The sequence below is a fragment of the Natrix helvetica genome, assembly GCF_964273705.1.
Source record: "Natrix helvetica genome assembly, chromosome: 5".
NCBI lineage: Eukaryota > Metazoa > Chordata > Lepidosauria > Squamata > Natricidae > Natrix > Natrix helvetica.
The window spans coordinates 88,294,093-88,787,732 of NC_138551.1; the positions used below are offsets into that span (position 1 = coordinate 88,294,093).

At 42.7% G+C, this 493,640-nt stretch overlaps 1 protein-coding gene across 2 annotated transcripts; it reads left to right on the plus strand.

Moving 5' to 3' along the window:
• The first annotated feature begins 210,997 nt into the window (after positions 1–210,997).
• On the plus strand, positions 210,998–487,299 carry UNC5B (unc-5 netrin receptor B). 2 transcript variants are annotated; one of them, XM_081954501.1, is made up of 17 exons: positions 210,998–211,594; positions 391,289–391,510; positions 414,538–414,681; positions 419,866–419,969; positions 427,248–427,428; positions 431,001–431,168; positions 434,234–434,398; positions 440,673–440,705; positions 448,309–448,503; positions 450,021–450,410; positions 452,083–452,170; positions 454,217–454,385; positions 455,746–455,979; positions 466,285–466,434; positions 467,819–467,983; positions 471,781–471,959; positions 473,407–487,299. In XM_081954501.1, exons 1-17 carry the CDS (start codon positions 211,504–211,506, stop codon positions 473,570–473,572), a joined length of 2,844 nt encoding a protein of 947 aa, XP_081810627.1. In that variant the 5' UTR covers positions 210,998–211,503; the 3' UTR covers positions 473,573–487,299. The 2 variants fall into 2 exon arrangements, with proteins under 2 accessions (XP_081810627.1, XP_081810628.1); XM_081954502.1 differs by lacking the exon at positions 414,538–414,681.
• Positions 487,300–493,640: the final 6,341 nt, after the last annotated feature.

The window sequence follows — 493,640 nt, forward strand, 5'->3', positions numbered from 1 at the left end:
AAAGATGGTCTATTGATGGACAGGACCACATGGGTTTGAAGTCCTGGGCAGCTGAGCACATGGCGTAAAGAAAGATAGGGTTATTTATACCCTTTCTTGGGCATAGCCCTTGAGCTACCCTTTCCTGTGCAAGAAATGTATTCTATTGGCTGCTGTCAGGCTCCCATGGGGCTATTTAGGGGTCATAGCTAACTTTGTAAGTTGTCTTGAGTCCCAGGCTTGGTTGAAGATTGCCGATGCAATGAAGGGGTTTGTTGTGCTGTTGGAAGAAATGTCCATCTGTGTTGAGTTCCAAGTGGGGAAAAAAGACACCAGAAACATTGAGACTGCTTGGAAAGATGGTTTAATGGTGGACAGAACCATATGGTTTGAGGTCCTGGGGAAAAAAGATGATCACATGCTTCAGGATGTTGGGTGAAGAAGAAATAGTGCAGAGATGTTGAATGTCCCTGGTTTTATGTCCTCTCTGGGCTTTTGAATTTGAGCTTGTATTCTGATTGGTTGTCAGACTCCCATGGGGCATGCAGGGGCAACTCTGTAGGCCGTCCTGAGTCCCAGGCTTGGTTGAGCCTTTCTGGATGATGTACTCTTTCCTGGTGCCTCATGGCGAGATGGGTAAAGGGCTAACACTATCATGCCTTAATCCCATCACCCTGGAGCTGAAGGGGGTAGGTCTTTGTTATGTAGAATAGACTGGCTCAGGCCTTTAATGGCTCATTGACAAAGGTGAGGGAGGAACTGAGTGTCTGTCTCCCATTTAGAGGAAATATTCTGCCCTTTAATATTTCCTAAAATATTTCATTTCTCTAGGAGAGAGGTGGGTGCTAACTTCCTACAGTGCAATAGCTATTGTGGCTGAATGGCTTTGCCCTGAAGGATAATCCCATCATCCTGGAGCTGAAGGTCTTTTGTCTTGTAGATAGGCTGGCCCAGTCTTTTGTCTTGTAGATAGGCTGGCACCAAAATATCTGCTGGGGGCAGGGAGCTGGGGCTGAGTTTCTGTCTCGCTTAAGATTTCTATTTCCCTTTTAGGGGACATATTCTGCCTTTTTAATATTTCCTAAAATATTTCATTCTTCTAGGAGAAGGGTGGAGGCTAACTTTCTACAGCTTAGTGCATAGCCTAAATTTAAGCTACACATTCTTATACACATAAGGACTATCACATTGCTTCTCATTTCTGTTTTTTTTTGGGGGGGGAGGGAGGTAAGGAGAAGTGTTATTTCGCTCAAGGCAGAAGTCACATGTGAGTTAACCTAGAGCTAGCTTTCTGTATTTTTAAGAACTAAGGAGTTAACTATTGCTTCTCTTCCCTGTGCAAATTTAGTCCTTGAGTTCCTGAAACATTTTACGGCAATATTCATCTTCAGTCAAAAGGAATTCCCAATCGTTTTCTATTTATTAATGCTTCAAAAACAGCTTGAGTTCCTTGTTCTTAAAATAAAAAGAATTGTCTTTTACTTCCACTAACCTCAAAATGCTAGGAAAGAAGGCAAGAGAACTTCATTCAGTCAGGCAATGAGCAAGATTGCCTCTGTACTTCCAGCAGTGGTGGGTTCCTACCGGTTTGGACCAGTTCAGCTGAACCGGTAGTCAGTTCAGCTGAACCGGCGGCCTGGTTCACTGGAACTGTTCACTCAAACCACTTCTCCCAATGGCGCCTATGGTGCCGCCATCTTGTTTTTTGCTTCTGCACATGCACAGAGCAAATTTTATTGCTTTGTGCATATATGGGTGTATGGTGGGTTGCAGGCACCCAGTGGTGGGTTGCAGGCAGTACACCCTGGTACTGGCTGCCTGGAGCACCGGGTACCATTCTGGTATGGTGCTCCGGAGAGCCCGCCCGCCCACCTGCCCATCGTCCTTACCTGTATTTGAATTCTTCGGTGCTTCTGTGCATGCGCGTGGTGCATACGGCACCTGCGCGATGCTCCACCAAGCAGCTGGAGTGTCGCAGAGGCTTGCGGAGGCAGCACTGGAGGATGCATGCATGTGCTGCATGTGTGTGCGAGCGCACCGTGCACATTCAGGTGGTGGATGGATGCTGGCCCCCATTGCACCCTACTGTTTGCAACAGGATCCGGAACCCACCACTGGCGCATAGCATGCATCAAGTGCACACGTGCCACGCACCCATTAGCAAACCAGCAGTAGTGACTGCCAGAACCCACCCCTGACTCTCAGCCCAAAGGAGGAGGAAGAAGAGGGGGAATTTTAACTAGTGATCTCTTCTGCACATTCTTTCTTTGTTTGTTTAAATTTGTTTCTACGTTTATGCCATCCATTTTCCAGCAACTCAAGTTTGTAAATAATGTGTTGTGTAATTTTGAGTCGTGAAAGCCAGGAATCAGAAAGTAGAATGAGATGTGAATTCCACAAATTTGAAAGGAACGTAAGCTTCACAAAGCAGAATCTTGGCAGACACAACAAAAATTCCACTTAGGCTTCCCCACCAGCACGAAGCCGAGTCCTCATCCCGATAAACCCCTTTTATTTAATTTACAGTGAATTTCTCTCAAGCAAAGTCCTGGCCCACAGTATTTCAATTTCACAATTACCGACCTTTATTAGGCTTGGAGAGCGGCTAGGCCAGTATCTTTCAGATGCCGCAATACTTGGCAAGAATGGAGGACTGAACTAATTGTCTCCTGCAAACACCCCTCCCCTTTCTCTCCTCTTTTATTCCCTATGGGAGGGGCCATTCACCATCCACCTGTGGCCTTACTCCCAAGTCAACCTTTGTTCCTTAGCTGTTCCCTTCATCTGGCAGCTCTACTCATGCACTGCGCTTCTAGACCGCCCCCTCTCCCAAAAGGGACTCGGGGCTCCCACACACTGGGAACAGGCTCCAGCTGTTCGTCTGCCTCACTCATGTCTGACTCTGAAGGCAGCTGATAACTTGTCAGATGGCTCTGGCCCAGGGGTGAAATTCAGCAGGTTCTGAAAGGTTCTGGAGAACCAGTAGCGGAAATTTTGAGTAGTGCAGAGAACCGGCAAATACCACCTCTGGCTGGCCTCGCCCCCATCTATTCTCTTATTATTATTAGCGTTTTATTATTATTATTAGCTGATCAGGAGGAAATGGGGATTTTGCAGTATCCTTCCCCTGGAGTGGGGAGGGAATTGATTTTACAGTATCCTTCCCCTGCCACGCCCACCAAGCCACGCCCATAGAACTGTTAGTAAAAGAATTGAATTTCACCACTGCCCTGGCCCCATTTCTGCCTCCAACACAGAATACTCATCAGAGCCTTCCCCAGACTCCAGGACTGGCCCCTGTTCCTCCCCTACCTCTTCATTGTCTGAATCTGCTGCCAGCTCCTCTGGCCCCTGGCGGGCCACAACACCACTTTTCCATCATGTTCAGTTTAATCACAGTACAATTGTATGGGAAAGCAGGGCATCTGTCCCTCAAACTGAGTCAATAACATGGAATCACACAGGTCTAAAATTGTTTCTGACTGACTCCACTGAAAGTATCCTGACACTGAAGTGCAAATCTCATGCCTACACACCCATCTTGCTTTTTCTTTAATGCCGGTCTCAGTAAGGGGCCAAACTCTGAAATTGTTCTGTCCCAAACTTGTCACTTTTTCTCCCAGCCCAATCCAACTATTCAAAACCCCTACTTATGCCTTTGCTTGACAGCTGTCAGATGAGGGACCTACATGTCAACCTGATGAATTGTTCTACTCTAGTAATGTATTTATTAGTAAGCCAGTGACTGCTGATAAATATTAAAACATAAAATATAACATAGATTTCCCCCCCCCCTTTTCTTTGTATCTTTGGGGTTGTTTCTTTTCTATTACTTTTTTATAATTAAAATTAAAAATTATTATTAATTTATAAAAAAAATTAAATAAAATACTATTTTTTAAAATTAAAAATTATTTGGGTTTTCTGGGTTTTTTTCTCTTTGAGTTTAAGTATGGTTTTTTTATAAAGTTTTTTTTTAATTTTCAAAACAAACACAACACATAAAATCTTCCTTTTTTACATACTGTAGAAAGTGTATCAGTTAGTTACAAAAGGCTTTCGTGCATCTCTTCCACAGTCATCAAGTATAATTCATATTAACTCAAGTATTTTAACTCAGATATATTTGTACATGTTACCGTCATCATACCTCCATTTTCATTTGACTATAATTGTTTAAACGTCCTTCATCATAAAATATACCAAGATTTAATACATAACCACATACTGGCATTTCATTTACTATTTTTAAAATCCTTCAATAACAGTTTAAGTATGGTTTTGTTCACTGTATATGTTAAGAATGTTAAATTTAAAAAGTATTTGTAGAAACCTACTTTTGTAGAATCTAGCAAATCACCAATTTTGCTATGAACATTGAAATGGGAAGAGAGTTTCAAGGGGGTATCGTTGCTACCTAGATCTTTGTAGCTGGAGATTCAGACTGATCAGAATAATACACTATGTGACATACTACACAGAGCTCTTGGTTATCCAAAGAGTATATATTCCCTGCTTAATAATATGCGTTATTAGCAAGAGGAGTTTTTTCTTTTTCCATGCAGACAGGGGTTGAATATATTTTGAGCACCCAGATTTTTCTCCTGCCCAGTGTTTTTTTTTTTTAAATAAATATTAAACAATCTCTTTCTCAGGGCAAAGACTGACCTAAAAATCATGTAGTATTCCAAGCTGAATACAAGCCAGATTTTTTTTATATAACTAAAAAGAAAACGTATAAACGTTTGAGTAAATATAACTGGGTTAATTCCAGATTATACCAGAGTTATTTAATTTTGCTGGAACATTAATTCCTTGGAGCAAAATTAGAAAAAGAATGCAAAAACATATTTAGGAATAGGTGAGAATGCATTGACATCCTTTTCTTTCATCCATCAGGATTGAAAAGAAATTGTATTCTGTTCAAGGTTTTGTCTTCTTTTCCCTTGGGCACATGAGTGAAGGAATGAAACCTTAAACATATTCGGACATGTTAAATGATTTACAAACTAATTGGGGTGGCTGACTTTTTCAGACCAAAAGGAAATCTTGATCATGTCTATTCCTCCAGAAAAAAAATATGTCGAATTTAGGGCACCGCAATACCTTCTCATGATCTTTCTCCTCTTATAGTATAGTCTTTAGTGTAATGGTACAAAATCAATACAATGAAATTGGTTGTATTCAAATCACCTTCTTCCCATTGGACAGGGGAGGGGGGAGAGAAGTGACGCTGTAAACCTTTCTAAATTATTATTCCGGAGAAAATGAATATGAAATTATCCTGAGTTTCAGTGGACAAATTTTGCCATACCACAAAGGGACTTTACTATTCCAGTCTGGAATACTTCCTTCTGCTCATACAAAACTCATCATATAGGCAATCTAGGATGCCTTGGGGTCAAGCCAGGGGGTGATTCAATCACAGATAGCTTAGCTTTAATTGGCCCAGAAAATATGCTGCAGAAATGCCACCTCCCAATCTGGTTGTGGGATCTTCCAGTGCATCCACACTGGCGAGCTGGTCTTCAGGTTTCCGGCATATGCAAAGACCAGCTGGCTGGCATGCACGCATGCACCGGAAATCAAAAGAGCAGCTGCAGACAGTGTGTCCGCCAGAGGTTCACCATCACGGGTATAGCACAGGTGGTATTCACCCAGTTCTTACCGGTTCTGGCGAACTGGTAGCAGATATTTTGAGTAGTTCTGAGAACTGGCAAATACCACCTCTGGTTGGCTCAGCCCCCATCTATTCACTGCCTCCCGAGTCCTAGATGATCAGCTGATCTTCTTTTGTAGCCCTGAACAGGAGAATGGAGCTGGAAAATAGGTTAATGGGGTGGGGGGAATGGGGATTTTACAGTATCCTTCCCCTGTCACCAGGGGTGGGTTGCTGCTGGCATTACTGCCAGTTTGGCGTGCAAAAAATTTTGCGTGGGCATTTGCACCTAAAATGGTCTGTGCATGAACACAACATTAGAAAAGGTGGGAGGGGAAGTAAAAATTTGCAATGAAGATTGTTCTACACATGCGCAGAACAGTAAATCAAGATGGTGCCACCACCAAAAGAACCATTTCAGGGTGTGGCAGGCCGAATTACTGCATACTCGGCCGAACTGGTCTGAACCAGTAGGAACTCACCTCTGCCTGCCACACCCACCAAGCCATGCCCACTATGCCTACAGAACCGGTAGTAAAAAAAAATTGAATCCCACCACTGGGATATAGGGTTTCCTGCCTGAGCAGGGAGTTGGGCTTGGAGACCTACCTCCAAGGTCCCCTCCAACTCTGTTATTCTGTTATTCTCTAGTTTAGACTTCTCTGCTTTCTAATTCAAATCAGCTCTTCCAATCATATTTTTTTCTCGGAGGGTGGGAGAGAGATTGTTGCATCTCTCAGTTCTCAGATTTAGTTTTGCAGTGATCTCATAGGCGCATTGCATTTGGTGAAGGCAGAGATGGTTTTCAGCTTTGTTGCTATGGCGCTGTAAGGGTAATTGTTTGGATAGTGCCATTTCTATTGGTACCCTTCCCCCCGGCTCAAAGAAGGTATGAATCATCTTCTGTGAAATAATGCTCTTAAGGATGAAATTTCCCCTTTGAAAGAATTCTTGCTTCACTCCTCCTTGTGGCTCCTGAGCTTCAGGTTCTCCTGAGATACGTTACCTGGATGAGACTGTACATCAGGGGTGTCAAACTCAAGGTCCACAAGTCAGTTCTCACCCGCGGGGTGCTTAGATCTGGCCTGCAGGGCCTCCCTAGAAACAGTGAAGGACCAGCCCGCGGTGCCTCTGCCAGTGAAAATGGAGCTTGGGAGGGTTGCACGCAGCTCCCGAGCTTCCTTTTCACTGGCAGAGGATTGCAAGCAGTGCTGGGTTTCAAAAATTTTGGGAAATTGTTCTGTAGGTGTGGCCTGCTTTGTGGGAGTGGCTTGCTGCCCATGTGACCAGGTGGGAGTGGTTTGCCACCCATGTGACTGGGTGGGAGTGGCTTGCCGCCCATGTGACTGAGTGGGAGTGGCTTGCCACCCATGTGACCGGGTGGAGTGGCCAAAACGATGTCACCGAATTCTTTGTCCCAATGAATAATCTACAATAAAATTAAAATAAGTACACAAAACAATAAAAGAGCTACTTACAGAAGGAAGATGACTATCCTTTCAAGTCTTCAGTATCACTGACTCCAATCAATGGTCTGCACAAAGAAGAATCACAGAAATGAACTCTTCCATTGCATGCACTGCATTAGGATGAAACAAGCACACAAAACAATAAAGACAGCTACTTACAGAGGGAAGATTACTGCCTTGCCAGTCTTCTGCACACCACCACCTCACCACCTTGCTCCAATAACCTGCACAAAGAAGAGACACAGAAAGGAAGACTTTAATCACATGCACTGCATTAGGATGAAACAAGCACACACAAAAATAGAAAAGGAAGATTACTGTCCTTTTGTGTGTTGAAGTCACCCACTGACCACCTTGCTCCAATGAATGGCTTGCACAAAGTAATACAGAAAGGAAGACTTTAATTGCTTGCACTACTATATTAAGGATGAAACAAGCACACAAAGCAATAAAACAGCTACTTACATAGGAAAGATGACTGTCCTAGTGGTCGTACTCTGTTTCCTCTTCATCCTGTTAAATAATACTAACTGTAGAAGAAATAAAACAATATTGGACTCAATTGTGGTTGTAAGCTGAGGACTACACTACAGGTAACAGAAGGGACCTCTGTTTTCACCCAACAATGTACAGTTCTTTCAGGAAGGATGTCCCCCAACAAACAGGAAAGATATAGTCTTTCATCCAAGAAGTTAGATCAAGAATGAATGTCATAGGTAGATTCACAGAGCAATACAGATTTCTTTTTCTGAAATTTAGTTCTCAGTTAAAAAAAACAGGAATATATGAATTAAGTTCAGTACTTAGGTTGGTCCAAGTAGCTATTCAAGAATTAGTGGTTAGAAGCAATGGTAAAGCAAGATATGAATTTAAAACCAGAAATATTTTGTTGGCTATTTGAAAGGGAATACAGCACATATTTAATTTTGCATATGTTAGCAGCTGCTGGAATTGTGTTTGGACAACAATGGAAAAACAGAGATATGAAAATGAATAAATATTAGAATGTGCAGGAATAAATAAATTGACAATTAAAATCAAGAACGCTTTGAATACTTTTTCATGTGGGATTTGTTTTAGCAATTGTTAACTAACAGAAACAGAAAATAGAAATCTGAAAGTATGAATGAAAACACCAATTATGTAAGGAAAAGGTCACTAAAATGTATAAGGAAATAGTACTTGATCATTATTAATGTGTAGATAACCTCGGGACATTACACACCCACAAACTATGACAGTACCAGGAAAACACCCCAAAATAACAATTTGACCCCAAAAGACTGCAGATTAAACCAGTTTTTTTCCCTAACCCTAAGGACAGGAAACACAAAGCCACTGGAATAAAAACCATCAAGGCATTGTGGGAAATTATAAAGGACAGTGTCAGGAAGCTCACAGAACCAGCAACCACCTCACAATTACCTAAGCAAGCAGGTATCACACAGAAACACACAAAATCTGGCAAAGCTGCCTTGCACCAACCTGGCCTGCCCATAGAAAAGCAGCCATTTTGAGACACATAAACCACACAGTAACCTGCACACTTAAAAGCAACATATTGCATCACAAATAAACCATTTGCAAAAAGGAATAACATTTCTTGTAATAAACATATTATATAAACAATAAATAAATAAAAATTCCCTAAAAATATTTTTAATATATTCTATAAATAATATAAAAGTCCTTAAAAACCATTAAAATATTCTATACACAATACTTTTAAATGTAATGTATTAGTTTATTTTAATTTATTGTGGATAGAATATTTTTTTAAAAATAGTTTAACACAATTTTAAAAAAGATTCCACACATAATAATTTAAAATGAAACCATTAAAAATATTCCATACACAATAAATTACAATAAAACCATTTTAAAATATTCTATACATAATACATTTAAAAGTATTGAGTATGGAATTTTTTAAAATTGTTTATTTTAATTTATTTTTGATAGAATCTTTTTTTAAATAGTCTAAGACAATTTTAAAAAAAAATCTACACACAATAAATTGAAATAAACCATTTTTAAAAATTCTATACTCACTACTTTTAAATAAAACGATTTTAAAAAATTCTATACACAATAAATAAAATATTCTTTAAAAAAAACATTAAAAACATAAAATAAAAAAAACCCGGGCCACTTACAAGCAGGCAGAATCAGCAGCTCTCCGATGCGATGGATGCAGCAGGGAGCAGGCAGGCAACGAGGCAGCAGGTAAGCTGAATGGACAAGGGACAATCGGGTCAGCTAGGCCCGCAGCTAGGCCTTTTGCGAGCTGGTGTAAGCTAGCCTGCCGCCACCACCGCTGGTGCACGCCAGCTCGGCTCACCACTGCTGCTGCCGCCCACCTCCTTTCAGCCACATGGCTTATGCCAGCTTGCGGCTTAACCGAGCCTATCGCCACCGCTACCGATGGTGCACGCCTGCTTGCCCCCGCCGCCGCCACTGCCATCCACCTCCTTTCGGCCACACAGTGTACGCCAGCTCACGGCTTTGGTGAGCTGGCGTAAGCTAGCCTGCTGCCACTGCTGGTGCAGGCCAGTTCGGCTCCCCGCTGCCACTGCTGCCGCCCACCTCCTTTCAGCCACACGGCGTACGCCAGCTCACGAAAGCCGCGAGCTGGCGTTAGTGAGCCTATCGCCACCGCCGCCACCGCCGGTGCACACCAGCTTGCCCCCGCCGCCGCACGCCAGCTCACCCCCTGCTGCCGCTGTCCCCCCCTTTGGGCGACGCGCTGGCGTAAGCTAGCCTCCTCTCCTCCCCCCCCCACTGCTACCACCCACATCCTTTTGGGCACGCGGCATACGCCAGCTCACGGCTTTCGCAAGGCAAGGACTAAAGGTTGCTTACCTGAGGGAAGAAGCAAGCTGCTGGAAGGCGAAGCGAAACAAAACAAAATGAAGGGAGGACCTGCCGTGCTTTTAAACGGGTGTTAGAGGCGGGTGGGTCGACTCCAGCCCACTAACTGATTGGCTAGACTCCAGCCAATCAGTGAGCGGCAGGCTGGGCTAGTTTAGTGCAGACGGGCAGGGGAGCGAGGAGCTGCGATAGAACGGACAGGGTGAGCGAGCAACAGGGCCGGGGCAGGCGTTCCAGAACTTACTTCCAGGTCCACCAGTGGAACCTCTTCTAACCGGTTTGGTAGATTTGACGAACCGGTTCTACTGAACTGTTGCGAACTGATAAGAACCCACCTCTGGTTGCAGGAGGCCATCGAAACTGAAAAAGGATCTGAGGAGCCCATTTTCATTGGCAGTGCGCTCTAGCCACCACATGCACCCCTGACACGAGTGATGTCAAGCTGGCCACATCCAACCCAGACCCCGAAAGTTGAACACAACCCTGATGCGGCCCTCAATGAAATTGAGTTTGACACCCCTGCTGCTGTACATTAATCATTTCTCCTGTTCAATAGAGAATCTGTGGATTATGGAAAGTGCCACTCTATTGATCTATATACTGCAGCATGATAGTTGAACCCATCAATTATGGTTTCCATCAACAAAATCTGATGGAGAAGCCAAGGCTGGATATGCGAGCCAACTTAGGACAAACTCCAGCCCAAACTTCACTAGAGACAACAGAGACACAGGATACAAGCCAAGTAAAACACACGATATTCTGTGACTATAAATACAGAGAGAGAAAATTACTTTTCCACTTAGTGCATATCTGCAGTTAATATGTGCTAATACATCCTCCTTACCTCTTTATTACCTGACAGCAGGATTCTAAATGTATAATGCAGTAGACTGTTATCTGTCTCCATTAATAATTTAAAATAAATTCTCATCTAATTTTATGTGGCTCAGAATCCAGGCTCTTACCCACCCCGTTCCCTTTCTCCATTCTGAGCAAATTCTACAGAGGAAGTCAAGCTTTTATTTGCTTTTAAAAAGGCACAATTTGCCCCCACTGGCATTATGAAGTAAATCTGCCTAGTGTGTTCCTAAATACAGGCAGGAGATTGGAACGAAAGATTCAAATTATTCATCCTTTGATTCAGAAAGAAATTATTTGCTTGGAAATCTTAACTGAACACATCAACAGATGTAGCATGTAATGCAATGTGAAACTTGCTATTGTGCTTTTAGAGCGATTGGAGGAGGCATTTTTATTTTTATTCTTTTGCAGCCTTCAAAAGAGAAACACACATGGGGAGTTATAGGCCTGGCAGCACTTAATGCCCCACTAAATGCATTCCCACCTTCGATCTAAATGGCCATTAGTGCTGAACTCATCGTTCTACACCTACAGAAACACCAACTGCTAAGTGGAAATATTTGTCTATTTTTCACTTTTATTTCAATTGTGGTTTAGCTTTTTAATCAACATCAAAGTTAGTATAAATGTTTACATCAAATTGTCTCTTGAAAATGAAGCAGCAGCAACTTGCTGTTGGTATAAGGTTTCCTGTCTGAGCAGGGGGTTGGGCTAGAAGACCTCCAAGGTCCCTTCTGTTAGTTAGATTAGATTAGATTAGCTTTATTGCTTAGCCTATAGACCAGTGATGGCAAACCTTTTTGTTGTCGTGTGCTGAAAGGCCCCCCCCTAATGTGAACAATGCATGTGCATGCACCCTCACCCATAATGCAATGTGCAAGTGACAATCCCTGCCGCATCCCTGTGCACGCAACCCTCGTACTCCCCCCATGCGTGACACCCTCCCTCGTGCCCCATTTTGGGCTTAGTAGCCTCTCTGCAGCATCCTGGGAGCAAAAACGGCATAGCCCCCCTTGCACCCCACCCTCCCGCGCATGCACACATGACTCTCCCCCTATGCATGTGTGCCTGACTTTTGCCCCCCCCGCATGCGCATGTATCTCCCCTCCTGCGCATGCATGGCAGATACCTGAAAATCAGCTGGCTGGCGGGAGGCACGCACTTGTTTGGTGGAGTTGAGCTGGGGTGATGTCTCATGTGCCCGCAGAAAGGGCTGTGGCACATGTATTATCAATAAAATCCTACACAAACAATTTAAAACAAGAGTTGGGTAAAATACAATAGTTATAGGATAAAATACAATATAATTTAATAGACAAATATGTGCAATAGAATAAAATGACATAAAATTATATTTCTGCAATCTACCTCAATCAGGCCCACATATGCCAATATCAGTGGGACCATTTTAGTCAGAAACTGTACTGTATTAAAGGCTGTTTTCAAATTCTGGCCACGCATGAGGTATGTTGTTTTAATATGGGTCTCTCATTGGGCCATACATTGAATGTATGGATCAAGGTACTTATCTCTCACCCCCTTAGTTATTCTGTTATTGAGGGCTAAATTCCCAGGTTTCTTACAGTAAGTCAGAATGAAAAAAATAAAGAAGTGAAACCAATGCCCCCAAAATTACATGGCCATGGCAATATAAGTGGACCAGGGGTGCAATCCTATTGGTTTAGCAACCAGTTCGCTGAACGTGCGCTCATGGGTTGGATTTATGGTTGATCATTGGTGCAAATCTGAAAGGAGGGCTCAGTTTATAAACCATCATTAAATTAACTATGGGTAAACATGGTGTAGGGATGCATTGAGCTTGTTGATCTGGTTGGCAGTCAGCTGTTCGAATCCCTAGCGCCGCATAATGGAGTGAGCTTCCATTACTTGTGCCAGCTTCTGCCAACCTAGCAGTTTGAAAGCACATAAAAAATGCAAGTAGAAAAATTGGGACCATTTTGGTGGGAAGTTAACAGCATTCATGAGCCTTTGGTGCTTAGTCATGCTGGCCACACGACCCCGGAGACGTCTTCAGACAACGCTGGCTCTTCGGCTTAGAAACAGAGATGAGCACCGCCTCCTAGAGCCAGAAACGACTTGCACACATGTGCAGGGGAAATTTTACCTTTACCTTAAATATGGTGTGCAAAGACAGATCTTGATCAGTAGGGATTTCATCCTAAAGTGAATGTGAGCTGTATCAGTTGCAAAGTATTACAGTATTTTTCAGAGTATAAGACGCACCTTTTTTCCTCAAAAAAGAGGAAAATCTGGGTGCATCTTATACATCGAATACAGCATTTTCTGCCTCCTGAAGCTCCACCCCTTCACCAAAATGGCCATGCATAGCCTTATGGAGGCTTTCAGAGAGCTCCTGGGGCCTGGGGAGGGCAGAAATGGACAAAAAATGGACCGTTTTTGCCCCCCCCCCCAGCCGCCAGCAGCACTCTATAAGCCTCCATAAGGCTATGCATGCAATTTTTTTGACAAAAAATGGGCCCGTTTTTGTGAAAAATGAGCTGTTTTTTGCTTGTTTTTGCCCCCCTCCCCCGGAACACTTTGCAAGCCCCCCCTCCCCAAGGCTATTAATGCCTTTTAGTTGAAAAAAAATGGGCCCATTTTTGGGAGGTTTGCAGAGTGCAAAAAAAAAAATCCCCCCCTTACAGAAAGCTCTTTAGTTAGAGTGATTGATGAGAATTACATTGATCAAGTGCTGTGCCAGCAGAAACAAGTCTTAGGTGTTGCAGGTTGTCAGCGATTTCCTTCTCCAGCACATGGATAAATACACCTGGAAACATCTACCTACCTACCTACTCTCTCTCTCTCCTTACCTAACTACTGTATTTATCTCTCTCTCTCTATCTACCTACCTACCTACTCTCTCTCTCTCCCTACCTACCTACTGTATTTCTCTCTATATATCCATCTATCTACCTACCTATCTACTGTATTTCTCCCTCTCTCTCCCTCTGTCTACCTACCTACCTTTTTTAAAATTTGCCTCTTCAAAACCTTGGTGCGTCTTATACTCCGAAAAATATGGTACTTCAATGCTGGTGCTCCTGTTACTGATTTAAAAACAGATGGGAAACAATATGTTCATTGGTGAACAGACCTAGAGAATATCATTTAATTTTGCTTGGAGAAGCTGACATTAAAAATACCATTGCATTCCTAAAAAACGACTGTGTGGTGTTTTGCTGTTGTTTGGCCTACAGAAAAGGAACAAAAAAAGGAGTCTAGTGAAACATGAATCTTTGTATTGAATTATTTCACTGACTTTCTGTCAAATGAGAGAAGCTCCCTTTTACAATCTGAGCACCTTGGGTGACCATTGAAGGATGTTGCGTAGAGTTATCTGGGATTGTATCGACCATGGTTGACAACAGCCTTTTCTCTGTTCATTTTCTTGTACTACTTAAACACATTTTGTTTTTGGAGTTCTTATCTCCCCCTCCCCCACTTTGCATTCCAAATAATCACCCTTGTCAAGAAGTGACTCAACAGTTGATCAATACTCTGTTGCAATTGTCAGTTCTGTACACTAACTGATAGGAACACAGGTGGGAATTGGTCAAGCAAAAGCTATAAGAAGAAAATTAGTCATGGTGCCATGCTGCTTGCATTTATTTATTTATTTTACAAAAATAGTCACTGTGGCTGATAAAACAAAGAAACCATTTCTAATCCTAAAGCAAATGTGTTGATTCCCACACTGTGCGCAGCTGAATTGGTTTACAATTTGCACGAAGTGACAAACTTTTTTCTGTTAATGAAGCTCTCTCGGCTATCCCAAAAGAAAGAAACAGGAACAACATCCTGCTGATTTTGTTTTTAATATATTTTGTGCTAAAGATTCAACATGGCGGGTGGTTTTTTTTTCCAAAGGGAACAATGAAGCTTAGGCATCATGTAGAAATGCACAGGAAGCTGAAATTCTCCTAGACCAAAAGCAGGATTCTTGGGCCAAAACAAGTCTGCTAATCAGGAATAAAGAAGTCACCCACAACCAGTGGTGAAATTCAAATAATTTAACAACCAGTTCTCAGCCCTAATGACCAGTTGGTTAGGCGTGGCTCGGTGGTCATGTGATTGGGTGGGCATGGCCAACTCAATGTCACTCACGTCAATGGGTGCTTCGCCTTAGCTGTTACAATGTAATAAAGGTTAACTAGAGAGGCAGTTTCTGTAAGCAGGGCTATAAAGATTAGGCTAGAAACACCAGAATGTTTCCTTCCTGCCTTCCTTACAGGATTAGCCCTGTAAAGTGGAAAAAAACCAAAATGAGATTTCTTCCAACAACCAGTTCTCCGAACTGCTTAGAAAGTTATCAACCGATTCTCCCAAATACGTGTGAACTGGCTGAATCCCACCACTGCCCACAACTACATATACATTGTTGAAAAGGATAATTAGAACTGCAGAAAACACAATTACTACCAACCTGCCTCCCATTGAGGACTTGTACACTGCACGAATCAAAAAGAGGCCCGTGAAAATATTTACAGACCCATCTCATGCTGGACCTAAATTGTTTCAACTCCTACCCTCAAAACAACACTATAGAGCGCTGCACACCATGACAACTAGACACAAGAACAGTTTCCCCCCCGAATGCCATCACTCTGCTAAACAAATAATTCCCTCAACACTGTCAAACTATTCACTAAGGCGGCATTACTATTAATCTTCTCAAATTCCTTGTGTGTCTAATCATACTTGGCCAATAAAGAATTCAATTCAATTCCATTCTATTCCTATTCTACTCTATTCTAACCAGGTTGCAGTTGGCTTTGGTCCATGCCTCTCCAATATCTGGTAGAACGTCCTTGGCTCCCAGAGGAAAGAATGCTGTTTTGATCACACATCCCCAGCTATCTCTAACTTCCCCCCTTAAGTTCTCACAGCTCCAACCGGCCTGGCTGTGGCAGCCCTGAAAATGCTCCCAAAATGGCTCCAGCTTAATAAAATGGCTTCAGGGCTGACAGCAAGATTCTGTTGCAGTTGCTTGATGTATACCATCTTTCACACTGCTACAAAAGATACTAGAGACTTGACTTTCCAACTGAGCATCCTACCTCTAAAGAAGACTTGGTAACGCTTAGCCTTAATGAGATTTGCATAGTGTAATGTGGAAACCCACCCACTGTGCCTTAGCATTAGACATGCTTTTACTGTGATTTGTTCAACTGCTGAAAAAAATAATGCTGTCTTAGAATGATGGGTGAATGTGGCCTTAGCTAAAGGAAAGAAGTATAGAAAGGGGAAACCACAGTTGATCAAAGGTCATCTTCTTGTTACAAGAAGAACTTCTGCCACCACCTGTTCTGACCAAGGCTTCCCAAGAGCATGAAGCAAACTCCTTGTCCCGACAAAAACCCCTTTTATTAATTTACTGTGAATTTTGCTCATTCACATCCAGAGAAGTCTTTCAAGGGAGGATTTACAGTCACAGGCCTTCTCTGGCTTGGAGAGCTGACAGGCCGATATCTGCAAAACTTGGCAAGGAGTCTCCGAGAGTCACGAACCAACTAAGAGAACTATTTGTCTCCTGCAAACTCCACTCCCCTTTCGCTCCTCTTTTATTTCCTCTGGGAGGGGCCATTCAGGGGTGAAATCCAGCAGGTTCTGACAGGTTCTGGAGAACCGATAGTGGAAATTTTGAGTAGTTTGGAAAGCTGGCAAATGCCACCGCTGGCTGGCTCCAGAGTGGGGTGGAAATGGAGATTTTGCAGTATCCTCCACACTCACCAAGCCATGCCCACCAAGCCACGCCACACCCACCAAACCATACCCACAGAACTGGTAGTAAAAAAAATTGAATTTCACCACTGGAGCCATTCACCATCCACCTGTGGCCTTATTCTCAAGTTGACCTTTGTTCCTTAGCTATTCCCTTTGTCTGGCCACTCTGTGCATGCACACACTGGGAACAGTCTCCAGCTGTTCATCTGCCTCACTGATGTCTGACTCTGAAGGCAGCTGATAACTGCCCTGGCCCAATCTCTGCCTCCGACACAGAGCCCTCATCAGAGCCTTCCCCAGACTCCAGGACTGGCCCATGTTCCTCCCCAACCTTCTCATTGTCCGAATCTCCTGCCAGCTCTGCTGGCTGCTGGTAGGCCACAACACAACTTTCTTAATTTGGTAATAGGAGATAAAGGATGGGAATGATAGAAACAGATAAAGAGACATCGTTGAGATAACAGATTTGGGATAAATCAAGGAAGCACTTCCTTGCATGATGGTTACCATCTCAGGAGGCTTTCAAATTAAGTTACACCAATTCAAGAAGTGACCATTTAACAACAACTATTGCTGTGATAATTTAAAGAAACCTTTCACTTAAATACCTGTGAATACCTGTGGCTGCAAGCCAAAATCTATGGGGAAACTATTTTGGTTACTTCTTGTACCAGGAAGTTTGATTGGTTGGCTTCTGGATGTGTGCCTTCCTACCTATGTTCTTGTGGCTGTAATCTACAAATGAGCTTTCTAGGAAGCTATGATGATTCTAAGAAGGGAGAGAACTAAGAGCTGTTGCCACTTACAAGAGACAAACATAAAGTGCTCTTTTCTCTTTGCCCACTCCTGATGCCTATCAGCAACACTTGCTTTTCCAGCCACTGTTTTGTCTTCCTTTAATGTGACAAATTGGATTAAAAGCTGCACTTTGAGGCATTGCTTTAGATTGCCATCCCAATTTTCCCTGTGCCTCTCTGCCAATTGTATGGGGAGGTTTAAGATGCCAATTTTCCTAAGCACTCAGGAAGCAGAGTCAGCTTCCAGTTGATGAAGATGTCATCTAGTTGTGTCTGACTTTTAGCAATTCTATAGGCCTTGTCTCTCTCCATGTCTTCCAATCTTGCACTATGTTTTTGAGTTGTTCTATGCTTTGCTGATGTCAGCTATGATGGCATCCAGCCACCATGTTCTTTGGTGGCCTGGGTTTCCTTTTACCACTAACTCTTCCCGTTACCTCATGAGAAATTCTGGGTGCTGAATTTAGGTTCTTCCATTTCTGGCCATTTTGGATTGTAAAATGATATGATCCCTGTGTCAGGATCCAAGTAACAGACCCAATGCAATCAAACCTCTGAGGCCTAGGTGTTCCTCAAAGTACAGATTTATTAGGCATGTCATATAGGTACATCAATAGGGATGTGGTGGCTCAGTGGCTAAGACGCTGAGCTTGTCAATCAGAAAGGTTGGCAGTTCAGCAGTTTGAATCCCTAGTGCCACGTAATGGGGTGAGCTCCCATTACTTGTCCCAGCTTCTGCCAACCTAGCAGTTCGAAAGCATGTAAAAAATGCAAGTAGAAAAATAGGAACCACCTTTGGTGGGAAGGTAACAGCGTTCCATGCACCTTTAGTGTTGAGTGATGCTGGCCACATGACCACGGAAATGACTTCAGACAGCACTGGCTCTTTGGCTTTGAAATGGAGATGAGCACCACACCTAGAGCCAAAAATGACTAGCACACATGTGCCGGGGAACCTTTACCTTTACCTTATGCTCTGCTGGTGTCAGTTATTATGGTGTCCAGCCACTGTGTTCTTTGGTGGCCTTTTACCGCTAACTCTTCCTGTTATCTCTTGAGAAATTCTGGGTGCAAAATTGAGGTTCTTCTCTCTGGCCATTTTGATGACCTCTGTGTCAGGTTCTCAAGTAAAGACCCAACACTATTAAACCTCTGAACCTAGGTGTTCCTCAAAGTACAGATTTATTAGGCATGTCATATTGGCACATCTGGTGAAAACCCGACTCTGAAGGTCGTTCGGTTTCTCCCACCCAAATTAAAAATCAAAGTTCTTTCCCCCCAGTCCACATGTACATCACATGGTCCAATCCAGTCACAACCCCAACCCCAGTTGGTTGCAGTCCAACATATGGTGAGAATGTCCTTGGTTCCCAGAAGTAAGAATTTTATTTTGACTATAAGTCCCCAGCTATCTCTATTTCCCCCACCCTTTCCCACAGCTCCAACCAGTGTAGCAGTGGCAGCCTTGAAGATGATCCAAAATGGCTTCAGGGTTGACACCCTGCTTGAGAAGAATGTTGTCTATCCCTCTAGAAATTGAAAGCTTTTGATATCTAATGGATTATTTTTGGTCCCTTAAAACACAACAGTCACACTCCAAGGAAATCCTGAGCTTCTCCAAGAACAGATCTACACTTTTAATCCCATAGGATTGGCTGTGTTGGAGAGCTGAGTTTTCCACTTTGATTATAGCCACAATAATGCTAATCATTTTTTTAAAGTGTTTGAAATGCTGAAGATGTGGATGTCCAATTTCCCCATTGGCAGGAATTCTTGCCCCTTGGCTCCTGAACTCAATGCAATCGAGGGTTGGTCCTGTCTTAGACCTACTGTACATATAAGTTATTCTTCAGAAAATGTTAAGTTCTGTGACATAGCACACAGATACATTGTAACTGCTTTGATTTATGGTTTAATATGAAATATGGGTTGTGGCCCTCCAGGGGCCTGCGGAGCTGGCAGCAGATTTGGACAGTGAGGAGGTTGGGAAGGAACATGAGCCAGTCCTGGAGTCTGGGGAAGGCTCAGACAAGGGCTCTGTGTTGAAGGCAGAGAGGGGACCAGGGTCGTCTGACAGTTATCAGCTGCCTTTGGAGTTAGACATCAGTGAGGCAGATGAACAGGTGGAGCCTGTTCCCAGTGTGCACATGCACAGAGTTGCCAGAAAAAGGGAACAGCTAAGGAACAAGCGTCGACTTGGGAGTAAGGCCACAGGTGGATGGTGAATGGCCCCTCTCATAGGGAATAAAAGAGGAGCAAAAGGGGAGGGGTGTTTGCAGGACACGGTTAGTTCATTGCTGCATTCTTGCCAAATATTGCAGCATCTGAAAAATATCAGCCTGGCCACTCTCCAAGCCTGATAAAGGTCTGATAAATTGTGGACAATCTTGAAAGACTCTGGGAGAGGAAAGACTTTGCTGGAGAGGAATTCACTGTAAATTAAATAAAAGGAGTTTATCAGGACGAGGACTCGTCTTCGTGCTGCTGGGGAAGCCTAGGTCAGAATGCTTTGCAAACTAGCATATTATTGCACTTACAAAGGAATGTGGAATTCATGGAATATATGGAGGTGGTGCTTCAAAATTCGAGTGCTTTCTGTAAGTTTTTTTTTTGTTGTTGTTGTGCTGAATTCTGAAAGCTGAACATCTAGGAGACCCCCTAAAGTTCACGAGAGGCAAATTTGAGTCATCAAAAGAGACTACTTACTAGCTTATGTTGGTAGTTAGGCAGAGCTGGTTATGTTTCTAGAATGGCTGTTAAAGTGTAGAGTCTCCAAACCAGGGGTGTCCAACGTTGACAGCTTCAACACTTTTGGATTTCAACTCAGTGGGTTCCTACCGGTTAGGACCGGTTCAGCCAAACTGGTAGTGGTTTGGCGGCCTGGGTCGCTAGAACCGGCAGTAATACCGGCCGCAACCCACCCCTGTTTCAACTCCTACGATTTCTCTGCCAGCATGGCTGGTTGAGGACTTCTGGCAATTGAAATCCACAGATCTTAAAGTTTTCAGAGTTGGACAGTTCTGCTCTAGAACAGTGTTTCTCAATCTCTTTAAGATGTGTGGACTTCAGTGCACAGCATGCTGACTGAGGAATTCTGGGAATTGAAGTCCATACCTCTTGAACCTGTTGAGATTGCAGAACGCTCTTGTAGACCTTTCATTTTTTTTCCCCTTCCTATCAGCACAGAATAAGGAGAAGGTTGTAGTTGGTTCCTTATGTTCTGCTGAATACTCAGGAACTCTGGCAATGTTTTTTTTAAATGACGTGAAACAGTTTAATGAAACCATAACTTGTCTGAATTAATACACTGCACTGAGCTCTAATGTAGATTGCTAGTTTATCACAGCATTTTATATGAATCAAGACACCCATAAACCCATATTTATATCTTAACTGTGTTCTAATAATCCAGTCAAATATTATGTATTCCTTAAACCACAGATGAACACATCATGGCTTAGGGTAATTTGAAAATTTGAATATGTGAGAATCCATCTTGAATAAAAAGTCAAATCCGCAGCTTAAGAATGAAAGTAACTTTTAAACATACATAAATCATCAGCTTAATGGCCCAAACATTTAAATCAAAGCTAAGAATCATGTGGTCCTTCAGATTTTGCTGGACACCCCAGTTTTCACAAATCCCAACAACAAGATTAATTGTACAACTTGTTGACCCACATCTAGAGCCCATGGTTTTTCATACTTCGGCAACAGAAAATAGTATTTTAGAGCCAATTGTAAAGTGAAGGTTTTTAACTGCTCAATCTTCATCTCGCTTTTAGAGTATGTTTCAGTGGTAGGGTTCAAAATTGTTTACTATCAGTTCTGTGGGCGTGGCTTGGTGGATGTGGCATGGCTTGGTGGGCGTGGCAGGGGAAGGATACCTCAAAATCTCCATTTACTCCACTCTCCTGGGGGAAGGATACTGCAAAATCTCCATTCCTAGTGACCTAGTTACTTGCCGGATCGCATCCTGCCCCATACATCCCTACGACCAATCCGCTCACACAGAGAGGGACTTCTCCGGGTGCCGTCCTCTAGAGACTGTCAGAGGGCGACGCCCAGGAGCAGGGCCTTCTCTGTGATGGGCCCAGCCCTGTGGAATGACCTCCCCCTTGACATCAGGATTACTTCCGATCTCCGCTCCTTCCGTGTAAAGCTCAAGACCCACCTTTTTCAATTATCTGGCCTGGCTCAACCGTAGTTTATCCTCTCCTCCTGACAGTCCTTTTAAATTTGTAATTTTATTTGGGGTATTTTTAATGGTTAATTTTATTATTATTATTGTGATATATGTAATTGTTACCTCCTCCGTGTATGTATGTGTATGTGTATGTGTGTATGTGTATGTTTATATGTATTTATGTATGTTTTTATTGTACGCCGCCCCGAGTCCCTTGTGGAGAGGGAGCGGCTAACAAATTAAATTATTATTATTATTATTATTATTATTCCATCCCCACTCCTGCGGAAAGGTTACTGCAAAATCCCCATTCCCTCCCCAACCAACTAATCTGCTTTCCAGCTCCATTCTTCTAGGCAGGGCAACAAAAGAAGACCCAGCCAACCAGCTGGGACTCAGGAGGTAGCGAATAGATGGGGGGCAGGGCCAGCCAGAGGTGGTATTTGCCAGTTCTCTGAACTACTCAATTTCCACTACCGGTTCTCCAGAACTGGTCAGAACTGGCTGAATACCACCTCTGGTATGTTTGCAAGGTACATTCAGCAACAAACTATCCAACCATGTTTCTGTATACGATATCTTGCCCACGTGTTTACTTCATGGATTACTGTTGAACCACAAAATTGGGTTAAACCATGGCTTATATCATCAGAATAAGTCAGGTTGAAAAAAAATAGCCTTCCATATAAAAATTAAATGTATGGTGGAGCCCCATTTTTCATCACTGAATTGGACAGCCATATTCCTCAACCCACCAGGCAGCTAATACTGTCCCCTGTGGTAACTTTCCGAGTCTTGTCACCTTTTGGCTACTGTGTTAGAGGAAGCATAAATGCAGCTGTCACCTTAGGGCTAAAGCAGAACAGGAGAAACTTGACAGCCTAGGTGAAACGGCTTACTTGTGACATCCCAATTCCTTTTGATGAGAGAAAATAAATGTCAGAAAAATTCAGGGCCACTGCCTTCCCGCTTCAGCTCTACAGAGAACCAAATATATCAGGCACTAGGATGGCAAAACTCTTTTCAAACTTTGCTGTTAGATTCTATGCTTTTCTTTTTCCAGTTTGAAAATCTGAAGTGTTCGATATAATTGAAAAAACTTCATCATCCACATAGCCATTAATGATTGCTCCATTGAATCAGGATGCAAGTCTCAGAACCTGGCTGGCAGTTATCGTAAACAGCTGTGGTGGGATTCAAATAATTTAACAACCGGTTCTCTGCTCTAATGACCAGCTGGGTAAGTGTGGCCATGGTGAGCATGGCCAGGGGGTTTGACAGGTAGCACTCGACCTCCTGCACTCCCCTGGAAAAAGAGTTTAAGTAGAGTTTCAAACATCCAGGTAGCCTCTAGATATCAGTAGCAGGAAAAGGATACAGAAAATTGTAACTCTTTATTACCAACTAGTGATCACCTGTATTTTGTAACCACGGCAGGGTAGCTTTAAGTTGAGCCTACCCTGACTCGGTGGGGGGAAATGAATTTCTCCAAAATTTGATTTTAATTCCCCCGCCACATACACAAGCCTGTGAAAAAGGGAAAAAACAGACAGAAACACCAAATGTCCTAGGGCAGAGTGACTCATTTACTAACTGTTCCAAACTTGTATTTTTTTGTTTTGAAGCTTCAAGCAAAGAAAGCATCCGCTCCAAGTCCCAATAGCAAAACAACCCACAAGGATGAAGCAGGATTGAGAGGCACAATTAACTCATGGTCTTATTTTGGATATCATAGTAGGCTTAATTGCCTTTGGGCTTAGTGAAAACTGCTCAGAGATAAAGCAGATACTATTAATAATTCCAGAAAAGAAAACTGGAAGGTGGGAATGGTTAAATCTATTCCATCCATGTACCCTCATTCAAAATCATCTCGGTAAACTAGGACACATATTGGACTAAACCATGATCTTAATTGTGATGTTTATATTCAGTCTGTGATGAGATCAAAGCCAATCAAATGTAACTTGATTGATGCAGCTTGTCTGCCTGGAACCCATATTGTATATCGGACATTAACACGATTGAGCGGGTCCAGAGGTATTTCACGAGAAGAGTCCTCCACTCCTCTGCTCACAATAGAATCCCTTATGCCACCAGGATTGAAATTTTGGGCTTGGACAATCTGGAACTGCGCCACCTGCAGTATGATCTAAGCACAGTACACAAAATTGTCTGCATAACATCTTACCTGTCAATGACCTCTTCAGCTTCAACCACAATAATATACGGGCAAACAATCGATATAAACTCAAGGTAAACCGCTTCAAACTCAATTGAAAAAAATATGACTTCAGCAACAGAGCGGTCAATGCCTGGAATGCACTACCTGACTCCGTTGTTACAACCTCAAACCCTCACAGCTTCAATCTCACATTGCCTACCGTGGACCTCACCCCATTCTTAGGAGGTCCGTAAAAAGAGTGTGCATAAGCGCACCAGAGTGTTTACCATCCCTGTCTTACTGTCCCTATTTATTTGTATTTATTTCTTTCATTCATATCCATGTTTATATTTATACCTGGTATGTTGTACATGTTCGACAAACAAATAAATAAATGATAAAGAAATAAACGTCTTCAACAAAACTGGCTTAGTACGATGTGTGAACATGGAAAGCAGAATTAACACATAATAACGGCTTCCCCACTGAAGAATTTCAGACTGAACTACTTGAATATGCAAACCTTTACAAAGTTTTTACTCTTCCCTCCAGCACTGATTCTATCTCCACCTCTGTAGGAAGTTAATAAACACTGAACTGAAGAGAAGAGAACTACTGAACTGTTGGCTCAAATTCTGGTCCTGTGTATTTTTGAAACCAGGATTGGTCCTGTCTTAGACTTACATATAAGTTGTTCTTCAGAAAATGGTAAATTCTGTGACATAGCACTGGGATACATTGTAATTGCTTTGATTTGTGGTTTAATGTGATATATGTGTTGTGACTTGCCAGCAGAGCTGGCAGCAGATTTGGAAAGTGAGGAGGTTGAGGAGGAACATGGGCCAGTCCTGGAAACTCTGACAAGTGCTCTGCGTTGGAGGCAGAGGTGGGGCCAGGCCCATCTGACAGTTATCAGCTGCCTTTGGAGTCAGACATCAGTGGGGCAGAAGAACAGCTGGAGCCTGTTCCCAGTGTGCACATGTGCAGAGTTGCCAGACGAAGGGAACAGCTAAGGAACAAAGGTCGACTTGGGTCACAGGTGGATGGTGAATGGACCCTCCCATAGGAAATAAAAGAGGAGCGAAAGGGGAGACGTGCTTGCAGGACACAATTAGTTCATTCCTGCATTCTTGCCAAGTATTGCAGCATCTGAAAGATATCAGTCTGGCCACTCTCCAAGCCTGATAAAGGTCTAATGAACTGTGAACTATCTTGAAAGACTGTGCGAGAGAAAAGACTTTGCTGGAGAGGAATTCACTGTAAATTAAATTAAAAGGGTTTATCGGGATGAGGACTCGGCTTCGTGCTGCTGGGGAAGCCTAGGTCAGAACAATATGAACCCATCCAATTGTGCCTTAATCCACAAACCCAATTTTAAAAATTGGTCAACTTTATTTTTATAGATCCGCAAAATATTCTACGGAGCCTAAGCTTCCTTGTTAAAAGAAATGTATTTCTGAATGCAACCTGTTCAGGATTCTGCCAAAACAGCTCAGAGCCATTATCTATACTATGTTTTCAACTGTTGTGAAATGTAGATTAGACCAAAGAACACCCTTCTCTTTGTCTTCCTGTAAAATGTCAGACAGTTAACCTTCGTGGTGGGAAACAAATTATAGCGCAACTAGTTAATTCATTTTAAACTGTAGAGGCCAAGACAATATTTACCCTTGTTTATTCCCATCCAGCTCTCTGCTTTTTGAAAGCACAGAAGAAAAGCGAGGGCCTGGGATGGGAATCTGCAAAGAGAGGTGTGTTTGAATACCAGCCAAATTCTAATTGAAGAGTTCCCCAGTGTAGCGTCAATTGGATATGCTTGTCTTCTCAAAAGCTGCTGGGTTTCCTTGCCATGCGTTGTTAAGCAATTACCCAGCTTCAGCATCAATGAAGGAGAAGTGGTTTCTTCTTGCAGTTTTCATTATATGTTACCCGTGGGATCATTTTTAGCCAAGCATGGGGCAAGTGTGTTAATTGTGAAATTTGTGAGCTGAAAAACGTGGTTTTTCAGGCGATGGTGTTTGTGATTTCTGTTCTTAGAGCCAGCTCGTGAGCATTGGGCATTTATTTTCCTGCAGGTTTGAAAAAGAAAAACAGGTGGCCGAGTTTTAATTTGTTGTAGTTTTGCTGCCAAAATATGCAAGAAATGGAATTCAGGTCATGAGGATAAGATTCTCTCTGATTGGAATCTGAAACTAAAAGTTTTGATCTACCATGCTACTGAATAGGAAATGTTATCATTTGTTGCAGGGGTGGATTCCGGCAGGCAGTGCAATTAAAATTGTTCTGCGCGTGCACAGCATTGAAAAACAAGATGGCGGCCCCTCCGGCCCCACCCGGGAAATCGGTTTGGGGGTGTGACAGGCCTGGGTCGCTGCAGGTTCCAGGGACCCAGGCTGCCAAACCATAATAATAATAATAATAATAATAAATTTGGATTTATTAGCCGCTCCCTTTCCAAGTAGGACTCGGGGCGGCGTACAATGGAGCATAAAACATAAAAAATATATAACAACACCAAATGTACATACATATACAACACACATACATACACACATACATACACGGAGGAGGAAACAAATTACATCAATAGACAGTTAAAAATCAGCTTTAAAATACCCCAATTGTAGAAACCCAAAAAATTAATATTTACAGACAGTTTAAAAACAGTTTGGAGGAATGGGAAGATTACGATTGCGATTGAGCCAGGCCGGATAATTGAAAGAGGTGGGTCTTCAGCTGTACACGGAAGGAGCGGAGGTCGGAAATAATCCTGATATCACGGGGGAGGTCATTCCACAGGGCTGGGCCCATCACAGAGAAGGCTCTGCTCCTGGGTGTCGCCCCCCGACACTGTTTGGCGGACGGCACCCGGAGAAGTCCCTCTCTGTGTGCGCGAATTGGTCGTAGGGATGTGTGGGGCAGGATGCGATCCTGCATATAACTAGGCCCTGTGCCACTACCAGTTCGGCCAAACCAGTCCAAACCAGTAGGAACCCACCACTGACTTGTTGCATAAATAAGGTAACAATATTAGCTTTTCATATTTATACCAATATCAATTTTTAGTTTAAATCATATATCGAGAGATATTGTATCTGTACACACATAAACATACCAGAATGAAAAGGGGTGTTTTTAACTTTCTGACCTCAAAACTTGCACCATAGCATACTTTCTTTCTTTTTTTTAAAGAAACTTTTTAAATCCCACCTTATTATTTTTTTATAAATAACTCAAGGTGGTGAATATATCTAATGCTCCTTCCTCCCCTTTGGGTTGAGAGAGAGAGAGTCACTCAGCTGGCTTTTTATGCCTAAGGTGGAACTAGAATTCACAGTCTCCTGGTTTCTAGCCTAATGCCTTAACCGCCAGACTAAACTGGTTCTCTTGTGGTGAAGTAACAAAACCCAATAACTCTGTGCCTTTGATAATTATGCTCCATCTTGACTGGTCTCTGGAGATAATCTGTTCCTTTTCAAAGGGCACATCAGTGTTATTCTCCAATGCAAGTGTTCACCTTATCTATTGTCTTCTGTTTCCTCTATACCAACACCTCTTACAATACTAGACCACCCAGTATCAACAGTAGAGACCTTCAAGTTCCTAGGTTCTATCATATCTCAAGACTTAAAATGGACACCTAACATCAAAAACATCATCAAAAAAGCACAACAAAGAATATTCTTTTTGCACCAACTCAGGAAGCTCAAACTGCCCAAAGAGCTGCTGATTCAGTTCTACAGAGGAAATATTGAGTCTGTCATCTGCACCTCCATAACTGTCTGGTTTGGCTCTGCAACCCAACAAGACAAACATAAACTTCAACGGATAATTAGAACTGCAGAAAAAACAATTGCTACTAACCTGCCTTCCATCGAAGACCTGTATACTGCATGAGTCAAAAAGAGGACTGTGAAAATATCTACAGACCCCTCACATCCTGGACATAAATTGTTTCAACTTCTACCCTCAAAACGACGCTACAGGGCACTGCACACCAGAACAACTAGACACAAGGACAGTTTTTTTCCCAAATGCCATCACTCTGCTTAACAACTAATCCCCACAACACTGTCATATTACCTACTGTATTACTATTCTTCTTCTCTTCCTTCCTAGTACCTATCTCTTCCACTTATGACTATAACCATGTTGCTTGTATCTTTAAAATTTATATTATTTTATTTATTTCCTAGTATAATTTGGTTGCTTATTAGTAACCTATGACTATCACTGTGTTGTATCTTATGATTCTTGATGAATGTATTCTATTTTATTTTTCTTTATGTACACTGAGAGCATATGCACCAAAGACAAATTCCTTGTGTGTCCAATCACACTTGGCCAATAAAGAATTCTATTCTATTCTATAAAGAATTCTATCACACCAACTTTGCCAATAACAGTCTTTTTTCCCCTAATCCATCATCTGATTATATCTTATGCTCCAAATTATATTCTAAATTCAAAATATTATATTCCTATTGAAAAACCATCTCAACCAGTCTTGTCAGTCCTGTTCATTTTTCTATTCTTTCAATATTATGAATATTGCCACCGCCATCTATCCATCGGTCTGTCCATCCATCCTACTATCTGTCTAACTGTCTCCCCCCTCCCCCTCCCTCTCTCTCTCTTCCTCTCTATCTTCAGACATTTTGTTATATCCACTTTACTTGGGAATGCAATTGAGTGTTTGTTTCTTAATCTCATATTCTGTGTCTCTGCCTCAGAAGTAGATGCTATCTTTTTGTTAATTGGTGTTTCATTGTATACTGTATCTATCTTTGTAACACATTGATAAAGGCAATAAGATTGTCAAAACACTGCATTCTTATTTTATCAAATTACTACACTGATTTTGTCTCAAAGGTCCATTAATTAATATTGTATTTTAACACAGAATTACTAAGCATTAACATTCTTCATGAATAGCTCTGAGCTACTACATTATAATAGAATATTATCTGAGTGATGGGCACAAACTGAATAATCTATGTCATTCTAACTATTAATATGTATAATATGAACAGAAGGGAAACAGTGGCTAGGCTCACTCTTGTTAAGCCATGAACCATGTTTTACACATTTCAGTTTGGTTATATAATGTACTGAGCCAAAATTAAACCATATAATTGCTGTATCAATCCAGTGACTGAATATCCCCAAACAACTTCTATGAGGAGAGTATTTGGGAATGAAATATTTGTTATCAGAAGCTGATGAAATATGTTGAATGCTTGGGAGAAGTTATGTAGTATATGGCTAAAGATATTTATTTATTGATGGTTACTCTAAAAACTAGACTTGGAAAGAATGTGCGGTAATATGTGTGAATGTTCATGGGAGATAGGGAGAAGAGCTGAAGCCAGTGCAACAGCTGGATAAGAGACAGCTTAGTTTGAAGCAGGAATGTGGGTGTGACCCCCCCTCCCCTAGTTTCTTGGGATGTAAAGGCAATGCAGGAGAAATGTATCTTCAGACATTCAAGATTATGTTACCTTGCAAGAAAGTAGAGTTAATTCTTCTCTATGTATTTTCCAAAGCACCTGAAGGCCAGACAAGGAATGATGGATGGAAATTGATCCAGGAGAGATTCAACCTAGAAATAAGGAGAAATTTTGTGACAGTGAGAACAATCAACCAATGGAACAGAAGTTGTCTTCAGAAGTTGTGGGAGCTTCATCAATGGAGGCAATCAAGAAGAGACTGGACTGCCATTTGTCAGAAATGGTGTAGGATCTCCTGCTTTGGGGCGGTTTGGACTAGATGACCTACAAGGTCCCTTCCAACTCTGTTAATCTGTGTACTTCTTATCTAGACTAACTCACAAGGTTAAGAAATTCTAATCTAAAATTAACTAAATTAAATTATTGCATGGAATGGCGGAAGCAAGCTGCCAACAATCTTTCCTGTAAGTCTGTGATTTTGGTCACAGAAAACAGGTAACTTGAATAACTAGATCGGCTATATGCTCTTCTTCATAGAGGACTGTCTATGCCTTTCAAGGTTTTCAGTACATCTGTTGGAAGGTTTGTTCATTCAAACTCACTTCAGAAATAAAGTGTTATACTGAGGTCTCATCCACACAAACAGCCTGTCATGGAATGAGATGCCCCACTAATCTCACAGGGTGTTATTCAATCTCCACTTAAAATAATTTGTGTTTTCTGTGTGGTATACATAGATTTTATTCACTTTATGAAGTGCTTACCAAAGTCCATAGCTTCTAATATCATTAAACAAAAAAGACCAACTGAGATTATCAAAAGCTTTCTCTGCACCCTAAGAAAAGCAATGTTTCATTGTTGTTCCAATTGTTCTATAATATCCCAAACTACTCTCACATTACCTTTTAAGGGTCTTTTAGGTAAGAATCCACCTTGCTCTGGGTGAATATATTCTTGTAGGATTATTTTCAACCTATTAGCCAATATCATTATCTTATAACCATTATTCAATAACAATATAGGTCTATAATTTTTATTGAGTTAAACTCGTGTCCCATTTTGAGTATTAATGCAACAGTAGCCTTTTTATATGATTCTGGCCTCCCATTTTTTGCTAAAATATAGCTCATTATGTTCTGAAGAGGTTGTAAAATTTCATCTTCAATAGTAGGTTATTTGGAGTCCATGCATACCTGATGCCTTTCCTGATTTAATTTATTTATAGCTTCTGAAATTTCTGAAATTGAAATGTCTAATATTGCTATAGGTCCTTCATAATTGTCTTGTATTTCTGTAAGTTATGACAATTTTTTGCTTTTTAAGGTAACATTCTAATTTTCTGAAGGAAATATTTAGCCCTTATAAGCCTATTACTATATGAATCAGAGGTGGTATTCAGTCTGTTCTCTCCAGTTTGGGTGAACCAGTAAAGTGACTGTGGGAGGCTCCGCCCACCCACCCTGACGTAATGCGTGAGTACTGCGCCTGTGCAGAAGGCATGCACAGTTCTCACATTTGTGAACCAGTAGGGAAGGTAAGTGAATCCCACTGCTGATATGAATGAAGTGAGAAGAATGAAGGAGAAGCTTGAAATTACCATCAGTAATTAGCATCTGGTCAACCAGCTCATTTGGCCAGAGTTTATTTTCCATTACTTAAATAATATTGTTTAAATAATAATAATGACTTACAAATGTTTACACAGATACTATTTGTCTCTACAGATTTGAGTCGTGGGTGTGACCTGCTTTCTTTTTAGAGAAAATATGGAAATGAGTCTATCCACATCTTAAATATTTGTTCTGCAAACACTTAACTACATATCTGCTGAATATTCATGAGATATTCAAGATTGGTAGTTGATAATAAGGGTTTTATTTGATTCCATGTTTTGATGAGTGAAGGTAAATGCTTAAACCATATTAAACCATGATGTCATAATTAGGTAACATTTTAAAATCTTGCACAATACAGTTTGTAATGTCTGTACTTCTTTAAATGCTATCTTCCAAATCAGCACTCTCTTTTCTCTTCTCTTCTCATATCTTCTCTTCTCTCCTCTCCTCTTTCTTCCTTCCTTATTTCCTTCCTTCCTTTCATTTTTCCTTTCCTTTCTTTTCGTTCTTTTCTTTATGTTGTTTCATTTTATTTTGTTTATGGTTTCAGTTGCTGTAACTTTTCCATGATTTTCCCGAAATTCTGGAGTCTCGATCCTTAATAATAGTAGCTAAAAAAATAAGACAACTTGGCTATGTTGAACAAATTAAGGTTGGTGAAAACAGTATTGCTTTCTCATTCACTGCAGTTTTCCTTTCCTCATCAGCTTGGACATAAGGGTAATTGATGGAAACAATTTGCCACAGCACCCTGCTTGGATCACCCAGAATGATAAGCCTAAAAGTGAAGAAACAGCTACAAGTTGTTGATTTGATTTGACAATTCTTCTGCGCATATGTTCGGCAGAAAGGAAAATAGTGTTTATAATTCCCACTATTCTCTCCCCCCTCCCCTTCAATGTAACCCAAATGAAAGTCAGGATGGGAGGGGAAGAAATCAGTAATATAAGAAATAGTCTACCAGGCTGAAAGGTATATGCATTTATTCATTACGATTTTGCAACACTTATCAAGATTCTTATGTGGTTGAAAGAGATGCCTCTCTACCTATTCTCTGGAAGTACTTGATATTACTTTAACATATGAATGTAGGAACTTGTGGCCTTGGAAATTTTGTAATTCCTAATTACTAACTAAGATGACTTACTGGTGGGTGATGGAGTATAACAATATCAGGAAGGTACAGAGCCAAGCATAGACCATAGAATCATGGGATTGGAAGGGACTTCAGAGGTCTTCTGTTAAACCCACTGCTCAAGGTAGGAGATTTATACCCTCCCAGCAGTTGTGGGTTTCAAATTTTTTTAGAACCTCTTCTGTAGGTGTCGCCTGCTTCGTGGGAGTGGCTTGCCAGCCATGTGACCGGGTGGGAATGGCTTGCCAGCCATGTGACTGGGTGAGCTTGGCCTACTTGTAAAATGTGGTGAAACTCACTTAACAATGTTCTTGCTTAGCAACCAAAATGTTGGCTCAGAAACTCTGGCATTTATAGCATGCAAGTCTTAAAGCTATCAAGTTACAAGACCCCTGCACCCCTAACCCTTTAAAAAAAACCCAGGGGTGTTCAACTTGACAGCTTTAAGACTTGTGGACTTCAACTCCCAGTATTCTTCCTCTAGTCATGTTGGCTCAGGAACTCTGGCATTGAAGCGTGCAAGTCTTAAAGCTGTCAAGTTACAAGACCCTTGCACCCCTAACCCTTTAGAAAAAAAACCAGGGGTGTTCAAACTTGACAGCTTTAAGACTTGTGGACTTCAACTCCCAGAATTCCTCCTCTCGCTCTTCATCTTGATGATGTGTAGATGGGCAGGGGGAGGGAGCTGGAACTGTTTCTAAACGGCACTGTAGATTTGTGGAACCTCTTCTATAGAAGAGGTTAGAACTGGCAGGAACCCACCCCTGCCTCCCAGTCAAGTGGTTATCCAATCTTTTCTTCAAAACTTTCAGTGATGAAGCACCCACAACTCTGGGAGGCAAGTAATTCCATTGATTAATAATTCTTACTGTCAGAAAATTTCTCCTTATTTCTAGGTTAGATCTCTCTTTACTTCTTGTGCCCTCTTGTGCCCTAGATAATAAGTCAATTGCCTCTTCTTTGTGACAGCATTTCAAATACTGGAAGAAATTATCATGTCCCTTCTCTTCAATAGACAAGGCCAGGGGTCCGCAACCTTAAACACTCAAAGAGCCACAAAGCCTAACTGGAAGCCCCCTGTTCAATTCTGGAGCTGACCGGAAGTCCGGTTTCCCCACCATAGAGTCTTCTCCTAGCATGGCGGCCTTTTTCCTCTACCTGTCCTAACCGAAAGCCCTATCAATCGTGGAGCTGACTGGAAAACCCACCTCTTAACATAGAGTCTCCTCCTGGCGCGCCCTGCTTCTACCCCCCAACTGGAAGCTCCTCTCAAAATTGTGGTGCCGACTGGCAACAGGGAGCCACAGCAGAGGGGTGAAAGAGCTCTCCATTTTTTATCATATGATTTAGCCTCCAGATCCTTGGTCATCTTTGTTCCTCTTCTCTTCACACTTTCTAGGGCAGGGGTGGCGACCATGCGGCTCGTGAGCCGCATGCGGCTCGCGGCCAAAATAAATGAGGCTCTTTGCCTCTTACCATTATTTAGTATACTGTGGCTCGGATCGCGCGCTAAACCCGGAAGTACGGTCAACGCGACGACGCTTGCCTCCGCTCCACCAGCTCAGAGCTGGTGGAGGGCAGGCAAGCATCGTCGCGTCGACCGTACTTCCGGGTTTAGCTCAACAGCGCCCTCTGCTGCGCCCAAAAAAATAATGCTTCAAAGTCTAGCACAGTTGCTGCAGGATTCCGGTGAGGTTCTAATGATTGCTCAAATTAATAATAATGGTTGCATATTGAAGCTCTGGGTTCAGGAGCAGCAGAGTTTTAAATAGGAGAAAACATTTAATTGAATTTCCATGGTTAGTATATTTCCCAAAATTCTACGAGTGTTTTTCTCACAGCCTGTAATTGTAATAGATATCAAAGATAATCCAAACTCATATATATATTATAATACATATATTAGGTTAAAGGAAGATAATATTAGGACCAGGCTTTACCCATGTATAGGTTGTACTCGATTTACAATCACAATCTCGTCACTGAGCAAAGCAGTCATTAAGCGAGATATGTGACTGCTTTGTTTAATGACTGCAAGTGTGGCATTCCTGGTTGTGGTCATCAAGTAATCTTGTAGGTTGTTAGGTGGACAGAGATTCCACTTATTTATGGATTTAAAAGTTATACAGCAGCTCTAATGGGTTTATAAAAATTTATAACAAAAAACACCTGACTGAGCATGTTATATTATGTGTTTAATATATTATTGTTAAAATTATATGCTTTTGTGTGAGTGTTTGTCTGTTTTGGCAGGTCACTGCGTGGTGTGGCTCTCTGACTCTCACAGTTTAAAATTTTGGCTCTTTTTGTCGAACTTGTTCGCCACCCCTGATCTAGGGTCTCAGCATCTTTTTTTTTTTACGTGGATAAATGATATATATTGACATATTATTATATAAACTATATTAGTTCAAACATAAGCTTCCTTATATTATCAACCCTCCCCCCCCCCATTTATTTCTGTTCTGTCTGCACTGGTTGGTGGTATGGGCAATGCTCCAAGGTTCTAGATGGAGACCTTCTCCAAGAACTGACTTGAAAGACTTAACCTTGGATCTAGTCCTTTATGCACAAAAAGGATCTGCTCCAGGGGTGAAATCCAGCAGGTTCTGACAGGTTCTGGAGAACTGGTAGTGGAAACTTTGAGTAGTTCGGAGAACAGCAAATGCCACCTCTGGATGGCCCCAGAGTGGGGTGGGAATGGAGATTTTGCAGTATCCTTCCCCTGCCACGCCCACCAAGCATTGCCCACCAAGCCACACCCACAGAACCGGTAGTAAAAAAAATGAATTTCACCACTGATTTACTCTGATATATTGTACTCCCATCCTTCCTTGAATTAATGAGAAAGCACTAAATATAAAGGAACCACAACTATCACTACAAACACATATGTGGGTTGAGTTCACTGTGATTTCATCCAACTTTTCCCTGCTGTTGGTCTTCATTTAAAAAATAACTGGCAAAACCATCAATCCACAATTGCAGTATGGAATGTGGAAGTAAGCCACAAGACTTTTCCAGTGAAATAAATCATGATAATGGTCATACTTCATTTCTCCATCCCTGCTCTTATCTTTTTATTGGCTTAACTTCTAATACCAATCAACTATAAGAATATGTGTCCTCCTAGAGTTTATTTATTTTTTAGATCTTAAACTGTAACTTCCCTTTAATGTGGGGGTGTTCTTTTATTTCGCTTTTAGTAAAATGAGGAGCCAGATTGTTGGGGCCAATATGCTAACTCTTGTAAACTGTTTTGAGAGGGCTGTAAAGCACTATGAAGTGGTATATAAGTCCAAGTGCTATGGCTAGTGCTATTGGTGTAGAGGTTAAGGCAGCAGGCTAGGCTAGGCTAGGCTAGGCTAGGCTAGGCTAGGCTAGGCTAGGCTAGGCTAGAATAGAATAGAATAGAATAGAATAGAATAGAATAGAATAGAATTCTTTATTGGCCAAGTGTGATTGGAAACACAAGGAATTTTTCTTTGGTGCATAAGCTCTCAGTGTACATAAGGAGAATAAAAATACATTCATCAAGAATCATAAGGTACAGCACTTAATGATAGTCATAGGGTACAAATAAGCAATCAGGAAACAATCAATATCAATATAAAGCGTGAGGATACAAGCAACAAAGTGCAGTCATAAATGGGAGGAGATGGGTGATAGAAACGATGAGAAGACTAATAGTAATAGTAATGCAGCCTTGGTGAATAGTGAATAGAAATGGGGAGATCATAAGTTCTAGTCCTGCTTTAAGTACAAAGTCTGCTGTATGCCATTCATACTGTCTCAGCTGTAAGGAAATAAGCAATAGCAAACCAAATCTGAAATCGTGCCAAAAAGACACTCTGCAGTCACCTGGAGCCACTATGGCTTGAAGGCATCTCAAACAGGCACTCCAAGGTGGACGCTAGAAGGGAATGGGCCTTTTCTCCAGAGTAAAGGACAGATCTACTTCAGAGGTGGGTTCCTACCTGTTCGGTCCAGTCCGGCCAAATAGGTAGTAACTCCGGCAGACACGTGATCGTATCAGTTCTATGATCGGTGGCGCCATTTTGATTTTCTGCTCTGCACATGCGCAGAACAATCTTCATTAAATAAATGTAATTTTTATTCGGTTTTTAACGTTGTGCACATGCACAGATCATTTTAAATGAAAATGTGCACACACACGGAGCATGCGTTTGGTGTACGTGCTGGCAAAGTGAGAGCACGCAATTTTTTTTTACTACCAAACTGTTAGTAATGGCGACCAGAAACCACCCCTGATCTGCTTGTACTAAACAGAGAATTAACTGGGAAGTAGTTTATAATAAAGAAAAAAGTCTACAGATACAAGAAGAATTCAAAGAACTAGCTTGCATTACAAGTTGGTTGTGGTTGTCTTAATTCGTAAAATGAAAGAAGAGCAACTTGGCTGTGCATTCCCACAACTAAATCTGCTCTCTTCAATCTCCATGAGGACTTTTATATCACAGTGGCCTCCCTGAACCATGATGGGCTTTGTAGAAAAGGTAATGCAAAATGCAATGTATTTGAATAAGCTATAAAAGAATCAAAACCAATTAATTTGTCACCAGTTTCCTCTCAGACTAACTGCATCTCTGACTTCATACAGATGCTTTTGTTACATCACCCATGATATTAGGGTATATTTCTCTGCTGAGATTCCTGATGTTGTGGCCTGCCAGCAGCCAGCAGAGCTGACAGCAGATTCGGACAGTGAGGAGGTTGGGGAAAAACATGGGCCAGTCCTGGAGTCTGGGGAAGGCTCTGATGAGGGCTCTGTGTCGGAGGCAGAGATGGGGCTAGGGCCGTATGCCAATTATCAGCTACCTTCAGCCAGAGAGCAGTGAGGCAGAAGAACAGCTGGAGCCTGTTCCCAGTGTGGGCATGTGCAGAGTTGCCAGACGAAGGGAACAGCTAAGGAACAAGGGTCAACTTGGGAGTAAAGCCACAGGTGAACTGTGAATGGCCCCTCCCATAGAGAATAAAAGAGGCGAGAAAGGGGAGTGGAGTTTGCAGGAGACAATTAATTCATTCTTGCATTCTTGCCAAGTATTGCGGCATCTGAAAAATATTGGCCTGGCCATCTTCAAGCCTGATAAAGCTCTGATAAATTGTGAACTATCTTGAAAGACTGTGGGAGAGGAAAGCCTTCGCTGGAGAGGAATTCACTGTAAATTAAATAAAAGGGGTTTATCGGGACGAGGACTTGGCTTCATGCTGCTGGGGGAGCCTAGGTCCAAACATCTCAAACCTCTTCCACTGTATTGTAGGAAGTTAACCCTCATCTCAGACCTCTTCCATTGTATTGTAGGAAGTTAACACCACCCCCCTAGAAAAATGAAATATCCTGGGAAATATTAAAAGGGCAGAATATTATATTTCCCTGGATCAGAAATGGTGAAACATGTTTTTAGGCAGGAAGCAGACTCACTCTTAATAGCCTCCACCTTTGTCAATGAGCCATTAAAATGCCTGATCCAGTCTATTCTACATAACAACGATCTCCCCATTCAGCTCCAAATTGATGGGATTAAGGCATGATAGTATTAGCCCTTTACCCATCTCACCACAGGGCACCTGGGAAGAAGCAATGCTCAACCAAACTTGAACTCAAAGCACAGCCTACAGAGTTGCCCCTGCATGGCCCTATGAGAGTCTGACAACCAATCAGTTTGCAAGATCAAGATCAAAATCAAAGCCCAGAGTGGGCATAAAGCCAGGGACTTTCAGCATCTCAGCCTCTTTTTCTTCTTCACCCAACATCTGGAAGCCTGTGATCCCCCTTTTCTGTTCAGGAGCTCAAGCCATGTGGTCCTGTCCACCATTAAACCATCTTTCCAAGCAGCCTCCATGTTTCCAGTGTCTCTTTCCCCACTTGGAATTGAACCCAGAAGGACATTTCTTCCAACAGTATTATACAGAATATTTTAACTTTCTATATCTGACCAGCCAAGACAGCTTTCTTCTCCATTCCCACAACTTATTAATCTTCAGCCACCCATTTCCCAGGAGGTGTTTTCTTCTCCTCTTCTATTCTCAGTCATCCACCCGATGAGATTGTTCTCAGGTGTTTTCTCCATATTCATTGCTTTCTCCCTCTGCGCTGAACCTATTTCTCCTTTGCTTCCTTTTTATTAGGTCCTATTGATTTATTGTCTTCTTTTTCATCTTAAGAGCTCTTTTGTTCCCAGGCCACAGCATCTTTCTTAGTTTTTTTTTTTCCCGGGCGATGACTGCTTGTTGGAGAATTTGCTGTGAATCTATTTTAAGCAACAATTCCCCAGAACAGTGAACTGAATCACAACATAGTAATCAGCTTGAGGCCGAAAGTGTTGTTTTTGTGTATTTTTAACTTATTTAGACGGCTTTTGTTTCTTTGGCAGAACTTGTCCGCTGATTCAGAAAATAAGCGTGGCCTGCTCCTCCAAGTGATGAAGTTTGTTTGTTTATTTATTTAGTTTGTCAAACATGTACAAGATAACAGATATAAATATAAGCATGGATATGAATGAAAGAAATGAATACAAATAAATGGGTACAGTAGGACAGGGACGGTAGGCACGCTGGTGCGCTTATGCACACCCACTTTATGGACCTCTTAGGAATGGGGTGAGGTCCACTGTAGACAATTTAAGATTGAAGCTGTGAGGATTTGAGGATGTAACAACGGAGTCAGGTAGAGCATTCCAGGCATTGACCACTCTGTTGCTGAAGTCGTATTTTCTGCAATCAACTTTGGGGCATTTTAGTATGTATCTATTGTGTGCTCGTGTATTATTGTGGTTGAAGCTGAAGAAGTCATTGACAGGTAACACATTGTAGCAGATAATTTTGTGTACTATGCTTACGTCAGACCGTAAGTGGCATAGTTCCAGGTTGTCCAAGCCCAAAATTTTGAGCCTGGTGGCTTAAGGGATTCTATTGTGAGCAGAGGAGTGGAGGACTCTTCTCGTGAAATACCTCTGGACTCACTCAATTATATGACTGTCCGATATACAGTGTGGATTCCTGACAGACGGGCTGTATTCAAGAATTGGTCTGGCAAAAGGCATCGGGAATACTCCAGGCTTTGTTTATTACCAGAAAAAGAAGATTGCAAATTCCTTGTTTTGGCACTGAGCGTGGAATAAATAGCTCCTACTTTTACAGGGAAAGATACTGCTTCGATGTTTATATAAAACACACATTAATAATTTCGCCCTTTCTCTTTACATTTGCAAAATTGATTTTTTGAACTGCCAGCAGTCATATTGCAATAAATATAGTTGGAAAGCCATTTCATGAGAGAGTTTATAAATGGCAAGTCATCAGTCAACCAATATCTGGGAAATTTCTTTCTCCTGCTCTCTACTCCCTTCCTGCCTCTTCCAACAATGGCCACCACTATTCCTCCAGCTCTTAAGTGTACAGAATTCTTTAGTCAAGTAATACATCAAGAGAAACAGATGCTTTATTAACTAAATTTCCCTTGTCGGCTTTGAAATTTCAGGTTGTGTTTGAAGCTCTTGCAAACATCACAATCCAAAACTCCCAGTGCATTATTTCTGCATGAAAAAGAACCTGCTTCAGGTGAAACCTTTCAAAATCCATTTTCATAGGAAATGCAGTTTCATCATTAGTATGACCATAATACCTGATTAGGGATATAAGGTAAACATGTGTGTTAGTCATTTCTGACTCTAGGGGGCAGTGTTCATCTCTGTTTCATAGCCGAAGAGCCAGCTCTGTTCAAAGACGTCTCCATGGTCATGTGGCCAGCATAACTAAACGGCAAAAGCACATGGAGCGCTGTTACCTTCCCACCAAAGGTGTTTCTTATTTTTTTACTTGCATTTTTATATGCTTTCGAACTGCTAGGTTGGCAGAAGCTGTGACAAGTAATGGGAGCTCACTCTGTTACTCGGTGCTAGGGACTCGAACCGCCAAACTGACAACCTTTCTGATCTACAAGCTCAGTATCTTAGCCACTGAGCCACCGTGTCCCTGATTAGGGGTGTACTAACCTCAACAAAAAATATTGTTTACATTATTAGGGCAGCATTAAGTCATAGAAGTTGAGTTCAATTTGGAGAAAATCAAACCAACTCCTCATGGGTTTAGTTTCTTCCCCCCCCCTTTTTTTTTAAAAAAAAAGTTCGTAGAAAATTTCGTAACCCTTCACTTTCTCAGCGTCTTGTAATATGTGAAAACTTTCTATGCATCTTTGTCTAATTTACATAACTTTTAATGTAAATTGCCCAAGAACCTTTTTAAAATGCAAATTCCCCTTATTTGCATTAAACATAAATTTCCCTAATGCGGGCTTTTAAAATGCAAATTTTCCCGGTATAGATTTTTTTTTTAAAAAGAAATATATAATTACTGCACTGTGCAAACAACTTCAGTCCAGTTTTTTTCATGCACTTTTTAAATAGATTTTTAATTGGGGAAAGATGAACATTACTGTAATGGGCTTTGATGGAAGGGTAAATACCACTGAAATGTCGGCTGGGAATGGAATGTCCCATTTTCCCCCCATGGGGAAACGCTAAACCAGATACCACTGCTTTTCTGCTTACTCAGACATTTCTGATTATGAGATGCATGGACTGTCTATCTGCAACCCACTTCCTTCAAGATGGTGGGATCGTGAATCAACCTAGACCAGACCTATGACACATGTGCCGGAAGTGGCATGCAGAGCCATCTCTTTGAGCATGTCAGCTGTCACATGTTGCTCTTCCAGGTTCTAGTGTGCATCTACATGCTAGTCAGGTGGTCTTCACGCTCGCGGGTGCACTGGAAACTGGAAGAGCAGGTGACTGGCGCGCATGCACACAGCGGAACCTGAAGCTCAGTTGAGGAGCTATTCTTCTGGTTTCCAGTGCTCTCACATGTGCGCAGCAGGAAGTTGCTCTCCGGTTTCCGGCGCTCCCCTGGCTACGCGTTTCCAGTTTCTGCACTTGGTGCCGAAAAGATTCACCAACAGTGACCTAGTGTCAGCCTTGGAGGCCATCTTATGCTTTTGGATCTTCAGGGCTGCCCCCACTTAGTGCTGTGGGAAAGTGGGAAGGGGGGGTTGCATGGAGTTGTTATTTAGCCATAACAACATTCTTTTCTCTGAGACTCAAGGACGTTCCGCCTGCAACTGGAGTGGCATGACTGGGAGGCATCCCCAGTTGGGACGGTGGATTGATTGGACCATGTGATGGTTATGTGGGTGCAGGGGAAGGGACTCTGACTTTCTTTTGGGTGGGGGAAACCTGGGAGCTTTCAGATTTGGGTTTTCCCAGATGTGCCAAGATGACATCTCTAATAAAATGGATCTTGGAGGAATGGCTTGCCTCAGAGTCTTACTTGGTTGAGGTGTTACTCGGAACCCTGGCACCTAGACTTTAGTTGACTGACTTTAAGAAAAGTCAAATGGGCTGCGTTTCTCTTAGAATACAACCTATTGAATCTTATGTCTAAGGAGACTAACACAGGAATCCCTTTAAAACAGCTATCAGCGCTGGAAATCTCCTCCACTGTGAACTAACAACCTGTGTTATCTTTGTGGCGTGAAGAATGTCATCCAGGCAAATCAAAGCTGCCTCATGGAGGTCAAGGATATAGCTTAGCTGAAGAAAAAAAATACAGAGAGATCTGTAAATGTAGATGCTTGAGGAACCTTGCCAAGGGTTTTCCCGCTCTTTTCTTACTGTATCATAGTACCTCTATGATAGCTCTTCAGTGTACCCGCTGAGGAGAAGTGTATGAGCTTGGGCAAGGAGATTTATCTATTAGCCTTTCAATGACACTGAAAGAAAAACAATATCTGATCACCAGGAGTGAGATAAAGTCATGCCTTATGACCAAGTCACTCACGGATGAGAAGTAAAATATTGTCATGCCAATCATATTGATGTTTGTCACAGGAGCCAGGTGGCGGCTTGTGCTAAGAATGGCACACAATGGTAGCCAGAAATGTAGAACAAAGACCAGGAACTGGATAGAAATGAGACAAAAGCCTTAATATTAAGTCAATATCCCGAAGGACAAAAACTAAGAATTGCGAAGGAGACTACGTTAAACTAACTAACAACCCTAAAATGGCAGGAATAGCCAACACCTCAGAAGATAAGCTCAAGATGAAATTCAATGGTGAAAAAAACAAGGTTCTACATTTAGGCAAAAAAAAATGCACAGATACAGTATATGTGATACCTTGCTCCATAGTAGTAACTGTGAGAGGGATCTTGGAGTTCTAGTGAACAACCATTTAAATATGAGCCAGCAGTGTGCCAAAAAAGCCAACACAGTTCTAAGCTGCATAAACAGAGGGATAGAATCAAGATGACATGAAGTATTAATACCACTTTATAATGCCTTGGTAAGGCCACACTTGGAAATACTGCATTCAGTTTATACCATAAACTTTACCATAATGTAAAAATGTTCAGTGCAAATGCAAAGAGCAACACAGATGATTAGGGGACTGGAGGCTAAAACATATGAAGAACGGTTGCAGGAACTGGGTATGTCTAGTTTAATGAAAAGAAGGACCAAGGGAGACATGATGGCAGTCTTCCGATATCTCAGGGGTTGCCACAAAGAAGAGGGAGTCAAACTATTTTCCAAGGCACCTGGGGGTAGAACAAGAAGCAATGGGTGGAAACAAATCAAGGAGAGAAGCAACTTAGAACTGAGGAGAAATCCCCTGACCATTAGAACAATGAATCAGTGGAACAACTTGCCTCCAGAAGTTGTGAATGCTCCAACACTGGAAGCTTTTAAGACGATGTTGGATAACCATTTGTCTGAAGTGATATAGGGTTTCCTGCCTGAGCAGGGGGTTGAACAAGAAGATCTCCAAGGTCCCTTCTTACTCTATTATTCAATTCTAAGATCCAAAACAATCTTGACAGACTTGAACACTAGGCCCTATCTAACAAAATGAAATTCAATGTATCTTCTGTTCAACCTCTTAAAATGATATAACTAAGACCCAAGTGCAAGAACTAAAATTTAAGATACAAAATCTGCATATCTTAAATTTTAAACATCCTTCTGCATTTTATAGCAGCTATGTTATTACAGACTCGGTTAAATCCTCTGTATCTTTCGGATTCCACAATTATGAAAGTTGAGGCCTAGCATATCTAGAGCACAGCAGGTTGGGGGGAAATTGATTTAAGCTGTAATCCCATGCTGATCTGCTGCAGAAGTAATGCTTATTAGAGATAACAGAATTTATGCTGAAGTAAACATAGGATTAAGCAGTTTTGTCTTTCCGGTCCTCTACAAATATCTATCTGTCACTCTTGTTTCAAATATATTTTCAACAAATAAATAAAGTATTTGATGTGGCAGTGAAGAGTAAAAGGTAAAGGTTCCCCTCGCACATATGTGCTAGTCATTCTTGATTCTAGGGGGTGGTGCTCATCTCCGTTTCAAAGCTGAAGAGCCAGTGTTGTCCGAAGATGTCTCCTTGGTCATGTGGCTGGCATGACTAAATGCTGAAGATGCACAGAACACTGTCGTCTTCCCTCCAAAGGTGGTTGCTATTTTTCTACTTGCATTTTTACGTGCTTTCGAACTGCTAGGTTGGCAGAAGCTGGGACAAGTAATGGGAGAGCTCACTCCGTTATGTCGTGCTAGGGATTCGAACTGCCGAACTGCCGACATTTCTGATCGACAAGCTCAGTGTCTTAGCCACCGAGCCACTGCGTCCCTTAGTGAAGAGTAGTTAAGTATAAAATTAGTTAAACTCCCAACAACAGCCACGCCAAAAAGATTGACAATTACCTATGCATTGAAAGTAGACAGGAAAACGCCTGAGAAATGAAAGCTCCGACTGGAACACAAGGGTCTCAAACTTTCAGAATGTCAGTGTTTATCTCACTGGGGGAAATGCCTTTCAAAATATCATCTTCCCCTTTGACCATAAAATGCAGGGTTTGAAAAAAATCTACCTGAGGTGAATTCCCAGACTCCTCTGAATACGTAAGACAACAAAGAAATAAGCTAAATGGAAGGTCTTACATACCATTGGTTCACCACCTCTTAAAAGTGAACTTCAGGTTGTCCTTTGAGAATAACAGCCATGCTGTATGTTGTTTTTCTTTATTGCGGAGAAAAAGGAATTCTAAAGGCCATTCCTCTTTCTTCCAAATCCAAAGGAAAGTGCTGAAACTTTCTAAGAACAATTGATTCACCCTAGAACAGTGATGGCTAACCTTTTCTGGACCCAGTGCCCAAAGCACACGCCCAAACCCCCAAAATGCAATGTGTGTGTATCTCCCATGCATGCACCCCTCCCCTCTGTGCATGCACATGCGACCCCCCACATGCACCCCATGTTCCTTGCGCATGCAAGGAACACGGGGAAGGTAACAGCACTCCGTGCGCTTTCGGCATTTACTCTTGCTGGCCACATGATCACAGAATCATCATCAGACAGACCGGCCATATGACCACGGACACTTCTTCGGACAGCGCTGGCTCTTTGGCTTAGAAACAGAGATGAGCACCGACCCCTAGAGTCGGGAACGATTAGCACGTATGTGCGAGGGGAACCTTTACCCTACTGTTAGTATGGGAGAAAATCAGATTACAGTCTGATTTTGAGGATACCAGCCTGGCTTTCGACAATGGAAGCATTGGTTCATCCAAATGTTGTTAACATAGAAAATATTTTTAGATACAAAGACATACTGAATGAGAAGGGGCAACTCAAAAATAAACAAGAATTGAGTGATGAAGGGATTGATTAGACACAGTACTCACCACTGCAGATACATTCTAGATACAAGAAAGATCCAAAACTATATGGTTTCTATAAAGAACCAACAGAATTAGACACAATATTAACTGTCAGGGTTGATCTCCTCTAGGACTGACCGGTTTGATCTTCCCCCTTCAGCTCCAGGGTGATGGGATTAAGGCATGATAGTATTAAGACACACAACCCACAAAGCTAGCTAAATCTGGGAGTCTGACAACCAATCAGAATGCATTTCTTACACAGGAACAGAAAACAGAGAGGTGGGTCTGAACAGGGAGTATAAAAAACTCAGGAAGTCTCAGCAAGCCCCTTTGCTTCTTTTTCTTCACTCAACATCTTGAAACATGTGATCACTTTTTTTCCCCAGGAGCTCAAGCCATGTGATCCTGTCCACCATTAAAACCATCTTTCCAAGCAGCCTCCATGTCTCCAGTGTCTTTTCCCCCACTTGGAACTGAACCCAGAAGGACATTTTTTTCCAACAGAACCATTACAGTTTTTAAGTGAATCATGCAGTCCTTAGGTAAATCCAGCTTTTCCCCGTTGACATTTTTCATTGGAAGCAGCTGGGAAAGTCACAATTAGCGATCGCCCGACCCCAGCTTGTCAGGACATGCTGGTTGCCAAGTGCCTGAATTTTAATCATGTGACCATGGGAATGTTGCAATGGTCCGCAGTGCGAGGACTGGTTGTAAGTCACTATTTGAGTGCCATTGTAATTTCAAATGTTCACTAAACAAATGGCTGTAACTTGAGAAACACCTGCATTTTAACCACTGCGCCGCAAGGTTAGAATGCAGTACTACAGGCTACTTCTGCTGACTGCCGGCTGCCTGCAATTTGGCAGATCGAATGTCACCAGGCTCAAGGTTGACTCAGCCTTCCATCCTTCCGCGGTGGGTAAAATGAGGACCCCGATTGTTGGGGAAAATGGAGAGGGCTGTAAAAGCGCTGTAAAGCTGTATATAAGTCTAGGTGCTATTGCTGCTATCTTGAAAAAAGTGACAATAAAGATGATCTTGTCTTGTCTTGTCTTATCTTATCTTATCTTATATCCTTATCTTATTTTATCAACTTATCATCTCATCTTATCCATCTTATATCTTATCATCCTATCCTATCCTATCCTATCCTTTCCTTTCCCATCCCTTCCCTTCCCTTCCCTATCCTATCCTATCCTATTTTATCTTAATCTGGATGAAACGTGAGAAGTATCGGTCAATTGGTATCCTCAGAATATTGACACCAGTATTCAATTTGATTTGCATAAAACACACACTATAGCAGCAAAAAAATCAGGCTGTGCTTTACAATGCTGTCATGTCATTATGCTGCCACATTCAGAACGTGTTCTGCCAAAGATGACCTTTAATGTTCTAATGTCCCATTCTCATAAACTAATAAAGGTTTGAATCAAACAATGTGAAAATAGTTTTCTATTATTTTAAATTTTGGCCTTTTATGCAGTAGATGCCTTCGAGAATGTTTAGTAAAGGTCAGTCAAAATTATCCTGCTGCTGGCTGTGGAGTTCAGAAGCTGGAGCACAATCCCATATAGTTTGCTTTCTTTTATTATTGTTACATTTGGGGCTGACCTCGATGGGATTGTTAATATCACTGTAGATCAGTTGCTGTATATTAAAGATGCAACTGTTTTTCTCAGATATATCTCCAGCACGTGGAATCGGTTTCCTTAGTAAGGTTTTTTTAGAAGTGTTTTGCCATTGTCTCCTTCCCAGGGCTGAGAGAGAAGGACTGGCCCAAGCCATAGGTGGCACAAAAAAACTGAAAGGAAGGAAGGAGAGTTTTTGTTCACCTGTTCTGAAAGCCAAAAGTCCAGCTTTCTCCCATCCAAAGTACACTTTGCCAGGAGTAGACATTAGCATTAATCCTTTATTTCCAGGTAGAGTTGCTTCTAGGGATAGCATTCACTTACTTTCCCTACTGATTTGCAAATATGAGCGCGGTCAGTCTTCCACGCATGCGCGTTGGCTTGAACATGTGCCTAAATCGAATGGCATAAAGCCAGGGTTGAGTGGGTGGGCCCACCAGCAATTTCCACGACCAGTTCAGGCGAACAGGCCCGAACTGGCCGAATACCACCTCTGGTTGATTCTCTCCAAGCCACTGTTTTAGCATTGTAGCTCTGAAGCCATTGGAGGGGGAGAGGTAATCCGTTCCAATTACACACGGTCTTTACTTAGACTTGTATGACAATCCGCACACTTTTACTAGATATTAAATTTGCTTAAAACCTTTTTTTCCCTACCTTGACTTATGGAAGTTGTCACCTTCCCTCAAATTCTCTCCGCTGGTAGTTTTACAACCATCATTTACACCTCTCTGGGTCTAGTTTATAATCCCTCTGCTCTGCTGGTGATGAAGGGAGAAGTCAAAACATTTATCTAAATCATCTTAAGCTTATCATTGTATTGTTTCTTGGCTATAATTCCTGGATGATTGACTACCTCCTGCTAAGGATTCCGCTATCAGCTATGCAATGCTGTATTTCTTTCTTCAGATAATTTATTGTGTGCTTATGTGCATGTGTGTGTGTGTGTACCGTATATATACAGTATGTATACACACACACACACACACACACACACACACCATTCTAATTAGGGCCATTTTATACGGTAGCATGGGCTGTAAGTATGCCTGCAGCTTGGAAGGGTTACAAGACGTTTTCGATGCCGAAGTCAATTGATACCATCAATTTCAGGCAAAATAATCAATGGTCCGGCTACTTCTCTCCTGCTTGTAAGAAAGAGCCAAGATGTAATTAAAAGTGTCATCAACAAATGAAAGATCTCCTAATTACAAATATGCCTTTTTTCCTAGGATTAGTTGGGCAAACTGAACTGGCTGCCTAGAAACAGAACAAGGAAGCATCTTGCATAAATATTGTGCGAGAAGAAATATTGTTAAGAATTCCCAGCTCATGACGAAACCCTGAGTGAGAAATTCTTCCAGCGAGAAAGACAAATTCTTACGGATTGATCCGAGTTTAATCTCTGCCAGGAAAAACTGGCAGTCAGGCAAGGGAAGAAGTGGATGAATGGATTCAGTTTATGGCTATCTCCAGAAGGAACTAAGAATTGTCTTTATTAATAGGCAATGAATTGTTGTAAGAAAACATGTAAATTAGCAATGTAATAAATTATCTCCAAGCTTCGTATGGGAGAAATTGAAACAACCCAACTGCAGATAATAAATACAAAAAAAAAACCCAGTGCATCTAAGAGTTCTCTATTTTAACTTTGCTGCAGATGGAATGTTCTAATAAATTCTGAAAATTAAATCGCAAGAGGAAGGTCACAGATATTTGTTTTACACCAGGCCTTGCCTGGTGTCCATATCAGAGCCAATGGTATTTTAAATGCGGCTTGGATTTTACTACGATGTTTCCCCAAAAATAAGACAGGGTCTTATTTTCTTTTGACACCACCTCCCCAAATTAGCACTTGACCTTATTTTTGGGAAGGATTATTATTATTGAGGTGCAGGAGGCGACGAGCGTGGTCACCTCATGGCTGCTGCTCTGCTGCAATATTTTCAGGGAGGGCTTATTTTCGGGGAAGGGCTTATTTTAGCGCATGTGCTCAAAAGCCCGAATGGGATTATTATCCAGGGAGGTCTTATTTTCAGGGAAACAGGGTACATGCTATATGGATGTTGAGGCCCATACATTACTTCAATTCGGTAGATAGGAAAATGGAACATTTCTGTGTTCAGCCTTTCTCTTGTTTGTTTTGTTTGTTTTTTATTGGATTTATATGCCGCCCTTCTCCCAAAGGACTCAGGGCGGTGTACAACATTAAAACACACACATCCCAAAAGTTAAAAAGAAATTAAATACATATTCAAAAAAACCCAAACCGAATTTATAAGACAATACATTTAAAAATGAGTTAAAATTAACAGGCCAGGCCAACTTGCTGGAAAAGACAACATTTTAGGGCGCGTCGGAAGGAACGGAGGTCAGGGATTATGCGAAGCTCAGGGGGCAGCTCATTCCAGAGGGAAGGCGCTCCCACAGAGAAGGCTCTCCCCCTGGGGGTCACCAGCCGACACTGCCTGGCCGACGGCACCCTGAGGAGGCCAACTCTGTGGGATCGTACTGGACGGTGGGAGGCTACTGGTGGCAGTAGGTGGTCTTGCAGGTACCCTGGGCCTAAGCCATGGAGCGCTTTAAAGGTCATAATTAATACCTTGAATCGCACCCGGAAAACAACCAGCAACCAGTGCAGGCGGCCTAAAAGGGGTGTAACATGGGAGCACCTAGGTACCCCCATGACAACCTTCTTAATTAATGTGCCCTTGTTCTTAGCTTAAAAATGACACTTTCTCCCTTCCTTTGGGATTCCTCCCTCCCTTCATTCTCTCCCCTCCCTTCCTCTTTCTATGTGGGCTGATAGACAGTAAAGGCCCACTTTGGTCAGAATGGGACAACTTACCACAGCCAATTCGCTGTGGTCAACTCACAATAGACAACTCAGTGCTGGATAACTTGCCAAAGCCAATTAGCCATGAGACAACTCTATTCACATTTCATCCCACCCCTCCTTTTCCATCCTTAACTTAATTATTCCATTTCTTTGATATTAGTGCAAAGAGTGAGTTGTCCTGTGGAAAGTTGGCCATGGCAAGTTGGCCACAGTGAATTGCCATAGACCCACGTGGCAGTGGCAATTAAATTACTCCTTCAGATATCTCACCCAAACATCTGTAGCAATGGTCTCAGATTTCAAAATGGTAGATGTGACCAGGACATGAAAATTCCTTTTCAACATGTTTCTCATCAAGGGTGGGTTGCTAACTGGTTTACTACCAGTTCACTCGTGCGCAGAAGCGTCCAGGCGGGTGGGCGGAGCTACTGGTTGGGCTTAACCGGACTGAACCGGCAGCAACCCACCACTGTTTCTCATGCATTGAATCAGTGGTGGGACTCAAAAAAATTTATTACCAGTGCTGTGGGCGTGGCTTGGTGGGCATAGCAGGGGAAGGATACTGTAAAATCTCCATTTCCTCCCAATCAGCTGGACCTCGGGAAGCAGAGAATAGATGGGGGCGGGGCCAGTCAGAAATGGTATTTACTGGTTCACCGAACTACTCAAAATTCTCCAGAACTGGTCAGAACCTGCTGAATACCACCTCTGGATTGAATACACCCAAAGCGCATTGAGTCTTTCCTTTCCCAGTTGCTGTGGATGCCTCTGGCCTCTTTTAGTAAAAATAAATTGTCCTTCAGTCTAAGCTTGATTCCTGGCAACTGCACATACTTCACATGGATGTTGTTTTCTTAGCAACAGTGTGAAATTGCTTGGCTCTTGTCTTCTTCTGGAACTTATTCATTTTGCTTCTCAGACTGGCTTACATCTTGGGTAATTTCTAGTAGTCTCCCATAGAAACTCTGCTTGACTCTGCTTAGCATTTCAAAATCAGCCAAGGCTGGCTAGGTGCTGCAGCAAGGTTTTGTGATCTTTAAAGAAGGACTCGGGATGACATGTTGTGACTGTTCCGATATTTAAGGGACTGCCAGAAAGAAGAGGAAGTCAACCTGTTCTCCAAAGCATCTGAAGGCAGGACAAGAAGCAATGGATGGAAACTAATCAAGGAGAGGAGCAAACTAGAACTGTCAAATTTCTTGACAGTGAGAACAGTTAATCAGTGGAACAGCTTGCCTTCAGAGGTTGTGAGTTCTCCATCACTGGAAGTTTTTGAGAAGCAATTGGACAGCCATTTGTCTGAAATGGTATAAGACAGTGATGGCGAACCTTTTCAGCACTGAGTGCCCAAATTGGAACATGCATGCATGTGTGCGCACCAGAGCATCAGAGCCCCAGAAACCCAAAGACCAGCTGGCCAGTGCGCATGCATGCTGGTCTTCGGGTTTCCAGCACGCACATTTGAGCTGGCCAGATGATCTTCATATGCGCCGGAGCACTGGAAACCTCAAGACCAGCTGGCCAGTGCACGGATGCCTGTTTATTGGCTGTTTTTGACCATTTTTCGGGTAGTTTTCAGGCCGTTTTTGGAAATGGCCTGGAAAATGGCCCCCAAACCAAATGTTTTTGGCTGTTTTTAGGCTGTGCTCCGGTGCTCTGGCGCTCCGGCGTTCCAGCACCCGCAAAGACCAAGTGGCTGGGAAACTAGAAGAGCAGCTGGCAATGTCATACATGCCCACAGAGAGGCTCTGCGTGCCACCTCTGGCACGCGTGCCATAGGTTCACCATCACGGGTATGGGATCTTCTGCTTCAACAGGGAATTGGAATAGAAGACCTCCAAGGTCTCTTCCAACTCTGTGTGCTGTCCCGCTCAATTTTTAGCAAGGGGTTCTTTCCCGGTTGCTGAGTGGGTGTGGCCATGGTTGACATGGCCTAATCAGCCTCCTGTACCACAGAAGGGGGGGGTGTTTTTGGCCTCCCGGGGTCCTGCAGCCTTTCATTGAGCCTCCGGGAGGGCGAAAACAGCCTCCCCTAGCTACGGAGGCCCTCTGAAGGCCAGAAACGGGACCATTTCCAGCCTTCCCAAACTTCTAGTAGGCCTGTTTTTCACCCTCCCCAAGCCTCCACACACACCCTGCACTTACCTGCATCCAAAACAGGCAGCGTGGAGACTCCTGGGAGTGGTGGGGTGGACGGGGCCAGCCAGGAGAGGGGATTTGGGGGTTCTCCGAACTGCACAGAATCTTAGCTAGAGGTTCTCCCAAATCCCTGCCAACCCCCAGCAGCCCACTTCTGGAACTTGTAGCTTTAATTAGTTGCTAAATGAATGCTTGTTAAGTTGAAGAGCGCCTGTATTGTATTTTACCTCATTTAGCCTCTTCAAATTCAGTTCAAAATATCAACATGTAATCACCTGATTTATTAAATGTACCCAATAGAAAACCCAACATTATTCATTCTATCTGTTAAGTCCTCGAGGCAACAACGCCATTGACTATCATTGCTGGCCCCTGATTGGTTGAGACGCGAGAAGCCAGCTGGCGGGAGAATGCAGCCATTCTATTGGTTCAGCGTCTCACAGCTCTAGTATAAACGGGTTGTCAGCTGTCAAATGTTGCTGTTTGCCGGTTCGAGGTTCGCCTTACATTTTGCCGTGTTATACTGTTAATAAAGGTTGTGTAAGCTTCAACCTGCCTTGCCTCAGTTCCTGCCTGCCTCGTTCTCCCTACAGAACACTATCTTCATTTTTTTTCTTTTAACAGAACGAGAAAAAAAAGTGTTCAATCTGCTCACTTCAAATCTGCTTAATTGGACAATTTGTTAGAAGGAGGTGTGTGGCTACAAGCTAGTTCTTTTCAGCCTTCTCCCAAAACAATTGTGAATATTAACTACAAATTCCTGATTAATCATATTAATGACTTCGTGATAAGCTGTTATGAAAAAAGTTCAATTTCAGAAGCTGCTTACAATAATTTGTATGATTAAGAAATGAATTTTGGGGAAAGAGCAGAAGGACTTAGTGAGTGCTTTGAATATGTGGGATGTGTGTTGAAGGGACACAGCAGATCTGGAAAAGACCATACAATTTGTTGTATAATTTGTACAATTTGTTGTATAATGTTCACATTACAACAAAAACCAATGATTAGACAGAATGTAAGCTAGTCTTATGTTCTTTGAATGTAACACAGAGCTATTTTAAGCAAACAGCATTCACCCTAATCTTCTGATTCAAGACAAACTATCAATAGAATAGAATAGAATAGAATAGAATAGAATAGAATAGAATAGAATAGAATAGAATAGAATAGATTCTTTATTGGCCAAGTCTGGTTGGACACACAAGGAATTTGTCTTTGGTGCATAAACTCTCAGTGTACATAAAAGTAAAGATACATTCATCAAGAATCATAAGGTACAACACTTAATGATAGTCATCGGGTACAAATAAGCAATCAAATCATACTAGGAAACAAATAAAACAATATAAATTTTAAAGATACAAGCAACAAGGTTATAGTCATATGTGGGAAGAGATAGGTACTAGGAAGGATGAGAAGAATAATAGCAATACAGTCTTAGTAAATAATCAAGATATCGTTACAAGTAGTCCTTCACTTACGACCATAATTAAAGCCTAAAATTTCTGTTATTAAGTGAGACATTTGTTTAGTGAGTTTTGCCCCGTTTTGTCATCTTTCTCGCCTTACTTGTTGTGTAGTGTTAAACAAATACCCTTGGATTTTTAGAGCTCAATATATTTTTTTAATTCAGAAAATAAAGTAATGTCTGTGTGTGTGTCTGTGTTTGTGATATTATACATATATATATATATATATATATATATATATATATATATATATATATATATATATATATATATATATATATATATATATATATGTATCTGTGTGTGTGTGTCTGTGTGTTGTATTTGTACTGATAAATAAATAAAGGGAGACTAGGATAGATCTATTTCGAGCTAATTAGCTCTCATCAGCTAGCCATACCCTTACTGGGATTAGAACCCAGGCTGTATATATCTTAGGCAGGAGTCTTAACCACTAAGCCACGGGTTCTCTTCCTTATCAGTTGAGCCAGGGAAATAAGTATATATTTGTGTTACAACCCCTGGTATGCCAAAATATGGGAGGAAGGTCACACTTCCTCTTTCTGTCCTTCGGCTTCATCACAGAAGACCATGCAAGCAGAAAACCATATTTTTATTTTTAATGTTGCCTTTTATATTTGTGTTGTATTTGTACTGATAAATAAATAAAGGGAGACTAGGATAGATCTATTTCGAGCTAATTAGCTCTCATCAGCTAGATACAACTACAAATACAACACAAATATAAAAGGCAACATTAAAAATAAAAATATGGTTTTCTGCCTGCATGGTCTTCTGTGATGAAGCCGAAGGACAGAAAGAGGAAGTGTGACCTTCCTCCCATATTTAGGCATACCAGGGGTTGTAACACAAATATATACTTATTTCCCTGGCTCAACTGATAAGGAAGAGAACCCGTGGCTTAGTGGTTAAGACTCCTGCCTAAGATATATACAGCCTGGGTTCTAATCCCAGTAAGGGTATGGCTAGCTGATGAGAGCTAATTAGCTCGAAATAGATCTATCCTAGTCTCCCTTTATTTATTTATCAGTACAAATACAACACAAATATAAAAGGCAACATTAAAAATAAAAATATGGTTTTCTGCCTGCATGGTCTTCTGTGATGAAGCCGAAGGACAGAAAGAGGAAGTGTGACCTTCCTCCCATATTTAGGCATACCAGGGGTTTTAACACAAATATATATATATATGTATGTATGTATGTATGTATGTATGTATGTATGTATGTATATATATATATATATATATATATATATATATATATATATATATATATATATATATATATATATATATATATATATATATATATATATATATATATATATATATATATATATATATATATATATATATATGACGCTCTGTGTGTGTGTTCCAGCATAACTCTGAGATGCCTTGAGCAATTTCAACCAAACGTGGTACACAGATTACTTACCCTCTGGAAAAAAATACTGTGCAGGTAAGACACCCCTAACCCCCCATGGGGTATATGTTCTGTTAAGATACAGCCTGTTGTGCCTTAAAATGGCTTCTACTGTACATCGCAGTGGAGTTGCCATGGTAACGGCTTCACAGTACTCCACAAGGGGGCTTCTTCTGGTAAGGGAGAAAATCCAACATTAGAAATTACCTTTTCCCCAGGCAATGTCAGGTTATCAGCTAGTTAAATAAAAAAAATATAGTGCTCATTGGTCTGAGTTAGGTGATTGTGATTTAGCCTCAGCTCCTACTCATGTCATTCACTTTCCTGCACCATGTTTTAGCAGCATTTCTAAATGTCATTTCCTTTATTTCCCAAAATGAGCTATGGAGGCTTTGTTTGCAAGCCAACCAGCAGCAAAGAAATACTAGCCAATCTCCTCACCACTAGAAACAAATCTTAACAATTTAATACTGCAACAAACATCTACTGTATTTGGTATTTGGATAGTGTGAATGGGAACGCGGAAGAATCCTCCTAACTTCCAGGCCAAATAATCTGTTGTTGGAAACATGCCTGCTGGTTTAATTATAAAGCAAATGAAATCAGGCTTACATGGGATTTAATTGGTTGCTTTCTTATCCTTCCTATCTCTTTTGCTCTCCCCAGTTCTCCCGGGCAAGCATGATGGAAAGAAATAAAATGAAACAGAATCTCATCTATTTTGGCAGCACTCATTCCTGCCCCAGCCACTTCCCCCGAGGCCCCGTAGCCTATAATCCCTTTAAACCATGCCAAGTAACATAAACAATCAGGGTCAATCCAACTCCTCCCTTCGTATACTCCCTCTGGCCCTTCTGCTTCTTACTCTCTGCAGCCGGTCCATTTTGACAAAGGGTGAAAATGGCTAATCTCACTGTGGGATGTTGATTACCAAGGTGGGCAGCCGGGGTAGGAAGGCAGAATCCTGGGTATATTTGGGAATGAAGGAAGGAAGGGTGCAGCAATTGGTGAGACATTGGCTATCACCAAGCTACCCAGGGGTGAAAATTCACCCAAAAAAGGAAACCAAGAAAAAAGCAGTGGCAGATAATAGGGTTCCTCTGTCTATATGCAAAGAAGAGACAATAGAAAATGTGTTTATAAAACAATATAGCAGTTGTAACCCAGTCTTCTCTTTGCTTTCTAATATGCTGATGTGCTGGATTTTCTAGCAGTGAATTGCAGTCCCAATAGCTTGGAATACATCTAACAATGCGGGGGGGGGCACATGCGTGGGATCATGCGTACATGTATGAGGGGGCAGGGGGAGTGCATGGAGTCATGTGCACATGCATGGAGGGTGGGGTACATGCAGGGGAGCAATGTGTGTGCGACTCCCCCACATGCACATGCACAGAGAGCAGGCATGTGGGGGGGTCGCGCACACCTTGCATTATGGGTGCACTTTTGGCATGCAGTGATGAAAGGGTTACCCATCACTGATCTAGGACCTCCGGTGTTTGGTGAATATTGGAAATTATTTGCATGAGATTATTAGCTTCTTGCAGAGAAGTCAAATTCTTAGGGAAAATAAATGGCAAAAGCGATACATTCAATTCAACTTTTCAATTCAATCTTTATTTTAAAATATTAAAATATTTTATATTATAGTTATTATTATAACAAATAACTATAATTTTACAATGTTATATTACTATATTATATTATAGTATAGTAGTGTAGTGTTGTATTCTATTCTAGTACACTACACTATGCTACGCTACATAGTATAGTATAGTAGTGTAGTGTAGTGTAGTGTTGTGTTGTGTTTTGTTATGTTATTCTTATAAAATATAATATTTTAATATGAAAACCTATTAAAATAAAATATTAAAAATCTCAACAGTTCTCAGAGAGAGTGCTAACAACCAGATGTCTACAAACAAATACAATCCTTCCATTTCTCCTCCCACCATCCTATCAGAATCTATCCTTCCATCCCCCCATCCAGTCTCTACAGTTTTCAACTTCAAAGTGAACTTGGCAGCAACTCTTTTTCTGTTCCTCCGTTGCCACACAGAGTGGGGAAGGTGGGGAAGGAGGTTGGAATGCCTTATTAGACACAACAGAGGGCTTTCTCGTGAGAACCAAGGTCATCTCTATTGGCAATGGATAAGGTTGGGGAAGGAGTGCCTGGAGAGCCCGCCAATTGGCATAATTGGCCAACATGACTGTGACATTTTGAGATGGCGTTATTGCCTATTTTAATTATACTGAAACCAAGGGAATTATTTAGAGTTGGTTTTCCTATGAAGCAGTGCTGATATGATGTACTCAATAAAGAAGTTCTTTGAGGAGGATTCTTATTTGCTTGGGTTCAAAACCTTGACATTAATACTATCAGTACCTGTCCTTCTATCTCCACCCCCACCCCCCACCCCCCAATCATCACAACTCATTAAGCTTCTTGGATGAGAAGTGAAATGTTTTCTTCTTCTTCAAGGAAAAAAAAAAACCAATCCGGTTGCCTTTGGAAGAAAAAAAATCACCTTTGAGACAATCTTTATTATATTCACAGGCCAGCTCTGTAATGCAGTGGTGGGATGCTGCCGGTTTTACAACCAGTTTGGTGAATGGGGGCTTTGTGTGGCACGTGCTTAAATAGAGCATTTAGAAGCTGAGCTGCCTACCTTCCAAATCAGCAATGGTAAATAGAATGGTGGGGGGGGGGGAATCAGCTGTGCCGCACGATTGAGATGAGTTAGAAAGCAGGAAAGAAAGGATAGGATATAGCAGGGGTGGGTGGACGTAGCCAACTGATTGTCGTTACTACCGTTTTGCCTGAACCAGTCCGAACCGTTTGAATACCACCTCTGCTGTAATGCAAATATTGCAATTTGGAAATATTCCTTGAAGCCTTAAAAAAAATACAGTGTGATTGCAGCCTCTGAGTCATTGCATCAACCCGCACTTTGGCTTCCACATACAGTAGGTAAAATAAATTGGCTAACTGCTGTAATCATAGCAGTCTGATGATCCTTCCCTTCCACATGGTCAGGCTCCAGTTCATGTCTTTTACACATATTTTCATGCCGCTACCAATAATCATTGCTTTGACATTTAGAATGTGCCTTCCAAAATGCTTTCGTAACAACAACTCCAAGATGAGAGGGGAGATTTTATTTATTTCCCTTTTCTGCTTCTCTAATGGGACCACAACATTTATTTATGTGCATTTAACATTTAAATGTATTGGCCACAAGCCATTCAAACCATCAGGCAAAGCAATCCAGCAAGGCTTCCCCCCCCCTTTTTTTTTTGCAAAATCAGAAAACAGCATTCAATGTTTTTGCCAACCTTCTTATTCTTCGTAAACTTAATAAATTCTCAGTGAATAGACAGAGTTAGGTGTGATACTGTATGAAGGGTTAACAATCAAAATGTGTATGTGATGGTGCCTTGTAGCTGTGAACAAACTATGAATGGCAAAAAAAGGTGTATATATATATACGGGTGTATGTACGTCTTTGGTTGTTCGGGTTTTCTCCCGCGTAGAATTGGAAGTATATTCACGATGTTTCGATGAAGTCTCATTCATCATCTTCAGGCTGGTGCTTCTGGCTTGGTGCTTCCGGCTTGGTGCTTCCAGGAGCAATGTGAGATCTCAGCCGGTTCCTCTTTTTAACTGCCAGTGGGGGTTTGTGCTGATTGGGTGGGAGCTTGGCTGCATTCTGATTGGGTGGAGGTGTATTCTGATTGGTAGGGGGCTTGGCTGTGCTCTGATTGGATGGGAGTTTGGCTGTGCTCTGATTGGATGGGGGCGTGTTCTGTTTGGGTGGGGGCCTGGTTGTGCTTGTGTTAGTCTGAGTTGCAGAGGGATTTGAGCTGGTGAGCTGCGTTACTGTTGTTTGGCTTCGCGTTTGTGGTTGTGCCACATCTCCGTGGTGGGCATCAGTTTGCTTCATGTATGGATTGGAGGGGTTTAAAGTGGCTAATAATGCAGCTGTGGTCTGGCTTCTGGTTTGTGGTCGGGCTTCTGGTTTGTGGTCATTATCGGTGTGGGTTTGGGCTTGCTTTTTGCGTGGATGTGTGATAGTGACATCCTGTGTGATTTTCGTGAGTGTGGGTCTGGTATCATTCTTAGTGTTAGGGACTCGTTTGTCAGTGAGGGTGGGTTTCCAAATGGCTGGTAGGCGGGAGGTATCATCTCGTTTATTCATGCTGTGTGGTCGTTTTTCTATCTCAATAGCTTCTCTGATTATTCTGTTGTTAAAGTGTTCAATTTTGGCAATAGTTCTGGTCTTTTTAAAGTCTATATCATGTCCTGTGGCTTTGAGGTGTTGGACCAGGGAAGAAGTTGGTTCCTCCTTTCTGACTGAGTTTTTGTGTTCTTCAATGTGTGCCTTTATTCTTCTGTTGGTTTGTCCGATGTATGTGGTGGGGCAGGTGGTGCATGGGATTTCATATACTCCTTGATTTTCTAACTCTATTTTGTCTTTGGGGTTTCTCAGGATGGTGGATATTTTTCGGTTTGTGTAGAATGCTGTCTTGATGTTGTGTTTGTGGAGGATCTTGCTGATTCTGTCTGTGGTGCCGTTTTCTTGTTCACTGTCTTGGATTTTAGTGGGGTTTTCTTTTTGGATTAGGTTAGTGATATTGTTTCTTTGGAATCCGTTGGATGTTAGTACGTTGGTGAGAGTGTGTAGTTCGGTTTTGAGGTGTTGTTCGTCAGCTAAGCGTTTTGTTCTGGAGATGAGTGTCTTGGCTACAGAGTTGATCTGTGCTGGGTGGTGGTGTGAGAGTGCGTGCAAATAGCGGTTTGTGTGTGTTTTCTTCTGGTAGATGGTATGTCCTAGGGATCCATCGGATTTCTTATAGACTAAGACATCCAGGAAGGGGAGTTGGTTATTGGCTTCTGTTTCCATGGTGAACTGTATTTTGGGGTGTAGGCTGTTGAGGTGTGTGAGGAAGTTGTCCAGTTTATCTTTCCCATGTGGCCAGATTATGAAGGTGTCGTCTACGTATCTGAGCCAGAGTTTGGGTTTGTGATCGGATTTTTCTAGAGTTTGAGTTTCAAAGTGTTCCATGTAGAGATTAGCAATGACAGGTGAGAGGGGTGATTCCATGGGTGCTCCTTCTATTTGTTTGTATTTTTGTCCATTATAGATGAAGTATGTGTTGGAGAGGCAGTGGTTGGTCAGATCTAGGATATGTTTGGGGGGGTTGTATTTGTTTTGGATAGCTGTCAAGGCTTCTTTGATTGGTACTTGGGTGAAGAGTGTATATATACACGGGTGTATATATATATATATATATATATATATATATATATATATATATATATATATATATATATATATATATATATATATATATATATATATATATATATATATATATATATATATATATATATATGCTGGTTTTGTTGTATTCGGGTCTTTTCCCGTGTAAGGTTACCTTACACGGGAAAAGACCCGAATACAACAAAACCAGCATACCTACACCCGTGAAAATCTACGAAAACAAATTATATATATAATTTGTATATATATATATATATGATAAATAAAAATATATTTATTTATCAGCACAAATACAACATTATATATATATATCAGTGACGTGCAGTCAGGTGAGGCAAGTGAGGCACAGCCTCACCACTCTCATCATGAAAAAAAAAAGTAAAAGGAAAAAGCTGAGCTAGTTGCTGCCTCACTGTGGATGACTCTGCTTAACCTCACTGGTGCTCTCCCTCCCCAAGTGTAGTGACTTCCTCCCCAGGCCCCCATTCATTTCTCTCTCACACACACACACAGCTGGATAAAACTATATAAAAATCTAGCCCAGCTTCACTGATTACAAGTTTGAAAAGGCAACGTGGCTCCACCTGCAATCAAACTACACTTGGGGAGGGAGAGCACAAGTGAGCACTGAGGAGACCACAGGAGGAGGCAGGAAGCCAGGCAAAGAGCCATGCTGTAGTACACACACTTCCCCCCAGCCTCTTTCTTTTGGAAGGCTCGGCTCGGCTTCCCTCTGGCTTCTCTGCCTCTCCTCTCACCCCAGCCTGCCAGCAGGAGGTGGTGGGTGGGCTTTATTGTGTTCCAGGCATTTCCCACCCAGACAGCAGGCTGCATTTGCAATGGTGGAGGTGTTTGGGAAAGGCAGCAGGGGAATGGTGGGGGGATGGCAGAGGAGCTGCTTTCAAGCCACTGGAAAAGATATCCAATCCAACTTTTGTGTGTGGGGGGGTTTGTTTGAGAGTGAGTGAGAGAGGGAAGGGGTAGGAGAGATAGTCCAATCCAACTTCTGTGTGTGTGTGTGTGTGTGTGTGTGTGTGTGTGTGTGTTTGAGAGAGGGGAAGGAAGGGAGAGAGGGAGGAAGGAGGGGAAGGAGAAGAAAAAGAAAAAGAAAGAAGGAGCAAAGGAGAAAAACAAATGCTGTCGCTTTAAATTGGAACTGAGCATGCCTGGCTGTGGAATTCTGGGAGTTGAAGTCCACAAGTCTAAAAATATTTGAAACCCAGCACTGTGTCAGTGCCTCACCAGTCATAAACCTCACCGCACGTCACTGATATATATATATGTATGTATGTATGTATGTATGTATGTATGTATGTATGTGTGTGTGTTACAACCCCTGGTATGCCCAAATATGGGAGGGAGCTCACTACTCCCCCTTTCTGTCCTTCGGCTCATTACAGAGGACCATCCAGGCAGAAAACCATATTTTTATTTTTAATGTTGCCTTTTTATATTTGTGTTGTATTTGTGCTGATAAATAAATAAAGGGAGACTAGTATAGATCTATTTCAACCTATTTAGGTCTCTTCAGCTAGCCATACCCTTACTGGAAAGCTATGGCTAGCTGATGAGACCTAAATAGGTTGAAATAGATCTATACTAGTCTCCCTTTATTTATTTATCAGCACAAATACAACATATGTGTGTGTGTGTGTGTTGTATTTGTGCTGATAAATAAATAAAGGGAGACTAGTATAGATTTATTTCAAGCTATTTAGCTCTCATCAGCTAGCCATGCCCTTACTGGGATTTGATGAGACCTAAATAGCTTGAAATAGATCTATACTAGTCTCCCTTTATTTATTTATCAGCACAAATACAACACAAATATAACAAAGGCAACATTAAAAATTTGGTTTTCTGCCTGGATGGTCTCCTGGAGTGACCTGAAAGACAGACAAAGGGAAACAGTGTGTTCCCTCCCATATTTTTGTGACACAATACATGTATGTATGTATGTATGTATGTATGTATGTATGTATGTATGTATGTATGTATGTATATATATGCTATTTGGGCACTACATCACTGAAATCATCAGGACAAAGGAAAAAATAAATACAGATAAAAGGCAAATGATTCAGTGGTGGTATTCAGCCAGTTCGGACTGGTTCAGGCAAATCGGTAGTGGCGACCTGCCCACACGCCCCGGCTCTATGCTTTCCTATTTCACCAGGTTTCCTAAGCCGTGCACATGCTTGCAAGCTGCATGTGTGACAAAGTGCATGCGCAGAAGGCCGCGCACTCACAAAGCTAGCCTGCGCACACGCACTCACAGTTTCAGTGTGCAGTGAACCAGTAGTAAAACTATGTAAAATCCACCTCTGATTATACTACTAAATTTTCAACCACAATGAAAGGAGCTTTTTCTGTTTGGTTCCTGTGCTCTGGTGAAAATGTCTATTTGCACTTCAGATGACGAACGACACATGAAACCACATCTCTTACAAAGAATACGCATTTTAACTTAGCAAAGCTGCAAATTAGGAATCTTTCAATAGATTTATAGTGCCTCTCGCCACAACGTTGAAGACTATAATTTGTTGACCCCTCGTTACCTATTCACTCTGTTCTACCTCTTAATGATTATTTTCCCTCAAATTGGACAATTTTTATCAACAGGATGCAGCCAAAGAGAGAAGCATGCAATGCGTAACTACTATCCAATCAGGCCCATTCAGGACATAAATGCCATTGTGTTGTGGTTTTCTCTATTTCAAATGAACTAGTTCTCCCTCTCCCTGCAAAAAAAATTATAGGTTATCCTTGATCTCCAATTGTTCATTTAGTGACTGCTCAAAATTTACACCTGCACTGAAAAAAGTGACATGTAATCGTTTTGCGCACTTATGACCATTGCATTGATCCATGGTCATGTGATTAAAATTCAGATGCTTGGAAATGACTTACATTTATGATGGTGGCAGGATCCCAGGGTTATGTGATCCTCTTTTGCAGAGTGGTGCGGCGGCCTAGAGGTGGAGCTCTTGCCTCACAATCAGGAGGCTGTGAGTTTGATCCTAGGTAGAGGCAGATATTTCTCTCTCTGGGCACAAAGAGAATGCATCTGCTGAATGTAACTCTGTATTGGCGACAGGAATGGCATCCCGCCAATAAACACCAGCCCCATTTAGTTGCCCAGACTCCACCCTACAAGAGCTTATGGGGTCATTAAAAATGATAATGATGATGATATCACCTTTTGTAGCCTTCTGACGAGCAAAGTCGATGGGGAAGTCAGATTCACTTAACAACCGTGTTACTAACTTACTGTAACAACTACAGTGAATCACTTCATAACTGAAGCAAGAAAGGTCATAAATGGGGCAAAGCTCACTTAGCAATTGTCTCACTTAGCAACAGAAATGTTGGGCTCAATTGTGGTTGCAAGTTGAGATTTATTTGTATAATAGCTGCTCATCACTAGCTGAAACAACTTTGGTCGAAAAGTCCCATTCTTCAGCTATGATCAGATGAATTTCTTCACTTCCAGTTTAGTATTGACTGGTTTTCAAGCTTGCATCACATTCTATTCAAATATTCTTGACAGCAGAGGGCAACGTTTATGTATTACAGGAAAGAAACATATGACACCCCATATGCTGAACGAACTGAGCAACGTAAACAAACTGTTCACACATTTGACATCCATCACGAAAGGCTGTATGTGGGACTCAATGTATATGAAGACTTCCCAATCATGTTGAGGAGCCCTATATACTTACAGACATGCACTTATGGGACCATTGGCCAAGGGACGTCATATGCATCATGGTATCATTGCACATGTCACGGTTCTGACCAATGCCCTAATTAAATCATGAGCCTCAAGCCAAGCTTCAAAAGAAATCCAGTTATTTATTAGGAGCTTCATGTCAGCACATACCAAGTGAAGCCAACTCTGACCTCACTTAATTTGTGCCTTGGCGCTGACCCTCCCCCAAAAGTGTGTCATCAGTCACATTCCCTATTGACGCAATTTCACGGGTTGTAGAAATCACTCTCTCTGGCCACTGTGGGTCTCCGTGGAGATGACCTTGACACTGGCAGTTGGAATGTGCTTTGTTTTGACTGAAATGCAAGTTCCTTGATGCAGCTGCGAGGCTTGATTCCCCATCCCCCTGCCTATGACAACTCGAGAGCAGGTCAGGAATGCTTCGCGAGTTGACAGCACAAATAACACAAATTACAAAGTGCATCATTCTATGAATTCTACTAGAGACTTACCCTGGACACCTATTCCAAACCCATTGATATTGCATAAATGGGTCCAGGCTACTTGAGGAACATCTCATACGACTGGGATTGGTGCTCCCTACCTGTGCCGGCAGAAGAGGCATGCTGCAGGCCGCATTAGCCACAGTATTTTGTCTGATGGGTCCAGGAGAAGGAACTTCTCTGCCATTGCACCTACCCTTTGGAATATCTTACCATGACCACCAAAGTGAGTTCGGCTCTTGACCTTCCACAAAAACTTAAAGACCTGGTTCTTCCAGTTGGCTTGAAGCACCAATGGAGGGCTTTCACAATGGGGGCATTGGTGATTGATAGATTAATAATAGATCCCACCTCCCACACTTCTCATCCCACACCGTCCCTCCCCATCTTTTTATTGGAGATTCATCTCTGGATCTCTGCAGTATTTTATTTATATCTTTTAGGTTTTGTATAGCTTTATCTTTTAACATTGTAAGCCACCCAAAGGTATCCTGTAGTAAGATGGGTGGCCAATAAATTTTGGAAATAAATAAATAAATAATGAATAAGCTGTGGAAGCTGCTCTGGGAAGTCTAGTGTCAAGTTCCAGGAAAATCAGGAGATCAAGGCATTTGAAATGGATATAAAGATGTATTGTAAGCTTGAGTTCTCTACAAGAATCTGAACTATTAACAGTCAAGGGAAATTAGAGGGTGTCAAGAATAGAAAGGAATTCAAGTTGGGTTGGACTTAGATCTCTTGTAGGCATGAAGGGAGCCATAATTGATGAGTCGTTTGACTCCTTCCTCGGGCTCTACCTGGACATCCTACATCTAGCCCATATGGCTGAAACCCAGTTTACCTTTTCACAATGCGAGTCGGGCTCTTGTGTATTTTCCCCTCTTCTTTTGTGAAACAGCAATATCTTCTTTTCCAAGGAGGAAAGAGTAATAGAAATGGATTTCAAAGTGCAGGTCTTCCTCCTGCTTGTTCTTCTTCCAGTTTTCAAGGGATCATTCAGATTAAAAGTATTTTCCATTTTCCCCTCAACTTTTCATAATCCTAAACAAGGTCTTGCAATACGCAGTTTAAGGTAAAGATAAAGGTTCCCTCGCAAATATGTGCTAGTCATTCCCAACTCTAGATGGCAGTGCTCATTTCCGTTTCAAAGCTGAAGAGCCAGCGCTGACTGAAGACGTCTCCATGGTCATGTGGCCAGCATGACTAAATGCCGAAGGCGCACAGAACACTCTTACCTTCCCACCAAAGGTGGTCCCTATTTTTCTACTTGCATTTTTACGTGCTTTCAAACTGCTAGGTTGGCAGAAGCTGGGACAAGTAATGGGAGCTCACTCTGTTACGCAGCACTAGGGATTCGAACCACCAAACTGCTGACCTTTCCAATCAACAAGCTCAGCGTCTTAGCCACTGAGCCACTGCGTCTCTATATGCAGTTTAGGAAGAACTAAATCTCAGTATTTTGGATAGAAGATGTGATATTTCAAGGATTATTCATATGTGTGTGCATGTGTATGTGTGTGTGTGTGTGTGTTTGTGTGTGTGTAGATTTTCACGGGTGTAGATATGCTGGTTTTGTTGTATTCGGGTCTTTTCCCGTGTAAGATCCCGTGTAAGATCCAGTAAAGAATCTTACACGGGAAAAGACCTGAATACAACAAAACCAGCGTATGTATGTATGTATGTATGTATGTATGTATGTATGTATGTATGTATGTATGTATGTGTGTATTTGTGTGTGTGTGTTACAACCCCTGGTATGCCCAAATATGGGAGGGAGCTCACTACTCCCTCTTTCTGTCATTCGGCTCATCACAGAAAACCATCCAGGCAGAAACCCATATTTTTATTTTTAATGTTGCCTTTGTTATATTTTTGTTGTATTTGTGCTGATAAATAATTCCCAGTAAGGGTATGATGAGAGCTAAATAGCTTGAAATGGATCCATACTAGTCTCCCTTTATTTATTTATCAGCACAAATACAACAAATATATGTATGTATGTATGTATGTATGTATGTATGTATATATGTATGTATGTATTGTGTCACAACCCCTGGTATGCCCAAATATGGGAGGGAACACACTGTTTCCCTGTGTCTGTCTTTCGGCTCACTCCAGGAGACCATACAGGCAGAAAACCATATTTTTAATGTTGCCTTTGTTATTTAATGTTGCCTTTATTTATTTATCAACACAAATACAACACACGCACGCACGCACACGCGCACACAAGCACAAGCACGCACACACACACACATGTTTGTGTGTGTGTGTGTATTTGTGTTACAACCCCTGGTATGCCTATATATATATATATATATATATATATATATATATATATATATATATATATATATATATATATATATATATATATATATGTCGCTTCGCACATTCAGTATCTCCACATTTAATTATCTCAAAATGGTCTTAATTCACTATATTCTACTGAAACAAATTGCCTTTGAAAGTGACTTCGACATGAGAACATTCTATCAAAGGCATATGGTGTTCACCTCTTAATTCTACACCCAACGGTAGAGAAAAGTAATAGCATTTTTCACCATGTTGTTTGGAAAATAAATCAATTAAAAAACCCTGCATAGCATAGCAGAAAAAAGCATCAGTTAAAGACTGCAATTACTGATTATCAAACTGTTTCTCTGATTATCTTGAAGCACAAACAATCAGAGGGGTTTCCAAACCATCAACGGGCAAAGGAGATTTAAAACAAGAATATATAGCCCTTTGACAACACAAAACCATTATGACCAAGGGTGCGTTGCTGCCAGCATTACTGCTGGTTCAGCGTGCAAAATTTTTTGCACGTGTGCAGCTTTGCACCTAAAAAGGTCTGTGCATGTGCAAAACATTAAAAGGGGGGGGATTACATTTCTGCAATGAAAATTGTTCTGAGCATGCGCAGAACCAAAAATCAAAAGGGTGGCACTGTAAGAGAATCGGTTCGGGGGCATGGCAGGCATGGGTCCCTGTCAGTTCCAGCGACCCAGGCCGCCAAATTACTACCGGTCCAGCCGAAGCAGTCCGAACCGGTAGAAACCCCCCCCCTCTGATTATGACTTATGATCACAATTGAACCAAATTTCTATTGCTAAGCAAGACAGTTGTTAAATAAAGTTTGCCCCATTTTACAACCTTTCTTGCTACAGTTGTTAAGTGGATCTTTGCAGCTGTTAAGTTAGTGACATGGTTGATAAGTGAATCTGGATTGCCCATTGACTTTGCTTGTTGGAAGGTCGCAAAAGGTGATGACTTGACCCCAGGACATTGCAACTGTCATAAATAGCCAGTTGGCAAGCATCCAAATTTTGATCACATGACCATGGGGATGCTGCAATGGTCATAACTGTGAAAAATGGTTATAAGCCCCTTTTTCAGTGCTGCTGTAACTTCAAACAGACTTTAAATGGATGGTTGTAAATCAAGGAATGCCTGTATCATTATGAAATAAACCAATAGGACTTTGGATCGTATGTTTCAAAATGTATAGCCTGCCCATTGTGAATTGCTACAGCAATTTACAACCATCCATCCATCTCCCCTCTCTTTCTTTTCACAAGAATCATATAAAACTCATCTCTAAAATTCTAGATAAAAATATAACTTCCTCCTAGGTAAAGGTTCCCCTCGCACATATGTGCTAGCCATTCCCAACTCTAGGGGGCGGTGCTCATCTCTGTTTCAAAGCTGAAGAGCCAGTGCTGTCCAAAGACGTCTCCGTGGTCATATGGCTGGCCTGACTAAACGCTGAAGGCACATGGAACACTGTTACCTTCCCACCAAAGGTGGTTCCTATTTTTCCACTTGCATTTTTACATGCTTTCGAACTGCTAGGTTGGCAGAAGCTGGAACAAGTAACAGGAGCTCACTCCGTTACACGGCGCTAGGGATTCGAACTGCCAAACTGCCAACCTTTCTGACCGACAAGTTCAGTGTCTTAGCCACTGAGTCACTGTGTCCTAACTTCCTCCTAAATTGCAGCAAATAGTGTGCCTGCATCAACCCACTGTGGGAAAAACAGAACTTGGAAGCATCCATGGTAGGACCTACAAAAGGGATTCCACTGAAGACCTAGGAACATGGATGAATTAAATGGGAGTGCGCACAGGTAACCCGCATCTAAACCTTGTAAACATTTCGAGACAAGAAATATGCGCAAAGGAAAACAGATTTGACAATCCTGGGGTTTATTTACATGCATAATAAAAATGGGAGCTGGATAGGAAACACCAATTCTTCTCTTCTACTTTGTTCTTCACAACAGCTACCAGATTTGAATTGCAGAAATCTGGATGATTGTACATAGTACGTAGGTAGGTACCGTATTTTTTGGAGTACAAGACGTACCCTTTTCCCTCAAAAAAGAGGTTGTAAATCTGGATGCACCTTATACACTGAATACAGCATTTTTTGCCTCGCGAAATCCCGCCCCCTTCACCAAAATGGTTGTGCATAGCCTTTAGGAGGCTTCCAGAGTCCTCTGGGGGGCTGAGGAGGGCAGAAACGAGTGGGAAACTGGCCTCTTTTTTTTGCTCAATCCACCCCCCAGCCCCCAAGAGCACTCTATAAGTCTCCTAAAGGCTATGCATGCCCCCCTTTTTTGACATAAACCTTTTTTTGCTCGTTTTTGGCCTCACCCCCACTCTATAAGCCTCCTAATGGCTATTCATGCCCTTTTTTGGAAAAAAATGGGGGGGGGCTTTTTCATGGGCACATTTTCACAGAAAAGATCTGCAGAGTGCAAAATCTTTTTTTTTATTTGCCTCTTCAAAATCTTGGTGTGTCTTATACTCCAGTGTGTCTTATACTCCAAAACATATCGTAGGTAGGTAGGTAGGTAGGTAGGTAGGTAGGTAGGTAGGTAGGTAGGTAGGTGGAGAGAGAGAGAGAGAGAGAGAGAGAGAGAGAGAAACATAGAGATAGAGATAATATGGGAAAAAGTGTGTTTCTATATAACTTTACTGCTATGTGAAGGTCATTCAGATCTTTGCAGCCTTAATCTTGTTCCTTCTCCCTTCACTTTTCTACAGACTGACAAATGTAGACATATATTGACCAGGGTGACACCTATTTCTGTCCCCTCTAGAAAAGGCAAGAAAATCACAGTCACTGTCATCAGCTTTCCAATAACATTTTATCTACTTCATCTGTTTTTTTTCTCCCTACTACTTCATTACAAAAGGCTCATTTTGTCTTGGTTTATACTTGTTTTTTGCAGAAAATCCTCCTTCTGAATGTTCATTGTTGTTAGCACCAGTGTTAGAGTGAATAATATTGGAAATAACACTGAATGTTTAGGTGTTAATATCCTCCAAACAGCAGCTGCAAGGACCAATCTGACACATTATTTTTCATTTTTTTTCCTGACACATCATTTGACAATTATTGCAGAAGCAAATGTGGTTGTCTTTGTCTAAAAAATGTATTTAAAGAGCCCCATTGCTGTTTCAAGAGTCACTGAAATGTTTTATTAGAAGAGTTAAAAGCAGTTTTATAGATTCTTGTGCTATTATATTGTAGAATTGGGACAGAAGGCTGCTTCTTCTGCTTGGCGGCTTTATATTCTTGATTGTACATAATCCTCGTAGCATCAATTGCAAGCAATAATTGGCACACTCTTACCAGAAAAGCAAATGGAAAATGAATGAACTCTGTGACACAATCAAGGAAGTGTGACTTCCAAAGACTCTATAGAGGCAATTGAAGGATATACATCATATTATGAAATACATACAAGGGACATGGTGGCTCAGACATTGAGCTTGTCAATCAGAAAATTTGGCAGTTCGCCAGTTCGAATCCCAAGCGCCACGTAACGGAATGAGCTCCCATTACTTGTCCCAGCTTCTGCCAACTTAGCAGTTCAAAAGGACATGAAAAATGTAAGTAGAAAAATAGAGACCACCTTTGGTGGGAAGGTAACAGCGTTCTGTGCCCCTTCAGCATTTAGTCATGCTGGCCACATGACTACGGAGACATCTTCGGAAAGCGCTGGCTCTTCAGCTTTGAAATGGAGATGAGCACTACCCCTAGAATCGGGAACAACTAGCACATATGTGCGAGGGGAACCTTTACCTTTACCTTATGAAATATTATAGACCTCTAGATATTATGACGCCAAGCGAAATGCAGAATTTACTTTCATGCAATATTTTTTTAAACCCATTTACTGCCTGAAAGTTGTGAATTAGTAATGGAAAGCTGAATGCGGGATTTGAAAGTCACAGTTTTGCTTGCAACTATGTGCTATTTTTATCCCAATAAGTTACCTTAACCCAGTAAACAAAAGCTGTGTGATATACACACCATCGACGAACAAGCTCTGGGTTTTTTCTGTGCTAGCATGGTTTATGAGCAATTTCTAGACCCCAAAGGATGTGTAGTAGCTAATTAATGCCCCCCCTCCCCCAAAAAGAGGCATATTGGCAGGCTGGCTTTATTTGTTCAGGGATTTTTTTTTTATTTAGAACGCTGAAAGGAGGCTGATCTATCAAGCAAATTCAGGAAGACTACACAGATACACTTTTGGGACTCTTAATGCTTCATGTCCTTCAAATACACGTGAGGGGAGCAAAAGCAAACTATATAAAAAAATCCAACCCCCAACTTTCACCACTTTTAATCTCATCTACTATTTTGGAAAAATAGAAGGGGTTTCTCTCAACAAATATTAATAAACATACACAGTGGTGGGATCCTGCCAGTTTAACAACCGGTTAGGTGATTGTGTGTTTCTGCACGTACGAAGTTTTAACAAACTTACCTTCCACGTTACTTCTTGGGGAGTAACACAGCTGAGAGGCGGGAATCTGCTCTGCTGGGCTAATCAACTGAGAGGATATAGGTAAGTAAAGCGCAAGGGCGGACGGGCCAACCTGATCGTCGGAGCAAACCAGTTCGCTCTCAGCTGAACTACCGGTTCACCAAATCAGCCTGAAACGGCTGAATCCCACCCTGAACGTACATGAAACCTCTCCAAGTCTTATTAATGTATTTATTACTGCCCTGCCTCTTCTATCAAGAACTTACCCAAGGAAGCTAACAATAAAAATAGAACATCAACAAATTTGTAAGATAAAAGAGTTAAAACTTGGACTACCAGCCGGTGTTTCACAAACACAGCCAAAAATGCACAACGTAACCCTAACCTGGATAAATCAGGACCTAACCATCTTTTTCCCTTGATGCTCCCTTTATTTTATCTCCAGCCTATATCTGAATCAGCCGAAAGTTGTCCTTTGCCATAGTGATGTTAAAAATAATGGTTTCTTCTTATTATTGAAACACATTGCTTTGTCATCGATAGGATTTAATATGCTTCATAAGCCATTCTCTTGGCAGGGGTGGAAAATCACGGCCCTTTTATGCAGGCTGAAAATGGACCCATTTCCAGACTTCCGGTACTTCCGTTAGGCCCATTTTTTGCCCTCCCGGAGCCTCCACGGGGGCCCTGTGTTTACCTGGCATGATGAACGGGCTGTGTGGAGACTCCTGGGAGGGCTGGGGCGGGGTTGGCAGGGTCAGATGATCCTTGTAACTACCGGTTTGGTGAACCAGATTAAAATTAACATCCGGTTCACCCAAACCAGCTGAATCCCACCCAGGGCCGGATTTTCCTATAGGCTAACTAGGCTTCAGCCTAGGGCAGGGGTGTCCAAACTTGGGAACTTTAAGACTTGTGGACTTCAACTCCGGGGAATTCTGGGAGTTGAAGTCCACAAGTCTTAAAGTTCCCAAGTTTGGACACCCCTGGCCTAGGGCCTCAATATCAAGAGGGGCCTTTTATTTTTATTTATTATCCGTGCCACATTTTTTATAAAGGTTAGTACCAATTACAACATGTTTCATTTAATATATTGATATATATCACAGTAATGATGTATTTTATTATCTCTCATGTAATTTACAGACTTAAAAATGGGAGGTGAAAGGGCCCCATAAGTGGAATAGCCTAGGGCCTCTTTTCATCTAAATCCGGCCCTGATCCCACCCCTGCTTTTATGAGTTGTGGACATGGCAAGCTCAGGAATTCTGGGAGTTGAAGTCTAAAGGGCCATGGTTCCCCCCCACCCCTGGTTTATAGTGTGGCTTTCTTGTTTAGCAGTTGACAGATATAATGCAAATCCTTCTAGCAATTTTTCAACTCCTCTAGACAAGGATAAAATCCTACTTTCGAAAAGAACAAGATTGGGCCCTTCAGGTTTTGGCACATTAGCCATTTAGCCATGCTTTGTTTGCTAAACTGAGGTAAGACAAACACCGTGCTGCGGTTAAACTCTTTATTAACGATGGAACACTAGGAACAACAAGCAACAACAGGGGCCGCCTGACAGCTATTTATATGACAGCTGTCAGGTGGGCAGCCAATCCGAGGGCTGCAATTTCCGTGCCTGCCGACAGGCGCGCTTCAACCAATCAGGGAAGTCCCAGTTGGTTCTGCCCAACTCCGGTCGTAAGTCCGAGGACTTGACAAGCCATTTCAGGGTTTGGGAAATAATGAGCAATTTGAACTGTAAACTGCAAAAACCCATAGCACTCAAAATTGCCATCACTGCCCTGGATATTACAGTGCCTGTATTGAGAGAGGGAGGAGGAAGGATGGATGGGCGGATGGATGGACACATTTCAATGCCTGTATTGAGAGAGGGGGAGGATGGATGCGTGTACACACACACACACACACACACACACAAACACACACACACACCTGTTCTTTCATAAAGGCATTTCTTTATTGCCTTAGTTTTCATTTGGCTTGAGGATTTGCTGGTAGCTGTTCCTGGAAAAGAATTTGGGGAAAGATTAAAAGAAGAGCACATCTCTGTCCAATTTAATCATTCTATATGGCTCCAATTAGTCAAGTATGCCAGAATTCACCAAGGAATAAACCATACTCGCATTGACATCAACAGAGAAAGCTATACAAACAGAGATAAAATCCCACTCCTTTCTAGCACTGATAGTGTTACCCAATTGGGTAATGAAACATTTGCAAGGAAATAACCAAGAGAACACCAAGGACTCTACAATGCCAGAATTTCTGTCTATGGAGCCTTCACAGCAAGTTGGTAGCACCAGCCTGACATTGGGAAATACTGAAAGGCTAAACATAATTTGACTCTATTAATATTTGGATTGGAAACTACTGGGTAAATTCTAGAACTGCAGTCCAGACTGGAAAGTCAAGAAAAGCATTCTTGAAAAAAAGGCATAGTCATGAAGCCACCAGGAGCCAAGTCTGGAAGGATACTTTGTCAATTCATCCTTATGTCCAGTCCAAGGCCAATTTGCTGTGCAACAAAGAAACCCAGTTAGTTATTGATACAACAGAGGATAATGAAGGTTGCTATTTCTTTCTGAAGGCTATGCATTTACACCCATGGAGTTATACATTATGCTAAACCATATTGTGGTTTGCTTGAATTTCATGTAGAAGGTTGTGCAAAGCCAGATATTCTAATTAAGAAGCCATGATGTTTTGTTTAGCCTGTGTGAACCAGCAACTGGGGCATACTCAACAAACCATGATCAACAAAAATGTGTCCACATGCTTGTGAATCATTGTTTAAACCATACTAGGGGCAGCCTTTGTCAAATCTGGAGCAAGGATGAACTACAATGATCATCAATGCCAACTCTAGTCCAATATAAAGAAGTCCATACGTTTTTGAAGGAATAGGGAGAAGATGAGGAGCTTTTTCCTGTCCTACAGAGACTCACCTTTTCACAATCCAGAGTTTGACTTTTTGCAGGATTTCCTTAACAGGAAAAACTCAATCTGATTGGTAGTAAGAAATGCTATAGTTGTAAAAAGTAAAGCAGTCCCTTGGGATTTTACTCCGCTGGTCATTGCTGATTATAGGGGCAGTGCTCATCTCTATTTCAAGATAATTGAGCTGGTGTTGTCCGATGATATTTCCGAGGTCATGTGATCAGCATGATATCAGAGAACACCGTTACCTTCCCAGCAAAGTGGTACCTATTTATCTACTCACATTTGCACATTTTCAAATTATTAGGTTGGCAGGAGCTGGGGAGAGGACAGAAGCTCACACCATTGCATGGCAGTTGGGTCTCGAACCTGGCTTTCCAGCCAGCAACCACTGAGCCACCATGTTATCCAGGAAAGCCTATTACTGTGAGTAAAATCAAGTTTTACAAAACAGAAATAAAACAGCACCGTAGTTCAGTTCCTTGCCCATCTCTTTCCCTTCTACTCCATCCCTGTCATATTAACACACATTTTAGTCAATTTCAATGTCAAGGTTGAACCACTTTTGAAATGTTTAGGTCTTATCGCTATTCAACTTGCCAAAGAACTGGGGGGGAGGGAAAGGGAGAAAGAATGCAGACGCGCCAGAGATGGACCATGAGAGCCAAGAACCCACCAAGGCCAAGTGTCTGACAGAAAAGTGAACAGTTCTCAAAGCAAAAGGATGATTTATAATTGGACAATGTGACCAATCAAGGGAGGGGAGAAATTGAAGCTATTGTTTAATTATACATGTATTATGCAGGGAAAAAACAAAGTTGGTTTTGATTCTTCAGTGCCGAAATGGTATCTCCAATCAGTGCCGATGGTATCTCCAATAAAGTTTTGCTTTTGGGATTTCAAAGTTCCTGAGAATGTATACTTTTCTTGGGTTCACTAGTCGGATGGTTGACATTCAGAAGTATTGAACAACATTCAGCAACACTTTGAACTGTGTTTCCCAAACGTGGCAATTTTATGTTTTTTGACTTCCACTCTTTACAATTCCCCAGCTAGCATGCCAATGTTGAGAAACACTGTTTTGGACTGTGTGCCTCCTCGGTGTGCAGATAAAAAGGGAGATGCCATAGAGATGACTCATGACGCCTGATGATCGAAAGGGACCTCGCAATAGTTTTCACTTATCAAACAAGTGAACTCCCCAAGAGGACCTAAATACCCAGAAGAAACAGCATGAGGCACACATCATTGCTCTCTCCTTCCTTCCTTTTATTTGGAGGATTAGAGACTTGCCATTTTGAAGCTACTTCAGAATTCCTACAGTAAACCCCATCAGGCAGGATCTGATAAATAAGGTGTGAAGGTTGACATCTTCATTTTAGTAACTTGTCAGGTTTTGTCATCTTTGTTTCCTGGATTCTTTTTTTGTCTCCGGCGCAAGTGTCACACTTGGTTACATTGCTCAGCAGCAACAATGAGCTTTTTTGGAGCTTCTAGCAGTGCTGCTCAACTGTCTGATGGCTTTAATATTTCCAAACATAGAGAAATGAAGATAGGAACACAAGCCTGGTTTTTCAAGCAAAATTTACCCAGGGAATTTTGCAATCATTTCACTGCAAAGTGTGAGAGGTAGAAGCATTCTACGCAGGCATAGGAGTATTCCCGAGAGCCAAGAATATGATGGGGGTAATAATGACTGAAACAAGCTTTAAGGTAACGGTAAAGGTTCCCCTCACACATTTGCTCACAACTGAGTCTGATTATGTGGATGGGTGAGCGAATACTTTCAGCAATATAGTGTATGTGCTAGTCATTCCTGACTCTAGGGGGCAGTGCTCATCTCCGTTTCAAAGCCAAAGAGCCAGCGCTGTCCAATGACATCTCCATTGTCATGTGGCTGGCATGACTAAACGCCGAAGGTGTACGGAACGCTGTTACATTCCCACCAAAGGTGGTTCCTATTTTGTTGGCAGAAGCTGGGACAAGTAACGGGAGCTGACTCCATTGCGCGGCGCTAGGGATTCAAACCCCCAAACTGCCAACCATGCCCACAGAACTGGTAGCAAAAAAATTTGAATCCCACTGCTAATCAGCAACTCACTGCCCACAACCCATTGGTCAGTAAATCGTGAGCTGCTGAAGTCACATTTACAAGACAGAAAAGGAAGAGAAAAAAAAGTATTGGAATTCCAAGTTCAAGATTATAAATTGCATTGGGATTGGGACTGGAACAGAGACTTTCCACCACCCAAATCTTAGAGAAATGCACACCAAGAGAGTACAAGTCACAATCAGATCGAAGGTGGACATCAGGATGACTTTAACACTACTAGGTGATGAATCATCCCATTCTGTTCATATTATTACCCAAATTATATTTTGCTTCCTTTTCACTTTTGGGTTCATCTTGTACATTTTTGGCTGCTTGAAAATAACCTGTAATTTAATCTGCCGTGAACTATTTCATAGACATCTTCTGTCTATTTTTTACACAATGACAATGTACACTCTTCAGTAACCGTTGGCTCTGCTGCACACATGAAAGAAACATTCACAAAACATGGAACTATTGCTGATGTACACATCCAGTATTCTGAATAGAATAGAATAGAATAGAATAGAATAGAATAGAATAGAATAGAATAGAATAGAATAACAGAGTTGGAAGAGACTTTGGAGGGCCAACCCCCTGCTTAGGCAGGAAACCCTACAACACTTCAGATAAATGGTGAGCCTACATCTTCTTAAAAAGGTCCAGTGTTGGAGAATACACAACTTCTGGAGGCAAGCTGTTCCACTGATTAATTGTTCTAATTGTCAGGAAATTTCTCCTTAGTTCTAGGTTGCTTCTCTCCTTGATTAGTTTCCAATCCATTGCTTCTTGTCATGCTTTGGAGAATAGCTTGACTCCCTCTTCTTTGTGGCAACCCCCGAGATATTGGAACACTGCTATCATGTCTCCCCATGTCCTTCTTTTCATTAAACTAGACATACCCAGTTCCTGCAACCGTTCTTCATATGTTTTATCCTTGAGTTACCTAATCATCTTTGTTGCTCTTCTCTGCACCCTTTCTAGAGTCTCCACATCTTTGCAGAATTCCAAGTGTGGCCTTACCAAGGCATTATAAAATGATATTAACACTAGACTTCTGGTTCTGGCGGCTACGGTGACTGGCAAGTCCTTTGCCTGCTCCCGCTCTCTCGGTGGGCTTCCCCCGCTTCTGGGGGGGCACAGGACGCCCCGGAGAGGCGTCCTGCCGAGGGAACGGCTCGCGGAGGGCCCTGGCATCGGCGGCGGCTGGTGGGGGCTTCTCTGCTTCGTTCTAGGCACCGGGGAGCAGTCTCGGAGGGCGCGCCTGCGTCTCGCTCCATGCCGAACGGACAACGCAATACTGAAGGAAGCAGCGGCGGTATGGTGAGGTGCTTCCTTTCTTCATTCCTTTACTTTTGAACTGATGGACTTTTCAGCGATTTTAAAAACTAAACTTTTGGATTTTCGCTGGAGGTGCGGCTAGAGGGAGGGGGATTTCCCCCCCCCCTTGGACAAGCGGCTTGAGAAGATTTTGCTTTCACCCCCAGGGGAAGGAGGAGGGGGGAGAGCCAACTAATGATGCCTCACCCCTGTAAAAGTAACTTTCATTGGACTTAATTCCAGAACTTATGGGTGAACTGAGAACTTTTTGAACTTTTAAAAGTTTGTTATGCCTCTGAGCCCAAAGCTGGCAGGGCAAGATGGCACACTTCCGTTGTCTTCATGAACTGTGAAACCTGACTCCACCTTTAAAATTCAGGCTTCCGGTCTTTGTCTCCGTGTCACCCAGAAGAACCTCTTGTGGATTGCTACTTCCTGAACCCTCTGGAGAGAAAATTTTTCTCTATTGCTAGACTGATTAAAGAAACTCCCATCTGTTTGGATCCTCTGCCTCCTGGACTCATCTGCCTGCTCTACCTCTCCAGCTGTCCAGTCTCTACACTGACTGATCTCTCTGTTTTATAAACCATGTCTCCTAAAAGACCACCACCTGGAAAACCTGGCTTTGCTACCTCTGCACCGACATCTGCAACATCCAGTCCTGCTACACAGTCAAAGATTACAGAACTGATGCAACCTAAGAGTACAGAGATGGATTTGCAGCAAATGCTTCAGCAACTCATACAGGGCCAGGAAGAAATTAAGAAACAATTAAAGGAAATGAAGGAAGAAATTAAAGAGAATCAAGCCCAAATTTATAAGAACTCACAGAGACTGGACCTTGTGGAGGGTGGGGTGGCGGAGGCGAGGGGGGGGGTAGAGGCTCTTCAGAAGGGTAACAAAGAATTTGATACCCAACAAATGAAAACAGAGTTTGAGAGAATGTCCTTTTATCTTAGATTTCAAAATGTTATAGAAGTAGATGGGGAAAATATAAGAGACATTATGACTAACATCTTAGCTGAATATATACACAAAGATAAACAACAGATGGAATGGGAGATAGACCTGGTCTATAGAGTGAATTCAGCATATGCCAGAACACACAATGTACCCAGGGAAGTTCATATCAAATTTCTTAGGAAAAGCACAAGAGACATAATTCTGGGTGTACAAAGGGGGCAAGCATTGACATATCATGATAGGGAGATAACCATCTTGAAGCAGATCCCAAAAAAAATTAGGGAGAAAAGGAAAAATTATTCGCAATTGGCGAATAAATTATACCAGAAAGGGGTGTGGTTTAGATGGTTGATGCCTGAAGGGATGCTGATATTCTGGGAGGAGACAAGAATCAGAATCAATACACCCATAGAGGCCCAGGCCTTTATGGAAAAAAATAAAGCGAACCTAGAAAAAGCAGAAGACTCTTCAACGGTCACACAAGACACGGGAGGGGCCGGAGCTCTGCCAGCGGGGGGAGAAGGGGCAATACCAAGAAAGCTCAGATCACAAAAATGAATAAGAAAACCACATTGTTATAAACAGACCGAAAGTAATAATGAAATTATATCTAGACTATATATCATAATATATAAGCTGATTGAAACTTCTTTTTTTAGATTTAATATGCTGATTTTATATGATTTTGTATTAATGTTTTATACATAGATGTATCTTATGAGTTTGGAGGGAGGGGGCGTCTGCCATACTTGCAACTGCCAAAATTTGTATACCATTCCACCTACCCTTTTCCTTATAAATGTTTTAAAAAACCAATAAATCTTTTTGGAAAAAAAAATGATATTAACACTTCACGTGATCTTGATTCTATCCCTCTGTTTATGAAGCCTAGATATCCAGTGCACATTCTGGTGCATTGGAAAATAGGTTGACCCCCTCTTTCTTTGTGGCAAAGCATCAAGCTACACTCAGTCTGGTTGACAAACTTCTTACAGCATACAAGACCCTGAAGTGCAACATGTTACTGAAGAGCCATTTGCTACATTTACACTTGGATTTCTTTCCCAAAAAATCTAGGTGTGGAGAGTGACAAGCGTTGTGAAAGGTTTCACAATAGAAAAACAGTAACAGGGAAACTGGAATCCATTAGAGCTGGCTAACTATTGTTGGACAGTGCAGTGAGATGCATCAAACACCAAATACAAATGGAAACCAACAGCAAAACGCTTTTAGCCCCATGGAACTCATGCAGGGTAGCAGAAACATTATGGGATTAAATACACTATATTCACTAAAATTTAATTTCATATTTCTCAAGATTCCTATGTGATACAGCCATTCTGAAATTATATTTGCGTTCATTTTGAAGGGGTCGACCCTAATCACCCAATGTGTTTCAGGAATCCAAACCTTTGAGAACTGCTAGTTTGGCAGAAACTGGACAGGTAACAGGAGCTCACTCTGTTACGCGGCACTAGGGATTCGAACCGCTGAACCGTCAATCTTTCTGATCGACAAGCTCAGCGTGTTAGCCACTGAGCCACTGCGTCCCTTACTAGATCAATAGGATCAGATAAAAATCACATTGTTAAAAGAAAAGGGAAGGGAACGTTGCCAGATTATGATGGATGTCAGTTGTCACTTTGCTTTAACTGCTGCAATAATAAATTTGGCTACCCTATAGTAAGTGGCTTCACAGTTTGATTCGTTGGACATAAAATGGCTTATTCTCTTAGTATAACACTTAGTACAAGAGGGGTTATGATGTCCTTTTGAAGATCCTTATAAAAGTTACAATAAAAAACAGGCCATGTTGGATTGACTTGATTTCCCCAGAGTCACAAGAGCAAGTGCACTGAGCTGGGGGAATCTTGTCATACTGCCCAATAACACGGAAGGACGGATTTTATGCCTGGCCCTGAAAAATTCTTGTCTCAGGGCAGTAGAAGTAAGGGAAGAATTGTGTCTAGTATCCTTCTGGGACCTTGAGAGAAGTGAGCTAAATTCGGACTGATATTCATTGTCATCCAATCTTTCTAACAACAGCTTTTAGGCCTGTACAAAGTTCAAAAGTAAAAAGGAATTTACAGGCATTCCTTGTGTCTCAATTTGTACTCTACCTCTTTGGTCCAATAAAAGATAAAAGTAAAGGTTCCCCTTGCACATATGTACTACTTGTTCCCGATTCTAGGAGGCGGTTCTCATCATTTCAAAGCTGAAGAGCCAGCACTGTCCAAAGACGTCTCTGTGGTCATGTGGCCGGCATGACTAAATGCCAAAGATGCACGGAGCGCTGTTATCTTCCCACCAAAGGTGGTTCCTATGTTTCTAGTTGCATTTTTACATGCTTTTGAACTGCTAGGTTGGCGGAATCTGGGACAGGTAACGGGAGCTCACTCCATTACATAGCAGTAGGGATTCAAACTGCCGAACTGCTGACCTTTCTGACTGACAAGCTCAACGTCTTAGCTACTGAGCCATCACGGCCCCTTTTTTGGTCCAGAGTGACAGATAATTGTCAGCTAAGAAGACTTGTATAATTTATAGCTGCCGCCTCCCCACCCAAACCTGTGGTAATGATTCATAGTGTGCTGCATTCTGCACAGCATCTAAAGCCCATGTATGTTACAAAGGTTGTGTTTACACAAGATGCTAAGCCTTGCTTTGCTACACTTAAGAGTCAGGCATGTTCATTGAGCTAAAAACAAAGCGTCAAGGGGGCGTCATAGAAGCCCTGCCCCTTTTTATACATGTGGCATATGGATTTAGAGGCCTGTTATCAGAGGTGGTATTCAACCAGTTCTGACCGGTTCTGGGTGAACCGGTAGTGGAAATTTTGAGTAGTTCAGAGAACCAGCAAATACCATCTGTGATTGGCTGTACCCCCCATCTATTCTCTGCCTCCCAAGTCCCAGCTCATCGTCTGGAAGAATGAATGGAACTGGAAAGCAGAAGAATGGATCTGGAAAGCAGGTTGGGGTAGGAAGGGAGTAAGATTTTGCAGTATCCTTCCCCTGCCATGCCCACCAAGCCACACCCACAGAACCAGTAGTAAAAAAAAATGAATCCCACCACTGAAACATACCCTAAAAGAGAGGTGAAGATCGGGCAGATTTTACAGTATCCTTGCCCTGGGGTGGGGTGAAAATGGAGATTTCGCCATATCCTTGCCCTGGAGTGGGGTGGAAATAGAGATTTTGCAGTATCCTTCTCCTCCCACACCCACCAAGCCACATCCCCCAAGCCAGTGGGTTTGGAGAAAACACTGGGCAGAAGACTCAGGAAGAGATTCTTCCTCTAATGCAGAAGCAGGCATGTTTTGGATGAAGGCGAGCAATACTGAACAAACTCCAATCATCCTTTCTCTTCCCTCCCCTTCTCTTCCTTTCCTTTCCTTCCTTTCCTGAACTGCAGTGGTGCAGTGGTTAAATGCAGTACTGTAGGCTACTTCTGCTGACTGTCGGCTGCCTGCAATTTGGCCATTCAAATCTCACCAGGCTCAAGCCTTCCATCCTTCCGAGGTGGGTCAAATGAGGACCCAGATAGTTGGGGTCAATAGGCTGACTCTGTAAACCACTTAGAGAGGTCAGTAAAGCACTGTGAAGCGGTATATAAGTGCTATTGCTATTGCTTTCCTTTCCTCTCCCCTTTCCCTTCCTCTTAGCAAGCCTAAAAGGTAAGGAGGCAAAAGGAAAGAAAAGGTGGAAGGAGCAGAAGAAATAGAGAAGGAAAAGTCACTGGTAGGGAGACATGTGAAGTTGCTCTGTTAGTCACACTTCTCTAAACACCATCTGTGTAAAATAAAACAATAACAACATAAAACCCCCTCCACCATCATGTACTTCTGTACCAATTTAGCTTTGAAATAAACCGAAGAGCTCAAATACAGGTAAGGAGCTCACGCGGGCGGGTGCAACCCACCAATGACCCAAACCCTATTAGACTTCCAGAAGTCTCTTAAACAGGTTTTGCCCAGAAGTCTTGGGAATCCCACGGAAATAGGGAACCAGCCGGATGGTTATGTTGTATATAGCAGGGGTCTCCAACCTTGGCAATTTTAAGCCTGGCGGACTTCAACTCCTAGAATTCCCCTGCCAGCAAGGGACTCATATAGGACTCATAAAATAACGATAAAGGATTTTTTCTCAAAATATACAAGGTTCTGAGTAATTGTGGTCACTTAATTAAGACGTTCTAAGATTGGAAAGGACTTTCAAGTCAATTTCTAAGTGGGCCTGAGACCCTGATCCCCTAGGACAGTGTTTCTTAATCTGGCAACTTTAAGAAGTGTGGACTTCAACTCCCAGAATTCCCAAGCCATCATCGCTGGTTGGGGAGTTCTGGGACAGGCTGGGGAATTCTGGGAGTTGAGGTCCGCTAAGGCTAAAGTTGCCAAGGTTGGAGATCACTGGTATATAGGATATTGGTCCGTTCTTTCACAATTTTATTTATATTTAAATTTGCAGGTGATCCTTGACTTATGACCATCATTGAGCTCAAAATTCCTGTTGCTAAGTGAGGCAGTTGTTAAGGTGGAGTTGCACCTCGTTTTAACCATGCGGTCATTAAGCAGGTCTGGCTTCCCCCGTTGACTTTGCTCGTCAGAAGCCAGCTATGAAAATTACAAATGTTGATCACGTGACACACACACACACACACACAGGATCGTGCAACTGTCATAAATACATGCCAGTTGCCAAGTGCTCAGATTTTGATCACATGACCATGGGAATGCTGCAACGGCCATCAATGTGAAAGACAGCCATAAGTCACTTTTTTCAGTGCTGTTGTAACTTTAAACGGTCACTATACAGATGGTTGTAAGTCAAGGACTACCTGTAATTGCTTTTAATAGTGGTGTAGGTTTTTTTAATAAAATTGTTTGTGTTATTGTATGCTTCTGCCCAGAGTCATGTTTATTAGATGGGTGGTTATAACAAATTGATAAATCAAATATTGAATAACAGAGTTGGAAGGGACCTTGGAGATCTTCTAATCCAACCACAGGCAGGAAACTCTATACCACTTCAGACAAACGGTTATCCAGCATCTTCTTAAAAACTTCTAGTGTTGGAGCATTCACAACTTCTGGAGGCAAGCTGTTCCACTGAGTAATTGTTCTAACTGTCAGGAATTTTCTCCTTAGTTCTAGCTTGATTCTCCCTTGATTAGTTTCCACCCATTGCTTCTTGTCCTACCCTCAGGTGCTTTGGAGAATAGCTTGACTCCCTCTTCTTTGTGGCAGCCCCTGAGATAAATGACTAAATAAATTGCTAAAATAAAATGCCAGAGGACTGAGAAACATACAGCAGCAGCTGATCTGATTTTTGGGAAGGTTAGCTTTTGGTAACTAGAAGCTAATACAAGGAGACTTGAAAGCTTTCAGTGTCCAAAGATTTCTCTTGCCAAATCTCACCACCCCACATAAATGTTTCTCTTTTTCTTCTTCCAAACATTTTCCACTTGGCATGATGTTATTAAAATGTTTATTTTTATTATTTTTTTTACTCTTGTTCAACCCCCCCTCCCCACCCAAGTGGTTTATTTTTGATTTAAAAGAAAGATTTTTCTGTTGCTATACCAACCACTTATCCACAATTTGGAGGGAGGGGATTAAAAAAAAACCCAAGACATTTTCTTTAACAGACATTAAGGGGGGATGACATCATCATTTTTATTGTTTATTATTATTATTATTATTATTATTATTATTATTATTATTATTATTATTATTATTATTATTATTATTATTATTATTATTATTATACGATTGTATCACAGCGGCCAGTTGATTCGCCGGATTTGGCATTGATTACTAGTCGGGCCCCACCCAGGGGCCTAGGACGTCGTAACGTATTTTCGTAATATACGTGCAGATCCAAGCAGTGCAGCTTTTTGCATTTGACTGATGGTGATTTTGTCAAGTTTTAACTGTTTTAAATGTAATTCCAGTGCTTTTGGAATAGCACCCAGTGTGCCGATTACCACTGGAATTACCACTGCTGGTTTGTGCCACAATCGTTGGATTTCAATTTTTAAGTCCTGGTATTTCGCGACTTTTTCATGTTCCTTCTCCTCAACCCTGCTATCACCTGGTATTGCGATGTCTATGATTGTAACCTTCTTTTTCTCAACCAGTGTGATGTCTGGTGTGTTATGCGCTAGTATTTTGTCTGTTTGTATACGAAAATCCCACAGGATCTTGACCATCTGATTTTCGGTGACTTTTTCAGGCTTATGTTCCCACCAGTTTGTTGTTGTTTTAATATTATAATTTTTGCACAAATTCCAGTGGATCATTTGTGCTACTGAATTGTGCCGCAATCTATAATCAGTCTGCGCGATTTTTTTACAGCAGCTGAGTATGTGGTCAACAGTTTCATCAACTTCTTTGCAGAGTCTGCATTTGGCATCATCAGAGGATTTTTCGATTTTGGCCTTAATGGCATTTGTTCGGATAGCTTGTTCTTGCGCAGCCAGGATTAGTGACTCTGTTTCTTTCTTTAATGTACCTCTTGTTAACCATAACCAAGTTTTTTCACTGTCCACTTTATCTTTTATTTTTTCCAGAAAATGACCATGTAAGGCTTTGTTCTGCCAACTCTCCATTCTTGATTTTATCACATCTTTTCTGTATTCTTGTTTCGTCTGTTGGGCCTTCAGTAGATTTTTGTTCTTTACTTCGATTAATAGATGTTCTTGACTTTCTATTATTATTATTATTATTATTATTATTATTATTATTATTATTATTATTATTATTATTATTATTATTATTATTATTATTATTATTACATCAACAGAATTGTATCACAGCGGCCAGTTGTTTCGCCAGATTTGGCATTAATTACTAGTTGGGCCCCACCCAGGGGCCTAGGACGTCGCAACGTATTTTCGTAATATACGTGCGGATCCAAGCAGTGCGGCCTTTTGCATTTGACTGATGGTGATTTTGTCAATTTTTAACTGTTTTAAATGTAATTCCAGTGCTTTTGGAATAGCACCCAGTGTGCCGTTTACCACTGGAATTACCACTGCTGGTTTGTGCCATAATAGTTGAATTTCGATTTTTAAGTCCTGGTATTTCGCGATTTTTTCATATTCCTTCTCGGCGACCCTGCTATCACCTGGTGGTATTATTATTATTATTGTTGTTGTTGTTGTTGTTGTTGTTGTTGTTGTTATTATTATTATTATTATTATTATTATTATTATTATTATTATTATTATTATTTTATAACTCCACAAAAGTCAAAATGTATAATAGCTGGAGGGAGAAGAAGCCCACATTTTTTGGCACTCGTGTGCCCAGGATGGAGCAGCAAGAAAGCTGCCATTAACAATTTTGTGGGATTTCAGCAAAATCTGGGCATTTGTTATAAAAACTCTTGGTGAGCAAAGTCCCACCTAGGAACTAGCCTGGCCCCTTAATGCTTGCAAAGCTGTACAAATGCAGCAGAAATAAATGGGAAAGCAAAATTTGAGTATCCTGACCAAAGCTGCATTCCAACCATTCGGTATGGGCACCTGATATAAAATGGCCACTTCTGCCACGTGTTTGTTTCGTTGAATATATCTTAGAATTATAGATAGTCCTCAGCTTACAACCATAGTATCCGTTCCAAGTTACAATGTAACTGAAAAATAATTAGAACTGAGGAGAAATTTCCTGACAGTTAGAACAATTAATCAGGGGAACCACTTGCCTCCAGAAGTTGTGGGGACTCCAACACTGGACGTTTTTAAGAAGAGATAGGACAATCATTTGTCTGAAATGGTATAGGGCAGGGGTGGCGAACACGCGGCTCACGAGCCGCATGCGGCTCCCGGCCAAAATAAATGAGGCTCTTTGCCTCTTGTCATTATTTAGTATACTGTGGCTCGGATCGCGCGCTCCCTTTCGGAAGCTGGGGAGGTCCTTTGCAGGCAGCTAGAACGGGCCGCCTGCAAAGGACTTCCCCAGACTTGCTTTGAGGAGCACGGGGCGACTGAGGCTAGTTGTGAAGCCCCAAAGCCCCCACCGCCACCGGAAGAACTGCTGCCACCTCCTCCTCATCCTCCTCTAACAGGCAGCACTGCCGGATTTGCCGCCCGGCGCTGCGGCTGAGATGAAGCCGCCAAAGCTCCAGCCGGCATCTCCGCGCGTGGCAGCGGCACCTCCCCTCCGCTCGGAGCAGCTGAGCTCAGTCAGCGCTGGGTTACCCCTGCCCCCTCCTCCTCCTCTGCCGTGCTTTTGAGGAGCCAGTAGGAAGGTGGGGGGGGAGCAGGGGAAAAAAAGCCTCATGGCTCGTCAAAAGCACGGATCCACGCAGATGACGTCGCTGCAACATGACTGGAGGAGGAATTCTGGGAGTTGAAGTCCACAAGTGTTAAAGCTGTCAGGTTTGAAGACCCCTGGGGTTTTTTTTCCCTAAAGGGTTAGGGGTGCAAGGTCTTGTAACTTGACAGCTTTAAGAGTTGCGTGCTTCAAATGCCAGAGTTTCTGAGCCAACATTTTGGTTGCTAAGCAGGAGCGTTGTTAAGTGATACTGATATTATATAACAGTTTGAATTAAGCGGGTACCTTGAAGAAACATAACTTTGACTTTCAAATAATACTGATTTCGTTGTTGTCTTAGGTGACATCTGTGAAAAAAATTCGGGTGCTCAGGCATGAAAATGTGCCGCTCAAACACTATACTTTTCTGCTCACATCGAAAAAAAATTAGAGGGAACATTGCTTCCAGGTCTGTTTTGGCAGGTCACTGCGTGGTGTGGCTCTCTGACTCTCACAGTTTAAAATTTTGGCTCTTTTTGTCGAACTTGTTCGCCACCCCTGGTATAGGGTTTCCTGCCTGAGCAAGAGGTTCAGGCAAGAAACAATTATGGCGAACCTTTTTCACCTCAGGTGCCAAAAGCATGCATATGTGCACTATAATGCGTGCTCCTGTGCCCACCCCCATAATTTAATGCCCCTTGTGCCATGTACCCTGCACATGTGCACATGATATCCCCCGCTGCCCCGCACATGAATGTACGGCCTGGGGAGGGTGAAAATGCCCCCTGTCTCTGGAGACTCTCCGGAGGCTGGAAACGCCCATTTTCTGACTTCCGGTGGGCCTGGTACGTCTGTTTTTCACCCTCCCCAGGCTCCAGAGGTTTTCTTGGAGCATGGGGAGGGCAAAAAATGGTCCAACACACAAACCAGAAGTTCTGGAACGGATTTCCGGGTTGTCCGTTGGGCCGTTTTTCTCCTTCTGGAGGCTTCAGGAAGCTTCCCTGAAGCCTCTGGAGGGAGAAAAATGGCTGAAAATCAATATTTTATTGATAGTTATTCTATTCTATTCTATTCTATTCCTATTGACATGACCGTTTTTCACACTTACAACCATTGTCGCATCCCCATGGTCACACGATCAAAATTCAGAGGCTTGACAACTGGCATGCATTTGTGACAGTTGCAGTGTCTCATAGTCATGTGATCACTTTTTATGACCTTCTGACAAGCAAAGTCAATGGGGAAGCCATATACAATACAATACAATACAATAGTAGAGTTGGAAGGGACCTTGGAAGTCTTCTAGTCCAACCCCCTTCCTAGGCAGGAAACCCTATACCGTTTTAGACAAATGGCTATCCAACATCTTCTTAAAAACTTCCAGTGTTGGGGCATTCAAGGCAACAAGGCAAGTTGTTCCACTGATTAATTGTTCTAACTGTCACTAAATTTCTCCTTAGTTCTAAGTTGCGTCTCTCCTTGATTAGTTTCCACCCATTGCTTCTTCTTCTACCCTCAGGTGCCTTAGAAAATAGTTTGACTCCTTCTTCTTTGTGGCAGCCCCTGAGATATTGGAACACTGCTATCATGTCTCCCCTAGTCCTTCTTTTCATTAAACTAGACATACCCAGTTCTTGCAACCGTTCTTCATATGTTTTCGTCTCCAGTCCCCTAATCATCTTTGTTGCTCTTCTCTGCACTCTTTCTAGAGTCTCCACATCTTTTCTACATCATGGTGACCAAAACTGAATGCAGTATTCCAAGTGTGGCCTTACCAAGGCATTATAAAGTGGTATTAACACTTCATGTGATCTTGATTCTCTCCCTCTGTTGATGCAGCCTACAACTGTGTTGGCTTTTTTGGCAGCTGCTGTACACTGCTGGCTCATGTTTAAATGGTTAAATACACTTAATAACTGTGTCACTAATTTAACAATTGCAGTGGTTCATTGAACGATGGAAGCAAGTAAGATCGTAAAATGGAGCCAAACTCACTTAACAACTTTCTTGCCCGGCAAAAGAAATTGTGGGCTCAATTGGGGTCATAAGGTGAAGACTACCTGTGAAGCACGAAGTTATTGGAAGGAGATGCTGCTTGGTTCTTGATGTTTTTCCAGAGAATACAGGTAAGACCAATTATTTTCTACTTCCAAGCAACCAACTTCATCCACAATGCCAATATGTGGATTAGAAGGTAATTATTTTTCGGTTTAGGCCATTCTTTCAATTGTGCAGTTTAGTCATGGCCTCAGAAACGATCGGCTTTTTAAAAAATGTATTTTAGAACAAAACATACTTTGACGTTTAGAGTGTGACTAATTAGGCTCAAAATATGTGCATGTTTAAGTACACATTTCTGTGCCTGTTTTAAAACTGAAGCTCAACACAAACTGTCTGAAAAAAAGATTTATGAATGAATACTAACAAAACTAACAAGGAAGATCATAACTTAGATGTCAGCTAGATGGACCCACATCATGGGCTGTTAGATGCCAACTTCCTACGGCTGGTATGAAAAAGTCATCACCTCAGTTAGCGATGAATGGATTTTACCCAAGTTTTGGAGTGGGTTATATGTTTTAGATCATGGGTGTCAAACTCAATGTCACTGAGGACTGCATCAGGATTGTGGCTTTCCCATGCGGGGCAGGGCAGGGGTGGTCCCAGTGAAAGGAAAGCTGCATGGGCTGCAAGGCCAGTGAGCAGGCCATGGAGGTGGTGATGGTGGGCACGGCACTGATCTATAACTGGATGGTGGCCATTTGGCTGGAACACAGTGAGTCTTAGAACCATGGAGCCAGTTAGAGGCTGCCTCTGCCGCAGTGGTGAAATTCAAAATTTTACAACTGGTTCTGTGGGTGTGGCTTGGTGGGCTTGGCTTGGTGGGTGTGGCAGGGGAAGGATACTGCAAAATCTCCATTCCCACCATACTCTGGGGCCAGCCAGAGGTGACATTTCCCGGTTCTCTGAACTACTCAAAATTTATGCTACCGGTTCTCCGAACTACTCAAAATTTCTGCTACCGATTCTCCAGAATCTGTCAGAACCTGCTGGATTCACCCCTACTCTGCTGCCTCGGCCCCGCCTCCTTCTTTATTATCATTATTTGATGAGTCCTATTCAGAACAGATTATGAGGCTACCCCAGTAGAGTTGAGACACATACTCATTCAATTCCCCATGTGTTTTGTGATGAGCTGTGCCCAAATTTTCCTCTAAGAGAGGATTCACACACGCACACATCATGTCAACACGTTCCCCTCTTTTTGACTCGTGCAGTATACAGGTCCTCAGTGGAAGGCAGATTGGTAGCAATTGTTTTTTTCTACGATTCTAATTTTCTGGGTGTGCGCACAGGAGGAGGCAAGCGCCTAGGGGGGTGGGGCTAAGACAGTGGGGCAGTACCTCGCCAACTGTAAGGTGTCCCCGTGGATCTAAGAATGACCACGTTCCGCCCCGGATGGTGGCCATCAAGTTATAGATCAGTGCCGGGCCTGCCTGGGTTGAGGCTGAGGTGCCAGGGGCCGGTCCTTTGCTATCTTTAGGGCAGCCCCACAGACCAGATCTAGCCACATCGTGGGCCGGATCTGGTCCCCGGGCCTTGAATTTGACACCCCTGTTGTAGATAAATAGCAATTGTTTTTTCTGCAGTTCTAATTATCCGTTGAAGTCTGTGTTTGTCTTGTTTGGTTGCAGAGCCAAACCAGACAGTTATAGAGGTACAGATGACAGACTCAATAATTCCTCTGAAGAACTGAATCAGCAGATCCTTGGGCAGTTTGAGCTTCCTGAGTTGGTGCAGAAAGAATATTCTTTGTTGTGCTTTTTTGATGATGTTTTTGATGTTAGGTGTCCATTTTAAGTCTTCAGATATACCTAAACACTTGAAGGTCTCTACTGTTGATTCTGTGTTTTCTAGTAGTGTAAGAGGTGATAGTATAGGAGATTTTCTTCTAAAATCCACCACCATTTCTATGGTTTTGAGCATATTTAGTTCAAGATTGTTCTGGCTGCACCACAAGGCTAATAGTTCAACCTCCCGTCTGTATGCAGATTCATCGCCTTGAATGAGACCAATCACTATTGTATCATCTGCAAACTTCAATATTTTAACAAAGGGATCTTTTGAGATGCAGTCATTGGTGTATAGAGAGGAGAGAGCACACAGCCCTGGGGGGCTCCTGTGCTAATTGTACAGGTATCTGATGTGATTTTGCCTAGCTTCACCTGCTGCTTCCTGTCTGTTAGGAAACTTAGAAGGCTGTGAAAATATCTACAGACCCCTCACATCCTGGACATAAATTGTTTCAACTTCTACCCTCAAAACAACGCTACAGGGCACTGCACACCAGAACAACTAGACACAAGGACAGTTTTCCCCGAATTCCATCACTCTGCTTAATAACTAATTCCCAAAATACTGTTAATAATTTACTAAGGCAATATTACTATTATTCTTCTCTTCCTTCCTAGTATCTATCTCTCCACACTTATGATTATAACAATGCTGCTTGTACCTTTCAAATTATATTGTTTTTATTTGTTTCCAAGTACAATTTGATAGCTTATTAGTAACCTTGACTATCACTAAGTGTTGCATCTTTTTATTCTTGATGAATATATTCTATTCTCCTTATGTACACTGAGAACATATGCACCAAAGACAAATTCCTTGTGTGTCCAATCACACTTGGACAATAAAGAATTCTATTCTATTCTATTCTATTCTATTCTATTCTATGCTGCTATGAAGCCATTACCATGATAACTCCACTACGCTGCACAGTAGAAGCCATTTTAAGGCACAACAGGCTGTATCTTAACAGAACACACATTCCGAACTAATTGTGAGGGTGTCTTACCCTCACAATATTTGTTTCCAGAAAGTAAGTTATCTGTGTACCAAGTTTGGTTGAAAGTGCTCAAGGTGTTCCATAGTTATACTGGAACACACACACACACACACACACACAGAGAGAGAGAGAGAGAGAGAGAGAGAGAGAGAGAGAGAGAGAGAGAGAGAGAGAGAGAGAGAGAGAGAGAGAGAGAGAGAGAGAGAGAGAGAGAGAGAGAGAGAGAGAGAGAAATATTTATATAAATAGATAGATTAAATTTAGCCTCCCAGGATTAAACTTCTACAGCAGTGTTTCTCAATCCTGGCACCTTTAAGACATGTGGACTTTAACTCCTAGAATTCCCCAGCCTGCCCCAGAACTCCCCAGCTAGCAATGATGGATTGGGAATGCTGGGAGTTGAAGTCCACACTTCTTGAAATTGCCAGATTAAGAAACACTGTTGTACAGAATCAGGGACTCAGGCCCACTTAGAAATTGACTTGAAAGTCCTTTCCAATCTTAGGATTTCCTAGTTACCGCAATTGCTCAGAACCTTGTATATTTTCAGTAAAAAACCCTTTATTGTTATTTTATGAGTCCCATTCAGAATAGATTCTGAGGCTATAAAAGAAGAGTCTAAATCAGGGCTGAAAAACTCCTGGCTGGCGGGCCAGATGCATTACATACTGGCCATACCCACGTCTGGTTTAGCGAAGGGGGGAAAAGTCTTGATATGTCACGTGATGCTGCCATGACAATGTGCGTTTGACACCCCTGGTGTCAGGTTTCCAAATAGCATCCAAAATTAAATCAGAGTCCAAGGCAAAGTATTGTTCAAAGTTCCAATTTATTAAGAGAGCCATGTCAGCTTATCTGGGAAAATCCAAATTGGAAAGCTTCCTGGTTTTCCCCATCCAGTTGAAGATCTTGCCCCCACACCCACATTGTCCATCACGTGGCCAATTTTCCACTGCCATGCTGGCAGTTCCACCCATCCAGTTCCGGTCAGGTGCAGAGGTGCAAAGACAAAGGATGACCTTGGCTTTCTAGAAAGAATGTTGTTATGGCTACATATCATCTAACTCTGTACAATCCCCCCTCCCATTTTCCCACAATAGAAAGTGCATGGTAGAATAATAGAAAGTGTGGCAGGCCAAAGATCCAAAAGAAAAGATGGCTGCAGGCTTGACACCTGGTCTAAGTCATGCCCTCATTCAATTCCTCTTCTACTTGAATTTTCAGAGGCAGGCTTCCTCAATCTAAGTAGCAGAGGACTTAAATCTTCTATGACTTATGTTCAGAGTTTCTTTCAAGCAGGTAAGATCCGAACATTATGTGAACACACAATTAGCCAGGGTGACCTTAATTCAAAAACCAACACTATTTTATTTTTGGCCCAATGCAAGCTATCGAAATTTGCGTGCTGATATTCAGCAGACAAAATGAGGTTGAGATAGCAGAAGAGGGATAACAGAGGAAAGTGGTTTTTGTTATTAATATATTTAGTTAGAAGGAATTTACCAGAAGGCGGTGAAGTAAACTACGAGACGCATGACAGGTCATAGCTAACCCCAAACTTGACTCCAGATTGTTGAGATGATTAAACAAGTATATAATTGCTGGTTGTCCAGTGCTAGAAATTTAAATCCAGCTCTTGAGAAAACTTTCCATTTTAGTAAGATTCCCGTGGCAGGTGGAACGCATCTGTTAAGTAAAGGTAGCCTTTATGCTGTTAACAAAGCCGGAGATAATTTAAAAATATGAATTAGCTAAAGAATAATCCATGGAAAATAAATCAGGTAGGATTAACTTATGGTAGGAGAATTTGAAGCCCTCAGAGAATATACCCCCAGCATCTGTGCCATAAAATAAAGATATGGATGAATAAGGAGCATGATGGAGGGCCCCCTCCTTCCCCACAGGTTGTGACTGCCACAGAAAAAGAATGAATAGATTTTTGAGGGTGTCAGATGGCCTTTGGGGAAACAAATTAACACTTGGGCTTATGAGGTTAATGCAATTTCATTTGGCGCCTTCAATTTCAAGTGAGCGGTAGCCAAAGGGGGAGCTCAGTGGTACCTTCCGAGAATGGATGCAGGAGAAAAGCAAGCCACACACTGAAGGAAGGAATCCCCTGTGTAGTACTTAATTTTACTCTCTCAGGCAAAGTGGCTTCCTGAATGAAGAGAGATTTATCTTAATAGCAAAATAAGAAAGAGAGGGAGCAGACAGGAAAGGGGTGGATTGGGGAGGGGGGAAATGAGAATGCAGGAAGATAAAGGCGCTAGCACTCACCTTCTAAAATACAGAGTATTGTACTCAGGTAAATACTATGGAGAGTCCAGACAAAGAGATATTTTTTTTCAGCAATGGAGATGCTCTCCATAAAGGATCTCATTGGTGATTTAATTCAGTTCAACCTTCAGGTCGAACAAATCCACTCAGAGGCAGGGAAAAGAAAAAGGAAAATTAGCTATTAATCCCTTGCTTCAGAGAATAATAATTGTAAAAAATAATACATTTATAAAGCTTAGATGAAGTATTCCAAGGGTTTCACATAAGTCTGTCTTTCTTTCTTTCTTTTTCTTTCTTTCTTTCTCTTTCTTTTTGTTTCTTTCTTTCTCTCTCTCTTTCTTTCTTTCTATCCTTCCTTCTTTTTTTCTTTCCTCCTTTCCTTCCACCTGACTGGCTTTTTGCTTAAGGCAGAAGAATTCAGTTCTAGTGCTTCAACCACCACACCAAAATGTCATGTATGTTATGTCATGAATAACATGGCCTGGTATTATTTGTCTTAACAGAGGGAAACAATTAAGATCACGTGAGGTACTAATACCACTCTATAAAGCCTAAAAAAGACCACGCTTAGAATACTACATCCAGTTTTGGTCAAAAGTTGTTGAAATTCTAGAAAAAGTACAGAGAAGAGCAACCAAGATGATTAGGGGACTGGAGACTAAAACATATGATCAATGGTTGCAGGAACTGGGCATGGCTAGTCTAGTGAAGAGAAGGACCAGGGGAGATATAATAGCAGTGTTCCAATATTTGAGGGGCTGCCACAGAGAGGAAGGGGTCAAGCTATTTTCCAAAGCACCTGAAGGCCAGACAAGGGATAATGGGTGGAAATGGATCAGGGAGAGATTCAACCTAGAAATAAGGAGAACTTTTCTGACAGTGAGAACAATCAACCCATGGAACAGAAGTTGCCTTCAGAAGTTGTGGGAGCTTCATCACTGGAGGCTTTCAAGAAGAGAGTGGGCTGCCACTTGTCAAAAATGGTGTAGGGTCTCCTGCTTGGGCAGGGGGTTGGTCTAGATGGCCTACAAAGTCCCTTCCAACTCTGTTGATCTGTCTAATCTGTCTTCTTATTTCATGCTGAAAACCATTATTTCTCTTTCAAAGGGTTTTTTTTCCCCATTAAAAGACCATCAACATTCTTACTGAAAAACATCTTTCTTGCTCTGAACAAAGTGTCCCTCAGGAATGACTAAAGATTACATTTACTTTCAAGTTGACTTGAGATGAACTCCTGGTGACTCACATGGAGGGTCTATTCATTTGGGGAACATAAGTGGGAAATGGCTTTTTGTCTTCTTCTGTTTGTTTGTTTAGTAAGTCTAGGTGGCATCCCTGGTCTTCCCATTGGGACCACTACCCAAATATTAATTAGGGTGCCCATTCAATGGGCAAGGGGATGCGGTGGCTCAAGTGGCTAAGATGCTGAGCTTGTCGATCAGAAAGATCAGCAGTTTGGTGGTTCAAATCCCTAGCACCATGTAATGGAGTGAGCTCCCATTACTTGTCCCAGCTTCTGCCGACCTAGTAGTTTGAAAGCATGTAAAAATGCAAGTAGAAAAATAGGAACCACCTTTGGTGGGAAGATAACAGAGTTCCATGTGCGTTCGGCATTTAGTCATGCTGGCTACATGACCATGGAGATGTCTTTGGACAGCACTGGCTCTTCGGGTTTGAAACGGAGATGAGCATCACTTCCTAGAGTCGGGAACAACTATCACATATGTGCGAGGGGAACCTTTATCTTTATTCAATTGGCTATGAAGTGCTATGTGTAGAAGAATCTAGGACAAGTAGAGGCCCCTTTAGCATGAGTTAATAGCTAGAAAAAATTGAGTTTTATAATAAAATTCTCAAAGTTTGGAATATTCTATCAGTTTTTTCAGCCACTAACTTTCATAGTTTTAATTCCGACTTAAACTCTGTGGACCTCACCCCATATTTAAGGGGGTGTGAGCAAGTGCACTAACTTGCCTATCGACCCAATCACATTTTAATTTTTTTCCCATTTTGCTTGTTTAAATTCGCATTTTAAACAAAAAATGCATCCCCAAATACCAGATAGAGGAAAACTCATGAAGTGCACTCTTTGAAAAGTTCTTGGCTAAAATTAGTTTTTCATTACAGCAATAATCAAATCTGGATATTTAAGCAAAAGGAAAATTTGTCAATTATTATGATTGGTTGCTCAGTCAACCAGATGTTTTAGATTGGATTTGACATTTTTATCCATCTATTGATTTTTTTCCTAGGAGATGGAATAAGTAGGTGTTTTTGGTATTAACAATATCATCACAGGATGTATTCTGTTCATAATAAAGCTGCCTTTTGCAATTCACAGGTGGTGATTTTATCGATGCTGATGGTGTTCAAATGGTGGTCCAGATGTTTTGGGATGGTAACCAGGTGACTATTACTATTGGTGCTACCTTTGATTTCTTTTGCAGTACTCGTTTTGTTTCTATTTGCAAGTCTTTGTATTTTGTGATTTTCACCAGTTCTTTCTCTTCTCTTCTGCTGTCTCCAACTACTTCCATGTCCATTATCCAGATTTATTTTATTTTTGCCTTTCTTATCAACAATCGTTAAGTCTAGGGTGTTATGTGGCAGGCGCTTGTCTGTTTGGATTCTAAAGTTTCAGAGCATATTATTTATATTTTCATCTTCATATATTGAATAATTGTTCTGCAAACAAAACATAACACAACCTGACATATTACAAATTCATGCAATTTATATCTGTTAGCCTTCATAATTATATCACAGTGAACGTCCTTGACTTTAGAGAAATATACTCTGTTAACTAAATGCCTGCTCCAGTATGCCTTTAAAAGATGTTATTGTATCAGGAAAGGAAGTTGTCTCTAAATGGATCAATAGTATTTAACATTTTTTAACATCTGAAATCTGTATTTTTGTTAATAACATAACATTATGTGTAATAAAATAAATCCCAGCTGGGGCTCAAGGCTATATTTTTGGTTTCCTGGGTTTCTAGTAACTACATATTTTCTTTGCCTTCATTTTCTCTTGTTTTACTTGAAGCCCACAATAAAAATACAGCAGAGGAGGAAAAACCACATTCTTTGAAATGGGAAAAATATACATTTGAGAGAAGCCCGGTAAATTGGGGACAATCTTGGGGACATGGTGTAAACAAATTCCCCTTCTAGTTTATTACTCAGTGGAAAAGATACAAATGAAATGACCTTCTCTGTGTTCATAGCAAGGCAAACAAGATCAGATTCCAGCATGGGATGGGGGATGTTTGATGGGTTGTAAAGTAGAAATAGAAAGAAAATGGGGTTGGAAAACTAGACTGAGAAAGGAAGGAATCCTATCAAGCAAGGGCTTCCTGCAAAATAAAATTCTACACCCCAATTGTTGGAAGAAATGTCCTTCTGGGTTCTGTTCCAAGTGGGGGTAGGGGGGGAGACACTGGAACCATGAAGGCTGTTTGGAAAGATGGTTTAATGGTGGACAGGATCACATGGCTTCAGCTCCTGAACAGAAAAGGGGGATCACATGCTTTAAGATGTTGGGTGAAGAAGAAGGAAAAAGGCAGAGATGCTGAAAGTTCATGGTTTTATGCCCTTTTTGGCCATTGATCTTGAGCTTGTATTCTGATTGGTTGTCGGACTCCCATGGGGCCATGTAGGGGCAACTCTCTAGGCTGTTTTGAGTCCACGTTTGGTTGAACATTGCTCCTTCCCAGGTGCCCCGGGGTGAGATGGGTAAAGGGCTAATACTATAATGCCTTAATCCCATCAGCCTGGAGCTGAAGGGGGAGATCATTGTTATACAGAATAGACTGTCTCAGGCCTTTTAATGGCCCATTGACACAGGTGGGGGCTATTAAAAGTGAGCCCGTTTCCTGCCTAAAACATGTTTCTCCATTTCTTATCTGGGGAAATGTAATATTCTGCCTTTTCAATATTTCCTAGGAAATTTCATTTTTCTAGGAGAGGGGTAGGTTTTAACTTCCTAATGCACTTTTACAGTACTGTGTTTCCCTGAAAATAAGACAGGGTCTTATTTTCTTTTGACCCCCGAAATAAGCACTTGGCCTTATTTTCAGGGAGGTCTTATTATTATTATTGAGATGCAGGAGGCAGCAAGCGTGGTCACCTTATGGCTGCTGCTGTGTTGCAATATTTTCGGGGAGAGCTTATTTTCAGGGGAGGGCTTATTTTAGCACATGTGCTCAAAATCCCGATTGGGCTCATTATCTGGGGAGGTCTTATTTTCAAGGAAACAGGGTATGAATCACCCAGCTCATCCAGAATTCAGAATAACAGAACTGGAAGGGACCTTGGAGATCTTCTAGTCCAACCCCTGCCCAAGCAAGGGACCCTATACCATTCTGGACAAGTGGCTGCCCAACAACAACAAATGGTTGTTTTCTTCTTGAAAACCTCCAGTAATGGAGTGCCCACAACTTCTGAAGGCAAGCTGTTCCATTCATTAATTGGTCTCGCTGTCAGGAAATTTCTCCTTATTTCTAGGTTGGTTCTCTCCTTCGTTAGTTTCCATCCTTTGCTTCTTATTCTGCCTTCAGGAGTTTTGGAGAACAGGTTAACCCCCTTCTTTGTGATAAGCTCTCAAATATTGGAAGACTGCTATCACCTCACCTCCAGGTCCTTTTCTTCATCGATATACCCAATTTCTGCAACTATTTTATTTCATTGTATTTCATTGTATTTATAGACCGCCCCCTCTCCCCGAAGGGACTCGGGGCGGTGTACAGACAGCAGCTAAAAAACCATATACACAGTAAAAATATTAAATACCCCTTAAAAACAGATTAAATATAAAGCCTGTACAGTAATAATAAAAATTAAAAAACAGCTTAAAAGTCTACCCCCCAAAATTTAAAATACCGGCAAGAGGAATTGAAGATTAAGACTACGGTTGGGCCAGGCCAGCTAATTGGAACAGTTTTGTTATCCATGTATAGAAGGGAGTTGCTTATGCATTAAAATGAGATAGAAACACGCCTACCTAGGTATCTGCAAGGTAGTAAAAAATGTCAGGAGGGCAGCTATGAATGTATGACCAAAGCCTCACCTGTATTTTCTAAGTGTCCCAAGCCCTTGAGCCTATGAATGTCTAATCAGAAATAAACCCTATTCTGTATGGAGAACTAGGCAGGCAGGAACTGAGGCAAGGCAGTTTGAAAGTTAACAGACAACCTTTATTCTAACAATTAACAAGACAAGTATACAAGGCAACTACGAACAGGCAAACAGAAACATTTGCCATCTGACAGCTCTTTATATAGGAGCTGTCATGTGGCTGAACCAATAGAATGGCCGCATTCTCCCGCCAGCTGGCTACTCGCATCTTAGCCAATCAGGAGCATCTGGCAGATGGCAATGTCTTTCAATTGCGTCGTAGCCCCGAGGACTTAACAAACCCTAATAACTTCAAGGGGGTTCCGATCACCTAGACAGTGGTGGGATTCAGCTGGTTTGGGACGGTTTGGGTGAACTGGTTGTTAAATTGCTGGCTGGCCTTCCTGCCCCGCCCCTTCCAGGAGTCCCCACATGCCCTGTTTTGGCTCCCAGATAAGTGCAGGGAATTCTACTAGGCCCAAAATGGGACATGAGGGAGACAGAGACAGAGAGAGAGAGAGAGAGACAGGCAGAGAGAGAGAGAGACAGACAGAGACAGAGAGACACACAGAGACAGAAAGAAAGACAGAGATACAGAGGCACAGAGAGTGACAGAGAGAGAGACGGAGAGAGACAGAGACAGAGAGAGAAAGAGAGAAACAGAGAGACAGACAGAAACAGACAGAGAAAGAGACACAGAGAGACAGAAAGAGACAGAGATAGAAAGAAAGACAGAGACACAGAGACAGAGACACACACAGAGAGAGAGAGAGAGACAGAAAGAGAGAAAGAGACACAGAGAGAAAGAGACACAGAGAGAAAGAGACACAGAGAGACACAGAGACAGAAGGAAAGACAGAGACACAGAGACAGAGACAGAATAAAAGACAGAGAGAGTGACAGAGAGAGAGCGACAGAAAGAAACAGAGAGAGAAAGAGACAGACAGACAGAGAGACCCCAACTCCCATCTCAAGTTAAAAGGCATTCATCTAATTACTAAGACAGAGTGAAGAACTTCCAGTAGCAGATTTAGAATTGAGGATATGGCTAGAAGCCACAAGGAAATCTGGTAACTGAAAGCAGAATTTCTCACTGTACAAGCTGTACAAAATTGGAAGATGGATGTGAGAATTGTGAGCCAAGGAAAAACTGAAACTGCCAAAATATAAATGAAGTACATCCAATTGGATATCTTGGATATAAGCAGACTTAGGTGGACCACAATGAGCCAAATGATTACATAATCTACTTGGAAGAGTTGGTTCTCAGACAGAGAAAGATTAAAGTAACCATGATGTAACCAACTATTATCAGCAAAGAAAGCTTCTGCTTCTTCGGAGTACTATGACATTTGATGTGGAATTCTTGTACCACTAACTCTTTCATCTTAATATAACACTATATACCCTGTTTCCCTGAAAATAAGACCTCCTTGGATAATAAGCCCAATTGGGCTTTTGAGCACATGCGCTAAAATAAGCCCTCCCCACCAAAATAAGCCCTCCCTGAAAATATTGCAACACAGCAGCAGCCATGAGGTGACCACGCTTGCCGCCTCCTGCACCTGAAAAATAATAAGACCTCCCCGAAAATATGGCCAAGTGCTTATTTCGGGGGTCAAAAGAAAATAAGACCCTGTCTTATTTTTCAGGGAAACACAGTATTAATATGGTATCTTGCTAAACTCTGGGAGACTCATACTTGGGAAAGAATCACTTTTAATTCAGGAAAAGACTGTCAAAGATCTGGTGATGCTATTGGGTCCGTGGTGTGAGACTTTATTCTTGCATTAATTGGGATTATTGTGATCAAAGCAGCAAATGCAGACTTGCCCTGCCTTGACAAGAGAGACTAGCTTCTAACCCTCTCCACAGAGCCAGTAGGATAAAACCGACAGAAGTTTTGCAATTCTAATTGCCTAGAAATAGATGTTTTATTTGAAAGCTGGGATTCCGGCGGAAATGTTTGAGTTAACCTTAGCTTTCCTTCGAATAAATTACTAAACTGGACTGTTGGATTCTCATCACTTAGATTAACTGGTGATAGTCCAGACTGCATGGAAATTTGACACAAAAGAAAAGATTTTGCCATGGAAAGTGTGTTGAGGATACTCAAACAGGCTTTCCAAAAGTTATGCTTGGCTTGGTTTGATAAATGGCACATTCAGAATTCGTGGACGTTCCAAAAACAACATTACTGAAATTTATCCACCTAATAAGCCCTAGTGCCGCAGTGGTCAGAGTGCAGTACTGCAGGCTACTTCTGATGACTGCAAGGTGACTGCAATTTGACAGTTCAAATCTCACCAGGCTCAAGGTTGACTCAGCCTTCCATCCTTCTGAGATGGGTAAAATGAGGACCCAAATTCTTGGGGGAAATATGTTGACTCTGTAAAATCGCTTAGATAGGGCTGTAAAGCACTATGAAGTGTTATAAGAGTTATATAAAGCTTCATGGTGCTTTACAACCTTTTCTAAGCGATTTTGCTATTACTAAGTGCTATTGCTGTTGCTAACACAGATTCAAAGAAGGAAGATATTGAAGAATTCTATTCTAAAATACAGATTTTTCAAAAATAGATGTAGAAATTCTGATGTAGCCAGGCTAAATCCACAAGGACATCTGGGATTGTCAGCATTGAATGAGTGTCAGGCCTGCAGCCATCTTTTCTATTGGGTCTTTGGCCTGCCATACTTTCTATTATTCTGCTATGCATTTTCTATTGTGGGAAAATGGAAGAGGGGATTGTAAGGAGTCACATACTATGTAGTTGCAACAAAATTATTTCTAGAAAGCCAAGGTGATCCTTTGCCTCTGCACCTCTGCACCTGGCTGGAATTGGATGGGTGAAACTGCCAGCAGGGCAGTGGGGGATTGGACCATGTGATGGACTTGTGGGTATGGGGGCAAGATCTTGAGCTTTCAACTGGATGGGGAAAACCAGGAAGCTTTCAGATTCGGGTTTTTCCAGATGTGCCAATATGGCTCTCTTAATAAATTGGAACTTTGAGCAATACTTTGCCTTGGACTCTGGTTTAATTTTGGATGCTATTTGGAACCCTGACAACAAGGATGTTTATTTTGTTTTTGTAAAATAAGATATGCTTAATTTACAGAAAACACCTTCAGTTGAAAGATGGGATTTGAAAATACGAACCAAGGAAAATTTGAAATTAGTGTTATGAAAATTAAACATTACAAATTTGATGGGTTTTTTTAGGAATAAATGAATTAAAATGGATCAAAATGGGCTGTTATATATTATGTGATCTATTAGATGATTATAGGATATGCAACTCAGGGCATGAGTCCATATAAAGATATAGAAAGGGAATGATATTTAAAGAAGACCGATAAATACTGTAAAAGATGAAATGTGTTACATTTGAAAAGAACGTAATAGTTCTAATGAGTGTTTAAAATGCTAGAGCTGGAGAAAATAGAGGAAATTGAAATGACAAGAAGAGACAAATTGGATAAATGTAACGATGAAGGAAATAGGTTAAAAGAATTTTGCAAAAATAAATGTTGCAAAACAAAAATATCTATTGTGAAACACCTGCTTCAAGCACCATCAGTGAAATATGTAATTGGATGGGAATATTTGAATCAAATTGACTATGTGACAGCAAACAGAATTCAACGACCCAAGAAGTTTGAGGACATCCCGAAGATGCTTTTTTCAAGCAACAACTAGACTTTCTGGTTTTTCTTTGAAGACGTTTCTCTTCTCATCCAAGAAGCTTCTTCAGCTCTGACTGAATGGTGAGGAATGGAAGGATTTATACTCCTTGCAGTCAGCTGGTCATTTGCATCCTTTTAGAGTCGTTGAGGCCATTTAGAAGTTTATCGCTGTCCTAAGGGTCACCTGAGTAGTGCAAATGAGTGTGGAGTCTTATTGGAACTGCTGAAAGGGTTTATAAATCCTTCTATTCCCCACCATCCAATCATAGCTGAAGAAGCTTCTTGGATGAGAAGCAAAACGTCTTCAAAGACAAACCAGAAAGTCCAGTTGCCTCTTGAAAAAAGCACCTTTGGGATAATATGCCCTCGATGACTGAGAATTTCCATAGACAGGTTTGAGGATGAGTAGTAACATTGTAAAAAAGCAAAGTAAAACAAAGTCCCAAAATTTCAATGAAGAAAATATCCAAACGATTTTCAGAAGAAGCTATCATAAACCCATGAAAAGCTGGAAGATGAAAGACTTGAGCAATAAGAAAGTCATCTGATAACTGAACATAAACATTCAACACCAAGAAATAAAAGACTAAAGAAAAATATCTCACTCAAAAAGGTCAATAATACAAGAAAGTAACAATAAGGGGGGGGGGGGGTGTTTTTTTTAAAAAAGTCAGAAAAATCTGGCTCAGTGGCTAAGACCCAGAAAGGTCGGCAGTTCGGCGGTTTGAGTCCCTAGTGCCGCATGAGCTCCCGTTACATGTTCCAGCTTCTGCTAACCTAGCAGTTTGAAAGCACGTAAAAAATGCAAGTAGAAAAATAGGAACCACCTTTGGTGGGAAAGCAACAGTGTTCCATGCCTTTGGTGTTTAGTCATGCTGGCCACATAACCACAGAGACATCTTCAGATAGCGTTGGCTCTTCAGCTTTGAAACAGAGATGAGCACCGCCCCCTAGAGTCGGGAATGGCTAGCACATACGTACCTTACTTTACACAGAAATACTTGACAATAATAATGGAAGGAATCTAATATATGCAAATACAATAAATGAAAGAAGTACTAATATCCTTTACAAACAGGATTGTGGCAGAAACGTATGCAGAGAAACACTACATTGGAGAACTAACTCTACTTGAAGTGAAGTATGAGAGACAATAAATTGGATGTCAAACAGAAAAGCCCCAGATGTCAATGAAAAGCTCATTGAGCTATTTAGAATTGCAGGAACCAACTTAGTAAAAATGCTAACCGATCCATGTCAGCAAATAGGGAGCAATGCTGTGTGGCCAGGAGATTGGGAATTATTGGTTTATGTTCTTACATGAGGGATATAAATTTGTTTAATAAAGAAATAGCAATAAATAAATTATACAAGCATGTCTCTTGGTCGTCCACTGCAGTCCCCTACAAGCAAGGTTTAGCTTGAGGTTTTAAAAAGAAGAATGGAGCCATATTTGGAGCATGGAAGTAAGAAAATATATTAGCCATAATGATTTCATTTTGAGCAAATCAGCGTAGAAATGAATTCCACTTGACCTAGGGTGCTTTGCAAAAGACGTAACCACAAGAGTGTCTAGAATTGATTTCAAATTGGTTTTGAGTAAGTCTGTTTATTATATTATGTGTGAAGGACTTTTTAAAGGGGTATGTCATTACGAATGTGCAGATATCCTTGATGTTGCGTTTCTGAGCTACGTGCAGTCACATATATTAATATGCTAATGAACGGATATATCCAGTATCTATATAAATGGAAACTGTTGATATATGAGCTTGGAGCTTTGGGAAATTCTGCAATTTTCCCTTGGTACCATGTAAAAGAATTTCCTGCATATTCTCTCTCTCTCTCACACACACACACACATACACACACACACACACACCATTATTGAGAGGTGAATATAATTAACAAAAGAGGAGAAATGCCAAATCAACAGGCAGATTTATGAAAAAGAGGAACATGGCACTAGAAAACAAATGTGGCATTTCATATTTTAAGGCCAAAAAATGTTCCTTTCTTTTTTGAGAAAGTCTCTGGAGAAAATAGCTCTTGGCTGACAATGAAATCCTGCCTAGAAAAATACTGGTTGTAGACCTTTGTGAGAGAAGTCATGTAAAGGAATATTTCCCCTGGAAAAAGCAATACCAAACTAATTCCAATTTATTTGCAAGAAAACTGTGGCTGTGAAGACTCCAGGAATCTGGTCTGACTGTATTTAAATAGGGAGAGTTTCTATTCTATAGATTAAAGAATCCAACAACAACCAGAAATGCTAGTTTGCAGTTCAAAACAAAACAAAAAGTTGCTAAAATATTCAATTTACCAATTTAAACTCATCAGGAACATTAATGTTGGAAGATACATGAAGGATTGCTTTTTGAGTCTTACCGGTAATAGTGAACTCTGTGCTTTCTTCTCTGGTTGCCATTACTTGGACTGCAAAATATGGACCATCAGTAGATGGCAGTGAGGAGCTAAAGAAAACCCTAACACTTGGAAGCCCTCCGGTGATAATTCATATTTTTGCAGCAGATATGAGAATCCTGTTCTGTCCACATGTTCAAAATGAAGCATTATTCTCTTGACAGGTATTATCAAGGAGCCACATTCAAATTAAATATGACCAATCAGTCCCTTGGATGATGTGATCAGGTATTGTCCAGTACATATTCAGCATGGGGAATTTGGTGAGATGAAGCTCACATATGTGAAAGTTGCTGAGTTTGAAAAACCCTCGATAGCTTAGCGTTATTGGGTCACAAATTGAGAGGAGAACCCATATCATCCACATCTTCCAATCTAGCTCTTTTTGTGAATAAATGTGCATCTGAAGGAGAAGGGGGGGGTGTCAGCAGTGGCACTGCAGCTTCCCAAGGAGGAGACAGCACACTCCAGAGAGAGGCTCCAGACATGGGGCTGCACAGTCCTGAAATAGATAGTGGGAAAAGAAACAGTTTAGGGTAACTGCTGGACCCTAGAATCTACCATATCTATTAGGTTACAAAGTTATAGCTTTAGTCTGGCAAGATTCTGTCTGTTAAGTGCAAGCAAATAAAGAACAGGACTCGATTACAGTAGATTTCACTGTGAAATCTGTGGGACTTAGGCATGACACTCTTGGAGTTAAATAAATGATTTAACCATTGTGTTTGCTTTGTTGCTTAGTCACGAATTGGAATATTTGATAAGTTCCTGGGAATAATTATTGTAGAGCTTTCTTTCATTGGCCAGTCTTAAAGGTGGGGAAGGAAAGCAAGAAAAATAGCTCCTCTTTTTTTTCCTCCAACATGGTCTAGAGTGGGGTGCAAATCCCTCTAAAACCATCACACATACCCTCTCTTACTTTTAAGAGTTCCTCCAGAACTTTTTCTTTCTTTCTTTTTGTTTGTTTTTTACATTTCTGAATCACCCAACTCACTCAAAGAGGGACCTATTGAGTCGGTCATCTACACCTCTATAATTGTCTGGTTTGGTTCTGCAACCCAACAAGACAGACACAGACTTCAGAGGACAGTTAGAACTGCAGAAAAAACAATTACTGCCAACCTGCCTTCCATTGAGAACCTGTATACTGTACGAGTCAAAAAGAGGGCTGTGAAAATAACTACAGACCCCTCACATCCTGGACATAAATTGTTTCAACTTCTACCTTCAAAACTATATGGCACTGCACACAAGAACAACTAGACACAAGGACATTTTTTCCCGAATGCCATCACTCTGCTAAACAAATAATTCCCTCACCACTGTTAAACTATTCACTAAGGCTGCATTACTATTAGTCTTCTCATCGTTCCTATCACCTATCTCCTCTCTCTTATGATTGCAGGACTGTAATTTTGTTGCGTGTATCCTTATTATTTATATTGATATTGTTTCCTGATTGCTTATTTGTACCCTATGACTATCATTAAGTGCTGTATCTTATGATTATTGACAACTGTATTTTGTCTTTTTATGTACCCTGAGGGCATGTGCACCAAAGACAAATTCCTTGTCTGTCCAATCACACTTGGCCAAGAAAGAATTCTATTCTATTTCTATTTCTATTCTATTTCTATTCTATTTCTATTCTATTTCTATTCTATTTCTATTCTATTTCTATTCTATTTCTATTCTATTTCTATTCTATTTCTATTCTATTTCTATTCTATTTCTATTCTATTTCTATTCTATTTCTATTCTATTTCTATTCTATTTCTATTGGTGGTATAGAGTAAGATGTTAACTTATAAAACAGAATATATAAAAATTTAAGAAGAGTCAAAAGATTAAAAGTGTTAAAAAGAGAAGGGAGGGCATTTAGAGGACTAACCAGTCCCATCACTGTATGATCCCCTGGGATTCCCACATAAGGCTGCTGAGCCATATTTTAATTCTTTTTTGGAAGTGGGGGCCCTCCTGACTAAATTGGAGTATTAGTAAAACCAGTGCCAGAGTGCCTTTAATTCTCCTATCATGATTAAAAAGCATTTTAGGGGCAAAACCAATAGCAATTGCATTTAGACTTAAATACCACTCCATAGTTCTTTATAGCACTTTCTGAGCAGTTTACAAATATCTGCATATTTCTCCCCAACAAACTGGGTCCTCATTTTACTGACTTTGGAAGCATGGAAGACTTTGAGCCGGTCAGGATTGAACTCCGGGCTGTGGGCAGAGTTAGCCTGCAATCCTACATTCTAATCACTGTGCCACCAGGGCTCCTAAATGGGGGCAACTCAACACCACTGCCCCTGAATGGTGGCAACAGCAGAAAAGGCTCTCTTCCTAGACTCTGCCAATAGGAATTCTTTAACTAACAGGGTTTCCAACATATCTTCCCTGCCCATGTGGGAGAAGCTGATTTAACGGGATGACGGCAGTTCAATAGAGAGCCTGATCCCATGTCATATAGGCAGGGGTGGGATTCAAACATTTTAGCAACCCGTTCTCTTTCTGGTTTCTGGGTGGGCATGGCCATGGTGGGCGGGGTCTGCTCAGCCTTCTGCACCCTGGTGGTGGGACATTTTTGCCCTCCCAAGGCTCCGGCGGTTTTTTTTCAAGCCTCCGGGAGGGTGAAAACGGCCTCCCCCAGGCTCCGGAGGTCCTCCGGAGACTGGAAATGGGCCTGGTTCCAGACTTTCGTAACTTCCGGGAGACCCATTTTTGCCCTCCCAGAGCCTCTGAATGGGCCTTGCACTTACCTGGCATACAAAATGGGCTGCATGGAGACTCCTGGGAGGGGAGGGGCAGGGTGGGCATGGCAGCCTGTCCTTGCAACTACCGGTTTGGCGAACCAGATGTAAAATTAGCATCCGGTCCAAACCGGCTGAATCCCACCCTTGCATGTAGGGCTTGATACTCCACAACTAACAGTTTGAACTGGACCTGGAAGCAAATTGGCACCCAGTGCAGCTCACAGAGCAAAGGTGTTACATGTGCCCTTCTTTCTTTTTCTTTTCAACTTGACTATGAGGCTAATGCTAACAAACCATGCAGCCTGGTTAGTTCCATCTCATCTTCTTTCCTCCCTATGTTCTTCAAAATTTTGAGGAAGAAGGAGGGCGATGGAGCTCTCCAAGCCAGATAAGGTCTGTGACTGTAAATCCTCCTTTGAAAGATTTTACTGAATGTGAAAGAGTAGAATTCATAGTAAATTAATAAAAGGGTTTTTGTCGGGACAAGGAGCTGCTTCATGCTCTTGGGAAGCCTAGGTCAGAACATCAACATTCAGCACAGGCCATATATATAGTACGTGCTTCACGGCCTCAGCTGCAAGGAGTTTGTAGCTCTTGTAAGCTAGTGTATTTTCTTGCTTTCTTTTTTCCCCCATTAGCCCCCCGATAGTACCCAACGGAGAGCATCATATGGGGATGTGCATTGCGCTTTATGATTACCTAATTTGATATTCATTTGAAGAGAGTTAGTTTATATTGGTTTTGCTAATAGAGTTCCCAGTGTACAGGAGACGCAGGAGTGAGGTTGCATGGAGTGGGGGGGCAGGTTAATTGGATAATTCTCACTGAAGCATCCTGAGTTTAACGAGCCAGAACCCCTTCTGCATTTTTACATTAGTTTGCATTCTAACAAGACCTTGCTTCCCATGGAGCAGCAGATGAAGATTAGAGCATTAGCAAAACCAGTGCCAGGGTGCCCTTAATTCTCCTATCATGATTAAGAAGCGTTTTAGGGATAACACCAATGTGTGCCTGCCTATGTTTTTACCTACACCAATTAACACTTCATGAAGGGATCTGGTTATATATCGAGGTTATACATGAGGTGGAACATGAGAACATCTGTCTCAGACATCTGGGCTGCACACGTCCCGTGAGTTCAATTAACTGAGCTTGTGCTCTTGGTACCATCTCACAAAAGTGACTCCCTTGGAGTCTTCACTGTGTCTAAAACTATACTTGCTACCTATACATCGTAAAAGAATGACTGAGAGTTATTTCCACCACCAAGTCTGAAAGGGCCAACATGTATAGATTTTTCTAGTATGCAGTCTTGTCTTGTTATTCCGATTTTTCACAAATAAAAAAAAAATAGAGGCAGGGGTGGGTTGCTGCCGGCATTACTGCCGGTTTGGCACACAATTTTTTTTTGCACGTGCACGCCAAACATGTGCTCCGTGCATGTGTGCATTTGCACCTAAAAAGGTGTGCACCTGCACACAATGTTAGAAAGCGGGGGATTACATTTCTGCAATGAAGATTGTTCTCCTCATGTGAAGAACCAAAAATCAAGATGGTGCCGCCGCTGATGGAATAGGTTCTGGGGCGTGGCAGGCCGAGTTACTGCCTACTCAGCTGAACTGGTCCGAACCGGTAGAAACCCACTTCTGAATAGAGGCCAGTATTAAAGGCTGTCCCACTTAAAAACTTGCATTAGGCATGATATAAATTGTACAACTTTATAGATTTATGGCCCCTGGTTCTCTTCCAAGAGTCGCTGTTAATTTTTCATTAGGAAGGGAAATGTTATTAAATATATAATAGGGAGCACTCCTATTAAATTACATCTGATTTGGGGTAGTGGGATCTGCTTTTTCCTATTGATGCTTCATTCTAAGCAGAACATTAAATCTAGAAATTCAACCAGCCTTCAGGGACTAGGACCAGATGTGTCAAGAACAATACTTAGATGGATAAGAAGGTTTACTGCGAGTAATTTAAAGCTTGTTGGCAAGCATGTTATTGGTCTGTAGTTTTCAGGTATTGTTCCTTTAGTTGCATCTTTCTGAATCAAGTATGTTTTTCCAGTTGTCAACCATTCATCAATTTGACCATTTTGTAAAATTTCATTCAGTTGCCTGGCCAACATTGCATGTAAACTGGTCAGATATTTGAGCCAGAAACCATGTAATTGGTCATTTCCAGGTGATGTCCAATTCTTTACTTTTTTTACTCGATTTTTGACCATCTCAGTTGTTATTTCTAATACTTGCATTTGTTTATTACCAATGCTTTCCTCAAAGTCATGTATCCACTTTGCTTCCTTATTGTAGTCCTTTGCATTTTCCCACAATTCTTTCCAGAATTCAGCTGTGGCCTGCTTTTCTGGTTTTTCACTTTTGGTGTCACCATTCACATTAAGACTTTGGTAAAAACGCCGTTGGTCTGATCAAAATTGTTGATTTTGTTTATATTGAATGATTCGTGCCTCATATCTCTCAATTTTTCTAGCTGTTGCTGTTATCTGCTGTTTTACAATCTCTGCAGCTTCATTGATGTTTCTTGTATCCAATCTATATCTTCTGATTAGCTAATCTATGATTTTTCTGTTTTTAAGCCGTTGCTCATGCATGTTCTTCAAGTTGCTAGCATCTGCCCTTAATTTTTTGACTTTTTGTTCTACTTTTCCACTTTGGCTTTGATGCTTTTTCCATTGTGTGATTAGGTGCTTTGATTTTAATGCCTAGTTCATTAGTGACTATTACAGCTGCACTGTACATTAACTGATTCGTTTCCAAGATGGATCCCGATTCAATTGTTGAAAGCACTGCATTAACCATTTTCATGATAGGACCCAAAATTTTCTTAGGGACAGTTTTTAATGATGGTAAACGTTGCCTTTCCTCCCTAGCCAGAAAATGCTCCATGATCTTGTCCTTCAGTTCATTTTGTTTTTGAGTTGGTTCATCAGTTGGTTCAATAGTAACTAGTTCTGGTGGTAGTGTTGTTATTTCCTCTCCAGCAGCTTCCTCTGGGAGTTCTCCTATGATTTCTTTAGTTGTGTCATGAGTATCAGTTATTTCCTCTTGTGATGTTGTTGGTTTTTTTGCAATTTGCCTGAATTTCCTCAAGTTCAACTTTGCTAAACACTTTATTCTGTATAATAAATTGCCTTTGATCTGCTAGTCGTTGTTCACTAACATTTGAATCTGGATATTGTTGTTTCCATAAATCATACATTCGCTTTAAATAGCCTCTTTTTTTTGGCTCTGAGTTGTAATAACAGGCCATTATGGCAAGATTTTCATCTGCACTATATTTCTGTCGTTTTGTTGGCTTGTCCACTTGTAGCCCACTTGTCGACGGATGCCCAGGGACCTCAACATCCACCGCGGCCCTTGTTAACCCGCACGACGACCGATGCGCTTTAGAATTTTTATTCGTTTCTTTCACCATGTTGTATGGGTTGGCGAGTTTTTTTATGGGGCCAGGTTGCCAACCTGACCCCAACCCTCCTCCTTTCTCATCCGGGCTTGGGACCGGCAACGGCGGAGTATTATTATTATTATTATTATTATTATTATTATTATTATTATTATTATTATTATTATTATTATTATTATTATTATTATTATTATTATTATTATTAATTATTTATTATTTATTATTTATTATTTATTATTTATTATTTATTATTATTTATTATTATTATCATCATCATCATCATCATCATCATCATCATCATCATCATCTACTTTATTCATTAAACATAAAACTCAGCCAACTGAACATTCAAAAATGCATTACAAATACCAGTGACTGGTGCTAATGGTCCAAATATTTCATTATTTTTTCTAGTTCTTTTTCTTCGACTCTGACATCTCCAGGAACAGCGATATCAATAAACTGTACATTTCAGCCCTCTACGACCCTGATATCTGGCAAGTTGTGCTTCAAATGACGATCTGTTTGTATTTGAAAGTCCCACAAGATCTTCACTTAATAATAATCTTATTATTATTATTATATACTTTATTCATTAAACATGAAACTCAGCCAACTGAACATTCAAAAATGCATCACAAATGCCAGAGACTGGTGCTAATGGTTGATACGGTTTGCTGCCAGCATCCTAGGTATCAACCAAGTATCTTCTTAAAATATAAGATGTTCCCAGTAGCAAAGTTTTTTTGCAGTTCCGCTGGTGTTATTGCAGGAAGCTGCAATTTGTTGATGTATCTTGTAAAATTCATGGGAATGGTGCCAAGTGCCCCGATGACAATGGGTATCACCTTTACATGCTTCATCCATAGCCATGAAGTTTTGATGGCCAGGTCGCGATATTTCATTATTTCTTCTAGTTCTTTTTCTTTGACTCTGGCATCTCCAGGAACAGCAATATCAATAAACTGTACACTTTGGCCCTCTACAACCATGATTTCTGGCGTGTTATGCTCCAAAGGATGATCCGTTTGTATTCGAAAGTCCCACAAGATCTTCACCTTCTCGCTTTCGATAACTTATAATAATAATAATAATAAATATTTATTTCTTAGCCGCACCCTCTCCTGAAGGACTCGGGGCGGCGTACAATGAAACATATGAAATAAATATGGACAAAACAAACATATAACAGAGACATATACCGAGACATACACAAGGAGGAGGTCGGCTGATAAATAAAACAATTAAAATACAATATTTAAAAACCCCTAGATAATTAAATATAATTAAAATACCCAGTAAAAGCCCGTCAGGAGCGATATGGTTAGATCAAAGTTGAGCCAGGCCAGCTGCTTGGAATAGGTGGGTCTTAAGCTTAATATGAAAGGAGCGGAGGTCAGAGGTATTCCTAATATCCGGAGGGAGGTCATTCCACAGGGCTGGGCCCGCCACAGAGAAGGCTCTACTCCTAGGCGCCGCCCCCCGACACTGTCTTGTATGCAATAGCCTCAAGGTTCAACTCTCACATCTCTTTCCTTTGCCTTTATTTAGTAATTTGACATGCTGAAGGGCAGAGTTAGTATTCAGCCAGTTCAGACTGGCTCACCGGAACTGGTAGCGGAAATCATGGGTGGGCCTGCCCACCCAGCCCGACTCTATGCCATCCTATTTAGGCACATTTTTGAAGCCAGGCACGTGCGCAGAAGGCACATGTGCGAGCAAAACACATGCTCGGAAGGCCAGGCACATGCGTGGAAGGGGCGCGTGTGAAGCGAGCAGACGCACAGAGAACCGATGGTAACAAAATGTGAAACCCACCGCTGGTGAAAGATACCGTGTTTGTTTCTCATCCTTATTTCTTACTCTACCCATTTCTTCATCCAGAAATGGCCCATTTTGGATGTGTGGCTCTGGGCATGCCACATGAAGCATAAAGATTAAAAAGAGTATACAATTCTGATAAACGTCCTAATAATACTGATGGGAAATGATTTGCAATTGTTACTTCATTATTTTCTCAACAGCTGTATTCCCTCTTTCTCAGTCTCAGGGAAATTCTTCCAGGACTAATGACTGAAAAGAAATTTGTCTACACGTGTTAAATGTAATGTTCTTCCTAACTGGTGCTAGAACCTTTCTAGAAATACCTCTAATTATCAAATAGGACAGATTTTATTAGGAGGTGTAATATAATTTGAATAGACTGTAGCCATAGCAGTATAAATATCACACTGCTAACGTATTGGCTGTGATAATGAAAAAATCTTGTATAAAAGGATAAAGATGAAATGCAGAAAAGATTTTGCTGCGTGCTTACATTTTTCATATTGAAATCAATAAAAAAATGTTTAACTTTGATTAGATTTTCCCCAGTGCTACTCATCATATCCTTTACAGATTCAGCAAGACAAGTCAACTGTATCATTTTTTTTTGTCTTGAGAAGTGGCAGATTTAACACTCTTTATGTTAATCCACTTCCTCTTTTCATTCACTTTTTTCAACCTTCTCCTGCAAATGCTTCTATCTAATAGGGCATTCACAAGGGAAGACAAAATATCAGTTAGTTAGGTGAGCCTAAATCTTCACATTTATGACCACATATATGATCTCCATGACCATATATGACGTGGTCATGAAGCAGGTTAACTTTTCCACATCTGGATGTGTGGTACCCAACTCTTACTATTCCATCATGGTCATTATAGTTCTTTGTGTATAAATTGAGCTATAAATGAAGACAGTTGTCCTTTCGTAACATTCGCGACCATTATTATTTGTTAATTTTTTGCCCCGCCCTCCAGAAGCTCAAAATGTGCTTACATGGAGATTTCCATATTAACTGTATATGAGATAGATTGATCTGAGCAAGACCAACTCATCCAAGACGTTCAGTGCCTGAAGAGAGATACTTCAGCCTGTTGTATCTCCTGAGTCCTGCTTCAGTAGCTAAACCATTGTTCCAGACCAGTAGAGCAATTGTAAGCTTTATGCCTCTCTTTTCTCCCCAAACCCTGCATATCTTTCCCCTTCCCCTCTATATTTGGAAGAGTATTTATGCAGGTGTCGTTGTAACAATCTCTCTCTGCCCAGATCCAGATGGAGATGGGAAAGAGAGGAAATTTAGGTCAGAGTCAGAAGAAGCTGTGGTGTGACTACTAATATCTTTGTGTTGATGAACTGTAGAGTTAATCACAGGGCTGCTTTTTTTGCCCTTTAGGTTGTATATATTTTTATTCCTGTGTTGGGTTTTATTTATTTTTTCTTGTTTACTTCCAGGATAGATTAGTAGTAATATTGCCTTTATTTTAGCTATTGAGCAACATTAAACAATGTTCAGTGCAGAGGTGGGTTCCTACTGGTTAGGCCCGGTTCAGCCGAATAGATAGCAACTCGGGCAGACATGTGACCGAACCAGTTCTATCCTCGGCAGCGCCATCTTGATTTTCTGTTCTGCACATGCGCAGAACAATCTTCGTTGAAAAAAGGTATATTTTTTTTCCTTTTTAAATGTGCGTATGCGCAGACCATTTTAGGTGCAAATGTGCATGCGGGCGCCAAACTGGTAGCAATGCCAGCAGGAACCCACCACTGGTTCTGTGATGAAACTGCAGCCATCCTATGGGTAGTCCTTGACTTACAACCATTTGTTCAATGACCATTCAAAGTTACCGCAACCTTGAAAAAAGTGACTTATGTCCGTTTTTCACATTTATGGCCATTGCATCATTCCCATTGTCACGTGATCAAAATTCAGACCCTTGGCAACTGGCATGTATTTATGACGTCTGGCGTCGTGTGGCCCACCTTTTGTAACTTTTTGACAAGCAGTCAATGGGGAAGCTAGATTGACTTAACAACTGTGTTACTTATTTAACAACTGCGCTCATTCGCTTAACAACGGAACAAAAGGGTAGTAAAATAGTGCAGAACTCAATAACTGTCTTGCTTAGCAGCAGAACCTTTGGGCCTAATTGCGGTCATAAGTTGAGAACTACCTCTATAGTAATAAGTCTCATCTATGTAGTACGGAAAAACAAGTTACCAGCACAAATTATGAATGTGTTATATAATACCATTGATATTGTAAGACTGTAATTATGAGTGCAGTGAAGAGCAACCAAGATGATTAGGGGACTGGAGGCTAAAACATACAGTACAGTGAACAGTTGCAGGAACTGGGCATGGCTAGTCTAGTGAAGAGAAGGACCAGGGGAGACATGACAGCAGTCTTCCAATATTTTGACGGGTTGTCACAGAGAGGAAGAGGTCAAACTATTTTCCAAAGCAGACAAGAAATAATGGATGGAAACTGAACAAGGAGAGATTCAACCTGGAAATAAGAAGGAATTTTCTGACAGTGAGAACAATCAACCAATGGAACAGCTTGCTCTTGTGGGAGCTTCTTCACTGAAAGCTTTCAAGAAGAGATTGGACTGCCATCTCTCAGAAATGGTGTAGGGTCTCCTGCTTGGGCGGGGGGGGGGGGGTTGGACCAGAAGACTTACAACGTCCCTTCCAACTCTGTTAATCTGTTATGAAGACAAGCATGAGTATGACACAGTATAGACATACTTAATGTTAACTATAGAATAAAAACTAAATGTTATCTATAGAATAAGAATTAAATGTCATCCATAGAATAAGAACTAAAATAATCAAGGTAGCTAACAGAAAGCATAAAATCATTATCTTACTAAATTCTATAAGTGAAACTGTGTACAGTATGATATTGACATTGCAAGAGGTGTGATAGTAGAGTCTAAAACACAAATGGGTGGTTATAATGCTAAATGGCTAAAGAACTAAAAATATCCAATAAAATATGAATTTATGGGGACAATCTGTCAATCTGATGTTTCGGATAGTCAGTGTAATCATTGGCCATGCATAATAAAACATGCACCTAAACTACATCATTAACTATTACTTACCATCTGTTTAGAGTTTACAAATAATGAAACAAAATTTTGCTATATTAAGAGAAGTAAATTTATCCTGATCATTTAGTAAAGAGTGGAACTAATACTTCTTGTACCTCCCTGAAAATTTTTATTTATTTAATTTGGTCCACGGTAGACAGTTTAAGATTAAACTTTTGGGGGTTTGAGGATGTAACAACGGAGTCAGGTAGTGCATTCCAGGCATTAACCACTCTGTTGCTGAAGTCGTATTTTCTGCAATCAAGTTTGGAGCGGTTCACCTTGAGTTTGTATCTATTGTTCGCCCATGTGTTATTGTGGTTGAAGCTGAAGTAGTAGTTGACAGGTAGGACATTGCAGCAGGCAATTTTGTGTACTAAGCTTAGGTCAGACCATAGGCGGCGTAGTTCTAGTGGCATAAGGTATTCTATTGTGAGTAGAGGAGTGGAGTACATAAGAGAGGATTAATCAGCTGAAGACAAAAGTCCCTGAAAAATTGGCAATGATATGGACATAAGCTGTAGTTTTTAAGTCACTCTTGACATGGGACAACCCTGGGTTTCAAAAGGGATTTGTATGTATTTCACCTCCAAAACTGCTGCAGGGGGGGAACTTTTAAGTCCTATGATTGAAGCTTGAATTTGGTTTAAAATTGACATTTGGTTAGTTTATTAATAGAGACTGTGAAAGAAAAGCAAATTTCAATTCTTTTCTGGGTATAATATCCTATGTTTTCATGGTGCAAGAGAGCGGTGCAGTAGCCTAGAGGCAGGGACGTGCAGTCAGGGGAGGCAGGGAAGGCAGAGCCTCACCTCTCATCATGAAATAATATATAATATATAATAATAAATTATAATATATATTTCCTCCCATCCCTTTTACACGGTTCCCACTAAGCTCCGGTAAGGAGAAGAGCTTTTGGGGAGTGAAGAGGAAGAGGAGGAGGAGGTGTGCGCGCGGGGCAGTGCCAGCTGGGCAACCAGCGGAGGCAGGAGGGTTCTCGGAAGCGCCAATAAACTTCCTGCCTCCGCTGTACTTTGTGCACTCCTCGCGACTACAATAGATGTCCAGAAGTGGCAGGGGCTGATGGGCTGGAAGCCCAAACCCCATTAGCCACAAAAGCCACTTCTCAACGTATATTGCAGTCGTGAGGAGCACGCAAAGTCCAGCAGAGGCAGGAAGGTTCTCGTCATTCCCCAGTCGCTTTCGTGGCTTCGTCATCAAGACGAAGTCCGGGACCACCGACAACATTTCTGCCTCCACTGGACTTCGTCTTGATGATGTCGCTGCAGCTCCCGGGACGGACGGAGGTAGCCAGAGTGGTGCCGAGGCAGTCCGGCGGGCGAGCGAACAAGGATCAGGCTGCCTGATCCTCTATTGCTCGGTCGCTCGCTCTTTCGTCCGCCTGGACCGCCTCGGCGCCGCTCTGGAGGTCTGGCCGCGCCCAGCCACTGCGGCGACATCATCAAGACGAAGTGGCTTGGAGGCGAAGTGCTTTTCAGTGCTTTTCTGTGCGTCTGGTGTTTAGGTAGATAGCCGGATGTCCTAAACGCCAGACGCTCAGAAAAGCACTGAAAAGCAGCTGCTGATGGGGACTGTGGAGCGCGAGCTGGCGGAGCACGCTCAGGAAGGCGAGGAATGGGATCACGTGTGCTGGAGGCTGAAGCAGCCTCAGCCTCCAGCACACATGGTCCCATTCCCTGCCTTCCTGATGACGTCACCAGCCTCACCAGCCATAAACCTCACCGCACGTCACTGCCTAGAGGTAGAGCTCTCACCTCACAATCAGGAGGCTGTGAGTTCGATCCTAGGTAGCAGCAGGTATTTCTCTCTCTGGGCACAATGAGTAAATATCTTCTGTGAACTCTGCATTGGCAACAGGAAGGGCATCTGGCCAGTAAACACTCAGCTCCATTCAGTTGCCCCAACTCCACCCCAATGTAAAAGATTACGGGGTCATTAAAAGAAAAAAAAATAGCTTGGTGCAAGAGGTAAATGGAATCATGGGGAAAAAAATCAATTGTCTTAGGAGGCTTTGAAATTCTTCGTCAGAATTAGATGGATTGATTGAATGGGAGAGTGGTTTTAGTGTATAAAAATAGTTATCTAGGGACTGGACTTAACTGCTTCCCACTAGAGAAATTGAACCAGTTGGCAATAGCACCTAGCTAGTGTTGACTTAATTCTTAAGGTAATCACTGCTGGTTCTTTTAATAGTAAGAGATCACTTGAGAATTCCAGGACTGTTGGCTGCACTAGAAAATGATATGCCATTTCTATAAAGCTGTCAAGAAATCAGCGTAGATGCCATCCGGTCTAGGCCACCTTGCCATGGCCAACTCAATGGGGGACAACTCACTGCGGGACAAGAGTTAACACTAATATTGAAGAAATGGCAGAATAGAATAATTAAAGAAAGGTTGCAAAAGGAGGAACAAAATGAAATATGAATATTTTAAATTTTATTAAATTTAAAATAATATAATAAATAATAATATAATAAATAATAAAATTATTTATTATTTTAAATAATTAAATTGAATTGTTGACTTGTCCTACGGCAAGTTGGACATGGCAAGTTGACCCATTCTGGATTCCATCACCACAAGTCAATTTCAAGTCTGGCCATTTTCCCCTTTTTACAGGTTAAGCAACCACAACTGGAAACAGCAAGTAGGTTGTTAAGCAAAGCAATTGCTAAGTGAAATCACTTGACCACCATTTTGCTTACAATTTTAGTCCAGTTTTCTTTTGTTTCTTGCTACTTCCATTAGCTGAACTGTTGGGTTTTTTCCCCCCCTTCTCTTGGCATGAGGTAAATAAGCAAATGAAAATAAGACAGAGTAATACTCCAAAGGCTATAGTTTTTCCAGTTGCAACATATGGCTGTGAAGGTTGAACCATAAGAAAGGCTGAGCACCAAAGAATGTAGGTCTTTAAACTATGGTGCTGGAGAAACTCCTGCGAGTCCCTTGGACTGCCTGGTGATCAAACCGGTCAGATCAACCCTGGCTGCTCTTTAGAAGACCAGATCCTGAAGAGGAAACTCAAATACTTTGGCCACCTAATGAGAAGAAAGGACTCACTGGAGAAGAACCTCATGCTGGGAACGATTGAGGGCAAAAGAAGAAGGGGACAATAGAGAATGAGGTGGCTGGATGGAGTCACCGAAACAGTCGGTGTAAGCTTAAATGGCCTCCAGAGGATGGTAGAGGACAGGAAGGTCTGGAGGAATGTTGTCCATGTGGTCACAATGGGTCAGTCACGACTGGTTGCTAAGTTGTTGTTGTTTTAGCATCACCGTTGCTTTGAATGGTCACTAAATGAGGACTACCTATATTGCTATATTTAATCTTGGACAAGTGCTTTTAACAAAGAGATGGTAAATCCTGTTGACATGTTGACTGGACTATTTTTAAAATTCCCTTCAGTTTTACTTCTCTCACTGTTACTGCTCTTAATTTGGTGAGTTGCGAACCACTTTGGATACAGTTATACAGAACAGCTGCCTGCAAATGAGGAGATAATGATGAAGACTATAGTGAAGCTCAAGTCTGATTTAATTTTCAAAGGCTGCCATCTCAAGCAGCAGATTTTCCCAAGAAGGTGTTGGCTGTCAAGGCAATCTAACAGGAGAGGACATAGTGTATTTGACAGTCAACAATTCTGGATAGGAATGCATGTAAATAAGTGACGTGGAGGGTGCAAGCATTAGTTTCAATCCACATTAACTCAGTAGTCAAGGGGAGAGCAATTACAAAATCCATCAGCAAAAAGCCAGATAATAATAATCTTTGTACTTAATCAAAGGACATCCCGATAGCCATTTCAGCCTCTGTTGATGTACAATAATAATCCTGAAAATCTTTTACCAATAAGAATAGTGACTGCTTTAAAATCCGGTCACATGCATTCAAGCAGAGTTGAGGAGGGGGTCTTGACAGCCTGCAAAGAACTTAAATAAGGCAGGACGTTCACAGAATAATGAGACCTGGAACCATTTTATGGATTTATTTATTTTTTATTCTTTTTAGGGGGAAAAAGTAGCCAAATGATTGGCCTTGCAGAGCAGTTATTTTCACAGAGGATTGTTTTCTAAAAAGCAACAATAAAAGTTCACAAGAGGGTGGGTATGAAATTGTTTGAGGCATTCAAACAAAACACGTTTGGGGCTTGAAGTAGAATTATTCTGCGTTTGAACTTATTTGCAGTGTAGAATTTAGGATAAGAGTACAGAGGTGGTATTCTACCGGTTCGAACTAGATTGCCCGAACTGGTAGCGGAAATCGCAGGTGGCCCCGCCCACCCGCGCCCAGTTCTACGGCATCCCATTTAGGCCATTTTTTTCACCAAAAGTGCATGCGCGGAAAGATCTGCGCATGTGTGGAGATGGTGAATGTGCCCGTGCTCACATTTGCAAACTGGTAGGGAAGGTAAATGTATACCACAGAGTATCTTCAGAAGTGTGAAAAATAGCTTTCCCTCATTGCAAAACATGTGTGTGAGAGAGAGAGAGAGAAAGGGAGAGAGGGGGGGAGAAACAGAGAGAGAAAGAGACAGAGAGAGAGAGAGACGGGTGGGAGAGAGACAGAGAGAGAGAGAGAGAGAGACAAAGAGACTGCTAATAATTCTTTTTATAAATATAATAACTCATATCCAACTAGAATGAATCCACATAAATCATTGGGATAAATTAGTTCTTTCTTTCATCTCGATGGCGATAAGAACCTTATGCAATGTCCTCACTTTCCCAAATGAAAAGAATAGGGGATGAGTTGCAGAGGATGTGTGGAAACAAAAACATATTTGGGTGAAGAGTGATGCGTCCACCTCTTCATGGGCCCTGGAATTGCTGGAGGATAGTTGCTTCATCTGCTTCCTCTGTTTTGGCCTGTTGCAAAGGTCAGGTAGATGATCACAGGAAGCTGTCCTTACCTTGTGGGGCCACAGGAGAGGATGTTTTCCTGAACTGGGCAATGACTCCCATTGTTGCCAGAATAATCCGATTTCAGGCGGAGGAGTGGAATGACGCTCCCTGATCAGCTATTCCTCCCCCTCGCTCGTAACTCTGTCAGCCTTTTCAGCTGAAATTGTCAAAATATGTTTGTCACACTCCAAGCTGTATCTGTCTCCCTCTTCCCCACCTCCGAGAGCTAAACTTATCCATTTGGAATCCAGCTCTCATTTCTACTCTGGGTGGCTTATCTAGATGTTCCACAAGCTAAAGAGCTGTGATTGTGGTTGCCTTTTCAAAAAAACAACCCCCAAAGCATATGCTCTTCATTTCCTCCCTGCTTCCAGAGGTGGGTTTATTTATTTATTTATTTATTTATTTATTTATTCTTCGCATTTCTAGACCGCCCCCTCTCCCAAAAAAGGACTCGGGGCGGTGTACAGTCCACACAACAAATAACAAATAATAAATACAGATATAAATATAGATATAAATATACATATGGAGGAGGTTAAAAAAATTAAAAGAACTGTACAGAAGAATATAAATATGGTTCTGAAAGCCCTAAAATCAATTAAATTTAAAACCATACCCATTAAAATACCAGTTGAGAATATATTTCCAGGAGGTAACAGTTGTAACAATTATAATTATGCCAGGCCAGCTAATCGAAACAGGTGAGTCTTCAATTTTTGTCGGAAGGAGCAGAAGTCTGTGGTGGTTCTAATATCGGGGGGAGGTCATTCCAGAGGGTTGGGCCCATCACAGAGAAGGCCCTATTCCTTGGCGCCGCCCGCTGGCATTGCCTAGTGGACGGCACCTGGAGAAGCCCCTCTGTGAGAGCGGATTGGCCGCAGGGATGTATGTGGGAGGATGCGATCCCGCAAGTAACTAGGGTTCCTACTGGTTCGGCACAGTTCCACCGAACCTGTAGTGATATGTCAGTCTGGGTCTCAGAACCAGCAGTGACCCAGACTTGCCATGCCTCCAAATGGTTCCCCGGTAGCTGTGGTTGCTGCCGCCATCTTGTTTTGGAGTTCCGCGCATGCGCAGAACAATTCCCATTAAACTGCATGCGGGCGCAGCACACACACAAGCGAACCAGCAGTAATGCCGGCTAGAACCCACCCCTGCCCGCTTCCCACCAATCCTTTTTCACATGACATTTGGGGGGGGGGGTGTTGTTGTAAATAAGCTGCAGACAGACACCTCTGGATTTTATAAAGGGAATGCAGGCAAAGAGATTTCAATAGGCAAGATTCAAAATTAGATCCAGAGACCCGGTCTTAGATGTATTCAAGTTTAGATTGCAAAACCACAAGTCTTCTTTTGATATATGGTTAGCCCAAGGAAATGATTTTACTTGACTCCCACAGCTATTTCACAATCAATATTTGTGTTTGTGCGTGCCTTTTCTCTGTGTGTCCCTGCCTCTAACACTAACACTAACTGTGGAGTTTGAACTGAAGAAGCTTCTGGGATGAGAAACAAAATGTTTTCATTTTGAAGCTACCCTTCTCCTAGAACAGGGGTGTCCAAACTTGGGAACTTTTAAGACTTGTGGGCTTCAACTCCCAGAATTCCCCAGGCTGGGGAATTCTGGGAGTTGAAGTCCACAAGTCTTAAAGTTCTCCCAGAATTTCCCAGGCTGGGGAATTCTGGGAGTTGAAGTCCACAAGTCTTAAAGTTCCCAAGTTTGGACACCCCTGTCCTAGAAGAATGAAACATTTTTGAGGAAATATTAAAAGGGCAGAATATTTTATTTCCCTGGATGAGTATTTGAGAAACATGCTCTCGGAGACAGAAAGCAGCCCCCCCACCTTTTTTGATAACCTTCAGAAGATGTCAGCACTTATGAGATAAAGGGATAGATAGCTCTATTCATAAACAAATACCCCCCACCCAAGAACCAACAAAGGTAGGATTAGCCCTCAGCCACAATAGGAATTGCCCAACAAGCCCCTTCAGCCCAAACTTCAACCAAAAGTAGCTCAGACAAATTCCTAAAATTTGTACATGGCCTCATGGGAGTCTGACAACAGCCAATTGAATTCATGTTCTTGCACAGGAACAGGAAGTTCAAGTGCAAAGCCTAAGAGAAGGTTTAAATACCCCCCCCCCCATTCTCAATGTGCCCAGAATCACACATGCTTGGTGGTTCTGTTTCATCAATAAATGGACCCTGTTTCCAATCAGTCCCCAACCTCCATTTTGTTTCCAGTGCCAAACTTACTCCCAGTTTGGATCTAGACCTGGATATTTCTTCCAACAAAAGCAGAAGAAAAAGAAGAAACCACCCCAAGAAAATCCAGTTGCCTTCTGGAAAAAACCCTTTGGGACAATAAACTGATAGCTGATGTTTATTGAAAGTACTTCAACAAATGCATTGAACATTCACGGCAATTGAAATAATGGACTGTATACATCCACCGCTGAAGTCTAACAAAATTCAAGCAGGAATTGTCCCCTTATATAAAACATATTACACAGAAAGGCAAGCGATGACACTTACAATGTTTTTTTGAGTGGGAAACATATGGAGAAAGAAAAAGAGAGAAACTGTTTTAAAAAGGATTAAAATGATCCAGAAAAGAATGAGGCATAAACACAGATGTCCAGAGCATAATATAAAAATATTTAAGTAGCAATTAGCGGTTGGGGAAAAGGCAGAGGGAGGGAGGGAGGGAAGGAAGGAGGGGCTACTACTATGTTTCTTTTTCTTATACATTTTATTTTTACTAGCTTTGCCCATTTTAAAAAATTATTATCATATTTTTACTTCAGGCTTACTGTAGGTTTTGTTTTATTTACCGGAGTTTTCGGGGTATAAGAGACACTTTTCCCCCCAAAAAAGAGGGTGAAAATTTGGCTGCATCTTATACATCGAATGTAGCCCCACCCACTCCCACCAGAGGCCAAAAATGCAAGGCAAGGAGGCAGTGATGGTCTGTGGCAATCCCTGCAGCCTGGAACAGCTGATTGGGGGTATTCCGACAGTCCGATCCACCCGCCAATCAGCTGTGCTGAATCAGGCTGCAATAAGTGCTGAAGCTGACCTGGCTGATGAGATTTTGCAGCAGCAATCACATTCAGAAAGCACACACGTAAGCAGGATTCAAAATAATAATAATAATAATAATAATAATAATAATAATAATAATAATAATAATAATAATAATAATAATAATAATAATAATAATAATAATAATAATAATCCTTAAAATCCTTTGATGATGCCAAATGCAGACACTGCAAAGAAGTTGATGAAACTGTTGACCACATACTCAGCTGCTGTAAAAAAATCGCGCAGACTGATTATAAATTGCGGCACAATTCAGTAGCACAAATGATCCACTGGAATTTGTGCAAAAATTATAATATTAAAACAACAACAAACTGGTGGGAACATAAGCCTGAAAAAGTCACCGAAAATCAGATGGTCAAGATCCTGTGGGATTTTCGTATACAAACAGACAAAGTACTAGCGCATAACACACCAGACATCACACTGGTTGAGAAAAAGAAGGTTACAATCATAGACATCGCAATACCAGGTGATAGCAGGGTTGAGGAGAAGGAACATGAAAAAGTCGCGAAATACCAGGACTTAAAAATTGAAATCCAACGATTATGGCACAAACCAGCAGTGGTAATTCCAGTGGTAATCGGCACACTGGGTGCTATTCCAAAAGCACTGGAATTACATTTAAAACAGTTAAAACTTGACAAAATCACCATCAGTCAAATGCAAAAAGCTGCACTGCTTGGATCTGCACGTATATTACGAAAATACGTTACGACGTCCTAGGCCCCTGGGTGGGGCCCGACTAGTAATCAATGCCAAATCCGGCGAATCAACTGGCCGCTGTGATACAATCGTATAATAATAATAATAATAATAATAATAATAATAATAATAATAATAATAATAATAATAACTCCGCCATTGCCGGTCCCAAGCCCGGATGAGAAAGGAGGAGGGTTGGGGTCAGGTTGGCAACCTGGCCCCATAAAAAAAACTCACCAACCCATACAACATGGTGAAAGAAACGAATAAAAATTATATACCGCATCGGTCGTCGCGCGGGTTAACAAGGGCCGCGGCGGATGTTGAGGTCCCTGGGCATCCGTCGACAAGTGGGCTACAAGTGGACCAGCCAACAAAACGACAGAAATATAGTGCAGATGAAAATCGTGCCATAATGGCCTGTTATTACAACTCAGAGCCAAAAAAAAGAGGCTATTTAAAGCGAATGTATGATTTATGGAAACAACAATATCCAGATTCAAATGTTAATGGACAACGTCTAGCAGATCAAAGGCGATTTATTATACGAAATAAAGTGTTTAGCGAAGTTGAACTTGAGGAAATTCAGGCAAATTGCAAAAAAACAACAACATCACAAGAGGAAATAAGTGATACTCATGACACAACTAAAGAAATCATAGAAGAACTCTCAGAGGAAGCTGCCGGAGAGGAAATAAAAACACTACCACCAGAACTAGTTACCATTGAACCAACTGATGAACCAACTCAAAAACAAAATGAACTGAAGAACAAGATCATGGAGCATTTTCTGGCTAGGGAGGAAAGGCAACGTTTACCATCATTAAAAACTGTCCCTAAGAAAGTTTTGGGTCCTATCATGAAAATAGTTAATGCAGTGCTTTCAACAATTGAATCGGGATCCATCTTGGAAACAAATCAGTTAATGTACAGTGCAGCTGTAATAGTCACTAATGAACTAGGCATTAAAATCAAAGTACCTAATCACACAATGGAAAAAGCATCAAAGCCAAAGTGGAAAATCCGATTAGAACAAAAAGTCAAAAAATTAAGGGCAGATGCTAGCAACTTGAAGAACATGCGTGAGCAACAGCTTAAAAACAACAAAATTATAGATCAGCTAATCAGAAGGTATAGATTGGATACAAGAAACATCAATGAAGCTGTAGAGATTGTAAAACAGCAGATAACAGCAACAGCTAGGAAAATTGAAAGATATGAGGCACGAATCATCCAGTATAAACAAAATCAGCAATTTCGATCAGACCAACGGCGTTTTTATCAAAGTCTTAATGTGAATGGTGGCACCAAAAGTCAAAAACCAGAAAAGCAGGCCACAGTTGAATTCTGGAAAGAATTGTGGGAAAATGCAAAGGACTACAATAAGGAAGCAAAGTGGATACATGACTTTGAAGAAAGCATTGGTAATAAACAAATGCAAGTATTAGAAATAACAACTGAGATGGTCAAGAATCGAGTAAAAAAAGTAAAGAATTGGACATCACCTGGAAATGACCAATTACATGGTTTCTGGCTCAAATATCTAACCAGTTTACATGCAATGTTGGCCAGGCAACTGAATGAAATTTTACAAAATGGTCAAATTGATGAATGGTTGACAACTGGAAAAACATACTTGATTCAGAAAGATGCAACTAAAGGAGCAATACCTGAAAACTACAGACCAATAACATGCTTGCCAACAACCTTTAAATTACTCACAGGCATTATTGCAGATAACATTATGGATTATTTGGAAACAAACAACATCTTGCCAGTAGAGCAAAAAGGCAACAAAAGAAGGAGTAGGGGCACAAAAGATCAGCTCCTAATTGATAAAATGATATTAGAAAATTGTAAGAAAAGAAAAACGAACTTGAATATGGTCTGGATTGATTATAAAAAAGCATTCGACTCATTGCCACATAGTTGGATCATAAAATGCTTAGAAACAACTGGCATTAGTAAAAATATTACATCCTTCACTGAAAAAGCGATGAAACAATGGAGAACTGAGTTGGCAGTAGGGAATGAGAACTACGGAATGGTCAATATCAAGCGAGGAATTTTCCAGGGTGATTCACTTTCACCTCTTCTCTTCATCATCGCAATGATCCCACTATCAGTAATCTTAAAAAAAATGAAATTAGGCTACCAAACAACCAAAGAAGCTGAAAAAATTTCACATTTATTATATATGGATGATTTGAAACTCTATGGAAAGTCAGAAATAGAAATCCAATCACTGACAAACACAGTCCGAGTATTCAGCACCGATATTTCAATGCAGTTTGGCATGGAAAAATGCGCCACTGTATCCATAAAAAGGGGCAAAATCACTACATGTGAGGGAATTGAAATGCCCAATGGCCAACTAATTAAATGCAATGAAAATGAAGCCTACAAATACTTAGGCATTTTGCAGTTGGATAACATCAAACATGGAGAAGTAAAAACTATTGTCAGGAGAGAGTACACCAACAGAGTTAGGAAAATTTTGAAATCTAAATTAAATGGTGGAAATACAATCAAGGCCATAAATACCTGGGCAATACCAGTTATAAGATACACAGCTGGTATAGTTAACTGGACACAAACTGATTTGGACATTTTGGACCGAAAAACCAGGAAACTAATGACAATGCACTACAGTTTACATCCACGTGGTGACACTGATAGACTATACCTGCCCCGAAAATCAGGTGGCAGAGGATTATTACAAGTGAAGCAAATAGTTGAAGAAGAAAAACATGCACTGGCTGATTATTTAAAAGAAAGTCAAGAACATCTATTAATCGAAGTAAAGAACAAAAATTTATTGAAGGCCCAACAGACGAAACAAGAATACAGAAAAGATGTGATAAAATCAAGAATGGAGAGTTGGCAGAACAAAACATTACATGGTCAATTTCTGGAAAAAATAAAAGATAAAGTGGACAGTAAAAAAACTTGGTTATGGTTAACAACAGGTACATTAAAGAAAGAAACAGAGTCACTAATCCTGGCTGCGCAAGAACAAGCTATCCGAACAAATGCCATTAAGGCCAAAATCGAAAAATCCTCTGATGATGCCAAATGCAGACTCTGCAAAGAAGTTGATGAAACTGTTGACCACATACTCAGCTGCTGTAAAAAAATCGCGCAGACTGACTATAAAATGCGACACAATTCAGTGGCACAAATGATCCACTGGAATTTGTGCAAAAATTATAATATTAAAACAGCAACAAACTGGTGGGAACATAAGCCTGAAAAAGTCATCGAGAGTCAGATGGTCAAGATCTTGTGGGATTTTCGCATACAAACGGATAAAATACTGGCGCATAATACACCAGACATCACACTGGTTGAGAAAAATAAGGTTACAATCATAGACATCGCAATACCAGGTGATAGCAGGGTCGCCGAGAAGGAATATGAAAAAATCGCGAAATACCAGGACTTAAAAATCGAAATCCAGCGATTATGGCACAAACCAGCAGTGGTAATTCCAGTGGTAATCGGCACACTGGGTGCTATTCCAAAAGCACTGGAATTACATTTAAAACAGTTAAAAATTGACAAAATCACCATCAGTCAAATGCAAAAGGCTGCACTGCTTGGATCTGCACACATATTACGAAAATACGTTACGACGTCCTAGGCCCCTGGGTGGGGTCCGACTAGTAATTAATGCCAAATCCGGTGAAACAACTGGCCGCTGTGATACACTTCTGTTGATGCAATAATAATAATAATAATAATAATAATAATAATAATAATAATAATAATAATAATAATAATATGCAATACAATACCAAAAGCAGGTTTTCCAAGGTAGCAGTAAATACAAGGAAAACATAAGCAGTTTCACTTTCGGTTCTCACCTAAGGGCAGGCTCCTTCCTGTCTCCTTGTTGCTCACATGGTAAATACTGTTTCAGAGTCCAAATAGCCCTCATTGGCTGACTTAGTTGCTATATCTATTCATTGGCTGACTTTGTTAACATGTGTTCCAAGTCAGGAAGCTAGCCAGCTGAATACCATGGATGCTGGTAGGCAGAGGCAGAATTTTTTCTTATTACTTTCCTCCCCAAAAACTAAGGTGCATCTTATACTCCAAAGCGTCTTGTGGTACAAAAAATACTGTATGTATATGCAATGTATTATCTTTAGTTTTCTTTCTCTTTGCTTTTTTGTTGTTTCTTTTATTTGAATAATTATTTGTTCTTGCGGCCCTCCCAAGCTCCATTTTTGCTGGCAGAAGCACCACGGGCCGGTTCTTCACAGCTTCCAGGGTGGCTCCACGGGCAGATCTAAGTACCCCATCAACTGGATGCAGCTCACAAGCCCTGAGTTTGACACCCCTGGTCTAGATAATCTATTTCTTCCAGGGTTCCCTCAGCTTAAAATATATTTGTTCAGGGCTTTGGTTCATCTGGTCTCATTTGATACTGTCTTATACTGCGGGTTGGGAAATTCTCGGACTTGATGTTTAAATAGCTTAAAGTTGTCAAATGTGAAAACACTGTTTTAGAATTATGATGTAAAATTTCAACCTATTTTGGAGAGTTTTTACTGAATTATTGTTTCAACTGTTCTTCATTTACAGCCAGAGGTGGTATTCAGCAGGTTCTGACCAGTTCTGAAGAACCAGTAGTGGAAATTTTGGGTAGTTCAGAGAGCCGGTAAATGCCACCTCTGACTGGTCCTGCCCCCATCTATTCTCTACCTCCCGAGTCCCAGCTGATCAGGAGGGAATGGGGATTTTGCAGTAAGCTTCTCCTGGAGTGGGGAGGGAATGGGAATTTTGCATATGCTTCCCCTGGAGTGGGGAGGGAATGGAGATTTTACAGTATCCTTCCCCTGGAGTGGAGGGGGAATTGGAATTTTATAGTATCCTTTCTCTGGAGTGGGGAGGGAATGGAGATTTTACAGTATCCTTCCCCTGGAGTGGAGAGGGAATTGGAATTTTACAGTATCCTTTCTCTGGAGTGGGGAGGAAATGGGGATTTTACAGTATCCTTCCCCTGGAGTGCGGAGGGAATTGGAATGTTACAGTATCCTTCCCCTGGAGTGGGGAGGGAATTGGAATGTTACAGTATCCTTCCCCTGGAGTGGGGAGGGAATGGAGATTTTATAGTATCCTTCCCCTGGAGTTGGAAGGGGATGGGGATTTTATATTATTCTTCCCCTGCCACGCCCACCAAACCATGCCCACAGAACTGGTAATAAAACTTTTTGAGTCCCTCTTTACAGAACACTATAATTTGCGTTCCTTTGTTCCTTTCTGAGTCTTTGTAGCTCCCCTTTGCAATTGTCACTTAATGATGACAAAGCAAGATTCAAAAGTATAACGGGATAAGTAAAATTTTCAGAATAAGAATCAACTCTCATCTGTCATGGTAAGCCAGCGGTGGCACCGCTCTTGAGGTATTTTCTATGGTCCACCTCACTTTCATTTCCGCTGTAAGTGGAAAAGGAATTTAGCTTTCTTTACAAGAACAGAAAGTGTTGGGGCAAGGTAGGAAAAGAGAAATCCATTTTTCCCTTGCAGCTAAAATTGCAGACAGATCTCAACTTGCATCCCAGGCAGAGGTACCTTGAGTGGCAGAAAATTCATCACTTTGGTCAAGGACAAAAGAAAGGGGCATGTGTTGAAACAAGAAAACCAATCACAGCTGCAAATGAAAAAGGGATGAGGTGTGAAAAGGCTTGGAGGGTGTTGGGTTTCTCCTGGCTATTATTGGCCTATGTTGTGCTCTTAAGTTGTTATTCTTCTGCCACCAAACCTTTTCTTTCTTGATCAAGAGGTATGATTATTATTCCATGAAAACTAAGTAATCAGAGGGGCTAATGATTTATTAGACGTGGTTCAGTATATTTTCATCCCATGTCTGGTCCCACCTGTCTTAGCAGATTAAAATGGTGTCTGTAAACAAGAATATTGTGAGTACCGTATTTTTCAGAGTATAAGATGCTCCGAAGTATAAGATCTGCCTCCCAGCAATTTGCCTCTTTGTAGCAAACAGTGAACAGTACAGATGATATACACTGTTTGTGGTGTTACATTTCAGAGTATGCTTGTACAAATGCTGTTAAAATTGATGTGCTTTCTGGAAGTATAATTATTCTCTGCTATTTAAAAAAAGATACAATAGCACTGGGCCTCTTCAGATCAAGCATTTATTTTTTTTAAAAAAAAACTTCTCCATTTGGTTACGTTGTCTAAAACAATAATAAAGCTTTTCTTTAAAAATAAGTCTAATAATTTGAATATTCTATAGGCATTTATAGTTACTGACTAACCTCCTTGCAGCAAACAGCCTGTTTCAATTTAGCCTGATTAGGAAAAAAAAAATCTGCTTCTGCCTCCCAGCAATTTGCCCCTTGCAGCAAACAGCAAGTTTCACTTTCAATTTCAGTTTCAGCACAGGCCTCAGGTTGATCAGCTGTTTCAGGCTGCAGGGACTGCCATAGCCTATTGCTGCCCCAGCAAGCCCCATTTTCCTGTTTACTGCAAGGAGGTAAATAGCTGGGAGGTAGAGGCCAAAGGATGGGGGCGGGGCTACATTTGGTGTATAAGACGCACCCAAATTTTCACCCTCTTTTAAGGGGGGGGGAGGTGTGTCTTATACTCCAAAAAATACAGTATATTGTGCAACTGTTTTCCCTTTGCCAAATGTGGGGCTTTAGGGTTGTTATTCCCCCCCCCCAAATTAGCTCCCACCAAATGTGTCAATGGAGATTCTCACTCATCCAGATCATGGGTTGTCCCAAAGGTGCTTTTTCAAGAGGCAACTGGACTTTCTTTGTTTTTCTTTGAAGATGTTTCTCTTCTCATCCCAAAAGCTTCTTCAGCTCTGACAGGATAGTGGAGAATGGAAAGACTTATAAACCCTTTCAGCAGTTCCAAGAAAGGTCCCCACCCATTTGCACTACTCAGGTGACCCCGAGGACACAGATAAACCTCCAGGAGGTCTCAATGACTCTCTAAAAGAATGCAAATGACCAGCTTTTTTTCAAGGAATATACATCCTTTCATTCCCCATCATCCAGTCAGAGCTTGGGTGAGAAGCAAAACGTCCTCAAAGAAAAACAAGAAAGTCTAGTGGCCTCTTGAAAAAGGGCCTTTGGGACTCCTACTGAATTCCAAATCTGTTCTGCTTTCAGGAACCCCGATATAAATGGGGTTTCATGGCAGGCACCAAATTTGGGACTTTCCAAACTGGCATGGTAGACTTTTGCATCATTTTCACATTGGCTTTGTACTAAAAAAAAAAATAGTTCACAATAGGTCAGAATTCATAGTCATCAGCAAGGGGTCAATGTTGGACAAATGGCATTACATGCCTCGTGATCAGTGGTGGGATTCCAAACTTTTTCCTACCGGTTCTATGAGAGCGTGCTTCGCGTGCATGCACAGCGCTCGAAGACTGCCCTTGTTGTCAGCGCTGGTGAGCTGAGCTGTTTTTTAGCTCAGCTGAGGCGCGGCAATCCACTCTGCCGTGCGAATCAGCTGAGCTAAAAAACAAGGGAATATAGGACAGGGGCAGGAGGGCGGGGCCAACCAGAGGTGGTATTTGTGGTATATATACAGGGATGGATTCCGACAGTCACTACTGCTGGTTCGCTCATGGGCGCACTACCCATGCATGCTTGATGCGTGTTGCACATGCATGCACAGTGCAATAAAAATTGCTCTGCACATGCGCAGAAGCAAAAAACAAGATGGTGTCGCCCGGAGAACCAATTCGAGGGTATGGCAGTCCTGGGTGGCTGCTAGTTCATATATCTTACTGGTTACATTTTATTTTTGTTTTTAAATATAGTAACAGCACACTTATGATTACATCTTTTGAAGAATATTATCAGGTGGTTCCACTGAAACACCACTGAAGTCATTGTTTGTCCTGGTGAAAATAATTGACAGAGCATGTGTGTGATTTTTGTGTCTATCACAATAAATTTTGTTCACATGTAATTCTATCCTGATACCTCTCAAAAGCTGTGATTTCCTGGGATCTCGGCATATTGTCTGTAATTGCTAACATGTTCAACACCACTTTTCTTGTTCGTTTCCTCTGCCTTCTGTTCACTTGTTTATGTTCTAGAATCCAGAGGTGTTTGTACAAAAGTGGAATAGAATAGAGCAGAGAAGAGCAGAATAGAATAGAATAGAATAGAATAGAATAGAATAGAATAGAATAGAATAGCTGAGCATTACACAACAGGAGGGAAGGCCTAAACCATTTGATGCTGCATCTAATTCGGTCCAAAATACTCGTCTCCAAATAAGTCAAAGCTACAAGAATCCCAGATTTGGAGAGTTAGATTCATTTATAAAAGAAAAATGATAATAATTACCAAATCCATGACAAGAAGTCAGCTCTCTCAACCAGGAGAAAGCTCCACTCCAAAATATGCAATTTCAGATAGTGGAGAATAAGATTCACATTTATAGGTCTCAATTAACAATAAGCATTTGCATTTCTCTCCTTCCTTCCTTTCCTCCCTCTGTCACATAAATAGAATAGAATAGAATTCTTTATTGGCCAAGCGTGATTGGACACATGAGGAATTTGTCTTTGGTGCATAGTGGTAGTCATAGGTTACTAATAAGCAATCAAATCCTACTAAGAAACAAATAAAACAATATACATTTTAAAGATACAAGCAACATGGTTATAGTCATAAGTGGGAAGAGATAGGTACTAGTAAGGATGAGAAGAATAATAGTAATACAGTAAACAGTTCAACAGTGTTGTGGGGATTAGTTGTTTAGCAGAGTGAGGGCATACAGGGAAAAACTGAATGTTCTGGTGTGCAGAGCAGAGGTGGCTTGCAGAGCAGTTCAGACCGGTTTGGCCAAGTAGGTAATAACTTAGCCTGCCACGCCCCCAAACTGATTTTCTGAGTGGCGCCATAGGCTCCGCCATCTTGTTTTTTGCTTCTGTGCATGCGCAGAAGTATTTTTTAAGTACTGTGCATGCATGCGTAGTGCATATCAAGCACACACACACATCCCTTAGTGAACCGCCAGTAGCAGCAGCTGGAACCCACCCCTGGTGCAGAGCCCTATGCGTCGTTTTGAGGGTAGAAGTTGAAACAATTTATGTTTCAATAAATGGCAGCAGATTGGTATTGGTTTGGAAGAGTGTTGTTTAAGAAAAAGAAGACAAAGCTAAGTTGATGTAATGAGACCGTCCTGAAAAGCTGGGGCCAAGATGTGGACTTCAACTATACTCTTTCTTGAAAATGGCTGAGTGTCTTGCAAGCCACTATTTTGTGACGGTGCCCATGATGTGTTCTCAAAATTCATAATGTGGATTGTGGTTCAGAAAGTTTAGAGATCATCTTGTATTTAGAGAGAGAATAAGAGAGAAATGAAGTGCAATCAAAAAATTTTTAACATAGTAGATTAGTCACTGGCCTTTCAAAGCAAATAAATAGTAAGCAATCAGTTGCTTTGTACTCAGAAGCAACAGTGACAGCAGGAAGAGGGAATGCTGTGTTCCTATTGAATTAAAAAGAAATAACAATAACAGGCTAGTTAAATGTTTTGCTGGCTAAATACCCAGTGAGTTGGTGGAGAAGAGACAGAGTGCTCTGTTTCCTCCTCCAGTCAGCTTTTTTTGTCCATCAATAGTAGGGGGATGGATGGATGGGATGGGGTGGGGTGGGGTGGGGAGGGAAGGAAGGAAGAGAGCTCACATCCTCCACAAACCTGTTGTAATGTCTCATTTTCTGGGAGATGTTCTTGGGAAGATGAGCAAAGAAGGTGTCAACTCTAAAAGAAACCTGGCTGAAGCCATCTTGTGCTGCCTCATAGTTGCCATGGACCGTGGACCTCACCCCACTCCTAAGAGGTCCGTAAAGGGGGCGTGCATAAGCGCACCAGCGTGCCTACCGTCCCTGTCCTACTGTCCCCATTTATTTGTACTCATTTCCTTTGTTCATGTCCATGTTTATACTTATACCTGTTATCTTGTACATGTTTGACAAAATGAATGAATGAGTTAGTGAGTGATTAAACTTTTGATTTCAGAATGTTATAAATGAAATAACAGATGTATTTGAAAAGAGATTTTGCAATTAATTTATAAGAATCCTTCCCATGGGAAAATGCTTTTGTTTTGAATACTTTTTACCAAATTATATGTCAGACTTTGAAGCTTTTTTTTCTGGAAAAGTTTTTTGTTTTTTGTTCTCTATATACAATTATAGGTATACATTCGCATAATTATTATTCTTTTTTACATTCATCATTCTTATAAATTTATCATCCATTTACAAGGTTATAATATACAATTTGGGTTGCTTTGTTTACCATCCCTCACCTGTTTTGACACCACCTTCTTTTCCCTTTCTTTTCTCCCTCCCTCCCTCCTCTAATTTCTTCCTTCCTCTCTCCTTTCCCTTCCTTCTTCCCTCTCCCCTCCTCCTCTCTTCCTTTCTCTTTTCTATTGTTGTAGGTGTCTCTTCCAGTTCTTAATTCTCATTTTCTTGGGGTGATATTTCCACAGACCCAAAAATAGTTGAATATCATTTCTTAATCCCTTTCATTCTCAAATCTATCCTGATTGTGTGTTTTTCCCCCCTTTGTATCTTACCTTTGAATATATACTTATATTTTCTTCCCTATTTCCCCCCCTCTTGCCCCACTTTTCTACTTGATGGCGTATCGTCTGGGTTCCATATCTTCCCCTTACTTTCTTTTCTGTATGGGGTCAGACTTTGAAGCTTGAACGCTAGAGACAATCAGAAGGAACCAGAAGATTACAATTCAAGATGGAGAACTTTCAAATTTGATTTATTAAAGCAGAATGGAGTAAAAGATTTTACACAGAACGGAGCAAAAGATTTTAACAGTGGACATATTGAAGGATATTTTTCAATACTGTTCCCAGAAGTTTCTTTTAAGAGTGTCTGCCTTTTATGGACTGTATTTAAAATATGAGGACCAAGAATTAGCAGACAAGACTGAGACTGATATTGTAGTTTTTAATAGACTTTTGCTGATCAGGACTGAACAATGAGGTTTTAAGGATCTGTTTGTAGATATCAGATGGAATACGGAAGAAGAGATCATTTACTGTATTTTAAGAGAAGGTGATAATTTACTAAAATTATTTAGTTATTGCTATCCAGGGGGAAGACATTTCTTTTTCTATTTTTCTTTCATTCCTAGGTGACATCATAACATTGGAGTAATTGAGAATTCAGCCTGAGTTTTGGGGGAGTTTGTGTTTTGAGTACCACTTTATAAAACCTTAACATCTGGAGTACTGCATTCATTTTTGGTCACCAAATTATAAAAAAAAGATGTTAAGACTCTGAAAAGAGTGCAGAGAAGAGCAACAAAGATGTTTGGGGGCCTGAAGGGGGCCTGAAGGCTAAAACATGTGAAGAACGGTTGCAGAAATTGGGTCTGGCTAGTCTAGTGAAAAGAAGGACTAGGGATGGCATGATAACTGTGCTCCAATATTTGAGGGGCTGCCACAAAAAAAGAGGGGGCCAACCTATTGTCCAAACCACCAGAAGACAAGGCAAGAAACAATGGATGGAAATCAAGCAAGGAGAGAAGCAGCCTAGAACTAAGGATAAATTTCCTAACAGGGAGAACAATTAACCAGTGGAACGGCTGCTTCAGTTGTGGATCCTCCATCACTGGAGGTTTTTAAGAAGAAACTGGACAACCACTTGTCTGAAATGGTATATGGCCGTGACGGCGAATCTGAGGGCACTTGAGCCATTGGTCTATGTCAGCTCCAGCAAGCATGCGCGCACTGGCCAGCTGATTTTCAGCCTTCTGGAGCACATGGGAGGCCGTTTTCACCCTCCCCAGGCTTCAGGAAAGCCTCCGGAGCCTGGGGAGGGTGAAAACTCCCTCCTGTGTGTGTGGGGGAGGTTCATACACGCATGTGCAGGCCGGGTGTTGTGCACATATGCATAGGTGGGTGGGGTGCATTGAATTGTGGGTGTGGGCATGCCTTTGCAAAAAGGTTCGCCATCACTGGTATAGAGTCTCCTGCTTGAGCAGGTGGGGTTGGATTAAAAGACCCCCAAGATTCCTTCCAACTCTGTTATTCTGAATATTAAGGGTGAACTATGTGCACTTTGTCTCTTGGTCAGGATATGTCCAAGAAAAACTGAACATTGTTTTCAATCTGGAAATGCTATCCAGGCCAACGGTCAAGCCAAAACAAAGCAGAGCAGTCTCGTTTTTCATAGCTGAGATTTCAAATGGATGGATTCTTTGAAAGCCTTACCACAGTTTCCCATGGAAAGCACTCTCCACACAGACCTCCCATCTTGGAAAATGACCCATTTTTCCTTCCCACATTTAAACAGGGCTATGGTCTCCGCGAGAGGCGAGCAGACGATGTTACAGTCCAAACCAAGCTTCTTCCCCCCCCCCCAGTTTTATTTGTTTTATTTATATAACACCCAATTTTCATCGAACAGTATGTGTTCTGGGTACAATTGTGCTTAAGTAATCATATTATACGTTTTTGTTGTTATAATTCCTTGCCATCATATTAATAATATAATAACATAATAATATCATAACATTGATGTTTAAGTTTCACATCATCTTCTTTAGCAACTCTCCTCTTTATCATCTCCTCCAATTGTATCTCTTCCTTTCCAACTTCTATTATTTAGCCATTGATAAAATATCTCCCATACGGGAGTGGGATGCTGTCGGTTTTACTACTGGTTCGCAACTCCCACGCGCTGTGCGCACGTGCGCTGTTCAATGTAAATTGGTCTCCACACATGCGCAGAACAATTTACAGTAAACTATGCATGCGCAGTCACTAAAAACCAAAATGGCAGCAGCCCAGCGGTGGCTAGGGAACCGGTTCGGGGGCATAGCAGGCCTGGGTCGCTGCAGGTTCTGCGATCCAGGCCTGAATTCCACTACCGGTTCAGCCGAACCGGGCCGAAGTGGGAGCAACCCACCTCTGGTCCCGTATCAAAAACTATTCCGTTTCTTCTTTGTCCTTAATAGCAAATATCAATCTGTCGATTTGTGTGCAGTCTAAAATTTTCTTGATCACATTCCCCTCAGACCAAGTTTCTTTAGTTTTTATGTAGCCCATCATCTTGTGGGATACTTCCACACATATGACAGCTGCTTTGATTTTCTCCTGTTGTTTCGGTAATACTTGCCTCCAGGGCACCCTAAGATGTTCCCGCTATCCCCTCCTCTTTTGCCCACATTTGCAGATGGCGCAAAGAACGGACGTACGATTACAAGCGGTGAGGTGATTGCTTTGTACTCCAGGGTGGGGGGGGGGGAGGGAGGTGTAGTGAAGGTTTGACAGTTTGTACACAGCAGTACCCGGGTGAATTGGGGAGGCGCTGCCGATGAATAGAACTGTTTTATTTTGCCTCCAGCTGAGGCATGCAAAGCTCAAGAGGACTTTTTCCCCACATTGTTCCATTAACACACAAACAGGCAGCAATGCTGGCTGCTGACACCAGGGTTAATTAAATCTATCTCTCCATCAATTCTTATTCAACTATTATCGATGGCCATTAGATCACTGACAAAGTAACAAGAAAAGAGCGTAGGCTCATCTTAACCCTTCTTGTTCCAGACGAATTAAGGGAGAAGTAGAGCTGGCTTTTTCTCCTAAACACTTAAAATGTTACTTTCTATTGCTACTTATATTATGAATTGATACAGGTTACTCCTCGACTTACAATGGTTTGTTTAGTGACAGTTCAAAGTTATAATGGCACTGAAAAAAGTGACATGACCATTTTTCACAGTTACAACCATAGAGTCATCCCTAAGATCACGTGATCAAAATTCAGACTCTTGGCAACTGACTCATTTTTATGACGGTTGCAGTGTCCCTGGGTCATTGATCCCCTTTTGTGACTTTCTGACATGCAAAGTCAGTAGGGAAATCAGATTTGCTTAATAACCGTGTTGCAACCTTAACAACTGCAGGGATTCGCTTAACAAACATGGCAAGGAAGGTCATAAAATGGAGCAAAATTTGCTTAACAAATGTCTCACTTAGCAACATAAATTTTGGGCTCAATTATGGTCATAAGATGAGGACTACTGTACCTTTTGGATTCCAAACAGTGCAAACAATCTTAGACACAGAGAGAAAGAAGAGGGCGTTATTGAACTGAGGACGGATGCTCTTATTCAGAAATGATGTATAAATCTGAACACCTAACTAATAAAATCTGTAATAGTGATTACTAGAAAGTCCATGGTATAAAATGACTTGAGAGAATTCCCTGAATAATGTTTTATCTCTCAAGGGTTTTAGAAATTGCATCATTACAGATGGCAGTAATTTGTATGTTAGCTGCCCGTTAGCCATTTTTGCAATGTGTTTTATTTATAGATCACTTTGCTAAATAGTTATGTAACTGCCTATGAAATGGAAGGAAAACAATACAGGAAGATATGCAATTTTTGGCTTTTGTTGCATTCAATTCCTGAAGAATATGAAAAAGGGCATGAAAAAAGAACATGATAGTACTCATATATTTTTATGTTTACTTTTAAAATTATCTGCTGTGGGGAATATGTCATTTGAGTTAGATCAGGGTGGTCTAACCTTGGCAAGTTTAAGAGGCGTGGACTTCAACTCCCAGAATTCCCTAGCATGGCTGGGGAATTCTGGGAGTTGAAGTCCACACCTCTTAAACTTGCCAAGGTTGGATAGCCATGAATTGCGGGTTTTGATTTAGTTATTTGGAATCTCACTTTCAGCTTCCTGGCAATTGTAGGAAAATATTCATGGTCCCAGTTTATCAATACAGCAGATTCATTCTGGAATAGATTTTAGCATTACTGCATTTACATCAAGTTGTATTGTCTATTTTTTTTCTTAATGATAGCAAATAGGCATGCAATAGGCTTGTGCCAAGTGATGTGCAATTTTCCTATACTTGACTGATTGTTAGTGGTCAGTGATCATGATTGTTGCTTACAAAGTTCGTGTCAGCGTTCTAAATACCATGCATGAAATCAATCAAGAGACCAAGGCAGAATCATCCTTAAAATTCCAATTTAATCATACAGGCATGTTAGCACGTCTGTGGAATTCCAACTCTGATTTTCTTCCTGGAATTCCACTCAGTTGAAAGTTCATGATCTATCCCCAATATCCAATCCTTTTCTTCCACGCTGGCATCTACACCCCTCTGCTTCCGGTCAGGTGTCGAGGTGTGGAGACAAAAGATGACCTTGAGCTTCTAGAAAGAATGACGACAAAACATTCCACAATTCTACTCCTTTCCATTCCCCCCTCCCAACTACTACACTAATGAAACAGCATAGGAAATTAATAGAAAGTGTGGCAGGCGAAAGATCCTAAAAGGAACATAACTACAGGCCTGACAGTTTGTTTGCAATGTTAGTTCAATGGCTTTCAACATATTTTTTGAATTAGCATGATTGGCTTGCGCAGACTGGATATAAGATCCATTGCAAATGTTCATGAATTAAGGGAAGAAATGCCTGGGATAGTAGTATAACTGGTAGAGGAGAAAAAAGTCTAGGTTTAAGAACTATCTAGCATTAAACATATGTGCAATGCAACCATTTTCCTTATCCTTTGCTTTGATGAAATCCACTTTTCTTTAGATGGTGCAGTGGGGCTCTGCTTCCTCATACTTAATATGTCCAGTGTCCAATGCTCATTTTCCAAAACTTGTTAGCAACTACTCCAAGAATATTGCACGATTCGACGAAACAAAGTTATGGGCCTTCTTGCACTCTATGGGAAGGGACATTTAGGACTTTTTGGAGAGAGGGAATTTGGCCATCCTGTTTCTCCAGTACCTTCGAAAAATGAGATGGCTGCTTGATTTGAGTTGAAAAACTTCAGCTGACCACTAGATGGAAGTAAAAATGTACCATATTTTTGGAGTATAAGACGCTCCGGAGTATAAGACGCACCTTAGTTTTTGGGGAGGAAAATAAGAAGAAAAATTCTGCCTCTGCCTACCAGCATCCATCGGCATTCACATGGCTTGCTTTCTGACTTTAAACACATGTTAACAAGGCCAGCCAATGAATAGACATAGCAGCTAAGTCAGCCAATGAGGGCTATTTGGACTCTGAAACAGTACTTGCCATGTGAGCAACAAGGAGACAGGAAGGAGCCTGCCTTAACTGAGAACTTAAAGTGAAACTGCTTGTATTTTGCTTGTATTTACTGCTACCTTGGAAAATCTGCTTTTGGTATTGTATTGCATATTATTATTATTAGCTTACTTGTGTGTGCTTTCTGAATGTGATTGCTGCTGCAAACTCTGATCAGCTAGGTCAGCTTCAGCACTTATTGCAGCCTGATTCAGCACAGCTGATTGGTGGGTGGACTGGATGCCGGAATACTCCCAATCAGCTGTTCCAGGCAGCAGGGATTGCCACAGACCATCGCTACCTCCATGCCTCATGTTTTTGGCCTATGGTGGTGATGGTGGGGGCTACATTCAGGGTATAAGATGCACCCAAATTCTCACTGCCATGTTTCCCTGAAAATAAGACCTGGTCTTATTTATTTATTTATTGCTTCCAAAAGTGGCATTAGGTCTTATTTTCGGGGGTTGTCTTCCCCTGTCGCACCTTGCAGTTGTGGCACCAGCAGGAGCCTGTGTGGCTTCAGGAAAGGCCTCTGCAGCCAAGAAACGAGCTCCGGATTGACACGTGCAGCCCCCCGCCCCCCAGCCTCCATTTTGCCATCAGAGGTCTTTGACAAGCAGAGGCAAGTGGTCGCAGAAGTAGTAGGCCAGCAAAGCGAGGCAGGTGTCAGGGTGTGGGAGGCCTGGCTGCAACTGTCCTAAGGTAAGTGGGTGCAGGGTAAGTGGAGCAGCTCCACCCCACATCCCCACCCTAGCTTGATTTTTATCCATGCACCTTGTCTCACCTCCTGCACCCAGGTGCAATTGAGTGGGCTGGGTCTTAACTAGGACTTATTTTGGGGGTAGGGCTTATATTGGATGCATATGTAAAAAATCAAGCTAGGGCTTATTTTCAAGATAGGTCTTATTTTCAGGGAAACACAGTACATCCTATTGTCTGCATTCCCTGCAATAACTCTGTGGTTCAGGAGAACCTTCCACTCTTCAACAAAGCATTCCCACTAGCTAGGACTGATGCTTGCTGAATATCTAATTTTTAACATTTCCAAAAGTCTGTCTCCTACTTTAAGAACCAAGCTGGTCAGCATGAGAAGACAAGCTTCCAAAGCTTTTCCGCTTTTCCCAGAAAGTGGATGGTTTTTTCCATAATCATTTCCCACCCACGTGGCACCCTGCCTAGGAAGCTTAACTGGTAGCGAAATGAACATATTTTTTCACTTAAAAGATGTATCTCTGCCTACAGTTATTAGCATCTATCTGTCTTTTCTCAATTCAGGATCGTATCTGAGTTGGACTTATCACTCTCAAAATTCCAGGAAGTATGTTTTAATGGGGGGGGCGAGTCCCCAAAAGAGAGGGAAAAAATGAAAGCCTCACGGTTGAGGTTAAGTTCTTGAGCTTATCTTGGTTATGCTGGAAGAAATATCCTTCTGGGTCCAGTTCCAAGTGAGGGGAAAAGACACTGGATTCATGGAAGTTGCTTAGAAAAAAAGTTTATCGATGAACAGGATCACATGCCTTGAAGATTTGGGGCAAAGGGAAAAAAGGACAGAAATGCTGAGAGTGCCTCGGATTTATGCCCTCCCTGGGCTTTTGAATTTGAGCTTGTATTCTGATTGGTTGTCAGACTCCCATGGGGCCATGCAGGGGCAACTCTGTAGGCTGTCCTGAGTCCCAAGCTTGGTTGACTCTTACTGGGTGATGATGTAATGAAAGGACTTTGGGATTGCTATTATGGCTCTGCTTGAAGGAGGTAGATCTTTGTTATGCAGAATAGACTGGCTCAGGCCTTAACGGCCTATTGACAAGGGTGGGGGCTGAGTTTCTGCCTACCTTTTAGGGGAAATATTCTGCCCTTTTAATATTTCCTAAAATATTTCATTTTCCTAGGAGAGGGGTGGGTGCTAAACTTCCTACAGTTAGAAAGAAGTCAACGGATGCTTGTGTGTATGTTTGTTTGGGTGAAAGAGTGGAAGGAAGGGAATCCCATCTATCATTGAAGAACTTCTTCCAAAGATCTTCAGCCTTCCCGACTTTTATGCTTCAGAAAAAAATTCAAAGGAAAACATTACAGTGTCAGGCCTGCAGCCCATCTTTTCTTTTGGATCTTTGGCCTGCCACACATTCTATTATTCTACTATGCATTTTCTATTGTGGGGAAATGGGAGGGGGGATTGTACAGAGTGAGATGCAATGTAGCAATAACAACATTCTTTCTAGAAAGCCAAGGTCATCTTTTGTCTTTGCACCTCTGAACCTGACCGGAACTGGATGGCTGGAACTGCCAACATGGCAGTGGGAGATTGGACCATGTGATGGACTTTTGGGTGTGGGGGTAAGATCTTAAACTTTCAACTAGGTGGGGAAAACTGGGAAGCTTTCAGATTCGGGTTTTCCCAGATATGCCAACATGGCTCTCTTAATAAATTGGAACTTTGAGCAATGCCTTGCTTTGGATCCTGATTTACTTTTGGATGCTATTTGGAACCCTGACATATAGGGCTTCAGAGAGGATGGGCAGACAGGTAAAATTGGAAAGCGGAGTTCAGCATTTTTTTCTGTAAAGTTTTTATTTTTCCTTTCAAATATATTCACAAATATACATTTTCATAGACACTATTAACATTTATCTATTAACTATTAACATTTATCACTATCTTCTTACAAATATAAAAAACACATCTTCTCAACCTCCCTTCTCTACCTTCTTCTTTCCTCCTCTCCTTCCCCTTTTCTTCTTCCCCTCTCTTTCCCCCACTCCTCCTCTCTTCTTCTCCTTCTTACCCTCTCTCCTATTCTTACTTCCTCTCCCTTACTTCCTCTGCTTTACCCTTTCTTCCTTTCCCTCCTCATCCTCCCTCCTTTCCATTGTTGCCCTTGCTTATTTTCTTTCTCTGATGGATTCTCGATGTGGCATTTCAGCAAACCCAACTTTATATTTACATAAAAATAATTTTCTCTATAACATTTTACTTCCCAATAATAAATCCACTTGTTCAGCATTTTTAACTGGTTCTCTTGTCCTTCAGTTTTTAAGAAAGCCCCTGTGATAGCAAATTGCCTGATTCCTTCTCTACAGAACTTTGCTGATCAAGTTAAAGTGAGAGATTAATTAGTGATGTGTTACCATATTCAGTATTATTCCCTTACAAAAAAAGGGGGAAATGGCTGCATGCAAATGAGCTAATAACTTCAGTATTCCACTTACTCTCCGTCCCCCCAAACAAAGGCACCCATTGTAGCACGAAAAATTACAATTCACAGATACAATGTACATTTTTTTAAATCTTTCAGGCATGAGATCCAATGAATGATTTTCATAAAAGGATCATAAAAACCAGAAATGCCAGATCTTAAGACCATTTGGACAGATTTATGTATTGCTACAAGGGTTAAAGTATCTACATCGCTTCTCCCGAGAACAAACTTCCAATTTTACATAGTTGCAAATGAAAATGGATTTAGCATCGTCACCTAACTCCCAGAAGAGGCAGGTGAGGTTCCCCGTGTAAAATCACAACTAAATAAGTAGGGTTGGATTGCTTTCTGCCCAGGAGATCTGCTAAATGGGAATAGCATGGATATAACCTAGCAGGATTGGAGTGAATTGGCTAGTTTCTGTTGAGGCCCCAGGCAAGAATGGCAGAGGACAGCGAAGCCAAATATAATTTTCACCATGTTTTCACAATAACATTTTCATTTTATTGGAGTGCATTATCAGAAGCTTTATCTATGGTAGAAATTGAGAAATTATCTCCCCCCCCCCCCACCGCCCGGCCCGGCTTGAGGTAGAAGAGCAAGTCAGTTGATAGAAATCCTAGCTTATATTTTCTCTAATTATTTATTGCAGAGTCAATAACAATGGCAAGCATAACGGACTACCTAGTTAGTGCTGCAAGAGGATTGCACAGACTGACTACAAACAAAGGCATGACAAAGTAGCAACAATGGCGCATTGGAAGATCTGCAAGAAATACCAATCGCCTCTAAGCAGGAACTGGTGGAACTTTAAAATAGACAAAGTAATAGAAAATGAAGATGTGTAAGTACTCTGGGAATCTGGAATTAAAAGTCAGTCATTTGCCACATAACACGCCAGAGTTAACAATTGTCGACAAGGCAGTCAAAAACGTTTGGATAGTGGACATGGCAGTACCAGGAGACAGCAGAATAGGAGAGAAAGAACTGGAGACAATAACTAAATACAAAAACGGGCCAATAGAACAACTGTGGCAAAAGAAAGATAGTACCAATAGTAAAAGGTGCCTTGGGTGTAATCCAGCGGTGGGTTCTGGCAGAGACTACTGCCGGTTCGCTCAGGGGCAGGTGCTTGATGCGTGCTGCACCCACGTGCGCAGTACAACTAAAATTGCTTTGTGCATGCGCAGAAGCTAAAAAACAAGATGGTGATGCCTGCGGCGTTGCAGGAGAACCGGTTTGGGGGCATGGAAGACCTGGGTCGCTGCCTGTTCCAGCGACCCAGGTCACCAAGCTACTACCAGTTTGGCCAAACCGGTTCGAACTGGTAGGAACCCACCACTGGTGTAATCCTAGCACACCTGAAGCACCATGTGAGCGCTATTACCCTTGACAAAATCACTATCGGTCAATTGCAAAAGGCAGCTTTACTTGGAATAGCTTACATCTTGTGACAATACCTTTAACACTATTGAACAATAACATCTGCCTGAACCAAATCTTTGGGAAATACTCACTAGAGGGATGAAAATGTGAAATATAATCTAAACATCTGGCTAACTGTGTGACCAATCGTAATAATAACAGTAATACTTTACAAAGGCAGTGGAACGTCAGTACGTCCTAGACCAGCAGTAATGGCAAAATTTTAAATCATCAAACTACACTAGCAAAACAATGTAATTAAAACCAACTAATTTACAGTCCCCACCATAACACAGCCCATGAAACCTAACAGAATGGCCAATAAAACAATTTGATCCAGTTTTAAGAATCATGAAAAAAGAAATGTAACATTTAACAATCCACATGCTACAGTATCTGCTTGGTGTAAGATCAAGATTTGCAGCATCGCTCAAGTTAATTATGTTAACTATGATTTGCAGTATCACCCGTTAACTACAATCCCCAGCAGGAATCCCCCTGGGGAATGTACAGTCCATAGGACAAGCCAGGCTAAGGAAAGTTTCTGTACGTGTTCAAGATGAATTGGAAGGGAGATATGCGCTTTGTTTTTCCTATCCCTGCCTGGAGGCAAATAAGATTGATACTGTATAGAAAAATACGACTGAGAAATAAGAAGATTTAAGCGCAGGGAGGTTAAAAGTGTTTGTCCTCCATGAAGTTGCATGTCTGCTGTTCAGTATGCATCACAGATTCATCAGTTAAAACAGTGGTGGGATCCTGCCGGTTTAACAACCTGTTCAGTGATCGCGCGCTTCAAGTGATGCGCGCTCCGCACCTGTGTACAGTTTTAAGAATGCTTACCTTCCGCGTGACTGCTGGGGAGTAACACAGCTGAGGCGCAGCAATCCGCTCTGCCGTACGAATCAGCTGAGAGGATATAGGTCAGTATAGCGCAGGAGTGGGCGGGCTCACCTCATCGTCAGAGCTACCGGTTCGCCCAGAACGGTAGAATACCACCCCTGAGTTAAAACAAGCAATACCTTCCACATACCCACACACACAAAACCCACATGAGAAACACATAGAATTCCAAGATGGAGAATACAGATTCAGAAGGGGCAGAATGTGAAAATTATAGTTAAATAAATGGCTCCTCTAACCCTATCCATCCTTCTTCAAGCTTTATTGGTTTCCCCTTGCAAAAACTCTTCATCTTTCACCCCAAAGTCCTAGGGAAACATTCATATCCCATCCCTTCCCATCTGTCCTGGTTGTAATGGCCCATTTTCATTCCATTTTCTAAGAACGGCTCCATTGCATTTCATTGCATATGGAGCCATGACTTTGTATTCAGCCAAAATTAAGCAGAAGGATGAAATTCTAAGGTCCATGATTTATACCTGTGAAGAGGGTGAAAGAGATATAAGATCCATATTCTTGCTGAGCATTACACAAGAGGAGGGAAGGACTAAACCCATGACACGAGGTGTCAGAGGTGGTACACAGAGCCCTCTCTGTGGGCATGCATGCCATTGCCAGCTGGTCTTCGCAGGTACTGGAGTGCTGGAAAACGGCCTGGAAACGCCCCAGAAAACGGCATGAAAAATGGCCAAAAAACAGAACATTTTTCAGGGTGTTCTTAGGTTGTTTTGGGGGCCAAAATGATCTGGAAAACAGTCTGAAAATGGCCCGAAAAGAACAGGCAGGCATGTGCCATCTAGCTGGTCTTTGGTTTTCCGGTGCTCTGGTGCACGCACATCCATGCGCATGCACAAGCGTTCCAGTTTGGGCACTTGGTGCTGAAAAGGTTCACCATCAGTGGCCTAAACCATTTAATGCTGGATCTAATTTGACCCAAAATACTTTTCTCCAAACAAGTCAAAGCTACAAGAATCCCAGATTTGGAGAGTTAGATTCATTTATAAGAGGAGAAGATAATAATTACCAAATTCATGACAAGAAGTCAGCTCTCTCAATCAGGAGAAAGCTTCATTCCAAAATATGTAATTTCAGATAGTGAGGAATAAGATTCACATTTATAGGTCTCAATTAACAATAAACATTTGCATTTTCCTCCTTCCCTCCCTCTGTCACATACATTATTTCAAAGCTGTAAGCTGAGAAGAATTCAGAATCCCCTAGTTGGTCCATCTCTTAAAAAGGAGCTCCAGTTGGTCAAAAGTCTTGCTTAAACTTTAAGTTCAGACATAGTTCACTGCTGAAGACCTCTTCTTGCTGTCTCTGTAAATAGAGCTGAACCTAAAGGCTTACTGGAAAAATGTAGAAACTTCTACAGATGATAATATAATCAAAAAAAATTCTGGAATGTACAGAAATGGATAGGTTAACTCTAAAAATCAAAGAAAAAGAAGATTCGGAATATTTGTGACATGGGAACTTTTCTACAAATGGTTAGCTGACAGATACAGAAGTTAGATGAGTGGATTTATGTGAAATATGGACTACATGAGAAAGAAAAAAATGATTAATAAATATGTTGATGGTTATATAATTAATATCATAATGGAAGATAGTATACCTTTCAATAACAGTTGATATCGCATATATGTTTACATATACATGATTATATTGATTATGATTATTTATATTTATAAATATAAGTTTATATTTTAAAACTTTGGACATATAGAAAACACACTATTCAATGTAGAAATGGATTGTTATTTAATTGATTACATTTTATTTTATTTATTCAAATTTAATATTATTTAATTGATATCACAATGGAAGATAGTATATTTTTCAATAACGATTGATATTAGAATAAAGTAGAGTAGAGTAGAGTAGAGTAGAGTAGTAGAGCAGAGCAGAGCAGAGCAGAGCAGAGCAGAGCAGAGCAGAGCAGAGAAGAGAAGAGAAGAGAAGAGAAGAGAGCAGAATAGAATTCTTTATTGGCCAAGTGTGATTGGACACACAAGGAATTTGTCTTTGGTGCAGATGCTCTCATTGTACATAAAGAAAAATAAAATAGAATACATTCATCAACAGTCATAAGATACAATACTTAGTGATAGCCATTGGTTACTAATAAGCAGTCAAATTATACTAGGAAACAAATGAAACAATATAAATTTTAAAGACACCAGCAACTTGGCTATAGTCATAGGGGAAGAGATAGGTACTAAGAAAGCGATAGGTACTAGAAAGAAGAGAATAATAATAATACAATCTTAGTAAATAGTTTGACAGTGTTGTGGGAATTAGTTCTTTAGCAGAGTGATGGCATTTGGGAAAAAACTGTCCTTGTGTCTAGTTGTTCTAGTATGCAGTGCCCTATAGCGTCATTTTGAAAGTAGAAATTGAAACAATTTATGTCCGGGATGTGAGGGGTCTGTAGATATTTTCACAGCCCTCTTTTTGACTTGTGCAGTGTACAGGTCCTCATCAGAAGGCAGGTTGGTAGCAATTGCTTTTTCTGCAGTTCTAATTATCCGTTGAAGTCTATGTTTGTCTTGTTTGGTTGCAGAGCCAAACCAGACATATAATTGCATATATGCTTATGATGTTTATATTGTCATACTTTGGACACCCAAAAAACACACTGTTCAATATAGAAACAGAAATGGAATTTATGATATAAAACAATAAAAATAAAAAAAAGCTGAACCTAAAGGCTATTCCAGATCTCTTTCTTTCTGATTACAAAGGCAGAACAGTTCCATACTATGCTCCATTTGTAGGTTCCAGATTTCTTTTCTCAAGAGTATGGTGTCTAACGTGTTTCTCTGCTATCCTGAGCTCGTTTAATTTGATGATATTTGACTTTCATACCCTAAACGACATTTATCATGGTGTCTTTCCAACATGGGATTGCTGGCACATTCAGAATCTTCCAGGTACATTTTGTTTGCCCAGGATAATTGATATTAATTACCATTGAGTGGAAGATGGAAATTGTTGGAACGATGTCTGGGTAAACATATCTATTTTTCATAAACTGCTTTAAAATTATTGAAGTTTGTAAAGGTTGATATCTGATAGCAAAGTGATAAAACATTGATGGTGATGTATTAATATTTCAGGAGAGACCATACATGTTTTGTGGCTTCCTCATTAAATCTTTAAGTGTTGTTGGATAACCTTGAAAAGGTGTGTTTGCACATTGCCATCTATTTGTTGGCAGGACAGACAGTGACTATTGTAAGAAACAACATTAGAAGCAGTTTTCTCCTACATACTATTTAACTTCATACCAGTAAAAAAAAAATCTTACTGGTGAAGTTGGAACTGTATTATTACACATGTGAAATTCCATACCTTGTTTTGCAGCGATTTATGCTGATCACATTACTTTCATAAAAGAGGTATAAAAAGTAAGGTATAGGGTATCCTTTGAGACAATCTCAACTCCCTCACTGGGACTTCATGAACATGGCTGCATTGCTTCTTGCAAATAATGAAAGTGATGAAGGGAGGGGTTAAGCATCTTCCTATAAAGGTAAAGGTAAAGTTTCCCCTCGCACAAAGGGACTAGTTGTGCCAGACTCTAGGGGGGGGTGCTCATCTCCGTTTCAAAGCAGAAGAGCCAGCACTGTCTGAAGACGTCTCCATGGTCATGTGGCTAGCATGACTAAACGCTGATGGCGCACGGAACATTGTTACCTTCCCATCAAAAGTGGTTCCTATTTTTCTACTTGCAGTTTTACATGCTTTTGAACTGCTGGATTGGTAGAAGCTGGGACAAGTAATGGAGGCTCACTCCATTACGCAACACTAGGGAACTGATGGACAAGCTCAGCATTAGACCTTTCTGATGGACAAGCTCAGCATTTTAGCCACTGAGCCACCGCGTCCCTCCAAAGCACCTTCTTATAGGATGAGGGTTTTTTAGTCTACAGACTTGTGATTTCCTAGGCTTGCCTTTTTGAAGTGAGTGTCCCATACCAAAATATATAATCTCAGACTAGTCTCATATAGAGATACAACCTCCCCACATTATTAATTTTATACTTCAAAGATACAGATAGATGATTAGGTTAGGTTAGGTTAGGTTAGGTTAGGTTAGGTTAGGTTAGGTTAGGTTAGATTAGATTAGATTAGATTAGATTAGATTAGATATGGGGTGGAGCAGATTATTACATTAGATACATGCCTTCAAGACAGTCTTGATTTTTGAGAAACTATACAGACAACTACCTCCAATTTTCTTGACAGGATTTTTGGAAAAGGTTTGATATCATCTTTCTGGGATTAAGGAGAGATAGTGGTGCAAAGTCATTTAGTTGGCTTCATGCAATAGAATAGAATAGAATAGAAGAATAGAATAGAATAGAATAGAATAGAATAGAATAGAATAGAATAGAATAGAACAGAACAGAACAGAACAGAACAGAACAGAACAGAACAGAATAGAACAGAATAGAATTCTTTATTGGCCAAATGTGATTGGACACACAAGGAATTTGCCTTTGGTACATATGCTCTCAGTGTACATAAAAAGACAAGATACATTCATCATGAATCAAAAGGTACAACACTTAATGTTGTAAGGTACAAATAAGCAATCAAATCATACTAGAAAACAATCAATATAAATCGTAAGGATACAAGCAACAAAGTTACAATCCTGCAGTCATAAGTGGGAGGAGATGGGTGATAGGAATGATGAGAAGACTAGTAGTAATAGTAAGGCAGCCTTAGTGAATAGTCTGACAGTGGTAAGGTAATAATCTGTTTAGCAGAGAAAAACTGGGAAAAACTGGTCTTGTGTCTAGTTGCCTTGGTGTGCAGTGCTCTATAGTGTCATTTTGAAGGTAGGAGTTGAAACAATGTATGCCCAGGATGTGAGGGGTCCGTAAATACTTTCACAGCACTCTTTTTGATCATGCAGTATACAGATCCTGTACAGGTAGAACTAGAAGTCACAGTCTCCTGTTTCTAGCCCAGTGCCTTTAACCACTACACCAAATTAGATTTCATGATGCATTGTTCCTGTATGGATAACGTGACCATCGTTACAAAGATTCCAGTTGGGGGAAAGAAAGAGACAGTTTTTTTCTGTGGTGTCCTGTCTTTGCGTACTTTGGAATTTATGCAGAACCATTCTCTACCAACATCTCAAGTCATAAAACTTATGTAGTTTTGATGGGGCTTTCACTTATTTCAAGTTTTCAGATTTATTAAACCTTTTGTAGCGAAAGTTCACCAGAGGAGACATTTTTTTTAAAAAAAAGTTTGACTTTATTTTCCTGCAGAGTAATATGACAATAGTATAACTACATTCATTTATTCATTCCTTTAGTTACATTTCATCTGGTAGTTATAATTTTTCTAATGCTTATGATTATTTCTCACCGGATTTCCAAGGAATTCATATTTGGATTTGGATTCTCTTTTCTGCTGAATGTCAGAAAATGGCCAACTAGAGATGCTTTGGATTACATAAAAGTATACTGTACATACTTATATTTCCTCTGGAATCATGGAACATTTTGCACTAAAGAATTTATAGCATCCTAACCTTTGTTGTGGGAAAGTAGAGGCTGCCTGCATTAAATGGCTAACACTCTTAAACACTACTCTAGAAATTCTTATGACAGAATTCTCTCTTTGGGCTAAACTAAAAGGTTGTATTTATATATTGTGACTGTCACAGGCAGGGGTGTTTGCATACATAAAAAACAGACAGATTGTCAGGGTTCCAAGTAACACCCCCGAACAAAAATAAGACTCCGAGGCTCGAAATCCCTCAAAGTTCCATTTTATTAGAGATGTCATATTGGCACACCTGTAAGGTGACCAGATTTTAACATTGGTAAAGCGGGACACCATTGACCGGGGGGGGGGGGCTCTTGATTAAAAATTTGGTCTATATCCTTGCACCTCTAACCCTTTAGAAAAAAAACCCAGGGGTCTTCAAACCTGACAGCTTTAAGACTTATGGACTTCAACTCCCAGAATTCCTCCTCCAGTCATGTTCGCTCAGGAACTCTGGCACTGAAGAGTACAAGTCTTAAAGCTGTCAAGTTACAAGATCCTTGCACCCCTAACCCTTTAGGGAAAAAAATCTCAGGGGTCTTCAAACCTCATAGCTTTAAGACTTGTGGACTTCAACTCCCAGAATTCCTCCTCCAGTCATGTTGGCTCAGGAACTCTGGCACTGAAGAGTACAAGTCTTAAAGCTGTCAAGTTACAAGATCCTTGCACCCCTAACCCTTTAGGGAAAAAAACCCCAGGGGTCTTCAAACCTGACAGCTTTAAGACTTGTGGACTTCAACTCCCAGAATTCCTCCACCAGTCATGTTGCGGCGACATCATCTGCGTGGATCTGCTCCATCTTTGGTTTTTTCCACTGGGGGCAGGGCTGCCACTGAAGATGCCAACGAGCCCCCACCGCCACCAGAATAACTGCTGCCGCCGCCTCCTCCTCCAACAGCACCACCACATTTGCTGCCTGGCGCTGCGGCTGAGGTGAAGCTGCCAAAGCTCCGGCTTGCACCTCTGCCCGTGGCAGTGGTGCCTCCCCCTCCGCTCGGAGCACCTGAGCTGGGCCCCACGTTACCCCTGCCACCTCCTCCTCCTCCGCCGTGCTTTTGAGAAGTCGTGAGGCATTTTTCCTGCTCCTGCCCCCTCCACCGCCTTCCTACTGGCTCCCGCAGCCTCATGGCTCCTCAAAAGCATGGCGGAGGAGGAGGGGGCAGTGGTAACGCGGGGCCCAGCTCAGGCGCTCCAAGCGGAGGGGGAGGCACCACTGCCACGGGCAGGGGCGCCAGCTGGAGCTTTGGCGGCTTCACCTCAGCCGCAGAGCCGGGCAGCAAATGTGGTGGTGCTGTTGGAGGAGGAGGCGGCGGCAGCAGCAGTTATTCTAGTTGTGGCGGGGGCTTTTGGGGTTCACTTCAGCTGCAGCGCCAGGCGCAAGCGGCTAGGACTGGCTGCCCACAAAGGACTTCCCCAGGCTTGCTTTGCTGAACACGGGGCGACTGACAATAGTTTGAGCTGGCGCGGCAGGCGCAAACTACCATCAGTCGCCTCACGCTCATCAAAGCAAGTCCGGGAAGGTCCTTTGCTGGCGGCCAGTTCTAGCCACCTGCAAAGGACCTCCCCAGCTTCCGGAGCCTGTGAGAGTAGAAATCACTACGTGGCAGTTGCAAACTGCTGCGCGGTGTTTTCTTGCCACATGTGCAGCCGCGCACCTTACCAAAAATCGGGACTTTTTAAAAATGCCGCGGGACGCGGGACAAATTATTAAAAATTGGGACTTTCCCGCCAAAAGCGGGACATCTGGTCACCTTAGACATCTGGGAAAACTTGAATCTGAAAGCTTCCAGGTTTTCCCCACCCAAATGAAAGTCCAAGTCCCTACCCCGCTCCCACATATCCTTCACATGGCCCAATCAGGCACCACCTCAACTGGAGATGCCTCCCAGTCACACCACTCCAGGTGCAGGGCAAGACATCCTTGACTCTCTGAAAAAGAAATGTTATTATGACTATATATCTCCCATATTCCATACAATCCCTCCCTCCCATTTTCCCACAGCATTAAACGTGGCAAGCCCAAAGCAAAAGATGGCTTCCAAGCCTGACACAGAGATTTGATCAGCACATCACATTCACAATCTTGACTTTTCAGATCTTGTGGACATCCCTGGTGATAGCTCCATTCCAGTGGTGGATTTGTACCAATTTTACTAACGGTTCGCCCACGTGTGATGCTTCTACGCATGCACAGAAGCAGTAGTGGGTTTCAAATTTTTTTAGAACCTCTTCTGTAGGTGCGGCCTGCTTTGTGGGAGTGGCTTGCCGGCCATGTGACCGGATGGGAGTGGCTTGCAGCCATGTGACAGGGTAGGCGTGACCAACTTGTAAAATGTGGTGAAACTCACTTAACAACACTCTTGCTTAGCAACCAAAATGTTGGCTCAGAAACTTTGGCATTTGGAGCACGCAAGTCTTAAAGCTGTCAAGTTAAAAGACCCTTGCACTCTTAACCCTTTAGAAAAAAACCCCAGGGGTGTTCAAACTTGACAGCTTTAAGACTTGTGGACTTCAACTCCCAGAATTCCTCCTCTCACTCTTCATCTTGATGATGTCCGGACGGGCAGTGGGAGGGAGCTGGAACCGGTTCTAAATGGCACTGTAGATTTGTGGAACCTCTTCTATAGAAGAGGTTAGAACTGGCAGGAACCCACCCCTGCACAGAAGCATCCAGGCAGGTGGTGCCTCCCACCGCTGCCACTACCGGTTTGGCCGAACCAGGAGCAATCCACCTCTGCTCCATTCTCTGAACATTCTATTTATGTTGCTAATGCAAGCATTAAATGCAGCATTAAACTTGACCACATAGGACAATATTGATCAATCTTTCTCTTCTGTCGATAAGGAAGCCATTCATAAGTAGAGAGCAAAGTCATATAATCATTTCAAGATTGTGAATCTGGGGTAGGTCTATCCACTGTAAAAGACTCATTTGTTTTGATGGGACCTATGCTTGGGGAACGATATGGATTTACCAATCAGGTTTCATAGTGGAAAAGTAATCAATTCAACTGTTTCACCTAATTCAGAAATTTATCCATATACAATTTGTAACCGTATTACCATCCCAAAAACCCAATATAAAAACATGAATATTAAACCAATATGAAATCCTGGTGGGAAAAGTCCTTATCACAGGTGTAAGTCGTCTCCATCTCCCCCCCCTCTCTCTCTCACACACAGACATGCACACATTTCTTTACATTTCTAGAAAAAAGAATAGCTATTTTTTTAAAATGTTAACTGAGGAGAGAACAAAAGTCATAATCTTTTTTTAAAGTATTTAATGTGATTTATTAAAATTGGCTGCTTCAGTTTTTTATTCTAGTTTTCTCATTCATGACTAATATAGTACCTTAACAATACCAGTTAATGGCTTATTATTGCACCTATGGAATCAGCAATATTATCAGAATAAAGACATACAGACTTAGGAAAGCTTGACCTAACAAGGTAATAAGTAAATGTGGGATGCAATATAAAGTTGTAATTTGCCATAACCTTTTGCAATGACCTTTTTGTCATTGCGTGCCAAAACCACTTGTGCATGCCCACACCCAAAATGCAATGCGCAATGCACACCTGGGGGGGCATCCATCGTGCATGCATGCACGACCCACATACATGTGTGATCCTGCACAGTTGTGCATGACCCCCCATGCTCCCTCGCCCACCCCGTGCATGCGCCCCCCCTCACCCATTTTGACTTCCAGGTCGGTGCAGAAGGCTTTCCAGGTCCAAAACGGGGTACAGGGAGCCTCGCGTGTCACACACACACACACACACACACACACACACACACACACACACACATTTTGGCCCTGAAAGGCCTCCTGCACCAACCCGGAAGCTAGAACAGGGTGCAGGGGTGCTGCGCAAGGCCCCAAAAGGCAAGGCAAGCTCCCCCCTACGCATGCACCCTACCCCCAAGCATGAGCGCTTGTGTCCTCCGCATGAGCCCCGCCCCCTTGCATGTGCAGCAGAGACCCAAAGACCAGCTAGCTGGCGGGTGTCGCACTCGCATGCACAGTGGAGCTGTGCTGGGGCGATGGCTGGCATGCCTGCAGAGAGGGCTCTGAATCACTGTTCCCTCTAAGGTGCACGGCTGCACGGTCGCGCACGTGGCAAGAAAACACCGTGCAGCAGTTTCCAACTGCCGCGCAGTGATTTCTACTGTCACAGGTGCTAGAGGCTGGGGAGGTCCTTTGCAGGCAGCTAGAACTGGCCGCCCGCAAAGGACCTCCCCAGACTTGTTTTGATGAGCGCGGGACGACTGAGTTCAGGAAAGCAAGCCCGGGGAGGTCCTTTGTGGGTTGCCAATCCTAGCTGCTTGCGCCCGGCGCTGCGGCTAATGTAAACCCCCAAAGCCCCTGCCACTACCGGAATATCTGCTGCTACCTCCTCCTCCTCTAACAGCACCACCACATTTGCTGCCCAACGCTGCGGCCGAGGTGAAGCCGGCAAAGCTCCCGCCGGCGCCCCCGCCCATGGCAGCGGCGCCTCCCCCTCTGTTCGGAGCACCTGAGCTGGGCCTCGTGTTACCCCTGCCCCCTCCTCCTCTGCTGTGCTTTTGAGGAGCCATGAGGCCGCGGGAGCCAGTAGGAAGGGGGCGGGAGCAGGGGGAAAAGGCCTCATGGCTTCTCAAAAGCACGGCGGAGGAGGAGGGGGCAGCAGGGGTAACGCGGTGCCCAGCTCAGGTGCTCCGAGTAGAGGGGGACGCGCCGCCGCTGCTGCCACGGGGGGGGGCGCCAGCGGGAACTTTGGCTTCACCTCAGCTGCAGCGCCAGGCAGCAAATGTGGTGGTGCTGTTGGAGGAGGAAGAGGAGGCAGCTGCTATTCTGGTGGCAGCAGGGCCGCAGGGGCTCGTCGGCATCTTCAGCGGCAGCCCTGCCCCCTGTGAAAAAAACCGAAGATGGAGCAGATCCACGCAGATGATGTCGCCGAAACATGACTGGAGGAGGAATTCTGGGAGTTGAAGTCCACAAGTCTTCAAGCTGTCAGGTTTGAAGACCCCTGGGTTTTGTTTTTTTTCTAAAGGGTTAGTGGTGCCAGGATCTTGCAACTTGACAGCTTTAAGACTTACATGCTTCAATGCCAGAGTTCCTGAGCCAACATCACTGGAGGAGGAATTCTTGGAGTTGAAGTCCACAAGTCTTCAAGCTGTCAGGTTTGAAGACCCCTGGGTTTTTTTTTCTAAAGGGTTAGTGGTGCCAGGATCTTGCAACTTGACAGCTTTAAGACTTACATGCTTCAATGCCAGAGTTTCTGACCCAACATTTTGGTTGCTAAGCAGGAGCGTTGTTAAGTGATACTATATAACACTTTTAATTAAGCGGGTACCTTGAATAAACATAACTTTGAGTTTCAAATAATACAGATTTCATTGTTGTCTTAGATGACACCTGTGAAAAAAAATTCAGGTGCTGCTCAGGCATGAAAATGTGCCACTCAAACACTATACTTTTCTGCTCACACTGAAAAAAAATTAGAGGGAACATTGCTCTGAATGCCACCTGAGGCACGCATGCCATAGGTTCGCCATCAGGGGCATATAGCTTATATGTTATATTCTTTGTTCACTTGCCTAGAGTTAGTATTTTAAAGTACAGCTACACTATTACAGCCATATTTGCCTGGTGTGTGAACCCTGGACATACCCAGCTTCTGGCTTGAGATATGTACCAGGTACCAGATCGCACAGAAGAACAAAATAAGAGAATACCAACAATATGGGAACTGAAGGCCTAGAAAACAGGCCTAACTAATTTTAAAGGTAGAAGATTATAGGTGGTCGGAAAGCATGTGACTTAACCAGGCCTATCAACTGGGCCTGGCTAGGAAGGACAAGCGGCCAGTGATAGGAATGTATAAAATATGCTGATATCTGTAGCTGGGTGTGGACTTCTATTGCTATGTTAAGCTGAAGTTCCACCAGTTTTTGCAAAAACTCTTAATAAATCTTACTTCTGGTTGATCCAAGTATTGTGTGAATTTGTTACGCACAATAGAAATTCAGGCATTTTAGATGCTACTACTCGCTTGCTGCAGGGGTGAAATTCAGTAGGTTCTGACAGGTTCTAGAGAACCAGTAGTGGAAATGTTGAGTAGTTTGGAGAACCAGCAAATATCACTTCTGGCTCATTCCAGAGTGGAGTGGGAATGAGGATTTTGCAATATTCTTCCCCTGCCACGCCCACCAAGCCAGGCCCACAGAATCAGTAGTAAAAAAAATTGAATTTCATCACTGGCTTGCTGGACTATTTACTCCAAACCGATTTTACCCATGCAAGGAGATACCCTGCCTAAAAGACTAGTGGTATTCAGCTTCCATGAGTGGAAGGGGCTGAAGTCCAAAAGCATAAATTATGTAACAGCTTTCCTCTACAGCAATGTTTCTCAACCTCTACAACATGCTGGCTGGGGAATTTTGAGAGGTGAAGTCTACACATCTTAAAATTGCTACAGTTGGGAAACAATGCTCTAGTCTAGAAATTAAGACTGGACCCTTTTATGGCGGTCTTCTGGAGACCAAACATTTGAGAACGTCTTTTGAGAAGGACTATTTGCTATCTTGATGTGGATGTTGTTTGTATATTACTAATTATTACATTGGTGATTGTTATTGTTGTGTGTTGTGTTGTGTTACTTTTATTTATTGAAGAACATTTGGTTGTATTTTTTTATATTGGCTTTTCAAGATTTGGCAGTATAACACATTTGATGAAAAAAATAAAGGAATGACACAACTACCATATTTCCCTGAAAATAAGACAGGGTCTTATTTTCTTTTGACCCCCAAAATAAGTGCTTGGACTTATTTTGAGGGAGGTCTTATTATTTTTGAGGTGCAGGAGGTGGTGGGTGTGGTCACCTCATGGCTGCTGCTCTGTGCAATATTTTTGGGGTAGGCTTATTTTAGCGCATGCACTCAAAAGCCCAATTGGGCTTATTATCCGGGGAGGTGTTATTTTCGCGAAAATGGGGTAGACTCAATGATGAACTTATTCAATGGTTACAACTGTATATATGGACAATCTGCAGTTTTAAACAGTTTAAATTTTACTTGTAATAACTCAAATGATTTTAAAAATTGATTAGCAATATATTAACCTAAAGTATTAATAATCCTATTAGCAAACTATTTTCCCCCAAATTAAAAAAAAGACTGGAGTTCAAACTGGAATAATTGAGAGTTTTAAATTTGCCCTGTGAATCAGGTCCAAATTATATTTCCCAATATGTCTTATAGACTTATATTATAGTAGAATTATAATTTAAGGAAGAACAAAATGCATGCCATGATATTGGAGTCACACAATAACTTTTGAAGTATGTCCATATCCCAGTGAACCTGATAAAGAAACAGAAGTCCAGGAACAAAGGTGAAAGTCAAGAAAGTTAAAACCCCATCATTGTATAACAGCCACAATTAAGAAAAACAAAGGTGTTCCTACTGCCCATTAAAACTTTAATAATATATCAACGTTGTCCTGTGATTGACCTGAATTTTCAATTAACATCTGGAAGAGAAGCAGCATACACATAGAAGCTCTTCCTGTTTACTCTTTCAAGTTATGAGATAATAAACATCCTACTCTAATCCTACTTAGATAATTATTTGCCTTTTTTTTTTACTTAGGTAGGGACCCAGTGCCTAGGTTTTAGGAATGCAGCTAATCCTCTTTGTAACCTTCCCTTGCTGATGCCTAAATTAAGCAACATCATGGTGAGGAGACAGGTTGAAGGGCTATAACAGCCGTGGTGGCGCAGTGGTTAGAATGCAGTACTGCAGGCTGCTTCTGCTAACTGCCGGCTGACTACAATTCGGCAGTTCGAATCTCTCCAGGCTCAAGGTTGACTCAGCCTTCCATCCTTCTGAGTTCGGTAAAATGAGGACCCAGGTTGTTGGGGACAAGAGGCTGACTCTGTAAACCGCTTAGAAAGAGCTGTAAAGTACTGTGAAGTGGTATATAAGTCTAAGTGCTATTGCTATAAAACATGCCCAATGAAAGCAACCCATTTTGTGAATCATTTCCATGAAACTTCCTTCCTATTGCTTTGGCTCACTGGGGGAGCTGGGGGAGGAATCACTGATGTTATAAGTACTGGATTTTCCTTAATGAACTTTTATTATTAATTGCAATTATCCTTGCATCGTGTCTGGCATACAACCTCTTTGATATCCAACCAGCAAATTCTAAATTAACCAGCCACCAAGGAACTTGAAATACCTTAAGTACATATATCAATCTTGAAGTAAAAGATTATAATGTTTATTTATTTTTATTTATCCCTTTTAAACTGTGATAAAGTCCATCTCCCTCATATTTATCATTTCCTAAAACCTTACTGGGATATAGCCATTTCTTTATATTAACATCAAACTGAAATAAACAGTTTATGTATTTGTATCTACACTCTCCAATCCTGCCCCCCCCCTTTCTTTAAGGTAATTATTATTAGATACGTAAAAGACTTTAATCACAAGTAAAACCCAATACATTTTCCATACATACATACTGTATGTTCGACATGGAACATCTTGATAGATGGCCAACCTATTGCCTAGACAAAATAATAATAATCTTATTTTGTGGAGAGGAATTTCTTATTAAAAAAAATCCCAAAGCCTGCAAAATTTAAATTGCTAAATTAATATCAGTTTCTCTTGAAAGTATGTTTAAGGCCTTTTAAAAAGGTAAAGGTTCCCCTCACACATATGTGCTAGTCGTTCCCGACTCTAGGGGTCAGTGCTCATCTCTGTTTCAAAGCCGAAGAGCCAGCACTGTCCGTAGACATCTCCATGGTCATGTGGCTGGCAAGACTAAACACTGAAGGTGCATGGAACTCTGTTACCTTCCCACCAAAGGTGGTTCCTATTTTTCTACTTGCATTTTATGTGCTTTCGAACTGCTAGGTTGGCAGAAGCTGGGACAAGTCACGGGAGCTCACTCCATTATATGGCATTAGGGATTTGAACCGTGGAACTGTCAACCTTTCTGATTGACAAGCTCAGTATCTTAGCCACTGAGCTTTTACATTTTACCAAATAATAAACGATGCTGTAAATATTTTTACACAGCTAAACATTGTGGAGTTTATACTGTTTGGTTGTGACCACCATAACAGAGATTAGCTAGAAGAAGAAAAGATCATAAATAAGAATTGCCGGGGGGGGACGACCTTTTGTTTGGCTATCAAATAATCTTTACTGAATAACTTCTACCTTGTGCCAGTTGTGGAGGCAAATTTGGAAAAATAACTACATTGTCTTGTTGAAATGCCATTCCACAGTTCCTGCCTGCTGAGGCAAATGCAAAAGTCGCTGCCAAAATGTAGAGCCAAAAAGTCTCATGAGAGAATTTGAATTTTGTAAGAAAGGGGAGCAGAGGATAAGCAGGTCCAATTTCAAACGTGCATTCCAGTTTACAATAAATTAATTCCACATATAAATTTCTCCATAGATGCTATAGTTCTTGCTCAACATTACAAGCCACAAGTAGACATAGTAAGTACAACATGCACATAATTATGTTATCCTACAAATGATGTCACTCAGTACTTCAACATCTGACAGAAAAAAGTAAATAAGTTTTTAAAAGACATAATTTGTCTGGTATTTTCATGCCACTCATTCCCCCACAATGTTTAAGAAACCTAAGTTATTTCTGTTTCTAAAAAAAGTAGATTGTCATCTCATTCTGGATGGTTTGGTTCACTTTCAACATGCTTTCAACATCGTTCTGAAAACATTTTGGAAGTTGGAGCAAGCGTTTTGGTAGAGGATTAAATTGTCTGATTGAGTTTGAAAAGTTTTGGAGAAACTGACAAGTGAAAAAAATATGGAAGTGATCTGCCTTTAATGTCCCCATAAACAGGAAGGGAAACAGTCTACCACCCCATTACACTCATCCTTTGTTGCTGTTGGTCTCTGAACCTCAACTGAATTCCTTCCAGCCTTGGATGAGAAGTGAAACATCTTCAAGAGAAAACAAAACAAAACAGAAAGCCCAGTTGCCTTTTGAAAAGCACCTTTGGGACAACCATGACCTGGATGATTGAGAATCTCTACAGGCAATTATTAGTCTTATCCCCTTGGACTGCAATGGGATCAACCTGGTCAGTCCTAGAGGAAATCAACCCTGCCTGCTCTTTAGAAGGCCAGATCCTGAAGAGGAAGCTCAAATACTTTGGCCACCTAATGAGAAGGAAGGACTCACTGGAGAAGAGCCTGATGCTGGGAACAGTTGAGGGCAAAAGAAGAAGGGGACGACAGAGAATGAGGTGGATGAATGGAGTCACCGAAGCAGTTGCCATGAGCTTAAATGGCCTCCAGAGGATGGTAGAAGACAGGAAGGCCTGGAGGAATGTTGTCCATGGAGCCGCGATGTGTCTCGCATCTAACAACAACAACAACAACAACAACAACAACAACAACAACAACAATGATCTGGATGATTGAGAATCTCCACAGGCAGTGGTGGGTCTTAGGTCTCTTGGATTTAGTTCTCTCTCTATTCAGTTGCACAGAATTCAATACTCAGGGTATGATTCACCTGCTTATTCATGCTTCATAACAAGGCATTCCTTCCCCATTTCACAAACTGCCCTCTTCTTCAAATATCTTGGGGTGGGGGGAGAGAGAAGTGTTGAAATGCTGCCCAGGACATCATCCCTCAATCATCGTTGAAAAACTTTTGATCTCCCCCCCCCCCCCCAAAGAGGCTTGGGAGGGTATGTGGCCACAGGTGTGACATCACTGGCAAACATTCCAAAGGTTTCAGGACAGCAAGGCCCATCTGCTAACAGCGATGGTTCATATGTCAGCACAGGATGTCTGGAGATATGAAATACATCGCGCAGAAGGGTATAAATCAGCACAGATAATGTGCCGATGAGATAGGCCTTATATACACAGTGCAAGGCAAGCATTCTTCGTCAGGAAGACGTATTAGGTAACCCTCGAAGGGCAAATTTTAGAAGATCAGAGGATGCGTGATGGATGGTTCAGGAGGGAGATGACAAATGCTGGGAAATACATGAAAGCTGACAAAAATAGACTTTGTTGCATTAAAGACTCATTCAGGTGGCATTCACACCGCCCTCTTATAAAAGGTCACTGCTTAATTTCCAGGGGAATCGTTCTATTTCAAAAGATCTAGAGGCCTGCTATTTTTTTTAAATGGGGATTTCATATCCCCTTCAAAGTCTCTCCCTAAAAGGACCACTGAGGTGTGGTGTTGTTTCATTTTTTTTCTTCTTTAGCCAATTTATGATAAATGACACGTTCCCCTAAGCTTTTAGCAGTTCTCTCTTCTTCTCACCCCATCTATTTTATTTTAAGGCAAATATGTTTTAATGCCTTTTCTGGAAGCTGTAGTAGTCCATCTCAAGCACTTAACCGAAGAGTGGTGGCTGATCAATTTACTAGCAAAGTCAAGAATTGAAATCCAGGGTGGACTGCCTTGATATTTCTCCTAGAATAAATCCAGTTCAGTATTGTATTTATTCAGTGCTTCTTCTACCTTCCTTATTTTCCAAGGCACCTGAAGCAGAGGTTCTGCCAATTCGCACCGGTTCGGGTGAACTGGTAGTGGTGGTGGCTCGAGGCTCCACCCACCCACCCAGATGTCATAATGGACCTTCTGCACATGCGCGTTCCCGCTACCTAACTGGTAGTGAAGAAAAGAGGATACCATTACTGACCTGAAGGCCAGACAAGAAATAATGTATAGAAACTGATCAAGGAGAGATTCAATCTAGAAATAAGGAAAATGTTCTGACAGTGAGAACCATCAACCAATGGAACAACTTGCCTTTGGAAGTTGTGGGAGCTTCATCACTGGAAGCTTTCAAGAAGAGCCTGGACTGCCTTCTGTTAGAAATGATCTAGGGTCTGCTTGGACGGGGGATTGGACTAGATGACCTACAAGATCCCTTCCAACTCTGTTAATCTATCTTCTTATCACTAAGTTCATTTCCATTTTCAGACTTTTATCCAGCTGTTTTCATGTATTTCTTATAAAACCTGTGAGCAGAGCAGAATTACTGTGCCCAATTTAAGTGAATTAGAGAATAGTTATTTGCCTAAAGATACTTAGCAAATCCATGATGGAAAGTTGGATCAGAGATTTCCTTGTTTTTCATAGTCTTAGTCATCTGACAAGTACCCACTATCATTGTCTCAGAGAATTACAGAATAAGAGAAAGAAACTAGGAAGCTAGGAGGTGCTACTTCTCAATTGTTGCTCCAAACTTATGAAATACCTTCACCTTCAGAAGCCACTAAAATTGTGACTTTCCTGAAGAACATGCAGTCAAATATAGGTAGACAACCCAAAGTTGATCCCAAAATTTTCACTGCTAAGCAAGACAGTTGTTAAGTGAATTTTGCCACATTTTATGACTTAGCTTGCCACAGTTGTTAAGCAAATCACTGCAGTTGTTAAGTTAATAACATGGTTGTTAAGTGAATCTGGCTTCCCCATTGACTTTGCTTGTTGGTTGAAGAAGGTTGCCAAAGATGATGACATGACCCCGGGATATTGCAACCAACATGTCATTCATGTTGATTTAAATAGTAATATATTATTGGCTTTTCCTATGATGTCTTGCTTTGCTTTAGTTATCACTCTCATTATATTTTATCTTTTTACTGTCGTCACTTTGAATACCGTATTTTTCAGAGTATAAGACACACCGGAGTATAAGACGCACCAAGATTTTGAAGAGGCAATTTTTTAAAAAAAGTTTTTGCACTATGCAGACCTCCCCAAAACAGCCCATTTTTTGTGAAAATGGACCTGCTTTTTGTCCAAAAAAGAGGCATGAATAAACTTTAGGAGGCTTGTAGGGTGCTCCTGGGGGCTGGGGGGAACCAAAAACAAGCAAAAAACAGCCTGTTTTTTTGAAGATGGGCATATTTTTTGTCCAAAAAGGGTATGAATAGCCTTTAGGAGATTATGGAGTGCTCCTGGGGGCTGGGGGGGGAGCAAAAATGAGCAAAAAATGGCCCGTTTTCTGCTCATTTTTGCCCTTCCCACACCCCCAGGAGTATTCTGGAAGCCTCCTAAAGGCTATGCACAGCCATTTTTGCAAAGGGGGCGGACTTTCAGGAGGCCAAAAATGCTGTATTCAGTGTATAAGACTCACCCAGATTTTCACCCTCTTTTTTGAGGGAAAAAGGTGCGTCTTATCTCTGAAAAAAATACGGTAATTATTGACTGGTGGTTTTTCTAATTAATATTTTCCATGGATTGTTTAACAGTTAAGAATGCTTTTACTGGTGTTTCTGTAAACCGCCGTGGGTCTGTATTATTCCAGCAATATACAACTAGGACCAATCAATCAATTATCGAGAGGCCACGGTGACACAAAGCGCCATTCACTCTGTATCTATTTTGGTTTCCTTATTTTATTTTATTTTTCCCCTGAAAGCCAAATTTTATAGGGTTGCGGAAATGGAATTTGCAGATGCTGTAACATCATTTCCCTACCATCTTCCAAATTGCCCTTTTCTGGGACGGAGGGAGGAAGGGAGAACGCAAAAGAGGAAGGGAAGCTTGCATCAGTGACAGGATGATAATTGGCAACAATTCCAGACTGAAGAGATATTTCCTTTTGTGTTCACTGGAGACACTATGTGCCCCCAGTTCACAGGTTGTTCTTTTCTCTTGTCTCTTTCTCTCCTGTCTCTTTAGAGCTCATCCCATTTTCCTATTGACATAAACCTATTAATTAGATTTGAGAGGCTAAAAAAGAAGGAATTTGCGTTATGGAGCTCTAATGCCACACTGGCATTCTTGTGTCATCATAAATCATGACTACAAAGATGTCACCAGCCACACTTGATGGAGCTGCGTGAAATTCCCCAGGCAGATAAAGAAAAAACTGTTTTTCATGAACATTATTAAACAAGACACCCCACCCCCTGCATTCCAGAAGGAATAAGCTGGAGAAAAACTATCAAAAGTTGTGTTCAAAATTAAGTTAAGGCAATGCAGATTTTTCATATAAAGCAGAGGTGGTATTCTACAAGTTTGCCCCCGTTCGGGCGAATCGGTGGTAGAGGCAGCAGGAGGCTCCGCCCCCCACCCCCCGCCCAAACATCATCACGGATGCTCTGTGCATGCACAGAAGATTCTGCGTGTGCGTGCACTCTCCCAATTCCGAACCAGTAGCAAACCAGTAGCGAAGGTAAGTGGATTTCATGCCTGATATAAACATGTAAATAGCTAGAGCAGATGAACTACGGGGCAATGTGAGACAGACAGAAAGACAAACAGGCTTGTATGCATGTGTGTGTGTGTGTGTGACTGAAGAGTATTCACCCTAATTCTTCCATAGATACCTAGAGAGGGCCTCTATACTACAGATTGTCCTCAACTTAACAACAGGTCATTTAATGACTGTTCAAAGCAGTGGTGGGTTCCAGAATTAGAAGCCATTTTTCTGGAGAAGGCTGGACTCAATCTTGGGTCATCTAGAACCCTAGGAAACCTTGCCAGATTATATTGCTGTGCTGTGTGTGCGATGCTCTGCTGTAAGGTGATTATAGCGAGATAATTATTTGCTAGAATAGAAAAAAAAGCCATTGTGATTGCTTGCCAAGTCCATGTTCAGACTAATATGCAATTAGAAAGGGGAAATGTTTTGTCATACGTGTCAGTAGTCTTAATCAGCCTTCCGAATATTCTGGACTTTATAAATTAAGGAAGAGTTTGAAGCTGTTCCATTGGATGCCAGTTTAGCAAAATATAGAAATGAGAGTATATGTCAAAACCAATAAAGTAATTACCTTTCACTTCTATATGTTGTACAATTTGTTATTTTAATTTATCATTTTCCTTCCTCCTTGCTAATCAAATATTGGAACAAAGAAAAATCATCTTTCAAACAAACTGAAGGTGCTCTTAAAGTCCCTCTAATTAAAGTGTGTGTCTAAAACAAACATGGGTTAGGATTGATTAATCCTCTATTCAGTAACCGGTTGAAACTCTAGAATAACACGGATTCAATATAGCAGAGTTCCCCAACCTTTTGTATTTGCAGACTGGCAATGGGGGTGGGGGTGGGGGTGTTTGCAGGGGATGGTTCCTGCACATGCAGCCCAGCAAGCACATGCAAGTGCAGAGCTCCATTTCAGTGAGTGCCATGCACACATGCCCACCACTCACACAAATGGAGTGTGCATGCATGAACTTGTCCGCTACTCATGCAAATGGGAATACACACTTACCCTCCGTTTCCATGGCCTGGTTACAAGCAACTCACAGCCCATTAGTGAGCCACGGCCCAGAGGATAGGGGACCCCTGCAATATAGTTAAATATCCTTGAATCTGGCCCTATATCACCCCTGATGATAACCTGTAAACCTGTAAAACTGATTTTAATCATCGTTTGCGGAATGGCCTAATCCAGTGAGTCAATGAACTACTTTTTGTATGCTGTAATGAGTTGTGGGTACAAGTGCAAATTAGACATACAGAGTATCAGCCTACTTTACTGGGATATAAAGGGAGTTGATTCTGGTAGGTGTGATTATGGAGTACCGTCAAAAAAAGGCCAGATGGCAACCAAGAAGATGTGATGCAAGATGTATCACTTCTTCATGTGTGGCCCAAAAAATGAGCAGAGCTTTAATTGCACCATCATAGTTGCTTCCTTGACTTTTTTTTAAACCATAACTGGTGGGTATTCCTGGGCAGCTCAGGGTTTAGCAGAAACTAGTATGACCATTTTCTCTTTTGATCAGAGCTTTATGTCTGATCAAAACTACCATATAGATGTGTTCATTAACTTACTATGTTGAGCTTGACTTGAAAGAGACTTTACCTTATCACATTAGAGCATCATTGGTGGGATTCAAATAATTTAACAACCAGTTCACCTAGGGTCAGGCTGGCTGTCATAGAAGGCATGGCCCATCCCCATCCTCTACTGCACATGCGAGACAAGCCTCCTGCAATGGCCAATCTGACCCTGGGCAAATTGGTTGTGAAATTACCCCCTCCCCCCCCAACAAAGTGGATCCTTGGCGCTGCACTGCGCTGCAATCGAGAAACGGGCAACAGAGCGGCTGGCACAAGGGAAGGAGAAGGAGCAGGGAAAAGAAACAGGGAAAGCGGACTTCTCCTTCCCTTGCTTTGGCCACTCTGTTGTCTGTTTCTCCATTGCAGTGCAGCACCCAGGATCCACTTTGATAGCAGGGGGTGGTGGGTAATTTAACAACCGGTTCATCTGAACCGGTGCAAACCAGCTGAATCCCACCACTGGAACAGCTATTTCTTAATAGACTTTCCCCCTTTTCAATGCAGCCATTGAAAGCAGCCCACCAACCCACCACGTGCAAAAAAATGGAATCCAGGAGGTGTACAACCCATTCATTCCCTTTCAATGGCACCCAGAGTATCTTCTATCTTGGATGGTGAGACAAATCACAAGGGCTGTTTTCTGCTTGTTTCATACTTTGGTAGCAATGGTAAAAAAATAAAAGGACCTTCTCAAGGCCTGATCTTGTCTTTGCTTTCTTGGCATGCAATAAAGAGTAACTTGTGGATTCTTGAATTATTTTTGGTTTTCCATTTTCAGAATTTCTATTACCTTTTATACTTTGGTAGAATCGCCTCTGGTTTGATTGAAACAGCTGATTTTGCTTAAATTTGATGATTTGTGCCTCATAGCATTCTATTCTCCCAGCTATTGATGTTATTTGTTACTTTATGATTTCCAAAGTTTCTCAATTGTGCTAAGCCAATATTTTTTTTTATTAGGCTCCTTACATTCTTCCATTTTTGCTCTTTCATATTCTTTAAATTACTCACACCAAGGAGTGAAATCCACTTACCTTCACTACCACCGCAAATGTGAGTGCACGCGCCACCTCTGCTCATGCGCAGGAACATCCACGCATGCGCAGAGCTTCAAAAATGGGACATGATGATGCCCAGGTGGGTGGGCATAGCCTCCCGCTGCCACCGCTACCGGTTTGCCTGAACCGGATAGAACCGGCTGAATTGCACCACTGCTCACACCTGATCTTAATTCCTTTATCTTGACCTTCAATCTGACCTTCCATTTTGGGATTGAATATGATATTGTTTTTTGTTTTGTAATTTTAATAACCAGTTCTTCTATAATCACCACTGCTGTCCAATAGGCAAGCTGATTGGTAGATATAAGCTGTTCCATACATGTTGCTTTAATCCTTGTAATTGCCTCATTTATATCTTTCATTATAAATGCTAGGTCTTTTGGGGGGGATTACATTTTCAGTGCAATACAGTGTGCATTCAAAGAGTGGTTTATATACAATACTTATATATACATACATATGTTAGGCAAATATTAGGCAATCAATCTTCAACTCTACACTGGGAGCCACAATGGAGATAGAACAGGAGGAGAGAGATAAACTAGGGGAGAGAGAGAGAGAGAGAGACAGAGAGAGAGAGAGAGAGAGAGAGAGAGACAGACAGACAGACAGACAGACAGATAGACATGCCTCCCTTATATGGACAGTTTCTTAAAGTGGTAGTAACCCTGCTGACTCATTTTCATTACATCATCTCACTTTACAGCGTTACAGCAGCTGGTCAGCTATTAAAATCATCATTACCCTGACAGAGGTGTTCCATTTTCACAATTTTTCTGAATCTCTTTCAGTTCTGCATCACTAAAAAATTGATTTCTAATAATGAATGTCCTTTGAATTGCTAATTGTTGTTCAGTGAAATTTGAGACTGGATAAATTGTTTTCCAATGTTCAAACATTCGCTTTAAGTAGCCCTGCTATGTGGACTCCACTTTACAATAGCAGACGTTAGTATAGGCAAGTGGTTGTTTTTCTTCCAGTAATCCTACAAGGCTATGACCTGGTTGCCCAGCTATATCACCTCAGTCCAATTGCCTACTTGTTGTGACCCACCTGTGGCCAGTAGAGTTGGCAGCAGATTCGGACAGTGAGGAGGTTGGGGAGGAACATGAGCCAGTCCTGGAGTCTGGGGAAGGCTCTGATGAGGGCTCTGTGTCAGAGGCAGAGATGGGGCCAGGGCCATCTGACAGTTATCAGCTGCCTTCAGAGTCAGACATCAGTGAGGGAGACAAACAGCTGGAGCCTGTTCCCAGTGTGTGCATGCACCAAGTTGCCAGATGAAGGGAACAACTAAAGAGCTGGGGTCGACTTGGGAGTAAGGCTACAAGTGGATAATGAATGGCCCCTCCCAGAGGAAATAAAAGGGGAGTGGACTTGCAGGAGACAGTGTGTTTGCTTAATTGGTTCATGACTCTCTGAGACTCCTTGCCAAGTTTTGCAGATATCGGCCTGTCAGCTCTCCAAGACAGATAAGGTCTGTGACTGTAAATCCTCCCTTGAAAGACTTTGCTGGATGTGAATGAGCAGAATTCACAGTCAATTAATAAAAGAGTTCGCTTCATGCTCTTGGGAAGCCTCAGTCAGAACACTACTTGTCAGCAGATATGCCAGGAATTCATAAGAAACATCTGATGTGGTCCTTGTTGATCTGGGCAGCAAGTGTTATGTTTCTTTTTCTCTTTTTCTCACCCTCGTAAATGGGTTGGTGGATACACTGGCTCTTCTTATGAGACCCATCTAACATGGATGATCCTTCTAGTAACACATCACCACCAGTACAGCTCTCAAGTTCACCAGATCATTGCATGCTCCTCCCTCAAGACAGGTAGCATCCCATTTGTTTTAGTAACAATCATGGGAACCTTTCTCAATAATAAGGCAGGTAGAACCCTCCCAGTGGTGGGATCCTGCCAGTTTAACAACCAGTTCGATGATCATGTGCTGCATGTGTGCCCGCACCTGATGCACGCTCCACATTTGTGCACAGTTTTAACAAAACTTACCTTCCATATTACTTCTGGGGAATAACAAAGCTGAGGCATGGCAATCCACTCTGCCGCACAAATCAGCTGAGTAGATATAGGTAAGTAAAACGCAGGGGCTGGCTGGCAGGGAGGCCCACCCAATTGTCATAGTGAATCAGTTCACTCCGCAGCTGATTGTCAGATCTACCAGTTCACCCGAACCAGTCCGAACCATCTGAATCCCACCCCTAAATCCTCCCCAACATCATTCAATATATTAAAATGGCAAATCATTTACCCATGCGGTTGACGTGACTTGGTCCCTCTGCATTGTAATGAAGTTGCAAGCCAGACTTCGTGCTTCTAAGGTCTATCTGTGCCTCCTCTGTCTGTTTCTGAATCAGGTTGTTAAGATCTGACACTCCAGAAAGACTGCCTCACGTTCAAAATAGCAAACTTGTCAGTTTGAGGTTGTAGAGCATTATTGCCAATGAATTATTGATAGTTATTGTACCCTCTGGACAATAAATTATTGAGGCAACATACCGACTAGAGACTATGGTTTATATTCTGTTTAGTTTACTGATCTGGGTGGATTTCTCCTTCCTTCTTTCCTTGCCCTCGCCCCCCACATCACCTTTTTCAGCAAGTGAGATTCCACTTCAAGGTCAGGGACCCTTATTCATTCACTTATTTGTCTGTTTGTTTGTTTGTCAAACATGTACAAGGTAACAGGTATAAGTATGAACATAAACATGAACAAAGGAAGTAGATACAGATAAATGGGGACAGTAAAACAGGGACAGTAGGCAGGGATGGTGCGTTTTACGGATCTCTTAAGAATGGGGTGAAGTCCGCGGTAGAGAGTTTGAGATTGAAGCTGTGAGGGTGTTCATTCTAAATTGTATAGCTCAAAATCTGTAGAGATTCTCACTCATCCAGGTCATAGTTGTCCCAAAGATACTTTTTTCAAGAGGCAAGTGGACTTTCTTGTTTTTCTTTGAAGGTATTTCACAGTCCTTTCAGCAGTTCCAAGAAGGCTACACAACCATTTGCACAACTCAGGTGACCCTGAGGACACAGATAAACCTCCAAGTGGCCTCTAAAAAGAGGCAAATGACCAGCTGTCTGCAAGGAGTATACATCCTTCCATTCCCCACTATCCTGTCAGAGCTGAAGAAGCTTCTTGGATGAGAAATGAAATGTCTTCAAAAGAAAAAAAAAACAAGAAAGTCCAGTTGCCTCCTGAAAAATCTCCTAAGTTGAGGACCACCTGTTGTGGCCCTCCAGAAGCCAGTGGAGCTGGCAGTAGAGTTGGACAGTGAGGAAGTTGGGGAGGAGCAGGGGCCAGTCCTGGAGGCTGGGGAAGGCTTGGACAAGGGCTCTGCGTCAGAGGCAGAGATGGGACTGAGGCCATCTGGCAGTGATCAGGTGCCTATGGAGGCGGTGAGGCAGAGGAGCAGCTAGAGCCTGTTCCCAGTATGCGCATGCGCAGAACTGCCAGAAGAAAAGAACAACTCAGAAATCTGGGTAGACTTGGGAGTAAAGTGACAGGTGGAAGGAGATTGGCTCCTCCTATAGGAAATAAAAGAGGAGCAAAAGGGGAATGGGCTTTTGCAGGAAACAATTCATTTGTTCGGTCGTTAGATTCATTCAGGAGTGTGAGGATCTGTCCGTGAATCTCAGAGACTCTGTGCCCAGCCTTTCCTTGCACAGCACCTCATTTGGAAAATATTTACATGGCAGCTTTCCACGATAGATAAGGTCTGTCATCATAAATATTCCTTTGAAAGACTGTTTGCCAGGCCTTTGCTGAATGTGGATGAGAGGGATTCACATTCATTTAATAAAAGGGGTTTTGTCGGGACCTGAACTCTGCCTCGTGCTTTTTGGGGAAGCCTAGGTCAGAACACTACCTATATCTTGGATTTTTGATGTAGCAAGTATATAAAAATGGCATGTGTACATATATAAGCATACCTAAGCTGCCCCACATTCACAATACCGCCCCAGCCTTTGATGCTAAGGGATCTTTACATGTACCAGCCACATTGTGCGCATGAGTACTGCTCATCTCACACCATGTAAAAAAAGGACAGGGCTTTAATCTTGTAATCACAGCTTCTGTTTTAACCTTTTTTTAACCCTGCCCTAAATACATAGGCCCCCGCCTGAGGTCCAGAGCCACCTTAGCAGGGATTGAGATGAGCGATGGAGCCATGCAAGGCAGAGATTTTGGATCATTCCCAGACATTCATTGCCCTCCGCGGAATCTGCTCTTCTGCACGCCTGCATTATTCAGCTGCAGCTTCCAGCCAAATTATCACAGTCGTTTAGTCAAATATTAATTCCCCACTGTTATGTAGAAATAAAGGAGGAAAAAGGGAAGCAGAAAATTACAATAAAAGCCGAATAAATGAGGGAACAGGTGATTTCTATGCAACTGGGGCTGCACGAAATACTTTGGTGGCACTCTCTGCCTTGTGATGTTTGATATAAATTGTAGATATCAGAGGTATCCATCATGTTTAATTACTTCAAAGGTTTGGGGCTCAGCCTGTTCTTGCTGTCATCCTGTTTAATCCACAGATATGTGGGTGGCTGGTGAACAATATTTTGTGCTTGAAGCACATTTTCCTTGATTACAGCTTAATATATTCCAACGCAATGCTCTGATATTTTAGAAAGGTTACGGGGCCAAGTCCCATTGAAACATAACTTCACACGAAGTCCTTTTGTTAAAAAAATGTCTCTGTGTTTAGCAAGGCAACATCTGGAGGACTTCATTGCTCTGTCTGATGTTTCAGATCTTTCATGGTTGGTTATCTATTCCAGTGTCCCAATAGTAGAGTAAGGTGGCCAATCCTTCTTTGTTAAGAACTAGAAGATGGAGGAAGGAATGCTTGTTCCATGGAGTTGGATAAATTGAGCAGCTGCGATGAGAGCCTTCATTTTTGGTGAGCTTGAGGGAAGATCAGATAAGTGGGTCTAGGACAGGGCTGTCAAACTCAAGGCCCAGGAGCCAGATTCAGCCCACAGGGTGCTTACATCTGGCCTGTGGGGGCCACTCTGGAAAAAGCAAAGGGCTGGCCTGTGGTGCCTCTGCCAGCAAAAACCGAGGGCAAAAAACTTCCAGTTTGCTTGTAGGGCCAGTTTTAGCCCTCCAGAGCATTCAGGATCCCTCAGGAGGCTTCACTGAAGGCTCCAGGAGGCAAAAAACAACACTATGAGCAAACCGGAAGTCACTTTCATGCTCCAGAGGCTTCAGGGAAGCTCCTGAAGCCTCCAGAGGGCCTCCAGGGGGGGAAGCTGTTTTCACCCTCCCCAGGCTCCTATAAAGCCTCTGGAGCCTGGGGAGGGCGGAAAAAGCACACCAAAAATGAGGGGGAGCGCTGGTCATGCACACATGTGCACTGGGGTCATGCACAAAGCATTATGGGTGTGGCAGGCCTGCGCACGACCCCCCCCCCCTGTGCTCCCCCCACTTTTGGCAAGCGAGCCAAAAAAAGTTCCCCATCACTGTGCTAGACCAACAGGGCGAATGGGTGTTGGGTGTTTTTGTCAAGCCATCAACTCTGCTTTATTAATTCAACAAGAGTGGAATGCAATGGTGGGATCCTGCCAGTTTAACAACCAGTTCAGTGATCATGTGCTTCGTGGCCATGCAGTTTTAACAAAACGTATCTTACATGTTACTTCTGGGGAGTAACACAGCTGAGGCATGGCAATCCACTCTGCCGTGTGAATCAGCTGAGAGGATATAGGTAAGTAAAGCATAGGGTCAGGTGGGTGGGCCCACGTGATCATCGGAGTGAACCAATTCACTCCCCAGCTGATCGTCACAGCTATTGGTTCATCCAAACCGTTCCAAACCACCTGAATCCCACCCCTGGTGGAATGCTATATTCACCTTGAATAGGAGTACAAGCCTGAATTCAGAGAATTACCCTGGTTTTTTTTCTTTATATGACCCTATAATCCCTTTTATTGGGGTGGAGTTAGAGCGACTGAATGGAGCTGAGCAGTGACTGGCCGGACGCCCTTCATGATGCCTCTGTGGAGTTCACAGCAGATATTTTCTCTTTGTGCCCCGATAGAGAAACAACTGTTGCTGTCTAGGATTGAACTCTCGACCTTCCGAGTGGGAGGCACGTGTCTTCCCCTCTTGGCCACCCCACTGCTCTTAGAGAATTACACCATGAAGGAAGGAAAAGCCAAGTCAAGTCAAGAAGGCGGCACGCAGAGCCATTTCTGAGGGCACGCGAGGCATTGCCCTGTCAGCTCCAGTGCGCATGCGCCCACTGGCCAGCTGATTTTTCGATAGTTTTTTTTAAAATCTCCGGAGGATTCCCTGAAGCCTCCAAAGGGCGAAAAACAGCCCAATGCAAACCAGAAATGAGGAGAGAGCTGCCGGAACGGGGGTAAGACAAGAGGCAAGAGGCTTCTTTCACTCGTGCTGGCTGCTCTGTTCCCCCCTCCCTCCCCTGCTACTAAAAAGGATCCTGCCCGATCGCTTGAATCCGCAGGGAAATGAGAGTTGCCAGCAGGGGGGAGGGGGAGAAGACAAGCGGCAAGGAAAGAGGCTTCTTTCACTCAACGTGGCTGCTCTGTTCCCCCCTCCTCCCCTGCTACTAAAAAGGATCCTGCCCAATCGCTTGAATCCGCAGGGAAATCAGGAGAGTTGCCAGCAGGGGGGAGGGGGAGAAGACAAGCGGCAAGAAAAGAGGCTTCTTTCACTCAACCTGGCTGCTCTGTTGCCCTTTTCTCCATTTCAGTGATATGGCATTGAGGTTGCCCCACCCACCATCGCCCAGGTCCTCGCTTCTCCCAAACATTTCTTTGCCTACCTGATTTCCAGCTCCATCGCATTTCTTGCCAGCATGTGCAGAGAAACAAGGTTTGTGGGACTAAAACAAAACTTCAATCAATTACAACTTGGGGCGGGGGGGGGAGAGATCTCGCAAAGTTGGAATTGATTGATTGAAAGGAGTTTTTTTTAGTCCCACAAACTTTGTTTTCCTGTCCAAAACGGCAAGAAACACGATGGAAAAATGCTACGGAGGGGAAATTAAATAGGCAAAGAAATGCTTGGGAGAAGCGAGGACCTGGGCGATGGGGGGTGGGGCAGGCTCCATGGAGTGGTGCTGAAATGGAGAAAAGGGCAACAGAGCAGCCACCTTGAGGGAAAAAAGCTGCTTTTTCTTCTTTCCTTGTTGCTTGTCTTTCCCTCATGCAGATTGCTCTCTTCCTCCTTTCTCTTTGGATTGCAGCAACCAGGCAGGATCCTCTGTGCTAGCACAGGGGAGGGGGGGAAACAGAGCAGCCACCTTGAGGGGGAAAAGCTGCTTTTTCTTCTTTTCTTGATGCTTTTCTTTCCCCTGTGCCAGCAGCTCCATTCCTCATTTGTCTATTGACTGTAGTGCCCAGGATCCTCTTTAATAGAAGGGGAGAATTTAGCAACTGGACTCACACCTGCCATTGTAAAAAGGGCCCAATCTTTACACAGGAGAATGATAAGGGAAGGTTTTTTGACACAGGAGCACACTTGAGCATCCCCCCACCCCCACCCCAATCTCTGCCCGTTAGTGGCAGAGCAACTTCTCCCCTCACTGGGTGTTATCCAAGGGGAAGCAGCCAGAGCAGGGAGTGGGAGGAAGCCTTGTGCAAAAATGCGCGGTCCACACAGGTGAGGGGGGGCATTAAGTTATGTGGGTCGGCACTCGAGTTCGTGTGATAGCACGCACATATGTGCTTTTGGCACCCGAGGCGAAAAAGGTTCGCCATCACTGGCCTAGAGACTATGGCTATGGAAAAAGTCAGAGAAACAAGTGGAAGAAAAAGACAGAGAAACAAGAAAATAAGATAGGGAAACAACAGAAAACCATCTCTTTCCTACCACATCATGATTCTCACCAGAGAGATAAGAATCATATTCCTTTATATAAGAAAAAGCTTGCTACCTTGAGAAAGGAACGTTCTACTTCCTCTCTGAAGGATGTTGAGGAAAGATAACACTTCCCACCTCCATATTTCCCCACTAAATTTGTCATAAACCTAGTTGTCATCAGCCACAACATATTGAATAAAAAGAAAAGGCCAACTGACAATCACATCTGGGAAAACTTTGTCTATTTACAAATTCCACCGTTGTGGCCATGTTTTATTTCCTTAAATGACATCCAATCTAAACTTGATAACCTTATTCAAGCTTTACCAATGTCTTGTTCTAGTAGTTGCCAGGTTACAATATTTAAAGTTACAAATCCTCTATTAAAAATTCAATCTGAGGCTGCAGTAGGAGTGCTTCCCCACCCCCCAAAAAAGGAGGTGGGCTTTTGCTGTCTATCCCTTTAAATAGCCTGTTTACTAGGAATTTCACACATCTGAAAGCAGTATGTAACTCTGTTAAGCAAACTCTTCCACTGTCATCCCAAACTTATAGATCTAGATACATATCAGTAGCTGAAGAAATGGGACAGTAGCATGCATCTGAATTTGTCAAAGCTGTCAAAAGATAACTGATTGCTTTGGAAAGTAGAAAGAAGAAAGTATCATAGGAATGAAAGAGGAGATGAAAGAAGTTACCTAAAAATGAAGAATTTATAGGGCCATAGAACCTATGGCACGCATACCAGAAGTGGCATGCAGAGCCCTCTCTGTGGGCATGCACGCCACGGCCAGCTGACCTCCATGGGCACCGGAACACCAGAAAACAGCTCTGGTGTGCGCCAAGACCTGCTGGCTGGTATGCATCAGTGGTGGGTACCGAATCCCATTACAACCGGTATGGTGCAATGGGGCAGGGTGTCCACCACATACGCAGCATGTACGCAGCGTGCGCATGCGTACTTACCACCCATGATGCTCTGCAACGGTTCCTTGATGCTCCAGCTGCTCGGCGGAGCATTGCACAGGCACCATACGTTCCGTGCGTGGAAGCCCTGATCGGCTCAAATACAGGTAAAGACAGCGGGCGGGTGGGTGGGCCCTCCAGAGCACTGTATCGGAACAGTACCTGGTGCTTCCATCAGGCACCGGTACTCCCATACCGGGGCGTACTGGTCGTATCCCACCACTGCCGTGCATGCGCATGCCAGAAAACCCAAGACCAGCTGGCCGGCGTTTGCATGCACACTGGCCAGCTGGTCTTTGGGTTTTTGGCACTCCGGCACGCGCATATACACGCGCATCCACGTGCATTACGGTTTGGGTACAGTGCCGAAAAGGTTCACCACCACTGCTATAGGACATCTTATGGGAGGAGTTAGAGAAATGAAATGGAAATTTTAGAAAGCCAATTAGAAATAATACACAGAGAGACAGAAAATGGCTTAGACAATTTGGTGTTATTGAAATTGAGAGCGAGAAAGAATTCTGCCTGAGATTTAGGGCAGGTCCAGAGGATCCAGAAGTTACTAGAGAAAAGATTACTCAATTTCTTTTTTTTAATTTTTAATTTTAGAATGGGATGAAGGTGAATAGAGACAGAATTATGATGTCTCGACAGCATAAAAGTAGAGTGGGATTAAAAAGAGAGAGAGAGAGCCATAAAAAAGAAAGATGAAGAGATTCAGCATTTCTGTCTCCAAAACATTTTTTCAATAAATTAAATTTTAGCTAATTACATCAAAGCGGATTAGAATGTAGAAAAAGAGGAACGAACTACAGTGAATATCAAAGCTATACATCTAGCCATTTCAAGAAAGAATGTTAACATCCCTATATGTTGAATCTAAGCATTCTCAATCTTGATGATTTTCACCAAATAAGCTTTTTTTTAAATACACTAAGTATCTGATAGTTTTGAAAGTATTTGGAAGATACTCAGTATTTCAACTAAGGAAGAATTATGATAATTGTTAAGTCTTGTTCCATGTACATAAAATCTGTTAGAAAGGAATGTTTTGATAGCACCCCATAGGACTACTGAGAGTAGGGCATCAACATGGATAAGGCCCCACAACACTTCAGAATTATGTCTGAGGAGAGATAATATCAGGCTTCAGTTTATTTAAATCACCTACATCATTTATATTACCTACTTATTCAATTTAAATAATTATTTAAAAAGGATTTCCATTTGTAAAATGTTATTTTTTAAAAAAATGTTTAAATTCAGGATTTAGAAGGCATTCCATTTTGTATTGATTATATTAAAATTTACAATTAGAAAGATTAAAAAATAATACAATCTGTAAAAATAAAATAAAAGAATTTTTAAAACTGGGGGAGAAAACCCCCAGCTGGCATTCAGAGTAGGCCTGTTCCACTGGATCAAGAGGGATGGGACATTCCTATTGGGGTAAGATGGCTCCTCAGATATTTTGATACTTCCAACCATAAATCTGCTTAATAAATAAATATACTACTAAGGGAGTAAGTATACTACTAAGGGAGTAAGTATCTTAAGTGAAGAGTTCACAATCTCGGGTAGCTGACCGAAGTACATAAGAAGAGGTACATAAAATGAAGCTTCTATTCATTCAGCTTGAAAAATCACTTTTGTGGTGGTTGTTATTTGACCTCAGATGAATCACAGTAAAAGTGCCCCCCCCCCCCGCCCTAAAGTCATTTGTGAAGAGATAGCTTTGGAGTTAAAATATCATTGAACCTTAAAAGATATAAAGGACTGTTTTGTGTCCGATAGTAATTTTGTACAGATGTTCAACGTTTTTTTCTTTTTCATGTAAAATTTGTAAGAACAAAGAATTAAAATTGTCATGTTTTCGAGTTGTTCCAGTACATCTTTCTTTGAAAGCAAATAACATTAGGGCTTACTTTGAAGTAACTGTAACTTTAGAAGCCAGACAGAAATCCAAAGATAGCTTTTAGGTCCATGGGGGGGAGGAATTATCCGAATTCCACAATTGGATAACCAAAGGACAACAGTACATGCAAACTTTTCATGTCTTCAGACTAATTAAAGTAGGTATCTAGACAGCATACTAAAAAACAGAGACATCACACTGACAACAAAACTGTGTATAGTCAAGGCTATGGTTTTCCCAGTTGCAATGTATGGCTGTGAAATTTGGACCATAAGGAAGGCTGAGCACCAAAGAATGGAGGCCTTTGAACTATGGTGCTGGAGAAGATTCCTGCAAGTCCTTTGGACTGCAAGGCGATCAAACCAGTCAATCTTAGAGAAGATCAACCCTGACTGCTCTTTAGAAGGCATATCCTGAAGATGAGACTCAAATACTTTGGCCACCTGATGAGAAGGAAGGACTCACTGGAGAAGAGCCTAATGCTGGGAAAGATTGAGGGCAAAAGAAGAAAGGGACGACAGAGAATGAGGTGGCTGAATGGAGTCACCGAAACAGTTGGCGTGAATTTAAATGGACTCCAGAGGATGGTAGAGGACAGGAAGACTTGGAGGAACGATGTCCATGGAGTCGCGATGGGTCGGACATGACTTTGCAGCTAACAACAACAATGTAAGAGGCCAATATGGGTGGGGATAAATAGATTTCTGTTAAATGGACACAGGAAAAAATTAAAATATACAGTTCCCACTTGAATTTTTCTCAGAAGATATTAAGATGGGACCCAAGGAACTCTGGGCACAACACAAGGTAGACTTGCCTTGATAATGGTCCCAAGTTTCAAAAGTTGTAGCTTTGGGAAATACACAATTCTCCTTCATTTCTTGTTATAAGTCATGGGGTCGAATTCTTATCTTAGTGCCAAATTGTCTAAGGTAGTAATAATCTATTGCTGCTGCTTAAGTATAAGGTATCAGTATTAGCACTAATAATTGCTACCTTGAAGTACATATTCCCACTTTATAGATCATAGGCTACTTTATCATCCTTGAGCAGGAGAAGGAAATATAAGTAGATTTCTATATTTTTTTAACTAAAAATGTTGTACCGGAGTGGTATAGAATTTAAGCTCTTCCTTTTCTTTCATACTTTGGCTGGCCTCAAAAAGCTAACTAGGACCAAACATGTTAGTATTTAGATGTGAAATTTCCAAGGATACCTGTAAAGTTCTAGAAGAATGCAATAGCATTTCTGTTCTGTTGTCAAGACAACTGCACAGAGGCCTCCTCAGATGTGTCCACCAGGAGTCTAGCTCAATTCAAAGAGGACATTATTTATCCCAGCAGATGGCACCCTCTAGTAAGAGTGTACAGACTTTTATTGCTCCTAGAATGGAGGTTTTTCCTCCTGTGTCTCTAAATTTTTTGCTTTGATGCAAGCTGCTCCAAAATTCACCCTGATACTTGTATAAAGTTTTTTTGCAATTGACTCATGGAGTGTGTTGCTTCTTTTCCTCCTAGGAAATAGGGATTTCCATTTATTGGTTCTAAACCAGTTTGGTTTATCATTTTTTGCAGGGTGACTACATGGTAAGCAGTAAGCACCATCACCCTGAAGCATGGTGAATGCCCCCGCATATGGAAAGTGAGGACTTAGCCTTCAGTCTTATCCCCAAAATTATTAACTTAAGAGTTATGTGAAACTGGAGGGTACATTTGATTAGTTTTTAAAACAGTATTTATAAGGTAGGGCTCTATTTCAACAATAAAGCAGCTTAGTGCAAAAAGGACGGGGAGGGGTAAAATATATGAAGAACGGTTGCAGGAACTGGGCATGGCTAGTCTAGAGAAGAGAAGGACCAGGGGAGACATGATAGCAATGTTTCCATATTTGTGGGGCTGCTACACAGAGCTATTTTCCAAAGCACCTGAAGACCAGGCAAGGAATAATGGGTGGAAACTGAACAAGGAGAGATTCAACCTAGAAATAAGGAGAAATTTTCTGCCAGTGAGAACAATCAACCAATGGAACAGAAGTTGCCTTCAAACATTGTGGGAGCTTCATCATTGGAAGCTTTCAAGAAGAGACTGGACTGCCATCTGTCAGAAAAGGTGTAGGGTCTCCTGCTTGGGGTGGTGGTGGATTGGTTGATGACCTACAAGGTCCGTTCCAACTCTGTTATTCTGTTAAGATAAAGCTCTTCTGTCTTGTGCGCACATTTAGAACAGAACATCATCAGAGTTGGAAAAGATCTTGGAGGTCTTCTAGTCCAACTCCCCACCACCCTGGTCAAGCAGGAGACCCTATACCATACCAGACAAGTGATTGTCCAGTCTCTTATTAAAAGCTGCCAGAGGTTGTGGGTGATGGAGCACCCATAACCTCTGAGAGCAAGCTAATCACTGGTTGATTGTCCTCACTGTCAGGAAGTTTCTCCTTAGTTCTAGGTTGCTTCTCTCCTTAATTAGTTTCCATCCATTGATTCATGTCTTGCCTTCCGGTGCTTTTGAAAATAGGTTTACCCCTTTTTCTCTGTGGCAGCCCCTTAAATGTTGGAACACTGCCATCTTTCTTTCCACTACTCTAGACCTACCTAATTCCGGCAACTATTCTTCCTATGTTTTGGTCTCCAGCCGCCTAATCATCCATGTAAATCTTCTCTGCACTTTTTCCAGAGTCTCAACATCTTTTTTATATCATGGTGACTAAAATTGGATGCAAATGTGGTTTTTCAAGATCTGAAGATTTCAATGGGAAATGGTTGCCTGACAATCGTTGAATGATTGTTGTCCCCCCTCTCAAGCACCGATCCTCAAACTACGCACCCAATGCAAAGTATCTGGCCCACAGAGTGGTGGGATTTAGCCCCGTCCTTCACCCCACCCCTCACCATTAGCCTTATCTTCCAGCGAGCATCCACTCCAGCTGCACTTCTGTTTAGTTATTTCACGGGTTGAGCTGCACTTCTGATTGCACCTCTGCTGCCGAACGTAAGGTCGAACGGTGCTGGGAAGGACCAGCTGACTGAGGGGTGATCTCACTAGTGCAGCCACGTGATCCAGGGTCGGTGGGTGAGTAGGGGAGGGGCTTCTGCTGGCTTGAAAAGCAGCTCTGCTGCCAGCTTGTAAAGTAGTGCTTTAAAAGTCTTTAAAAACGCTTTAAAAATAGCCTTTCAGGCTGTTTTTTCATAGCCATATGATCCAGGGCCGGTGAGTGAGTTCGGGAGGGGCAGGTACAGCAAGGACAATGGCAAAATGGACTGCTAAATTGGCCACGCCCACCCAGTCACATGATCATCTAGCCATGCCCACCCAGTCACATGACCACTTAGCCATGCCCACCCTGTCACATGACCACCTAGTCATGCCCTCCCAGCCAGTCTGCCCCCCCCAGCAGTCTGAGGGACCATGAATCGGCCCCCTGTCTAAAAAGTTTGAGGACCCCTGGTCTAGAGTCACTTGTATGAAATGGGAAGCCATATAAATGTAATAAATACTTCTACAAAGCATTCAGAGGCACAAGATCTCCCCCCACCCCGCTTCTCCTTTTCTGATACTAATAGATATATGAACAAATGCTGGCGTTTTATGAGCTGAGTCCTACATCATTATTTATTTCTGATCCTCAAGGAGCTCCTATAACTCTTGAGAGCTAGTGACATGTCCTAAAACTCACTGAGCCAATTGTTGTAGTTTTAAGATGCTAAGGCACTATGCCACTCCTGCAAAAAGTTCCTTGAGGAATTAGTTCCATTGTCCCGTCTACCCTTAGATAGTGAGGAAAGGCATTTTACGTTAATTGTTTCATGAAGCAAGAGAACGATCACCATCTTGACGGAGCCGTTCCTTTTTTGTTCTCTTGGTACATGTTTCTTCTTTTCCTTCACTTGTCAAATCTTAATTGGGTTAGAGTGACTGTCAGACATGATAGGGTAGCTATGTGTAATTTATGCAAATTATCTTGAAGACCAAAGAAGCCCTGAAATAGAACAGATAAGGGTTTATAGCTCACCCAGCATGTTCCTCCTGAAGGCTCCTTCCCACACCAACAAAGGCTGAGCATAATAAGACTGAAGCGTTTAATCTCCCTGAGTCCTATCATCTCCATCTTGAGGTAATAAACATGATTAAAACAAAGGCTTCCGGAGAAAACAGTGGCATATTTAAGTATATGATTCTCAAAACGTTTTTTTACTCAAGCCAGTTTTAACTTTCTCACAGGCTCTATCCTTGGGTTTGTTTTTTGCTCATTACTTAATGTTCTACCTCATTTAAATTTCTCTACACCTTTACCACAATCCTGGGATTGGTGTTGCGTCAGCCATGCTCATTGGGGTACCCATATTGTGTAAGAACCTTGGAAATTCAATGGGGGCTGATGCAACTTGAATTTGCCTTTAATTGCAATACATCAGTGGTGGGATTCATATTTTCTTACTACTGGTTCTGTGGGCATGGCTTGTTGGGCGTCGCTTGGTGGGCGTGGCAGGGGAAGGATACTGTAAAATCTCCATTCCCTCCCCACTCCAGGGGAAGGATACTGCAAAATCCTCATTTCCTCCCAAACAGCTGGGACTCGGGAGGCAGAGAATAGATGGGGGCAGAGCCAGCCAGAAGTGGTATTTCCCAGTTTTCCGGACTACTCAAAATTTCTGCTACCGGTTCTCCAGAACTGGTCAGAACCTGCTGAATACCACCTCTGGAACATTTCTATCATGTCACAGTTCTATATTTCCAGGTTCTGAGCGTTCAAAATTTTTGTGATTGTGCTTTTTTATTTTCTGAACTGCCCCTTATCTTTCATGTTCAGAAGTGAGCTATAAATCATGCAGATAAAGGCATTTCTTCGAGGTTTATATTAATTCGCACAAAGCTAACAGTTCAGGGCGATCTTTTCTTTAGCTAATATTTTAATGTTTAGCTAGTAATCTTAGCTATCTTTGCAATAATCTAGAGGTAAGGAGAAATGTAAACAATAAGGGACCACCCCCACCCTGCCATCCCTGTGTCTCTTCAAATCAGCTTGGGATTCTGCAGCAGAACTGTGGTCTAGAAAACTCATAAAGGCTTTGTGTTAACAGCAGCCATCTATGTGTGGAAGTACTTATGAGTTTACTCAGTTATTTCATTTTGAAAATAGTGAAGACCTAAAGTCAATGAATGCTGTGGCTCAGTGGCTAAGACACTCAGCTTGTTGATCAGAAAGATTGGCAGTTCGGTGGTTCGAATCCCTTAATGCCACATAATGGAGTGAGCTCCTGTTACTTGTCCCAGCTTCTGCCAACCTAGCAGTTTGAAAGCACGTAAAAATGCAAGTAGAAAAACAGGGACCATTTTGGTGGGAAGGTAACAGCGTTCCATGCGCCTTTGGCACTTAGTCATGCCGGCCACATGACCACGGGGATGTCTTCGGACAGCGCTGGCTCTTCGGCTTTGAAACAGAGATAAGCACCACCCTCTAGAGTTGAGAACGACTAGCACATATGTGCAAGGGGAGCCTTTACCTTTACTAAAGTCAATGAATGGAGAGGCTGCCTTGAAGTAATACTTTTCAGCTACATATTGTAGCAAGAAGGTATGTCCAGAACAGAGGGTCCACCTATGTTCATCTGTCAAAATATGTTATAGAACTCTGTTTCTCAACTTCAGCAACTTTATGATGCGTGGCATCGATGTGGTTGGGGAATTCTGGAGCTGAAGCCCCTACATCCATGATGGCCAACCTATGGCAGGCTTGCCAGAAGTGGCACGCACAGCCATCTCTCTGGGCATGCCAGCCATCACCCATTGCTCTTCTGGGTTCCAGTGCAGATATGGACACTAGCCAGCTGGTCTTTATGCATGGGGGAGCACTGGAAACCAGAAGCTCAGCTTCCCAGTGCACGCCAGGGAGCTGCTCTTCCAGTTTCCAGTGCTCCCCCACATGCGAGCGCACGCTCCTATTTTGGCACTCGGTACCGAAAAGGTTTGACAACGCTGCCCTACTTCTTAACGTTATTGAGGTTGAGAAACACTGATCTCCAAACCTTGGTCCGTGGACTGTGCATGGCATGCCAGAAACTCGGCCGTGCAAACAAGTGGGTTGCAGGCAGCTCATGAAACCACGCCACCTCCAGTCTGTGAAAAAAACCTCTTTCCATCGGTCCCTGGTGCCCAAAACGTTGGGTGCCACTGATCTAGAGATCCAATTTGCCAATTTATCGTGTAGATTTTTAGCATAAAGTTTCCTTATTATGCTCCAAAGGCTGAAGTGCTGATATCAGGTATTTTTCAACTACTCTTTTCATAGATACATATGATCGGTGGTTGTTCTTCTTCTTCTTCTTTATTATCATCATCCTCTTTCTCTTCTTCCTCTTCCTCTTCTTCTTCTTCTGCCATATCCGTCATCGGATGTTGGCGATCCTATTTTTATCAACAGCTGCACGCACAAGTTCTCCAAATCAGTCCCTTAGATTTTGAAGCCATGATATTCTTCTTCTGCCTGGACCTTGTTTGCCTTCAATCTTCCCTTCGAGGATTAAATGAAGTATGCTCTATCACATCACATGTCCGAAAGATTCTAACTATGATCAGTTCCAGAGAGCAAATTGTATATCGTTATAAGCCTATGGATTCTGTCTGTCTGTCTGTCTGTCTGTCTGTCTGTCTGTCTGTCTGAAGCAAGCAAGCAAGCAAATATACTTTGTCCTCCTTCCTCCTCCTATTTTCCCCACAACGACAATCCTGTAAGGTGAATGGGGCTGAGAGAGAGTGACTGGCTCAAAGTCACCCTTCTATTTTTCATGATTTAAGAGAGGCCTAGAACTCACACTCTCCTGGTTTCTAAGCCAGCACCTTAAACATTGTGCTGTTATTTTTTCCTAGCAATATCAAGTCTTGGGTGTTGTGGCTCACCAGTGGCCAGCAGAGCTGGCAGCAGATTCGGACAGTGAGGTGGTTGGGGAGAAACATGGGCCAGTCCTAGAGTCTGGGGAAGGCACTGATGAGGGCTCTGTGTTCGGAGGCAGAGAGAGGGCCAGGGCCATCTGACAGTTATCAGCTGCCTTCAGAGTCATACATCATTGAGGCAGACGAACAGCAGGAGCCTGTTCCCAGTGTGCGCCTGTGCAGAGGTGCCAGACGAAGGGAACAGCTGAAGAACAGGGGTCAATTTTGGAATAAGCCCACAGGTGGGCAATGGATGGCCCCTCCCAGAGGAAATAAAAGAGGAGCAAAAGGGGAGTGGAGTTTGCAGGAGACAATTAGTTTGCTTAATTGGTTTGTGAGTCTCCGAGACTCCGAGAGTTTTGCAGATATCGGCCTGGCAGCTCTCCAAGCCAGATAAGGTCTGGCTTGGAGAGCCAATAACAGTCAATTAATAAAAGGGGTTTTTGTCAGGACCAGCAGTTGGCTTTATGCTCTTGGGAAGCCTCAGTCAGAACACTGGGTAGAAAATATAGATGCTTCCTCCTTATGTCATCAAAAACTAATCAATTCATGATCACCTTGAAGGCACTCGCTACCAATCAGAGTTGGTAGGAACAAGCCTCTTTCTCTCCTTTTTTTTCCTCTCTCTCTTCCCTGATATTTGAACAGACAGTAGCGGATAGATTAACTCAATAAGTTTGGTATAGTTCTAGTATGATATAATTTCCAAGTAAATGTGCAATGCTATCTCAGCAACTCAAGTATTGTCTCTTCCTATTGTTGAGTTTATTTAGCATGAACAAACCCTGGCCCTGGCTCCAATTTCATTTTGGCAGTAGGGACCAATTCCAGGAACAGATTATCAAGCGGTATTATGCTTAGAAGATGTTCGCTGTCAGGCTCACTGTTTAGCTAAAAATTTTGTATGAAGGGAGGCAGGTTTCTTAAGATTACAGTGTAATCAATCAGAGAAGGCCATGGCTTGGCCCAGGGAGACAATTCACCAAGAAAATTGCTATGGATGCATCCATTCAATAGATACAAATATAGTCTGTTAGTCATTTGTAATAAACACAGCCCCCTTATAATCCCTTGTTAGATTGCTGAATGAATAAGGGAGCAGGAACAGATAGTATCTACTTCTAGGGAATATTGATGGAATTGAGCAAATAGGGTCTTATCATCTACCCTCATCTTTGCATTGAAATCACCAGAAACTATTATGCAAGGATAAATAAACATAGGATTGCTTTGCTAAGATTAAATAGCCTCCTACTTTGGCCCATAAGCTATTGATCTGGGACCTATTTTGCTGAAGTGGTGTGTGTGTGTGTGTGTGTGTGTGTGTGTGTGTGTATTGACCAATAGCAATAAGGCATTATTAAATTTTAACAGTACAGACATTGTGTAGCACTCCAATGGGTCTAGCTGTATAATTTTGAATGCAGCTTTCTTGAAATGGGTAAACTCAGACTCCCATGCTATCTGCCTCGGACTTCCCCCAGGGAGACCTGCCAATGAGTAGGACTTGTATCCCCTGAAAAATAGATTGTTAAAGTCCTATGCATCTGCCATCACTATTAAGATTATTGGTATTATACACACAATTGTGTAAAACACAGCTGCCCGTTCTTTAGCTGGTGTTGGCTTTCATACATATTGAGGTCTGCCCAAGCACCTAGAATGTCATAATATATTGGTGTAGTATATATGCAGATCAAAACAATATAGCCAGAGGTGAAATGCTCTGAAGTCTGTTACTGGTTCACTTTGCATGCCACCCACCCAAACTGGTATTTTAAAAATGCTACCGGTTCAGGCAAATTGATAGTTCCGACTATCAGCTGTGCCGCATGATTTCTAATCACACAGCACAGCTAATTGGGGCACAGCTGATTGTCGGAGCTACCAGTTCATCTGATTTATCATGCTGCACAGCTGATTGTTACACAGCTGATCATTGGAACTACCGGTTCAGCCAAACCAGTAGCATTTTTTCACTAGCGGTTCAGGCAAACCAGTCCAAACCAGTAGCATGTCATCCCTGAATATGGCCTTTTGTAATTGACAGATGGAAATTTTGTCAATGTGCGAGTTTTCTAAGCGCTGAACAAAAAATTTTGGGACCACCACGGTGTCAGATCTGCCATCACACCGCTTCAGTTTCACTTCACACTGATGGTAAAAAGGGGGAGGGAGAATGGGGAGGAAACACTGAGAAGGGGGTGACAGGAACCAGAGGCGCCAATCCGAAACAACAGATGAGAAATCCAAGGACATAACTGTGAGAATGGAATGCAAGCACCCACCCAAGAGTCAAGTCAAGTCAAGTCAAATTTTATTGTCATTTCAACAATATACAGTACAGTACACAGTGAAATGAAACAGTGTTTCCCCAGGACCAAGGTGCTACGTCAGACAAAACAGGACACAGAGCTACATATAGCTCTAAATCTAAAAACTTAAAGAGAGAAAAAATACACAAGTTGAAAAAAATACACAAGCTAAATACACAAAAAATACACAAGCTAAATATACAAGTATTTATGGTTCCAGTTTCTTTGCGTTGAGGAGTCTGATGCATTGTGGAAAGAAACTGTTACACTGTCTGTTTGTGCAGGCCCGAATGTTTCTGTACCTTTTTCCAGATGGCAGGAGAGTAAAAAGCGTGTATGAGGAGCGTGTGTGATCAGCCACAATGTTTCTGGCTTTATGAATGCAGCATGTGGTGTATATGTCCAATGCAGAGGGAAGAACAACTCCGATGGTCTTCTCTGCCATCCTCACTATTCACTGTAGAGTCTTGCAATCCGAAACAGTGCAATTCCCAAACCAGATGGTGATGCATCTGCTCAGGGTGCTCTTGATGGTCCCTCTGTAGAAGGTTGTGAGAATGTATGGTGGAAGCTGTGCCTTCCTCAGTTTCCTAAGAAAGTAAAGACGCTGCTGGGCCTTCCTTGTTATGGAACCGGTGTTGAGGGACCAGGTGAGATTCTCCGCCAGGTGAACACCAAGGAATTTGGTGCTCTCTATGATCTCCACGGAGGACTCATTGATGTTCAGCGGAGAGCAGTCGTGTTGTGTCCTCCTGTAGTCAACAACCATCTCTTTTGTTTTGTCTACATTCAGAGACAGGTTGTTGGTTTTACACCAGTTTGTTAAGTTCTCCACCTCCTCTCTGTATGCTGTCTCATCGTTCTTGCTGATAAGACCCACCACGGTCGTGTCATCAGAGAACTTTATGATGTGATTTGAACTGTGCATTGCTACACAGTCGTGTGTCAGCAGGGTGGACAGCAGAGGACTGAGCATACAGCCCTGAGGGGCTCCAGTGCTCAGTATGATGGTATTAGAAGTACTGTTCGCGATGCGGACAGTCTGAGGTCTTCCAGTCAAAAAGTCCAGGATCCAGTTACAGAGGGAGGTGCTGAGGCCCAACAGGGTCAGCTTCCTCATCAGGTGTTGAGGAATGATAATGTTGAATGCTGAACTAAAGTCTATGAACAGCATTCGTACATATGAGTCTTTGTTTTCTAGGTGAGTGAGGGCTAGATGGAGTGTAGTGGAGATGGCATTATCGGTGGAGCAATTCGAGCGGTATGCAAACTGCAGTGGATCCAATGTTACAGGCAACAGGGTCTTTATGTGCCTCATGACAAGCCTCTCAAAGCACTTCATGATGATGGGAGTAAGTGCAATGGGACGGTAGTCATTGAGGCAGGACACTGATGGTTTCTTCGGCGCAGGGACAATGGTCGTTGTCTTGAAGCACTTTGGGACAACAGTGGTGCTCAGAGAGATGTTGAAGATGTCGAGGAAAACATTGCCAGTTGGTCTGCACATACTCTGAGCACTCTGCCAGAAATATTGTCTGCTCCCGCAGCTTTCCGTGGATGGTGATGTTCTGTAGTCAGTGATGGCTTGGATGCCCTGCCACATACGCCGTGTGTCGCCACTATTCGGGAAGTGTTGGTGAATGCTCTGGGCATGTGCACACTTTGCTTCTCTGATGGCCCGGAACAGATTGGCTCTCGCTGTTCTTAGGGCTGCTTTATCACCTGCCCTGAATGTAGAATCTTGGGTTTTTAGTAAAGCACGCACCTCTCCAGTTATCCACCACTTCTGGTTGGGGTGTGAGATAATATTTTTGGAGACTGTGACATCATCAATGCACTTACTGATATAGCCAGTCACTGATGATGTGTACTCCTCCAAGTCACCGGAGTCACCGTTGGTTGCAGAGTCCCTGAACATGTCCCAGTCAGTGCATTCAAAGCAGTCCTGAATAGCAGAGATGGCTCCTGCTGGCCAGGTCCTCACCTGCTTCCGAACTGGTCTTGAATGCCTGGTGAGTGGTCTGTATGCTGGAATTAGCATAACAGAGATGTGGTCTGAATAGCCAAGGTGGCGGCAGGACTTCGCCTGGTATGCACCTGGGATGTTTGTATAAGCAACATCCAGCGTGTTTTCCCCTCTGGTTGCAAAGTCTACATTCTGATGAAATTTAGGGAGCACAGTCCTGAGATTTGCATGATTGAAATCTCCAGCAACAATAAACAATCCATCAGGGTGTGTATTCTGCAGTCCGTTGATGGTCCGGTGAAGTATACAGAGCGCTTCCTCAACATTAGCGCTAAGTGGGATATACATGCCGAGTATAATAGCAGAAGAGGCACCAACTGTTGGGACTGTTACAAATACATCTAATTTGAATGCTATTGGACACTGACCAGATGACCAAGGGGGAAGGACCAGGGAAGATCTGGCAGGGAGGAAAATCATGGAGTTTACATGGGAATATTCAGATGTGGCTTTGCTTACACTGCAGCCACATAAGATAGATAAGATAAGATAACCTTTATTGTCCATATCCATACATAACACACATATACACATGCTTTATACTGTACATATACACACACATACACACACACAAATCACTGCCCATCTTGAATCCATAGCAGAAAAAGGAAGGTTGAGCATTCATAGGTTTGATGCTATATGGAACAAAGCTGTGACTGAATCTGTATGTTCTGCTTCCGTTGTTGTTTCGTATTGTAACGGCCTGGGTGGGGCTCGTTTGTTGACTAGGGCTGGTTTTGAGCCCCACCCACCATCCAGGCTGTTACAACACGAAACAACAACGGACACACAGCCAGCACCAATCAGCACCAATCTACCAATCATGATACAACCACACAACCAATCATTCCACTTACTGAAACAAAGGCAGCACTCCACACACACACACCAAGATTTATAGAAAGACGGCAGCTCCGATCACGCTTTAGGCCCAAAACCCAGCCTGAAGATGGCGAGTGAAACCTCGCCGATACGTTGCCAAGACAATCTCATTCTTACATGGGAAAAGACCTGAATATAACAAGACCAGCATACCTACACCCGTGAAAATCTACGAAAACATATATATTAGATAGATTGATTGGTTGATAGATGATAGATAGATAGATGATAGATAGATAGATAGATGATAGATAGATAGATAGATAGATAGATAGATAGATAGATAGATAGATAGATAGATAGAAGCACTAGCTTCCTACCACTATAACTACTACTGTCCTACAATTTCTGAGAGACCTTATTTGATAAACGCTGCCACCAACTACTTATCCTAGTGGAACAGCTTAAATAATTTTCCATAAATTAAAGCTGGGGGGGGGGGGGGAACCCTAATCAGTGCCTAGTTCACCATTTCTACGTTTGGCACAGTGTATGTTTCTTGGATCTCCAACTTAGCCTCCAAATTAAGGCATCACTTACCTGGCTTTGAGCCAACCTGGGGGGTGGGGGAGATATCCTTTTTCCTCTCTTACAAGAAAACACAAAGAAAGAGGCCATGTGCAACTATACTCCTTCATTTAAGAGCCCCATTTAACATGGGTATTGGTCTACTCCTGATTGGTTCTTCAGCATTTGATTGTCTCTGACTTCTACCTGGATCAAAAGAAATAGGTCTGATTGGCAAGTCAGATTTTGGGTTGAATCTCTTGTTTGGAATTCCTCGCCATTCACATCATTTTCCTAAATAAATCCTTATGTGGATTCTTCTCTCCCATCCAGCCCTCCTTAAGAACAGAGAGTGACAGAAAGTGCCAGGCCAGATTTCCTGAACAAAAGGCAGCGAAGAAACATTAAATAACTCCTTAAGATTTGGACAATGGTTTGGGAAATAAATTGGAAGTTAGTACTGCCAGCTCACCGAGGTTTGTAAATGCTATAAAAGACATGAGTACAATAGACAGTTTTGGCTAGATAGTCCAAACCCAGCCTGCCACTGATGAATGTTCATAATATGAGCTAAAACAGACAGCAAGCTGGATTTTTAAGATGAATCACCAATTGAACCAGCGTTCTTCAAGCGGATTTTAAGAAGGCTATATTATGGTCAATGAAAAGCCATGAAGCAGAAACATGGGGAAAAAATTGAGAGAGAGAGAGAGAGGCATCAACCAGGGGTTCGCAGCTGGGGATTCGCAGGGGTTTGGGAGAACCTCTAGTTAAGATTCTGTACAGTTCAGAGAATCTCCAAATCCCACTCCTAGCTGGCCCCACCCCACCTGCCCCGCCACTCCCAGGAGTCACCAAGCGGCCCATTGAGGATGCAGGTAAGTCGGGGCGCACCAGGAGGCTCGGGGAGGGCGAAAAACAGGCCTAACGGACGTTTGGTAAGGCCAAAGCCGGCCCGATAGTGGCCTGCAGAGGGTCTCAGGAGCCTGCGGGGGGCTGTTTTCGCCCTCCCGGAGGCTCGACAAAAGCCTCCAGAGCTGTGGTGCAGGAGGCCAACTAGGCCATGCCCACCATGGCCACCAAAATTTTTGAAGCCCACCCCTGGTATCGGGTAAGAAACAAACAGATCTTTTTACAGGCATAATAGTTGCAACTGTCAAAGAATCACTATTACAGCATACCGCATTTAGTCTAAGTCAGTGTTTCTCAACCTTGGCAGCTGGAAGATGTGTGGACTTCAATTCCCAGAATTCCCCAGTAAAGGTGACTGAGGAATTCTGGGACTTGAAGTCCACACATCTTCAAGTTGCCAAGGTTGAAAAACACTGGTCTAAGTTATTCTACCCAATGTTATAACAATTGTATTTCAAGTCTCTACCTAGGTAGGTGCCTAGTCAAACTCAAACCCCGTGGACCAGAGGTGGGCCAGGAGGTCTGTGGGGCCGCCCTGGAAATTGCAAAGGACCGGCCCACAGTGCATCTGGCAGCCAAAATGGGGCAGGGGGGGTATGTGCAGCCCTCCCCCCACAACTCATTTTCAACCTGGACGGACTCCTGCAGCAGCCTGCCAGTCAAAACAAGCCACAGGGGGCTGTGTGCAGGAGGCGAGGGTGTCTGTCCCATCTCCACCCCACCCCGGCCGGCCCACAGAGGAGAACTGCAATGCTGATCTGGCCCCCAAAGTAATTCAGTTTGACACCCCTGACCTACGCTGATCTTGAAAAACTAAGCTTGATAGCCAATCTAAGGTTTATATTCTAGGCTGGGAAATTGAGAAATGAAAACCCAGAAGGTACTAATAATTGTTTCCACGTTGCTGCCAATAAAACAGTGTGGAAATGTTTACAAGATGGCAAAAACTGAATTCAGCTCAAAAGAGAAAAAGGCTTTTTACAGGTTTTTCTTGACTTACCACCATTCCTTTAAGGAACATTCAAAGTTACCGTAGCATTGAAAAAAGTGGCTTATGACCAATCCTCACACTTACAATTGTTGCAACCTGCCTGCAGTCACGTGATCAAAATTCAGGTGCTTGGCCTTTGGCTGGTATTTATGATGGTTGCAGCATGTTGGGGTCACAAGCAAAGTCATTGGGGAAAGGGGAGTTCACATGACAAACTCATGATTTGCTTAACAGTCACACCATTTGCTGAACAAACATGGCAAAACGTTCGTAAAATTGGGCATGGCTCACTTAACAACCACACTGCTTAATGATGGACGTTCCGGTCTCAATTGTGGTCATATGTTGAGGACTATCTGTACATTTCAAATGGGCGTTTCTCAACCTTGCCAGTTTTAAAATGTGTGGACTTTCAACTCACTAGATTTTCTAGCCAGCCAAGTTAAAAGTGGGCAAGGCTGGGAAAGACTGCCTTAAAAAATCAACTTAATGCTGAGACATTTACAAATACTATATAGTGGAAATTATAATATGATCTACCTATTGCAGGGGTGTCAAACTTGATTTTCATTGAGGACCGCATGAGGGTTGTGCTTGAATGGGGGGGACCGGGGTAAGCGTGGCCAGGGTGGGTGTGGCCAGCTTGACGTCACTCATTTCAGGGGCATCTGTGGTGGTCCGAGCACTCTGCCAATGATAATGGGCTCCCAATCTTCGTTTTCGGCTGCGACAGTCTCCTGCAACCCTCTGTCAGGAAAAACAGAGTTCGCAAGGGCTGCCCACGGCCCTCCCGAGCTCCATTTTCACTGGAAGAGGGCTGCAGGAGGCCATCGCAGCCTAAAATGGAGCTCAGGAAGGCTGTGCAGAGGCACTATGGGCCGGTCCTTCATTGTTTCCAGAGCAGCCCGGCGAGCCAGATCTAACCACTCGGCAGACCGGATCCAGCCCCCGGGCCTTGAGTTTGACACCTCTGATCTATTGCATAATCACTAGGCTGGCATAAAGTTCCATTTCAAACACCATAATGGATACCTTGCAACCTTGAATATAATCATAAATAAAAATATATACATATTGTGTACCATGATTGTAATAATGTTTAGGAGCAGGCTAAGCTGAAATTGTGATTTGCCTAGGACAAATAGGATTCAGAGACACGATGCTTATGAAGACAAAGGTTTGAATTAGCCATGCATTCGGGACTGCCTCAGACATGCATTTTGTCACCTAATTGGCATTACAGCATGTGGAAATGAAGCATCGCCGGTCAATAATCGCCGGTCAATAATCTAGAACATTGTACTTTTAATCCATACCGTGCATGCATTTTGCTGCCGGTGATATAATTCAAATGCACACGAAAACAAGCAGGTGTAGCTTTCACTTCAGGATTCAATCTCTTCGGATGATCTAAAGCTGCTATGTCTAATCCCACCAAAGCCAATCTAGTTGAAACCAATTCTTTTTTAGAAAAAAAATATTTTTATTGAACAGTTTTTTAACGCAATTATCATCTTTGCAGCAATTCCACATCAGTATACCTCCATTATGTCATTTTTGTCTGTGTGTATATATGTATGTGTGTGTGTATACATACATACATACATACATACATACATACATACATACATACATATATGTTGCATTTGTGCTGATAAATAAATAAAGGGAGACTATATATAAAATACATGATAGTCTATTAATATATTAATTTAGCTACAATACCTCTTATGCCATACATATGTATTTATACTTCCTTTATATATATATAACCATATTTTTCGGCGTATAAGATGCACCGTCTCCCCCCCCCCCGCTCCCCAAAAGTGTGGAAATGTTGGTGCGTCTTATACACCGAATACAGCTATTTTTGGCCTCCCGAAGCCCCGCCCCTGCATCCCTTTTTTGCCAAAATGGGGACATTTTTACCTTCCCCCACCCCTCAGGAACACTCTTCAGGCTTCAGTGGGGCTGGGGGAAGGGGAAAATGCCCCCGTTTTGGCAGAAAACGGGGGCATTTTTGCCTTCCCCCAGCCCTGCTGTAGCCTGCAGAGTGCTTCTGGGGGCCGGGAGGACAAAAACTTTTTTTCCTGACTTACCTCTTTGAAACCTTAGTATGTCTTATACACCGGTGCGTCTTATAGTTAAAAAAATACGGTATTAATCCCTTAGTGTACTGTTTCATATACAATGCATCTTACATTTTCTATCTTGTTCATTTATGTAGTTTTGTAATTTTTTGCTAATTTCTTAGTTGAAATCAATTCTAACCACTAAACGAATGTGCTGGCATTACCAGACTCATCCAGAGACACATTTCATCCTTCAAATGTGCTCACGCATGCTCACATTTGCCAACCGGTAGGAAAGGGAAGTCAATAACACCGCTGGTTGTAAGTCAGTTTTCCAGGGCCACTTTAACTTTGAATGATTGCTAAAGGAGTGGTTGTAAGCCAAGGATTAAGGGATGTGATGGCTCAGTGGCAAAGACGCTGAACTTGTCGATCAGAAAGGTTGGCAGTTCGGCAGTTCGAATCCCTAGCACTGCGTAATGGAGTGAGCTCCCGTTACTTGTCCCAGCTTCTGCCAACCTAGCAGTTCGAAAGAACATAACATATGCAAGTAGAAAAATAGGGACCACCTTTGGTGGGAAGGTAACAGTGTTCCATGCACCTTCAGCATTTAGTCATGCCTTCGGATGTCTTCGGACAGCGCTGGCTCTTTGGCTTTGAAACAGAGATGAGCACCGCCCCCTAGAGTTGGGAACGACTAGTACATATGTGCGAGGGGAACCTTTATCTTTACCTAAGCCAAAGATGATCTGTATGGAGAAGCTTGATCCCGTCTACCAAGGCATCAAGTAGCAGCAACATCTTGTCCATTCCTGTGTGTCCTTTACAAACAAACAAGTTTGCAGGTCCAGGGGGAACTAGTTTTCAAGAAGCCCTTGGAAGATTACTTCACCTCCTTTATTTATCTTTTAACATATTACTATTTTGCTTATCGTAGTACGTAAAGAGCAATTAAAGAATTGACCTCTTTTCTTCAATCTTCCAAAGAGCCATTAAAAAGATGGAAAGCAGCAATTCCAAGTCTCAGGTGGGAGTGTGTAAATGCTAACCACACTGGGCAGATTGTGCAGTCGCTCTCATTTTTATTCATTAGGAAGAGCGCAAGCTCCTTTCCTACCTTTTCACTCTGGTAAGGGCCCGAAGAAGGCCTGATTCAAGCCTGTTGAAGGTCCCTCAAGCTTGGGGAGTGAACTCAAAGCTGGATTTTGGAATTGTGCTTATTAGTCAGTCATAAACAGGGGTGGGATTGAAAAATTCTAGCAACCGGTTCTCTATCCAGTTGCTGGGTGGGAGTGGCCATGGGGGCATGGCCTAGTCAGCTTCCTGCACCACGGCGGCTTTCCTCGAGGCCTGTTTCCGGACTTCTGGTATTTCCAGTAGGCCCATTTTTTGCCCTCCCCAGGCTTTGGAGGCTTTCCTTGAGCCTCCGGGAGGGCGAAAATGGCCTCCCGCAGGCTCAGGTGGCCCTCCGGAGGTTTGAAATGGGTCCATTTCTGGACTTCCGGTACTTCCAGTAGACACCTTTTTTCTCTCTCCCAGAGCCTCCGTGTGCCAACTTACTTGGCATGATGAACGGGCCATGTGGAGACTCCTGGGAGAGCAAGGGGTGGGTGGAATCAGCCAGTCCTTGTAACTACTGGTTCGGCGAACCAGATTAAAATTAACATCTGGTTCACCCAAACTTGTCCGAACCAGCTGAATCCCACCCCTGGTCATAAAGGATTCTGAGAATGGTCATCAAAAAAAGGGGGGGTTGTTTCTAGAGGAACTCAATTGGAATCTTTTTATTATTTTTATTATTTTCATTTGAGGGCCACAGAAGCTAAGCAGATGGCAAGGAGATCTGCAGTAATGGAGGGAAATGAGATACAGGAAGTCATTATCAGGATAGGTTAAACTCTTGCAGGGCTTCCAAGTATGGTAGAACTAGAGATCCTAGTAGTCCAATATGTAATGCTAGACATTGTAGAGGTCGTAGTACTGCAACTGACCAGAGACATGTATTTTAGATGAAGAAGCCTTAGTATTCTATTAGTATATTTTTATATACTATATATTATTCTATTCTATTAGTATATTTTTCTGCTGGTTCAAGGATTCAGTGGATTTAAGGCAGCTATGTCTGTTGGGAATATTTAAAGCAGCTGTGTCTTCTACACTGGTGTACAATCCAGGGGGAAAAAAATACATGTTTGGTTTATATCTATTCCAGGGATACTATAGGACACTTTACCCTTTGAATTCAGATCCTTGCCCAACCATTTTATGCATTTTTAAGCAGTTAAAATTCAGCAAAAGAAGAGGTTATGTTTGGTACCATTCAATTATGTGCAATTTTAACTGTTCATCAGCTGGTAAATATCATGCACTGCTTCAAAGCAGTTCACTAAAAAGTAGAAGCAAAAAATGAAGGTGTGTCAACAAACTATTATCCACCCGTCTTTCTTTCTTTTCTTTCTTTCTTCCTTTCTTTTTTTCTTTCTTTCTCTTTTCTTCCTTACTTCTTTCTCCTTTCTTCCTTCTTTTTTCTTTCTTCCTTTTTTATTCTTTCTTTCTCATTTTTTCTCCTTTCTTTCTTTCTTCCTTTCTTTCTCTTCCTTCCTTCCTCTTTTTCTTTCTTTTTTATTCTTTCTCGTGTCTTCCTTTCTTCCTTCCTTTCTTTTTTCTTTCTTTCTCTTTATTTCTTTCTCCTTTCTTATTTCTTTCTCCTTTCTTCCTTCCTTCCTTTTTTCTTTCTTTCTTTCTTTCTCCTTTCTTTCTTCTTTCGTCTTCTTTTTTCTCACTCTCTTTCCCCTATGAACCCTGCAATAGTACATGCATTTCCTCAACAATCAACTCATATGACTTCAGAGTGAATTTCGTCTGAGCAAACCAAGCTTACCCTTGCAAAGATGGATGGCTTTCTGTGCCTTGAAAAAAAAATGGGTGACCCATGGCATGATGGATCCGACGGTATTAGCATCACTAATGAGAAGAGGAGGTAAGAAAAGGGGAAACATTTTTTTAAAAAATTAGTGTGTTTAGGAAGAAAAAAAAACAAAAGTATTTTTCTCTCTCTTCGAAAAGCACTTCCAAGAAAATCAGACAAATCATAAATGACTGTTTGATAGGCGAGCGACATTAACACCCACTGGCCTCGTCCCCTGACCAAACTACAGCCATCGGAAGAAGGATTTGACTGGTGGGTCTGAAGGACGAGAGAACGCTCTTCACTGCTCTTTGAGTATGATTTTTGTTATTGCTTTTGAAGTCAAAAGTGCACCATCGTATTTGCCCCCTTTAGATTGACTTAGAGTCACAGCTGCCTGATAACCGCCTCATCCCAAGCACGACTCTGTCAATTAAGGTTTTTGTTGCTGGATACCTGAGGGCTACAATCCAGCCTCTGCGCCATTTTCCTCCCCCCTCGCCTAACATTTTAGAAAACCTACTATATACATATTTGTTGCCTGAAGTCTTAATTAAGCAGCGGGACAGCGAGCTGCGCTGGTATCTATATCCGGAGGTTAAGGCTACCTAACGCCCTCTTGTGTACATTTCTTTTGCTGCCACGGGGACGATTGGGAAGCGAGGTTGCTTTAAAAGGACTTGTTTCCTTTGGCATTTAATTCCTCCTCCACCATCACCCCGTTATTTTTAACTGAGCAGTAAATCCTGTTGTTGTTGTTGTTGTTGTTGTTGCTGCTGCTGCTGTTGTTGTTGTTCCTGCTGTAGTAGCGGCTGACACTGATCCAAATTGAAGTGGTTCAGTATGGAAAGAGAGGGCGGCGTGGAAGAGGAGGGAAACAGCTCTGTTGGCGTTACATGGGCCATTGAACATCCAGGTCTATCATTGTTTGCCATGTGTCATTAATAACCGCGTCAAGGCAGAACCCAGAGGGAAAGCAAGGAGCTTAAACGGAGCAGCAGCGCAATGAACAAAAACTGTTATGCAAAGCTAGAAAACGCAAAGGTAGTAATTAGGCAATTCCTTTTTTTTTTTTTTTACACAACCGGTACTTGGGAAGGAGAGTAAAAGATGGAGAAATGAAGAATTTTAGAAGGAGGAGGGCAGGAGGACTTGGGCTGCCCCAGAGGAGTCCGTCCACTTGGATAGCAGGGGCAAGAAATGGGATATTAAAGGAAAGGCTTAAAGACAGTTGAGTTAAGGATGGGAAAGTAAGAGGGAGTTTGTAGGTAGCCAGACAGTCATTTCTAGGATACTGTATTTCATTTTTCCCACTCGTCCACATCATCCAGTCTTTCCTTTCTTTCTTTCTTTCTTTCTTTCTTTCTTTCTTTCTTTCCTTCCTTCCCTTTTCCTTCTTTTCCTTTTCCTTTCTTTCCTTTCTTTCTTCCCTTTCTTTCCTTCCTTCCTTTTTTCTCTTCCTTTTTCTCTTTTTTCTCTTTCTTTTTCTTCCATTTCTTCCCTTTCCTTTCTTTTCCTTTCCTTCCTTTCATTTCTTTTTCCTTCCTTTCATTTTCTTTCCTTTCTTTCTTTCCTTTCTTACCTTTCCTTTTCCTTTCTTTCCTTTCCTTTTCCTTTCTTTCCTTTCCTTTCTTTCTTTCCTTCCTTCCTTTTTTTCTTTTTTTCTCTTTTTTCTTTCTTTCCTTTCTCTCTTTTCTTTCTTTCTTCCCTTTCTTTCCTTCCTTTCTTTTTCTCTTTCTTTTTCTTTCTTTCCCTCTTTCTCTGTCTTTTTCTTTCTCCTTTCTTTCTTTCTTTCTTTCTTTCTTTCTTCCCCCCTCTCTTTCTTCTTCTTTTCTCTCTCTCACTCACTCACTCACACAGACACATTTTATAATGAGGGAGAAATGTTCTTCACACGTTTGAGGGTACCCTATCCTAAACCCTACACCACAAGTAAGTTCAAACACTGAATAATTCTAAGTAAAACTCGCCCTCCCTCCACTGTCAATTCTCTCTTGTGTTCAGGTCTGGCAGTCTGAGTGCACAGTATCAGAAATGACATCCAGAGAATATATTCATTTTTATTGATATACTTAAAAATCTTTGGGAGAGATGTAGATTGCATGTTTTCAAATGCAGCCATTCTGGAATGCAAGGATCACGATGAAAGGCTTATTTTAAAAACAGAATCACGGAAGCTTCCAATCCTTCGGATGGGCAGTTTATATCTTCCATTGATGCGGTCTCAGTCATCTCTGCTTTTCTTTGAAGTTGGAATAAAAAACATCTTATGTTTAGCCCTACACAAGGTTCTTTTGGATGCTAGCTGTTACTTCTATTTTTACCGGCTTGTTGTTTTATTAGCTTAAAACATTTAATGGTCCTCAACCCATTGAGGGTAAAGTGCTACCGGTTTGGCTTCATCTGAACCGGTAGCAAAGATGCCAGCTGTTCGCCCGAACTGGTAGGGAAAAAAATGCTACCGGTTCAGGCGAACTGGTTTTTCCGACGATCTGATGTGCTGCTCGATTTACATTAGCTAGAAAGCAGGATTTCCTGCTTTCTAGCTAATCTAAATAGTGTGGCACAGCACATCCAACCTCCCCTTACTGTTCGCTTACCTCGCTGTTCGCTTACTCGCTTGCCAGGCTCGCTCAGTAGCAGGCTCCACCCATCCGCCTGGACATCATTTTGATGCTCTGCGCATGCACGGAAGGTCCTGCACGTGCGTGGAGGTGGCGCAAGTGAGCGAAGCGAGTGTGCGCGCTCACATTGCTACTGAACCGATAGCAAAGGTAAGTGGATTCAACCCTGGCTCAACCGTTGGAGTATAATATAGTTGACAATGGTTGGAGAGTATTAAACTAGGTGGGACTCACCTATCTGCTTGTAACATTAACCTAAAGCAAACAATAGTGCAAGTAACCCATAATGAGGTTTGTATTTGGCTTACTAAAGGGTGCGAGGCCAGCCATAGTGGTTTGTTAGCCAGGGTTCATAATAGGTTTTTTAATTACGGGGTTTCCCAGCTTGGGGAAGGCCTAGGATCATGCTGGTTAGTGGAATTATGCAGCATGGGCTGAGTTATGCCATATACGTGACCATTCCGTGTACTTTACACTAAAGCACTAAGCTTTTGCTGATGACGATTTTGAGCCGTTATAATAAGGTTCATGGAGTAAAAAAATAAAGTTAAATATTTAGTTTAGGGGCCCCCGGTTGCCTATCACAGTTGATGACTTGACTTTTGATATAAACCCCTCTGTTATAATTATTCAGCTACAACGATGAGTTAGTGGTTGATCATATGGATCCTTCCCTGTACTTAGCACTATGCATGATTTTATGAGATGGGAGCTTGGTCCCTGCTGTTGTGGATGCTCCAACACTGGAAGTTTTAAAGAAGAAATTGGACAGACATTTGCCTGAAATTGTTTAGGGTCTCTTGCCTGAGCAGGGGGTTGGACTAGAAGACCTCCGAGGTCCCTTCCAACTATTCTATTTTATCCCTCCCTATTCTATTCTGAGCTTGCCTCTGGCAAGAATACATTAGGTAGCCGTCGGCCAATCTATCTCTTTCAGTCTCTTCGTGCCACCTAATTAAGTGATATTTAATAATAGATCCTTATATGGGACACCACTTCAGTACTCCAGGGCTGAAGGTAAATCAGGATTTTTTTTTAAAAAAAAATCCAGATAGTCCTCAACTTATGACCATAAATGCACACATCGGAAACTGGCTCCAGCTGTTCTTCTGCCCCACTGATATCCGAATCCGAAGGCAGCTGATAACTGTCAGATGGCCCTGGCCCCCTCTCTGCCTCTGACACAGAGCCCTCGTCAGAGCCTTCCCCAGACTCCAGGACTGGCCCATGTTCTTCCCCAACCTCCTCACTGTCCGAATCTGCTGGCAGGCCACAACACCCAGCTTTAGATTGTTAGAACTAAGCCAACCTTGGCTTGAGAATCCATTTAAGCAGCTCCTGGATATTTCATGGTACAAATCCATCCGCTGAATCTACCGATGTTATTTTTCTTCTTTCCTTCATCTGGGGCAGGAGTGGGGACTATCAGAGGATGATTTTCAACTGGACTGGACTACAGCAAGAGCAGAGCCTAAGAACAGCATTTTGTTGTTGTTGAGATTTTTGTTGAGAAAAGGTCGCCATCTTTACATACTTGCCATTGATTTGACCAAAACTGGCATCTCACCTTCTTTATATTGCATTGTGGAATGTGGGGGGTGTAGGAGAGGGAGTAGAATAATGTGTGTGTGGGGATTGGAGTTAAACAGGGATCAGGCTGGAATCCCTACGTAGGCACAAGCGGAGTGGCTGTGCAGGGATTCTAAGATGATCCCTCCTTTAACTCCACTCTTTCTCCTACAAGAGAGAAGCACACAGTAATTTTCTCACAGTCCTTTCACACATAGTAATGTGCAGCTTGGCTTTGATTTCCTGAAGGAAAGGCAGGATATAAGGGTGATAAATTGATATTATGTGTACCAGTGTAAAACAAATAAGCAGTCTAATTTACATTGGTGACATGTGTGCTTTGCCCCAGACTAAGATCTATCGCTGAGTACTGAGTAACAAGTCCTCATGTTGGGTGGTGGTACTCTAGTGAATCTCCATATAGCGAAATTACATGGCTGTAGTAGCCACCTTCACAAGCTACTCAAGGAAATTTTGAACATTAGCAATGGTTCCTTCAGGGAAATCAATCCCATCATTGCTCTTCAAGTTTCAAAATCCCTTTGCAAAAAGCAGCAATTTCTCTGTTCACTCATGAGGAAGATCGACTTAATTTCTATGGCCATTCATCTCAGCCAAATGATTCTAAGAGATGTATTAAAAGTAATCAGCCACAGGCAAACAGTCTCTTCTCCTAACCCGCACGTGATATTTGTAAAAAGCAGTCTATGAATCAATCAATCCTTCCTTCCTTCCTTCTTCCCACCTCAGAATATTCTAATCTTATCTTCTTTCATCTCCCATAGACAAAACCTTATTCAAATGCTTCCTGTATCTTATCTTCTTTCATCTCCCATAGACAAAACCTTATTCAAATGCTTCCTGTACTTGAAGAATTTGGTGACCACAATTTCCTTTCATAATATAATAAACATCAGCTTGGAGCAGACCAATTCCTAGTGACTAGTATAGGAGGGCGGAAGTAAGGAGGCTGGGGGAAAATATATATATTGTTGTACCACTATAAACTCGCTCCAGATTTCATTCTTATATTCAAAATATATTTTTTTAAAGAAAGAAAGAAAGAAAGAAAGAAAGAAAGAAAGAAAGAAAGAAAGAAAGAAAGAAAGAAGGAAGGAAGGAAGGAAGGAAGGAAGGAAGAAAGAAAGAAAGAAAAAAGAAAGAAAGAAAGAAGAAAGAAAGATAGAAGGAAAGAAAGAAAGAAGGAAGGAAGGAGGGAGGGAGGGAGGGAGGAAAGAAGGAAGAAAGAAAAAGAAGGAAAGAAAGAAAGAAGGAAAGAAAGAAAGAAAGGAGGAAAGAAAGAAAGAAGAAAGAAAGAAAAAGAAAGAGAGAAAGGGAGCAGAAGGAAATGTTTATTAGGGATGCTGAATATTTATCGGTTGGGCTGTTCCTCTGTTGCTTCCCAACCAGGGGTGAAATGCTACCAGTTTGGGCCGGTTCACCCGAACCGGTAATTTAAAAAATGCTACCGGTTTGGGCAAACCAATAGTTCCAACGATCAGCTGCGTGACAATCAGCTGTGCCGCACGATTTATATTCGCGAATCTAAATCGCGAATCTAAATCTCACGGCACAGCTCTTCCCCCCTCCTCGCTGTTCTACTTACCTTTGCAGATTCAGAAAAGGCTTCTTAGCGCCTGCGGTGCACATGCATGCGAAGCGCACGTTTGGCGTGCATGTGCATGAAGCGTGCATGCACACACGAAGTGTGCATGAGCGTGCAAAGCGAACTGGTAGCAGACTTCAGAGCATTTCACCGCTGTTCCCAACATATGTCCTATCCACACTTCTTTTACTCTGCATACACATTCATTTGGTGTCATTAATTTGTCCCCGGTGAAACAGTCCTCTGTTGGCAATGGACGAGAAGAATTTGCTAAGCAGCTGCTGTCATCCTTTGCCCAACTACAACTATAGCTAATCCGTTCATCACAACAAATGGAGTAATATCTCGGCTTCGCTTAGTAGAACCATGGGAGAATGTCCTCAGCAATCTTCCCAACAGGGAATCCAGTCGGTCGGTCTACCAATGAAAGTCACAGGGTTTTTTAATTTGGGTGTAGGAACTCAGAACTGGGTGTAACAGCTGAATCATTCTTTGCTGGAATCACACCTTGCCAGTTCAGTTGGAATGTTGTTTATTTCCAGAAGATTCAGACCAACATCCAGATCCAAAGGTCTCCATTCACTAAATCCAAAGGCAAGCCAACTCTCTTTGCAAAAGGTTGGATTCACGCTGCAAATATAGCAAAGAGAAAGAACCAATGCCTCAGTCTCCAAATTGGTTGGACAGTTCCTAGCAAACCCACCAGAATGGCCAAAGATCAGCAGGAAACTGTTGACTCCCATTTTGCAGTTGAAGGAACAGAGCTCAGCAAAGTTTGGGAGAAGCCTGCTTTCTTTCATGGAAAAATCTCTGTTGCAGAGTATTTGACTTTCCCCCTTTACTGTTATCACCATGCTGGCATCTCACAGCTCTGATGGAATGGGAAGCAGGAATAACCTTGAGGAACAGGAGAAAGAGCAGAGGTGGGATTCAGCCAGTTCGGACCGGTTCGGGTGAACAGGTTGTTAAAATTCTGCCCAGTTCGGCAAACCGGCTAATCCCATCATGGGCTGGCCACGCCCCGTCCCATTCTTTGGGCCATTTTCGGCCATTTTTGGAGCTGTTTTGGGAGCGTTTTGGGGCCATTTTTCAGGCTGTTTTTTGGGCTGTTTTGGATGTTCAGTAGTAGTAAATAAATAGGGAAAATGTACCTTGTTGAGGCTTTTGAGGCGAATCGCTGGGAGGTGGGGCTGGATGTGATGAGTGATGTCGAGTTGGCCATGCCCACCCAATCACATGCCCATCCGGCTATGCCTACCCAGCCAGTCATTAGGGCAGAGAACCAGTTGTCAAATTATTTGAACCCCGCCACTGAGGAAGAGCGGCAAACAAGACAACAGTCAGATAAAAGAACTTTGAGTCTGAGGCAGAATGGTAATTTGAGAAAGTGTCCCGAACTCCCTACTGTTCATAAAGGAGACAGAATGGGAGGGGGGCACGCACCTTCAGACTTGCAAGATTCTGCTATTGTAAACTGTATGAGCTAGCTGAGAGATGGTTTCTTGCACTACCTGACACTGGTTTTACTTGATCCAAGGTTAGAGAGTTTCAGCAATAAAAAGGTGGGGCTTTGGTCATAAGGGCATGGCCACTTTCTTGGGTGTGTTTTGTTTTTGGACACGCACGCCTGTGGGCTTCACTGAGGAGCAATTTGGACAGGACAGGGATGTTGGGCAGATCAGTTTTTGCACCCCCAGATTGATCACTTGAATGAGCTGATAGGCTTTCAACATTTCGCGGCCACCTGCAATGAATGCACATTATACTTCAATTCAACTCTCTTGGGTTGGGTTATAAACAAGGATGTCCAACCTTGGCAACTTGAAGACCTGTGGACTTCAACTCCCAGAATTCCCCAGCCAGCTGGCTGAGGAATTCTGGGAATAGAAGTCAACAGGTCTTGTCAAGATTGGACAACCCTGTTCTAAACTGTTTTACACATTTTGGAGTGATGTGGAAATGCCCTCTGGTGTTTCAAGGGCAGATGCCCTCCCCGCCAGCCCTTCTTCTTAACACCACCTCTTTGATTTGTCTAATTCAGGTAGTCTTTGAGTTACGACCACAATTGAGCCCAATATTTCTGTTGCTAAGTGAAACATTTGTTAAGTGAGTTTTGCCCCATTTTACTTGCCATAGTTGTTCAGTGAATCATTGCATTTGTTGAGTGAGTAACATGGTTGTTAAGTGAATGTAGCTTCCCCACTGACTTTGCTTGTCAGAAGGTCACAAAAAGGTGATCACATAACCCCGAGGACATAGCAACAGTCATAAATATGAACCACTGACCAAGCATTGAATTTTGATCATGGGACCTTGAGGATGGTGTGTGCCATAGATTCATCCTCACGGAGATAGGCTGATCTGGATAGCAGGTACTTCTTTGTCACAGTTCTCCATTGCAATATTATCTCACAAACTGTAACACTCAAGGACCCAAAATATGATGATTGTGATGACACACTCCTCTTTCAACCTTCAGCAATTGAATCAACTCTTCAATTGGATTTATTTATTTTTCTGACTAGTAGTGACTTCCTGTTGTGTGTGCTGGAAAAAACAGCTAAAACCTGCACTGTAGGGAGAGCTACAATTCTCCTTCTAAGAGTCAAATCACTTTGTCACCCATCCAATTTACTACTCAGCTGGACAGAAGAGCCAGGACTGCATAGAGTACGTTTCTGAACAGTATTATTCGTTGCTTAGGATTCATAGCGGGATTGCACCTATTCAGAGAAATGGTGAACTTGCCGTAGAGCCCGAGTAGACTGCAGATGCGATGGAGTCCGAATATAAATAAGGATATTTATTTTTAATGTGTTTAGGAACTTCCCGTCTCCCTCACAGAGGGACTCTGAATAGCTGGATATCATGAGATTTTGGGGCAGTGTGGGAACCACCAAAAAAAGCTAATATAATCCTTGGTGGTATAAACAGAGGCATAGAATCAAAAATCACATGAAGTATTAGTACCGCTCTATAAACCCTTACTAAGGCCACACTTGAAATACTGCATACAGTTTTGATCACCACATTACCAAAAAAAAAAAAAAAAGATGTTGAGATTTTGGAAAAAGTGCCAAGAAGAGCAGCTAAGATGATTAAAACATATGAAGAATGGTTGCAAAAGAATTGGGCATGGGCAGTCTAAAGAAAAGAAGGACTGGGGGTGACATATTAGCAGTATTCCAGTATTTCAGAGGCTGCCACACAAAAAAAAGAGGGGGTCAACTTATTTTCCAAAGCACCAGAAGGCAAGACAAGAAATGATGGGTGGAAACTAATCAAGGAGAGAAGCAACCTGGAATTAAGGAGAAACTTCCTAACAGTGAGGAGAGTTAACCAGTGGAACTGCCACCAGAAGTTGGGGGTGCTTCATCTCTGAAAGTTTTTAAGAAGAGACTGGACAGTCATTTTGTCTGAAATGGTATAGCAGAGGTGGTATTCAGCAGGTTCTGACCAGTTCTGGAGAACCGGTAGTGGAAATTTTGAGTAGTTCAGAGAACCGGTAAATACCACCTCTGACTGGTCCCACCCCCATCTATTCTCTGCCTCCCGAGTCCCACCTGATCGGGAGGAAATGGGGATTTTGCAGCATCCTTCCCCTGCCACACCCAACAAGCCATGCCCACCAAGCCACGCCCACAGAACTGGTAGTAAAAAAAATTGAACCCCACCACTGTGGTGTAGGGTTCTCCTGCCACAGAAGGGTCAGACTAGAAGACCTCCATGGTCCCTTCCAGCTCTATTCCGATTGATTGATCTTCTCAGGGAACAAGGCCCATGTCCGGAAAGGCTTATTTACTGATTACTGAGTGTCAGGTTGCAACCCAGGGATACATATTTCAGCTTAAGCGGCGCCTATTTTCATTTGATGCGCGTATTTTTAGGGCCAGCCTGTTTTCTATTGAAGTGCCTTGACACATCTCTGTGATCAAAGCCGAAGGACAGAACAATAATAGTTTGGATCCGTTGAAGCCAAAAGACTCGAAAACGCTTCTTCAAAGGACGGCGGAAAAGGGAGAGCTTTTACAAAAGGCAGCAGAGATTTCCCCACCTCTGAATTCTGCCCAAGGCAGAAGCTGACTGTCTGTTCCCTCCACCCACAGTTCCAAAGCCAAATTAGGTTGGCAACTGTATCTCCCTTTAGTGTTGGGTTGTTTCAGTGATGGGATAATGTTCCCTGTCTGATAACATTTCTGAAGCTAATCTACAGGTTACAGGAGACAATCTGTCCTCCTCTCTGAGGAGAGAAGCAGAAGAAATATCTCCGAGACAGTAGAGACAGTAGCTGCTACCGCCAAGCATGTTTCGGACCAGGCCGCTGCCTCACAAATTTTCGGCCTTTCCCCTCCTTCTGAACTACAACTTCCGACATCCCTTGCAACACTTGCAGGGTGCAGATTCCCTGCCAGATTTGTATGACTCCTTGTCCCTAGAAGCTCAAGAGGGCAGACACACAGTAATATTTCTTAGTCCTTATCGTAGTGGACACCTTAGCAGAGTGATGGTGAACTTTTTTCACCTTGGGTGCCAAAAGCACACATGCGCTATCACACATGCCCATTCCCATAATTTAATGCCTCCCTGCCATACCCCCTGCACATGTGCACATGACACACACATATACCCCGCCGCTGCCCCGCGCATGCACACACGGCTTTCCTGGACCCTGGAGAGGGCAAAACTGGACTGTTTTCCGACTTCCGTTGGGCCCGGTAGGTTCGTTTTTTGCCCTCCCCAGGCTCCAGAGGCTTTCTAGGAGCCTGGGGAGGGCGAAAAATGGCCCAACACGCAAACCGGAAGTTCAGGAATGGACTTCTAGGTTGCCCATTGGGCCGTTTTTCTCCCTCCAGAGGCTTCAGGAGGCTTCAGTTCTGTTCAGGTTTGCGCGTTGGGTAGATTTTTACTCTTCCCAGGTTCAGGGAATCTTCCGGAGAGCGAAAAACGGCTGAAAATCAAGGCCAGAAATGAGATGGCCATCGCACGCATGCGTCCTGAAGCTGACAGGGCAAGGCCTTACCTGCCCTCAGAAATGGCTCTGTGTGCCATCTTCAGAATAATATAACCTGGAAGATAATATAACCTGGAATATAACCTGCACGCATGTGTCCTGAAGCTGACAGGGCAAGGCCTTACCTGCCCTCAGAAATGGCTCTGTGTGCCATCTTCAGAATAATATAACACTGGAAGATAAGGGTATGCCATTTCTGTAGCAATAGCACTTAGACTTATATGCCACTTCACAGTGCTTTACAGTTCTCTCTAAGCCAGGGGTGTCAAACTGGATTTCTTCGAGGGCTGGATCAGCATTGTAGTTCTCCCCTGCGTGGCCTGTTTTCGGCGTCCCCGGTTTTCTGCAGCACTCTGCCGGTCAAAAAACGGCTGTGCGGAGGCCTCCCATAGGAGGCCCATTTTGACCAGCAGAGACAATGAGGGCTGATATTTCCAGGCCAGCCCTGCTCTAAGTCAGGGGTGTCCAAACTTGGGAACTTTAAGACTTGGGAGTTGAAGTCCACAAGTCTTAAAGTTCCCAAGTTTGGACACTCCTGCTCTAAGTGGTTTACAGAGTCAGCCTATTGCCCCCAACAACTTGGTCCTCATTTTATTGACCTAATATTTATAATATGGCTAAGATAGGCTTGTGGCGTAACTCAAATTTCTACAAGACTTTATCCAAGAAAAAGATGCTGTTCCACAGAAATATAAAAACTATTTAAAAAAAACCAGTCTCTCTTACACACAGACCCCTCCCCCACTATAATATCATTGAAAAGTAAATATCCAAACTCTGTTCTAAGGAAAATGCCAAACCACAATGGTAACAAGATCCCCGAAAGTCCCTCCCAGCTCTATTCTATTCCTGCTTTGGGAAGAGAGAGAGCGGGGCAAAATACTTATTTGGATTCGCCCTTGATTGATACTGATATTGAATGTTTCCTGATTGCTTATTTGTACCCTAGGACTATCATTAAGTGCTGTGCCTTATTATTCTTAACGAATGTATCTTGTCTTTTTATGTATACTGAGTTCATATGCACCAAAAACAAATTCCTTGTGTGTCCAATCACAATTTGCCAATAAAGAATTCTATTCTGTTCTGTTCTCCTCTACTCTGTTCTCAATAAATAATTCTATTACATTCTACTCTACTCTACTCTAAATAAAGAATTCTATATATTCTACTCTACTCTACTCTATTCTACCCTACTCTACTCTACTTTATTCTCAATAAAGAATTCTATTCTATTCTACTTTACTCTACTGTATTCTCAATAGAGAATTCTATTCTATTCCCTCTATTCGGCTCCATTTCGTAAAAGCTGCCATGCATTAGATTAGGGCAGCGTCCAAGCGTGGGGAAACGACTGGTAGGAACAAACGGCGGCAAACGAGCGGTCGGGCTGCTCGATGGTCGTCGAGCCAACGCGGCGAGAGACTCCAGCTCCGAAGGTTGGGAATCGGGCCGGGCCTCCGCGTTTTCCGCCCAGCCCAGCCCGGCTCTGTAGTTGCGTAGGCCGTCGGAAACACCCTCCCGTCCCCCCTCTTTGGCTCCGCCGGCTCCTTCGCTCCGCCCGTCTCAGTCCTCCCCAGCGGAGCCCCGACTCCAGTTCCTCTGGCTCCTGGGCTGCTCTGCGTGCGGGACACCTTGGCAGTGTGGCAGGAGGCTGGCTGGCGAGCGGAGGCAAGAAAGAGGCTCGCGGAGGAGAGCCGCGGCGGGTCCGGCCAAGCAAGGAAAGGGAAAGCCCTTGCAACCGAGGGATGCAAGCCGCCCAGCTGCCGCGCCTACCTCTCTGATCCGCCGCCTCTGCTGCGGGTCCCAAGTTGGCAGAGTCAAGAGGAGCGCCGCAGCCTGGCACCGAGGCGGCCAAGGAGAGGACCCGCTGCTGCCCCAACTCGCCTCCCGCGGCTTGGCTGGCTTAAAAGTTGCCGGAGGAGGAAGAAGAGGAGGAGGCGGGAGAGGAAGAGGCGCGAGGGGGGGTGCTTGGCGTGGGGAGGCTGGAGTCTCCTTCGGAGAGGAGAGCGTCTCTGGAGACCGTTCGAGAGGAAGAGCGAGGGAGGCGCCGCCGCCACCACCGCCTTAGCCTGCCGCGATGCCTTCTGCCTGGAGCCGAGGAGCGCCTGGCCCCGGGGTGATCGCCCTGTTTCTGGTAGCCCTGGGTAACCTAGGACTTTGCCACGCAGGTAAGACAGCGCACTTCGGGTGGGAACGCGAGGGGAGAAGGGGGGAAACAAATAAATAAACAAACAACGCGCGTTCGGTTTGCTTTTGCGCCCCGCTTCTCGCGGATACTTTCGTGCCATAAACTGGAGTACTGGAAGGAGGGAAGGGAAGGCGCTGCCTTCCTCTCCCGGTCGGGAAAGTTTTTCTGAGCTTCCCGGGCCCCATCTCCCTCCCCACCTCTCCCCCCCCCCTTCGTTCCCACTCCCATCCCTATCCTATTCCTCCTCTGGATTCTGGATTCTTTCAGCGGCGCCTCGGACTTTGAGAACAGCTTTGCCTTGAGAGAGACAGAGAGAGGCACACACAGAGGGAGATACAGAGAAAGAGAGACAGAGAGAGACAGAGAGATGAGAGAGAGAGAGATACAGGAGAGAGGGAGAAATACACACTAGATAGAGAGATACAGAGAGAGATATATACAGAGAGAGAGAGAGAAATACACACAGAGATATACAGAGAGAGATGGGAGAGAGGGAGAGGGAGAGAGACATACAGAGAGAGATACAGAGAGAGATACAGAGAATACAGAGAAAGAGAGAGAGATGATAGATAGATGATAGACAGATAGATGATAGACAGACAGACAGACAGACAGATAGATAGATAGATAGATACAGAGAGAGAGAGAGAGAGAGAGAGAGAGAGAGAGAGAGAGAGAGAGAGAATACACAGAGAGAGATACAGAGAAAGAGAGAGATACATAGAGAGATGAGAGAGAGAGAGACCGCGGCGTGGCGGAGAGATGAAACGAAAAGGGAGAAAGTGCTTTCGAGCGCTCCCTGTCCCGGGCACGGCTTCCCCTCCTTTCTTTCCCGGGAAAGATCCGCAGGACGTGGCGCTGCATCCCCGCGGCTTCTTGCGCCCGGTGCCGCAGCGGAGTCGACGCTTCCCGCGGCTCTTGAACCGGGCGAGAAAGATGGGGAAAGGAAGGAGGGAGCGCGCGCGCTGAAGGTTTCAGGGGTCTGGGTGGGGGGGGGGGAGGAGGCGCGATGGACGGCTGCCCGCGCGGAGGGGACCGCGTGGGACGGCGCCGAGTGGTGTATGGTGTGCGTGTGTGTGTGTGTCTCCGTCCGTCCAAAACCGGAGAAACGGCGGGGGCCGGAGAGCTTCGCTTCCGAAGCCCGATCCTGCTCCGACTTGGTTGAGAAGTTCCGCGAGGTTTCTTGGCAGGCAGGTAGGGTAAAGTTGCCTTAGGAGACCTGGAAGTGGAGCTTGTAAAGGCAGGCGGCGAACTGGACGGGAGGGAAACTTTCCCTTTTCTGAGTGTAAAGCCCCCCCCCCATTCATTAGGGGGGAGGGCGTTTTGGACGACTGGGGGTGTGTCCTTAGAGGTCTGCTTCTGCTGCGGGCACTTGAGTGGGAGCATTAAACCCGGGTCGTTTGTGGGGGGCTCCATCGCTTGAGACTTTCAAGAAGAGATTGGATTGCCCTTTGTCAGAAATGGTGTAGGGTCTCCTGCTTGAGGAGGGGTTGGACTAGATGACCTATAAAGTCACTTTCAACTCTGCTGATCTGTTTCACTTCTTCCAATTTCGGGATTAGCCAAGCATGGCCTAAATTCTAGAGGATTTTTTCCAGCTGTCTATTATTTATCAAAGATGTGCCTCTATCTCAGCCACTGCTTCCTCGCCAGACTGATTTAATCACCATGTAAGGTGAACAATGAGAGATGTCTATTATTATTATTTAAAGGAAAGGAAATACAATTCTTCTGCTATCCACATATTAACCCAGGTTAATCCAGCATTGTGACCATTGGCTTGTGGGTCTGGTCATTTTTTTAAAAAATCAGGTCTCTTGTAGGTCAAGTAGTGAGAAATAATGCCATGACCATTGTGAGAAATCACAACGTCTTAAATATACTGTTATGTTCAAAACCAGTCAAGAAAGGGCCTGGTTTTTCTCAGGGTCTGTTGTGGTGGAGGTCTTGCCTCACAATCAGGAGGTTGTGAGTTTGTAACTAGGTAGTGGCAGATGTAGGGTCTCCTACTTGGGCAGGGGGTTGGACTAGATGACCTGTAAGATCCCTTCCAACTCTGTTAGAGAGAGAGAGAGTGTGTGTGTCTAAAGGGCAGGAATTAAAGGGATATGAAAAGTACCAGGAGAATTAATGCTGCTACTTTTCCTTTCCTTCAAGGAAAACAGGCTAGACAGAGGACCATAAACAGAGGCACTGATTACTAGGAGGCCTTTTATTTGGCAGTACTTTAGAGATCTTGTTTTGCAAAATAGCATATTTCAGGTAAAACTGGGCTGCAAACATCCAGATGACCACTAGGTGGCCATAAAGAGTTTTCTGTCCTCTTTGGCTGAGAAGTCTACCACTGCCTGGATTCTTAGACTGGGCTGTTCATTTGAGTTGATCCGCTGACCTCAGCTGGCTTCTGCTGTTTTCAGCCTGCAGCCCAAATGCACGTTTATTTTTTCCCCTCTGGAGCAGGAGAATTTTGAACGTAAAGGGACAATTCTAATATACAACTGGAGTTAATTTGATCTACGGGCTATCATTTCATCCTGTAACTTCCTTAAGTCCTGAAAAAGGATCTTGATTTTAGAAGGAAATCCAATGAAACGTACAAAGAACTGAATTCCTATTTCTTCCCCAAAGAGCTTTAGGGTCGAGGTCTATCCAAATGACCAGGAGGAACTTCACTTTGTGAAGTTATTTATTTGGGGGAAATGAATTCCACTAAATGCTTGGGTGATGCATTTAGGAATTACATGTGTACACGCGTCTCTGTGTTATAAAATCAAGAAAATTATTTGGTTTCTCTTTCGTATAAAACTTGGAGCCTGGAATGTCAAAGCAGAGCTGTAAAGGAAAATAGGATAGTTTTGCAAATGCATCAAGGGTGAACAAAACCCCCAAATATTAGCATGTTTATTGTTTTAAAAACATATGTGAACTCTTTCTGAGTCCTTAAATTTCTTCAGATTAATGTAGCTGAAATGATGGTCTATTTAATAGAGATAATTATTTTGCCTAAAAATATGGACACCACAAGCATTTAAATAACCAAGGCGCTGCTTTGGTTGAATTTGTTTGAGTCTTCCACTATAAATATATCAATTCGGTAGATAAATATTTATTCCACCCCTACAGGAACAGTTTTCCCTCAGTGGAAAGAATGAACAAAGTGAAAAAAAATGCAACGTCTTTTAATTCCCTCTCCTCAATTTAATCTCTAGCCTGACCTAAGTAGAACCCCCCTCATTTTCCATTTCATGTTTTCCTGGGAGTAGTTTAAGGGCAGATGCTTTGAGGTGGTCCAGTCAGTATGAAGCCAAGCCATTCTGACAAGATAATCTAGAGACAATTTTGGTGAAAACTGATGATGGATGAGAATGTCCCTTAATTGCTGATAGTTACTATGTATGTTGAGCAGCTGTTACTCAGTACACTGGACGCATTGTGTATAGGGTGCTGTTTGCTCTGGTTCCAAAGAGCTGGCTTGTAATTAACTGGAATCATATTATAATTTGTATCGAGCCTGGTATTTTAAAGCTCTATTTTGAAGTTGCCGTTAATGATAGAGGGGGGAAACGGAGTATGAGAAGAGTGCAGGGTTTAAAGGGATTCTGGAATGTAAAATAGGACTTGTGCTAAAAGAAATTCCCTTTGTGCATTTATAAATATGCTTTCTTATATACACTTAAAGAGGGTTGATCTGAAACACTGCCTTTTTTTTTCAAATGTAGGGTCTTATTTGTATCCCAGCCACCTCCTAGAATATAGCAAAAATTGAGAGGGTGGGGAAGGATAGCCACGAAACTCCAATTTTGAAGTAAGGAGCTGGTTCCTTAAAAAAAAAAATAAACTGTGCCACCTCAGATAACCTGATTTAGGAATAAATGACCATAAGAAAGAAAGAATGGGATAGGATAGAGGAGTATGAATGACTGCCCCCCACTGTTAACTCCAGCTTTGAGCTGTATTTGAATCTTATTGATGTTCCATTTTGCTGGCTGAGCAAATGATAAGCCTGTTGAGCAATCTACTCTTTTATTTAATAGTCATGCTAGGTGGAACTATTGCTCGAATTTCAGGCATCGGACATCTTACTGTGGAAATGACACGAAGACAATAATAATTTAAACTCTTAAGAAATGCCTTTTTTTTGCTTCTCCAATACGGCATCAAATATCAGCTTGAATTGCATTTACCCCACACGGGAACCTAACAGTTTATTGATATAGAGGCAGGTTCTTAACTTTTCTTAACCCTTTTGAGCAAGGACTGAGTTTCTTTGCAAAATGAAGAGGAATCGTAACGCTTGTAACGGTGGAAGCTTGAATCTTTTAAATTTACACACTTTCGTTGCTTTGCCTGTGGGCGCCCTCTCCTTCCTGGGGGTTTATTTTTGTTAGTTTACAGCAGTTTTTTCAAAAGTGACGACTTTAAAGATCTATAGACTTGAAGTCCCTGAAAGAGGCCAGGCCAGAGAATTCTGGAAGTTGAAGTACACACCTCTTAAAGTTGCCTAGTTTAGAAAACATTGCTCCTCCATCAAAATGATGCTTTCGGATAGGTTGTAGATTCTCGGGGTATCTGCAGAATTAGAGTTCTGGAGGGCATAAGGCTGAAGAAGGATGATATTCATTCTCTCTCTCTCTGTCTCTGTCTCTCTCTTTCTCTTTCTCTCTCTCTCTCACACACACACTCACACCACTTGTGCTTGAAACAATAGCATTGCAAACCCCCGGTTCTCTTAGTTCCTGGCCCAGGGCTGTCCAAGCATTTCTAGAAGAGATAGGCCTTTAAATCTCCTTGCTTTATGCTACCCCCATTCTAGCAACTCACAATTGCATCTAGATACTGTGTATGCTATCTCAGCATTGTAACTTTACAGCATGGACCATCAATGAGAAGGTGGTGTGAAGTTTCCTTTTTGAGTGTAGATACAAAAGATTGTCTTTGGCTGCCTATCTCACAAGACAGGAAACCATAAAATCTGATGGCTGCAGAGTTTGGGATGGATCCTGACAATAAATAGGAAGGGTTTGGTGTTCCCTGACAGACAGGGACAAGCCAAAGAATTTATATGTTTCCTTGAAAAAATGACTTCGAAGGCTTTTTAACTGTACAGGCCATTCTCCTCCTTCCTTGTAAAAGCAGAAGGAGCCATGAATAAGCCCAGCAAGGTGTCACTAGATAAATTTGCAGCTTTGGTCTGCTCATGGCCAAAAGCATCCTGGGGCAAACATGTCTTGTGGAAGAGAATTGAAAGGGAAAACTTGTTTTTAAGATCTAGTTAAAGTGCCGGAATTTTTGCAGAATGTATCACCTTCAATAGTACATGCAAACTGTGCCACTTCCAGCCCAGGTTTTTCAATACCTTCTAAGTTCATTGGAAACTAAAATCGAAGAGAGAAGCAACCTGGAATTAAGGAGAAACTTCCTAACAGTGAGGACAATTAACCAGTGGAACAGCTTGCCTCCAGAAATCATGGGTGCTCCATCACTGGATATCGTCAAGAAGAGACCAGACAGTCACTTGTCTGAAATGGTATAGGTTCTCCTGCTTCAGCAGGGGGCTGGACTAAAAGACATCCAAGGTCCCTTCCAGCTCATTCTATTCTAAATTCATATACTGGTCTTTAACATAAGAACACACTGGTGCGTCTCTACTTTAATTAACTCCTCTGTTATCAGCTTCACTCACCTATTGTTTGTATTCTAGAAGTTCCAGATGCTGAAATACAGTCATCAGTTCAAAACTCCAGTGCTATTTCACCGTCTCTATTTTCTTAGTAGCTGAACTAATCTAACAGTAATGATGAGGCTTCACAATTCTCCAGCTTGTATGGGAGAGGGTACCATTTTGGGGAAGCCTGAGCTAATAGATACACAGGCCTGGGCTGTTTGCCCAGAATGAGGAGCAAGAGACTTCTTCCTACCAGAAGTGGGTTGCTCCTGGTTCAGCCCAGTTCAGCCAAACTGGTAGTGGCTGTGGCAGGAGGCTCCGCCCACCCGCCCGGACGCTTCTGCAAATGCACAGAAGCATTGCGTGTCCACGAGCAACCGGTAGTAAAACCGGTACAAACCCACTACTGCTTTCTACCTGTAGCTTTTATGGCTAGGAGGAAGAATGATCATTTGCAGAAGATCAAAGTCAGGTGGTAAAAAGTTTCAAAAGATTTCATTCCATTCATTTCCTAAAATGTAATACTTTGGTTCATATCCTACCTAGGAAGGAAATTGGAGCTGAAATCCAGCCTACTGAATGTTGTTGTGTCTATACTGGAGAGATCTCAAGTAATAATTCTTATTCCCCGGCTCTGAAAGGATTGTCTAAACCAGAAGTGTCCAACTTTGGCAACTTTGATTTGTGGACTTCAACTCCCAGAATTCTCCAGCGAGTCACGCTGACTAGGGAATTCTGGGAGTTGAGGTCCCCAAATCTTAAAGTTGCCAAGGTTGGACACCTATCTTCTAAATAGTTTACTTTTCCTGCTTCTTCTTTCCCTAACCATCTCTCATACTACCTAGTCACTTGCAGACTCCTCCATAGAGAATGTTTCTCCATAGAGTAGGTGTTGTTGTTAGTTGCAAAGTCATGTCTGGGCCATCACAACTCCAGGCCTTCCTGTCCTCTACCATCCTCTGGAGTCCATTTAAGCTCACGCCGATTATTCAGTGACTCCATCCAGCCACCTCATTCTATGTCGCCCCGTTCTTCTTTTGCCCTCAATCCTTCCCAGCATTAGGCTCTTCTCCAGCGAGTCCTTCCTTCTCATTAGGTGGACAAAGTATTTGAGTTTCATCTTCAGAATCTGACCTTCGAAAAAGCAGTCAGGGTTGGTCTCCTCTAGGACTGACCAGTTTGATCGCCTTGCAGTCCAAGGGACTCGCAGGAGTCTTCTCCAGCACCATAGTTCAGGCGCTCAGCCTTTCTTATAGACCAACTTTTATAGTCATACATCACAACTGGGAAAACCATAGCCTTGACTATACACACTTTTGTTGTCAGGGTGATGTCTCTGCTTTTTAGTATGCTGTCTAGATTTGCCATAGCTTTCCTCCTCAGGAGCAAGTATATAGAGAAGTTACTATAGCTCAATTCATGTTCTGGCAGGGATATTTCTTTGGTTCATCTCTTCTCCACCCACGTCATTAGGTACAGAGAGGTGTTGAATATGACTAGCCAACTGTGGTTCGTCCTGAATTGCTACATATGCTAAATGGGATACATGGATGGCTATATAAGTTTGTTTAATAAATAAATGTATTTCCTCCACCTAAAAATTTGGCAAGGTTGATCATCTTCATTGTGTACAGAGTGTCCTCAACTTACCAATCTTTCATGCAGTGACGATTCGAAGTTACCACAGCACTGAAAAAAGTGACTTGTGATCATTTTTCACACTTGCGACCTTTGCAGAATCCCTGTGGCCACGTGATCAAAATCCAGATGCTTGGCGACTGGCTCATATTTATGTCGGTCATGGGATCAACTTTTGTGATGTTTTGGGAAACAAAGTCAACGGGGAAGCCAGAAACCTTTAACAACTCTGTGACTAACTTAACAGCTGCAGTGATTCACTTACCTGTGGCAAGAGGGGTCATAAAATGGGGCAAAACTTGCTTAACTGTCTCCCTTAGCAACAAAATTTTGGAGATCGATTATTGTTGTAAGTTCAAGAATCTCCTCTATTTAGGCCAAGGGAATAATATTTCTGAACATCTCTGGTGTGTCTGTAGACTTTTATTGTACTAGCAACAAGTAGCTGGTTCATTTCTTTTCTGAAAACGAAAGAAGAAAGCTATGGAAAAGCTAGACAGCATACTAAAAAACAGAGACATCACCCTGCCAACCAAAGTGTGTATAGTCAGGGCTATGGTTTTCCCACTTCCAATGTATGGCTGTGAAAGTTGGACCATAAGAAAGGCTGAGTGCCAAAGAATGGAAGCATTTGAACTATGGTGCTGGAGAAGACTCCTGCAAGTCCCTTGGATTGCATGGTGATCAAACCGGTCAGTCTAGAGGAGATCAAACCTGACTGCTCTTTAGAAGGCCAGATTCTGAAGATGAAACTCAAATCCTTTGGCCACCTAATGAGAAGGAAGGACTCACTGGAGAAGAGCCTCATGCTGGGAAAAATTGAGGGCAAAAGAAGAAGGGGATGGCAAAGAATGAGGTGGCTAGATGGAGTCACTGAAGCAGTTGCCATGAGCTTAAATGGACTCTGGAGGATGATGGAGGATAGGAAGGCCTGGAGGAACGTTGTCCATGGGGTTGCGATGTGTCAGACACGACTTTGCAACCAACAACAAAAAATATATATCCCAAGCTGTTGCTGTTTTTTAATTAAATAGAAATTAATTGGGTTGGGAAGGAGAGATACTTATTTTCTTTAACAATGTTGATATGTTTGCTACATGGACAGTTGACTCTTTTATTTATCCTGTGCAAAGATATTACAAAGAGGATGTAGGTTAGCCTTTTCCCACCAGGTGCCCTCCAGGAATATTGAATTCCAACCTCAACACCCCTCAGTTGAGCAAGGCTGTTGGAAGTTTGAGTTGAGAATAGTAAATCGATGCATTTGAAGGATGCAAGATCTGGGGTCTTAGAGAACATTTAGAGAACATCTTCGCTTTTTCCCTAGTTCTTTAGCTCATGCTGCTAAAATTGCATATGTGCCAGTCCAGTCCACATTATTGGGAAAGGGAGGCAGATTTTCACTAATGCAGAAAGATAAAATTATAGAACACAATCTCTGTAGGTGTAGGTGTGTGTGTGTGTATGAGAGAGGGAGAGAGAGAGATCCATGTTAGAAATGAATTATTGTAGGTTTGAATCAGAAGAACCATTTATGTATGGTTCTAAATAGGGTTGACTATAAAAACTTAACAACTTTAAAAAAAACTTTTTAAATAGAAAAAACACCTCCAGTGCTGTAATAATTCCCTTCTTCTGTAAAAGTACATCAGAAGCTGAGGGATGTGTTTTTTGGGTTGTTTTGTTGTTTGCATAAGGGATGCAGTGGCTCCATGGCTAAGACACTGAGCTTGTTGATCAGAAAGGTCTACAGTTCGGCGGTTCGAATCCCTAGCGCTGCATAACGGAGTGAGCTCCTGTTAACTTGTCCCAGCTTCTACCAACCTAGCAGTTCAAAAACACATACAAAATGCAAGTAGAAAAATAGGAACCACCTTTGTTGGGAAGGTAACAGCGTTCCATGTGCCTTCGCCGTTTAGTCATGCCGGTCATATGACCATGGAGACGTTTTCGGACAGCACTGGCTCTTCGGCTTTGAAACGGAGATGAGCACCGCCTCCTAGAGTCGGGAATGACTAGCACATATGTGCGAGGGGAACCTTTACCTTTACCTTATTGTATGCATTTATTTGACAGGCCAAAGCAGCAGTCACCAACCAGTGGTACGCCCATGAGAAATTTTTGGTGGTCCGCAGAAAAATTATTTGCATTTTTTATATTGCACTAAATACTATTTATCTTTTTTTTTAAATCATATTAGTGGCCTGCGGGATTTAAAATTATAAATTTAGTGGTCCCTGAGGTCTGAAAGTTTGGTGCCCCTTGGACCAAAGGACCTAATAACTGCTTCTCCTGTTATGGAGGGGAAGTATGTCAAGTGGGGAGGGAGGAATTGCTGAACTGATGATGATTTACAAGATGGGTTTTCAGGGATAACCAAGAGTAAGAATTGCAGGAAAGGTTAGGGAGGGGGAGGGAAATTAGGTTCAACAGTTCTATGAACGTTAGTATCTTACAAAGATCTCCTTTCTTGGGGGGGGGGGTTCAAGTAGGAGAAAAAAAGGCATTTTTTGTCTTTCTGTATTCCCCCTTCCTGTATGTAGACTCAATCTGATACTTAAATCTAAAACTCTTTACATTAAGGCTGTAAATAATAATAATAATATGTAGATGTTCTTAGTCACAATTTGTCTGTGCATGGGTGTGTATAATTATGAGCTTGCCTTTTAGAAAAGTGTGACGCTTTAGCGTGTGTGCATGGCACTTGCTTTTTCCCTTTGCTTTTGTAAAACATTTTAGTGCTGGATTTGCAGCCCTGTGCAAAGTCTAAAAAATATTAATCAGTTTTCCCTCTCTGTTTCTTTGGCCTCAAATCAATGAGCCCCATTATTGCCAGCAAATGGCCAAGTCGGACTCGCATTTTCTTCCTGGTACGGCTGTGTTCCTCTAATAAGTACACAACATATAGCAAGTCAACAAGCATTGATTTCTCTCTCCGTTTGTTTTTTTTATGCCCTGTGCCTGCTTTGAGACCCACAAAACGCACACTTGATGGATTTGGAGGGAAAGATCTCCCAGAACTCTCTGCCATCCCAAGTTCTGATCTGCAGCAAGCAAAAATCTCAGTTTTTCCAACTTGCCAAATATTAGTGTTGATGTGTTTAAATACAGAGACTGGTTCAGAGAATGTACCGTATTTTTTGGAATATAATTGTGCTTATTATCCAGGGAAGTTTTATTTCCGGGGAAACAGAGTAGTTTGGCCACAATTTGTCACTATACAAATCAGTATCAGTCCTGAGTCTTCTCTGGCACCTCCCGAGATTGTCTCTTATTTTGGTTTGTTGTCTCTGACTATTTTATTGTTCTCCACAGCTCCATTCTATCCATTAGTAATCTGCATTTTCTCTTTAGATGTATAATATTATGGGACCTTTGTGGTTTAAGATGGAGAGATGCCTCTGATGGGAATGGCTTTGTTGGCTGGGAAGAGAAGGAGAGAAGAGATTGAGGGTTTTTGACAATGGTATTGTGATATACCCAAGACAATGAAAGTAACAATCTCCAAAGTTTCATGTAAAAAATAAAATAAAAACGCTGCTTCTCCTTCCCTTTTCTTCAGCTGTTCTTTTCACCTGTTCCATCCCTAATTTTTGTCTGGCAAAAGCAGGTATTTGCAACAGGCTATGAGAAAACACGGAATGCGGTGGCTCAGTAGCTAAGACACTGAGTTTGTCTATCAGAAAGGTCAGCAGTTTGGTGGTTCAAATCCCTAGCACTGGCACAGAGTGAGCTCTCGTTACTTGTCCCAGCTTCTGCCCACCTAGCAGTTCGAAAGCATGTAAAAATGCAAGTAGAAAAATAGGAACCACCTACAGCGTTCCGTGCACCTTCAGCATTTAGTCATGCTAGCCACATGACCACGGAAACAGAGAGCCTGGCTCTTTGGCTTTGAAACAGAGATGAGCACCACCCCCTAGAGTCGGGAACGACTAGCACGTATGTGCGATGGGAACCTTTACCTTATGAGGAAACACTGCATTTTCTGTCACTGCCTTTGGAAGTAATAAAGGCACCAGTTGCAATGTGTTATAGTCCCACCAGAATGCTGTAGTTTTTTATTTTATTTGAGAGGGTCTTCCGGTCTCTATTTTTAAAAACAAACTCTTGGAGCACAGTGCAGATTCATAAACCACACAAGAAAGAAGAAAAACGACCGTATTAATAAGGCGGAATTTTAAAAAAAGCCTAACCCTCCTCTGGGCCTTGGTTCCTAGCGCAAAAACAAAAAACTTGCAGATTTTGGGGACCCTGTGTCACGTCTCTCCTTACCCCTGTGATATTCCTCCCTGCAAACACCAGGGAGATCAGTATAGTGCTGTGATGGCGAACCTATGGCATGCAGGCGAGCCGTCGCCCTAGTTCAGTTCCACCATGCATTCATGCACGGTCCCTCCATCCAGCTGATTTTTGAGTCTCTGCTGAGCATGCATGGGGGGAGGGCGTGGCACACGTGCGGTGGTCATGTGCGCATGCCTGGAGTTGCGTGTGCATGCAGGGGATAGGGCACATGCAGGGGTCACATGCGTATGTGCAGTGGGTGGGGCATGTGTGCGGGGGTTTGCACATGCATGAGGGGGGAGGGGGCGTGGGGGGGCTGCATTGCATTATGAGTACGTGCTTGCACACTCTTCGGCACTCGGCGTAAAAAACATTAGCCATTACTGGCATTGCGTCTAATTTTCTAGCTACTGTGCCACTCTGTAATTGCGGCAGCTCTCATGTTCTGCGTGAAATTATGTGCTCTTTGCTTCAAAGCATTGTAAACCCTGTCTTGGCAGGTGTTTATGGGGGATAATAAGGGCAAGAAGAAGAGTTTGAAGTTGGCCTTGAAGGGTTTCTTTGGAAAGAAAAACCGGTGCCACGCTGTTGACTTGATTAGGTGTTTGTTTCAGATCAGGAGTGGCTTGTGAAGCTCAGAAACAAGGTTTGCAGCTCCCTTGGGCCTGCCTGCCATCCTTGTTCCCTTCTCCCCACTGTGGCATCTGCCTAAGCAGCTGTGAAAATCTGGAGTTGGATGCAGCAAACAGGGTTTTTTTCTGCCGTCTCCTACCAGCAGGGGTGTGAACTTGTGATGATTGTTGAGGATCAAATAGCGGAGCTCATGTTTGAAACTGGTGAACCTTCGGGCTTTAAACCTTTTAGACAATAGGTTTAAAGATAAATTGGATGAAAAGACACACTGGGCTTCTACCCTGCTGAATTGTGGAGGAACATGGAGGGGGTGGAAGCGCAGAATGTTAACAGCAGGTGTGTCTTGAAGCGCTTGTGATTTATAGGTACTCCATGAGATGCAAAGTGTTGTCTGATTTTTTTTTAAAAAAAGGAGATTCTAGATTTTCCAAGATAAACTTTCAGGAGTGTGCCTTGGAGCACAGTGCCCATAATATGATAAAACTGGGCAAAGGACTTGCCAAGGGGCAAGAAGATGACCTCTTGCCAGTTTATCCCCAATTCATTTGTAAAGGAAATAACATTTGGGTGTTTTGGAATCATTTGCGTGAATTCTTAGAGCAGTTTCTCCACCACTTTCAAGAGGCATAGGTTTCGATTCTCGGCATGCCACAAACCCAGCATGCTGTGAATATCATGGATCCCAAAAAAATCTAGAACAACTCTAGAACAAGGTCGATTGCTATTCTTTTCTGGACTGGGTGGCTAAAGCACATGCCCAAACCGCCATAATGCAGAAAAATGCAATGCATGTGCAGGCCCCTGCATGCGCCCCACCCCCTGCACAGCTCCCATGCATGCGCCTTGCCCCCACGCATGCGTGCATGACCTCCTGCATGCAGCCTGTGCATGCTTGACAGAGACCCAAAGACCAGCTGGCTGGCAGGAGGCGCACATGCGTGGCAGAGCTGAAATGGGGCGACGGCTGATGCGCCCACCGAGAGGGTGCTGTGTGCCACCTCTGGCATGTGTGCCATAGGTTCACCATCAGGATCTATGCGATTGAATCCCAACTGAGGATTTTCTTCTGAAGAAAGAATTAGAACAATTTCCCACAACATCACTGACGTCCTGATATGTTGAACTCCAATTTCCATAATACATTTGGCCAAACTTGCTTGGTGTAGATGACGGCAAGTATAGATTAGCAACATTTGGTTGAAGCTAGGGTAGAACAAGCTTAATAGTAGTCTGTTATAGATCCTCTTCTCTCTCCAAAAAATGCTTTTGCATATTTATAGACTATTGCTTAGATCACAGCCTTCATACACCAGCATAATAATAATGATGATGATGATGATGACGACGACGACGACAACAACAACAACAACAACAACAACAATAATAATAATAATAATAATAATAATAATAATAATAATAATAATACCATGTTACCTTAACAGTTCCTAGGTCCTTGGTTAGGACTCGAGCTGTTAGGTTACCAACCAGCCCCAAAGGCTGTGAATCTCACCAAAGATATACCACTCCACTGGAATATTGGCAAGAAATATCATTTGCCTACAAGCAAGAACTGTTGGGACCATAAAGTAGAGAAAGTCATAGGAAATGAAGTTAAATTGCTCTGGGACTTTAGAATTCAAACAGACAGGGACATAACACCCCACATAACACCCCAGACTTAACAGTTGTCAATAAGAAAGACAAAAAAGTCTGGATAGTGGTGGTGGCAGTGCCTGGGGACAGCAGAAGAGAAGAGAAAGAACTGGGGAAGATAGCAAAATACAAAGATCTACAAATAGAAATAGAACGACTGTGGCAAAGGCAAGCAAGGGGTAGTACCAATAGTAAGAGGCACCTTGGGTGCAATCCCAAAACAACTGGAGCACCCCTTGAACACTAGAGGCATTGACAAATTTGCCATCTGTCAGTTGCAGGAGGCAGCTTTACTTGGAACAGCTTCCATTCTGTGACGATATCTCTAACACCTCAAACATCCAGATCTGCCTATCCCAGCTAAGGACTCAATAGGTAGACAAAAATGCCAAACCCAGTCTGAACATCTGGATGACTGTGTGATTAATAATAATCAGCAACAGCATCAATGAAATTTGTGACACATCTTTAAATGTTCATTTGACTGAGTTTCATGCTTAATGAATAGAAGAAATAATAAGAATGATATTTAAATATTCAAAGTGATTCTCTGCTTCCTTGTCTGCCATCTAATTCACACTGAGTGGGAGATTCCAGGGGACAATATTGTCCACCTGTTCACAAGCTAGGTTAATTTGATAGATTTCTTTCACAACTGAGTCCTTGCCAAATATTGGGTTGTCTTCCTTCCTTCTCTCCCTCCCCTGATTAAAACTGTGGCAATAAATAGGTGGGTGATGTGGCAATAGCCGTCTTGCCTTTATAACAATAATGTAGTGCAATGGTGCTAGTGGTAAAAGAGAAGCAGGCACTTTTAGGATGCCGACTTCCTGGGCTTCGCAACTTTAGCATTTTTGACTGTAGCCAGAAGGACTAGACATGTGATTTATAGATTAAATGGAGTAGGGTTGGAAAGCTTTTTATTTATTTATTTTTATCCTGCCTTTGTTATTTTTTAACAAAGCTGCTCTACCTCCTGTGTTACCCACAACAACAAGCCAGTGAGGCGGATTGGGCTGAGAGAGAATCAGGGATGCGCTGATTCTGGGGGTTGGCAGGGGTTCGGGAGAACCTCTAGCTAAGATTCCGTGCAGTTCGGAGAACCCCCAAATCTCACTCCTGGCTGGCCCTGCCCACCCCTCCCAGGAGTCCCCACGTGGCCTGATTTGGATGCAGGTAAGTGCAAGGTGCGTGTGAAGGCTCAGGGAGGGCAAAAAATGGGTCTCCCGGAAGTTTAGGAAGGCCGGAAATGGGCCGTTTCTGGCCTCCAGAGGGCCTCTGGAGCCTGGGGAGGCCATTTTCGCCCTCCTGGAAGCTCGAGGAAAGCCTCCGAAGCCCAGGAAAGGTAAAAAGGCCCACCCCTGCCATGGTGCAGGAGGCCCACTAGGCCATGCCCACCATGGCCACGCCCACTCACCAACCAGGCAGAGAACCCCTTGCTAAAACTTTTGAAGCCTGCCCTGGAGAGAATGATTGGCCCAAATTCACCCATGCTGGCTTTCACGCCTAAGACTAGAACTCCCAGTCTCCCAGTTTCTAGCCAGATGCCTTAATCACTAGACCCGATTCTTGGAGAAGAGGTGAGGTTAAAAAAAAAAAAGTTCCATCAGCTGCATTGTCCTACTGCCTTAAGGAACAATTTTGCACATCAACTACTTTGCATTAAACTTCCGTTCAGCGTTCTGGGTGGGCTGATGGAAGATCTACTCTGCTAATATGTGGGCTCCCTGACTTGTTGTAAGTATGTCTGGGGAGCTGGCAGCCAGCCCTGAGCTCTGAGTTGATGATGGAGAGGGCTGTTCGACAGTCTGCAAGGAGTTCATTACAGCAGATGTTCCTGCCATAAAGCCACAGGTCCCTGCTGTTTCTTATTCACTTATATCCTTTAGGCTTTAGCGATGCTAATGTTAAGGAAAACATTTGGCTGGAGTGGAGATATAAATCACAGCCTTCTCTCCCTCATGAATTCCCCCACACATGCCTCGACTGTCTCCCCTTATCTGTCTTCTGTTTTTATTTGTCTGTTTTCTCCGCTCCTACCAAAATGAGAGTCACCTGACAACTCAGCCTCTCTCGCTCTCCCCTTCCTTCCCCAGCCTGACACAAGATAGGCCTTGTTAGCATCTCTTTAGCAATGTGGATTTAATTCAGTGATGGTCAGCAAACAAGGGTTCTTCACTCTGAAGGAGACCTGCTCCCTACCTAAAATTAAACCTCTTGCTTATTTTCCTTTATCCACGAATCCAGGGAAACAATCTGGAAGTGGTGGGACTTGGTGGGCGGTATTTTTTTCCCCCTGGTAAATTTTGCTGGGTGCCATCCATCCCCATTGGTAACTGCCGGGCAGATCCTTTTCATGGAAAATACAAAGCAGGAGTTGCTCATTTGTTGCTCTCTCGCCACTAAAGGATAATCCCCACTGTGACAACAAACCCACTTCCAAAGGACAAAGGGGGCATTTCCATTTCGTTCTGGTAAGCTGATTGCAGGAAAAAAAATGACAAGGTCAGACTTGTTTAGGCACTTATTTATTTTATTTACTTACTGACTTATTTATTTTTATTTGTCAACAAGTACAGGGAAACAAGTATGAAAACGTGGAAAAAATGGCACAAATAAATGGATAAAAATAAGCAAAACATAGCCATAAACACATAGAAAGAGTACATATAAATGGGGACAGTAGGACAGGGATGGTAGGCAAGCTGGTGCGCTTATGCATGCCCCCTTAGGGACCTCTTAAGAAACGTGTAAGGTCCACGGTAGACAGCTTAAGGTAAAAGGTATGGGGGCTAGAGGAACTAACAACAGGATCAGGTAGGGTGTTCTACACATTTACTACTCTATTGCTGAAATTGTTTTTCCTGCAATCAAGATTGGAATGGATTACATTTAGTTTGTATCTATTGATAGCCCTTGTGCTATTGCAGTTGAAGTAGAAGTAGTCATTAATAGGTAGGACGTGATGGCAGATTATCTTGTGCACTAAACTCAGGTCGGAAAGTAGACGGCGTAGTTCAAGGTTATCCAGATCTAAAATTTCAAGCCTGGAGGTATACGGAATTTTATTACGAGCAGAGGAGTTGAGTACTCCTCTTTGTAAAATACCTCTGGACCCTCTCTCATGTTTTAATGTCTGAAATGCAGTGTGGGTTCCAGGCAGGTGATCAGTATTCAAGTAGATAGAAGGCTACCAAGAAAACATAAGACCTCAGGCTAAACTGCATACATAGTTAAAAAACAAAACAAAACAAACAAACAACCCAGAAGGCATCAGCTTCAAGCCACTTCCATCAATCTCTCCAAAAATTACATGGACATGTCTTGCCAGAAGTTAATCTTGATTCAAAGGAATGTTTACTTTTCATTAATGTTGTTAAGCCATTGATAGCAAAGCAGGGTATTAAGGAAGCATGCTCTCTTGTTCTGTTCATCCACATAATAAACCTTGGAAGGAAAACAAAACACTAACATAGGTTGGGTTGTTGTTGTTTTTGCTGTTTTATTATTAAGACCTACCAAATTCCACCCAGTTTAAAACTAGATACATTTCTCACTGTTTCCTTAGTAACTGTGAGGGGGGTCTTGGAGTCGGTCGGACTACCATTTAAATATGAGCCAGCAGTGTGTAGCAGCTGCCCCAAAAGCCAACACAGTTCTAGGCTGCACAAACAGGGATAGAATCAAGATCATGTGAGGTGTTAATACCACTTTATAAGGCCTTGGTAAGGCCACAATGTAAAAAAGATGTGGAGACTTAGAAAGAGTGCAGAGAAGAGCAACAAAGATGATTAGGGGACTGGAGGCTAAAACATATGAAGAACAGTTGCAGGAATTGGATATGTCTAGTTTAATAAAAAAAGGACTAGGAGTGTCATGATAGCAGTGTTCCGATATCTCAAGGGTTGCCACAAAGAAGAGGCAGTCAAGCTGTTCTCCAAAGCACCTGAGAGTAGGACAAGAAGCAATGGGTGGAAATTAATCAAGGAGAGAAGCAACTAAGAACTAAGGAAACATTTCCTGACAGTTAGAACAATTAATCCATGGAACAACTTGCCTCCAGAAGTTGTGAATGCTCCAACACTGGAAGTCTTTAAGAAGATGTTGGATAACCATTTGTCTGAAGTGGTATAGGGTTTCCTGCCTAAGCAGGGGGTTGGACTAGAAGACCTCTAAGGTCCCTTTCAACTCTGTTATTATATTTCTATTTTAGAGACGAGCCTTTTGTTTCTTGGTTTTGTTGATTGGAAATTGGCTCTCTCTCTCTCCCTCCCTCCCTCCCTCCCTCCCCCCTCTCTCTCTACATCTGTAGGAAGTGGTGGCCAGATAGCCTTCTGGACAAACTTCTTGTTTGTCATACAAATTCTGGAAAATATGTCTAATCTGTTCTTTCCTATCAAGTTGCAAGCCATTCACGCAAACAGAGTAATCAGGTTGTAAGTAGAAAAAAGGAGGAAAACAGAGTCCCCGTCACTGTGAATTACATCTTTCTATTAGTAACCAGTTGTATTGTGATTCTGGAATTGGAAGTCATTAAGTTGGCATTTAGAAAAACCTTACAAACAAGAACTTTATCTCTACTTTTCCTGCCTTTCAAGGAGCTATCGTGACACCTTTCAACAGTAACTAAACTGGATTTGCCATTGGTTTTGCTCTGGAGAAGTGTGAAACCAACAATGGTGGGACATTTGTATACAAATTGTAAAATTCTGGCATGACAACACTTCTCCTGTACGACCACACCTCTTTGTGAATTACTCTTCCTTGCTGATTATGAAGGTCAATTGGTATGTTCAGCTCTTACCTTTATTTGTGAGTTTTGTTTGCATCTGTTTCTGATACACGAATAGCAATGCAACCCCACAATATAGGCATTTTGGAAAATTATGGGAGCATCTTTTATTGGGGTACTTTGTGGGGGGAGGATGTCGGATTTTTCAAAGCTCCTAATAAAACAGAACTCATCCTTCATTAATCAAAGGCTGTTGAATATGGAGATGCTGTAGCCCCAAAAGAAGTTTAATCAATGTATGCAACTATATCCTTTCCAAACGAATCATCTAGTGGGGCCATGGTGAGAATTTCTACTGCACCCAAATAAAAGAAGCCAAAATCGATGCATTCTTAGACTGACAAGAACCTTCTTGGGTTGCATCGATGTTCTAAAGTTGTCATTTTTCTGAAAAGCAAGAACCCAACGGAGTATTTCTTTGAATCTTAACCTTGATTACAGTTCATTTTCACCAGTTTTAGATGGAGCTATTGCACTGATTTGATTAAGAAAATCCATGTTTTGTTTCTTCCCCAAAGGTGGTTTTCCCTCAGGGCCTTTTAAAGCTCCGTCATGATAAAAACTGAAACTGCTATGCGGATTCCCTGGTGGGGTGGACAGAGCCATTTCTGCTAAAAGAGACAGGAGCAAATAACAACTTACTTTCTCCCACAACGAAAAAGGAAGAATACTGAAGTCAGCGTGTAAAACAATAGTGAAGTTAGCACGTACATTTTGTAGGATTTGTGTTTTAAGTCAAAACCATTCTGAAGCTGATTCATGCCACAGTTTCCTAGTGATTCTCTCTCTCCAAGCACCAACTTCCTTTCCTTTTGTTGAGATTAGCAGAAGTCTACCTGGTGTTGTGACTTGTTTCACAAATGTTGAGCTGGGTTTTGTTTTGTTTCTACTCCTCCTAGAGATGAAGGAGAAAAAAGATTTGTCTGCTTTGGAGGACCTTGACAAAATCAAGGATATCCTTCACTATAAACTGAGAAAATTGATGGAGGAGCAAGGGGAACGATGTTGCTTTAAGCTTTAAACAAGAGCTCCTTGGATTACTTTAAATTGCTAGGAGGAAGAGGGCAATTCATATCTACAATTTGAAAATAACAATAATCATAATTCATGGTGAATTCATCATGAATTCATTGTGAGGTGTGTTTTTTCACACATACCTTTTTGGCCAGGATGGAAATGACTAATTGAATGTTGGCAAATTGCTCAGAAGGACTTGTAATATTTTTTTTTCCTTTCTCCTGGGTGAGTTTATTGAGTTCTCTTGGAGAATTGAGGAGCGAGAAGTGAGGAATTTACTTTTTTTTATCTTCCCAAAATGAGGAATGCTTCTCCTATAATAGAGCAGTATTTCTCAACCTTGGAATCTTTATGTTGTGTGGACTTCAACTCCCAGAATTATCCTGACTGGGGAATTTTGGGAGTTGAAGTCCACAGACCTAAAGTGGTCCCCAGAAGCCACTTCCTACCTGTGCTAAGGAGAGTTTCCTTGATGCTGAAACTGACTCTTTGCTTAGATTAATCAATCCCTCCTCTTTTCCTTTCTTTCCACACTCCTATCTTTTCCACATCTAGATTTTGGTCTGAGCACCAGGGATACGCATGTAGGTCTATGTCTACATAGAAGAACAGTCTTTTGTGTTGTAGCAAGAAGATCCATTCCAGAGCCAAAGGAAGAAACTTTGTGAATGAGAATGAAAAAGAAGTGGGACAGAGGAAGAGGTGGGAGGAAGTAGGTTAAGCCTTTAATACTGGGTTTGTAGCAGGTTGTCCTACATCACTCGGCTTTAATGGGTCAGTCCCACCTTTTCTCCACCCCAGTTTGTCTGCTTTCCAGAACCCACACCCCACTGTGTGAACAAGTGATAAATTTCCTCCGTAGGAGACAAACCAGCTTCTTGCCTGAACAAGCAGTTCAGAAGGCCCAACCCTGACATAGGTCAGTGAAGATCCCTTGTAACCAGCAGCATTCATGAGAAATGTGTCCACACGGCTCTTTTATTACATGTTTCTCCCCCAGCCTTCCAAGAGTTTAGGGCAAAATTAAAAAATAATAAGAGTATTTTTTTTACCAGAGAACACTTGAGTAAGGAAAGGTCTTGTTGATAGTTGCAAAGTCGTGTCTGACCCATTGCAACTCATGGACAACGTTCCTCCAGGCCTTCCTGTCCTCTACCATCCATTTAAACTCACGCCAACTGCTCCAGTGACTCCATCCAGCCTCCTCATTCTCTGTCGCCCACTTCTTCTTTTGCCCTCAATCCTTCCCAGCATTAGGCTCTTCTCCAGCGAGTCCTTCCTTCTCATTAGGTGGCCAAAGTATTGGAGTTTCCTCTTCAGGATCCTGCCTTCCAAAGAGCAGTCAGGGTTGATCTCCTCTAGAACTGACCGGTTTGATCACCTTGCAGTCCAAGGGATTCGCAGGAATCTTCTCCAGGGCCATAGTTCAAAGGCTTCCATTCTTTGGCACTCAGCCTTTCTTTCGGTCCAACTTTTTGGAAACGCCTATGCACTAATAAACCCAATTATGTGGAAACTTTGATCCTTTTTTTTTCTGTAAAGAAAATGTTTCACCTTGACCAGCAGTGCTCAGCTAGTCTTAAATGGCGAAGAAAGAAAATTAAGTTTTAAGTGAGAGTTTCTAGAATCTTCCGAGGGCATTTCTGTGTGAACTCACTCTTTCTCGTGTGGTATTTCCTGTACTCCATTTTGTTCCAGTCATCTATAGTCACACCTTTTCATGAAGTGTGATAAATGACCAGTGGATTTATTATTATAGTTTGGTAACCTACGCCCCTTTCCTGATTCAGTTAATATTTTGGGTGTTTTGTGTTTCTTAGAGGCCTTCGCCTTATTTATCATCAACAGGCTCTTCTTTTAAAAAATGCTTGATTCTTTTTTCTCTGCTCAACAAATAATATTTTGCCAAGCAATGTGGCTAGACATCTCCAGTGACCTACTTAAACCAAAGAAAGTATTTCAATTTCAATTTTCAATTTTATTTTATTTATAGACCGCCCCCTCTTCCCGAATTTAAAATGAACTATATTCTTCCTTTGTTAATATCCCCGAAATAGTAAGGTGCCATTTCCTATCATTTTGTTTCCCTCATCTTATGAAAATGGAAGGCTAAGCCGGTGAAATATAATTTAAAACAACAGCAAGTTTCCTTCCAAAATCTGGGTTCAGTTTTATTCTATCGTGGGGCCCCATCCATTCCGCAGTCCGTTTCCTCTCCTAAAATGTTAAGAGTGGCTTTTGGTTAACATGCATTTGCCCACTTCTGTTTTAATTTCCGCAACCAGTTCCCTTTGTGGTATTGGAAGAAATGTCCTTCTGGGTTCAGTTCCAAGTGGGGAAAAAGACACTGGAAACATGGAGGCTGCTTGGAAAGATAGTTTAATGATGGACAGGATCACATGGCTTGAGCTCCTGAACAGAAAAGGGGGGTCACACACTTCCAGAAGTTGGGTGAAGAAGAAAAGAGCCAGAGATGCTGAAAGTCGCTGGTTTTATGCCCTCTCTGGCCTTTGATCATGAGCTTGTATTCTGATTGGTTGTCAGACTCCATGCAAGGGGAACTCTCTAGGCTGTGTTTTGAATCCAAGTTTTATTGAGCATTGCTTCTTCCCAGATGCCCTGTGGTGAGATGGGTAAAGGGCTAATACTATCATGCCTTAATCCCATCACCCTGGAGCTGAAGGAAAGGGACCTTTGTTATGTAGAATAGACTGGCTCAGGCCTTTAAATGCCCCGTTGACAAAGGTGGGGGCTATTAAGAGTGAGTCTGTTTCCTGCCTAAAAACATGTTTCTCCATTATATTTCCTGGGAAATATAATATTCTGCCTTTTTCAATATTTTCCAGGATTTTTCATTTTTCTAGGAGAGGGAGTGGGAGTGGGTTTTAACCTCCTACAGTAGTAAAGAGTTCCTTTTTTAAAAAATGGAGGAAAATGTAGGAAGGTAATCAGATCTTCCCCTCCCCGTCCATTTAATTTTCAGCCATTCAATATCACCCCACTCCTCCTCTTCCAACGCTTCCGTCAATTTAAAGGGATTTAACACCAAGGTTGAAATTTGCAAGATAGCAAAGGGCATCAGCCTACTCAAATAAAGAAAATCTCTCTAGGATACCAGAGACTACCCTCTCTCTCTCTGAGGTTTCCTCATTTCATAAACAAAAGGTCGTTTGCTTATGAAGCCATCACCTTGATTCATAATGCAAAAAATCACAAGCCCAGCTGGGTGCCTGGCCACAGAGCATCCACTTTTGACTGGCTGGCTAATTGCGCTTTCCAAAAATTCCAAGAGGGATTTTTTGCATGTTTTCAAAGTACGTTGGAAGGGTTTTCTTATAAAAGAAACTATCCTGAGAAATTGAGGTGTTGCCACCTCTGAGCAGCTGATCTTGTACTTTGTTTATATTGTCTCTTTGGAAATAAAGCTCATCTTTCTGCTTTCAAGCAACTGTCCTGTGTTGTTTCAAACCCAGCTCTGAATGGACCTACGTTTCCTTCTAATTATTTTACAATTCATAAAGAATTATTTATAGGTGGTAATTAGGATGTAGAAAGAGTAATCAGGAATGATGGGTTTCAAGAAATGACTTCCCTTAGGAAGTCACACTTCAATCACACTTGACTCTGGAATATGTGTGAGTATTTTAGTTATAGGAGTACTTTCTCCTTCACCTAGCTATTCTCCAGAACAGACACAATAGGAAAAAACCATGCAATTGCTTTTGACTACATAGCGTTGGTATTCACGTTTTTGTTATTGTGTCGGGGGGGGGGGAATCAATTTGGTATTGTTTGGTTGTTTGAAGGAAGCTGAGAGTGTATTGGATCAGAGTTCTGACTTTCAGATGAACCAGATATGGCTTTAATTTGTCAAAGGTAGAATATTCTTCGTGGTTTCACATTTAATGCCTGCATCATCTTCTCCTATTGGTATCTTATGATTATACTACTTCGTTGTTTGTATACTGTTAGCTTATGCATCAGAGACAAATTCCTTGTGTGTCCTATCATTCTGTTCTGTTCTGTTCTATTCTATTCTATTCCCTATTCTTTATTCTATTCCATTCCATTCCCTATTGTCTATCTCTTCTCTTTTCTTTTTTTCCTCTTCTCTTCTCTTCTCTTCCATTCCATATTCCCCATTCCCTATTCTGTTCTGTTCTATTCCCTATTCTTTATTCTATTCCCTATTGCCTATCTCTTCTCTTCTCTTCTCTTCCATTCCATTCCCCATTCCCCATTCCCTATTCTGTTCTGTTCTATTCCCTATTCTTTATTCTATTCCATTCCATTCCCTATTCTCTATCTCTTCCCTTCCCTTCCATTCCATTCCATATTCCCTATCCTATTCTATTCCATTCCATTCCATATTCCCCATTCCCTATTCTATTCCATTCCATTCCCTATTCTTTATCTCTTCCCTTCCTTCCCTTCCATATTCCCTATTCCCGTGATGGCGAACCTATGGCACGCGTGCCACAAGAGGCACGCGGAGCCATTTGTCAGGGCACGCGAGGCGCTGCCCTGTCAGCTGGCCAGCGCGCATGTGCGCACTGGCCAGCTGAGTTCACCTTTTTAAAAGCTATTTTTCGCCTTCCCCAGGCTCCAGAGGCTTTATAGGAGCCTGGGGAGGGCGAAAAGAGCCTCCCCTGCCCCCCCCGGAGGCTTCAGGGACCATCCCTGATGCCTTCGGAGCGCTTAAAACCACCCTCCGAGCAACCCAGAAGTCACTTCCGGTTTGCTCGGAGGGTGGTTTTAAGCGCTCCGAAGGCTTCAGGGAAGCCTCTGGACAGTCCCTGAAGCCTCTGGAGGGCCTCCGGGGGGTCGGGGGAGGCTCTTTTCGCCCTCCCCAGGCTCCTATAAAGCCTCTGGAGCCTGGGGAGGGCAAAAAAAATGTAAAAAGGGGGGGGTCGCGCGTTGCATTATGGGTGCGGCACGCCTGCACTCCACCCCCCTGCGCTCCCCCCACTTGTGGCACACGAGCCAAAAAAGGTTCGCCATCACTGCCCTATTCTATTCTACTCCATTCCATATTCCCCATTCCATATTCCCCATTCCATATTCCCCATTCCCTATTCCATTCCATTCCATTCCTCTATGAATGTATGAGACAATTGTGCAGACAGTTGGCATCTCAATTTATCTATGAATGCCAACACTCTGCAGATTACTCCCCCATTCAAGGATCTCTTAGAAATCTGTGTCAGTAATTTGTACAATATCCTGGAATGTTTAGTAATGCATTACTTTTGTAATGGATTGCAAATTCTATTATTTGTATATTTTACCGGGAGAAAAATAACCTAAGCAACCCTTAATTAGGGAAGCTTAGCCATTGTCTCCTCTTAGCTTCTCAAAGTCATTGGAACAACTGCTCTTAAATTCTTCCTGAATGCTAATATTGGAGTTTTAGATGAGTTCTAGTTTAGAGTCCGTCTACGTTGGCCTTATTTTCTTATCTGTATCCTGCTGCTCGTTCGTGAGAACTCTTGGATGGAATGCTGTTCTTTGAGTTGGTAGAACAAATGAGTTGGGAAAAAGGAGGGACAGAAGCAGGAGGTTCAAAGATTGATAGTGACTCTTCAGCAAAGGTGTGGGCCTCTTTAGGTGTCCAATACAGCTTATCTCTGACATCAAGAACACATTGACCAACTTTTATGACATCACACAGCAATTAAACTCGTGGAAAGTAGATAAAGTGAGTCATGCCTTTCTCCAAACATGTTATGGAATAATGAAATATTTAGAGGTCATTGGAATTTCACAACTGCAGTTGAGTTTAGTTAGGACAGCTTTTGTTTATTAGAGTAAGACAAAACACTGAACCAATTTATTCATCCCAATGTATACTTTCAGATTACAGAGTAAAACCAAATCTTCATTTTTAGATACAGAGGTAGAACTCACCAAGATTTGTGAAGTGAAGCAGATTTAAGTGTATCTTAGATATAAGCTCCAAAACTTTGAAGTGCCCTTGGCATGCTTGATTATGTAAACTATGGAATTACCATATTTTTTGGAGTATAAAATGCACCTTTTTCCTCCCTAAAAGAGGGTGAAAATTAGGGTGCGTCTTATACACTGAATGTAGCCCCACCCACCGCCCCCAATCCTTTGGCCTCTGCCTCCCGACAATTTACCTCCTTGCGACAAGGGGGGGGGGCTTGCAGAGGCTGCAATAGGCTATAGCAAACCCTGCAGCCTGAAACAGCTGATGATCGGGAGAAATTGAAAGTGAAACTTGGTGTTTGCTCCATGAGGCTGGGAGGTAGAGGCAGATTTTTTTTTCTTCTGATAGCCAGGCTGTTTGCTGCGAGGAGGTAAGTCAATAACTATAAATGCCCATAGAATGTTCAAATTACTAGACTTACATTTTAAAGACTGCTTTATCATTGTTCTAGACAGCTTAACAAAAGGAAGAAGCTTTTTAAAATAAATGCTTGATCTGAAGAGACCCAGTGCTATTGTATCTTCTTTTAAATAACAGATAACTATACTTCCAGAAAGCACATCAATTTTATCAGCATCTGTACAAGTATAGTCTGAAATGTAACACTACAAACAGTGTATATTGTCTGTGTTGGTTGTTGCAAGGAGGCAGATTGCTAGGAAGCAGAGGCAGATATTTTTCCCTTGTTTTCCTCCCCAAAAGCTAGGTGTGTCTTATACTTTGGAGCATCTTATACTCTGAAAAATACGGTACCCATGTTTCCCCGAAAAGAAGACAGTGTCTTATTTTCTTTTGATTCTCGAAATAAGCACTTGGCCTTATTTTTGGGGAGGTCTTATTATTATTGAGGTGCAGGAGACAGCAAGTGTGGTCACCTCATGGCTGCTGCCATGTTGCAATATTTTCAGGGAGGGCTTATTTTCAGGGGACGGCTTATTTTAGCGCATGCGCTCAAAAGCCCAATTGGGCTTATTATCCGGGGAGGTCTTATTTTCAGGGAAACAGGGTAGTATGAGAGGAGATCTGTATAATCCTACTTGTCCTTTGGGAAAAGCTTCCTTTGCAGGAGATAAGACAACTTAAGTTATAGGGAAGGAATCTTTTTTCCACAATCCATTCCAACTGAGGTAATTATTATTTACAATCAACAAACCCTTTGTCTTAGGAAGAGTTTCCATTTCTCTCTCCAAAAACTCAAAGATAGGAAAACTTTTGGCTAACCGGAGATTTATTCTGATTTTTTTTATTAACATCGTAAGATAAATTGGCACATATAAGAATTTGTTAATCATGAGAATTTTTTTTCTTTTCAGCAATACAAAGGAGAGAGGGTTATTTTGTTGTTTGCTTAATTCTTTTCCTCATTTCTATCACCTCAATTCAAAGACATTTTGCAGTTTAGATAAATTATTGTATTATTCTTCGGACATCGCTGGCTCTTTGGCTTAGAAACGGAGGTGAGCACCGCCCCCTAGAGTCGGGAACGACTAGCACATATGTGTGAGGGGAACCTCTACCTTTACCTAGGCTTGAGTTGGAGTGTTGCTGAGTTTGAAGAGGCCGATCTACCGGTGTCCTTTGCAATGTGATGGAACAGAATCGTCCTGGAATGAACTGCAACTTTTTGATGAGGGAGCATTTTTATTTATTTTGGCATGTCTTCTGCAGATGTTACCATTTCCACCTCATTCAAACAATAGCTTCAGTACAGAAGCGTGGAGAATGGGTCATGTGTCGCTATTCATATGATTTGTTTGAGAGGGCATTTCAAATGCACAAAAGCGTTTGAAATGCTTTCCTTTATTATAAAATCATCATCAATCCAGGAATAAAAAGGCAAATTTCCAGTGTAGGAGGAGCTGGGGCAGCAGGATTTTCAACCCACACACACCCCCCTTCTCTTTGCCTTCAAGAATCCTTTTCTTTTTCTCTTCCTTTTCTCCACACATGGATACAATGCATACCAAACTGGAAGGGATTGTTTCCTTATGAAAGAGCGTGAAAAATCTCATTTGCGGAATTTTTAATGCTTATTAGACCCATCTGCCTCCAGGGTGAGCTGTCTTTCTCTCTGATACCAAGGCCCCAAAAGAGGAGAGAGGTGGAGACCTCCTAGGCAAGCAGAGTAAGCTGAAGGATGTACGCAAGGCTACAGACCGAGGTTGTGAATGGTCTGCATTTTCTTTTCAGTGAATCGCAGAACTGCAGGCATGAGTAGTCCAGCAACAGTTTTTATTGCCTGCATAATTAAAGGTAAAGTTTCCCCTCGCACATACGTGCTAGTCATTCCCGACTCTAGGGGGCAGTCTCTGTTTCAAAGCCAAAGAGCCAGCGCTGTCCGAAGACGTCTCCATGGTCATGTGGTCAGCATGACTAAATGCCAAAGGCATGTGGAACACTGTTACCTTCCCACCAAAGGTGGTCCCTATTTTTCTACTTGCATTTTTTTTTACGTGCTTTCCAACTGCTAGGTTGGCAGAAGTAACGGGAGCTCACTCGGTTACACGGCGCTAGGGATTTGAACTGCCGAACTGCCAACCTTTCTGATAGACAAGCTGAGGGTCTTAGCAACTGAGCTAAAGCAGCTACTGGAAAGCAAGCCTTTGCATTTTGTCCAAATGCCTTTCAAATGTACAGGGAGTCCTCGACTTACGGCCACCATTGAGCCCAAAATGCCTGTTACTAAGTGAGATGAGGCAAATTTTCCCCCTTTTTACCATCTTTCCTGCCACAGTCGTTGAGTGAATCACTGGTTGAGTTAGTAATAGGCTTGTTCAATGAATATGGTCCCCCATAGACTTTACTTGTCAGAAGGTCACAATAGATATTCACATCCCCCCAGGACACTACAACCGTCATGAGTCAGTTGCCTGAATTTTGACCACATGACCAGGGCAATGCTGCAACAGTCATAAGCAGAGGTGGTATTCAGCTGGAACGGTTCAGGCGAACCGGTAGTGAAAATTTTGAGTAGTTCGGAGAACCGGCAAATACCACCTCTGGTTGGCCCCTCCCTCCTGCCCCCCCATCGTTCCCTGTCCTATAGTCCCTTGCTTTTTAGCTCAGCTGATTCGCGCACCAGAGCAGATTACGGCGACTCAGCTGAGCTAAAAAAGCAGCTGTGCTCACTAGCGCTAACACTGAGGGCGGTCTTTGAGTGGTGCGCGCACACGTAAAGTGTTCTCTCATAGAACTGGTAGGAAAAGATTTGGAATCTCACCACTGGTCATAAGTATGAAAAACAGTCATAAGTCACTTTTTTCAGTGACATTGTACCTTTGGTCACTAAACGAACAGTTGTAAGTCAAGGACTACCTGTAAAATATTAGCTCTTCTCCAGTATTTCTATGCACTTGTATGTTTCTTTCTTATAACCAGCAAGGTAAGCGTTGCTGCTATGGACTCTGATCAACGCCAGGGAGCAAACTATTGAAACGAGTGTGGTTTATTTCTGAGAACGTAATATTGCAATCTTAGCCTTGCTTATGTATCTTTGTATACTTAAGATTAATAAATAAACAATGAGGAGGCCTTGAAAATGAATTTTGAGCTCTAAAATGTAATTTGGCTGGCTGTTTTAGTCATACGGTAATTAAAAACATGTCTTGAGTTATTCAGCGTTTTTTTTTTAAAAAACCAGGAGTGTAAAATGGAAGACCTCATCGATGGTTTATTATTTGTAATTGATGGATGTAATATTTCATTAACTAAATCTCTACTTAATGAATGGGTATGTGTTTGAACTAATTTATTTGTATTGTAGATGAGAAAAGTTCCCCTTGATGAATTTCTTGGCAAGGTTGATATCTTTTCCTATGAGGGAGATGTGATTTATGAACTTTCTAATATTTAACGGCAATAAAAGGGATAATCTATTACAGTAAGTTCTTTTTTTTTAAATTGACTTGGTTAGCCATTAGATATAGTTACTTATCTGTTAAAAAGCTGGTATTTTTTCCCCCAATATTGATTTTTAAAATTGGGGGCTCACTATGCTGACCATATTGAGTATAATTTATAGGATTAAGGTTTGGGATTATTTTGATAAAGGTAAAGGTTCCCCTCGCACATATGTGCTAGTTGTTCCCAACACTAGGGGGCAGTGCTCATCTCCGTTTCAAAGCCAAAGAGCCAGTGCTGTCCGAAGACGTCTCCGTGGTCATGTGGCTGGCATGACTAAACGCCAAAGGCGCACGAAACGTTACCTTCCCACTAAAGGTGGTCCCTATTTTTTCTACTTGCATTTTTACATGCTTTCGAACTGCTAGGTTGGCAGAAGCTGGGACAAGTAACGGGAGCTCACTCTGTTATGCGGCGCTAGGGATTCGATCCGCCAAACTGCCGACCTTTCTAATCGACAAGCTCAGCGTCTTAGCCACTGAGCCACCGCGTCCCTAAATATCAAATCCTAAATATTAAGTCCTGTGTAGCAATTTGTAAAAAAATCATTTTACCAATTAATTGCCTTGAAATGTCTTATGCATGAGAAGATTATGTCCTACACACACACACACACACACACACACACACACACACACCACCTTGCTCAAAGACTGATATATTTTGTTACACCATTATATAATTAGAAATGTGATGAAATATGAGATCAAAGCCTACTCTGATTATGGACCATTAATACATACTTGAAAGGAACTCCCTAGATAAAATTAGATTTTTGACAAAGAGTCTTCTGCTCTTAATTATTATTTTTTATTTTTAGTCTGGAAGGCTGTCGAAATCCAGTGGTAGAAAAAAATAAGACATTTATCAAGAATGTTCCTTGAGTAGAAAAAAGGACAGAAAGGGACAGGCCCTCCTAGTATCACCTCCACCCATCTCCTATCGTGCATTTATGAGAGCTGGATGTATATCTGACGTGCTGAATCTCCGCCGTTCATAAAGATTCTCTGTGTAAATGTATAACCTTATTTTATTAGATTTTTATTTGTTTATTAGATTTATTATTAGATTAGAACTTGGCTTTATGGTTACGCAAGAAAAGGTTTCACAGTAGCCATGAGGAGTGTTTACTGCCTTCAGTACCTGATATAACATGCTGGAAAACAGAAAGGGGCCCATGCTCAGTTTTTCCTTCCCAATTGTTTGTGGCTACTGGTTGTCCACCGTGGAAGGAGAAGTAAAACTGGACTTCAGTCTGTTGTAACAGGACTTGTAGGTCCGCTCTCATTTTTCCCTGCTTTGGCTCCACCAAGCATTTCTTCAAGAAACAAAAGTTGGTACTGGGAAAGTCCTGGAATAAAGTATTGTTTTGTTTTCAGAATAAGAAACAGAAAACATATCAGGGGTAGTTCTGGAAGTCACTACTGCCGGTTCGCTCGTGGCTGCGGTGCATGCACACGCGTGCTTGATGTCCACTGTGTGTGTATGCGCAATACAATAAAAATTGCTCTGTGGATGTGCAGAAGCAAAAAACAAGACGGCGGCACTGATGGTGCTACTTGGAGAACCGTTTTGGGTGTGTGGCAGGCCTGGGTCGCTGCCAGTTCTAGTGACTCAGGCCGCCAAACCACTACTGGTTCAGCTGAACCAGTCTGAACCAGAAGGAACCCACATATAAGATAATTCTGTTCTAGTATAGGGCGTGGAGGCCTAGCAGTTAAGATGTGGGGCTTTTTTGACCAGAAGATCAGCAATTCAAGTACCGTGTGAAGGGATGAGCTCCCATTCCTGCCCCAGATCCTGCCAACCTAGCAGTTCAAAAGCATGCAAATGCAAGTAGACAAATAGGTACCACTTCGGTGGGAAGGTAACAGTGTTCCAGGCGCATCAGTTATAATCATGCTGACCACATGACCACCAAAGTGTCTTCAGACAATGCTAGGAAGCAGAGATGAGCACCATATCCCTAGAGTCGGACGTTATTGGACAAGGGAAACTTTACCTTTTTACCTTTTTTAAAAATTGTTCTATGCCATGTCTTTCATTCAGTGATACTGAATGCCAAGCGAAGGCGGCAATATTTTGTTATGAAGCTGAAATGAAGCAAGGTAATTGAATTGACATAGAATTATGGAAGGTGTGGCTAGGAGTAAGTAGGACTCATTGGATAACTGATGTGCAGGAAGGGCCCTCAGACATTGGCTCTTGGCTTCTCTTCTCATATCACCACCTCGGCATACTCCCTGAGTGTAGCTCTTAGAATATTCATGATTGGGAGAGACATGGTAACAAGGTCAGCCAATGAATAGGCATAGCAACTAAGTTAGCTAATGGGAGCTTAAACAGATCTGAGTCTATGCTGAGAATCGAAACTGAAACTAGTCTTGTCTCTGCCTCCTCTTCTAAAATGGGATGAAACCGTTCTCTCCTGCTTGTGTTCTGCTTGTAACTTCTAACACGTTGAAAGAATCTACTATTGGTATTGTACATTTATTCATCTGTTATTATGCATATAAAGAAGTTAATGAATCCAGCTGAATCAGTTATCTTTGTGTGATTAATGGATTTGAGTTTTCTGCAACAAACTCTGACAATAGCCACCATGAGGAGAAGGAATAATGAGATATTCTAATGAGTTCTTCTTCTGTGCATTTGTACAAATTGGGCCAAGAAGAAGTACAGGCAGTCCTTGACTTACAACCATTCATTTAACAGCCATTTGCTGCCGAAAAAGTGACTTACAACCAAATCTTGCACATCGCAAAGGTCACGTGATCAACATTTGAGAGCTTGCTAACCGACATGTTTTTACAATAGCTGCAGCGTCCCAAGGGTTATGGAATCATGATTTGCAACTTTCCCAGGGGAAACAAACAAACAAACAAACAAAGTGAATGGGGGGGGGAGCCTGATTTGCTTAATGTCCACATAAAATTGGGTGTGACTCACTTAACAACTGCATTACGTATTCACAGCTGCTCCGGTCCCAGTTATGGCAGTAAGTTGAGGACTAACTATAAACCTGTTGGCTGGGGAATTCTGGGAGTTGAAGTCCACACAACTTAAAAGTTCTCAAGATTAAGAAGCATTGACCTAGAAGATTTTTTTTTTCCTTTAGGTTTCCAATGTCCTAATTTCTAAGACACTGCAACCCTGAGTGAAGGCATTCTCAGTGCAGGTTCTTCCTGTGTCCTCATGTGTGGCACCAACACTTGCCACTTTTTGCGCAAAACAAAAGTCCCATTTTATTATCTAGGGTTTTTTGGTTTAATTGGCATGGCTAAGCTTATTGTGTCACGGCAATCACTAGAACCAGCATGGTGGCACATTTCCCACTCTGGTGGCCTCCAGATTGATTATAACTCTTCTCTTTGACCATGCCACCTGTGGATTATGGAACGGCAGCTCAATGCATTTATAAGTTGTCCGTTTCTGGAAAGCTGAGCTATAAAGGTTTAGGGCTTTCTAAGCTCAGCTTAATGCTGGAGCTCAGAAGGTGGCCTTGGGCAAGTTGCCAAGGCTTAGTATAATAAACTATCTTGAAAACAAGGGTTGCTAGGCTGCAGCTTGGAGAATTCATCCTTGCAATTCACCATCCTACCTACTGGAGAGCAGTTCTGAAGATTTGCCTTTGCAAAGCAGGCAAAATTAAATGAAGGCTGTAAGGTGGGAGCTGATCAGGAAAGCCAAAATCGGGCAAGAAGCCTGCTGATTTCACACTACAGTTGCTACCATTAAAATGCAGGCATTGTGTCTCCAAGTCACAGCCTGATGATGTAATTAAAGGGCAAGTTGTGTGATAATCATCCTGTCTAACATTGCGGTAGGGTGCAAAAGTGTGGTAGACCCTTTGTGGATATGAAATTTTAAGTTGGTGAGCTATAAAGATAAAGCTTCCCCTCACACGTGTGTTAGTTGTTCCCAACTCTAGGGGGCGGTGCTCATCTCTGTTTCAAAGTCGAAGAGTCAGCGCTGTCTGAAGACGTCTCCGTGGTCATGTGGCTGATATGACTAAACGCCGAAGGCGCACGGAACGCTGTTACCTTCCCACCAAAGGCGGTTCCTATTTTTCTACTTGCATTTTTACATGCTTTCAAACTGCTAGGTTGGGAGAAGCTGGGACAAGTAACGGGAGAGCTCACTCTGTTATGTGGCACTAGGGATTCGAACTGCCAAACTGCCGACCTTTCTGATCAACAAGCTCAGCGTCTTAGCCACTGAGCCACCACGTTCCTATAACCTTCCCTTAATTGGAATTTCCAATGAGAAAGTGTGCATGAATGGATTTTGCATTGCCTGCAGCAGTGATGCTTTGCCTTTGTAAAGTGGTTTTGGAGAAGAAGGTATCAAAAGTTCAGACATCTTTAAGAGCAACTGCAGCAAATTTACTAATGTGGAAACAATGGTTATTTGGTTAAGCTAACTCCGTGGGTAATGATGTGACAAACAAGAATATTCACTGCGGACTGAGGTGCCTCTCTCCCCCTTAAATGGAGACATTTGCATTTCATAAGATGCAACACAACCAGGACAAACTTTTTAAAGAGAGGTAACACCTAAAATGAAAGATGGGCTTCCCTAAAACTGCCAATAGGGGCAGAGGTGGGTTTTTGCTGGCATTACTGCTGGTTCGGTGCACACGTGATTTTGTGTGCACACACTAGCTTCGCTCACTTGTGCACCTGACGTGCGCTCTGCAAGCATGCGCAGTTGCCTATAAATAGGGAGGTCAAAAGAAAATAAGACTCTGTCTTATTTTCGGGGAAACACAGTAGCTAGTGAGTAGATGCTGAGTACCTATGACTCGGGTTCAAAGTCAGGGGTGGGTATCTGCCGGCATTACTGCCAGTTCGTGTGATTTGCACACGTGATTTGCACACGTGTGCCCAGTTTCCTTTAAATAAGTCTGTGCATCCGCAGAACATTTAAAAACATCCAAAAAATATGCTGCGGCAATTGGAGAACCGGTCCGGGGGCATGGCGAGCATTCCACCCCTACCGGTTCAGAGACCCAGTCAGCCATTTCCACTACCGGTTCCAACGAACCGGTGTGAACCGGTAGGGATACTGAATTGGGATACTGAAAATAATGAACTCTCATTAGGATGGTGAGCTCAGTCATGTACCCTTATGATCTGCTGGGTGTTAGGCTAAAAGTAGTTACTGGTTTTACTCGTCACCATTTTTTTTTTAAATCTTCAGCATAACATTTTAAAATCATTACAGGTGGTCCTCGACTTGCAATCATAATTGAGCCCAACATTTCTGTTGCTAAGTGAGTTTTGCCCCTTTTTAATGACTTCTCTTGCCACAGTTGTTAAGTGAATCGCTGCAGTTGCTAAGCGAATCTGACTTCCCCATTGACTTTACTTGTCAGAAGGTCCCAAAATCTGATCACATGAAACCGGGACAATGCAACCGTCATAAATATGAACGAGTTGTCTGAATTTTGACCACGTGCTCAATGAGGGTACACAATGGTCATAAGTGTGAAAAATGCTCATCAATCATTTTTTTCAATGCTGTTGTAACTTTGAAAGGTCATTAAATGAACTATTTAAGTTGAAGACTACCTACACTATATTGCTAAAAATATTTGCTCACCCATCCAAATAATCAGAATCCGGTGTTCCAATCACTTCCATGGCCGCAGGTGTATAAAATCAAGTACCTAGGCATGCAGAGTGGTTTTACAAACATTTGTGAAAGAAGGGGTCGCGCTCAGGAGCTCAGTGAATTCCAGCGTGGAACTGTGATAGGATGCCACCTGTGCAACAAATCCAGTCGTGAAATTTCCTCGCTCCTAAATATTCCACAGTCAACTGTCAGCTGTATTATAAGAATGTGGAAGTGTGTGGGAACGACAGCAACTCAGCCACGAAGTGGTAGGCCACGTAAACTCGTCCATCATCAGTGTGTGACCTCACAAATGCGCTTCTGGAAGAATGGTCAAAAATTCCCATAAACACACTCCTGAACCTTGTGGACAGCCTTCCCAGAAGAGTTGAAGCTGTTATAGCTGCAAAGGGTGGACTGACGTCATATTGAACCCTATGGATTAGGAATGGGATGTCACTTACAGTAAGTTCATATGCGAGTAAAGGCAGATGAGCGAATACTTTTGGCAATATAGTGTACATTCTCACCTACTCTGAATAAATTGTACCTTCTGTTTCACTGCAATCTCATTCTTCTTCCGTGTCAGGGGAGCTACTCTGTCTGAACCTCCCATTAAGTGAGTAGTCCAAAACATCTTCCAGTTTTCTTTGTGTAAGCATAATTTTCCATCCACTCTACTCCATACTGGCTCTGCATAACACATTCATCAACTTAAATATGCTGCTCCTCTTGGATAAACAATTGAAGGAGATGGCTGTAACAATTACAAAATAGCATAACAGAGTTGGAAGGGACCTTGGAGGTCTTCTAGTCCAACCCCCCTGCTTAGGGAGGAAACCCTATACCAGGCATGAAATCCTCTTACTTTAGCAACTGGCTCGGAACTGAAAGTGCATGCACTCACTTTGCACATCCATAGCGCCATAGCGTAATTGAGTGAGCTTCCGTTACTTGTCCCCGCTTCTGCCAACCTAGCAGTTTGGAAACATGTAAAAAATGCAAGTAGAAAAATAAAATAAAAAATAGGAAAAAAAACCCTTTGTGGGAAGGTAACAGCATTCTGTGCGCCTTCGGGATTTAGTCATGCTGGCCACATGACCACGGAGATGTCTTCAGACAGCGCTGGCTCTTTGGCTATGAAACGGAGATGAGCACCGCCCTCTAGAGTGAGGAACAACTAGCACATATGTGCGAGGGGAACCTTTGGCTTTACCTTTATGTGCTACTTATTAAACCCATGTGCCCATTTGATTTTGAAATCTATAAAGACAGACATACTGTACACACAATAATTTTTTAATATACACAGGATATTACTTGATATCTCATGAGATAAGTCTGAAGGATGTCTAAAATGTTCACAAATGCTTTGCGGATTCTCCTCCAGTCCATCAGAGAATTATCAAATTTATTGTGCAACTATATCATTATACAAAAGAAGAAGAAGACTTGCCTTTTTTTTCCTCTCCATATCAGGTATAATCAAAAGGGCACCCATGAATTAATACTAGGACCTGAGTTTGCAATGGGGTCAAAAAAAGGTCTAACAACATTGATCATATCGTCCATGCAAAAACTATTATCATGATGAAGTCCATAGAAAGCACAAGATGAGAGATATTTCCTCCAAGCAAATCCTGGAATTTCTGAAAATTATCAATATTAGGAGATACATTTCCCACAACAGCCACTTATCATTGCTATGGCTTTGCCATAATACTGCATCATAAACCACCTTTCTAGGTTTGGCCTGGTTCTGTGAGACCACATCACAATTTTCGCTCTTAATAATTTTATTTTGGACTATGGGAAATAAGATATGTAGATAGAAGTTCCTGCTGGTGAAAGTAGTGGAAAACAGACTGACTTTTTGTAAATAATGTTTTTTTTTCAAATCCATATATAGAGAATAACAGTTGGAAGGGACCTTGGAAGTCTTCTAGTCCTACCCCCTGCTCAAGCAGGAAACCCAATACTAAGGGTCACATGATGTATCATGACATATTGCAACATTTTTGCCTTTGTGGAACTGGGGTGGGCGTGGCCTAAGTGTGACACATCTGGCCCATGGGCCACCACTGCCTGTGTTCCAAATAGCATCCAAAATTAAATCAGAGTCCAAGGCAATGTATTGCTCAAAGTTCCAATTTATTAAGAGAGCCATGTTGGCACATCTTGGAAAACCCGAATCTGAAGATTTCCAGGTTTTCCCACCGAGTTGAAAGTTCAAGATCTTGCCCCCACACCCACAAGTCCATCACATGCTCCAGTCATCCACTGCCATGCTGGCAACTTCCGCCCATCCAGTTCTGGTCAGGTGCAGAGGTAGAAAGACAAAGGATGACCTTGGCTTTCTAGAAAGAATGTTATTATGGCTGCATATCATCTAACTCTGTACAATCCCCCCTCCCATTTTCCCACAATAGAAAAAACATAGTAGAATAATAGAAAGTGTGGCAGGCCAAAGTTCCAAAAGACAAGATGGCTGCAGGCCTGACAGCCAGTTTGACACCCTTGCACCATTTCAGACAAATGGTTGCCCAATCTCTTCTTAAACTTCCAGTTATAGGGTAGCTTTGAAGGCACTATCATTTCTTTAGGAATTGTCAATCCTATGAATTTGGACTATATTGGACTATAACTGCTCATGTTTAATTGTAATTTTTTTCCTTTGTATTAATCCTTATACTTCCTGACTCACTCCAGCTAATAATAGTTGCAGTTAGCGATTGTTATACAAACATCAAGCTTAGGCAACATGGAAGTGAATGTGATAGCTTATGCTACCCGCTTAGTGGTCGTAAGCTGTCATGCTGGGCATCAGATCTCCTTGATGTCTTGGCACAAGTAGTTTTCGTCCAGAAATGATGGTGTAAGCAGGGTTTTTTATACAAATCTTAACCAATAGTATATTTACAACAGCATTAGGGGTGCTGCTGCCATAAAATGCAGAGCTTGCTGTTTAACTCTTCTAATAGCCAGTCATAGAGGTGTCGTGATGTAGGCGTTATTTACAGCTTCTCTGCATCTAATTTCTCCTCTCAATAATAATGCAGTGATGAAATTGCATAGATAAGGGCGAATCCTTATAATTCAGGCTTTCCCATTTACATTTCTAGGGTAGCTGTCATTCGGCATTTAAAAAAAAAAGTTCTGTACCAGAGGTGTCAAACTCAATTTCATTGAGGGCCACATCAGGGTTATATTTGACCTCAGGGGGCCAGGGTGGGTGTGACCATCTCAATGTCACTCGTGTCAGGGGTGCCTGTGGTGGTCTGAGTGCTCTGCCAGCGAAAACAGACTCCCGAGCTCTGTTTTCGGCTGCAATAGTTTCTTGCAATCATCTGCCAGTGAAAACAGAGTTTGGGAGTGCTGCCTATAGCCATCACAAACTCCGTTTTTGGCTGCGACGGCCTCTTGCAACACTCTCCCAGGAAAAAATAGTGCTTGGGAGAGCCATCTGCAGCCTCTCAAGCTCCATTTTTACTGGCAGAGGCACCACAGACCAGTTCTTTTCTGTTTCTAGGGTGGCCCCGCGAGCCAGACCTATGCACCCTGCAAGCTGGATCTGGCCCCTGGGCCTTGAGTTTGACACCCCTGTTCTGTACCCTCTCCCAACTCCAAGGCCATTCAGAGTTTTATTTTCTTTTGATCCCCAAAATAAGCGCTTGGCCTTATTTTAATGGCGGTCTTATTATTTTTGAGGTGCAGGAGGCGGTGAGCATGGTCACCTCATGGCTGCTGCTGTGCTGCAATATTTTCGGGGAGGGCTTATTTTAGCACATGCGCTCAAAAGCCCGCTTGGGCTTATTCTCTGCAGAGGTCTGATTTTGGGAAAAACAGAGTAGATACACAGATAAGGTAAATTCTTGCCTGTGGTTCATCTCCCTTTCTTCTCTCTCCCTGCTTTTGACTACTTTGTGTCCTATTTTTTCCAGAAACCTGGTTTTGGATGTTTGCTGATGTTGGATAAATTGGTATATTTTTGCTAGGCGAACTGAGTGGCTTGTATGCTTGCTCAGATCTAGACCTAGAGATGGACTGGGGTGCTTTGGGCACTTACTAAACAGATTATTCAATTTTGATTTTATGCCATTGCAGTTACTCATTATTTAATTTTGAATTCACAATTTAGCTCAAATCCAAATGTGTATCTTGATTATCTTTTACATAATTTAATGTCAGCTACATTATATAGACCAAACCAAGAAGCCAACTTCACCAGAAAAATAAAACTACTTTTATTAATATTAGCTGTAGTAATAGGATCTTGCAAATCTCATTGTGTTTCCCTCCTTTCCCTATTTGTACTTAATTTGTGAATTAAGGGAGTATCTGCTCGAGTCTCTTGCTTATACCTTCTTCCTGCTTGTGCTCAAGCCATGTTTCTCCCTAGTTGCTGTGGTAATGCATCTGGCCTTTCTCTGTTGAAATCTTCTTCTTTACTCTCTACATCAGGGGTGTCAAACTCATTGAGGGCCACATCAGGGTTGTGCTTGACCTTGGGGGGCTGGGGAGGGCATGGCCAGGGTGGGCGGGCCAGCTCCATCTCACTCATCGAGGCTCTGTTTTCAGACGCAACAGCCTCCTGCAGCCCTATGCCAGTGAAAACAGAGCTCAGGGAGGCTGTGCATGGCCCACCTGGGCTCTGTTTTCAGCCGCAATGGCCTCCTGCAGCCCTCTGCCAGTGCAAACGGAGCCTGGGTGGGCCACACATGGCTCTCCCGAGCTCCATTTTTGGTGACAGAGGCACCGTGGGCCTGCCCTGGAAACAGTGAAGGGTTCGGCTGTGGGCCTTGAATTTAACACTCCTGCTCTACATTTACAATTTGTTGTCTGTTTGATTTCAGCATCAGCAGCTGAGATGCTTCCCTTTTATATACAGGCAGAGAAGGCCAGAGTGTTTTTTTCTCTTTTGCCTGCATACCTCATACAGAGGCCATTTGCACTCCATGAGTAGACCATTGGCAAACCAATCTTCTATTCCAGGGGTGTCAAACTCGATTTCATTGAGGGCTGCGTCAGGGTTGTGTTTGATCTCGGAAGGCCGGAATGGGCATGGCCAGCTCAACGTCACTCATGTTGAAGGCGCCTGTGGTGGCCCGAGTGCTCTGCCAGAGAAAACCGGTTCCTGAGATCCGTTTTCAGCTACGACAGTGAAAGCAGAGCTTGGGAGAGCCACACACGGCTCTCGTAACCTCCTTTTTTGGGTGCGACGGCCTCCTGCAACCCACTGCCAGCGAAAACAGACTTCGGGAGAGTCATACATGGCCCTTCTGAGCTCTGTTTTTTCTGGCAGAAGCACCACAGGCCACTCCTTTGCTGTTTCCAGGATGGCCTCATGGGCCCAATCTAAGCACCCCACTGGCCGGATCTGGCCTCCAGGCTTTGAGTTTACCACCCCTGTTCTATTCCGTTTGCGTAATTAAAAAAAATAAAACCATTGGCTGAAGCCTTTCTTTAACCTTTTTTTTTGAAGTTTACTGCTCACTGATGGTACTGAACAGAAATCTGCATTCTGAAGTGACATTCTTCAGGGCAATGATTCCCAAGAACTAAAGGTATGAATGTTATATCGCACCCCCGCCCCTTCCCACAACATGGTGGATTCCAACTACTGCTACTGCTGCTTCACTCAGGGACGCACCGTGTACACGCTTGATTCACATTACACGTACAAGGGCAGTACTGAAAAAATGCTTCTGCGCGCAGAAGCAAAAAACGAGGTGGTGGCGCCTATTGCACTGCCGAGAGAACCAGCTCAGGGGTGTGGCAGGCTAAGTTACTACCTACTCGGCCAAACTGGTAGGAACCCACTTATGCCACAAACACCCAAGTTTACTATCCCGCATTTTGTACAGGAGAGATTTCGGTATCCCCATCCACTTTTGAGTACCTGCTTCCTCTGTGTGTATGGCTGACATTTTGGTTCTGTTTTCATGAGTATTTATGGACTTTCTGTGAGGGAATGCAGCACTTCCATCTTGATTGTTAATGACCCCTCCGCACAATAGCCAAGACCACTTAGTAGTCTCAGCTGAGGAGTTTTATTGCCAGCTGCTCCATCTAATTCTGCCCCCGGTCTGTCTTAAGCCTTTAGAGAGTGATATAAAGAGATGAGCGTATGCTTTTCACTCACAGAAAATATATCGGTGCCTGCGTGGAGGAGGAGGAGAACAACAAAATGTGCAGGGTTCTTTTGGCACTAGTGAAAACCAGAAGAGGGGGGGTTAATCCCCCAACGTGCTATGACTGGTCGGTGGGGACAGAAAGCGACATTTCAGCAGTGTTTCAGGAGGGAATAATCACCTCCCACTTACCCAGTCATCCTACTGCTGTTCTTTTTGAGCAGTGGATTATGGAAAGAAGCAACCTGTCATCGTTTCGCTGCCCCCTTCTGTTAAATGCTCTCGGGCTTATTCTATATTTGTCTTGCTGGATTCTACAATAAGTACAATACTGCAGGCTGGCACCAAGTCAAATTATGCCCTACTTTTGGACATGTGCAAAAACCTGGTTCTCTGGAAAGGGTTCTTCTAATGCTGGGATAGGTAGAAAGAAAGAGAAGAAGAGGATGAGCAGAAGCAAGGGGGATGGGGCAGGGGTGAAATCCACCAGGTTCTAGAGAACCGGTAGTGGAAATTTTGAGTAGTTCAGAGAACCGGTAGCGGAAAATTTGAATACTTCGCAGAACCGGTAGTGGGAATGTTGAGTAGTTCGGAGAACCGGTAGTGGACATTTTGAATAGTTCGGAGAACCGGCAAATGCCACCTCTGGCTGGCCCCAGAGTAGAGTGGAAATGGAGAGTTTGCAGTATCCTTCCTCTGCCATGCCCACCAAGCCACACCACACCCACCAAGCCATGCCCACAGAACCGATAGTAAAAAAAAAAATGAATTTCACCACTGGGATGGCTGTGTGTGTGTGGACAAAGTTACAGTAGTGATGGGTGAACTGTGAGAAGATCTGAAAAACCATGTTAGGGATAAGACATGATGGAGAAATATTTATGTGGTTGCTAAGAGTTCATAACAACCTCATGGCCGCTTGGAGACTCCTGGGTGGGGAGGAGTGGCCAGCCAAGAATGGGATTTGGAGGTTCTCCGAACCGGCCATAACATTAACTACGGGTTCCCCCGAACTCGGGGCGAACCCGTAGCAGCCCACCCCTGCTAGATGCCCTTCAAATGGGTTGTATTACAGGTCCCTTCTGCATCCAAGAACCACAGAGAAGTTCACGCTTCATGTCTGCAGCCCTGACAAGGGCAGGGTCTGTTGACATTTGAGGAGAGTTTCATCAAGAAAATCCATATTCCTGGCCTGAGATATATCACAAAGCTTTATCTGCCCTATTTCTTGGGAGCAAAGAATAAAATGGGAATGAATAAGCAGCCTACATTAAGATGCCATCTATTCACAGCAGGGTTTATTAAATTGAAATATTAGGAGTGGAAATCGGCCTGATATATGGAATAATTTTTAAACAGTTGGGGGCTGAATCTGGGGGCTGCCTGCAACTTGTTTTTCAGTAGAATTGGTGTTGATCGAATTGTTAGCTTCACATTTTTATCTATTAAATTTTAGTAGTTTGTAAACAACCCTTGAAAGTAACAATATTCTTTTTTCTAAAATTACATTCTGAGTCTAGAAAGGGCTTGTAATCCTAGCTAAGATGAAGAGAAGCCTCTCTATTTAAAATTAGAAATGAGAGCCCTCAAATTAAGTAAAAAAAATGTATGAAACAAGTCAATAACTGTATTTTATTATCATCGGAATATTGTGGAATTCTTCTCTGATGTGAAAATACCACGAGTCCTTGAACCCACTTGAAGGCAAAAGATTAGTGGGGTACCATTCATTGTAGTGGGGTTATTGTAAAAATAAGCATAGCTGACAATAGATATGCTGTTGCAAATCACTTTTTTTCTTAAAAATATGTCATCAACATGTTGTCACTAAGGGGGAAAAACAGCGGTCAATATTAAGTGAAGGGAAACTGGGAAATTGTACTAGGATGTTGATAAATTGATTTTAAAAACAACAGTAACCCCTTTTTTTTCTTGTGTAGCTCCATGAAACAACTTTCCAATGAAAACCTGCACACAATATGGTGAAAAACAAAACAAAAACAAAACTGTTTGGGGGTTCATTCACTGTAATAAGACGCAAATCTACTCCTGATTTGATTTCAGTTTTTAATCCCTTGATCAACCCAGGTTTTTGAATTTGTCAGTGCTGAAGTATGTACAGGAAGGTGGTCAAAAAATTAAAATTGATGTTACTAACTGCAGATTAGTATTGGATCTTATTCTTCACAAGGAGAAGTTGAGCAAGTGGCGATGGAGGACAGGAAGTTGTGCTACACAATGATTACTCCATGGTTTGGAGTAGCTGTCGGCTACCCTGTTATTTCTGTGGTTTAGATTGTAGTTTTGTTGTAGTTCCTGACAATATTAGCCTTCTTGCATTTTAGAAACTGTTGGAAGAAATGTCCATCTGGGTTCAGTTCCAAGTGAGGGAAAAGACACTGGAAACATGGAGACTGCTTGGAAAGATGGTTTAATGGTGGACAGGATCACATGGCTTGAGGTCCTGAACAGAAAAGGGAAGAGATGCTGAGAGTCCCTGGGTTTTATGCCCTTTCCTGGGCCTTGAACTTCCTGGGGCACAGGAAAAGTATCCTGACTGGTTGCTGTCAGAGGTCAAATCTAGCTTTGTAGGTTGCCTGTGTGCTAAGTTTGGTTAAAGCTTGGTGAATGGTGCAATGAAGGGCAATGAAATGGGGTAGATCTTTGTTATGCAGAATAGACTGGCCCAGGCCTTAATGGCTCATTCACAAATGTGAGGGCGGCTGAGTTTCTGCCTCTCTTGAGTTTCTACTTCTCTTTTTAGGGGACATATTTTGCCTTTTTTAATATTTCCCAAAATATTTCATTTCTCTAGGAGAGGGGTGGAGTTTAACTTCCAACAAAACTACAAAGCCAGCCTGCTGATGAATTTCTTATCCCCTTTTTAATCCATGAATTCAGCTTTGTCATTAGCTCATATACTGGGGGCTTGTTTTTGCTGTTGTTTGTTCAAATATATTGTGATCTTGCAAATACGCGGTGATTAAATTGCCAGACTGCTTTGCAATACCTTTGCATTGAATTTCAGATTTAGTTTTGTAAACAGGCTGGGAATTGGAAGGTTTCCAGATTTCCATGGGTTCGTTCAAATAGAAATATTTATGTTTTCTTATTGAAGACTTGTATGGAATAATTCAATCACAAATGTTTGTACACATATCAGTTTTTGGAATGAATATGTATTGTGTCTCAACCCCTGGTATGCCCAAATATGGGAGGGAGCATACTGCTTCCCTTTTCTGTCTTTCGGGTCACCCTAGGAGCCATCCAGGCAGAAAGCCATTTTTTTTATGTTGCCTTGTTACATTTGTGTTGCATTTGTGTATGTATATGTGTATGTGTATGTGTATATGTATATATATATATATATATATATATATATATATATATATATATATATATGCTGGTCTCGTTGTATTCGGGTCTTTATATATATATATATGCATACGGTATGTAAGCTAGAACATAATTCCCAATTAAGCAAATTATACTTCTCCAGTGGGAATTAAAAATGTATTTAGACAAGTGTCAGCATGGAAGCTAACGATACATGTCAGCAGAATCAATACATTTCCATATTGAATCATCAAGCAGTTCAAGATTGCTAACAGATCCCTGAGATTCAAAAAGAACCCCGACATCCTGATCTTTTGCCTGCCTTTTTTTCCTCAACTTTCATGAAGAAAATCTTTATGGAACTTGAGGTCCCTAAGAATTTTATAATTTTATAATTTGATGGCCCAGAATGAAAAAAAAAGAAATAAATAACAATTTTCTCAGGTTAGTCTACAAACAACTGCTGGTTTTTGGATTTTTTTAAAAAAGGATTTTGAACAAGGATTTTTAACTCCCCAATTTGGTTAAGTTCAATGGATTATTTCTGAAAATCAGAGCATGCAGGAAGAATAGTACTGTACTGGCCAAAAGAAAACAAATGTTGTATGAGTGACAGGTGAGACTTAGGTGTCCGCATTGGCAATGGCATAAAACTAAATAATCATAAGTAAACTTGGTTAGTGATTAAAGGAGTGACAAAGCCTGGGTTTACACTGACCAGTGACCCAGTTTAGGGTGACTCATCTCTATTTGAGAAGGACATGTGGATCAAGAGAATTTGTGAATATATGGAACAAGAGAAATTGAGAAGGATATGTGGAACAAGAGGCATATGTTGGCTCAGCGGCTAAAACGCTGAGCTTGTCGATCGAAAGTTCGGCAGTTCAGCGGTTCGAATCCCTAGCGCTGCGTAACGAAGTGAGCTCCTGTTACTTATCCCAGCTTCTGCCAACCTAGCAGTTCAAAAGCATGTAAAAAATGCAAGTAGAAAAATAGGGACCACTTTTGGTGGGAAGGTAACAGCGTTCCGTGCGCCTTCGGTGTTTGGTCATGCCAGCCACATGACCACAGAGACGTCTTTGGACAGCGCTGGCTCTTCGGCTTTGAAACGGAGATGAGCACTGCCCCCTAGAGTCAGGAACAACTAGCACATCTGTGTGAGGGGAACATTTACCTTTTTACCTTATGTGGAACAAGGTGCTGAGAAGTTGGCCAGATGAGTCTGCAGGTATTCTTTCGGATAAGTTGCTTGCATTTACTTGGCTTAGTCATTTGGGTAGAGCCAAAAGGGGTGAGAAGAGGCAGTATCGTATGATTTCATTGGGATTCTTTTGAGAGTTGAAACCTGAGGCAGGTGGGGTTCTCTGGAATTGTGAGTCAAACCCATGGTTTTCCTGGCTTTTCCAGGATTCTTGGCAGGGCATGTGTTGTTGGATTCAGGTGTTGCTTGGTGTTTCCTTGATGTAGAGTTGGGGTTGGCAACCTTTGCAGGAGTAGGTTCTGGCTGGAGTTGCTGCCGGTTCGCTCATGTGTGCACACACACAGTTCCATAGAAATTGTTCTGTGCATTTGCAGAACTAAAAAAAAAGATGGCAACAGCGGCAACCAAAGAACCTTTTTGGGAGTGTGTCCAGCCTAGTCATTGCCGGTTCTGTGACCCAGTCTGGCATACCACTACCGGTTCGGCTGAAAACCACCTCTGAACCCGGTGGCTCTGGAGCCCTATGTGGCTCTTTCATCCCTCTACTGCGGCTCCCTTTTGCTGATCTGCTCCACAATTGATAGGGCTTTCAATTAGAACAGGTAGTGGAAAAAGGACTCCACGCTAGGATGAGACTATGGTGGGGGAACCGGACTTCCATTCCATTCCATCCAGATTGAATGGGGGGCTTCCGATTAGGACCTTTGTGGCTCTTTGAGTGTTTAAGGTTGCCGACCCCTGATATAGAGCATTGTGCCACCTCCCTTGAAAGATGCAGAGCCATGCCCTTTCCTGAAGATGCTACCCATTCAATATGGCCAGATTTATCAAATTTGCCCAATCTCTTATTACAGATGTTGAAAAGATGGTGGAGATTCATCTGCAGAAAACCCTGGAAGGGATGGATTATATAGAATCTTTTTAATCACAGTTCAGGCCCAGCCTGCTCTTCTAGGTGACCTTTATTGGAACTAGATGAGAGGAGTGTACCTTATGTAGAATGTCTAGACCAGAGGTAAAATTCAAATTTTTTTACTACCAGTTCTATAGGCGTGGCTTATTGGGCGTCATGTGGCTTGGTGGGCGTGGCGGGGAAGGATACTGCAAAATCTCCATTCCCACCCCACTCTGGGGCCAGCCAGAGGTGGTATTTTCCAGTTCTCCGAAGTACTCAAATTTTCTGTTACTGGTTCTCCAGAACCTGTCAGAACCTGCTGAATTTCACCCCTGGTCTAGACCTCTTGTGGACTTGTAGTTGGCTCTGGCTGAGGAACTCTGGGAGTGGAATCCACAAGTCTTAAAGTCACCAAGGTTGGAGACCCCTGCCCAGAGCTACGTATGCCTGATCCTGAACCTACTTGCAATTTGGAAGAGCCTTAAAATCATTTCATTTCCATGAGTCTTTGGCTTGTTGGGCTGACTGGGAGCAGCCATCTGGCTGCAGTGCTGCTAATCATTTATTATGTTTTGGTTGTTTTGTGGGTTTATTTGCACACGTCTTGCTGTGCACCATTCGGTGTCTTCTGATTGGGGCAGTTTAAAATATTGTCGAATAAATAAAATAACCATTTAAAGCTCTTGCTGTGCAACTTTAATTACATGATTTGACACCATAAAACTTACCCAAATAAGCAATGATTGGAACTGAAAAAGTTGTGATCTCTTCAACCTCTAGTTCAGACAGTGAACTAGAATAAACAGCTTTCCCTTCATTTCCTTGTGGCAGGGGTGTCAAACTCAAGGCCTGCGGAGTGCCCATGGGCCCACCCTAGAAACAGTGAAGGACCGACCCGCGGTGCCTCTGCCAGGGAAAATGGAGCTTAGGAGGACCGCCCTCCTGAGCTATGTTTTAGCTAGCAGAGGGTTGCAGGAGGCCGGTGCAGCTGAAAACAGAGCTCGGGAGCTCGTTTTCACTGGCAGAGCACTTGGGCCACCACAGGTGCCCCTGACACGAGTGACGTTGAGCTGGCCATGCCCACCCTGGCCGTGCCCCCCACCCCTCCGAGAGCCTGACAATTCTGTGAAATCATCATTCTTTTAGTTATTCCCTTTATCTGTCTGTATTTTAATGCAGACAACATTACTTTATCTATTTTATATATATATTTTGGCCTAGGTTTTGACTTTTTAATCAATAATATCATTCTAGTCTTCTAGTTTAAACAGAAGCCAGTTTTATTGTCCCTATTAAAGATAGCAAAAAAACAACATAAGCTTAGTGCTAGGCCATGGACTTTGAATGCTAAGATCCTAGGTTCCATTCCTTGCATTATCTGATTAAAACGGTGCCGGATAGTCTACAGATATTTGTTTTATTAAGTGTAAGTAGCCAGTGCAATATTTTTCAGGTGACTCTTTTAAAAATGGATTTTGAATCGGTCCCCACCACTAATCTGCCATCTAATTCAGGAGAAAAAACAACTTCACTCTTAAGTCGGTTCATTCTCCCTTTACAAAGAAACCCCTGATTTATTTATTTTACTAACTTATTTTATTTTAAACCTGTATAGCCATCCATGTTTCAACAACAACTCTTGGGGGGGGGGGGAGGCACAAAATGGTAAAAGGAACAAATTCCCCAAAACAATCAGAATTAAAATCAATGCAGTGTTCATAAAAACTGGTGATACCCCCAAGGCAACATGCTGCCATAAGTTCACATACCAACTTACTTATCCAGCCTCATCTTACTGCAGCATTTGTGGGGAGGGTCAGCCCTTCAAGGCTTTCTGGAAGGCAAGGAATATGGGGGTCTGCTGGATCTCTGGGTGAAAGATATTCCACAGGGCACAGCAGCTATGGAGAAAGCAAACTTCCTAGGTCCCACGAGATCAGGGGTGTCAAACACGATTTCATTGAGGGCCACATCAAGGTTGTGTTTGATCTTAGGGGGCTGGGGTGGGTGTGGCCGGGGTAGGTGTGGCCAGCTCGACATCACTCATGTCGAGGGCGCCTGTGGTGGCCTGAGCACTTTGCCAGCGTTTGTTTTAGAAAAAGAATGGGGAGAATTATTGTGAAATATTTTTTGTTTGAGATAGGACTACCGGACTTTCTCTTCCAGGGCTGCAGAACAGTTTGGTTCTAAATGGTTCTGAACTGAATGTTTTTAGATATCAAATATCCTGCATATCTGAGAATATGCCTTACTTTTGAATTACCATAAACATTATGTTAGTTAAACCACAAAGAACCTTCTTCAGGCTGGAACTTATTCCCCAAATTTTCAGCCCACATAGTCATCCTTTAAAAAAAAAGTTATTAATTTTCTCTAATTACGTTTCTTAGTACCTAAGTTTTCTGGGTATTTAATTTGCTTAACAATACAGATTCCAGTCTTACTCTCCACCCTTTTTTTCCAACCACTGGTAAAAAAAAGTTCTATGTTTGTTAACATTCTCTGATTTCTTTCTGTTTGATTTTCAGTGTAAGTCTATCCATTTCTGCACAATCTAATATCTTCTTAATTATCTCTTCATCTTGCAGTGTTTCTTCATTTTTCCAATATTGTGCAAAGATAATCCTCGCTGCTGTTAAGACATGTAATACTAAATGCATACTTTTCTTATCAAATCTTTCTGATATCATCCCTAATAAAAACACTTCAGGTTTATAAAATCTACATGTTTACCTATGATCTTTTCTAGCCATCTGTGTATTTTTTGCCCCCCATTTTTTTTCTTTTAGCACAAATCCACCACTTAGGATAAAATGTGCCCGTTTTTTAAATTACATTTCTGACATTTGCTAGACATATTTTAAAACATTTTAGCTAACTTAGCAGGCCCATGTAGTCATTCTGGATGGACTTTTGGAGAGTTTGAGGGGCTATGTTTGGAGGGCAAATAGATTTTGTAAGGCTGAAAAACAATAACTAATCAATATTTCTCAATCTTGGCCCAGTGGTGGGATTCCATTTTTTCCCCTACAGGTTCTGTGGGCGTGACTTGGTAGGCGTGGGCATGGCTTGATGGGCGTGGCAGGGGAAGGATACTGTAAAATCTCCACTTCCTCCCCACTCTGGGGGAAGGTTACTGCAAAGTCCCCATTTCTTCCAGATCAGCTGGGACTTCGGGAGGCAGAGAATAGATAGGGGCAGGTCCAGTCAGAGGTGGTATTTACCAGTTCTCTGAACTATTCAAAATTTCCGCTACTGGTTCTCCAGAACTGGTCAGAACCTGCTGAATACCAACCGTGTCTTCGCCTCTTGAAGATGTGAGAATTTCAACTCTCAGAATTCCCAGTCAGCATGAAAATAAAGAAAAGAAACCAGGTGCAATATATTATTTTTCTTTTCCATCCAAATACATCTCATGTTTTTTTATAGCATGTTTCTTTGCCCTTTGCTACTTGATCCACTTTTCAGGATGGGGCAAGGTAAAAATCTTTAATATGCCTTGCTGTGGCACTGCTACTGAGAACAGAAATAGAGCTAGAAGCAGACATTATTACAGATGACTTCTTCCTTAGAGAGGCTTCTTATTGCTTTGAGATAATAAACAATAAGAAACTTAAGAGAGATTCTGATTCAGATAAGCATGGCCTCTCATATTACCTGTGACTTTTGGACCTTCCCTCCCAAATTTTAGATTCATAAACTATGAGGTTATTTTAGTTGAGGATTTGAGAAATTGGCAAGCAGGACTGGTTTCAACCATATATTGATTCCAATACATTATCTGGAAGAAAGTAAAATTAGAGCAGGGAGAACAATTTATTAGGACTATGAAAATGGTGCAAAGCATGCTAGTATTAAAGCCATCACTATTTTGGAAGGTTGCTGCAGAGATTATAACCCGATTTCCATGTATGTATGTATATGTATGTATGTGTGTGTGTGTGTGTGTGTGTGTGTGTGTGTGTGTGTATATATATATATATATATATATATATATATATATATATATACGCGCACACACACACACACACACACACACACACACACACACACACACACACACACACACATATATATATATATATATATATATATATATATATATATATATATATATATATATATATATATATATGTTACTGTGAAAGTCCGAAATCTGGTGAATTTACATAGTCACTTGGTGTATGTCCGAAATATATACCCTTATCCTGTCGACACCCTTACCCTAATACCCTTCTCCTGTCGACACCTCGGCTCCTCGCTTCCTTTTAAGCGTCTTCTATTCGCGGACTTCTTTTTTTAAAAAACCTGCGATCCTGCGCGGTTAGAACGAGTTAGAAATGTTAGAACGAGTAGTTTCCAGGACCGCGAATTGAAAAGCAAAAGTAAAGCGTTACGCTGAGTCATTATATATATGTCACCGTGAAAGACCGAAATTGGTATGTGTCGACATTCACCGGTGAATGTCGACATTCACCAATTTCGGTCTTTCATTCACCGGTGAATGTCGACATTCACCAATTTCGGTCTTTCACGGTGACATATATATATATATATATATATATATATATATATATATATATATATATATATATATATATATATATATATATATATATATATATATATATATATATATATATATATATATATATATATATATATATATATATATATATATATAATGTTTTCGTAGATTTTCACGGGTGTAGGTATGCTGGTTTTGTTGTATTCGGGTCTTTTCCCGTGTAACCTTGCACATACATACATATGTTCACTTAAGTCTCATATACAAAAGAAACTGGCTGGAGTTTTCAAAATTAAAAGACAAGTACAAGTGACAAATCAAGAGAATGACATGGAAAATATTTTCTTATTGGGATGCAGTGGCTCAGTGGCTATGAGCCTTCATTTCTCAGGCTTTTTCCTGCTTTCAACACATAGGTAATTGTGAATCTTTTGGGCCTGGCTGTTCTTGGGAGTTTAACTAATTTTATTTAACTACTCTTCACTAAGGGATGCAGTGGCTCGGTGGCTTAGACACTGAGCTTGTAGATCAGAAAGGTCGCCAGTTCGGTGGTTCAAATCCCTAGCACTGCATAACAGATTGAGCTCCTATTACTTGTCCCAGTTTCTGCCAACCTAGTTTGAAAGTATGTAAAAATGCGAGTAGAAAAATAGGGACCACTTTGGTGGGAAGGTAACAGAATTCCCTGTGCCTTCAGCATTTAGTCATGCCGGCCACATGACCATGGAGACGTCTACAGACAACGCTGGCTCTTCAGCTTTGAAATTAACGACTAGCAGATATGTGAGAGGGGAACTTTAACTTTACAAGTGACAACTCAAGGGAATGACCAGGAAAATATTTTCTTATTGGATCTAGAAAAAAAGACTTAAGCCTTGGAAACTGTGCAATGGAATAAAAAAAATATTTAAGTGAAATTAAATCCAATAACAATATGTGTATGAGCTAAAGATTAAGCTGTTAGAAATAAAAGGAAGGAATTGGTTAATTGGCTCAAAGTTAAAATTGTATATATAGATAATATTTATATGTAAAACATTACTAAATTTGTACTTGTTTAAATGAAGGTTGGAAGTTACTTCTTTATATATTTCTTTTTTTTTTGCACTTTTTATTATTTTCTCAATCTTTTCATTTGCATTAATTTTTACTATTCTGATCAAAATTCTTAATAAAATTATATACAAAAGAAAAAGGGGAAAGCTGCATTGTGGGTAAAATTAGTTCTTTAAGCTGCTACTATTCTGATTCATAATAGAGGAAAGTTGCTTTGCTTGTGGGCTACTATGCAAGTTGCAAACATAAATTTAAAACAATTGTTAAAAGATAGTTATGCATTAAACGAATCCTACTTGTAAGGTGGAAAGTTGTATATTATATGTCACAACACAATGTTAATTGTTTTAACTTGAAGGTAGATCCCTGTAGGTTTGTTTGTTTGTTTGTAACATGTTATATTTTGTCTTTCTTCCAACACAAGCAGCTATCATAAAACAGGATACCATTTTTTTAAATACCATGACAAATCACCTAATGAGTTTCCATTGTTGAGGTGGGTTGAACCTGGTTTCTCCTGATCTTATACCTTTACATTAGGTAAAGGTAAAGGTTCCCCTCGCACATATGTGCTAGCCATTCCTGACTCTAGGGGGCGGTACTCATCTCCATTTCAATGCCAAAGAGCCAGTGCTGTCTCCGTGGTCATATGGCCAGCGTGACTAAACGCCAAAGACGCACAGAATGCTGTTACCTTCCCACCAAAGGTGGTTTCTATTTTTCTACTTGCATTTTTTACATGCTTTCAAACTGCTAGATTGGCAGAAGCTAGGAGAGGTAACGGGAGCTCACTTCGATACACAGCGCTAGAGATTCGAACCGTCGAACTGCCGACCTTTCTGATCAACAAGCTCAATGTCTTAGCCACTGAGCCACCGCGTCCCTTATATTTACATTACACCATATTATATTTGAGGTCTTCATTTCATGCGAGCTTACCGTAAGCTATTTCCCTCGATCCTTGTGGAGGAAAGAAATAAAAATGATTTTTATCCCCTTTCCAACTGGTAACCCCAATTGTATGTATAATAAAACAACTAAACCCTTGCGAGCTTATATTGCAAGCTTGTGCTATCGTTGAAGCTGTACAAGGCTATTTAGCTGTTTTGCGTCGCAGAGGTTAATAATAGTTAGAATGCAGATGCTTAAGGAGTATTTGAAGGCAGATGTATGCCCCACGTTCAACCTTTCTTTTCCATTTGGCTAAGTTGTATAGATCAACACATTGAAAGGCTGAGCGCTGCCATTTCTTAAAACTCAGCTTAATTTGTTTAGACCGGAGATAATTACAGAAACTAGACAGAGGGGGGGACAGTCTCCCAGATCCTTTTTCGTGTCTGAGAACAATGGCTGTTTTAGTAAATACAAGCCTAAATTGGAACTTAAGGTCTGATAGAAGCAAAGAGTAGAAATCGGTGTTTATTGTGGAATTACAGAGAAAATTGGATTCTCCTTTTAAACTGGAATTGGAACACCAGTGAAAATCTCCAATTGCAACTGGAAATTATCAGTGGGAAAGCAGTAAAGAAACGCTAAGTTCTCCTGCAAGCAAACATACTGAAGTAAAATTAAGTTGCAGATCTTTGCAAAGTAGGATTGTATAATTTTTAAGAGCTGGTGGGAGAGGGACATACGATTCGTAGCAGTCAAAACCCTTCCTCCTCATTCTTTGTGAAACGACAGGTATTACAGCTTGAATCCTATGATGGGGCCCTCATCTAGGTAGCAGATTTTAAGGTGTCATGAAAGGGCAGCCAATGGGTAGCTATTTATCACAGTTTTACTGCCAGAAATGGGGTAAGAATGTTTGGGGCATTTTCTAGACAATGTGCCAGAAAAAACTTGGCTAACTGTTTTAGCTCTCACTTTGATTGGATTGGATAGACATTCCCTTTCCTGTTCTGCCTCGGGCAGAAAAATGTTATAAACCAGTCCTTGTAAATGGGAAACTCTTCTGCTTTGGGTATTTATATAGCCTCTCCCTTCCTCCCGCCATCCTCCAGTCTTCTCCTCACAAGCACCGATATTTAAGCAAGAAATCTTTTGTCTGAGACATGAGTGGGCAGTTTTCTACTGAAGTCTCTTCCAAGGGCCATGATAAGTGTTATGGAAACAATTCTGAACTGATGTGAGGCTTCTTTTAATGTTTAATCCAATGAATGGGCTTAAAACATTAACCTTACCTTAGTTCCCAAAGGAGGGGAAAATAAGTAACTTACTACAAAAAATTCTGGGAAATCCCAGGCCAGGACACTTATAAGATATGTTTTTTTGTGTGTGTCGCTATGTCCCTTCACACCAACAAAAGCACAACAAAATGATATCCACCTTGCTTTAATTTTAATGCACTAATACATACGGCCAGTCCTCGACGTACAACCATTTGTTTGAAGTGACAAGAGCACTGAAAGAAGTGATTTATGGCCATTTTTCCGCACAACTATTGCAACATCTCCCTGGTCACGTGATCAGAATTCAGACACTTGCCAGTTCACTCATATTTATGATGGTTGCAGAGTCCCGGGGTCATGTGGTCACCTCCTTGCGACCTTCTGACAAGCAAAGTCAATAGGAAAGCCCTGTTTCACTTAATGATGGTGTTACGAACTCAGCAACTTCTGTGATTTGCTTAACAACTGTGGCAAGTAAAGGACATGCCGTAAATGGGGCAAAACTGACTTAACAGTGGAGATTTTGGGCTCGGTTGTGGTTGTCCATCAAGCATTACTTGTAGTGGGGAACACTCTATACCAGTGATGTTCTTGATTTTGGGGATTATTATTTTTTTCCAAGGCCCCCCAAAAAAGGGACACATACAGCAACATCTGAGAAACAGATTAAACAGTTTCTACTTTAACAGATTAACAGAGTTGGAAGGAACCATAAAAGTTATCTAGTCCAACCCCACCTCCACCCTCCACCCCGCTCAAGCAGGAGACCCTACTTGAAGACCAATAATTAATACCAAGGGGGGAATGTATTCCTACATTTGGAAAGCTATGTTTATATTTTCCTGATGGTCTCCCAAAATGATGGGCAGTTTTTCTAGTAATTGGGGGGTAACCCAGCTAAGAATGCCTCTAGACATGCTGTCTTTTCCAGTTCTAGTATTGCGGGTGGTGGTGGTGCAGATTAGGATAATAAGGACTTCAGACCTTAAAGGATCGCCTTGTGTGTCTTAAAGAACCTTGATGCATCTTTCTGCCATGCTGATGGTGTTAGCTATTTCAGGATATGTATGAAGATTTCCTGATAAAGTTAGATTTAAATATATGTGCTTCTTGAAGGGCAAGGCACAGTACATTCTCAATAAGTAGAATAAATGCTGATGTATTTTTCAAGGAACATGCCAGCTGCTGTGCTTGTGATGTTCTAATGCCCAGCGAGATATTAAGTTTAGTTTAAGGTGTAGGGAAGCCAAATCCTTGTTTCTGAATGGTTGAACGGTAATGTATAAGAGGTTTATGGGATGTTAGTTTCTTTTCTGAGAGTTCAGGTCCAAAGTGGTATATAAAACAGGAAGCAATTCATCACAAAAGTGTATTATATTGAGGCATACTTGAGAAGCAATCAGGTCATGCATTTGTATGAATGTGCATAGTCCTTGTAAAGTGAAGGTAAAGGTTCCCCTCGCACATATGTGTTAGTCGTTCCTGACTCTAGGGTGCAGTGCTCATCTTTTTTTCAAAGCCAAAGAGCCAGCGGTGTCCGAAGACATCTCCGTGGTCATGTGGCCGGCATGACAAAATGCCGAAGGCTCACAGAATGCTGTTACCTTCCCACCAAATGTGGTCCCTATTTTTCTACTTGCATTTTTTACATGCTTTCCAACTGCTAGGTTGGCAGAAGCTGGGACAAGTAACGGGAGCTCATTCCATTATGCGGCGCTAGGGATTCGAACTGCTGACTTGCCGACCCTTTTGATCGACAAGCTCAGCATCTTAGCCCCTGAGCCACCATGTCCCCAGTCCTTGTATTGACACACAAAAGGGTTTAAGAACAGCTTCAGAGATGGCTCCAAATATTTCTGATTGGCCTTAAACAGGTCTTCAGGAAGCAACAAGTAGAAATGGGGAGAATGAACCTTGAAGCTTTGTACTGCTGAGGATGGAGCTGCCCAGGTGATAGTAAAAAAAAGAGGGGGGGATTGATGGTTTGAATATGTGGATAATTATTGAATGAAAGAGTTCCTTCAAGAGAGATTCTGGCCTGAAGAAGAAGAAGCAAATGGATGATTTGCCACTAAATTGGTATACAAAGCCAGCTGTAGGTTCATTTGAACACATGAGACAGAAAACATCACAAGTACTTTGTCCCCCCCCACCCCCCATTCCTGTGGAATCCTTGTTGTGAAAATACCAGAATAATCAGCAACATAGCTAATAACTTCGCTGGTGCTTTTCATGGCACTCTGCCTGGAGCAACTCCTATTATTTCACCTCTGTTGGTCTGGGATGGGGATGGGGTGGGGTTGGGTTGGGTAGAGCCATCAAAGAAGATACTAGGAGGGATGCTTTCAAAGATTAACATAAATAGATTAAAGAATAATTGCTCTGGACCTCCAGGCTCCACTATTCATCAATGCCTCTTCATCGAAAAGTCTAGAGAGGCAGTAATTTAGTTATTCAGGCATTTGAGCAAAAACTGCTTTGTCAAAGGACATTTAAGAGTTTAATCTGAAGTCCCACTCAGGGGTAAACCTTCCTCTGGTTTGCAGAAGAGAAGCCGGTAAAAGCAGGGAAGTGAGGGATATCCTTCAATTAGTTCCAGGATGACAGAAGAGGAGAGATGATCTATATTTTAAATAGAGGAAAGCAATGTTCCATCATTTTAGTCTGATGGAGAAATTTACTTACAATGGAATATTGGAACCTAGAAATGACTAAGGACTCTAGAGGGGGGGAAGTGCATGAGCTATACCTTTTTGATCTTATTGATTGACTGAATCATTCAAATTCATTAAATTTGTATCCCAAACTTTCTCCCAAGAATCCAGTAGTGAACTAGCTCCTAAAAGGCTTAATATGGCCATGAACTTTTGTTGGCCAAGTTGCGTTCATCATCCTAACACCATGATGGCAAACGCAGAGCCCTCTCTGTGGGCACACCAGCCATCAGCCCAGCCCAGCTCCCCCATGCATGTGTGTGTGCCTCCCTCTGGCCAGCTGGTCTTTAGGTCTCTGCCGTGAATGCACGGGCGCGGGGCGCATACACTGGAGGGCGCTCACATTGCATTTTGGGGCCTCACACAGCACCCCCACATCCTATTTTGGGCCTGGAAAGCTCCTGCACCAACCTGGAAGCAAAAAATGGGAGAGGTGGGACGGGACGCATGCGCAGGAGAGGTGGGGGCACAGGGTGGGAGCATGCACATGAATGGGGAGTCGCACGCATATGCACAGGGGGGGTCACACGTGCATGCACAGGCGTTGGGTGTACGTAGGGGAGGTTTAGACCTGCATGGGAGAGCCCTACTGAACTCAAGAGGTATAATTTAGCCATTATATCTTTCATATTTTGTTTTAAATATGATTGTCTGGATCCTTCTGCTTCTTTTGAGAGGGATAATCCAGATGTAAAAATGTATCTGTAGATTTCAGTTCGTGGCTTTGCTCACTTCTTAAGGTATGTTTCGTAAGTATCTGCTCTAGAAACAAATTCAGTGGAATTCAGTGGAGCTTATTCTAAGGTAAATGAGTAGAGAATTGCAGTAGCTTTATTTTGGGAAACGCTTGCTTGGAGGTACCTATTTTTCTTTCCAACTTGTCCGTGATACCAATGTAGTAATACTATGAAAGTGGGTTTACCTGATTTATAGACTCTCTCTTGTTCCAGATATTTTTTGGGGGAGGGGGGGTAGCATTTCCCATAGGAAGGCAGTGATTAGCTTTTAAGTTGGGGGGGGGGGACTTCTGCCATTAATCCAGTATTTCTCCTTTACAGCGGAATTGATTTTAGGAAAACTGCTGATCAGAAGTACAGTATATAGCATTGTTCTATTTACAAACATTGCCTACACATTATCTTGATTTTGACTTTCTTTCATTTTTCTGCCTTAATGTACGCTTGTTTCATATCTCCTATGCTTCACCGAGAGTCCTGCATTTGAAATTCCCAAATTTATGAAGCTCTCCATAACATAAGAAACATGATGGACTGTTTATGCATCCCATCCTAATAAGCCAACTTTGTTCTCTGTCTGTGGATCTAGCTGCAAACCATGAGCTGGGAGGCAAAAATACAATTAACAATGGATTACAATTAACCAATGGAATGGTTTGCCTCCAGAAGTTGTGAGTGCATCACTGAATTCAAGAAGAGATTGGTCAGCCATTTGTCCAACACGATATAAGTTCTCCTGCTTGAGCAGGGGGTTGGACTAGAAGACCTCCAAGGTCCCTTCCAGCTCTGTGATTCTGTTAATTCTGTTAATTTCAGGTACATTCCTCTCAAGTGAATATAAAAACTTTCCTAAATCCCAAAGCCTACGGCAACTATTTTCCAATTCTTTAAAGAACTATTTGCATAATACTCCCTGACATTTGTATTTGAGTTATTTATGGCAAAAAGCATCATTAGAATTAGCATAGCCTGGGATGGGGCCATGGTTTCCGTTAATGGGAGCAGCACTCATCTAAATGGCTGCACTGGAAATGAATTAATCACCCGTGCGAATACACTCTGATACATCAAAATGTTGAGGCATTATGATGCTACTTCTCTGTCTGGATTTCTAATGAAGAGGAATAATCGTAGCACATTTTCTTAAGAGGTTGACAGCAGTGGTGGGATTCAAATTTTTTTACTACTGGTTCTGTGGGCGTGGCTTGGTGGGCGTGGCAGGGGAAGGTTACTGCAAAATCCCCATTCCCTCCCAATCAGCTGGGAGTCGGGAGGCAGAGAATAGATGGGGACAGGGCCAGTCAGAGGTGGTATTTACCAGCTCTCCAAACTACTCAAAATTTCCACTACCGGTTCTCCAGAACTGGTCAGAACCTGCTAAATACCAGCTCTGGTTGACAGCTCTTAGGGCTTCACATGTCAAGGGTCTGTGGTAAGTCTAATATGCAGAGATTATGTGGAACTCTTTACATATAGTATCAAGGCAAGATTTTGTAATACTTTGCCTTCTGTCTTTCACTGCTATGCGTACATCCCCCATGCACAGCTTTCTGATTCACACCCATTGGGCGTGTGCTGACATGTGACTTGCTGAGCCAGTCCATGACATTTCCTTTCTCTGACCTCTTAGTCACATCTTCCTCTCCCATCACATTTTGTCTCTACCGTTCGGTTTTTGCCATTTGCCTCTGGAACCGAAAAGGACACGCAACTTCCCTGCGTGGATGCAGGATTTTTTTTTTCTTCAGCTGATCGCCTGCGTTGTAGAGTGAAATTGAACGGAGAAAGGCTGCCAACGACCATGGCAAAGATGTAGGCAGTTTTTTCTGTTCTCTGTGCCCAGGGGCAAACCCAGTTCACAATGCCTCTCTTAAATACATAAACACCTTTTTACTTGCAATAGGTAGAAAACGTTGGTTTTGTACTACGGGGGCGGATTTGCTTCCTGGTGGCAAAAGCAAATTCGGAGGAAGGGAGGAATGTTTTTTAAAAGATTTTTTTTTTAAAAAAATTCTCATACAATCTCAAATATATATTTCTCATAAATATCATTAGTATTATATATTATCTTTTAACATTTGTGCTTCCATTCTTTCCTTAAAGGTATAACATTATATTCGAGCTTGCTTTCCTGCCATCCCATACATCTATCTTGTATTACAACAACCTTACTTCTTCTTCCCTCTCTCTTTCTCCTACCCCCTTCTTCTCTACTTTCTTCTTTCCTCCTCCCCTTTCTCTTTTTTCCCCTTCCTCTCCCCCACTCCTCCCCTCTTCCTGCCCTCTCTCCCACTCTTACTACCCCTCCCTCCCTCCCTCTCCTTTTCCCTTTCTTCTTTCCTTCTCCTTGTCTCTAGGAAGGGAGGAATGTTAAGGCCTCCGTTTTCCTATCCCATTAACTATTTTGTGAAGCTCTGTGGTAAAAATTGCATCAATCCTATTGGTCAGAATTAATGGTGCTGACTGGATCCTCAGATTTCATCTGGGTTGCCATCCTGTGGGATAACAATAGCACTTAGACATATATACTGCTTAATAGTGCTTTTACAGCCCTCTCTAAGCAGTTTATAGAGTCAGCCTATAGCCCCCAACAATCTGGCTCCTCATTTTACCTACCTCGGAAGGATGGAAGGCTGAGTCAACCTTGAGCCTGGCGAGATTCGATCTGCCAAACTACTGGCAACCGGTGATCAGTAGAAGTAGCCTGCAGTACTGCACTCTAACCACTGAACCACTGCGCCTCATCCAGGATGAGATCCACAGATTCAGGATCTGTTCCAGTGTCCTTCTCCAGTTCTTTAAATCTAGTCAGTCATAGGCATCCTGTGCCTTTTATCTAGAGAAGGCTGTCAAACTCGAGAGCCGTGGGCCGGATGCGTCACACACTGGCTATACCCACACTCAGTTTAGCGAAGGGGAAAAAAGTCCCGAGACGTGACACCACCATGATGGTGAGTTTGACACCCCTGATCTAGAGTGCAGAGAAGTGCAGAGAAAAGCAACAAAGATGATTAGGGGGCTGGAGACTAAAACATATGAAGAACGGTTGCAGGAACTGGGAATGTCTAGTTTAATGAAAAGAAGGAATAGGGGAGACATGATAGCAGTGTTCCAATATCTCAGGGTTTGCCACAAAGAAGAGGGAGTCAAAGCATTCTCCAAGGCACCTGAGGGTAGAACAAGAAGCAATGGGTGGAAACTAATCAAGGAGAGAAGCAACTTAGAACTGAGGAGAGACTTTCTGATAGTTAGAACAATTAATCAGTGGAACAGCTTGCCTCCAGAAGTTGTGAATGCCCCAACACTGGAAGTCTTTAAGAAGATGTTGGATAGCCATCTGTCTGAAATGGTATAGGGTTTTCTGCCTAGGCAGGGGGTTGGACTAGAAGACCTCCAAGGTGCCTTCCAACTCTGCTATTGTATTGTATTGTATTGTATTGTATTGTATTGTATTGTATTGTATTGTATTGTATTGTATAGAGTTATGGTGGGTCAGACTTAAAGACAGCTGAGTGTATTTAGTTTTGATGCTTGAGCCTGTAATCCAGTTCACATTAATAGGAAAGTAAATCCTTGTTGGCTTTAATTTAGATTTACTAAATATGAATAGGATGGGGCTTTAACATAAATCTGCCTGTTAATTTCATGTAGAGCACCAACCACTTTTGAGCCCCCACCTCCCGAATCATATGCTGTACACATCATAAGCAGAAATAATAATTTATCTCACCTGAACTTGTCATCAGAACGGTGTGCAGTGTAACTACGTCGTTGATACAGTTGTGGAAGTGCAACCTCGTTCATTGTAGTTTCAGTGACAAAGAATATTTTAAAAATGCATTGCAATATAGCACAACAGTTAAGCTGGATTTGGAACAGGGTCGGCCAAATGCAATCCCACGTGCCTGTGACTCAGTTGCGGTCTATTTCACAACACTGTTGTGAAGTAAGCCCAGTTGTCATGGTATGTGGGAATGACCATAGGAGATGAGACGCAGCCAAGGGAATAGTTAAATAAAAGGCAACTTAGCCTACAGCAGAAAGGTGGGTGGACAAGTGATTCAGAAGGGACCTTCCTAGTTTGGGGGGCAGAAAAGGGGAAGTATTTTTTCAAGGCATGGATATGTAATGCAGCCATGAAAGCAGAAAGATAGGCTTAAGTGCATTTGCTATAGATATAGCATCCTAATACGCTATAGCTGTGATGGCGAACTTATGGTATGCGTGCTGGAAGTGGTATGCAGAGCCATCTCTCCGGGCACGGCAGTCATCTCCCATTGCTTTTCCAGGTTCCAGTGTACACATGCGCTCTGACCAGCTGGTCTTCGTGCATGCGCAAGCACTGGAAAACAGAAAACCAGGTAACTGGCATGCATGAGCACACCAGAAACTGGAAGCTCAGCTTCCGAGTGCATACATGCGCTCTAGGAAGCTGCTCTTCCAGTTTCTGGTGCTCCTGCACATGTGCGCCAGGGAGCTGCTCTTCCGGTTTCTGCCCTCCCCCCCGGTGTGTGCACTCCCGTTTCTGCACCTGGTGCCAAAAAAGGTTCACCAACACTGCCCTATAGACTTAACACAGTCTGTTAATTTGAGTTTTCTTAAGAAGGAAACTAAATAGCTGCAACCATGGCTACAGTAGCTGGAGATCAGCTTCAACCAGATACAGTCCAGCCATGTTTAAATTGCCACAAAGAACAGTCAGCTGCAGAGGCAGCCCTGCCACCTGCCAGAGGGAGCCACCGGGGAAGAAGAATAGAGAGAAAACAGAGTCTCAATGAATCTGTAAAGAAATGTGTCTTTTAGCAGTTACCTTTTGATCTTCGCTTCCAATCACTGGTCAAGAGTTGAAGGAGCCATGCACACTGACCACTCAGAACTAATAATACGTGCGCTAACAACCGCTTTAAACTCAATGTAAACCGTTTTAAGCTTGACTGTAAAAATCAAAATACGATTTTTTAAAATAGAGTTGTCGAAGTCTGGAATGCCCTACCTGATCCACTTGTTTCAGCTCCAAATTTTCACAGTTTCAGTCACGAATTGACTTCCGTGGACCTTACCTCATACTTAAGTGGTTAGTAGAGAGGGTGTGCATAAGTGCAGTAATGTGCCTATCGTCCCTGACACTGTGTTTTTATTCTTCTATTCTCGCTCTCATTTTTGTTTGATGAATGAATGAATGAATGACCAACCAACCAACCAACTTGGAACATTTGCCACTTGGTCTTGAACAGATCTGGGCAGTCTATGGGCCACTTCTGGCCCTTTGCTCTGATCCATGATGGTTACCCTGATAGGTTTGGCCCTCCATAACAGTCCCAGATTTACAGATTTTCTTCCCTTTGGGGAAATGAATCGCCCCTGTTTTTGAGAAGCAGGCCTGCCTTGCATAGCTTGCATGGAGTAAAAAAGGAAAGGAAAGGGAAAAGAATAGAAGGGAACAACTGCTAGGTCGTGGCCTGCACTTAAGTGCCTTGTTCCCATTCCAACAGATATTGCAAGGCATTTGCAAGTGAGAAACTAGGCCCGTGTGGTTTGTTAGCGTGCAAGAAAAAATGCTGAGCCGAAAGACTGTTTTGACATGAAAGGCTTCCTACAGCACGCTAACTCTCTTTGTCAATGAATGGTGTGGGCAAATCTCACACACAGCCTTTCTCAAAGCAACTTTGCTGAGTCTTGTTCCAGTGGTGTCCCATCTAGGAGCGTGGAGCTGTTGGCTTTTCTCCTCTTATTGAGAACGCAGCCTCCCTCCCAGTCTTTTTTTTTTTCCCCTTCCCCTTTTCGTTTTGGGCTGGGTGTTTTTTTTTTTTTTTTCCTCCCTCTACCGAAAATGTCGAAGTGTTGCCTTGATCCACATTCCTCTTTACAGGGAGATAAAGATCCTGTCTGGCGCCTGGGTTCCAAATCTGCTGCCTTGATTATCTGCAGACGCCCTGGTAGGAGAGCCTGAGGCAATAGATAAAGAGAGAAGGGAAGCATTCTTCAGCCCAAGCCGCAGCCAGCCTCTTGTTCCCATGGCCTGTCAGCTCTGCTCACCAGGGCAAGACAAAACCCTATCAGGATATATTAATGTTGCTGCCGCCACCACCACAACCACCGCAGGATGGGATGGAGAGGAGGAGGTTAACCCCATCTAAGGGGAGTATAGCTGTCTATCTTGCTCAGGGGAGGCAGGAGAGAAACAAGGTCCCAAAATAAGAGGAGAGGGGGAAGGTGGGATTGGGGGCAAAGAAAGAGCACTAATTCTGGGGGGGGGAGCCAGATGCAATGAATGCATGTACTTGATGCATTTTTCTAGGCGTTTTTCTCCAAAGTTCTCAAGTAAAGAAAGATTGGAATGAAGAGGAAGGGAACGTGTAAAGGTTCACCTCGCGTATATGTGCTAGTCCAATGATGGCAAACCTTTTGGGCACTGAGGGCCCAAACTCGAATGTGTGCACGTGTGAGCACCGGAAACCCAAAGACCAGCTGGGCAGTGCACATGCAAGCACCGGCCAGCTGGTCTTTGGGTTTCCAGCATGCACATGCGCACTGCCCAGATGGTCTTTGAGTTTCCGACATGCACGAAGACCAACTGGCTGGTGCGCATGTGTGTCCTGGCAACCAGAAGGGCAGCTGGCATGCCCACAGGGAGGGCTCTACGTGCCACCTCTGGCATCCATGCCACACGGTGCTAGTCGTTCCCGACTCTAGGGGGCGGTGCTCATCTCTGTTTCAAAGCTGAAGAGCCAGCACTGTCTGAAGACGTCTCCATGGTCATGTGGCTGGCATGAATAAAGCCTGAAGGCGCATGGGACGCTGTTACCTTCCCACCAAAGGTGGTTCCTATTTTTCTACTTGCATTTTTACATGCTTTCGAACTGCTAGGTTGGCAGAAGTTGAGACAAGTAACGGGAGCTCACTCCATTATGCGGCGCTAGGATTTCGAACCGCTGGATTGTCAACCTTTCAATCAACAAGCTTAGCAACTTAGCCAATGAGCCACTGCGTCCCTCTGTGGGAAAGGGTAATAGGACCCAATTTTTTCCCCATGAACAGTTCCTGATGGGATGGTGCTAATTAGAGTTATCTGCTAACTTGGTGCAACCCTTGAACCTTGTTGAGTTATAAGCAGCCTTAAATGGGTTCCTTACTTCTTTTGGTGTACCTTTAATGCAGGGGTGTCCAACCTGGGCAACTTTAAGACTTTGTGGACTTCACCTCCCCTAATTCCCTAGCCAGCATGTTCGTAAGTCTTAAAGTTGCCCAGATTGGACACCTCTGCTTTAAGGGGAGAATCTTGATGGGAAGTCAGTTTCCACTAGGCTGTCTCAGGAAGGCAAAATAAGAGAGCTTTTGAAATAACCTGCTGCTCCTCCGTTCACACAAGGTTTATGAAGGGGGAGCCTGATGAAACCTACCCAACCAGTTAGCAGTCTTGCGGGTTTGATTTATTTTCCTTTGAAGTCTCTCCAAAATGTCTTTGAGATTTTCTGTGATTTCTCCTTCTCCTCTTGCCTGACTCTAAGATGATGCCGGATCAGATGATTAGTTCTGTTCCAAAACATCTCCAGTCTAGTACTTGCCAGACTTGTTTGCAATTTCCAAAATCTTCCAGTGAACTTGGTGAAGGCAAGTAACCTGACACAACTGGAAGGTACCAAGCTGGGGGAGGCTGATCTAACCATGTAATGCCACTTGGGCAAAGATCCTCAATGCGACAAAAATGGTAGAGTTTCCAAGGAAGTGGGGAAGAAGCGGAATCAAAGGTCTGGTTCGTTAGCGTGTACTTTTTTAATCAATAAAACATCCATGAAGTTTGAGATATTCAAGTGATATTTCTTGTCCTTCATTTGCTCCATTTATTTTCTGCATTTCTTCGAAGGAGTTCAAGTTTGGTTTATAAGGATTTGGTTGAAGTTGGTTAGGCTAAAAAATAATGGTCACTTGTGAACTCCATGACACAGCCTGAATCTCAACTTGGATCTCTTCAGTCCCAATAAGATGCTCTCATTAGTTGCCTCTAGACAAGATGCACTATAAGTAATTACCGTACTTTTTGGACTATAAAACACAATGATGTATAAGACGCACCAAGATTTCAAAGAGGTAAATCAGAAAAAAAAGTTTTTGTCCTCCCCACCCCCCAGAAGCACTCTGCAGGCTTCAGCAGGGCTCGAGGAAGGCAAAAATGCCCCCATTTTTTGCCAAAACGGGGGCATTTTTCCCTTCCTCCAGCCCTGCTGAAGCCTGCAGAGTGCTTCTGGGGGGTGGGGGAAGGCAAAAATGCCCCCATTTTTTGCCAGTTTTTCACAAAAGTGGGATGCGGGAGCAGGGCTTTGGGAGACCAAAAATAACTGTATTCAGTGTATAAGACGCACCAACATTTCCACACTTTTTAGGGGTGGAAAAGGTGCGTCTGATACTCCGAAAAATATAGTAAGTAAGTAAGTAAGTAAATCAGTATAGAGCAAGTTGGACAATGCCACTTGGATTAGGGCTGCAACATGTTTTGCCATTGCAAAGGGTAGGCTGATTTAACTCTCTCCATTTTGTTGTCTTTATTTTTTAATGGTGGGAATGGAAGCAAGATATTTCCAAGTGGTCAGCTCTTCACCCATGACCCCCCAAATTGATAAAAATGATGCTAATATGACTGTATTTACGGACAATTTTAAGGAAAATTAAGAGCAGAAGCGGTAATAGTAGCCTCCAATTTGTCACCAAGTTTTGAATGAAATTGGCTGATAATTCCCTATAGAATGCAGGGAGGTACTTCATGGAACCATATGGGCATACATGTAGAAGAACAGGCAGAGCTAGCAGGTGGAATTAAGGACATCATCAGTTTAGAATCCTTGTGTTCTCACAAGCGTCCAACTTCCATTGACTCTTATCTGGCAACAATTTAGCGCCTAACTTTACTTGACTGGATTCTTCTGTATAGACTTAAATAAATCTTCTATGCTGCAAACTTACCAAGGGTATCAACATTTGCACCTAACAATAAGGTGCCCAATCCTTTCCCTATCTAGAAATTATCTGGTTTATGCATTGAGCTAAACGCGGTCTTCTTAAATATGATTTTTTTTGTCAACTACTATTCAGTTGTACAAGGGACATGGTGGCTCTGTAGCTAAGACACTGAGCTTGTCAGTCAGAAGATCGGCAGTTCAGTGGTTCGAATCCCTAGTGCTATGTAACAGAGTGAGCTTCCGTTACTTGTCCCAGCTTCTACCAACCTACCAGTTCGAAAGCACATAAAAATGCAAGTGGAAATATAGGAACCACTTTTGGTGGGATGGTAATAACATTCCGTTCGCCTTTGGTGTTTAGTCATGCTGGCCACATGACCATGGAGACGTCTTCGGACAGCACTGGATCTTCGGCTTTGAAATGGAGATGAGCACTGCATTCTTGAGTCGGGAACAACTAGCACATTTGTGCAAGGGGAACCTTTGCCTTATTCAATTGGACATACTCTTGTTCCAAGCTTTAAGTCATGGTTTGCAGTCCACACAATGTAGATTTACATATTGCATTAATGCAAAAACAAAGCAAACCAAATTAGGTGTAGTACAAACTGTACTCCAAGGCTGAAAAGAAAGTAGCTGCTTTCAGTATCACAAGGAACAACTTGGAAGGTTACTGCAGGAAATGACCAGGAGGCACTACAGTCAAGTCAAATAATGCCATTATCTTCAAAGAAATTTCGAAGTTGCTTTTAGTAGGCCTTGTTTCCAATTTTGGAGCTGTAAAGTAAAAAAAAAAACTTCTGTCGGCTGGGAAAATGGATGGAAGACCCCGACATCAAGTCTTAGACTATCTGTGTCTTCCTGCTACACCATCTGCTGTAAGGCAAATTCTTGAGCCCGCAATCCTTCTGAGACATGACCTATTAGCCTTTGAAGTCCCTAAAGTTCTCCCAGCTAAGGGGAACACTTCATTTTGTCCTCTCTCTGTGTTGGTTTGGATTCTAATAACACGAATGGAATTTTGCCCATCCTGTGTTTGCACAAGTGGAGCTTCATGCGTGAGCAGAAGTGTCTTCCACTCAAGCACCTTCCACTCAGATACAGATAGGCACAGATTGGAAGGGACCTCATAGGTCATCTAGTCCAAGACTCTACATCATTTATGACAGATGGCAGCCCACTCTCTTCTTGAAAACTTCCAGTGATGAAGCTCCCACAACTTCTGAAGGCAACTTCTGTCCCATTGGTTGATAGTTCTTACTGTCAGGAAATTTCTCCTTATTTCCAGGTAGAATCTCTCCTCGTTCAGTTTCCATCCATTGTTCCTTGTCTGGCCTTCAGGTGCCTTGATGGACATATCTAGCAGTGTTGTTTAGCCTTGACATCTGTGAATCAGTCTCAACGTCTTAACAGTAATGGTATCCTGCTGTGTCCTCTTAGTGATCTTCTCTGAAGCTTTTGACTTCACCCTTTGCTTCCATCCTCAACTGGAAGTCAGAGGAAGATGTATTTGCTTTGTTCAATTTATTTTAGGTTATCTTCAGATTGCTATTCTGTTGTCTTCGGTTTGTAAGCATCTTATTAATCATAATAACGTCCTGCAGAGAAATGGCCTCTTTCATATAAGAAGCATTTGTGAAGGCTGGTCATTCCATTTGTTACCATGCAAAGCATTAGGTTTCTAATGCTTTCTAACGAGTTCCATCAAGAGAGCCTAATGTATGTTCACCAGCATTTTTTTTAAAGAACTTGTTTGCCCCTTGCAACAAGAAACACAGACTTTCCTTTCCTGCACTGCTGTCAAAAGACCTTGGAACCATACTGTCTAATTTTTTTTTAAAAAAAAGGTTGAACATACAATTTTCATGATGGTGAACCTATGGCATGTCTGCCCGAAGTGGCACGCAAAGCCATGCCACCTGGCACGCGAGCCGTTGCCCCAGCTCAGGTCCACTGCATATGCGTGTGTGCCCGGCCAGCTGAATTTTGAGTAACTGCTGTGCATGCACATGGGGCAGGGTGCATGCAGGAGATGTGCATGGGAGGAGGGAGGGGTCACACACGCTTTTGGGGGGAGAGGAGCATGGCATGCCCTCTCCCCGCTGCCCATTTCTGGTCTCAGGCGGCTGCAGGGAGGCTTACTAGGCCCATAACAGGCATAGGGGGGCATCACATGTGCATATGCAAGGGGGTGGGGGGGAGTGTGAGGGCTCTCACACACACATGCACAGGGGGCGGGACAAGGGTGGGTTGCTGCCAGTTTTACTACCGGTTTGTAATGCGCGTGCACTTTTCAATGTAAATTGTCCTTTGCGCATGTGCAGAACAATGTACAGTGAATTGTGCATGCGCAGTCACTAAAAAACAAAATGCCAGCAGCCCAGCGGCGGCGAGAGAACCGGTTTGGGGGCGTGGCAGGCCTCAGTCGCTGCCCAGACCTGTATTCCACTACCGAACCGGGCCGAACTGGCAGCAACCCACCTCTGAAGTGGGGGGGGGGAGTGTCGCGCATTGTATTATGGCTTTCAGCCCACTGTCCTTTTTAAATAGTATGCCCAGACTCTCTTATCAGGATAAGGAAAACAGCAGCTGTTTAAAAAGTCTTTCTCATGCACACATTGGAGATGGAAAAATGGTTACAACTCAGGGGTGGGTTGCTATCGACATTACTGCCGGTTTGGCACGCTCGGCACAAATGCGCGTTTACACCTAAAAAGATCTGTGCATGCATAGAACGTTAGAAAAGGGAGGGGGGATTACATTTCTGCAATGGAGATTGTCCTGCGCATGCGCAGAACCCAAAATCAAGATGGCGCCACTGACAATAGACCCGGTTTGGGCGCAAGGGCTGCCAAGTTACTACCTACTCAGCCGAACTGGTCCGAACCAGTAGGAACCCACCTCTGTTACAACTCTAATAATGTATCTTTCTCCTGCTCTTGCTTGCTGCATAAATCTTCACTCCATTGTGTATAATGAAGTCCTTTTATCCCTTGGAAATCTGAGATCCAAACAGATCAGGGAAAATGTCTTTTCCCTGTGAAATCAACTACCCATGATATATGTTTCCTCATTTCTGGTATATTTTCTGTGACCCTTCCTGTTTTCAGTATTCGATTCTGTCCCTTGCGCTGAATATTGGAGAGATACAGGCCCCTCCACTCCTAGAAAGTGTTTTAAAAAATTAAATTAAAAAAACATAGTTTTACGGCTGCCTACAGCAGATGCCAGGTACTGTGGGCAGCTGTGGGTCAGGAGCCAAAGAGATTATGGTTCTTTGATTGCCGGCTTGCATATCTTTTTTCCCTTCTCTGGCATAAAGTTCCATAAAACTCTACTTGAAAAACAAAAAAACTGCTGACAAGCTTCTGCTTTGAACCTCTTAAATGTTTCCCCTTAGTAGCAGTTCTGCCTGGACTCTCAGCTAAGACTCTTCCTGTACCCTAAAAAAAAGCCATCCCATCTTTTATTGCTTTTTAATTAATAACAAAAAATTGGGGGGGAAAGAGCCAAACCAAAAACAATTGTGATAGCAATACAGAGGTGGTATTCAGCCAGTTCTGACCGGTTCTGGCGAACCGGTAGCAGAAATTTTGAGTTGTTCAGAGAACCAGCAAATACTCCCTGTGGCTGGCCCCGCCCCCATCTATTCTCTGCCTCCCAAGTCCCAGCTGATGGAATCCCAGCTGATTGGCTGGGTCTTCTTCTGTTGCCCTGCACAGGAGAACGGAGCTGGAAAGCAGGTTAGTGGGGTGGGGAGGGTATGGGCAATTTACAGTATCCTTGCCCTGGAGTGAGGTGGAAATGTGGATGTTCAAGGGTTGGTTGCTCCCGGCATTACTGCCAGTTTGGTGCGCACAAAGCTTTTGCGCGTGCATGCCTACATTTGCACAAAAATAGGTCTGCACATGCACAAAATGTTAAAAAAGAAAAAAAATTACACTTGTGCAATTACAATTGTCCTAAGCATGCGTAGAACCAAAAATCAAGATGGCGGCCCCATAGGAGAACCAGTTCGAGGGCGTGGCAGGCCTGGGTCGCTGCCAGTTCCAGCGACCCAGGCCGCCAAAACACTACCAGTTTGGCCAAACCGGGCCGAACTAGTAGGAACCCTCCTCTGGGGATTTTACAGTATCCTTCCCCTGCCACGGCCAACAAGCTGTGCCCATCAAACCATGCCACGCCCACAGAACCGGTAGTAAAATGATATGAATCCCACCAATGTATAGTGAGAGTGATGCATACATTGTCAAAGAGAAGAAGAAAATAAGAACATATAACTATCCGGTTATACTTTGAGAGGATTTAAGCTGCATCCAGCATGGATTTGCAGCAACAGGCCCATTTGTAAACAAACAGAAAATAAGGTCTCTCATCTTCCCCAAAGTAAAAGGGAGAAACAATAGGGAAGATTAGCTGGGTTCCACATTTACCTCTATGAATTCAGTTTGCTATCTGAATCTCAGACCTGGCTAGAATCCATACTAATGTTAAGGAATGCTGGTTATTGGTTTTTTTTTCCCCCATTAGATATTTTCTGAAACTCATGGAAAGCCCAGGAAGGAACTGATGAGATGATGGCTTCTAAGGTTGCTTCTTGGCCTGTATAAAGACCTGTAAAATTTATAAAGATGTCAAACTAGGCCAGTGGTCTTCAACCTTGGCACTTTGAAGACTTGTGGACTTCAACTCCCAGAATTCCTCAGCCAACCTTGCTTTAGAGCAGGGATGTCAAACTTGATTTCATTGAGGGCCTCATCAGAGTTGTGTTTGACTTCGGGGGAAGGGGGGAAAAGGTGGTGTGTGGCCAGCTTGATGTCGCTCCTGTTGGGGACACCTGTGGTTGTCCTGAGTGCTCTGCCAGAGAAAATAGGCTTCCAAGCTCCATTTTTAGCTGCCAGGGCCTCCTGCAACCCTCTGCCAGTGAATGGAGCTAGGGACCTTGTTCTGGCAGGGGGCTGCAGGAGGCCATGGCAGCCAAAAACGGAGGTTGGGAGCCCATTTTTGCTGGCAGAAACACCACGGCCCAGTCCTTCGCTATTTCCAGGGCAGCCCAGCGGGCCAGATCTAAGTACCCCATAGGCCAGATCCGGCACCCGGGCCTTGAGTTTGACACCCCTGCTTTAGAGAAAACAAGATCTCAGAGTCCATGAAGAATCTGGCTGGCAGATCAGTTTCAGCCTAACGCCATTGAATCTGATGCAGTACCCCAAGGGAGCAATTGCTAGAAGTACAACTACAGGAGGAAATGATTTGGGGAATTTCATATGCTACCAATTCTGAAGGTTTTATGGAAGGGTGGTTTGACCCGCATAGGAAACTAACACTGGGGGTCTCTGCGGGGTTGTTTTTATTGCCGGTTCTTCATGAATGAAAGAAATGTTGACCAAATTATAAATGCTGAGAACAATGGGAGTAGTTCTTTTTTCTTTTTCCACCCAAAAGACTTATGTAAAAGGAATCAGTATTCTGTCTATGCCGATGGAATAAGAATTTATTATAATTTTCCAAAAATGGAATGAAATGAGATAAAATTTGACGTTGGGGGAGAAGCCATCAAAAAGGAAGATTTGGGTAGGGGGATAGCCTAGATCAGGCTGGGGACTTTGGGGTGTGGGGTTTGCCCACTGCACACTTATGGACGAGGCCCTTGGCTTAAAATGTCGCTTACTCTTCCTTCCTTCCTCTTTCATGTCTGTCAGGTACCCTATGTTGTGTGCTTCCCAGGGTCTACATAGTAACACAGAGAGATGAAACTTGTTGGGAGATCCAAACATGCAGGTGAATGTATACATGTACACAGACACATACATAGACAACTACCTATAGCCGGTGATGATAAATGAGTTGGATATACCCTATACTATTTCAGAGAAATGGCTGTCCAGTATTTTCTTAAAAACTTTCAGTGACCGAGCACCCAGAACCTCTGGAGACAAGCAGTTCCACTGGCTAATTGTTCTCACTGTCAGGAAGCTTCTCCTTGGTTGTAGGTTGCTTCGCTCTTTGTTCAGTTTCCATCCATTGCTTCTTGTTTTGCCTTCTGCTTCTTTGGAAACTACTTTCCCCCCCCCCTTCTTTCTGGCAGCCCCTTAAAAGCCTGTTGCCTATTGGGCAAAGCATGTGAGCCATTTCCTCCTTTCAGTGGTCCATGAAAGTACATCTATAGTATGTAGATAATAAAGTTGAAAAAAGGTGAACAACATTTTTACAGAACTGGAGATACATTGAGGCTGGATGTGAGAAGGCTGGGAGGGGAGGGGCCAGGCAAGGCACCCCTTGATGTGAGTGAGATTGAGTTGGCCATGCCCAACCACTCACATGCCCACCCAGCCACACCCATTCAGTCACATGATCACCAAGCCACCACCACCCAATCACACGACCACCCAGCCACAACCACCCAGTTACATGACCACCAAGCCACGACCACAGAACTGGTAGTAAAAAAAATGTTGAATCCCACCACTGATATAGTTCCAGAAATATGATCCTGAATGTGTTCTCTAATGGGTAAAAGTATTTGCTATTCAAATATCTGCTGCCGTGGTATTTGACAATTTCAGTAGAATTCAAATCACAAGCCCATCTTTTAAAGCCCATCATGGAACTTATTTTTAATTTGCTATAAGCAAAGCGAATGGCTTTTTGCATGCCCATAATTTCGGCCATAACCGGTCTTTTTTGCATTGGCATTGTTTTGATCTCTGCGGGTGCTTTCCATTGGCTGGTGCATAAGGCCAAGCCGTTTACATTGGGTCACGCAGCCCGTTTAATCTACGCTGAACTGCATTAGGGGAGGATGTTCCTTGTCACAAAGGCAAATAATTGTCGCTGTAGGGAAATAGCTTGGAAAGGAATACATCCTTTGTAACCAAATTCTCCCCAGTAGATCTGGAAGCCAAGAGATAGATTTAATTGTGATTTTCTTTTCTTTTCCAGATCAGAAAAGTCCTCTTGATCCATATGTGGTTTTTTTTGGCTAGTTCTTTACCATTAATGTTTGAACGCAGAGCGTTCTATTCAATATTGGGAAAGTAATTTCTGTGCTAAGCAAGGAAAACTGCTGTGACATCGTTATTGCTCTTCTCTCTCTCTCTCTCCTTCTCTCTCTCTCTCTCTCTCTCTCTCTCTCTCTCTCTCTCTCTCTCTCTCTCTCTCTGTATATTTTGGGGTTCTAGCATTGTTGTGAGTCATAATCCACCCATTGAAAACTAACTAGATAATAAGGCCGCCCAAGACTATGTATGTTTTTGCAGAAGCACATCTCTCTGTAAAAGCTTTATTTAAAGATGTAACACCTTTAAATCTTTTAAATAAAAGCTCTGTAGCTGTAGCCAGTGTTTGCATACACGATACACTAAATCAAGATGCTTTTTAAAAAACATCCTCTGTTCATGGTGGCTTAGCAGAGACATCTCCGTGCCCAGGGGTAAGTTGCTGCCGGCGTTACTGCCAATTCGCTCTGCGCATGCTTTGCGCATGCTCTGCTCGCTTCCCTCCCATGCATGCTTGCCACACGTTGCTTGCACATGCGCACTTGCCTGTAAACTGTTCTGCACATGCGCAGAATGACAAAAAAAACCATGCCAGCAATGGCATGGCCAACTGGGGAACCGGTTCGGGGGCGTGGCCAGCCTGCCATCCCTATCAGTTCGACGACCTGGTCCCAATTGCCACTACTGGTTCGCCCAAATCTGTGCAAACTGATAGCAACCCACCTCTGTCTATGCCACAGCCACTGCCTCTCTGCGCTGTATACCGAGGGCTATCTTAATAAAAAATTTTAATGTCTGCATTACAATGATAAAGGATACTAAAATGTGAAATGAGATTAGTTCTTTCTAATTATAGCGAGCTCAGAGCTCTGGCTTATATGTATACAAACGAGGGGAGGGGAGGCTGAGAAGATGGAGCATCTAATCACAAACAGATTTCGGAATCTATTTGAGGGTTTTACGATCTTGTAGGTAATTACAACAGACAGCTTTCATTTATTTCTCTTGCATCAGGAGAGGAGACAACCAAAAAAGCAAAGGCACAGAATCCCGACACCCTGCTATTGCGTTAAGTTTATTACTTAATAACTTGACTCTGCTGCTCGTTACTTCACCGATGTATGAAAATTGGAAGCAGGGAAAATCATCATCGTAAAAAAATTGTTTGCATTGAAAGAGAACCGTCTGGACCCTTGGGGTTCTGTCTCTTCCTATTGCTCAAGTTAGCAGTGGGATGTTCTGCACAGAAGCTTCTTGGCCACGCGGTAGGAAGCCATGCACTATCCACATGGGCTCTTAGCCTTGTGTCTGTTAGAGGGGCTTCGTGAGAATTCTAGGAATGAAATGCAAGTAATACAGCAGTGTATGGTCAGGTATTCAGGGGTGGGATTGAAGCATGTTAGCAACTAGTTCTCTGCCTGGTTGCTGGGTGGGTGTGGCCATGGGGGTGTGGCCTAGTCAGCAAGCACCACTGGGGGGGGGGGCGCACAGGCCCAGAATTTACCTGGCATCCAAAACAGGCCGCGTGGAGACTCCTGGGAGTGGAGGGGCGGGAGGGGGGCGGGGTCAGCCAGTCCTTGCAACTACCAGTTTGGCAAATCAGATTAAAATTAAAATCTGGTTTGCCCGAACGGATCCGAACTGGCTGAATTGCACCCCTGGGTATGATTCAGCGTAAGATATGAGTGAATATGTGAATAAGGTTACACAATTTGATGACCAGCTAGCCTTTACTGAAGTGAGATAAATATAGGCCAGCATGACAAACATGTCGTACTGTGTATCTAATTATTAGATACCCTAACATATATGTATGTAGCTTTTCCCATACTGTATAGCAATAAGGATTTTTACTGGGCCTCCATACTACAGGTAGAATTTATGTTGCTAAGTGAGACATTTGTTAAGCGAGTTTCCCCCTATTTTACCACCTTTCTTGCCACAGTTGGTGAGCAAATTCCTGCAGTTGTTACGTTAGTAACAGGGTTGTTGAGTGAATCTGACTTCCCCATTGACGTTACGTGTCAGAAGGTCAAAAAAAGGTGATCACATGACACCAGGACACCACAACCGTCATAAAGATGAATCAGTTGACCTCTGAATTTTGATCATGTGGCCATGGGAATGCAGCAACGGTCATAACAAAGCCAGAGGTAGGGAAAAGAGGAGATATAATGACTGCGCTAAGGCCAAGGTTTTGGAGATGCTGTTTCTGCAGTGTGGTCTCTCCACACCTCCATTCCACTTGCGCTCACTTTCTCCCAGGAAGTTCAGCTGTTGCTGCCTTGTCCAGCTGTTGCAGAGGTTCCCTCCTCTGCCATCAGCTGCTAAATAAATTGTTGGAAAAAAAATGTCCTCCTGGGTTCAGTTCCAAGTGGGGAAAAAGACACTGGATTCATGGAAGTTGCTTGGAAAGAAAGTTTATTGATGGTGGGCAGGACCACGTGGTTGAGATCCGGGGGGCGGGGGGGGGAGATGATCACATACCTTGAAGATCTTAAAGAAAAAAAGGGAAGAGATGCTAAGAGAGCCTGAATTTTATACCCTTTCTTGGCCCCGCCTTGGCCATTCTTGTTCCTGTGTAAGAAATGTATTCTGATTGGGGGTCAGGCTCCCAGGGGGCGGGGGTCTTAGCTAACTTTGTAGGCTTTCTGTCTTTTGAGTCCCAAGTTTGGTTGATCTGTTGCTGGGTGATGTAATGACTCTGCCTGAAGGAGGTAGATCTTTGTTATGTAGAATAGACTGGCTCAGGCCTTAATGGCCTATTGACAAAGGTGGAGGGGGGGTGAGTTTCTGCCTCCCTTTTAAAGGAAATATTCTGTCTTTTTAATATTTCCTAAAATATCTCCTTTTCCTAGGAGAGGGGCGGGAGCTAGCTTTCTACAAAAGTTATTGGTGGGAGTGTAGCTTTCAAGTTGACCCGTAGGCGGGAGATTAGGGCAGAGGCAGGCAGTGGCTGTTGAGTTAGGAGGCTGTAATAGTCAAACATTTATCTATCAAGAAGAATTCATTCTTGACTGCACCGAGCTGTAGATCATCTTGGTTCTCCTTCCTCTGTGGCAAAGTACATTTGAGGGAACAGAAAACCCCTTTTAAGGATATGCAGCATTATCAACCGTGTTCTGAAGGATTAGGACTGTGGGCTTGAATATGAAATTGCAATAAAATGGACCAGGATGGGATACACGGCTGATAAAATGGACACCCACACGTCAATCTATCTGCCCTATCCCTGCCAATCAAAGAGTTAGAGACAGTCTAACAGCAATCTCATGCAAGCAGCGTGACATACAGTTGCGTGTCCTTCTCTTCCATCGTCTTAGGTTTTATAGCTCATCTATCACTGGTCTCCCTTCACCTCCTAGGTTGCCTCATCTCTTCAAGCCTTCATGTCCCGAACGCATCCATCACACCAGACCCTTTTGTGAGGTGCTTCTTCCCTGGCTAACTCCACCTTTACATTAATTCTTCTTCTCAGTCTGATATGATTCACCCTCCAGTCTTTCTCCCCGCCCCTAGCGCACTATTAGCTGAGACCAGGACCAAGCACAAGGTAGATTTTTTTTTTCAAAAGCAGGGCTGGCAACTGATGTTGTTCCTACCTCAAACACCCCCCTTTAAAAGTCTCCCTTTTAGATGGGCTGCTAATTTCCCATGCTATTCCGGTGAGGATGGCAGGACAGTAGATAATAAAAATAGGGGAAGCAGCAGGGGTTGGCTTCAAAAATTGGAGCAATGGGTTTGCTGCCCCATTAATGGAAGGGCGTGGCCATGGTGGGCATGGCCTAGGGCGTTTTTCACTCTCCCCAGGCTCCGGAAGCTTTCCTCGAGCCTCTGGGAAGACGAAAACTGCTTGTTCCCGGGCTCCAGAGGCCAGAAACTGGCCAGTTTCCGGACTTCCATAACTTCCAGTAGGCCCATTTTGTCCCCTCCCCAGGCTCCAGAGGCTTTCTTCGAGCCTCCGGAAGGGCAAAAACCACTTCCCCCAGACTCCAGGGGCCCTCTGGAGGCCAGAAACGCCCATTTCTGGACTTCTGGAACCTCTGGTAGGTCCATCCACCCCGCCCCCAGGAGCCTCAGCGCAGGTCCTGCACTTACCTGGCATGATGAAGGGGCCATGTGGAGACTCCTGGGATGGGAGGAAATTAAGCGAATCTGTCTTCCTCCATTGACTACAAATGGCGTCCCTATCCTAGGGCCCCCACTTATTCATATCCATTTCCTGTATTCATAATCATGTTTATACTTATATCTGTTATCTTGTACATGCTTGACAAAATAAATAAAATAAAAAATAAATAAAATACTTCAGCTGACTGCTAGCTACAGTTCAGCTGTTCAAATCTCACCGGCTCAAGGTTGACTCAGCCTTCCATCCTTCCGAGATCGGTAAAATGAGGACCCAGATTGTTGGGGGCAATAGGCTGATTCTGTAAATCGTTTACAGAGGGCTGTAAAAGCACTGTGAAGCGATATATAAGACTAAGTGTTATTGCCATTGCTATCATTACTTTTCTCAAGGCTGTACAAATCCAATTCTATTAGATTCCTTTGATCAAATCCAATATCCTGTCCCTGAAATCCTTGATGCTCTTCTCTACACATATTCCTCTTCGTTGTCGGGTTTTTTTCCCCCCCCTCAAAATGTGGTTCTCCAAATTGCACACGGTATCATATGAAGCTATTATTTATTGCTATATTTTATTAGGTGTAGCCTAAAATAGCATTTGCCTTTTTAACAGTCATACCAAAATAGCTGACTCATATTCCACTTGTGATCCATTACTATTCCAAGATCTTTTTCACCTTTATTATAATAAACAAGGCATCCTCCATTCTATACCTATGCATTTGATTTATTTTTTTCCTGAGTAAAAAATGTATTTGGCTCCCAGCAATTGATTTTGCTTTGGTTTAAAACTTGGGAGTGAGGGGGAGAGCTTATATTGTCATGAAATTCAACCTATCAAAAATGTCATTGTGATCATTTGCAATTATGACTCTTGAAATTGCACAGGGAATGAAATTTTCCCTATGCCGTTGCCACTCCCAGGGAAAGGAAGCTAATACTTACAGTTTTGTTGTGGTCCCTTTATGTTGGAAACAGTTGCTCATCTTTTGTTGCAAAGTTTACACATACAAAGCTGCACCCAACTAAGTTAAAGCTACTTTAAAGGGAAGCGTTTGTTCATTCATCAAAATAATCCTATGCTGTCTTTAGGCAAGATTTCCAAAGAGATTCACCAAAAGATGCTAAAATTTCAGAATTAAAACAAGTTACAGCCCGTTAATATAGTACACCCAAAGCTTGGAATAATAACTCCTGGTTAATGGTCCCAATTTGGTAGAAGACGTTGATTCTCAACAAATTTCCAAAAAAATAAAAACAACTGTATTGTCTTCTGGATGGCTTACAATTATATATTTAAAAAAAGTAATAGCAGAACAGTTAAACCTAACAGCTCAATAAGATATATAGAAATATTGAGACATACTCAAAATGGCCCAGGGAAGAGGTGTGGAAGAGCAAGGTTTACTGGATTATATTGGGTTCTTGAATTGAGCTTGGAAATAAAGTCACAGCCAATGGGATTTGTTCCCAAGCAGTTAAAATTTTAGATTTTGGAGCTTGTTTAAATAAAGCCCCATGTTGTTGTCTTACGGGGAAGTTATCAGACGGGTTTTCACATATTCAAGTTGTTGCTTGTTCCAAGGGCCAACTGTGGACTGAGACTAGACATTTCTTCTGATTGCAAAGCTCTGCTGTGGTGGACCCTTAGAGAAGCTATTCCATGGATAAATATGCAAATATTTATAAATAGTATTGGAAGGAATGTCCATCTGGGTTCAGTTCCAAGTGGGGAAAAAGACACTGGATTCATGTAAGTTGCTTGGAAAGAAGGTTTATTGATGAACGGGATCACGTGTCTTGAAGAACTTGGGCGAAGAAAAAGGACAGAGATGCTGAGAGTGCCTGGTTTTATGCCCGCTCTAGGCTTTTGAATTTGAGCTTATATTCTGATTGGTTGTCAGACTCCCTTGGGGCCATGTAGGTTTGTAGGTTGTCTTTTGAGTCCCAAGCTTGGTTGAGCCTTGCTGGGTGATGTAATCTTCCCAGGTGTCATGTGGTGAGTTCTGTTGCTAGATGGGTAGAGGGCTAATCCTACCTTTGTTGGATCTTGGGTGAGGGCATTTGCCTATGAATTGACCTAACTGTCTCTTTATCTCTTAAGTGCTGAGGATGGGGGCTATTAAGAGTGAGTCTGCTTCCTGCCTTAAAAAAACATGTTTCTCCATTTCTCATCCAGGGAAATATAATATTCTGCCTTTTTAATATTTCCATAATATTTCATTTTCCTAGAAGAGGGGTGAATGCTAACTTCCTACAATATACATAAGATTTTGACCTGGACGTTTGTGACAAATGGCTTTTTATTTAAAAGAAAAGATAATTGATACAAAATCATCCTTTTTTTTCTTTTCGGTGTAATGGAAAAAGAATTGGGAAAAAAATGGAACTTTTTAATGGTATATGTTGACCACAGCAAGACTATGCTATGTACAAAAATGAAAGGACACATGCCATAAGTTTGCTATCCCGGTCCTAGAAGCACAGAGGAACAGTTTTGTCAAAATCCGTCTTTTCTAAATAGTTCTCATTTCTCTAGCATGCCTTTTTCTTTAGCAATTTTGCAGGAGCTAAAGGACTAGAAGGGGATTTCTTTTCCCCAAAAGGTGGGGAAATGGTCAGAAAAGACCTGTTTAGAGTCTCTCTTATCTCTGATGGAATTACATTCTTTGTCCCATCTAGCTTTATATGTGCAAGAGTTTGCTTCCTGTGGTGACAATTTCATTGTTTATTGACAGATATGTGTGACCTAATCAACTGAAAGATTGTGGACAGTATCCGTCTCCTGGATCGTATTGTTCTTTATAACCAGATTGACATTTCATTCTTTTCATGCATGTGTTTAGGTAAGGATTTGTCAGAAGCCTGCAGATTTCAGATACTGAAATCCTATTTCACTCCCTCTGGTTTTTCCTGGAAAATTCTGATCTGTAAATCTTTAAAAGCAACGTTAATAATCTAGCAGTTCTTTGGATAAAAAGACATTGGCTAATGTTTCAATTTGTCTTCTTAAGCCAAGTTCCTCTTCCTATTGATGTTTTCATAGGTGTTTTCCATTTGTAAAATGCATCTGCAGAAATACACATACATGCTCTCACATATACACAGATTTTCTTGTCTCGTTTTCTCCTTTGTCTGAAGACATTTCCTCAATCTGCTTAAAACCTTTTTGAAATTGAGCTTCGCAGGCAGTGTGATCTTGGCATGTTTAAAATAGACCTGTGATGGCAAACCTATGGCATGCGTGCCAGAGATGGCACATAGAGCAGTGGTGGGTTCCTACCAGTTTGGACCAGTTCGGTCAAACCAATAGTGGTATGGCGGCTTGGGTCGCTGGAACCAGCAGCAACCTAGGCCTGCCGCACCCCCGAACCGGTTCCCAGGTCTCTTCTGTTGTGCATGTGTGTGTGTGATTCAAGGCTGATAGTACAAATGTTTTAAATCTGCCAGCTGCTGGGTGAACTGTAGAAGTAACTTCTTTTCTATGGCTATGTGCAAACTGATGTGCAGTATCAGTACCTTGAATAATGAAACACGAGCCTAAAGTAGCTATTATGCTGACACATGTGTGAGGCATTACGAAATGAACAGCAGGAGTCCAGATGTTTTCCCTTCCCAGAGCGCTCCTCTCACTTTGACACCTGTTTGGTCCAACGGAGCTCAGCCGAAGGTTGAAGCAGGCTGCCTTCTCCTGTTTTGTGTTCTTCGTTTGCTTACTTTATTCTGTTTTTGTTTTTTAGCAAATGCTAAAAAGACTAATCCCAAGATTAAAGAGTGGGCGTAAGCCTACTTTCCTACTGAAAAAGTGGAGATGTAAATGAAAATGTGTGGCCAGGCATGAGAAATCATTTTTTTTCTAAAGCTTTTCAAGTTTGTGTTTTTAAAAGCCTTTGAAAGATTTAAACATCTCCTCCTGGTTTTGATTTGCTGCGTTCTTCAATTTAAACTCCCAATTTCAATGAAACAGAATTAATTAACACCTTACCTTCTTTCTTCTTTGCCACTGATTTTATCTCTGAGGTGTTCTTGTGAAACAGGTAGCAGCCTGTCCCAATTTGGTACCTTTGGCTGTTCAGGCTATAGAAGTTAGAATTTTAGGGAGCTGAAGAATCAGTTTCTGGAAGTTGCCAAGTGAAATAAAGCTGGCAAAATAGCTGTAACTATGGGAATAGGTCAGTGATGGTGAACCTTTTCGTCACTGAGTGCCCAAACCAGAACGTGTGTGCATTTGCACGCACGGGAAACCCGAAGACCAGCTGGCCGGTGTGCACATGCTTATTTTTTGGCCCAGAAAATGCCCTGAAAACACCCAAAAAACGCCCTGAACACAGCCCAGAAAATGCCCTGAAAACGCCCCAAAGATGCCCGGAAAATGGCCTGGAAACGACCCAATAAATGGCCTAGTTTTTGGCTGTTTTCAGGCCATTTTCCTGCATCAGAAACCAGAAGAGCAGCTGGTGACAGAGCACATGCCCACAGAGAGGGCTCTACGTACCTCCTGTAGCATGCATGCCATAGGTTTGCCATCCCAGGAATAGGTTAAAAAACAGTGTCCTTTGTTCATTTTCACAAGTGTCCACAACTAACTACTTTCCTGGGATGGTTACTTCTCTCTTTGGAAACAGTGGTGGGTTGTTCCTCTGTTTCTCTTTTATGCCTTAAAGATGTGAGTTAGGATCATGTTTCAGTTACAACCTTCACAGCATCTCCATGATCATGGAACCAAAATCCAGATGCTTGGCAACTGGTTCATATTTATGATAATTGCTGTGTCCCAAAGTCATGGGGTCCCCTTTTGTGACCTTCAGACAAGCAAAGTCCATGGGGAAGTCAGATTCGCTTAACCAACTGGGTTATTCATTTATCAACTCCAGGAATTAACAACTGTGGCAATAAAAGTCGTAAAAGGCGGCAAACCTCATTTAATGTCTCATTTAACAAACAGAAATTTGGAGGTTGGTTGTGGTTGTAAGTCAAGGACTAGCTGTACAATCTACCAGTAAGTTCAGACTGATAGATTCAGAGGTGGTATTCAACAGGTTCTAACCAGTTCTGGAGAACCACTACCAGAAATTTTGGTTAGTTCAGAGAACGGGTAAATACCACCTCTGACTGGTCCCGCCCCCATCTATTCCAGAGTCCCAGCTAATCGGGAAGAAATGGGGGATTTTGCAGTATCCTTCCCCACCAAGCCATGCCCACCACATTCACCAAGCCACGCCCACAGAACTGGTAGTAAAATAAATTTGAATTGCACCACTGGATAGATTATTATTTTTTTACTATCGAATCTGGATCTAAAACAGCCAAAGATACTGTTGTCATTCCATTCTAAGTAATGTAACTTTTTAGTAATTGATAAAAGTTTTAAAATTTACATTAAATTGCAATTTAAAAGAAAATTTCTATAAGATGATGTATCACTGGTATTTAACACCAGGCAAGTTATCCAGAATGTATAAAGGTATTTTAAATGAATGTTGGAAATGTAGATGTAAAGAAGGGACCTTTTACCATTTATGGTGGACATGTGTTAAAGCAAAGAAAAATTAAAGTAGGATTCATATTCTAATGCAGGAAATTCTTAAAGTGAACATAAAGATAAAACCAGAAACTTTTATTTGAGGATTAATGGAAAAAGACTTGGGGGAAGGGCGAAATTGGAACTTTGGTGTTATATATGTTGATGTCATTAGGCACAAAAGTGGAAGGACATTTCAATTCCCACAGTGGACGAATGGCTGCAAAAGCTGATGGAGTTAGCAGAGATGGCTAAATTGAATACAAATACTTTTATTTCTACTTGGAAACCGCTTCTGGACTTTGTGCTTGAGGTGGGAAAAAATGAAACTTTGATTTTGGGTTTTACTGATTAGATACATTTGTTGTTATAGAAATGGCTAGTTTATACTATTGTGGAAAAGTAAACAGTTGAGGTTTGATGTTACTGTTCTATTCTGCTGCATTAGAGGGAGTCAGAAGTCAACTCCTAAAATGTCAACCACCCATACTTAACTTCTTTGTGGCTATGGTTTCTTTGGCTTATGATGGGCTCAATGTTTATCAGTTTGTATTTGAAAGTCCTGCAGGATCTTAATTTCTTTGTTCTCAACCAGTTTTTCAATATTGAAAATTGAACGTCGGTGGTGGCCTATCTGTATTACCAAATCCTTATGTCTGTAGGGAGATACCAGGATTTGGCGTATTGTGTGCAAAGTGTATAGTAAATTCAGCAATAATTAAGTCTAAGTAAGAAAATGACAGTTAGTGAGAATTTATTGTATATAAAGAATTGGAAAAGGACGGTAAATCCTTTTCCGCAGGGGTGGCATTGAAAAATGTTCCCTAACAGTTCTCTGCCTGGTTGCTGGGTGGGCGTGGCCATGGTGGGTGTGGCCTACTCAGCCTCATGCACCATGTTGAGGGGGTTATTTTCAGAACTTCCGGGAGGCCTGTTTTTCTCCCTCCCCAGGCTCTCCTCAAGCCTCCGGGAGGGCAAAAATGGCCTCCCCCGGGCCGGGCTCTGGAGGCGCTCCAGAGGCCAGAAAGAAGCTCATTTCTGGACTTCCAAGAGGCCCATTTTTCACCCTCCCAGAGCCTCTGCACAGGCCCTGCACTTACCTGGCATGATGAACGGGCCGCAAGGAGACTCCTGGGAGGAGCAGGGAGGGGAGTGGTGGGCAGGGCCAGCCAGTCCTTGCAACTACTGGTTCAGCGAACCAGATGTAAAATTAACATCTGGTTTCCCCCAAACCGGTACAAACCGGCTGAATCCCACCCCTGCTTTTCCATTAGGTGGTCTTCTGTCCCTAAAGGAGACATAGAATAAGATATGATTGAAAGGAGCACAGGAAATATGGCTACTACAATTGTGTTAACAATATTTAAAAACTCAGCTAACTCTACTTCTGATTCCATGATAATCCATAAATACACTGAAGAAAAATTGTATGGAGTAAAAGAATTTTCAAAAAGCATGAAACATGTGCCTGGGCTTAATCCAAATAGCTGTTTATGTAGGTCCACTGCATTTTCGTTTTATAAACCATTGTGATAGATTGCAAACTGATTTGTTACCATCTCCCGCAGTTTCGGTGGTGATGTGGCCCATGAAACAGATGGTTCTTTGTAGGAAATGTAACATCCTTTCTTTTATAGAATGAATTGCATGGGTTTTTGTTGGATCCCTGCCTTAAAAAGAGCCCAGTCCCTTGGATTTAGCTGATGTTATGTTCCTCCCCAGTCATTATCATCCAATCGGTATCCAAATAATTAGATATGCCATCGCTTCCCATAGGAAATAAAGCGTATCTGTGAAAGTTCAGCCAGTTCTTTTTGTACGGATTCTGAGTATCCAGTTGAATTTGCCTCAACAACTGAACCTTGAGGACTATTAGGATTAACCTGAGTTGTGAACATAACTGTGTCTCCAGTGACTCTGTGTATTCTAAAGCAAGCATAGATTAACAGGTAGTTGGCAATTTGCCACCTGGGGATTTCCCATCAGAAAGGGAAATCCTCTGTAGGCTGAATGGAAGAGGGTTTTTTTTCCCTCAATGTTTTGCACGCTGAGAATGGCCTCAGATCTTTGCAGCAGCCAGAGATGTTTGAACGTTAACCAGTCATACAAATGAATGGAACAGAGACCTACATTTCTGTTCCCACTCAGAGAACCTGTTTCCGAGAAGGCCATCAGCCAAATGAACACCTTTACCTTTTAATATATAAACGGGACCTATGTTACTTTGTAGTGTGATGTTTCTTATTCAGGGTGTTCCATTCAATCATTCCCTTCTATTCGCCCCCCCCCCCCATTTCTCCTTATAGCCAATCAGCTTTTGATGCCTCTCGAGAAGGCTTTGTTTCTAGGCTTAGAAATTCTTTCTTCTACTGTACAGATTTCCCCCTCTCTCTCAAGTTATCTTGTGGTGACAAGTCTTATGAGTAAGGGTAGCACTTGGAGAATTATGTTTCTATTAGCATATAAGATGAGGTAAGGTGGATGATGTCAGATGGAAATGTGTTAAGGAAATTGAACTGTTGTAGAAAAACAGTGACTTCTGCAACAGAAAAATTCCAAAGTTAATATTTTATCAGCCATCATGATGCTCATCTTCTTGCATGACATTTCAAAGAAAAGGAAAGGAAAAAAGAAAAGGATGTTCCTAGCAGCCACTTCTAATCTGATGTCCTCTTGATGTTTTATACTACAATTTTCATATTAAAAAGGCAGAATATTTCCCCTAAAAGAGAAATAAAAATCTTAAAGTAAACAGAAACTCAGCCTCATCTTCCTGCCCCCAACAGGTATTTTGATGCCGGCCTATCTACAAGACAAAAGACCTTCACCCTCAGGACATAATAGGATTAACCCTCTACCCATCTAGCAGCAGAGCTCACCTCATGACACCTGGGGATATTACATCAGCCCAAGTCTCAACCAAAGTTGACTCAGACAAACATGACTCCACATGGGAGTCTGACAGCAACCAATAGAATACATGCCCTTGCCACAGGAATAGGAAGCTCAAGTTCAAAGCCCCAAGAGAGGGTATAAATGCTTCTCACTCTCCACTCCATTTGATCAGCTACCCAGAATCACATGTGCTTGGTGGTTCTGCTTCACCATTAAACCATCTTTCCAATCCGCCTCCCTGTTTCCAGTGTCTTTCTCCCCACTTGGAACTGAACCCAGATCGACATTTCTTCCAACAATTCATTATGGTCCCTTTTACTGTAACCGGTAAATCTGTTTTTTGCCTTCCTTCCATCTTTGCTCCTCTTCTGAAGACCTTGTCCATTTCTCCCAAGAAATGTAGAAATGCAAAACATCTAAGCAGTGGTGAAATCTAAAAAAAATCCCTACCGGTTCTGTGGGCCTGGCTTGGTGAGGAGGGTCATGTGACTAGGGGTGTCAAAAGACAGAAACAATGTCCTGCTAAGCAGGGGGGTTGGACTAGATGACCTCCAGTTCCCTTCCAGCCCTGGATTGCTCTGCTCTTTCAAGGTATCCTCTGAAGCTGCGTCTAGTTCCAGGTTTGTGATCCTTTCTTCCTCTCCTTTTTCCCTCCCTCCCTCCTCCCCTTCCTTCCTTCTTTCTCTCTTCCCTCCCTTTTTTCTCACATCTTTCTTTCCTTCCTTCCTTCCCTCCCTCTTTCTTTCTTTCTGTCTTTCTTTCTTTCTTTCTTTCTTTCTTTCTTTCTTTCTTTCTTTCTTTCTTTCTTTCTTTCTGAATACCCCCACCCCACCCCCATCTTTGGCTTAGCACAGCGATGGCGAACCTTTTTTGGCTTGAGTGCCACAAGTGGGGGAAGCGCAGGGGAAGCGTGTGCGGGCGTGCCGCACCCATAATGCAACGCACGACCCCCCAGTGTGCATGCGTGCACAGCGCGTGACACCCCCCCCCCCCCCATTTTACATGCTTTTTTCACCCTCCCCAGGCTCCAGAGGCTTTATAGGAGCCTGGGGAGGGAGAAAAGAGCCTCCCCCGGAGGCCCTCCGGAGGCCCTCCGGAGGCTTCAGGGACAGTCCGGAGGCTTCCCTGAAGCCTTCGGAAAGCTTAAAACGACCCTCAGAGCAAACTGGAAGTCACTTCCGGTTTGCTCGGAGGGTGGTTTTAAGCGTTCCAAAGGCTTCAGGGAAGCCTCCGGACGGTCCCTGAAGCCTCCGGGGGGGCGGGGAGGCTCTTTTCGCCCTCCCCAGGCTCCTATAAAGCCTCTGGAGCCTGGGGAAGGCGAAAAATAGCTTTTAAAAAGGTGAACTCAGCTGGCCAGCGCGCACATGCACGCTAGCCAGCTGACAGGGCAGCGCCTCGCATGTCCTGACAAATGGCTCCGCGTGCCGCTTGTGGCACGTGTGCCATAGGTTCGCCATCACTGGCTTAGCAGGCTTCAGGGAAGCCTCCTAGGAACAAAAACAAACCCCAAATGCTAAAAAAAATTTCCTACCATCATGCAGAACAGCTGATCGTTGGAACTTTTTTTTACTTCAGCATTTTTTTTTTACTACCGGTTCGGGCGAACGGTAGCATATTTTTACTACAGGTTCTGGCGAACCGCCCCGAACTGGTAGCATTTCACCCCTGCCTTTAGGGTGGTTTTTTTGCATAGCACATCAGTTTTCATGGGAATGGTGCTAATGCGAAGTCAGGGCATGCACTTTAAGTATTTCTGGAAGCCAGGGCAAAGCTGGTTTTTGTTTATCACAGAAGCCACATGCTTCTTGCATTTGATTTCCTAAAGCAGTGCAAGGATTGTAAGGCTGTGCCTGCCCTAATTAAGGCTTTTCATGCAGCATGGCAGAGTTGCTGCAACGGCCTAAAATATCCCCAGGGGTCCTTCTGGTTGCCAAAGATACAGCCTGAGCTTTTCATTTTTGTCTCTTGTGCAACGTAGCAATAGGGAGTGTTTTTTTTTTAAAGTCATTATTTCTGGCTGCCTCAGCCACACCAAAAAATAAAAATAAAAAAGACAAGGGTGTTTACTATATGCTGTTTCGTTCAGATCAAATGTTTCCGAGGGTGTAAGCAAGTGTACGGTTTTAATTGAGTGTTGCAAATAGATTTAAGAAGGAGAAGGGGAGGAATGGAATATCTGGAAAAAGTCTTAACATTCATGGAAATGGACATTCTTAATGTGCGTGGAGGACATAGCCCAGTGATGGTGAACCTTTTCGTCACTGAGTGCCCAAACGGGAACGGCTTGCATGTGTGCGCATGTGTGCGCCCCGAAGCATGTGTGCACCCAGAAACCAGAAGATCAGCTGGCCGGTGCATATGCGCATGCCAGCCAGCTGGTTTTCAGGTTTCTGGCACGCATATGCGCCGGCCAGCTTGTCTTCGTATGTGCCAGAGCACCAGAAACCTGAAAACCAGCTGGCTGGCATGCGCATGTCTTTTTTTGCCATTTTCCGGGCCATTTTCCGGTCCCAAAAATGGCCTAGAAAAGGGCCTATTTATTGGCCAGTCTTGGCCATTTTCAGGATGTTTTCTGGTGCTCCGGCACCCACAAAAAACAGCATGTGTGGGCACATGTGCCCACACATGCCATAGGTTCGCCATCACAGACCTAGCCTTTGAAGAAGAAGAAGAAATTAGCCCCAAAGCCTCGTGTAAAATAGTCTAATCCAGAGCCCGAAAGTTAAGAGAGAAGACGAAGGAGCACAACAAATATTTGGCTACGTGTTTTATTTCCTCCCTCGTTTATGCAAAAGCATTAAGTACCTTGAGAACTGGTACTCCTGCATGGTTTGCAATAAAGTCATGCCAGATGTTTCCCAGATGGTTTTCACTTCCTGTCTGGCTCCTCCACATTTAGCTTGGGTTCTTTCTTTCTTTCTTTTTTAATGAAAATGTTTGCTTTGGACTACAAATAGCGTATGCACATACACACACGCACAAACGCACATACAGAAATATCTTTGTAATCTTTTTCCCCATGAGAAGGTAGTTCAGGATGTAATTACAAAGGAACTATTGTTCCTTCTGGGGTTATTTCTTTCATATTTTCTATTCTCTTCTTACTCATTTTTTCTTGTGCTGTTGGACATTTATTGTGTACTTTCCAGACAACAGTGAAATGCTGGGAATGACTTAATGTCCGGTTTCTCACATTTGATCTACAGTAGGGTTTATGGCAATTTCTGTAGCCTTATTGCATTCTCCCTCCCTCCCTCTCTCCTTTCTGTCTGTCTTTCTTTCTTTTCTTTTTCTTTTTTTATTTCTTTCCTTCCTTTTTCACTCCGTCTCTCTCCCTCCCTTTCTTTCTTTCTTTGTTTCTTTTCCTTTTTCTTTCTTTCTTTCCTTCCACCCACCCTCCTTTTCCCTTTCTTTCTTTCTTTCTCTTTTTCTTTCTTTCCTTCCTCCTCTTTCTTTCTTTTTATTTCTTTCCTTCCTTTCTCATTCCCTCTCTCCCTTTCTTTCTTTTTCTTTTTCTTTCTTTCCTTCCCCCCTCCCTCCTTCTCACTTTCTTTCTCTTTTTCTTTCTTTCTTTCCTTCCCCCTCCCTTTCTTTCTTTCTTTCTTTCTTTCTTTTTCTTTCTTTCTTTCTTTCTTTCTTTCTTTTTCTTTTTATCATCATCATCATGGTTGGTGGCACAGCGACCAGATGTTTTGGATTTGGCATTTTCTTCACTTATCATGCCCTTCCCAAACACTTGGGATAGACAGATGTTGTTGCTGTTGTGTTATTAGTTCATTTTGTGAATAGCAAAGATCAATCTGTACATACTGTCAGTGGTGGGATTCACATTTTTTTTATTACTGGCTTGGTGGGCATAGCATGGCTTGGTGGGCGTGGGTAGGGGAAGGATACTGTAAAATCCCCATTCCCTCCCGATCAGCTGGGACTCAGGAGGCAGATAATAGATGGGGGTGGAGCCAGTCAGAGGTGGTATTTGCCGGTTCTCCGAACTACTCAAATTTTCCGCTACCGGTTTTCCAGAACTGGTCAGAACCTGCTGAATACCACCTCTGCATACTGTATATTTCAAGTGCATATAGAAACCATGCTGAATATACTAGCTAGAGCGTTGCTGGAGGGTGGGCCACTCATTTTTGGTAGCAAACATCATGTGAACTTACTTCCTACAAAAGAAATGGCTACCATTAATTGACTACATTTTTAAAAAAAGGAAAAAGGCTGATACAACCCTGGAAAATGGCTAAAATGTTGTGAATTTTTTAATTGTAATATTATTTAGGTATGCTTTTGATAGAGCGATATTTCAGCTCCGTGAATTCTAGGAATTTTGGAGAGAAGATTCAGGAATAAGAGAAACATGAATATTGCATTTACATTTAGTCAGAGTTCAGTGCAGTGGTTGCAACTGATTATTTGATGCTTTAAATTTGCTGTAATAAAGAGTAAAAGAGAAATGATTAAAAGTGGTACTTACCATGTTTAAGACCATTTAAACAATTCTTCCTTGCACCCTTAATATTGTAGAGTCCTTGGTGCTTTCTGAGCTTGGTTGTCTGCTTCAAGACATTTAATTACCTGACTAGGTAATATCATCACTGTTAGTAAACATGTGGTTTGCTCTCTCTATGCAAGATACTGTATATAAACAGGGAGAAAACCCTACACAACTTGTACTGATGATGTAGAGTCCTGGCAATGACGTCGGGAGTTTCCCCCGAGTCAGCCAGCAACAGCCAGGTCGCGTCTGATTGGTTAAGACGCGGCCTGGCGAAACGCGGGCAGTTCCCTGTTGTTTGACAACGTAACAGATGATGTTACCTAGTTGGGTAATGAAACATCTGCAAGCAAACCACGAAGCTCAGCGAGCACCAGGGACACCACAGTTTAATCCTGAGCTACAGATATTCTCTTCTATTGGTGCTCTCATTATTCTAGCTCAGTGTTTCTCAAACTTGGCGACTTTAAGTCCTGTGGACTTCAACTCCCAGAATTCCCCAGCCAGCATAGGATTCTGGGAGTTGAAGTCCACAGGACTTAAAGTCGCCAAGTTTGAGAAACACTGTTCTAGCTTGAAATACTATCCTGAATTCCCTATTTTGCAATCCCTGTAAGGGTGAAATTTCAAGTCTTCTTTGCATGATCCATGGTGAATCAAAGCTTTAGCTTACAAACAGGAATTCTCTTGAATGAGATTCTCCTACCAAAGCTTTGATACTAGTGAAATTTATTTTAAATGGAGTAATTACATTAATTAAAGATGAGTGCTAAGCAAATTAAAAGAGTAAAAAGACTCCCTTGAGCAGAGCTCAGCTTGTGGTGGCTACATGACCTTATCCATCTAGTTTTCTTGGATAACAACAGTCAAAGGAAGATCACTTGATCCTTGCAATTCATAATTGATAAATAAAAGGATTTAGCAATTGATTGGAAATTTAGCATTTTCTTTTCTAAGAAAATAAGTGTTTCGCTACACTTAATGCAACATTAATCTTAAATGTTGAATGTCTAGATTCACAAATAATGTACATTCGTAGCTTGTAGATCTAAGAGTACATTGTGACCTGGGAATGGTTGGTGGGTTGAAGGTGCTTCCTCTGAATTTTAACTTAGTATAGAATAGAATAGAATTCTTTATTGGCTAAGTGTGATTGGACACACAAGGAATTTGTCTTTGGTACCTATGCTCTCAGTGTACATAAAAAGACAAGATACAATCTTTTACAGTCTTTTAAACTCTGCTATTGTTCTTTTTAATTTGGTTTTAATTTGGTTTTTAACTCTTTTTTTAAGTATAGTTTTTAGACGATTTTACTGTTTTACTTGTAAATCACCCACTGTTATGCAAGTGTGATGGGCAGTATAGACATTTGATAAACCAATAAATAACAATTACCTGGCGTGTTTGGTTTTGCTTTAGTAAATTATTTGGATCTACTCAAGATAGCTTGTTCCTTAACTTTGAGATATCCTTAATACGAGCCCAGCCATTATCTAGCTTTCTGTAACTTGTCATTCCCCAAGTGTAATGGAACTAATGAAGGCCAATATGCATTTTGAGGGTACCAAGAAATCCCAAAGGTGCTTTTTTCAAGAGGCAACTGGACTTTCTTGGGTTTTTTTTGAAGACGTTTCATTTCTCATCCAAGAAGCTTCTTTAGCTCTGAAGAAGTTGACGAAGGTTCTTGTACCTTGTAAAAGAATCATGTTTATAAATAAGAGTCATGTTTCTAATATGATTTATTATTATGCGCTCTGAAATTATGTGTGTACACAATGTTTACCGTAGTCCTGCGTGACCAAAAGTGGTCCTAGCATATCAAACATTTTGATAAATAGCTTCATTAATGGTCTGCAAAATAAGCATTCTATCTATATGGTAGTAAATGTGGATGACTTTAAGACAGAGGGGGGGAGGAAACCCCCAGAAAATAGTGAGTCACAGTAGCACTTTGAAAATGATCTATAGCCTAATTTATTTTTATTTAGATGTAGATATAAAAGAGAGGTAGGACATTATAAAATAAGGAGGCAAACGACATGGGAAAATATATTTTGTGGGAAAGAACTCTGCCTCTACATATATGCCTACATTTTTTTAGCAAATAATGAAAGGTTTTTGCCATCTGGTTTGAAAGGTTTCCCCCATTTCTTTCAAATTTTAGAGAACTTCACAGCATGCTGCTGCTATTGCGACAAAACCATAGCCGCATTCTCAGACCCATCTCACCTACCAAACCGTTACAGATATAGAGGCCCTGAGTAAAATTGTTGTGGCCCGCCAGCTGCTAGGAGAGCTGGCTGCAGACTCGGACGATGAGGAGGTTGGGAAGGAACTTGGGCTAGTTCTGGAGTCTGGTGAAGGCTCTGATGGATGCTGTATGTCGGACGCAGAGATAGAGGCAGGGCCTTCCCACATTTCCCAGCCACCAGAGAGGCAGCTGCCTTTGGAGGCTGAGGTGAGTTAGGAGGAAGAACAGCTGGGGCCTGTTCCAGATGCACGTATGCACAGAACAGTTAGGAGAGGTGAACAACGGAGGACAAGGAGTCAACTCGGGAAGCAAAGCATATGTGGACACTGAATGGCCCCTCCCTGGCTGGGGAATAAATAGAAAGAAAGGAGAGTGGTTGTCGTAGGAGACAACAGTATTTCAGAAGATTTTGCTCATTGTGTTCTGTGCCACAAAGACTGCTTGCCAGAACTTAATTTCGGTCAGGGCCTTGCAATTATCAAAAGGAACTAATAAGGTCTTTTACTGCAGTTAACTCCTTGAAGGACTATTGCCTTTTGGTGAGTGAATGCAATTAATTCACAACAGGTAAACAAAGAGGGTTTTTTCATGACAAGGAGTCTGTTTCTTGCTTCTCCTAAGGCTGGGTCAGAACAAAAATGGGACCTCACATTTTTAATTAAAAGGTAGGTGAGGTGTGGGGGATACAAACCAAATGCAAAGTGAAGGATTGGAAGTATAGCCATGGACACATTCTGTATTTGAGTCATTCTGGAACTGTTATGTCCTACAACAAGGACAGGTTACTCAGGAAAATGACAAGAACGTAAGAGATCTCTCCACACCACCTAGGATCATAATTTGCAGCATCAATGAACTATGGTGTAAGATCTCAGCAAACCACCAGAATAGTAAGCCAAGATAAATCATTGGTTGTGACACTGAGATTGCCCTTTGGGAGCAGTAAGGATTTATATGAAAGAGTCACTAAACTTTACCTTTCTCTTTTGCATCTGTAGGAAGTTATCACTCTGGGAGAGGGCTGGGTGATAACTTCCTACACATCTTTGCAGAAGAAGCCTAAGAAACTTGAAGGAGGGGGGCATTAATGAAATGCAATAGTGTTAACTAGGTGAATATATGTTCTTAGATTGGGAGATCACACATATTAATTGGTGGCTTTGTTTCTTTGTTTGTTTGCGGCCACCATCTTGTAAAAAACAATACTGGAAGGTCCACAGCTGTAATAAAATCATAAACAAGGAAACCAAGAAAAACCCAAGTATTTAGTCCATTGTTTCCCTACAACAGCCCCTGAGCTCCAATCTTTCAACAGCCACCATGTTTCCAATGTCTTTCTCCTCACCTGGAACTGAATCCAGAAGGACTTTTCTTCCAGCAGCCTTAAATAGCATGGGGCTAGGTTGTTTCTGAGATTGTCTCTCCTTGAGCGTTTTTGCCCATCTCATCAGGTTGGATAGACGGGGGATGTTCCAAGCATCTTCTCTGAAATGTTGTCATTGAATAAAATCCACACAGTGTGCCTTTTCCTTGTGGAACACCCTGTGAAATTTGGCAGGCACCTAGTCTTTTAACCTCCTGAAAAGTTGTAAAGATTTCTTCCCCCAGAAAAAGCAGATTTTCCAGCCGAGACGCCCCATCTTTAACCAAGTGACTAGAAAGCTATCCTACCTGTCAGTGGAACCTTGAGTGACAGGCAATCAGAACTGGAACTTGATTGGGAAATTCTGAGGCTTGGGATGGCTCTTCCACATATGCCAATGAGGTGGGCCCCTTGCGGTTGTGCTAATTCATTCTGAATGTAAATCGGAGTAGAGATGACCACAGGGTATAATTTTTGGAGAAAGCAACAGTTCTCTCGGTGATATTGAACATCTGGCTTTCTTGTTAGCAGATGTAACTGCAATGAATGAACTCAGCAGACATCTGTAGTAGGGCTTAGGTTGCCTTTCCTTTTTTCTTTTAACGTTCTTCCTTTGGATGGGCTGTTTAGCATTTTTTTTCAGAACTGCTGCATGTGGATTTCTTCATTCCAAAAAAAAAAAAAAAAAAGATGCACTTCAAAATAATTGCAAATCTATTTTGAGAGAAGATGTAGGACAACAAGCATAACCAGTTTCCAAGCACATGCAAAACGTGTATTTTCACTGCTTGATCCTAGGGAGAAAAGTTACATTTTGATTAAACAGAATAATAGATTTCCAGTTTACTGAGCTGTCATAAAATGAAACACAACATCAATTGCAACAAAACCCTCGCTGTGTTCTTTCTCTAAGAGATAACTATAGAAGCTAGGTTCTGCTAATGTGTACATGCCACTAAAATAAGAATCGCTTCTGCAGACATTTTTTTAAAAAATTGGAACCTGGTATAAAATAGCCCGTCTGTAACAATGAGGACTGCTACTGACAATATTAGTTAAAGAAACATATTGGCTGTTTTTCTTTCCCCTCAAGACAAACTCTTCCAGTTCGGGAGTTAAAGATGGTCTTTTCCCCTTCACTCCTGCCTTCTTCTCTGTTAATTCCCTGTTTAATTATTTAAATATCTGGGACCAAAGGGCTTCAATTATCCATTAATTTACATTAGTAATTTATATATCAAGCTGAACGGACATGCCGTTACTATAATGGGCCCCAGTGGACTGGCGGAAGCCACAATGCAGTGGATTTTCCTGGAACAGAATCCATTTCTTTACATTGAATGCAGCCTTTTTCAACATGCGTGCTTCCAAAGGGCATACATATATGTTAACTCTGTGGAGCACACACGTATAGAGGGTTATATCGGATCGTGACACTTATCTGCACAGTCACATTTCGTATTACAGGGAATCCTCGACTTAACCACGATGGAGCCCACATCGGTTGCTACGTGAGACAGCTGTTTGATTAACTTTGCCCCATTTTACAACCCGTCTTGCCACCGTTGTTAAGTGAATCAATGCAGCTGCTAAGTTAGTAATACAGTTGTTAAGTGAATCGGGCTTCCCCCATTAACTTTGGTTGTCGGAAGGTCGCAGAAGGTAATCACATGACCCCGGGACACTGCAAACATTTGTCAAGTGCCCGGATTTTGATCGCGTGACTGTGAAGATGCTGCAGCGGTCATTAGTGTGAAAAACGGTCATAAGTCACTTTGAATGAACTGTTGTAAGCCGAGGACTAACTGTAGAGGATCCATGACACTTATCTACACAGTCACAGGTAGTCCTTCGCTTACAATCCCAACTGAAACCAAAATTTCCATTGCTAAGTGATACAGTTGTTAAGTGAGTTTTCCCCATGTTATGACCTTTCTTGCCGCAATTGTTAATTAATTTATTTATTTATTTATTTCTTAGCGCTTATAGACCGCCCCCTCTCCCGAAAGGGACTCGGGGCGGTGTACAGTCCGTATCAAAATACAACAAATTAAAATTATAATAAATAGATACATATATACGTATATGAGAGGAGGATAAAAAGATATGCAAAACTGTACTTAACAAAACTGTTAAGTGAATCATTGCAGTTGTTAAATTAGTATCGTGGTTGTTAAGTGAATCTGGCTTCCCCCGTTGACTTTGCTGGTCAGAAGGTTGCAAACGGAAATCACATGACCCCCGGGACTGCAAATATGGTCATAAATATGAGCCGGTTGCCAACCACCCAAATTTTGAGCACATGACCATGGGGTATGGTCATAGGTCCCTTTTTACAATGCTGTTGTAATTTTAAAATGTCACTAAATGAATGGCTGTTAACTCAAGGGCTACTTATAAACGTATTCCTTGACTTATAACTGCTCACTTAGTGATCATTCAAAGTTACAACTGCATTGAAAAAAGGGACTTATGACCGTTGTTCACACTTTGTAGCGTCCCCATGGTCACATGATCAAAATTCAGGTGCTTGGCAACCGACTCATATTTACGACGGTTGCAGTGTCTTGGGAGTCACGTGATCGTCTTTTGCGACCTTCTGACAAGCAAAGTCAACGAGGAAGCCAGATTCACTTAACAATCGCATTACTCACTTTATGACTGCAGTGATTCGCTTAACAAACAGGGCAAGGAAAGCCGTAAAACGGGGGTAAAACTCACTTAACAAATTCCTCACTTAGCCACATAAATTTGGAGCTCAATTGTGGCAGTAAGGTGAGGCCTACTTGTAGTACAATTAACATGAAGAAGGTTTTCAGATACCTACCCAGAACAGGGTTGAGGCCTGCGTCCTGTCAGGGTTCCAAATAGCATCCAAAAGTAAATCAGAGTCCAAGGCAAAGTATTGCTCAAAGTTCCAATTTATTAAGAGAGCCATGTTGGCCCATCTGGACAAACTCGAATTTGAAAGCTTCAAGGTTTTCCCCACCTAGTTGAAAGTTCAAGATCTTGCCCCCACACCCACAAGCCCATCACATGGTCCAATCTCCCACTGCCATGCTGTCAGTTCCACCCATCCAGTTCCGGTCAGGTGCAGAGACAAAGGATGACCTTAGCTTTCTAGAAAGAATTTTGTTATGACTAGATATCATCTAACTCCGTGCCAGCCCCCCTCTCATTTTCCCACAATATAAAATGCATAGTAGAATAATAGAAAGTGTGTCAGGCCAAAGATCCAAAAGAAAAGATGGCTGCAGGCCTGACACGTCCTTTGTACTCCTACAGCCACGAGTGGCCGTGCACCATTATTTGCACACTCTTTCACTCATGCTGGATGGGAGAATCCCACTTTTTCCTTCTCTTTCTCGAAACGCAGCCTGGTTTGTGCAAATTTTGTCTGTCTCCTGTTAATCAGCTTGCTGCAGGCCTTGAGATCATTCTCTTGGCAACAAGAGCGGCAAAGAGGAGAATATTTATTGCCTCTTCAATATTACAAAAAAAAAAAAGAAGAAGAAGAAGGAATCTAAATCAAAGAGAGGGTGGAGGCTGCAAGGGAAGGTTTTCATTACCTCTTCAAGTGCCTCCGTTAGCTCTGTACAATGTCTTCCACGCTACCTGCACTCTTTTCCGAATTTTGGGGGGAAATGAGCCACTGGGGGAATTTCTCCACTTGCCACTTCTCACAAGACAACCCAGCAGGAATAGTTAGAGTTTCATTTTTCCTTCTTGGGCATTACCTAAAAATTGGGAGAGCAAATAGAGGCAACAGTTGGTGTGAAAGGCGCATATGAATTGACATACACCCCCCCCCCCTTATCTAAACAGATGAATGGAATGGAATGGAATAGAAGAATAGAATAGAATAGAATAGAATAGAATAGAATAGAATAGAATAGAATAGGGGATAGGAAGTGGAGTGGGGTAGAGTAGAGTAGAGTAGAGTAGAGTAGAGTAGAGTAGAGTAGAGTAGTTGGAAGGGACCTTGGAGGTCTTGTAGTCCAACCCCTTGCTCAGGGAGGAAACCCTATACCACTTCAAACAAATGGTTATCCAATCTCTTCTTGAAAACCTCCAGTGTTGGAGCATTCACAACTTCTGGAGGCAAGTTGTTGCACTGATTAATTGTTTAATTGTCAAGAAATTTCCCCTTAGTTCTAGGTTGCTTCTCTCCTTGATTAGTTTCCATCCATTGCTTCTTCTCCTGCCTTCAGGTGCTTTGGAGAATAGCTTGACTCACTCCATTACAAACCTGTAATGATAGAAAGTCAGAGCAACTAAAAGGTCAAAGCATCTGTGCATTTGGAAAATCCCTTTTGGAGATCTTGTTGATCTCCTAAAAAGATTCAGACTTGGATCAATTGTGTAAAGACATTAGCATGCTTTAAAATCCACAGAAGAAGAATTGAATACACCGCATTGATATTAAATCTTAATGGCGGCATTCAAATGTCTTTTTCAGCCAGGTACAAATTACCTCAACTTAACCCCATAATCGGGACCGAAATTTCCATTGCTAAGTAAGTTGGTTGTTAAGCAAGACATTCCTGATTTTATGACTTTTTGTTCTTGGAAGCTGGTAGGGAAGGTTGCACATGGCAGTCATGCAACCCCAGGATGCTGCAACCCACATAAATGCATGCCACTTTATCAAGTGCCCAAATTTTGATCACATGACGGCGGGGATGCTGCAATGGTCTGAGGCCGTCTTAAGTGCAAGGATCCATCGCAAATCACTTTTTTCAGTGCAGTTGCAATTTCCAATGGCTAAACAAATGGTGGATTCCATTTGTATTCAGGCTTGATAAATCATAAGATGCGGTTTTTGTTGTGGATAAGTTCAGTTACACAATCAGGCAAACAGATATGGAAGAATCACACTATAAAAAAAGATGTAGAGACTCTAGAAAAAGTGCAGAGAAGAGCAACTAGGATGATTAAGGGATTGGAGGCTAAAATTGTTATGTATTGAATATATATAGTTATGTTAAGCCCTGCTAAAGTGAAACTAACCTTATGCTTGTTGGCAGGATGACGCCTCTACTTTTTAGTGCGCTGCCATAGCTTTCCTCCCCTGGAGCAAGCGTCTTTTAATTTCTTGGCTGCAGTCTTCATCTGCGGTGATCTTGGAGCCCAGGAAAATAAAATCTGTCACTCCCTTTATTTCTTCCCCCTCTATTTGCCAGGAATAGAGAGGGCCGGATGCCATGATCTTAGTTTCCTTACTGTTGAGTTTCAAGCCAACTTTTGCGCTCTCCTCCTTCACTCGCATCAAGAGGTTCCTTAGTTCCTCTTTACTTTCTGCCATTAGAAATCCATTTATATTGGTGTTTAAAGTAACAGCCATTTCTGGAAAATAAAAATCAAATCCCAAAATAAGGCTAGTTGGGATTTATACTGAATTTAGGAACATTTGGATGGCAAAAAATGGCCAAGAGTGGAAACAAATATATGCCTCTCTTTTCTCTTCCTATAAGGTGGGAGAGTTATTTTGCATTCTTCAGTTCTTTTACCCTCTCCAGCTATTAAGTCTTGATTCCATGAATATCTGGGGATTTTCTGTGGTAAATCTTAATGACTGAAGGTGTGAATTGACCCTAAGGCAACACATTAATCGCATTGTTATTGTTTTTTTTTTTAAAAAAAACTCTTCTAGCTTTTTCACACATGAAGTCTCTGCCATTAGCAAGTAACAAACATATTTGTGTAAATTGGGTCACCGATTTTTTTCTGTTGTGAGAGAAACAGAAGTGCAATCACAGAGCTTCCCAGATTTACACACGGGTAGTTTTTCAACTTCTAGTATACTTCCCAGGAGTTTCCTGGAAATCTCTAATTCAAACACTGCCCCAGGCCCAAACAAAATTGTCCACATGCTGCTTTGGCACAGGTAGTCCTCAATTTACAACAGCTCATTTAATGACCATTCAAAGTTACAACAGCACTGAAAAAAGTGACTTATGACCGTTTTTTAAACAGCTATGATCTTTGCTTCAACCCCATGGTCACGTGATCAAAATTCAGAACTTTGGCAACTGACTCGTATTTGTGACGGGCTCAGAGACGCCCTTTGGTGATCTTCCGACAAGCAAAGTCAGTGAAGAAGCCACATCGTTTTAATAACCAAGTTACTAACTTAACAACTGCAGTGATTCACTTAACAACTGTGTCAAGAAAGGTCGTAAAATGGGGCAACCTTCATTTAACAAATATCTCACTCAACAACAGAAATTCGGGGCTCAATTTGGTCATATGTCGAGGGATACCTGTACTTGTAACAAAGATCTAAGGCCTTTTTTCAAATCTTGTTTGAAAAACTGATTCTCCCCCCCCCCTCCTTTTCAAGATTTCGAAGAGGTAAGTATGAAAAAAAGTTTTTGTCCTCCCTGGACCGCAGGAGCATTCTGCAGGCTTCAGCAGGGCTGGGGGAAGGCAAAAACACCCCTGTTTTTGCGAAAAATGGCTCATTTTTTGCCCGTTTTTCACAAAAATGGGATGTGGGGGCGGGGCTTCGGGAGGCCAAAAATGGCTGTATTTGGTGAATAAGATGCACCAACATTTCCACGCTCTTTTAGGGGTGGAAAAGGTGCATCTTATACTCTGAAAAATACGGTATGTAATATGTTGAATCATCATGGCAATTGACAGGCTTTCCCTGTTCTGACAAATGAAAGAATGAATTTAGTTTGTTTACTCTAAGTTTTCAATATCATTTCATTACCAGATGCAATCCCAGGATGGTATTCATACCGTCATAAAACAACATAATAAAGCTGTAAAGATTAAGGAGACATGAAGACTCTAAAACCAGCAAATAATATGATGCAATCGAAAGTAAGCAGAAGTCAGTTCAACTCCAGGCTAATGATGCATAGGACTGCAGTTATGCCTGATGAACTTAATTGTGAAATTGCGCTTCATTCATTCATTTTTTTTTTTCTCATGAAATGTTAACCGGCATTAGGTCCTTTTTAAATGAATAAGGCAATGCCAGGACATGAACACGCCTTCTGGACATGGAGTCTTTTCTCCGTGGTCACGAAAGGCTATATTGTGTGGAGTTCCTGCATTTCGGAATGAGCTGCTGAATCACTGCTCCCAAATGCCACCACTCTTTTTTATTTGGGATTCATACTTCTGACTTTATAGTTCCTTATGAAAAGTATGTACAGATACCTGCAGAATAGATCTGGAAGGGACCGTGGAGGTCTTCTAGTCCAACCCCCTGCTCATGCTGGAGACCTTATGCCAGCGATGGCAAACCGTTTTTGGCTTGTGTGCCATAAGCGGGGGGAGCGCAGGGGGGTGCCACACCCATAATGCAATGCACGAACCCCCAGCGTGCATGCGCACAAGACAGGTGCTCCCCATTTTTTGCATGCTTTTTTCTCCCTCCCCAGGCTCCAGAGGCTTTATAGGAGCATGGGAAGGGCGAAAACACCTTCCTCCCCCCCGGAGACCTTCTGGAAGCTTCAGGAGCTTCCCTGAAGCCTCCGGAGTGCAAAAAACCGTCCCTATGGGCAAACCGGAAGTTCAAGAACAGACTTCCGGTTTGCTCATAGCGTCATTTTTCGTCCTTCGGAGCCTTCAGGGAAGCCTCCGGAAGGCCCCTGAAGGCTCCACAGGGCTTAAACCGGCCCTACGAGCAAACCGGAAGTCCATTCCTGAACTTCCGGTTTCCCCGTACGACCATTTTTTTGTGCTCCGGAGGCTTCAGGGAAGCTCCTGAAGCCTCTGGAGGGCCTCCGGAGTGGGGGGAGGGGAAGGCTGTTTTCACCCTCCCCAGGCTCCTGTAAATCCTCTGGAGCCTGGGGAGGGAGAAAAATGTCTTTAAAAAAGACTAAACTCAGCTGGCCAGCGCAATAGGGCAACGCCTCGCGTGCCCTGACAAATGGCTCTGCGTGCCATCTGTGGCACGCGTGCCATAGGTTCACCATCCCGGCCCTATGCCGTTTCACTCAAGTGGTTGTCCAGTCTCTTCTTAAAAGCCTCCAATGTTGGATCATCCACAACTTCTGAAGGCAAACTGTTCCACTGGTTGATTGTTCTCGCTGTCAAGAAAATTTTGCTTAATTCCAGATTGCTTCTCTCCTCGATTAGTTTCCATCCATTGTTTCTGATATTGCCTTCTGGTGCTTTGGGAAATAGGTTGACCCGCTCTTCTTTATGGCAGATCTTCAAATATTAGAACACAGCTGCCATGTCACCCCTAGTTCTTCCTTTCGCTAGACCAGCCATACCCAATTCCTGTAACTGTTCTTCACAGGTTTTAATCTCCGGGTCCTTAATCATTTTAATTGCTCTTCTCTACACTTTTTCCAAAGTCTCAACATGATGTTTTTAATGATGTGGTGAACAAAAATGAATGCAATGTTCCAGGTGTGGCTTTACTAAGGCTGTGTGTGTATATACAGCCACCATTGGTCCCTAGCGCTACTACAGTGAGTCCTAGCAAGTTTGTGTAGAGAACAAGGAAGCTGATCTTGATGGAGATATACAGGTGTTGTCACCTAGGAAAAGAGACAGAGCAGTTTTAAATCTAGACCAGCCAGATAATATTTGGAAGTGGATCATATAGAATAGCGCAAACAGATTTGCGAGGTTTTGTTATAACAGGAAATCTCAATAAAATTAGTTTTAGTCTTTTGTGGAATTGATTTCCTGGTCTGATCCATCTGGGGGGTTGACTTTTTGCACCCTCTTCTATCATGTGCAAAGCTTTGGCTAGAGGTGAGTAAAAGCAAAATTAATCCTGTCATCAGAATGGACTGGGAGCTATGCCTCTTTTTCTTATTCTCCATTTTCTTACTCTCCATCCCATTCTTCACCAGACTGGTTTTGTGATTATGATGAAAACTTCCTGGGTGACCTTCATCCAGTTACACTCATTCCTCTCATCCTAGATCAAGTAAAAAGTCAGCTTGGTAGGCATAATAGTAAATGAAAAGCATACACACCTGGATGAGTTGTAGACCATAGAATAGTTAAGGAAGAACCTTGAGCATTATAAAATAAGATTTATTGAATTAACCTTGCCAGTGAGAATAATCTTAGGCAAAATCATTCGAATGGCTTTCTTGAATCTCTAAAGATAGTTGGCCTATATTTACCAAAATACCTGGCTACTATCCTCTGAGTTGTATTTCCTATTACATTTGGAGAGCATCTAATTGGGAAAATTGACATCATTATAATGTAGGAAGAGATAAAAAGACAGGTAACTGAAAGTCCATGTTACAAATGAATCCTTGGAAGCTGCAAGATCCATCTGAAAAATTGCTTCCAAGATTTACTCAAGGAAGGTCATTGGAAGAGGCATACTCAAATAGATCATATAACAATGTCTATTAGGAGGAGAGAAATAGGTGACATAATATTCTATAAATATAGGACACAATTTTCTTCTCTCTTAATATACATTGCAGACAAAGGAATGGAGGGGGTATTCACCTATTGGGGGGGAAAACAAAGTCACTTGGTAATTATTACAATAAGTAAGTGGAAGAAGGTTAAGACCTGGCTGTAATAATTAACATGAAGGTCTAAAGCATGACCTAAAGGGTCCGTCAGGGAACCTATCTGTTGTTCGGAGATGGTTGTATAAAAAGGTAAAGATTCCCCTTGAACATATGTGCTAGTCATTCCCGACTCTAGGGGGCGGTGCTCATCTCCGTTTCAAAGCCGAAGAGCCAGCACTGTCCGAAGATATCTCCGTGGTCATGTAGCCGGCGTGACTAAACGCCGAAGATGCACAGAACATTGTTACCTTCCCATCAAAGGTGGTTCCTATTTTTCTACTTGCATTTTTACGTGCTTTCGAACCGCTAGGTTGGCAGAAGCTGGGACAAGTAACGGGAGCTCACTCTGTTACGTGACACTAGGGATTCGAACCGCCGAACTGCCGACCTTTCTGACTAGGGGGGTCTGCAAACAAATGTCCCTTGCCTTCTGCTGGGCTCCCAATAGGAAGTCAGATCAACCGATCAATATGCAGGACAGGCATCTCCATACAACACATAGTTGAGATTTGGGAGGTGTGTGTGCATTTGTCAGCCCCTCGACAACTAACTGCAACATACGCTTATCCATCAACCCCTCTACACCGTAGGTATGTGTTGATGCTTACACACAGTTGAAGACAAGTCTAACTCAACAGTGTGATGGAACTCTGGGGACGGCTGGTGGTTTGAGGTAGGCTAAATCTTTTAGCCTTCTGAATTGTTTCACTTTCACTTTTAACTGTGCTTTTAGTCATACTTTATATCGCTTTATTTTGTTGCTTGCAAATTGCCCAGAGTCACTCAGATGAGATGGACTGTGTGGAAACTTGACAAATAAATAAATAATAGCCGAGGAGGAAAAGCTAGAAACATAGTGAATGTCAGACCTGGAAGCTATCTTTTACATTGGGCCTTCAGGCCTGCCACATTTTTCTGCTGCGGGAAAATGGGAGGGAGGATTATATGGAGATATATAGTCACAATAACATTCCTTTCTCAGAGAGTCAAGGACATCTTGCCCTGCACCTGGAGTGGCGTGACTGGGAGGCATCTCCAGTTGGGACGGTGCCTGATTGGACCATGTGACGGGCATGTGGGTGCTGGGCAGGGTCTTGAACTTTCACTTGGGTGGGGAAAACCTGGAAGGTTTCAGATTCGGGTTTTCCCAGATGTGTCAGTATGACATCTGTAATAAAATGGAACTTTGAGGAAACTTAAGCCTCAGAGTCTTCTTTCGTGAGGAGTGTTACTTGGAACCCTGATAGTGAAATAGAAAACAATATATTTGCCAGCTAGTATCAGAAAGCAGAGAAAGACAAAATACGGATAAAATGAAATAAATTCATATCAGGGAATGACTACGGTCAAAATGTGAAACAACTGTTTCTGGACTTTCGTTCATTGGTTTATTGTTAAAATTGCTAGTTGCACCAACTGGAATAATTTTATTAGCTAGATTTCCTAGACCACACTCTCTCCCCTATTTTTCCTCTACAATAACAATACCAGTTGAGCTGGCACAAGACGATTGTACCAGAACCCCAAAGGGAGATTTTACGATTGAGTGTTGGACCTGGATTTCCCCCCTCCTAGTCCAACACCTTCACCGCTACACCATCCCAGTTCTCAAAGCAACACGCTTCTTTTTATTGATAGATCCTAGGTCAGGGGTAAGCAACCCATGGCTCTGGAGACACATGTAGCTCTTTTATGCCTCTGCTGTGGCTCCTTGTCACTGGTCGATTCCACCTTTCAGTGGAGCTTTCGATTAGGACAGATAGAGGAAAAAGGATGCCACACTAGGAGGAGACTATGATGCGGAAACCGGACTTCCGGTCAGCTCTAGAATTGAATGGGGGGCTTTCGGTTAGGATCTCTCTGGCTCTTTGAGTGTTTAAGGTTGTCGACCCCTGTTCTAGCTTGTTCGGCCTTTTCTCTTCCACAAATATGAGTGTTTCGGTTGGTTCACCAAACACGGCTAAAGAGATCACGTTGCACTGGGCATTACATAAATTATCTGACTATTGCCATTTTCCAGAAGAATTAGGAAGACTAGGTCATTCCTGATCTTTTAAAATCCCCTTCTCCTTGAATCTGCAGAAAAGGATTATTTTGCTTTTTTTTTTTTAATAAAACACTAACAGCATTTTTTTAAAAATTGATCATCAGTTTTTTTTAAAATCCAATGATTGATATTGATTGTTCTCTTCTTGTTACTGATCCATTTCTGCACTTAATTCCTCTTTTTTATGACTGCTCAAGGGAGCCTGGCTTGATTTTTCTTTTTACTGGACATGCTATAAGAAGGAAATTGTTGGAGGAGGAGGTAATAAATAATACTAGGTAGGCATGTTGTAAATCCATAATTCTCCTACAGAATTGGCATTCAACGGCAGTTTCACAGAAGGGCTACATGCCTGTTTGTGTTGTGGTTAAGACATCCAGCTAGAAACCCAGTCACTATCTCTCAGCCCTAGGAAGGAGGCAATGGCAACCACTTCTGAAAACTCTAGTCTGAGACTTGATTAAACAGGAAAAAAAATACATAGATCCGTTTTTTCTGCGGTTGGCTTGTATTTCAGATTCTGTAGTAAGCATTGCCTGAACCATAAACCCTCCACATCAGCCAATCTTCAGTTATGCTCTCCATTAAAAAAAAAAAACATCCTTGTGGATCAGAAACTATCAATATGATGCCATCTAGCCAGGGATGGGCTGCTACGGGTTCACCCAGGTTTCGGAAAACCGTAGCTAATGTTATGGCCTGTTTGGAGAACCTCCAAATCCCACCCCTGGCTGGCCCCGCCCACCTCACCCCACTCCTCCCAGGAGTCTCCACATGGCCCGTTTTGGATGCGAGGTAAGTGCAGGGCCCGTGAAGAGGCTCAGGGAGGGGGGGAAATGGGCCTCCTGGAAGTTCTGGAAGGCCAGAAACACCCATTTCTGGCCTCCAGAGGGCCTCCGGAGCCTGAGGGAGGCAGTTTTTGCCCTCTCAGAGGTTCGAGGAAAGCCTCCGGAGCCTGAGGGAGGCATAAACGCACACCACCACCCCCCGCCGTGGTGCAGAAGATTGACTAGGCCACACCCACCATGGCCACGCCCATCCAGCAACCAGGCAGAGAACCCGTTGCTGAAATTTTCGAAGCCCACCCCTGCATCTAGCCATGGCCAGATTATGACATTAGCAGAAGAAATGGGTCTTGAGGGGTTGCTAAAATAGGGTGAGGTTTGTACTGCAAAGTACTACGAAGCGGTGTATAAGTGCTATTGTTATGTTGACTGGAAGGGTTCCCAAAATTCCTTAGCTGCCATATTCCGGGAATTGAGATCTGCCTATTTGGAACCTGCCAAGTGTGAGAAACACTGCTTTGCACAATCACACCCAAACTCAGCCCAGGGAATTTTACAACAGTTTCTTAATGTGGACTTTGAATCCCATAATCTCCATCTGCTTTCTGGGTTATGGAGTGTGGAAGCTCAAGGCTTCTTTGCCATAAGCATCATGTCAGGGTTCCAAGCAATACACCCATAACGAACTGAACACATCCATTCTGTCATGGTTGCAGAGAAAACAAGTGCCCCTATTTCATCTTATCTTATGAAACCAGTTTCAAGAGGTTGGAATAGGAGATGGTTTAAAATAGATGAGAAAAAAGGAAGAAATTAGAAGGCCAATAGAACTGTGGTAGTTCCTTTCCCTATCTTATTCACTTGTTTTTACTTGTTCCCTCATTTCCTCAAAATCTTCTTATTTGAATCTATGGAGATTTTGACCTGAGAATTAAAAAAAAAAACCCTCCTCATGTCCTATTGCCTACATGCAAATACAATCAAAGGGAGCAAAGGAAAATCTGAATTTAGAGTTTCTTGAATTCCTCCATATCAGAAAGCAAATTTCTGAGGTGGTGAGTGAGATGATGAGGTGACTCCATCTCTCTTAACTAGTCCCATACTTGATGTCTTCCTTGCATCAGCGGTTGCGAGATGACATTCAAGTTTGACAAGCTCCGCACTGCCATGGACTAACACCTAATTTCATGACCTGCCAATCAACCATTATTTTCCTGCTAAGGAAAGGTCTGCCTGGATGGAAGCAGATTTAGCTTGACAAATCACCTTCTATTAGCTCTTAACGGCTAATGTCCATTGGAAAATGACAGTCACTGCTGTCTTTTCATTACTGTTATGCTTGAAGACACAGGCTGTAATTTCAGTAGGCCGAACGGGTCCAAATTAGCTTTCCTGTTAGACTGGGGATGGGGCGTTTGCTGCTGCTGCTGCAAAATGTTGAGTTCACACAGGGGAGAAATAGAATAGAATAGAATAGAATATTGGCCAAGTGTGATTGGACACACAAGGAATTTGTCTTTGGTGCATATGCTCTCAGTGTACATAAAAAGACAAGGTACATTCGTCAAGAATCACAAGGTACAGCACTTAATGATAGTCATAGGGTACAAATAAGCAATCAATATCAATCGTAAGGATACAAGCAACAAAGTTACAGTCATGCAGTCATAAGTGGGAGGAGATGGGTGATAGGAATGATGAGAAGACTAATAGTAATAGTAATGCAGCCTTAGTGAATAGTTTGACAGCGTTGAGGGAATTATTTGTTTAGCAGAGTGATGGCGTTCAGGAAAAAACTGTTCTTGTGTCTAGTTGTCTTGGTGCGCAGTGCTCTATAGCGTCGTTTTGAGGGTAGGAGTTTAAACAGTTTATGTCCAGGATGCGAGGGGTCTGTAAATATTTTTACAGCCCTCTTTTTGACTCGTGCAGTATACAGGTCCTCAATGGAAGAAAGGTTTTTTCTGCAGTTCTGATTATCCTCTGAAGTCTGTTTCTGTCTTGTTAGGTTGCAGAACCAAACCAGACAGTTATGGAGGTGCAGATGACAGACTCAATCATTCCTCTGTAGAAATAGTCAGTCATGTGCACAACACTGAGAAAGTGAATCTCAGGATTGCTTTGTATTTAGGATTACGTGTTGTCGAAGGTTTCTTCTAATTTCATCTAAAACATACAAGTAGATACAACACATGGCTGGCTTAGGAATTCTGGGAGTTGAGGTCCCCAAGCCATAAGCCATTGTTCCACACCCCTGATATAGACAAACGGGGATTAGCAAATCAGTTTAGAAGTCACTCCCTATTTACATGTGGTGTGGGAACCTCCTTTGGTCTGAATAATTGGGTTCTTACTTTTTGTTGTTGTTAGTTGCGAAGTCGTGTCCGACCCATCGCAACCCCATGGACAACGTTCCTCCAGGCCTTCCTGTCCTCTACCATCCACTGGAGTCCATTTAAGCTCACGCCGACTGCTTCGGTGACTCCATCCAGCCACCTCATTCTCTGTTGTCCTTTTTTTTTTTTTTTTTTTTGCCTTCAATCGTTCCCAGCATTAGGCTCTTCTCCAGTGAGTCCTTCCTTCTCATTAGATGGCCAAAGTATTGGAGTTCTTCATTCAAAACTGAAGAAGCTTCTTGGATGAGAAGCGAAACATCTTCAAGCAAAACAAAGAAAGCCCAGTTGCCTTTGGTAAAAGCGCCTCTGGGACAACCATGACCAAGAATCTCCATAAACATTTACGGTTAACGCTGGTTTTTAAGTCCTTTTTCCCTTCCCACGTGCATGGACTCACCTTGGGTATCGTTGTGAAATTTGAAATGGGAAATTGCCTCTTCTAGAATCCTGTAGGTCAATCCTTCCGTTGAATGGTCCTTTGGGGAAATGTGGTTACTGATGCAACGTAGAGTAATGATAGGCAAAAGCAACCTAGCAACCTTATTTCTTCTCTTTCGTCTCGTGGCAACAATAATACAAGATTCCAGATCCATTCCAGATCTGTCCCACACAGAATTGCAACAATTGTTCCGTTTTTATAGTATCCTGCAGTTACAATACAAATATAACTCAGCATTTCCAAATTGCTTAAATTTTCAAATGCTAGATTTATTACCTTGAGCTGGCCTGCTTATATACTACTGTATCAGAGGTGGTATTTAGCCAGTTCTGACCAGTTCTGGAGAACCGGTAGTGGAAATTTTGAGTAGTTCGGAGAACTGGCAAATACCAACTCTGACCGGCTCCACTCCAATTTATTCGCTGCCTCCCGAGTCCCCGCTGATCCCAGCTGATCAGCTGGGTTTTCTTCTGTTGCCCTGCACAAGAGAACAAACCTGGAAAGCTGGTTAGTAGGGTGGGAAGGGAATGGGCAAATTACAGTGTCCTTCCCCTGCCATGCCCACCAAGCCACGCCACACCATGCCCACAGTACCGGTAGTAAAAAAAATTGAATCCCACCAATGTACTGTATGCTCAAACTGCCAAGAAAAAAATCATGACAATACACTGAGTGGACATTACTGAATGACCAGTTCTGGACCAAATGAGGAACAAGTGACTTATTTAAGACTTGGGGGTTATTCTTTTTAAATCGCCTAAGACATTCAATTAAATGGCAATAATACTTTTTTTTTCACTGTAACAGATTGGAATAAAATCTAAACTGCTGTCTTTACTTAGAAGGCCTGAGTTTCTTCTAATTTCTGCTCTTGTTCTTTCTTGATAGCAATGGCAATAGCACTTAGACTTATATACCGCTTCATAGAACTTTAAAGCCCTCTGTAAGCAGTTTTATAGAGTCAGCCTATTGCCCCCAACTACCTGGCTCCTCATTTTACCCACCTCAGAAGGATGGAAGGCTGAATCAACCTTGAGAGGGTCAGAATCAAACTCCTGACAATGGGCAGAGTTAGCCTGCAATACTGCATTCTAACCACTGTGCCACTATGGCTCCTGATGCTTCCTTACTGTGTAAAACATTGCCACCATCTTCTCTGATTCACAGCTCAAGATCACATTCCATCCATTAGGTACTTATTTAAGGCCAATCGACAGAATTACTTCTGCAGTGAAAAGCAAAACAGTGTCCTGCTTTAGAATCTGAAAGGCACATTCAGATCACAGAATAACAGAGCTGGAAGGGATCTTGGAGGTCTTCTGGTCCAAACAGGAGACCTTATACCATTTCAGACAAGTGGCGGTCCAGTCTCTTCTTGAAAACTTCCAATGATGGAGCATTCCCAACTTCTGAAGGCAAGCTGTTCTACTGGTTGATTGTTCTCACTGTTAGGAAACTTCTCCTTAGTTCTAGGTTGCTTCTGTCCTTGATTAGTTTCAATCCATTACTTCTTGGCTTGCCTTCTGTTGCTTTGGAGAATAGGTTGAGCTCCTCTTCCTTCTGGCAGCCCCTCAAGTTCTCCCGATCCCTGTCATCTGTTAGGTGGGAGTGTTTGGAGCCACCTAGGCATAATGCAACTTCTAATATTTCTGGCAGCTCTGTGCCAAGTAAATTAGAAGTCAAGCTTGATGGGGAGCCAGGTTCTTAATTTGCCTTGCTCAAGTTGTGGTTTCTGTGTTACGAAAACCGGATCTCCTTCGCTTGTTATAACCTTGAGTCCATTCCAGCATTGCAGAGTAGAACAACCTTATTTCTAACAAAGTTTGTTGCTGATGAATGTTTTTTAGTACAGATTTAGCAGAACAGGGAGATTTTGTATTCTTTTTAGAGTGATATTTGTATGACACAAGAGACCAAAGGTAGGTTGCTGCTGGTTCAGCCCGGTTCAGTCAAACCGGTAGCGGTCTGGAGCAGCTGAGAGCGAACCGGTACGTTGGCTCTTTTGGCCACTCTGCCCACCCGTGCTCTTTACCTGTTTTTATGACAAAAGGCAAATTGCATACGTGTGCACCCTGACAATCAGCTGGTTGTCACAGGGGCAGTGGATTGTGCATGCGCATGCAGCGCAAGTCAGGGGCGTGTGTGAACAGAATGTGTACACACACGATCAGCGGACCGGTAGTGACGGTAAGTGCAACCCACCACTGCAAGAGACCCACTTTGGTGTTGACTTGGTTAGGGCGCTGACCAAGGAACCGGGTGACTTGGAGTTCTAGAGCACCCTTAGTCACAAAAGCCAGCTGGGTGATTTTGAGCCAGTTACTCACTCTCTGCCCAATTCACCTCATAGGATTGTTGTTGTGGGGGAAATAGGAGGAGGAAGTACTGTTAGGTAGGTTTGCCACCTTGAGCTATCCTGTTTTCCTGAAAATAAAACCTAACCAAAAAATAAATCCTAGCATGATTTTTCAGGATGCTTGTAATATAAGCCCTACCCCCCCCAAAATAAGCCCCAGTTAAGATTGTCAGCCAGATGGATGCATTTAGTACTGTATTTCCACGAAAACATGACCTGACCAGAAAATAAGCCCTAACCCTGGGATGACGAACCTATGGCACACGTGCCACAGGTGGCACCTGGAGCCATTTGTGAGGGCACCCGAGGCATTGCCCTGTCAGCTGGCCAACGCACATGCGCGCACTGGCCAGCTGAGTTCAGCCTTTTTTAAAGCCATTTTTCACCCTCCCCAGGCTCCAGAGGCTTTATAGGAGCCTGGGGAGGGTGAAAAGAGCCTTCCTCCCGGAGGCCCTCCAGAGGCTTCAGGAGCTTCCCTGAAGCCTCCAAAGCACAAAAAAATGGAGTGCAAAAAAGTGACTTCCGCTTTGCTCGTAGGGTCGTTTTTAGTCCTCCAGAGCCTTCAGGGAAGCCCCCTGAAGGTCCCTGAAGGGTCTGGAGGACTAAAAACGGCCCTACGAGCAAACCAGAAGTCACTTCCGGTTTGCTCGTAGGGTTGTTTTTTGCCCTCCGGAGGCTTCAGGGAAGCCTCCTGAAGGTCCCTGAAGCCTCCGGAGGGCCTCTGGGGGGGGGGAGTTTTTGCCTTCCCCAGGCTCCTATAAAGCCTCTGGAGTCTGGGGAGGGTGAAAAAAGTATGCAAAAAATGGGGGGAGCGCCAGTCATGTGCACATACGCACTGGGGGGTTGCGCACTGCATTATGGGTGCGGCACACCCGTGCACGACCCCCCTGTACTCCCCCCACTTATGGCACACAAGCCAAAAAGATTCGACATCGCTGCCCTAACACATCTTTTGGAGCAAAAATTAATATGACCCAGTCTTATTTTTCAGGGAAACATGGTACTTCTAAAGTAATAAAGGTGGGATTAAAAAATATAATTAAACAATGTAAAAATGTTTTACCCTGTTAAATAAGTAGTGTAACAGTGTTTATGGAAGGTCTTAATTTTAAGAATGGAAGTGTTGTGTTCTATGTAACTGCATCACTGTTTTCTAGATTCTGTGAATATTTGATGATTGGGGCCATATCAGAAGTTTTATGCTATCCCCAAAAAGAAAGCCAAAAAAAAAAAAAAAAAGCGCCAGGTGGGTTGCTGACATTTTAAACAAAGGGTATTCTTGAAACTTCAAAAAGTAGAGCTAGGGGGTTGCCCCAGATCTCCTACTTTGGTCCTATTCTCTTCCTTAAATTGCTATCTATATTCACGAAGAGTCAGACGCGACTTAGCAATTGGACAAAAAATATTGCTACATATTTAATATTTTCCAATATAGCAAGTTTTATGAGAGATTATTTTCCCATCTTTTTCCCCTCCTCATGTTAGGAAACTTAGTACAATCTTTATAGAGCTCTCCACCACCTTGGATATCAGGGTAAATCAGTGTTTTTTCAAACTTAGCAACTTTATGATGCTGAGCAACTCCCAGAATTCTCCAGCCAGCACATCATAACAATGGCCACGTTTGGGGAAAAAATGGTGTAGAAGAATAAGTGTACATTTGGAAGGAAATAGCAACTTTTTAAAAATTGTGAGAAATCATTTGCATAGAAATTCAGAATTCAGAAGTGTGATTTTTACAATATTGCTGTTAATTAAACTGGGCACACACCATGTGGTACGCAGAGCAAATCACGAATCAGGCTACCTAATCTTTGAAATGAAGCTCTTACTATTCCTTCTTTTCTGCTCTCTACAATATAAGAGTGCTCTAGTCATTAAACATGAAACTGTACAGTTAGCTTCTTTAAATTAATAACGTTAAGATATATCCAAGTACGACTCCTGGAATTCCCAGTCAGCATTTTTAGAAATGGAGTTTGATTAATTGGACAAGCACCACTTGGGCAGCTGGCTGCAGATACTGAGCTTGTAATCACACAGTGGTGAACTTGGTAAGGCCACACTTGGAATATTGCATCCAGTTTTGGTCACCGCGATGTAAAAAAGATGTGGAGACTCTAGAAAGAGTGCAGAGAAGAGCAACAAAGATGATTAGGAGACTGAAGGCTAAAACATATAAAGAACGGTTGCAGGAACTGGGTATGTCTAGTTTAATGAAAAGAAGGACTAGGGGAGGCATGATAGCAGTCTTCCAATATCTCAGTGGCTGCCACAAAGAAGAGGGAGTCAAGCTATTCTCCAAAGCACCTGAGGGTAGTTCAAGAAGCAATGGGTGGAAACTAATCAAGGAGAGAAGCAACTTAGCTCTAACTAAGAGAAATTTCCTGACAGTTAGAACAATTAATCAGTGGAACGACTTGCCTCCAGAAGTTGTGAATGCTCCAATACTGGAAGTTTTTAAGAAGAGATTGGACAACCATTTGTCTGAAATGGTATAGGACTTCTTGCCTGAGCAGGGAGCTGGACTAGAAGACCTCCAAGGTCCCCTCCAATTCTGTTATGCTGTAAGGCCTTGGAACCTATAGTAGGAAGTTTTTAAAAAAACCTATTATAGCTCCCAAAATAGAGTGTTTCATTCCTGAACACCAAGAAAGTATCCTCAAGAGATGAGATATTAAAAAAAAAGTTGGCTGATCCGAACTTGTTGGTAGAAGCATTGGAATTCTGTAAAGAAATTTAAGAGTGATAACAGAATTAAGAATTAAAAACAATGTATGTATGATCCTCCTCTTTTATGTGAATGTTAACAAATGGCTCCGATGTGAGGGCTAGCTAAATACATAATTCAGTAATAACAAGTCCGATTTTGGTGTATAATGAGACTCTGTGTCTTGAGAGAATATTGTATCTTTACTGTCATCTTTTAGGCAGTTTTTAAAAATTTGATATAGGAAGTGAATGGGCTGCATTCCCTCTTAGGACAGTGAATTGATTAAATCTCTTAATAGTCATCTTTGCTCAAGTACCACTTTTCATATATTAAAAGCATCTCCACAGAAAAACACAAAAGGGACAATCTAGAAAAAAATGAGGCATTTTAAAAAGCCCATTGTTTCTGTGGGAGATGTAAGCATTCACTTCCTAATTCCGCGCTAGATTAAATAGGATTGTAAACAGACTTGATTTTGGCTGCACTTGCAAAATTATAACTTTCATTGGAAGCAAAGTCTGGATTGGATCCCACACGCTTGCCCTATCAATCAGTGCAGCTTTGTGATAATTTACAAGTGGGAGTAAAGGTTGTTTGCTGGAAGGTTTGAAAGGCATTTTGAGATGGTTCTCACTGAGCACTCGAGGTGTTTTTCATGTATTCAAGCAAATGGGAAAAATGCTGTTTAGCTGTTGCCAATGTCTCATCTTGTGGCAAGAGGTAAAAAGAGGCAGTAATCTAGGCCTCTCAGCCTTCACCAACTTGCTGCCTTCACGGTAGAAAGTTGGTGGATAACCAGGTAAGGTAGGATGGATGCATCCTTTCTCATTCAAAAGTAGAATTTAGATCAAGGGTGTCAAACTCGATTTCATTGAGGGCCGCATCAGGGTTGTGTTTTACCTCCGGGTGGGGTGGGTGGGTGAGCGTGACCAGGGTGGCTGTGGCCAGCTTGACTCAGCCTTGTACAATCTTTGCAACTGAAAATGGATGCACTCCTCCCGAGCTCCATTTCCAGTGGCGGAGGGTTGCAGGATGCCGTGGCAGCCGAAAACACAGCTTGGGAGCCCGTTTTCATTGGTGGAAGCATCGCGGTTTTCAGAGTGGCCCCGTGGGCCAGATCTAAGTACCTCTGGGGCTAGATCCTTGAGACGGGGCCTTGAGTTTGACACCCCTGATATAGACTCTCTGCAGGTAGCTGGTACTGCACATGTGATTCCCAGCGAAGGGAAGACTAAAGTTTTTATTTCTGATCAGGGATTTGGGGCTTAGAATCCTACTTTGTAGCAGGAAGAAAACATTCTGACCAAAATAAATACTGAGGCCCTAGGATGGATGGATGGAGGCAGGCAGAGTTACTCTGAGAAGGTGTCTGTCCTTAGATGAGCGCCTGTATTTGAATGCTCAAGATACTTCTAATTGCAGACAGAAAAAGCGTTGTCACAGATATGCTACAAAATGTCTGCATCTTGGAACCAGCAGCGATCCAGGCCTGCCACGCCCCCGAACTGGTTCTCCTGGCGGTGCCATCTTGTTTTTTGCTCCTGCGCATGCTCAGAGCAATTTTAGTTGTACTGCGCACGCGGGTGAGTGAACCGGCAGTAGTCTCTGTCGGAACCCATCACAGGCCATCGAGTGATAAATCTGGCCAATGGGCCACGAGTTTGATACCCCTGCATTAGAATATAAATTGAGAGCAAACCCCACTGCTATTAGTCCTGATGATATTACCTAGTTTGGGAAACGAAGCCACCACGCACAGAGGCTCCTCACTTCAACCCCTCACTACAAATATTCTTCTATATCTGGTTCTCTTCTCTTTCCAAATCCCCAGTGGAGAATATTTCTTATTAATAGGAATAATTTTATGTTAGGGCAATATCTGTGCAGTTATTACGAAAACGCAATAGAGTTATTCTGATTGACAGATAATAAGGGGGATTTTTTTTTCCCCACGAAATCTAACCGTTTCACAGGTACCAGCAGCAGCAGTTCGGGTAATACTGAATCTTGAAAGCCTGAAAACAAAGGATAAAGATAGTGTCAATTTCTTCCTTCCACTCCACAAAATTGGAAAAAATAATTTTGAAGGAATCAAAAATTGCCCTGCATTATCAAGATTGGCTAGTGTGGGGAGGGGGGAGTTTGTGTGGGTATGTGTGAGTGTGATGGGGTTTTGTTTTTGTTTTTGTTTGCTTTGCCTAGTTTTATTTCTTGTAGGCAAAGACCAGAGGTAATCATTTGGAAAATAACCTATTAAGACTCACCAGTTTTCTCTCTCCAAAATAATAAAAAGGCCAAGCAATCAGAGGTTCGCTTCACTGTTTGGATTAGGAGGTAATCCAGTGACAGCAGTAAAAGCCAGGAGTCAGATCCTTTTGGGGTTAATAATACATTAGAAAAGCAAAACTGCTTTTTAATTGCCCGGCTGCGGGACAGTGAACAGATGCTAACTGTGGAGCCCAACCTGAACAATTTGAGGAAACCCTTGGAGGAAACCTTGCAGGATCCAAACCGCAGCATAGGAAAGGAAAAGGGAGGGGGGGCATATCAGCAAAAAGGGCAGGTTTCCCACCAAATAGGGAGAATGAGAGGATGTCCTTGGCTCCCAATCAATGGGGATGGAAGGGCCCAGCGAAGGGTTTGGGTTTCAATGGGAGTTTCCTTTCTTTTGAAACTTTTGAATGTTCTCATCCGTCCGTCCCCGTCCCGTCCCCCCCACCTTTCTACCAGCTCACAAACAAACAAAAAACAACAATAACAGAAAGCCGGGGATCTTTAGTAATAGGTAGATTTAGAATGTATGGCTGTGAAGGTTGGACCGTAAGAAAGGCTGAGAGTCAAAGAATTGAGGTGCTGGAGAAGGCTCCTGTGAGTCCCTTGGACTGCAAGGCAATCCAACCGGTCAGTCCTAGAGGAGATCAACCCCGACTGCTCTTTAGAAGGCCAGATCCTGAAGAGGAAACTCAAGTACTTTTGCTTGAAGATGTTTCGCTTCTCATCCAAGAAGCTTCTTCAGTTCTGAATGAAGAACTCCAATACTTTGGCCACCTAATGAGAAGGAAGGACTCACTGGAGAAGAGCCTCATGCTGGTAACGATTGAGGGCAAAAGAAGAAGGGGACGGCAGAGAATGAGGTGGCTGGATGGAGTCACCAAAGCAGTCGACGTGAGCTTAAATGGACTCCAGTGGATGGTAGAGGACAGGAGGGCCTGGAGGAACATTGCCCATGGAGTCGCAATGGGTTGTACACGACTTTGCAACTGACAACAACAAAGATTTAGAAGAACAGCTTGAAGAATTGAGCTTCTGCTAGAAATCTACTGGGGAAGGGGGATGGTTGTGATGCCACTGTCATTCAGGATTTAATGATCGGGTTAATGGTGATCATTTGGGGGAAAGAATGGGCTGGTATTTTAAAAAAGGCAAGGTATTACTGCATAAAGTTCTTTATAATTAGCAGACTTTTTTCTGTAAGTACACATTATCCAAAGTTGCCAAAAGAAACTTTGCCCTTGTAATCACTGAAAGCTTTATGTTTGTAGAACACTCTAATTAAGTGAAGTCTCAGATGCCTTCTGCAGAGGAAGGATCCAGTACGGTCCATGTCTATTTCCTTCATCTCACAAATATCAATTCTACAGTCTTCAGCTTGTTTAAATATTAACAGCAGCTATACTCTGTAGGTTGTAAGGGACATGGTGACTCCCTGGTTAAGACGCTGAGCTTGTCAATCAGAAAGGTTGGCAGTTCGGTAGTGCCGCGTAACGGAGTGAGCTCCCATTACTTGTCCCAGCTTCTGCCAACCTAACAGTTCGAAAGCATGTAAAAATGCAAGTAGAAAAATAGGGACCCCCTTTGATGGGAAGGTAACAGCATTCCGTGTGCCTTCGGCATTTAGTCATGCTGGCCACGTGACCATAAAGACGTCTTTGGACAGCACTGGCTCTTCGGCTTTGAAACGGAGATGAGCACCGCCCCCTAGAGTCAGGAACGACTAGCACATATATATGTGAGCGGAACCTTTACCTATACCCAGGGTTAACACTGGAAGCAAGAAAATGTAATCTTAAAGTAGATCCTCTAATTACTTGAGTTTAAAGGATTTATGTGACATTCTCCTATTTTCTCTCTCTTAAGAATGATTTAATGTTATGATTTGATTGGGGACCAGGGGAGGTCATTTCCTCTGATGTTTGGGCTCGTTTGAATCGTGAACCATCCCACAGCCCATTTCTTTTAATATTTTATTATTATTTGAAATTCCCTTTTTCCCAGTTCATTTCCATTTCAGATTTCTCCCTTTACACGTCTGCAGTTTGTTTGTTCTGAACATCAGTTTAGGCCTTTTGGTTTTTAAGGGTGTTTTCAAAGACAAGTTCCTGGTTTATACCAGAGGTGTCCAACCTTGGCAACTTGCGGTCTTCAACTTCCAAAATCCTCAGCCAGAATTCCGGGAGTTAAAGTCTACCAGTCTTAAAGTTGCCAAGGTTGGACATCTCTGGATGATGATGATGATATCCATTCAGACATGTCCAACTCTTGGCCAGGTCTCCACATCTTCCAATCTTCCACTACTTCTTTGAGGTTTTCTATGCTCTGGATGGTGTCGCCTTTGATGGTGTCTGGCCACTGTGTTCTTTGGTGACTTGGTCTTCTTTTACCACTAACTCTTCCAAATATAATTGCTTTCTCCGGTGAATTACTCCATGTGACATAGTTCATACTTTGGTTCAACCTCCCCAAAATGTTGCTTTAAATAATGCCCACATGGGGAAATTTAGCATCCACCCAGCATTAATGAGGCTTGATTGGGTACCTTGATCATTCCCCTAAGGTGGTTTTTATTTGTTTTTAAACCTCCAGAAACAGTTTATCTCACAGCCCAATGAGGAAGGACTCAGACGCGAAGAACAACGCGGCTTCTGTGGGGGTTGAGAAGTGTGGTAGGACTCTTAGTGAAAGCATTTGCTTTGTGCTGAACAAGCTTCCCCATCTAATAATATTCAGGAGGAATGCTTCAGCCTCATAGAGCAGTCACCTTGATGACTCTCACGGGCCCATTCAGCCAACCATTAGGCACATGAAAGCTGCATGATAAGTATTGGAAAAACCTAAGCAATTTGGCTCTTAGCCTGCCCTGTCTCTGTGCATTTGCTTCTCCAAGAAGGATTCAGTGCTTTGTCACAGGATGGTAAATACAGTTTGTCAATGCCGGGCAAAATGTAATGAAAGTCTACGAAAATGGGTGTTTCTTAATGTTCCATTGGATAAGGACGATGAATCACACCCAGGGCCTTTCTGATATTGTGATCCTAGAGTCATCAAAGGTAATCCGTTTATCAATCATTCTGTATTTTAGGCAACAAGAATAATTAGGGACTGGTCTATTGCCAGGAGTGTATTGTTGGTTCATATTTTATTTTCAGCACTTTTAAGCCATAAGGCTCAAAAATGCGTTTGGGGTCACGTTGATGTGCCTTGAGAATTACTAGCATTCCAGAAGAAATAAATGAAAATACTTTAAACATTTTGGCAAGCTTAAAACACCCACTCTCAAAAGAAAACTATAAATTGATTCGCAGCATCAGGGGTCCCCAACCTCCAGTCCACAGTGTGGTACCGGGCCGTGGCCCATTGGGGACCAGGCCACACAAGCAGCAGATGAGCATGTTTATTTATTTAGTTTGTCAAACATATAAGAGATAGCAGGTATAAGTATAAACATGGACATGAACATGGGAAATGGGTACGAAGAAATGGGGACAATAGGACAGAAATGGTAGGCACACTAGAGCGCTTATGCACGCCCCGTTACCTCCTAGGAAAGGGGTGAGGTCCACGCTAGACTAAGGTTAATGTTTTGGGGATTTGAGGAGGATGTAACAACGGAGTCGGGTAGAGCATTCCAGGCATTGACCACTCTGTTGCTGAAGTCATATTTTCTGCAATCGAGTTTGGAGCTGTTTACCTTGAGTTCGTATCTATTGTTTGCCCGTGTATTATTGCGGTTGAAGCTGAAGTAGTCATTGACAGGTAGGACGATGTAGCAGAACCATTTTGTGAACTACGCTTAGGTCAAACCTTAGTCGGCCTATACCTCTGGACTCGCTCGATTGTATTAATGTCCGATATACAGTTGAAGTTGCATTTGTGCAAGCCGGTGTGCACATGTGCGAAACCATCCCCTCCCTGCCACTGCCTGTTCTGCAGAGCCAGAAAGGTAGAGAACCGCTGGTCAACATGATTTGCACTGTGGTTTTCTGTGACTCTGTCACCTGCTTGACGTGTGTCCTTCAGCTGCATTTCTATATCAGCAGTCAGCTAATTGTTTAGTAATTCTGAGACTGATTCAGAGCAAGCTACCTATTGAGTGTTGCTACTGTCTTCTAGAAAGCAATGTCTGGGAAAGATATGACAGCCTATGGGTAATTTTTATTCTGAAGATAGCAATAGCACTTAGACTTATATACCACTTTACAGTGCTTTCCAGCCCAGTGATTTACAGAGTCAGCCTATTGCTCCCAACAATCTGGGTCCTCATTTTCCCCACCTTGGAAGGATGGAAGGCTGAGTCAACCTTGGGCCTGGTGAGATTTGAACTGCCAAACTGCTGCCCGCCGGTGATAAGCAGAAGTAATCTGCAGTACTGTGATCTAACCACTGCACCACCACGGCTCAGATAACACTTTTTTTCCTGCAGGAATGGGAAAATGTGCCTTAATGTTTAGTTTTAGTGGGAGAAGTAGGCCTTGGCTAGCCGAAGTTACATCCAAAGTAGCTTTTGAATAAGCAGTGTTAGCAAACTCACTGTTGTCCATCACATGTTCTATTTATACCACACTAGAAAATCAAGCTGCGGATAAGCTACCTACAGCGATAAACCTTTTCTGCTATTGGGGCACTTTTCATATTATCAGTCACACTGGTGGAGGAAATGTAGAATTGCTATGATTTACTGATAGTTTTTATTCCCTGCTGGTGCCATCCAGATATATATTTATGTTGTAATGGACAAGTTGCACTGACTCACAAGGAGATAATTCCCATCAAGGCATGTTAGATGACAACAGAAAACACGAGGAGTTAAAATGAGAATATGGGTAAGGTTGGGAGCATGACAGAGAACGAAAAATGGAAAGAGATTAAATTTGTTTTTTTTGTTTTTTGTTTTGGGGGGGGGATGTAACTTCTGAATACCTAGGCTACTTGTAGGCTGACAGGAACAGATGCTTGATATCGTCTTCAAATCCATAAGGCTTCATCCGTAGATACTTGGTCTTTTCAAACCACTGTTTGCCATTGTTGGCTACATGTTATTGCAGGTGAACCCTAGTAATCTTAGAATCCTAGTAGCAATCACTTACCAATAAATATGAGTCAGCAACGTGCTGCAGCTGCCCAAAAAGCCAATGCAGTCCTAGGCTGCATTAACAATGGAATAGAATCAAGATCACATGAAGTGTTAATAAGGTAAAGGTTCCTCTCGCACATATGTACTAGTTGTTCCCGACTCTAGGGGGTGATGCTCATCTCTGTTTCAAAGCTGAAGAGCCAGCACTGTCCAAAGATGTCTCCGTGGTCATGTGACTGGCATGACTAAATGCCGAAGGCACATGGAACGCTGTTACCTTCCCACCAAAGCTGGTGCCTATTTTTCTACTTGCACTTTTACATGCTTTTGAACTGCTGGGTTGGCAGAAGCTGGGACAAGTAATGGAAACTCACTCTGTTACATGGCGCTAGGGATTAGAACCGCCAAACTGCCGACCTTTCTGATTGACAAGCTCAGTGTCTTACCCACTGAACCACTGTGTCCCTAAAAGTGTTAATACACTCTGTAATGCCTTTGTAAGACTACACTTAGAATACTTCATCCAGTTTTGGTTGTCACAATGTAAAAAGGATGTGGAGACTCTGGAGAGAGTGCAGAGAAGAGCAACCAAGATGATTAGGGGACTGGAGGCTAAAACATATAAAGAACGGTTGCAGGAACTGGGTATGTCTAGTTTAATGAAAAGAAGGACTAGGGGAGGCATGATAGCAGTCTTCCAATATCTCAGGCGCTGCCACAAAGAAGAGGGAGTCAAACTATTCTCCAAGGCACCTGTGGGTAGAACAGGAAGCAATGGGTGGAAACTAATCAAGGAGAGAAGCAACCTAGAACTGAGGAGAAATATCCTGACAGTTAGAACAATTAATCAGTGGAACAAGTTGCCTCCAGATGTTGTGAATGCTCCAACACTGGAAGTTTTTAAGAAGAGATTGGATAACCATTTGTCTGAAGTGGTGTAGGGTTTCCTGCCTAAGCAGGAGGTTGGATTAGAAGACCTCCAAGGTCCATGCCAACTATCGTTCTGTTCTGTTCCGTTCCATTCTTTTTTGTTCTGTTCTGTTTATACAAGCCAAAAACCAGAAGGAACCTGGTAGCATCTTTCGCATCCACACAACCAGCCTGTTCACCTTTCCCCATCTCATCCCAGTTTAAATCCTGCATTACTTTAGACATCTAGCTTCAGCTCACAGAAGCTGTTAACTTTTGATAGCATTTCTTAGTCAGAAAAGGTGTTTCAGCGATCAAAAGACACCTTTCCCTAACTTAGTACCTCTGCATAAATTAGGATCAGCCGTAAACCTCTTTTAGAATAAGATAAATCGAGATGTTCTTTTACATAAAGAGGAACTCTTTTATTTATTTATTAAACATCTCCTGGCAGAAGGGAGAAAAAAATGGTTTCTGATTTCCATACTGTATTTTCTTCTTTGGTAAAAATGTGTGCTTAATTTATTGCATCACTCTCTTTCAGGTTAGTTTTGTTAAAGAGAAAAATCATATCTCTGTGGTTGAATGAGGGTGGGAGATCAATAAGATGATTCTTTGACTGGAATCTGAAAGTCTGAAAGAAAAATTGCAAAGCAATTGAAGATTAAAGAAGGCCTTTTTTAAAGGGACCATAAAGATCACTGTATCGTCCCTGGGTAGGTCAGTCATATTTAAATGCGCACAGGTGTGGGGTGGGTGGGCGTGGCCATGGTGGGCATGGTCTAGTCAGCATTTTTGCCCTCTCTGGGCTCGAGGGTTTCCTCAAGCCTCAGGGAGGGCAAAAATGGCCTCCCCAGGCTCCGGAGGCCTTCTGGAGGCTGGAAACCAGCCTTCCCAAACTTCCAGTAGGCCTGTTTTTCACCTTCCCTGAGCCTCCGCACACACCCTGCACTTACCTGCATCCAAAATGGGCCGCGTGGAGACTCCTGGGAGGGGAGGGGCTGGGTGGGCGGGGCCAGCCAGGAATGGGATTTGGGGGTTCTCCAAACTGCACAGAATCTTAGCTAGAGGTTCTCCCGAACCCCTGCAAACCCCCAGCAGCCCACCCCTGAATGTGCACTAAATCTCATGCTTCTTGACACCCATGATGTCATTTTTGCATGTTTAGAGATGGGCGCTGGGGAGATGAGTGGAGGTACAGGTAGTTGTCGACTTAACGCCCACAATTGAGCCCAATATTTCTGTTGCTAAGCAAGACGCTTGTTAAGTACCACTCTATAAAGGCTTAGTAAGACCACACCTAGAATACTGCATCCAGTTTTGGTCACCACACTATAAAAAAAAATGTTGAGACTCTAGAAAATATGCAGAGAAGAGCAACCAGGATGATTATGGGACTGGAGGCTAAAACATATGAAGAACGGTTACAGGAACTGGGTATGTCTAGTTTAATGAAAAGAAGGACTAGGGAAGACATGGTAGCACTGTTCGAATTGTTGAGGGGCTGCCACAAAGAGAAAGGGGTTAAGCTATTTTCCAAGGCACCCGAAGGCCAGGCAAGGAATAATGAATGGAAACTGATCAAGGAGAGATTCAACCTTGAAATAAGGAGGAATTTTCTGACTGTGAGAACAATCAACCAATGGAACAGAAGTTGCCTTCGGAAGTTGTGGGAGCTTCCTCACTGGAAGCTTTCAAGAAGAGACTGAACTGCCATCTGTCAGAAATGGTGTAGGGTCTCTTGCTTGCATGGGGGATTGGACTGGATGACCTACAAGGTCCCTTCCAACTCTGTTAATCTGTTGAAGTAATTTTATCCCATTTTACAACCTTGCCTCAATTGTTTAGTGATTCATTGATGTTGCTCAATTGGTAAACCAGCTGTTTAAAGTTAAATGGCTTCACCATGGATTTTGCTTGTCAGAAGGTCGCAAAGGGGGAATCACATGATCTCGGAACCATCATAAATATGAATCAATTGTCTGAATTTTGATCACGTGACCACAGAGATGCTATAAAAGCTGTGTGAAAAAATGGACCTAAGTCCCTTTTCTCAGTGCCGTCGTAACTTCGAACAGATGTTAAACAAACTATTGTAAGTGAAGGACTACCTGTACTTCAGTGCCACGGATGTAAGATTGGAGAACAGTTTCTTGGACAAAGTTCATTAGCAAGTCTCACAGCTACTGTAGTATGTGTTAATGAGCATTGGATGAGAGGTGGTATTCAGCCAGTTCTGACAGGTTCTGGAGAACCAGTAGCGGAAATTTTTAGTAGTTCGGAGAACCAGCAAATAGGCTGGCCCCGCCCCTGCTGCCTCCCAGCTGATCTTCTTTTGTTGCCATGAACAGGAAAACGGAGCTGGGAAGCTGGTTAGTGGGGTGGGAAGGGAATGGGGATTTTGCAATATCCTTCCTGGGGATGAAATCCAGCAGGTTCTGACACATTATGGAGTACTGGTAGTGGAAATGTTGAGTAGTTCAGAGAACCGGTAGCAGAAATTTTGAGTAGTTCGGAGAACCAGTAGTGGAAATTTTGAGAGTTCGGAGAACCGGCAAATGCCACTAGTGGCTGGCCCCAGAGTGTGGTGGGAATGGAGATTTTGCAGTATCCTTCCCCTGCGACACCCACCAAGCCACACCCACCAAGCCACACCATGCCCACAGAACCGGTAGTAAAAAAAAATTGAATCCCACCACTGCATTGGATGCAAAGATTTCTGAACACCTCCTGCAAGCTTATCTTTGGAATGTTTCCCAGTGGGTAAAAGCTGAGCATCGCAAATACCAAGAGACCTCTATGGAAGAGCTGGGAAGATGCTTCTGTTTTTTTGATTTACCCTTTGTCTTTTCTTCTCTTAAGTTGCTGTGGGTTTTTTTCCTCCTTTAAAAAAACTACGGGTATGCAAAATGCCTTGAATTAAAATGGTTTGAGAATTGAAATTCCCCGTTTCATGCATGAAAGAGTTGCTTCAAGTGCCAAGCAACTCCTTTGTGCTCACAAAACAAAACCATTTTAGAAGTGTTTGAGCTTGAAACAGGGCAATTTAAATTTAAAATGATTTTTTTAGCTTTAAACATTTTGCTCATCGCTGTTAAGAAGATGGTTCTTTTTTTCAAGTACTGGAGTGGAGCATTTATGTATGGGGATCATCTCACCTGCATGTAAATAAGCATTGATGGGAAATCTATAGAGACCGTATGGCTCATATTGCTTTGGAAATGAACTCACTTACACAATAATACCGTTATACAGGCATATTCTTTTTGAACTGGAGGGCCTGGGTAGGAGACAAACAATCTGCACTGTCTTTATTGCTGTTGCAGCAAGAAAAGAGCCTGAAGTGTTGAGAATATTTGATCTGGTATGGATGCGATCCTATCAAAGTTCTCTAAGATCAAAAGGAAGATCTGGAGCAGAGATGGCTAACCTTTTTAGCACCGAGTGCCCAAACAGGAACGTGCATGCATGCGCATGCTGGAGTGCCGGAAACCCCAAAACCAGCTGGCCAGTGCACACGTGCCTAGTTTTTTGGGGCATTTTTGGCCATTTTAAGGGACGTTTTCAGTCTGTTTTTGGGGCCCTTTGGGGGGCAGTTTTGAGACAGTTTTCAGGCCATTTTTTGGCTGTTTTGAGGCCGTATTCAAGCCATTTTTCAGACCATTTTTGGGCCCTTTGGGGAGCATTTTTCAGGCTGTTTTCAGGCCCTTTTCAGAAAGTTTTCAGGCCGTTTTTTGAGCTGCTTTCAGGCCATTTTTCAGACCATTTTGGAGCCTTTGGGGGGCATTTTTCAAGCTGTTTTCAGGACATTTTCAGACAGTTTTGGGGCCATTTTTTGAGCTTTTTTCAGGCTCTTTCAGGACATTTTCAGACATTTTGGGGGCAATTTTACAGACCATTTTTGGCCTTTTGGGGGGCCATTTTCAGGCCATTTTCAGGCTGTTTTTTGGGGCGTTTTCCAGTGCTACGGTGCCCACAAAGACCAACTGGTCAGTGCACAAGTGCGCCCCAGAAACCAGAAGAGCAGCTGGTGTGGTGCTCATGCCCACAGAGCAGGCTCTGAGTGCCACTTCTGGCATGCGTGCCATAGGTTCACCATCACGGATCTAGAGTATCGGAACTGTTGTCACCATGTACAGATAGTCCTTGAATTACAACTGCACCAGGCACCATAATTTCTGTTGCTAAGCAAGGCAGTTGTTCCAAAAGTTGCTTTTTTCCAAGAACAGGTAACTGGACTTTCTGTTTTTTTTCTTTGAATAGCTGAAGAAGCTTCTCGGATGAGAAGCGAAATGCCTTCAAAGAAAAACCAGAAGGTCCAGTTGCCTCTTGGGGAAAAAACACCTTTGGGACAACCATGACCTGGATGACTGAGAATCTCCATAGACCAGGGGTGTCCAAACTTGGGAACTTTAAGACTTGTGGACTTCAACTCCCAGCATGGCTGGCTGGGGAATTCTGGAAGTTGAAGTCCACAAGTCTTAAAGTTCCCAAGTTTGGACACCCCTGCCATAGACAATCAGCAAGACGGTTGCTAAATGAGTTGTGCCCGATTTTATCACTTTTGTCCCACAGTTGTTAAGCGAATGATGTACTCATTAATTGAATCTGGCTTCTCCCATTAATTTTGCTGATGAGAAAATGGCCAGGAAGGTTGAAGATGACAATCCTACGATCCCAAGATCATGAATATATGCCGGTCGCTAAGCACCCAGTTTGATCACATAACTGTGGGGAATGCTGGGATGGTCATAAGTGCGAGGACCAGTTGCAAGTCATTTTTTTAGAACCTTTGTAACTTTGTGTAACGATCAATAAACAAATAGTTGTAAGTTGAGGATCACCTATGGTATTTTGCTGTGTTTGCTCTTCACTGGTTAATTAATACTGATAGTCCTCAATGTACAACTATCATGGAGCCCAACATTTCTGTTGCTAAGCGAGACAGTTAAGTGAGGTTTGCCCCATTTTACAATTATTTTTTTTGCCACCGTTGTTAGGTGAATTGCCGCAGATGTTAAGTTAGTAACACGGTAGTTGAAGGAATCTGGATTCCCCATTGACTTTGCTTGTCCGAAGGTTGCAAAGCGGATCACATGATCCCAGGACAATGCAACTGTCGTAAGTGTGAATCAGTTGCCAAACATCCCAATTTTGATCACATAGCCATGGGCCTGCTACAACGGTCGTAAGTATGAAAAACAGTCGTACGTCACTTTTTTCAGTGCTGTTGTAACTTGGAACGGTCACTAAGCAAAAGGTTGCAAACCAAAGATTACCTGTACATCAGTGGTGGGTTCCGGGCAGTATGGCCCAGTATGGCCGTACTGATGGTAGCTGGGAGCAGCGGCCACCATACCGGTACGGTGGCTCATTTGGCCCACCCACGTTCCTTACCTGTTTTTTAAGCAACCGGGCCAATTGCGCATGCACGCAGAGCGTGCGGCGCCTGCTCAACCTCCGCCAAGCAGCTGGGTGTCGTAGGGCGGTGGTGTGTGCATACATGCGCAGTGCATGTGCCCGACTAGGGTGCCCAGCCCCATGCACAGCGTATCGGTTGCGACGGGATCCGGAACCCACCACTGCTGTACATGCCTCCTTTTACCAATGTGAAACATACACTGAGAAAGACTTTCGTAGGGAATAGAAAAAAGTTACGTGCAGCAGCCCGAGATCAATACAATACAATAGCAAAGTTGGAAGGGACCTTGGAGGTCTTCTAGTCCAACCCCCTGCCTAGGCAGGAACCCCTATACCGTTTCAGACAAATGGCTATCCAACATCTTCTTAAAGACTTCCAGTGTTGGGGCATTCACAACTTCTGGAGGCAAGCTGTTCCACTGATTAATAGTTCTAACTGTCAGGAAGTTTCTCCTCAGTTCTAAGCTGCTTCTCTCCTTGATTAGTTTCCACCCATTGCTTCTTGTTTTAACCTAAGGTGCCTTGGAAAATAGTTTGACTCCCTCTTCTTTGTGGCAACCCCTGAGATATTGGAACATCAAACCGGCAGCCTTCAATGCTTGTTCTGGATGAAACAAGGCATGCTTGGAAGAATGAATCATGGGACTGTTGGCTTGAACCAAGGCTGACTGATATTAGGAGGTTAATAGTTAATGACTTGATGGGTGAAGAGATAAGATAAAAGGACACCCATGGTATGATACACAAATCAATATTTCCCATTCATTAACATTGAGTTTCTCAGATAACTGACACACCTTCCTCCTTTTTAGAAGTAAAGCAAAATGAAATCCGTTTTGTCAGGCTCAGCTTTGCTAAACATGAAGAATTTGAGCTGTCAATCCTGCTCTAGATTTTCTTATGTCTGTGTGGGAAGAAATATCCCTCTGGTTCAGTTCCAAGCCGGGAGAAAGACACTGGAAAGATGGAGGATGCTTGCAAAGATAGTTTAATGATGAAGCAGAACTACCAGCAGTCCTGGGTTCTGGGCAGCTGACCACATAGAGAGAGGGGTGTGGGGGTTATACCTTCTCTTGGACTTTGCACTTCCTGTTCCTGTGCAAGAACATGTATTCTATTAGCTCTTGTCAAATTCCCATGGGGCCATGTAAGGGTCATGTTTGTCTAAGCTAAGTTTGGTTGAAGTTTAAACTGCTGAGATAATGCGATGTATTGGACAATTCCTATTGTGGCTGAGGGCTAATCCTACCTTTGTTGGAACTTGGGTGAAGGAACTTGCTTATGAATAGAGCTATCTATCTCTTTATCTCTTAAGTGCGGACATCTGCTGAGGGCTATTAAGAAAGGTGGGGGCTGCCTTCTCCCTCTAAAAAAGCATGTTTCTCAATTTCTCATCCAGGGAAATATAACATTCTGCCTTTTTCTTAATATTTGTCAAAATGTTTCATTCTTCCAGGAGCAGGGTGGGCGTTTTCTACATCTGTCATGTGTTTTGCAAGAGGTCTGCTTCTACATAGTCTCTTAAACCATCTCTGCTGAGCAATGCTGTGTCTGCTTTCGCATGAACAATCAGAATGTGGGAATAAATAAATAAATAGCCTGAAAACAATAAACCACAATGCACCCTAAATCTGTACAAACCTAACACCGAATACCTCCAGCGAAAGGAGCTCACGGTATGTTAGGGGCATGGTTTTATAAGTCCCAGGACAGTCTGATCAATAGCCATTTACTGCACTGGAATTTGATATTTCCAGTCCTGACAAAGAGAACATCATGGAAAACATGAACCATTTTCAAAAGTGCAGTTCTATTCGTTGCTGAAATTGAAAGTGTGGAGTGGTGGTGTTGGGAGGAGAATCCATCCAGTTCAGTTCCAAGCTGGGAGAAAGACGCTGGAAAGAAATAGAGGCTGGAGGTTGATTGGAAAGAAGTTTAGGAAGTTAAAACCCACCCCTCTCCTAGAAGAATGAAATATCCTGGGAAATATTAAGAAGGCAGAATATTATATTTCCCTGGATGAGAAATGGAGAAACATGTTTTAGGCAGGAAGCAGACTCACTCTTAGTAGCCCCCACCTTTGTCAATGGGCCATTAAAAAGCCTGATCAAGTCTATTCTACATAACAAAGAACTTCCCCCTTCAGCTCCAGGGTGATGGGATTAAGGGCGTGATAGTATTAGCCCTTTACTCACCACAGGGCACCTGGGAATACAACCAAGTTTGGGACTCAAAAGACACACAACCCACATAGCTTTTTCTTCGCTCAACATCTTTGAAGCATGTGATCCCCCTTTTCTGTTCAGGGGCTCAAGTCATGTGATTCTGTCCACCATTAAAAACCATCTTTCCAAGCAGCCTCCATGCTTCCAGTGTCTTTTTCCTCACTTGGAACTGAACCCAGAAGGACATTTCTTCCAACAGAAGGTTTAATGATGAACAGAACCACCAGGGTTTATCGTTCTGGTGTAGCTGACCAGAAATGGTTGAATGAATGGAAGGACCTTTATAGGTTTCTGTGACTTTGAAGATTGAGCTGTTCTGGGGGTGGTGCAATGAAAGGGGGGCTTGTGTTCTGAAAGTGTGTTGGGCGATTCCTATTGTGGCTAATTGGCTTTGGTCCTTTGTTGGATCTTGGGTAAGAGGCTGCTTTCTAATCCTATCATTCTGCCTTTGTTGTAGAATAGAATAGAATAGAATTCTTTATTGGCCAAGGATGATTGGACACACAAGGAATTTGTCTTTGGTGCCTATGCTCTCAGTGTACATAAAAAGACAAAATGCATTCATCAAGAATCACAAGGTACAGCACTTAATGATAGTCATAGGGTACAAATATGCAATCAGGAATCAATCAATATCAATGGTAAGGATACAAGCAACAAAGTTGCAATCCTGCAGTCATAAGTGGGAGGAGATGGATGATAGGAACAGTGAGAAGACTAATAGTAATAGTAATGCAGCCTTAGTGAATGGTTTGACAACGGTGAGGGAATTACTTGTTTAGCAGAGTGATGGCGTTCAGGAAATAACTGTTCTTGTATCTAGTTGTCTTGGTGTGTAGTGCACTATAGCTCTATAGTTTTGAGGGAAGGAGTTGAAACAATTTATATCCAGGATGGGAGGGGTCTGTAGATATTTTCAGGGGCCTCTTTTTGACTCGTGCAGTGTACAGATCCTCAATGGAAGGCAGGTTGGTAGTAATTGTTTTTTTCTGCCGTTCTGATTACCCTCTGAAGTCTGTCTGCCTTGTTAGTTTTGCTGCCAGGAGTTTCAAAATAGCCTGTCTTGAATGGATTCCCAAACCTACATGTCTTAAAAGCTGGCCTCCTCAGTTTCTGCTTGGGGCTATTAAGATTCGGCCTGCTTTCTGTCTTTTAAGAGTATGTTTCTCCATTTCTCCTTTAGGGAAATAAAATGTTCTGCCTTTTTAATATTTCCCCTAATATTTCATTATTTGGGGGGGGGGGGGTAGGTGCTGACTTTCTACAGCAGGACAGGGAGAAAACGTGATTTACTAAAAGAGTAAATGTTGTGTATACTAATTGATTCAGGGAAAACAACTGAGTCACTCTAGGACAGAAGAGGCGCCAGTGAGTGCTCTCATATCAGATCATACTTTGCAGGAAACCAGGAAAGTTTCCTATATAAGGTTTTCAGGTAATCTGCTGCAAACTTTTCTGTGAGGTGGCTACTTTTCCAGGAAGTCTCTTAGATCTGTTGGCGGATGAAAATTCTGGGCTGGTCAAAGGGTTTTTACAAGCACAGATGCCTGTTTGCATATCAATTGAATAAGTTTCCCATGGCCCCCTGCAATTTTTAATTATCTACCTGTTGGAAGAAATGTCCTTCTGGGTTCAGTTCCAAGTGAGGGAAAAGACACTGGAAACATGGAGACTGCTTTGAAAGATGGTTTAATGGTGGACAGGATCGCATAGCTTGAATTTCTGAACAGAAAAGGAGGAATCGCATGCTTCAGATGTTGGGTGAAGATGAAAAAAGACAGAGATGCTGAAAGTTCCTGATTTTATGCTCACTCTGGGCTTTGATCTTGATCTTGCATTCTGATTGGTTGTCAGACTCCCATGGGGCCATGCAGAGGCAACTCTGTAGGCTGTGCCTTTGAGTTGAGGTTTGGTTGAGCATTGCTTCTTCCCAGGTGCCCTGTGGTGAGATGGGTGAAGGGCTAATGCAATCATGCCTTAATCCCATCACCCTAGAGCTGAAGGGGGATCTTTGTTATGTAGAATAGACTGACTCAGGCCTTTTAATGGCCCATTGACAAAGGTGGGGGCTATTGAGAATGAATCTGTGTCCTACCTAAAAACATGTTTCTCCATTTCTTATTCAGGGAAATATAATATTCTGCCTTTTCAATATTTCCTAGGATATTTCATTCTTCTAGGAGAGGGGTGGGTGCTAACTTCCTACATACCAAGACTTTGCTTAGCTCAGCATTCAATCCTTTTAAGTGAGATCTTAAGGGATGGGGATGGAGGAAAACTCAAAGTATTAGCAAGACACCTCTTTAACTGGCTTTGCAAAGTTTCCGATTCCACCCTGCTTGGTTGACAAAGTTTCTCTCTTTGTGTAGACTTCTCTCTCTCTCTCCCGCATTCTCTTTCTCTGTGTGTCTCAGTCCCTGTTTAATAAAGGTGCGCAGCAAGGGAGTCTGTCTGCAGACTTTTAATTTTGCTTGGAGAAGAATCTGCTTATTTTAAAACTGTATAATTACTGCTGGCTCAAAGCACCCCCTCATTACCAGAGTCTGGAAGGAATGCTGTGTAATTACAGCATTTGTCTTGTGCTAGGAGGGAGCAAAAAGCTGGTGGGTAAAGGAAGGGGGGAGGAGGAGGAGGAGGAGGAGAAGGGGAGGGCAAAAGGAAGGGATCTAGTCTTACTGGGTCTCAAATGCCAGAGGGAGGGGACCGTAAATCTTTTATAGCAGCTTTTCCCTAAAAGTTGGTGTCACTCAGTCTCAAGCAGCTCCTGCTTTCATTCCCACTCCACCCTAGCAGTTAGCAAGGCTGATTTTATTTCAGTCTTGCCTCCAAGCGACTTGTAAGGTGGGGCAACAATTAAAATAACATATATGTTAGCAAAAGCCATTGTTACTCATTTCTCTCCCCTTTTCCCTAAAATAACAGGCAAAGGGGAGAGGAATTAGTTGCTTTTCAGATTTCATTGGGAAGAGATTGTTCTCTACAGTGGAACTATTTATGTTGTTGGAAGAAATGTCCTTCTGGGTTCAGTTCCAAGTGGGAAAAAAGACACTGGAAACATGGAGACTGCTTGGAAAGATGGTTTAATGGTGGACAGGACCACATGGCTTGAGTTCCTGGGGAAAAAGGTAAATCACATGCTTCAAGATGTTGAATGAAGAAGAAAAGAGAGAAAAGAAGGGGCTTGCTGGGTTTTTTATACTCTGTTTGGCCCCCACCTCTCTGTTTCCTGTTCCTGTGTAAAAATATATTCTGATTGGTTGTCACACTCCCATGGGGCCATGCAGGGGCAACTCTTTAGGTTGTGTTTAAGGGGCTATTAAGAGTGAGTCTGTTTCCTGCCTAAAACCATGTTTTCTTGGCAGTGTGGTGTGATTACATCGTCAAGATGCCATCATATCATGGTTTCTTGCAGTGGGTTTCTTGAAATGGGGCACCCAAGGACAGCAATGGAGTTTTCTGCAGCATTTGGATAACTGATGAAATGGGAGAGTTCATTTGGGGTTTAAAGGGTGGCTCAGTGGCTAAGACGCTGAGCTTCTCGATCAGAAAGGTCGGCAGTTCAGCAGTTTGAATCCCTAGCAGAGTGAGCTCCCGTTACTTGTACCAGCTTCTGCCAACCTAGCAGTTCGAAAGCACATAAAAATGCAAGTAGAAAAATAGGAACCACTTTGGTGGGAAGATAGCAGTGTTCCGTGCACCTTCGGCGTTTAGTCATGCCGGCCACATGACCACGGAGACGTCTTCAGACAGTGCTGGCTCTTTTGTCAGCCTGTTTCTTGTGCGCCCGGTGAGCAGCCTCCAACGCCTTGCGGGTCATGGGCCAAATTTAGCGAAGATGGTCACTCCACTCGGAGAGGGATAAAATTTGCAGTTTTTCTCGAGGCAACTCAGGAATTGGTAAAAAGTCATGTCCAAACACAACTCTAAAAGGGGTCAAGCCGGTACTGCTGTGCACAGAGTTGTTGTATACCACCTCAGCATGTGGTAACAGTTCAGTTATCTTGTTGATAATTGATGAAACATCGGAGATACTGTTCCAGAACAGGATTAGTCCGTTCACAAGCCCCGTTAGTCTGAGGATGGTGGGCGGAGCTGGGCGGAGCCAATTAGCTTCAGAAACTCCTTCCAGAAGAGGGAGGTGAACTGGACCCCCCTATCCGAAATTATGCATTCAGGTACTCCATGTAACTGGTATGCATGTGAAATAAACAATTTAGATAACGACTTAGCTGATGGGATTTTGTAACAGGGTACAAAATGAACTTGTTTGGAAAACAGGTCAGTAAATATCCAAATCATGGTATTTCCTAGACTGGCAATTCGACAATGAAGTCCATCGATATCTCCTTCCATAGGGCCTCAGGGCGGGCCACACCTTGGAGAAGGCCCTGGGTTTTTCCCAGTGGGCGCTTTGCGGCAGCACAAACGGGACAACTGGCTATGTAGGACTCAATGTCTTTTTTTCATGAAGGCCACCAAAATTGCCTCTTAACCAGATGTAAAGTCTGGGAGATCAGCTTCTCTTTCGGGACCGCTCTCACGTAAACGTCGCCTCTCCCAAGCCTCTTGAAAGAGTTTCATAGCCTGGGACATCATAAGGTTCTCCTTGTCGGCGTCCTGCCAAGCAGCTGCCGGCCGCCGATGTCACCTTGTGGTAACTCCAGCCGGAATTTCCTCAGGGTCATACTTCTGTCCCACTCCCAATGACCACCTGGGGCGGATGGACGTTCCTCCAAATTCAGATCCGCCATCCGCTCCGTCTCCAAGGGACACAAGGATGCAGCCACCCCCATGTCGTCCTCCTGGTCGCTGCCTGGATAAGACATTCCTTTGAAGGTTTTGGTTTTATTTACACGCTTCTCGGAAAGTGTTAGCTCCGGGATGAGTGCAAAAGTGAGATCTTGCTTAAAGTCAAGCCGGCCTCCCTCAGCAACCAAGAAAGAAACCACTTAAATCCATTTTGCAGAATTAAGAGTACTTTTACTGGTTATGAAAAGATAGCAGCTAAGCAAAGCAAGTTCTGAGGCAAAAGCGCGCGAAATCATACATATCAATATGTGACCAAACCCCCTCCCCCTGGTAACCCTCATCCCAGTGTCCAATCTGCAAAACCCTTAGGTGTCATGTGAGTTCCATCTTCAGGGAGTATCATCAGGTTGGTATGCAGGGCGGTTGGCCTTGATCGACACCAAGCACTAATCTCCAGCATACGCAGTAGATGGTGAGACCAAAACTCCTGTTTTACAATCTGTCCTGTACTTAAACTTCCCCTCCCAAATACCAGGGCCCCCCTCCCATTTCAATGGCAGCCGAAAGCAAATAGTGAAACAGAGGCTGACACTTCAGCTTTGAAACGGAGATGAGCACCGCCCCCTAGAGTCGGGAACAAGTAGCACATATGTGCGAGGGGAACCTTTACTTTTACCTTTATCTGGGGTTTGTGTAACCTTTTAGGCATTACAATTCAAATCTTTATTGTCAGAGTACAACATGTGTACAATGAGATTGTCTGAGCCTCCCTTCGTTCACCCTCCCAACACAATACAACTCACACTGACAGACAGAAAATCCCTAGCCCAGTGAATCCTGCTAAACAAACATCCAGTCCTATTGCACCCTGTGTACTTATTGCATGTCCCACCGCAAGTCCATCGCACTATGTTGTTGTAGGGTTATTTCTCATTCAGGAGCCTGACAGCCCACGGATAAAAACTGTTCTTCAGCCTGTTTGTGCGGCTGCCTCTGCTTCTATATCTCCTTCCCAATGGTAGGAGAATAAAGAAGGGCTGGCCAAGGTGTGAGTCGTCCCTGACGATTTTCCTCGCTTCCTCATTACTTTGCAGAGTTGGGTTCTGTTCTAGCTGGGAGAATGCGGGTGGACAGACAGGAGGCGAGCCAGGAATTCAAGCAGCTAACAGCTTTTATTATAACAGGTTGCCAAACGCGGCACTTCACATTTCGTGCGTCTCAGCTAACTGGCAACAGCTGAGCCCTGTTTGGCAGCTCTTTATATATGCCGGCTGTCAAACAGGTAACCAATCAGCGACGAGCACAATGCCCCCTAGCGGAACAGACCAGAGGGAAAACTATAATACATAGCAGGTTCCTACCAGTTCGGGCTAGTTTGGCCGAGTAGATAGTAACTCGGCCTGCCATGCCCCCAAACCAGTTTTATCTATGGCACCGCCATCTTGTTTTCTGCTTCTGTGCCGCCATCTTGTTTTTACTACTGTGCATGCGTGGGTAGCGCACGCGCAAAGCCCGTCCCTGAGTGAACCGGCAGTAGCAGAAGCCAGAATCCACGCCTGCTACTTTGGTTTCCTTTTAAAAATATAGAACCTGGCAATAAATAGCCGCCTTCAGTTCAGCCATATCACTTCCCCAAGTTGGCAGGATTATTTTGAGGGAGAATAAATTTCTATCCTTTTCCAGCAATCCAGCAAGGGAGAGGAGACAGAGCAAAAGACAAATTTATTATTACTACTGTCTTTTGTCACATTGTTCATTGGTGGAGTCAGTAAGAGGACAAGGTGAATCTCAACCCTATAGGCTCTTCAGGACTTTTGAAACACAACCTCATTATCCAGGACAAGTAACAAGGGCTTATTAGGATTTTATGTAGCCTCTGGAGAGCACCGAGTTTTCTTTCCCAATTCAGTCTAATAAAAATGTTGTGACAGGCAGATTTTTGTTTTTGAACCTTTGCTTTAGAATTTGTAGTGATTTATATATGAGAAGCAAAGCTACTTCGCCATAGTTAAGAAATTAGGATTAAGATGGGAAGATTGGTTGGCACTGATGCAGAGCTAATACTATCAAAAGGAGTTGGGCAGCATGGAGGAGGAGGAGGAAGAAGAAGAAGAATATTGCATCTTTTGTGTGTAGGTGGCTCTGTGGTTAAGATGCTGAGCTTGTTGATCAGAAAGATCAGCAGTTTGGCGGTTCGAATCCCTAGCGCCGCGTAACGGGAGTGAGCTCCCGTTACTTGTCCAGGCGTCTGCCAACCTAACAGTTCGAAAGCACGTAAAAAATGCAAGTAGAAAAATAGGAACCACCTTTAGTGGGAAGGTAAACAATCAATGGAAGGATTTACCTTCAGAAGTTGTGGGTGCTCCTAGCACTAGAGGTTTTAAGAAGTGATTGGAGATCCATTTGTCTGAAAGGTTATAAGGTTCCCTGCTTGAGCAGGGGGGTGGACTAGAAGACCTCCCAGATCCCATCCCACTCTGTTATCCAGTTATCAATTCTGAATCCACAATCTATTTGCCCCATTGAAAGATACTACAATGCTTAATACAAAGAAAAATTGTAGCTCTTCTGAGCAGAAGATCATATTTGGAGAGTTCTGTGCACTCAGTAATAAATGGATTATTATCCTTGTTGAGTTGTTGATAAAACGAGGACTCAGATTGTTGGAGTCAATATGCTGACTTTGTAAACCACTTTGTGAGGACTATAAAGCACTGCGAAGTGGTGTATAAGTCTAAATACTATTGCTAGTGGCTATTGCTAATCTTTTGGGAAACAAAAGTTAAGTTCTACATTTAGGCAAGAAAACAAAATGCACAGGTACAGTATATGTGGTACCTTGCTCAATAGTAGTAACTGTGAGAGGGATTTTGGAGTCCTAGTGGACAACCATTTAAATATGAGCCAGCAGTGTGCAGCAGCTCCCAAAAAAGCCAACACAGTTCTAGGCTACATAAACAGAGGGATAGAGTCAAGATCACATGAAGTGTTAATACCACATTATAATGCCTTGGTAAGGCCACTTATACTGCATTCAGTTTTGGTTGCACGATATACTGCATTTTAAGAGACACTTTGAGCCTCCGCAACCTTCTGAGATGTAGCTTTTTCCAGGAGGTTTTTGACGGTCTTTGACATTTGAGAACAAGAAACAATGGGTGAAAACTAATTAGGGAGAGAAGCATCTTAGAACTGAGGAGAAATTTCTTGACAGTTAGAACAATTAATCAGTGGAATGGCTTGCCTCCAGAAGTTGTGAATGCCCCAACACTGGAAGTCTTTAAGAAGAGATTGGACAACCATTTGTCTAAAATGGTATATAGGGTTTCCTGCCTAGGCAGGGGGTTGGACTAGAAGACCTCCAAGGTCCCTTCCAACTCTGCTATTATATTGAGAAAAGTTATATAATGGAAAAACAAGAACCACAAAGTCCTGGTTGAGTTAAGGTAGATCATTAACACTCTTCCTAGGATGATGAAGAATCCATGGACATGTGTCCCAAAACACCTGGACACTGCTGGTTTGGAAGATGAATGGTCTCCACCAAGAATAAATAATCTCTCGCGCACAACACTTTTGCGCATGCGCAGAACTGTCCAGGCAGGTGGGCGGAGTCTCCCACCGCTACTGCTACTGGTTCGCCCAATCCGGGTTGAACCAGGAGCAACCCACTTCTGATTCGTGCTCTGTCTTTTCCTCCCAACCCTTTTCCCACACATGCATTTTCTTCAGTGTATTGAGTCTGTTAAATTTGAAGATAAGGATAGGTGGTATTTTTAAGAATATATAATAATATCACAATTTCCCCCCCCCCCCCAAATCAGGTAGTTACCGGTACTCATAAATCCACATTGATGAACAAAGTTTGGCTCTGTGTGTCAACCAGCTTTTTTTTTAAAAAAAACGAATATAAAATACATATGCTTGAAGAGAGTAAAAGCTAAGTATGTTTTATCCTTCTGCATTTGATATATCTTACTCCTGTGGCTACATCATACGGAGCCTATATTTTCTGATTCAATACCCTGGCAGTTGTTACACCTTTTCCTTCAGTTTTTTACTGGGGACATTTCCTGCTTAAGTGTGATTGTAGAATGAGACTGTGCGGAGAATAAAAATGATCGGTGTACAGCCTGCAGCATTTTTATCTGGGATTCATAATATGTTCTGCAAAGTTTCATTAATTCCCTCAGAAACCCACTGAATTTCATGGGCCTACAGCTGGTAATTTAGAAGGTGATGTGCGATATGTGAAAATTACTGTGCTCATTATGGCCTTGCATTCTAAAATCTTGTCTCTCATACTTACCACCATGTGTTTTATATACATATATTTTCAAAATGCGGAATAGCCAGCTTATGGTTACGTGTTTCTTCACTTATAATGCAAGATGTGGGAATTCTGCGTTCATTTCATAACACCTAGAAGAATTCTGGCTTGCACTTTTGAAATTATTCTGAAATTTAACTTGATTTGAAATGGTAGGTTTTCTTTTTAATTAAGAAAAAGATTGATTTCCCAAAAGTATTAGAGGAAGAACTACATCAATAGCTTTGGCATATAAAAACTCAGGGTCAATTCTTGATTTTGCTGGTATCTAGGAGAGAATTAAGGATACAAATTTTCTTTGTAAATCATTCTGGAAAACTCTTTTCCACATTTTTTTTTAAAAAAAAGCCCCAATGGCTTCAAAGGAAAAGTAAACCTAAATGTGGGCGTTGAAAATCATTGAAACTCCTCCATTCCCCAGTAATTCAAGTGTGGCACGACAACAATCTGGGAACATTGTCCAGCCTGCTGACTTTAAAACATGAAAACAAGGAGCACAGAATAATTGCTTTGCCCTGAAGGATAATAAAAGCACTCTCATCTCGACTTCATGCAAAGGAGAAATGAAATAAACGGGCTTGTGCCTCCCTCCCCGATGCAAGCCTGTACTGTACGCGTTTGTAAAAACATAACATCAAAATCCTAGGGATTTTGTATGAGAACAAACTGAACAGACTTCCAGCCTCCTTTCCTTTCGAAGATCAGAGGCTAGTGGTGGGATTCAAATTTTTTTACTACCGGTTCGGTGGGCGCGGTGTGGCTTGGTGGGTGTGGCTTGGTGGGGCGTGGCAGGGGAAGGATGCTGTAAAATCCCCATTCCCTCTCCACCCCACTAACCTGCTTTCTAGCTCCATTCTCCTGTGCAAGGCAAAAGAAGAAGACCCGGCCAATCAGCTGAGACCCAGGAGGCAGCGAATAGAGGCGGGGTGGAGTCAGCCAGAAGTGGTATTTGCTGGTTCTTCAAACTACTCAAAATTTCCACTACCGGTTTGCCAGAACCGATCAGTACTGGCTGAATATCACCTCTGCCAGAGGCCCAGGGGCTGGGATGGAACCCATTGAGGCAGATGAAAAAGAAACCATCCGTAGAAGCACAACACTTCAAAAAGACCACTTTTTCCACTGATACAACATGTTTACAGTGTTGCAGGAAGTTAGCGCCCACCCCTCTCCTAGGAAAATGAGATATTTTAGGAAATGTTAAAAGAATATTTCCCCTAAAAGGGAGGCAGAAACTCAGCGCCCCCCCTCCACCTTTGTCAATGGGCCATTAATGCCTGAGCCAGTCTATTCTACATAACAAAGATCTACCTCCTTCAAGCAGAGCCAGAATAGGAATCCCAAAGCCCTTTCATTACATCATTGCCCAGCAAGAGTCAACCAACCATTCTGTAGGACAGCCTACGGAATTGCCCCTGCATGGCCCCATGGGAGTCTGGCAACCAATCAGAATACAAGCTCAAATTCAAAAGCCCAGAGAGGGTATAAAACCCAGGCACTCTCAACATCTCTCCCCCCCCCCTTTTTTTCTTCTTCACCCAACATCTTCAAGGCATGTGATCCTGTCCACCATTAAAACCATCTTTCCAAACAGCCTCCATGTTTCCTGTGTCTTTTCCCCCCACTTGGAAACTGAACCCAGGACATTTCTTCCAACAGAGCTCCTGAGCTGCTTTTGAACGACTGCCTTGTGTGGAAGTGCCGAGTTTATCCAATCTTTCTGACTCTCCCTCTTTAAACAGTTTGATTGTAAATTCCTCCAGGCAGGAGCCTGTGAATCATCTTCAGCAATGGTAAATGATGTGGCTTGAATTGCAAATAACTAGCTGAAGTGTCTTAGACTTCCCAGCCTGCGGGGAATTGCCTAGAAGTCCTAAAGGAGCTTGGGGAAAGCAAGGTATCTTAACTAATTAGGCGCTTTTTAGTTCTTGGCGGAGAAGTCCAGTGGAAAACAAAATATTATTTTGTAATAATTCTTTTTATTTTTTGTTACAAATTTTAAAATCTCTTTACAAACTTTCCCCCACTTTTTACATTCTTTCTTGTACATAGTTAATTTTACATCACATCGTTTCTAATTTCAGCCCCACATTTTCTTTCCAAATTTCCATCTTAGATTTAAATTTTTCTTAACAAATAAACAAAATAATTTTTCGCCCTTTCATAAAAAAAAGTATCATTTCATTTTCCATTTGTTATTTCTAGTTTCTAGATGCAGCTTATGATATATCATCAAATTCCATTTTAGTATAAGAAGCATTTTACTTAATTGGTTATCCACACTTAACAATAATATCTTATTTTATATATCATCCACAATATCAACATATCTCATTTTCTACTAAAATCTCTCTTTTTTTTTACCCTCTTCTTTTCCTAACCATTTTCTCTTAACTCATCCCTTGCTCTCTCTAATGTCCTATTTTTCTTCTGCTTTCTCTTTCTCCTTCTGTCTCCTACTTTTAGGTTCCCTTATTAACTCTTTTTTGTGCTGAAATTTTTTTTCATCTCTTTAATGATGGATTGGCAAAAGCCGTGTGATGAAATTGGTCTCTGTGTAGTAGATTAACGCCATATTTTCTAATTTTTTTTTTGGTGGGGGGCAAATGTGGTTTATGGGTTGTTATCTCAACATGGAATCTCTTATTCTTTACCTCTCCTCTTTGAAGGAACATGCGTTAGCCTGAGAATAAGAAGCTACTTAGAGGTCTTTGCACAATGTCTTTGTTCAGTGCGCTCCATGGGAGCTTTCTGCAACATTTGGTCTCCGACTGTTTATGAACTGCAGCTCCAGTTATCTTTGCTTCTATTGCTGACCAGAATAGACCAGAATATCTGAAAGGTACCACATTTGGAAAGTTGTGGATTTCACAGGAAGGGCAAGTGAAGTCACGTGCATTATGGGTGTCAACATGCAAATGATATGATGCATGTGTGATGTCATTGTGGCTTGTAGTGGACACTTATGGCTCACATGGGCCATATGGATATTGTAGAAAGTTAGCGTCCACCCCTCTCCTAGAAGAATGGAATATTTTGAGAAAGATTAAAAGGGCAGAATATTGTATTTCCCTGGATGAGAAATGGAGAAACCTGCTCTTGGAAAGCAGCCCCCACCTTTCTTAATAGCCCCCAGCACTTAAGATAAAGAGATAGCTAGCTGTATTCATAAGCAAATGCCCCCACCCAAGATCCAACAAAAGTAGGATTAGCCCTCAGCCACAATAGGAATTGCCCAAAGCCCCTTCGCTGCATCACCTCAGTTGTATCATCCCAAGCAGTTCAAACTTCAACCAAACGTAGCTCAGACAAACATGACCCCTACATGGCCCCATGGGAATTGGACAACAGCCAATAGAATGCATGTTCTTGCACAGGAACAGGAAGCTCAAGTGCAAAGCCCAAGAGAAGGTATAAATACCTCCCCACTCTCAACTCCATGTGGTCAGCTACCCAGAATCACACGTGCTTGGTGGTTCTGCTTCATCAATAAATGGGCTCTCTTTCCAATCAGCCTCCTGCCTCCATTTTGTCTCCAGTGCCTTTCTTCCGGCTTGGAACTGATATTTCTTCCCACAATATGAACATTCCATATGGAAAGAAATCGGGATATTAAAAACGGCAGATCTCTCGGCCTTCTCGCCCCACCTCTGCCTTGTCCATCATGATGGAAACTCTTGAACCTTCGAGTCCATTCCTTCAGAGTGGGAGGCAAACATACCAAGCAGTGCCTGCGAAATCTTTGTGGGTCCATTACCCAGCAGCATTCACTGGCCGCAGCAAACTCTGAAGAGCAATTTTAAATGCATGTGGTTTAGCCTTGATTCAACCCAGCATAGCTCTATTTGTTTATTCTACAGACTTTTTTTCCAGAATGGTATAAAACCCCCTTTTTTTTGTATTGTGATATTATTTTCAGAAAACGGTCTAGGAAATGCCTCTTGAGAACCTTCTTTTTACTTTCTTTAGGAGAAAATAGGGGAGAATTAGAAATTAGAAAGGGATGCGGTGGCTCAGGGGCTAAGACACTGAGCATGTCGATCAGAAAGGTCGGCAGTTCGAATCCCTAGCGCAGAGTAATGGTGTGAGCTCCTGTTACTTGTCCCGGCTTCTGCCAACCTAGCAGTTCGAAAGCATATAAAAAATACAAGTAGAAAAATAGGAACCCCCTTTGGTGGGAAGGTAACAGCGTTCCCTGTGCCTTTGCGTTTAATCATGCCAGCCACATGTCCACAGAGACATCTTCGGACAGTGCTGGCTCTTTGGCTTTGAAACAGAGATGAGCACCGAGTCAGGAATGACTAGCACTTATGTGTGAGGGGAACCTTTACTTAGGGGAGAATTAGAAATACATCCATACATCCGTTTCCAGCTTTCTATAAACCACCTATTGAGTATTGGAAACCTAATGATTGAGCACGGATGTGAGGTGTGTGAGGTACTTCAGGCCCTATAACAACCCATGTGGAATAAATATACAGCTGAGCAGATCTACTACAGTTCCTTCATTGTCTCTTCCTGCTTTGTCATTTCAGCCTTTCAGGCTCTGGAAAAAGTCCCATTGTAAGAACTTGCCTTGCCTCTTTCTTGTTAATTAACACCCACCGGGGGATTATCGGAAGCCTGGCAGTTAAAACTTCCAGTCCTGCCCCGTTTTGCCTGATGGTGATCTGCCCATTTACTCTGGTAGGGCATTGTTCCCCTCCCTACCCTCCACCAGCCCTCACTTCAGGAGAAAGAGGTTAATGTACTCCCAGACTGAGTTAATGAGGACCAGGAATTACATCAGCAAACTGCAAACAGCAGCTCGAAAAGTAACATAAGGCCTTTCCCGGGAGGTTGTTGACAGGGCCCATTATATCCTCTGTGCTTTTGTTTCATCCACTCTCCCCAAACTTGCATCAGCCTTTTGCAGCTCCCTGCCATCAAGCACCTTCATACAAAGAGGTACATCTTAGCATTTTTTGCCCATTCAGAAACCCCCCCCAAAAAAAAACCTTGTATCTGCGGCTGGGCTGGGTATTGTCAGGATGGGCAACAGGAACCATTTAGCACACCACGAAAGCTTGGCTGAAGATGACTTTTTCCTCCCCGGATAATGAGCCCAATCGTCTTTTGAACGCATGCGCTAAAATAATCCCTCCCCCGAAAATAATCCCTCCCTGAAAATCTTGCAACACAGCAGCAGCCATGAGGTGACCACACTCACCGCCTCCTGCACCTCAAAAACAATAAGACCTCCCCGAAAATAAGGCCAAGTGCTTATTTTGCGGGTCAAAAGAAAATAAGACCCTATCTTATTTTCAGGGAAACACGGTATATTCACGTTTCATCTACATCAGTGGTTCCCAACCTTTTTTTGGCCATGCCCCACCTAAGTATCTCTAGGAGTCCCCCCCGCCGCCGCCGCCCATGAAGTATAATTCTTACTATTCAAAAAGTGAACTACTCACGCAGAGGAAGTCTAAAAGGCCATTAATTTGTTTTAAACAAGGTTCCAAAGAACATGGCATCCATGAAAGAGAAAAATAAAAGAATGAAAGACAGAAGTACTGAGGAACTTTAAAAATAATAGTATGAAGAGATGTGGGAAAAATCAGCAAATAGTTTCAAAACATATAATAGAGAACTGAAATGCATAAATATAAAATAATTTCAATGAAAGCTTTTTCTGTAATACTTTGATCATATTAATTACTATACCTATTAAAATAAAGGTACCTAGCAAATCCAGAATACAATTTGAGTTTACCACAAGATCATATTTACAATGCAATCCTATGCATGTCGACTCAGAAGTAAGTACCATTGTCTTCAATGGGGCTTACTCCCAGGAAAATTTTTTGTAGGATTGCAGCTTTAGTCTACTTAAGTTAGTGAGATCCTTGTGCTTGATGCCTGCTGCAGAGAGATTTTATATTAGGCTCCAATTTAGTCATCTTCATTCTCAAGTCTCCTCATTCAATGATATTAAAGGAAGGTGGCGCAGAAAGAGGGAAATTTAAAATAAATAAATAAATAAATAAAATTTTATTTGTTAGCCGCACCCTCTCCCGAAGGACTCGGGGCGGCGTACAATAAAAAACATATAAAGTACAAATATGGACAATACATACACAAAATAGACATATACATGGAGGAGGTAGACAGATGGATGGAAACAATTAAGATCACAGTTTAAAATCCCCTAAATAAAATCACAAAATTAAAAAACCCGTCAGGAGCGATATCATCAAACTATGGTTGAGCCAGGCCAGCTACTTGGAATAGGTGGGTCTTGAGCTTTACACGGAAGGCGCGGAGGTCAGAGGTAATCCTAATATCCGGGGGGAGGGCATTCCACAGGGCTGGGCCCACCACAGAGAAGGCTCTGCTCCTAGGCGCCGCCCCCCGGCACTGTCTGGTGGACGGCACCTGGAGAAGTCCCTATCTGTGTGAGCGAATTGGTCGCAGGGATGTATGGGGCAGAATACGATCCCGCAGGTATCTAGGTCCTGAGCCATGGAGCGCTTTAAAGATCGTTATCAAGACCTTGAAACGCACCCGATAGACCACAGGAAGCCAGTGCAGCTCGCGCAGGAAAGGTGTCACATGGGAGTACCTTGTACTCCCCATAATTACCCGCGCGGCCGCATTCTGGACCAACTGCAGTCTCCGAGTGCATTTCAAGGGGAGCCCCATGTAGAGAGCGTTACAGTAGTCCAGGCGAGACGTCACCAGTGCATGAGTGACTGTGCGCAAGGCGTCCCGGTCCAGTAGGGGGTGCAATTGGCGCACCAGGCAAACCTGGTGGAACGCCCCCCTTGCCACGGCTGTCACATGGTCATCCATGGACAGCCGGGCATCCAGGAGGACGCCCAAATTGCGCGCCCGCTCCACGGGGGCAAGTTGTACGCCCCCGATGGCCAGGGATGGAATTAGCTGGTTGAACCGGGGGGCCGGAACCCACAGCCACTCCGTCTTGGAGGGGTTGAGCTTGAGTCGGTTGTCATCCATCCAGACCCGTACGGCTTCCACACACCGGGACATCACTTCGACGGCCTCATTGGGGAGATTCGGGGTGGAAATGTACAGCTGAGTATCATCAGCGTACAGATGATATCCCACCCCGAACCCACGGATGATCTCACCCAGCGGCTTCATGTATGTGTTGAACAGGAGTGGTGAGAGGACCGACCCCTGTGGCACCCCACAAGTAAGGTGGGTTAGGGTCGACCTCTGCTCCCCTGCCAACACACGTGTCCGGCCGGAAAGGTAGGAGCCGAACCACCGCAAAACGGTGCCCCGAACCCCCAACCCCTCCAGCCGGTGCAACAGGATACCATGGTCGATGGTATCAAAAGCCGCCGAGAGGTCTAATAGGACCAGGATAGAGGAACAACCCCTATCTCTGGCCCTCCAGAGATCATCCACCAATGCGACAAAGGCCGTCTCCGTGCTGTGCCCGGGGCGAAAGCCGGACTGGCGCGGGTCTAGATAATCATTTTCCTCCAGATGTCGTGGAAACTGATAAGCCACCACACTCTCTACAACCTTCGCCAAAAAGGGAAGGTTGGAGACAGGACGATAATTGGCCAGCTCCATAGGGTCCAGGGAAGGCTTCTTGAGCAAGGGCCTCACCACCGCCTCTTTCAAGGCGGCCGGAAGAGACCCCTCACTCAACGAAGCGTTCACTAGGCCCAGGAGCCAGTCACGTGTAACCTCCCAGGATGCCAGTACAAGCCAGGAGGGGCACGGGTCCAGTAAACATGTGGTAGGTCGCAGTCGTCCACGCATTCTGTCCAAATCCTCGATGGCAACCAAGTCAAACTCCTCCCAGATTGATCTCTCAAGACTCTCCACAGACGTCTCCACTGGGCCACTGAAAGGGACCCAATCCTTCCGGATTTGAGCGATCCGCTCAAAAACATTCTTAGCTTAATTTATGAATAATAAGATTGTCATGAATGAAAGGGGGGTTGTAACTATGACCCCCCCTACTCACCCACTCAGTTTGAACCTGCAGCTTAGTGGGGAAATGCTTTGGTAGTTCAGTAGGTGGAGGGGAATCTCACACACCTGGCAAGACCTACGCACGCGGATCAGTGGTGGGTTCCAGCAGAGACTACTGTCAGTTTGCTCAGGGGTGCGCCCCGTGCATGCACTTGGTGCGCACTGCGCATGCATGCGCAGAAGCAAAAAACAAGATGGCAGCGCCGTAGGGAGAACCAATTCGGGGGCATGGCAGGCCTGGGTCGCTGCCTGTTCCAATGACCCAAATCGCAAAGCTACTACTGGTTCGGCCGAACCGGGCCGAACCGGTTGGAACCCACCACAGATGCAGATAATGCTTTCAGCTTCCAGCTGTGCTCACGCTATGATCTATAATTTGATGTAGGACCCTGCAGTTACACTGAGGGGAGGATACTATGCCCCAGTTATACAGACAGTCCCGGCTGCCTGAGGTGCAAATGTTACTCAGGATTGTCCATTGCTGATGTGGTAGTTCAAAGCCAGGCACCTCTTTTTGTGGGGTCATTTATATCTCTTCCTATGTCTGGAAGTCCAGTTGTCACCCAGACAGACTATTCTGTAGACTTTCCTGGCTCTCAAAATACATGGCAAGGAAAAAGGAAATATGTGCCCTACTGTTCTTGAACTGAAACAGCCGCCATATGACTTATGTATTTGATTGATATAAATTGATTTTTTCCCCTTTATATGTGCACTAGAAATTATTTTCCTGTGTGAGTATTAATATCAAGCTAGGACAAAGCTTTTGTGGGACTATCCATTTATAAAAATATTCTGTGAATAAAGTCGTTGTTTATACTGTTCAGTAGTGTCGTAAATTAAAGCAGTTTCTCGCTCACTACAAAGTACTTTTGTCTTTGCCTTTTTATTTTTCGAGATCCTCTCAGCATCTTCTGACGGCAAAACCTCTTTGCACTAAAATATAGATGGATTATATAGCTTTCATTTTGGGGAAGTTCTTGAAAATCATCTGAGTAGACAACTGTTGAATCGACTGATTCTTTGGTGATCAGCATGAGATTCCCTTGCTTAAAATTGTTCAGACAGGAAAAGCCAATGTACATTTTTAAAGGTGAAGTCGTTTTTCTCTATGGTTTTTAGCAATCAGTACTTTAACAAGTTATCTGAAATGGTCAACTCTTTTATTGACTCTGCTTTCCCACTGTTATTTATGTAATTCTTGTTTCATCCAGGGTTGCCATAAAAAAAAAAATCAAACGCTCATGAAAGCTTTATTGATTCTTTGCATTTATGAAAACACTGGTTGATAACCCAGCATTGCCCAGGTATTTATTTATAGGGGGAAAATGTTCTAATGTTGGATTTTCCCCCTTATCAGAGGGAGCCCCCTTGTACTGTGAAGCTGTTACTATGGCAACTCCACTGTGTTGTACAGTAAACGCCATTTTATGGCAGTACAGTAGAATTCATTTTAAGGCACAACAGGCTGTATCTTAACAGAACACACACCCCGAGGGATGTTAGGGGTGTCTTACCCCCACAGTATTTATATTGTATTATTCCATACCAGTATAGTGTAATAATTTAGGCAAGAAGAATTAAGAACATCTAAACCCTAGTCCACCCCCATCTGTGGAAATTCACTATAGATAACTTCAGACTAGCCACAAATCCTCAGTCCAATCTCCATCACAAATATACTTAGTAGAAAAAATGGGAAGAACAATATTATTGTATGTAGATCTCATTGAACTCTAGGGAAAAAAAGCTGTACTGTATTAAAAGTTTTGGGTAGTTGGCCAGTTTTATTATATCCATAATGAAAGATTTTATGATTTATTTGCTAGTCTGTTTTTGGCAGAGTTGGAAATTTTTACCATTTAAACCTTCAAATGTTATAGTCTACCACTTTTTTCGTGCATGCAGATTGCAAATCTAACAAAGCCAAAATAATTTATTGCTTACTCCTTTGTAGCTTCAGTCAATTGAATCTAAACTGAATGCAGATTATTAATACTTAACAATAAATCAGAAATGAAATAAAAAGAACAAAAATATATAGAAATGATATTATCAGTGCCTGCTCACCACATATAATAAATATCTATTCTCTTCAACACTTCATTCTCTTATTCTAAACCCAATTAGGAAATATAAACTGTTCAATGTTTTCAGCTTTCAATCTACTTAAAATAAAATTAAATAGTGTCAGACTTTCAACCTGAAGTGAGTTTTATAGCACCTTTCCCCATTTTTGGCACTGTTCTTTTTAACTGTGCCTGATGTCAGTCTTGTAAGACCGCAAAGAATGAAACTTCTGAATCTGGAAAAAATCATGTTTTTGCATTGTTATTAATTTAGTGTTCAGCCATAAGAAACAATGAATCAGGGTGGAAATATGTCCCATAGTTGGAATCATGTCCCATAATTTGCAATTAAATATCCATCCATTACATCCATATATCTGTCTCCTAAATAACTATTATTTGGGCCTGTGTTTAAAGTTACATCAAGATCTTCTTGAAGAGCTTTTAATGTTTAAAAACACTTTACATTCTTCTTGATTTTGAAAGAGCTTTTAAATATTAGACATGTTTCCCCTTGCTTGCTCAATCCCTAATTCTGGCCAGACCCAAAAGGCTGTAAACAACACAGTTCAAATGCTACTTGTATACATATCCTTTAATTAAGCAATGGGTGGAGGACCCAACTATTCAGCAAAGATGGAGATATGTGAAGTGACAAGAACTAGTGCCTAAACTTAGTATATATGAGAAAAAAATATTTGTTCCTATCCATTTAAGTACATGCCTTGCTGCAAATCACAAAGGGTAGAGTAATTTAGGAGGGTAGAAAAGCATTATTGTGAACACACAATAATGTGAAATATAATGAGGCACAAGAGATTTAGGAATGCAATACACTATCATATCTCTCTCTTGTATAAAATTATATAGAGTAATGTGCTAAAGTTAAAGCATACGTGGAAGCAATTATTACATGTGCATATGCATAATTGTGCTATTAAAAAATTCAATGCTAGGGGCTAAAAATATGAAGAATGGTTGCAGGAATTGGGTAGGTCCGGTCTAGTGAAAAGAAAAACTAGGGGTGACATGATAGCAGTGTCAATATTTGAGGGGCTACTACAAAGAAAAGGGAGTCGCCCTGTTTTCCAAAGCATCAGAAGACAAGACAAAAAGCAGTGGATAGAAACTAATCAAGGAGAGAAGCAACCTAGAAAGAGAAATTTCCTGATGGTGAGAACAATTAACTAGTAGAATGCCTTGCCTTCAGAAGGTGTGGGTGTTCCATCACTGGAGGCTTTTAAGAAGAGAGTAGACAGCTCAAGCAGTGGGTTGAACTCAGCAGTATGCTGCAGCTGCCAAAAAATATAGTTCTAGGCTGCATAAACAGAAGGATAGAATGAAGATCACTAGAAGTGTTAGTACCACTTTATAAGGCCGCACTTGGAATACTGCATCTCATTTTGGTCGCCACGATGTAAAAGAGATGTGGAGACTTTAGAAAGAGTGCAGAGAAGAGAAACAAAGATGATTAGGGGACTGGAGGCTAAAACATATGAAGAATGGTTGCAGGAACTGGGTATGTCTAGTTTAATGAAAAGAAGGACCAGGGACACATGATAGCAGTGTTCCAATATCTCAGGGGCTGCCACAAAGAAGAGGGAGTCAAACTATTCTCCAAGGCACCTGAGGGTAGAACAAGAAGCAATGGGTGGAAACTAATCAAGGAGAGAAGCAACTTAGAACTGAGGAGAAATTTCCTGACAGTTAGAACAATTAATTAGTGGAACAATTTGCCTCCAGAAGTTGTGAATGCCCCAACACTGGAAGTTTTTAACAAGAGATTAGATAACCATTTGTCTGAAGTGGTGCAGGGTTTTGTGGCTAAACGGGGTTGGACTAGAAGACCTCTAAGGTCCCTTCCGACTCTGTTATTCTATTCTATTCTATTATAGATGACCTCCAAGGACCCTTCCGACTCTGTTATTCTATGTTCAATTATTTGCTTGCAAGCATCCCAAAAATTAAAAACCCAAGGAAGGAAATCTTTTCCACTATCAATAATAGATCAATTGGCAAGGTGATTTGGCTTTAAAACTTTATCCAGGGTAATATTAGTCTTCATACTATCTCAGAGTGATAAAGATATAGTACACTGATCAATAAAGCCGTGGCTCCAAAATTGTTAATAAAAGATATCCTACAACAATTAAACATAATTAAACAAAAAAAGTGCCATCTTCCTTCTAATTTACCACATCCCTTTTTAATTTTCAAACTTACAGCTTACCTAAGCCAAGTTCTTCTTAGACTGAAGAACTTAAGTACTTTCAGTGGTTCCTCAGTTAGATTGATATCTCCACTAACCATGCAACTAAGCTACTAACCAACCAAATCCTTTCATACAAACATTTATTGAGCTCACAGATCAAATCCAGCATTGTATCTCACTGTTTTATTCCAAATGTGTTTTGACAGCATCAAGTTGGGGGAAGCTGTAGTGCATCTTGCCCCAACAATCTGGGTCCTCATTTTACCCACCTCGGAAGGATGCAAGGCTGAGTCAACCTGGAGCCGCTCAGGATCAAACTGCTGGCAGGGCAGAGTTAGCTTGCAATGTTGCATTCTAACCACTGTATACCATGGAAGGGAGAGGTGAAGCAGTGATGGGCTGCCACAAAGAGGAGAGGGTCAAGCTATTTTCCAAGCCACCCGAAGGCCAAACAAGGAATAATGGGTGAAAACTGATCAGGGAGAGATTCAACCTGGAGATAAGGAGAACTTTTCTGACAGTGAGAGCAATCAACCAATGGAACAGAAGTTGCCTTCAGAAGTTCTGGGAGCTTCAACCCTGGAAGCGTTCAAGAAGCGTTTAGACTGCCATGCATCATAAATGGTGTACGGTCTCCTGCTTGGGTGGGGGGGGTTAGACTAGATGATCTACAAGGTACCTTCAACTCTGTTAATCTGAACCTATTGTGTGGTGCTTGACTTTAAAATGTCTTTAATCCACAGGCCCTGGATATTAGTATGACTATCCACTGATTGTAGTAGAGGTAGCAAAAGGCAACCAAGATTCAAAACCAAATAATTCAATTTGTTTGGGTTCCCATAGGGAGATTTTTAATAGTTCTTCCTGCTCAGGAGAGGCCCAAATTACCTGTTTGGATAGGTCAAAATAGACTAGACCATCTGAATACTTTGGTGCATAGAAATTACTCCAAACTAATAAGCACTTCCGATAGCTTATTACACAGGACAGAAATTAGAGAGTAAAATCCTTCGTTCTATTTTCAGTGGAAAAATTTACAGTTTAAACAAACAAACAAAAAACCACCCTACTGTTAATTTGCTATCTGAAGCTCAAGTTAGCTTCAGAGGAAGTCTTATATTGCTTCTCTGCATGAATTAATATGCTGCCTTTGCCTCCTTCTTCTTATCGCTTTTAAAAGGCGGAAGCAAGTGAATCATTTAATGAATACAGTGCAGAAGATACAGCAAAAAAAAAAAGGTCTCCTTTTCGGACATCCCTGCATGGATCACTGCTCTGAATCCTTCCCCTGGCCTCTCAGAACAGACTAGGGAAAGTGAATAGTAGGCTACCTGTGATGCAGGTAATCCTTATTAGACTTTCAAGTGTGCTTTAGCTATCATGAATTTGGGAAATGATGCTGTAAGTTTCTCCTCTCCTTTCACATGCCAGTAACCACAGCTCTTGCTGCCTCCTGCTAAAATGAATTTAGAAAGAGCATTGCTTTTATAAGTAGGACTAAAGGTATGTATCTACAACGATTAGAATTGTGCAAGCCGTGGTATTCTGTGTGATCCTCTACAGAAGTAAAGTTGGTCTATGAAGAAGCAGGTTAGGGAGAGTATTGACACTTTTGAACTTTGTTCAAATATTTGTTGCAGGACCTGGACATGGCTAGTCTAGTGAAGAGAAGGACCAGGGGAGACATGATAGCAGTGTTCCAATACTTAAGGGGCTGCCACAGAGAGGAGGGGGTCAAGCTATTTTCCAAAGCACCCAAAGGCCAAACAAGGAATAATGGATGGAAACAGAACAAGGAGAGATTCAACCTGGAAATGAGGAGAAATTTTCTGACTGTGAGAGCAATCAACCAATGGAACAGAAGTTGCCTTCGGAAGTTGTGGGAGCTTCATCCCTGGAAGCTTTCAAGAAGAGACTGGATTGCAGCCCCTCCTGCCCCAGCTCTATGCCATCCTATTTAGCCATGTTTTTGAAGCATGCGCATGCGTGCAATCTGTGCACGTGAGCAAAATGCATGCACAGAAGGCACGCATGCGGGGCAAACCAGTGGTAGACTTCTGTGAAATCCACCTCTGGGTAAAACCCACAACTTCAATCTTTGAAAATGTGTAAGATCCACAAGTTCCATTTTAAACGTTATTGTAGAAATGGGAAGTAAGCAGATACCAACTCAGCTTATTTCTCTTTTTCCTGCTTCCTTGTAATATTTGAATAATTTCTAAGGCAGCAGGGGACACAGATGTATATCCTCCTACACACATACACAGGTGGTGAACTTAGGTTGTGATGTTTGTAGGCTTAAGTTATGGAGGAAATCTTAGAGTAGAAGAAACAGTAAATTAATCCCAATAACAAACCCCATAGATCAGAGGTCTTCAAACTTGGCAACTTTAAGGCTTGTGGACTTCAGCTCTCAGCTGGCTGGAGAATTCTGGGAGCTGAAGTCCACAGGCTTTAAAGTTGCCAAGTTTGGGGACCCCTGCCATAGATCGACCCCAAAATAGACAGTATTCTCTCCCCTAAAATGCATTGTTTTTCTTTTCCATGATGGAAGCAAACAAATAAATACCGTAATATTCTGTGGACATGAGATAGGCTGAATGAGAGAGCATGGGAGAAAAAGAAAAAAATGTGAAATGAAAAATGTCAGCCTAGTGTTTTTGTAATGTGAAATCCTGTCTGGCTTTAGTTATTAGGCAATGATCTCTGAACTTACAGGTCCAATTGGTGGAGAAGAAAACAATATGAAGAGGGCAGTGCAAGGTCCAATGGCCTCTTGGCTATTAAAACTTACAGAAACTCATTGTTATTCTGAATGATAACATTGCTGGGAAAGGCCATTCCAATGTTCAGATTTTGGGGCTGTGGGCTAGAGAAGGGTTGCTATAAAATATAGAAACATTGACAAAGAGGTTTTGGGTGAGAAGGAATGCTGTATCTCTTTGCCAAGGATAATACTGGCATCTTTATTTTTAAACTGTGTGTATTTGTGTGTGTGTGTGTGTTAATTCCACCCTACCCTGCTGTAACAGTTTGTATCAGTATCTCCAATTCTTTTTTTTTCCCAAGTCAAAAGAGCCAGCTGCAGATCTCTGCAAATAAGTCAAGGGGAAACAGATGTTGTGCGTAATCTGGATGAAAAACAGCAGATTAAAATAATTCATGTGTAAACCATCAAATAAACCACGTGTACTACTTCAGGTCTGAGGAAGAGCGTTTGGGGAAGTGACTTTTGCCCACCTTCATTTAATTCTGTTTTAATTCAGCCAATAAAGGTTTCTTTTGTAAAGAATCCTTTGTCAGAAATGAAGATGGAATGCCCCCCTCCTTCGTTATGAAAAATGCTCTTATTTCAAGTGTACCTTTACAGTCAAAAATCTTAGATAAAGGTAAAGATTTCCTTTGTCCAGTCACATCCGACACCAGGGGGTAATGCTCATCCTCATGTTTTAGCTGAAGGAACAGTCTGTGGTCATGTGGCCAGCATGATTATATCAGTGGCGGGTTGCTGCCGGCATTACTGCTGGTTTGGTGCGCTCCATGCGCATTTGCAAATAAAAAGGTCTGTGCGTGCACAAAACCTTAAAAAATGCAAAAAAAATTGCAATGAAAATTGTTCTGTGCGTGTGCAGAACTGAAAAACAAGATGGCGCTGCCGTAGGAGAACCGGTTCATGGGCGTGGCAGGCCTGGGTTGCTGCTGGTTCCAGCGGCCCAGCCCGCCAAGTTACTACCTGTTTGGCTGAACCAGTCCAAACTGGTCGGAACCCACCTCTGGACTGTACGCCGAGGGGCATGGAATGCTATTACCAAACTGCTACCTATTTATCGACTCGCATTTGAATGCTTTCAAACTGTTAGATGGGCAGGAGCTGGGACAAGTAACGGGAGCTCATCCCATCACACGGTGCTCGGGCTGTCGTTCCCAGGCTGTCAGCTTTCCAGCTGGCAAGCTGTGTGTCTTTAACCGCTGAGCCATTCTGAATAAATATAATGCTGTCTTTGACCAACTGATTAATGGTGACCAAGGGTTGGCTCTGGGGTACTTGAGGATTTTGTTCTCCAATCGAAACCCCGCCATATCTCTCTGACTAACATGCTTGTCAGAACATAGTCATCCTTTAGATTTTGCATGATTTTGAATTTTGTGATGGCGTTCTCAAGTACAACAGGGTACCACAAGATATGATGAATTGGGCTGCCCTAAATCAGGACTGACTCCTGATGATTGCACAGATAAATGCTTTTGAATAATAATAATAATAATAATAATAATAATAATAATAATAATAATAATAATAATAATAATAATAATAATAATAATAATAATAATAATAATAGTGATAGTATTTCCAATGGCATGGAATCAATATCATTGGTCCTGTCCATCCATTTGATCCTTCCCCCCCCCCCCCCCATTTTCTTCAAGTATTTTTAACTTCTTATATGATATGTGCAAAGTATGTCAGTTTCTGGTTACTTAACTGAATTAACCCATCTCTTTGGCTTCAGAATAAGTTGACTGGTTTTTCTTCATAATATATACCAGTGGTTTTCAAGATCTGTGGACACGTTGACTGGGGAATTCTGAAAGCTGAACTCCACACATCTTAAAGTTGCCAAGTTTGAAGGACACAGCTCTGTAATATTCTCAGTAACCATCTCCATATCCATAACGGGTAGACAACTTTTTTTTCCTCTTAGACTTTTTGCAACCATGTATTAACTCTAAAGCCGTGGCTTTAATTTGGAGTTTTTTGTTTGTTTGTTTTGGTCCAAAAAAATATCCTTATCCTTCCATATCTCTTTTTCCCTATTTGGGTTTCTCAGAAAATTATTCTGGTACTTATTGTTCAAAAAAAATGTATACATGGTGAGCAAATACGTTTTGAAATGTTCATTTAAGAAAATGTATTGAGCTACACATACACTCAATCTCCCACACCCACAAATAATATCTGCATCAATCAGAAATCAAAGCAATGCATAACCAACTGGTAGATGGTTAGCTAAGAATGTATCCAACTTGTGAAATGGTTTGCGTAATATGCGGATGGTATGTCTCTGTATTATAGAACGGAAATGTGGCAGTCTTGGGTGTGTCTAGCCAACATTGTTGTCATTGAGTCTGGACAATTATTTTTTTTCCCCCTTTCACAAAGTCTAACTTAAGTCATTGACTCCAGGAAAGCTGGCGACTGAATAATTTCCCAAGCCTTTCTTGCTCCATTACAGTTTCTATTAGTTTTTCCCTGCAAGAGGTCCTTTGCCTTGAAGTTTCTTGTTTCTTCATCCTGCTCTACGATGGCCCTGCAAGTTCTAATTATGTTGACATCAGCGTTTTCAGTCCTCTTCACCTCAGGCTGAAACTTAGCTGAAAAACAAAGAGAAGAAAATTCTGGGACTTTGGTTCAAGGGCTGGAGAGGCACGAGAAATAGGTTTGTACCTTCACGTGGGCTGTGTGTACCCTGTGTGTAAATCACAGCGCGTTGAACAAAGTTGGTCCGGCAAGATGTTGCTTGTGTACAGAGGTCTTTTGTCACCACAAAGAGAGCCGCTTAATTTGCACAATGTAGCAGAAAGCTCTGAGCACTTTCTATTGACGTGTATCGTATATTGAGTCATTTTCTTTTTTTCTCAGGCTCGAGGTTCTCATCTGTTCCCTGGGGGAGCAGGGTCCTTCTTTCTTCGCCTTTCGCCACCCTTCTCAATCCTGAAAGAGATTCCTCTTTTCCCCTCCCTTGTTTTTTACCCCTTGCTGAGGGAATTGTCTCCGGCGCTGAATAGGACCGTGGCCATTCAAAGGGTGGCAGAGGCCCTGACCCACTGGTGTCGGCAAAGCGAAAACACGGTGTAGGGCAAAACAATCACAACTTCACAGCTCCGGAGGACCTTTTTTTAAATCAGTTGCCCCTGCGCTCGGCGACTATTGTGTGAGAGGCAGTAAATGTGTATACCCGGGTGCAGTTGGAATGGGTTAGTAAGCGGGAGGATAAATTCCTGCTCCGTTGTTGTAAGCATCAGCATCTCTCTTCTGCCAGCCAGACTTTAGAAATAAATCATGTCAAAAGCAAAGAGCGGTTACATTATTTTAGTGCTTCTCAAGAGTTGGGGGGGGATAAGCCGGCTACATGGGAGATTCGGTTTCTGGTGACGCCTGTAAATGAACTGAATAGCATGAGCACAGGGTGTCTGCCGAGTTATGCATTATTAACTCCCATGCATTATTAAGCTGTAGTCATGTTAGATGGTCATTGTTCTACTCTTGAAGGAAGGCAAGAAGAGGCAACCATTTCTTTTGACTCAATAGAGCTGTTTCTTCTCTTGTAAACTCCAGCTATTAACTGAAGCACTTGGTGTCGCCTTATTTCAGTGCCGTGACAGGGAGAGGGCTTTTTTTTTTTTTCCTTTCCCCTGTGGCTTTTTCAGACAGCTGCTCCAAAACAGAGCGAGTGTATTTCACATTCAGGATTAGTAGGAAATCCCAATTCAGTAAGGAGAAGGGTCTAATGCCACTTCCTTTTCTGTTAAAATTCTGTATAGACTCTTCAAGCTCATGATCTCGCTGTCCTTGACTTCCAGCTTGTATTAGCTAACTTTTTTCTTTTTTTCTTTCTTTCTTTCTTTCTTTTTTTTCTTTCTGTATTTATTTGTGTATTTATTTATTTGTGAATAAGTACAAGGAAACAAGTATGAAAACACATGAAAAAATGGTGCAAATAAATGGATATAAATAAGCAAAACATAGCCATAAACACTTAGAAAGAGTACATATAAATGGGGGCAGTAGGACAGGGACGGTACGCATGCTGGTACGCTTATGCACGCCCCCTTAGGGACCTCTTAAGAAACGTGTAAGGTCCACGGTAGACAGCTTAAGGTAAAAGGTATGGGGGTTAGAGGAACTAACAACAGGATCAGGTAGGGTTTTCCACACATTTACTACTCTATTGCTGAAATCGTTTTTCCTGCAATCAAGATTAGAACGGATTACATTTAGTATCTATTGATAGCCCTTGTGCTATTGCAGTTGAAGTAAAAGTAGTCATTAACAGGTGGGACGTTATGACAGATTATCTTGTGCACTAAGCAGAAGTCGGAAAGTAGACAGCGTAGTTCAAGGTTATCCAGACCTAAAATTTCAAGCCTGGAGGTATACAGAATTTTATTACGAGCAGAGGAGTTGAGTACTCTTCTTGTAAAATACCTCTGGACCCTCTCTAATGTTTTAAAGTCCGAAATGCAGTGTGGGTTCCAGGCAGGTGAGCAGTATTCAAGGATAGGTCTGGCAAAGGTTTTGTATGCCCTAGTTAGCAGCACAGTGTTACCAGAGAGAAAACTATGTAATATAAGGTTGACAATTCTAAATGCCTTTTTGGCAATGTTGTTACAGTGAGCTCTGGGGCTTAGGTCTTTCGAAATGAGTACTCCTAGATCTTGACTCATTCTCTTATTTAAAAAGCCTGGTATTTTGTCTAATGGATCTGTGAAGTCAGCGGCTGAATCAACCTTGCGTCAGATGCTTTACCACACCGAGATAATAAAGGAAAAGTTACATAAATTTCTCCCGGGCCATATGACATCATAAGCCAATTTCTTCTTCATCAACATGCAATTCTTCAAAAGAACTCAAAAGGGTGTATCAGAGGAGAAGGATGGCACACAAATCTAAATATAGAATTCTTTATAGAATATAATTCTTTATTGGCCAAGTGTGATTGGACACACGGGGAATTTGTCTTTGGTGCATATGCTCTCAGGGTACATAAAGAAAAATAAAATAGAATACATTCATCAAGAATCATAAGATACAACACTTAGTGATAATCATAGTTTACTAATAAGCAATCAAATTATACCAGGAAACAAATAAAACAATATAAATCATAAAGATACAAGCAACATGGCTATAGTCATAAGGGGAAAGAGATAGATATTAGGAAGGATGAGAAGAATAATAGTAATATAGTCTTAGTAGGTAATATGACAGAGTTGTGGGAATCAGTTGTTTAGCCGAGTGATGGCATTTGGGAAAAAACTCTCCTTGTGTCTAGTTGTTCCCTATAGCATCGTTTTGTGAATAGTAGTTAAAACAATTTATATCCAGGATGTGAGGGGTCTGTAGATATTTTCACAGCTCTCTTTTTGACTAGTTCAGTATACAGGTCCTCGATGGAAGGCAGGTTAGTAGCAATTGTTTTTTCTGCAGTTCTAATTATCCGTTGAAGTCTGTGTCTGTCTTGTTTGGTTGCAGAGCCAAACCAGACAGTTATGGAGGTGCAGATGACAGACTCAATAATTCCTCTGTAGAATTAAATCAGCAGCTCTTTGGGCAGTTTGAGCTTTCTGAGTTGGCGCAGAAAGAATATTCTTTGTTATGCTTTTTTGATGACGTTTTTGATGTTAGGTGTCCATTTTAGTTCTTGAGATATGAAAGAACCTAGAAACTTGAAGGTCAAAATCATTATCAGAAATTATCAGAAGAAAGGGGTGTGGATCAATTCAGGAGCAAAAGTACGATATAATATCTCGAGCATGATATTATGCCCATCGTCTTGCAAAAAGGGCAATAAATTAAGTACACATAGTGGGGGTGTTTTTATCCTGCCATATATAGCTAAGTCTTAGATACTAAGGATCTCAAGAACTAGAGAAACTAAACCCAGATCCTTCCAGTTGCCTTTTGTGATCAAGAATTCAGTCATAAGTCTGCATTTCAGGCCATAAAACAGAAGAACAAGTCCCTCGTACATGAATTCATTCTATTTGAGGGCTAAATACAAAATAGGAGGCTTTTTAAAGCCAACCTTTCCCTAAATGATGTACTTTTTATGTTTTTTATAGCCCTCAAGATCACTTCAGAACATGGCATTATTTTGTAGCAGCCCTAATTCAGCCAATGCATCCTGCGGAATAACAGCACGCAGCAGGCTAAGCCAAGGGTTAAATAATTTCAAAATGATCCGTTCCTTTGAGTACGTTCAGCATGCAGCATTGAAAAGGGCTGAGGAGGCTGGGGGTCATCAAAGTTGCCTATCTGGAGGAGAGGAAATTGGAAGAAAGAAAGGACAGTTCAATTGGCTCTGTAGTTGCTAATCTAGGCAAGAGGCAGCTGAGAGAGAGGGAGACCGTTCCAAATTTTGCAATAGCAAAATCTATCTACGGAGGTGCTTGGCAGATTTGTGGCAAGCCAATAAGAGCACCATAAAATGGATAAAATGGATAAAAGAGAAAGAAGGGGAAAAAGAGTTGCATTAGTAGATTAAAGGGAATAGTAGTATGATTGGTATTGTTACGCAACTAATTAGGAAATAAAGTATAGTATAGTACATTGTTAATTGTAGAAAAAAATTGAAAGAAATGCTCTCTATGTCAAAACGTAACTAGTGTCAGCCCACGGGCTGCCATTCAGGCAGGAACGCACCCCTCGTCATGGTGATTGGTGCTGGTGGTTAGGGGTGTCATCTGGGTGGAATTGTGGGTGGAACTGGGTGGGGTAATGATATATATTTATATGGTGATGGTGTTAACTTGGTTAGAACTGACTTGGATTTGCTTACCTTTGTATCATTGTCATTCAGTGCCGGTTAACATTTGATTGCTAGAGAGATAAAAACCTTGCATCCAACAAACTTGTCTCTCTATTGGTTTCTTCAACGTGACTGCCAGAACGTGACAACTAGAGCATATATATTGTTTATAGTAAAATAGACCAATAAAGAAATATGAAACGATAATTTGGTGCAATTTTTGAAAGGGCGACTGGAGATATTTGTTTATGTACGAAGAAAAAAGGAGTATAAAGAATGGAAAATAACGGAAGAAAATAATTTGGCTGAAAGTGAAAACCAAGCTGTGGTTGGATTATGTAGATGAGAGGATGTAAACGGGAAGATCCGGTCAACACTTTGTTTCTATCATATGTGTAAAGTTGTGTTAAAAATAAAAAAAAACCTTTGGGGGGAGGGAAAGAGCACCAGAAGATTGGAAAGGCTTTAACTGTTAGACCTGTTTTGTTTCTCTCCCTACTTCACAACTGTTTAATTGGATTTTACTCATCAGTGCACCTCTTATTACTATGTATTTGCTGCTCAGCTTTCCATACCAGAGGTATTGTAAGCTTAGAAAAGCTCTTTCTGATTTGGCTTGGTCAGTCGATGCAAACTGGAAGAAGAGCGGTATTAAGTTCTTAAGAGATCTTGGACGCTTTAAATATATAAATCACTTTGTCAGTGATTTGTGTATTATCCCCAAGCCACCGCTGAACAATAAATGTTTTGTTCAGTACAAGGGCGTGAAAGTCCCTGTAAAACGTAGTTTTCTGGCCATGAGAACTGACATATTTTCAGTCCTGCTGAGCAGCTAAAACAGAAGAGTTTCCCCTGTACTACGATACATGGTGGAAAAATTGGCATATACAGTAAGAAAGATTGCTCTGCAAAATTTTGGGATCATATTAGGGTTGCCGGAACTGGCTTGCAAAAATCCAAATTGACCACTGGATGGCAGCAAATCGACAACATACTGTGCTCTTGCCTGGCGGCTAGTGGCTATATCCAGTTTTCTGCAGCTCAGATCTGGTTGGCATAGACAAGATGGCTCCGTTTTTTTCACTGTTCCATGCAGTCAGCTGAATACAGGAACTGTTGGATCTTGGTACAATAACAACTGAGTGCTCTTCAGTATAAACTCTTGTGCAGCGTACTGATTTGATGGAGAACAGAATATTGTCTGCTTGTGCATCACCCAGCTTTGATGCTTCGTCAATGCTTCCTCTCTCTCCTCCCCTCTCAGCATTTAAAATCGCACCTACTCATCTCCTATCTTCTTCACTCCATACGGTACCACCATACAGTGCATTCTGTTCTGATAGGCTGCATATAGCAAAGTAGGTCACAAGTTACATATATTGACCTGCGTGTGCCTATTTTTCCATGATAAACAATATTTCTTTGATATGAATAAGGTCACAGTTTTCTTGTCCTAATGGGACGTGGTGGCTCAGTGGCTAAGACACTGAGCTTGTCAAGCAGAAAGGTTGACAGTTCGGCAGTTCAAATCCCTAGCGTCGTGTAACGGAGTGAGCTCCCGTTACTTGTCCCAGCTTCTGCCAACCTAGCAGTTCGGAAGCATGTAAAAATAGAAAAATAGAAAATAGGGACCACCTTCGGTGGGAAGGTAATAGCATTCCATGCGCCTTTGGCGTTTAGTCATGCTGGCCACATGACCACAGAGACGTCTTCGGACAGCGCTGGCTTTTCAGCTTTGAAACGGAGATGACCACCACCCCCTAGAGTCGGGAACGACTAACACATATGTGCAAGGGAAACCTTTAACTTTTTTTCTTGTCCTAAAATAGTATTTTCAATCCTGGCCATTTGAAGATGTGTCGACTTTAACTCCCAGAATTCCTCAGTAGCTTTGCTGGCTGGATATTTCGGAGGGTTGAAGTCCACACATCTTTAAGTGGTCAAGATTAGGAAATGCAAGTATTCCTTGATTGACAAACAGTGCATTTAGTGACTGTTCAAAGTTACAAGGGCACTGAAAAAAGTGATTTACGACTATTCCTCACACTTACGACCATTGCAGCATCCTCGTGGTCATGTGGTCCAAGTTCAGATGCTGCGCAACTGACTCATCTTTATGACAGTTCCTGGAGTCAAATGGCCGCCTTTTGTGACCTTCTGACAAGCAAAGTTAATGGGGAAACCAGATTTTTTCAATTAACTTAACAACTTCAGTGATTTACTTAACAATTGTGGCAAGGAACAGAGAACAGGGACAACCCTGGGGAAAGTTACTAGAATAATAAAAGTAAATACTCTGAAGAATAGATACGATAATCACAAAAACAGGGAAAAGAAAAAGAAGTTAGGGGAAAGGGGGCGAAGAAGGTAAAGAATTAAAACTGGAATTTTTGACAGCCCAAGAGAAAATGGTTAAAAGAGGAAGAAAGGGAAGAAGAGTTACATTAGTAGACTAAAGAGAATAGTACGAAGATTGTTATTATGGTGTGACTAATTAAGAAATAAAGAAATTATACTATATTGTTAATTGTAGAAAAAAATTGAAAGAAATACTCTCTATGTTTAAATTGAATTAGAGAATATATGCTGTTTATAGCAAAATATACCAGTGGAAAAAATAAGAACATTTGGTGTAATTTTGAAGGGGGCAATTGAAGATATTGTTTAGGTATTAAGAAAAAATAACTATAAAGATGAAAAATAATGGAAGAGATTAATTTGGCTGAAAGTGAAAACGAAACTATGATGTAAAAAGGACTATGTAAATGAGAGGCTGTAAAAGGAAAGACCCGGACAACGCTTTGTTCCTATAATAAGTATAATTTGTATTAAAAAATAAAAAACCTTGAATGGAACAATTGTGGCAAGGAAGGTTGTAAAATGGGGCAAAACTCACTTAACGACTGTCTCGCTTAGCAACAGAAATGTTGGGCTCAATCATGGACGTATCATCAAGGGCTACCTATATCAACAATGGCGAACCTTTTTTGCCTCGGGTGCCAAAAGCAAGCCCTTGCACACTATTGCATGCACTCAGGTGCCCACCCCCATAATTTAATCCCTCCATGCCGTGCCCCCCGTGCATGCACGTGTGACACCCCCACCCTGCTGTCCTGTGCATGCACGCACAACTTTCTTGGAGCCTGGGAAGGGCAAAACCCACCCATTCCCTGGAGGTCCTCCGGAGGCTGGAAACGGCCCATTTTCCAATTTCCGGTGGGCCTGGTAAGTCAGTTTTTCACCTTCTGGAGGCTTCAGGAGGCTTTCTTGAAGCCTCCGGAGTGCAAAAAATGGCTGAAAATCAAACCCAAAAATTACCTTGCCAGCATGCGCATGTGCGTTGCAGCTGACAGGGCAACGCCTCAGAAATGGCTCTGCATGCCATCTGTGGCACATGTAACATAGGTTCGCCATCACGGACCTCTATTGTCCTAAAAGTACATCAATTTTTAAATTGCGGTAGCTGGAATCCGCAAAGCAGCAACTTTCCCTCTGTAAGAGCATCTCTTCCCTTGTCAAGTCCTTCAGTGATTCTTAACTGATTAGATACCCTTTTTATGTTTTTAAAATGACAGCAAGTTGAGTGAATGGAACTCCTCTCCAAGACATTTAAACTAATCTTAAGAGATAAGGTCTGTATTATTTTCTCTGTTATCTGATTGAAATCGAAGTATATGATGACCGTTTCTTCAGATGAAGATGAGAAATGCTGGGAATAAGTACGCAGCCCTTGTTCTGCAGTCAAAAATATGCAACTGTTTGTCACCTCAAATAGTTGTATGGTTTGTGCAGTGGAAGTAATGAATGTGTTCAGCTCCATCCGAATCTTTTTTTCCCCCCTTGATTTCGTGGTTCTGAATTTGACATGGAATCAAATCAAGTAGAATCTTGTCTGCATGTGAATGACACAAAGTTTCTGTGCATATCCCTGTGTTTATCGATAAAGGAGAATATTTTTAGCTCAGGGTTGAAGTGAGATATCTCTGTGTTTCTCTCATCAAACCGATAAATGCTTAATATAGGAAGTCCTTGAATTACAACGGTTCATTTTGTGACCATTCAAAGTTACAACTTTGAGGGACGCAGTGGCTAAGACGCTGAACTTTGAGGTCAGCAGTTTGGCAGTTCGAATCCCCAGTGCCGCGGAGTGAGCTCCCATTACTTGTCCCAGCTTCTGCCAACCTTGCAGTTCGAAAGCATGTAAAAATGCAAGTAGAAAAATAGGAACCACCTTTGGTGGGAAGGTAACAGCGCTCCATGCACCTTCGATGTTTAGTCATGCCGGCCATATGATCACGGAGACGTCTTCGGACAGCACTGGCTCTTCGGCTTTGAAATGGAGATGAGCACCGCCCTCTAGAGTAGGTAACGACTAGCACAGATGTGCGAGGGGAACCTTTACCTTTTCCTTAAAGTTGCAACAGCACTGGAGAAAAAGTGATTTATGGCTGTTTTCCACCCTTGCAACCATTACAGTATCCCTATGGTCATGTGTTCAAAATTCAGGTGCTTGGCATTTGGTTCACATTTATGACGGTTGCAGCATCCTGGAGTCATGTGCTCAGCTTTCGCGACTTTCTGACAAGCAAAGTCAATGGGGAAGCCAGATTCACTTAACAACTGTGTTACCAACTTAACAACTGCAACGATTCACTTAACAACCATTGCAAGAAAGATCGTAAAGTGGGACAAAACCCACTTAATGAACATTTCACTTAGCAACATACTGTAAATGCTGGGTTCCTCCCTTGCCCCAGCTCAGCTTCACCATGCATGCGCGTGCCACTCCCACTGGCCAGCTGATTTTCGGGTCTCTGCCGAGGTTACGACGCCTCCCCCTGCCCTGTTTTTGGTCCCAGGAGGATTCAGTGATGCCTGCTAGGTCCAAAATGGGCCTCAGGGAGGAGGCGGCACACATGGGAGGGCGGGGGAACACACATTCATGCGCAGAGGATGGGGCACATTGCATTATGGGTGTGAGCATGCGAGGACAAAAAGGTTAGCCATCACTGCCGTACACCATTTTTGACAGATGGCTGTCCATCCTCTTCTTGAAAGCCTCCAGTGATGAAGTTCCCACAACTTCTGAAGGCAACTTCTGTTCCATGGGTTGATTGCTCTCACTGTCAGAAAATTCCTCCTTTTTTCATGTTTCCATCCATTATTCCTTGTCTGGCCTTCAGGTGCTTTGGAAAACATGGTGGATGGGAAGATGGTAGCAAAGGGAACATTTTCTGTTATCTCTTTCAAGTGTTTCTCAATTTTGACAACTTGAAAATCTCTGGATTATCAACTCCCAGAATTCCACAGTCAGCCATGATAGCTGAAGAATTCTGGGAGTGGAAGTGCAGACATCCTCAAGTTGCCAAACTTGAAGGACGCCGATCTAGTGAGTTCCCACAGTGGCCTTCCAGAGTTTTGCAGTCGCGATCTGATACCCCTAATTCCTCTTGCTATTTTTGGCCAGTATAAAAGGATTGGACAATGTCTGAGTCAAAGGAAAAATAACATGGTGAGATGAGAACGGTTAAGTCTTCCTTGGGTGTGGTGGGATAAGTTCAGCAGGTCAACTGCTTTTCCCAAACTCATCAATTTTTATTTGACAGCAGGGTAGTTTCGTTTCGTTTTGATGTAAGAGGTTTTAGAGAACGTTTTAATGAATAGAGGCCAAGATCATCCCTATGTGTGAAAGTGGAAAAGGGAAGGTACTTCACCCCTCCCTTCCCTGCAAAATAATAAATGGATTTTCCCCCCACTGAGAACATCAACTGAGTGAAGAATAGGAGAGATTTCCCATGCAGTGGGTGGGCGGGCTGGCTGTAATCAACCAGGGAGTTAGGAATGAAGGACATGGAAGACTGTTTCCATACCTTACATTAAAAGTCTGCTGTATTGAAATAATCTCTATCCTTGCAGCTAGTATGCCAGCATCATAGGAACATAAAAAACTTATGCAGGTAAAAAACCTCCAGTGGTCCATTCAGTCTGCTTTTTTATTGTTTTTGTTTTCTTTATTACTTTTATTTATTTTAATCTAAATGTAATTTAATTTATTTATTGTTTTATATTCTTCTCTCTGCACCCTCTACTATCATCATCATAATTGTTTGCCTCTTTCTGCCACTTACATAAGTTGCTTTGCTCTGGCAATTCCTCTTCGTCCCCCACTGTCAACTGTATTATTCATCTAGCATCTTATCTGTTTTATTGAAGGGTTTTTAAGCTAGGCCCACTATGGTATAGTGTACATTGAAATTCAAAAAAGTGTAAACCATTTAAGACTTCTGCAGCTGCTTTTGTCAGATTTAAGATCCTGGGCATCCTTTTTATGAACCATTCAGTGGTGGGATTCAAATTTTTTTTATTACCGGTTCTGTGGGCATGGCTTGGTAGGTGTGGCATGGCTTGGTGGGCATGGCTTGGTGGGCATGGCAGGAGAAGGTTACTGTAAAATCTCCATTCCCTCCCCACTCCAGGGGAAGGATACTGTAATATCTCCATTCCCTCCCCACTCCCTGGGAAGGATACTGTAAAATCTCCATTCCCTCCCCACTCCCAGGGAAGGATACTGTAAAATCTCCATTCCCTCCCCATTCCCGGGAAAGGATACTGTAAAATCTCCATTCCCTCCCCACTCCCAGGGAAGGATACTGTAAAATCTCCATTCCCTCCCCACTCCAGGGGAAGGTTACTGCGAAATCCCCATTCCCTCCCGATCAGCTGGGATTCAGGAGGCCTAGAATAGATGGGGGCGGGGCCAGCCAGAGGTGGTATTTACCAGTTCTCCGAACTACTCAAAATTTCCACTACTAGTTCTCCAGAATTGGTCAGAACCTGCTAAATACCACCTCTGGAACCATCCCACTAAAGTTACTGATCAGTCCTTAAAAGTAATATGTTTCTAAGATGTTACCAGGCTGCATTTTCATATTGCCGCTGGTGGCAGGGGATTCTTTTCTTTTTTTTAATCATTATAGATTGATTGATTGATTGATTGATTGATTGATTGATTGATCTTATGGCATACCATAGATGGATTAGCAATATAATCACTGGCCATCGGGGGCGAACAACTGGCCCCCGTGGAGCGGGCACGCAATTTGGGTGTCCTCCTGGATGTCCGGCTGTCAATGGATGACCATGTGACAGCCGTGGCAAGGGGGGCGTTCCACCAGGTTCGTCTGGTGCGCCAATTGCGTCCCCTATTGGACCGGGACACCCTTCACACAGTCACCCATGCGCTAGTGACGTCCCGACTGGACTATTGCAATGCTCTCTACATGGGGCTTCCCTTGAGATGCACCCGAAGACTGCAGCTGGTCTAGAATGCGGCCGCGCGGGCAATCATGGGAAGTACTAGGTACTCCCATATAAGACCTCTCCTGCACGGGCTGCACTGGCTACCTGTGGCTTTTTGGGTGCGTTTCAAGGTGTTGACTATCATCTTTAAAGCGCTCCATGGCACAGGACCTAGCTATCTGCGGGATCGCATCCTACCCCACACATCCCTGCGGCCAATTCGCTCTCACAGAGAGGGACTCCTTCGGGTGCCGTCCACTAGGCAATGCCAGCGGGCGGCGCCCAGGAGTAGGGCCTTCTCTGTGATGGGCCCGACCCTCTGGAATGACCTCCCCCCCCCGACATCAGAACAACCACCGATCTCCGCTCCTTCCGCAAGAAACTTAAGACCCACCTGTTCCACTTAGCTGGCCTGGCCTAACCGTAGCTTTAATCTTTAATCTTTCTGGCCTGTATTTTAAATTTTTTGGGGTAGGCTCCTTAGGTTGCTTTTTAATTTTTATTATTATTGTACAGCTTTACATTTAATTTGTTTTTAGGGGTATTTAAGATTTTCTATTTTGTATATGGTCTTTTAACTGCTGTCTGTACACCGCCCCGAGTCCCTTCGGGGAGAGGGGGCAGTCCATAAATTCAATAAAATTCAAATTCAAATTAACATTTCACCTAGATTACTACAACCCAATAAAATATAAATGTTAAAAAGATCTATGTTCAAATATCAATGTGAACGCCAGTGATAACTAACCTTTTCCAGAGTGAGTGCCCAAAGCGTGTGTTTGTGCGTGTGTGTGCAAATGCGTGTGTGCCCAAATCGCACACGGGGCTTGCACGCATGCATGTGGCTTGAAAATGTGCCTAAATAGGATGGCATAGAGCTGGGGCAGGTGGGTGGGCCTGGGCCAGTGGTGGGATTCAAATAATTTAACAACTGGTTCTCTGCCCTAGTGACCAGCTGGGTAGGTGTGGCTCAGTGGTCATGTGACCATGTGGGCCTGGCCAACTCAAGGTCACTCACATCGATGGGCTCTTCGCCTTAGCTGTTACAATGTAATAAGGGTTAATCGGAGAGGCAGTTTCTGTAAGCAGGGCAATAAAGATTAGGCTAGAAACAACCCCAGAATGTTTCCTTCCTGCCTTCCTTACAGGATTAGCCTTGTAAAAGTGGAAAAAACCAAAAGGAGATTTCTTCCAACAACCGGTTCTCCGAGCTGCTTAGAAAGTTAACAACCGGTTCTCCCTAATAGGTGCAAACTGGCTGAATCCCACCACTGGCCTGGGCCCACCCACGATTTCCACTACTGGTTCGGCCAAACTGGTCCAAACCGTCTGAATACTACCTCTGAAGCAGTTCCAATTAAAGCTACATGCATCCTTTGATTGTCTGAGTCTCTGTACTATGTATAACTTTCCTGAATTTAAATTCAAATTTCTTTTCGAATTTTCACATTCCTAGTATTGGCCAGCTGGAGATACAGGGTTCTAAAACTACAAGCTCACAAATATATAGCTGTCTCCAAAAAATTTCTATACTCTAGAAGAAAATCTTAGAAACCCTGAGGATCAGGTTAGGTGCCTGTGGTTTTTTTCCCCCTGAAGTCACTAAGTGAATTTTTGGATGAACAGAAAGGCTAGAGATGGATTCTGATCACCAAGAGGGAAAAGTAATTTGGGCAAAAATCCACAAGCATGCAATTTTCTCTAAATGAGCCCTGACTCATTGGTGATTTTCTCCTCTCTAAAACCCTCTCAACTTCATGCGACCAGATAGCCCCAATTATAATCAGCAAAGAAGAATTAAGGATGCTTCAATTTTCTTTAGATTAAGGATGAATTTCTGACGCTCCCACAGAAGAAGAATGTGCTTATTAAGTTGTTCAAAAAGCGGCTCCCCTGCCATAAAGCTGAATAAGTGAATGGACTATTCATGCTAACATTTTACAGTCATGTATTGTGGAAGCATGGGTGAGATTCGTCTTCCTGCCATGTACTGTCAACACAGAGTTAAGTTCTTACGTTTGAAGGCAAGTTGGGGCTTGGAGATCAAAAGTGTTCAAGAAAAACTCACCTCGTTGCCCCAATGGCTGTATGAGTTAATGGGTTTCATGCTGGTCTCCCAGCAGGAGAAGACAAAATTGGTAGATCGTATTTCAAAAACAAAGGAACACAATGAGGAACAAGTAAAAGCACTCAGCAGCTTTCGGCACTTGAAACATTAGACAGCGCAAAGAAAAGGAGCATCTCTTTTGTGCCTTGCCTTCCTTTCGTTCCCGTGACCTCGTCTTGCTTTATAACATGGGAGGAAACATTTCGGTAGCCAGTCAATATTAATACATCTATCGCTATCTTTGAATTTTTGTCCTTCAAATGTGCAACATCCAGTCTTTGTCATTTCTTCAACGTTCTGATGATTCAGACTTTCTTCTCAGAGGGTGTTGATTATGAGCAAAGACATCACTCTAGTAGAGAACTAGAGGTTTAGGCAGATTTAGCTGAAGGCATCACTAGCTTTCGGTAATAGCTAAGGACATGCCATCATGCTCTTAGATGTTTCCTTACCCTTCCCTGTTCAGTTTCATTGGCTGACCCCCAACTCAGAGAAATGTGTAATAAAATGAAGGCACAACATGAATTGAATAGAGATGATATTAAAAGCCTTATGTCATGGGACGGTGGAAATAAGATAAGGGGCAGCTGCCGATAACAGGAATTGCCATGGTCGTCTTGAAGTTCCAAGCTAATTGTTTATGCGTGTTGGAGGAAATATCTTTCTGGGTTCAGTTCCAAGTGGGGGGGGGGAAAGACACTGGAAACATGGAGGCTTTTGTTCATTTTGTTCATTTGTTTAATAGTGGTTTAATGGCTTGAGCTCCTGAACAGAAAGGGGGGATCACATACTTCCAGATGTTGGGTGAAGAAGAAGAAAAAACAGAGATGCTGAAAGACCCTGGTTTTATGCCCTCTCTGGGCTTTGAATCTAAGCTTGTATTCTGATTAGTTGTCAGACTCCCATGGGACCATGCAGAGGCAACTCTCTAGGCTGTGTTTTGAGTCTACGTTCGGTTGATCATTGCTTCTTCCCAGGTGCCCTGTGGTGAGATGGGTAAAGGCCTAATACTATCATGCCTTAATCTCATCAACCTGGAGCTGAAGGGGGGATCTTTGTTATGTAGAATAGACTGGCTCAGGCCTTTTAATGGCTCATTGACAAAGGTGGGGGCTATTAAGAGTGAGTCTGCTTCCTGCCTAAAAATATGTTTCTCCATTTCTTATTCAGGGAAATATAATATTCTGCCTTTTCAATATTTCCTAGGATATTTCATTCTTTTAGGAGAGGGGTGGGTGCTAACTTCCTACATGCATTTTGTTCTGCGAGATCAGTCTGGCTACTAGAAATGTTGATTGAGCAAGACTGTTCCGAAATGAAGGGTGTACATTATGCATATGGAATGGAATGCTCAAAAAAGATGAGTGATGGTCCATCCTGGCCATGCTCCCCCCCCCCCCCCCCGGTGAGATCAAACACAACCCTGATGCAGTTCTCAATGAAATCGAGTTTGACACCCTGGGTATAGGGTCTCCTGCTTGAGCAAAGGTTGGATTAGAAGGCCTCCAAGGGCCCTTGCAACTGTTATTCTAAGTTCTAAGAGATCCTTAAGCAATAGCTTAGGTGTCTTCTGAAGTTGCTACCAGCTGAAATATGAATGATACTACACTCCAGAGATCCCTTCCATAACAATAGAGCACACACTTCCCAATTGTAAAGTGTTGTACCGTGAGCTCCAAGTCCTTGGGTTTCAAATCAGAAGTTTGGTTTGCAAACACACAAGCACTTCAGCAAAATAAAAATAAAGCAAAGCAAACAGCAATGAAAAATGTAATTGGTAGCTTCAGGCCAGTATAACATCCGTGGCCAAGGATAATATATCTTTAAGTACTTGTAATCTTTTGAAATTCCTCCTGGCCCTGCCGGAGAGAGGACATAAAGATTACCAAATGGGAGGTGGGAGGGAAGCGACTTGGAGGAGGGGGGGGGAGAGAACTTTGCCAGACACACTTTAAGAGACTAATGGATTTCTAATGTTTACATTCTTTATATACAAACCTGCTTTATAAATGATCCTGGCATTAAAGCTGTAAAACAAAGTCATAAAAACAGCCTGCAGCTCAAGCATGGAACATAAATGCTTTTTTTTCCACAGGCAGATGAATGAGAGGCAGTGGAGAGAGCAATCAATATTTATGTGCCTTATCTGTGTTTCTGCCTTGCTGTCAGGGAGCTGGTGGATAGAGAGGGGTCTGTAATGCCAGCTTTTGGGGTTGAGTTGTAGTTTGCCTCCCTAGTACTCAATATTTCCCACGAGAGTACAATATTTCAACCAACTCTTCCCCTATGTGTAGTGCAACAGATTCCATGTCACAGGGGCAACTTAGAATGTTTAGAACTTAGAACTGAGATAACAGCTATTCTGTTACTATGATTGTAGCAGTGGCAACCCCTGTCAGGGAGAAAATCATATACCTTTCCCAAACTTTTGTGCAGAATAACTGAAACATAGTTTTCCCTGAGTTTCTTTCGCATCAGTGGTGGGATTCAAAAAAATTTTTATTACTGGTTCTGTGGGCATGGTTTGGTGGGTGTGGCAGGGGAAGGATACTGTAAAATCTCCATTCCCTCTCCCTCCAGGGGAAGGATACTGTAAAATCTCCATTCCCTCTCCCTCCAGGGGAAGGATAACTGTAAAATCTCCATTCCCTCTCCCTCCAGGGGAAGGATAACTGTAAAATCTCCATTCCCTCTCCCTCCAGGGGAAGGATAACTGTAAAATCTCCATTCCCTCTCCCTCCAGGGGAAGGATAACTGTAAAATCTCCATTCCCTCTCCCTCCAGGGGAAGGATAACTGTAAAATCTCCATTCCCTCTCCCTCCAGGGGAAGGATACTGTAAAATCTCCATTCCCTCTCCCTCCAGGGGAAGGATACTGTAAAATCTCCATTCCCTCTCCCTCCAGGGGAAGGATAACTGTAAAATCTCCATTCCTTCTCCCTCCAGGGGAAGGATACTGTAAAATCTCCATTCCCTCTCCCTCCAGGGGAAGGATAACTGTAAAATCTCCATTCCCTCTCCCTCCAGGGGAAGGATACTGTAAAATCTCCATTCCCTCTCCCTCCAGGGGAAGGATAACTGTAAAATCTCCATTCCTTCTCCCTCCAGGGGAAGGATAACTGTAAAATCTCCATTCCCTCTCCCTCCAGGGGAAGGATAACTGTAAAATCTCCATTCCCTCTCCCTCCAGGGGAAGGATACTGTAAAATCTCCATTCCCTCTCCCTCCAGGGGAAGGATACTGTAAAATCTCCATTCCTTCCCCACTCCAGGGAAGGATACTGTAAAATCTCCATTCCTTCCCCACTCCAGGGGAAGGATACTGTAAAATCTCCATTCCCTCTCCCTCCAGGGGAAGGATAACTGTAAAATCTCCATTCCCTCTCCCTCCAGGGGAAGGATACTGTAAAATCTCCATTCCCTCTCCCTCCAGGGGAAGGATAACTGTAAAATCTCCATTCCCTCTCCCTCCAGGGGAAGGATAACTGTAAAATCTCCATTCCCTCTCCCTCCGGGGGAAGGATAACTGTAAAATCTCCATTCCCTCTCCCTCCAGGGGAAGGATAACTGTAAAATCTCCATTCCCTCTCCCTCCAGGGGAAGGATACTGTAAAATCTCCATTCCCTCTCCCTCCAGGGGAAGGATACTGTAAAATCTCCATTCCTTCCCCACTCCAGGGAAGGATACTGTAAAATCTCCATTCCTTCCCCACTCCAGGCGAAGGATACTGCAAAATCCCCATTCCCTCCCAATCAGCTGGGACTCAGGAGGCAGAGAACAAATGGGGGGGGGGCAGTCAGAGGTGGTATTTACCGGTTCTCTGAACTACTCAAAATTACTGCTACCGGTTCTCCAGAACTAATCAGAACCTGCTGAATACCACCTCTGGTTCACATGTTATAAAAAGATAATGGTTTCCCCTGTCCAGTCTTGTCCGACTTTAGAGGATGGTGCTCATCTTTTTTTCTTAGCCCAGCATTGTCTGAAAATGCTTCCATGGTCGTGTGGCCAGCATGCCTATTCGCCAAGGTGACGGAATGCTATTACCTTCCCACCGAAGTGGTACCTATTTATCTACTTGCATTTGCATGCTTTTCAAACTGCTAGATTGACAGAAATATCACGTGATACTTGGGTCTCAAGACTTGGGTCTTGACCAACTCCAACGTCTTAACTGCTAGGCCACCTTATACCTCACATGTCATGCTCCTAAATATATACCTGGAGGAGAACATCATCCAGAGCAGGGATGGACAATTATTGCAACTTTATGACCGTTATCAACTCACAGAATTCATGAGCCAGCTGTGCTGGCTTAGGAATTCTGAAAATTGAAGTCAACAGGTCATAAAGTTATCATAGTTGCCAACCATTGACCCAGACAAAGGTAGTACTGTATAAAGTGAACAAAAAAAAATTAAAAGGATGTATTTTGTACGTCCATGTGTATGTGTGTGTTTGCCTTCCGTATTCTTATTCTGTTTGACCAAATTCATATCACAGATGTTTATTTCATTTATTCTAATCCAAGCCAAAGATTCAAGGAAGAGTTGCTATAAAATATATGTTGTTCCTATTAGAGTAACCTTTTCCAAGATTCATAGCATTTAAGTCTGGAGAGTTCAAAATGTCTACATTTTAAAGTGAAACCTTTTGGCACTCCACCATAGAAAATCAGGAATGAAACTGTAGATCAATATACTGGAATTGTAATAAAGTCGCTCAAATAATACTAAATCTATTGATAGAGTTGCAAAAGTTGCCCAGTTTTAAATACTGTAGGAAAATTGGCTTTTACTGCAGCATGTGCAAAAGCTACTGGGATCACATGCAGAGCTAATAAATTTGGGTTTGTTTACGAATTCGAACGCCTAGGCCAGGGGTGTCCAAACTTGGCAACTTTAAGACTTGTGGACTTCAACTCCCAGAATTCCCCAGCCAGCCATGCTGGGGAATTCTGGGAGTTGAAGTCCACAAGTCTTAAAGTTGCCAAGTTTGGACACCCCTGGCCTAGGCACTTCGAGCATAATATACCACCCTTGCTATTATGGGGAGCGAGGCAAGGGTCATTGATGTGGCAACTTCTGGAGACACAAGTATTCATGAAAACCAACTGGAGAACATAATAAGATACTGTAATTTTACAAATCGAGGTTGAAAGACCATTGGGGGGGGGAATCTACTGCACTGATGATGGTGATGATGATGATGATGATATGTTGATAATGATGATTAAATAATGATGATGATGATTTTGCTTCTATTCAAACCACAGCCCATTTCGAAGACTAAACCGTAATGACCACTTTATCTCTATTAGCTCTGGGACCCATATTGAAGGGGGTATTTTATTCTTCCTAATGATCTTGGGCAAAGCATTTTCAATTTAGCTCCAGAAAAGCCCCATTCATCATAAGACTGTCTTGTCTGGATTTAAGCTTTTTGCTCTTACCGTTCCACTCTGGGCTGCTGTTGTGCAGCGGCTTCACAAGGGCGCACCAGGAGGGCATTGTGTGCCTCAATTATCAGTCCATCCCACCCCCATCCTTGTATAATTGGTAAGGTTGGGAGAAAATTATAGAGCTGAAAATGAAATTAAGGGGGAGGTGGGGGGGACACCTGGTGGCAGCTGAGAGCAGAGAAACTAAGGAGCACATGTGTGCATGGCACGCAAAACACACGCACAGAGATTAGTTTGGAGCTTAATTTGGTGTTTCCAAAAGAGCAGTTAATGGATTATGACAAATGTCCTACTGCTTTCCCTAGTGCTGTGTTAAAATGGAAATGGAAAGTCAATTTTCCTAAATGGATTTTAAATGGCGGTGTGTATACATTTTCTGAGAGAGAGAGAGAGGTTTGCTCAGGAGGCATCTCAGACTGCTTTGGGTCTGCTCCATGGCGATTCCTAAAGTCTCCAAGCAAAAGCTATCCTGATTTGTGGCCAGCAGTGACAAGCTTTTCTGATGATTTCGGAGGGTTCTATTGCTGCCTTTAATAGCAATAGCACTTAGACTTATATACCGCTTCACGCTGCTTTGCAGCCCTCTCCAAGTGATTTACAGAATCAGCCTATTGCCCCCAACAACCTGGCTCCTCATTTTACCCACCTTGGAAGGATGGAAGGCAGAGTCAACCTTGAGCCCGGTGAGATTTGAACTGCCAAATTGCAGGCAGCCGCAGGCAGCAGAAGTAGCCTGCAGTATTGCATTGTAGCCACTGTCCCACCGCAGCTCTAGTAAGCCTGCCTCACCAGACCTGCTAAGAGTTTTTACCAAGTCCTTGCAAGAAAAGTGCATTAAGCTTTTACATCATGGTGACCTCTTGATTCCTATTTTTTTCATGCTTGAGGATGATTAAAGGTGAAGGTTTCCCCTGTCCAGTTGCCACTCTTGGGGGCAATGCTGATCTCCATTTCTTAGGCAAGGGATCCAGCATTGTCCAAAAACACTTTCTGTGGTCATGTAGCCAGCATGGCTATACACGAAGTCACATTGGAATGCTGTTACCTTCCTATTGAAGTGGTACCTATTTATCTACTTGCATTCGCATGCTTTTGAACTGCTAGGTTGAAGAAAGGTAACTCACCATGTTGTGTGGCACTCAGGTCACGAATCTGGCCTTTCCAGCGACAAGCTCAGCATCTTTAACTACTGAACCACAGATGACTTGCTGTCTGGAAACAAATACTGTGGGGTTAAGACACCCCTAACCCCCCTCGGGATGTGTGTTCTGTTAAGATACAGCCTGTTGTGCCTTAAAATGGCTTCTACTGTACAGCGCTGTGGAGTTGCCATGGTAACGGCTTCACAGTACTCCACAAGGGGGCTCCCTCTGGTAAGGGGGAAAATCCAACATTAGAAATTGCGGCCACATTCATGGAAGGAGGATTGGGATAAATAAATACCCAGGCAGTGCCAGGTTATCAGCTAGTTGTATTATAAATGCTGCCTTCCTCTGGAGATCAGAATGTATGGAATGAGCAGAGCCTGTTTTCCCTTAGCGCATGAACATATTTTTCTCCTCAGGACTCCATGCTGGGAATAAGGCTCCCTATCCTAGATAGTCTGTTGACTCCATGACCTGACAATCTGACTTCACTTTTATCATGCCACTGTTATCTCCTAGCTGTAGCACAGAAAGTCTACCCACACTTGGGAGTCAGAGTGATGTTTAACATCTGCAGAGTGCTTTAGAATATTCAGAGCACTTTATATATCAGCAGAGTGATTCTCCCACGCTATTGATAGAGGAGGAAAAAGAAAAGCTCAGAGCAATGTCTGAAGCCATCTGTAAATCTTTGGATGTTATCAAATTCCGTCTTTGAGTAACTATGATTTACTAAGATCCACCGAATTTATTTCTGAGCAAGAACGATGCTTTATAAAGTTTATAAATTTATAAAGTTTGGCTCTAGCACTTTTCCATTTGCAGCCCTATTAAGGATATGCCTTTACTCATAACTTACGTTTCGATGTCTAAAGCAAAAAAGGGACCGACCAAAATGATTTCCGTCTAATAAAAAGTATGGTTTGTCTGATGGTAGCAAAAAAATAAATAAATTGTGAGAACACAGTGTTCTTTTTTCTCCTTCGCTTTCGCTTCTTGACGTAAGATTGGTCTTCCACTACTTTTGAACTAGTTCTTGGTGTAAATTAGACAAAAAGCATGAACCATATTACATTACAAACCAAAGATGGTAAGAATCAGAAAACCATTTTTACTGCAGGATCCAATCTGGGTTGTTCACCGGGATCGGAAGTTTAGTCTTCCGAGCTTTCGGACTCATGCTCGAGCCCATCATCGGGGAACTTCTCTCTACTGCAAGGGTGTTAAACTCAAGGCCTGTGGGCCGGATCCAGCCCATGGGGTGCTTAGATGTGGCCCGTGGGGCTGCCCTGGAAACACCAAAGGACCAGCCCGCAGTGCCTCTGCCAGAGAAAACAGAGCTTGGGGGAGCCATGCACAGCTCCATTTTTGCTAGCAGAGGGCCGTAGGAGGCCTGTGGTGGGTTTTCCAATTTGTTTACTACCAGTTTGTTCATGTGCACAGGCGCGTTCTCGCACGATGCGTCTGCGTATGCACAAAGCGTCTGGGTGGGGTGGGGAGCCTCCAACCACCATCACTTCTGGTTCACCCGATCCGGTCCGAATCGGCAAAAACCCACCTTTGCAAGAGGCCCTGGTGGCTGAAAACGGAGCCTTGATGAGTGATGTTGGGCTGGCCCCACCCTCCGGCCCTCCCAAGGTCAAACACAGCGCTGATGCGGCCCTCAGTGAAATCAAGTTTGACACCCCTGTTCTACTGGAACGGGTGCTTTGGGCTATTCTATGCATTGCATTTAATACAGTGCATAGTGATTGGGTGTAGCTTCCTATTAGTTGATTGGTGTATTGATGGCTGACTATTGGCTGCTTTTTCCTTGGGCTGCCAAATCCTCAGCTCCTAAGTGGTGGTAATTCAGCACTCCTGATGACTGACAGGAGGCACATTTCTCATTTCCCAGATGGACTTCAGGTTGGAATTCTGGGAGTCCGCTGAGCTTGAACTTGCGGAGTTTGAGAAACGCTGCTTTAAAATGGCGAACCATTAGCTGAATAATATTAAATTCCTATTACTATTAGTTTACTATTAGTTTACTATTAGTTTACTATTAGTTTACTATTAAAAGCAACTAGAAAAGTTTTCCTTTTTCCTCTCTTCCTACAGGGGTTGAGTATGGAGATGTACTGCCAGATTCCTTCCCATCAGCACCTGCAGAGTCCCTCCCCAATTTCCTCTTGGAGCCACAAGATGCCTACATAGTGAAGAACAAGCCGGTGGAGCTGACCTGCAGAGCCAACCCAGCCACCCAGATCTACTTCAAGTGCAATGGAGAATGGGTGAATCAGAATGACCATCTCACAGCAGAGAGACTCGACGAAGTCACTGGTGAGGAACCTGGGCGAATTAGTCCATTTCTTATATTCTGTTTGAAGAGGTTTTTTTTTCCCCCACCTCCCGCTCTCTTTTTAAAAATTTGTGGACTTGCCTTCTCTGGCAGTAGAGAATTGAAGTGGACAGAGTCTGAAGATGTCTCCTCCTTGTCCTGTGAGACTGGTGGAAGTTAAGAACTTTGGGACCTCGGGTGTGTGTGATTCAGATTAAGCTCCTATGAAAGTTAATGTAAGGTTCATCAAAGAGAGGAATAGCAATGATGGGCAAGCTGCTCTGAAAAATAGCTGAACCCCTGTACAATTTCTCCCTTGGGAAATTGGGTATATTCTAGAGGAGATTCTCAATTCATTCTTTAGCCAGCTATCTTAGGACCCTTAAAAGAAACCTCCGTATTTTGCAAATCTTCCTTGAAAGATAATTAATTTTAATTTTATTTTATTTTATTTTATTTTATGAAATTTATAGACTGCCCCCTCTCCCCAAAGGGACTCGGGGCGGTGTACAGACCACAAATAAAACAATATACAAAACTTAAATATTTTTAAATACCCATAAAACAGATTAAATGATAGGCTGTACAGTATAGTTAAAAATTAAAACAACCTAAAAAATCTACCCCTAAAAATTTTAAATACAGGCTAGAGGGACACAAAAAACTACAGTTGGGCCAGGCCAGCTAAGTTGAACAGGTGGGTCTTAAGTTTCTTACAGAAGGAGCGGAGATCGGTGGTTATTCTAATGTTGGGGGGGGAGGTCATTCCAGTGAGTCGGGCCCATCACAGAGAAGGCCCTGCTCCTGGGCGTCGCCCGCTGGCACTGCCTAGTGGACGGCACCCGGAGGAGTCCCTCCCTGTGAGAGCGAATCGGCCGCAGGGATGTATGGGGCAGGATGCGATTCCGCAGGTAGCTAGGTCCTGTGCCATGGAGCGCTTTAAAGATGATAGTCAACACCTTGAAACGCACCCGAAAAGCCACAGGTAGCCAGTGCAGCCCGCGCAGGAGAGGTGTTACATGGGAGTATCTAGTACCTCCCATAATTGCCCGTGCGGCTGCGTTCTGGACCAACTGCAGCCTTCGGGTGCATCTCAAGGGAAGCCCCGTGTAGAGAGCATTGCAATAGTCCAGTCGGGACGTCACTAGCGCATGGGTGACTGTGTGCAGGGCGCTCCGGTCCAATGGGGGGCACAATTGGCGCACCAGACGAACCTGGTGGAACGCCCCCCTTGCCACGGCCGTCACATGGTCATCCATTGACAGCCGGGCATCCAGGAGGACGCCCAAATTGCGTGCCCGCTCCACGGGGACCAGCTGTTCACCCCCGATGGCCAGTGATGGAACCCACTGGTTGAACCGGGGCGCCGGTAACCACAGCCACTCCGTCTTGGAGGGGTTGAGTTTGAGTCTGTTACTGTCCATCCAGTAACAGTAAAGATGCCTAAATTATTCCTTCAAAAGTAGAAAGTGAACAAGCTGGTACAGAAGCTATACAATGAGATGAAACAGATCAGTCCATTCCTGATCCAGTTCTTCTTCTTCCCATTTTTTTTAAAAAAATAGATAATAATTATAAAATCACAAACATGGAAAAAAAACCTCAGCCAAACCAGATTTCTATTATAATAGTTACACAATTGTGGATAGATGATAGATAGATAGATGATAGATGATAGATAGATAGATAGATAGATAGATAGATAGATAGATAGATAGATGATAGATAGATGATAGATAGATAGATAGATAGATAGATAGATAGATAGATAGATAGATAGATAGATGATAGATAGATAGATAGATAGATAGATAGATAGATAGATAGATAGATAGATAGATAGATAGATAGATAATGGATGGATGGATAGATAGATAGATAGATAGATAGATAGATAGATAGATAGATAGATAGATAATGGATGGATATAGATAGGTAGGTAGGTAGGTAGGTAGGTAGGTAGGTAAGTAGGTAGGTAGATAGATAGATAGATAGATAGATAGATAGATAGATAGATAGATAGATAGATAGATAGATAGATGATAGATAGATAGATAGATAGATGATAGATAGATAGATAGATAGATAGATGATAGATAGATAGATAGATAGATAGATAGATAGATAGATAGATAGATAGATAGATAGATAGATGAGCGAATAGATAATCTTGTTTAGAAACCCCAGTTGAGATTTGCAACTGATGTGTTAAGTGAAGTGGTTGCCAAGTAATATCGCAATTGTGTTTACAATCTTACTTCACCTGTCCTTTGCTTTACACATCACTGAAGGCTATATACATAAGGAAAGGTAGCAGAGTTACTTTTTCATCACTGCTGTAATTGAGCTATCGCTGTATGGGGCAGTCGCTAAATGAGGACTGCCTGTATGTTAAATCTACTTTTGTTACCTGAAGTAATTAATCCCCAATGAAGAATCAGTAACAAGAGTGCAAATTGGGGTGGTGACCTTATTAATACAAGCGAAAGGTAGAATAAGCGATAGGACCAAATATAATTCTTGGTTTAGCATTCTTTTAATACAGCTTCCTCCATCTTGCTGTTACAATATACAGTAGTATCTAAGCAAACAAGGCTGATCCTGGAAGTTAAGTAGGGTCAACTCTAGCTAATACTTGGGTGAGTACCTGGAAATTCCAGGATTATCGTCAAGACTGAGAAAGGCACAGTGGCAAATCACTTTCTGAAATCTGCCAAATAAACTGCAAAGATGCAGTCACCAGGTACTGAGTTCAACTGAAAGGTGTTTTTTTTATTTATTTAATCTGATGCATCTGAAAGGCAAGTATTAGGAAGAGACTATTCTAATGAAGTCAGTGGCATTTGAAGAAGGGTGGAGGCAGGGAGGCAATCTGCCCTAAAAGCAGACACTGTGTGTGTATATGTTTGTGTCTGTGTGTGCGCGCACGCATGCTGTTAAAACGAGGCTAGCTGAAAGCGGAGGAATTAGAGATCAAATTGCCAATATACGCTGGATCATGGAGAAAGCTAAGGAATTCCAGAAAAACATCTACTTCTGCTTCATTGACTATGCTAAAGCCTTTGATTGTGTGGATCACAAGAAATTGTGGCAAGTTCTTAAAGAGATGGGAGTATCAGACCATCTTATTTGTCTCTTGAGAAACCTATATGTGGGTCAAGAAGCAACAGTGAGAACTGGACATGGAACCACTGATTGGTTCAAAATTGGGAAAGGAGTCCAGCAAGGCTGTACACTCTCGCCCTGCCTATTTAACTTATATGCAGAGCACATCATGAGAAAGGCAGGGCTAGATGAATCAAAAGTTGGAATTAAGATTGCCGGGAGAAATATCAACAACCTCAGATATGCAGATAATATCATTCTAATGGCAGAAAGTGAAGAGGAACTAAAGATCCTCTTGATGCGGGTGAAAGAGGAGAGTGCAAAAGTTGGCTTGAAACTCAACATTAAGAAAACTAAGATCATGGCATCCGGCCCTCCCAATTCCTGGCAAATAGATGGGGAAGAAATGAAGGGAGTGACAGATTTTATTTTCCTGGGCTCCAAGATCACCGCCGATGGGGACTGCAGCCAAGAAATTCAAAGACGTTTGCTCCTGGGGAGGAAAGCTATGGCAAATCTAGACAGCATTCTAAAAAGCAGAGACATCACCCTGCCAACAAAAGTGTGTATATTCAAGGCTATGGTTTTTCCAGTTACAATGTATGGCTGTGAAAGTTGGACCACAAAGAAGGCTGAGCGCCAAAGAATGGAGGCATTTGAACTATGGTGTTGGAGAAGACTCCTGCGAGTCCCTTGGACTGCAAGGCAATCGAACCAGTCAGTCCTAGAGGAGATCAACCCTGACTGTTTTTTACAAGGCCAGATCCTGAAGATGAAACTCAAATACTTTGACCACCTAATGAGAAGGAAGGACTCACTGGAGAAGACCCTCATGCTGGGAAAGATTGAGGGCAAAAGAAGAAATGGACAGCAGAGAATGAGGTGGCTGGATGGAGTCACCGGAACAGTTGGCGTGAGCTTAAATGGACTCCAGAGGATGGTAGAGGACAGGAAGGCCTGGAGGAATGTTGTCCATGGGGTCGCGATGGGTCGGACACGACTTCACAACTAACAACAACAAGCTGCAAGCATGGAGTCAGATTGCTGCCAGTGTGCCGGTCAGCTGTTTTATGTTCAACAGCACAGCAGCTACACAGAACAAAGTGTATCTTCAAGTCACTTTTGACTCCTGGCAACTTCCCCCTGCAGTTTTTAAAGTGGTTTGCCGTTGTCTTCTTCCTACGGCCAAGAGAGAGTAACTATCCCCAGATCACCAGCTAGCTTTGTGCCTAAAGCGGGATTACAACTCACAGTCTCTGAGTTTCCAGTGTGGTGCCTTTAACCGTTACACCAAATTGGCTCACAGCAGCAGAGAAGCAGGGGAGAAGGTGTCAAAAATGCTAAGCATGTCGTTGGATGAAGGGCATTAACCTTTCCATCTTGAGCAGAACTCCTCACAAAAACATCCATTTTGGAGTGAATTCTATGACAGAGAATGCATTTCTAAATATGGTTCAGATTTAGAAGTAACATTTTTAATACCCATGTTTTTAAATCCAGTCTTAAGCCTGTGAGCTACATTGCAAAATTGGAGACGTGTATAATCCTCCTAGTAGACAAGTTCTCAGTTTTGGAGATGTTCGTTAATTTCTGCGTGGATTTGATTTAAATCGCAATTTAAATCATGATTTAAATCACTAGTAAAATGCTTGGTTTAAATCAACTTGATTTAAATCATAATTTTCAAAGAGCAACTGTCATTTCTCTGTCCCACAGTTCCTCCTCCTCTGACCTGCTGTTGACTCACCAAAAGTCCCAATATTGCACAATATACAGCCTCAGGTTATATACAGTAACTAAGCACCATTTCATGCTGAATAAACTAAATTATTAACGTATCTTAAATAGAAAACTATCTTTAGGTAGATGTTTACTCCAAAAGCATTTTATTAAAATAAATTTAATAAAAGTTTTAAAAAATCTGATTTAAATGAAAAAATCATTTAAAAACTTTTTTTTAAAAAACCATCAAATTTTATCCACCCTGGAATTTGTATCATAATACCCAAAAAAAATTGTACAGATTTGTGATTTCAGTATTATATTGTCTGAATAACTCTTCATACTAATTGCGCTAACCTCATAATACACAGCTACTTCAGGAAAACTTTTCAACAAAGTACTTAACATGAGGCTGTTAAGAAAAACATGTCTTAGAGTGAGGAAGATAAAATTCTTTCCTAGATAAGACATTTGTTAAGACAATAGGACGAAGCAAGAGGGAGGCATGGTCAATTGTTTATGGGCAAGAGATAACAGGTAAGGGACACAAGAATCTGATCTGAAAGCTAGTTTTTTCTCTATAATGTCTTTATGGATTTTAAGGCTATATTCAAGCAACTTTCTGTAATGGAACGAACTAAAGCTTGTGCACCAAAGTAAATAACTTATTAATGTATCCGTGAAGTTAGATGTCTTGTTTCCCTTAAACTTCAGTGACTCTTGTCTTCTTGGATTTTCAATGAAGACCTCTACAAAGTGGCCTACAGTTGCTCAAGGGGTGGCCTACAACTTATTTTAACAAACTGATGCATAATTAGCTCCTACCAGTTCAAACCCTCTTTAGCTTATAGCAGAGGTGTCAAATTCAAGGCCCGGGGGCGGGATCTGGCCTGCGGGCTATTTAGATCTGGCCTGCAGGGCCACCCTACAAAGAGCGAAGGACCAGCCTGCAGTGCTTCTGCAAGCGAAAATGAGCTCCCAAGCTCTGTTTTGGGTTGCCATGGCCTCCTGCAACCCTTGGCCAGTGAAAAACAGAGCTCGGGAGGGCCACATGCGGGAGCCAGGGGTGCGTTCCGGCTGCTGCTACTGCCAGTTTGCTTAGGGATGCGCTTCGCATGCGCAGAAGCAAAAAAACAAGATGGTGCTGGTTCGGGGACGTAGCAGGTCGAGTTACTACTACTCAGCTGAACCGGTAGGATCCACCTCTGTCGGAAGCCTATTTTCGCTGGCAGAAGCAACGCAGGCCACCACAAGCGCCCCTGACACGAATGATGTTGAACTGGCCATGCCTACCCCCGCCCCCCCAAAGTCAAACACAACCCTGATGTGTCCCTCAATGAAATCAAGTTTGACACCCCTGGCTTATAGACTCTGCGGATGGTCATTGTTTTGAGAAATGATTGTTTGATTCTCCCTAAAAATAAGCTAAGGAGAGTGCAGTAGATCAATAGACTTTGTTTGTAAATTTTAAATTTGAATCTACCACCTGGCACATCTGGGTAGGACAGATTTAGTTACAAAGCTACTTGTTTTGTTTTGTTTTCAGGCCTTGCTTGTGTGTTTCCCAGAGGCATTTGATTGTTTATTGTTAGGAACAGGATGCTGAACTAAATGGCCTTTTGATATGATCCAGGAAAGGTTTTATATATTTTTATATTGACTGAAATAGAATAATGGAGTCCCTAACAGAGTTAATTCCACCTTCTCCTGGCAATTTTAACATGCTGGAAACTGAAGTGGTCCTAATTCTTTGTTTGTTTGTTTATTGGTTTTAAGAGAGGCAGCTTTGAAATATTCTGCTAGGCATTGGTTTAAATACCTGTTTGACAGTCACCATAATAAAATAATAGAATTCTAAATACTTGAAACCAAGTTCTCTCCAATTTCGAAGGCAGTAAAAATGCCTTTTGGAAAGTGGATTATTATTCAAGACCAGTTTTAAGAAACTTCTGTCATCAAATGCCTTAAGTAAATCCTTACACCAAATCTAGCCACCGTCCTGGGATAATTGGAGCATTTCGTTACTTTTCTTCTTGATTGCACTCAACTCTGCTGGAAAATCTGGGCACAGCTTCTTTCAACAACTTTCCAAGCAATTGCTTATTACCATCAAAATCATTCTGCATTTTCTCACACTCTTAACAATCTTAATCGTCCCTTGCTACTTTTCTACATTTTTGTAGCAGTAACTCTCAACATTCAATTCCATATAGCTTCCACATCCATTTTTCCTTCTTTCCTTATTAATAGAGTAGAAATTCTATTAAATCTCCTGAAAGATTAAATTTCTCTATTATTTTTAATGTAGGACTCATGCAATTGTTCTACTTTTACTCTTGTTTCTTTCACTTCTTTTCTTCCATTTTCTTCCCAAGATCCATTCTGACCCTGCTAAGAAATGATCTCGCCCACATTCAGAACCTCTCATTACCTGGTATCCTTCGCTAAAGTGTTCTTCATCATCGTTCAGTCACACTTTTAGGTATTATTCCTTTATCGTGTGCATCCATGGCTAGGCTTGAAATCAAAATGGAAACTCCACAAACAGTCATTCTCTCATTCATTCTTGGGCAGGGGTGGGCTTCAAAAATTGCAGCAACAGGTTCACTGCCCCGATGCTGGGTGGGCGTGGCCATAATGGGCGTGGCCTAGTCAGCCTCCTGCACCACAGGTGGGTGGGGGGGATTTTTACAGAGAGGGGGGCTAGTAATCAACTAATTGAGGTCACCAAATTGAGCTTGTCGCCCTTAACACTTTTAGGAACAAGCCCTGTGGGGAAAAGCATCTCAGAAAGAACTTGTTTTAAGCAATCACTTTGCTCTGTGAGGGGTGGGGGAGGCAGGAAACAGGTCTGGCACAAGACGCTGTATGTGAGAAATTTATGTGAATGAAATGGCAGTAACCAGCAATCTTTGCACCCTCCCTTCCTTCCTCCCTCTTTCCCTCCCTCCCTCCCTTTCTCTTTAGCGACCATTTCACTTTAACCAAATATAGTCACTAAATGAGGACCACCTGTATTTTCTTCCCATCAATAACATTTTTATAAAGAAAGATGACCTCCTAGTACTTCAAGCTAAGTTGAACTTTTCTTTTTTTTAAACTTGCACTGCCAGCCTTTTCCAATTTTCAAAATATTCCCTTTCCTCATTTTCACTACAGACAACTATTTTGCTCTTGCAGAAATAGGGGGTATTAAACACGCTTGATATTAAAATGATAATAAAACAAAGCTTCTGTTTTAAGGTTTTTGTCTCCCTTTCCCATGAAACCAAAGAACAAATGCATGCATGCATACACAATGAAGTAAAAACAGTGCAGCTATGGTAAATGCAGTAGCAGTAATAAAATATATGAGGCAATAAAAAGTAGACATTGGGCTGGGCATCCAGCAGGTGACTTTGAATCTGCCAAATGAACTGTGATTGGGGACTTGTTTCCTTTTTATCCATGAATTGTTGAATAAATTCTATATCAGAGTTTGTTGCAGCAATCATACCCAGAAAACACACACAGGTAACTGATTCAGCAGGATTCATTAACTTCTCTTTATATATAACACACATAAAGTAAATATACAATACCAAAAGGCAAGTTTTCCAACAAAACACAGGCAGAGGAGAGAAGTTTTAGTTTGTTTAGAGCAGCAAACTAGTTTTAATTCTCAGCACAGACTCAGAAGTACAGAGCTAAGCCACACCCAGGCTCCTTGCTCTCTCCTTGTTGCTCACACAACAAATACTGTTTCAGTTTCCAAACAGTCATCATTGGCTGACCTGTTACCATGTTGATCCAAACAATCCCATTGGCTGACCTATTGCCGTGTCTATTCCAGTCATTCATACTTTGGACACATCTGGCATAAGTGATAGTGTAGGAGAAGATTTAGCAGAGGTGGAGTTAAATAAGTCACCAGGCTAGAGTCATTATGTTCCCACAAACAATCTAAATCCAAACCCTTTTAAATTCCACTGACCCTTATTTGGCACCAATTTACTACCGAACTTTAGTTGACTAGATTCTTCTCTATAGGCTTGAGGAATAAATCTTTTGTGAGCTGCAATTTAACATTTGCATCTGACAAGTAGAGGTAAAATCTATGTGTATGATCTATTGACATGTTACACAAAGGATTCCATGACCCAAACCAGTTCTCTCTCACTCTCTCACTCTCCCCCCCCCCCCCCCGGTGTGTGTTCCAGCATAACTCTGGAACGCCTTGAGCAATTTTAACCAAACTTGGTACACAGATGACTTACTCTCTGGAGACAAATACTCTGGGGGTAAGACACCCCTAACACCCCTCGGGGGGGGGGGGGTGTTCTGTGCCTTTAAATGACTTTTACTGTACTGTCGTAAAATGGCTTCTACTGTACAGCGCAGTGGAGTTGCCATGGTAATGGCTTCACAGTAGTCCACAAGGGGGCTCCCTCTGGTAAGGGAGAAAATCCAACATTAGAAATTACTTTTGATCTGGACATTTTCCCCCTATAGATAAATACCCAGGCATTGTCAGGGTATCGGCTAGTATGTCATATTTTACAAATTCAAAGAGGATTGAAACTATATTTCTATACAGTTCCCCCACCATAGATCCATGGTGAGCTTTCTAGCAACTGGTCAAGACAAGCTTTAAAAGACACTTGAGCTTATTAATTTAGAAGCCATCTAAAAGTAGACGGATTACAGATTAGCCCTCTTATCTCATTCTTCCCTTAAATCACAGGGTTAAGGATTCCAGGTCCGATGTCTATTTTATGTAGTGACTTTTTAAGTTTTATTTTGAATAAACCTTGTTTCGATCCGGGCCCTATCATATTATTTATATTCATGAGAAGAGGCTGTAAGATATATAACTCTTACCAAAGCAATCACGATAACTTCTTTTTCATTTGCTAGATTCACTTCACTTCATTTTTTTTAAAAAAAAAGTAAAATAAATACAGCAAGAAGATATAGCTATAATGAAAGCTTCCATGTAATAAAGTCTATTTAATAAGTCTATTATGCACCGTTGAACTCGCACAAAAGTCCGTATTAAATGCCGTCAAGGGCTAAATTATTTAATTGGCGTGGAAGTTGGTAACACGAATAGCAAATGGATTTGCAACAGGCAGGAGCCATTTTGGCCCCAAGAGACTCCTTGCAACATGTTCCCCTTGTAATCTCAACTGTGTTATTGTCACACCAGCTAAAGGAGCCAGACGTGCTAGACTGCGATTTGGCAGCAAGGAAATATGGCATGGAGTTTGCTGGGTATGGCTGAAGGAATGGGTGGAATCAAGACAATGCCTACTCAAGCCTCGTAGTTGCAGCTAGCATTCAAGCTACTTTAACGATCGAGAGGCTGGCCCTGAATTTTTATCTTGAGTAGAAGGAAACAGTAGACGAGAATATGTGCAGCTCAGGGTTATTGTGCAGTTTTTGGTGCTTTGAAAAAAATATATCAAAGACCTAAAATAGAAGAAGATTAAATTATGGTTTCATTCAATCTCACAGCACTCTTTACATCCATTAGAACCAGGACTAGAGAAGGAATACATGGCAGCAGCACCTCACAACACACCAGATGTAGCCAAATACATAATATAGGGAATGGAATAGACTAGACTAGACTAGACTAGAATAGAATAGAATAGAATAGAATAGAATAGAATAGAATAGAATAGAATTCTTTATTGGCCAAGTGTGATTGGACACACAAGGAATTTGTCTTTGGTGCCTATGCTCTCAGTGTACATAAAAAGACAAGATACATTCATTAAGAATCATAAGATACAGCACTTAATGATAGCCATAGGGTACAAATAAGCAATCAGGAAACAATCAATATCAATACAATACCCTAATCAAGAAACTACAGAAGAGAAACCATACCTTCACCAACATTGGCAGGGCAAATCAACTATATATAAACCGGAAACAAACATCACACTCACTAGCATTGGTGATGTTACCTAGTCAGGTAACAAGATGTCTACAAGCAAACAACTAACTCTAAGAGCACCAAGGACTCCATAGAAAACATGTATCCACCGGTGTAATTTCTGATTTATGCCCGATATCAAGACAGACTTCATTATCTCCAAAGAAGCAATCCTCATTTTGCAGAGTTGGCAAAGTGTTGGTTGAATAGATGCATCTTTTTCTCCCTCATCTCCTTTCTTCTTAACTGGCTCAGCTTCGTTGCTCTTAGGAAGTACCCTCTCCTTCCCCTTCTTTCCTGCCTCCCAAAAACAGTCTCTGCTTTGCCTCCTTTTTAAATTACTGTGTTTCTTTTATATAGTAGACCTTGTCAAAGAGCTTAAAATTGTATTCTCGGCTTTCCCAACACTCTTCCTGGCTCTTCCGCAGCTCCCTTGTCAGGTAGCTTGAGTGACAGACAATGGGAAGGTTCAAAGAGAAAGCACTTAGCTTCCATTTAGCGAGTTTTGTGAAACCAGCGATTCTGTGGCTACACAAGGATTTTAACTTAATTTAATGTATTCAATTGTAGGCACCGCCTGACTCCAAACTGACTCTGGGCGATGTGTAATAAAACCAAAATGTCCTATGGTTTTGGTTGGATATGCTCCTGTCTATCCCTTTAGAAGTGAAGTAAACCTGAGAAAAGTGGGAGTTTTGTGGGGGAGAATAGAGGAAAGATAACTCCTTCTAACCCAGAAAATAATGATATTCATGTTGGAAAACAACTGTGAGTTGTAGGTACAAGCAAACCAATGAATTCAAGCAATCAGAATAGAGCTGGAAGAGACCTTAGAGGCCTTCTAGTCCAATCTCCTACTAAAGCAGAAGACACTGTAACAGTGATGGCGAACCTATGGCACGTGTGCCACAGGTGTCACGCGGAGCCATTTGTCAGGGCACACGAGGCGCTGCCTGTCAGCTGGCCAGCTGAGTTCACCCTTTTTTAAAGCCATTTTTCACGCTCCCCACTGGGGGGTTCACGTATTGCATTATGGGTGTGGCACCCCCGCACACGATGCCCCCTGCACTCCCTCCACTTGTGGCACACGAGCCAAAAAAGGTTCACCATCGCTGCACTATAACATTTCAGACAAGTGACTGTCCAGTCTCCTCTTAAAAGACCCCAGTGATGAAACACCCACACCTTCTGAAGGCGAGCTGATTAATTGTTCTCATCGTTAGAAAGTTTCTCCTTAATTCCAGGTTGCTTCTCTCCTTGATTAGTTTCCATCCATTGTTTTTTGCCTTGCCTTCTGGTGCCTTGGAAGATAAATTAACCCACCCCGCTCTTTTTTGTGGCAGGCCCTCAAATACTGGAAAACTGCTATTTATTTATTTTTTATTAGCGTTTATATACCGCCCCCTCTCCCGAAAGGGACTCGGGGCGGTGTACAGTCCGTATTAAAATACAACAGATTAAAACATAGAAATAACTACAGAAATACATGTATATATATATGAGGAGGATAAAATATGCCAAACTGTACTGCTAATAAATAAATCAATACAAAAGTTTAAAATATCAGATTAAATTTAAAACAATATCCCTCTAAAAACCAGTAAGAATGTGTATGCCAGGAGGTAGACATTATAAATTATGCCAAACCAGCCAGTCGGAACAGGTGTGTCTTCAGTTTCTGTCGGAAGGAGCGGAGGTCAGTAGTGGTTCTAATGTCGGGGGGGAGGTCGTTCCAGAGGGTTGGGCCCATCACAGAGAAGGCCCTACTCCTCGGTGTCGCCCGTTGGCATTGCCTCGTGGACGGCACCAGGAGAAGGCCCTCCCTGTGAGAGCAGATTGGCCGCAGGGATGTATGTGGGAGGATGCGATCCCGCAGGTAACTAGGCCCTATGACATGGAGCGCTTTAAAAATGGTGATCAGAACCTTGAAACGCACCCGAAAGACCACAGGTAGCCAGTGCAGCTCGCGCAGGAGAGGTGTTACGTGGGAGTACCTAGTACTCCCCATGACTACCCGCGCGGCTGCGTTCTGGACTAGCTGCAGTCTTCGGGCGCGTCCCAAGGGAAGCCCCATGTAGAGAGCGTTACAGTAGTCCAGGCGAGACGTCACCAGTGCGTGAGTGACTGTGCGTAGGGCATCATGGTCCAGAAGGGGACGCAATTGGCGCACCAGGCGAACCTGGTGGAATGCCCCCCTTGCCACGGCTGCCACATGATCATCCATTGACAGCCGGGCGTCTAGGAGGATGCCCAAATTGCACACCCGTTCCACAGGGGGCAATTGTTCGCCCCCTATGGCCAGTGATGGAATCAGCTGGCTGAACCGAGGTGCCGGTAGCCACAGCCACTCAGTCTTGGAGGGGTTGAGCTTGAGTCTGTTGTCCCCCATCCAGACCCCGACGGCTTCCAAACACCAGGACATCACTTCGACAGCCTTGTTGGGGTGGCTTGGGGTTGAGATGTACAACTGAGTATCATCAGCGTACAGATGGTACTCAACCCCAAAACCACGGATGATCTCACCCAGCGGCTTCACATATGCGTTGAACAAAAGGGGCGAGAGGACCGACCCCTGCGGCACCCCACAAGAGAGTGGCCTCAGGGTTGACCTCTGCCCCCCAGTCAACACATATTGCATCCGGCCGGAGAGGTAGGAGCCGAACCACCGTAAAACGTTGCCTCCGACTCCCATCCCCTCCAGCCGGCGCAATAGGATACCATGGTCGATGGTATCAAAAGCCGCTGAGAGGTCTAATAGGACCAGGATAGAGGAGCAACCTCTATCTCTGGCCCTCCAGAGATCATCCACCAACGCGACCAAGGCTGTCTCGGTGCTGTGCCCGGGTCGGAAGCCGGACTGGCGTGGGTCTAGATATACGGATTCGTCGAGGTGACGTGGAAATTGCTGCGCCACCACATTCTCAACAACCTTCGCTAAAAAGGGGAGGTTGGAGACTGGACGATAACTAGCTAGCTCCGTTGGGTGAAGTGAAGGCCTCTTGAGCAGGGGCCTCACCACCGCCTCTTTCAAGGCAGTCGGTAAGGAACCCTCGCTCAATGAGGCGTTCACCAGGCCCAGAAGCCAGCCTCGCGTCACCTCCCAGGATGCCAGTACCAACCAGGAGGGGCACGGGTCCATTGAACATGTGGTGGGTCGCAGCCATCCACGCAACCCGTCTAAATCCTCGGGGGCAACAGAGTCAAACTCCTCCCAGAGTGGACTCACAAGACTCACTGATGTCGGCTCGTCCGGTCCACTGGGGGGGGGGGGGCATCCGCTCCGGATCTGAGCGACTTTGTCTTGCAGATATTCCCCAAACTCCTCTGCTCTTCCCTGCAAGGGTGCCTCTCGCGTCTCCTGCGACAGGAGAGAGCAGGTCACCCTAAACAGGGCGGCAGGGCGGTTATCCGCAGGCGCAGTGAGAGCGGCACAATGTCTACGTTTAGCCGCTCTCAATGCCACAAGGTAGGTCCGTAAATAGGCTCTTACCTGTGTTCGGTCAGATTCGGAGCGTGAGGACCTCCACCTGCTCTCTAGACGTCTCCTATGGCGCTTCATCACCCTAAGCTCCTCGGTGTACCAGGGAGCCCGGGTGGATCGTTGCCGTAGGAGAGGTCGCAGAGGCGCAACCCAGTCCAAGGCCCCCGCCGTCGCCCTATTCCAGGCGTCGACTAGGTCCTCCGACCGAGCGCGGGTCAGGGCTACAGGTAAAGGCCCAAGCTCCGTCTGGAACCTGTCCGGTTCCATCAAGTGCTTGGGGCGGTACCAGCTTGAACAAACTGGCTCCGCCTCCTCGCGGTGGAGGGTAGCGCCAGGGAAGTCCAGCCGGAGACATGAGTGATCTGACCATGACAGGGGCATAATCTCTAAATCCCCTATTCCCAGATCACTCGTCCACTGCTCAGATACAAAGACAAGGTCCAGTGTGTGGCCGCCTTCGTGTGTGGGGCCCTGAATTAGTTGGGTCATGGAAGCCATGAACTCCCGAGCCACCTCGGACGCTGCTCCCGTCAACGGCAGGTTGAAATCCCCCATAACCAGAAGTTTGGGAATCTCAACCGCCGTCTCCGAGACCAGCTCGAGGAGCTCGGGCAGGGCCGCTGACGTATAGCGAGGAGCCAAGTATACAATCAGCAGGCCCCACTGCCTCCCTGGGCCCCATTTCATACCCAGCGACTCACACCCGGGTATCTGAGGAACAGTGAACTCCCTCGGCTCTAGACAATCCCGTATAACTACCGCCACCCCACCACCCTTACCCAGGGCCCGAGGCTGATGGAATGCACGGAAACCCGGTGGGCACATTTCCACGAGGGGTGAACCACCCTCGTGACCCAACCAGGTCTCCGTTATCCCTGCAAGGTCCAGCTCCCCCTCCGAGATCAACTCGTTAATGAGGGGGGCCTTGTTGGTCACGGACCTTGCATTGCAGAGCATCAGCCTCAGGCCCTGGCTCTGTAGTTCCCGACCACCTAGGCTGCGGGAGTTGGTACAAACGACCGGGCGTAGCCAGCAGCCACGGTCTCCCAACTGACCTTGCGATCTTTTCTTGTCCTCGCATCCCCCCCTCCCCGCGACCGTTGTAATAAAACAACCCTCTACTGGAATAACTTGTTCCCTCTCCCCCCTCACCCCGCTCGCTTCCTTCGTAGACTCACCTGTTCGTCTGGCGTTGGCTTCCCTCCTGGCCTGGTTATCCCCCCTCCCCTTCCTAGAACCCCCTAAAAACACAATAAAACATTTTGATAAAAAGCCCCTCAGCTTCCTTTTCTTCCACCTCTCGGGGTTCACAAACCCGTCATCAAGGCTGGCCCTTGACAGGGCCAGGGGCCATACCTGCGAGAGAGGGGCTTCTCGCAGGTGGAGCAGGTCTAACCTCGAGTAAATTGATTGAATAATAAAAGTCCCAGTAGGGTAAGGTGCTGATAAAACAAAGTTAATAGGTAATAGCCGGCAGGGCTAGGGTCTCCATGAAGGACCAGAGTCTTAAAGTCTAGATGGTAAATAATGGTCTAGATGGTAACTTCAGAGGAAGATGGTAAGTAATAGATGGTAAATAGATGGTAAATAATGTCTAGATGGTGACTTCAGAGGAAGGGGGGGGGAAATGGGAGGCATTCAGGTGTCGCAAATAGTAGAGAGAGGCGAAGATGGTAAATGGGAGAAAGATGGTTCAAATAGTCCCAGGTGAGTATAAATTCCTTAATGGGTGGGGGGGTGGGGTGGGGTGGGGCTTCTTGTCCTGATTGTTTTAGGCTGGGCAGCTGCTATCATGTCGCCCCTAGTCCTTCTTTTATCTAGACTAAAGGTAAAAGTTCCCCTTGCACATATGTGCTAGACTCTAGGGGGCGGTGTTCATCTCCGTTTCAAAGCCGAAGAGCCAGTGCTGTCCGAAGACGTCTCTGTGATCATGTGGCTGGCATGACTAAACGCCGAAGGCGCACGGAACGCTGTTATCTTCCCATCAAGGCGGTCCCTATTTTTCTACTTGCATTTTTACATGCTTTCGAACTGCTAGGTTGGCAGAAGTTGGGACAAGTAATGGGAGCTCACTCCATTACGCGGTGCTAGGATTCGAACCGCTGAACTGCCAACCTTCTAATCGACAAGCTGAGCACCTTAGCCCCTGAGCCACCACATCCCTAGTCCTCGTATTGACACACAAAAGGGTTTCAGAACAGCTTCAGAGATGGCTCCAAATATTTCTGGCCGGTTGATTGACTGGCCTTAAATGATAGGAAAATTGTCCTCAGGAAGCAACAAGTAGAAATGGGGAGAATGGACCTTGAATCTTTGTACTGCTGAGGATGGAGCTGCCCAGGTGATAGTAAAAAAAAGAGGGGGGGGATTGATGGTTTGAGTATATGGATAATTATTGAATGAAAGAGTTTGTTCAAGAGAGATTCTGGCCTGAAGAAGAAGAAGCAAATGTATGATTTGCCACTAAATTGATATACAAAGCCAGCTGTAGGTTCATTTGAACACATGAGACAGAAAACATCACAAGTACTTTCTCCCCCAACCGCCCCACCCAGTGCTTGTGACATCCTTGTTATGAAAATATCAGAATAACAGGGACGTACGGTCAGGGGAGGCAGGGGAGGCAGAGCCTCACCTCTCTTCATGAAATAATAGTATATAATATTATATACTATATATATATATATATATATATATATATATATATATATATATATAATATTATACACCCGTCCGGGCGCGCCCGGAAGCTGCGGAGGGCGGAGGCAGAAATGTTGTCGGCGCTCCCAGATGATGAAGGCACGAAAGCGACTGGGGAACGACGAGAACCTTCCTGCCTCTGCTGGATTTCGCGCGCTCCTCGCAACTGCAATATGCAGTCGCGAGGAGCGCGCAAAGTCCAGCAGAGGCAGGAAGGTTATCGTCGTTCCCCAGTTGCTTTCAAGGACTGCGGAGCGCGAGCCGGTGGAGCATGCTCAGGAAGGCGGGGAATGGGATCACGTGTGCTGGAGGCTGAGGCAGCCTGAGCCTCCAGCACACATGGTCCCATTCCCCGCCTTCCTGATGACATCACCAGCCTCACCAGCCATAAACCTCACCGCACGTCACTGCAGAATAATCAACCACATAGCTAATAACTTCACTGGTGCTTTTCATGGGACAAGTAACGGGAGCTCATTCCGTTAAGTGGCGCTAGAGATTCAAACCGCCGAACTGCTGACCTTGCTGATCGACAAGCTCAGTGTCTTAGCCACTGAGCCATTGCGTCCCTTTTTCTATAGACTAGCCATGCCCATTTCTTACAATCATTCTTCAATCTTCAAAACATTTTCCAATAATGGGGAAGGTGTGTTAGGCTAGGATTTTATATTGCAGTTGGGGGGAAAAAAAGAGAATAGAGCTTTGGGGATTTTACTTGTTATTAATCAAATGACAATTTTCCAGTCTCACGAAGAGCAGGAGGACGTAGCAACCTTCACCAAGCTTTCCCAGTTTCAAATTACTATCAGTGCAGCACGCTATCTTCCTTAAAGCATCAACTGTCTTAAATAAAGACAGTTCTCAAACATTGCTTATCTCTAAGGCCATCACTCATTAGAGGATCTGTGCAGGGTGAAATAGAGGGTAATTGTTCTCTTCTTTTTTTTTGTATCAGAAACAGTTAATGACTGCTGAAGCCACTCTGTTCCTTTGTAGGCATGTAGTAAAGGCAGTGAAATTAATGGACATGCCGCTGCCTCTTGTTGAATGGAGGCTGTGATGCAGAGGTGGTATTCAGCAGGTTCTGACCGGTTCTGGAGAACCGGTAGTAGAACTTTTGAGTAGTTCGGATAACTGGTAAATACCACTTCTGACTGGCTTTGCCCCCATCTATTCTCTGCCTCCTAAGTCCAGGCTGATCGGGAGGGAATGGGGATTTCGCAGTAACCTTCCCCTGGAGTGAGGAGGGAATGGAGATTTTACAGTATCCTTCCCCTCCACGCCCACCAAGCCACACCCACAGAACCAGTAGTAAAAAAAATTGAATCCCACCACTGCTGCGATGGGCAAGAGTAGCAATGAAAGCAGGGGCAAAACAGAGGAGGAGAAGGAGTACAGCTTATCTTGCAATTACATCGTATTCTTGAAACAGATGTGAATTTGTTACAACACCACAATCAGTGATCAATTGTGGATGGATTTTTCTACTCTGCTTAACATAGGGGTGTCAAATTCAAGGCCAGCGGATGCTTAGATCTAGCCACAGGGCCATCCTGAAAACACAGAAGGACTGGCCCACAGTGCCTCTGCCAGTGAAAATTCAGCTCAAGAGAGCCTCACGTGGCCTTCCTAGGCTCCATTTTTGGCCGCGATGGCCTTCTGCAGCCCTCTGTCAGTGAAAACGGAACCTGGGGAGCTCCGTTTTCCCTGCCAGAGGGCTGCAGGAGGCCATCATGGCCGAAAACGGAGCCTCGACAAGTGACTTTGAGCTGTCCGTGCCCCCCTGGCCACAGCCTCCCTGGGCATGCCCCCCCCCATCCACACACCCCATTCCTCCCGGGTCAAACACAACACTGATGCGGCCCTTAATGAAATCGAGTTTGACACACCTGGTTTAACACATCAATGCCTGTGATGGACGCTGCATGTCTTTTGATTGTTTCTGTTACATTTTCTGTTGAATGTTAAGAATTGGCTTGTGTGAAAGGGAGCGAGAGGTAAAGGCAGAGGGGGTAAGGCTGGAAGGGTAGAAACCATGGGTGAAAGAGGAGCCTCCGTTTTGCCACCTAAGAAGAGATTCATTGCAGTGACGGGGAACCTGGTCCTAATTGTCACTTCCCAAAAGATGCTTCCCCTCACCTTTTCCATCTTTCCCTGACCGTGTTGTGCCATGCCAATTACACGGGGAGTTAGGGAGAGGCAGGAAATATCTTTAAATTTTAATTGTACTATTTAGAACAGTGCTTTTCAAGCTGGGACACTTTAAGATGTGTGGACTTCAAATTCCAGAATTCCAGAGTCACCCTTTTGAAAGAGTATCAAGCTGGGGTTATAGTCATAGTGCATAGTGAATTATCTTCTTCTTTTGATCCAAACTGTTCAGCTTGTGTCCAGTTTAATAATTCCAGCAGCGTATTGTATCAAAGGTATTGATGGCTTTGATGATGTTTTCACCATCATCATTTAATTTTGTCTTTAGCACATTTTCTCACTCTTTGAATATACAGTATTTTACTAAGAACATTTTTCTAAGCACATTTTTCACTTGTCCACGTGCTTGATGTTATCCAAATGTAAAATGTCCAGATATTTGTAGGCTTCATCCTGGTGGTTTGGCCATTCAGCATCTCAATTCCATTGCCAGGATTTTGCCCCAATTAGTTGTTTTTCTCTAGGCCAAATTCCATTACTATAACTGTGCTAAAAATTATTACCATGCTTGTCAATGACCGGATTTCAATTTCTGGTTTTCCATAAAGCTTCGGTTCCTACATGTAAAGCAAATGTGATATTTTAATTGTTGTGGTCTGCCAGTGGCCTGTGGAGCTGGCAGCAGAGTTGGGCAGTGAGGATGGGGAGGAGTATGGGCCAGTCCTGGAGTCTGGGGAAGGCTCAGATGAGGGCTCTACGTCGGAGGCAGAGAGGGGGCCAGGGCCATCTGGGAGTTATGTGTTGCCTCTGGAGCCTCCAGAGTCGGACATCAGCGAGAAAGAAGAACAGGGGGAGCCTGTTCCCAGTGCGCGCATGCGCAGAGCTGCCAGAAGGCAAGAAGGCAAGACAAAAGAGGAGACTTGGGAGTAAGGCTTGGAGATGATTGGCCTCTTCCATAAGACATAAAGGAAGAGCAAAGGCATGTGAGCCTTTGCAGGAAGCAACTTTGTTCTGGTCAGTTTAAACTCTAAAGCTCTGTTTTGACTGTGTCTCTGTGTGGTCTGCAAAGCTCATTGGCAATTAGGTCTTTGGCAACGTTTCAAGGGAGATAAAGGTGGGTGTTTATCAGCCTTATCCCGAAAGACTGTGGCTGACTTCTGTTGGACTCTTTACAAACTATTTGTGACTCGTTACGGGCTGTGAGTGAACGTAATTCACAGCCGTTGAAAGTAAAAGGGGTTTTTTGGGACTGTGTGATTTTTACTGTCTCAGGAAGCCTAGGTCAGAACATTTGTTTTGCTGTTTGATAGCCAAGGTTTGACTATAATAATATAATAATTACCGTATTTTTCAGAGTATAAGACACACCATTTCCCCCCCTAAGAGAGTGTGGAAATGTTGGTGCATCTAATACACGGAATTCAACTATTTGTGGCCTCCTGAAGCCCCGCCCCCACATCCCATTTTTGTGAAAAATGAACAAGCTTCAGCAGGGCTAGGGGAAGGGGAAAATGCCCCTGTTTTGGTGAAAAACAGGGGCATTTTTGCCTTCCCCGAGCCCTGCTGAAGCCTGCAGAGTGCTTCGGGGTGAGGGGGGAGGCAAAAACCTTTTTTCCTGACTTGCCTCTTTGAAATCTTGGTGCATCTTATACACTGGTGCATCTTATAGTCCGAAAAATACGGTAATACCATTGTTATTAATAATAGCAATAGCACTTAGACTTCTAGATCACTTTACAGTGCTTTATGGCCCTCTCTAAGCGGTTTACAGAGCCAGCCTATTGCCCCAACAATCTGGGTCCTCATTTTACCCACCTGAGAAAAATGTTTACTCACATTTTACCCATAAAATAGAAGGCTGTGTCAACCTTGAGCCGGCAGGCAGCAGAAGTAGCCTGCAGTACTGGATTCTAACCACTGCAGCACCATGGCTCATAATAATAATTATAAAATAATACTATTATTATTACCGTTATTATACCGAAACGCAGACTAGGAGTATGATATCAAAAGTCTCGTTGCTGATTGTCTAGCAAATACTATTATCACATTTAAACCTGTGGTGTGATTAGCTAAATACACATCATTAAAAAGGTTTGAGTCTTAATCATGTAAGAAAATGATTACACGATAAAATGATGTACGAAAAAGAAAAAAGGCCAATTGCAACCTTTTCCCCCCCATTATATGTAAACTTTGTGTGCAGCTTTAGTAGTGCTGGGTATGCAAACAACCTACCTAACCTAAAAATGATGCACAGAAGAAATGGGGGGAGATGAATAGTTGTATGCAAAGCTCAACTGTGCCATACCCGTTGTATACAATAGCTGTACAGAAAGCTCAGATGTAACGCAAAGTTACACAAATGTATCATAAACAAAAACTTGTGTTTATCGTGTGTTGATCTTTAGAGAGAACATTGCTGTAGACCTCGTCAAAAGACTTGATTTTTTTTCATTTGTCTGATATGCGTGGGTTTGTATTCCTCCTTTCTTCATAGATGGTGTTTCATTTAACCCTAATGCTCCCAGTTCTTGGTTTCTCCAACTCTATAATAATTCACTTTTGGGGCATGTATTGGTGACCTTCTACCGCTGCACCATAGAGAGTATTTTAACTTACTGCACCTGTTATCGGGGGGGGGGGGGGGGGTTCCGGCTGCTGCTACTGCCAGTTTGCTCAGGGGCTTCACAGAAATGAGCGGAAAATGGGCTGTTTTTTGCTCAATTCCCCACCCCCCCACCCCAGCCCCCAGGAGCACTCTACAAGCCTCCTAAAGGCTTGTACAATGCCCTTTTTTTGAGCAAAAATTGGCCTGTTTTCACGAAAAGTGGGCAGTTTTTGCTCATTTTTGCCCCCCCCCCAACCACCAGGAGCACTCTACAAGCCTCCTAAGGGCTATTCATTCCCTTTTTTGAAAAAAAAAATGGGCCCACTTTCACGAAAAAAGGGCCGTTTTTGGGAGGTTTGCAGAGTGCAAAAATTGTTTTTTTGCCTTTTCAAAACCTTGGTGCATCTTATACTCCGAAAAATACGGTACCTACTCAGCTGAACTGGTCCGAACCGGTAGGGACCCACCTCTGCTGTGTATGTTTTGCCAATTGCACAGTGGCAGATAGGACACTACTCCAGAGGGTCAAAGTCATTGCCCAGAGGATCATTGGTTGCCCTCTCCCCTCTTTGGAAGAGCTTTTATAGCTCCCGCTGCCTTAAGAAAGTTCCAAAACATTCTTAAAGATCCATCTCATCCTGGGCATCCTTTTTTTGAACTATTACCATCTGGCAGACGGTACAGGAGGATAAAAACAAGGACAAATAGGCTGAAAAACAGCTTCTATCCCAGAGCAGTAATTATAATGAATTCTACGGTATAGTGCCGTGATGGCATGTGTGCCATAGGTGGCATATAGAGCCATATCTGCCGGCACATGAGCTGTCAGTTCCAGAACTCATGCGTGCACCGGCCAGCTAATTTTTAGCCTTCCGGAGCGCGGGGGATGCTGTTTTCGCCCTCCCCAGGCTTTAGGAAAGCCTCCGGAAGGGCGAACAATGGGCCTTCCAGTAGGCACTTTGGGCCTGTTTTTCACCCTTCCCGGACTCCGGAGGCTTACCTGAAGCCTGGGGAGGGCAAAAACCGCCTCCCCCGGGCCCCCCAGAGGAAATACCAACCTCAGTTTGGAGGCAAGTAGTGTGAGGCACTTGGGGGTTGTGCACACATGGGGGCACACTTTGCATTATGGGTATGTGCACGCTCACATTTTTGGCACCCAAAAACAGAGCCATCACTTGCACAGTGCAACATTAATGCAATATCGGGTTTTCAATTTCAATTATATAGCATGTGAAGGTTGTGTGTTTTATAGTTACCGTGTACACTGAAGATGGCATTTTATTTCGTTGTACGATGTGCAATGGCAATAAAGTAAACTAAACTTATTTGTTTCCAGGGCTCCTCGTAAGAGAAGTTCAGATCGAAGTCTCTCGCCAGCAAGTGGAGGAGCTGTTTGGCCTTGAAGATTACTGGTGTCAGTGTGTGGCCTGGAGTTCTGCTGGAACCACCAAAAGTCGCCGAGCTTACGTTCGGATAGCATGTAGGCTTGGGAAAGAGTCTTTTCCGTTCCTTCTTTTTCTTTTGGGAGATCTTTTCACATTATGACTTCGCTTCTGGTTTTGTTTTGTTTTTTTAGTGCTCTTGCATACCCTGCAGAAAAAGGGGAATAATCACAAACAGCCACATTAAAATAATTCGCTCGCTCAAACGTCTCATAGACTCTTAGCTAATGAAAGGCCTGAGTGCGTGTCCAAGAGAGAAGTAGTTATATTGAGATGCCCTTTACCGGAAGAAGAAACTCATTGGTACTTTTTGGGGGGGGTGTATTGGGAAGGAGCAATCATGTAAAAAATAAAATCTGCTCGTAGAAGAAAATAAAGCTGATTTTGGAATAAAGCTGTAATCCACAGCGGATGGGCAAACATTCTTGGTCCTGCTGCAGCTTTTTCTCCATATCATATGCTAGTGTTGCCAAACCTTTTCGGCATGCGTTTTGGCACACGCATGCTCATTTGCCACCTGGTCTTCGCACTCCGGAAACCAGAAGATCATCTTCCTGGCACATGCATGCACACCAGGCGGCTGCTCTTCCAGTTTCTGGCACGCATGTGCACGCAAAGACCAGGTGGCCGGTGAGCATGCGTGCGCCAGAGACTGGAAGATTGTGTTCCCAGCATGCACATGCACACCTTCATCCGAGGAAGGTCATTTTCCCAGCGTGCGCATGGTGCTAGAGGGCATGCTGGAATACGTAAGAGCAATGGGTGACGGTTCATGTGCTCAGAGAGATGGCACTTTGAGCCGCTTCTGGCACACCTGCCATAGGTTCACCAGTCATATGTTGTTCCCACAGAGGAGTGATGCGGTGGCCTAGAGGTACAGCTCTCGCCTCACAATCAGGAAGCTGTGAGTTCGAGCCTAGGTAGAGGCAGATATTTCTCTCTCTGGGCACACTGAGAATATTATCCGCTGAACAAAAACTCCGCATTGGCGACAGGAAGGCATCTGGCCATTAAAACAGTCTGCTAGCTCCATTCAGATGCCCAGACTCCACCCCACAAAGGATTATGGGGTTGTTAAATGAAGGTGATGATATGCTGCTCCCCCAGAAGTGTTCCAAGATGAGGCAAAAACTTGCTTTCAGTAATCCTTGTTCTTCATTCTCTCCAACTGCAGTTGTCTCTGACTTATGGTCAATTGCATCTCCAGAGTTTCTGATTTCTAAACAATTTTCATCATGGGGTGGAACTGAGCTGGGGCAACAGCTCGCGTGCCCACAGAGAGGGCTCTGCGTGCTACTTCTGGCACGTGTGGCATAGGTTCGCCATCATGGCTTTAACTTGTCCAATCATATCTTCTTATCTGACTTCTGGGTCATATTCTAGAGTATATACTTCAGATGGACCCTGGCCAGGTTGGATGAAGTCATTTGTGTCACTCCGCAAGAGTAGGAGGTGCTAGAACAATATTTCTATTTTTGGCAGCTACGCCGTGCAGAAAACAGCAGAACGCCATGGAAAATCCCTCTTTAACTAAAAAGGAAGCCTGATTTTTAACAGAATATCATCTGAAATCCCTTATTTTGGGATCATAAGACAAAGGAGAGCATTTTCCTCCCTGGGGGTCTTGCGGGAGGAAATTGTATCGCTGTCCTGCATTCTAAATTGTTAGTAATATCTTGTTCAGGAGTGTAGCTGAGATAGGGATGAGGATACTGTTTGTGTCTACGTACCAGCTGGCACACAAACATGTGACTTCCTTTCCTTTTAGCTGAGATCGCTTATAATCACACAAGTGAGGACCTGGAATCCTCGTGGTTCAGTTATTGAAATAGTTCTTGAGCACAGGAATGCATTTCACAGTCCCTGATTGGCATATTCAGCTTTTCTCAGGTTCAATATCTACAGGAGTGAGAGGCTAAGATCCAAAGACAGCATTTTAATTACACATCTCCTTTTGGCTTTCTTTATCCAGCAGTAACCCAGTTTCATTCAACTTAAATTTACTCTGAAGCAGGGGTCAGCTTCTTAAATTTTAGCAAGGGGTTCCTTTCCCGGTTGTTGGGTGGGCGTGGCCATGGTGGGTGTGGCCTAGTCAGCCTCTTGCACCATGGCAGCAGGGGGGGTCGAGTTTTTGCTCTCCCTGGGTTCCGGAGGCTTTCCTCGAGCCTCCAGGAGGGCGAAAATGGCCTCCCCAGGTTCCAGAGGCCCTCCGGAGGCTGTAAACAGGCCCCTTTCCGGCCTTCCTAAACTTCCGGTAGCTCTGTTTTTCGCCCTCCCCGAGCCTCCATGCGTGCCCTGCACTTACCTGCATCCAAAATGGGCTGCTGGGGACTCCTGGGAGGGGATGGGCAGGATGGGCGGGGCCAGTCAGGAGTGGGATTTTTTGGGGGGGGGGGGTTCCTCTGAACTGCACAGAATCTTAGCTACAAATTCTCCCGAACCCCTGCAAATCCCTAGCAGTCCAGCCCTGCAAGGCTATTTAGACATAATGGCTGGAACCATGGGAGTTGCAATCCCAAATATCTGGAGGGTACCAGGTTACGTTGCTCACACCAGCTGAGATCCCATGAAACCTGGTAAATGGGATTAAGCCAGTTTCTGAGTTTGCACAACACACTTAACCATTAACTAACCAAGTGTTCTGTGTGTCTGTTCACCATGTTCACCAAAGCTAAGGCGTGGCTTAGTGGGAGTGGCAGGGGAAAGAATATTGTAAAATCCCCATTCCCTCCCCACTCCTGGGGAAAGGATACTGCAAAATCTCCATTCCCTCTCGTTGGAGTGGGGAAAGGATACTGCAAAATCCCCATTATTACCTCTCCACTCCAGGGGGAAGGATATTGCAAAATCTCCATTCCCACCGCACTCCTGGGCCAGCCAAAGGTGGTATTTGCCACTTCTCTGAACTACTCAAAATTTCTGCTAACGGTTCTCCAGAATCTATCAAAACCTGCTGCATTTCACCCCTGTTTTGTATGTTTGCAATGCAAGCAGCAATAACTGCATGAAAGCAATTTAATTACTAAACTCCCAAGAGGCTGATGGTTCTGTGGTATCTCTAATCATCGTAGAACCCATTTCATGAAGTTAGGTTACAAATTATCATCCATGTATTCATCACAACTGTCCCCCAAAATAATTGTGTTATGTAATTGTTATGTATTTGTGTTACAACCCCTGGTATGCCCAAGTATATATATTGTTGGTTGTAACACACACACACACACACACACATACACATACACACATATGCACACACACACACACACACACACACACACACAAAAAGGTCTTATTTGTCAAAATGCTTAGGAGGAATTTAGTATATCTTAGCGCCATCTACTGATTAATTCTTTATATCTGTCTTTTCTTATGGGTTGTCTTATTCATGTTCTTTATTAAAAAGATGTTCAGGCTTGTAAGTACGATAAATGTTTCAGAGAATCTGAAAAACCATCAATTGGAAGCTACCACCATGCTTGACACTTAAAGTCCCGCATTCGGCATTTTTTCCCCCCAGTATCAGAACTGAACAGAAAGGGTAGTCCTTTCATAAAAACATGTCCTTCCTGAAAGTCTGTAGAGATTCTCAGTCATCCAGGTCATGGTTGTCCCAAAGGTCTTTTTTTCTTTTCTTATTTTTAATATCATTTTTATTCAGCATTTTTAAACACTAAAATCACAGTTACACTTTTACAGCTTTCCGCTATCGGTATTCTTTTTTCTAATTTCTGCTTTTCCATTCTACAGCCTATTGTTTAATACATATACTGTACATACCTCCTTGTTTCATGGTTATTATTTTTAGAGTATATACAGCATATATACAACATTTACATCTTCATTGGTTTCTGAATATATACCATCTCTTTTTGTTATATTTTCTATACACTCATTATGCATTAATTTTACATCTCTTTTTGAGCCAATTATACCACCTATTCCATATCATATAATACTCTGTTTCCTCTCTATCCCTTAGTTCCATCGTTAATTTATCCATTTCCGCGCCTTCTAGCACCTTTTTTTATGATCTCTGCATTTGAGGCGATGGAAACAAAAAACCAAAGGTGCTGTTTCAAGAGGCTGTTTTTCTTTGAAGACGTTTCACTTCTCAACCAAGAAGCTTCAGCAGTTCTGACTGGATGGTGGGGAATGAAAGGACTTATAAACCCTTTCAGCAGTTCCAAGAAGGCTCCACACACTCCTCAGTGACCCTGAGGACACAGATAAACCTCCAAATGCTTCAACAACCCTCTAAAGGGATGCAAGTGACCAGCTGTCTGCAAGGAATATATATCTTTCCATTCCCCACTATCCTGTCAGAGCTGAAGAAGCTTCTTGGATGAGAAGCGAAACGTCTTAAAAAGAAAGAAAAAAACCAAGAAGGTCCAGTTGCCTCCTGAAAAAGCATCTTTGGGACATGTGCTTCCTGAATATTCTCCAAGCTTTTTCGTGGGATAGTTTAGTTTTGGGTCACAAAAGGAACTCCTTTGCTGCTGGTTTTGCTAAATGTCTGGGATCCAGAAAGCCTGACCATTTCCTTAAAGGAACTGAGTTGTTTTGCCAAGGAGCACCATTGTTAAGGGTGAAAGCATCAAGGAGAGAAGGCTGATTTTCTTTCAGTACTTATTCTTTTAGTTTCTGTTAAGCTGCATATCTACCCTGCTTTGAAAGATGTTCCATTTTAGTATTTCAAATAATGGGGTGTTCTTCAAAATATGAGCAAATAAGTTTATCTTTGGCTGTCTCTTTGGCTGTCTTTCATATCTTTAGATCAGCGGGGGGCTTCACATTTTGCTACCACCGGTCCGCCGTGCGTGTGCTTGCTTCGCAAGTGCATGTACCCCTTCCACGCATACCCCCAGCCTTCCGCGCATGCGCTTTGCGTGTGCCTTCCACACAGGTGCCCAGCCTCAAAAACGTGCCTAAATAGGATGGCATAGAGCTGGGGCAGGTGGGGTGGGGGGCACCTGCAATTTCCGCTACCGGTTCAGGTGAACGGGTCCAAACCGACTGAATCCCATCTCTGCTTTAGATAGAAATTACACAAATATTTTGGGCCAAACCTCTAAGCGATATGACATTTGAGGCTTTACAGGTGTAGGAAAAATAATAGGACATGAAAACTTGGGCTTAAGGTGATTTGCCCTGTACTTTTTAAATTGCACTGTGAGTATCACAACTAATGCTGGTGGGTTTTATATTTCTCCTGTCCTTAGATCTGAGGAAGAACTTTGACCAGGAGCCCCTGGGGAAAGAGGTGCCTCTTGACCACGAGGTCCTTTTGCAATGCCGACCACCTGAAGGCGTGCCAACTGCTGAGGTAAGATGGGCATTCAGTGAAGATGATGGCGGTCACCTGGGAAAACATTCATGCAAGCAAAACAGATTACAGGCAGTCCTCAAAACTCACAATCTGTCACTTAGTAATTGCTTGAAGTTACAACCACCTCCCCCAAAAGTGATTTACAACCCAGTTTGGAAGCTCTGACATTGCCCCCCCCCCCTCATGGTCACATGAATCCAATTTATGACATTTTTGTCAATTTTAGCAAGTGGTTTTCTGCCCAGTTGCTGGCTGGGCGTGGCCTAGTCGGCCTCCTGCACCATGGTGGGGGAGGGGTTCCCCTCCCCGGGCTCCGGAGGCTTTCCTCGAGCCTCTGGGAGGGCAAAAACAGCCACCCCAGACTCGGGAGGCCCTCTGGAGGCTGGAAACGGGCCCATTTCCAGACTTCCCAAACTTCTGGTAGGCCCATTTTTTGCTGTCCCCGAGCCTCTGTGCCCTGCACTTCCCTGCATCCAAAACGGGCCGCGTGGGGACTCCTGGGAGAGGAGGGGATTGGTGGGCGGAACCAGCCAGGAGTTGGATTTTTTTTGTTCTCTGAACTTCAACGAATCTTAGCTAGACATTCTCCCAAACCCCTGCAAACCCTCCCCTGGTCTGGTCCCATAGTGGCCTGCTTTAAAGCCATCATGACTTTTGATCATAATTGCCAGGCTCAATTAAGGTTGTAAGTCGAGGACTACCTATACTTCACAGTAACCCACACCTATTCACGTATTGACAGTTGTAACCTCTGTTACTAAATTGCATGCCCATTTTCCAAGGGTTTGTCCCATTCTTTGTGCTCTGATTTATTTCTCAAAACCTCAATAAAACATCTCAACCTGTATTGTAGTTGCAGTGCTACATGTTACTCCTTTGTTGCATTCCTAGTGGTAGATTAGGATCTTTCAGTACTCGTTGCAAATAAATCTGGTGGACCTTGGTACATGTCTTTGGTACCACTTGATAATGCCTTGTTAAGGCCACACTTAGAATACTGCACTCAGTTTTGGTCGCCACAATGCAAAAAAAGATGTGGAGACTCTAGAAAGAGTGCAGAGAAGAACAACCAAGATTATTAGGGGACTGGAGGCTAAAACATATGAAGAACGTTTGCAGGAACTGGGTATGCTTAGCCTGGGGGTCCAACCCCCTGCTTAGGCAGGAAACTCTTCACCACTTGGTTATCTAATCTCTTCTTAAAAACTTCCAGTGTTGGAACATATACAACTTCTGGTGGCAAGCTGTTCCACTGATTAATTGTTCTAACTGTCAGGAAATTTCTCCTTAGTTCTAGGTTGCTTCTCTCCTTGATTAGTTTCACACATTTCTTCTTGTTTTACTCTCTCGGGTGCTTTGGAGAATAGCTTGATTCCCTCTTCTTTATGGCAGCCCCTGAAATATTGGAATACTGCTATCATGTCTCCCCTAGTCCTTCTTTTCGTTAAACTAGACATACCCAGTTTCTTCATCTCCTCTCATATTAGCTAGGAATTTTTTGTTGTTGTTCAAATAGTTGAGCATCCACCCACAAGATTATTTGTGATGTAATAGCAGCTCAAGGAAACAGAAAATTTCCCCAAAGAAGAAGTTGTGTGTCCTGCCTGCAAGCTATGGAACACACTTCCCTGGAGGTTGTTCCAGGCCTCTCATCACTCAGCCTTTTAAAAATCGATAAGAATGCATCTCTTCCACCAAGCTTTTAACCATCACTTTATTTTGCTAACTAGTTCCCAGTAAATTTTAGACTGCTTTGTCTGTTTGCATATTCCATTTTTGTTTTCTACAGTTTGTTAGCTGCCTTGGCAGAGTAGAAACAGAGGAAATAAAACACCCACCCACCAAGTAAATAAGTAAATTCCCTTGAGTGGATATTGGAACAATGCTATCATGTCTCCCCTAGTCCTTCTTTCTCTTAAGCTAAACATACCCAGTTCCTGCAACCGTTCTTCATATGTTTTAGCCTCCAGTCACCTAATCATCTTGGTTGCTCTTCTCTGCACTCTTTCTAGAGTCTCCACATCTTTTTTGAAGACAGAATGGCTACACAATTTCTGGTGATCCATGGTTGCTTGCCTGGGAAAAGTGCTGGGGAAAAAAGTCTGGGCCAAATTTTAAAAGCAGTTAAGAGTTAAGATTCTCTGTATCTAAATCTTCCTTGATAATTGTAGAGTTAGCCCTCCTGGACTTGTGCTAGGAAAATACAGGTAGTCCTCGGTTTACAATGACTCATTTAGTGACCATTTGAAGTTACAACAGCACTGGAAAAAATGTGACTGATGACCATTTTTCACACTTACGACCATTGCAGAATCCCCGTGATCACATAATCAAAATTCAGACACTTGGAAGTTGACTCATATTTATGTCGGTTGCAAAATCCTGGGGGTCACATGATCCCCTATTTGCAACCTTCTGACAAGCAAAGTCAATAGGAAAGTCAGATTCTCTTAACTTTTAGCATTACTAACTTAACAATTGCAGTGATTCACTTAGCAACTGTGGCAAGAAAGGGCGTAAACGGGGGCAAAACTCACTTAACAACTGACTCGCTTAGCAGCAGGAATGTTGGGCTCAGTTGTGGTGGTAAGTTGAGGACTACCTTTGCTTTCGATTCTTCAGTTAAACTGTTTCCTTACCTCCCACAGAAATTTCTACTATCTCTTTTTCTTTTTAATTCATAAACATTTTGAATACAGTGTATTGTGAGGGCATATCATTTATGAAAAAGCAAAGAAAGAACAAAAAGAAATATTAACATACATTAATAACGATCATAATAGTGTAACAGAATAATTTTAACTAGATTTCTCTTTATATTATTAGCTTATTTGTAATTCTGTTAATTATATTAGCATATTTATAATTATAAACCACCTTTATATTTAATTCATACATAACAATAATCTTTCTTCATTTACCATATTTTTGGACTATAAGACGCACCTGTGTATAAGACGTACCATGATTTTGAAGAGGTAAATTTAAAAAAAAAGTTTTTGCACTCTGCAGGCTCATTTTTTGCAAAAAAAAAAAAAGGGGGGGGGAAGCAGAGTATTGGGAGGCTTGTAGAGTGCTCCTGGAGGCAGGGGGGGCAGAAACGAGCAAAAAACAGGCCGTTTTTTGCTCTTTTTTGCCCTCCTCACCCCGCAGGAGCACTTTGCAAGCCTCTCAAATCCTCTGCAAGTCCATTTTTGCAAAGGGGGCGGGGTTTCAGGAGGCCAAATATGTTGTATTCAGTGTATAAGACGCACTCAGATTTTCTCCCTCTTTTGGGGGGGAAAAAGGTGTGTCTTATACTCCCAAGAATATGGTAATTTCTACCTCTTATCTCTAACCACTCCTAGAATCTATTGCATGTTAAGTAATATTTTGTATCGTCTTTGTCCTTTATTTTTAATGTCAATCTGTCCATCTCTGCACAGTCTAATATTTTCTGAATTACATCCTCATCTAATGGAGTGTTCTTGTTTTTCCTATATTGTGCAAATACAATCCTTCCTGCTGTCAGTACATGCAAAACTAAATATATAGTCAGTTTATCATAGCCCTCTGGCATTATCCCCAACAAAAATATTTCTGGTTTCAGATCTGTATGTTGCTTTATCATCTTTTCCCACCATGTCTGTATTTTCGTCCAATATTTACTTGCTCTCACAATAGTCCACCTACGATAATAAGTACCTAGAGTCTGATTACACTTCCAGCATTTGGTGGACATATTGGTAAACATTTTTGCCAATCTTGCCGGTGGCAAATGCCACCTATAAAGCATGCACACTGGAGCTGACAGCTCACGTGCCACTACATCTGTGTGCCATCATGGCTATAGTATAACCAAAAAGTTTTGCCCATACAATCATTGTTTCTTTGACTTGTTCCTCTTCCAAGACGTTTGTACCATATCATTAGGTATATTGGTTTAGGAAGATGTGCATCTCCTGACTTTCCTTCCTTCCTTCCTTCCTTCCTTCCTTCCTTCCTTCCTTCCTTCCTTCCTTCCTTCCTTCCTTCCTTCCTCTATTATGAATAAGAAAATTTTGTTTTAGGAATTTTGGTTGCTGAGATATATTTTCTTCTAATTTGCCGGCAGTTAGTAATGAAAAACCTCCTGCCTTCCTCCCGCAGCTGGGCACATCTGTGCTTTCCCTTGAAAGTTGCTTTGGGAAAGTGAATAATGATAGGGAAACGTATCATTTTTTCCCCATTGCAGATTGTTAATAAATCATATGAAGTTTCAGCCTCACCCAGAATTTCTGCCCAGCCGTTGTCGCCTCCTTCCTTGAGGTTACACCTCTCAAGTGCAGGCTTGTTTCCTCGAGTCTCCGCAACCATAGTAAAATTCCAGCTGTGAAGGTTGGCACCTAGCAGACAGATGTTTATGGTCCGAAAGTGAGCCTGTTAGGGAAATTAGTTGCCAGGTAAAGATGGAGAGGGATTGTGATGGATAGCACCACACTGGGGCCCCGTCTGTTTTCATTATTCAGCAGAAGTGTTTATTTTAGGCAGTGGATCTGTTATTCTGACATCTAATAATGTGCTTAACCTCAACACCTGTTCCATCCTGCCACCTACATAGGCTGATCAGCTATTAACCCCTGACAGAATTTAGTAAAGAAAACACTGAACAAATTGTTTGCTGAGAAGGGGATAGAAAAAGAACCATTAGCACTTGGCAAGATCAGCAATCCATGGCCTTTCCTCTGGATGTATTTTCTTCTTCTCTGCTGCAGACTTTGGATCCCAGTAACCAGAGATGGTATTCAGCCGGTTCGGACCGGTTCGCCCGAACTGGTAGTGAAATCACGGGTCAGCCCACCCACCCGCCCCGTCTTTATGCCATCCTATTTAGGCATGTTTTTGAGGCTAGGTACATGCGTGGAAGGCATGGGCGCAATCGAAGCGCATGCATGGAAGGGGTGTGTGCTCTCACAAAGTGGGAGCGCGCGGACAACCGGCAGTAACAAAATGTGAAACCCACCACTTCCAGTAACTCAGTGAGATCTGCATAAGGAACTGGCACAGTGCAAGGGGCTGGGCATTTGCTCAGACTGCTTCCTATTTCTCTAATAAATCTCGCTAAGTTTCAAGAATGAGCACATCATGCGGCAGGGAGGGGATGTCCAAAATCTATTGTCTCTATATTTGTCAGTGATTTGTGATTTTGAGCATCAGGATTAGGGTAAAGGAATAGTTCCATTCTGGCACTATATATGCATAGAATCTGGAGGCTGGGAAGGTGAAGATAATGTCTTGATGGTTCTCCGAAAACTTTTTAATTGCAGGAGCAGTGGTAGCTTAATGATTTCTTCAACATGTCACTCACGTGGTCTATAAGTTCAGAACATATGCAGACAGTAGTAATTGATTTTGCATTTCCTTCCTTCCTTCCTTCCTTCCTTCCTTCCTTCCTTCCTTCCTTCCTTCCTTCCTTCCTTCTTTCCCTCCCTCCCTCCCTCCCTCCCTCCCTCCCTCCCCAAATTTCTTTGACTAGGAATGGTTTGTTGAACACAGCGCTGGCTTGACTTTCACAATGTGACTTTGGCACTATAAGACAAAGCAACGGGGGGGGGGGGCGGTTCGGTGCGTGCAAAAATTTTGCACATACGTGTGAGCTTTCCTCATGCACACGCCAGACGTGCGTTCCGTGCATGTGTGCATTTGCACAAAAATAGGTCTGCGCATGCGCAAAACGTTAACAAAAGAAAAAAAATTACATTTGTGCAATTACAGTTGTTCTGTGCATGGGCAGAACCCAAAATAAAGATGGTGGCCCGGTAGGAGAACTGGTTCGGGGGTGTGACAGGCCTGGGTTGCTGCTGGTTCCAGCGACCCAGGCTGCCAAACCACTACCGGTTCGCTTGAACCGGTCCAACCTGTTAGGAACCCACCTCTGCAAAGCAGAATATAAACGCAGCCAAGTAATGATCTGGTCTTTGCTACTTTGCAAACAAACAACCAGACAAATTAGGCCATTCCAGACCCAACTCTTTCAACACAAATTTAAAAATAGAATTGCCTGCACATAAGAAAAAAAAAACAATCTTTCTCAAATAATGAGAAAAACCAGGTGCATTTTAGCATTCTTTATGTATCTCTTCCAGTTTACTGAGCTATCATTTTATGGTAATTGCTTGCAACAGCATGAAATAATTGTGTACATACCTCTCATACCATGTTTATATGTCGTAAGTACCAGTTGGGATTTTCCGATATGTGCTGCGTAAGGCAAAAGACCATGTGTATAGATAGTCCTCGTCCTATGACCACAACTGAGCCCAGTATTTATGTTGCTAAGTGAGAGACTTGTTAAATGAGGTATGCTCCATTTTACGATTTTTCTTGCCACATTAGTTAAGTGGATCACTGCTGTTGTTAAGTTAGTAACATGGTTGTTAAGTGAATCTGACTTCCCCGTTGACTTTTCTTGTCAGAAGGTCACAAAAGGGGATCACGTGACCCTGGGACAGTGCAAATATGGTCATAAATATGAGTCAGTTGCCAAGTATTTGAATTTTGATCACATGACCATGGGGGAAGCTGCAATGGTCGTAAGTATGAAAAACGGTCATAAGCCACATTTTTCAGTGCTGTTGTAACTTTGGATGGCCACTAAGTGAACTGTTGTAAGTCGAGGACTACCTGTATTGGGCCTCTGTAACTCCTTATCAATTTTTGGTGGCAAATGGCTCAGGCTTCTCAGAGAAGGCTACACTTCAAAGACAATCACAAATTACCAGCTTTAACTTGCTGTTGTGGTAGAAGAAACTATTTCGGGAGAGGGTATTTGTCAGAGTTTGTTGCGGAAAAATCAAATCCAGAAAGCACACACAGATAACTGGTTCAGCTGGATTCATTAATTTCTTTATATACATAGGAATAGATGAATAAATGTACAATACCAACAGGTGGTTTTCCAAGTAAACACAAGGCAGGAGAGTTAAAGGCCAACACAAGCAGTTAGTTTCATTTCAGCAGACAAGCCCAGACAGACTGCTAGTTTACTTCTTAGAGCAGCAGACTGCTTAAGTTTCTGTTTCAATTCTCTGCACAGTCTCAGAACTGTTTGAGCTCCCATTGGCTGACTTAGTTGCTATGCCTATTCATTGACTGACCTTGTTCCCATGTCTCTCCCAGTCATGAATATTTTAACAGTATTTAATTTTTTTTTCTGATGATAAAGAATTATCAATGTCTTTTCTCTTCTTTTGTTTTCTGCCTGTCCCAACCTTTTATCGTTTGGTTTCCTTTTTCTCTTTCCGAAACTTAATACAGGTGGAGTGGCTGAAGAACGAGGAGGTGGTTGATGCTTCCCAGGACACAAACTTCCTGATAACCATAGATAACAATCTTATCATCAAGCAGGCTAAGCTGTCTGATACGGGCAACTACACCTGCGTGGCAAAAAACATTGTCGCCAAACGGAGGAGCACCACGGCCACAATAATTGTTTATGGTAATGGTTTCTTGAGAACTTGGGGGGGGTGAGTGGGAGTCTGAGGGAATGAAATTCTGTTTCGGCGGGAGAATGTGAGGAATAGAGCTTCCTGCAGTTGCTGATCTTACAAAAGTTAAACAGGTTCAGACTCGTTGTATTGGGTGGGGAAACCATCTGGAAATATAAGGGATATAGAATTAGAAGATAAAGTATCATACCGGAAGGAGATAATGGAAAACCGGTTCTATATTGTTGCTAAGAAAACAGCATGGACACCATCTATGAAGTTCCCAGAGGTTGCACATAACTCAAAGGAGACCACTCTGTCTTTATGTTTATTTGGTTTTTGCAGGCATAAACATGCTTAAACAATACCCTGTTTCCCCAGAAATAAGACCTCCCCGGATAATAAACCCAATCTGGCTTTTGAGTGCATGCGCTAAAATAAACCCTCCCCCCAAAATAACCCCCCCCTAAAATATTTAAACGCATGCACAACCAGTTCCCCGCCATTTCCTGTGGGGGAAGATGCTCCACACGTCCCACATGCACCTATTACCCACACGGAACGGCCTCATGGAGGCCACTCCCACAAATCTTAGATGCTCCTTCTCTTACTGGTGGCCGCAAAAAGAGCAGCAGGCCCAGCAACGCTAGGGCTGGCAAGAGTGTGCCAGGAACAGAGGCAGAACTTCCGGCCCTCTCTGGATCAGCTGATCCGCAAGGCTGAGGTTAAGGGGCCTCCTGCACCTCAAAAATAATAAGACCTCCCCGAAAATAAGGCCAAGTGCTTATTTCGGAGTGGGGGTAGTGTCAAAAGAAAATAAGACCCTGTCTTATTTTCGGGGAAACACGGTATAATGATTAGCAGTGAAATAATAACATTAATAATAAATATTAATAATAACATTAAGCAACAAGTAATTAGATAATGAAAGAATATATTGTAATATAAGCATGTGTATTAAAAGTAGAATCAGATGGATTGGATGAATGGAAGGAATATGAATAGATCTACGCTACATGTTTAAATGATATTGTGGTTGATATTAGAATTGTATATTGAAACACTGAACAATGAAAGAATGAAGGATGAAACTTTAATATATATAGATGTGAAGAATTAAATAAGGGAAATATGAATAATAAAGTAGGTGGAAGATGGAAGACAGAGAGGAAACGTCTTTGAATACAATGGTGACATGAAAAAAAGTTGAATAAAATAATAAGAGGGGAATAGATAGATGATAGATAGATAGATAGATAGATAGATAGATAGATAGATAGATAGATAGATAGATAATGCATGCATGCATGCATGCATACATACATACATACATACATACATACATACATACACATAACAAGAAATATGTAATAATAAGAAGGAAGTTCAGAAATTGAATGGTGGTAGTATTAGATATGTTTAAACAATATGAAATAAAATAAAATGTAATAATTATGAGAAATGTGACCCCATCTTGTGCATCCTTCGTTCAGAACCAAATCCCGTTGATTTCATTAGGACTTCTAGCCTCCGAAAGCATACATGAAATTGCAATATAGGTCTTTGGTTTAATAAACAACAAGGTACATTTAACAAAGATGTGCAAAGGACTTTCACATTTCTTGATTGGAAGCAAGGAACAGGCACCCTGGAGATGCTATTTTTGGTTAAATTCTTGGACTAACTTACAGAAACAACAATTTCCCAATCTTACTACAGGAACTCAATCACCATGTACTGGTAGCTGCCCTGGTTTATCATCTGAAATATGAAGAGCAAGCAAAAGGCATCTTAGAGTCAACATGAAGAGTGTTTTTGGTGGATGTTCTTCTCCCTCAACAGGCTTATCTTAATTGCCTTTATTGGTTTTCTCCACAGACTAGGACCATGATGGCCAACCTATGGCATGCGTGGCACGCATGGCATCACCCATTCCTCTTCCGGATTTCTGGTGCGCATGCACACATGACAGTCAGCTGGCCTTTGTGCGTGCGGCAGTGCCAGAAACCAGAAGAGCTGGTCTTCCATTTTCCAGCTGAGCATGCACATCAGCCAGCTAATCGGCACGTGTGCATGTGGGCAGTTAACCGGAAGACTTGTGGGCCAGTGTGCATGTTGCACTGGAAACCAGAAGTTCATTTCCCAGTACATGCATATCCCCTGGGCAGCTCCTCTTCCTGGTCACAGCCCAGATGAGTGCGCGCATGCGTGAAGTGCTCCCTTTTCGACACATGGTGCTGAAAAGTTTCGCCATCACTGGACTAGGGTGTCCAAATAGATATTCAGCAGCAATTCAGTTTTTCAGACATGAATCTTTCCTTCTGTTACCAGGATTACCTTTGTGTACTGATCTGTGTCACCTTCCCTAGTTCTCTGAAGGATTTGCTCAGTTTAATTTCTTTAGCCAATATCAAATTCTCATCAAATTCTGTCCCTATTCCCAGAGCTCCATTGAACTATGTATTCCTCTGACCTTCCTTATATCATTGGGGACTAGTTCTCACATTGTCTCAGAAATAGCCCTCTTTGGTTTTGACTGTTTTATCCTTAGCCTCTTGATTGCTCTTGATTATAGGAAATCAAATAATATCTTCCAGAAGAATGTTAATAATAGCTGGGACAACCATTGAGGTGAACAACAGTGCATGTCTAAGGAGATGCCCACAGTAGAGAACAGGGGTGTCAAGCTCAAGGCCTGGGGGCTAGATCCGGCCTGCGGGGTGCGTAGATCTGCCCTGTGGGGCCACCCTAAAAACAGCAAAGGACCGGCCCGCGGTGCCTCTGCCAGTGAAAATGGAGCTTGGGGGTGAGCCACATGCTCCATTTTTGGCTGTGACAGCTTCCTGCCGCCCTCTGCCAGCTAAAACGAAGCTCGGGGGGGCTGCGCACTGTCCCCAAGGTCTATTTTCACTGGCAGAGGGCGGCAAGAGGCCATCACAGCTGAAAACGGAGCTCAGGAGTCCATTTTTCACTGGCAGAGCGTTCGGACCACCACAGATGCCCCCCGACACGAGTGATGTCAAACTGGCCCTGCCCACCCTGGTCACACACACCCAGGCCCCTTAGGTCAAACACAACTCTGATGTGGCCCTCAATGAAATCGACATTGACATCTCTGGTATAGAACATCTTTCATGTAGTTCAGGAGTCGGCAACCTTAAACACTCAAAGAGCCATTTGGACCCGTTTCCCACAGAAAACACTGGGAGCCACAAAACCTTTCCCATCCCCGTCTATTTCCTGAGCGGCCACAAAACTAGCATATGTAGCTGAATTAAAGGTTCTGTTTACTTCTGAAATTTTTCTTTTCTTGGATTTATCTGCAGTTGGCCTATAGGGGGTCGAAAAGCTTAATAAATCGCATACTGGCGGGTGTTGCACGTTGGTGGTTGTGTCACATATTTTGAGTGGCAGGGGGATGAAAGAGTCACATGCAGGCTCCAGTGCCACAGGTTGCTGATCCCTGGTGTAGTTATTCTGGGTGGGAAAATGAATGCTTTGGCTGAGGGAAAAGGTGGCTTGTTGGGAGGTTGTGTTTCAATTTTTTCCCTCACTGTATTTGTTTTTGCTTCCTTCCTCCTAGTGAATGGTGGCTGGTCTACCTGGTCAGATTGGTCCTCGTGCAGCAACCGTTGTGGCCGTGGGTGGCAGAAGCGTACCCGCACCTGCACCAATCCAGCGCCACTCAATGGTGGCTCTATTTGTGATGGACAATCTTTCCAGAAGCTTGCCTGCACTACCATGTGCCCAGGTAGGTACACCTGTGGAGGATATTGCTTTTCAGATCATTGGATCAGAGCACTCATTTATCCCACTCAAGCAGGTTAATAATGATGTTTCTAAGAGTTGAGCCTCTGGTCTTGAATTGTGAGCTTCTGTCATAAGGAAAAAAGTGACTTGTTTCTGAAAATATTTCCTTTACTCTTTCTGATCTGAAGAATGGTGAACCTGTTGTTTTGCTCCTCTGAAGCAATTATCCTGTTTCCCTGAAAATAAGATCTCCCCGGATAATAAGCCCAATTGGGCTTTTGAGCACATGCGCTAAAATAAGCCCTCCCCTGAAAATAAGCCCTCCCCGGAAATATTGCAATACAGCAGCAACTATAAGGTGACCACGCTCGCTGCCTCCTGCACCTCAAAAATAATGAGACCACCTCAAAAATAAGGCAAAGCACTTATTTTTGGGAGTCAAAAGAAAATAAGACCCTGTCTCATTTTCGGGGAAACAGGGTATTTTCAGCTTGCTCCTGACTTTACTTCTTGACCAGCAAAGTCCCAACTATTTTTATGAATAGCATTGAGCGTCTCTCTCTCTCTCTCTCTCTCTCTCTCTCTCTCTCTCTCTCTCTCTCTCTCTCTCTCTCTCTCTCTCTCTCTCTCTCTCTCTCTCTGTGTGTGTGTCTCTGTCTCTCTCTGTCTCTGTCTCTGTCTTTGTCTCTCTGTCTCTCTCTCTGTCTCTCTCTCTCTCTCTCACACACACACACACACACACTCTTTACCAAAACCCCAGAACTGTCCCAATTAAGTCCAGTCACAAACAGACCAATGCTAGTCCACAGAGCAATGGCCAATCAATCCACAAGGCACTTGAAAGTTTCCCAAAATTTGCCACCAGGCAAAATTAAATCCACCATACAAGACGATTCACGGGACAAGCCAAGTCCAGAGTTCACAAGGCCTGATCCAAATCAAGGCACGGTGTCAATCCAAAGAAAGGCAAGAATCACAATGACCAGAAAACACACAGCTAGGAAGTGAACACCTTGTTCCCAGCATCGTTTCAATCTGTCTGCTGTGCTAAATAGCCAGCTTCTGGTGCAGCCCATCAAGAAGGGCGAGGCTGCCTCCTTGCGAGTAATCTGGTTGACCTTCTCTGCGCCTGCCTTTTCTCTGCCCTACGTGTTCTTGGATTAGCTGCAGCAGGCAGTTCCTCTTCCTCCTCACTGATTAGCTGCAACTACATGCTTTCCCTACCTGTAACCTCAGGGCTGTCCTGCTACAGTTGTGCTTCAGCCAAATCCCTCTCAGATGGCTGCTTGGAGCCATTAACCAACTCCCCTCCAGATGTGTGCAGAACTGGTTCATCTTCTGCGAGCTGGCATCTGGAGAGATACATGGGGAAGTCGTCGCATTTCCTTAGATGTGCTTTAGAGACCTTGAAAGATGATGCAAAGCCATGTAAAGTGGCCTTCTCCTTTTTCTTTTGTTTTCTTTCTCAGGCCTCTGGAATAAAGAGTAAATATTGCTACTTGAGTCATGTGTTCGATTGAAATAATACATCTTGTTGCTGTTTTCTTGACACAAGGAGGCCAAGCTAGTTTTGAGATTCTTACTGCGGATCTGACAGTATTTACAGGAAGTTACAAGATGGCTATCATTCAACACATGAATCTGTTTTATTTCCCAGATGGGCATCAAAATCAAAACGTTACACTAGGTTTTCCCAACCTGGTGCCCTTCAAATGTTGCACTGTAATTCTCATAATCTCCTGTAAATGTCACAGCATCTGCTAACAGCAAGACATAGTATTTCAAAGTACTGGCAAAAAGAACAATATTCTTACACTTGCGGCCTGGAGAGAAAAAATAGGATAAACATTATAGTAAGGAAAACAGTAAAAGCTCCTTTGTGAGAATCCAGGATATTTTAATCTACCTGCTATTTTTGCCAGCTTCAAGAGTAAAATGCATATAGTTTATGACAGAATGCTGGACCCTAAGATAAATCATGCTGCAAAATGCATTTGCTTGATGAATTTGTTCCATTCGGTATAGATTTTGAATTTGTATCTTATGATAAATTGAGATTAGAATTTGCAAATGTTGCAAGAACACTTCGAGGTAGCCAAAATTATGATGTAGAAAGATTTTATTTTTAGATTACAGATCTATCCCCTTTATCACACCAGATAACCATAGGCAGATGTGTCTTGGTGTCTTTGCCCAACAGCAAATAATAAATTGCTGAAATTTATTATTCTCTACCACCTCAGTCTGAGATAACTCTAAACAGTGTGCAAATATTGAAATTAAAGCAATTGCAACATCATAATCATCATGGTTTTAATGCAAAATTCAAAAATAAATACAGGTAGTCCCCGGGTTACGAGCGTTCCCTTAGCGAACGTTCGAAGTTACATGAAAAGCTCCCCCTAGCATTTGCAAACAAGGTCCAAAACAACAAATCTTGCAGCACCACACCAGTTGTTCACCCTTACGAACAACCGCAAAGGCTGTGCAACGTTTGTCCGGCACATTGTCAGCCAAAATGGAGCTTCTGAGGGTAGGATCCACCCCTCAGAAGCCCCGTTTGGGAGTCCAGAGACCTTGCCTGGCCTGTTGCTGGCCAAAATGGAGCTTCCCAGAGGATTATCCAACCCTCACAAGTCCCATTCTACCCTCTGAGGGCCTCCCCCGGCCTGTTGCAGGCCGAAATGGAGCCTCCGGGGGCTGAGATGCCTTGGACAGTCTTAGGCAGGTGGCCTGTCCCATCAGTAGGCCACTCCATGGCCTTCCCCACCCTGAAATACCTCATGTGCTCTTAACAAGTCTCGCATTCAATTAGCGAATGCGTGGGCAAAAGTAGGGAGTGATCTTGTTCAAGGTACAAGATTCACTCCTGCTAATCCTCAGGTTACAAATGGAATGGGCAGGCTTTGCTACATTCGTAACTCGAGGACTACCTGTAGCAGCCCTGATCTGCAGCAAAAAAACGACCACCAAAGGCCTTCTGACATAGCCCATTTGATAAGCTTCCCTTTTCTGATTAGCTTTCTCTGTGCTCATGTGTGTGTTTTTTTTTCTTTGGCAATGCAGTAGATGGAGCTTGGACTGAATGGAGCAAGTGGTCAGCCTGTAGCACCGAGTGCACGCACTGGAGGAGCCGGGAATGCATGGCTCCATCTCCCCGAAATGGAGGCAAGGACTGTAGCGGCGTCCTGCTTGATTCCAAAAATTGCACCGATGGGCTCTGTATGCAAAGTAAGTTCAACCTCCAGAGGCTGGGAAAGAAAGGGCTAAGATCAAGAGTCAGAAATGTTCGAGGTGATGATTGAGTTCTTTTTAAGACTTTGTAAACTGTGAGGCGCCTTCTGAAGGTGTGTCTGGGAAGATTGGTAAGACGCGATTGCTGCATCTGTCTGCTCCCAGCTATTTTTAATGTTTTAGCCTAAACTAGTCCTTCGACCACAAATTGCTACAGCATTTATAGGATAATATTCATGCTTGCAAATCTGGAACATTATATATTTACAGAGGAGTGATGGGTTGCTATTTGTTTTACTACCAGTTTGCTTGTGCGATTGTGCAATGCTTCTGCGCATGCACAGAAGTGTCTGGGCAGGTGGGCAGAGCCTCCCGCCGCCGCCACTACCGGTTCGCAACCCACCTCTGTTACAGAGAAGTGATGGGTTACAGATTCCTACTGAGTACTTTGTGGCAGCAAGTTTGAGTTCATTCTACATTCTGCATTAAACAAGCCAAAAAGTTGTACCAACTTTTTCAGGGAATAATTTCAGAACTTTTTTGATGGATTGGGATTTCAAGTTGGAACAATTTGTAAGGATACGTGCTTTGGGATCGAGCTGTGGATATTGAAAATCAGGGAAAACAAATTTCATGTATCTTGGTGCTCAGCTAGCAAATGCTTGGAATGAAAGTCCGCATCACTCAAAATAATTCCATCTTCTTCGTTATAAAGAGAGTCCTTTGGTTACGACCATAATGGGCCTTGCCCATTCTGGTTGTAGGTCATAGCAATTTTTAAATGGGGAATTCTATGGCAGTTGTCGTAAAAGAAGCCCTGTGGTCTTCTTTGAACCCCGTGGTTGTTAAGTGACCCCCGTGTTGTTAAGTGAACCAATGGTTCATTATTGATGCAATTTTGCCAGAAACTGCCAGTAACTGCCTGTTTTTGGCAAAATCATCATCAAATATGGTCATGTAACCATGGGGGGGAGTTGTCCGTCACAACTTCAGATCCAAGTTACCTTTTTGAAATAGTCATTAAGGACCGCTCATAAATCAAGAACTACCTGTATAAGACTATTTCATTAAAAATCAACTTTTGTGAGATCTACTGACTAATTTTCTTCTCTAAGATACATCATTTTTTAAAAACCAGGAAAATGATTGAGAATCAGTAGTGAAAATTAGTGAATAAAATGCCTCTTCTTCTTGACCAATTTTGAGTCACAATCTTGAAGGTTAATATTCTACAAGCAAATGGAAGTATCACACTTGATATATTTGGCCTTCTATTTAACATTCCTTTATATTATTGCAGGCAGAAAGACTATTAGATAGACCTAAATGCTGTTTTAAGAGAATAGCAGGCATTTCATTTGAAAATAATGTATCAGTTTTGTTTTTTAATCTTTTCAATGTACAAAACTATTTCTGCATTAGGTCCCAGGTCAAAGGATCAGGAATAAGCGATAATATACTTATTTTCAATGAGTGTCTGAAATTCTCAGTACAGGTAGTCCTCGACTTACAACCAGAATTGAGTTTAAAATTTATGTTCCTAAGTGAGACATTTGTTAAGTGAATTTTGTCCCTTTTTAGGGCTTTTCTTGCCTCAGTTGTTAAGTTAATCATTGCAGTTGTTAATTAGTAACCTGGTTGTTAAGTGAACTTGGCTTGCCCATTGACTTTGCTCATCAGAAAGTCGCCAAAGTTGATCATATGACCCCAGGACACAGCAACCATCATAAATATGAACCCATTGCCAAGCATCTGGTTTTTGATCCCAGGACCATGGGGATGCTGCAATGGTTGTAAGTGTGAAAAACAGTTGTAAGTCCCAGTGCCGCTACAACTTTGAATGGTCACTGAATGAATTGTTGTAAGTCAAGGATTATCTGTACATCCCAGTAATTAATGTTACTGCTTTCCCAGTTTACACTTCGACAGCACAAAGAATGTTGTTAGGCAGCTGCAGCAAATACATATTTCAGTATTATAGTCCTTTAGGGCTTCAGGTTTATCCCAAAAAGGATGCTGTTGGTCAGTATCCTCTGGCACATTTACAGATGTTCCATAATCTCATTTTAAGCCAAGCCAGTAGCTGGTCCGTCACAAAAAAAGGCAGCCGGCTAAGTAAGCGTTTTGTCAATTTAAAAAAAAAAAGGTTATAGCTTTTGTGTGGTCCTAATCCATCTGTTCCAAATAAAATCGGGAAGAACAGAAGAGCCAATATATTTATTGCTCCCATTTGAGAAATACGAATAAATTACCTGAGGAAGCAAAAGAGCAAACTTTGCTTCCGTAATGTCTCTGGTTTGTTTGTTTTTTTAGGAGCAAACTTTCAAGACTTAGGTGTTTTGTTTTCCCGGTGTGTTAGTGCTGCCACCTGCTGTTGTCACAAGGACTTCTGTTGTGGCAACAAATTGTTTTCCTATCTGGGTGGTTTTGCTATCCTAGAATACTGTCCCTTGAAGCCTGCCTCTGCAATTTTAAATAAAGCTGCTGAATCGACCTTTTAGAGCAGGGGTCAGCAACCTTAAACAGACAGACAGACAGACAGACAGACAGACAGACAGACAGACAGACAGACAAGAAAGATTCAGGATAAAAAGTCCTTCCAGTTGTTATGCCATAATACTGACAAATCCTTGTAAAGACAGTTTGGCAATAAGTTTACATGGAGCGCTGAAAACATGGGATATATTTCAGTCATAGACTCATATCTGCATTTTATTAAGAGAGAATATAAATTCTCCATTTTAACAGCGCTTTCAGTTAAAAAGGATATCGGTATATTTTTTTCTTACGAAGAAGCAGGAAAACAGAAAATCAGAACGGACGATTTGGTTTTTCTTCAGTTCTCCTGAACATCCTGATTTTTATGGTGCAGCTAGATCAGAATTGTTCTATAACTTCAATTCGATATATGGCCCCTTGATTCTGGTATAAGCTCTAGGGGATTTCTCATTCTTTTATGTCAATTATGGCATCTTTTCTGGTCTCCTGGAATATACGTATGGATGTTTTTGGGCGTGGTTTGTTCTCCAAGCTTGTTTTCAACTTAGTTTCTGTACATTTTGTTACCAGACTAGGTAACATCATCAGCAGGATTTTCTTGTCCTATTCCCCTTAGCTTATAAATGTCTTGTGTGTGACAGTTTGGTCAGTTGCTCGTGTGATTGGCTGTCTATTTGGAGCTATATTTAAATTCTGAGCAGCTGATTGGTTCTCTTGTTGGTCGTTTGAATGGTCTGGTTTCTTACGTATTCATAAGCTGGATTTAGATCAGGGGTGTCAAACTCAATCTCATTGAGGGCCGCATCAGGGCTGTGGTTGATCTCAGGGGCTGAATGGGCATGGCCAACTGGGTGGGCATGGGCAACTTGACGCCACTCCCCAAATTCCTGGCATCTTTCCTCTTTGCACTGGATAGACCGGGCCGAAGCCTTGCTGACCCAATGTTTCAATACAATACAATAGCAGAGTTGGAAGGGACCTTGGAGGTCTTCTAGTCCAACCCCCTGCCTAGGCAGGAAACCCTATACCGTTCCAGACAAATGGCTATCCAACATCTTCTTAAAGACTTCCAGTGTTGGGGCATTCACAACTTCTGGAGACAAGCTGTTCCACTGATTAATTGTTCTAACTGTCAGGAAGTTTCTCCTCAGTTCTAAGTTGCTTCTCTCCTTGATTAGTTTCTACCCATTTCCTCTTCGCATTGGGTAGACCGGGCTGAAGCCATGCTTTCCAGCATGGCCCTACGGGCCAGATCTGACCACATCGGATGACACCCCTGATCTAGATCAATATGCTTGTTAATTACTCCTTTGGTAGAATACCAGGCTTCAATAAATTCACGTGTGTGGCGGATGTTGGCATGGCCAATAATTTTTGTTCCTTCTCAACCAAACTGATGTTATTATATACCGTATTTTTTGGAGTATGACTCACCTTCCCTCCCCCTCCAAATAGCATGGAAAACGGGCCGTTTTTTGCAAAAATGAGACATTTTTGCCTTCCCCCAGCCCCCAAAAGCACCATGTAGGCTTCAGCAGTACTGGAGGAAGGCAAAAACGCCTCTGATTTGGCAAAAAACAGTCCGTTTTCCACCCATTTTTTGCAAAAACGGGGGCGTTTTTGCTTTCCCCCAGCCCTGCTAAAGCCTGCAGAGTGTTCCTGGCGGCCGGGGAGAACAAAAACTTTTTTTCCTACTTACCTCTTCAAAATCTTGGTGCATCTTATACACCAATGCGTCTTATAGTCTGAAAAATATGGTACATGTTTTATTCACATTTCGCTTCCCCCACTCCCACCCTATTTCAGTAAATCTGGATTTACACAATTGCACTTAAGCAATTTTGTTCCAATTCAGGGCAGTTTTGATATGTGTTAGTTTCATCTATGCAAGGGAATCACCAGGAAAAAAAATGTAAAAGAGCCAGAGTTAGCATCTAGAAACAAAATCGTGTACACAGGAATCTAACCAAATGGGTGGAATGAATCGATGTACCGGTGTTTGCATAAACACCTTTGATCAAGAAAGTTGCAAGACAGGATAAGTGAGAAGTGAGACAGTTTTGTCCTTCTGCACAGATGAATCATTAGAAGATGCCTATCTCTTTCACAAGCAATATTATGAGCTTTAGGACAAGAGACGACTCTGAAGTAGAACAGAAAACAGGGACTCTAACCCATCAGAATAATTGCCAGAGGCAAATAACATGGAACTACTGCTCCTCTGATTGAATGCTTAGATTTGCTGTGTCTTGTTATTTACATCCTAAGGTGGACATAGAAATATTGAAAGTGTGTACATGCTGATTCATATCTCCTGATGCGTACATAGTAAAAATGACTGCAGTTTAAATAGAAATGCAATGTAACATGCCCCTGTGGAAATGGTAACTGTGTATATCAGTGATGGTGAACCTATGGCACGCGTGCCACAAGTGGCACCCGGAGCCATTTGTCAGGGCACGCGAAGTGCTGCCCTGTCAGCTGACCAGCGTGCATGCGGGCGCTGGCCAGCTGAGTTCACCTTTTTAAAAGCTATTTTTCGCCTTCCCCAGGCTCCAGAGGCTTTATAGGAGCCTGGGGAGGGCGAAAAGAGCCTCCCCGTCTCTCCCCCCCCCCCGGAGGCTTCAGGGACCGTCCGGAGGCTTCCCTGACACCTTCGGAGCGCTTAAAATAACCCTCCGAGCAAACCGGAAGTGACTTCCGGTTTGCTCGGAGGGTGGTTTTAAGCATTCCGAAGGCTTCAGGGAAGCCTCCGGACGGTCCCTGAAGCCTCCGGAGGGCCTCCGGGGTGGGCGGGGGAGGCTCTTTTCGCCCTCCCCAGGCTCCTATAAAGCCTCTGGAGCCTGGGGAGGGCGAAAAAAGCATATAAAAATGGGGGTGCGCATAGTGTGCGCATGCGCACTGGGGGATCGCGCATTGTATTATGGGTGCGGCACGCCCACACACGACCCCCCCGCACTCCCCCCACTTGTGGCACGCGAGCCAAAAAAGGTTCGCCATCGCTGGTGTAGATGCTCATAATGAAAGGGCTGCTAAGACTATTTTACAGGTCTTTTATACTGCATGAGATGGGCTTTTAGCAGAGGATTCTTTAAAACAGTAACAATAACAATAGCACTCAGAGTTATATACACTTCACAGTGCTTTACAGTCCTCTCTAAGCGGTTTACAGAGTCGGCCTCTTGCCCCCAACAATCTGGGTCCTCATTTTACCCACCTCGGAAGGATGGAAGGCTGAGTCAACTTTGAGCCTGGTGAGGTTTGAACTGCCAAATTGCAGGCAACCGGCAGGCAGCAGAAGTAGCCTGCAGTACTGCACTCTAACCACTGTGCCACTGTGGCTCATGTGCCACTGTGGCTCATGTGCCACTGTAGCTCATTAGAACCCAGTAGAGTGCATGCCCAACATATTGAGCTGCTCTCGGGTTCTCTTGTGGTCATTAACACTACATCCCAGGCCATAAGGATGCTCAAACTTTTAAAACATTAAACAAAGTGTTCTACTAGAGTTGTGGGTCAGTAGATGATTAAAAAGTAAAGATTGCACAGCAGTTGTCTAAAATGCCAATGTTTTTTTTAATTCATTATTTTCTTCTGCATGTAGCTTTTATGTTCCATTGTGTTTAAATTTTCCATTGTTCCTTTTTCCTTTAGGTTTGCTGGAAAGGGTGGGGGATAATCAGCCTTTTGTTTTCTGCTTATTACCATCATCACTGTCATGTCATCCTCATTTTCTTTTCTTTTTTTCTTTAACTTTTTTTCCCTCTAACAGATAAAAGATTTGTAAGCGAACCCAAAACTCACCGTAAGTCTCCATTTCATAGTCATTTATTTTCATTGTTCTGCATTCAAGTGATAATATTGTGTGGGTTTTTTTTTTTTTTTTAAAAAGAGTTTCTATTTCCCTGATGCCAGGGCACACCTGAAGAAGTTCTATTGAAGGAATAGTTCTTCATAGCTAGAGAGGATCAAGAGGGACAAATACAATTGAAGGAAACTTTGGAGATGCAACCATAAAATAAGTCCATCCGGAGGCCCAATGAATTTTGCAAAAAGCGAACTTGATTTATTTTTAAGAGTCAAAGGAATTTTACTTTAAATTTGGTAGCTGAGATACAATAGTTTTCACCTCAGTATTAAAATTCAATTATTAAACGCCAAGCCCCAGAAAAAAGAGAAACACATAAGTCTCTTGCCTTCAAGATTTCCCAAAATACCCACTTTAATAATTCAAATCTATGGTTCCTTCATTTATTAAAAAGGTGATAATAATGCTCCAATTAACTGCTGAGTAAAAGGAGAAGGATCTATTACTGTGGCCGTGATTGCAAAAGTACTGGTATGATTGAGGGAAACTAATTAGTCTTAATTATATTTGCACTATTTATAATTATAACAGGATTAGCTGGACATATCTCTTTTGAGATTAGAGAAAGGCATCCCACTGTGGAGGAGAAAATCTAGCATCTGGAGTTTTTTTTCTTCTATTTCTGTGCCATTTTCTGGAAAATCCTTCATTGGGCAAAACATGGAGTATGATAAAGACCTGAATCCTAAGTGGTTCTAAACTAATTTTCTTCTTTTTCTTGCAAAAACATGACTGGAAGGCTGAAGAGGTCTGTTCTGTCCTAGGCTTCCCAAGAGCAGAAAGCAAACTCTTTCTCCTGACAAAAACCCCTTTTATTAATTGACTGTGAATTCTGCTTATTCACATCCAACAAAGTCTTTCAAGGGAGGATTTACAGTCACAGACCTTATCTGGCTTGGAGAGCTGACAGGCCGATATCTGCAAAACTTGGCAAGGAGTCTCAGAGAGTCACGAACTAATTAAGCGAACTCATTGTCTCCTGCAAACTCCACTCCCCTTTTGCTCCTCTTTTATTTCCTCCACCTGTGGCCTTACTCCCAAGTCTACCCCTGTTCTTTAGCTCTGCCCTTCATCTGGCAACTCTGCGCATGGGCACACTGGGAACAGGCTCCAGCTGTTCATCTGCTTCTCTGATGTTTGACTCTGAAGGCAGCTGATAACTGGCATACGGCGCTGCCCCCCTCTCTGCCTTCAATGCAGAGTCCTCATCAGAGCCTTCCCCAGACTCCATGTTCCTCCCCAACCTCCTCACTGTCCAAATCTGCTGCCAGCTTTGTGCCCTGCCTTCATGGGTAAAATGCTACCGGTTCAGGCCAGTTCGCCCGAGTCAGTAGTAAAAAATGCTACTGGTTCCCAGTTCTGATAGTAAAAAAATACTTTAAAAAGTTTTTTTTTAAAGTTCTGACGATCGCTCGTTGCACAGCTGATCTTTGGAACTTTTTTAAAAAAACGTTTTAAGCATTTTTTTTTCTACAGGTTCTCTGGAAACACAGGGGTGGGGTGGGGATCCGTTTTTGCTCCCAGCAGGCTTCCCTGAGGCCTGCTAGGCCAAAAACAGTGGGGTGGGGGGGGTGCTGAAAAGAAAGAAGAAAGAGAGAGAGAGAGAGGGAAGGGGGAGGGGGAGAGAGAGGGAGGAGGGAAGGAAAAAGGAGAGGAAGGAAGGACTACAAACCTGGCACTAGACACAGCTTCAGAGGATAATCCAGGGCTGGAAGGGAGAGGTCATCTAGTCCAACCCTGCTCCAGCAGGACATTGTTAAAAGTGAGTTTCTGTCTTTTGATCCCCCAGTTACATGACTACATAGCCACGCCCTCCCAGTCACATGACACACACACACCCTCCCAAAGCCACGCCAGAACTGGTAGTAAAAAAATGTAGATTTCACCCTTGCCTGCCTTCCTCTCTGTTGGACTGCCAACTCACACCCAAGGCTCTGAATTCCTTTCCCAAAATACCATACTAAACCCCGATGCATTATGTCTAGCTAGAAAAATGAATAATAGGAACAAATTCAGTTCTATGTAAATCAGGGGCGTCCAAACTTGGGAACTTTAAGACTTGTGGACTTCAACTCCCAGAATTCCCCAGCCTCCAGAACCACAGGTAGTCTTTGACTTACAACAGTTCATTTAGTGACAGTTCAAAGGTAGAAGGGCACTGCAATAAAGTGACTTATGATTGTTTCTCCACATTTACGACCATGGTAGAATCCCCATGGTCATGTGATCTACCTTCTGACAAGCAAAGGCAACGGGGAAGCCAGATTCACTTATGAACCGTGTTGCTAACTTAACAACAGTACTGTTTCACTTAACAACTGTGGCAAGAAAGGTCGTAACATGGGGCAAAATTCACTTAACAAATGTTTCAGTTAGCAATTGAAATGTTGGGCTCCACTGGGGTCGTAAGTCGAGGACTACCGGTAAAGGTTCCCTTCGCACATTATGTGCTAGTCGTTCCTGACTCTAGGGGGTGGTGCTCATCTCTGTTTCAAAGCCGAAGAGCCAGCCTTGTCCGAATATGTCTCCGTGGTCATGTGGCCGGCATGACTAAATGCCAAAGGCGCATGGAACGCTGTTACCTTCCCACCAAAGTTGGTCCCTATTTTTCTACTTGTATTTTTACATGCTTTTCAACTGCTGGGTTGGCAGAAGCTGGGACAAGTTATGGGAGCTCACTCCGTTACGTGGCACTAGGATTCAAACTGCTGAACTGCCGACCTTTCTGATCGATAAGCTCAGCGTCTTAGCCACTGAGCCACCGCGTCCCTCTATCAACTACCTGCAATAGGAACATACTCAGTTCTATGCATATCCTCCGAACTATATTTCACTTAAATCTTCAACAAGATTGAGTTCAAAAAAATCCCAGTAGAGAATCCAACTAAGCTGTGGGCTTTCTTCCTGTAAGATTTTTTCCCCTCTCTTAACTTGGGTCTTTTCCCCCTCCTCCTTCTCCTGATTTTTCTCTTGGCCACCATGTACTTGTTGATAGCTTACAGGGCATCCGCCAGCCCTCGTTTTTGCTTTGTGGGAATTGGAGTGTTCCTGTCCGCCCTTCCCGTTGCCAATCCCTGAGGGGAATTTTCCACAGTGGCTGCTCTCGGAGGCTATAAAAGACCAAAGCATGTGCTCTTAATTGAACATGCAGCATAAAAGATGTAATTGGTTCTGCTTGATGGGGATCCGGCACAGAATAATTTTCATCATTATTAATTTAGGGCTCTCCCTCCCCTTCCTCTAAAGCCCATCAAAAATCAAATGAAGGGTTAGTAAATATTAACGCCGTTCAAGTATCCTGCAAGGTTTCCCGGATATTGGATAGATTTGGGGCCATGTCCCAAAACCTTTATGCTCTTCATCCCATGCCTGTCTTCATTCCCTCTCCTAAATTCCGTGAAGCCTGAAGAGCCATTCCTTAGCTCTGTGATGGTGAACCCATGGCATGCCTGAAGTGGCACACAGAGCCATGTCGCCTGGCACACGCGGCGTTGCCCGTTCTTCTGTGTTTCTGCCATGCATGCACGCATGACAATCAGTTGGCCTTTCTGGGTGTGGCAGTGACAAAAACTGGAAGAGCTGGTCTTCCGTTTTCCAGTGTGATCATACGCGCTGGCCAGCTGATCGTCACACATGTGCATGCACGCCAGTAACCAGATGACTAGCTGGGCACTGCACATGAGCGCACTGGAAACCGGAAGTTCATTTTCTGGCACACGCATTCCCCCTGGGCAGCTCCTATTCCAGGTTGCGTCCCAGATGGGCTTGCATGCATGCCCTTTTCAGCACTTGGTGCTGAAAAGGTTTGCCATCACTGCCTTAGCTCATGGACAGGGAACATGTGGCCACAGATGTTGCTAAACTAGAAGTCCCTCTTCATTATTGGAAAGAAGGCAAGTTGTACTCAGCAACATCTGGATATTACTGTTTCACCCCATTGATCACTATCATATTCTTCCTTCCATTCCCACATTTTTCTTTCTTTCATCGGATTTAAGATTGGCATTCTTCAATGTAGGTCCAGGCATCATGCTGCTATGTTCATCTGTAATTCAGTATAAAGTCTTCCTGACCGCTCCCAGGTAGTGTGAAGCATGGTTTCAAGAAGACGTTTCCCATCGCCATTTTCTGGGCTCTTTGATTTATTTGCATTACTGGCCACTCTGTCCTACAGCCAGGGGATTTCCTGCTGGGTGTTTATGTAGACATTAAATGAGTTTGGCCCTGGTTAGCTTTGCAAAATCAGCCAAGGTTGACTCATTGTTAGTCGCGAAGTCATTTCCGACCCATCATGACCCAAGGCCTTCCTGCCCTCTACCATCCTCTGGAGTCTGGAGTCCATTTAATCTCCAGTGACTCCATCCAGCCACCTCATTCTCTGTCGTCCCCTTCTTCTTTTGCCCTCAGTCTTTCCCAGCACTAGGCTCTTCTCCAGCGAGTCCTTCCTTCTCATTAGGTGGCCAAAGTATTTGAGTTTCCTCTTCAGGATTTGGCCTTCTAAAGAGCAGTCAGGGTTGATCTCCTCTAAGACTGACCGGTTTGATTGCCTTGCAGTCCAAGGGACTCGCAGGAGTCTTCTCCAGCGCCATAGTTCAAAGCCTCAATTCTTTGGCATTCAGCCTTTCTTATGGTCCAACTTTCACAGCCATACATTGGAAGTGGGAAAACCATAGCCTTGACTATGCACACTTTTGTTGGCAGGGTGATGTCTCTGCTTTTTAGTATGCTGTCCAGATTTGCCATAACCTTCCTCCCCAGGATCAAGCATCTTTTAATTTCTTGGCTGCAGGCCCCATTTGCCTTGGAGCTTGACTACATGATGCCATTTGGTTGAGCATATATATCATAATAACATTATAGTAAATATTATAAGGGCGCGCTGCAGGAAGAAGATTGCATGTCCTTACCAGCATTACTCATAAATATATACAACCTCTAAGCTACCTGATCTGTATTTCACCTTGCAGTGAGACTGGTGGACCGAGGAATTAACTTTAGTAACAGCTAATGATGGAAACCAGACAGGAAGGTTCCTCCATACACCTTTACCATCTGTATGAAATCCCCTCTATCGAAAACGTCTATTTTAAATTACCAGTTTCTTCTCCTTCATTTCACTTCGATATTCCCGCTGTCCCTTGATGAAGCCTCTCCCAGAGGACCACACACCATGATAAATACAGCCCAGATATAATTGCAGCATTAAAAACCTCCTCAGTTCTGCTCCATATATTCTACCTCACAGAGAAGGGGACTCCAGGACACATGTGGCGAAAACCAATCCAGAAAAGCTGGAAAGAATTGAAAAGAAAAGGGAGACGGGGAGGAGGGGAGAGGAGAGGAAATCAAGATAGGTCATGTGGATGTTAATCCCTTTGCTATGCCTGGAGTAAATTCATCGGCTTAAATCAAGGTGAAGTGAGGCCACAACATTTTGAAAATGGCCAAAACCTGATCACAGCTAGAAAAAAAATATTATGTACCCTGGAGATCCCACTGGCATTTAAGTGCTGTAGACTTTTTATTCCCCCTGGTTCTGATTGGTAGGCTTCTCTGAAGAACCGCATAGAGACTGAATTTATGGCTTACAGTTTTTGACATAAATACCACTGAGCGGTGGCTCAGTGGCTAAGTTGCTGAGCTTGTCGATCAGAAAGGTCGGCAGTTCAGCGGTTCGAATCCCTAGTGCCACATAACTAAGTGAGCATCCCAGCTTCTGCCAACCTAGCAGTTTGAAAGCAGGTAAAAATGCAAGTAAAAAATAGGGACCACCTTTGGTGGGAAGGTAACAGCGCTCCGTGCGCCTTTGGCATTTAGTCATGCTGGCCACATGACCACGGAGGCATCTTCGGACAATGCTGGCTGTTCGGCTTTGTAACGGAGATGAGCACCGCCCCCTAGAGCTGGAAACGACTAGCATGCATGTGCGGGGAAATCTTTACCATTACCACTTATGCAAGTTATAAAGGTGGAAATCAGGAGCCATTAGAAAGAGGTGGGGAGGGGGAGAAAGAAACACATATGCAGAAAATATAATCGCCAGCTTAGCTGCTCAGGACCCAATGCTGCTTTTTTCTCTAATCAAGGAGAAACCTGCAGAAGGAATTGTTCTAATTCAGTGTTTTTCAAACGTGGCAACTTTTTAGATGTGTGGGCTTCAACTCTCTGATTTCCCTAGCCAGCAGGATGGTTGGGGAAATTCTGGGAGTTGAAGTTCACGCATCTTTAAAAATGCCACATTTGAAAAACACTGCTCCAATTCATTCTTCGTGTTTGTTGTCCAGCATTGGTATTGGTATACGCATTGCGCAGACCAACTCTTGTGATTTGCAACCATGGTTTATGTCACACTGCAACTCCAATAAACCACATCCAAACAATAACTTAGCATGATGTACAAAGCAAGCCAGTGATTCTACGGAAAGGCCTCTTACTATATTTCTTTGGAGGTGGTTTCGTTTGCATTGTGGCATTGAGTAGGTGCCTGCTTTCAATGGCTCCTTCCAAAGGGCACAGTTCTCTGATCATCTCTGGGTATTTGATTTCTTATATCACTGGCGGTCCTCCCCCCCCCCCCCGGCCTAAGCACGTATGTCCTTTCCAGGGATGGGCTTCAAAAATTGCAGCAACGGGTTCGCTGCCCCTTTGCTGGGTGGGCATGGCCACGGTGGGCATGGCCTAGTCAGCCTCCTGCACCACTGCGAGGGGGGGGCATTTTTCACCCTTCCCAGGCTCCGGAGGCTTTCCTCATTCCCTCAGATTTTTATGCGTCTAAATAGGAAGCCTGAGGGATGTGGTGGCTCAGTGGCTAAGACGCTGAGCTTGTCAATCAGAAAGGTCGGCGGTTCAAATCCCTAGTGCAACGTAACGGAGTGAGCTCCCGTTACTTGTCCCAGCTTCTGCCAACCTAGCAGTTTGAAAGCATGTAAAAATGCAAGTAGAAAAATAGGGACCATCTTTGGTGGGAAGGTAACAGCGTTCCATGTGCCTTCGCTGTTTAGTCAGGTCAGCCACATGACCATGGAGACGTCTTTGGACAGTGCTGGATCTTCAGCTTTGAAACGGAGATGAGCATCACCCCCTAGAATCGGGAATGACTAGCACATATGTGCGAGGGGAACCTTTACCTTAAATAGGAAGCCTAATTGACAGAAGACTGGCAAATCAAGAGATTAAGAAAACTACAGGGCTCCCCACCCAGGTTTAAATAGCTTTCTCATTATTTCTTTATTTCCATTCTCAAGCCCTGAGAGAGGTCAGAGGATGAACAAGGGAACTGTAACTGTTTTTGAATCTTTTGGCTTTGATCCTCATGTCTATGGAGATTCTCGATCATCCAAGTCACAGTTGTCCCAAAAGTGGTTTTTCTAAAAGGCAACTGGACTTTCTTAGTTTTCTTGGCCTTTTAGGAAAAGCACCTTGGAGATTATGATCCTTATGTTTGTATAGCCACAGTTTAACTGAAGGGTTTTAAATTAGAAATGGAGCAAAGAAAAAGTGACAAGGCCATCTAATCTCTCTCTCTCTCTCTCCCCCCTAGTACTGGAGGCATCTGGCGATGTGGCTTTATATGCTGGCATAGTGGTGGCCATTTTCGTCTTCGTTGTTATCTTGATGGCTGTTGGGCTGGTTGTGTACAGGCGAAACTGTCGGGATTTCGACACGGACATAACTGATTCCTCTGCGGCATTAACAGGAGGCTTCCACCCAGTTAATTTCAAAACTTCCAGAAATGGTAAGATCCATCTTGCTCAGCTTGGAATTTTGCACCTTGTGTTTGTGTAACCTTCTGTGTATTGGTGAACCTTCTTAGACAGACAGACAGAGGTCAAATCTGAGGTTTGAACTGATGGCCCCTGTTCTTCTTTTATTCAACCTGGGGGTGAACATGCTTGATTTCTTTGCACAATACAGTTTCCATTAGAACAATAAGAATATTAACAAAAGAGATGAAGTAAAATAGGGGAGGGAGGAGGAGGAGGATCCTGTTAAGTAAAAATGTCCATAATTTCATATGATTATGAGACAACCTTCTCCCTCCATTTGTACTAAATAAGGGCTGATTGGCAGACCGGTTCACCTTACATTGCTGTAATGCCAACTTCCTTAGATAAGTTTTAATAGATAAAGTGCCTCTTTTTTCTATGTATCAGTTTTCCTACGAGAAATTTGTGTCATATATATATAAATGGGTGTGTGTGTGTGTGTGTGTGTGTGTGTGTGTGTGTGTGTGTTCGTTCCAGCATAATTCTGGAACGCCTCAAGCAATTTCAACCAAACTTGATACACAAATGACTTACTCTCTGGAAACAAATACTGTGGGGGGTAAAACACCCCTAACATCCCTCGGGGGAGGGGTGTTCTGTTAAGATGCAGCCTGTTGTGCCTTACATGAATTCTACTGTACTGTTGTAAAATGGCTTCTACTGTACAGCACAGTGAAGTTGCCATGGTAACGGCTCCACAGTGCTCCACAAGGGGGCTCTCTCTGGTAAGGGGGAAAATCCAACAGTAGAAATTTGGTCCGGACATTTTCCCCCTATAAATAAATACCCGGGCAACGCCGGGTTATCGGCTAGTATGAAATAAAATAGCTCTTTTCAACCGGATGTCCCGAGTACGTTGGAGAAGACCCCCTCATCATAGCTAACATTATGAAGGAAAATGTAACCTAAAATATCTGGAAGGCACCAGATTAGAAAAAGGCCAGTGTACAGTAAATAACTGCAGACTAGTTCATTGCACCAGATTCAGATTCCATCTGATGAAATGGAAAAGTCCAAAAAAATTTCTGACATGATCAATATGTTAGCATTGAAAGATTCTAAAGAACGCTGCTACGTTTTCTGTGTCTGAGAAATATTATAAGATAGGAATTAGGTGTTTTAGTAATTAATGAAACATATGCTTGAATATGCTGTTGGCATAAATTCTATGAAATGGATAAAGTTAACAGATATACAACTGAATATTTAGTAGCTTGTTTAACTGATCAAAGCAAAAATTGCCAGTAGAGCATCACCCTTTCTACTCTTCGCTGTTTTATGGCAACAAATTTATTGTTGTCCATAGCAGTGGCAATCAAGGTTCAGTATTGATTTACTATTTAGGCAAGGGTTTTTTTCCCCCCTAACTCATTACCAAGATGAAAATAGTTGCTGTTAATTTAATGTGTGCTTTCTTATTATATTACATTTTCCTTTATTGAAAATGCTTACAGGCTATTAAACATTTTTCTGCCTTCATTTTCAGATACCCCCCAGTTGCTCCACCCTTCAGTGCAGCCTGATCTAACTGCCAATGCCGGTGTATACCGTGGTCCTATGTATGCCTTGCAAGATTCCTCTGACAAGATCCCCATGACCAATTCTCCGTTGCTCGATCCGCTCCCTAATCTCAAGATCAAAGTGTATAATTCCTCCACAGCATCCTCCTCCACTGGGATGCATGAAGGAGCAGACCTGTTAGGAGCCATGCCCCCAGGCTCCTTCCCAGGGGACAGTCACCGGGATAACCATTTCATGAACCTAAGAAACAAAAGTATGGGCTCCCAGCAGCTTCTGACTCTGCCTCGAGATCCTGGGAATAGTGCCACGGGGACATTCGGCTGCCTGGGAGGAAGACTCGTCATCCCTGGCACAGGTATGTAAGGGAATACACTTTTCACAAGATGAGCATTCAATCCAGTGATGAAGCCACAGTCCAAGAGAATAGGAGAACAGGCTATTTCAGAACCATGATGTCAGGCCTGGAAGCCCTCTTTTGCATTGGGCCTTCAGGCCTGCCACATTTCGTGCTGTGGGAAGCTGCGATTGTATGGAGCTGGGGAGATATATAGTCACAATAACATTCCTTCCTCAGAGAGTCAAGGACATTCTGCCCTGCACCTGGAGGGGTGTGACTGGGAGGGATCTCCAGTTGGGATGGTGCTTTGATTGGACCATGTGACGGGCATGTGGGTGCTGGGCAGGGGCTTGGACTTTTATTTGGGTGGGGAAAACCTGGAAGCTTTCAGATTCGGGTTTCCCCAGATGTGCCAATATGACATCTCTAGTAAAATGGAAGTTCGAGGAACTTCGAGCCTCGGATTCTTATTTTGGGGGTGTTGCTTGGAAACCTGGCACATGCATTGATTAGTTATGGGACATAAAGTCAGTTATAAGGTTTCCTCTGCCCAGTCATGTGTGACTCTAAGGCAGGGGTCTCCAACTTTGGGAACTTTAAGCATGGCGGACTTCAACTGCCAGAATTCCCCAGCCAGCCCGCCGGCAGCAATTCACCCCTGACTAGCATATATTTACTTTAGTTCAAGCTAGCTCATGATTGACCTCACACAGACACTGAGAATACAATTGTTGGGATTATTTAAGTCATTACAAGAACTTCAGCAAAAGATCTTTGACTGCCAGATTGTTAAAAATAACTTCCTCCGTTCCATGGACTTTCTTTCAAGTAGATTGGAAAAAAATAAATGACCATGTACACCGTTGAAATGTTATGATATCAAGATTTATACCAGAGGCATCCTTCTTAAAGATAATTTGGGTAGTGTCTATTGTCACCATCAAAGATGTAGCTACTAAAACAATTGTTAAGCCACATTCATTTTTTTCCCAGAATAATTAGACATAGTTCCAGTGGTGGGATTCAGCCAGTTCGCACCTATTCGGGAGAACCGGCTGTTAACTTTCTAAGCAGTTCACAGAACCGGTTGTTGGAAGAAATTGCTTTTTTACACTTTACAGGGCTAATCCTGTAAGGAAGGCAGGAAGGAAACATTCTGGTGTTGTTTCTTGCCTAATCTTTATTGGCCTGCTTTCAGAAACCGCCTCTCTGGTTAACCCTTATTACATTGTAGCAGCTAAGGCAAAGCGCCCATTGACCTGAGTGATGTTGAGTTGGCCACGGCCACACAATCACATGACCACCGAGCCACGCCTACCCAGTTGGTCATTAGGGCAGAGAATCGATTGTTAAATTATTTGAATCCCACCACTGCATAGTTCCCCATATAAAGATGATAGCCAAAAAACCAGATTATGACCTTGCTTGGTGGTTTCCTGGGAGCTACAGTGATTGTAGGATTGGTCAGTTGCAACTTATCCTGACTTCTTTCCTGCAGCCCAATTCAGGAGGGCGAACAGATCCATCAGATATTAGTTATGAAAAAACAGAAGATAGAAGAGACTGTATAAAGTATCCTATGGAATTAAGAATTGTATCATAAAGCTGTAGAGAGATAGACATAGAATGATGCTCTAGGAAATGGTCTTCGTTATTTCATCTATTACTTCTTCTTCTTTTTCTTTTGTAGGTGTGAGTCTGTTAGTGCCACATGGAGCAATTCCTCAGGGGAAGTTCTATGAAATGTATCTGATGATCAACAAAGCAGAAAATATTCTGTAAGTAGATCAGATCATGTATCTTGTCTTATTTTTTTACTCCGTACTCCCTAAGCCTAAAAGTGATATCCAATTAAAGGATATCCAGGTAAGGTTTCTTTTTATTATATTATTTTAGAACAGTCTTCCCCATCTTCGTATATACATTTACCTTCAAATGTTAGCATACCAGACTAGATTCAAGGCAATCTTTCACATAAGTCTCAATATTCAAATTTATCTTACTCAGTTCGAACTCCTAACAAAAGAAATTAAAAGTGCAGATAACTTACTGTATTTTTCGGAGTATAAGATGCACTCCCCCACCCCCAAAGAAAAGTACTGTGTTTTTCAGAATTTAAGATGCACTGGAGTATAAGACGCACCAAGATTTTGAAGAGGCAAATTTAAAAAAAATAGTTTTTGCACTCTGCAGACCTCCCAAAAATGGCCCGTTTTCCACAAAAACTGGCCCATTTTTTTGTCAAAGAAAGGGCATGAATAGACTTTAGGAGGTTTGTAGAGTGCTCCTGGGTGCTGGGCGGGGGGGGGGGGATCCAGCAAAAAGCGGCTCGTTTTTCGCTCATTTTTGCTCTCTCCAGCACTTAGGAGCATTCTAGAAGCCTCCTAAAGGCTATGCACGGCCATTTTTGCAAAGGGGGTGGGGTTTCGGGGGCCCAAAATGCTGTATTCAGTGTATAAGACGCACCTAGATTTTCACCCTCTTTTCTGAGGGAAAAATGTGCATCTTATACTCCGAAAAATATGGTAGGGGGAAATGTCTATGCATCTTATAGAGTGAATGTTGCCGAAGCCCTGCCCACCTGCCGGCCCCCACCCTTTGGCCTCTGCCTCCCAGCAATTTGCCTCCTTGCAGCAAACAGGCTGTGCTGAAGTTGACCAGGCTGTTTGCTGCAAGGGGGCAAATTGCTGGGAGGCAAAGGCAGATATTTTTTTCTTGTTTTCCTCCCCAAAAGCTAGGTGCGTCTTATAGTCCAGAGCATCTTATGGTCCGAAAAATACAGTAACCCCCTCACTAATTGGTTGCACAGTCCTTTGGCTATTAGACATATCCTGCTCCTTTATGCAACAGTTATACTACTACTACCAATTTCCATCCAAGAATCATAGCTACAATTAGATTGCTTAAAAACACCCTTTCCCAACCACGTGTCTTCCAAATGTAATGAACCAACTCCCATTGCATGGCCTGGAGTTGATAACATCTAAATGGAAAAAGCTGCTAGCACCTTACTGAAATCATAGGATTCTTTCTGAGTTGAGTTTAGGATGACATTATTTATTTATTTGTATCCCAACTTTATTAGTTTTACAAATAACTCAAGGCAGCGAACATGTCACAATACCCCTTCCTCCTATTTTTACAACAACAACAATAACAACCCTGTGGCAGTGGTGGGTTCCGGGCGGTATGGGTGTACTGGTAGTAGCCGGGAGCAGCAGCCACCGTAACGGTATGGTGGCTCGTTTGGCCCACCCGCCCGCCTGCGTTCTATGGCCGTTTATAACGTGACCGGCCAATTGTGCATGCGTGCACAGCATGCGGCGCTTGCGCGACCACCGCCGAGCAGCTGGGTGTCACGGAGCAGTGGTGTGTGCATGCATGCACAGCGCGCATGCCCAACCAGAATGCCTGGCCCTGTGTGCAGCATACCGGTCGTGACGGGATCCAGAACCCACCTCTGCCCTGTGGAGCTGGGGTGGGCTAAGCTAAGCATTTCGTAGCCACATGTATTCAGCAAATTAGGTCAGAAAAGTGCTTGGGATAAAGAAAAGAAAAATGAATCAGGGCAAGGAAAATTAACAATATTTATTCACTTAAATATGATGCTAGTTTAAGAAAAAGAATATTTCACATTTTAAAAATAACAGAATGTTACATGTGTTAACAGTTGTGAACTTCAGTAGGTATGCATTAACTTCAGTATTCCACTCTGTCTTGTTCCTGCTAAAGAATATGGAGTTCCATTTTCCCAGATATCCTTTTGCATTTCTAAGCAGAGTTCCACAGAGCCAACCAAAGTATCTTGTGTTTGTCCTTTCTAGCTTTCCCTCTGAAGGCACCCAGACAGTACTGAGTCCCAGAGTGACCTGCGGTCCTACGGGGCTGCTCTTATGCCGCCCAGTCATCTTGACTGTTCCACATTGTGCAGAGGTCACTTCCCCAGACTGGATGTTGCAGTTGAAAACCCAGTCCCACCAAGGACACTGGGAGGTAAGCTGAATTAACCAGATGATGATGATGATGATATTGGAGTGAAGTCCTATAGAAGAGGTTGTAGTGTTCAATGTGTGTTGCTTCTCCGAGCAGCATGGCGGTCTAGTGGTGAAGACACTCATCTTCCACTCGGCAGGTTGAGAGTTCAATCCTCAGTAGCATCAGATATTTCTCTCCTAGGGCACAAAGAAAAAAAAAATCTGCTGCAAACTCCGCAGGGCATCAGGAAGGGCATCCGGCCAGTAAATGCTCAGCTCCAGCCAGTCGCCTCAACTCTGGATCCAGCCCGTGGGGTGCTTAAATCTGGCCTATAGGGCCAGCCTAGAAATAACAAAAGACTGCCTCTGGCAGCCAAAACAGGATGCGGGTTTTGGTATTAGTATTTAGCAGTTTTATTCCTAATTCTAGATCCCCTTAGTTATGAAGAAAACAGTCTTCTACTGCCTCAGCCAGCCTGGTCAATATTCAGGGATGACGGTGATTGTAGTCCTGCCACATCTGGAAAGCCAACTCAGAAAAGATCAGCATCTCTATTCTATACAACAGTATTAAGTATGGTTAGAAAGTGTAGTATTGGGTAATAACATTAAAACCAATGTATTTAGTAATATTAATACCATATTTTTGGACTATAAGACGCATTGGTGTGTAAGGCACACCAAGATTTTGAAGAGGTAAGAAAAAAAAAGTTTTTATCCTCCTTGGCCCCAGGAGCCCTCTGCAGGATTCAGCAAGGCTGGAGGGAGGCAAAAAAACAGGGTTAAAATGGGTTGTTTTTTGCAAAAATGGAGGCCTATTTGCCTTCCCTCAATCCTGCTGAAGCCTGCAGGGTACTGCTGGGGATTGCAAAAACACCTCTGTTTTTGCGAAAAACGGCCTGTTTGACACCCGTTTTTCGCTAATATGGGCTGTGAGGGCAGGGCTTTGGGAGGCCCAAAATGGCTGTATTCAGTGTATAAGACGCACCAACATTTTCACGTTCTTTTAGGGGGGAAGGTGCATCTTATACTCCCAAAAATACGGTACTTCCTGGTACAGCAAGTCAAAATTTAGATAAGAATGATGGAAACTCCTACATACATAACCCTTCAAAACATGACAGACTGCATTTTGCAAAGCCACTGCTGTCTCCAAAATATAGGACATGTCAATCACCAAAGTTTGCTTAACTCCAAAATTTAAGTTTTCATTTTAGCTTTTCTTATCGCATTCAGTCCTTTCTATTTTTAAGGTACACAATTTGTACAGCTCTCGTAATTGGGGAGGCAAATTTTTAAGTAGTTACTCGTTAAAACGGGCACCCAGGTGGAACTAACAATATTTTTAATCCCTTCTTTATCCCCTTTTCCTCCTCCAGGAAGTTGTGACACTAGATGAAGAGACTTTAAACACACCTTGTTACTGCCAGCTGGAACCCAAGTGCTGCCATATCCTGCTGGAACAGCTTGGAACGTACGTCCTTGTGGGAGAATCCTATTCTAGGTCGGCCATCAAGAGACTGCAGCTGGCCATCTTTGCTCCCACCCTCTGTACCTCATTGGAATACAATCTCAAAGTATATTGCTTGGAGGACACACCTGATGCTTTGAAGGTAACGCATAGCGGAGGTTCTTCCTCTCCTCTCTGCTATCAATAAATAGCTCATACGTTTCTTGCACATACACACTTAGACGAACAGATGAATGTAGGTTTCACCATGGCCTCCTCCATCTGGGGGTTCTCCCAATGTATTGCATTGTCATTCCAGACTTCCTAGTCCATTGCTGGCTGGGTGCAATATGAATTTTATGACAACTCATCTAGACGTGATGGCGAACCTATGGCACGTGTGCCAGAGGTGGCACACAGAGCCCTCTCTGGGGGCACACGCGCCATCGCCAGCTGTTCTTTTGGTTTCCGGTGTGCAAATACACAGCTGGTCTTTGTGGGTGCCGGAGCAACAGAAAACGGCCTGAAAATGCCCCCCCAAACACCCAAAAACCAGACCGGTTTTCTAGCTGTTTTGGGGGTCATTTTAAGGCCAAAAACAGCCCTAAAACAGCCTGAAAATGACCCCAAAACAACCTGAAAACAGCCAGGCACCAGGCATGCGCACTGGTGTTTGGCAAACAGCCAAACACCAGTGCCAGCCAACTGGCCTTTGGGTTTCTAATGCGCACATGCACAGCTGGTCTTTGTGGGTACCGGAGCGCTGGAAAATAGCTTGAAAACGGGCCCCAAAACAGCCAAAAACAGACTGTTTTGGGGGGTCATTTTCAGGCCAGAAGCACCCCTAAAAACAGCCTGAAAATGATCTGCAAAATGGCCTGAAACAGCCAAAAAATAGGCATACATGTGCCAGCCAGCTGGTCTTTGGGTTTCCAGCACTGCGGTGCGCGCACATTCACGCATATTCCGGTTTGGGCATTCGATGCCGAAAAGGTTCACCATCACTGACCTAGAGTTGTGGAAAGTGATTGCAAGAACGTATTTGTGATCCGATTAAGAAAATCCTCAGACCATAGAGGGCATTTTTCCTTCATGAAACTGAATGATGAGTTGCTTATCTTAGAGTCTGTGCAAAGTGATGTTCGCTCCATATGGCTTTAACAGAGACTTGACATAAGTGTAATGACAAGGTGGGGAAAGTCACAAATGTATCACATATGGTTTTGTGGATCACAACCAGCAATGGTGTAATTGGAACTGTGCTTTAATCATCTTTGCCTTGGCTTATCATCCACTATTCAGTTCACCAGCAGCCAGGCAATCACGTTGCAGAAGTTCAAATGTAGATGCCTACAAAGTTTTACCCACTAAATTATTTTCCTTTGGTATATCTATGAAGTGCAATGGCTTAATGACAATGGAGATGGTCTCAGCTCTGGCGGTTTGAGTACTAGCAAGTGGGTGGTGGAGTGAGCTCCCATCACTTGCCTCAGCTTATGCCCACCTTGCAATTCAAAAGCATGTTCTATGCGAGTAGATAAAATAGGTACCACTTTGGTGGGGAGACAAGCTGGTGCTCTGTGCAGGCAGTCAGATTCCTGATGGCTCTGAACATTCGCAGTTGCGGTGCCATTTGCAAGGCAGCTCCAGAAAGGATGGTGCCCTTGGATGAAGCTGAAAAAGAGCCACTTGTCTTTCTCTCTAATGTAAAGGCGGCTTGCCCTCCTGTGGCACATCTTGGGAAGAGCACATTTCCCATAATAGGGTTGGTTCCTTGGCAAGCCAAACTAGTACTTTGCAATAGCATCGTGGGCCTCCTGGCTACTATAACAGTGCCATACGCTAATAATAATAATTGGTATATCTATGTTTGTCCTTCAATGAGAGAAATAGAGGTGGCTATCATTATTACAGCTTTCATACCACCCAGAAATTTTCAAAATGGGAAATGCAGACCAGCTTCCTCAGTTTATTGTCATTGTTTGTTTCACTGGACTCATCCCAATCTGTATGGCCAATGATCAAGGATTGCTGTATTTTTCGGAGTATAAGACGCACCAAGATTTTTTTTTTAATTGAAAAGTTTTAATAAATTTTTACAAATATCTTCCCCTTCCCCTCCCCTCCCTCCACCCCAACCCTACCACCCCTCCAAGCCTCCCTCCCCCCAACTTCCCAAAGCAAATACAGGGTATAAACCTTTAACAATCATACACCAACATAGGCTAACTAACTATAACATCTTTGCTCCCTCTTGTACTTTAACTCCCCTTTTATTAAACCAAATTTTAATAAACCAAACTATAACATTCCTTATTCATTCCTAGACTAATTAAAGCTCCTTCGTCCAATGTTTATTTTAAATATAGTCAGTCCATCTTCTCCATTTCGACTTGTATTTCTCTTCTGAACAGCCTTTCCAATATACTGAAATTTTCGCCATCTCTGCTAGTTTTAACTTTAACTTTTATTTAATTTATAGACCGCGCCCTCTCCCAGAAGGGCCTTTACTACCTTTAACGTCCAATCTTGAATGATAAGCAATTCTTCCTTCTTCCTGCAATCTTGTTGCCATTATTAAGTTCAAAATCAACCTAGTCTCTATAAGTATACAGTCTGTAATTATACCTAGCAAAAACAACTGAGGAGTGAACTTCAAAATGCTTTAGTTTCCTTACAAATCCACCATGCATAATAATACATAGCATCAACACAATCACATTTCCATTTAAATTATAAGTTGAGATACACACAAACTAACTTTTTAAGATCTAAAAACCATCTAAAAACATCTTATAAAGAGTCTCTATCAAATTTTATTCTTGCATAAATTATCATTTCTTACCCAAATCTTTTTCCGTATTCCCATCATTATTGTAAATTCTCCCATTTACCGTCTCTATCTATATTTTATGCCCTAATGTTCTTAATTATACTTATATAATCTCCCAATTAAAATTGTAATATAAACTCCTAAATATGTAACCTTTTTTACTATCTCACATCCTATTAATTTTTCTGGTTCTTCTTTTGGATTTATCCTGGATCGTGAAACGCTTGTAGTATTCCATTCCTTGTTTCCCTGATAACAAAGTAAATTACATTATCTCTTGATAGTTGTCTCTGCCTGACAATCCATGAACTAACCCGATAATTTTTTTTCAACCTGCCAGCCATATTCTGCTTTTAGTTCACCAGTTAACTGAGTGAAAGCTTCTACAAAAAATTCTTTCAAATTTACTTCGTTATATTCTTTCAAATCTCTTATTCTCAAAACAAATTCCATCACTGTGTATTGTATCATTGTAACTTCTGCCTCTGATTTTTCAATCTTGATTTGAAGCTCATCGACTTTATTCTCCAAATTCCCATTAGACTGAGTGATTTCTTCCACCCTATCGCCCAATGATGTTGCAAAAACAAACGAACCCTTAAACACATCCACTGTACCCTCTCTTATTTGTGGACTACGGGTTTGAATTAAGTCCTTAATTTCAGACATTTCATCAGACACATTTTTAAGGGCAGTTGCAATCCCCTCCTGCAAAAACAAAACTTGTGCCTCCAAAGCGCCCCGGAGAGCTTCAAATGTCACCATTTGTGTATCCGTTCCAGCACTCTTAGAGGCACTTGTATTGGTTTGTTTTAAAAGCATTTCTGAATATCCAAATCACACTTTCCAGCAACCAACTTATTGAGTCCAGAAAGTCCACTTAATCCCCAAGCTTGTTAAATCTTGTAACTTTAGACATGAGCTCTTGAGACTTTTAGTAACGATAACAAACAATTAAGAAATACTTTCCTTTTAAGTTTCGCTTTGATCACACCCTTTGACTTGCAGACGCCATCTTTATTACCCTTTGTTCTTTTCAATTTTCACAGAAGGAAGTAAAACTGCATCGGAGTTAAGGTTTGTGCTTGCAGTTATAAAAACTCCCGTACTTGCTTTCCCTGCTTTTTATTCAAAGGTAGATAAGCATTGATTGCAGGGGGTGGTCGCGACGTTTTGTTTCTGCTGCAGCAGAAGCATCCCGAGATGCGGAGCTTTGTCGGGCTGCTGGGGAGCTACCCTTCTCACCACAGAATTACTCCTGCGGGTTTATGGGGGGCTCCACCCGAAATGCCCGGTAACTCTCCTCCCCCTCTTTTCCCAAGGGGAGAGTTTTCAAGCCGCTTGACAGCTGGTTTGCGCTGTTCTAGCACCTTAAACACGATCTCGAGGCTGGCGTTCCCAAAAAAACATCTTCCAACGCCTGCGGTGCCACCCGCAAGATTTTGAAGAGGCAAATTTTTAAAAAAATGTTTTTGCCCTCTGCAGACCTCCCAAAAACGGCCCGTTTTTTGTGAAAATGGGCCCGGGTTTTTTTGTCAAAAAAGGGCATGCATAGCCTTTAGGAGGCTTGTAGAGTGCTCCTGGGGAATGGGGGGGGGGTGCAAAATGAGCAAAAATTGGCCCGCTTTTTGCTCATTTTTGCCCTCCCCAGTCCCCAGGAGCACTCTGGAAGCCTCCTAAAGGGCATTTTTGCAAAGGGGGCAGGGTTTCGGTAGGCCAAAAATGCTGTATTCAGTGTATAAGACTTACCCAGATTTTCACCCTCTTTTTTGAGGGAAAAAGGTGCGTCTTATACTCTGAAAAATATGGTAAGTTCCTAATAAATGTTCTAAATTTCTTTATGTATTTTCATTAGGACTGGAGAAGGGGACAGTGTGTCCCATAATCTAAAGATTAGTTGATCACGTTTATAAGTTGCTGGATGTCTCTACATATATTCTTGTGTTCCATAGAAATGCATTGAGTTTGCATAATGTTACCTACGCAAACAACGTGGGGATCGAAAGATTATCCATTTTTGAATTTTCATCTTTAAATACCTGTGCCTTTTAGAAACACTTTTGTCTTTGTTTCCTACTTCTATACTGTTAGCTTTCCCATATTAAAAAAAAAAGCTATAATAACTTATTCAAGAAAATTGATTGCTTAGTACTTCTTGTCCAGCTCTCTTGTTTGCACTTACATTAGAACTTCTCTGCCCCAAAGAAGGCTTGCTGGTAATCCAAGCATGCAATGTGACTTAGAAAAGCGGTTACTCAGGGGAGCAAAAACAGCCTGATGCAATGAGTTGAAAAGTGACCCAGAGTTTAGTTTCAATAATAAGTTCCTTTAACCCACTCCTTAGGGAGCAGCCCTGACATTTTCCATAAAGCTCCCAGGAGGAGAAAGAAAGTATTGCAGGGACTATTTTGTGTCCTAGTTTGAAGATATCAGAAAAAAGTAACTATTAGTTTTTCATAGTTTTTGCATGGCAAATACATTTTTCCCTATTATTACTAATGTAGGTAATGTGTAGACTGCTAATTCTGATGCACCTATTAAGATGAAAGAAAGTAAAACAACAGCATCCTAACCTAGGCTGAATGGTGCTAAAGTCATATATTGTATCTCCTTAACCTGGATATGAATATCTTAGAATATTGTTTGGTCAAGCTGGCCAGCTGACTTCACCTTTTTAAAAGCTATTTTTCGCCTTCCCCAGGCTCCAGAGGCTTTATTAGGAGCCTGGGGAGGGCGAAAAGAGCCTCCCCCGCCCCCCCCCGGAGGCTTCAGGGACCGTCCCTGAAGCCTTCGGAACGCTTAAAACCACCCTCCGAGCAAACCGGAAGTGACTTCCGGGTTGCTCGGAGGGTGGTTTTAAGCGCTCCGAAGGCTTCAGGGACCGTCCGAGGCTTCCCTGTCCGGTGCCCCGATTTGGCTTCCAGGTTGGTGCAGGAGGCCTTCCAGGCCCAAAACAGGGCATGGGGGCACCCCCATGCCCTGTTTTGGGCCTGGAAAAGCTTCTACACCAACCTGGAAGCCTAAACAGGGTGCAGGGGCACCACACGAGCCTCCACTGTACCCTGTTTTGGGCCTGAAAAGCCTCCTGCACCAACCTGGAAGCCAAAAATGGGTGGGGGGTGTTAGGACACATGCATGGGGGAGCGCGGACATGTCATGCGCACATATGCGGGGGTGGTCGTGAGCACATACGTGGGGGAGGGGCACTTGCAGGATGGCACAAGTGCCATCATGCATTGCATTATGGGCGTGGGCATACGCTGTCACGCTCGGCCACACACACATTTTTGGCACGCGCCGACAAAAAGTTTAGCCATCACTGACCTAGAAGATTCACCTATCCCTTTATCTTAGGCATGTCCCCTAAAATTCTGCCCAGGAGTCTTTAGCAAAGATAAGGATAAGTCTAGAACTTCTCCACCCTAATCATTAGCCTCTTCAACCAATTTTCTCAAAAATTGAGAAAGGAGATGAACTTTCCTGTTTAAAATATTTCTTAAGTCATCAAAGTCGTAGAAGAGAGCTGAAAATCACATTATTCCACTACCTTTCTCTTAGGATAAGAACCTTTCGTAATCTACATTGCATGCAGGTAGTTCTCAACTTGCAGCAGTTCATTTAGTGACCGTTCCAAGTTACAACGGCACTGAAAAAAGTGACTTATGACCATTTTTCACACTTACCACCATTGCAGCATCCCCATGGTCACATGATCAAAATTCAGACACTTGGCAACTGGTTCATATTTATGACGGTTGCTGTGTCCTGGGGTTATGGGATCACCCCTTGCGAACTTCTGACATCACGACCAAACGCTCTGATGGATGGCAATTTTGGATGTTAGTAAATTGTATATCTGATTGTGTCTGTTCAGGAAAGCTGAATTAGCTACTTATCATGATCGCCCAGGTGCACTTTAATTCCCTACTTTTCAGGGTTCAAGAGAAACACAAAAAATGATTCATAATCCTGTGTAAGTTGGTATGTCAAGGAGTAGTGGGTTTCAATTTATTTTACTACCAGTTTGCTCATGCCCGCTCGCGGGATGCTTCTTCACATGTGCAGAAGCTCCTGCGCACGCACAGCAGCGTCTGGGTGGGTGGGCGGAGCTTCCCACCGCTGCCACTACTGGTTCGCCTGATCCAGAAACCCACCTCTTGTGTCGAGCACATTCTTGGCCTGCAGAAGGTTTCACATCAGTCTTTGGATAAAAGATGACAAATTGTATGACCGGGAGCAAGTCACTAGCCTGATCTTTTTGAGGGCCGCTGCCAGTTTGTCTTGATTTGGTCAGGTTCTGGTCTACATATGGGACTTCTCTCCATAAGGTCTTCATCTAATTAATGTAATGGCATCATTTATCATTTTAACATGCCCTTCCAGCTTCCAATGTCAAGGGGTGATTTGGAGAGTATGGAACCAAGGCACATTCTGATTTGTATACTACCTGATAACTTGGCATTGCCCAAGTATTTATTTATCCCAATCCTGTATTAGACAAGAAAAGGAATGGATATATAGTGTCCAATCAAAGTAATTATATTTGCATTTAAAAGTATTACCAGAGTATACAAATTATAAAGTAAAATGTTTAACAAATTTACTATAATATTAGTTAATATTAATTTAACACAAAACTTGATTGTAAACAGCATTTTTAGTTTCACCTCCAGGAGCAAGAATAAATAAATTCATGGGTGAACCCACCCTTGAGCAAGCAACGTAGAGTTGTCCTCTCATAGTGACGTCAAGGGCCTCGAGAGCTTTCTTGTGAGCCATGGTGCATTCATCTCATACAATTAATTTACATGTCTGGCATGCAGGAAGGCCGAGTTGTTGCAATGTTTGATTGATCATGGGCATTTATCCTCAAGAATAATCAAAGCCTTGTTGAAAATGTCCGGACCAAATGTAATTTCTAATGTTGGATTTTCCCCCTTACCAGAGGGAGCCCCCTTGTGGAGTACTCTGAAGCTGTTACCATGGCAACTCCACTGTGCTGTACAGTAGAAGCCATTTTAAGGCACAACAGGCTGTATCTTAACAGAACACATACCCCGAGGGGTGTTGGGGGTGTCTAAACCTCACAGTATTTTTCTCCAGAGAGTAAGTCATCTGTGTACCAAGTTTGGTTGAAATTGCTCCAGAGTTATGCTGGAATACATACGAGCACACGTGCATAGATAGATAGATAGATAGATAGATAGATAGATAGATAGATAGATAGATAGATAGATAGATAGATAGATAGATAGATAGATAGATGATAGATAGATAGATAGATAGATAGATAGATAGATAGATAGATGATAGATAGAGATAGATAGATAGATAGATGATAGATAGATAGATAGATAGATAGATAGATAGATAGATAGATAGATGATAGATAGATAGATAGATAGATGATAGATAGATAGATAGATAGATAGATAGATAGATAGATAGATGATAGATAGATAGATAGATAGATAGATAGATGATAGATAGATGGATAGATGGATGATAGGGGAGAGAGAGAGAGAGAGAGATGACCCAGTCTGCCCTTGATAGCAACTCACAAGTTAAACAAGTCCAGAATAAGTTTTCTTGTGAGGTTTTTTTATAGCCAAGTTTTCTTTGTGATCAAAATGTAAAGGCCACTTATGAAGAAACAGCCAGAAACCGTTTATTTGCTATTCTTCTGAAAAGACCTATTGTCAAGTTATTTTCGAAGCCTATCTATAATGTTAGCACCACTTTGCATGCCTAATGAAAGTGACCCATCATTCTTAATGAAGTATAAATCTCCATCTGCCTCCATCTACCAACCAGAGTGATTAGTTCCAGCAATCAACACACCAAGCTGGTATTTCAGGCCTTATTGTGTTGTGCGTTTTAACCTTGATGTCACAACTGGCGTTCAATCTCCCCACTCCCATCCCAACCCCCAAGTTAAAATAGCTTTTTTTTAAAAAAAAGGACTCTGGAAATTATCTTTTTCCATTTTTAATAAAGGACATGGCTCAAGAAACTGAAGGTTGTAATCAGTGGTGGGATTCAACTGGCGTAACAACCGGTTCGCTTCACCCGTGTTTTGCACAGACACACATTGCATTTGAAATCAGCACTAAAATTACAGCCCCAGTGAGTAAAACAGCTGAGATGTGGCAATCCGCTCTGCCGCGCCAATCAGCTGGGCTTCAAACAAAGGAAATGTAGGACGGAATAGAGCAGGGATGGGTGGGCGAGGCCAACTGATCGCCAGAAGTATCGGTCGCCTGAACCGGTCCAAACCGGCTGAATCCCACCCCTGGTTGTAATGGTATATACAAGAAATGGAGGTGAATGCCTTCAGGCAGCATGGCTGGCTGGAGAATTCTGGGAGTTGAAGTCCACCAGTCTTAAAGTTGCCAAATTTGGAGAGCCCTGCTTTAGAGCATTAGAGAAGGTTGCAAAGTATTAGGGGATACCTGGTGCCCAAGATAGGCAAAGTCAAGTACTCTTAGAGCAGTGGTGTCAAACGCGATTTTATTGGGGGCCGCATCAGGGTTGTGTTTGACCTCAGGTGGGGAGACGGGGGGGAATGGCCAGCTTGGCATCACTCATGTCGGGGATGCCTGTGGTGGCCCAAGCACTCTGCCAAAGAAAACAGGCTCCTGAGCTCTGTTTGAGGCCATGACGGCCTCCTGCAACCCTCTGCCAATGCAGCCCTCCCGAGCTCCATTTTTGCTGGCAGAGGCACCATGGGCCACTCCTTCACTGTTTCCAAGGCAGCCCCACAGCCCAGATCTAAGCACACACACCCAGAACCTTGAGCTTGACACCCCTGTTTTAGAGAGAGAGAGATCTTGCTCAAACATTTATTGACTTATTCAAAGAGATACCAAGATGCATTTTGTAGACTGCTGGAAACCCACGTGTATCAAATACTCCAACAAGCATGGAAACTCAAACTGGAAGCTAGAAATACAAATAGTAACGTACGTCAGCCCGCTTCAACCTGGCATCTTCTGTCTCAGTTGGAACAGGAATTCCCAAACTTTGAAGGAAGGGTGAAATCTACTGACCTTCGTTACCGGTTTGCAAATGTGAGCGTGCGTATGTGCTCCGCTCGCACACGCCACTTCCGCGCATGCACAGGACCTTCTGTGCATGTGCAGAGCATCAAAAATGGATGTGAGGACATCTGGGTGGGTGGGCGGAGCCTGCTACCGAACACGCCTGAAAGATAAGTAGAACAGCGGGGGGGGGGGAATCCGCTGTGCCACGCAATTTAGATTAGCAGGATTAGGAAATCCTGCTTTCTAGCTAATCTAAATCACGTGGCACACCTGATCATCAGAAATACCAGTTTGCCTGAATCGGTAGCATTTTTTTTACTACCAGTTCGAGTGAACTGGTCCAAACCGGTAGCATTTCACCCCTGCTTTGAAGGTTAGCTTAGCCTTGTTAGCCAGAAGTTCTGGCAACTGTATATCTGGAAGATGCCTCTGAGGAAGGCTATTACGGGGTATAGTTATACACCAGCTGTCATGAACTGCAGTCCATTTCATGTCCCTTCACTGTCTCACCTATTTTTTATCACGTTCCCAATTAAATTGCTTTCTTTTTTTACTTTTTGATGCTTTTGCTTTTGTTTCGCTTGTCCCATAGGAAGTGCTTGAAATAGAAAGGACTCTTGGCGGCTATCTGTTAGAAGAGCCCAAGCCTCTACTGTTTAAGGACAGTTATCACAATTTGCGCCTCTCGGTTCATGACATCCCTCATTCGCTTTGGAGGAGCAAACTCCTAGCCAAATATCAGGTGAGTGCTTTTACCTGTCAGTTGAGCAACAGACTTAAGAGTGATTCCATAGGGCCTCCTTTGAAATCAACCTTCCTGGTGGGTTTGCAAAATTTTCCCACTGCTCTAGAAAATACATTCATTAACACATTTAGTTCTCCAAGGTGATTCATAGGAGTTTTTTAGTAGATGGTTCCCAGGCACATAAACACCCGAGAAGCCATTGTGTAAACAGCCAGTTGCAATCTCCTTCGTTATTAGTAAAAAGACTTGTCTCCTTGCTGTTACGATAGGAAGAATATCACAAAAACCTCTTCACCTGGAAATATATTAGATTTAAGTGGGAAAGAGTGGCTGGGATTCTCATGACCTCATCCCATTCATCTCAATAAATGTTGCTAAAACTGTGTGAGGCTCATGCTTGGAAAAGAAGCAGCGTTCCAATATCTTAGGGGTTGCCAAAAAGAAGAGGGAGTCAAGCTATTCTCCTAAGTACCTGAAAGCAGAACAAGAAATAACAGGTGGAAACTAATCAAGGAGAGAAGCAACGTAGAGCTAAGGAGAAAGTTCCTGACAGTTAGAACAATTCGCCAGTGGAATGATTTGCCTCCAGAAGTTGGTGGATGCTCCAACACTGGAAGTTTTTAAGAAGAGATTGAAGAACCATTTGTCTGAAATTATATAGAGTTTCTTGCTAAAGTTGGACTAGAAAACTTCTAAGGTCCCTTCCAACTCTATTATTCTGTTAATCACTTTCAGTTTTAGGCCCTGCCAAAGATCCTGACCAGTTTTTATTTTGCACATTGGCAAGATTAGAAATATATATTTACTGATTATCTCAGAAGACTTCAACTCACATGCCTGCTATATCCTTTCCTTCCTCCATGTTCCATATTTTCATATTGTCCCTTTGCTTCTCCATTCTCCCATACAACTAAGATGCATGTTCTGTAATTTCTTGAAAGGAAGGCAAGTATGAATGTAAGTGCTCCGCCCCAACGCCATATAAATGCAATAAATAATGTGCCATGCCAAGTTTTTTCATCTTGTAAACCTAGGTTGGAAATTCCAGTTGAAGCCAATCTGGAAATTTCTCCTTCTCTGTAGCTCAGAGTAGCCCAATTCCACAGTGATCACTGTCAGTTATCACTGGGGAGCCCATAAGTAAGCAATCACTTAGCCTCTAGTAAACAAGACGGAGCCTGTCAATCAAACTGTCATGTAAAGACTCTAAACCTTGTTCTTTGCTTCTGCTTGCCTGGAATTTGATATGAAGAGAAAATACACAGGGTTGTTTTTGTTTAGTGTTCTTTTTTTAAAGGACCCAACTGTAAATTTCCAGAGTTCTGACATCTCATGGCACACATTTGTTCATCTCTTTCTGTTACTTTTCTCTTTCCTTCAGGAAATCCCTTTCTATCACATCTGGAGTGGTAGTCAGAGAGCACTACACTGCACCTTCAGTCTTGAGAGATACAGCCCAGCTACTGCAGAACTTACTTGCAAAATCTGTGTTCGGCAAGTTGAAGGAGAAGGGCAGATATTTCAGTTACATATTACACTTGGAGAGGTAAGCAAGAGGAACTCGGCAGAAGTGGGTGGCTGCCGGCATTACTGCCAGTTTGGTGCACGCTCAATTTTGCTCTATGCATGTGCACAGTTGCCCATAATAGAACACTAAAAAATGGGGAAAAACTATGCCGTGCCAACTAGGGAACCGGTTTGGCCAGTAAACCACTACTGGTTCGGCCGAACCAGTCTGAACCGGTAGGAACCCACCTCTGGAACTTGGATAAGAAAAGCAAATGGAATGAATGAATGAATGAATGAGACAAAAGGAACAGGCTATTTAATAATGGGCCTAGTAGTTTCTCTGAAACATGATATTGGCCAGATACAATCGGTAAAACATGAGCTAATGTTCATGTTAGATTCCTTTAATGCAGCAGTTTTCAACCTTAACAATTTTAAGATGAATGGACTTCAAGTCCCAGAATTCCTTAGTCTGCATTCTGATTGGAGAATTCTGGGACTTGAAGTCCACACCAGAGGTGATATTCAGCCGATTCTTTCCGGTTCGGGCGAACCAGTAGTGGTGGCTGCAAAAGGCCCCGCCCACCCACCCCAGTGTAATGCCCGAACACCGCACGTGCACACACTCACATTTGTGAACCGGTATGGAAGGTAAGTGAATCCAACCCCATCTTAAATTTATCAATATTGAGAGACACAGCTCTAATGTTTAATTTCAGCCGTGACTCACTCCCACTTCTGCTGTTCCAAGTGTCATTACTATTTTATGGACAGTTCAAGAAAATTGTATTTCTTATTGTCTTTGATACATCCATCCAGTGGTGAAATTCAATTTTTTTTACTACCGGTTCTGCGGGCGTGGCTTAATGGACATGGCAGGGTAAGGATACTGCAAAATCCCCATTCCCATCCCACTCTGGGGCCAGCCAGAGATGTTATTTGCCGGTTCTCCGAACTACTCAAAATTTCTGCTACCAGTTCTCCAGAACCTGTCAGAACCTGATGAATTTCGTCCCTGCATCCATCCCTATTCACCTGGATATTAACAATGCAGCCTGTTCTTTCACGTAACTGTTTCTGCTTGTGTATCTGGCTTGCACAACCTGTTGGAAATTTTAAATATCCATTTCAGTATTTTGATTTTAATTCTGGACCAAGTATTATTGCTGAAACTTTTTTGGACAGCTCAAGAATCAAGAAGAGGGTAATAACTATTTAAGTCTCAGCCCTGAGGCCTTCCTGTACTTCCGAGATCATGGGTGTTTAGCCAGTTACATTACAGATTTGCATTTCCTATTAAAGTTGTGGTTGGAAGTGCATTATTCAAAACATTTCAAAACCAGCCAACCTCCTTCCCCTGCAGACTAATTTGAGATTCCTGTCCTAATCTCGAAGGCCCATTATAGTTCAGCCATGCATGGCATTATTAGATAGCTGTTTCCTTCTGCACTCACTGAGGCAGGATAATTTAATGGTGCTGTGAAGATCACCATTTATTTTTTAAGACATGATACCCTTCACGTTCCTATTATTTTGGTTTTTAGCATTTAGTAGTTTTCCTACTGCATTTTACTGACTGCTCCCACCCCGCCTCAAGTGCTTCTGATTTTGTTTGCCTAGTACATGGCAAACAAACGAACAAACAATTCAAAGTTTTAAAAAGTTTTATTACATATAAAAAATTCCACTGCTAAGTAAACAGTGTGTTGTCTGCGTACAAATAATTTTGATAAATAATAATCATAATGTTTACAATAGTATTCATCACATTGGTATTGATATAATAATAATAATAATAATAATAATAATAATAATAATAATAATAATAATAATAATAATAATAATAATAATAATAGCATCAGCTTATCTGTCTTAATAAGCCTTCCTTCTAAATAATCCTTCTCTTATATTTCCATATTTCTAACCTCTTTTTTATTGGCTAGTCATTGATAGAATAAACCGCATGTTGAAAAGTATTCAGTTTCTTCCTATTCCTTAATTTTAAGTGTTCGTCTATCCCAGTGGTGGGATTCAAAATTTTTACTACTGGTTCTATGGGCATGGCTTGGTGGGTGTGGCAGGGGAAGGATACTGTAAAATCTCCATTGCCTCCCCACTCCAGGGGAAGGTTACTGCAAAATCCCCATTTCCTTCTGATCAGCTGGGACTCGTGAGGCAGAGAATAGATGGGGGCCAGTCAGAGGTAGCATTTACCAGTTCTCTGAACTACTCAAAGTTTCTGCTTCTGGTTCTCCAGAACTGGTCAGAACTTGCTGAACACCACTTTTGGTGTACAGGCTGCAATGAAACAAGATGAGACCATTTTCGCACGCGAAGCTGATATGGGCCTTTAAACTTTTCTTGTGTTACTTCTCTAGAAGTTTGTCCATTGTTTCAGTGGCTAAAAACCAAAACAAAAGCATTTGTTGCATGCACATCAGTGGTGGGTTTCAAATTTTTTTAGAACCTCTTCTGTAGGTGTGGCCTGCTTTGTGGGAGTGGCTTGCCAGCCATGTGACCAGATGGGAGTGGCTTGCCAGCCATGTGACCGGGTGGGAGTGGCTTGGCAGTCATGTGACTGGGTGGGCGTGGCCAGCTTGTAAAATGTGGTGAAACTCACTTAACAACACTCTTGCTTAGCAACCAAAATGTTAGCTCAGAAACTCTGGCATTTGAAGCACGCATATCTTAAAGCTGTCAAGTTACAAGACCCTTGCACCCCTAAACCTTTAGAAAAAAAACCCAGGGGTGTTCAAATTTGACAGCTTCAAGACTTGTGGACTTCAACTCCCAGAATTCCTCCTCCAGTCATGTTGGCTCAGGAACTCTGGCATTGAAGTGTGCAAGTCTTAAAGTTGTCAAATTACAAGACCCCCCCTAACCCTTTAGAAGAAAAAACCCAGGGGTGTTCAAACTTGACAGCTTTAAGACTTGTGGACTTCAACTCCCAGAATTCCTCCTCTTGCTCTTCATCTTGATGATGTGTGGATGGGTGGGGGGAAGGAGCTGGAACCGGTTCTAAACGGCACTGTAGATTTGTGGAACCTCTTCTATAGAAGAGGTTAGAATTGGCAGGAACCCACCGCTGATGCGTGTATGTGTATATGCCTCCTGACAAATACAGAATATAGTTTCTGTTTATAGTGAATCTTTCAATCTCCATCTTGAAAGTGCCAGAAGGCAGACTAATTGTGGCCTGAGAATATTGTTTGCTTTTGCTAGCGCATGTTATAAATCATGGTTGTCATGGATCTTGCGAGGTTATGAGACAGTTTGGGATCCATAAATGATAAGATGGAGCTTATGTTTTAAAAGTTGCCATCTTTATCCAATGAACCATCGAGCCTTCATCCCATTTTGTTTTGTTATAAGAACTCCAGTTCCTTTTACATAATAACATATTCTAGTCATTTCCATAACAAAAAAATAATTAATGAGCAAAATCCAAAGTCACAGGGGTTTTTTTTCCACCTCAAGCACAAAGTCCAGAAATGGTTTTCCAAGTGGAAACAAAGTTATCTATTATTTTCTTTAATTAAAGCACTCAATTGAGCCATCTCTGCTAACTTCATTAGATTTTGCAACCAGTCACCCTTTGTAGGAATTAAAATATTTTTCCATTTTTGTGCATAGAGCTATATAAAGGTTTAAAAAATGGAGACTCTGTGTTATTATCTTATTGGACCGCATTAAAAAGAGTCAATGCTCCCCCCCCCCCCTGTTTTCCTTTATACTTTTTTCCTCTTTCTGTTTTCCTTCCTTACTTTCCCATTAGTTTCATTTTTCTTGGTGTTTTATATTTTGGTAAACTAATAAAAATTTAAAATTTCAAAGAACTCCAGCTCCTTTGATGCCTTGCGGTCCTACACTGGCGGTCCCATGACAACCCAGCTTGGACCACACGCCTTCAAGATTCCTCTGTCCATACGGCAGAAAATCTGCAACAGTCTTGATGCTCCTAACTCCAGAGGGAATGACTGGCGGCTCCTTGCCCAAAAGCTTTCCATGGATCGGTGAGTTTTACTTCCAATGCCCCACAGGAGTTAAACCAGCCAAGGAAGTTGGTTAACTGGCATACAAATATTCATTGAAGTTGTTTGGTCATTTAAGCCCCTGATCTGCAGGGGCACTGTTGAGAACCAATTCATTTTAGATGTCGTAATTTGGCTTAATGATATTGTAAGGTTTTTGAATTCAGCTCCAAATCTGATAATTCCAATGAAACTCTGAACACGAGGCTACTGATAATCAGTTTTTATTTTCTGCAGAAAGCAAAAAGACAGCATTTTTGTCTCCCACCTGAACAGAGCAGGCAGAGAGAGAGAGAAAGCAGGCGCGAGCCTCGCCGTCTCATCGTGAAAAAAAGCTTTTTGTCAAACTTCTTATAGTCTTACACAGCTTGTACAGATCGTCATAGTGTTAGAAACATTATTTCATGTTACACAAGCCTCATGATTTTTCTCAGCGCACTGAAAACAATGGACCTTAGAAGAGGAAAGAAGTACATTTTGTGGCATATAAGAATGCTGAACACATATTTCAAGTTACAAGCAAGGTTGCTTGGCCCAATCCATTTTTCCCCTTTTCCATAAGTAATTACTTTATTAGGCTAAGCTTGGCAATTATCCTAGAAGTTTTATCTATGAAATCGGCACAATAGGTTACAATGGAGCTTCTCTCAACAGCAATTTAACAAAAACTGAATTAGGTTACACTCTGTGTATGCTCTAATCCTTCAGGGATCCTTTCAATATGATGTGATGAATAGTTTATGTGCCACCTACATTGCTTTTACCCATTTTGCCAATATCAGAATTCCTGCCTACAATAGGGCGTGCGGCCCTCCCGAACTCCGTTTTCGCTGGCAGAGGGTTGCAGGAGGCAGGGCAGCTGAAAACGGAGCTCAGGAACCCATTTCACTGGCAGGAGCACCGTGGACTGGTTCTTCATCACCAGCCCAAAGTTACAATTACTTGGAAATAAATCCTACTGAATGTTAAAACAGTTTATTTGTGTTATGGGGCTGCATTGTCAGTTGAACAACATTTACCTGGAGTCCTGGATGTATACCAAGAACTATTTCATACGTTCCTTGAAATAATGTTTATAAATCCTAAAGGCAGAATGATGGGGTTGTTATGTTTTAGACCAGGAAGCTGATTTATTGACAGGGGATGCTTAAATAAAACATTTCATCCCCATGATTTTTTCCTTAATCCTTAATATTTTTATTTTATAGTCTCATATTTTTCTCCACTGGCCTTCTTACAAAAACCACTCTGATCCTGAAAATAATTATGATTCCAGGGTTTTGATTTCACGGCGGTATGGATTTAATTAGGATGCTAGCTTACTTATGTGAACGATGGCTTCAGAACAGAATATTTCAGTGGCTAATGTTGATGCTGAAGGTCAAAGTTGATGCTTATAGTAAGCTCTTCTACTCCCTATCTTATTTAGGTACCTAAATTTCTTTGCCACCAAAGCCAGCCCAACGGGGGTAATCCTGGACTTATGGGAAGCTCAACATCAAGACGATGGAGACCTTAACACTCTGGCCAGTGCCTTGGAAGAGATGGGCAAGAGTGAGATGCTGGTTGTCATGGCAACAGAAGGAGAGTGTTGATGCAGCTGTTGGAGACTTCCAGCCACGTGGAGGATTGAGTAAGAGAGGGACAGGAAAAAAAAAACTTAAAAAGGGGAAAAAAAGCTCGTTGGAACCAGTGGGAACCAGTTGGAATCAGTTGCAAAGAAGGAGCAGAGTCAAGGCGCTGAAGGATTCAACTCAGGTTTCTTCTCCTTCTCATACTCCTCCCTCCTGAAATCACAATCAGCCTTAGAAATTGCGGAGTTTACAAGCAATCCAAGTGTTAAAGACTCCTTCCTCCTTATTCCTCACAGCCTTTGGATTACAGCTTGAAAGCAATGCATCATTGCTAACGGTGACCACAGCCTCAGGCAGCAGTGTCTTCTCCAAAATCTCTGTTGTCTCTGTTGTGGTTTATTATGAGGGCTGCTGGAATCTGGGCTGTTAATTTGTTTGGTTCTTTGTTGATCTCTTCTTGACTTTCTCTTTTCCCATTCCCTACTTTGCTCTTATTGCTTCTTTTCTGGCATTTATGCTTTGAAGAGTGGAGTACAATTTAGTAAAGGCGACTCCTGTCAGAAGCTTCAGACAGCTTAAAATACACACACGTGCAAGGGAAAAAAATGGAAATCCGTTTCTTAGGAAACGCAAGTAAATGTATTATCCAGATCTTTGGATGCATCCTTTTTTTAAAATATATATATATATATATATATATAAATATATATTAAGAATCTTTCATCTATGTGAGAGCAAGGATATCTTGGCACTCAAAGAGAAAGAGAGAGAGAGAAAGGGAGACTTCTGGCGGTAAATTAAAAAATTGTCAGTGTATGTCAGGAGTGTCAAACTGGTGGCCTGCAAGCCGTTTGCGTCACGCGCAGGCCACGCCCACCCCTGCTCCACAAATGGGGGAAACGTCGCAAAATGTCACATGAAGGCAACTTGGCACAGCAAGTTTGACACCCATGATATATGTGATTATCTCTGAAGCTTGGTGGGGTAGGATTGCTGATGGGATTAGAGAAAAAATGAGGGTCTAAAAGGACAAATTGTGTCCTTTTTCACATGGTGTTTAATTTTTTATTATTATTATTATTGTTCGCCATAGTACCGAGAATTGCCAGAGTGTGGGAACAAGCTAACAACTCATTCATAGCATAACAAACTGACTTCTGAAAATGTAGTTGTAATAATGTTTGGCCAGATGTAAAGGCCTACAAGAATGAGACATTTTGGAGTAGACAGATTTGGAAGGTTTTTTTGTTTTAAAGAGCTTTCTGAAAAGACCAACATATTGTGTATTCTTCCCAGCCCTCAAAACAAGTATAATCTTATTTTGGTTATGTCTCGACACACTGTCTGCTTTGTGGCATTTATTTTCCTCTGAATTCAGTTCTTTTGGTGGTCCAACTCGAATAACACTCTGGCTAGTATCAGAGTAGCTCCATTAAATTTGTCTAAAAACGTTTTGCATGGTGTGGGCTTTATAGCATCCATTCTATACAGGTTCTATCCATTTTATACAAAATGCAATTGTCCTTGATATACAGTGGTACCTCGGTATTTGACTGCTTCAAAATGTGTTGAATTTGGTACTCAATGCATTTTGATGTCAAAAAACGTTGCCCCAGTACTCTTAGTTTCTTTGGCATTTGGCCTGCTGAAAAAGGAAGCTGCAGAGAGCAAACAGGAAGTCAGCCATGCTGGGAAGGTGACTGACATAGGAACATAGACAGAAAATTCTTCCCAGCCAAAAGAAAGGGTCACGTAATAAATCACCTGGTTTGTTTGGCATTCATAGTTCTTAGTACACACTGCAATTCCCAGAACCAATTCATGTTGAATACCAAGGTACAACTGTAGAGGTACAGCCTACAAACATGGTTTTCTCAGCCTGTGTTCTAAAGCCCTTTCTAACTGTAGCTGTGTCAAAAGAGAATGATAGAAACTTTAAATGTGAAAGTATTTTTGCAGCCTTATGTCTGAATGATTTGGGGATAAGCTGAACTATTTAAAGAGGCCCGTACTAACACATTCCACCACAGCCCAATGTCTGTCTGAGAATACGCTCCCATGGAATAGCAGAATAACAGAGTTGGAAGGGACTTTGGAGATCTTCTAGTCCAACTCCTGCTCACACAGGAGACCCTGCATACCATTTCAGACAAGTGGCTGTCTGATCTCCCTCAAGTCTCTCCCATCTCCAGAAAGTTGATAAAACTGTAATGCCCACATACAAACCAGCTTGTTTTGATAGAATGTGTGCAGACGGTAAAGTTATCCATTTAAATCAGGAGTGTCAAACTTGATTTCATTGAGGGCCGCATCAGCGTTGTGTTTGACCTCGGGAAGCCGGGTGGGCGTGGCCAGCTATACCCCACTCGTGTCAGGGGTGCCTGTGGTGGCCTGAGAGCTCTGCCAGCGAAAATGGGCTGTTTCCAGGGTGGCCCTGGGGGTGAGATCTAAGCACCCTGCGGGCCAGATCCGGCTGTCGGGGCATGAGTTTGACACCCCTGGTTTAAATGAAAGCTCTTTGGAATGTATTTTGGACACGGAGAGAAATGGTAATGCTGAGTGAATTTGAAACTTTTAGGCAGAATCCGATCATTATCACAAACATATCTTTCCTCTGCTGTTGTTGCAGTGTTTGCTGATTGAAGGATTTGCAAATACTTCAGATAAAGTCCTTTGTATCGTGTGAAGTTGATGCTTTTAGGGTTATTTTTGTTTTTACATGGCTTGTATTGAGATCATGTTGAGGTAACAAGGTTTCTGCGGGAATGTCAATTCAGTAGCAAATGGGCGTGGGATTTATTCCTAGTAGCTAAAGTTAACCATGATGCACCTTTAGAAGGGGGTTAAGTTGTAGTTGCTGATGTAATTGATGGGAGTTCTGAGGAATCGATGCAAAAATGTCTTTTATTCTGAATTTTTATAAGGTGCTTTTGAAAAGTGGCTTCAAGTAAAACAAGCCCTCATTTGCTTTTATTCCCAGCTGAGAGGTTATCCTTTGACTCAGTTAACACAAGTCAGGTAGACCTCGATTTACAACCACAATTGGGATCAGAATCTCCACAACAACTGCTAAGCAAGGCAGTTGTTACGTGAGCTACACCCACTTTTATGACCTTTTTGGCCACAGATGTTAATGTTCTGATCGAGGCTTCCAAACAGCATGAAGCAAACTCCTGGTCCCGACAAAAAACCCTTTTATTAATTGACTGTGAATACTGCTCATTCACATCCAGCAAAGTCTTTCAAGGGAGGATTTACAGTCACAGACCTTCTCTGGCTTGGAGAGCTGCCAGGTCGATATCTGCAAAACTTGGCAAGGGGTCTCGGAGAGTCACGAACCAATTAAGCGAACTCATTGTCTCCTGCAAAGTCCATTCCCCTTTTGCTCCTCTTTTGTTCCCTCTGGGAGGGGCCATTCATCGTCCACCTGTGGCCTTAGTCACAAGAAGACCCCTGTTCTTTAGCTGTTCCCTTCGTCTGGCAACTCTGTGCACATACACACAGGCTCCAGCTGTTCGTCTGCCTCACTGATGTCTGACTCTGAAGGCAGCTGATAACTGGCATACGGCTCTGGCCCCCTCTCTGCCTGTGACACAGAGCCCTGATCAGAGCCTTCCCCAGATTCATGTTCCTCTCCCTCACTGTACGAATCTGCTGCCAGGCCACAACAGTTAAGTTAATCATGCGGCTGTCCAGCGAATCTGGTTCCTTCCTTCCCCCCCACCTCCGTTGATTTTACTTGTCAGAAGCCAACTGGGTAGGTGGCGAACACATGCCAATCACTAAACACCCAAATTTTAATCACAGGTCTGTGGGTAGGCTGCAATGGTTATAAGTGTGACGACAGGTCATAAGTCACTTTTTTCAGTGGCTGTTGCAACTCCAAACTGTCTCTAAAATGAATGGTTGTAAATCAAGGGCTACCTGTCTATGGGGAAACATGACTGCTTCTCCCTGGCGTGCACTGAATTTGGCCATTTCCCACTAGTGATTTGAAGTGTTTTGCTAGCATTGCTCAGCCAAATGATACCAAGCCTGCCTTCATGTTTGTTATTTTGGCACAACGACAAGGGTTGGATGATGCTAGAAAAGGCTAGAAGATGGCCAAGAAGAAGGACTTCTATCTACCCGCAACCATGGGGCCACAGTGATGCAAGGCATAGGTGTTTGATTCCTCACCCTCTCGTTTTTAAAAGCATTGATTATGTAACATACACATATACGTGGCATCAGGTAAATTAGGGAGTAGGGCACATCAATCCCTTTAGCAGAAGAGTGTGATCAAGGAAACGAATCACAAACTTCCTTTAATTGAGTTTTCATGCCAAGCGGGTTACAGTACAGAATCTTGAGAACTGAGATACAAGCCATTGTGTCAGTGGTGAAATTCAAATTTTTTTTTACTATCGGTTCTGTGGGCGTGGCGTGGTGGGAATGGCAGAGGAAAGATACTGCAAAATCCCCATTCCCACCCACCTCTGGGGCCAGTCAGAGGTGGTATTTGCCAGTTCTCCGAACTATTCAACGTTTCCGCTACTGGTTCTCCAGAACCTACTGAATTTCACCCCTGCATTGAGTCCTTCCTTATTAATAAGTTCATTAAGAAGAGGAGGGCTTTTGGGTTCCTTTATCTCAGGACATCTGCATTATACACACTACGGATAAGTTTCTTTGATACGCCTGTCATGAACTTTCCCGTTGCTTCTTGTCCAGAGCTGCTTCTCCTTCTATCTCAGCCTCAGTGTAGGAACCTTTCCGTTTTCTATGTGTACTTCTTTGAGCCAGCTTATTTCTTTCTGTCTCTCTCTGTCTTACTTTCTTTCTCTTGTGTAATGAATTCCAGCATGTGCTGCAAACACCTGCTTGTGTCTTTCCTCCTTCCTAAGATCTATCCCAGAAGTGCACTTTAGTTCTAGCTTGCTTTACAGAAAAGTTAATACCCCACTCTTTAAAGTGGCTGAATATTCACAAGGATATCTCACCCTCCTGAGACCTCAGTGCTTTCACCTTAGAGGTTTATGATATCTTCACGTTTTCATGTATGATTTTTGCAAGATCTTCTTGAGGTGAGAATGCTGAAGTCTCGTAAGATCTTGGCCATTTTCAGAATTTATATTGGGAGGGTTCCAGGAACCCTGAAAGATAGCTAGACCCTACCCTGTTTCCCTGAAAATAAGACCTCCCCAGATAATAAGCCCAATCAGGCTTTTGAGTGCATGCGCTGAAACAAATCTTCCCCTGAAAACAAGCTCTCCACGAAAATATTGCAACACAGCAGCAGCCATGAGGTGACCACGCTCGCCGCCTCCTGCACCTCAAAAATAATAAGACCTCCCAAAAATAAGGCCAAGCGCTTATTTCAGGGGTCAAAAGAAAATAAGACCGTGTCTTATTTTCGGTGAAACATGGTAGTAGAAGAGTAGTTGTGATCAATGTTCTTGACCTTTTCTCAAGCAGCATCTGTATCATAAGTAGGCAAAATTGTATGTTATGTCATGTGGAACTCTTGCTTTTCCTCATAGGTAGATTTGCTAACCAGAAGCGCCATCCTTTCTCATACAAATCTGCAAAGCTGAGATAGCAGCAGGCTGATGAAAATGCAATTCTTTAAACCTCCTTAGAGCCATGAATGTGTATATAACATGGGCAGATAATCGCTCCCAAGTAAAATAGAATTCTCCCAAACAAACACCATGTATTAAGGCAATGCAAAGCATTCGAAAAGGGCTCTTTGTAAAGCTCTTTGCTTCTAGGACCTTAGTAAGGTCCTAGAAGCAGCACAGGCTTCTACTACTGCATTGAAGGTTTTCTCTGCATGGTGTGGACCAGGGGCGAAATCTACATACCTTTGCTACCAGTTCACAAATGTGAGCGTGTACGCAGAGCGTCAAAAATGGACGTAATGACATCCGGGCGGGTGGGTGGAGCCTGCTTCCAAGCGCACCTGCAAAAGTATATAGAACAACAGGGGGGGGGAATCCGCTGTACCACGAGATTTAGATTAGCTAGAAAGCAGGAAATCAGCTAATATAAATCATGCATCACACAGCTGATCGCCAGAAATACTAGTTTGCCCAAACCGATAACATTTTTTTTCCTACCGGCTCAGCGCACCAGTCCAAAACGGTAGCATTTCGCCCCTGGTGTGGACATACATTTAATTTTGCTGGGGATTTCACCAAAATATTTTGTACTGCCCTATGTCCTGAACATCTTGGGATTTATGTTATTTTAGTCTCCATGATTTCTGAATCAAAACGTTATCTTGCAGAACATACAGTGGCCGCCAATTGAGATGCTGTTTATATTAATGAAAACATATACAATTATATTGTTAAGCATAGTGACAAGTATTTTTATTAGTACTTGAGAAGAGTGCTTAATTCTCTTTGGGCAGATTCTTCCCAGTGGCCACAAATGATTAACTGTAGAGAGGCTTCTGAAGCTATAAAAAAGATTAAACGAGGAAAAGTGCAGGAAATCCAGATGAATTATTGGCTTCAGGTTATAAATGCTTTGATGATGGACTCTTGTGCAACCTTTGCAAAACACAATTAATGCTGTCTTGCAGAGAGGAAAGATGCCTGAGATATGGAAAGATGCAAATAAACATTAATATCTAGCGGAGGATTTGCCTTGACAAGAAATTATACTCCAATATAATTACTAATGGTTCACAATGAATGATCCTAACTGATAGATTGAACATAATTTTGCAAGAATTTATTTGTGAAGATCAAGTTGGGTTTTTATCTCAAAGCCAATTAAAAGATAATGTTAGAAACGTGTTGGATATTTTGGAATATTTTGAACACCATTATGAGATATTTACATTGCTGACATCACCATTCCTGCCCAGCACTCTCAAAATTACTAGTTCTGTGTTGCTCCTGGAGACTGCAGGGAACCAAATAAATGGAAGCTCTTAGCAAATGAGCTTTTTCATTTTCCTCCCCTCAGAATAATAATTTTTCAAAAATGAGAACTGGAAGTTGTACACTCTTAACAGCCGTTCAAAGCAGGCAAATTTATAAACAGGCCTTGTTTGGTTCCAATGCAACTGCATTCTTTTTAGAAAAACAGGATGTAATAAGTGTCAGAGCACACACATTTTCATTCTACCTAACGGTGTGCTTTGCAGTACAAGTTAGATCAGTGGTGTCAAACTGGCAGCCTGCATGCCGGAGGTGTCACATGCAGGCCACGCCGACCCCAGCTTCGCAAAGGGGAAAAAAATGTCACGCTATGTCACATGACGGCAATGTGACGCAGCGGGTTTGACACCCTTGAGTTGAAAGCCATGGAAAACGAGCATCACTCATTTTTCCCCATCACTTCCAAAACTTATTTCTTGTCATGGATTCCATTTCTTTGCTTTGAACAACTGTCTGATTCTAAGGCAACGGATATTCCATATAGAGAAGGAAAATGTACACGGTGACTGTTGATTATTCCCAACAACAGATCAATGAGAAAGTTCTTTAGGGTGTTGGAAGAAATGTCCTTCTGGGTTCAGTTCCAAGTGTGGAAAAAGACACTGGAAACATGGAGGCTGTTTGGAAAGATGGTTTAATGGGGAACAGGATCACATGGCTTGAGGTCCTGAACAGAAAAGGGAGAAATCACATGTTGGGTGAAGACGAAAAAGAGACTGAGGTGCTCGAAGTCCCTGGTTTTATGCCCTCTCTGGGCTTTGAACCTGAGCTTGCATTCTGATTGGTGGTCAGACTCCCATGGGGCCATGCAGAGGCAACTCTGTAGGTTGTGTTTTGAGTCCAAGTTTGATTGAGCATTGCTTTTTCCCAGGTGCCCTGTGGTGAGATGGGTAAAGGGCTAATACTATCATGCTTTAATCCCATCACCTTGGAGCTGAAGGGGGGAGAGATTTGTTATGTAGAATAGACTGGTCCAGGCTTTTTAAATGGCCCATTGACAAAGGTGGGGGCTATTAAGAGTGAGTCTGTTTCCTGCCTAAAAACATGTTTCTCCATTTCTGATCCAGGGAAATATAGTATTCCGCCTTTTCAATATTTCCCAGGATATTTCATTTTTCTAGGAGAGGGGGTGGGTTTTAACTTCCTACAAGGGCAAGGCGCTTGTTTCCATTTAGATGGATTTGTATTTAACACCTCATCCCTGGTGACCAAACTGGAAAGAGTCCATAAGTTCTAGAGTAAAAAAGAAAAAAAGGGAGGGGGAGGAATAGAAAAGAGTCCTCAGTCATTTGCTCATGCTGGAATTTGGTTTGAATGAATCAGTTACAATAAAGGTGTCTGAATCTTTGATTCAGAATACATACCAAGGAATGGTTCAGTTAATCATAAGTCAAGCTACAGAGCCTGGATTCATACAACACACCCCATCAAAGAAACCCAAATCACGTCTTACTATGTAAATCAAGCCTAAGTGTGCATGTGTGTTATTTTGGATACAGCGCCTGCTGTCCTAGAGCGCATTTCCAAACGGTTAGTTATATTAGTTCACTCAGAGCTAATATTGGTGTTACGATAGTTTTCTTCTTTCAGCTGGTAATGCTTTGCAGTGCCTTATATAGATATTTTATATTGCAGATGTTCTAGGACATAATTGTTCCTTTTTAAAAAAAAAAAGTATCCATGAATAGTACAAATGATTGTCTTGTAGCAGTTCCGGTATTAAATATATGCCAACTCCACCTTGCGTGGAAAATGAAAGGCAGCACATTTTAATTTCCTTCTTGGTGATCCCACAGTTGTCTACAGCGTCTGTAAAAAAAAAACACACGCAAAAGAGTCCTCAGCTTGGGTAGATCTTTCCTTCAGGTTTCTAGTCCTCATGACCACAGGGAAGAAACAAAGTCAGCGACTGCTAAAGGATCAGGGATTGTCCTCTATACAGATAGTCCTCGATTTACAATAGTTCATTTAGTGACCGTTCAAGTTTGCAGGGGCACTGAAAAAAGTGATCATTTGTCACAGGATCATTGCAACATCCCCAGATGCTTGGCAACTGACTTATATTTATGACGGTTGCATTGTCCCGGGGTTATGGGATCCCCTTTTGCAATCTTCTCACAAACAAAGTCAATGGGGAATCCAGATTCACTTTACAACCGTGTTCCTAACTTAAAAATTACAATGATTCACTTAACAACAGCGCCAAGAAAAAAAAATCATAAAATGGGGCAAAACTCACAAATGTCTCACTTAGTAACATAAATTTTGGGCTCAATTGTGGTTGTAAGTCGAGGATTATTTGTATTTGCTCTGGGAATTTGGAAATAGGCCTAGGTGAGCAAGGAGCTGAACATAGACCTGTGTTAATCAATCCATTCTTTTGCCAGTGTTTTTTGCCTATCGCATTTTCCAGATCTTCCCAGCAGAAGAATCTAGCAGAGATAGTGAATATTGTGAAGGAAGACAAAAAGCTAACTTCAGACGTAAAACTCAAATGCAAATGGATGTGTATTGCTTTTTTTAAAAAAACAACAATTTGCAATAGCCTGTGCTGTTGCAAGAACTACGTAGTTGCAGGGTATTTTCTTATAGCCACTACCTCTTTTCAGATATTGTCCTCTTCTGCCAGCATAGTATGGAGCGGTATTGCTCCAGATGCTGGTCACGTTCTTAATTCTTCTCCCCTTTCACAAGTGCTGCTTTGTAAGCAATAACTTTAAGCAATGACATGATGTAGCAGGTTTTGTATCAAGAAGGTGTTGAGGATTCCTTGATGCTCTTAAGTTAAGGATAGTAGAACCTGTTTCCACACACCATCTGCTCTTTCCTTCCAGTTCTCATGAGCTCCATCCAATGTATACACTGGTCAGAGTTACAAGAACTTGATTAATACAACATCTGAATAGCCACAGGTTCTCCACCTTCTCCTTAGCTTGACTATCCAAACCTAGTACTCTCCTAATTATTGGACTTTTGAGCTCAAAATTCCAGGTGGAGAGGACGGTCAAAAGCTACACATGCTATTGAGGGACTCTAGAACAAAAGAGGGAAGGGACCCTCACTCTCAGGGAGCAGAATTGTTACTAGAGATTATTTCTTTACTTGATACCTTGGTAACCAATTGTTCCTCAGGATGTCTCATTCATTTATTTGATCCTTGCCCCCCCCCCCCACAAAAGATGTCGAAAGCAAGTAAGATTTGCTGTAATAACAGCAGCATTGCACAGAGAGGCGTCTGATTTAGAACAGATTCCAGTGACATTACAATATCTAGTAATATCAATTCGAGATCCTTTATTATCAAAAAATGATATAGCTCAACTTTTAATTCAGAAAATACATTTTTGTATCTGAAGGGTTACCCCCCCCCCCCAAAAAAAAGAATAACAACTGGTAGGTTGGATAAAAAGCATCATTGGAGTGGATTTGGCAATGCTGCAAATTAAAGACCCTTGCAAGTTTTCTTCTCAGGTTATGTAAAGCTTGGATTTAGAGATTCAGCCTGAAAGATTAGATTTGCCTCCGAAATTGAATCAACACACTTGAATTCAAAAGTCCCCATTGTTGAGTCAAAAGGTCTTTCAGAGACTCGAAACAATTTGAGAAGTGGTGGGATTCAAATAATTTAACAACCGGTTCTCTGCCCTAATGACCAGCTGGATAGGCGTGGCCCGGTGGTCATGTGACCATGTGGGCGTAGCCAACTCAAAGTCATTCACGTCAATGGGGGCTTTGCTTTAGCTGTTACAATGTAATAAGAGTTAATCGGAGAGGTAGTTTCTGTAAGCAGGGCAATAAAGATAAGGCTAGAAGCAACAACAGAATGTTTCCTTCCTGCCTTCCTTACAGGATTAGCCCTGTAAAAGTGGAAAAAACCAAAAGGAGATTTCTTCCAACAACCGGTTCTCCGAACTGCTTAGAAAGTTAACAACCGGTTCTCCCTAATAGGTGCGAACTGGCTGAATCCCACCATTGAGTTTGAGTCTGTGAAGAGATTCAAGAGTTTTGCAAATCCGTTTATATTATTGACTCACATTGAATCAACACTCCCACTGAAATCAGTGATTTGAACTAGAGTGAAGCAATCTAGAACATTCTTGCTTTTCTTCAGCTGTGCTTGGCCTCAAACGGAAAATGACTTCTGTAGCGTTTGCAGCCCTGCTGTTTGGTCTTTAAGGGTGTGTTTTGAATGTGTGCCATTTATAAAGTTAGAAGGGCAGAACTTCATGATCCAAACTCCTGTATTTCTTCAAACTACTTTATGCAAAAACAACTCTCCAGTTGCAGCTTGGAAATCTTAAAAGAGTATGGCAAACTATATCAAGACAAATCAGTATTGGGAGTTTCTTTTCACCCATCTGATACAGGGTGTTTTAACATGCGTGTCCTGTATATTCATTAGTCGGTCATAATTTCTTTTCTTTTCTTTTTATAAGGCAAATATCAGGGATCTACATATGCAATATATAGATCTGGCTAAATGTCCAGATTTTTGGAACCAAAAGATAAACTGTGTTTTCTTAATTGCCGCTGGGCTTTTTTTTTTTTAAGTGAAATAATCTGAAGGCCTCTTTCCTGTAGTAAAACAGTGACTGTTTCTGTTAAATATAAATATTATAGTCATTTAACCACAAGGTATTTGGAAAGGACTGCAGGCATTTCCTTCCTCTATAGCAGCAGGTGGAGAGCAATGTGTTGTGGTGAGGGTTTTTTCCTTTCCTTTTTTAAATCTTATGGGATATTTCCAGCTAGTTGGGGGGAAAGAGATTGATCTCATTCTCAGTAAAATGTATACAAGAAGTGCTGCTTCCTGTGTCACAATCTTTTTGTATGTCCTCGCTTTTAATCTAATTTTCTATTATTGCTAAATATTCGAATGAAGTCGGGGCAGTAAGAGGGAAAGTATTAGATAGTGACAAGAATTTAACACTAGAGGCTGCTCTTTAAACCTTGATTTCTTTGGGCAAGGGGTTGCTTATTTGGGGGCTGCACTGAGCAAGCCAAATTAAGGAAATTCTCCCCAAACCCATTGCCCTCCAAAAGTATTGGACTACAATTCTCATAATCCCCAGCAAACATACTCAGAAGCAGTTGGGAAAAGCTGGTTTAAGGGATCAGGTTAGGAGCATAAATATAGTGCTATGGGATTTACAGGTGTCCATTACAGGTGTCCATTGAAACATTAAAAATATCTGCATTAATTGTGTGCTACCTAGACACAGATTCTAAGGGCCAAGTGTCTTAAACATCTATTTTGCTCGCTCTCTCTTCCGTTCTCTTTCTCTCTGTGTATTTCCCTCTCTCTCTCTGTCTCCCAAAATTGCTTTTCCTGTTAATTTTGTTCAAGACCATATACTGTACATCTGGGAATATTTGACCAAGCCTCAGTACAATCGCTATTATTATTTTTTTCGGTTGCATGAACATGTCTCTTTCAGTCATCCAGAGGGAAGGTCCTACAAGCTGATTTTAGTTGCTTATATCAATTGTATGAGAAGAGCTAGAAATGACATGTATGCTCAGAGGCTGCTTATTGAGATAGGAATGCATTGGCCTGCCAAAGAAATTGAAAAAATGCAATGAAAAGTGTGAAACAACCACAGCAGGCCTTTCCAAAGGACTGTAAGGCTTCTGCCTTGCTCTTGAATTCATGTACATGTGTGTGCACATTCATACGTGTGTGTCTGGCGTGAAAACTAGGAAATGGGTGTGTGCTTGAGAAAGCGAGGACTCCGTATAATAGATTGAAGAATGTCTGCACATGACAAAAAAGAGAATGGATGTTGACTTCTCTAGCAGTTAGAAGAGTGCCTCTTTCTCTTTGCTTTTGTTAATGTAGAGCAGTGTTTCTGAATCTCAAGAACTCTACGAGATGGGAAGTTCAACTCCCAGAATTCCTCAGCCAGGAATTGAAGTTCACCCATCTTACAATTGCTGAAGTTGAGAAACACTGGTGTAGCATGACAAAACAGGGAAAGATTCCCCAAGCTGGTACCCTCCAGAACTGTTGGTCCTAGATATTCCAGAGTTTGCAGAGCCATCATTCTGCTGAAAGGAAGCCCACATTTCTTTTACCTTTTATCTTTTCAAGAGTGACCTTCATCATTCTCTAGTTTTTTTCCCTTCTATTTCAATATTTATACCTCCAGAGGATTTCTGGGTTTTTTGGTGGGGGGGGGGAGGGGGCAGAGTTTGGAAGCATCCTCTAAACACTCTGTTTATTCTGTACACTAAGAATTGTAAATAAATTTAGCATTCCTATTGTAACAAATTAATTTTTATGCAATAAATTATATTTCCTAGTCTAATAAAACGTTTCAAATTAAAACAAAAAGAATAGCTGGTTCTTTTGAGATCTGAGAAAGCTGACATCCTCCTTGCTAACTAAGAAAGGTGAGTTTGAGAATCTATGTCGCAGTGTTAGTGGTGGGTAGATTTTCCATTGTGGAAAATGAAATGTGGACTACTGAATGTGACAAGATTGCAGGCAACATGGCTTTGATCAGTGGTGAACTTCAAAAAAATTTTCCTACTGGTTCTGTGGGCGTGGCTTGGTGGTCATGTGACCTGGTGGGCATGCTTGGTGGTCATATGACCGACAACTGACTCACACACAATGTAAAAGCAGCTGGACTTTACACTAAATGGCCCCTGCAACAAGCAGGAACCTCACACAGAGAGCTCAAAAGCAAACTATCACACTTTACACAAAAGCAACACAAAAGCTACACAACTGACTCACACACAATGCAAAAGCAGCTGGACTTCACACAAAATGATCCCTGCAACAAGCAGGAACATCACAGACAATCAGGTACAGCTGATTGTTGCATAGCTGATCGTCAGAACTTTTTTTTTTACTTTTTAAAGCATTTTTTACTACTGGTTTGGGCGAACCAGCCCAAATTGATAGCATCAACTGGCTTTGATGCCGACTCCTTGGCCACATAGACTCTGGAGAAGACACTGGGAAGGAATACAGAATATTTCTTTGTTTCTCAAATGTATAGACTGCCTTTTGAATGTGTTACAACTCTACACCGCTTGCAAAGTCTTAACAATAAAGGATTCCGATAAAATAAATAATTATGTCATCAAAAAAAGAATGTGAAGGAGAAAGCAAACAACAATCCTGTTAAAAACCCAAACGTCGGACCAGGATTCCCTCAGCTACTCTCACCTGCACCTGAGATATTTATTTCAATAGGGCCAGGATAGAAACTGCCGTGGTCCACCAGCAGCCAGCAGATCTGACAGCAGATTCAGACAGTGAGGAGGTTGGGGAGGAAAATGGGCCAGTCCTGGAGTCTGGGGAAGGCTCTGATGAGGGATTCTGTGTCAGAGGCAGAGAGGGGGGCATGGCTGTCTGACAGTTATCAGCTGCCTTCGGAGTCAGACATCAGTGGGGCAGAAGAACAGCTGGAGCCTGTTCCCAGTGTGTGCATGTGCAGAGCTGCCGGGAGAAGGGAACAGCTAAGGAACAAGGGTTGACTCGAGAGAAAGGCCACATGTGGACGATGAATGGCCCCTCCCATAGGGAATAAAGAGGAGCAAAAGGGGAGTGGAGTTTGCAGGAGACAATTAGTTCATCAGGGTGAAGATCTGTTCCTGACTTCTTGCCAAGTATTGTCTGCTACAGAGTGGCGTTTGGAAGATATCAGCCTGGTAGGTCTCCAAGCCTGATAAAGGTCTGTAGTTGTGAAATCTCTTGAAAGACGGTTGGCCGGGACTTTGCTGGAGAGGAATTCACTTTAAACCAAATAAAAGGGGCTTTATCCAGAAAAGGAGTCGGTTTCGTGCTTTGGGAAGCCGAGGTCCAAAGAGAGACTACCAAAATCTCAGGGGGAATGGTGTTCCAGAGAGCAGGGTCCATGACAGACATGACTTGGTTCCTGAGTCCATTGTTTAATCAGTGGGGCTCCGATGTGTCAATTCTGTCACACAAAATGGGACAGGCAGAAACTACAAGTCACCCAAAGGTACTATTGTAATTAAGTAATTTGGTTGCTAGGAAAAGAAGATTGTTTAGCTTCTTATAGAAGAATACCATTCTCCTAGAAAAAAGCATAGCAGATATGAAAGCGGGAAAGAAGAAGCCTTGAAAACCCTTGGAATCACTTTTCTGAGGAGAATCATAGAATTATGTCAGAGTAGGCACAGCGTAGCTATGTGAGACAACCTCGGGCAAAGGCAGTAAACAGAGGTTTATATTTAAATAGTGCAGGGGTGTCCAAACTTGGCAACTTTAAGACTTGTGGACTTCAACTCCCAGAATTCCCCAGCCAGCAGAGCTCTGCTGGCTGGGGAATTCTGGGAGTTGAAGTCCACAAGTCTTAAAGTTGCCAAGTTTGGACACCCCTGAAATAGTGGTTTTATCCACAAAGCATGTATACCAGAGGTGGTATTCTGCCAGTTTGCCCCGGTTCAAGTGAACCGGTAGTGGCAGCAGCGGGAGGCTCCGCCCATCTGCCTAGACGTTATCACAGAAGTTATCACAGATGCGCAGAAGCATCATGTGCAAATGAAGCAAGTGTGCGCACACTCCTGGTTCTAAATTGGTGGCGAAGATAAGAGGATTTCAGACCTGATATATAAATACACATACTTTTAGTCAGACCTCAAACAAAGCAGCACTCAGCTATTACAGCACGGAAGCACAGAGAGAGAGAGATACACCCCAACAGGGCCTCTTCTTATTACAGGGCCTCTTAAAGTGATATCAGCCCCAAAACCTTGCTGACTCATTCTCCTCATTGCATTATCATTACAGTATTACAGCAGCTGGTCAGCTGGTCACCTGACAAATTATAGGGCTGGAAGGGACCTCGGAGGCTTCTAAACCAATCCCCTGCTCAAGGCAGTAGCCTTATACCAGCCAGTCAAATGGTTGTCCAGTCTATTTTTGAAAACCTCCAGTGAAATAGTTGAGTGAAGGAAATATGGCAGCTGATAAAGAAGCTACAATGATTAACATGGATTGTACAAGATTGAATCTGGGTAGGTCACTAGGACCAGAGGTTTACTCTTTTGAGCTTTCAGACTCATTCTGGAGCCCAGCATCAGGGAATGGGCCCCTTGTAAGTTAACAGGAGTGCTGATTTACCACCAAATACTCAGGAACTGAGGATTTGCCATAGTGGTGGGATTCAAAATTGTTTACTACCAGTTCTATGGGCATGGCTTGGTGGGCGTGGCGTGGCTTGGTGGGCATAACTTGGTGGGCATGGCAGGGGAAGGATACTGTAAAATCTCAATTTCCTCCCCATTCCAGGAAAGGTTAATGCAAAATCCTCATTTCCTCCTGATCAGCTGGGGCTTGGGAGGCAGAAAATAGATGGTCGTGGGGCAAGTCAGAGATGGTATTTACCGGTTCTCCGAATGACTCAAAAATTCTACCAGTTCTCCAGAACTGGTCAGAACCTGCTGAATGCCACCCCTGCCTTGCCAGCATAAGGAAACAACAGCCAATCGCCAACCCTCAACACACCAATTAGCCAATAGGAAAGCATTGCATACAGTCGACTCACAGACTAGCCCAAAACTCATATTCCAGGAGGAAAATTCTCTATTAGAATACTGGTTGGGCTCCAGCATGAGTTCAAAAGCTCAGAACAATAGATCTCTGGTCCCAGTGACAGACCCAGATTCAATCTTGCAACATTCTCCTGGGACACGTATATTTGCCTTCACTCATGGATTGTACAGTTCCAGCGACTTTTGAAAACGGATTGCTGGTCTATTGGTTTCTATCCAACAGAGTACGTTTCGTTGATAAACCTAAAATGGCATGAACATTGGCAAGACTGTATAGGAGGTAGGGTGAGACCAAGAATTATACATGGGCCGACTCATGTGTAACATGAATTACATGTGAGAACACATGAATTACATGTGAGATGCGGGACCGCATCTCACCTCACACATCCCTATGACCTATCCGCTCTCACAGGGAGGGACTCCTCCAGGTGCCATCCGCCAAGCAGTGCCAGCGGGTGACGCCTAGGAGTAGAGCCTTCTCTGTGATGGGCCCGACCCTCTGGAATGACCTCCCCCCCCCCCGACATTAGAACTGCTAACGACCTCCACTCCTTCCGACAGAAGCTCAAAACCCACCTGTTCCAATTAGCTGGCTTAGCCAATTGATAGCTCCATCTTCCACCTCCTGGCAAACATTTTATTGGGAATTTTTAAAGGGAATTTTAATTTTATTTGTATTTTAACTAAATATTGTACAGTATTTTTTCTACCTCCTCCGTCTACGTCTATGTCTATGTCCATGTATTTGTATATGGTTTTAATAATGACTGTACACCGCCCCGAGTCCTGCTTAGGAAAGGGTGCGGTCTAGAAATAAAAGCTTATTATTATTATTATAATGGGTGTATAATCCTTGGATAGAAACATGGATTGTACAATTTCAGTGGCTGTTGAAAATGGATGGTTGGTCTGTTGCTGCTATTTAACAAGGTAAGAAAGGCTGATAAAAAGGTATGAACACTGATAAGGATTTATAGGATGTGGGGTGAAACCAACATAAAACTCACTGAAGTGTTTCAGAGCACAATCCAGGGGAGAAGAAGGCTGCAGAGGGAAAGTGCATGGGATGCTTACCTGGAAGGTAAGGGATGAAGGGAAATCAGAAGATCAAAGGTTGACCAATCAAACCCAAGGACACTTGTCAACTCTGTGAGGGATGGCAAATGGTCAATTAACATTGCAAGACCTTTGCTTAAACCTAAATGGGTAAATCAGATTGGTCTTCATAATCAGTAGAATACTGTGGTAAGTACACATATTCAGTTCATTTTTTGAGGGGTTGAAATATGCTGACCTCAAAGCTTTGGAGAATCAAACTTTACAGGAAGAAAAATACAGTGTTTCCCCAAACACTTATTTTCTTTTGACCCCTGAAATAAGCACTTGGCCTTATTTTCAGGGAGGTCTTATTATTTTTGAGGTGCAGGAGGCAGCGAGCGTGGTAACCTCATGGCTGCTGCGGTGTTGCAATATTTTGGGGGAGGGCTTACTTTCAGAGGAGGGCTTATTTTAGTGCATGCGCTCAAAAGCCCAATTGGGCTTATTAGTCTTATTTTCGGGGAAACGGTAAATAAAGCATGAATATTTTTATTACGCCATGCTTTGCTAGAGAAAGTGGCAAACTGCCCACACAAAGAAATGCAGACTAATAGTGTTTAAGCTGGAAATGGGAAAGCGATTTTTTGTTCTGATAAGGCTTTTCCGATACCCACATTATTTCCTGCTCCCTTTATATATTGAGTAAAAAGGAGGGAACACCGCCCCACTAATGAGTAAACTGTGTGGACCTACCTGCTTCAATCAGATCCTCTGTTCTTTACGCTATTAAGAGTCACCCATGTATGAACTGTGCGGTCATACAAATTTGTTTAATAAATAAATACAAATTAAGAGCGGAGAGGTGCAGATCAACCAAGAACAATCTTTGGAATCTCAAGCAGAAACTTTTCCAGTTCTAGTTGAAGAGAGAAAGGTTGAACAGAAGCCTCATGCGTGGAAAATATTTCATTTATCATCAAATAGAGGCTTTGGGTGGGGTGCGATGGGTCAATGGTTAAAGATGCTGAGCTTGTCAGCTGGAAAGCTGACAGCCTAGGTTCAAGACTTGAGCAACATATGACAGGTTCAATCTCCCGTTACTCACCCCAGCTCCTGCCCATCTAGCAGTTTGAAAGCATGGAAGTGCAAGTAGATAAAAAGGTACCACTTTGGTCAGAGGTGGGATTCACTTCCCTTCCCTACCGGTTCACATATGTGAGGCACAAGGGCCTAGTCTCTACATGCGCACCACCTTCTGTGCATGCGCAGTGCTTGCACGTTATGTCGGGGTGGGTGGGTGGAAGGCCTCCCGCAGCCGCTGCTACCAGTTCATCTGAACCACAGAGAACCAGCTGAATATCATCTCTGACTTTAGTGGGAAGGTAACAGCATTCCATGCACCTCCTCATATACCGTGTTTCCCTGAAAATAAGACCCAGTCTTATATTTTGAAGGCTCCAAAGTAAGCACCAAGGCTTATTTGCAAGGGAATGCCTTATTTTTTTCCATCTACAGGAGGCCCACTCCTGCTTGCTCGTAGCCGCAACAGGGCAGAACGCCAGTGGGCATGCGAGTGCTACTGCCATGAGGTGGAGGGTGGTAGAGCTGCCCCAGGTGCCCTGCACCAGCTTACCTCAGATCCCCCACATCCAAGCCCTAACACCTGCCTAGCCTCACCTCGTGTTGGCAGAACCGCGAGCAACCAGATGGAATGGATGGGTGGTTGAATGCACAGACTCTTAAGTAGAGCTTATTTTGAGGTAGGGCTTATATTAGGCACAAATGTAAAATCATACTAGGGCTTATTTTCAGGATAGGTCTTGTTTTCTGGGAAACACGATGGTCATGCTGACCATATGACCGTGGAAATGTGTTCAGACCCTCTGGCTCCCTCAAATAAGAAACAGAGATGAGCATTGCTCCCTAGAGTTGGACACGATTGGAAGTGGAAACCATTACACATTTACCTAGAGTCTTTGGCGAGTGAAGAGTTAATCTCAAGGCCACGTCGACAGTTTTTCCTATCGTTGCTAGTTGGAAATCAATAATTTCTTTTTCAGGTACTTTGAAATGGACAATGTGATTGATCAACTGCAACATCGTTTCCTCACCTATCCTCCTAAAAGAAAACTTCAAACAAAACGAAGCCTGGGATTTTTTTTGGATTATTTGTCAGGCATTATGTTACTGAAGAAGCTTTGGGTTCTAGGAAAGTGAAAGTTCTTTGGGAAACTTAGGCCGAAAGTTTCAGTAAATCTGCTTTTCCAGTGGCTGCTTTGCCTTCCAATTGTTGTTTTCTTGCCTATATTAATTTCCATTTAATCAGGGTGTCAGGGTTCCAAATAGCATCCCAAATTAAATCAGAGGCAGAGGCAAAGGATTCATCAAAGTTCCAATTTATTAAAAGAGCCATGTTGAAAAAATAATCAAGCAACGAATTTGCAAACACCTAGAAGCAAACAAAGTAATAGCCAAAAGCCAACATGGATTTGTCAAAAACAGATCATGCCAGACTAATCTTATTGCATTCTTTGATAATGTGACAAAATTAGTGGACCAGAGGAATGCCGTTGATATAG

Coding starts and splice junctions, on each gene's coding strand:
- UNC5B (XM_081954501.1), top strand. CDS start 211,504: ATGCCTTCTGCCTGGAGCCGAGGAGCGCCTGGCCCCGGGGTGATCGCC. Junction 434,399..440,672: donor CGATGGGCTCTGTATGCAAA/GTAAGTTCAACC, acceptor TCCCTCTAACAG/ATAAAAGATTTGTAAGCGAA. Junction 440,706..448,308: donor AAGCGAACCCAAAACTCACC/GTAAGTCTCCAT, acceptor TCTCCCCCCTAG/TACTGGAGGCATCTGGCGAT.